This window comes from Falco rusticolus, chromosome 12 (genome assembly GCF_015220075.1).
Source record: "Falco rusticolus isolate bFalRus1 chromosome 12, bFalRus1.pri, whole genome shotgun sequence".
NCBI lineage: Eukaryota > Metazoa > Chordata > Aves > Falconiformes > Falconidae > Falco > Falco rusticolus.
In genome coordinates, this window is record NC_051198.1 from 28,963,565 (window position 1) to 29,530,827 (window position 567,263).

The 567,263-nt window shown below is 43.3% G+C and overlaps 8 protein-coding genes and 3 long non-coding RNA genes across 22 annotated transcripts; 6 read left to right on the forward strand and 5 right to left on the reverse strand.

The window, feature by feature from the left end:
• Positions 1 to 12,206: 12,206 nt before the first annotated feature.
• On the reverse strand, positions 12,207 to 25,013 carry YPEL5 (yippee like 5). Its single transcript, XM_037405294.1, is given in 8 exon segments — positions 12,207 to 14,156; positions 14,158 to 14,364; positions 16,038 to 16,210; positions 19,484 to 19,575; positions 20,877 to 21,028; positions 21,206 to 21,265; positions 21,403 to 21,545; positions 24,936 to 25,013. Coding segments are annotated over 3 exon segments (366 nt in total). The 5' UTR covers positions 16,179 to 16,210; positions 19,484 to 19,575; positions 20,877 to 21,028; positions 21,206 to 21,265; positions 21,403 to 21,545; positions 24,936 to 25,013; the 3' UTR covers positions 12,207 to 14,138.
• Positions 25,014 to 25,093: 80 nt separating this feature from the next.
• Positions 25,094 to 41,253, forward strand: LOC119156028. Of its 2 annotated transcripts, XR_005106950.1 has the most exons (4): positions 25,094 to 25,600; positions 26,575 to 26,842; positions 29,457 to 33,161; positions 36,905 to 41,253. It is a non-coding gene; the product is annotated as an uncharacterized LOC119156028 (long non-coding RNA). The 2 variants fall into 2 exon arrangements; XR_005106949.1 differs by having other exon boundaries at positions 25,094 to 26,842.
• An 11,324-nt stretch (positions 41,254 to 52,577) lies between these two features.
• Positions 52,578 to 63,327, forward strand: LOC119156339 (ankyrin repeat domain-containing protein 9-like). Its single transcript, XM_037405974.1, has one exon. It carries the CDS (start codon positions 61,867 to 61,869, stop codon positions 62,755 to 62,757), a length of 891 nt encoding a protein of 296 aa, XP_037261871.1. The 5' UTR covers positions 52,578 to 61,866; the 3' UTR covers positions 62,758 to 63,327.
• A 10,268-nt stretch (positions 63,328 to 73,595) lies between these two features.
• Positions 73,596 to 113,961, forward strand: LOC119156382. Its single transcript, XR_005107106.1, has 3 exons — positions 73,596 to 73,686; positions 83,840 to 83,939; positions 113,774 to 113,961. It is a non-coding gene; the product is annotated as an uncharacterized LOC119156382 (long non-coding RNA).
• Positions 113,962 to 114,255: 294 nt separating this feature from the next.
• ALK (ALK receptor tyrosine kinase) lies at positions 114,256 to 436,941 on the forward strand. The gene is given in 31 exon segments (XM_037405275.1): positions 114,256 to 114,713; positions 114,716 to 115,003; positions 197,217 to 197,336; positions 208,594 to 208,758; positions 262,236 to 262,437; positions 325,893 to 326,020; positions 353,794 to 353,925; positions 361,803 to 361,934; positions 363,397 to 363,497; positions 374,088 to 374,257; positions 385,158 to 385,252; positions 386,717 to 386,860; positions 396,267 to 396,429; positions 400,858 to 401,008; positions 403,403 to 403,534; positions 404,512 to 404,656; positions 405,523 to 405,705; positions 407,201 to 407,299; positions 408,280 to 408,432; positions 409,650 to 409,748; positions 411,488 to 411,674; positions 413,932 to 414,022; positions 414,951 to 415,015; positions 415,955 to 416,084; positions 421,737 to 421,834; positions 422,894 to 422,986; positions 424,715 to 424,816; positions 426,027 to 426,161; positions 426,727 to 426,817; positions 428,127 to 430,204; positions 432,836 to 436,941. Coding segments are annotated over 30 exon segments (4,791 nt in total). The 5' UTR covers positions 114,256 to 114,421; the 3' UTR covers positions 428,832 to 430,204; positions 432,836 to 436,941.
• CLIP4 (CAP-Gly domain containing linker protein family member 4) lies at positions 436,184 to 468,939 on the reverse strand. Of its 11 annotated transcripts, none has more exons than XM_037405271.1 (19): positions 468,720 to 468,939; positions 467,023 to 467,057; positions 466,102 to 466,167; positions 464,693 to 464,754; positions 463,956 to 464,102; positions 461,075 to 461,214; positions 460,073 to 460,166; positions 459,163 to 459,324; positions 455,747 to 455,865; positions 453,594 to 453,830; positions 450,092 to 450,227; positions 449,225 to 449,365; positions 446,514 to 446,597; positions 443,196 to 443,336; positions 442,679 to 442,813; positions 440,344 to 440,467; positions 439,487 to 439,551; positions 438,777 to 438,849; positions 436,184 to 438,138 (listed from the first exon to the last, which is right to left on the reverse strand). In XM_037405271.1, exons 5-19 carry the CDS (start codon positions 464,086 to 464,088, stop codon positions 437,817 to 437,819), a joined length of 2,106 nt encoding a protein of 701 aa, XP_037261168.1. In that variant the 5' UTR covers positions 464,089 to 464,102; positions 464,693 to 464,754; positions 466,102 to 466,167; positions 467,023 to 467,057; positions 468,720 to 468,939; the 3' UTR covers positions 436,184 to 437,816. The 11 variants fall into 11 exon arrangements, with proteins under 11 accessions (XP_037261168.1, XP_037261165.1, XP_037261166.1 ...); XM_037405268.1 differs by having other exon boundaries at positions 466,102 to 466,187; XM_037405269.1 differs by lacking the exon at positions 466,102 to 466,167 and adding an exon at positions 466,547 to 466,674.
• Positions 449,434 to 467,153, forward strand: LOC119156017. The gene is made up of 3 exons (XR_005106947.1): positions 449,434 to 449,721; positions 465,689 to 465,693; positions 467,143 to 467,153. It is a non-coding gene; the product is annotated as an uncharacterized LOC119156017 (long non-coding RNA).
• Positions 468,940 to 476,197: 7,258 nt separating the features above from the next.
• PCARE (photoreceptor cilium actin regulator) lies at positions 476,198 to 486,968 on the forward strand. The gene is made up of 2 exons (XM_037406004.1): positions 476,198 to 480,245; positions 484,311 to 486,968. The coding sequence occupies exons 1-2, from the start codon at positions 476,473 to 476,475 to the stop codon at positions 484,441 to 484,443; spliced, it is 3,906 nt and encodes a 1,301-aa protein (XP_037261901.1). The 5' UTR covers positions 476,198 to 476,472; the 3' UTR covers positions 484,444 to 486,968.
• A 9,283-nt stretch (positions 486,969 to 496,251) lies between these two features.
• TOGARAM2 (TOG array regulator of axonemal microtubules 2) lies at positions 496,252 to 523,561 on the reverse strand. The gene is given in 17 exon segments (XM_037405869.1): positions 496,252 to 496,529; positions 498,771 to 498,857; positions 504,436 to 504,652; positions 505,847 to 506,045; positions 507,471 to 507,574; positions 508,314 to 508,431; positions 509,483 to 509,641; positions 510,856 to 510,934; positions 510,937 to 511,081; positions 512,847 to 512,952; positions 514,594 to 514,735; positions 516,782 to 516,975; positions 518,666 to 518,716; positions 519,951 to 520,149; positions 521,205 to 521,348; positions 522,514 to 522,648; positions 523,534 to 523,561. Coding segments are annotated over 17 exon segments (2,385 nt in total).
• Positions 523,562 to 552,048: 28,487 nt separating this feature from the next.
• Positions 552,049 to 560,048, reverse strand: LOC119156268 (ribosome-binding protein 1-like). Its single transcript, XM_037405870.1, has 8 exons — positions 559,415 to 560,048; positions 555,856 to 556,260; positions 555,159 to 555,355; positions 554,812 to 554,934; positions 554,476 to 554,628; positions 554,023 to 554,141; positions 553,150 to 553,303; positions 552,049 to 552,087 (listed from the first exon to the last, which is right to left on the reverse strand). The coding sequence occupies exons 2-8, from the start codon at positions 556,238 to 556,240 to the stop codon at positions 552,049 to 552,051; spliced, it is 1,170 nt and encodes a 389-aa protein (XP_037261767.1). The 5' UTR covers positions 556,241 to 556,260; positions 559,415 to 560,048.
• A 5,482-nt stretch (positions 560,049 to 565,530) lies between these two features.
• On the reverse strand, positions 565,531 to 566,448 carry LOC119156269 (ribosome-binding protein 1-like). The gene is made up of 2 exons (XM_037405871.1): positions 566,301 to 566,448; positions 565,531 to 565,638 (listed from the first exon to the last, which is right to left on the reverse strand). Exons 1-2 carry the CDS (start codon positions 566,439 to 566,441, stop codon positions 565,531 to 565,533), a joined length of 249 nt encoding a protein of 82 aa, XP_037261768.1. The 5' UTR covers positions 566,442 to 566,448.
• Positions 566,449 to 567,263: the final 815 nt, after the last annotated feature.

Here is a 567,263-nt window from a genome sequence, read left to right on the forward strand (position 1 = left end):
GCTTTAAACACCCCCACCCCCCCTTACTGCACACCCCTGCTGCAGCAGTCATCAATTTGTGTTGATACTTTCTCTTATCATCTAAATTCTTCTACTTGCTGGGCTGCCTTCCTGGCCTTGGGATTAGACTTTCTGGCATACCTTAAAAGCACCAAGTATATCACATACCCCGGCACACCCGACCCATAAAACATTAACACTCTTTCTTCTTGCTCATTACCTCAGACAGCCTCTGACTAAAAAATCCAGAGCTGTATTTTCCAAACTTTCAAATCCTGGCTGTAGCTCCGCGTAGTATCAGGGACAAACCATGAAACTGGCAATTATTTCCAAAATCTGCTGAAGTACGTGTGTGTTTGAAATAAAGGTTTTGATTCAAAGCTTTCAGGAGCCAACTATCTATTAAAAGAATGGTACAATTACAATATTGTCTGTCAGGTCTGACATGTAAACCATTTCGGTACTTTCTGCCTAATTACAGTGAACCAAAGATAAGCCTGTCTAGAAGTAGATGAGGGAAAAGAAAGATCATTTCCACACAATGATGTTTGTTTCCTTTCTTCTTTTCCTTGGCAAAAATGATACAGGAAAAACACTGGGTGAGAGCCTCAGCCTTTGTTTTTGTCTTGTTCTTTTCCTTTTAATGTCTGAATAAAAAGGGAGTAAGGAAAGATGACTTCCATAGAAATAAATGCTGCAAGATTTACGGCACAGCTTCTGTGTTGACTGTTCCCCAGCATCTTCTAAGCATGCTGAAGCTCTCTGAGATAATGAGTGAAAAGCGCTGCAGAAATATGCTTCTTTAATAAAAATCCTTTGCGCAGTTTACAGATCCAGGCAAGTGTGCTGTGCCCAAGGGCATGCTGCCTTCAGACAGGCCAGCCCCGAACTGGCCCGTCGGGCGAGTCAGATGGCAAAGTCACAGCCAAAAGGTCCCCCACCAACTCTCAGATGCCTGCAATCTCTCTCACAGGGAAGCAACTTTTTCCCCCCTCCAGGACATAGATTTGCATTTTTCCAGGGAAAATATCATCCGGTGAACTTATTCCCACGTTTTCAAGCTCTAGGTAGATGCATTCCTAGAACAGGGTGGAATGCAGGGAGATTAGAAGCTGGCATAACATGGGATGCAGGCAGAATAGGGACGGGTACACACCTGGACGAAGCCAGGTAAGGGTCCACAGCTGCTGCAGGCAGCACTATGAGCCCCCAGACGCTGGGCATGTTGTCCCAACATGTCCCAGCATCCTGCGGGAATGTTGTTAGTGTTAAGCATCTTAACGAAGGGAGTCCCAGCAGTGATTCTGTTCACTACATCACAATGCAACGAGTCCAGTAAACTCATCAGTCTGGCTGGGAAAAGAATAACAACAACAACAACAGCAGGGAAACTGTTGGGGCATTTCATAACTGTTGTCGCACCTTTTGTTCCCACCCCCTTATCTGATATTCCCTCTTTCCTCCCCCTCTTTTGGGATATTTTTTGTGACTTCTTCGATGTATTTCAATTCTAGTAGAAAAGTCTACTTTTAGCCCGCACCACAGATGTTTCAAAGGCAGTTAGTGACTCAAGTTAGTCTTGTGACAGAAACTGTGTTGCAGCTTTGTGTTGCCATGGCTGCTTTAGTTGGCAAAATAATACTTTTGACAGACAGCTTCTGGGTCTGTCTTTCTTTCCTAGCTCTCCATTTCACACAGGAGGCGGGTAACTGGAAGGGCAACAAGCAAAATGCCCTTGTAGGAGAAAGGGGCTGCAGAAGGCGGCTGGTGGCACAACTAGGCAGAGACCTGAGGTCTCTTCCAGGACCATACCAGCTGCCTCCTTCTGGCTCTGCTGGGTGCAAGGAGGATTTCCAACAATACAATTTAGCCCCGTGCTGGTAACCACCAATTCACTCAAACAGCCTGTGAGGACACGCTGGGCTCAATGCAGCTCGAATGAGATGTTTTCCTGTGGTCCTCAGCAGAATTTCTGGTTGGGGTCATCCTGATAGCATCTCCCCTTCCCCACAGTGCAAAGCTTATGGTCTGCAAAGATATCAGAACCTGTCCACACATTTTGGGGCGAGGACTTCAATTCAGTGTTTCTGAAACTCCAGTGAATGTATTGGCCACCAGCTAGTAACTTCTGCTCGTTTCTCCTCTCCTCCTCTGAGGGGGAAGGGGGCTCTAACCCAGCACCACTGTTTAACGCTGCAATGCAGCCCTCTGCAGAGAGGCAGAAAAATGTCTAAATCTGTTCTTGTCGGATGTAGGCGTTCAATCACGTTCACCTTCTGTGCAGGCTATACTTCCCAACTCCTCCAGCCAGAAACTGGCCTCTAATCTACCCCTATTCTCCCCCATAAAACATATTATTTAAAGAAAGAAAGAAAAAAAAAAAAGAAAAAAAAAGACATGAGGAAAAAAAGAATCGGTCAAAACATACCAGCTCCTGCTTCCCTCTGCATTTGCATCACAGCCTCATTATGTCACCTGAACAATAGGAATTCTCCCAGTCTATTTTAAGGTGGCAGCTGCCTTGGAAAGCTCCAAATCATACATCTCTGGGGAAATAAAGTTGCTTTAGGTTTCCTGTAAATACTTCCTCAACCAACATGAGACTAACAACATCAGCCCCAAAGCCTGATGTTGCAATACACAGGGCTGAAGCATAGCTTTGGGAAGAACCTGACCCGTTTTATTTCGGAAGAAAACAACTATGAACTTGGGATCTGGCCTGACAATTTGAAGTGAAACAGATTTATTTTACCCCAAAGCTTATAGTCAGGTATACTATATCCTTCGAGTCAGTCACAAACACCCACCCCCCTGCAATGCCATGGACCTCTGTCCAGCCAGGCCAGGGGGAGCTGGAATTCTCTAATAACAAATTACAACTGCAGCCTCCTTGGGAAGGTGGCCTGAAGTTATTCTGTGAGGACAAATAACTCATCTTCATTAGCAACTTTGACAACCAGGGAAGTGAAATGAGAATTTTCAGGGGAAAGCGTTTAAGGGCACGTGTTTGCCTTGAGGCCCCAGTACACTCACCAGGGAAAGATTCTCCCCCGTAAGGGCAGGGTGCCCACCCTCAGCTACAAGCTAGACAGAAGACATGGCAAAGGCTAAGAAAGCAGACAGGACCACATCTCTAGGCTGCAGTAATTCAGCGAAGGTCCAGGTAACAAATAATTTGCAAGCCACCAGATTTTGCTTCAGGCTTCACTCCCCAACATTTCTAGATCTTGAAATTTCCGCCGAGTCCCTTGTGCTATCAAGAAAGAACTCTTCATTAAAATACAGGGTTGATAATGTATGGCATGTGCTATTTATGTGTCATTAGTATTTTTCAAACACTAGCATTGATTATTGCAATGGGCACATCTCCCTGTAAAGCTAACGAAGGGGGAGTGAGATGCAGGTGCCCCAGGAGGGGAGCTGGCACTGAGCTGGGTACAGACCACCCCCTAAGGGTCAGCTCACGGGTGGTGTTGGAAAGGAGGGCAACGGCATTTTCCCAACAGGAATCTTTAAAATCGGGCTGATGTGCAGAACACTTTGCAGAGAAGCTGGATTTATCCCACATGGAATCGCAAACGAAGCAGCACACGTAGCAGACATCTGACTGGCAGCGTCTGGCATTCCTCTCTGGGATCTGGTCACATCAATTATCAGAGGAGCACAAAATACCCCTTTATAAAAAATAAAAGTATTAAAAGGAGTATGGAAGGGAATCCACCTTCTGTGGATACATACTGCAGCACCCAGTTGCAGCGTTCTCCTTTTCTAGTGTTCCTTAGGCTGAGGGAGGAAAATAACGGAAAAAACTGTGCAGGGGTCCTGTCACTGCTTGCTTGCCCTCCTGTAAATTAATTTTGTCACCTCTGTCGCACCCCACCAGCCGCAGCCAGGGCAGACTGGGATTTTATTAAAGGTGAGCTGGGGATGGTCATCAGACACACTCAAAGCACAGAGGCAGCAGCCTAGTCACCAGTACTGCGTTTGGTGAGGGAGCGGTGGAAGAGATTCTACATTAATCTGAAAGGCTTCCAGGATCAGTTTCCAAACAGAGGTGGAATGCCTGTTGAGGACCGTCTTGGGCATCTTTCACACCAGTCCTACCTGCAACCTAGGAAAAAAGGAGTCTGTTAGAGCTCTGAACACCACTCGATCTAGTAAGAAAAAAATATGGATTTGGTGAAATAGAAAGGGGATGCAGAGGGCAGCCAGGGCCAAGGAAAGGAAGTGTGTGATGGGACTGGATGGTGAAGGTCAGAGCAGGGGGGAAGAACAGCTAGGAAAAAGTCCTCAAGGAAGAGGATGGTGGTTTGGAAGGATGTCAGGATAAGTGTTCAGCTTGTGATGACAAAAGGCAGGAGGGAAGGCAGGGAGGACATGAAGATGGCAGATCACCAAATTTGTTTACCTAAAATGACTTAAAATGACACCATTCCATTGCTTGCTGTCATTGAATCCAGGACCAGTCTAAGCCTTGCCATAAGGCACAACTGAGTTAATATTTGGGATAATACAACCTTACCAACTGTTACCCTCCGGTTACACATCCCCAGCACACCTTCACCAAACAGCCCCCCCTGCCACCACAGGCCAGCAATCCAGATTCCAGGGATAAAGATTTTTACTCGGGGTCAATGCATTCCCAGAGTCAAAAGCTGTAAGACCTCAGAACTGTAGTGTAGACACCAGGTGCACCACCTGAAGCCCCTGAGCATCCATATGCAAAATAAGTAGTCATCCTCAGCGGTTTTTTTTTTTTTTTTGTAAAAGGCCTTGAAGTCGTGGGTTAAAACCTTATCTAAAAAGGTTGGATCATATTTTTTACTGCCTACAAAAAGAAAAATGAAAATAAATGGTTTAGCATTCTTCTAAGAAATATGTTGGTCTGGTCCTCTAACTCATACAGATAGGAAAATTTACAGCTAACAGCAAAGTCACACAGAACTCTGAACACTTGCAGAGATATTCTTTAGGGAAAAGGCACTTCCAAGCATGCTTCAGGGTACTGGCCACCTCAGCACGTGTGCACAGTGCTGAGTAAAACAGAAACCCACCAGTTACTATGATTGCATTTCTATTCTATATAATTCCTCTCTATATCTGTATACAAACTCTGCATATATACAGAAGTATATATACAAGGTAGGGTTTTTTTCTACTCAGACCAAGCCCACAGGGAATGAATAGCTCCAGTGAAGTCAGCTGATGACAAGAGAAAAAATAGCATGAAGGAGAGAAGAATCAGGTCCGGAGTCTTTCAAATGCTGATTATTTGGCAGCTAGTCAGCGCTGGGAAAGGTCACGGAACTAAGCCATTCCTAAGGCAATATTGTAAAACCTTAATTTTACAGTTTTAAAAGATGGACAAAACAATGTGTGTCTGCTAGATTTTATACAACTACCCATTTAAGACAAGAAAACCCAAATGTATCCTGAAAAGAGGTATCAAAGCACAATAAAAGGAAGGCAAAAATGTAGTTTTCCATTCCTCTGTCCAAACCAATGCACTTGTTGCCAGCTGAGCTCTCCTTTCTTTCATGGCAAACTGAAGTGCCTGTGCAAAAAATTACTCCCAAATTAAGGCTGCTTGGCACTTTCCAATACACAGCTCTTTTCAGCTGGTTATAATTTTACTTACCAAGCATTAAACAGTGGGGTTGAAATTTTCCATGCTGGAGGTCTGCTTCAGCATAGTTCTAAACCAGTTCATCTAGAAATGGTTAGGCATTTCAGAAAACAAGGCTCAGGGGGGATGTATAATTTTGCCTGTTTAAAACAAAGTGTCCATTTGTTAAAAAAGAATTTGTGACAATACATTCGAGCTGGGCCTTGAAATTTGGTAGGGTGGTCATATCCGTGCGTGCCTTTTGCCCGTTGCCTGCATGTCTGCCAGGGGATGTGTTAGTGTTCTGGCTCCATCCCTGCCCCATGCTGGGCGCCAGCCCCATGCAGAAGCAATGAGCGGAGCCTCCTCCATCCCTGTCTCTCCTGAGCATCTGTGCCACCAGAGCAGGACCTGAGAACAGCACCGTCACTTCACTTGTGGCTGTGTTCTCCTGCCTCCCTGGCAGCACCAAAGGGATGGGGATAAAATCCAGATTTCAGAGGTAGCGCCAGTGCAAGCAAGCCTGGGCTGCTGTCTGCATCACCCCCAGCAGCCTGCTAGTGAGGCTGCACATGCTGTTTGCCCGACAGCCCAGTGAATCAGCCCAGCCACAAACTTGCTGTGTCCCTGCACCAGTTCACCTTACGGCCACGCCACCAGCATCACTGTCGCAGCACAGAGGTGAGGAGCAGGCTGCAGTGAAGAGCTAAGCCCAGCACCAGAGAGCCACAGCCTCCGGTGCCATGCTGGGAGGAACAAGGTCACCCACAGAAAGCTCAGCAGGGTTGCAAGGAGCAGGGCAGGAAAAAGGAAAGGGAACGAATGGCAGTGTGGGGAGGTGACAAGAGGCAAAAGCACAGACTGCAGAAGGAGGAACAAAACACAACGGGGCTGCAGAGAACAGGGAGAGAAGGGGTAGAAAAGGAGGAGACAGATAAAGGAGCCAGTGATGAGAATCACCTTCCCCAAGGCACCTGGAGCTGATACCTAAGCATCAAAGCTGCCAGCAAGTAACAGCAAAACCGCTGGCAGAGCATCCTTCTCTGCCTTCGCCTTCCCCTCCCTGCCTGCGGCAGAATTCCACCAGCTGCTCCTTCAGCCTATTGACATAAAAATACCAACGCTGCTGAAGGGAGTTTTATGGGCAAAATAGCTTTAGTGTTTGTTTTTGGTTTCATACAAACACTGGCATTTTTTTGCCCTAAATCTGTACTGGACTGAGTGCTGAAGGCTGTTGTTTTTCTGTGCCTCAGGTTTGTTTTGACAGGCAGCCAATGTTCCCAGAAGCCCTGAGCTTACCTGCAGCTTGATGGAACAAATGAAGCAGGGTGAGATAGAGGGTAAGCTACTTCCAACTGCTCCTCCTTTTCCCAGAAATGTGGCACATGAATCATGGGGCATTTCTCTCCTTGACAGGGAACATGCATGGAGCAGGAACCTTCCCAACTCGGGAGGCAGGAAGCAAGAGAGTCAGTTATGCAGTCTGGGTAGGAAATACAGAGTAATTTTCATCTTCCCATCCCTTCTTCCAGAGTCTTATGTGGGGCAGGAAATTCACTGGCTCCAGGCATTAGGAGGAAAAAAAACAAAACCACCACACCAAAACCAAAAATCAACCAAAAAAACCAACAAACAAACCCAAAACACACACCCACCCAACCAGAACCAGCATACAAACTGAAAAAAAAAGTTCCCTATCCCATACTGAGACCTCATATCAAATGAAAACCTCTAAAGCCTAGGTGTGACATCCGCTCACCTTTCTTTGATGAATATGTTCCTCCAGCTGCTGGTTAAGTAGCAGCCAGCCCTGGAGCTTCAGTAGTGCCGATTACTCGACCAGATGGGGTTCCCAATTCAAATACCGGTCACGAAGAAGCCAGCAATTACAAATGCTTAACCCATGTTTCTTTTGCCACTTAAATGCACATTAGAAAGTTGACAACCAAATTAGCTTCAGAAACAAAATTATTAAAAAGTCAAACAGTTCAGAGTTAGAAATGGTGGGAGGGAAGTTGTAACTACAAGTTCCACGCATACCTTATAAAAGGGTAATGATGGTGCTGTCCTTGCTCTTGTGATCACATACCCCGGTCACCCCCAGGCTGCACGCACGCAAGGACAACATAACCACGTGCTCCCCAATCCATTGGAAATCTGGCATTTTTAAAGTGTTCTACTTTTGTGACCTAAATTCTCTCTCTCTAATGTACATTCAGGTACAATAAGAAATCACGCTGAGAAACTTCATCTCAAGAACCAAGGTTTATTAAGTACAACACTAAGCTAACCCCTCCTCAGCAGGGAGACATGGAATAGGCAATCCACGGATCCCTTCTGAGCTGCAATGACTGTTCCATCATGCTGGTATTGATGCTAGAAGTGACCCTCTAATATTGCCAAAAGCAGGCACTTCCCCAAATACTTAAATGGTGCTAATTCTGTAGGAAAAGTGCAGCAATTACGACAGATTCATGCACTTACGGCTTTTTTCACATCTGTTTCACCAGGTACATCTCTGGGTGCTGCCTGAGCTAAGGTAGGCTTTACTTTCCCCCTAAGCAGAAAGATTGCCCTAAGGAAACCTAAGCAACTTGCTGTAGTTGAGGGCATGGGCAGCTGCACCGTGTAGACTAAAGCAAAGCTGCACATGGATTTCCAGACCAGGCCAAACCTAATAAAAATAGGTAGGATGGGGAGAAAGGTCTGCTGGCCAAATACCAGCAGCAGTATAGCCACAGGCCGCTTCTGCCCCCTGCCCGTGGGATGCGCCTGAGCTCTCACCACCCCCCTCAGAGCATCCCACCTTCTCGACGGTGCACATGAGCAAAGATCTACCCCTGAGAAGTAACAAACATCCTCTTCTTCCTTCTCTACTTGCCATGGAGTTGTGCTTAGAATAATAGTCTTCAAACTCTTCTGAGGACAGGGGAGTGTCATATTCAGTCGGTCTATAAGGACAGAGGAAAGTCAGCGGGCAGTATTTTGGCTAAGCACCCCTGTATGAGCCAGCCATCCTGCTCTGTGTCCCCCTCGTAGCAAAGGGATCTCCCGATTTCACCAGCTGCATCTCTTGCAAGGTCTGCAAACAACTATGGCATGCAGTCTGTTGTAATTCGGTACACTTACTGTTTCAAACACCTGTAAATATTTACAACAGTCAAATAAAATGCTTCCAAAAGGACAAAGCAAAATGCCATATCTAAACATCCCTGAGTCCTAGAGGGAAACAGCACTGGATCCCGATATTAGGCAAGCACATGCCTCTCAACTTGAAATGTAAGGTCCAAACACCCTTCTCTCTCCCACCTACCCCTGTCAGACACCGAAGAAATGCAAAATAATGCCATAGCTTTTTGCTCCCATTTTTACTTCTTTAAGAAATGCAAGTTTCTGATAACGTTCAATGCTTCAGAGAATGAGAACAAAACCAGAGCCTACTTGGAAGGTCAAATGCCTTCCAGCTGCCTTCATCCTGAACACAAAGAGGCCAGAAACCAAGCTCTGGCTCTGCACTTCCCTTATCAGCATCCTACAGCAAGGACGTTCAGTGAGGCTTCTCAAAAGAAACAGAAGTGCTTACATTCAGGCTCCTCCCCCTTTTATCAGGGGACCTTAGATCCTCTGTGATGCCCAAGTGATTTCTACTTTCCCTGAACCCACACAAGTCAACCAGAAAAGGTACAAGCTTACTTCTAGAATTTCTCCCCCCTCTGCTGCCTCTGAGTGAATTTGCCAGGTTTAGTTAGGACTTGAATCCCACCCACCCCACCCGCCCCGCAAACACACATACACACACAAATGTTTTCTTTCCTCTTTTATCAGGGTTTCTCTCCCATAACCTGTCCCCCATTGCAGAGCGCTTCTGCCCATCTCTCAGCAGCTGCCAGGGTCTACCGCTGCAGGAACAAGCCAAACAGGCACACCGCTGCAGCAGCAGGCAGAGCAGCTCCTACAAAACTGTCGGTATTTCAGGTCTGCCAGGGAGGAATGCCCTGTTTCAGAGGCACAGGCTGCTGTCCCACAGCCACCTCCTTTTTAAAAGGAGCTGCCCTGCAAACTTAAGGAGATCACACCTACAAGGAGCATCACGTGGAAAGGGATGTTAGCAGAGCAATGGAATGGAAGCATCCTGTGAGCAGGGTGAATGAGGCTGCCTTCCACATCACCTCTACCCAGAGCAGGATGTTCAGTCAAGTATTGTTCCCAAACCACCTCTGTCTGGGCTTGATGGTGAGTGAGATGATAATGTCACGAGCACCCTGCCAGAAAGGCCCTCACCTTGTGAAAAGACAGCATTAGACTGCCAGCGGTTTTACCAGCATCACAGAAACCAATTCCAGTAAGAACAACCCTACCAGTAAACAAAGAAAAGGTTGGAAGGCAAACGTGAGGCTTCTCCCCTTTTAATCATCTACACGTACCAGAAATCCTTACACCAGACAGAGGTGGTGAGGGAAGTCACTATGCGATCAGGAACAGCTCCACGCTGTCAAAATTAGCGTCGTCAGAAGCTGCTCAATGTCTTCACCACATAATAGTTGATGAGAGACAGGACCTCATGTTCTTCAGCCGCATTTCAGATTTCCTGAAAGAAGAAAAAGGCTTGCACAGCCACACCATCCACCAGGTCACACCCTGCCCACCGCCCCAAGCAACCTTCTGAAGTTACTAGGCAATTTTAACTCCAGCTTATGAAGAGAGGGGCCTCAAAATTGCTTAGTGCTTCCAAGTCCTGCAAAAACAGGGCCCGGAATGGAAAGTGATCCTAATTAGCGCTCCAAGCAAACTAAAAAAAAGTCTGAAGCATTTCATCCCTCTGCGGACCATCAGAGAGTCCGCAGAGCCCTCAAGATCCACAGGAAACCAAGCTTCACTGGAATTTGTTAAGTTATTACTGTTTTGTTGAAGAAGTGAAGGCAGGCCCAGGAAGGAAACGCAACACGTTATTGCTGACTTTTGCAGAACAGTACTGCAACGCCGCAGCTGAGGTTTCTCTTCTCAGATAGGGCTGGTTAACCAGCTCGCCTGTCCCTGCGTCAGTGCCATAACCTTCCCAGTCATCTCTTCCTTATACCCGGTAACTGTGTCCTGAACCGCAGCTTCACCGGTTCCTTACCTGTTCTCCTGGCTTTATTTCTTACAGCCCTGGCAGAAACCCGCAGAGACAAGCTTGTCCTGTAAGAATAAGCCCAATGTCCCCTGACCACAGCCATTGCCAGAGCCCAGTGTAATGCTGCCTTTCCTAACAGAGCCATGAGGTATGCATGCCATGCCAAAAGTTCTTCTGAACATCCACAGAAAGCTTAACTAAAATGCTTTTTCAATCCACAAACACACCACATTCCGCTGAAATGGCAGCCGGCAGCTTTAATGCAGTTCTTCATTTTTGGGTACACTTGCGCTGCAGCTACAGGGCGAGATCACAGTGCAAGCTAACGAGCACCCTAACACAGCCCATGTCAGGCAAACAGCACAGCACCGCCGCTAGCCCAAGCTGCAGCTCAAAAGCACAAGTTCTGGGGTCTCCATAAGCACACAGCGCAGCCTGTCGTGCACTGTAATTTACTCGCTCCTTTGTTGCCCAAGACAACCTCAGGCACAACACCACACGCGTGGCACATCTGGCTGTGCCAGCTGTGCCTTGTTTGGGACCCCAAGGCTACCGTGCTACTACAAAATAACATTTAAGGCCAAACAGCGATGCATCCTCTGTTGCTAGCCCTACTGCAACCAAATGGCCTTGCTCCCGACAGATAAGTTATCTGTGTTAGCACACGAAGCCTCTGAAGGACGAGCAGTCAAATTTATGAGGCTAAACTCTCCTACAGAGCCATCAAGGCGATACAGAAGGGAACAGCATGTGGGCTGAAAGAGCAATCCAAACCCTACTGTTTTAAAGCTGCAGTGGACTTGCTGAAGTCTCAGAGGCTTTTAATGAATCCACCTCGACAGTGTTTTTCAAATCATAGACTTTGGGGAAAGTAATTTTTGACATCTCACAGTCTAACATTCCACCAAAATGAAGAGGTCTTATTATATAGATTAAGCCCCTCAGGCTCTATTACACATCAATATAATTATCCCTTCCCTTCACCTCAGTTCTTAACCTTACGAAGCTGACCAGCTGCTAGCTGAAGGCTTCTCCCCAACACTTGCATGCACAGAAAAAAGGTCACAGAATTCCAGATATACAAATTCCCAATTAATCAATTCCCAAGCCATTTCAGAAGCCAAACCTTCAGATTTCTTGCAGAAGCTGCAGTTTTGCTTAGCTTGCGGTCTTTTCAAAGACAGGGAAAGACCTTTGGCACCCTGAATGCCATTAAATGAGCAACGACCTGGTTAAATTTTCTCTTTAACAGCAGTAAATTGAAGGCTTTCAAGTATCCAAGTGGTATGCACAAAGATTTACCTAGCACCCTCCCAAATCAACAGTACACTCTTCTGCCATCTATTCAGAGAGAGATGCTCATCAATAACTTGTCACTTTGCTGTAGAAACACAATTATTTACTCAATGTAGGGAAGGCAAGGCAGCTTATGTCATCCAGTTGACAGACCGCAGGAAAGTTACTGAAAAAAACCCAGCAAGTAATCAATTCAGGACAAAACATACTTTATTGTACTGTAATGTCAGAAGTACAAGAAAACTACTGCAGAGAACCATGCTAACGGGGCTTTTAGGGTCTGTGAAGGACAGGAGTACAAGATAACGGGGTACTACTGTACTCAGTGCAAAAACTGATTCATTTGAGGCACAAGTACACTATTGTTTAAGCAGCTTGATTCAAGCACAGCTCTGGTATGTGATCTACTCTGTTTTCTTTCTATGTGACAATTCTATAATAAAGCTACTTTAACATGAAATAGGCAGTACATTGAAGTCAGGGGTTTCCAAATTGCCACTTGGCAACCAAACAAACTAAGAAAAATACTCTGCATAGCCACCCTCCACAGTTTAGTTTCAGATATGGAGCCATGGCTAGTGAAAAAGCTAATTCTGCAAGGTCAGTGCCCAGATTTGTTTGGTTGGGTGGGGTTTCTTCCCCTCTTCTATGTCTGTGGGTAACTTAATTCACCTTGGCCACAATTTATCCAATAAGAAAAAAAAAAATATATACCTGTATCTTTGATAAGGAATCATACATATCTAACATTCAAATAAATTTCAGCCCTTAACAGCTCAACTTATGGCTTAAGACACAATGAAAGTGTTTGGGCACCCTTGAGTTAAGTTAACGGTTAAGTTAACAAAGAGCATTCTTGCTAAAAAGGCAAGCAAGATCACTGTTTTAAACAGAGCTGACCTCTACAAGAAGAAAGCAGGAATCCAAGTTACTAGTTACTACTAGGCTGACATGTACTGCTGCCCAGAAAGATAAAAACATAACATCACAATGAAAAGGTTCAACAAAATTGAAAGATAAAGGTTTCAACACCAGAAGCAGCATTTGAAAACAAGCTGTTTAAGTTAAATCTTCGAGAGATGCAGATTGCATAACTCCAGGCATGAACAAACATGCTGGCAGTCTTCTTTTTACACAGCAGCTGTGTTTAACATAGGAAGTTCTGGGTTTAAAGAAAGCTACTTGAAGATTTAAGATTTGCAATTCCCTGTCTATTTAATAAGATTAGTAGAGAAATGAAAAAAATTACTACTGAAACAGTAGTTTCTCAGTGGATCCCTATCATTACAAACACAGCTTGATCTGTAAGCAACGCAAGACTAAACAGACAACTATTATTTTATATTATTACTATGCTTATAAGTTACATCAGTTAAAGTTAAAAAAAGCCAAGCAGTTTTGCCCTATTTCAAGAATAGTTTCCAATCAACACCAGTTTACATGGTGAATGGGACTTCACAAATAAACAAGGAATGGTGACATCTTTGGGTCAAGAATGACAAGAAATAATGAGCTCTGTGCTACCAATCAACCTCAACAAGAATATGGCACAAGGGCCAGCCCAAGCTGTACCAACACTGAACCTTTAGCACTCAGCACAAATTCGGATCTCTTTACTTTAGCTAGCAAATCAGGTGAAAAGACTGGGTAAAAAAAACAACAACCAAGAAACACCTAACTAAAAACTTAAGCCAAAAATTGGAATATACTTTTTAAAAAACATCTGTAGTTTTAAAATAACTTTATGACATCAGTTTGTGCAAACTAAAAAAAAAAACCTCATTGAATTTCTCTCTAACAAAAGACAAATCCCCCAAATATTTTCCTTTTAGCCCATTGTATCTGTAGATACAACCTCATACCTAACAGATGTAAATGCAAGAGAGAAAAAGTTACAGCATCTGCACAACATTCTACAAACAGCTGCTGGAGGGAAAGTAAAATATAAAAGGAATAAAGAAAGGCAGGTTCCATCTGAAATACTCTCACAATCTTTCCCACTCTGTAGTCCATAAATCCGACTCTGATGCTAAGGTGACAGTGTATGTAAGCAGATTTTTTTGTTGATTGTTATTATTTTGGAGTTTCAACTGGAGAAAACCTGAGAAGAGACCTCAAGTCTCTTCAGGAATTGTCGGAGGGAAACATGCTCCTCGAATCCTTCGCTCTCTCGGACCAACGCTCTTTCCAGGATAACACGGCCTTCCTTGTAGCGCTGGCTGTCTTCGGTGGCAAATTCATAGATCCAACCGAGTTTGCTGTTGCAGTTCTTGCAGCTCACGTCTCGCACCATGTGGCGGCCAGTGAGCATGACCCGATCCTGCACTTCGCTGTACTGCAGATTTACCACCTGATACAAATATACAGGGGACAGGGAAGAGAAAGGATTAGTCTGCCTAGAGCAAAACCCAGTAACAATGTGCACAACTATCAACATTTTCGAAGTAAGGAACCTGTGGCGCTGCAGGTGAACCAAAAACTGCAAGGTAGTAAGTCAATAGCCCTTGAAAATCTCCTGCTTTAGAAGGTAACATTTTAACTATATGCTTCACCGGGATGTATAACCCTCAGTGTTTAAGTGAATGACATGAAATGCTATCACAAGACATATGAGAGTGCAGAGTACTATGTTCAACCTGGGGTTAGAAGTTCCTGGTGAATAGCTTGTAAAGTAACCTACGTTAATCCACTTGTAATACATGTAACCCATTTCTAGCAACTGATGTGATCACTTGTTCCCAGAAATCAGAACCAAAACATTAAGAGGTATTTCTTAAAAAATCTTGAGGGGCTTTTGAAATAATCATCTAAGAGAAAACAAGGCTCAGTGGCTGAGAATGTAGGCATTAAACACGCACCCTTTTTTGTATGCTATCTTGGCAGTTTAGAATGTACTTTTAACTTGTTTAGGCAGCAACACCACAGAGCCAGGACGTATAATCTGTTGAAAAGTTGATGTCGGAACTATATCCAAACTGCTAATATGCAGTAGGATTCTAAAAGTTGGGACTGCACTGCTTCCTCAGCTTTCCACCTGACTGTGCTTGCTCTGCTTTAGATGCAAGGCTCCTGACTGCAGAAATGTAAAAAAATCAAACTTCCATGATTAAACCCCACTATTTAACACCAGAAAAATTTGAGCCCCAGGATCCAGCGCTTATTGGATGAGAAAGAAATCAGACACACAGCTCTTTTACAGCTATGCAATCTAACACTTACATATAAATACCAGTGCCAGGATTCAGCACACCAGAAATCCCAAGGCCAAGCATAGTTAAGTGAAGACTACTGATGCCTCTGTCAGCTCTGCCACTGGCCAAATGGCTTCCAAGAACAAACCCAAACCAACACACACCAATGATTACAGAACCAGGAACTTTGAAAAAAACCAGTGATTTTGCTTTGTTTTCTTACAATGAGTCTAACAGACAAGTCTATATGGAAGGGTTAATAAATAATGCTATAATTCACTCAGAGTTATGATTTCCACATTTCAGTCTGTTGAATTTGATCAATTAAAAAAAATATTAAGCTAAACCAAAGTATTATTGCCTGTAAAAGAGATTGTGGCCACCTAAGGCTGCCAAACTGTTACCTTAAATGCATTTTAGAAATTCAACAGAATACTATCCAGACTTCTTTTTTAACTGAGTAAAAATGCAAATGCCTTTGAAACTCTTTGACAGACAAAAGATAATCTCACAGTGAATTTGAGGCTTATATTACAGAAGTTGCCAAGGTTAAAACTTGATGCATTTTGGCATGACGCCTCTATATACACAATCCCCTATACAGTCTTCCAGTATCACAGATAAACTAATTTAGATGGCTTGCCATCAATAGCAAATGCCCAATTTGACTTCAAAGACTGCTGAACAGAATAAAATAAAAACTAAAAGAAGTTAGAATAGTGATCACACAACACTTCAGCCAAGAAGTTTTTTTAGTTTTGACAACAGATTCATAACCCACAAACTCCTTTTTCTAAAGCAAATAGTAGTTCCTCCTCAGCTTCATACCAACCTTGTTAAAAAGAAATGCTCTCCCTGTGGCCCCTGTAAAACGAGTGGAGATGAGCTCAGAGCGGTTGGTCAGAATGGTGTCGCAGTTTGCACAGGAAAACAGGCGAGTGCCACCAATATGATCCAGAAAAATTCTTCCCATTTTTAGAACTTCCTTAAGTTTATACTCAAGACCTGAAAGCAAAAAGAAAGGTCATGTGCGTGTCAAAAAACCACACCACTGCAGCCAAAAAAATAAAGCCCCAAACACCCCATATATATGGTAGAACATTCTTCAAACTGATTCAGCTAATGATTGCAGAGGTTCTTTCTTTCACAGATGAACTTAGACTGCATTCAGACTTTCTCATCAAGTTCTTTCCCAAAGTGACCATCTTACCAATAAGATGACACACATAGATACAAAGTAGTTATGTTAAATGAGCAGAACATGACCTGAAACCTTTAAAACACAGTTCATATACTTGCAGACCACTACTGGACCCTACAGTTCTTAAACTTAAAAGCTTCCACTTCCTTTCTATTTTCTCTTCCTCTTTAATACAATACTGAATCGCCATTCCCATTTGTTCCTGACTACTCACTCATCTCAGTCAGCACTGGGAAATGGGGCATGTTGAGTCACCAACACAATTATAGCTTAATATTCCCCAAGTCACCCCCCACCCACCCCTTTTTAAAAAAATACTATTTTGTCACTTCCTTGAAGCTTTGCACTGCACAATTTATGACATGCAACCACACACCACCACTGTCCAGGATGCCTTAGCCTTCTAGTACAGCAGATGGGGCTACTCGATTTGGCTTAACACTGGTTTCATACACGTAACAACATAGGAAATGTTTGGATGCTATTTCACACAATTAAAAAACCACCCATTCTTTACACCACATAGTTTTATATACAAACATTTAAAGCTGTCTAATCTAAATACAAAATGCTGTGTCATTTACCCAAGCTATTTCCAAAGCATCATCACTAAAATACCTGAGAAACTTCAATGAGCAGTACAATAGCTTAAAAAGTTTATAGCAGTAGATCTACATTACCTCATAAATAAAGCTCTTCACTGCTTGGAAAAACTAAAGTATCTCACCAACTTTATATCAACTAACATAAATTACTCAAAGTTAACTAGCGAGTAGGCACAGAACATATCAGAGAGCTGAAAACTTAAATCACGAAGGATGAGATAACATGACAAAGGAATTAAATGATTATGTTATTTCTATTTCAACTACAGAAGTTTTATGACTACACATCGATAGTCAAACAAGTTAAATATACCTCCATTTAGGCTTCAGATGTGGAATCAGAAAAGAGTTTTTGTGTTCTCTGCTTTTGTCATGCACAGCAAAGTAAATCAGACACATGCAATATTAAAGTTGTGTGGGTTTTAATTTTCAGAGCAGGAGACAGTGTGCTGTTCACAGAGAAATTAATCAAATTTTGCGCTCATCAAGTTGATTATTCTGCCAAATGCCTTTAAGAAGTGCAAATACCTAAATTAAACCCATTTCAAGTTTTAGGGGATCAGTTTCTTAAAGCTTACTCTGACATGCACAAAGCAAATGGACTAAAAACATGCACCTGCATACAAAAAATCTCAAATACCATTTTTAAGTGTAAAAATCGTAAGTCACTGACATTTTTTTAATTGCTTTATTTCACTACTTTATTTTCTTACAATGTGTGGCAATAAAAAGAGTTCCTCATATTGAACAGACTGATTTTAGCACAAGTTCCTTACATTCAGATTTTTCATATCACTGTAAGTCTTCTGTATCCCATCTGAAGGATACCTAAAAATTCAAAGCAATGGAATGACTCTTCCCTTTAAAGGTGATATAATACCCATCTCTCCTCTTGACAGGATAAATAAAGCAGGTCTTGAGTTTGACAAAAATATTTAAAAGATTTTGCTGAGTCTAGGGGTGTGACTCCACTCAAAATACAGGACCCCCTTCAATTCCTCTCAGCATTACACCTTTCTAATATGCCTTTATCTTTCCTAGTAAGCAAGGGCAAATGAAAAAAAAATAAAAATGTGCACAGTGGCAGCATGAAGGAAAATCAACAGACAATAACTGTCAATAAACAAGTATCAGTCAAAGTTTCCAACCAGAAGAAACCACAAATACAAGCAATAAAAGTAATTGTGAGAGATCAGCCCATAAGGCGCTTGGCCTAGCTCCATGTGCCATCCTTCCTAATTTTGGATGAAGTTATTTTTGTGTTGATTGTATTGTGGATTACGAACAATTAACCGATTATAAATTATTGTAGATGTGGATTGTAGATGTGGACTCAACATACAAAGAGATATTTCCTTCAGGGTAAACACAGTGCTCGCCCTGTCAGTATTTTTAGAAGCCAACATAAAACAAATCCAAAAACATCCCCCTCTCTCAACAAGAACAAGACAAACACTAAGCTGCACCCAGAAAAGCAGTGACCCAAAGTCACTAAATCCAAAATTTAACTACTTCAGAAGAGAGCGCCAGTGTAATTCTTACAAGCAACTTACAAGTCAAAGCAACATACAAACGTATTACTCCCAGATACAGCATTATGCATGGGCTGAAGCGTTGAGACCTGAAGACACTAGGCATTAAAATAAATGTATAAACAAATATGTTCAAAGACTTAAAGCTGAAAAACCCGCCTAGTAATAGGAGGCCTAAAATCTTCATTTGTATCACCCAAAAAAGCTGAAAGTAACCTCATCAAGTATCTAAATGAGAAAGAAGCTTCCAGTAAGACTTGGGTACCAACAGAAAGACAAAGTGGGATTCATGTGATGGTAGCACAAGGCTGTAAGAACTCAGCCTACAGTTACAGCAGAATCTAATAAACCAACCAGGACCAGAACAATTTTCTTCAGAAGACAGTACATAAGAAAACATGTATTCTTGAAATAAATAAATACACATTTAAAAATTTAGAAAATTAAATTCTGCAATCTGCATCGTAACAGAACAGTCTAGATTTTGAGTATTTTTTTAAAAAGAAACCGTTAAAATAATGTAATCCTACTAGAACGTCGAACATTTAAAATAACCTCTACACTTAATTACCCCCTGGTAAGAGTTCAGTCAAGCCAGCAGCCTACACCTACCATTAGCCCTCAGTTTTGACTGCTACGGGATTTCAATGGGTCTGTAAGGGTCCAGCTGAAGTGCTATAAAACTAGTCACCTTACATCGGTCTTTATATTACTGCTCACAACAGTAAAAAGTAGGAAAAAAGTTACAAAAAGCTGGTAAGGCAGCTTTCAAAGGCCACATTCAATCATGAACTTTCTAAATAAACTAACAAGGAACTTTCACTTTTTCACCCCTCATATAAGGTAGAGAAGTTAGTCTCAACTTGGAATCATTTCACACTCATCCCCTCCCTTTCCCACCCCCCCCACGCCCCCAACTAAAAACATAGTATTCACTTACAAGACCATTTCAGAAGGTACTGCTGTATGGATAAAGACTGTTTTTCTCCTTATGTAAGGATCCTGAATCCTGCAGGATATACTCCTTGTACACTGGAAAAAACAGAAGCACAACAGAACAAGGGAAAGCAATTTTCCATTGCTCTCAGGCTCACATCCCTTATGTACTAAAGTGGTGTATATATACAAGTCACCCAAGATAATGGTGTGTTTTTGTCCCCTGGAGTTTTCACCTCCCGTGTAAAAGGTGTGGGCATCTATGTTCACACATACTGAAAAGTTCGGAACAAAAGCCTCTTATAAGCAGCTTTTACAGGCAGTGGGAGAGTTCTCTTAAATTACAAGAGCCCAAAGAATTGTGAAACATTACAGCATTTCTAAAGCTTAAGATCCTCCAGTTATGGGGAGGAGAATGCACTTACCCATTCATCCACTCTCCACACCTAAAAACAGTGAAAGTAACTTCCACCAGTTCAGTGAGCCAGCCAAGCTCCCTACTGCGATTCAGAACCCGAGAAAGCGATGCTACTGTATCGCACCAACTCCATCACGCTACTAGCAGATTTCTCGGAAGGAGCAGACAAGGGGATCTTGGTTATTCAAAAAACCAAATGCTGAGGGAAGAACAGAGATTTTTTTTTTTTGGCCCATGACTTCATCTTTAAAGTCAGCTCAGCATACTTTGTTGGGTATGTGTCAGTGGTGAAGTCCTTGCACTCCTGCCCCCATGCAACTTAGCAAACACAAGTTGTAATGTTAAATTAATGTCTCCAATGTAAACAAAGGCAGACTTATTTGCTTTCACTAATGGGATATAAAGTACGTACCACTTGTCAAATCTACGCAGTTCAAAGAGACAGGTACCTTTTATGAACTGAGAGATGCTGCTACTGTGTCATTAGTCGGCACCCTGACCACCACCATCAGCCTGCATTCTTGAGAGGACCTTTACCAGAACAATCAACGACAGCTCATATTACCTAGCTAGTCAGGCTTCTGACAGTGCATTATTTTTACAGCACAAACCTCGATACAACCTCTTAGTCATACTGTGAAACATTTCCTGCCTGCCTGCATGCTCCTGCCAGCAAGTGCACAGACTGACAGGAAACACAAGCACTCTGGCTGTGTGCTACAAGGTGTATTCCTTGGGCTGTGCGCTCCCAAACTTCCACCTGTCTTTCAGTGCTGATCTTGGCAACACTGAGCAACAGCTGTCAAAGAGCTGACTGACATTCAACAGCTTAAATTTAACCACTGTCTGCACACAGAGCCGAAACCACCTGCATCACTACTTGGCTGCTATTTGTGCTACCTCATCTGCCTACCTTCACAAGCAATAAAGAACAAAAAAGTAACACAAAGAATTATTTATTAACATTTTTAAAACTAACAGTCAGTGTTTTCTTGTCCCAGAATGCATCTCTTGAAGACACAGGACCGTCAACATTTGGGAGAGCCAGCAGGCACTTTCTATATACACACTGGACTGTGGATATTTCAGGAGCCTCAGTGTTGCTTCAGCACCATCTACTGCATCTCAGATCTACAACAGAAAACAGCTGCTAGTTAAAGGATAAAAAACTATGACAGCCTCCCTTTTGCCATTTCACCAACTAAAACCATTTTTCTTTGTATGGTGAGCCAGCAAGCACTCTCTCCCCCTTGCAAAAGGGCTGTGCATTCCTTTAGGCACAGTAGAATATTCTCAAGATGTACTTACTCTGGAACCAGGCTTAAACTTCATTTTCACATTTCAGGAACCGGGCTTAAGCTTCCTCTTCTATTCTCAGAGATGGACAAAAGAGGAAAAAGAATGCTTAGCACAACTACACAAGACCACACATTAAAGAATCACAGGGTAAGGAAAAAAAAAACAAAAAACAAACAAAACACCCCAAACCAAAACTTGTGCCTTACCTTCCCAGGTTTCTGCTGCTCACAAGTAGGGGTGGATCTGAAAATACACATGCGGTCAGTCTCTTAGGAGGTCTGAGATTCAACCATCCGCCACTGACTTCTGCCACTGTTGAAGTAAGCAGGGCGCAGCCTCTGGCCTCTGCCTACGTGCAGAATGCGTTATCAGAAAGCACCACACGTAGCCAAATGGGAAGTAAGAAAATGAACTGGAACAGTATCCTATGCTCATTAGAACCATCCAGCTGCTGCAGCAAACTGTACAAGGAAGTTAATGCAATCAAATGACTGAAGAGGCTTTGGCAAAGTAATGACAGCCGTGCCCAGATGCAGTGCAAAGCACGAGCCTAGAACAGGCAGCGCCTCGCAGGATGAAACTACGTTTGTGCAAGTTACAGTAGTATAATTTTCTATTGTAAACTGGCTTTTTTCTCCAGGTAAGGCCAAAGTTTCACACTGGGATAGCGGTATTTAAATACATTAACATAACATTATACTGCTATGTGCAAAAACTAATACAAAGTAGTTTGTTTCAAGTTTCCAGAGAGCAGAGCCATACAGATGGGTGCTTGTTTCCAGTATAGCCCCCATATCTCAGCATCTCCCACACAGTAACTTACACCCTCACAATACTCTTGCTAGATAACGTATAAAAGTATTAGTTTACAAATGGTAACAGACTCAGATTGATTTTCTTTCCTGCTACTACACAAAGAGTTCGAAAGCAGCAGCTATTCCTGTCTCCCTGTTTTTCTCCCTTCCCTTCCTGTCTCCCCCTTTCTCTTCCCTAAGAGAATAAATTCCTTAATTCTTAATTCCTCAATTGTTTTTAAGAAAGCTGCATTTCCTGGTTTTGTAATAAATGTATTCTTACACTAATTAGGCAGCTAAGACAACTTTTGCCTTTTAATCCATTCTGCAACTTTCAGAAAGCTAAACTGATTCAGATTTTCTGTTTTCATTCATTTCAGTGCTGAAGTGATACAAATCTTTACCTGAAAACACTCCCGATTTCATGAGTCATTACAAAATCAAACAAAACCAAATAAACAAACTTTAAAGAAGTGGTGAAAAGTCAATGATCATCCAAACTTCCATACCAACTACATCCAACTGACAGAAAGGGTGCTAATATGCTTAGCGCATCTTGCCAAGAATTTTTTGTATTAACTAGGAAACTGAAATGTAGGTAATGGCTCCAAAATTAAAGGGCGCCTCGCTAGCAAACATCCACAGCGTACAGGCATTTCCTCTATACATTTAACAAGTTATTTTAAAGTTAAATCTTGCTTAAAGGTATTATGTATTTCAGCAAGAGCCAAGCAACTCAAGATTTCAACATAGGTCAAATGATAGTAAACAAACATGAACCAATGACCTAACTTGGCCAACACTACTTCAAGCTTGTCATGACTACCAGCAGAGGGAATGCTAAATATACATATATATACATACATATATATATGCACGTGTGTGCACAACTCTCAGTCTGTCAGATGACATGTATCAAATCTCATCTGTTCTTGTCATCTTCTCAACTGGGCTTTGAGGTGCTATTTCTTTGGTCCTCACACACTTGGCAGCCACAGCTGAAACCTTCTCATAATTGTTATGATAATCTATATATAAACAATTCTGTAAGTTAAGTACTTCCACAACTACGGAAGTGAAAGTAGCAGATGACAGAAGACTCCAAATAGTAATTCTGAAGACTAACATCAAAGAGTAGCACTTAAAAATGGACAGTTTTGTTTGTCACAAATGTTACTTGAATTGGGCAAGCTAGAATGAGCCTATACATAAGAAGATTATATATAGCTGTGACATATATATAGCGATATAGCTGAACCAGCGGCAGGAGGGAATCTTTACAACCGTGGTGCAAGTTACTTTCTTTCTGCCATCAGTCACAAACCCGAGTTACGCTAACGGTTAATCCATTGCTACTGGTTGTTGACATCCAGAGTTGCTCTGCAACACCTACCACTTTGCCAAGAGCCATGCCCTGGGCTCCGAGAGAGAGAGAGAGAGAGAGAGAGAGAGAGAGAGAGAGAGAGAGAGAGAGAGGACAGAGAGAGAGAGAGAGACAGAGAGAGAGAGAGAGAGAGAGATACTTGCTATGCACCTTGACAGTCCTTCAACCTAACCCTAACATCGCGTTTATTGTTGAAACAAAGGAAAATCATTTATTAAATTCTAGATGGGTCCAAGACACAGCCTGGATTAAATAAGCACGGTGGATTACTCTGCTCTGTGGCTGCTTGCACAGGAGGCCTGCACAGCAAGTAGCGAAGGGGCAGAGCAGGCAGAGGAGCCCTTGCGTGCCTTTTGCTCTGCCTAGAACCTCTTCCAGAGAAAAAAAAAAAAGCTCTGGCAACTATCCCGGTTCCCCGGGAATCCATCCATACGTTCACGGGCAAACCCCACGCGCAGCGGTGACAGGCAACGCTGGCTCATTGCTGAGGCAGCCCGAACACCCCATCCCCGACCGCCGGCGTCCCTGGAGCGGCACCGGGCGGGCCGGGACACCGGGTTTACTCGGGGCTGCTTCGGCGACGAGCAAGTCTGGCAGGAGTGGCGCGGCGGCCGAGGAGCACCTGGCTAACGGGGGGGGGGGGGGGGGGAGAGACGCGTCAAGCCGCGCCGCTGCCCCCCGTGCGGCACGCCGCTGTCCCGGGGCGGGCCGCCCCCCGCGTAACCCCCGGCCGGGGGCGCCGCGGACCCGGTGCTGCGGCAGGCGGGCGGGGGGGGCGGGCGGCGATCCCCGCACACAGCCCACGCGTGCGCTCTGCGCCCGCTGCCCCCGCCGCTCCACACAAAGCCGCGCGCGGGGGCGGGCCCAGCCGCGCGCCGTCACGGGGGCGCGCGCAGCCAACCGCCGCCGGCTCCGGCCCCCGGCGCCGCCGCCGGGCGCTGCCGGCACCGCAGGCAACTTGACAACAAACAGGAGGAAACAGCTGACGGGAGGCCCCGCCGCCGCCGCCGCCGTGAGGGCAGCCGGGCTGCCCACCGCCCCCGCCTGCCGCTGCCCACCCCCTTCCCAGGCTGCGCGGTGGCGGCGGACGGCGCTACCCACCCCCCACCCCCCGGGTACGGTTCGTCGTTCCTCCCACCCCCCACGCCCAGCAACCGGGCCGAAAAGTTGCCGCCGCCCCGGCCGGGAGGGGAGCCGGTGGTGCGGGGCCGCGGGAGGAAGTTGTGGCCGCGGAGGGGAGAGGGTGCGCTGGGTGCCGGCCCCGGGCGGAGGGCCGGGCAGGAAGGCTAGGCGGCGCTGGGAGACGCTGACGGAGGAAGGGGACGGGGTGGGGAAAGGCCGGTGCTTTTGTTGCGGCCCTGGGCCGCGGCGGGGCCGCCGCTGCCCCCCTCGGCGCTGCCGGGCTGGAGCGGCACGGCTCGCCCGAGGCCCCGCTGCGGCCCGAGAGACACCCTACCGCGGCCGCAGCGGCAGCCGCCACCTCCCTCCCCAGCCGCCGGCGAGCCCACCCCGGTCTCCCCTGGACAGCGCGGGGCGCGACGCGGCCCCCCCGCCCGGTTACCTGGCGCAGGGGAGCGGCGGCAGCTCCGTGCCCTGTGTCTTGCCCCCGCCCTCCACAGCCCCGACGCTCCGGCGCGGCTCCGCCCCCCAGGCCCCGCCCCGCCGCACGTCAATCAGCACCGCCGAGGCCCCGCCCCCACCGCCTCACGGCCCGCCCCAGCCCCGGTCACCTCAGGGCCGCGCCCGGCGGGACGGCGGCGGCTTGGCCTCGGCGCTGCGGCCCCGGGGAAGCGAGGCCGGGCCGCCTTCCCCCAGCAGCCCTGACAGCAGGCTCTGTCACTGGCGCACGCCTCTTGCTGCGGCAGCCGAACGCCGGAGCCCGGCCGGGTGTGCCGCGCCGACCGGGCCTCCCGCCTTCAAAGGGGAGGGAGTCGCGCCTGCAGGCCTGCCGTCCGCCCCAGGCCCCTGCTCGCTGGGCCCCCCCTCCGCCCCAGGCTTCTGCTCGCCTGCCTTCCGCCCCAGGCCCCTGCTCGCTGGGCCCACCCTCCGCCCCAGGCTCCTGCTTGCCTGCCCTCCGTCCCAGGCCCCAGGCCCCTGCTCGCCCAGAGAACTGGGCCTGCCCTCCGCCCCAGGCCCCTGCTCGCCCAGGGAACTGGGCCTGCCCTGGCAGCAGGCTTCACCATGCCACAAGCCCTGTCAGGGTTTGAGGTGAGGAAGGACACTGAGGTAGGTGGCCATCAGCCGCATCTCCACCTCAGTGAAGCTATGACTGATAGCACCTGCAGTGTGCCAGGCCGCTCGAGTTGAAATCTTTGTGTGACACGTTAAAATATTGCCCATGATGGAGATGAAAGATCAGGGAAGAAAAAGTGTTTGTAGCCCTTCTTGGCCATTGGTTATGTGTTACCAATTCCCTGCCAGTTTTAATGGTTCAGTGCTCGCACACAGATTGTATCCTTGGCAGATAAATAGTGGTCTTGGCCAATACAATGGAAAAAATACTTTTGAGCTGTTGGTATGAAAAAGACCTGAAAAGGGGTGGGTTTTTTCCTTCTGCAGGGCAAGCCATTGCCATTTTAAGGATTTCTGTTTAACAAGAGCACACCCATGGTAGAGAAAGTATATTTCTCATGTATGGAGATTCCTGGGTTTATCTGTGTAGTCTCACCAGAGGAGCTGCAGTAACTGAAGGAAGGAATGGCTCAGCAGGACTCTTCTGTCATTTTACTTCAAAAGGCAAAGGGACATCTCTGTGAATGCATGGCAGGCAGCACATACTTATATACCCAGCTGTTCTTCAGCTGCGTCTTGCAGGGATTCTGTCTTTTACAGTTAGAAATAGCTAGGCAGAGGGGTACACAACCGCCTGCATGAGGCTAGACAGTCAGCAACGGGTCAACATTGATATGTTGAAAACTGCTGTTTGCTTTGGGCAGACCTCCAAAAAATCAGATCTCTTCAGTATGGTCAGCTCTGGCCTGATCCTGAACCTGTCATCAACCTCTTTTTAGATCATGCAAAGGAAGCGAAAAGTGTCAGAGCAGTCTTGTCAAGACAGCAATCACCTCTCAGTTAATTGCATGGGGACAACAGAAGTGCTAAGAATATTGGAAGGCACGCATAAAGACTGCACCTAGGGCCCCATTTACCACCAGCAAATGGAGGACATAACTGGTCTAACATGCCCTGTTTGTTAACAGATTGACCTGATCTCCTGTTGTGCCTCCCTAAGTAACTGTGAGCTTTGGCCCCGATGGATCTGCTCAGTCTCGTCACAGGAGCTACATGAAGGTCCGCATCTTAATCATCGTTACAAAGCTGCCACAGAGATCACTGTAAAAAGGGCCAAAACAAGAGGAAAAAGAGGTGAAGCAATGGTGCTTTCGTTGATATCAGTGACTGGGTCTTATCCAGGGACCTGTGAGCTCTCTGCTTAGCTCTGCTGCTGAGGCATGCATACATCACTGGGTAAGTCTGTTCTTTCTGCCTCATTTTCCTTCTGTAAAATGGGTAGAGCAATGCTACCTGCCTTACAGTGTGGTTGTATGTTTGCTTAAGTGCTGTTCTCCAGTCTGGGCATATGAAGGGGACGTATGTCTGAACATTGCAATAGTCATAATAATTTTACCATGAAAATAAAGCAAAGCACAAACCTATGAATGCAATTTAATTCTGAGCAATAGGAAGGGTAGCTGTACCAATCAGAAAGAAACCAAATTGACCATGAGACAAGCAGAGAATGGATTAGCCTGTGCTGGACAGATGGTGCCAGGGACTGATGTTTTTATTTCCCTTGCAGAGGAGCTTAGAGGAAGGGGGACAGGGGAGGGTGAAGTAGGGCACGTTTATTAGAATGAAGGAGCAGGCTGCAGCAGCTCCGCTGAAAAACACCAAAAGCAATTTCCAATTAGTTTGTAAGGGACAATCTTCCTATCAGCTACAGGGTGAAAAACAGGAACAGCAATATCATACTGCATGGCATTCTTCATTTTCAAAGCAGCCTGAAAATGTTAATTAATCCTCCTCTGACACAGAGAAATGCAGTACAGTCAGCAGTCTGATCCTTTACTTCTTAAGTCAGTATTTGGGAAGACCCTGGGCCTTTTCCACAGCTGATTGATATCACGATAGCCCAAATGACTCTTGAAGAGCCAGTCCTCTGTGCAGCCCTACTGAGCAGAAAAGGCTGTGTTAGATCTGGAACTTAACAAACCAGAGAGAGGGAACATGCCTGCATCCAGCAGCCTTAGTGAGGCTCACCTTTAATATTTGTACTGTCTAAATCCATTTTCCAGCACTGTGAGCAACTATCGGAAGCGTTTCAGAGAAAATTAGGTGAGTGAGGAATTAATCACAATCTCAAAGAATTGTGCAATGAAACTCGGACACTAACATATTGATCTAATTAAAGCCTCTGACAAAACTTAAGTGGAATTCAGCAGGACCTGGGTACATCCCACTGAATTAGTGTCAGGGCTGGGGGGGATGCTTGTGCAGACCTTCTCTCTTTAAAGAGAAAATGTTACAGCTTAGTGGTTTTTCCTCCTACTTGGCCTCTGGAACCACTATTAATTTTCCAGTATGCTTTTGGATTCCTATGTGGCAAAGCTGAGCCTACCAAACCAGGCATGCCTGAGGTGGGACAACAATCTAGTGGCATTTTCCATTGCTGTTTCTCCCATGCCTGGGATTTCTGGCAGCAGAGAGGAGGCAGCTGAAATATAGGGCCAGACTTACAGTCTGTGATCTCTCTGAGAGGCAGCTTGACTCTTAGATACCCCCTCTATGCCTTCTCAGCTTTGCCTCACATCAAAGGCTGGGTTCATCCCTAGCTGCTTTTGTTATTTGACAGTGCAGTGGCTACTGATAAGCTTGTGTTTTTCCAGTGGAGATGGTACAGCCTGCAGCTTCATTCTCAAAAGTAAGCCTACTGACACACGAAAAAATTAATTACCTTTCATTTTCCCTCACAAGCTGACACCTACTGCTTTTGACTTACCTGAAAGCTGACATGGGCACAAACACCATTTACAGCCACCTTTTCAGATGGCTGTATTTTGCCAGGGAAAATTATTTATGCAGTTAATCTTGACATCGGAAGATGATGATCAGTGATGAGGAGGTCCCTCAATGCCCTCTCCGTAATGGCAGAGCTGGTCTCATTACCCTGTCACCATACCTAGTAGCTGTTAGCCAGATTTTAAAAGTTGTTTAAGTGTAAAACCCAAAGCACCCAGGAGCCATATCAAAGAAAGAACTTAGAGGGACTCAGAATTCACATGCCATTATTAAGATGTCAGGAACAGAGACAGTAGCAGGCCCAATGCCAGGGAACATGCAGCGCTCTCCTGCAGAAACGAAGAGTCATCGTTGTGAACAGCACAGTTCAGGGAGGCCTGCAGAGGGACACAAATCACCCTGAAGCCAATCAGTATTGCAGTGAGCAGGACTCACTGCTGTTCCCTAGCAAAGAAAGCAAGGTTGCTAAGTAGGATGGGTGGTGATACAAACATATCAAAGATGGGATGGTGATCTTGCAGGTTTTGTTGCATTGATAGGCCTTCTTTTTTCAGTTTTCCACAAGAGAGGACAATTACTGAAATGAGGAGAGATTTCAGGTTGTGGTCTCCTGTAAAGGGTCAGGCTGATTATTATTCTTTCTGTAAACAGGCTCCCATAACCCCCTTATCTTGCCAAGGGACAGGGTTACTCCATCCCTCCTTCCTGGAAAATGCTTAGAAACCTGGTCCTGCTCAGAAGGATCATCAGAGACTTGGAGGACAGGCTACCTGTATGACAGCTGCATGCTTCTGCTTTCCTTTGCTGCTGTCTCACAAATTGCTGTACAGTGGCAGTGCTCTGCAAGATCTTACAAGTTTTCAGATCTTTTATTTGGGGGAGATTTTATCCAGTGTCCAACACAGGGATAATAGCCATCTGATTATGCCACTTCCTCCAGGCAAAGTCTCCATCTGATGCACATGCATGTGAGTGGGGGGAAGATGCAATGGGGCAGTGCTGCACTGACCCAGCTGAACAGGGCCAGCAATGATCCAGCTGCCAACTCCCCTGTATTTTGCAGGAAGTGATTTCAAGTGAGCTTTCATCCTTAGCTGAGGAGGTGAAGCTGGAACCACTCCTTTGGCACAGAAAAACATCACAACAGCTGTCTGCCAGGAGACGAGATAAACATTCTGGGGGAGAGCAGCTACTCTGATGCACGTGGACTTCATCAAACAGTCTGGGCTGTCCCTATTGTTTGTGAGCACTGGATGAGAACAAAGACAGATTGGGCTAGAAAGGGCCCCACACAGAGATATTCAGAGCACATACAGAATAGGACACTAACGGCTACACTGGTTCACCATTTTTTGATATAATCAAAGGAGTCTACTAGCTTGGAAATATTACATATACACACCTGAGGCCCAAGGGAATTACTGTGACTGTTTCTTTTTGTGATTGCACTTACCAAGAGAGGGAACTGGGGATTACAATTGTCACTTCACAGACAGGAGTGCAAGGGGAAAAAAAAATAATCTTTGTAGCATTATCAGTCTTTTTCATTCGCTGTTCCTAGAGCTCTGGGTGGGGTTTCCCAGCTTGTTTCCTTGAAGGTTTTGGTGCTGATTCAATATTGCTATCAGTCTTTTAACTGTACCACCCCCTGCTCAGGAGGCAGGATTTTGTGTGCCAGAGGTAAGCCTATTTAAAGGGAAAGAGTCAGTCCCACTCTAGACTTACTACTCTCTTTTGTACATAGATACATACCCAAAGACATTTATCAAAGATGCTCAATTCAGAGGGAGCAGAGAGCAAAAGGCAAGCAAAGCCTGGGGGAAGAAACAAGTGGCACACATAAAAGGGAGAGACCAGACATGCAAGGGAACAGGGCGTGGAAGCCTACCCAAGAAATACCTTCATCCATACCACTGAAAAGGGGGGCAGCGGGGCAAGGCTTGTTTTGTGATCTTGACAACCTAATAATACTTGGTTGTAGTCAAAAACTCCTGTAAAGGCAAGGTGCATGTAAAACCAGGAGGAGAGCTCAGCAGGTGTGTGTCCATGTTTAAAACCAGTCATCAGGATAAAGAAGCCTTGAGAAGGCAGCCTTCAAACCCAGTTTTCTGTCCAGCAGCCTGGCACATGGGTGGCACCCCCTTCCTTAAGGCACAGTGTGTTTCAACAAGTGAAACTTGTGAGAGAAGCCCACATCTGATGAAACAGAAAATGCCAAGCACCCTTTCTGCAAACGCTTTAGAGGTCTGCGAGAAGGCTGTCAACTCTGAGATAAGCTGTACAGCTGAGTAAACAATTATGTATTTGCCTTGGGGACAAACTAGGAGAGATGATACATTGTTTATTCCAGGGCATTACTGACACCACCACAGATGTGAGAAAGCATTTCTTTCCTTCCTGGGTACAGCAGTAACAAAAAGCTGGATGCTATTTGCAGTTCTTACCTTGTAATGTGAAGTGATGAGACTGTACTTACACAGTATCATGCGCGTAAAGATTTTAAAGTACTTTGCTGAGCTAAGTAGTGCAATCCTTGCTGCATAGATACTAATTAGGAGTACAGGAGAGGCAAAACAAACTAGCTGGAGCACCTTGCCCTGTGCAAAGTCTTGAATTGTTGTGCTGTTCAGGCTCCAGTTTGACTGAGAGCCCAAGGGAGGGGTGCTTGAGGGCTTTCATGTGGTCACTTGCTGATCCGACAAATAATATAATTATTCAGCACATGTGATTGGCCTTACACAGGACAGGCTGCCAGTTAGGCTAGCAAGGAACTTGCTGATAAAGGTAGCCCGAGTCATTCATAAGCCAGTGAAATGGGTGGAAGCAAGAAGAGTAAGGAGCTACAGTGTTAAACTCAGGTGCGCCCACAAAACTGTAGAACAGCATGCATGTAAGCAACCCACAACATGCCTGATTCAGTTTTATTATTTCACTGGGACTACACATACAGATTGCTCACATTTGGCAGAGATGAGCAAGCTTTCTTCCTAGACTTGCAGGACATGATGCAAGGGGGAGTTGGCCTTCACAGATGATTATGCATCAACAAGCACATCACAGGCAGACAACAGGGCATCAACGGTACCTCAGCAGGGAGCTGAGCTACAGCAGTGGCAACTTGGTATGGGACCTGTACACCCTACAGAACGTGGGGCTGAAGGCACAGCAGGCTAGGTTCTGAAAGAGGAGGGCTTTAACGGAAGAGTTGGACACTCTTTCTGAGGGGGCACAAAGCAGGAACAAAGCAAACAAAACCCAGTAATTTGCCAATAAAGCATGGAAGAGTATTCCATCATTACTGCTGTTGCATCATTATTAGTCAAGCTTCTAGGCATCTGTTAATGTGACAGCTAATTATTATTATTATTACAGTGTTTAGACAGATTTTTAAAAGGCATCATGTAGGTGCCTCACTCCCATTCATTTCAGAGCAACTTAGGCAACAGGGACTTAGCTCATAGTCCAGCCTCAGCCTGGAATGTGGGAGGCTAGATGAAGCAATCATCCCTTCGTGAATATCTAACCAGCAAAAAGCAAACATACTTTTACAGGTGCCCTGTTAAAATCTAGACTGGTTTGAAAAGACTCATTAGACTGAACTAACCAATCAAATGCTATATCTTAGCCCTTGAAAACCACGCCGTGAAAACCAGTCTCAACCTTATGCTAAGCTGTGAACAGGAATGACCATAGTATACCTGAAAAGGTGTGTTGTGCTTCTTCCTGTTGTGTTCAGATACATTAATCATATAGTGACAAAGAGAAGGTAGCAGTAAGAAGAAGATACCAGCACGGCCAGATGAGGGTTAAATAGGCAACATTAATGAAGAAATACTGCTGTAAGGTCTGCAAACCTGGGAAAGCATCAGCAGGAGAGCTGTGTGTTGGGCTCTGTCAGATGTCACCTTTGCAGGCACAATGCTGTTGAAAAGCTGCTCTGTCACGGGCAGTATGGTCTTGGGTAGGCTATCAAGATAGCTTCTTTGTGGGCCAGTTAGTGAGGTTAATGTTGCAGGTCTGGAAGGAGGAGCACTGAGAACATGTGGTCACTGCACGTCCAAGCATACCCTGCTGTTTAGTAGAGCTTAGGACACCAACAGGCTCCAAATTCACCCTGTGCAGAGAGATGGCAGGAATGCCCAGCCCATGCTTACTTACACAAACCAGCCACCCCTGCATCCACTAACTCAACAGCATTCAAAAAGCAAACCCCAGAGAGATGAGTAGATAGATACGAAGAAACCTGTAGCAGACAACAGAAGGGATCCATATAAACCTGTTCCTAAAATAAAAAGGAGGAGCTGTAAGCTACAACTAGGTACATTCCTCATGGGACTCATTTTTTGCAAATATGCATAGACAGCTCTGCATGAGTGAAGATGGAATGCCACAGGTGGCTGGATATCTCAGCGAAGGGTGCCACATGGAACTGGCTTCTTTCAAAAACTTAAATAAGGGCAGGTTTAACTCCAGAATATTTGCCAGGGAACAGCAATGGCCTGCTGTTGCCAAATGGCGGGTAAGCCAGGAGCCAAAGGCAATCCCAACACAAGCACCGATGGAGCACAGTCCCACAAGACCTAAACGCAGCAAGCAGGGACAGACGCTGGTAGCAGGGTCCACCAACAGCCCCAGACACAGCATGTGACAAACCAGGTCCAGACTCCATGCAGGAGCAAGAAGACCAGAGACAAACTGTAACATGCACCTGAGAGACCCATCCAGGAAAAAAACTACATGCAGCAGAGGTCCACAGTCCATCCCAAAGGTAAGGCTGCAGCACAGCTCAGGCAGGATCCAAACAACTGCTCGGCCCAGAGGTTAAATGGAGCCCTGGAGCCTGTGGCAGGGACTGTGGGTGGAGGCCTCAGGTGAGGCTGGTCATGCAATTAATGCATTTTAGTGCCCTCGGGACCGTGACTGTATTTTAGAATTAAAATGACATCACTAACTGAGGAAGTGGATGATAAGAACAGGTTAATTTGAACTTCTCACAGTACAGCACTTCTGCTGGCATTTCCTAATTCTTGTTTTTTTAAAAATTCAGCTATTATAATTTAGTAGGACCTTTCTCCATGGAAACATACTGACCTCAGTCTGGTGGAATCTTGGGTTCAAATCTCATCAGTTAGCAAGAGAAACATGTCTGATCTCATTCCAATTCCTTGCAGATTTTTGCCTAAAAAATCATGCACATGCTTGGCAGTTTCTAATTCACTTTGGGGAGATCCAATGTTAGTTGAGAACAAACTAAATCAAGAACAAGCACATCACAAGGACTGGGATGCTTTTAAACTTGGTACTTGATTGACCTGTTCCTGACACCCCAGTACCAATTTGGCAGTAATCTCAGAGCCCTTCTGTACTTTTCCTCCCCTACCAGATAAAATCTGGTAGTCAAAACTGCTGGGATTTGGGGTTTGTCTGTTGTGCTTTTTTTTTCTTGCTACCTCAAGCTGAGAAGCAAACTCAGAACCTCACAGTGTGCAGACAGCATAACTGCTTGTGAGCAAAGGGAACTAGCTGGCTTCTCCCAAGTTGTGTAAGTCCTGAGCAAATGTTTGGAAGACTTCTTGTGGGCAGCTCCCAAAGGAACAGAACAGTGCAGTACTCCTTCCCCCAAAATAGCAAGCAAACAAGATAAATCCAGTGATGCTTGCACACAAAAGAATGGCAGCTGATGAAGCAAATGGAGCAGCTCAGAACTAGGGGCAGAAGAGCAAAATGACAGAGCCAAGAGATGGATTAAAAATAAATAGGTCAAAATCTGTCTGAAACACCAGGAAAAGCTTTCTCTGGCAAATTCACTTCAGCACCTGCTAAGTAACTGACAGCAGAGTTGAACCATTTGTCAGGCAGGTGAGTTTTCTGTGGTTGTTAATTACCCCCCGGGTTCTGAAGATAGCATATGAAGCATCACGTTCCTGCTTACATCCTGAACTTCTAGGACAGTGATGCATACATAAGCCATGGTAAATTGCCATACAGCAGTCCACGGGCAGCCCACATACTTGCATCTGTGCTCGCTCACAGTTACTAATAGTTGTCATTAGCTCCAGAAAAATGAACGTGGTGGAACTCGGACGGGGTGGGGGGTAGTGTGCCATGACTCACTGAGTACGCCTGTGAGCAAAACGTCAGCAGACACAATTGAGACCAACAAGAGATGGTTGCTAAATGATCATTTTAAGCTAATCAAGACTTCATTATTCCTGGGGTTTTATTCTGGGTAACCTGGGAGGGTTGTTTTGTTGTTTGGGGTTTTTTTGTGTGGCATAGCTCTGTCTACATTGACTCATCACACTTCAGGGCAAATGCTCCTTAGCCCTTGTTTTAGCTATTAAATTACTGCTACTGCAGCTTGTTTGTTTTATCTATTCCTCAGTTCTTTGCCCCACACCTGCAATCTGATCTTTCATTTGCGTGTAGGCAGTGGCAAGCTCCAGCTCTGAGTTGGCTGTTGAACACAGGAATCTAGGTAAAGCTGGGACGAGGCTTAGAAACGTAAATGAAATTGAAACCTAGAGAAATTTGTGTTGACACCGCTGCTTAAAGTAAACAAACTGAGCAAACAGTGAGCTGAAACAACTGTGTATATAAACCATTTCAAAATAGCCTGAGGCACTACATTAAGGCAGATGACCACCTTATGAAAGAGGCCTTTCATGCATATCTCACTGTAGTATCATAACACAATGATTTTCTTGCCTCAATCAAACTTTGAGAGTTTCTTACAGATTGTGCCTCCTCGCTGAGCATGGTGTGCTTGATTCCCTGCTGCTTTGCTTTTTGTGGAGTCATTTGAGCCTGAGCTAAGCTATGTGATCTCTCCTTTCTAAAAAAGCATTGTAGAATTATAAATATTCAACATGAGACAGTGTGGTTTAGAAATCAATTTTTGGCTCATGACAGCAGCTCTCAAACTGAGACCCACAGCACTGAGGAATTCTTTCCTACCAGCTGAGCAGGATTCAGCTTTCCAATGAACACTGGTCTTTTTCTTCATTTCTAGAAACCAGTATATGTCAAGTGGAAAGGGAAATAAATATAGGAAATAATTTTCTGATGTTACTCTCCTGTTAGTTTTACATATAACTGTTGGAGCTGTAGCAAGACTGAGCTCTGGCTGGGAGGGAAAAGGAGGCCACCTGTGCTCTGACGAACAGGGGAGGAGGTCTCCACAAGGCACTCGAATGAGTCTACAGCAAGAAAAAGGCTGGTAGAATTCGAAGGCTTTGCTGTTGGTCCTACAAGCAAATCACCCTTTGTGTTCTGTGTGATGGCACAAACCCATCTCAACTTTTTTTTTTTTTCTATACAAACTCATATATTGAAGCAGAAGGGAGGTAAAGGATTGGCTTACATCCAGGCAAATAAGTTGGGAATAAACATCCCTTCAAAGTACAGAAGAAGCATATGTGATAAGATGTGATGAGTAGGTGCAGTTTATTTCTCCTGTCTCCTGCACTTGCTGTGAATGCAGTCTTGGGACCTGCACTGCACACCACCTTGCACTTTGGCGGGCATAGAAGAAATCAATTCCCAGCTTCGTTCACAGGCATTTTCCACCTCTTTCCTGTTTTCAGCCTTGACCCTGCCCTCTGAGGCCCCCACTGGGACCTGGAAGCTGAAAGTGAAACGTTTCAGGTTGTGATTGTGAATATACTTGAATATAGCCTTCAAACCAGTTGAGATGCTAGTGAGAAAGGGGTTAATCCATTCCCAGGAGGGAGTAGTCTGCAGGCAGGGATTTGCAAGGCAGTGGGGGCCAGTGCCAGATGTGAGGGAACAGATTAACTCACCGCATGCCCGGTACCACAGAGGAGCTGTGCATAATTGATACCTTATTTTAGCAGGGAACAGTTTTTAGAATGGTGTCTATAATTAAGAGCTTAGATTAAATCCACCCTGATTTGGAAGAGAGAAGCAGAGAAAACAGCTGGGACTGTCTGGTACCATAGTGGTCTGGGCTTTATCCTTTCTTGAAGCTGAGGGAAGAAAGCCTTAAAGAAACCAAACATTTCTGTCACAGTTACCCTGATTTTGTTAGAGGCAAACAGAAGCTTTTCCTACCCCGAAACAGTGTGAATTCTGATAAGTGCTTATTTTTAAAATGTGTGATTCATAGATACTTATTTTTATTTAAAGATGAATTGTTTTCTGGGGGATTTAAATCTTCCTTGACAGTGTTTATAACTTGAAATGCCACAAAACAGGGCTGTCACATAGCAATTGGAGGATGATACTGACGAGAAGAGAGAAACTGGCTATACTCATTCCGATAGGAAGGAGCCGCAGACAGCGAGCAAACGCTGCTAGAAGCAACCTCGAGAGGTCACCTCTGTTGCTAGGCAGGATCCACTAACACAAGCAAGGAAAGGAAAATCAGCCTCGGAAGATAATTTCAGCTTTAATAATTCAGCCGGGTGCTGACACTGAGGCACAGATTTGGTCTTTAGATGCTGATTTTTATTGTAGTTGTAACCTTCCCCCGTTCCTTTTCTCTCCTAGCCTGAATCACTTTGAGCGGGGAATGATTCTCAGCCCAAGCTTGTGATTGACGTTGTCTGCAGTCAGCATCCATGCCGGTGGCCCCCATCATGATCCCAGAAGTGGAACTAAACCACCTGGAAAATTTGAGCCAAAAGGCCTTGTGTGGACAGCCCTCCAGGGAGACAGCACTTTTTAATTAACTGGCAGAAAATATCGGTAGGGAATGATTGCCAGTTCCATGTGAGGGGAGCAATCCCAGCTGCACGCTATAATTTCTGTTACCTGTACAGTGGAAAAATCTCACACTATTAGCCCCTTTTTTCCTCTCAGAGGAGCTAAAAATATGCTTTTTGAAAAACACAGGGTGATACTGGTTTGGAATGGGAAAGGGAAGAAGCAAAGAAATCTGGGACCTATATGGAGGGCACACTGACAAATTTGCAGTGTTTTCAGTGACAGCAGTTTGCAGGGAATATTAGGTTCTGAAAATCATCATCATCTGTCCCATAAGTAATTATTAGAATGGATTAGTCACTACTGGCTTTGGCTGGGCTTTTCATTTGATTTCCAATAAAAGGCTGCAATCTCCAGTCCTGTCAAACCTGCTTGTGGCACACTGGCCAAAAAAACCTCTGTGAGGACAACATGGTGCTTGTCTTCTAGGCAAGAGGGTAGTAGAATGCCAAGTGGCATTTTGGGGGTACAAAAAGAGAGCTGTCTGTTCTTGGACTGTTTGTTTTGTTTGGGTTTTCTGTGCAGTGAGAGGCTCCTGGGATCTGGATAAAATGTGAAAACGTGAGTTCTTAGAAAAATTCCTGAAACATATCCAGCTTGTTGGGTTACAGGATCCTGATACCAAACCCAGGTGGCTTGCATTGGGCCAGTGAGATGGATCCTACATGATCAGCCAGACCTTGCTGCTGTAGAGCAGGACTGGTGCTTGCCTGCCACAAAAACATGGGGCTGCCAGCTTGATCCAGTTCAAGAGCTACACCAAGGCCCTCTGAGCCATCTCGTCAGCTGGGCAGCCTAGGGAGCCGGGCTTAGTAACCTTGTCAGTTGTACTAATGGAAATCTTCCCAACTCAAGACTCACCCTCCAGAGAGAGAAAATAAATATTGGCTTGAAGAAACAGGGTCAGCAGCAATCTCAGACCTTGGAGTCTGAGAGTGATCATAAATCTTGGGAAACCCTGAAAGAAGTCTTGCACTCATGAATTTGGTGGCTCTCATTCACACTTTCAGCAGATGTTTATCCAAATGCTATCAACTGCTGGCTGCAAACGGATTAAAGAGTACAGGAGTCACTGAGGTATCTCTTACCTAGAGCTCGGTTTTAACCATTTCAAAGTGTAATTGCAGTTTGCACCGTGCAGTAAACTGCTCTTAGTTACTCAGTTACTTTTTCATGCTTCCACTTTTCTGAAGGATGATCTGCAGATCCTCCACATACAATGAAATATACTGGCACATTTAATCAGTGTGAATTGATTCCCTGAAGAATTGCTGGGAAACAGGATTTAGAAACAAGAGCTGAGCATGCTGCAGTTGCCGATCACATGCTGGGATATTTTCTTTCAGACTGGGCTCCAACAGTAGCTTGTATTTGCAGGCATGGAAATGAAAACAACACAGATTGGGAGTAAACAGCATTCAATAATCATACTGAGATCTAGGATCCTTTATTTCAGAGAGGGAAGCAAAAGGAATTAAAAAATAGGAGAATGAGATAAGGGCAGATCACATCAGAGGCTATGGGGTGAGCCACAGTTCTTGTTGGCATCCCAGCAAAGAGAAGTTTAAAGGCAGGATTTGAAGGAGGATAATTTGCAGATGTTTACAGGGAAGATGAAACGACGGTGGCTGTAAGAAGGCTGGTTGCCACATCCCACCATCAAGTGACTTATGATGAATAGCATAGTCCAGGGTTATGCCAGGGTTTGCATTGCTTCCACATGCACACAGAAGAGAAATAATGAACCAAGTTGCCTTATCCCTTCAGCTGGTCACAGGACTGCTCCTGTCTGTTCTGATGAGGATGAGCCATCACAGCTTCACACTGGTTCCTCTGCCTCCGCTCAGCCCACTGAAACTGGCTCTGCCCAAGACTGGAAGGCAGCTCTGCTGGGGACAGGGAGAACTGGGAGACCCCAGGCCAAGTGCATGTATTAGTTGCTGCAGGGACCTGGCAGCCAGAATACTGCTTCCAGGGAGCCAGGGAAGCACCTGTTTTGAAGGACCCTCTTAAAACCTGCATTCCTTGGTGTGGCACAAATTGTGCAGCAATCTGTAACTCTTAGGCCTGAGCCTAGTTTTTTTGAAAGGGAGGCCCATCAACCTGCTCCAAAATGTGCTCCCTGCCTAACTTGGCTGCCTCTCTCTTCCAGTGTCTGCCACCTACGGATAGACTCCTCTCCCTTTTCCTCTCTTACTGAATCCACTTCACCTTATAAGCTGCTGTGAACCTGGGACATTTCTCTACCTACACCCCTTGTCTTACTGACCAGCCTGCTGCTCTGCTCTAAAGGCCAGATGCTATTGGTGAATTTGCATGGTTTAGGGGCTGGTAGGAGCTAATGCCCATAGGGAAGCCCAGGCTACTTCAGGTCAATGAGATACTAGATTCCTCTCTTTATGACATTTTGTGGCTGATTTTGCTGGAGAAATTGTTGCAGGAATATATACAACCAGTTCTGCAGAGTCCTGCCACTATATTGCTCATGAAGCAAAACCAGTATCATGGTTGTGGAAAATCAGAAACAATTGGACAAGATAATGCAGGTGCAAGGTGGCTGACTGGTTACTTAAAAGCCATAATTTTCCATGTCTCGATGCTGTACTGGTCCCAGATACATTACTCACTATCTCTTTCATGAAACTGCTCATGGGAGTTGTTCTCATTCAGAAATCTGGTATCGTGTTTGAGCTCTTGGGCAGCTTGTAGCTCTGTTCTCTTGGTGCCTGTGGCTGGCATCTAAGCAGTTCCAGTTTTCTCCAGCAGAGAGGTCACTGGCTGGTTCACTGACACCTTTTACCTGGGAGAAACCTGCATTTTGATCCCATGTTTATAATGTCACCACGTGATTCTATTGGGAAAAGCACAGAGCACTTGAATGGAAGAGACTAGGATGATGCAAGTTTGTAAAGGCCTTCCATTTAAATATTAAAGATGTTAGTGTTCAGAGTTTCTTCTTTCTGAAAAATTGTATTTTCCTGCTTGTGATATTAACCATTAAGGCTGTTGAGTTTACTGCACTTTGATAGGTCCCATCCCAGTATGGACTAGGCCCTGTCCCAGTACAAACTGGATCTCCTCGGTCCTGTCCCAATACAAACTGGCAGCTGTAGCCCAAAGCCCCCAAGCCTGAGGATGGCAGGGAGTGTGCTAATCTTTGCTTTGGTGTTAGCCAGTCCTGCTAGGACTCTCCTCCGAGAAAGCTGGACTCGGTGATTCTTATGGGTCCCTTCCAACTCAAGATCTTCTGTGATTCTGTCATATTGTGATGAATTTTTATTGCATAATTAATTATTATATTACATACATTATCAATATTTATTATTGCAAAAAAACTGTGGTGCTTGTTACGTGTGTGCAGTGCTTGGCTACAACATAATGCACAGTTATATTCCAGCTATGACTGAGTTGCTTTATCTCAGAGGCGATCCCTCTCTGTGATGGAGAAGCAGAGTGGCTGCGATCTTCAGGGCTGGAGTCAGGTGAGGATGGTGGGGAAGGAGGAGAGGAGGAGGTCAACCACATGATAAGATATGCCCTGGAGCAGAGTTCTGGACAATGCAACCAGAATTTGTGGAGAAGAGCAGTTCAGTTGCCATAGCCAGGAGTGGCAGGTATGGCAATAATTCATAGGGCTTTCATGGTTTTGAAGCCAAAAGAGACCTGAGGCTGTAGCAAGCATGGCTGTCTGCATTTGCTATTCTGAACCAAGAAGGACAGTTTAGCCTGGTTTTCTAAGGAAACGAAGCTTATACTCTCATGCTGTTTGTCCATCTGTTTCCCCTTTGGTTGTTCCCCAGCAAATCTGGAACCCACTGGCCAAGGTCAGCCACATTTGATGCTGGGACAGATTGTGGGTACTTCCCTCCACAGAGAGCTGGGTGGCCTGATGCAGGGGAAGGCAGGGATCACCCAGCTCTTTAATTGAGAAAGGCAGCAGCTGACTGGACGTGAGCACCTGTCAGCCCACGCTTCGCTCTGGGTCCACCACAGCTTGTGCCCAGCCACGGAGGCTGGGTAAGACCTGGGCTACCAGCGGGTACTAACCGTGCCTGGTGGGGAGAGTTTCCTTCCTAACCATTGCACTAATCAACTTAACCCTGCAAGATGACATCTGATAAGCTTGAGCTCTCTAAGAAAATATCTTACAGCTATTTTGTGTTTGGGTGATTAAAAGCATCCTGATCAGAGATGATATATTATTAAAACCCTAATTTTCTCAAGGATCTGTATTTTGACTTGTCAGTATTTTGAAGAAACCCTTTGAGGGACGTCTATTTGCAAAGCAATTGCAATTGCTATCATAAACACATACCCCTATCAGTTTGTCTGACCTCACACCGTCAGATAAGCAGGCTTAGCCTTCAGATGTCTGGAGGGATTACTTTATATCTGTCTGTAGCAGTGACTGGGATAAAGCGATCTTTTCTGCAAATACAGTTTAGCCTTTAGGAAGTTACTGCTTACTCGTGCGTTAACCTCAGATAGGAGCAGGTGACCAAAGCTAGGCAGACTGCAGCTTGCCTGTGCTAGTGAGCTATAAATAAAGAGGAGCCTGCAGCTACGTTGCCTGTGCTGTGCTGCAGGTAAACATTTGTCCATCTAAGTTTAGTGAGGGCAGCGTGCACTCAAAACGGTTGACCATGAATCCCCACAGCAGAGTGCAATAAAAATGTTTTGGTGGCATCAGCTGCCACAGGGTATTAAGGACTCCAGGGGAAAAAAAAAAAATCAAGTTCATTTTCTCAATGACATCTGGTTGACACAAAAAATTAGTATTTGATACCAGAGACTCAGATAATGAAGGGTCAGAAGGCAGCTCAGGGCATCACCAACCTCCACTTCCTAGGCTGAGGCAGGAACAAGTACTTCAGATCATCCTAAACATATTTCAAATAACCTAAATGGAAAAGATTCTACAGTCTTCCTAGGCGAACCTAATATTTGTGATACATTTTCTTTTTAAGGAGTATTCCATTCTCACCCTCTGATTTGCAATTCTCCCTTAAGTGTGCCCAGCCTCTGACTTTGATTAAAACTGCCCAGGGTCTCAGGAGCTGCTCTCCTATTTCCAAGTGACTTTCCTAGGTTGTAAATCTGACAGCCTCAATGGTTTTGAATATCCCACTTCCCTTATACGTTCAGGATGGGGATCACTCCTGATTCCAGCTTTTCACAGACTTCTGACATGCTGATGAAAAGCTAAGGAGCAGAGAGGCTACAGTGTGGGACAGGTTGAGAGAAACCCGCTTGCAGGCTCCTTGCAACACCCCTGGGTTTTTGCATAGCCACAGCAGGGTGACTGATCTACCCTCTTCATCCCTGAGTGTCTTTGGTCCTTTCTGTTGCTGTAAGCAGTGATGGAAACAAGTTCAGAGAGGGTGTGCATACACCAGCTTATTCTTTTAAACCCTCCCCTGGCATCTGGGGGCTTTTTGGCACTGTTTGGGACAGGATAGTAGGCTGTATGGTTTGACACAGCAACAGCAATTCTTATGTCCGGTGAGTTTGTTTGATTTGGAATAAGGTAAAACCTTCATAGTTTGAGTGGGAACATCAGAACCCATCTAAGAGGCTACTCAAAAGAACAGCCTGCTGAGGCATATTTGACAGAGAGAGCGTGACTCAGTTGGGTAGGATGCAGAGCACTGAAGAGGACAAAAGGGGTGACCACATCACTCCGGCACCACCCCCACCCCCTGCCACTACTTTGCAAACTCCTCTGTCAGCAACACCAAACCCAAATTTTTTACTATTGCCTCTAAGGCCTTTTGTGGCCTCTTTTTATGCAGTCCAGATGTCTTCATTTCACGAAGGACAACAGTCACATTGACTAGATGTTCTTCATACTCTGTACCGTGCAGCAAAGGAGCCTCTCCATTTAAAACACCATGACATCACCTTCAAGGTCATCCTATAAATTCCTTCCTAAAATTCTTCTGTCATAAGTTCTGGGGAAAACTCTGTGAGCATTAGACCGATGTTGCGCGCTACACACGCTGCCAAGCATGTCACTCAGCTCTGACCCACTACTTCGAGCATGGCTGATCTGTGAGGTAGCACCTCTGTTGTCTTATCGGGCAGGGTTGCTGGCACACGGCCCACCTTTCTCTTCTATGTATGTACAGTGGTACCCAATACAAAACCGGGGCTCTGAGCAGAGATGCAGGTAAGAAGCAAGTTGGTTAGAGCAAAATGAAAAATGAGCATCGGTCCTTTTCATGTCAAAAAGCTCTTGAAGCTTTGTTAATACAATTTCAGTATTATTCTTTATGGAACAATCCTGCTTAACCAAGATGACCCACCAGACTTTTCCCATCTCTAATTTTAATGTGGCTTTATAAAATGGATACGTTTGGCATGTCATCTGGAAACATTAACCAGGGAGGTTAAAGGGGTGAGGCTCTTGGGTTTAAAGCATTCATTTAGTAGGTAGAGAAATGAATTGGCTAAGTGCTAGCACATTTGTCATAGGGCTATTATACCTGATTTTTTTCTGGGCTGGTTATAAGCTATTGGTTAATGGGGTGGAATTAGATTTGTACAGAACTCTGTGCAGATAATTTTCTTGGAAAACATTTTGAAGAGCCTGCCTGTCCAGAATATGAGCTGTGATGTTCCTCTGCTCTCTGATTGATTGCTCCTTAAACAGCAGGACTGTGGCTGCAAGTGGTAGCCTGTGGCTCCTCCATTAAAGTTTCTGCACTAGCACAAGAAAGCTGCAATAAAAAGGAATGACACATTAATGTAGAAGCAGGCTCAAAGCCCTCAGATCCTAGCATCACAGGACATTAAGGAAACCTAACATTTGATCTAGAGCAGGGCTGCTTGGCCAGAGGAACCTCAGGTCCAAAATCATCATATCTTCAAATTATGGGTGCAGGCTCTTTAACTTGAGCTCATCTGTCCTCCTGAGATGAATCCAAATAAAGCATAACACCCAGGAAACTCCCTTGCTACAGGATGTCAGAGAAATGTAGGGTAATCTCAAACAATACAAATACTAGGTAATATAAAACCTGGGTGGAGAAAAAACTTCCTATCAAATATGCCAAAAGCTGTTCTGCACCAGTCACAGCAGAAGAAGCAGGGAGATTCCCCATTTTCCCTATATTTTCCCATGAATATTTTCCTCTGAAAAGCTCCCTGCCTTGCCCATATTCTAACATCTCACTCAGTCAGGCTGAGGAAGGTACATAAGGAAAGGTCTGGGATGTTCCAGGGTTATGAAGCATTTAATCTCCAGGACACTGTTATCTGAAATTGGTTGAGACGCTTTGGACAGAAATAGGTCCCATCCTAACAGACAGTAAAGGGAACGTATGATATCTTCTTTTTTGCTGATGAGCAGGAGTCCACAAAATCATCACCAAGAAGTTACAGATGAGCTCTATTTAGTCCTATCAGTGAGTCTGAAGGATGGTTAAACCACAGAAATGTTCTACAAAATGTGAGGGGCAACTCCCTACAGGCTTGGGAGAAATTATTCACCCACAGCAAGGTCATGGGGAGGGTGGTGTTATTCCTTCTGTACATATCTCCTTTGCTGTTCCCTTTTTTATCAAACAAAAATGGCCTTCTCTTTCCACTGTATATCTTTGTCCTTACGTGCGTTCCTTACCAAACTCTTCATATCATGCTGTTTTGCCCTTTTTCCCTCACTTGTTATACTTCCCTCAGCAAACAGAGTCTCATGATGCGCCCTGTGGCTGGAAGGAGCTCCCCCAGCATAACCCTGGATCTCACTTGCTGTTCTATGTTGAAATACTTCTCAGGAAGCCCAAACGCTTAAAAAAAGTTGGCAGCCCGTAGGCTGACGTGCTGCTCTCATGTTCGCTTGTCTGGTAGCTTCTGCTTTTATCCCCCAGCCAGCCCGTGCTCATTTCTCCTGCCTTGGAGGCTTTGGGAACGTGTTGGCCATTTTGCTCTCTGTCTCAGCTAGCGTGAGAGTTAGGCACTCCGATTGGTACCCCTGTATTTTATGAACATAATGTTAATGCTGGGAATAGTGAGCTGCTTTAGGGCCGTGGCTTGACAAGTTCATTCATGCTGAACTGGAAGTGGACCAGGGCTCAAAATAGCCTGTGAATGCCTGGCCAGGGGAGGCTGAGACAACAGGCACCCGGCTTCCCAGCAGGTCCTCATCTATGTCGCACGCAGCTACTGTGGGAGGTCAGGGCCTATTTACTGGAACATGATGTGACTGCATCGCTTCTGTTAAAATACAAATAAAGAACAGTGTCATCCCAGTGACACTGAGAACGGTCCTTTTAATGAGGTGCATAAATAACAGACTGTCTCACTGAAAACCCGTAACGGTGTCAGTACAAAACAGGGGATAATAAGAAGGACATGCCCCCAGCTACCCTATTAGATATATTTGCTCTCTCTAGGTTTTGTCTCAAAGTCCCCACCACTTCCTGGGGGTCTGCAGAATGCAAGTATTCAGGTTTGAAACTGATACAGAATCATGGAAATGTTGGCTGGAAGTCCCCTCTGCAGGTCTCCTGGTGAAAAAAATTTTCCCTAAAGCCCAGCCTGGGCCCCCCAAACAGCGAACTGTCACCACCACCTATTGTATTGCCCGCTACGGCTGAGAACTTTTTGTCTCTGCCGCCTCTGTATCTCCCCAGTGGGGGTGGCAGGCCACGACTAGCCCACCTCGAGGCACCCCTCCCCGGCCTAAGCAAGCCCAGCTCCCTCCACCTCCCCGCAGGGGCATGTCCTGTGGGCCCCTGCACACACGAGCAGCCCCCACTGGGCCCGGCCAGTTTCCCCACATTCCCCTTGACCTGGGAAGGGGATCCAAGGCTGGACACAGCAGCCCAGGTGTGGCCTCACCACCACCAAGCGGTCCAGAATAAATAATGTCTCTCTGTGCTGCCTGCCTTCCTCCTACCCAGCAGCTTACAGGCTTTCTGAGTGAGGAGCTGCTGTCAAAAGCCCCTCATGGGTTCTTTCCCTCCATGAAGCTTTCCAGTACCTTTTTGTGCCTCTGTAAAGATTTGCATCTACAGTCTCCTCTGGCAAGGCATTTTACAGATTTCTTGCCATGTATGAAGAGCCACATCCTCCTGCTTGTGGAGAGGTTGCTAATTGCTAGTTTCATTTCTTGTTCTCCTACAAGAAAGTGCAATAAACGCTTGTATGGTATTTATCGTCACCCTGCTCTTCATGATTTTATGGTTCTTTATAGAAGTGATAACAAAAGAGAGGACAAGAATACGTTTCCCTGTGGTATGTGACTCCCCACACTTCATTTCAGTGTCAGCTTTAGGGACTCTTTCCCATCTTCCATTTTATTCTCCTTTGTCTTTATGGCACTCCACCAGTAAACAGCAACTAGGAGTAGCTGAGGCTATAAACAACCATTTCCCTGCTCATTTACCTGTGTTGTTCTGGCAGTTGCTTAACGGTAAACATATGATTCACTGACACATTTTAGATAGCAATGTTCACAAGTTTTAATTCCTTGCCTTTGGAAGACAGGCTAATACAATTTTCCTCTGCATTCCTCCAGGCCACAGAGCCAAGAACAGCCACAGGCAGAGGTGCTATCAAGACTCTCAGCTGGATTATCATCTGAATTTCATTAGAATTGTGACTAGTGCTGCGATGAGTTTGACTGGGGAAGAAAGCAACTTAAGCTATTAAAGAGCTGCAAAAAGAGATGTAATTCTTTGTGAAAGACTTCTTGCTCTGTTAATCTGGTGGTTGTGTTTATGCGGACAGTCAGTATGCATCCTCAGTTTTAATGTCTGGTCAACATACGTTGTTTACATGATTTAGAAGTTACCGGTCTTGCAGACAGTTTGACATTCAGCAAAGAATGGGGCCTGAAGGGGTGGAGATAACCTGCAGGTTAGGAACAACCAGCTGAACCCTACAAAAGCTCACCCTGATCTCAAGGGGATCTTTGCTAGAGCAAGGGATTCAGGCTGGGTCTGAGGGAGAGGTACACTTCTAAGCCACCTATCTGAAGCTGACACAGGCAGGAAGCTCCGGAGTCCTCAAAAATCTCCTGTTCACCCAAGACCTGCTAGAATTAAGCTGGTCATCTCCATGTGAGTGGGAAAACTGATGTGGTGTATAGCTGGCGATGTCCTGCTAATACTGAAATGAGGGGTTCCTACTCTTCACTCTGTTGACTCGGTTACCCTGAGTCTGTCACTAATGGAGGACAGTGTTTGTCCTGTGAGCAAGAGATGATGATGCAGAAAGGACAAGCAGCTGTATGGGAAGTGGAATTACCACAGGGCTGACAGTTACCCTTGCTAGGGACTTTTCCCGTGCCTATTAGCCTATCCAAAGCAAACTAAGCTGCATGTTTGGGGGCCACGAGGTTAAAGGTGATCTTTATTTAACGCAGAGGTGTGCTGATAGGGAAGCAGTCTTGATGTGAGATTTATTATGCTCCAGAGCCATCTCATGTGGAGGAAAGTCCCTAGGGCTGCTCACGGAGGTGGAACACAACCCTGCAACAGGGAAGAGGTTGGAGGGGACCCGAGGCAGCAGCCAGAAATCCTTGATACAATCCTTTGGACTGATTGACTGCAAGTTGTTGTTGGGGTGGTGTTTGGCTTGCGATTTAGAAAAACAAGTTGCTACTGCAATAGGTGGTAATTCGTAAGGGGAGCTGGATCTCGATCTCTAACACCTTGGTGGAGTGTTTCCTCTTAAAATTATTGCATGGCACCACCTTGTGGGTGCTTGAACGCGATGAGACTTTTCCCTCTTTTATCCATGTGTTGACTTTGCAGGGATACATTTGAATAGTGAGGCATGCAAAGGTTGATTCATCCTCACGCTGCTTGTCAAAGATTAGGCAGTCATCAAGAACTGGGTTTCTTGCTTCCTGCCAGCTGACAGAAACAGATTTTAGCGCTTAATGTTGATTTTCATAGCTTCACTGATTTTGCCTTTGCTAGTGGTCTTATTGGAAAACTGTAAACAGATTAAATAATTAAAACTTTTCCATTACACAGGAAATGCAGAGGAAAAACTCTGAAATATACATTAAAGGTCATCTGTCCTGTGTGCAGTATCTTCCCTCTTTCTCAGATGTGAAATTCATGTGTCAGCCAATCTGTGCATCACAAAATTCACTAAACTTATGAAAGTAAGGTGCAACAGGAGAATTTACCATATGGACTATTGTGTTTGCCTTTAGGGACTACCCTGGCAATGTCAGCACGTGTCCTTAACTGCAGTTTCTGGGAAGCATCAGACATACGTTCATGAATAGAACAACAGCCCATGTACAAGTCCAAGACTTTCCAGAAGGCATTGGCTGCCTGGTGTGCATTTTATACAGCAGTAGGGTGCATGTTATCATGGGGATGCAGGAACCGAGGATGCAAAATAGCCACCGATGAGAGAGTCAGTGTGACTGTATGTGACTGTACATGTATGGAGTATCCTTTTTGTTTGGTTAAGTGGGTTTATCACACATCTATAAATCCCAGACAACATAGCAGCTTCTTGAAATCTACCCAGATAAGATTTTGCAGAGGGAAAGAGATGATGTTCTGAAAAAAAGGACATACTGTAGCTTAGACTACATCAAGAAAATGGAACAGAATCTTAAGCAGAATATAGGCAGGTGAGCAGAAAAAATCATCCAGTTCTTCTGCCCATGGTGAGAAATGCAATAAAATCATAAATAAATACAAATGGTTAAACTGCCAATTTAATTTTTCAAGCCTGCTTCTCAAATTTGGTTTCAGGTCTCAGTTTTGGAAAGAGTGTTTTGCTTCTACAGTGTTGCCCATGCAGCTGTGTGCCCACCCAGGGCTTTTCTAGGTGCTTACAAGGGCAGGTTGTGCTGGGTGCAGAGTTGTGCCAGAGACGTGCTGAGAACCCGTGGGCAGAACAAAGTGGTCAAGGCCATGTGGTCCACAAAGTGAGGGGGGTGTCAGGAAAACGGACAAGGAAGGCTTGGCAGGAGATTAGAGAGGTTTCTGAGAGCAGGCAGCAGGATAGGGGTGAGGCACAGGGCCAGGGAGCCTCTGGGCTCTGGGCATCCTCCTGTCTCTCACTGTCTGCCTGCTGTCTGTGGGGTGGTTCTGCCCCTCAAGTCTGAGACCTGCAGGTGGGGAGCAGCCCACTGCAAGTTACCAACAACCTCAGTCACCCACCAGGATCAGAAGACCCCCAGAGAGCCTACAACATGACGCTAGACCAAGATGTACAGAGAGGAAAGCATGCCATGAAAACATTTGGGTGGTGTGAGGCAGTAATGTCAGCGCAGCAGCAGTCTAACCTCTGTTGAGTGCTTTTTCCAGCCATGACAGCAAAAGAGAGGTTAAAGCAGGGATCTGGGAGGGAAAAATGAGCCAGTCTTGAGACACTGATAGGGATTTACTCTTCACTGTCCCAGACGTGCCTATGTGGGAGAAAAGATGAAGACACTCACTTGGAAATTCATTAAACTGATGACAGCAGTGACCTCCCTGGATCAATCGGAGACGGATATCAATATCCATCTGTTGAATGGCAGTGGTGGGAAGGATGGGGATTTACAGGCTGAGGAGATGAGCAGTGAATGTTTGGAACCCCGATGAAAGGGAGTGAGGCAGCCCCTCTAGTGGGAGAATCCAAGAGAGGTAATCGCAGCCATCAGCTGGGAAAATGAGCCCTATGGCAGCATTCAGGATGGTCACAAACATGAATCAAGATTGTCTGAAGAAACAGACAGTGCAGCATCATTTCTATAATGTAAGGCAAAAAACAGAGAAAAAAAATCGAACAGTTTCTACCAAACTGATTGCAAGAAAAATCTTTCCTGACTTGATACCTGGCGGTGGAGTCAAGTCTGAGCATGTGAGCAGAACACACCGATCATGCATGCAAGAGACTTTAAAGCAGGTAGAAACAGCAGTGTATTTCACACTCTTTTAGCCCAGGCTCCAGAACTTGGTGTTCATTCACCAGGTGCTGGGGAAGGTCACCGAGACATTGATATGCTCATATTAAAATATTGGTCCCATCTCTTGTGTGAATTCAAAGTAGCTGGAAAGACTTGTAGCATGTTAAAAAAAATAATACCATAGAAAAGGAAGAAACATGCCTCTGTGATTTGGGGAAATCACTAACGCTGTGCCTAGCTCAGTTTCCAATTTGTAAAGCAAGGGGTGAATAGCAATTCTTCACTCTTAAAAAGAGTTACATGACAAAAATCATGAGGGCTCTGAAATGCCAACATACTTAAGACTGCGAACCAAATTAGTTTCGGGCCCTGATATATAGTTACACCAATTTTTTACAGTTTGCAGATTCTGTTTTAGCACCAAGCTGGCAAGTAGGAGAGTGGAGCAGCAGGGCCGTGTGGGGAGAGGACGGCTGCAGCTGCAGAGCAGGCTTGCGTCTGACAGTCCCTTTCTCCTGCAGGAGCTGTGGCTGTCGGGAGGACAATGCCTCTGCTTGATGAAGAGGAGGCCTCACTTTCACAAATGAGGAAGATAATGCATATTAGCCATCTGTAATAGTTTAACACTTTCAATTTTATGATGTGGCAGCACATTCAATATTTCCACCTATTTATGTAGTGGTTTTAGGGCTGTATTTGACAGGCTTTAACGTAAACATGGCATTGCTGGCACAGACAGCTTTTTTTTTTTTTTTTGCCATTGCTTTTACAGTGTCTTTACACAGAATGAGTCGATGTGTGACTCATGTAAATTCAGATTTTTTACTTCAAGCAGATGCGGCCCCTCAGTGTGAGCCTGAGAACAGTTGGGATGTTGCTGGGATTTTAGTTACAAACCTCCAAGCCAACAGTTTCAAATCTGGGTTGCAGTTAGGTGCCTGTCTCCATGATAGACGGCCTCATTTCGAGAAGGAGTGAGTCCTGACAACTGGAGCTGGCTGGGAGAATGAATTTCTGTTTCATAAAGATGAATCTATGTTCAGGATATTTTCAGGCCCCAGATCAAGATCTAAATCTCCAAATTCAAATATCATTTAGAGATGAACAATATTTCATCTTGCCAACATCAAGACTCTTGGAGATGCCTAGCTGCTGGTGGTGTCTATCCAGGCTGCTGGAAGAACAAGGAGTCCCAGCTCTGTTGTCACCTGCCTGACCGAGCTGTGGGGTGGCAGAGTGAAGGCTGGCTGGGAGCCTTACCCAAGGGGCTGCATGGTTCGCAAGCGTCCCGGTGCTCAGGGAAGAAGCCAGCCTGCAAACCCATGGACTGTCCTTGGGACTTGGCATGGCAGGGCTGTGCTAGGGGATCCCTGGGCTCCACAGCAGCCCTGAAGGTAAAAGGACCAGAGGGAGGCTCTAATAGAAACCCTGATGGTTCTTCACTCCTGCTAGGTAGGGTCAGACCTCACCAGAGGCTTTTCTGGAGCTCTTCAGTGGAGAATCATTTGCATCAAAATGTTCCAGTCTTCCCATTGAAGACTCCAGTATCCAGTCTTCAGTGTGCCCACAACGCAGTGCCACCCACCCACACCCACTGAAGCACCAGGCAGCAGTCACCAGTCATGGCCCACAGGGTGGCTGCTGAAGCATGGAAAGCCACACGAGATGTCTAACAGTGGTGCTAAGTCAGAAGCTCCAGGCTATTTTCCCTGACCTCCAGCTACTTTTGTGGAAAGACGATGAGCTTCAGCAAGCCCTTCTAGCATCTCTGTGTGGTTGTCTCAGATCCTTACCTGTCTCAAATGGCACCAGATGTTGCATTTAGGGATGGAAGCCCCCTGTGAACGATCTGTCCTGGTCAACATCACTGCCAGGCAAAGAAAAGGAAGGGCCACCTCAGGTATCCGCTGAGGGTTCACCACCATCCATGATGCCAGGGGGAGCAGCATCCCCCCAGCCTAACTCCTGGACCCTCAGAGCCTGGATTTTTAATTCACTGACAGCTTGGTGCAGAATTGCAAAGCCTGGGACAAGGAGGAAGTGTGCAACACACAAGTAAACTGCAGCATGTGCTGCTGAGCAAAGGGGAGCTTGCAGGCTCAGAACAGGAATATAGGCCATGGCCCTTCATTAGCCTGCATTAGTGTTAGGGTTGTACCCAGAGGAATTTGGCTGCCAGTGGTGTATCGCTACTTCCGCAAATTCTCTCAATTTGCGGGGGGGGGGGGGGGGGGGGGGGGGAGCAATGAGGGCCAAGCTGATGTTTTGGTTTAATTTCAGTACCTTGCTGTTGAGATCTTGAACAAGGGTTTGCAAAGGCAGTCTGGCACGAGTTGCGCAGAAAGGTGACTGTAAACAGGAGTTTGCGCAGACTGCATTTCGTCGAGAGAAAGAGCTTCTACTTCCTAGGTTTTCACCTGAAAACAACAAAAAAGAAAACAAAAGAAAACCGGCATCCAGCTGTCACATATATTGAAAATTTAAGCCATTCTTCTAAATTCTAGCAACAATCTGAAAGTAGAAGTCATTACTTTCTGCCTCTTACCTCAGTTACTTTGTAGTAAAAGTTCTTTCCTTATCACCAGTTATCAACTTTATTAAAAGGAGATGGTTTGCTCATGATGGGCAGAAGACTTCTAAAACAGAATATAGGAGTGGTTAACTTAAACACTGCAGTATGCTGAAGCAATTCAACATCCTTTGGGGCATTATTGATGGATATTTCAGTATGTTTAATGTGGCACAAACAGAATTTATTTTTCTGTCCTGAATCAACTAGATGTATGAGCCAGAGGCTTCAGTCAGTGAAAGGGTGGCTTTGTGAAGATCTTTAAATTCTCCTTTAGCATTCAACTCACCAGCTGTTAGCTGGGATCTCACTAAAGGCTGGTATGCACTAACAGCTGTTTCAGGCTTTCTGATATTTATAGTATTTCTATTGTCAGACAGCTCAGAGGTGTATAGGATGATATTTCCCTGGGTGCTGATGAATGAGCGCTGAGGCAGCCCTCCCACAGAAAGTTCACATCCAAGCAAGCACTGTACCTCGGCGGACCTAAGGGAAAACCACTGTGCCCACAGCATTTCTGAAGCTTTGGAATGCTTCTCCTTTGAGCAGCCTTATGGAATTTCCTGCTTTCATTTTGCTGGTAATCCATCTGCTGTTGAGCGAATTCTCACCGGCCAACTTCACATATACATTAAACCATAAAGAAGAAGGAAACAGATGAGCAGCTGCAGGTTAGCAGGCTCTGAACTCATTATACCTGGTAGTAGAAGCAATTTGTCACTGGCTGAGTCATCCCCTGTTCAGGGAATCCACTATTCTAGTACAATTCTTTGAACAAAGCGTTAGAGCTAATAAAGTCCACAAGAATCTTACTTAGACAAATACCATTTTCAGGTATTTCTGAAGTGCTTTTTTGTTGCTAGGACTGTGCACTCATCCCAGATTAAAAACCCATTGTAGAAAAACCCACTAGAAATTGCGAAGAAACATGGTGGTGAGTGGTTATCTTTGGCTCTGGATATTGTCTACGAGACAATGATAGGCAGGGCCTAGGAACTGGCACGCTTGATGACTGAATTAAATTTGAAGTCTCTCTCATCTCTGAGGCCTCAGAAGACACTGCAAAGACTTTCCTTACAAATAATTTTGTAATGATACTGAAGCTGAAGATTGTTTTCAGTAACCTCCAGCAGTTAATTATGGGATTATAACTTGGAGACTGGGGGGTTTAACAGAGCATCTCACAACCTGAATTTTTCTTTTGTAATGGGTTCAATCCAAATAATGTAAAAAATATGTTCATCCCTTTTTGGACCATGAATTTTGTCAAAAGATGCAATGAAACTGATGCATTCTGCAAAGCGACTCAGTCTCACAGCCCTGGCATTTTCCACACAAAAATGCACAGGTGTTAAGTTTCTGACAAACTCTTGTTCACAATACCAATACAGCACTAGAACTACTAAGAAGGTTCAGACAAATCTGTCATCATTGTGTTAGGAATGGCACAGCTGTAGGTTTTTATTTATTTGCCCACCTACACGGGGGTAGGACGTCAGAGTTACAGTTTTGGTGTAGTGTCAGCTGCTGCACACACACAGATCAAAGTCCTTAATAACTACAGAAAAAATAAAAACTTTCCCTGGAGATGGTAAAGCATTTAACCTTGTTGATACTGTGTAGCACTGAATTCCCCAGGTTAATTATGGGTTGTGTAAAAAAGTATTACTTTTCGTTAGTTTTGGAAACTAAATTTATTCATACCCTCCTGAATCCTTTCTCAGTCGTTGTCAGCCTTGACATTTACATAGAAGCATGGTAAAACAGGGCACCGAGACTCACAATCATCACGAGGAAGGAAAATGTCCAACAATATAAGGCTGTCTCAGCCATTCACTGGAAAACCAGCATCTGGTTCAATGTGTCTGCAGGCACAGACTGTAAGGGCTTTTTGTTCTTCAAACAGAGCTCAGCTGACAGGTTACTTTCTGGAAGAGGCATGGTAATCTGTCTATTTATGTACTGTCTTTGAGAGATGTAGTCTTAAATTAGGACAGGAGTTGGGAACTGAAACAAATGGGCTCACAGAAATGGGAGACACCAGGTTTTTTGGCATGCAGGCTCTGTGCAATCAGGTCTCAAAAGCATTTTTAAAAAAATGGAATAAAATGAGCCGTGTTGTTTTCATAGCTGATTAAACTGAGGTGACATCTCATCCTCCAGACATGAGCGTACTACTTGATCTAACCTATATTTGATGAGATGTATGACATTCAGAGAGAGTTAGAAACATTTTTATCCTTCCTTTGGAGTTATTCCAGTGTTTACCGAGTGCCTGCCTTTAGAAATGGGCAATCCCTCCCTGGGAGCTGACAGAGGAAAGGCGTTTGATTCATGGCAGTGGGGATTCTGCCCTGACCAGCCTCCAGGACCCGACAGTCCCCAGGCTCTGGCAATCCCACCAGCTGCTCACAAGCAGTTTCCCTGAAAACAGAGAGTTCACCAAGCCAAACAGCTTATTTGGGCCCTGGATCCCATATCCATGAGAGCCCCATTCCGAACACAGGCAGAAGGATGGTACTAGTTGTACCTTGTTGCTCTGTGTCTTTTCCAACACTCTGAGCAAGCTCAGCCTTCAATTCTGTCACCTCATTTGGGTCCTGCTCCTGACCCATCTCCTGGCCCAGCTCACTCCTTGTCCTAAGCCCAGTCCAACTTGAGCCCTCAGCACCTGTCCCCCTTGCTGAGGCTTGTTCAGACACCAACACCTGCCTCCTGCAGCATTCCTCGTGCTGAGACTTAGGAGGGAAACTGCTTTGGGAAAGACTCAATATTCCCACATTCCTCATTAGAAGGTAAGGGAGGTTGTACCTTGGGGGCCACAGCTAGTATTATGCTGTAGGTCTCTGCCACTCAGGTCACGTAGTGACAACCGGACAGCCTTCAGCATGCCTTTGCTGCTGGCCAGTGCCACACGGTCAGGCACACTGAGGTTGTGTATGCCCGAAGAGATGAGTGTGGCTCCAAAAAAAGGCATTCAGCTTTCACCTGGGGTAGAGATAGAGACCTGCCACATATTTTATAACTTCTGTTCCTTAAAGCAGCAAGATGGATTAAAGGAAAAAATATCCATCATAAATCAAGAAATGCTGTTAAATTTTCTGGTAATTGCTGTGAGGGGCCAGAGTTCAGAACTTCACTAATCTCATGACACTTCATGCTTTGCTGTCTGCATCTCTCTCGGCTACTTTTTCCTAGACATCGAGGATGTAACACAAAGTGTTGACACTTGGTGACCACAATGTACAATGCCAGGGATTTTGCTTAAGTATCCTGTAGGGGAACAGAAGAAAACTTTGCAGAACACTTTTCAGGAGACACAGAAGATTCTGTGTCAAGATCCATCTTCAGTCTTACACCTTCCTTCTTGCATCTTAGCAGAGATGCTGTCACATTTGCAGCAGGCTCCACTTCACTGTAAGCACATTGCAAGGAAGCTCATCATCTAGCGTTGTTCTGACGATCCTCATGTTGCATTGACCTGTGCTGTTGCTGGCCACCAGAGTGTTGTTGCTTCCAAAAGGCTTGCCCCCCTGTCAAGACCCATGTATGCTGGAAGCGTGTCCTACGTCAAGGCTTCTATCTGTACCCTGCGCTTAAAAGTGGACAAAGGAACAGGCGGAGGCACAATCAGCCCCTTTGGTACATGCATTTTCCGTGCATGCTGTTCATGGCTTGCTGCACTAAAGCTCAGACTCGTTGCACTTTGGAAGTGAAGCACTAGGTGAAACTCGAACACAACGGGTTAAGCCCTTTGCAGGCCGGAGAAGCAAGAACCTGCAGGAAAGCACCATGTTGCCCGGGCTCCCCTACCTCTTGTGAGTGCTCCAGGCCTTTGTACAATGTGCAGGTGAGCATCTGAATGTAACGGTATGAACAGGACATATGTCTGGGTTACAGCACTGCTTAACTGGCAGCACGGGCATAATGTGAACATCCTCCATTTCTCTCTAGATGACTCCCTTTTACATACATTGTATATGACTCTGGCATCTTAGGCAGTTATCTTTCACTTCCAAACTTCTGCAGGTAAATAACCATCTGGGGATTGATTTGTTCTGCATACAGCACATCAGCTGGTCCCATCACACGTAATTCAAATGCTTTCCAGACTGGTAAATCTCTGCTTATTTTCATTTCCAGCCTCTAGCCGTATAGTCAGAGATTGTTTCATTCGCTGTTTGAATCCAGTGAGCAGAAGTGAAATATTCTGCAATTCAGGACAGGTCAGACTGTAGATTTTTCCACCATCCCAAAGCCTTGTTTAGTCAGCTGGATGAATTAGAGGTGGTGAGCATGTAGCAGGGTATAAAAGAAACCAACCCTTCAGGCTCTGTAAAGCCAGCCTTGTGGTGCGGCAGGGCTCTGCACAAGGGTGCTAGCTCATCACGCAGCGTGTGTGCAAGCTGCGCTGCACGGTCTGGGCTGGACGTGGAGAGCAGGACACAGCAAGCATTGCTAGAGGCTCACAGTAGCAGAAGGTTTATCACCCATCACCTACAGATCAGTTTTTCTTTCCCAAGGAAAGGCTGAAGACCAACAGATGGGATGCTGAAAAGCAGCACGCCTCTGCATCAAGAGATCAGGTTTCTGTAACTCTCTTGCTTTGTGCTCAGGCACCCAGTACCTGGCAATTGGTTTACTTCTTTGTATGTCCTGGCTAAATCATCCTGTGCAAAGGGCATAGAGGAACTGGCATCAGTTGTGCCTGGAAAATCTGTTTTTCAGCCAGTAGAGATCACTGAAGAAAGGAAGAAAGGGAGCAAGATACATCTCACTGGAGTGTTTGACAGATATGGCAGGCTGGAGGAAGTCTGAATCTTCCCCAGAGCCTTTCCATCTTGTGTTTCCCAGGCATCTTCTTCCTTTAAGGTTTTCATGTGTGTGTCCAGGTGAAAACATGGTGAGAAGGAGCTGAGCTCAGCTTAGATTAGGCCCTACACTGCTGGGGCCGGTGGCATGCCTGCTCTTCCCTTAAAGTGGGGAAATGCATTGTTCTCACCAGCCATTGCAGCGACAAACACGACAGCCCCACTCCCAGCCAAACAAGACATCTATCCTCAGTCCCAGGGACCGAAATCTGCTGATGTTTTTGTTCATTTCCAGAGGGTATCTCCATCCTCTCTTGACTCCATGGTGCTCCTCATTGCTCCCTGTGTCTTTACACAGAATGGCAGCAGGAGGAAGTGACAGAGAAAGGATAAGTGTAAGCCACATTCTCAGCCACGTGCAGTACACAAAGCCTTTCTGCTCCGGTTTATTCCAGAAACAGGATCGATTGAAACCCTCTACCCCTGCAGTACAGTATGGCCATTGCTAGTAACAGGCCGCAGGTTTTGTACCGAGTGTGCAAAGGCTCAGGACCGAGGCTTGTCGGGCTTGCTTTGCCTGGACATTTGTTGACCTGCCGCCACTTTATTTAAACTCGATTTAGCTGTAGGAATATTATTTTCCTTCTGACCAGGTGGCTATGGCTGATTTGTTTTACTTTGATTAGCACTGTATGGTACAACCATCGTTTTATACAGATAGCAGTAGTAAGTAACTCTTCCATGCACCACGAGGTGTTCACGACTCCAAGTTAATAAGCTAGAGTTAATAGAGTTAATTATAGCCCTGGTACGACAGCAGAGGTCTTGAGAAGTGGAGGCACAGGGTGCGGTGCAGGGCAGTACAGGCATGGGATGGTAAGAGGTGGGGCACAGGCTTGGCCAGAGACGTCACAGCTACAAACGACTCACCGATGGTCAGTTAAAGAAACACAGATGTGGAGCTGGGCAAGAACAGTTTTAGAGGTAGCAAAGAGGACAAAGAAATTGTATCTTACATGTATATAATCAACACATACAGTAAATTTGGATAGAAAATGGAGTTTCAATCCAATGAAGAAAAAAACCCCCAGGTGTAAAAGCATGTTACTAATTATAAAACAGACCCCCAGAAGATTCTAGAATGACAAAGAGGAAACCATCCCTCCCACTGACATTCCTCCCACTGGAGGACTCCAGATGCTGATAACTCCCTCTAACACCACCACCAGAATGAAAGCACCAACCTTAGGACCCAGACGAGCAAGGGCAGGGGGAGCATAACACCAGGAACAGGGGTAGAAGTTAAGAAGTGTGTGCATAACAATTTTGATTTTTAAAGAATTATTATTATCATCATTATCATCATCTTCGTTATTCACATTGACATTTTTCTGCATAGGAGTATTATTTATTTTTCTGTAATAATTAGACCTGGATTAATAACAATTTTTTATTAGAGTGCTAAGGTTTCGGTTATACTAACAAAAATTTTTTGTCTCTCTATATAAGGTACATTTCCCTTTTGCCCAGAAACAATGTTTTGAGCATAACACTGTAAGAAGATTCCTGAATCACTCAGACAGAAACACACTGTATTTCTCACAGGCTCACAATAACCAAATCACTTTATGAGCTGAAATCCCCATCAAAATGTGAAAAATGCATCTGCCTGGGAGAGGTCTAAAGAGCCTCTTGGTCTCAGCTGAAATGGTAAATGGTGTTTTGGGTGAAATCAACTTTTGTTTTCAGTTTCACCCTTCAAAACTGTTCCTGCTCCCTTGGACACTCTATGAGTCAGAACAGACTCTGCTCACCTTCTAGACTGCACTTTGGCTAAAAGGGAAGCCACAAGAAATACATTGTCAGTTAGGATACATTATTTGTAGCCACAGATCAAAATTCAAAGACATAAACAGAAACTCCAGAACTCCTAATCTTCTTCCAGGTCCTCAGGAAAGCTTTCCGTGTTAATGTCTTCCATTTCTAATGGATCTGTAATGTTTTATAGATGGATTATGCTTGTAATGTAATTCAGAAGTGATGCATTGCCATCAAGCATGTGCCTTCAGCTCCGGCTTTTCTATCCTGGAAAAAACAAAACAGGCCAAGGAGAGGAGCCACCGTGGCGGGCAGACCTGTGCCATTGAACACCCGACAGAGGCAAGCAAACCACGGGAAGGACTCCCCTTGTTTTGTGCTGGGCTTCCTGGGCAGAATTACAGTGTAACCTGGAATTACAAGGTAACCTGTGATTACAAATGTTTTCACATCCTGGACATCCTGGACCTGTGGTGTAGAGGTGATTGCCATAAGACTGGTGGCCATTCCCAATTCTGGGATTTTGGCTTCCCTCTTCTGTAGAGATACTTGCAGAATGTTTTTCCACTTGACTTTCATGTGTCTCTGCAGCAGGTTCAACTCCCTGCTCCTCACAGGACTACTTAAAACCAAACTGTATGACTAAAAGCATTGTCCAGGTGCTCCTTGAACTGACAGGCTTGGTGCTGTGACCACTTCTCTGGGGACACCTATCTTAACACCAGTAGCAGGTGAGGGTTGCTTAATGGCTGTAACCCTGGGCAAAGACGCAGCAATCCCTGGTTCAGTTCCCAGCTCCCTCCATGAGCTGTTCTGTGAAACTGGGCTACGGAAAATGTGTGCGTGTTTTCCCATACCTGCAACATGGAAATAATGAAATTAATGTAATTCCTAGGGTATAGCAATGATTTACTAGTAGGGAAAGCCCTGTGAGAGCTTTAGTCAAAAGAGCCTAGCCACTTAAATACTAATTCACCTCTCTTCCAAGTACCTAAGTCTACGTTTCAGATGGGTTGTGTTAGTAATTGGAGAAACAAAATGTGTGTCTCCAAGTGCACGACTAATGCTGGATCCAGAGCGTGCAGGAGCCAGCGGAACCTCCCTGTGCCCTTTGGTAGGCTTTGGATCCGGCCCTGAGCATGCACATGGCTTATTATGACCATGGGTACAAGACCATGTGCAAATGACTATGCAGCAGCATTTTCATGCATAACCACAGTAACGGTGGGCAAAACCTGGACATACGCTTGTTTATTCCAACCATATGAAAATTGGTTCTAAAAGGGAATGTTTGGGCTATGGACTTGAATATCCAGAACTCTGGAAGATGTGTTAAGTCTAGGCCCAGTTTTGTGAGTGGCTTTGATTTTCTGTTTGGATGGCCCCAGACATCATTTGGAGATGTTCAGATTAGATGCTTGAACACTTTATAGTTTGAATATATGGAATATATGTTTGTCTCCTCACTAAATGAAAACAGAAATCTTGATTTTCTGTATTTTCCCTGTTTTCCTATCAAGTTGATGAGATACCACCTTCCTGCAATCTGTTAATTTATAAAATGCATGGAAGCCTCCTTCCTTACACACAAGTTGTCATAAAGGGCGCTTAGTTCATTTATTTTCTGTGAATTTAATTTTGTTTAGGTCCTTCTGCCTCATCCAACAGGCAGTGCCCCCTCAAGCCTGTCAGCCTTGGTCTTCTGTGTCTTACCAGGACACTGCACAAGTCTGATCGTTTAATCCCACTTCCCCCCATTGCAACTGGCTCTGACCCCAGTCCTGGAGCATGAGGGCTGAGAAATGCTTAGACCAAAGCTCTCCATCTGCCAGTGGGGTCTGGCCATTAACCTTTTGTTTATGTACTTGCCGTGCAATGGAGAGGCACTTCAGATATTTCCTTGCTAAACAAAGGCAGGCATTTAAACCGAGCAATATGCTTCAATACTGGGAATAGTTACTGCACATACCGTTCGACTCTTTTCTCTGCAGAGATTAATGCTGGAATCTTAAACATCACTAATGCCTTATAGACAATCCATTAACATCTGTGTCTCCTAAGTGGCCAGCCATACCATTATTTATAAAATAGGGATCCCTTCCTAATGCTAGGGCTACAGATCCCTTGATTTCCTGAGCATATAATCATGTGTATTATCAGCTGTGGAGCATTTTACACCGCTACGTATTTTTTACTATATAATGAGCTGCGTGTGTGTGAGTGACATACAAAAACCAGAGGAATATTGCTATTGCACTTACTGCAATGTATGAGCGGATCTAGTTAGACACGAAATGCAGACAGAAATCCGCCTCACCTCTCAAGCTAATTTTAGTCTCTCCCTCTCTTCTCTCTAGCTGTGTGTGTATAAAATCACTCACAGTCTGACAATGTTCCAGTAACCTGTACCACGCGCAGAGCGGGATGTACTTACTAACCATCTGCTTGCATGGCATGGGTTAACTGAGCCTGTGGGATTGTGCTTACCTAAACAAAACCACTGCAGTGAGGGGAAAAACAATGAATGGGTGGAGATGATCAGCCCAGGCATTCCAGCTAGTGCAGTCCAGGCAGCAATGACAGCCTGAAGGTTGCAGCAGCATCGGGATCTGCATTCCAAGTGCACAGATCTTACAGTCTGGAGTGATTTTACGTGGAGCTGCTCTTTATTTGCTGAGCCATGGCCAGCAACCAGGCCAGCCTGCAGGATGATCAGAGCAGGCACTGCAAGTTCCTATCCTATATGTTCTACCAGGCTGTGAGAGATCACAAGCCTGTGTGGATGCTGGAAGACATGAGAACTATGGAGTATTTTTACTGGGAGGAAAATGCCAGCCTAAGAACCTACTCACCTTCAGAAGCCCTTCTCTATGCAGTGGTGCATAACCACCTGCCTTATGCTCAGTATCTGCTGTCTCATTTTCCAGAGGAGGCTCTCAAGGTGCCTGGGGAACACTTCTGCTACTGCCCATCCTCTGCTCCTCACTTGGCCATGGCGGTCACATATGACAGGAGAGATATCTTGGCGCTGATCATCAAAATCGCACACAAGCTCCCCAGCTTGAACTCCTACATCAACAGGACTGGTTGCTTTCATCTGGAAGATGGGAAAACCCCTCTGCACCTTGCCTGTGAACTGTTGAGGTCAGAGACAGTCCTCATCCTCCTCGGGAATGGAGCTTCTCCCAGGATAGAGGACAGTAAAGGGCTTACCCCTCTGGACGTCATCCTGGAGCAGATGTGGGACTCCAAAGTCAATGTGGCATCAAAGAAGCTCTGCCTCGACTACCTCTTGCTCTTCATGCCCAACCCCCAGTTTAAGATGCGGAAAGTTCTGCAGGAGCATCCAGACCACTGGACAGCTTTGCTGGGGGAAGACAAATTCAACAGCCTGGTTGGGAACACACCTGCTTCTTTATATCTGCAAGCTATGCAAACTATTCTCCAGACTCTTCCCCCCTCCCACTTCCCTAAAAGCATCCAGGAACTACCTATACCTCAGGCACTAAAGCCCTTACCATCCTATGGCAAAAAGCTACCGACAAAAAATGTGGTAAATGTTTTTCCTTGACTTTATTTGCTGGGTTTGGATTTTCAAAGGCAACTTAGGGGAGCTGGTCATCCACCACCCTCTACATTTTAGTGTGATTTTAGTACTTTACCTATTAGGCTATGCTGGAAAATCCAATATTTTGTGACAAGATTTTAAATGTCTTTTCTAATTGATTGCAGGCACGGCACTTTTAAAGGCAAATGCCTTCCTTGTTTTCTGTTTCATTGTGCATGTGAAGGGTTAACTGTAGTCGAGACTGTGTTATGTTTGGTTTCTTAGCTGTCAGCTGGTATCAGTGTATCTGAATTCCCAATATGATAACTGTATCCTGTGTAACATACCTGGGTAAAAAGGAACTACATGCCCAGTGGGATTTTCAAACGGTGTAACTGTGGGACTCTGTTCTGCTAGAGCTGGGAGAAATACCACCCCACACCAACAGGGTTCAAACATCAGGGTTCCTTTCTAACAATGATCTAGCATCATTAGTAATAACCAAAAGGTCCATGGCTGATGCTGCAGGGTTGTAGAGGCAGTCTTGTAGGGTACCTGATTTTACTGGGTTACTTTACAGCAGGTCATAGTGTGAAGGGCATGGCTTCAGAGGGGGGCAGTGAATGTATATTGCTGGGGGGTGGGGGGTGGGGGGGTGGACCCCAGCAGAACAGCTAACTGAAAGCATCCTGTCTCACCTGGGAGTGAGGGGGTTAAAGGCAATCCTAGCCCGATGCCTCTACAGGCTTGTGCAGTGGGGAAGGAACCATTTTCCCATTTTCCCTGCTGTCCGGTAAACAGATGGAAATCAGAGCAGGGCCAGTGGAAGCCTTGTCCTTCCTAAGTGATGTTATTTCTCCTTGACTTGTGTTTTAGGGCTGAACATATCTCCACAAGGGAGGTAATTCACTAACTTGATTTCCCAGTGGGTCTCAGAGCCACCAGCATTTCTAGTTATCCTCAGCTGGGGTATAACGTTCTCCTGTTAAAAGTTGTCACTTGTCAATTAGAGCATTTCCGCCACCTGGGTCCAGAAAGAGGGCCTGATCCTGGAAAATACAAAAAGTTCCCGCTGGCTCCCCTCGGCATTGCAGGCCGCGTGTATTTGCAGAAAGCAGGGCTGGGGCTGCCCTGCTTTCTGGGGAGCTCTGTCTTGCTGCCCAGGAAAAGCCCTGTATGTTCAAGGCACTGGTACTGCTCTCCTGGCTGTGCTCAACACCATCAGAGCAGTGGCAGGATCCCAGCTCCCTTTGGAGGACATCCCTTATTTTGGACCCCCTCTTTCTTAGTGTTCTCCCCTCTTTCTTAGCGCAACCCGCTGCTCTGCTGAAGCAGTGTAACCCACTTCCCCGGATCCGTACGGAATAGCTGTGAAGGAGTTACTTGTCTCTTTAAACACATTTGGAGCCAAAGGCTGTGGGGCACAAACCCCTTCTAGCAGGGCTCTGGCTAAGGCAGGGTGTGTGGTCACATCTCAATTGCTCCGTGCAAAAATGGCTTGTAGCTTGTCTGGCTAATTCCCTGCCTGTGCCAAGGAGGCTATGCTGGAGCTGCACCCTTTTTTCCGTCAGCACAGGGAGCAATTCCGCTCATTTTCCCTGTGCACAGGTTACCTCTTGTGTGCCAGGATGCTGGTGATGCCAGCCACAGCCAGGCGGAGATTTCCTGCAGCGCTGTGCAACGTGCCGGGCACAGCCAACTGGAACATCCTTTCGGAGGCACTGGGATGCTCCTCCTGGACACCCCCTCCCACTGCCATGCCATGGAATCATGCCATGGAAGCACTTTGGTGCTGGTGCTGCCCGCACTGCACTAGCTGAAGATGCACGCTTGCTTGCAAGGTGGAGAAAATGTCAGCCCAGCCCTAAAAGTGGCAAGCAGGCCATGAAAGGGTTAACCCTTCTCCTGAAACCCTACAGCCCCGGTGCTGCAGCGTCCTTCCACCCCTGCCCCAGGGGACTTGCAAGTCTTTCTCCACCTGTGTCTGTTCCTCCTCCTGCGATAGGGGAGGCTGTGAATGGTGGCAGAGAAATTCAGGGCCAGTCTCAGGCAAGGGTTTTGCAGAGAGGCTGCTGGCTCGGCCGGCTCTGCGGCAGGCAGAGGCTGTCACAGCTTGGGAAGCAAAGCAGAGCCCAAGGCAGATTTGCATTATAAGCGGTGGCTGAGCTGCTTGTGCCTAGCCCTGCAGGCTCCCCGGCCCTGGCAGCCCCCAGAAACACGGAGCTGCAGGCAGAGGACAAAGCAGGGGCTGCCTGCCCAAGGCTGGTGAGAGCAACTGTGCACAGCACAGCCCAGGTGGCACCCCTGGAGTCTGGGGGAGCAGGACTGGGTTTGTCCCCAGCAGCAATGCGGTATCTCATCCGGATGTTGGTGGGCGAGAGGCGGAGGAGGCTGCTGATGGATATTATTAGAATAGCAATTAGGCCCTGGGAGCGGAGATTCCAGGGAAGGAGGGAAGGGAAATCATCAACTCTTACTGCACTGGCTCAAAACCGTAAGAGTTTTGGTGCTACAAAGATTTTTAGAAAAGACAGAAGGGAGGGGAAGGCTGTTTGACTTAAAAATCAAAGGAGGCAGGTAGGGATTCTTGGCATTAATGAGGTAGCACTTTCTAATACAGTAGGGGGATGCACCCAGAGAGCCAGAGCAACCCACTGGGAGCAAATGGGTCTAGAATGGTGCAGGGATCTCTGGTTGACTGTCATAGTTGCGGATTGTTGCAAAGTTCAGGCTTCAGGCACTTCAGGCTTAATGCGTGGATGTGTAGCAGGCAGCAGGATGCTTGTGTGCACACATTTGTCCATGTGGGAGGCTACCCTCAATCCATCAGCCCAGAGGATAAGAGATGGATTCTCAGCAACTGCTCGAGAAACTCAAATTCTGGGACAAATCTGCATCTGCAGCACAGTCTGGAAGAAAGCTGCTGGCCCACTGTTGGCCAACATGCAAAAACTGGTGTACTCAGCCCAGTGCCCAGCAGGCAGCTGCCCTCACTAGAAAGATCACTCCACAGCCCTCTCATTCCTCCTTTTCCTGAGCATTTTAACACGAGATCAAGCCCCAGCTGGCCCTCAGCTGCTAGGCTACCCTCGGACCTCCACGTGCCATCCCGCTGGGCCAGAGTTTAAGGCCATTAGCAATGTGGTGACAACTTTCCATCACCTGTAGCGATACGGGTGCAGGAGGGGGTGTCCTGCTGGAATGGAGGAATCTTCTCTCTAAACCTGGTTTGCTTGTCTTGTGGTGACTTGCCTGTTGGTTTGGGATCCCATTTGTCTTCCTGCTCAGTACAGTGACATTACACTGGATACGGTCAAATCTACCTCAGCCCTATTCGTGTTGATGTATTTTCTCTATTCTTTCCAAGCCAGGTCATTAGCAAAAGTAAACTCAAAATATTTTTCATGCTTTCTGCAACCTGACAGTCCATAGCCTTGAAAAATCCCTATGCTTGCATGACAAATATGTTAGTGACTTTGTTAATCAAAAAGGGTGCTAGGTGCTGTGTAGTGATGTTTACATTTTGCATATATACATACTAAGTGTAGCTAAGATCTGTATTTCTGAACTTGGGAAAAAGGAATGCAAGCAAGAGAGAAAAGGGAGAGGGTAAAGTCTTTGCTAATCTTTGGATTACAGGTTGGCTCTGCAGGTTACACTTTTAATTTCAATTTTGCAGAGTAGCATTGTAAGGATCTGAGGGGTGTGTGGACGAGTGGGTGCATGTGTGCACACGTGTGTCTGTGTCTCTGGCTGCCCTCTCCTGGTAAAACTCCTGACTGATTTACAGTACTTTACACATCAGTGATAATGCCTTAAGAAAGCAGTCTTTTCACAAGGTATGTGTGCGTCCCAAGCTCTGTGCTGCTAACAGGTAAGGACAGTTCTCCTGTAAAGAGGCAGCAGCTTTGCTCTTGAAATGAGTGTTTTACCCCTGAACAGCAAGCACAAAGGCTTCTACTTGCCAACAACTGCAATCATCCAGTGAAAGGTTCCCAATAGTGGCTGCATTTCATTCTCAAAGCCATTTTTATTTTTTTCAATAATATCTATTAAAGGTATTTGTCTTTCTTTTCTCTGGGCTGGCAGCAGAATTCAGCCACCTGTGACTTCCTAACCCTATGCTTCTGTCTATTTCTGCAGCACCATTAGCAGGAAGGACAGGCCAGATTCTGACCTCTGTTACACCTCTTTACATCTGAAGTAACGCTTTTTAAGTCAATTGCATCACTCCCGATGTTTGTTGGTCTAAAGGAAAACAGAAACTGTTTGTGCACTGATATTCTTCAAGGCTCCATAATTCTACTTCAGCATATAAATAAATGTGATGCTTAATCCCTGAAAACATTTTTTACATTTTTCGTACTTTGAATGTATATAGATATATATTTTCCATCTCTCTAACACTGATTGGCATTTCCCTCTTCCCAGTTCCCTTGGCTTTTTTGGAATCAGCATGGCAGCGACAGATGCTGTTGTTCACTGATTAAGACCGAATATTGCTATGCCCAAGTACAAATGAATGTTCATTGTATGATATGACTTTCTTACAAAGCCATACTTTTGTAATTTTTGTTTCTCTTTTTTAGGGAAAAAAAAATTCCATAAAATTGTGTTTGTACATTACTCGCTGCATGATTAAAAAGATTGTAACTTGCTGGGAATAAAATATATATACATACCCTGAGATAATTAGGTATATTAGCTGTGAAAATAATTTAATCTGATTGTATTACTATAATAAACTTGCAGTATAAACTTGATGTGTCTTTTATTAGCCAGTTGGTCAAAACCGCCCACCAGTATCTATTGCTTTTGCTTTGGCTCATCTTGGTGTTTGATGATTTCATTCTGACTGCCGAGCCATTACCTCCAAAAATGTGATCTGAGGAAGATAATATTTTCCTTTGCAGGCTTGCAATAGCTGGCTGCGTTGTCAGAGGATGACCCCAAATGATGACGTGAACCCACATTTCGCAGATCTGCTGAAAATTGACCATGAATCAGAAGAAGGGGCTCAAAGGGGGCAAATGGTAACTGCTTTTGGAGGATTTCATCTTTTAGGTTTGAGTTCAGCTCACAGCAGCTTATGACAAAGCTGTTTCCCGTGACTATAACAGTGCCGGCAGCCTTTCCTTGTCTGGTTTGTGCGCCATCAACGAGCTCGCTTCCTTCCTAAGGTTTTTCTCTGTATGGAAAGATGTCCCAGTAAGGCTTTCAGCATCAACCTCAACTTCTCCTCTAGGGTCAGCTGCTGCTGAAGGTCCTCAGGCAGACCACCTAGCTTCTCTGTCGCCCTGCCAAAGACAGCCACTCAAAGCATTTCAGGTGTTGGGTAGCTGGTTTTGATGATGGTGACTATCTCAGGGCTTGCACTCCGCTGCCAAGTCTATCCACAGGTCTCGGTACAAGCTAGTACATGCAAGCCATAACCAAAGGAGTTAGTACTTTAGCCTGTGCTTGTACAATAAGTTAATGGCTTCATGGAAGAATGCAGAGAGGTGAATTGTTTCACTGACCTCACTTAAAGAAAGCCAAGACTTACCTCCTTGCCTTCATACTGGGAGATTTAGCCCTGACTACTTCACCACAAAATGTGGTCCGCAAAGATTGAAGTTTTCTGGCTGATTTGCTTCCACCTTTCCTGTATTTGAGAATGAGAATCTGATTCAGCTTCTCTCATGCCCTGGCAGCTCTGCTGAGGCTGACCATCAGGGCACTACCAAACAGCTCCAGCAGCTGAGGGAGCCCTGGGCTGACACATCCCTCAGAGACAGTCTCATCTAGGTATCAGGTTTTTTACAACTGTACTTAGTTGTAGCCCACGCACCAGCAGGCAGCAAGACAAGTATTTAAAGAAAGAGAGAAATTTAAAGGGTATATTCCCTCGTGCGGGGGGAGGCACTGTCAGAAGCAGATGATGCATTGACCAAAATGCTGCCCACACCTCAGTTACTCGGGTGCACTGCCCTGAGTGAGTCACCCCAAATGCAGCTGATACATTGGCATGTCCCATACTAGCCCCTGCCTATCTGGCCAGCACAGCAGCAACACCTTCTGGGAGCATGCACTGCGTTCTGCTGCACCACCACACTCAGAAGATAATATGGATGACTGCACGCACCCATCGGGATCCAGCTCCCAGGACGCCCACAGTTTTCTCTAGCACTTCAGAATCCGCTCTGAAGCTAAGAAGCCAGGTTTCCCGGGGGGTGACTCCCGAAGACCGCTTGAATTGGAAAATCAATCATAATTTTCCAGACTGGGTTCCAGTTTCAGCTCTGCTAAAGCGTGTTCATATTTTCCTATGGATCTGTGAAGCAGAGGTTTATTGCTAGTGGGAAGGCTTTTGGGGAATTTAATGAGAGAATATAGCTGTGCTCTGTACACCAGCTATGGCCACCCACACCATCAGATGGGCAGATTCCTGTGCAGAGCTGTGAGGAGGAGGAATAATTATCACAGAGCTGTCAGACTCACAAAAAAAAAAACCAACCCAAAAACCCCACAACCAAAAAAATCCACAAAACACACACAAACACACACACACACAAACAACCAACAAACAAATCCTGGGAGAAAAGAAGGGAATAAAAGGGTCAGGAGAGACAGTATGGCAAGATCCCTTCTGGGAAGCAGATCTTGCCATTAAACAGAAATGGTCTGGAGAATCCCAAACCACGGTACGAACTACAGGAAGCGCAAGGGCACAGAAACCACCCCCTGCCACCTTGTCCTGGAGCTCAGCTTCATCAGGGTCACAGAGGACGTCAGGTACCAGTCTCAAAACTGAGGCAATATAATGCCCTCACTCTTTACGTTCCGGCTGACATCTAGATCAGATGGTCTTTGTCTCACATGAAGAGACATCGCTGTGAAACCTTCAAGCTGGCGTAAGCAGGTGCTGGCATAAGCAGATTAGAGACATGGGTCCACCCTGCTGCTGCCTACCTGCTCCCTACCTGCCCTCGACCAAGGAAGCCCCAGCAAAGCTGGGTCACAGTGCTGTCACACCAGTGCCAGTGCCACCCAAGGGGATGGGGGCTCTGGTAATGGGAATAAGCAACCAGGCAGGTGATACTACTCCTTTCTGAGGTTGCTTTTAACTTCAGCAGAAGATCTTGTTCTTTGATGCAAAATTAAACAGGAGAGATCTCTAGTAATGCTGAAGCAAGCCCCCCTCTATCATGCTGTACTTCACATGCACGTAAGAAATATCTTAACTGTCTCCTTAGACAGAGCAGATCTGGTACGCTTATCAGAGTGAAGGCTCTGAAATGGGAGAAGAGGCTGACAAGCATCAGGAAAGGAAATAATCACTAGAGCTTCCTGGAAATGAATGTTCCTATTCCACCAAAAATGACAATATTGCAAAACACCCTTCAATTTTGATTCAGAATGAAAAAACAAAATATCAAAATTGGTATGGACTTATTTTTACAAGGAAAAAAAAATCCAGATCTATCAAAATATTTCTCAAAGAGTAGCAAACTTTTTATAACATTGTAATAATTTGCTTTTTATTTTTAATATTTTATCATATATTGTAGTGTTAAAGCACTATAAAATAATGAAAATAGCATGCACTTAAATGCCTCAATAGTGGCAAAATTTTAAAAAAGAAAGTCAGAATTTCCTCTATCAAAGCGAACTATTCTGATAGTTGAAACTCTTTGTTCAGATTTTCTTCTACCAGAAATTTTGTCAAAATAGGAACATAAAACCCGCACTGCTGGGTCCACCAGGCACCATGCTGTGTCTCCAGCGCCAGCAATAGGAGAGCCAGGTAAGGAGAGCACCTTTGTCGGCCACTTTCCGCAGCGTGTTCCCTGCTTATTCCCTCAGTACCCACAGCTGTTGGACTGGGGATGTTAAAGGGTACACCCTTGCCTAGTCCTTTGGTCTTTTGACCTGGTGTCCCAAATTTGTCTAATCCTTTTTTGAGCCTGTTGATGGCAGCAGGTTACGTTTATCTGCTTTGAAGCTCATCATCTGCCACTTTTTTGCCCGCTGAGTTTAGTGAGGTCCCTCAGGTTGCTTTTGCTGCCTGCGTGGTGGCTGCATACTTGAAAAGGTCCAGTAACACTGCCAGCACAGAGATACCGCTGTTCACTTCCTTCTCCTGTTGTTGTTCATATATTAAACAAAACCAGTTCTAGCACTGATTCCTGGGGGACCCCATTGCTGGCTCTGCTCCGTGCTGACCACTAAATCCCACCCCTTGCCATGCTGTAACCAGCTTTCACTCCATGAAGTAATTCCTGCCATCACATGACAGCTTCATCTCGCTAATAACCTTTGGTGTGGAATGTTGCCAACAGCTTTTTGAGAATCCAAATGCATTATTCTCACTAGATGTCTCCTTTATCCTCTGTCCTTTTAAGTTAGAGAAGTCATTTATAAACAATTCAATTTTTATGAAAGTACATTTTCCAGTAAAACCTGTTCTGACAGGAGACATCAGAATTCAAAAGCATTGTCCATCAGAAGGACCTAAAGATTTTTAAAAATTGTGCAAACTCTGCATACAGAAGATTCTCCCCCAGCATGGAAGTGTTGCCCTGTGTGGGATGGAAGCCTGCAGAGCAGCTCAATACCTCACCATGGTACTTCTCCATCCAGTTGTCCTTTCCACTGAAGACTTGTAAAGCTAGATTTTAGGCTTGTAAAATACAGCAGTGCATATACAGACCTCAAATCCTTATTCTCTATATATCTATCTTTGGTACTGGGACAAATACAAGTGAGACTGCCTTTTCTACTTCTGTCTCTTTACTGACCTCATCCCAAAACTTTCTGAAGAACATGATTGTATTATGTATACATGATACCCAACGTAAATGGGCCCAGTTAATGAATGAAGTACTTATCAATACGGTAATGCATGTCCCTCGGAGCAACTGACACCACAGTGTAAAGCACATTACCTTGAGATTGCAGGGGAAATCTAGATGAGATTTTTAAAACGTCTCTTCTGATTTTAGGCTTTGACTGAAGCCAAAAATGAGCAACTACAGGACAAAAATCTCTGTTCTTCTGCCTGCAAGGTGTTAGGCAGTGACACTGTAAGCAGTCTTTTTTTCTGAGTTTACAGATCTTAGAGAGATGCTGTTTTCAGCTGCGATGCAGATATTTTCAGACACTAAACTTCTCACCGACTTAGTTGACTGCTTGATCAAATGGTTTTTATGGGACTCCTTCTGTGGGTAGAACTGAGCTTCAGTGATAGCTACAGGCTTTGGCTTACTTCTGTACCAGCTAGCAGAGCCCTGCGTGGTGACAGACAGAGATAAAATTACATTTCATGCATAATTTGGGATTTAATGAGGGAAAGCAGACATTATAGGAAGAAAGAGCTCTGCCTAAATTAAGTTTCTGCTTAAAGGTGTGTTTCCTAAGCGCTCAGAAATCTACATGCTTTCTTAGACCACCTCATTCAGATCTGGTGAGCTTCAGGAAGGGGCAGGGTATGGTAAGTAACCCAAATTTGGGATCAGGGAGGCTGAGGGTAGCTCTCCTTTTGCAGAATTAACAGATTCTGGAAGCAGATTGGCGCTTTGCGTTCTTTGGAAAACATGAACCAGGCCTCAAAAGGTCTCAGTTTTACCCCAACACACATCCAGGCCCATTCTTAGCCCCCTTTTGCTTTGGGGCAGCCCAGTGACGTGGGAAGCCTTTACCCCCACTGCCTCGGGGGGAATGAACACTCAAATTTAAAGCTCTAATAATTACCACACATGATACACAGCACACAGCATGAAAGCACCTGCAAGCATCATGGCTGATGTGAAAGAGGAGGACCTGCATGAATCTTAATTGTTTTTCTTACTCTTTCTTTGGCTCTCTGGGTAAAAAGACCCTGCCTTGGCCAGGCAGGACTCCAGGAGTGATGCTGGGGACAAACAACATCCCAGTTCGGTGCTGGTGCCAGCTTGTCAGGTTTTGGTGCAGCTGCCAAGCCTCCATGCTGGGTCTGTTGGTGCAACTGCTCTAAGAGTGATGAAGGCAACTCCTTGCCTTTAGGGAGACGAGGTCAGACCTTAAAAAGGCAAGTGCAGCTTTAGTTTGTAGTAGCTACTGCTTTATTCTGCATGCAGACCTTCATACCATCCTCAATAAAATCTAAAACCCATTGAATCTGGGAGAGCTGCAAATGAATGTGCTTTCCCCAGCTAAAAGCAAGGGGGGAAAAAAAGTGTATTTTAAAATATAAGCCCTGTGTTTAAGTTTTACATTTCAAATATTTAAGCGCTTTTTCTTCTTTCATTCCTGCAGCATCGCCTAAAAGGCCAGCTCTGCCCAGCTATTGTCTGATTCACCACATGGCTCCCTGAATTTTCCCTGTCAGTCCTCAAATCGCAGCAGCTTTGAAGCGGATCCATCCAGACATTTTCCTCCACCTCTCCTTATAGTCAGTACCGCAAGAGCCCTGTGGGGCTTTTGAACTCAGATGCCACCTTCTATTATAAGGGAAAATAAAGGCTGTAACTCATAAAGCAAAGGAAACTCAGCTGGGCAAGGCAGGAGAAAAATTAAAAGCGATTATGAGCAACCCTCCCTTCCTCCTTCAGTGTGTTGGCTGCCGCAGCTGCAGCACATGAGAAAGTAAAACCAACTTTTTACACCTGTGCAGCTGCTACCGGTGAGCATTTCCACACCCGGCAATCGGCTCTGTTTTGTTTTTGTTTGTTTTTGTTTGATTTTTTCCCTTAACGACTCTCAATACCCCCAGAGGAAGCCCGAGCGCCCCGGCGGGCCCCGGCGCTGCCCACCAGCCGCCTCAGCCGGGCGCGAGGCCGCTGCCGGCCGCAAGATGGCGCCGCGGCCCTTCCGGCGGGGCGGGCGCGGGGCGCCGGCAGGGAGCCGGGGCCCTGAGGAGACCCCGCCGCCGCCGCTCGCCCCCGGTTGAGGATGGCGGCACAGCTTGGGTGCAGCGCCCAAACTTAACTCCAAGTAAGCGAAACCAGTTACAGGAAGGTGGTGCTGGTGTCTTTACTGTCAGACGCTAAAGATTTGGTGTTTATTCCAGCAACAGAAGGGCCATAGGTACTAGAGAAGTTGACCCGGGGGCTGGGCTCTAAACAAAGAGCCACAAACAGCAGAAAATTATTTTCCACGGTCTTGGAGGGGCGGGTGGCAGGGCTGAGATGAGTTTCGGCCCTGAAGGGCCGCCAGCCGTTTCCTGTCCTCTCATCGCTGCTGTCTCCGAGGGCCAGAGGCAGCTGTGGTGGTCAAAGCTGGTGGTGGGCGGCTGAGGGGCTCCCTGGCTATTGGTAGCAAAGCGTGTAAAATGCAGGCATCTGAGGCAGCCCCGCTGGTGCATTACTCCTCCAAAAAGCTCATTAGAGAGGAGTCGGAGGTGGCGGAGCTGCAGCAGCCGCCATTTCCCCCTTTGTGCCAGGGAGGCCTGTGGCGTCGGGGCGCTGAGGCCTCCTCGGTGCAAGGAGCCTGCCCGTGAGCGCCGTCCTCTCCTGAGGAGATTGATACCTGTTGGGAGCAAGGAAAGGTACCGACAGAGGTGTCTTTAGCTGTATTTCTGGCACAAATAGATCCCTAGGCAGCGGTAGCAGGCCTGATAGCCTAAAGTCTCAGCTAACAAAAATCCTTATATCCTTCAGGAGCTATTGCCCTCTGATCTGGAGGTCTGTCCCTGTGTTTTAACTCCTTTCTGCCTCAAGGCTAATCAGCAGAGCTTGCAAACCAATAACAAATCGGTTAAAAATCAACTTTATATGCAAAGCTTAAAATAAAACATCTGTATATATCCCAGAAGCCTTCACAACCTCCTGTTTTATTAGTATCTCTAAAATAACTTTTCTTTCCTGACTCTAATTCCAGCCAGAAGCACTCAGATAATCCTCGTAGGACTGTTATGTGTATTTCCAATTAAGCAATTTATAAGCACTGGCTGCGAGGAGCTTTTTGTTCTTAAGGAAATTATTTCTTCATTAAGCATAAAACAAGTCTTTTTTTATCCCTGCTTTATCTGAAAGCCCTTGTGCCCCTGTCACATATGGTTTAAGTACTCAACTATGTGGAAGGAGATTAATCATCTTGTATCCCAACAAGCAGGAAAGACACGGCAGCTGGGTCAGCCACACAGGGAATAGACTTTTCAGTGTTTGTTTTCAGAAAGAAATAAAAGTCAGACAGACAGACACTTACTTTGAAGCTACTTGCCTTTGCCAGAGGCAACCTACACAATCGTAAGCCCTTCTGGAGTCTGAGTCATGAAGAACTGCTGCAGATAAAATGAAGACAGTCAAGAGGAAAAAAAAATCCCATTCATACCCAGCTAATGAGTAGAAGTTCCGAATTGCCTCTTGTTTTCCAGGCTGTATACCTTAATTAGATGAATCACAGAACACTGAGGGTGGAAAACACAGGCCAGAGAACTCATAAGAGTCCACTTCATTCTTTTACACTAGCAGTATTATCTACGTCCCCTCCAGGGAAGAATGTCCCTCCGTTTTTCTCGGACAACAAAGTCTCCTGGCATGAGGCATGGACTAGTATGGAAAATGAACAGCAGAAATGGTGTATGATTGACTTGAGCCAGTAGCATGAGTACGCTATTCCTATTCTTCTCCCCATATCCAACTATTCACACTTTCTGTAAGGGCACTAACTAGCCCACTTTCTGGTCAAGGTCAGACCCATGGAAAAATAGCATGAGTTGCAGTGAGCAGCAGCATGAGGGACCAATTTCAAAGTGATGGCCCACTTGCTAGTATTAGGAATTGAGTCATCAGAAAGCCTTCTGATGTGGTAACAGGAAGACATTATGAGCCTTGGGCATTCCTGGTATCCTGTTTTTGGCAGGGACAGAGTTAATTTTCTTCGTAGTAGCTGGTGAAGTGGTGTGGTTTTGAATTTAGCATGAGAATAATGTTGATAACACACTGATGTTTCAGTTGTTGCTAAATAGTGCTTACTCCAAGTTAAGGACTTTTCAGTTTCCCATGCTCTGCCAAGGAGGAGGTGCACAAGAAGCACGGAGGGAGCATAGCCAGGACAGCTGATCTGAACTGGCTAAAGGGATATTCCATACCATAGAGCATTGCGCATATAAACTGGGGGGAGTTGACTGGGTGCTGCCGATAGCTGCTCAGGGTCTGGCTGGGCATCGGTCAGTGAGTGGTGAGCAATTGTGTTGTGTATCACTTGTCTTTCTTGGGTTTTATTTCTCTCTTGTTTTTTTGTTGTCTCCCTTTTCCTTAAATTATGAATATTACTATTATATTTTATTTCAATTATTAAACTGTTCTTATCTCAACTCATGGGGTTTACCTTTTTTCTGATTTTCCTACCCATCCCACTGGGGAGGGGGAATGAGCAAGCAGCTGCATGGTACTTAGTTGCTGGCTGGGGTTAAACCACGATTCCTGGGACTCGGGGAAGAAGCCCCATGTTAGTGTAATAAGTAAAGTGCAGTCCCTTCATCTCTGTCTAAGCCAGGTGCGAAGGAGACAGCCTACCAAGGGGACAGTTCCTGAATGTCTGAGATTGATATTTGATATGTTTACAGTAACAAGTGTAGAGACATGGAAGAACTGATAACAGAAGATGTTAAGTAGTAGAGCTAGTAAACAGCTAACCTACAGAAATGGGTAAGAGACCAACACATCACATCATGTAAGCCTATGCCAATGCTTCGCTTGCACAGGGTCGGTGGAAAATGTCATGTATTGTGGTGGAACAGCAGCCCCACATGTTCCTCCCAGGAATGCTTGTATAAAATGGCTGATGGTAATGGAGCTAGTAGTGGTGTGTTCAACTGTTTAGTTCAAGGTGGACACCATATAGTTCAGCAAAGAGACAATGAGGTCAGAGTGAACTTAAAACCCTGAGGTTTCTTTCTTAGTCTCTGTATATCATACCATGCTCAGTAGCACCATTTATCATCTCCCTTTCTGTTACTAAGTGGATTTTATTTTTATCAGCACAAGGAAGAAACACATGACTCTAGTTCCCTCAGCAAGCCCAATGGCATTGTGTATTTTGGTTATTCTGGTTTTATGAAGTTTGTCGCTCTTAAAGGGGAATAGGTTTTGAGGAAAGATTTGATGGAAGATGGGATAGTATGTGTCATAGTGCACGGCTCCTGGGACAGAGACAGCTCTACTGGCAAATGGAGAGTCAGTGACCTGCCAGGTTGGGGGAAAAAAACCAAAACCAAAACCCCCAAGTAAGTCACTTATGTCATGGCAGCAGGAGAGAAAGGAAGAGGATAGAGTGACAAGTAATACTTGGTGCTTGGTCAGCACTGTTGTCAGAATAGTGAGAGAACAGCAAAGTAAATGTCAGAAACAGATAAGCAGGTTGATAAAGGCACCGTGGAAAGCAGAGATGTGTAGAAAATGGTGCTGTTAGTGGGAAATCAAGGATGAGAAGGGACAAAGTAAATGTTAATGACACTATCATTTTGTAGGGTACAAGGGTGATCTGGACACTGTGCTTTGGGTTGACTGCAGTTTCAGAGGTCAGAAAGGGAGGAGATAATGTCAGGCAGAAGATAACGTAAAAGTGGGCAAGAGCATGATCTGTCCTGAGTCTTAGAAACATGGCAGAAGAAGAAGAATCACTGGTATTTAGGTACAGCCTAATGTGTGAAAGAGTATAGAGAGCAACGGGAGCTGTCTGGCTACTGACCTGAAGGAAAAGGGACATGGCAGCATCTTAGTCATAAAAAATAAGGAGAACGGGAGGAGGCAGTCGAGAAAGATCAGGATTTAATTTACTTCATGTTCAGTCAGCAAGAGACGTGGAGGTGGCAATATTGCCAAAGCAAAGCTGAGTTGAGGGAAATAGATTAGCGGTGAGTCAGATGTGTGAGCTCACAGTTGCACAGCTGATATTTGAACCTGTAGGAAGAGCGAGGATCTTATGAAGCTCCAAGGGGGCATTTCTTCCTGGGTGTTACAGTTCAGATCCCATCAGAACACACACAGTTCAACAACCCTTAGTCATCACAAACCTGCAAGAGCACATCGGAGACAGAGAAGAGAAAGGGAGAGCAGTGGCCAGATATGCAGCTGCAGGAGTATTCCTTGGATAGAGGTAGGAATTTGAGAGAAAATCCCTCTCACATTTAGATCCTCGCTGAAGACCTCACCTCTCGGGGGACTCTTTTGTGAGTAAAGGTTTAGAACATGTGCGTCAAGTGCTGTAGAGTATCTTTTGTAGCCAATCCAGGCAGTACCTAACCAGATGATGCATAACAACATGTGGACCATAGAGGCACTAGTCATATTTCTGTCTATAATTGCACTCATTAAAATCATTTTGTTTAACCAGCTTATCTTTGTTGGCTTTCCAGCAATACCGCTGAAATCTCTTGTGGTATTCAAATGTGGTTTTCTCCCCTTACTCAAGCTTTTGTGAAAAGGGAACCACTTTGTGACATCTCCTTGATTTTTACATGCCTGCTTTAGTGACTGCGATAGCAACATGCTCCTCTATTGCTCTGGAAACTAGCTTTACATGCACTGTTTCATGTACTCCTTTAATTCTTCCACTGGGGCACTAAATCTGGACTAAGCTGAAATACTAGGACAATAATTCTTAATCCACTGTGGAACATTAACTGAGTGTTAAGACAGCGATTTGCTGTATATTATGAACGTGGCTCCATTTCGTTTCCTCTCTGGAGATGCTGATTCACTGATGGAGTGATGTTCTTCCAGGCAGGAAAAGATTAAATAGAGACAACAGACTCAGAAGTAATAAATAAGGCTGTAGAACAAAACTGCCTGATATTATATTATTTTAGAAGCCGTATATAATCATGTCATCAGAGATGTGTTGTGATGCATGCGCACAAGGGAGCAGAGTTAAGGTGGTGCCTCTAATCTTATATTGTGCTGGTTCGTGACGTTACAGAGTTTACAACTATTGTACGTCACATCAATCCAGCGCTGGGAAGGTTTGCATCTATTTAGCTACAGCAGAAGTGTTTCCTTTTGGTTCTCTCTTAACCCTGTCATGGTCAAAGTGTTCTTCAAAGGAACTTGCGTACTGTTTCGACTGCCTCCCAAATGCAAAACTCAGGTGCTGGGGAAGAGGCAGGTCCTTTACTCCCCGAGATCAACAGAACATGCAGTATAAAGCAACCCTGTTTCCTAGTCCCCGCTTCTGTATGCGGTATGTGGCCACTCTCTCCTTAGTAGTGCACTACTGCAGAGAGGCTGCATGGCTGAAGCTCTGAAGGCAAGTTTGGATAGTGCTTCTCTAGTTCACACAGAGCACAGGCTGGAATCACAGCCAGTCTGCTGGAGAATTGTCACATCACCTTGTCTTGAAGGGACCACCTTCAAAACCAGCAGCAATTAATGAAAGACAAGGCTGTTGCTTTTCTTTCTTGATTTTGTGGTTCTGCAGTCCAGACAGCAGCTGGGCTGATACTGTTGCCCTGGATGCTGTTCATACTGGTGCTGGGAGCTTACCAGACCACCCTTCCTTAAGCTTGGGACAGGCAGCACATAGGGAATATTGAGCATAGGCAGAAGGAAGGGGCTTGCTGGACTCTGTTTCTGTCTTTTCAGGGATAATGGCCAAATGGCATACGTGTCAGCAGCTTTTTGAGTGCACTAGTCTACTGCAGGGCCAAAAATTGGTCCCTGTAAATTGTGAAAATCAGGCAGTTGTAAAGGTTGTAATTCTCCTCCAAGTGGATCAAGGTGCAGAAAAGAACCTGAGGTTGCTTGTTCATTACAAGAAGCCACATTGCTGTAGGACCTAAAGGAAGCATGCTTCGTTTACCCTGAGCACACAAATGTCAGAAAGCTGATCAGTGACTGCTTGCAGGTTATCAGAGGGTTTGGGTCTCAGAGTTTTATGTGTGTGCAGAACTCCACAAAAGCCCTCCGTCTGTATCTGGGATTCCATTCCACTTAATCCAGACTTTCTTTAGAGAGGACTCGACCTCTATTCCTAAGCCAAATCAGGGATGCAGAATGCCCCATTTGTTTTTGATAGTATGTTGTGTAGCTGTGAGAGATCAAACTTCCCAGACATGCTCTGAAAGTGACCCTGCAGGTTAGGGTGTTGTCCCAGGCTTGGAGCATGTATCTCTAATGCCCAGCCCTTCTCTTTTGCTGTAGGGTGGGCTGGATGCATATGCTGGTGGGTTATAGTGCTAGCCGCTCTCAGTCCATGCTTTGGGGAACTTCAGCATTTCACAGCAGGGGCGTAGTTGACATTCTTAGCACATTCATTTCTTTCCCCTGGCATAGCAATTGATATTCCACATGGTGCTGCCTCATTTCTGGTCAGGCTGCTCTTTACAATTTATTTTTAAGGTTTCCCCCCAAAACTTGCCTAGTAAGAGCTTCTGTATAATTGCTCCTCAAGATTTGCATTGCAACACAGTATTAGTTCTTGGATCTGGCTGCAGGCTCCTATCACTTCCCCGCAAGGTTAATCCACACAGCTAACTTAATTGAATGATCTAAACATAGGAATATGCCTTTGCTTCTATTCTCAGAGCAGCATCTTTCTTTCTTGACCACTTTTAAAAATTATTTTTAATTTTACTAACCCTGTTGCTTCCACAATAGGCCTTAAAACTCCCCTAATTGAAGGGGGCTGTAGTGTCTGTCAGAAGAATTTTTTGGTGTATTTTTCTAAGTGCTTGTCAGATTCCCCGAGTTTTGCAGCCTTGAGTTAGGCCTGGCTGATTTGTGACTGATGGTGCCAGAGAGGTAGTTCTGGTTTTCCTTCCTCATTAGTCATTGCTTTAAATTATCATCAGCGATAGGTTTGTTTATCTTCCTCCTTACAGGTTTCGCAAGGCTTCAGCACCACCTATGTCACTGGATTCAAAGAGAAAGGATGACAGACTGAACTGTATTTGCTTTCCAAAATCTACCTTTAAAGTTTCCCTCTGGACTGGGACTCACAGATTTTAATTAAATTTATCCTCTCCCCAGATAAATGATCCTCTATTTATGAACATTCTGCCTACATTTTCCCTTTGCTTCGGATCATTTTAGAATTGTTTCTAATTGTTGCTCCCATTATGATGTTTAGACTCCTGCTTCACAATTTAAAAACATTGTCTGTCATCTTACCTATGCAATTATTACTTTGCCGTGTTCTTTTTGATCTTTCCATGCTAGCTCCAATAGCACTTTTTTTTTTTTTTTTTTTTTAATTTGGCAGGTAATGTTCCTTAGGTTCAGACTCTTGTGATCCTATCTGCTCCTATCTGCCAGCATCCGTAACCTTTTCCTTATAAATAGTTCTTAGCACTTTGCCAAGATGTCATAATAAGAACGAAGTAGGAAAAAGTACAGATGCTAATGACATTTACTGAATCCTCCAAGTAATGATCCTTGGCTTCATCTCCTGCCAAAATATGCTTGATATGCTATCTCTTTGGTCTCTTGTTATGGTTATAAAAATGACCTTCCTCTTTATTCTTTTGCTGTAATTTTAAAAACTCTTGTTCCAAATAGATTCCAACTGCTTTACCTGGCAAGTTTAACAACCTGAGTACCACTAGCCTATTTCTTTGATGATAAGTGGAAGGGGAAGTAAGTGGGGGGTAAGCTGCAGTCACACCATCTGCCTGGGTGATCACAGTCATTTTTTTGAGTTATGAGCCTGTTTGACACTCTTTCTGCTAGTAAACAAATTGTCAAGGCAGTAAACAAACTACTAGTAAATAAACAAGGTAGTAAACAAACTAGTAAACTCTTGACAAGACACAGCTAAACTCACACAGCCTCCAAAACAATGGGACTGCATCCAGACTGCCTGTCGGGAACGATCTGTAGCCTTCCCCAACTCCCAAACCACGTGCAGGCATTGTCTGGAAGAGCGTTACCTGACCCAGAGCAGCCCTGTGCTAGGGCTGTACTAGCGGTTTGACAGCGCAGAGACTCCCTGTTCCAAGCCTGTGTCCAGGCCTCGACTTTATGTCCTTTGGGTGAGGTGTATATTGTGCTTTGTTCCTTAATTTTTTCTGGTGTGACTGTTGAGAATGGAGAAAGAGGTTCAAGATGCCTCTCCTGTGCTTTGTGCTCTGGGACTGAGGGTAAGGGGAATGTTTCCATTACTGCAAGGAGGTGTGATTAGGCTCCATGTGTGATAGAAGGCAGATGTTGCAGAGGTATCTCAAATGTTTTATAATACTGTCTTCCCAGGCACCCTTTCTCCACAGCTCATGTCAACCAGAATTTGGAAAACTATCTAAAATTGTTCAACCACACATAAAAATGATAAATATGTTGACCTGGTTAAAAATCTTGCAGTATTTTGACTTGGAACTCTTATTTCTTCCAGGCTTTATAGAAAAAGGCTTTTTTGGTATCGAGTAAGCCCCTCTCACTCTCTCCAAGAGAACATGAATTGGTCAAATCATAAACTCTGACTAATTTTAATTTGGACACCCTCAGCAGAAGCTTGTTAGAATTTGGCAGCTAAATTCCTGGCTGGTGAAATCTGCGGTGAGCATCCTCCAGCCCTCCAGCTTCTCCCTGCCAGCTCATCTGCCTGTGTGCAGCTCCATATTGTAACCTATAGCTGGGAGCTTCTCCAGTGGAGGGCAGAGCACTGCAGGGTGAGGAGTGGGGAGCAGGGCCAGCAAGAAGGCAGAGCAGATAAAAAGAGCAGAAGTTGAAGACTGTGCTAGGGCTTGATAGGAAGGAAGGGGAGTAAGCAGGGACAAACCGGAACCAGCATTTATACAGCCCCACGTCTGTTCTTTCTCATCCAGCATTGAAATTATCCAAGGCTTTTTTGAGTCTGCATGTTTGTTTGTTGGCAAATATCTGAATGTTCTGGTGATGAAGCATGTATCCTACATCCCTCAAGTCTGTTGACTGAATTTCTCCCTCATGCAGCTGATCCCTATGTGGATGATAATGGATATCTACTGCTACCAGTCACTTATTACCACATGTGGTAGAGATGTGTACTGGGGACCTAAAAGGTTTCAGTTCCATTTGGAGATCAGTAGGATTTCATATAATATCAATTATTTTTGATTAACATGGGAAGTGACTTGATAATTCCAATAAATTACTAGATACTTAAAGTAAACCCACCTGGAAATAGAGATTTTATGCAGCTGAAAATTTTAACAATTGCCATTTCACTTGAGATAAAATAGAGAAAAAAATTACTGTATTTTTGTGGTAGAACATTAAAGCAAAATGCTTTCCTAATTTTTCTCTGAGAGCTGTGTCTTCAAAGGGTTAACAGACGAAGAAAATGAGGTGATCAAAGATTTTATGGAAGGATGACTTGGATCTCATAGATGGCAAAAGGCAGGGCTTAATCCAAAATTAACACACTATATGGGTTAATTAAAGGAAACAACTGTGAGAAAGCTAGTTCTACTCTTGAACAGCTCATTTAGTTTATCTTTAATGCAAATTGTCAGTGCAATTCCTGTAATGAAAATAAATCTCATTAAAAATACATCACTTCTCATATGTGAACCAAGGAAAGAATGTGCTCCTACCAGGTGAATTTGATGTTACTCAGCTGCAGAACAAAGGTAACGTGGAGTTCAAAATCCAGTCACTGTAGCTTTCATCTAGGTTTACATTTTCTGAAGAATCTTTCTAAAGGGTACTATCACTCAGTGGACTATCCCTTAATGAATGTGCAACAATGGGAGGCTGTAAACTGGTGACTAAAGAGCAGATTTGGAGCAACAAGAGCTTGAAACCCACATTCCCTCTTTACCTGTGGACTCATATTGCCGTAGGTTATACGTCTTTAGGTTTACAATCTTCTTGAGATTTTCTATGACTTCCTATTGAGTAGAAGTTCAGATAAAAGGAAACTGTGAAAGCAAATACTATTTGAAACTGTATAAAAATGTAAAAAACTATATTGTGCTTATAAATCATGACATCATATTATTATTATTCTCTTGGAGCAGTTTATGGAGCAGTAAAGCCAGAATTCTGTACAGAGATGAAAGTCAATATCTATCTCCATCCCTGCACCAACATTAGTAGGAAATATTGCTAGACATTGCAAGCTAGGAGGGAAAGAAGAAGAATATTAACTAGAGGTTTTTTTCCATATTATAGTCCCATGTTACAAAACAAACAAGTATATGTATGCTTACAGAACTTCTTTTCCACAGAGCAATAAAGAAGCAGATTCCTAAACATTTGGGAGGGCAAGGTCTGACAACTGCAACGTCGGGGAAACCTCTGGAAGCAGTGATCTCCCTCCCCTTTAAGGTGAGAAACTGTAATAAAACATTTGTATGGGAAACAGGCATAAAAAGAATTCTAATTATGTTTTCATTGTATTTTAAAATGTATGTGTAGGGTGCAGTATAAAATCGCAGCAAAGCTTTTCTCTCATATTTATGGTCCAGAAGGCATTATCTGTGCCTCTGGTCACTCTGCACGTACTGTCCAGGGCCGGGTTGAAGCTTCGGCATCTCAGTGAACCTTAAATCAGGCCTGTGACATGAGAGCGAGTTAAGAATCAAAGTAGTTGTTGAGCGTTTCGCTATATGTTCGGTATGTGGTACAGCCAGGAGGTGGCAGAGCAAGTCTAGTTTACCGCGTCTGAACCGCAGGCTCTAGGTATTTTCCAGTCTTGACGCTGTGGAAAGATGGTGAGTTGCTGCAGTTCTCCCATTTGCACCGTTTAGCGGTAACTGCCTGCACACGACTCACAACATTTGCAAGGCTATTAAGAGGGTCCCAGCAAACTTGCAGAGCTTTCTAGGAAATGCTGCCTGGTTATTTTTTTCTTTCTTTCTTTCTTTCTTTCTCTCTTTTTTGTTTTGTTTTGGGTTTTGTTTTTTTTTTTAATTATCATTTTGTACTGCTGACTCGACTCAACCCCTCCTTTCAGTGGCAAGCATGAGTCTTCTGTGTACGGATGTCCTTGCAAAAAATGACATTGGCTTTTGCCCACAACAGCAAGTGAATGAAAGCACATCACTAGAGCAATTGCTTGACAAGTAGTAGTATATAATTCTTCATAACTATTAATATATATGCCCTCTCCTTTTTACCCTTGGTTACTGCTTAGCGCAGTAGGTGACCCACATGAAAAGCAGAGAGAAACCATATGAGAGGGCAAAGCAGATGAGCAAACAGAAAGAAAAAACAAATAGAGAATGACAAGCTGGCCAATTATCAGCTGGGGTATCTCTTGTATCAGCTTGAGTTGCAATCCGTGGCTTTTAAACTGAACAGCTCTGGGCTGGGTCAGCCCATGATGGGGGGTTGCTTGGGGAAAAACAGATGTTGCACAGAAGTATTGCCAATAGTTTGGTAGTCTAAACTGTCTCTGCTTGTGAAATGACTCTCTTCAATAAGCAATACTCTTCAGCAGAATCTGTAATCTTCTTTTTCTTAAGAGCTACTGCTGCTGCTTAGTAACAAAAAAGCAAAGATTTTTAACAGAAAGAAGCCCCAAGATCTCTGTCTTCTAGGTTTAATGGGATGCAGCAACCCCAGGACAGATATTGCTGCCTCCACAAAAAAAGGCATTTACTGTCCTCTGCCTTAAGCAGAATTTTCTGTCCCTTTCCCTGAGGCAGGTGTAAAAGGGGAGGTAGAAGAGGGGCAAGAGAGGGTAGAAAGTATTGCCTTAGGGTTTGACCACCTTTAAGAAAAGGCAGGAACACTTTGGATCTTACTGTTTTAAAGGACTCAAAAAGCTGAGTAGATGACAATGGAAATAGAAGCTCATTCAGTTAAGACTGCAAGAAGAGCAGGTGATTGCAGAGGTTTTTGAACACAGGGTCAGATACAAAGGCAAGAGAACATGCATGAGGGAGACAGGCAGTGAGAAGAGGTGAACAGAGGATTCTTTGCAGTGAAAGTACCAAAGTTATATTATACTCTAAATTCTGCATTTATTGTCTGCCCAAATGTCTGCTGGTTTCCAAGCAGCAATGAGTGATAGAATCTGACCCTAAATGGATGTAGTTGTCAAAGTCAACAATAGGAAGCACAGACAGGAAGAGGTTTGAGATCTTCTCTGCAATGCTGCCTCTGGTGATAGTTATTGCTAGAACTAGTCAGAGGAAGGAGGGAGACTGTATTTCTTCCAATCCCTCTGCTAACAGTTCCATTGTTTTTTTAAATTCTAAGAGAGGACCAACTATTATAGCTGGGGAGAAATTGCAAAAAAATATCACTGATATTCTCCTGGGGTTTTCTCCAACCTTCTGAAGTTTTAGCCAACCACAGATAAGATTTATGCCCTCAGTGCTAATGCAGGCAGCACCCGCCAGGCAGATGGAGACTCAGCTCTTGACAGAACTGCTTGGGTGAGAGAAGAGGTCACCTGCTATGGCCTGTGTGGCCCCTGACTGCTCTGCTAATACCAGATGCAGAGATGGCATCTGGAAGACTAACTCATGCCCACAGGCAACTGAAATGAGAGCAATTAGCACAAGCCGCCAGACAGACTGCGGAGATCCTTGTAACTTCCAATTGCTCCTAGCCAGGCTGGAGTTAAACTGATGTCTGTGACTCAAAGGCTAGATATCTTGTGGTCCCTTCTCTGAGTTTTGCAAACAGTTCTGTGCAAGTCCTTTCACATCAAACCGAGGGCTGCAGCTGCCAGGAGGTCATGCATTGCTCTAAGCATCCAGGTCCAAATCTCTTATAAAACAATGGTGTTTGGATTGGAAATGCTATTTTGATTCTCCTCTTTTTTTAGTTGCCCCCGCCTTGAGGATGATGGCTTAGAATAGCTGGAATATTTAAAAACTCCGCCAAGCGCTGTGCTGACAAAACAGCAATTTGTATATGCTCAGTACTTCTGGCTCATCTCAGCATAGAGTTCACATGCTGAATGAATCTTTTTCTTTCATCATTAAATGTATTAACTCGAGGTCATGCTCCAGTGACACTTGCACACAGCACCCGTTTCTGTCAGTCACAGCCATGCACAGAAGGAGCTTGAAAGGAATTAGCTCTGTCTAATAGATATACCCAGCTTGTACACAGCCCTCAGGATGGGAGCGATAGCATTAGGGACTGATGTGAAACTGTGGGAGGAGGGAATAGGGGTTAGCCTGCAGAAATGGAAACGCTCATGTTCGAAATGGTATCACAAATATATAATGCAGAGATATTTCATTTATGGCTGGTTTTGAGAGATCTACAAAACCTAGTAGTTGTGGCAAAGCCAGCTCCTTTTGTTTTGTATAGTTACAGTTATTAAGGCCAAATGACACTTTGCAGTACTGTGAACCGAAGCACAGTGCTCTGTATCGCTTCATGAGAAAGAAATGGTGACTGCATTTAGTCCAAAGCTGTAAGAAAATGGAGAGAGCAGACCAATAATACCAGCAGTAACAGAGCTATATTTCTTAAATGAAAATTAATTCAGCAGCAATAAATAAAGGTGGCTATTCACAAGCAGCCACTCATATTGCCGATGTGCAATGTCACATAAAGTGAGGTTAGGAAATTTGGGAATTTAGGTCATTTGTGCAATTGATATCTGAGGGCAGATCCATCCTTTCTTCTCCTTTCCACTTTCACTCCACAAGCTTCAGGAGACTTCTTCCATTGGGGCAAGACTAATTATTTTGGGACTGAGGACAATTCCACACTTGATTAGCAGGAACATGTATAAATTAGCAGCATCTAATTCTGCATTTATATTCTCATCCCAGAATCACCAAGTACTTTACGTAAAGTTTGATAAGGCCTTACTGCATATGTGCTGTAGGGAAATGGTTGTTTGTATTTTGTGGTCCAACAAATTGAGGCTTGTGGGAGGAGCTACTGAAGACCACTATAGGCAATATTCTGACCTAGGATAGGAACTCAATACTTTCAGCTCTTGTATGCTACTCCCTGAGTAATGCTTTCTCTCACTAATGGGCAAATCTGTCCAGAAGAGGAAGGTTAGGAGTGTTCTATTCCAAAAAAGAAAACTTGGATGCTCTGACTCTTGTTTGGCCTCCCTTTATGTCCAGAATAGGTTTACTAAGCTGATTGAAAGGAACAGGCCAACTCTTCTGTGTTACTAACGTTACTTACTTGTCCATAGAATTATCAAGAACTGTCTCAGAAAAATATTAAAGCTGAGTCATATACGAATAAAAGAAAACAAATTCACTCTGGCAGCTGCGATAGTGAATTTAACTTACTCTTGCTGTGCCTAGGCAGAGTGTGGCATATGGTACTGTGGTGATTTCATTTCATTTCAGAGTTTCTTTTTGACATATTGTGAAGTCTAATCACGTTTCAAATGGAGTTACTGGAAAGGCAAAGGCAACTCTTTCAATAAACTATAAACAAGGGACTCTGTGTGTCTTACTGGCACATGTAAAGCCACCTATGAGTGTCCCTAGAGAAGTGAACAGGTGTTGTAAACGTCTACATTCAATCTGTGCAAGGACCTCTGTGTCTCTAATATGTATAGGCAAGCAAGCAGCGTTCTCCAGAGGTTGAAGCAGAGGTTGTGTGTGGATCTCCTCCTGACTATCTGTTTTGATAAAATCTTCAAAGTGTGAAAAGCACAGGTGCTGCCTCAATTTTCCTATACATTCAGCAAGATACAGCCTATTCATTGATGATGACTCTAAGATTTCAAAGTGAAAAGTGATGTGTTAAGCAGGAGATAGGATTGTTTTACTGATTGAAATCACAAGTGAAAATACTGTCTTTTGAGAAGTATGCCAATTTTTAAGGCTATTGACAACAAAAATAAAGATGATTTTTACAGGCCAGAATGCAAATTATTGAATGGCACAGTATTACTATGGATCTTGGAAAATGGAGGTGTTAGTAGAGCTCTCATATTAAAACAACTGAGTCGTTGAGCATCATTGAGTGGCTATTGCTCAGACTGTGTGTTGTTTACAGTAATCTGGGTCTTGCTCATGTCTGACTCACGTCTCCTGCATTCTCATCAGGGATCTGTATTTTTTGCCATTCTGGCCTCCAAGGTACTGAGCCTCCTGGATCGTGCCATGTGTGGGAGGCTGGGATCAAACATCAGGGAGCAGTACCAGTCACTGCTAGTTTCCTGACGTGAAGATGTCAGATAGTGCCCAGCTCTAGGGATCCAGCATGGATTTTTCCTCTTCTAGCAGTTAAAAGTGCACTTAAGGGGAGTGGGGGCTGAGAAGCCAGAATATGAGTCAGAAAGGTGCAAACTTGTAGTTACAGAAGAATGGGCTTTTCAGCTCATGTTCTTCTGCATAACAGCCCTATCATAGGGAAACTTCCAGACCTTGTGCATTAAGTATGACAGAAAGTGGATACCCATGGAAATGAACTGAGCAGGCTTTCACTAGACAATGTGCGTAGCTGAGATTCAGGGTGAAGAGTGGAATTGTTTTTATACTACAATTGCATGATAGTTCACGTATCTGTTTGGATAGATTTGGATAGGAATCCAGTCAGAATCCCCAAGGTCCCCAACAAAGGTGTCCTTCAAAGCAAGGAAGGTGTCATTCAAAGAGCCATGCTTCTCCACATAGGCAGAGACCATGTTAGAGAGTCAAGGCTGCCTTGTGGTGTCAGGCCAGAATCTCAGGAACCTGCTGCCATCAATGAGCAGATCCGCTTACTCACAGCTTTTGCTGGTATTAAGGGGAATCTTAACATTAAGATAATTCTGCTAACATTCCTGGACCCTTTTCTGGAGATGATATTGAAGTATGAGGAGTGGAGTCAGACAAAGAGAGGTCAGTTTTCAGGTGGTGAAAGAGAAAATGTGACAGCAGAGCACAGTAAATTAAGCAGGTTATTTAGTATGTAACAGTGACCACCATGCATGTGGTGATGGTTTTCTCCATGGCTCACAAGTCATTTAGTATGTAACAGTGACCACCATGCGTGTAGTGATGGTTTTCTCTACTGCTCTCTGCATGCCTCTTACTGCAACTGAACAAAACTGGCCCAGAGTTGCAAATTTTCATAGAATGTGTAAATTTTGAAACCTGAGTCCTCCGGAATCCTTATGGTCTTTGCTGTAAGGTGCCCATCTGCACCTCATCAAAGTTGTCATAAATTTCTGGATAGGTTTGGAATGGATGACTAGATTACTGCTCTCATTAATCCACATATACTTGTTCTTTTAATTAGGCTAAAATTTGCCAAAGCATATGAAAAATTGCTTATCCCACTGAAAACAGAATTATATGCTGGGAGCTCGCAGCCCATTCTTCAGCTTTTGCATATTTTTATTGTATGTTTTTATGTTCTGCATTAAATGTGCTTCCGTGGGAATGTGTGCTGGTTGTGGTCCCTGTACCTTCCACCAGCACCTGCTTCTTGAGCAGGCAAAATGTGGAAGCACATTCTAGTGGTTGAGCTATGCAAACGGTTTATTCTCTGTTCTGCAACAGCATGGGTGAAGTGGGAAAACCTGTAACTGATCTGAGTTGATCCACAGTGAAACCTGACTTAAGAGGCTTTAGTTTTGAGCTTCACTTGTGTGTTGCAGGGAGACTCATTTGTTGTAACTTTTGAAAAGTAAGTGTGACTGAATTTGGCCTTGAAAGATCCCGTTGGGATGAGAAATAAAAGGATTTATATTAGAAAGTGTCAAAATCAAAAGTATCAATTTTCCCTCGTTCTTTTTTCTTTTTTTGCCAGTCATCAATGATTGTCCAAAATGCGTTCAGACTTCACTAATAGCCTAGGTTATGTCATGACACTGCATTTTTCTGCAGATAAGCTCTTCACTCCACGTTTGTGGCTCACCTCTTTGTTGAGTTAAGGTTTGCTGTGAGGATGATGCTAGAGCAGTACACTGCAGACTGGAGGGAGGGGAGCTGCACCAGCAGCAGTGTCACCGCCTGTGTGGTGCTGCAACCCTGCAGGCAAAAGAAAAAGAAACGCCAAACCCTGGTAGCAGTGGGATAAAACTGCTTAGGAACCCTCAGCTATGGGTTGCCTTGTTGCCCAGCTTTTTGTAAAGCAAGCAGGTTTGTCTGATTAATTGGGAAAAAGTAGGTGAATTAATTGGACTTAAATCCTTGGATGATAAATATTGACCTAAGCTTCCAAATGTCTGTGCAACAGCTCTCCTTTGTTGTACATGATATACAAAGAAATGCCACATTCTCCCAGTTCCAAAAGCCTTGCAGAGTTTCAGGCGTGTTTCTCCTGACAGAGCTTATGCTGTGAGCATGCCTGCTTTTTGCTGTGGTTAATTCTTTCAAGTCCAGCAAAAGGGTATTGCATATTTGAATTTCCCTCTCCCTTGAAAACCTTGTTGTCAGACAGCGCTATCTCTGAGGAAGACCTTGGCTGGGAGGCTGGGAGGCTGCATGTGTTTGCCAGTGGGGCCATAGGCTGACTGAGGACCCACCAAGGCAGTCACTGATTGACCCAGCATCTCCTCTCCTCAGATCTCCACAAAGAAACTTCTTTGTGAGGGACAAGCCTTGCTGTAATGAGTGCAAAATGAGGCTAAATTCCCTTTTTGTTCCCTACACACTTACTTATTCGCTCACTTCCCTTTGGATTTTACTGAAGTCATTACATCAAACACTGGTATAACCTAGAATAGAAGCAGCTTCATCGGTAAAAAGTTGTTTTTCTTCTGGGATCTTTCAGAAGACCACTTTGCCTCTTTTCCTCACCTCTTTTGAACTGGTTAATTAAACAGACATACTGGACTGGCCACTTGTGCCACAGATTTTTACTACACTTACTGATTTTAGAAGGACTTTTTTGTGTGTGCACAAAGTAAAGCAAGACTTCTGTAAATTGGAGGAGGTCCCATTTGCAAAATCAATGTAGTGAAGAATATAAGTGCAGCAATATTGTATGCTTTTATTAAAAATAATATCCGATGGTTATTTCGGTGAATTGTGGAGACATGAGTCGATGTTGGAGCCTGTGGTGAATCTCTGCTCTAGGCCAAACATCACAGTTAGTATCACATGCCCAGTAGGACCCTTGAGAGACACCGTGGAGACTGATAACTTTCTACACAGAGATGATACAGGATAGCCTCACACTGTTCCTTTTCTCCAAGTCCCTTCTCTCAGAGCACAATTCCTCCTAGAAGGGAGAACAATATTTCATTCTCAGTGGTCTGGGGACTGCGAGCAAATTTTATTCATTGTGATCCAGACAAACAATACCTTGAACTGGTTGAAAGCCACCATTTCACATATTGCTCAATTTATCACGACTGTAAGACTATAAAGAAAACATTAGATCATGTCCCACATAGCTGTATGTTCATTACCCGCATAACCATGGGGCAAATACTTACGTATGTCAGATTTGACATCATTCATTTTCAGACTGTGCTTTTGTTGCGAGGGAGGCCAGAGTTGCTTCAGTTCTGATGTTGCTTGTTCACAGAAAAATGTATGTTGAATTCTGAAAGAAAAAATTAAAAAAAGAAAAAATCATACCCATAGGTACTTTAACGGCCATATCACACTCCCAGAGCAGCAACAGATATCACCAAACTGCAGCATATCAGGGTGGTTGTTCATGTCAAAGGCAATTTTGATCAAATACGTCACCAAGAACACTTCTTTTGGAAGTGCCATGTCCTTACACCAACCAAGAGCTACCCGTCTGAGCTCAATAGATGTGACACCCCCTCTGTGACATCTGGGGGCGGCTTTGGCTGGCAATAACCTCTAGAAAAAAATATAATGCATGGGCACTTCAGAGAACAGCACCATACAGAGGGCACTCTGGTGGAACAGAAACATTTGGAAAATGCTCCCATCACTACCCACAGTTTCAAGTCTCTGCAGAATCCTTCTTCTCTACTACGTGAGCTGAAAACATACTTCAAACATACATCAGCATCTTTCCATTCATTAAGGTATTTATGTAGAGGTAGGATCTGCACTTGAGTCTACCTTGAGGGTGTAATTGTGTGTTGCTAATGTAATGGCTAGAGCTGGTGATCCAAACGGCAGCATATGAAAGGTCAATATGCAGAATGCAAGGTTGTGCGGAGCAATTGGAGGAAAAATGGAGTCTGATTTAACAGAGTAAGAAGGAAGAGGGAGGGCAAGGGCAGCAAAGGAGAGAGTGACAAGATGACTTTTAAAAATGGACCCTGCAGAGGTGAAAACAAAAACCTTAACTCCATCAATTATATGCAATGATGGTCTTAGAAAGAAAGAAAAAGGAAGAAAGAAACAAAAACTAGAATCAGAGCCAAACATTTAACTGATGTAAGTGGGTGCAGATTTCAGAGGAGCTGTTTCCCTGTATATCAGCATGGAAATATGCATATAACCCCATCGGATGCCCTTAAAACATCATAGGTAATGGCATGCCTTAAAAGGCAAGTCACTGCATAAAATTCTGATCTCAACTACCCTAGTGAACATCCAAAAATGGTTGTTACCAAGAGTCTGCATGGTGCAGATGAAAGCAGGACTGAACTTGACTTCATGTCATGTTTGCCACCATACTGTGCATTTACATGCACATACATGTGCCATCTGATAAATCCATGTAACACTCAATTCTCCTGACAATCAGAAAATGTCAGAACCCAGTGCAGTGTTATTACAGATATTTATTTGATTTCCCACATAAATTTAAAGTAGTATCATATCTTAAAAAAAAAATAAATCAAGCTGATTTCCTTGCCTTGAAACTATCCAGTTGCCGCTTCTGTGCCTCTATCACTGCTTTGAGATGCTCTCTTTCACTGTAATGTAAAATGGCTTGGACACTTGTGTAAAGTTCATTTCAGTATCTGATTAAATATTTCAGTTCCTACATAGCTCTCATCCCTGTAATATTTGAATGAGTGCATCACTTGTCTAGGCCCAACTCCAGTGGAAGTAAGAATTTAAATCTTATTAAAATTATGCAACCAACCAAAAAAAATTGATCTTTTATTTTCTTTACTGGTTCTTCCCTTGCTTCTCTGCAGATACAAAATCTAAATGTGTCATTTTGGGAAAGAAAAACTCTATCCAACAATATTAACCTGATTACTTGTTATTGTGGACGGGACAGTTACAGGTGGTATCATAGACAGTCACAAGTCAATGTATCATGTACTATAAATTGATTTGAGTTTTTTTATCCTTTTAGTGAGACAGAAAGGAGTGCTATGGGTCTGTGACAGTGATAATAAAATAACAAAGGAAACAGGCAGGAAAAAGAGAACTAGAACTTTCTCCTTGTAAATGCTACTCCTGGTGTTGATTTTAAACTACAGATGGCTTGAAGACCATGGTACTGCACTGATTTATGTCACCTGAAGATCTGGTCTAGTGTATTACCACTCATTTCAATGTTGTCATACTCTGCTGAGGCCACAGAAGGGCCTGGCAGGAGATGCTTTTCATGTACGTGGAGTTTTGTGAAGTACTCTGGGTTTCTTCAGGTCACAATTTGAAGTACTGCTACATGAACCTATACCTCATGAGGGAGGCAATTAAAAGCAACTATATAAAAATGAAGATAGGAAGAGCAAGCTAATTTTTTGGCATGCCTGGGTTGCATGGAGGTGGTTCCCAGAAAGCCCTTATTCCCTGCACAGTTCCAGTCATGTGGTTGCCTATTAAGAAATTTGGTCTTTGAAGACACTGTTGCTACAGCGATTTCCAAAGGACATTCCAGGAAATATGGGCTGCAGGTGTGTTCAGAGGGATCCTGGGCCACCCTGGGGATCCATCATCCTGGAAGGATGGACCAGTCTATCCATTCAGAGTTAGAGACCTGACGCTCAGGACAGTGTTTGTTGTGTTTGCTGCATGTGCCTCATCTGACGGTAAACCTAACGAAGCCTCTGTTACTGGCCATTCCAAACACTCAGAAAAAGTGCAGATCTGTCATTTCTATTACAAAGTGACATTTTTACGTATAAGAAACCAAAAATGTTCTTTCTATAGTGTGTCTCAGATCCACTAAGAGCTGTTGTTCACCTTCCTCACTTTTAAATATCTGACAGGTGAAGCTACCAGAGCAGTGTGTTCAGCTGGGCCTTACAACTTCTCATTTTCTAGCGGGGTGTTTCTTGCATGCATTGAGATTGTCTTTATGGATCAGAGGAAGCATGAGAAGGATTTTTCAAAACAAACAAACTAAACAAAATCCAACTGGTCTCTTTATCCTTTAGCTGGAAGCCAGTTCTTCTAAAGGAATCTCATCCAACAAGAGAGCAATCATAGCTGTGGTGCTGAGAGCAAAACAACAAGCAATTTCCTGTACTTTTGTCTCTCCAATTTTCCACAAGTGCAAATAGCTTCAATTACTTCCTCAAAGTTTGATGAGTTCCACAGTGTGGCCACTGCTAACTACAAGGGAAATTTTTAGCTCCCTCCTTGACTCCTGCTTTTCGGTAACGATAAAGCCATGTCACAGAAGCATTGAACGTCAGTCCTACCTAATGACCTGCACAGAAACACAAGGGGAAAGGAAGAGGTGGTGGCAAGACCAGCCCAGCTGAAATGCTGCGGATGAAAGCAGTTCTGTGTGGCTGGCCTCCAAGTGCTGTGTGGTGTGAACGAGTTGAGTCATGCTCTGAACACCAGAGCATGAGTAAGAAAGCTCAGCCTCCTCTGAAGCTTGGTTTTATTGATGAGCTGACAACATCAGCTCCTGTTGCCAGCCTAGTTCCCCTGAGTCGCTCTCTGCGTGACTTGCTCTGCAGTAGTCCTCTCTGTCTAAATAGGTAGTCTCACCTGCCTGCAGCCAGGGCCAGCCGGAGCCACCTGCCATCGTGACTCAATGGCAACTGTAATGAATTTGGCATGACTAAGCATCATGGTAATAACACCAGAACACAGGGCAAGGGAAGAGGCATGCAGGAGTTCTGCCTCACCTTCTCGTACAGCATTGCCATAATACATGAATAAAGACTGACTTCAGGAGCAGTGGGGGAAGAGGCGGTAAGTCTTAATGTGTGCTGGCCCCAGTTTACGTGCTGAACTCCTGCTGCTGATTGAGCTTCTGTATTTGAGAGGCCCAGTGTTGACTGGGAAACAGTTCAGGTAACTTGGAAGTGACCATGATATAAAATATCTTTAGAGCTGGAGTTTCAAAAGAGGTAGGTTCCTGATGAAGTACCAAGGGAATTGGGCAGTGGGTGCCCTGACATTCATAGCAGGTTTCAGGTTGGCAGGAGGGAGGAGGCAGACCTTGGTCCCAAAGTGTGGGCTTCTGTACCAAGCCCTGGGTGATGCTGCTCTGAACCCAGTGGATCTGCCCTTCTGAAAAGCACTAAGAGCACTCTACTTATGGAAACCACATCTTCTAAGCACACTGGAGGAAGTAAGCTTTGGCTCACTTCCTAATGTTTCCATTAAGAAGGTGATTTTTTTCAGTCGGAGTTGGTATTTCTTCAGTCAGTGTAGGAGGAAGACCACCTGTCTAATTGTGCTGATACACACTGTGTTAGTACTCACCGTGACTTCTTTGTCAACAAACTCCGCTGGGGAAGAATAACAAATGGATTGTGTTCAGTGAGTAGTTTGGAATAACAGTGAGAAGACAGTACAAGATTCACAAATCAAAAGGAGGGCAGCATTTCTTGAGTAGCTTATTACTTGGTTTATTTGCTCTGTGAGCTGAGAGTGAATGTAGAGTCAGAGAAAGGTGCTGAGGCCAAATAGACAGTGTGCCAGGGAGGTGGCAACCGGGACTGCAGGCAGTCTTCCAGCTCGCTTGACAGCTCAGGGGCCTTAACAAGGGGACCCTGGAGTAAGAACAGCATCGCCTACAGACCATGAAAACCTCTCCACCCATACCACCAGCATATGGAAGAGTACTTCCTCGTTCTAGTGGTGAATTTCTCAGCAGCTCACCTAGCACTGGCCTTTTTGCCAGCATTGTTGGGCAGCAGTTGCTACACTAGATGATAGGCTTGTGAAACAGGAGTTTGGGGCAAGGCTCTCTTTGCCACTCTGTCTCCTTTTGCCAACCTCCTAGGTAAAAAGTCATCCTAAATGGGAAACTGAGAAGCACATAATGACAGTGCTACCTCTAAAACTCTCTATCCCATCTTCTGTATGTGCTTATTGGATGGGTGAGGATAATGATTTAGATGCACTGGTGATTTTCCTGACCTAATGACTCTCTAGGAACTGTTGCAAGCCTTCAAGCTTCCTTAAGCGTATGGAATATGAGGACAACAGAAAATGGTACATGATCTCACCTGCAGCTCTCCCTTCTCCGATGTTTTCATTGCTTCCTTGCAACTCCTATATGCCAAGACCTGGGCTAGGAGTTTACACAGAACATCCACCCTTTAGAAATGCATCAGCACACGATGCAGATTTCTTAAAAAGAGATTTTATTGCTCCACTATCAGTTGTCTGGCACAGAAAGAAAATTAGGTGAATATTCACCTACCCTGGAACATTGCTTATTTAAATGCAGTTTCAACTGAATACAAAGTTCTTTACTTCTTGGCCAGATTATTCTGCAGAGTCACTTGCTCTACAGCTGCTGCATCCTCCTGCTCCTACATGGCAGCATTTCAGCAGTATCTGGAGGGAAGCGTCTGCTGTCACAGCATTACACTGAGCTTTGGGATTCTCCCAAGTGGCAGTCATTATATCACTGTAGGTGATATTATAGTGTATTTTCATCCAGCAACAGTCAATGTCAGATTGTTTCACGATGTGTTCAACAGGCATCAACATTTCAAAAAACACCAGACAAATGTCTTTTTACCTGACCTCTTTAATGCAATGTCATAGATCATTTGTGTGTTTAACAGCTCTCAAAACATCGATGCGGGTGTGCTTACAAAATAGATATCTTCTCACTCCTTTTTTATCTCCTTCAAGTGCCATGAGAAATTATTAAGGAAGTTTTAATGAAATGCATCTGTCACTTATGAAGATAAATAGCCATAGTATGGCTTTCCATTAACTGGAAATGGCAGAATTAAATTAGAAAATTACAATCCTCAGCATCTTCCTTGACTTGTTTTTTGCATAATGTGTAGAAAATATGCCCACATAGGCGAGAATGCTGCAATACCAATGGAGCATGTCATAAAACAAGACCTCTTTTAATGGTTGTTTTGTTAGTTTGCATTGGGGAATTTTCTCCTGTGGATGATTTTTGGTCCTGTTTCTGGCAAGGATGCCCAATTAGTAAAGGAACCTAACTAGGAGTGGTAAATAGATAAAACCCTCCCTCTCTTCCAAAACCAAGTTCTGAACTTCAGTCTGTATTGTGTACAGCTCTCAAGCCAAATGGGAAGACATGGGAGAGCATATGATCCAGACTGTATAATTCCTCATATCCCGTCTAGAAGGCAGTGTTTACCTCCCAGTCCTTGGAGCCTAGCTTTGGACAATAGGAATAAATATTGCATTAATTTGCACTCTAATAGAGAAAAAGATGGCCATTAAAAGGATACATTTAAAGAAACCAGTGGGGTGGTGTAAATTGTCATTGTCAGATGGAATGGGCTCCTCTTAGTCTCTCATTGCAAGCTGGTCTTTTTGTCCTCAGAAGCAGATTTTGGTAATTGGTTTTGTCTTTTTAATTGAAGAGTTAGACTCCTTAGAGTCTGGCCCATTTAGAGTAAGCCAGAATATGATTTGCAGCCTTTAGCCCCTGCTACTTCTGGAAGCAAAGAAGTAGCACTTGAAATAAGCACACCAACTGGAAGTCCCTGTGTGTTTCTCACCTGCGCTTCCAGCTGGTAATGGAGGATTGCACGCAAAAATCCTTGTGTCCCTCAGCCCTCAACGCCCCTCCATACCAGCAGCATATGCGCTTACTCCCCTCTCCATTGACCTCCAACTCACCCAGGACTTTGCCACTCTTCGCCTTGTATTGTCTCTCTCTTTTCCTTTTTTATGCATTGTGAATTTTGCATTTTTGTTGCACAGGAGATGGCTTCAGCAGAGGACAGGAGTGTTTTATCTAGTGTCCTGCTACCCAAAACTCAAGTTTCTTTCTAGGCACATTCCTAATGAAGCATCATCCCTCAGTTCTTGAATAATGCCTTTAACTACTCTGCTTTTATTCAAAGCTGGTCACCAATGCTGTAAGTAGGCCCTGCACCAGCTGGCATGTAGCTGTTACGCTAAGTTCACGCTGAGCCCAGTGCTGTCTGGCATGTCAGTAGTGTTCAGCCAGGAGTCCTGCAGAATGAGGAGGACTGCCTTGCATCAGATGGCGTGGGTATCAAATGCAGATGCAAAGGTTGATGTGACAGAGAAAGTTTTTGCAACTAATGAATGTAGAAGGTTAAAAAGGGAGAGAAGGAATTTCCCTATCATCCCTTAAAAAAAATGTGCTTATTTTCCTTCCAGATGAAATGGATGTAATTTTGTTGTCATGTTCTTATTCCAACCTACTAATTCCTGAAACATCCCAAAGATCCTTCTGAGAAAGACAGGGGGTAGGGTGGGGGAGCAGTACTGAAGGTCTCAGTATATGAATACATCTTGGGGAATCCCAGCGCTCTCTGAGAACAGGAGGCAAGCAGATAAAATGTATGGGGCACGAAGATGGGCTTGTTGAGAGATGAGGGCTTTTAAAGCCCCAGCTGCTTTCCTTTCAGCCTCATCTTAATTGAACTGCTCAGATAACAGCAACCCTGCATGAAGTAAATGCTGGTTATCCTAGCTTTGACCTTCAGTAATCCTCCAGGACCGTGGATAGGGATGCACATTGCTTCACTTTTTCCCTGACTATACAAAGGAAGAAATACTTGGATTTGAATACCCAGATGAACAGGAACAGCATAATTGATGAGCACAAATAGCACCAAGGTCACAGGGAAAGAGCATAAGCAGTGGTCAGTGTGGCAAGTGCCTGGTCTCCAGCAGGGATCAGTATTTGGTTCTTGCAGATGGCAATGTGCCCCTGTAATGCTCCCAGTTAGCAGTGGGATTTTGTTTGAGCACTTACATCCCAAGGGTAGCATGTCTTGCTGACCCTGGTAGGGGATGCTTTATCCTAGGAAACTTTGAAATTTGATTACCTTTAAGCTACCTGGCACTGCTCTGCATGTTAATAATCACACAATGATTAAACTCTTATAAAAATCCAACCTCACTATTTAACTCTATGACTTCTCTGTAGCATATTCTACAGTTGACTGCATCCTGTGCAGAGAACCGTTTCCTTTTATTTTTTTTTTTCTACATGTAATGCCCTTTAATTTCATCAAGTTTTGCTTGTTCTTTGTTCCTCCATGCAGTCTTGGCCAGAGGTGGGATGAGAAATTCTCCTCAGTGCCTCCGCCATGTGGAACAGGCTTGTCTGTATTTCTTTGCTTCATTGGCTTCCATCTCATTTCAATCTCAGCTGAAAACTCCTCCCCCCCTTACTTCTTTCTGCTCTTATTTATCTCTGAAGCTACGTTACGGTTTCTGTAAAGAACTGGAGAGATGGAGTTTGCAGGACAGAAATACAAAGGCTTAATCCTTTAACCTTTACTTACTAAGACACATGGCTGTACTGGAGGCAAGGGCTAACTGGTGTTTAAGTAAAAACCTGCAGGACCCAAGTAGGTCGTAGACCAAGTGGACATTCTTCTGGGATACATAAGACTAAAGAATTTAGTTAGAGCATTCCTAAATGTAAATGCTAACATCAGCTCCAAAGCACATGGGCTACATGAGCAGTTGTAACAGAGTAGGCTGGCCCCAGTATGGACCAGCGCCGATGCCCTGTATAATTAGCCAGATCAAGAAGATAAATGACCAGGTAAGTGAGCTGTAGGAAGCCACAGACAGGTTTTGTAGGAAGGAAATGATCTTTCATGTCAAATCCTGACACAGGTCAGGTAAAAGGGAAGGAGAGGCTGGCAATAGTATCCAGAATGGACAGAAAGGCTAGGATTTTTTTCAGAGGGAAAGGCAGGACTGAGTTTTGCCTAATCTTTTTTTTAACGTTCTGCCTTGCAAGAAACTAAAGCATGATGGTACTGGGCTGGAGAATGAGTGCAGCTACCTTATTAAAACGCTGGCAAGTAAAGAAAGGAAAATGCTACAGGAGACTGACCTTAAGTTGTGGACATGGGCTTCCTTTGCACTGTGTGCTTAACAGCTGATCCTGGAGGGGAAATACACAGTTGTCTAGTGGTAATGCAGAATGATTACTGCCTTGACAAAATGCTGCCTCTTTCCATGTCTCTGTATACTGAAAACCCTGAGGATTTTCCTTCAGTTTTGAATGCAAGGAAAGGGAAACAGCACTGCACATCATGACACGTTGCTTTTTGGCCATAAGACAAAGAGGATACAATGAATGCTGGGTAGGAGGCATTCTTGTAGCAACAGCAACAACACGTTATTACGCTTTGTGTTTCAAAGTGTCCAGACTCACAGTTAATCCAAGCCTGGAAGGCCTGCATGCTGGTGTGTCATCCTGTGCACTGTGGAACAGCTGCTTGGCCTTACTCCACCAGCCCTTGCCCAATACAGAACACTTTTCGCACCCCATCATGAATTTCAGGCTGTCGTCAAAGCCTTTCAGCTGCAGCCATCATTTATGACAAAAAGGAAGCAAGATACTGACTTTGCCAATAGTATTTTGCACATAATACTACTTAGGATATGTTAGATTAAGTTCTCAGGTGATCTTAGGTGGTAGACAAGTATGCTCTTCACTAAAAAGCCAAACTAGAAGCACATTACCTACTGACATAAAATCTGGGTCATTGGAAAGCCAGGTATGCAGTAGTAACATCAAAGCCACTTGGAAGATTTTAATACTTTGAGGAATGCCTGTGCATCTCTCTCTCTACTTCCTTTTTGCCTCTGTGGCTATTCTCTGATGCTTCATAGCAAAGGGAAAAAGGGATAAAAGCCTAAGAAGCAAAACTATGTATGAAGTGGAAAAAGATTCTTCCTACCCCTGGCAGATAATCGGTAGAAGCTCCAGAGGATGGAGTAAATTTTATGAAAATATATAGTGTAAGCAACACCTTCAACAAATAGTTGATGAAGTTTTTTTTTTGCAAACCCACTTGGTTATGTAAGGACTCGTATCACAAGTTTAAATTGAAGTTCTTCACCCATCACTACTCTGTTTGAAAGGCTATTCCAGAGTGTCATTCTTCTGATGGTTGGAAACCTTCCCCAGTTTCCAGTCTAAATTTATTCGTGACCAATTTATATCTATTTGATCTTGTTTCAGCATTATCCTTTAGGTTAAATGATTCTTCTCTGACCCTGATACTTACTCCTAGATGTATCGATAAAGAGTCATTATCTCTCATCTGTAGCCTCATTTTGTTAGGCGAATAAGACAAGCTCTTCGTACGTCTTTCTGTAAGATAGATCTTCTGTTCCTGAACTCATTTTAGAAACTCTCCTCTGCACCCTTCTAATTCAGTTGTCTTTTTTGAACAGAGGTGACAGGAGCTGTAGTATCTCAATGAGGCCTTAACCAACACTGTATTATGGCATTTCCATGTCTCCACCAGCGAAGCCTGGCTGATGCACCTTAGAGTCGGACGAGCTTTTCACCACTGTATCACACTGACACCTCCTACTCACCTGGCACTGGGCTAGAAGCACAGGTTTTCATGGTGGCAGCATGTTAGTTCTGTGGATTTGCTTGGATGTCAAGATAGGTGTATTAGGAAGATTGGAAGTTGTACTTTCTTCTATGGCAGATTTGTTCTTTTATGCAGAGCAGTTCCCAACAGAAATATTCTAGGGAAAATTCAGAGTGGAAATTCCCTTCTCCCTCACATGAATACAACATGCTTTAAATTGGAGGCCTAACTCCTAAGAGGACCTAGTAAGCAAACACAAAGAGACAGGCTATTTTGGACCTTGCTTTGCCAAACTGTGGGATTTTCTGACTTGTTTTTGTTTTAATTAAAATAAACTTTAGAGGAAGATGAAAAACAAAGACTTGCAAGTCTGAGTCAATGGAAATAAAACAGTCTCAGAGTCCTAATCTCTAAGGGCCTTGTCTCGACTTTAGGAGGGCTGAGCTTGCTCTGCACCTCTCTGGATTAGGGCCTGAGGAAAGCAAACAATCTTTCCTGCCAAGGGCACTGTCTTTGTGGGCTTTTTTGTGCCAAGTGCGAATGCAACAAAAGCTTAAATTACTTTTAAACAAGCAAATATCTAAGAAAAATGTGTGATCATTTGTTGGGGATAGCAACAGAAATAATTATGTAGGATGCAGGTTTGTGTCTCGTTTTTTTGTTTGTTTGTTTGTTTTTAAAATTATAAAGCAATTCAGGAAAGGATATACTGCAATGGTGCAATTCAACACATGATTAAAATGTAGATATTTCTTGTTTCAATAGGATTTCTGGTTTTCCTTGCTTGGATGTTAGCCAAGCATTTAGTAGAGTCAATGTTGGTGGTTCAGAAATGTTCAAGAAGTTCCCAGCACCTCTAATAAACTGTGTGAGCAATTCTTGCATGGCAGAGTCTGCAGCTGACTTGTGAAAATAAGTCACAACTTCACACTGGTTGTACTGAAATTGATGCAGGTAATGGTGACATAGAATTGGATCCCTTCTTTAGGCTATAACATTGGAAAAGAGAGAACAGATCTCATACTTTTGAGGCTGTGCACACGAAATCAGCTGTTGTAACTGCTGTGCCAGTTCAGGGTTGGACACTTTTCTGTTTGAATATTGCACCTGTTGAAAAATGCAGATTTAGGTCAGTCAAAATCTGATGAAGTGATGTTGGTATTAAATTTGTTAGCAACAGACATTTCTGAGTGAAGGCTAAAATTGTTTGTTTGCTGTTTCCCAAAGGGGAATATTTCATTAAAACCATTTAACACTTAAGTTTTGAAATAGAAGGACAAGCAAAACAACCTAAAAAACAACCTGACATTTTATTTGATGGAAAATGATTGATGGGAGGAACCGGGAGGAGGGGAATAAGGCAGTATTTCGCTCTGGAAAACTATTCTTGTTTGCCTGTTTGTTTCAGGTCTGAACAAATCAAATCAGTTTTTGATGGTTTGGTTTGGCTAGTGCCCTTGGTCCTCAGGGGTGCTAATAAGACTGTGGAGACATGCAGATCAGTCTGCTGTGGTCATACTTACTTGTCCCCAAAGCTGATGTCTAAGGTTTTGGGGGAAGCCATGACTTTCTTTTTAATAGACCTTGATGCCATTTTTCTGACATGAATTTGTTTCATCGCCCTTTGAATCCAGTGAAGCCTTTGGTATACAGAAAGCAATCTGGACAGTGTTACCTGCATTCCAAAAGCCACTAGACAAATTCATGGAGGAAAAAAACATAGCTCCATCCTTCCCAATACCCTTTTCATGTTGCCTTGGTGGACCCAGTGTAACTGAGAAGCAGGTCCAGTGTCACTCCCGACGTTAGTCTGGCATGACCTCTCAGATCTTTGCAAAGCATGATACAAATTAGTACTTGCTGCAGTCTCTCAACTATATCCATGTATACAGAGTGAACTCAGCTCATTTTCAACACGGACAATTAAGATTCAGTAAGATTAAATGACTGACCTATTGTTACTTAACAAGTTCATTTGTGAAGTGTAAATGATTAATTGGAAGCTCTTGTCTTCCTTTCACCTGGCCAGAATGTTTTATCGAAATGTAGGGAATAGACCATCAACAAAACTCTCCATCAGAAATCTGTAATCCTTTGCTGACGGCTTGCTTGGCAGGCTTTATGGATACTCTGGGACATCGTCCAAGAAGGGTGCGAAGAAATTAATTGTCTCCTAGCCTGTTTTGAAATATAGGTCAGCTTTTCATGGCTGTGCTAAAGCAAAGACAACCTTAATCACCTAGGACAGCCAGTAAAACCTGGAAAAGATGGAGGTTTTCAGACTCTCCCATTGAGGATCTTTCAAGGGAAAATAACGTTCTGACTGCCCTGGAAGTAGCCTTAACCGGCGGGTGGGGGGGGGGGGGGGAAGACAAGCAAACAAGGAAGGCAATTATGCTAAGGTCCGGGACCTCTTGTTAGCTTCTCCTACTCTTTCAAACTCTTTCTTCCTAGCTGCCTTTCAGTTCCCAGAATATGAGGCCATTTTTTACAATTAGAAACTGAAGTAGAAGTGTTAAGTGACTCAGGCAGAGAAAATTTAACACAGCATTTAGAAACTCTGGACTCCTCCTCCAACATCTGAATCAGCAATGGAACCACTTCTGAAATGGTTAAATCATCATATGGGAATGATGCAAACAACTCCATTGGGCTGCTGTTGATGTGGTTCTGACAAAATTTTGCTCTTTAGCCCATTATGAGACTATCAATTCTTCTGGCCCCATCTGCAGCCTTTGCAGGGGAAGCAAAGTGACCCTGTCAGACACAGTATTCCTCTGCAAGGTTCTTACAGACCTGGTTGGCAGCAGCCCGGAGTATCTAGTAGTGGGTGTCTTTTCCACCTAGGCCAGTCACATCTGTGACACGAATGTACATCTGCTTGGCTTATTTGCAGAACATTTTGTGGTGAATTTGCTTCTTAGAACACATTCTTCATCACATTGGGGAAACAGCGAGTTAATTTTTACCTTCCCCCACTGAGAGATTTAGTAAGTCTTTATCTCCTTGATGCAAATTTGCAGTACCAGTGTCAGAAAAGATCATCAGCACTTATTTCCTGGATGACTTCAGAATTACCAAGACAAACTGCACTATTTAAGGGTACATTTCTCAATGCGCTCAGGCTTTCCTGCTGTCTTAACATCAGCAGCCATTTAACCACTCTATAAGCGTTCAGTATTTTCCTAACTTGGTGTAAGCAAATATTGATCGTGACTGAGATAGTAATTGAGTTCATTCATGATAATAGATGGTCCATTGGCTGCACCCATTAAAGCTTCTTTAAAAGCAAGAAACAACTTTAATTGCTTGGAGAGACACAGGGATATTACAGCAGATTGGAACCTATTAATAACAGTAAATTCAAGGTTTACCCTGGCTTGTTTGTGCTTGTTAGTATAAAGCTTCACATGGAATAGAAAGATGACTAAAAGGGTATTCCAGACAGAATACAGGCCTGATTATGCAGCTTTTTTATAAAACATCCTCTTTAATCACAATATCTTCATACACAGCTGCAGAACTTCTTGAAAGAGTCTGTCTCAATGAAGTGGTTTCTTTTCATTATCTGAAAGATCGGAATTTAGCATTTGCTTTATGCGCTATCATTTTGTTGCCATAGGAACAAAGGACCAGAAGGGATCACCAAATTCCTGTGAGTAGTGCAGAGGAAGGATGCACACAGTTTATAAACTTCTAGTGTCTGTCTCTACCTGAAAACCAGAAGCAATTTACAAATTTGTCTGCATGTCTCCATGAACAATTTGATGGGCTTTTGCAAGCCAAAACCTTTAAGATACTAACAAAAAGCTGCTTCAGGCTAATGATAGTGGCTGGCAGGTATATCTCAGTACCTCTCAAATTTCAGTAAACCTTGGTACACAAGCAATGAGTTTCATTTTTGTAAATATCCAAGCAGAAAAAACTTGCCAAGAAGAGAGGATCAGTAATCTAGGGGCGAGGGTAGGGTACCTTTCTCATATATTATTGCAGAACCGTATGGTCTTCCTTCAGTCCTCAGCATCACCAGTGCTTCAAGGAAGAGAGCTGCTGAGCTTCCTTAGCTTTGTCCTGGAGCTCTGTGACCCTGATAGCATGGCTCCTCCTTTATCTATCCCAAAGCACCTGTGAAACAATACCAGATTAGGATGGTGGGATTTCATAGCCGTGATGCACCAAAATAAACAGTGAAACAGATCTCTGATTTCTTCAGTCTATTATCTACAATGGGTATTATCTGAAACCAACTGCTTCATTAAAATTGGCAGGCATGTGAAAAGGACTCTTGAGGACAGTTTCCATTGCACTCTGCAATATACGCAACTTTGTTTTTTTTCTGGATTTACAATGAAATGAAATATTATATTTATTATAAGGTCATTCCATATTTTTTTTAATAAAAAAACCCTCCTGTGGTTGGCAGCGTCTCTGAAGCTGACATCAGCAACATCTGGGAGCACAGAGTAACACCTCACAGATGCTGAGCAGCAATCTCATTGAAGCTAATGGGAAAGGCGTTTGTTCATCGCATATGAAAATTAGGCCCCCAGCCAACATTTTCCCATTTGAAGTTAGGCGCTGCAATTGCTACTGAGTATCACAAACACATTGCCAATGTGCCAGCAACAGTATTAGATTTTTCAGGTATGAAAGAAGGTCTTCTGCAGTTAAGTATTACTATTCTTTTTATCCAACCTGAAAAGTTTAGAGCAAAGGCAAATGGATATTTGACAGTTCTGTCACACAGAAAGGCAGTATCCCCACAAATCTCTTCAGGAATTCCTGACACTACCCTCAACCCCGGCCCCCCAACACCTGAGGGAGGCCCTACGGCCATCAAGTCTGGGGCAGTCATTGAGTGTTGGGGGAGCATTACTTTAGGAAATTAATGAGGAAAAGCAACCCCTAAGTGCAGTGGGTTCATCTTCATTAAGCTGTTTGCTGACTCTGCTGTCAGTGGACTGAGAAGTCCACTCCCTAAAGTTTCTTGCATATGCACTTACTGATCATTATTTCTCTCGCAATGCTTGACTCAGCATTAAATTAGCTTCACAGACAGAAGGAGCATAGCTATGACTGGTTTTTGCTCTGAAATGGGAAAAATCATCCTTCTGTGATAGCGCAACAAATATTAAACAAAACGATCGGATGTATACAACTGCCTGAATTTAAGGTCACAGTACACCTCTGAAGAAAGGTCATTTTCACTCCATTTGCAGTAAGATACATGACCTATGATCCTAACATGATAATCCAAAGAGCCTCAGTGAACTTGTTCCATTTCCAGAGAATGAGATTTAAGAGTGTTACTACTTATAAGGAATTCAGAAATTGTTTTAAAAGCCACTGATGTGCCAAGCCACAAGCCTAGAAAGCAGACCTGCAATATTTTATTCACAGTAATTTTGGGGGGGGAGTATGTCTGTGTACTAAGGAGATAGTCTGGATGCTGCTCTGAAACAGCAAAAACACAAATGCTTGGGTTTATGTGAGATGCATTCCAGTGTAGCTTGGCTACGGAGTCTGATGTTCAGAGTAGAAAAGTCCAGACAGGTGATTCAAAAAGGCCAGCTGTCGTAGGAGCCTTGAAGACCATAGAGCATGATGACCTGGACAAAATTCAGAAGAATTACAGGCACGTGAAGTCTGGACAGGAAAGAGGAAGGCGGGGGGGGGGGGGGGGGGGGGGGGGGGGGGCTAGCTGAGGGAGAAGGGATGTAGCTACACAAGGAATACAGGTTCTGTGTTTCAGAGGAAAAGCCATGACCTCAAAAGGATTCCTGAGCACCTCAAAATATGAGAGCCTATGACAGCAGTAAGGGAATGGAGGCAGAGAAATGTACACAGTGTTTTATTATTTCCTTGCATACATCAGCAGGTAATGTAAAAAGTGGTTGTGCTTCTACATCTTTTCATGAGCATGTCTGTATGTTTTAGCCATATGTTTAATTAAAACCCTGAAGAAGTGTATTGTAAATCCAGAGCACCTACAGGGAAAATCCTTTAAGCTATAAAGTGATTAGCACTAGACCTGTGGACTCAGATAAACTGAGCTACAGGTAGCTCTTTGCCTGCAAGGTTCAGAGCCTGGGACCCTGTGTCCGACACTTCAATGGTTCCGCAGTCTGTTCAGAGAAATGTATTTGGGAGAAGGCAAGACCCAACTGGGGGCTGCCTAACGAGGACCTGGGCAGCAAGAGCTCTTGCCAGTGTTTCACAGTCCACACCAACAGCTTTTCAGTGAGGCCTTGTTTCTGGGAGCTGTGGTTTGTACCAGTCAGTATAGGACCAGGCTTCACACTGGGCACTTTATGCTGAAATATTTTTGATTTTCCAGTATAGCTCTTTTGAATTAATGTGGTCAACTGAGTCTTCTTGGAGAAACTGCTTCCCAGACAGAGAATTCCTCTGCAAGGTCCTTTGGTATCTGTGAGACAGGAATGTTGTAGCTAGCTTGACTGCTTTTGAAATTTCAACCATCACTTCAAATGCCATAAAATTGGCCTTTTCCCTCTTGTGAGCACAATTCACTTGAGGGCACTGAAGCAAGGCAAGTTCATATTTGTGCCTGTATATTGCTCGTTCAGGTGATCAGGGAAGAACTCACACTTCATTGGTGATGTGTTTGATCCTACATGGTACAAAAATCACAATGCGGACTGCACAAACAGGATGCTTACTAGCTTCCACCCTGCTCTGTTCTCACCCATATACTTTATAACCTCCCTTGTGCACACCAGCATCCACAGGGATGTAAACTCTGGGGCAGATTTAGAAGCAGACCCCTGCATTTATGCAAGGTGAAGCAAGCAGAACTGCAGGAAAGGTAATGCTGGCAAATGTCTCCATGCTATTTTTTATAGTGTTAAAAGTAAGGTGAGACCAGGAATCTTGGGGGTTTTTTGGCAATGAGAATGGTGTTTTCCCCTGTTATAAACACAGTAATTCATCTTACTCCATTTTTGTCCCAAAACCTGCTTTATAGGGCGGTTTTTCCCATTCTATAGCCTGACAGATTTTCAGCATTGATTTGTTTGTTTTTCTTAATGGGGAAAACTATTGTACTGATGCGCCCTGGTGCTGGGTGATATTAACAATCAGTGGTTCATGGCTGACACTCGAAAGTCTGGGCATTAAGTGATGGATTAAACTTGTCATTCAAAAGCTCCATCCTGCTTTTATCTGTGGCATGCTCTGTCCTTGATAAAGATCCTCACCAAATAAGAAAAAATGCTTGGAGTATTCAGTAAGAAAGTAGGAGAGATGAATCTCGTTGGAAGTGAGACAATATTTCATGGAAGTGATGACTCATCTGTTTTTATTTTCCATGTATAATTCCAGGAATGTGTAGAAAGCTGTGACTAGGGGATACCCAATGAAAAAGAAGCAGCTTGGCTGGAATTGAGCACCAAATTTGCAATCAAGCTCTTAATTAGAACACAAACACTGTCAAATAGTAACATTATCACCTATAATTGCTCCAACAGAAAGAAACACTAATTGTGACATTAGCAGCCAGAATGCTTTCAGGCAGGATCTCTGTTAAAATGCAAACACACTAATTGACATGATGAGGAAGATGAAAAAAGAAGGTAATAAAAGAGGCTATTATGCTTTATCTTGGCAAATGGAAGGCTACTTTAGAAACACTCAATAGCTAAAGAAAGGGCAGGTAGCTTAAGCAAAGCAGTAAATGAAATAATGAGCATTGTTGATTCACTGCTTTTGTTTCAGGGAGCCAGAGTGATTACAAAGTGATGAGCAAGAGCCAGAATCTACTTTCTGCCTCATTAGTGTAAATTCTAAGTAGCTTCATTGAAGTCAGTACAGTTGAGATTTACAGGCTTTCAGATCTGGCCCCTCAATTACAAGCTCTGGATCAAAGTCTTGCTCTTCCTAGGACTTAGAGCAGCAAGGCAGAGAGTAAGGACGTCAACACATGCCTTTCATAAATTGGATGCAAATTGATCAGCAGTTGTTCTGCCTAACCCTAGCCAGGGAAGATGTACAGGAGTAAAGGGTGGGCTGTCAGCTGGATCCCATTGGTCTAAGATGCCTGTCAGGCAGTTTAGCTCAGCAGACTTAAGAAGCAAGACTGCACTGAATGGAGGGGCTATGGCTGCTGCTTCATGAAGTCTGCTCTCTTCCTACGCGGTCCCAAATAAAACGTCCATCGCCAGTTCCCTCTGTATTCTTTCTGCCAAGCTGACGTGTCTAGGTACAGAAAGTTTTATCTGGGACTGGTCCCCATTCCTCAGCTCTCTTGTTGAAATATTTGTTGTGCGCAGAGGCCTTGCCACTGCACCTTGGGTCTAATGTATCCCCAGAGCACAGACAACCGATGACTTGTACTGGAAACTCACTGGGAGGGGGAAAACACAAATGGCATCTCCCTCTGTTCTGTACACCACCAGTGCTTATACACAGTAGTCGCTATTTCTTCCCAAAATGTAACTGAAAAACACCGTTCTTAAATACCATCTCCTTGTTGATAGCTTGGCTTAGTCCCTCAGCAATGTTTCTCTCCTTTTGCTTTGCTGACACTGACATGCCTGTCGAAATTACCATCTCCACGTTTGGCTGTGGTGAAGTCTTCCCAAGGCAGCGCTGCCTGAGGAGCTGATACTGTTTACATTCTCAGCTAAGTACCAGCAGAATTAAAACAAAGCAATTTCTGATGCTTGCTCAGTCTATTATATACCCATCTTCCACTCACAGTACTCCAGTTTCCAATAGTCTTCTGATTGATTTTGAGGCCGCACGATAATTGCTCTGCTCTATTACCCTAGTAATATTTCCCATGAAGTTCTGGCAAAGGTTTGCTAGAATGTGGATATGTGAAGTTTACTAGGTCTTTTCCGACATCTACAGTTACAATTACAGCCCCAATAGGTAATATAGTTTTCCTGGCACAAATTCTTTAATGTTTGAGGTTTGTGAGTCTTTTATTGGCAGAGTGTGCCTTCTGGGGGTGTCACAACCTCAGCTGGCACACTGTTACGCTTCCACTGAAGTTCCATGTCTGGCTTGTTCTCTTTCACTTTTCTGCTGGCACTGAAATGTAGACCTACCAATGTGACTTTTTTCCTCCATTGTAAAGGTTAGTACTATATTTAATTCCCTTCCCCCATCCTTTGAGACTTCCTTGGTGTTCCTCTGCTTTTCAAAATTAATTGCCAGTGACAGAGTCAATTCATTAGCTAAATTAAAAACCTTGGAAGCATATTGTCGAGATCTGCTGATCCCAACCTATCACAGAGTTGAACAAAGTATTTCCTTACCTGGCCTTTATTAGCAGCTGTATTGGCCAGGCTTCTATTCCTTCCCAAATGTCCATAACACTCTCCCTGTTAAAAACCAATTTAAAAAGGAGATAAAAAGGCAGGCCAGAAACTCAACCACTGGAGATCCCTTATTGATTTCTTTGCCTCTCTTCATTCACTAATGGGTCCATTTTCACTTTTACTCTTTCGATGTATGAACAGCTGTTCCTATTTCATTTAAAGCCTATTAATAAAGACACCTCTTAATTTCAGTTTTCAGCTCTAACCTTCTTGTGTTTTGTAGGAATGAAACAGGGCAATACAGTGGGAAGAGTACACATACCTAATTTCCTTGGGACTATTAAATAACAGACTGTTAGCTGCCATGAGTCTCAGCACCCTACTGTTTTTTTCCCCAAGCACATGCAGATTATTTCATTGAGTGCCCTGTGTGCTTTAGGAATGCAGGGCTACATCACCACCCAAATGCAGGCAAAGATCATCCTCCCTTTGTCTTCTCCCCAGGCATCTCAGGGCTTTTTCCATATTGTCCCCAAGGGAACATCCCCCAGAAAGGTCACCCACACCGATGACACTGACCAGAAACAAATTCCTTTACTCCTAGGTCAGGAATGTCACAAAACTTCCTCCTGCTCAACAGCTTTTTTTGGCAAATGTAGTAGAGAAGGCAGAGGCTGAAAAGATGGAGTGACTGATTCAACTTCAGGCAACAGCACCCACAAATATGAACAGGGAGTGCGGGAGAAGACTGCAGTGTGCCACCACGCATTTTTTATCTCATTCTAAGGGGAGATCAGAGAGGAAAGTTTTTAGTCATGCCAGCCTGACTTATCGTTGGCGCCAGCTTTGGTTTCCCAGCTAAGATGGTCAGTGAGATGCCTGTACAATTTCCAAAACAAAGAGTAAATTTGAAAAGACATGGTCTGTCTTAGCAAGACATTGAGCACAAAGGAATCAATTAAATTGTTCTGTTCCTAGCATGAGCTGAAAATCTGAACTGTGTCCTGGGTCTGCCCAGTTATAGTCAATGGGAGACTTACCAGTGACCGAAATGAGCCCAGTATTAGGCTCAAATCGATTGAATCCTGGAGGAAAATACTGAGAACTGAAAACCATAGAAGTCCCACAGCAGCGACTTCATGTGATGGCAATCTGATCTGCGCAAGCAGGAAAGCAGTCCACAATAAACTGTTCGTAGAGATTTTTAGAACATTTCCTGTGCCCAGCATACCATTTTCTGCAATAATTGGAATTCTTCTCACTAGCATGTGATACTCAGGCAGAGCAAGATGATAGTCCAAAATGATGTGGTGAAGAGGGCAGGTTTGAGGATGTAGTTCTCGATGCGTGATTGAGATAGTGTTTATGTGACTATCCGCTAAAGAGGAGGATGAATGAAAAGACCAGTGGCTCATGATTAATTCAGTCCATTTAACATTTTTTACCAGTAAGGAGTCTGAGCTCAAAGGAATAGAAGCATACAGATCAATTTGAAATACTTCTGTGTTGGATTTTATGTTACAGAACACTTATGTGTATTTCAGTAAGTTTCCAGTCGTCTTCCTCCTCTAACAAAAGGAAGACCGAGCCCCAGAGTATTTCTAGAACTCGGGAGTGAAGGGTTAGGGTACACACAGTGGGTAAGTGCATCTAACGGGCTGTGAAATAAGAAGAGCTGGGGGAAAACGCGGCTGTGTCTGCAGCCCGTTACCTCCAGTTGGGGAAACGGCACCATCTTGGACGGGTTGCAGATGAGCACATGTGTATGAGGCTGAATGCGGCACAAAAGGGGCTTTTTCTGGTTGAAGCGTGTTATCTAACTAAGCCTTCAGCGCTTGCCCTGAAGTTACTTCCTCAACTCTTCTGCACAGAAGAGAGCTTGGTTCCCTTTTCTAGCATCACGCCTGTAATTATGGTCTTCGGCACGACAATTATGGAGGCATTACACTGTGGTTCTGCCTCACAATATCTGTATATTAACATTAATTTGATATAAGCAGAAGAATAACTGCATGACAGAATAATTGCACTCTAATGATTATATAGTTAAAGTACCTGGATTATAAAAATATACATGCATTAAGTATCAAACTAAAGAGATAATAATAAGTCATTAATTCCTATAGGCAACTTCCAGAAATATGAATGAGTTATGATTAGCTATCCTAAGGCACTAATGTAATTACAGTAATTATATTGTATTTATTAAAGGTAAAAAAGGGGGAGAATTGCTGCATGAACCTTTCTTAAGGCTGTTGTTTTCATTCCGAAATGGAAGATTTTTGTTCGTTTTTTTAGAATCACTTATGCTCTAGGATTTCTCCCTCCCTCCTCACCTTTTTTTTTTTTTTTTTTTTTTTGACATCCAGGATTCTTTTGAGGACATCAGCCTTTAAGGAGGTAAGGAAGCAAGGGAAGGGAAGAAGGGAAGAAAAGGAAGGAAGGGGAGAGAGAGGGAAGGGAGAAAACCGAACAGCTCCGTCCATCACCTGCACAGAGGGACAGAGAAGAGAGAGCAGAAGCGAGGGACGGGACCTCAGACCCCCTCACCACCCGCGGGTGGCGGCAGGGCCATGTGGAGGTGCGGCTCCAGCCCTGCTCTTCCCAGAGCGCCGGCCTCCGGCTGCGGGCCGCTCCCCCAGCCCCGTGCCCGGGGGAGCGCCGGGGGCCGCTGGGCCATTTTTTTTCTCAATGAACGGCCCCCCCCGCCGCACGCCCGGTCTCCGCTCGCCCCGCCCCTGGACATTTGCATAATGACGGCTGCCGGGGCTGGCATTGGCTGCTGGCGGGCGGGCTCGGGCGTGATGTCAGCGCTCGCTGGGTAATGCCTGCGTTGTGGCGGGTAGTTGGAGCCGGCAAAGCCCGCGCAGCGGCGGCTCCGGGCGGAGCGGCCCGGCGGCGGCCCTGGGCTGCACCGGCCTCCGCAGCGGCTCCGCATCGCGCTCCCCGGCGCCGTCTCCGTGGCCGCCGGCCCCGCGGGCGCAGGACGGGGCGCTGCCGGCCGCCGCGGGCGGGTCATGGCGGGGGGCAGGCTCCCCGCCCGCTTCCTGGCCGCCGCCTGCCTCGCCCTCAGCTTGGCCCCGGGGGCGGCGGGGCCGAGGGAGACCCCCGGCCTGTCGCGGCTGCAGAGGAGGAGCCTGGCGGTGGACTTTGTCGTGCCCTCGCTGTTCCGCACCTACGTGCGGGAGCTCGTGCTGGGGCCGCCGGGGCGAGCCGCGGCGCGGTGCCGCCTGCGGCTGGACTGCGCGCCTCTGCTCCGCGCCGCCCGCGGGGGGCTGCCGCGGGCCCTGCCGCCCGCCCCCCCGGCGGGCCCTCGGCGGCCGGGCGGCGGCTGCGGCGCGCCAAGCAGCTGGTGCTGGAGGTGGGCGAGGGCAGCCTGCGGGACGGCTGCGCCGGCGAGCCGCCGCCGGGCTCCGCCGGGGCGCAGCTGGAGTTCAACCTCACCGAGCTCTTCGCCTGGTGGCTCCGCGCCGGCGACGGGCGGCTGCGGGTGCGGCTGATGCCCGAGCGCCGCGGCGCCCTCCCGGGCAGCGAGCGCGGGCTGTCGGCGGCCATCCGCGCCGCCCGCCCCCGCCTCCTCTTCCACGTCTCGGCGGCAGGTGAGCCGTGCGTTGCATGCCGCGCACCGCGCCCCTCGCCCGCTCCCGTCCTGCCCCCGCTGCGGCCGCCCCCGCGGAGCCCCCCGGCGGTGCGGCGCGACCCCCTGCCGGGACGTAGCTCCGCGCCGGAGCCCCACTCGCTGCCGGCCCGGCGACTGCGGGCAGCGCGGCTCCCCCGAGCAGTCGCGGCTTCCCTAGCGGCTTGTCTTGAAGGGCAGCGCTCTAGCGGCGTGAAATGTGTGGAGGAGCCTCTGTGGGGCCAGGAGGGTTATTCTGAAAGCGCTGAGGGATTTTTGCGAAATGCCAGGAGTTGGTTTGTCCCAGACAGCCGCAAGCCAGACTCGGAGGTTAAAGTGTCCTTAGTCTAAGGACAGCAAGATCGGGTTCTTTGAAACTTAAAAAATACCATCTTAAAAAGGGAAGCCTCCTCCAAGTGCTGCAAGTGATTGCAAGGTTACATGCAGGCAGACTTCAGGGAACAGCACAAAGCTTTCCATAGCTGAGGCTGACCGCTAAATTGGTACGTGGTATGGGCTATTGGTATCAATACTATTAACTCTTTACACATACGGGGTAATGGCTGACGGACAAACCTGCAAGAAGCAGGTTTTCCTCTGAGTTTCCTGTATCTGGAACAAAGTTAATTTCTGTCCCTTTTAAAAGCACAGAAGAGCCTTAGCAAACTGCACCGTTACCAGCTATAGTGAGACCAGTTGTACATCTGAGGAGGCTGATACATGTAGCCCTGGTACCTCTATGAAGAGAGGACCTGGCTTAAAATTTTGTTTCTGGGCAGTGGTGATTTGCAGTCAGAGGCAGCTCTGTTGCCTCACATGAAAGCTTTGCTTTGGGCCAGTGATTGAGGGAGATTTCCATTCTGTGTGTGCATTGTACTTTTAACACAAGCTCTGATTCGGGATCTCCCACTAAAAGAATATAATACCTAGAGGACTGAAGGGCCAAATAATTTGTCACAGTGAGTTAAGTTTGGTAGCTTTTATGAGGCTGTGTAGAAGTCAATGGTGTGTTCCCAAGTAGTCACATACTTAATGGACCACAGAATATACTTAACTAAACTCGCAAGATGTGACAGAAGCAAGTGTTGGGCTATGAATACAGAGTTGGAGCAACTGATTTTTGATGCTCATCTGAAAAGCTGGGCCAGTAATCTTAATAACTACAAACTGAACCCATATCATTCTTTGCTGCTTGAAACAAAAATCAAAGCAGACCATTGGAGGGGGCTGGGTGCAAGTCAGTCTTCGGCTTGTAGCTGAGGTGAGATACCTGGGCTAGCTCTTCGTGTGTCAGTTCTGGCAGGGATAACACAGAGGTACTGCCTGCCACAAGGTGGCTAGGTGAGGCCACCACACCCTACCTTCCAGCAGGTCTTGCCTTGCCATGTTGCAGTAAAAAAAGAACAATTAATAAAAATTAAAGACACCAAAACCTACCGTCTCTTTCTTTCTGTTTGGGGAATTTATTGTAAGTAGCAGTTGTTTTGCTTTATGGATCTCCCTCATTGGCAATGAAGATACGGCCTTAGCTTTTAATGCCATCTTGACTCCCGTGCTTATAGTAGCACGGGAGGTGGAGGGCGTGCATTTGTTGTCTTTGAGGAGGAAGGTGTGCTTAACCCGGGTGAAGGGTATACAGGTGGACTAACAGGTGCCCTGATCTTGTGGATACAATGCAGATGGAGCTTTAACCAAAGTTAGTAAAACCCACAGGCTCTGGATGTTGTCTGTTGTCTCACTGTTGAGAAAAAAATGCATGTTTTTCCAGATGGATTAGTGGTTAGCAATGCCCCTGAAAAATCGTGTTGGAGACAAGGCTCTGCTGTCCTTACTGCAACGCAGTAATACGAAGTCAATCATAGGGGGTGCAGAAGAAGGAGGAGCAGAGGGAAGGAGTATGGACCTCATTTACCTATTATCACAGTAATAACTTCTGCTAGCAGCTGTTCATAACATGTAAAAATCCTAGTCTCTTCTTGGATTCTCCACCAGGGTTGCTAACGTGCTGAAGTTGTGTCACTATAAAATTGCATCTCTGCTTTTTCTGCAATAGCGTCTTAGTGTTACATGGCTTGGCACTGGATTTCTAACGTGGATTTGTTTAAAAACATTAAACCCCCGTTCCTTCTGCTTTGCAAAGGTGTTGCCTATGTGAACACCATGTGTCACTGCCATGCTTAAATTTGTGCTGTGTAGCCCTGCCAACAGCAGGATGTGCTGACACAGTGATAACAGTATGCACAGCATCCACCAGCCCGTAAGTGTGCAGATCCCAGCAATTATTAACACCATTGCAGCTAATGTGTATGGGGCTTAACTAAAGCCCTTCCTAAGGCAACTGAGCCTTTCCGTCATTGGTTAAGCTAATTGGAAATGGATTTCAAACAACACAATCCTCCCATCAACAATGTAAAGCTGCTTCACTTGCGTTGACGCTTAGCTTTTTTTTTTTCTTTTTTTCTTTCTTTTTTTTTTTTTTTTTCTCCTCCCCCCTCTCCTCTGCTGGAGATGCCCAGGATTTCAGTACTTCCCAGGAAAAGATGTAATTACCTTGCTAAATTATTTTTGCCAAATTATCCTCTGTGTGAATGGAGAATGAATTATGTTTTAGGAAGAGAAAAAAATTGCAAGGGAATGAATTCCTATTGACTTTAAGGGTGACAACAGTCCTGTAAATAATGCTTTATTCTCTTTAACTGTTACACTCTCTGATATTGGCTCAAAGGTATTTAACTGGAGTGAACCTTTTTCCTTTTTAACAGCATGTTTGCACAAAGCGTAAAGCAATTTGTCTCAGTGTGTTACTGAACAATTAGTAAAGGATGTACTTACTGGACTGCTGTTTTTTAACTGACAAACCATAAAGTTCACAGGAATTTCTACAGGGCTTTCCTGCAAATACTGTCAATGCCAGATTTCTCTCACACTCATCCTCATGGGAGCAGAGCATCCTGCAAGAAAAAGCTTCCATTCAGAGAAGCTGTGGTCTTCAGCCCATCTACCATTTCTGGGTCAGCTTGGCATTTTCAAAATCGGGTAAGAGAGAGTTTTCCTCTCCTGGAAATGCTTTCAGAATTAGTATTGGCTTCTCTTTCCCCCAGTGCTTCTCTGGGACAAAAAAATCAAATTTATTTCAATAATTTCTGTGGAAGAAAACTACAAAAAATGCAGAGGAAGGGAGGGGCAAGCTCAGAGAGGATCACAGTGCTGCAGATCTCCCATATTTTAGGTGAACCTCACAACTACTAGGTTGCTGTTGGCTTTGCTCTCATCGCCTTTGGTGTTGACTGGAAATTCCACCCTAACTCCAAGGAAACCTTTTGCAAAATAGTTTAATCAAAACCAGTGCTTTGCCCTGGGAAACTGAACAGCTAGTGAACCTTTCTGTCAGCAGAGTCCTGGCCAGTTTTAGTTCTGGCCTTACAGGATTTGCTATATAGTGTTGAAACACAGTGGGTTTCTCTAGCAGTGTACCCTCTGGACAGGTTATTGAGCTTTCTTGGGAAAAAAATCCTCAATTCTCTCTACATAGAGACTGTCAGTTAAAGAGCTGTGAGCATCAGGACTGACTGTCCCTTCCCTCGCGTGACTGATCCTCTGCTGTTGGGCTTAGGATTTTGAGGGTCAGATAGGCTAGCATGTGTTGTGCAGAGGTCTTGGGAGGGCCACCTTGGCAAATCCATCCCACAAATAATAAAGTGTGGGTGGCCATGGGTTTGGGTTGGTCCAAGGTGAGTGCTCTACACTCGCACAGGCTCCATGGTGGTGCACAGCCCTTGCACCCTAACCCTGCATTGACGTTTGGATTTTTTTCATATTAACGTCACAGGTAACCAATCCACTCACTGTAGGGCACCTGAGCCACAAATGTTGCTAAATAGATTTCTTGAGAGTTTACCCAGGAAGTTTAATAAGCTGAAATGGCCATAAAATAACTTCCCATGAGAACTAATTGCTACTTACATATGCAAAGGTGGGAAGCATATGTTAAAAAGGGGCATACAGGGATGAAAATGAGTCATTCCTCCCTCTAAAGGTCAATGTACTTTCATTCATGGAATAGATTTAACATTCCAATTATATTTTTTAAATAGCAATGCATAACTTTTCATCCTCTGGCTAGGCAAAATATTACTCCTGCACTGTGGCCTTCATCTAAAATTTTATTAACTTGCCACATGTATTCTCCCTGAAACTGTCTGCATTCACTACATACCAGTGCTATTATAATGCTGAGGCAATTAGGCTTTACATCTTTAGGGTACTGCTACCGTGCACCTGAACTCATTTGCAGGAGGAACCCTTTGCCTAAAGATTAGAAGGCACTTCAGACTAGATGAAAATGTGGGCTTGAAAGTGGACATTTTGTAAATGAAAATCAGAGCTCCAAGCTGAAATCTGACTGTAGTAAAGCCTGCAGAATTCTTTCTGCATATTCTAGAGGTATCAGAGTTTAATCAAGGTCTCTTAGTTACGTTTTTCTTTTGTTATTTTTTAGTTTTGTTTTTCTGGTTTCAAAGAACACAATTTGGAGCTGTGCCGTACTGAGCAGAAAACTGGTAAGAGATGTCACTTTGCAGTTGCTCTCTTTTTCTCTCATCCTTGACTGTATGCAACATCTGAAATCTGACCTTCTGACAAATCAGTGGCAAAACTTGATAAATAAGACTGAAGCATTGCAGTAGGGCTTCTGAAAGGCTTTCATTGTAGTGCAAGTGGTTTTGCTCTTTTCTGTTGGGGTTTTGGGCTTTGCCTCAGCTATCAGGCCAGCTTTGCCAGTCCAAAGCTTAAGGATGGGCCTGAGTTGCACTTGGGTTTATTCTAGACATGAACTAGTGCAAAATGAAGTTTTTCTTTTCTGCCCTCAGGTTGTCGTGGGTGCCAGCATGCTGCATGCTGAGTACCAGTTGCTAAATCACAGTGAATTCTAAGTGTGCTTAGGAGCATCTTTCCCCATCCTTCCTGCCCTGAATATTAGGTGTGTAGCACCTCCCTCTAGGGCTCCAGTCACCGGTGCTCTCCAGGAACGTGAATTTAGTCAGTCCACAGTGCCTCTTCTTGAACTGTAAATACCTCTTGAAGAGGAATCCGGTTGCCTAGTGGTGGGTTTGCATGGCTTCATGGGCGGCATGATCCTTGGTCCTGCTGCTGTCCTGCCTGTGTCTGTCCAAGTCACTTTCCTCCTCTGTCAGCACCAAGAAAACTCATAGCATATGACTCTCTTGACTGATGGTGCCGTGTTCACTCTTTGCATGCTGACTGCAAAGATTTAGGGCTTTGCAGCTTTGTTGCCAATTATTTGGCAGATAGTGTTAGAAATAGTGCTCAGTCTTTGAGTGGTTCATGGAAAACATGCCGTGGTCACTATTCCACGTGGTTTTGCTTGGACCAGAGTTATGCAGTGTTGCTGACCTTTGATGGGAGTCTAGATAACGCTTAATGTGTTTATGACTTCCAGGTCTGTTTTCCACAAATTTTGCTTACTTTTAGGCTCATTGTTCTTATGATCGTTCTTATTCATAAGCCTGTTCAGTAAAATATCCATAAACAAACACCAGCAGAGGCACAAGTATCAGTTTATTGTGTTTATTTATTTTATTATTTTAATGGACATGTATGGCACATTTTTAAAAGATGTTTTGTCTAAACTTGCTGTGTTTTTATTTCCTCATCCTTAAAACCAGGGAATAAATACAGCAAAGAAGTGCACTGGGACACTTAAGTCATTAATTATACAAAAGTGGAGACATTTTTCAAGACGAAAGGTGGTTTTGCAGCATCTGATTGAATTGTATCCTGAAGTAATCTGGTCATTTGGTTCACTGCACATCTCACAGGAACATTACATGACAGGAAATAAAATCTGTGTTTGTGAATTAGCCAAAAAAAAGTAGAAAAAGTGAGGGGAGACTGGCAGTATTTAGCACTTACAAAATTCCCAAATAAACGAGCCTCATCATAGTAAAGACAGTATTACCTTTTCAGTATCAGTGCCAAATCGTTTGTGGTGGTGGTGTTTTGGGAGTCCCAAGTTACGGTTTTCCTCCCAACTGGCAGCAAATTCCACATGGTGCCTGGATATTTCCTGTCTTTAAATCTCATACCAAAGTATCCGCTTGAGTTGCCCAGAACTAGAGTACTGTGACCAGGAGATCTACTTTTTTGGCACAAGTCATTTACCTAGCAGCGAACAGCAATTCAGGTGGCCTGCTTCCCAAATTTCTTTCTATCCACTGCACCACAGCATCTGTTTCCTGAGAAGCCACTTCTGAGCTCAACGGGGCTGCTGAGACTGCAGTGCTGAGCTGAGAAAGGTCCTTTATGAAATGTGCCACATTTGTCTTGCTTCTCTAATTCAGAAAAATTTGGTTGGAGAAAAATGTCATGGAAGCATAAATGCAGATTTGATAAGTCTGACCTTTCTTTTCTTGCGAACAATAAATGTCAGAAAGCTTAAAATGACAAGCTGGAACGGCTGGAGGTTATTTATGTGTTTAAATATTTAGGCAAGAAACACATTTTGAGACTACAGTCTAATTTACATGAGTATTTTGATTTATGACTGAGGCAGCCGCGTAGCTTCATGGTTGTCACTATCCTCCTTAGCATGGCTACTCAGAAATCCCCTGTGACAGCATGGATAGGACTTGGGTATCGCTGCTTTCAGGAGCTGTAAACTATGACAGTTGTAGTGAAAGAGAATCATCTTCACTTGTTAGACGTGTAGGATCTGTGACATGTGGTTGAAGTGTTCTAGCTGTATCCAGTAGAAAGAGCTGGTGGCTGGCTGCAGGCAGACTTCAGGCAAGTTTCTAACAACAGGTGTTTGAAATGAAATGGTAAATTATTGTACAAAGACAGAATCGAGCATGGAAAAATTGGTACCGAATATCCAGCGATCCTTACAGTTTGAAAACAGCATTCAGTATTTTGCATTTATTTTTCCTTTTGCTGAAGAACTTCAGTAGGTAGCTGCCAAAGTAGCTGCAAGAATTAAGTTCTGCTTTGACTTTCAGCTTAATTATCTTGTGGTATTGGGTCTGTCGTCAGTGAGCGTGGCACAGAGCGAGGAGGAGAGACTCATGAGGAACCGGGCTCAGAGGAGGGGTGGTGTATACACAGCTCTGCCATTAACGTGTCATGTCACACAAAATACTTCCAGAAGCAAGAGTAGTTTTGACTGCTTATGAACTCTGTTGGTAGAAGGTGCTTTTTTTTGTGGATTACTGGTGCTTTTGCTTTCTAAGAACGTCAATAGAGACAATAAGGTGCAGCCTGAACTTTCAGATTTCTAAGGGAAAAGCTAAACCAGCCTACCATATTGATTTATTCCCATCTCTACAGCACTAACCATAGGACTGCTATTTCCCTTGCTTCATTGATAGCAAACTTCTGAAACTTAAAAGTGCCATTGGTTTTCTTTGATGCTAAAAGAGATTGAGTTTCTGGGTTTGTTTTTTGGAAAAATTACTAACCCTGCCTTTGACTAAAGTCAAATGGTCAAATTTAGATTTGCAATTTGAATACTTTGTGAGGGCTTGGTCAGGGTTACTTGTAGCCCCGCAAGAGGTGAGGGCGAGTAGGATAGGCTGTGATTAATTTGTCGGGGGGCAGCTGGGCAGAGTGCATTTAGGAGTTGCAGCTGGGCACCGTCTCATTTGCAGTGAGGAGCTGCAGGTGGTGGTTGCTGGTGGCTGCTGGGGAGAGCTGAGCAAGCTGAGGGAACTGAGTGCTGGCTGTTCCAGGAACAGAAAACATCATGGAGACATCGGGGAAAAAGGTTTGTCCTTTATGATTTCTTACTTAAGGTATCAGAAATTAACAGAATGTGGGGTTTGAGGTTGTGTAAAACTTCAGTGGCCTGCCTTTTTCCTCCTGGATTATTGCTGGTGGCAAAGTGGAGATACTAGATGAACCTTTCATCTAGATGGTTCTAGGAATGTGGTGCATCCCTTTATAGCTTGTCTCTAACAGCTCTCCAGTTCAGTTTGCAGCTCTCAAAAGTCTTTTAGTGGTAGTTGAATGTTTCTATCGAGGCAGCAGAACTACCTTTCCTGCCCAAACAAGGACCTATGCTGAATCTGTTTCAGACTGTAGCAGTGCAGTGTGAAGAGAGGTGCAGGCTTTTCCTGCAAGCTTCTCCCTGTTTTCTTATTGACAAGCAACTCACTCTGGTCTCATACCTTAAAAAACCTTGTCATGAAAGAAAACCATGACTCCAAGTTACAAGCTGGGTAAAGGGAGAGAAGGTGATTCTGTGCAAGGTGAAGAGCAGAGAACATGTGGTGGTGAGTGTAGGGGGAAAAAGCAGGGCTACTGCCGTGGTGGGAGCACGGTGCGATATGGCTGTGCGTGGATTTTTGTGCTTTGTATTTCTTGATGTCTGTTGGGAAGAGGTGATATTAGCCTAACTACGTACTGAATGATGTGCGTCCGTAGGCATATCAGAAGTGGTGTTTCTCTGTATGTCATACTCCTTTTCAGGACTTCTATGTTATTGTAGTTTTCTTTCCAACTCAGTTTTTAAAGCTTGCGTGGTTCTTCTGAATGCAGCCAGTGTAGTGCCTGTGACATACAACCAAATGAATATCTGTGACTTCACCTATCAGAAATCCATGGTGATCCTTCAGAGCTCTGCAAGTTGCAGCAGACCTCTAATTACAGCTTGTACATTGGCATTCGCCTGCTGTTTCTACTGGCCTGTTAAGTAACAGGCTATCTCAGATGCATCAGAATGTCTGGGCTTTTTATAGCCTCTTTCATGTTAGATCCTCAAAGTACTTTAAGTCTTATCACCCTGGTGACAATGCTAAGCACTATTATATCTTTTTTACAGAGAGATCATAGAAGCCAGGGATGGAAAAAGCATTATTTGATTATGTTAGACTGCAAGTGCTGAATACAATTTTCTCATATAGAATATAGTAAATTGCGATGTCTCTTTCTGCTTCAGCCAAAAGGCCAAGAAAGAACAAAAAATTAGAGTTGAGAGGCTTGGTAGCTCACTGGAAATACTGCAGCAGTTGTTGGCAAAACCACCTTCCAGTCTTCTGTGCTCCACCTTGTGTTTGCAATACTTGTCTTGCAAATAAATCTGGTTTTGTCATATTCCATGCTTTTTACAGTATTGTTTGCTTTTTGGTTTTGGGAGCATTTGTGATCTGCTGAGCCTCTCCCCTTTGGACATCGCCCTGTGGCCTTTCTGTTGGTAGGGCAGCGTATGTCAGCATTAGAGAGTATGATGCAATGGTTATTTCTGAGGGACATTTCATTATTGATGCTAATTAAACTTGAAACTAATGAGAAAGGATTACTTTTCAAGGCTGAAGAGGAGGCCAGAATAGTTATTATAGGTTAATTATTCTAAAAGACTCGGTTTAAGTAACGACTCATTTTGTCAACTTTTTTTCTTACGTTGTACAAGAACCTTGTTTGAAGAGGATTCGAAATATAATTGCTGCACTGACCTCATCTAGCTCTCAATCAGTAATCTCCTTCCATCAGCAAAAGGTTAATAAAATCTTTAAGGAAAGGAATTCTGTGCCTTATCTATGTGTAGACAATTCAGAATAGGTCTCCCTGCAAGTATTTCCTATTACCCTTCTGCATGATTTCCTTGGCATACTTTTTAGATTTCAAAAATGTCATATTCCATGAAGCTTCCAAAGTTAATGGTTGCTTTGCAAAACAGGTACATCACAGACGCAAAGAGTGAATCCAGTCAGGTCTGGCTAGAGAGTGTTGGCACATAAGTCATATAACCTTGCTTCCCTTTGTTTTTAAAGGACTCGAGCCTGTGATCAACCTTAAAAAAAAAATCCCTCCTCACTTTACAGGGCACCAAGGTGTCCATGTGATGATTCGTATTTCCTGAGTAACTAAGGAAAGGAAGAGACAAGGCTCATTTTACGCAGGAGCCAAGGTCCTTTTCTTGCTGGGAAGCGCTATGGCTTCACTCTCATGTTGTCGCTTTCTTCCTTTTGGCTCTTTGTAGAGATGAGTAATGGTTGCAGACTGTTGCAATACTGTACTACAGAGAGGGAAAGGGAGAGGTGGCTGAGTGATATTGTGAGTGCAGAAAGCGGATTGAAACGTTTGTGGACAGGGAGGGTATTAGCTGTAAATGCTAAGGCATCTTACGTGCTCCATTAAACAGTTGCCTGATGCCTTCTGTCTGGGCACCTGCTTTGCAGATGTGGAGCTCTTGTATTAGTGTGAGGGCTGGGAAGGCAAATACCTGTTTTTGAAGGGGATGCTGTGAGCAGCAAGGGCTCAAATGGGTGTGGGAGGTTGCTGCTTAGGAAAGCCCCTTGGTGGTGGGATGACGTACCTACTAAGTGCACGTTACAGTCTGAGGTGCGACACAGTGTCTTGAAAGGGCAGCATTCAACAGTCCTGAGTTCAGGAAAAGTTACATCCTCCATCTGGGCATTGATACCAAGTTAAAAGATAAATCCTCCTCTGAGCAATCGCTCTTGCCACAGGACTCTGCTTAGGCCAGCTCTTTGGATTTTGGATAATATTTGAAATGCCGAGTCCCTTTTGTGGTTAAAGTTTTAAATTGCACAAAGATTGATCAAAAGCCTAATGTTTCCTTCTCTGCCTTGCCAGCCTACTGTTCTTTATCTCCTGAAACAAAGCAGCATTAACTTTTAAGATCTGATTCAATAACATTTTATGGATAATAATTATGACTGATATTAAGCCTTCAGCAACCAGTCTGTATGGAGCCTTAATGTATTGAGGTTTATTACCAGCATAACCTACCTTTTTACATCAGTTGTAAAGCAGTATCAACGATACCGATAAGAGGAAAAAGAAATATCAATGAACTATTTGCTTCTGCTTCTCTGCAGGGTGTTCATATGCTTGCCACTTAATATTGCCAGCACGCTGGGAGTTTGCTGGTTGAGAGTTCTTGTTTACAGAGTCTGTTTGCGCAACTGCAGAGTTGTGATGAATGAATGAATGAATGAATGAGAGAATGAATGAGCTACAGCAGTCCTGTGCTGGGAAAAGGAATCCATTAGTGTACAGACCCTGGAGACCAATTGATCATCCTTTCCTTTCCAATATTAAGTGTGTGAATTCGAAGTTTTCAAGGATGCTGTTTAGAGACAAGCCTCGCAACTTCCTCTGAGGCTTATCCCAATAATGGAAGTTCTTGAATGTACGAAACTTCTTTAGACACCCTATATTTGTGATTCCCACCCTGTCCAAGTTTCCCAGTTTCCCTGATCTCATTGGGACATAGTTGTATGTACACGTGTCCTAACTGTATATGGAGATGGTCTCCAACCAAACTGAAGATCAGGTCGAGCAGAAGAAAGCTCTGGTAGTTTCTAAGTCCTGAAGTTCTGTGCCTACCGATCTAATATAAATTACAGTATGAGAAAGGAAACTCGTCTTAGTTTCCATATGGAGTTGTCACAGAAAGTTCTATTGTATTGGCACTGAAAAAGTCACCTGAAGGACCCAGGACCGGGTCCTTGCTCAGCTGAACCATGTGATGTTCATGCATCATTAACTGTAACTGTACTATATAGTTGCCTTTTTTGCTTTGCTCCTCCTCATAACTTTCTGCATAAGGAAATCTGCCTCCCTGGTAAGTTCATATGAGATGCTGTCTGCTTGTGTCCTTTTGCCTTTTTGATGGGAAAGCAGAAGGGAATTCTAAAGTGCTCTGGGAGCTACATGGAGGTCTTGCTTTGACATCTCTAAATATGTGAGTAATGGGGTGCTTAGAACTGATTTTACGTGTGATGGATGCTCAACAATAAGGAATCACAAATTGTGGGCAGCAGAGCTTGGAGAGGAGAGCTGCTCAACAAGATTAATGGGAAGGGAGACCTTTAGTGTAATGAAAGACACAGTTCAGGCTTGAAAACAGACAATGACACACTAGATGGAGTTTTGAGGAGTTGGACAATCAGGTTCCCTCTGCAGGCAGTAGTGCTGAGCACTTGTGGAGTCCCTTCCTAGGTGGGAAACACAGAACAGCTGTGAGACAGACACACTAACTCTCACTCTGTCCACCAGCGAGTATACTGGTACTCCAAGGGACCAGGTTGTCAAAGGGCTATCTGTCAAGCTGGTGTTAGGTGAAGGAAATGGGAATCTTGTTTTAAGAAGTGCAAGCCAATATGAAAACCAGGATGAGACTGTGGTAGAACATAGCTAGGTCTGAGCACCGTAGGGTTTATTTTGCAACCAAAACCCAGTACTTTTAAGTATCTCGCTGAGCACTTGGTGTAAGGTTGAGGCTGAAGTCAGCAAGATCGTCCTTGGATCTCATCTAGCCAGATTTTCCTGTGGAGATGAAAACTCAGGACCTTAGGCAAATCATGCAAGTGAAAGGTAATTAAAAAACCCAAAACCAACTAGGTCCTCTTTCAATCAGATATTTAGTAAGAGTTTAAAGGTGTATTTTATTACTAGTAGAAAGATCAAGTTTAAAAGACAACAAATATCTTGGTATTTTTATTGGGAATAATAAAATACCCAACAGGTGAAAGTGTGATTCATCTTTCCCTTCCACTGTAAGTTGTAAGCTGTTATTAATTCTGAATATCACGACTAAGGGGGTAGGAGCAGGGGGAAAAATTAGCAAAATGTTAGTGGAGCTGGCTACAGGATCATTGTTATGACTGCAACTGTTATTCTCTATCTCTGACAAGGATAATAGTGTGTGGAAATGAAGCCAGCAAACATGTAAAATACATCTAAATACAGAGGACAAACTAACAAATAATAACTGGACCAGTAATCAGATGCAGGAGGCCTTATCTGTAAGTACAGTGGCTTGAAAGATGGCAGTGCTGGTAGATAAACATTAAGAGGACTATGAAGCTGAGAATAAATAGAGCAATATCCTCTAAACAGTAAAGAGCTGGAGCATAAGACCCTGGAAAGACATTCAGGACTTATTGCTTGAGAAAGATCCCTAAAGCTGTCAAGCAGATGTGCAGCTGGTAAGTAGATGACTCGCTGGGACGTTGACTGAAATGGTAGAAGAAATAAATCAAAGGGGATTGCATTAGTGTAACTGAAGGCACTACATTACTTTGCTTTGAAGTATAGTGTCCTGTGGAGAAAGCAATGACTGTCATTGCATAAGAATGATCAATCTGAGTGGAGACAAGTCCCAGATTTAGGCTGTAGCATAGGGAGGGGTTTCTCTTCCATCCAGTCATAATTTCCAGGTTTTGTTGAAGGACTTGGACTGGTGTTTGATGGGAGGCATGAGGGGCTGATCCTAAGCCTACTGAAGCCAATGGCATCTTCCCATTGTACACCTGCTCCAGTCTCCTGCTCTCGGGTAAGGCCAGGTTGGGCAGGAACCACCTTTCCTGCTCTTTGCTATCAGGCTGTCTGCTGTGAGTGCCCGGGGAGACACAGCACATCTCGTTTTTTGTTTCAGAATTAAAAATAGATCTGGCATTTTATGTCAGCACTTAGTCTAGATGGTAAGCAAAAGATGATGTTGATGCTAAGTTTAGTGATCAAAACAGTATTGTCTGTGCTGTCCTTACACGGGCCAAATGATCGTTCGAGATGCTGAGAGCCCTTGTTCTTGAATTCTCACTATTTTGTGGAAGGGGCTTTTGGGCATAAACTGTTGCACTGTAGCATGGGTCTTAGCCATTAAACAGTGTTGCAGCACTCTCCAAACTATCAAGCTGCAACAAGGTCTTTTACCATCTCATACCAACATACTCTTTGTGCCAGTCCCTCTGCTGCTTTCTCCTAGTCTCTGCTCATCCCAGGTGTGCGTTCTCTCTCTTCTCTCTGTTTTTTCCTCCCCTCTCTTCCTTGGCTCTTAACCACTTCATTGGCTGCCCAACCCCTTAACATAACCAGCCACAGCTGCACCTTACCTACATCGGCCAACCCCCTGCCCCTGAAGCCAGCCCACAGCTGTATGTTATCTATATTAATTAACCCAGCTTCATTCCTCTACAAAACACCTCTTGCTGTAGCCAGCTCTTACACCTTTGGCATCTTACGTCTGGGATTTGAGTTGAATGAAAGCAAGGGAAGCATCAGCCCAATAAGGGTAAGGAAGGAGTAAGAACATCCTAGTGCAAGCGAAGGGAAAACCCATCAGCTCTCCAGAGTCCAGTGATGGGAGGAAAGCACTTGTCAGGCTTATCAGAAGAAACAGAAAATTCTGATAAGTTACCATTTAAAATTTTTATGCCTACTGTTTATTAAGCATTTCATTGGGTGGGGTACAGATTAAAATGCTCAAGGGCAGGGAGAATAATATGAAAGTCAGACTAGATTATATTAAAGCCCCATCAGGAGAATTCTCGGCAGGAAGAGCAGGCAAAGTACTTAAAGCATAACAAAAACTCTTACAACTAACATGGAAGTGCCTTTTAATCTTCTGTGTTACTTCAAGCTAGAATAATTCAGAAATATTTTTTCCTGGTCTCTAAACTGGTCCATCAATTGTTCCTTTGGGGCAACATCCTGGGAAACATCTGTTTTATTTATAGTTTTGATTTCATGGCAAGACCAAGAGTTCTCTCCTGGGTGCGCTGCAAGCCATCTTAGTATAAACTTGTATTCTAACTCAGGATTTTCATGCTGATGCTCTCGGAGGATAAGCTTTATAAGGTGATTTTTTTAGCTGCTCCAGGCACATCCCTATCCTAGCAATGAAAGCCTGGCTTTCAAGGTAGCTTTGAGAACACAGTTGTCTAGAGCCTTATCGCTGACCTCACCGCCCTGGTCGGTGCTTCCCTAAAGCCTGTCTCCAGATCCTCATGGATGCTTCCATTATCCTGGAACGATCACTGTGTCTCTTGAGAACAGAATCCTGCAAGGTCTGGAAGCAATTCAGTTTTCTCTGCATAAACTGCAGGTATTTCTTGCCTCTCTGTATCATCTGTTGTTTGGTGCAGGTTGCTGGGGTCGCACACAGGGGATTGTCAGTTGTTCCTTTCAGTGCGTGCCCAAGGACAGGGAGGATGTTTGCCTTCTGGAGCTAGTTTTTTTTGACGGCTCAGTTCTGAAAATCACCTCTGTAAAAAGTTGCAGGTAAAAGGCCTTCTGGATCAGAGCTGAAGCTGGAGCTGCAGAGGGACAAGTTCAGCTCTAGTGATCTGAATCTCACCTGCCTTAAATACAGAAACAAGTTTGGTTTTATTTCTTAGGCAAACCCATTTGTTCTTGAGAGATAAGGGCACTTTCAGTGTTTCACAATCAGCCACAATCATCCATAAAATGAAGAGTTACTTATTTTTTAGACTGATGCCTTGATAGTGAGGGACTCCATTTTTTACCAGTATTCATGCTTATTCCTGTGCTATTCAATAACAGAATATATTTACTAATATATTAAGCAACTAAGATTTCACCTGTTAACTGTTTTCCTTGAAATGCATTTTTAAAAGTGTTTATAAGTGGAGCTGTTGAGGAGGTCAAAATAAGTATGTGACACCCAAGAAAATGACAAATTGCTAGAGTTGAGCGTGGTGGAAAGTGAAGTTTTTCAGCAGTTCTATAGTTTTTCACGATCCTAATTTTTCAGTAAAATAATGGCATCAACAAACCTTGCAATGTTGCAGAAGCAGGAGGGAATAGAAGTGAATTTGGCTTTCTCCTAAGGCGTTACACTGAATAGGTTGTGCTGTGATCTGTGTCATTGGGGAACATCTGTGATACTGCAGGGAAGATAAGCTCTTGTCTCCTGTTTTCTTTATCTCTGAACACTTCACGTAGTTCACTCTATTCTTTTCCTCGCTCTTTTTGGGATCTGTTGTAATTTACCTGTTAGTTCTGATAAATGAATGTTACTACCCCAGTTAAAACCAGCAGTGAGTTGCAGCCTGGTGCACCTGCCAGGTCAGTGCTTGATTATGTGTGGTGATGGGTGGCATTGCCAGCAGTGCTGCCATAGGCCTGGGCTCTGGCAATGAGGTTCCCCAGGTCACTAAAGCTCTTGCCCCAGTTGGAACTGGGTATCTGTAATAAAACATCCGCTGAGTAGTACCCAAAGATCATCTTTTTCCTCTCTACCTGGATGAGATACGTGAAGTACAAAAATCTGTTGTTACAGTTTGTTCTAGGAGCCGCAGGTCAGTTTCTTGGCATGCCAAAAACTTTTAATGAGTTCTGTCTTTGCAATTCCTAAACAGGTCCAGAAGTCCCTTCCAACCTCAACCATTCTGTGATCTGTGACTACATGGTCAAACAGGATTTGGCCAGGCCATTTCAGGACAGTTTGAGTTGTGCTGTTACCCTGTGGTACTTGTTCCTAACTGTATGATTCTGTCTTCTTGTGAAGGCCAGCAATCTGAGCATCGCTGCTTGGAATATTGTGCTTGGATTTATGGTACTCGGCATAGGTGATTGCTTTCCACACACGTCAGCAGAATAAAGCGGTGTCTCTCATTGGGAAAGTGACAGATTTCTGATGAGAACATCGAATCCCAAGTCATGCGTGAGTTCTCTAACTGCTTTAGGGCACGGCTTGGGTATCTGGTGGTTACACAGGACTAGTATTTGGCTGACTGGCAGAGACAGCAGGTCAGCCCATTGACGCCTGCCCACTCTGTCAACAGACCAGTGAACCTGCTGCTGTTTAATATTTGTATGATAATACCACACAGTTGAGAATTGAGTTATAAAATGCAGGTCACTTGGTAGATGCAGCAGTCGGTGAGGGAGCACGAGGTGACAATGAATTCAGATTAGCAAGCAGGGGCATTGCAGCTGTTTGTGCTCTAATCGCATCTCTCCAGATGTTCCTGTGATGTGCAGTAGAAGCCAGGCAGCCTCTCAACATAACTGTATTTCAGTGTTCAGCTTTCCAAACACTCTTCTGTGGTCTGTAGAGAAGAGAGAATTTAAGGACCTAAGCCATTTCATCTTCTGTGCTGTCAAATAAACTCTGTCATTCTGAAGTAACATTTCCTCTGTGTGTGTGTGTATATATACATATATATATTTTTTTTTAGATTTCTTTTCACATTAAGATCAGCAAAAGCTCTTTCTGGGAAGCCTGATTAAAAATGCAGTTCCTCCCAGGAAAGAAAAGAAAATAACTTTTTCAGCATCAAAAGGCATCACAAAATTATCGTGAAAAAATGAAATTAGTTTTGAACATTATGCATTGCAGGAAAGTAGGTAAAAGTGACCTCAAGGCTTTCAGCTGTGGTTTGGTGTTTTTTGGGGCTTTTTTTGGTTTTTTTTTTTGAATAGACATCTGCTAAGAATATAGGTGACAAAGCCTCTTGGAGGCAAGATCTGTACTGTATTGGGATTAGCTTCAAGACATTGATGTAGATAGCTAATTTCTTTGTGATATTTATCCTTGTCTGTATATTTAAAGTAAAAAAAAAAAAACCAAACACCAAAAAACCCAGCAAAAGCCGTAAGAAACTGCCGTTTCTTTTCAGCTACATGCTGTTAGCGTTACTGGGAATGCCAACACAGATGGCTGCCAGCCCCGTTGCAGACCTTTGCCTCCTGGGATCGGGCTGGGGCATTGGCGAGTCAGGCGGTGGGAGGACAAACACTGCTTTCCTCATTTGCTCTTTGAGCTGGGTTGTGTTCTTCTGTGGCTGTATGACTAATCACGTAACTGCCTGCATTCTACTTGGGCCTTGACTCTATTAAGAAAGTAGACAAAATCTCAGGAAAAGGAGTAATTTCTTGGCTGGCCTTTTTGGCATTGTACAAAGGGTATAGAAGAGAGGATTCCAGGCGGCTTCAAATGTTACTTTCTATGTTGCATATGGCTCAAATCTCTTTAAACGGTGTCCTCCTTACATACATATGTTGCCACTCCACATCTTTAGAGAAAAATGAATTTGACAAGATATTCACCGTTTTGTTTTGCAAGGCCTTAGCATTGAATGCTTCTCCAGCTCTAGTCTAACCTTCATCTGTAACCCACCCCTCTTCTGGTTCATCCTCAGACATCCTTTCAGATACACATACATTTCACAGGATTAGAAAATGTTTATTGTTATTAGCAAAAAATAATGATGCTTCCCCAAGGCCCATGTTTTATCCATGACTTTTATAAAGTGTGTGTTGCATCCTGAGGTGTGTGTGTCTAGCATTTCAGCTTGGAGCAATGGATTGCATACCTGAAAGGCAATGGTGACTGTCTTTCCAGTGTCTTTCATCAATCATTTAAGATGAGTTGTGTAAAATCCAGCTGACCCTTCTATAATAACTAGGGGCAAATAGCTTTGAATTGTCATTTTGATAAATTCTGGAGTATTGGCAGTGTTATGGGCTAAGGAGCCAGGCATTCAAGCCTTTCATCTGTCAGTGTCATTATGAAATGCCTTAAAAGAACAGGGGGAATGTGTCCTAGCCATTCAATAAATCTTATTCCCATGAATGACTGGATTTTGTGTGGTTTCATAATCTACTGAACTCTAATAGCCTATATCCTTTGCTTCAAAAATAGCTGTTAGAACAAGGTGTTTGATGCATCTGTATATTGTTTTTCTGCAACCCTTTAGACTTTTTTATGTCAATGAATGACTTTCAGTGGTGAATGCCATAGCAGCTATTGACCTGTGTAGTACACACATGGTTTTAACGATTTATTGTGTGATCAAAGCTAATTTTTTACTGAATGGATGCATCATCAGTCTCTTCCCCATGTTTCTGTCTAGGATGTAATACCAAAGGCAGGCAGAACACTTTTCACAGCAGCATTGCAAAGAAAAGTTCAAAACTAGGTGAAATAATTTTTGTTACATGCATTACCAAATGAAATAACGGGTTTAGTGTCGTATATAATGCCTACCACATGGTTGGGGCCTATACTGATTATTTAATGCAATCTAAGGACCTATTACATTTGACTTGTAGTCAATGTTGAAAACTATAATTTTTAGCACAAATGAAAAGATAAGTTCATAGCTTTACACGCCATTGTTTAAATGGAACACAAATAACAATGATAATTAAAATTAAAATAAGCTTCAATGATAAGAAAGGATGGTTTGTGGAAGTCTAGTGGCCGCCTTCTACCCACTATAATGGGATGTCACAGTGCTTTGAGAACTAGTTCACCAAGTAAACGACTGATGATGGGGACCAGTTTCCAATCACTATAAGATAGATCCTTAGCTCTGGTGAGGTCTGACTTGTTTTGCCAGCTGTGTTACCATTTCTTTTGTTTTTTTGGGAGAAGGCAGGAGGGGAAGAGTGGAAAGAAGAGGAGAGAAGGTAGTGATGCTGGATACTGCCTTGCAGTTAACGTGTGTTAGACTCATGGAAGCTCATTTCCCAGACACAGGATATTTCTAGCAAAATGGGAATGGATAGTACTGCAAATGCCAAAAGACAAGTCCATACGTAGGAATCCTATGTCGAAAGACCCTTGCTTCTAGCTAAATGGTTTATAGGGTATCAGGTTAGGGAACAGCCCATTATTTGAATTATATTAGGTGTCTCTAACTCTTACTAGGCTATTAACCATTCTCTGCAGTTTCGTGTTGGGTCATAAGGTCCGCTCTTCAGCAGTGAGGCCAGGAGAGCAATGTTCTTAGGAGATACATTGTCCCAAAGAAGTTGCAGGCATTGGGCAGGGGGCAGTGAGCAATGCAGGCATCTGTGTGAAGAGATTTGTGAGCAGGTGTGATAGTGGAGGAGTGACCTGCTGGGATTCCAGGAAGGAATGAGACTTTCTGTCTCTGGGGGGATAGTAGAACCAGGGCTTACTGGTAAGCTTCAGGCTTACTGTGCTTGTATTTTATGGCTGTGGTACATGTCCCTGTGCTGTGGAGGGCAGAGGTTTCCAGGTGCTGCCTTTTGAGGAAAGAACCTGATTCTCCTGAGCATCTCCACATAGCACTAGTGTAACAGGATGAGTATCTTCTACCAAAGGTAAGGTTCCCTCATGCTCTGGAAGCCTGGTCAAATGTAGCACTTCCTCAGTATGTACCTGGACAAAACACCTGGGACAAAAACTAGAGCCTTTGCTGGGAAGTAAAAAAAAAAAAAAAACCAACAAAAAAAAATACAGCACTGTCATTTGAGAGGAGATTAAAGCTGTGTTTAACATAGCTTCTTAAGCAAGTGTTAATTAATATAAACACATATGTAAATTTTTTGCACTAATTCAACTTTTTAACTGTCAGATTTGTGTGAATCTGTGTTCAAAAACGAGGCTGCTTAAGTTTGATAACAAATGAGATGTTCATGAAGTAACTTAGTAGTAAAGAGCAAATTGATGTGTTATTTTGAATACAGTGCAAAAAAAGCTTGCCATGAGAGAAACAGGAAGAGGCACCAGCAGTATTCATGCAATGCTGATAAATGGCAGGTGGCCACAAGCCTAACTGCGTCTTTTTGGTTGCTGCTAGTGATTTGTAGGCAGGTGGGTGAGAATGTTTAAGGCCTGACACATGGAGCGACAGATACCCTTAGTGCTTGTGTGCGCAGTGCAATGGCATGTCTTAAAATAGAGCCAGCTGCATGCATAATTAAGGAGAAATAATTGCAATGCACTTATGTAAATTATCTTGTGCTCCAACCCCACCACCCGTTTCCGTCAGGAGGGTCTCCTAGTCAGAGATTCACCTGATCAATGAGAAAAACTAAAATACTATGTTTGGAGCAAGAAAAAAATAGTCATCTTTAAAAGAACAAGAACAACATAATATGAGAGATGTATGTGGGTCCAAAGTATATAGTCTCAACATTAGCAATCTGGCAGTTCGTTATATGAACAAAAAATAATTTTAGAAACCTGCATGTGAATTTAGTGGTTCTGTCATTCTCGCTGTCTTGTAACTCAGATAAATACCTCATATTTCTGCTCACTGAAATTCTGCCTACGTAAGCTTTTTTCATTCAGCCTGTTAGACTTGTTCTGGCAATATATGACTGTGAGTTTAACCTCGTTTCTCTTTGAGCTAATTACAAGTTATATTGTATTTTTAATTTCTTTGGGAGGAACACAAAAACTCTATTCTGCACGTCATGGTTTTACATGTCTCCTGGATGACTCTTCTGGATGCATCTGGAGTATTGTTTTCAATAAAATATTCTTTCACTCCTCTTTGCTCATATCCCTCTTTCTTTATCAATTGAATAAAACCTCTGTGTATAGCTCTAACAGATTACTGTATTTCCAGATCACTGGTGACTGCATGCATCGGGTCCAAAACCAGAAGCTGGTGGATGTATTTCACCACTTGGGATGTTTGTAAAATGTTTGCATTGGCTATTCACTCTTCTCTGTATATGATTGATCACATAGCACAGAATATAATTTTTAAAAGCTCTGATGCCCCTGAAGTTCCTAAATCCTGAACTCCTTTTGCGGAGCTGTAACACAGATGGTGGTATGACCAGCTCCCGTCTCCGAGACCTCATTCTTGCTTTTATAGGATTGTTCTTAGAAGCAACAAGGAATTGAATCCCACTTAGCTCACGGTCTTTGGACTTTGCTAAGACTGCTACAGGGAGTGCAGGCTGCAGTGGTGATGGTCTTAGGGAGTGAGCAATTGCCCATTACACTTTTCACTCAACCTGGTGTTAAATATTGAATATGCCAGTTGGCAACTATAAAAAGTTGATTGTTTGGAAGTATCCCTGATATAGTTTGGACTTAAGCTCATACTGTGCAGTTTGTTTCCCGTCTGTAAGGGCTTTTCTGCAACAGGAGAAGTGTGCACGTAGTGCTGCTGTCCAACTAGAGAAACACGGTGACTGTACCATCTCCCTGCAGAAATTCATCCACTTTCCCATAGGACGCAATGCAACAGGGCAAGGAACAGGGAAGGCAGCAAAGCAGAAAAAATATAGCATAAAGCAGGAGATGCACATCTGCTCATTCTGTGCTACGTTTTATAATCAAAGCCCTGGAAAAAGTAAAACATCAAGTAATATATGAAGCATGACCATTGATTTCTATTTAATAGTTTCTACCCTTTTCTCACTTAGGGAAGCTGAATTCAAAATATTTATGGTTGGCTGTACAGCAAATGCTGGAATAAGCCTTTCCTTGCTCTTTTTGTGTTGCAGTGTTCTAAAATGCAGAGCTTGTGAAACTTCAGAATTTATTTGAGAAAGATATAAGATGTGGTGCAATCATGTAAAACTCCAAGGTGGGAAGAGTTCCTCTCATGCAGCAATTATCAAGTAAATCTATTGAGTGGTTCATCGACCTGACTTTTAAGTTGATTATCTCTCCTTGGAGCCGTTATTGTTGGTCTGTACATGCAACTGTTTTTGAGTAGTGGGTCTAGGGAAGAACATTTTCCCTTGAAAGCTAGCAATATATTGAAATAATTGAGCCGCTGTATAAGTGCAGTATATTGTGGATATGGAGTAGTAACTCCTGAATGAGTACAGAGTATGGAACTGCTAATACCACATTTTAGTACATGCTACAGTGTAAAACATATCCTGTGCTAAAAGACATGGTGTAAAAGCTACTGAAAGGATTAATTTAAATGCAGTATTTTGAGGAGGCATCTTATAGCACTCTAATGTTACAGCAGCCCAGATCACGGTGCCTACAGAAAATGTTGCCCAAAACTTTCCACTTACAATGTTCTTTGCTTATAATTTTCAGCCTTTAAAGCTTAGAAAAGAGAATTCTCCATGCTGATCATCTGCCAAAGACTCTTTTCAAGTAATGTTTCAGCTAGAACATGTTATCCTCTCTCAAAAATAAGCATATTAAGGTATTTTATTATGGGAAAACTTGAATTCTAAAGAAATTGATAACTCCCTGCACTCTTTTGAGTTGAGGAAGATGGAGCTAGCACTGCAATGGAAGGACTGATGGCAGCATCAGCAATAGTGAAGTCCCACTACTTACAAGAGTATAAATAAAACAGTGGGAAAAGCTTTGCCAAGCCATCCTTCGGTCTTCCAAAAGGTTGGCAGCAATTTTAAGTCAATGTATTGATTAAAAGGAATTGCTTGTTCGGTAAGTAAAACCTGCAAAACACTTATAAACTATATCAATTTCCCCCTCACATGGTGACTGTTAAATCTTCAAATGTAGTTGATCTGTGTCTATTTTAGGAAAATATAATTGAGATGGAGCCCATGAAATCAACAGCATCAGTTTGATCGGTCCCTAACATTTGCTTGGTTTTGTGTGCATGTGTGGTTTTTAAGGTTGGAATGAAGTGAAAGTGCAAAAACATCTCTGTTAAGGGTATCTGCAGACACTAATGAGATTAAAATCAATCAAATGTACTTTTTAGAAAAAGAAGTCAGGCTTCCATCTGATACAATTTTTTGAAAAATGCAGCCTTGAACTGCAGGGACAGGAACGGTTTCTTCAGAGCGGAGGTGATTTTTGTGGTGTGCATGCCTACGTGTCAGTGTGTCCTGCATGTAGCTGTGACACAAACTGTTTTTATTTTTCCCCTCCATTTTTGGTGAGTTAGAGCTGACACTGCAATTGCCCCAGAGTACAAGAATATGGACAGCTGCTTCTGTGTCTGAGAGCAAAGATCTGAAAGGTCACTGCAGCCATGGACATCGCTTCTTCCTAGTTCAGATAATGGTGATCTATTTTGGGTATTCAACACTTCATGACATGCTTCTCAGGAGCTTTTAGTTTTCAGTACGTAGTTTACCGTTTTGAAGTATGACTTATACTGTAATCTCCATTTTATATAGATAATCTATTTAAACAGCTCTAATAACTGAAACATCTGAAAGTTTTATGTCTCACATGTCCAATTGCCAGTTCGTGTACTGAATTTGTCTTGAAGAAAATTGAAGCCCGAAGCTAGATACTAGTAAATTAACCCAGTTTCTAATCTTCCTACATGCTTTTAAATAAAATATTAGTCCAGGAATTATTTGGGCCTAAGTATTAGGCATTAATATATAAATTCAGTGTATAATTCATTAATCAGATGAATAATTTCTAAAGTATTAACAGAAGTAAAAAAGATCTTAAGGGACATGTGTTTATATGCATATGGACATTATAATGTATAAAATTATCATCCTAATATCCTATTGTGAGTTGTGTTTGATACAAATACTGCACAGAATGCAATGGAACATTTGTTCCTCTGCTCTCTGCTGCCTGCTTTTTTTTTTTTTTTTTTTTTTCCCCCTATTAGGTCTAAAATAGGTTGAAGTCTCTAGAGATTGTGATAATCAGTCGTGTAAGATAAACTTTTACAGAGCTTCTTGAAGTTAAGGCTAAGTCTGTCTCCCAGTAGGACACATTTCCTTTAGGGTGTTCTTGTTTTATTTTATTTATTTATTTAGCTTGGCTTGCATAACTGTGGCCACATTTGAATTTTTTTCTGAATTCTCTGAAATGTTCTTTATTCATGAACAAGTGATACATCTTTCTCATGTGATATATTTGGACACCTTGGAAGTTCTGTGACCTTCTATATGAAGATGGATCGTTCTGTATGATCTCTTTTTCTTTTTCTCCTTTGGTGAAGTAATCTCTCACAAATCCTACCTTTACCTCTTGAAAAAATTTAACGAGTGCAGCCCTTTGAATGTGTAGACCACCTTCTTTATTACTTAAACAGCTTCTGCAGAGGGACATCATTCTCTGTGTGAAAAACACCTAATCCTACTGGTGGATAGTTGCATTCTTGAGTGGTATACTGAGGTCTTACTGATCTTGTGGCAACCCAGTAATAATTTTTGAAGGTCAGTCTAAGAAACACGGGTCTTGTGTTACTGTCTTAAGGAGAGGCCTGTGAGCATGCATCTGCCCTGTGGCATGCTCTTAAGTAAACCATCAGAAGCCCCTGGGTCCTGTTGTCCCTGGTGGCTATAACATATTTTTTTTGGAGTGCTGTGAGATTTTTTGGTCAAGTTAAACAGAATTACTGAAAGATTTGACTCCATACAGTACACAAAGGTATTAAGGACTGTGTATGGCTAGCCTGAAGATGGCTGAGAAAATTCCCCCAGATGGGGTAAAAGTCCATAGAGATAGTCTATGTAACGTTTCAAGCCGAACAAAAAATTGGAACCACTGCTCTCCTCTACAGACCGTGTATCCTTCTACATAGTGTATGAAATGCAGTGATCACACTTCTGTGAAAGTCAAAACCCAGCAATGCCTTCCCGCTTCTGCATCTCCAGTGTGGTCTTAGTCTAAACTTGGGATTAAGGAGGCGTGAAGAACTTGGTTCTGTGTGGGTTTGTTAGAAAAATGGCAAATGAAATTGTGTCAACAAAAGATGCAAGTGCAGCCCGGGCTACCTGTGCATGCAAAGATAAGCAACGTATGCAGGTGCCTGAATGTGCGCTCTTGAGTGAGCATTTCGAGGCTCAGCTTTTATGAAAGCTACTCTGAATGTATTATTTCCTTCCAGCCTCCTGTTTTAGGAATCTTAACTGTCATGTGAGGAACTTCAGGTTTTTCTGAACAGCTAAGTTTCTTTTGATTTTCACTATTTGCATATGACTCAAAATTTAGATTAGGAGCTTACCAGAAAAAGGGATGTACTGAAGTTCTGTTTGATATATAGTGGGAATTGAACACATAATTTGCTTAAATGCTTTTACAATTTTAGATTAAAAGCTACTTCTGAAAAGCAATAGATAAAACCTGGGATTTGAGTAAGATGGAACCGAATGTACAGATGTTAGAGAGGTCATTTTCCGTGCCCAGAGTGACAAAGATTTTGGTAAAAGCAAATTGTTAGGGCTTCCAGAAACCATGAATGGAAAGAATTAAGTCAGGTCTGTGTCACAAAAACATACTGATTAGTAAACTGCAGTAGTAAACTGTCTTTAATCAATTTTTAGTTCAAACAGGCTCCCTGTTACCTGCTGAACTAATGTCAGGCCATGGATGACAAATGGGATTTGAATGTGCCATATCTGGTAGCCCAGTGACGTTACACATTTCAAATCAGCAGGAAGATCTTTGTCTTCATCCGCCTTCCCATTCTCAGCATGAAATAACCTTGTGAGGGGTGGTTCCTTTAAATACATCCAAGTGGTAACCCTTGAGAATGGTATGGTCTTGCAAAAAAAGTCTTAAATAGATTTTCCTAGTCTGAAGTATTTAACGTCAACAGATGTTATGAAATTTCCCTGGAAGTGGCCTAGAATGGGAATGGAACATGTCATTTTCCTCTCTTATTTCAGATGGTATAAAATATGGCTGACAGCCAGCAATTCCCCCAGGTTAGATTGATGCAATCTCCTTCTGAGACGGAAATACTTCCTGGGCTTTTTGTTTCGTTCATGTCCCGTTTCCTGAGAGGTAGTCTGGAATTAGCAGGGTTAAAGTACTGCAAGGAAAAAATCCTGCTTTCATTCAAGGATCTCAAAACACTTGAAAAATTAATGATTACTCATTACAGTTCTATTAGGTAGGCAGATGATATAAATGTGTAGACTACACCTAAGTGATTTACCTAGGATTACTGAGCGGGGCTTTGTAAAGCAGACTGTCCTGCTGGTACTCCTAACTGCACAGGCGTGTTGGCGTCTGATCTCGTGGGATCTCTGGTTGTGCCCCAGCGTGGGTGGGGGGGGGTTCACCAGTGAGGTCCTACTGCACCTTCTGCTGAGAGATGGCTCTGGGCAAGTCTGGATGAGACTCTTGGAGCTGGCCTGAACTGCCAAGCCTGCAGTTCAGGCAACAGTAGCACTTTGATTATTTAGCAAAAATTCAAAAGGCACGGAATCCTCTGGATGTTAAGGTGGTAATGTTGATGAAATTAGAACCAGTACTTTTACATCTGATTTTATTTTTCTTTTTATTAATGGAATAGGGGTTATATCTTGCTATCTCTTCAGAAAAATGTTTTCTCTCCCTTCGTGCACTCTTGTCTTGTCTGATTCTGAAATGCACTAACTAATGGCTTGGATCTCTTACGCTAATTCTCCTAAAAGTTCAAGGATGTTGTGCTTGGATGTCTGCTAATTAATTAAAGGTTATGAGTTGGCTCTTAATCAAGGATTTCTTCTGAAATCCAGAGTCCCAAATACTCCAAGTGTATAATGTTCATGGTTGAAATGGGTAGGTAATGAGACTATTAGCACATTAAAATGGATCTCCATCTGTGATGCAATAGATAAGTCTAATACAGCAGTGTACACAATTGCTTATCAGCGTGTAAATCAAAGCTCTGTGGCCCAAACCTGGATACCATAGTGCTTTGTGTGAGCATTCACACAGTCAAACCGTATGGCAACAGAACGCCAAAATAACTGGAGATTACTGGGGGTGACTCGGGACGTGGCTGCTCTGGCACATGGTTATGGCAACCCAGGCACTGGAGCAGGCAGTGCTCTGCACGCGTCAGATCCACAGTAGGTGATGTGGAGCTTGCTTTCTTTCCTGAGCTAAACTACCTTTATGTATGTTCATGCTAGCAAAATGACCAGTGCGGGAAGGTCTTGGTCCTCTGGTGATGCTATTTATAGAGAATAAAAAACTTTTCCCTGCAAATACTTTCTCTGACGTCACAAATTGGACCCCAGACCCATACGCTGAAGGCTATGGCAGGTCTCTGCACAGGCATCGTGAGGAGCAGGGCAGGCACCAAGTGAGGGACTTGTTCCAAGAACAGGGGGAGCACAGGGTTGTGAAACAAAGAGCATTTAGTCCTCTGAGAGATCAGGGCCTCTGGATTCATGCACACAAAGTGGTTCGGACATTAGACATGTATTTATTTTTATCATCTATATATTTTTCCCCCCATTATTTTAGGTGCAGAGTTTAAATCACACCTTAGCTGAATCTCATATTCCCTCAGTCCCAATTGTTTTTTTTATGAAAAGAAAAATATTTTCAGGTATTATTTATTGTTACCTCCTCCAGGACTGTATTTTCTCAGTAGTACTCACTTACTCACTGCCCTTCTCCCCCCTCCCCTTCTTTTGTCTGGTTGTCTTTTTAACATGGGAAATGCACGGGTAGGAATTTGCAGAGGAGCACAGAAGAAGAGTGAGGGGGCAGACTGTCCCCTCTTCTCTCCCATGAGCTGCCCCCTTACCTTGGACGTAAGGTATCCTTCAGCACTGTCTTCTCATTCCCCTGATCTCTTACTCCACAGTGTAACTGTACAGTTTGTTACTGAAGTCTGAGTGACTGGAAACTGGCTGAGAGGATGCTTTTCTATTTATGTGTCTGTTTTCCTCTAGGTGCAGGTTATTAATGGGCTTTTGTCAGCTATACTCACTAGCATGTAAATTAACTTTTTTTTTTTTTTTTTTAAAGTGGGAGAGGGGTCATCTAATATTATCCTTAAGCAGAAGTTCAGCCCTGAGGACTGCCACCATTAAACCAATCCCACTTTCTCCTGACCAGAAATGCCCAGCAGATAGAGGTTCAGAACATGAGGCATAGTTGCTACATTAATGTGGCAGGTTTCCTCCAGGGAATTAAAACCAATGTCAAGCTGCAGATCTGTTTCTACAGGCTATTTCAAAATGGTATTTCTAATCCAACAATAATTGGAGCCAGGCTATAGGAACTCTTCAGTGTATGGAAAGGCTTTATAGGAGTGGAGTAAGCATTTGTTTATACAGGTATCGGACAGCTACACAGATTTATTTGGCAATTAGAGATTAGTCAGTCATGATCACTATTTTCATCACCACTTCATTGTTCCTCAGAAACATGAAGTACTTATTCTTTCCTGCCTTGAATACAAAAAATGTTAGGCCAACCTTTAAAATTGCTTGGTCAGTGGTTCTCAATATCTCATATTTCATCCAGCCCCTGAGACTGTATAATTAGGATATTAAGACATGCTCTTGATTAGATAGATATATCTAATTGTAATTCAGATTCTGCTTCCTAGAAATCTGATTGTGCTCTAGTACCTGCTGCCCTTGTGTACTCAAAGAGAATCCAAGTTCTCCATAACTAAGCCAAAAAACCCCAGGTGTCAACCAACTACATGTCTAAATATACAGCTGAAATATGATACTTTCTCTTAATACTGGCTAAAGCTGATCTCAACATTGAACTGTAGCCATCTCACTTTTATCACATAGAAAAACAGTTTAATCATGGTTTTGCTGCCTTTCTTTCTAGAGAAACCATTGCACACTTGAAAATGTGGATGGATGGCATGCAAAAAGATAATTCCTAACAGTCTTAGTGTTAAATCACAAATACTGTTTCTGTGAAGACTAGATCTCTGCTTTTGTAATCCATACAGCTAAAACTTGTATTCTGGGCTGTTGCAGCACCAGCAATTGTGAGCAAAGCTATACTGATGCCATGGAGATGGTGCTGTAGATGGTGCCTTGGTATTGGGCACCCGAAATGGCAGGCACCGGTGCTGCCAGCAAGGCTGGTGTGCTGTCTGCTGCCTGGCACTGCTCCAGTGGCTGTCTGGGTGCTGGGGTGTCTGGTCTGTTGGCTTCTAGCTGATGGATGCCACCCGTACATAAATATTCTGCAACTTCATAGAGAATAATAACCCTTTATAATTACAGCTGCACTTTTGCCAACTCCTGCAATTTTACTGTGAGCCTTACAGTATTTGATGTTTCTTCTTAAAAAAAAATAAAAAATCCCAATGAACAAACCAACCCGCCACTCTTGGAATTGAAGGAACTGTTAAGTTTTTGTGAAGAGACAGCCTCTTCCTCATGTAGCAGAGAGGAGGAGAAGTAAAGTACACCCAGCCTCCAATATTTGGGTTTAAAATCATGAGCTTTCAAAAATATATTGACTTGGATGCTTGCCTGTGAGTATTTGGAGAAATGAGCCCCCCCGTGGGGTTGGCATCAACTCCGCTACACCCTCCGTGGTGCATGTGAGCCAGGGATATCAACAATAGCTGAGCCTGCCTGACCCGGGAGGTTCAGTGTGCTGCAGGGGCTGGACTGCAGCAGCGAGCAGCAGGTTGACTTGCTTCAGCTGTGGCGGCTGCGAGCCACTGTAGCAACGCTTCCAATTTGGAGTCATACCTGGCTGAGCCAGATCTTTCAAAAAGAATTTTCATTTCTGTTTTTATGTAGGGAGGAGAAAATTTCCCCCCTTTCTTTGCTCTTCTTACTTTTTTTTTCAGCCAGTTTCTGTCAAAGGGCAGGGGAAGAGTTGGCCACCACTCAGAAAATTTTCTTAAGCATTCGAGGAATTAAATACTATTTTGAAGAAGATGCTGCACTTGTGTACAAACAGGTATACTTTGGTCACATACTGCCTGAAAATATGGCAGTATATCCTCTGTAACTTGCTAATGTGTCATTAACAGGTTTCAGCATCTGCAATGAGCTGCGTGTAGTTTTATGTTGCAGTTGTTCTATTTTTGTGTCAGTTGTGCTAGCAGCTTAGAGCTTAGCTAATGTACCATTGACAAATCGCCCTCTTTGAAAGGAGGCTGTATATATTACATAAATTCATTTACATTGTATATATTCATTTAGAAATGAAACACAGAAGAGAGAAATCAGTGCTTTTCAAATCAAATACGACAAATTCACCAGCGGAAGATATTTGATTTTCTAGCTTTTAAAAAGCAGACAAGATATTTACCGTCCTGATGTATTTTGTTTTAAACTTAAAAAGACTAAAATATGTTCTAAAGCTGAGTTTTTTGTATTTGATTGGGAGAACTGTTCTTGTGGGCTTTTTTTTTTTTCTTTCTCTCTGGTTTTCAAGATGAATTTGAATTTACAAGGCTGTATTTTGAACACCTTGATTGAAATGCTGCAACTCCAATATCCTTTGGGCAGTTCTAATGAGACAAGAAGGAAGGAGGTAGCTGAATGGGCAATTACCTTCCACCCCAGAAACATTAACACTTTAATATATTGTTATTAATTTGTGTTGATACATTTTTAAAGTTTTCTGGGCTCAGATCCACAAAGGTTTCTGGGCGCCTACGTTCCACATAAATCCCACTGAGGCAATTCAGCTGAAGGCTGAGAACCCCAAACCTGCTGTCTGGTGCATTGGGGACTGTCCACGCATCACCATGCCACATCATCTTGAGCTATTTAAGGCAGCTCCAAGTGAGGTAGTTCAGCACAAGTGGGTGCAGTGCAGGAGAGGTGCTTGCAGAGAGCCCAGCCCCGGAGGAGCTGCATTCCACAAGGGCTGTGGGGAGCTGAGGGTGTCAGACTACCGGTCCCTGTTAACCAGACTTCCTAGTGCCTTTTGCATTGATTGGGAGTTTTATCTCATAGCACCCTAATTGTTTGAGTGTAAGTTAATAAAATAAATATTGTTAATTCTTTTCTTGAGGGTGTTGCCTGAGGACAATATCAGATCTTGATTCCACTGGTGTTTGGCGTTAGGTAAAGAGTATGGTTCATTCATCCTTGCTGTGGAGAAGTCACAGTCTAAATTACAGTTCACTGTTCTTTGGCTGTGCCTCTCCAGAATAATTTCTTTGATGAAGTAAGAAATCCATTCTTTCTGGGAACTATTTACAAATTCTGGACCTATTAAATGAATAGCTGCAGCTGGAAAAAAGTATCAGGAGTTAGATTTATTAAAAATGCCAGTGGTTTTGTTTTGTCTGTTTAACTAACTGGTTAGAGTGGTCACCCAGGCTGCAGAAATTCCAGGTTTAATTTCTTTCTGTGCCCAAAGGAGTTTGAACTTGCAGCTCCCACATTGCAGGAGAGCACCTAAGCCATCAAGCAGCGCTGGATTCAGTGGGGGAGGTGGGACTCTGCATCCTTGTCTGATGCTGCTCTGTTTTGTGCAGAGCTCTTGAATATTTGTTTCAGCAGTGTCCCGCCTGCCAGGTGAGACATGTCTCCAGAAGATCACTGTGTCGTCATCTTTCCATTGGACTGGCCACCAATATTCAAGCGTTTTGTAAAAAAAGGGACAACTCCAGCAGGAGAACTGAAGGTGACCTATCTCATAAGGCTTTGTAACTTACTGGTTAGGGCACTTTCCTGGGAAGCAGGTCTCAAGACCTGGATGAGAGCAAGGGATATTGGATGCAAAAAGATTGCACCCTCTTTCCCACGCTGACTTCCCCTCCCTGCCACACATATACTCTCCCAGTTCTGCAGCAGAACTGAGAATTCAATTACTCATGTAACATTAATCTGAACAGAGAAGAGCTGTGCAAGTTGGGACTTGGAGAAGCAGAAAAGAGCATGAGAAGGCAGCAAATCTTTCTGGAAGGAGCAGTTCAGGGTTTTGTGTTGCGGGTTTTTTTTTAAGAGCAAACAGCTGAGGCGATAATAGAACAAGTGTATTTAGACTGATTTTTAGCTGTCTGTGACATTAAATGAGGCAAAGCTATGCCTAGGAACAAAGTGGGAAACACTGCTGGATATTTACAGGTGTTGGTTTCCTACGGCTCTTTTGGTAGGCTGAGTGAATGCTACATGGAGTCTTGTCGAGCCTTTCATTCTTTTTCCCCTTTTGTGAAGCCTAGTGTCTTCAAACTCTTTCAGAAAAGAATCACTTTTAAGAAGCTCTGAAAGTAAACAAGTTTGAAAAAAATCAATAATCTTGGTTGGTTGATACATGGAATTCATCACTGGATGAAACAACCAGTGCTAATGCATGTTGGACTGTGCATTGCCAGGAAGTGTCTGGCTGGGTTAAAAAGAGCAACTAGAGGCTGTGCTTAACTGTGAAGTGTGAAAACCTCAGACTGTTGCTGATGTGATGGCCTGGCTCGGAGCAGGCAGCGGCAGTGTTGGCTGCAGGCGTGCTACCGGGTGGGCTTGGGAGACGGGGGCTTAATGCGTTCTTTGTAACAAGCACCGCCTCATTAGGAGGTCTGCAAACCCATGATTTCCAAACTGTTACTGAAGGATGCAAACCCTGATGTTCTAAAGAATCAAACTTTAAGGTTTTGGGTTTTTTGTTTTTTTAAAAAGTAATTGAACCCTTCTTGTGGTCATCTCAGAAGGCTGCAGTGTGGGATTAGAGAGTCTTCTTGGTGCCTTGCTGAAGTGCAGTTTTGAGCATTGCTGCTCAGCCCAGGGGTGCCTGCAGGGCATTTGCTAGTGCATGTGCAGCTCGTTGTGCTCAGCGGGGGGGCCCCCAGTCAAGCATATCAGCAGCTGGGTGAGGCATGGTCAAATCAAGTGCAGAGCATAAATTTTTCAACTTGGCTTTATCAGAGTTCTGAATCTTTAATGGACAAACACATAGTAAGATGTTTAACTTAACTGTTGATGAGGAAATGTCATAAAAAGAGCTGATGGAAATGAAGGTAAAGAATTTCTTGATTGTCATCTAGACTGGTATTAGTGTCTGGCTTCACCATATAGATAAAGCGTGCTGCTAAGCAGTAGGCAATGGTGAAAAGAGAGGATCGCACGGTCCCTTGTGTACGTAACCCCAACCTACGACTAAGCCTGGCTTCTTTGCTATGGTGAGACTGCAGCTAACCGTGAGAGCCAGACGTGAGCTGGGAACCGAGTCTTGAGCTTTGCATGCAATGTAAATGGAGCATCTCTTTAGTAGAGAGGACCAGAAAAGCAATATGCTGATGAAAACCTGCATGGTATGGAGGTCTGCTGCTTCCATCTGAATCGTGATCCAAGGCTTCAGGCAGGTATGTACGGGTACAGACACTGGCACAAAACTTCCAGAGGGTACAAGTGTACCACTTTCCTGTAGAGCTCTGTTTATCCCATATTCTCTTGTTTCAGCCCTCCCGGCATCTGAAACAGTCCCATTCCAGCTGTGTATTTGAGCAAACTGGTCCTCTTAGCACCAGTGTCCCTTCACAGTAAGCAGAATCCTATTCTGCCTCTTTTTTTCTCTCTCCACCCACCCACCCACACCTCATTATACTCTGTTCATGATAGTTTGCTGTGGAGCAATTCATGCTGCTAAGTCAAAGTCCACGTGGAGGTCTTCTCCAGATCACCCTCTGAAGCTTGCTGCCTATAACGCATCTCATTAAGCATCAAGTGGTTCTGTAAAACGCAGCTTAGGTCAAAGTGGCATGCTTTTTTACATATCTTAATCTTTGACTCGTCATATGTAGCTTGAATGCTTCACTTGCAGGGGCAGAATTATTTTGAAGAGACAATTTCTTGAAATAAAAGCATGTTCTTTAGCTTATTGATGCATCTGAGCCCAGAAGCAACTTCAAAACACATGCCAAGAGAGGTAGAGTGGTGGAATGCAAATGGTGCTAATTGAGCAGAAATTACTGCTCTGATTAATCGTAAGATGGCTCGGAGACCATTGTTTGACTGGAGTAGGGTTTTCTCCTGAGATGTGGAACCTATTTTTTTTTCTTGTTCTCTGCACACTCAGAACTTGTTGTTGCTGCTTAAAGCACAGAAAGGGGTTGCATAAACACTTTAATATTGCATGAGGCTTCTGTAAGCCTGAGTGATCTTATGAATGCTAAAACCATGACATACAAGCACAAATGAAAGCAAGCAGGAAAGATTGTGTAGTCTTATCATCTGGATGAACTGATAGATAAGCTAGCACACTTTGGTGGCTTGTCATGTTTTGTTTTCCACCCTGGGATAATTCAGCCACAAGCCTTAAAAATACTCTGCGTCCCATTATTATTATTTTCAGCATTGCCTCAATATTTAACCTCAACTAGAAGACCAGTTACACATCTCTAGATACAGCTAGGTACTGTGACTTAACAAAAATTAATCGTGTGTGAATGGAGTCTGTCATTTGGCTGAATCGCATTGCACTTTCTGATCTTATTAACTGTGCAAGTAACACTGAAGACTTTTTCAGTTGTTCTTGCTGAGACAAGGTACACGGCTGTAGTAAAATACCAGAATATCTGAGTAATACAAATACAGAAATGAGAAAAGGTAAAGACTTTGAATGGCAACCAGCTGGGACAACAATCTGTACTTGGTGACTCTTACCCTTTGCAGTCTTGTAATGACATCCTCTATGTAGTAGCTGTACCACAATTCTGAGACTGAGGCAGAAGTCTGATGGTACAGCTTTATAATATTGATTTTGTGCAATAAGTGGGCATAATCATCCTTGCTGGCTTCCACAAAAAGCTGACAAGATTCAAAGATTGAATGATTATAGTTGATCAGACCAGGAACCTATGATGTCTGCCTGTGGTCATACCTCTGTTTTTTTTTTTTTTTTTTTTAAAGTGTAAGAACAGAGCATGTATAAAATGTTGCATTCTTTGGTATTATTATAACCCAGTTTCCAGCAGTTTGTAGCAGAGGAACTTCCTTAGATGGAAGTTTCCATCAGCATCATCTTGTTTAATACTTTTTAATGGCCCTTTCTTCCAAGTATTTTTCTTATTGCTTTTGGAACCCTTTTACTTCCATGACATTTTGTGGACCTGAGTGTCAAATTTAATAACTGTATCATTTGAGAAACACTTGTGTTTTAAAAGTAGTCAGATGACTTTGCTCTGAATTCCTAGATTTTGACTTAAGAAAAATAATTACCATCTTTCCCCTGCCAGTCACTATTTCATATTTCCTTATTATAAAGCACTTCAGTCACCTTTTTTCCAGGCTGAAGAATTCTGCCTTATTTTAAGTTCTCCAGGTCTGCCATTTGGCTGATCATTTTTGTTGCCTTTTGTTGCCTGAAACTTTCTTAGCTCTTTCATGTCTGTTTTGAGAATGAGGGGAAGATGTAGGCATCTCAGAGGGGAAAATGGGACCAGAATTGTAATACAATGATGTTTCCTGGTTTTTCTTTATTTCTTTTTGCAAATTTTCTGAAGTTGACTTTTGACTCCTGTTGAGTGTTGTGATATTTTCAGGGAACTATGAACAGGAAGTCTAAGGCCTCTCAGAGCAGCACTGGGTAATTTACTCCTTGTTGGATAAATATACTAGGGCTGTTGATCACTATCTAATTAAATTTTGCAGCAAGGAGTGCTAACTATTAAGCTGTCCTGCTCTCCCTAATAAAACCTAGTGTTCGATGCTCTTTGTTGAAGAGGTTAATGGGTACCCTCTGCTTCTTTTTCTCCTCATTCGTCAGCCTGTTTTTCATTGCAGCTGTGATGGGGATACAGGCAGGGACGGTGTGGTTGAAATCTTGTTTATTTCCTGCAGTGATCACTGCCTGAGCAAGCAGGACTTGGTTGTGGGAGGATGGAAGGTACTGAAGAGAAATATGGATAATTAGGGAAGATTAGTGTGCTTCAATTATCTCAATTTACCTTTTTCATCTTGCTTTTTCAAGAGAAATGAAGTGGGCCTTGCGTAGATTCTTCAGTTATCTACTAATTATCAAGGCCATGTTAAAAAGGCTGACCAATTTCTGTCAGTCTTAAGTTATTAATATCGTAACATCTGGGTACTGCACAAACATGCAGTAACCGTGCAGGGGAGGTAGGGAACTAGCGGTTGGTATTCCCATCTTCAAAATCTTAAATAAGGTTTAGAAAACGTCAGCCCATACCATGTGGGTGCCTAGACTCGCAGAGTCCAGAGGCCCATCGGATCAGCAGGAGATTGATAACAAGTCCTGTGGCAGAGAATTGAACCTTCGTCCCCAAGGATAATAGTGTATCTCCCCAGTGAACAACACATGCTTTCTCTGGCCAAATTTGAAACCACAGCACAAAAAAATGTTTGTCTGGCACTCCAGGGCTCCTACTATCCACAGATCGATGCTTTGCCAGAGAGCCTCAGGTGGGCTTCTGGTGGCAGCAGGAACGTAAGCAGCCCTAGACCTCCCTGGATGCACTGTTGGTCCCTGCGCCACCCTGTCCGTTGGGCTGTGGCCCAGGTAGATGTGAGTATTTTCCCTTCCCACTGCTTGCTGTTTTCTAATACGTAACACTGAATTAGCCTCCTTGCAGCAACTTTTCTAGCACAATTCCTTCCTTCACTGGATCCCTGAACAGATCTTGGGTGACCACAGTTTTCGGCTGCTGCTGTGATTCTCACGCAGACAGGAGTTGCCGTTACGGCAGCAGGAGCACGCGCTTTGTGGTTTACGGTTCTCTTGCCAATGGACTACCGAGCTGCTGAGCATGGCTAAGAGCCATGGGCTGGCCGGCTGTGTGGGCAGTTCTCCGTAGCCTTTGCTTACTGTGGAGGTAGTCTCTGGGCCACCTTACAGTAGTCTTCCAATTTATGCCAGGGTAATAAAAAAAAAATATCTGATTGTTGATGTGTTATGATGATTTCAATACATGCCCAAGGTTAACCTCACATAATGATGAGAATAACATGTTTGACTGCATTTTCCCCAACTTTCCTCCTTGTTCACAATCTCGTAGAAAACTCAGAAGACACTGCCACCTTGTTCACACGATGCAGGAATGACAGCAATTGAACCGTAGTGTCTTCCTTTTGCTTGGTTTGCTGTTTGGTTGCTTGTGTGTGCTGTTCTGTTGGGTCCAAATACATTTACAGCGAAACTAGATGCTTTATAAAAGGCCAAAAATAAGGAAAAGTTGTGAAGTGACAGAGTGGCTGTTAAGAGCTGAATAGTTTTCAGGTGCTTGCTATGTACATGGGGTTTCTCTGGAAGATGTACTCGTGTTAAAGGACTTGGTAAAGTCCCTTACATCAATTACTCTAGCTGCTATTGATTTTCATGTGAATTGAAGGGCTTTAGAACCATCCAAGATCATGCCCGATGTGATGGTATTACAATTAACCATTGCAGTGGCCAAAGGTAGCATTGCTAACGCAGGACTCTTAACAGTCCTCTTGTCTCATGACAAAGAAGAGATGGTCTGCACAGAGAACAGGGAGGATTCATTAGTTCACAGAACTAAGACAAACCTAGCGTGGGAGCAATGGTGTACTGGGTCATCATGTTTGCTTCCCCACAGTCTCAGTTGTAATCCCATTTAAGATTTAAGTAACCCCTTAAAAGCAGCTGAGATTCTCTTCCTGCTTCCCATTACTGCTGCAAAAATGTTCTTGATGAACCTTATGCCTCTGCTGTTCAGAAGCTTTGTTTTCATTTCCAGGTGTACTTTCTTAACATCATTTTGTATTTGTTTGCTCACATGCTAATAATGCCGTTTGGCTTTGATGACTCTGTTTTCCCCTGCTCTTTACCTCCAGACATATTGAAGACAGCAGTCCTCTACTTCTTCACTCTGTATTCCTATCTGGTTTTTGGTCCCTTTGCTTTTTTCTCTTCACACTAAAAGCCATGCATGGGATTCAAGTCAAACTCATCCTGCTGGAATGCACCAGAGCAGATAAGTACCGACGGCTCAGATGTGTCTTAAGTCTCATTTTGGCTGATAATTACTGTTACTCACTAGATATATGACAGTACAGGCACTTTCTCCATAGTCTGGTACTTATATCCAGGCGTCCAAGTTTTCATTTAAGGCTTTATGTTCCTCCTCTTCCCAGAAGGATGAGCTACTGTCATTGTGAATAGCACTGAAATAGTCCCTGTTTCTGTGTGCAGGTAACTTCCTCAACACTCCTTACAGCTCTGTAATACATGGTTGGTTCAGTTCAGGCTGGAAATCAGCTACAGAATTCGTATCCAGCAGTTTTTGCAGGAATGGTGTGAAAATGTGTCATTGCGAGTTCCCCTAGCAGGACAACTGGTTATCGCTACTTTGCTTTTAGCTACTGCCTTGTTTCTCTCTTGGCTTCTCCACTAACTTTCAGCTTTCCCAGTCTCAGATTCCCTCCATGGCGCTGTCTCAAATATTTTGTCTTTGCAGGTGGAATCTAAGGCACTGCCCTTGTTTAGAAAATCAGTTACCTTAGCAAATATCTGTGTTAGATCCGTCAGCTTTTGCTAAACCTAAGACACCTTTCAACCCTTTTTCCATTCCCACCACAATCTCCTGTGCTTCAGAACCTGTTCAGCCTTGAATTCTGCCAGGGTCATGCTAACAGGTCTGTATATCTGGATCGCCCACCTTTCTACTAAATATAGATGCTGTATCTCTGGTCGTATGGTGCCACCACTACTTGATAGATATATTTAAAAAAATCTTTGCTGCTTACTTGCAATTACATGTGCCTTATGGCAGAGAACAAATAGGAACAGGCTGTAATGAATATATTAGGAGACTCTAAGCAGAGAGGTTGCTGGACAGAAACAAAATTCTGTGTTTCTTTTCCAGTCCAAGACTGAAACAGCCTCTATAGTATGTAATGGCATAATTCAGAGGTATCAGGAAATTCTTTTCTGTTTTTTTTATAGGAAATTTCAGTGAAGAAAAGCAATTCACTTTCATTAACAAAACAGTACTGAAAATTCTGACTCCATGAAAACCTTGCTTTTTCCGAGGAAAAAAACCAGAATGCTTTCATTTTTCTGTCCAGAAGCTTGCAAAAATGGTGTAGTCCTAGGAAGCGATGATGGAAAGACTGGGCCACAACCCTACACCTTGCCACTTCTGATTTTCGTTTTAAAAGCTTTGTGGCTTTTCTTTGTTCTACCGAATTTCTGCCGTATTCATGAAGCTGGCTGTAGCAGTAATCTTGGGTTTGAGGGCAGGTAGACCACACTAAAGAAAGAAGGCAAAGTAAGAGAGAACAATGTCATTCGCGATGGTCCTAGATGCTGTGAGGGCTCTTGTCACCAAGTCTGCAGGCTGGTATACATGGACCAATTTGCTTAACCCCTTTGCCTCCTTTGCCTGTAAACTGGGATTGCTGGTAAAACCTACCTTTTTAACTACAGTATGTTGAAATCCTTTAAAGATTATTTGGTGGTGTGTTGGTTTTTTTGTTGGTTTTTTTTGGTTTTTTTTTTTTTTTTTTTACTTTTTAAAGTGGTAAATACTAAATCTACGTAAGTCTTCAAGTTTGATGACTCTTCTCACTGTAGGGTATATGCATTTCCTCTGCCTGGCTCTTGAAGATGCAATGAGAAATGTGGAAAGACTCATGGGCTCAGGGCTGGATAGGGGTGGGAGAGAGTATCCCTGACTGTTTCTGAGCTATTTCTTATCTCGTTGTGGCCTTAATCCTGCAGCAGTGGTCTGCACTCCCGCATGTAATGTGTAACGTTGCCTTCAAATCCTGGATATGGAAGCTCTCAAACCTCAGAGGATGTGTAAAAATTAAGTTTTCAGCGTAGCATCCATGTGCTGCATATAATATGCTGTTTTGTATTATTGTTTGGTGTAAATTCAGTAAGTTTTCACTCTCTAAGAAGGAAATATTATTTTCTTCCTTTACGGCAGGAGTGAGGGAGATTAAGTATTTGGGCCACCAGCAACGATTCCGAGGTTGGAAGTGTTAGGAGGCATTTTGACCGTTTCCTAGGTATTGTGCTCCTGTTAGTGACTGTTTAGCTCACTCAGCACCCCAGTTTTGTCCCCTGTGGACAAGAGAGACAAAGAGTAAGGTGGCAAGTAGTTAATAATTTCTGTAACTCCTGGTTGAAGTGGATTATCGTTTGAGATAGCTTGACTGTTTAGGCAGTATTCCCTTATTAATGTCCAGCTGTCCATGGGTACAACTTCTCTGTCTAAAGACAAAAGACCTCTCTTCTGCCATTGCTTTCCAAATTCTACCTGAGGATTTTCTGCATTTTGAGCAGGTGGAGGATAACCACTAACGTGTTCTTTTGCTTTCATGAAGAGTACATGGTTTGCTAGGGCGACAGGATAAAGAAAATGTTTCAGATAAGACTCAGATGATGTTTTTGTTCACACGTGTGCATGTGCCTAAATACTGTGCAGCTGGGCACATAAGAGTCTTGTTTCTTTAAGACTGTTGCCAGAGAGCTACTTTCTAAATGATGACACTTATATATTTTAATATAATGTATTGTGTTCAGAGGAATGTCCAATACAGTAATTTGGTACTCTATATCAGTTCTCAGCGAGTGACTAATCCATCAATTTTGTTCAGCACTACAAGTCAGAACATGATTTTTTCTAACTGCCAATGTGGCTAGCTTATGCTGCTTTTAGAAAAATCAAGTTGTGGTTTTTTTCCATCCCATATATCATAATCTCTGCCCACAGTAAAGAGTTTAGAACCTGGGCTTGACTGACTGGCTATTTTTCTTAGAGTCACATGAGGCAAAGCAGCGCACAGCTTACTCGTACAAACCTATTCAGAGTTTGAAGGTACCCTGTCATACAAATTTACTGAGCAGATAAGAAAACTTGGAAGGCACAAATGGGGCAGATAAGGACGGCTGCAAAATCCCATGGATTCTTTCAGCATTGGTTTGAGAGTTTTTGGTATTTTGCTTTGTTGTCTTTTTCTGGCATTGGTGCAGTGCATTTTTGACAAGCCTCAGCAGTTTTAGAAAAGCATTCAGAAGTTTTTGATGCTCATCTGAACCAATTCCATCTAATCAGAACAAGAGCTGAATGTTACTATTCACAGGAAGCAATTGTATTCATAGAATTTAATCTTTTCTCGTGTCCTCAATTTGTCCTCTGACAGAAGCAACTTTTATTAATCTGTTCGTTCACTGTTATTGATTGACCATTTATTATGCCAATGCATCCAGCTTATGTTTACGCATAAGCTGTTCAGTGAACGTAGTTGACAGTCGTAATTTGAAACTCTCACAGATTGAATGAAAGCACTGTCATATCCCTGTCACTTGCTGTATTTCAGCTTTCAGGGGTGATGGTACAGACTTCCACTGCAAATGCTTGTGATTTCAAATCTTAAACTTCTTCCAGTTGTCAGAGTATTCGCCTCCCGTTGCTGCTTTGGGAAGTCCCCATATTAGTAGACCCAGCAGCATATTCACAAGAAGAGACCACAACAAGGATACGGATCTGCTGTCAAATTGAGCTGGTGTTAAGAGATCGTACTGTGGTACGCTTCAGGACTACAGAAGACAGCTTTCAGCTAGCTTACCCATGGCATCGTGGAGCTCAGAGCTGGGCTATGCGCCTTGCCCTTCAGGTGGGCTTTTTGCAGCCTGCGGTGGTTGGATATTAAGTGTTACTTTAAAGCCGGCGCAGTATATATCTGCATTAGCCTGCAGCTGTTGTGGTGACTGCGGACTCCACACATGGTGACTGGAAGTTGACTAATGAATGCTGGAGCGCTGAAATATTTACCCAAAGCTCATTAAGGTTGTTCGTTAATGCCAGGCTGGGATAAAATTGTGAAGTCGTTGGCTTCTTTCTTTATATGTGTAGCTGTGCCAGATGCGTAGGAACAGTCCTCGCAGAGTTGCTTGTACACCATGTGTATAAATGGCAAAAGGCAATGAATAACCAGACATTTCTTCAGCTCATTATTTTTGTTTTGCATCAGCAGCATGATGAAGCATGGAGTTCAGCAGCTCTTCACTCAGAACAGACACTGCATGTGACCTTTCCCCCAGGTCATCTCTTTTCTTTGTGAGAAACGTGATTGTGTGCTCCCAGCACAGTGGAATAACGACTGCGTAACTAATACCCACGGTAGCTGTCCCACCTTGAATCTCTGGGCTTTAAGTAAATACACGGCCAACATAATGGCTATTTACACAACTTAATGTGATTTATCAAAAGTCACCAAGAATGAAGCTCTGCTGGTAAATATTGCTGCAGTTTTCCCCGCACATCGCATCTCACTGATCTTTGTCGTAACTTCTTCCCTCTTTACTAATCTGTTGGCCAACTCTACGTTTGCTCAGGTTGGTCACGGTTGGTTTGCTTTCCTCTGCGTGGTTTGGTGCCAGGGCTGGAGGTGCCTGCCTGTCCCTCCAGAAGCTGGTTTATATCCATTTTCCCCGTATACCGTGTGAATGAGTACAGAGGGTAATACCAGGCACTTGCACATAGATGCCAGGCAAAAGTTGTAATTTGGAGGTGGTTGCCTTGGTTGTACTACCAGCGAGCTGTGGTTGTCACTTGGGGAGCGCTGTGATGACTCTTGATCGATGTTGCCCAAGGTACCAATTCCTCCTGTTACTGATGACCCATGATTGCAAAGTGCCCAGGGTTTGTCCGTGGGTTTGGGAGGAGGAAACAGCGGTATATCTGAGAATCAAACAGCTGTAGGTTTGAAATTTGTGAAGAAAAGTGTCTGGGGAAATGGTACCATCTCCACAAGCACAGTTTTGTTAGGTCAGAAATGCAATTTATGTGGCTTTAGCAGGTGCATCTGAAGTTAAAAAAGCCCCGAACACTATTCTCGAATGAACGTTTTCCTTCTGGTTGTATATTCACTGCACTTTTTCAGTGTGAAGGTAAAGCTGTTCGATTTCACAGTGAGGTTATCATTTTCCTGTTGAAACTCTGGTTTCTTGAGCATTGCATCTTAGTATCAAATCCCTCTTTGTCTCTGAATGGTTCCATAGCATTTCCTTTTAAATGATTTCTTAGCTGTTTTTGGGGTGAGCTGGCAGGAGGACACAGTGCTATGCAGATGATATGAGCCCTTCTGGCAAAACCTAGCAGCTGGAAGAAGGTAAAGGTAGGGCTCGTACCCTGACACATCACTGGTGTTTGGCCGACGGAGGGTTTCCTCTTGGGGAGTTTGTGCTTACAAGGTTGCTTGCTGAAAGGCTACCTGCAGGGCCTGATGGCAGCTCTTGTAAGGGTGATAAATTAATACATTGCACACTAATCTCAGTACAGCTACTCGCAAAGCAAAGCACTGATCAGCAAGGGAGAAGTTGGCTGCACTGTATTCCTTAGATGAGGAAGAAAATAAGACATGCGAGGTGTTCTCTCCTGTAGCCTCAGGGATAACTCTCCATGGTTTTGTGGACCAGCTTTATTAACTGGGGTTGGTCCTGCAAGAAAGTGCTAAATGAGTCCTGAAGGTGACTTGCTAATGCCACTCTGGGGAGACGGCGCGTTTGAGGGAGGCAGGGCGCAGTGCTCCGCTCGATAAAGTCCTGAGGGCAGGCAGGAGCTCCGGGAGAACCTGAAGCTGAGGAGACTGTTCAGGCCAAGCCTTGCTCTGTTCTCAATGTAGTTGATTGGTTTCCTTGTTTTAATAAAACCAGTTCTGAGGGAAGGTGAAGAGAGGGCAATGTGGAGGAAAGGAGACAGAGGAGGAAGCTAGAGTCGTTATATGGAACAGATCTGGAAAATTTGGAAAGCCACGAGACTGCGTCATATTTGGGCACTTCTAGGATGTGGCAGTGGTCGCAAATAGCCTTACTGTGGCATCATCTGTTAGGCTTTATTATCCTTGTTTGCTGATGACATTCCTGTTAGTCCTTGAAACATGCTGGGCATTTCTCCATTTCCTTCCTTTCGGTTATTTCCCCAGCATGCTTTGTCTACAGCCTCATGTTATAGCCAGAGCCAGGAGATATGCAGTTACTATTCTGCTTGAAAATACATTTTGAATAATGCTGCATATATTTCACAGATTTTATATCCATTCTGTAATATTCTAACTGCCGCCTTCACTGATGTACAGCCTCTAGATTTGGTCCTATAGTAATGGGAAAAAAATACTATATTACTTCCCGGCTCTTCTCTCCTCATTCTCCAATTCTCGCTTTCCTTGAAATATGATCTATTTTGTTCTTTCTATTTCTGTTCCAAACATATATTATGCATCCTGATCCCCATATACACTTGCTGTTACTGCTTACTACTTGGGATTATTTGACTTTACTGAAGCTAGCTAGCTGGCTTAGCCCTCTTTCTGTCCCCCTTCTTTCCTCTGCTTTCCCCTCTTCTTTCCCTTTCCCTCTCTGCCCTTCTCTCCACCCCCCCACCTCCTTTCTCGCCTGCTATTCATTTCTTTGCCTGCCTACTTTATTTGCATTGTTGATGAAATACTCTCAGGATAAAAATAATATATTTATGAAAAAAGCGGTCTTGCAGATTCACTAGAACAACATTGCAAATTACCAGTTGTACAAGTGTTTTGAAAATCTAGTTTCCGTTTTTCAGAGGGGAAAAAAAAGGTGCCTTAAAGCATTGTGCTATGTAAGTATAATTACTTTTAACCATCTATTTTGTTTATTACTTCATCATTTATTTCCCCAGTGAAATAAGACAAGTGAGTTTTGCTTTTTTGTTTTCCTTGTCAGTCCTGGTTTGTGCACTGGTGCCTTGGTTAGATGCTGAGTTTACAAGTACTGCAGAAAATACTTGATTGCTTTGTTCCTTTGCATTGGAAGGACTGATACATAAAATGCTAAAAAGGTGAAATTTCAATATCTTTTCTTCTGTGTGGCTCTTCCTGTGTCACTGGAGAAGAAGGAATTTATGTTTTTTTTTAAATATTTGATGGTTTATGTTCCATTTCAAAGCAAGATTTGGAAGGATCAATGCTAGAAACTGTTTTTGGAAAAAGAGAGATCTGTATTGTTCTTCTGCTCTGAAGATGGGAATAGGCAGGACATTTCCTACACTCTTTCTAAAATTTTTAGGAAGTGGGAGGCAGCAAAGACAGTGCTCAGCTCCTTTGCCTGGTAAGAAACAAGGGCTGGCCCTGTTAGCGTAGGGCTGATCACCTAAAAGGACCTCAGCTGGTCAGCTCGTGCCTGAAGGTTGGCCTTGAAGAGGGATCTACTCACTCATGCAAGTACCTCTCTCTTTTTTTTTTCTTTTTTGTGTCTGTATGTAAGCTACCCTTGGAGATTATACCCTTTAGATACTGGCTCTGCAGACACCAACTTTTTTTGTAGATGTAAGCGAATGCTTTCCAAAACAGCTTTTTTAAAACAGTGGGCATTTTGTAACATCCCACCAAGCTTTGTTTCTGACCACCCAGGAAATCAGCAGGGAGGCTCTGAGATTTGCTTCTCCTGCAACATCTCAGCCTACATCCCCCATGTCCCTTTTCCAGAAAGTCACTTCTGCCCTTCTTAAGCCTTGAATTATTCTCATCAGCGTGACTGCAGAATCTGCAAACATGTCTTGTAGGGGGATCTACATGCCTGCAGATAGACGTCTTGCATCTTGGACAAATGCTGCCTGCCTGCGAGAGGTCTTTGCTTTTTAAAAGCAATATCCATTTTCTTCAAAAAGGCTGATCTGTCCCATTTGTGATGTATTTTCACTTCCGTGAAACTTGCTGAAGCAATAATCAGCCTCTTTAAAATTCTAGTCTCTGCTCACTTCTAAACCACTTGAATATTTTCCTCTATCCAGGATCTGAGTAGCTCACTCCTGTGCTTGCTTTCATTTTTTAAAGTAACTGAGAGGTTTGCATGAACAATGAGCTCATGGAAATGATGAGCAAACAGAATTACTTGGCCAAAAATTCTATCTTTCTGTGAACTGACAATATTACAGATTATCTGCTGGGCTTTCTGACTGTAATTCAGAGAAATACATGACTTCTCTGGCTTTATTACTGCATCTTCTGCGGGTGAGCCAGTCCTACTCCCCTGCATTTTACAGGCGTTGCTGTTATCCTCGTGTCGACTGACATTTGGGTCTGCCGATACAGTGCTTTAGCTCCCTCCTTGAGTGTATTTGATGGCCTCACTGTCTTAAGTAGTGGCTGGAATAAGAATTACGACTTTCTGGTTCAGAACTTCTGGAATAACCCTGTCTGGACCATTTTGTTCCCATTTGAGAAGTACTCATATACATCTCTGACCTGCTGTTACAGATAAGAGGAGGATATAGGCCCGTTCTGGTGGTTGTTCTCTTAAGACATTTCCTTTAATAGCCAACCTGAGATGGCCAAGACTAAGTCATGCTGACAGGATGTCATCCCATGAATTCTAAGGAGAATGCGTTACTCTCACAAGAGTTTTCCATTTAGTCTCTTGCCTGCTACTGATCTGAGCCTTCTTACCAACTGGACCTCAGTTTTTCCTTCCACATGCAATGGCGACAATGACTTGCTGTTTATCTCATGCTGAGATTTACTAATTCATAGTACTGTGGGAGCTAAATAGGAGAATGGAGAGGATTTATGGAGGAGGAAAGGCTTGTAGTGCTATTTCTTGCATGTTTCCTTTACTTCCATTGATGTTTATTTCCAGAGAGATCAGTCTTGCTTAATTTCTGCTTTAGATTAATAAAGATGTAATTTGTCAAGAAAACTACATAAGACAAGTGAGGCGTTAGATTTACTCAGTGGCCTGCAGTGGGCCTGGTGCTGTGTTCTCAGTGTGCACCTGCACAGCACGAGCACGGTGCACACCTAAGCACGGCGCAAGGGTTGTTTTAACCGTGAGTAGTGGCTGCTGCAGCTGTTCTCTGGCTCTGGACGGCAGGCACAGCTGCTTAAAACAGTTGTGAGCAGCGTTGTGCGTTATATGCCTCCAAATCCAACTGGCTCCTCTAGGAAACGTTTTTATTAGTGTTCAGATTCTGCCTCATCTTCCGAGCAGGTCCTACAGAGCTTCCCCTCAATTGCAATGTCTGATGGATTATGAAGACTGTGATCCAATATCCTGACTTTATTTGCAGTTTGATGGGAGCATGATAACTTCCTCCAAGTAACTGCATAGGGAGGATGGAAGTAAAGCAATCCAAAACGCTGAATAAATATGAACGGTAGAATCCAAAATAGGAAAGCACACACAGGAAGGTCAAGGAAAATGGATGGCTCAAGATTTCACTCTTGAGTGGCAGCTGTGGCAGGATTCCACCGCAGCCCATTCATACATGGAGTCATCAGTAAGTTTGCAAACGACGTGAAGTTGCAGGGGAGTGTTGTTCTGCCGGAGGGCAGGAGGCTCTGCAGAGGGATCTGGACAGGCTGGACTGATAAGCTGAGGCCAACTGCATGAGGTTCAACAAGAAGTGCCAGGTCCTGCACTTGGGTCACAACAACCCCATGCAACGCTATGGGCTTGGGGAGGGCTGGTTGGAAAGCTGCCTGATGGAAAAGGACCTGGGGGGTGCTGGCTGATGCTGAACATGAGCCAGCAGTGTGCCCAGGTGGCCAAAAAGGCCAATAGCATCCTGGCTTGTATCCAAACAGTGTGGCCAGCAGGACGAGGAAGTGATTGATCTCCTTCTACTCAGCACTGGTGAGGTCGCACCTCGGACACTACGCTTAGTTTTGGGCCCCTCACTGCAAGAGGGATTCAGAGGTGCTGGAGCGTGTCCAGAGACGGGCAACGGAGCTGGTGAAGGGTCTAGAGAACAAGTCTGATGAGGAGCGGCTGAGGGAGCTGGGGTTATCAGGAGAAGAGGAGGCTCAGGGACTTACCGCTCTCTACAACTGCCTGACGGGGGCTATAGGCAGGGGAGGTTGGTCTCCTCTCCCAGATAACAAGCGATAGAACAAAAGGAAATGGCCTCAAGCTGTGCCAGGGGAGGTTTAGGTTGGATATTAGGTGGTGCTTAAGGACATGGTTTAGTGGTGGACTTGGCAGTCCTGGGTTAGTGGTTGGACTTGATGATCTCAAAGGTCTTTTCCAGCCTAAGCAATTCTATGATCACCACTGCTTTCAGCAGCCTGTGTGTAGCTACTCCTCCACAGGTGCCAGATACTGCCTTCTTGATTGTGATAGAAAAATCCTAATACAACTAAATTGCCCAGGACTGTGTGTCCTGTAAAATGTAATTCAATCAAGTAGTTCCATGGGCCTGAATACACCTACCAGGCAGGGTGGGGCTGTCATTTCATGAAAGTCACATCTCTGTAGGACCTCCGCCAATATCACAACCTGTGCCGCCTTTGACAGTAGGAGAATAATTTTTCCTTCTACAATGCTTTGTAATATTACTGTTAACAATAGATAGGATGTATCAAAAAAAAGGAGTAAGACTGACCAAACTGTTGAAAAACTGAACTTCACATGGCTACAGGGACAGAAAATAATGATTTATTACATAGTCCTTTACGTAGTGTTGTATCAATGCACAGGCAAAGTATAAGTCCTAATACTTCATTCTTACAGCAAAGAAAAAAGGACTCTGTATAGTTAAAATGAAAACAGCATTGAATTAACATGTTATTTTGTTGAAGGCCACTGTAAAATCCAGGGCTTGCAGAAGGGAGACAGAATCAATTCATCCTTATTATAATTGCAAGGCTATGATCTTGTTTGCTTAGATGCTATGGTGATAGACTCAAAATTGGCTCTTGGTAAATACAACATACTTTTTGCATAATATTGGTTTAGCTGTTCCAGGAATTTTTCATCTCCAGGTGAAATTGCCTGCTAAAGCAATGTTGAAATTGGCCTTGGTTGTGTGGCTTTTTTGAAGCTTTGCCTGATCATTTTGTAATAGATCATGGTAAATTTGTTTTGTGATCCTATTAAGAAAGAACTGAGGAGACTAAGCATTCATCATTATAAAAATTGCCAGTTTTTTCTGAAGGTTCATTCACAAGTGCAAATCTGCCTTGTCAATCTTCTTTTTTTTTTCTTTCTTCAATCTTTCTGTTTCCTTTACCCCTGCTGGTACCATTGCTCAAATTTTTGTGCAAAGTGCAGATATGCAATTTAGTGAGTGTAGAAAATGAAAGCCCTGAATCAGTCAGGTGTCATTAAAAAGCCCCTTCTTGTCTTCTGAAAACCCTACCAGGGGTAAAGGTTTGACTCTGTGGTGTCACCAGTGGCAAAGACAGTTTGACTTTTCACCATGTCCACTCATTCCAGCCTGTGTCCTTCTGGCCCTCCCCACAGCTGTACCAGCGTGCTTATTTGAGGGTCTTAACTGGAAGAAAAATCAATGAAGTGAGCAGGATTTAAAAAGAAATAATCCTTAAGCTACTTAACATAGTGTGCTGTTCTTTGGGTATGATCCAGTTCAGCTGCAGCCCTGCGCACATTTGCATCAGTACAAGGTGACGAAAGTGAACAAGGAAGATGGGGAAAAGAGAAGGGGAAGGAATGAGGTGTTCTTAAGGAAAAAAGGACAAAATTGTGGCTGGACCAAATGCAGCATGGCATTGCATGCTGGCTTGCTGCTGGGGAGACTAGATCCTGCGAAGAAATCAGGAATCTGGCCTGAGTTAGGCCACTGCTGCAGGAGCACATGTGCTCTGCTTCGTTTTGATTGAAGGTAATAGCTGCTGAGGCAAGAAACAGGATCTCAGCTACAAAAAGCGTTGGCACGATGGGGGTGTGGGTGTAATGTTAGTAAACAGTTTAATCAAAATGAAAAATGAAAGAGAAGTTAAAAATGATGACCCCTTGCATCTTGCTGTTTAGATGCACGAGATAGAGGAACCAAGGAGCCTTACTTCTCCCTGCTATCAGAGAGATTGATCTGTAGTAGACCTGTGTTCAGATCTTTGCTCAATTCAGGACAGCACTTTTGCCTCTGAGACTCCCTTCCTGCCAAGCTGCAGGGCACGTTTCAGCATTCTTTCCCTCCCTCCCTCCAAAAGCAGTTGAATTTAACCTAAAATAATTGTGTATTGATTGAGATGGAGAGCAAAAGTAAAGCTGCCCCAGCAGCTGCGTTGTGACATGCCCCTGAGCCTTCCCAGCCCCGCTGCGAGCCAGGTAGAGTGGGGGCTGCAGCCCGTCTTCACACCACGTCTGAGCCATCACCAGCAGGTGAGAAATTGCACGGAGAGATCATACTTACTGGGGCGCTCTTTTTCATGGTATACCCATTAGTTGACCCCAAATAGATTTGGTTTTTTCCCCTTTGCCCATCTATCCTTTTTTTATTTTTATTTCCTTGTCAAACTACAAAAATAAAGATTGAACAGATTCAAATAGCATTGCTCTTAAATTGACTCAGTATAAGCTTTAGTCATAGATTCTATAATGTCACGAAGTTACTGTATTGACCCAGCACGGCTTAAGATGGGTTTGAGGCATTTTACATTATCCAATATGACAGGTTTGATAAAGCACTACATAAAGCAATATAGTCCGTCTTAAGTAAATTAAGCACTTTGAGATAACAAGTTATTGTACAAAGGGAATGTTTCTACACAGGATTTCCCGGAAACTTCTTGTTACCTAACATTATTGTATCAGAAATCTGGAGAAATTGTAAAATAATTGCAAAATTTGCAATTGATTGAATAGATAACTGGACTTTTATATATGAAAATGAGGCAGATAGCAAGGTAAGGTAAACAGCAAGCTTAATGCTCTGGATGCATCAGCTAGACTCGAGCAGTAGCAAGGTGAGCTCTGTTAAGCAATGAGCATTGTAACGCAGCCAGACATAAGTTTGCTAAAGAAAAGGGGCCATGTCTCATGATCTCGTGTGGGATGAGGATGCAGTACTTTGCAAAGCTGTGACATTGAAAAGGAGATTTCACCTTCGGGGTCCTATTTTTTGGAGCGTTTCTGTGGTTTCCTATTGTTAGATGCTCGGCACAGCTAAGCCTCAGAGCATTTGTAAAGACTTCAGTGTGGATTGAGTTGTCTGACTTTCCAGTCCTTGACTTTGAACGCTGCATTTGACTTTTTACTCCAGCGAGGTCTCTGTGATGAGCCAAATGTGAGCAGGGCATATTGCTGACACTGCTTCTGGGAACAGTAGGAGCTGAGCAAAACACAACGTGCATATTTATTTTGCTCATTTAACATGCGACAAATAATTTAAATAAATTAAAATGCTAACACCTTAATGGTAAATCAATGAATCACGTAATGGCAATAGATTCTCCTGTACCTTTTGTGTCTGCATTAATGCTGCATTAGATCAAATTACTTTTATTATGATGGATATGAACTGAACTCATTTAGCAACAGGACAGCCAGCAATTTCTTACCATAAGTCTCAGTGTTTGTCGGGGACCTTAATTCAAGGAAACATGACAGTTCAAGGTAGCACTTGATTTTCTATACTTCAGGCTTCTGTGGAAATACCTTTTAGAAGGGCAGCTGAGGTTGGGTGTGCGTAGAGGGCTACACAAAACCAGTGAAATTGCTGAAATCCACATAAATTCTTGTTGTTTGGAGGATCTCTGCTATCTGGAGAAAAGGCATGGAAGAGTTTTGGGTTGGTCCTGTGTGTCGTCCCTGCCCCTTCCTCCCCCCCCTCCCCCCCCATCGTCCGTCTCCCCCAGTTATCTATTCAATAATTACAAAAATACCAACTTTGGAATTACAAAAATCTTGGACAGCTGATTTTGCTTGCAAATTGGTCCTCTTCACAGGAAAACTAAATGCTTTGTGTGGAAAAACTGGCCTGAACTTAGAGTTCTAATCCCTGTTTTAAGACTCGGTGTCAGCCGTATGGGACTGATACCCCACCCTAAGAAAACCAAGGCCCCCACAACTTTTGTTGTTAATTTGTTTTGTTAGTCCTGAACAAAATTCCCAGGAAATTTCCCCCATCAGAAAAGGCAGTTTAGCTTAGCTAAACATTTCCCAGCCTGTCTGTTTTTTTGGTTTTTTTTTTTTTTTTTTTCTGTTACAAAGATTATGCTATCACTGTACATTTTATTAGGAGTGATCTTTTGTTTATAATGTACCACGTTGGCATTTGTATGAGATAGTGTTCATCATCCAGGAGGCTTGAAGCAGGGACAACAGGACCGAAGAGCCAGGCCTTTATGTTAGCTGCGGGTCTCATACTGCCATGGAGAAGTAGCAGGTTCTTCACGTTCCTCTGACCATCTTTTAGAGAGGCATAATCATGTGCATTAAACCCTGCATCCTGCATCTGAAAGTGATGTTTAAGAGCATATCGGTGTGGATGGACTTGGACATCCTGGAGCTTGCTCTGCCTGTATTTGACATGGTCTTAATACAGCAATGTGACAAATCGTATGTGTCCTATGTACAGGGCATCCTCAGAATGAGTAGGCTATTTCCTCCTGTACTGCTGGGTAAGAGTGCAGACGTGCTCAGTTATGGAGTGGCTAATGCATTGTAAATCCATGTGCTAGTTTATCTTGCCGTAATACATCTGTCTAGCCAGACCCTTGAATTTGATTAAGTGAATTTTGGGTAAAAGCTATTGTAGTATGTGTAAGGACATTAGGCTTTGTTAAAAAAATCCTCCATGAAATTCAGAGCGTAGTACCTAACCTAAATTTACAGCAGTGGGACTTTGATGTGACTTTTTACTTGCATCTGAATCCTTACAGAGAGGTGAATTTCTGCGGTGAGATAGGCTGATATTTACTGAACTTGCTTTTCATTTGTTGCTGGCACATCACAAGCCATTTAAAAGACATCCTTTTTGCATTTCTGAACACAGTAGCGAGTACTGCAGCTTCATGCATTATTGAAGAGTGTGGCCTCAGCTCATACAATATAGTGGGGTTCCAAACGATTGACAGACACAAGCTTTTTATGCACACACAGGCGGGTCAAGAATGAAGTTCCAGAGAGGTAGAAGAGTGAAAGGACTGAAAGCAGATGCAGAACGTAAATAAAAGCTTGCGCTTATGCAAAAATGAACAAACCATTTTTACTGGGGAGGCAGCAGATGAAAATACTGGACTTTAGAAGTCCAGGTGACCTCTAAGCCCTTTTTTGTGATAATCTCAGCTGGCCAAGCACTCTTCCGCTCAATTTCTACTCCAGAAGCTATTTTGCTCGGTGTATAGCTATTGAATATTCTTTGAAGCAGAACCTCAGTAACCCATTTCCTGGTTGAATGCTCTCACCTGAAGGTCATATCTAGTCATCCATTCCCTTCACCTGCCCTGGACTGTAATGAAGAAAAGCCTGCATGTTGTTTAATAGCCAAAGGAAATGCTTTAGCATGAGGGAATTGAAGTGCGTGGTCCCTTGAGGTGATCAGGAAAAGATCAAGGGGTCACTTTGGGAGACTTCGTGTCCCGTTTTTCTCCTTCTGGCAATAGCTATGGATGTTAATCCAACAGAGCAGGGTAGGAAAAGGACCTGTGTGTGCAAAGTGACAGATCTCAACTTGGAGCACAGATTTCTATCAAGGGGAAAGGGGGCAGGGTAGTGTTGAAACAAAACGTAACAGCAGGTCCTTCCCCTGTCAACACCTTCAGGTCAAGTCTGGATGCCTTTTCTGGCAGATCTGTTCTAAACAGAAGGGATGATGCATAATAAAGGGGCAACAGGCTGAAACGTAAGGATGGTTGCTACACAGGAGCACAGATTAGATCTGAAGCTATGTCAATGAATTTATGACAAGGCTTGCTTCCAGGTGAGGGCAGGAGTTATTTCATGTCGGGCAGGTGTATGCATCTGAGATTTTGGAAGTCATCTGTTTTCCTGAGCAGCATAGCCTGAAGATTCTTTAATTTTTTTTTTTTCTCTTCCCATTGAAAACAAACAAACCAACCCACCCAGAACCAGGAGCTAACTCTGGTCTGCCTCAGCAGCTAAGCCAAGTTCTTTCCCTCTCGAAGATCCTCCAGATGCAAGTTCCCTCATGAGCTTCCCCCTTCCTGTGCATCAGCTTTAGCACCTGTACAGCCGCCTCCTTTACTGTCCACTCATTTGCTGGCCTGTCATGTTCCTGGGTTTGTGGCAACACATGGGTCATTGCAGATTCTCTTCGTATCTCTGTTTGTCTTTGCATGTGTTAATGCTAATTGGGCCTGGAAAAATACCATCTACATGCATGCTGGTGTATACCTATAAAATATTCATACTAACATTGGCAAGTCAGTGTAGCTGGGACCTAAGTTAAGCGAGTAATATAATTTTAAGACTCTGGTAAATATACCAGTGGCTTTTGTTATCTGCTTTGTTTTTGCAAGTGTTAGTTCTACATACATATGAGATGAGTAAGCCAGACTTTTTGTTTAAGAGATGCTAAATTATTTCCATAAATCTTATATTGTTGGCTGTTTAAATTATTATGAGCCAAGGTGCCTGGCACTAAAGGCTACACACTACAATGAAACGCGTTCATATTTTCTGTGTTTATGAATTTAAATTATGGCAGGGTACTTTCTTTCTCTTCTGTTTCACGCTTTTTTGCCTCAGAGCACTCCGCTGTGGATATTCACAGATGGGCTAATAATAATCGCAAGGGCTGCCTATTTGTCACCCTGTCATGGCTTGCCAGAGATTCTTTATTTGTGCTATTAAAAGCACACAAATAAAAACACCTTTTAGCTGTTCAGTGGTCCTGCTTGAAGGCCTATTTAGTTTCCAGAGAGGAATTTAAAAATCAAGTTTTTAAATCTCAAAAATAATAAAGAATGAGAAATAATCTTTCCTACTTAATTGTAACTCATCTAGGTCTGCTTTCTGCAGTCCTACCAACACATACCACTTACGCAGTGTGTTTCCTTTCTTTATCCGAAGGTCAGGTATGAGAGTTGAGATAATAACCAAGCAATGAAGAATGGGTAACACAACGCGCTACCGGTTTGACAGTATCTTTATCTATATCACTTATGTGTTAAAGAATCTTCACATGTTGAGCTTTTTTAAAGCAAAACTTTCTCTTACTTTTCTCAGCCAGGTGACTTTCCTTTTTTTCTCACACATTTTCCACCTTTCCCACTGAAACAACTGCTGGAGAGTCATAACATAGCAGCTATTTCCCGGTGTAAGGGAGCAGTGTACCCAGCCATTGCAAGACAAGGTGTAATGATGCATACGAAATCACAGGTAAAACTTGAGTGTGTAGCCCCAGGCAATTCTCCCAAGCAGGACTTAGCTGGCAGCCTGTGCTTCACATCCTCGTTTGTCAAAAATATCCTAAGAGTTTTTCACTGATTAGAAGTTATGAAAACTGTGCTCTCGTACCTTTGGTGCTGGTATGTGTAGCGCCACACTCATTCCTGTATGCTGAGCCAGGGGATTAGTTTTGCCAGTGTCTTCAAAAGTACCTGTGCAGCGGTACCCAGTTCTCTCCTGCCAACACACGTCGTCTGTGGCTTTGTTTGCAGGGGAAAGAAAGTTTTTGGGGTGGCAGGGAATGTATTTCTCACACAGAAAAACAGAGCTGATCTTGGCTGCAGATGATCGGTCAGGTCACAGCAGTCGGGAATGCTTGTAGTGCCAATCAATGGAATTCTCCTCCCCTGTGACTGGACTTTTTGTATGAAAGCTTCAAAGTTTTTTTCTGTGATGCTGTCTTCTAGGATCCTGATAAATTATGTACACTTGCTGGAGTTGGCTATCTGATACTCTCCCTTCTGGTGCTCTCTCTTGCAAAATTACTTCCTCTGGGAGCTTCTAGTAATGGGAAGAAATGGCCAAGATGAAGTGGGAGCTAGCTAATTGGTAGATGTAGGCTACCTAAGCATTAAGTCAAGTAATCCTACTTTATACTGGTTTTCTCAGACCTCATTTCTGTTATCTAAACTTGCTGCTATGTCTCCAGCTGGAAAACAGAGCTTAGCTTAATGAAGATGCACTTTCCCCACATTTTACAATTGATCCCTCATTATAATAAATATATACAGCACATTTTCAGAGTTCTACCCCTGTTACAATCTGCTGTTCGCACCCATGCTAATGTGGCCATTTCGCTTCGGGTTTTGCTGTGTGCAAGTGACAAAAGCCATTAGTATTTCCCTGGAGTAGCTGATGGCCTCTTTCGTAATTTGCATGTCCCTTATTGGCATTGGGTGACTTGAGGTCCAGGACAGGTGCTTCTTTCAGCCTTTGCAGGAACCATAATGTTGTTTACTCTGAACAGTAGAGAATTTTCCTAAATATAATGCCACCAAGGGGGCAGAGTTCCTTCGAGTTGAGAATCCACAGAATTATAAAATCTGATCACCAGTTAGGGATCCCAGTCCTGACAAGTAAAGGAAGTCAAAAGGCAGGTCAGCACCCTCCATCTTACATGTGAAAGAACAAGCAGGTAAATGTGGAGCACGGTCTTGTAGACTCAATCCTAAATTGTTTGATGCTGCTGAAAAGCACCGCAGCTAATGAGCAGCTGTACTGGGTCTGCAGAGTTCTGCCTCCATACCAGGGGACACCCAGGGAGGCTGTGGCTTGTTCTGAAATGTTAGACCCTAATGTAGACAAGTCAGACCTAAAAAATGAGGTGCCTGGTCCTTTGAGGATCAGAAATCTATGGAATCTTTTATAGTCATTAGTGTTCTATTGCACGTAGTTGTGTAAGTTCAGTAGTAACAGACAAATTGCTGATGAGTGCAGTGGTGGTTGTCCTTGATACGTATTTGCTTTTGACATTCAGGATAATCTTAAGCATGTTCGAAATGTCAGAAGAAGGAGGTACCATGAAACACCCAGACAATTCATCTCAAGCTTAACTGTTTTATTAATTTCAAATGCTTGCATCCTATTATAATAATCCTTTTCTCCACCTCATCCTGCTTTTCTGTCCATCACCACCTTTGCTTAGCAATGATTATTTTTATTTACTTGAAATTTCAGGTCTTGGCATCATTTGTGAGCTGCCCAGTGCGGGCACAGTACTGAGTGTGTGTGTGTGCACGTGTGAGTCGCTCTAGTCGTGAAGACACTCAAATGTAAATATCTCTTAAGTTCGTCTTTTAGCGAAGGTTGCAACAGTTTGTACTGGTTGATACAGGGCTACTTGTCAGATTTCCCTAAACCTCAGTTGGCCTAAGGAATGGCTTAAAGGTTACTATTCACAGTGTAGAATTTACTACCCAGATAAGTATCAGTGTAATGTACTTTGCTGCCTCTTGGCCTGCTGTGCTTCTCCAGCTTCCTTCTCCATGCTTTTTTTACTGTCTTTACAAGAAAACTGGGGGTTTATTCTTACTTGTTTCTTTCCAGCTCCCAAGATACTGTCTGTATTTTCCCCCACAAGAGGACTGGACAAAGGTTGCGATGGGTTTCATGTTTCTGTGGACCCTTGTTTATGAAAGCCCGTGCTGTGAAGATGCGCAGACTACTGAAGAAATGTGTGTACTAGGGCTGTGATTAATTTCTGTTGTGTGAGCAAGGTTGGGCACAGCTGAGGTTTACTTTATTAGCAATAAACCAGTATTTCTATAGTTTTAATATTGTATAGTTTGTGATGTTAGAAGTTATATCACCCTTTAAGTCTTAAGTTCAAAGGTCCCAGTGCTGGAGATTTTTTTTTTTGTTGGCTGAAAAGAAACTCCTCACTGTTCTAGATTTAATGGCAATAGCACTTTTAGCTTTGAGTCGGCACTGGGGAAGGGTGATGTATTAAGGCCATCGCAGTGTTGTAGTTGTAAATGACCAGGGCAGTAAACAATGTGAGAAGCTCGGGCACCGGCAATATTCCAGTATCCACACTATTCATCCAGCCGTGCCTGTGTCTCCCCAGGGTTAAAGTGGTGGTGCTGTGCTGGGGGCTCTTCTTGCTTGCCCAGGCAGAGTGATGGAAGAGAGCTGCTGTCCTTGGGGGCTGAACAGGGAATGTGGGCATCACAGTGGTGGGCAGGGGAGTGGGGATTGTGCTTTCGAAGCCAGAGAGAGGGAAGAAGCCAGAAAGAGGGAAGGGTGCTCTCAAGCGTCTTGTGGGCCTTACTGGCAGCCGGTCCCAGACCCCCAGCGGGGTCAGATTGACTGGAAGCAAAAGAGTGAGAGAGAAAGAATTGCATCTTCCTACAGCACTCCCAAATCCATGTCCTATGGACTTAATGGAGTTGTGATAATTGGCAGAGGTACAGTCCTGTACCGTGTGTGAGTCTGATAGCATCACCAAGGAGTAGATGATGTCGTGTTCAAGCCATTTGGTATTTTTCATTGTGGTTCTCATTGTGTGTTTGGAGATATTTGCAGGGGAGAATAGCTTCTTGGTGTATTGTTGCTTTTTAGGTATGCTTCAGTGGGATTGAGACAGAATATCTTGACTTATTCTACAGCAGTGTGTTTATGGCATAAGTAGTGAGGAGATGCCCATGAGACACTATTATACTTCCCTTCCAGATGATGGATTGGTTATTCCAGCCACAAGGCCCATTGAAGGGAGATCAGAAGATAATTGACTGTCAAGCTTTTGAGCAATGTTAAGGTCAATTGCTGCAGAGGTCAGTTTATTTGAACAATGGGCCCGTTTACAAAGGGTTACAAAATGCTAATAATAATTTTTGCTTTAATGGAAGTCCTCAGCATTGTCAAGGGAGAATTAACTTTTAAGTGTTAAGCTTAAGTATCTTTTTGAAATCTGAAGGCTCTTGGACAAAGGACCCAGCATCATTATTTTTTTTATTGCAATGAATGTGAAGGTTTTGAAAAAAATATTTGCTTGAAGTGCCAAAAGTAAATGCTTTGATTGCATGCCAAAAATAATTGAATTTTACCTCCAGTCACTCAGCTGACTTGCTCGTATGTGCATGTATACCATATGCATATAGGTATGTTTATGGTTTTTTAAAATTTCACAAGGCTGGGGAAAATAACTTGGTAGGAATACACAGCAACATGACTGAGGGAGGCAGTATGACTGCGTTAGTACTGTGAGGGAAAAAATATATCTTACATTGGTAGTAAGCAGAAGAGAAGTTGAACTACTCAAACTGCTGAGGCTTCTGCCCTGAATAACCATGGAGTCCGAGGCTCAGGAAGCTGCTGGTCAGGCCCTGGAACAGACTGGAATGGCAGACTCAGAATAAAACCTCATTTTTGTTTTTTTTTATGGGGCTCACTATAGCTTTAAAAAAACCCACCAAACACCACCACCACCACCCCCTCAAAAGAAAAAAAAAAAAAGAGGAGAGAATTCTTTAATTGATCTGTGCCCGCTTCACGTATGTCTAATTAATGGGAAAGCTGTAAGACCACGGAGAACCAAACTGTTGACTATTGCATACCTTTCTGTTTTCAAATCAAGCTTAGTATCAATGAGGTTTCTGGTAAAAATCAGCAAGATTTCTAGGTTGATCCATTTGTTGTGTTCACAGAGTCACCACTTGAAGTCACCAGAGGAAGCTTGCAGTCCTGCTTCTATCAAAACGTTGGAAAGCACAGATTTTGACATCTCTGCTTGCTTGAGCCTCTCTGCTTCTCTTGCAAGTGGGAGCCTTTGAAGGGGGAAGGAAATCACTGTCATACACACGCATGGAGATTAGTCTTTGTTTTAAATATCTCTTTATTTTTGTGTGTATGTAGAACGCCACAGTGAAGCAACATTAGTGGGAGTTCCCACGTCTCTCAGCCCTCCTGTTCTGCAAGAACTCTTTCTTCTTCATCAGTTATTAGTGTGTTTTGTCAGAAGGCTCAGGTGACCTAACACGGTTTTCAGGGAGAGCTGCTGCCAGGATGTTCCTTGGCTGTGTGCAAGGACCATTAGCTCAGTTCCAAGGATGCCAGTTTCTTTTTGTTACTGTGACAATAGTTTTGAGTTGTCTTTTGGGGCATTGGGGAGTATTGAGCCTGTGGGCTACCATGTCTGCTGTAGCCAGAACTGCACCTGTATGAAAGGTATGATAGATGCTGAAGGAGTCTGAGGAAAATCAGCAGGCTTTTTAGAAAAAAAACCAACAAACCAGGTCTTGTTCCTATGGTGGGCAGGGTTGGAAGCCCAACAGAGGTTTGAACAGCTTTCAGAGGAGTGGCTGTGGGACTGTGTCTAGTGTTAGGAAGTACAAGGTTCCTTCAGGCAGGTCTGCGTGATGTTAGGCAGGCAGATGGGAGGGCGTGTGCTGGTGCTCTTAACCTGCTGGTGGATACACGACCGCAGGAAAGCTACACGTGTGTGGAGGCGGTGTGCCCTGCTGAAAGGGGGAACGTACGCGCCTGGTTTGGCACCGGTAGTGAAGTCTCTGTGTTGTTACTTTCTCCACCTGACTTAGGCAAGGTGGGCTTGCAGAGCCAGGTTCACACCTGCCTGCACAACACCAGAAGACCAGATCCTTGAATGGATCTTGCCACTTTGAGGGATATGAAGACCTCCCAGGTTCCTAGCCTTTTTCCACTGCCTGAGTGGTTTGAAGAGGTGGTAAAACAGGAAAATACCTTTCTCCTAATTAATTGCTACACGGTGGGGAACTCGGAGACCGAATTATTTCTGTAATGCCCCTAGGCAAAGGAAACAATCCGCATACCTTTGATTTTTACATTAGTTGTCATTTTCTCCCTGTCCTATGTGCTTCAGGTGGGCCATCCTGGATCAGCGTGTCACTTCTATTTCTTTTCATTCTTTATAATACTCGTGCAAGCTAAACCAAGTTTAGGAAGGTGAACAGTGCCTCTATGTAATTGTCTTGCTTTGTGGTTTTCATGTGCTGACGTACCCCTGAAATGTTTGTGTTGTATGTTGCTTAAAGGAGAGCTTACTGCTTGGCTCCCAGTCCAAACAAGTGAGATCCTAAGAAACCTGGAGATGTCCAGAAAGCTTAGCTGCGTAAATGCAATTGCAAGACTGGAGCAAACATTCAAGTGCCACCCTTATGTCACCTGTGTATGAAGAATCCTGTATAACTGGTTGTGGGAATCTGGAGCTAGCTGTGACCCTTCTTATACGACTGCAACCTGAATAATGGCAATGAGGAGGGGAAAGTGCTGATGGATGTAAAGCACATGAGGACTAACTCCATGTTAGTCACGTGCTGGAACACAAATACTGTGCTATGCAACCTACCGGGCTGCTCCAAGTGGATCTCTGTGGGTTATACAAAGCTAACTCTGTTTAGAATCCTCTGAAAATCCAAACCTCACCTGAAGAAAAAGCAGGGCTCACGTATGAGTTCATATCTGTGCAAGATTCCTGGCTAACCTGGAGCCAGGGCGCACTGGAGTCCCTGCAGTGTCTGTGTTTTCATGTGCAATGAGAGGTGGTCTCTGTAGAAGGGGGAGGAAAAAACAGCAAGAAAGTGCTGCAATGCAAGTAACGCTGTGAGTTTAGATAGAAGCAATATCAGCAACCTGTATATTGCTATATCTGCTCCAGTTCATTCATCTGTACTTAATAGACTTCTGGCTTGTGACTGTTAATAGAGTTATAAAATACCACTTATCTGATTATAGTAAATAACTGATTGTTCTCTGTATGGTCAGATGTTTTCAAATTTTTAGCTATATTCTGCGTTTCTAAAATAAGATGTTTTGTACAGAAAAATGTAAAGTTTTAACATATCCTCTTCAGTTTTTGCAAGCTTAAATGATGGCACAAAATACCTGCCAAAAAAGAAGCAAGGCTTAAATGGTTACATGATCTGTTGAAGGTCACCACGGGCAGAAACAGAACTGAAAGAATTTGGAAAATGATATTGTCTAGGAAGGAGTGAGTTGATCTTGCCTGTTTCTAGGTACATATTGGAAGATACAATAAGTTTCTCTCACATTTTTTGTGTGGTGGTTTTTTTTTTTTTCCCCTAATGTGGTTGTTATCAGTTGTTTTACGTAGGTATCTCAGTTTGGTGAACTTTTTTATTTACATACTTGGGAGTAATGGATTTCTTGCATACAGAGATGAGCAAAAATGATTGTAGCCGTGGCTTCTTAGTTGCAAGGCAGTAAAACAGTATGATGCTTATTTGCAGTGTTATACAAATGTATAAGTCTGTTCATCACGTTGCCTGGCACTAATGCATTTATATGACTACAAATTCCATTACTTGATGCAACTGAAAGGACAGAGGACTTTGCCAGATAAGGGAGAAATCCCAGAGCACTCTTATTAAGAACCTGATGTCAGTCCAGAAAGGGATGGTATATCTTATTTTAAACACTCAACAAACTAAAGCTGAACAAAAGGGAAAAATAACAAACTCAAGATGGTTTAAGTTCTGCTTCAGGGCATAGGCAGATTGCCATAGAAAGGTAGAGGAATAATTGCCTGGTAAGCAGGCTTCATCTCTGAAACAGGCATAGCTTCGAAAAATAACGACACAAACCTCACTCTTCTTCTTATTCTTCAGTGAGTAGAAGTCTTATATGCTGCATGAGGTTGTTCTAGAGAGAGTTTTATTGAAGATTAGCTTTCAAAATACTGACATAAATTATTTTCTAAGACGGTCAAATGGGGCCTAGAAGTTTCTATGGTAGTATTCATGTTAAAATATTGCTAAAATCAGAGGGAATAGATTTGCCAGTCTTATGGTGTTCTAGTGCCAGATACCAGTATTTAGAGAAAGGCCTTTCCTAAAAGACTTCTGCTTCAGAGGTTGGTTGGATCCTGGCCACGACTGAGGGTGGCTCCTACTGACGGTGGATGTGCAGGAGGCAGCTCTTTTGCCTGCCTGGAAGGTCTCAGGTGGAGTAATGCTGAGTCTACAGGCAGCAGGATCTGAGCAGGTGGGTGAGTGACGTGGAGTCAGGAGAGCTGGAGCAGAGGTAAGGAGCTCTGGGAAGGCAGACTGAGGGATCTTTCAGCAGACAGTTTGCTGTCGGCAAAAGCTGACACCTCCTGACATGGTTGCCAGTGTACAGCTCTCACTATGCCAGCTAACGGTCCGTGTTCCCCAGCTTGACCCTTTCCAAGCTCTGCTGGGCACAAGGTGGGACAGGAGGATATGCATGCAGGTATAATATTTTGCAGGTCCTCCACATGACTCATGAGCATGGAGGGAAAAGGAGAAAGGGAAACAAGTTGTAAGGGTAGTTTAGAATTGAGAGGGATTCATATAAGCAAAAATAGGAATCATAAACTTTTTTTCCCCTATTTCTCAACTAGAACACAGCCACAACCTGGGGAGTCAAAGTTGTCAAAACCCCTCTGAAAACGCTGCTGGGTGCCCCTGCATCACTAGGTAGTTAGTGACACCCAGTGACACTTTGGCACCTCTGCCTTGCTGCAGGTAACACACAGTCCCTTTGAAAAATCCTTTCTTTGTGAATGAAGATAAAGACTGGGAGAGTGTTTTAAATTTGTAAATTTATTTTCCTGGTTGGTAAAGAGAAGCCTTGAAAGAGACTTGAGAGTGAAGTAGAATAATCAAGCAAGTCATTGATCTAAAGTTAATCTGCCGCAACTGCCTCAGCAAGTGCTAAAAATGGTCTCCTTTCCTCCTTTCCATAACTGAGGAAACGGCTTCTGCCAATATCCCTCCAACACCAGCAGCCCTTGGCGCTTTTGTCAAACACACTATGTGTTTGAACAGATCAAACAAAACTCATTTGTTGTTATTGTTTAAGATTAAGCTGTACTTACAGAATTACTGTGGCATTATTAGGCCAGTTTCCTAGAACACAAATAGAATGAAAAAAAAAAAAAAATAAAAAGGAGGAAATTCTGTTTGGTTTTTGTTTTAAAACTCGATGCTGAGGTTTGAGTATCTGCTATTCTCAGCAGTGAATTATACAGTATTGTATTCTGCAAAGAAGCACCAAGAAGCTGTCTTAAAAACATTCTAATTGTTACACAAAGGTTCTATGTAGTATATGAAGCATTCAAAATGTTCCCCAAATGCTTGGAAGGTGTGTTTCTGGTGCAGAATAAGAGCAAATCATGCCTTTTAGCTTTGGACTCTGGTATGGTATTTGTACAAACATGGGCAGGTCTGACTATAAAACTGAGTGTCTGCTGCTCCATCTGCAAAATGAAGCTACTGAGTGCCTCAAACTAACCAGGGAAGCCAGAAAAGGTATCTCTAGGCAAAATATTTTGGTGCTGACCTGCTGGGATTCTTGCAAGCAGAGTTTTGCTTTTGTGCTTTCACTGACGGAAAGCATTCAAAATAGGTTTTCTACCAAGCTATCAGAATCATAATTTTCTTAAATGAAAATTCATCAGTCCTCTAAGTACTCTTGAAAATGCACTATGGCTCGCAACAATTATTTTCATAAGATCTTAGAGCAATTCATGTTGGAAGGGAGCATGGGAGGTCTCTGTTCCAGCCTCCCGCTCAAAGCAGCGCCAGCAATGAATTCAGACCAGGTTGCTCAGGGCTTTATCCACTCAGGGTTTGAAAACCTGCACGTCTTCTCTGGGCCCCTGTCCTGCTGCTGTATCATTCTTCCAGGGAGGTATTTTCCCCTCCCCCCTTATGTCCAGCCAGAATTGTGCCAGCTCCAATTTATGCCCATGTCTACTGTTTTCCCACGACACATCTCCACAGCAAGGTCCCCCCACGTCTGTCACTTTTCCCTGGGCACCGAGGGCTGCTGCCAGCCCCACACAAGCCCTCCCTTCCCTGGGCTGGAGGAGCCCCAGCATCACAGCCTCTCCTTACAGGGCAAGTGCTCCTTCCCTGAACTGCCTCCAGTTAACTGATGTTCTTGTACTGGGTGTCCCAAACTGGATCCAGAGGTCTAACAATTGTGAAGTAAAAGGGACTAATCACTTCCCTCAATCTACTGCCTATGATCATCTTGATACAGCCCAGGGTGCTGTTGGCCATCTCTGTGTGCCCAGCCTGCACGGCTGCAGGGGGTTCCTCCTCCCCGGACAAGGAGCTTTGCATTTGTCCCTGTTGGATTTCACAAGGTTCCTGCTGGCCAGTTTCCCTGGCGTGTCCTTGTCCCTCTGGATGGCAGCCCTGCCCTCTGGCATACCAGCTGTACCTCTTCCTTAGTTGTAATCCACATACTTTATTTTCAAACAATACTGAATTTAAATTGAAAAAAATACCTAAGCACTGGTGGCCTCTACTCATCTTCCATGTAATTCCACTGATTTTACTAAATTTAGCAAGAAGAAAGAAGATTCTTTAGAAATGTTTTACAAGGAATTTTTCTTGTTTAAGGAAATTCACTGGTCTGCAAACCTTTCCTGTCTTTGTTTTCACCAGTGAGTAAATTTACCCCTCTAGCTCCTTCAGAGCATGGATGCCTGCCAGATCACAACTTTCTTCAGTTAAAAACAGAAAAGCAAATAAATATTCTATTCCTCCCTACATACCACCATTTCAGGATGAAGTTTAGTTCCAAAGAATATTTGTTCTACAAAAAAAAAAAAAAAAGAGCCAAGCCTGGAAAAATCAATACATTGACAGAGAAAACTTTGTTTCTCTGGATCTGCCAGAGGATGCAGGCATTAGGTTGTATCCCACTTGGTTTTAGTTTTTTTTACTAGTTCTGCATTGCCTGGAGTTCAGCCATTGCTAAACTACTGGTAGAGATAATGCTTAAACCACACAGGGATTTTTTTTTTTTTTTTCCCCAGTTCTTCAGTAAAGTATATTGCTGATGTTTAGCCAGCACATGGAGTCTTTATATATGTTAGCAGTATCTTTGGCTTTTGACCCCGCAGTAGCTATGGATTGTGCTGAATTTTTGCTTCCACTTCAAGCCAGCCTTGCAGGTAGGTGTTGTAGGATGTTTTGCTCTTACTGCAAGACTGGAGCATGCTGAAATCGTGGATGCCACAGCATCCTGATGAGCTCCCCAAACGAATGTAATTCACTACCAACCTTAAAATGCTATTCTACTCTAGAGAATGACTATTCAAAAAAGGTCCTTATTTAATCAATAAAGTAACTCCCCATGTACATTCAGACACATATAAAATTTGTTAGTGACAACATGATGGCTTTTACTGCTTTTTACTTCTATTAGCACTGCAGAACCAATTCAGCTTTGAGCAAGCTGGAATCTCCACCTTCCTGTATTGTATACACCAAGAATAACAGCGGGCACAGCACGGAGGCTCTCAGGCACCTGAGCACTAGCAATAATGGTGCTGTTAACCCAGGTTCTGGTGAGTAACCTACCCTGACCACTGAAAGCACTGGGACTGCGCAGGTTTTACTGACATCATTATTTCAGTTTACAGGGTTTTTGCTACTATCTGCTCTGTACAAGGACAGAAGCAGCCCAGCTTAACTCTGACCCTAGGTTGTGTTTGCAGGTTAGGAAATTATTGCATTTTTCACTGTCCAGCTACGTGCTGCTGCTGCATTACTATAAAGTCCTATTATAGTATTTTTACATAGCTGACTTCTGTGCGGTAGATTTATATTGAAAATTGGGAGCTGTCATTCAGTTTGGTTAAGGAAGTGATCATTTGGATACTGACCTCCAACACCTGCAAAACTAGATGGAAGAAGAGAAGAGAGTCTGTGTACCTGCAGCATTCTGATCTGTATCTGTGGCTGGTAAAGATACAGTTGGAATCTATATTACGGGAAAAGCAGCATTACTTAAAAGAGAGAAGAACTCAATTAAGGAAAAGAAAAAGGAAGAAAAGCCGAACAGGTTATCTTAAAAAGCTCAGATGAAATTCCAAGTAATCTTGCTTATTTCATCCGTATCAATTCTGATTGTCCGGTGTCAAGGTTTCACAAAAATTTTCTTGTACTTAAAAGTAGCAGTTTGGATTTTGATTACAGCACTGTGATGGACCTGTCAATCGTGACAGGTCTGTGATAAATCCTTTTTAGGCTATAATAGAAGTGGCATCATATTGTGCAGTTACTGGATGTGAGATGATACAGACCCCTCCAAGCCAGGGTTCCAGTCTGGATTTTGGTTTTGCACATCTCAAAATTCAGGAGAGTTTGACTGAAGGGATTTGACTTAGTTTCACTTTTAGCGGATGCAGTGTAGAAACCTTCCAGCTCTAGCTGGCCATCATGGAACTGGCAGGTTAGATGCTGCTGGAGACACGGAGGGCAGTGACCTGAGATGCAGGACAGACTGCATTTCAGAATAGGAAATGGAGAGGAAGGAGGGAAAGTTCTTGACTGCTCCCACATGCGGCCCAGGATGCAATGGTCAGAAAGCAGAGGAACTACTGGCAGATTAAAACTTAGAGCTGGGAAAGTGAATTTGCAGCTCAGGCAGTCTGTACGAGGAGATAATGGTGTTAATTCCTGGGAGTAGTGAGCTGGGTTCTGATCAGCCTTGTGTAAGCAGGTGTACTCCAGAGATAGCGAGGAGCAGAGAAACAGGTTAATGACTATTTTTAGCAATGCAGTAAGGGCAGACTGGACAAGCTGGCATTATTTCCCTGATAAATCGTAGATTGTAGATGCTCAGGGAGCACAAGCATCTGAGATGGCAACTACTAATTGAAAGCTGCACGAGCTGGACGGAGGCAGGTGTCATCCACAGAAGAAGATACTCAGTTCCTCATTGTGAGAATCGGTCTGCTTCCATACTCTGTCATCCCTTCAGCGTCCAGGTGCTCTGGACCAAGCATTGCCCTTGTGAGAGGCGCCTGGCTGCTAAATGCCTGGCTAGACCTCCCCTCAAAGGCAGTACTGCCTCTGGTCCCAGCTCCCAGAGCCAGGAAGCAGTTCCCTCCTGATGGCATGAGAGATCCTAGGCTTCCCACGCGCGATCACTGGGCAGGAGCAGGGATATAAAAAAAGAGGGCAGGGAGAGAGCCTGTCCCTAGTACTCCTCTTGAGCAGAGGAGGGGAGGGGAAGAAAAAATGCAAAACTGAAGCAGATACAGCCAGTTCCTGAAGACTGCTGTTAGCAGCCCAGAAGAGTGACTGTAGGACATCCTTGAGCAGGAAGGCATAATGGCTTAGGGATGCCTGAGGTGGAGGCAGATAAGCACTGAGGAGAACCAGGGGGGGGAAAGAAAAGATGCTTTCGGTATTAAAATACCTTACTGGGGCCCTTATTATCATCAAGATGTGGGAGAAGTGTCCTAGAGCAAACAGGTTCCTGACGACCAAACTGTATTATTAGAGTTGTCTTGATGACCAAGTGGAAAAGTTAAGTGATCTGGTGGTAAAAAGCCTCTTACCATGCTTGGTTCTTTTGAGTCATCTGGTCACCTCTGTATAATTCAGGAACTTTATAAAATTATTCATACCCTCTCTTTGCAAGTTGCAACGCGTCTGTAGGATGGTGGTCTCTTTCTGTATTACCTGCTCCAGTTGTCTTTACGGACTTAAGATACCCCTTGCTGAGCCAGAGTCTCTCCTGAGATAAGGTTATCATGGCAGAAAAGCATGTTCCTGTTTTACTTCTTGCCTGAATTTCTTTTAGTAAATGGGGTGGAAAGAAGGCTGCTTACGTTCACAGAGTACTTACTTTCTTAGGAGTACAGACTTGGGATTCTAAGATCTATGACACATCCTCGGAGTGGGTTGAATCTGGGGTGACTTTTGCCATGTGCGAAGTGGGACAGTTTCAGTTTGTGCCTACAGCCCGCATGGTCATCTCTATGGCAGGTGGATTAAAGGTGGGGGAGATGCTCTCAGACAGCATTGTGGCATGCAACAACTATTTTAAAGCATGATAATTCTCTACAACAGTTTTGAATAACAAGTTACTACTTCTTTGTGTAATTTTATAGTTTCCCAGAATGTCTCAGGCTGTAGTTCCGGATAATGCATAGTCAGTTCATTAACTAATTGTGGAGGGCTGACTGTGATACTGGCTGCTGTTTATCTCTACTTGTTAAGCCGTATGGAAAGAGCCTTCAAAATACCCCAAATCCTGATAGTTTTTGTGATTGCTAATACTGTCATTGACAGAAGGATATTTGGCAGGCCTTGCAGCAAGTTTGTAAAACTGAATGTTTCAAAAGACTTCTCTCAGTTCAAACCCAGCAATTATGAAAAGGCTGAGTGCTCTTGCCTCCCTGGTGGGACGCAAACGTGCCGAGTGTCTCTCTGCGGCTCACTGAATTCAGTGATGGATCAGCTGCTTGCACGGTAAGATGGTTAAAGGTACAGCTAGGACTACAGGTGTGGGCAGCTTGTAAACAGAAAGGCCGATTTTTTTTTTTTTTTTGGCAGAGGAAAGAAAAATGGGTGTTTTTCATTCTGAAACTGCCTGCCGGTATCGAGGAAGGGTATGGATGTAAGAATCAGTGGCATCATTCTGGTGGGGATTCAGTCTGTTGTAATTCCTACAATGTTTGTTGTGCCATCTCTGACATGCAGCTCCCTTTCTGTCAATAGAAATAAATATCCATCTGAAGTTTGTAGCTAATAGGGAATTTATTTCATTTGAATTTTTTTCATGAGTTTACCATAGCTGTGCTCATTCTGGTTTGCTCTTTACTAAATTTTTTAAGAGACCTTGTTGACTCTTCACAAGTTTTTTTCAGACTGGCCAAGCTGAGTGGCTTCTCCAGTTCACGGTCCGTGTCAGGGGATTTTCGGAGAGATGCTCTGACAGCTGCATAGCAAAGTCATATCTTGTCAGATGCAGAGGAACTAGAATGACTTCAGTCGTTTTCTAATGGCAGATTTTCCATCATTTTGAAAACTAGACTTCCTATGGGAATATTTCAATTTACACGAAATGCTGAGGTCTTTTCAGTCTGGGAGAAAATAAAAATTAAATGCTTTGACCTTACCACAATGAAACATTTAGATCATTTACTTAATTTGGAATTATACTACAGTATACTTTACTGTAAAATTGACATGAAACACATTTTGATTCCTTTACACAAAAGCATTTGCTCCTAAGCTATTTTCCTATATAAGGTTTTATTTCCAGGAAACTTTGGATTTATTCTTGTTCCTTCCAACATGTGGAATGGAAAGAAAGAGAAATCATGGAGTTTCCTGCAAAGCAGAAATTCAGACTGCTGCTCGGATCCAGCACCTATTCAATACCACAGGCATTTGAAAGACCAACTGGTGCATAGCTGGAGTACCACACAAAGCAAACAAACAAAAAAACCCCAAGGGCTGAAATCTGTTGCCAGTAAATATTTGAGTAATTTCAAAGTATTCATCAACTGCGATCTGTCCATGAACAATTTGCAAACAGCCAACGAGTGCCAAATTTCACAAACAAACTGTTCATTGCAAATAGTTTGCCTCTTTGTGACTGAGAGGTATGTTATTAAGAAGCCAACTGTTCTTAAACAAGCTTTTTACCCTCTCCACAGTAAAAACTATGTGTGAGGAGCAGGACAAAAAAGTTTAATGGAAATGATATTTTGAAAATCTTGCTTAGACATTTCTTCATAAAAATATTTACTCTTTTTTTCTTCAAGGATTCCCAAGCCCATTGAGCTTCATTACTTCTGTGTTAGTAGTAGAAAAAAGAAGGCAAAAGGAGAAACTACGCAATTTATCTGAGATCTCATTGCAGATAAGAAGAACTGGAAATGGAACTGGCTCTCTTGAGTTCCAGTTCCCCAAACAGTATCTATGGAATGATAAGTAGGCTTTTATTTATGGCGGGTATTAGTGTGGTGCGCATCACAGAAGGTGCTGTATAACTCTCTCTCTCTCTCTATATATATATCTATAAAAATATCAACTTACCGATTTCTGTAGCAGATTTACAATAGAGGTCTGTATACTCTTCTAGATGCCAAAAATGAGGCATAGGTTTGTTTTACATCATTTGGGGCTGGCAGTGGAAAAGCAGCATAAGGCTAGCAGTGCTGCCTCGGCCTTTTCTGGCCTCCTCTCTCTTCATTTGTCGCCTTATCATCATCTCTAAGTTCACCTTTAGAGCAACTGATGAAAGTACTTTGATTTCAAGATGTGCACACAAATAAAACATTCCACACTTGGCGACTAAAGGTAAAACTTAAAAAAAAGAAGCCCCAGCACCAAAGCTGCTCACTGAAGGCAGCTGGTGATGCTTCCTCCTTGATTATTGCTTAAGGACCGCTATTTGCAAGCACCTTATCCCAGGAGGATTTTCTTGGGGAAAAGCCGTGGGAGGAAGGCTTCTTGAAGAGGTGTCATCTGTCATGACAAGTTGCCTGTCCTGATGAGTCTGGTGCTGAGACCACATTATGATGACTGATGAGGCCATCCAGAGCAGTTAACTCAGCCATTTGTAATCATTTCTCTTATGGGCCTTTCAGTAATCACTTTGGAGAATTCTTTTTGAGCAGCACAGGTTCTGGGGGGAAAAGAAACAAAGTTGTTTCTCTTTTGTAGAAAAGGATTTAAGTAGACAGAAACTTGAGGAAAACTAAACCCCAAAAAATCGGTATAGAGTATCTTCCTGTTCCCCTAGATATTCCTTCAAGGCTCCTCTGGTTTTATTTTCCTGTAGATGAAAGCCCCATCCACACACTGGTGCTGTTCCAGATGCACAGAATTTCACTTTCACAAGAGTGAAGTCATTTGCCAAGTGACTGGGGCTGGATTACCAGAAGTGGGGACCGCTGGGGAGAAGGAAATAGTAAGGATTGTCGTCTTTTCTAAACTTTGCTAACTTTGAGTGATGTAAATTTGAGCAGGTCATTTAATCCCATGGTTTCTTAGTACCCTCGCATATAAGAGGTACATAACTCTACCATATAGCCGTCATGTCCAGTTTTCCCCATGTGGTTCATATCTTCTGCTAGTTGTTTCACAGCTCCTTATGTTTCCATAAAGGCTAGCTTTTGGGACCAGCCCTTCTCGTGCGGTTTGCCACTTCTGAGGAAGGCTGTGTCGGTATGTGGGCACGCATAGCAGAGAGAACAGAGCGCTCCTCTCTTCTGCGATAGGCAGATGATGGTAACCTGCCTCTTCCTACATGTGTGGGTCTGGCTGAGCCCTACAGCAGCCCTGACGGTGCTGTGCTTGTGGGTAGCTACACAGGTGGTGATAACACACCAGTGTTCTGGCTACTGCTGAGCAGTGCTCCTCAGCATCCAGGCTGTCCCTCCAGCCTCCCCCAGGCACCAGCAGGCTGGGGGTGGGCAAGATCTTGGGAGGGGACATAGCCAGGACAGCTGACCCAGAGTGACCAACTGGATATTCCATACCATATGATGTCTGCTCAGATAGAAAAGCTAAGAGAAAGGAGGAGGAAGGGGAAACATTCGTTATTTACGACATTTGTCTTCTGGAGCAACTGTTATGTGTACTGAAACTCTGCTTCCTGGGAAGTGGCCAAACATCACCTGCTGATGGGAAGTAGAGAACATCTTTTGTTTTCTTTTGCTTCTATGCACGTGACTTTTGCTATTGCTTCATTAAACCGCCTTTATCTTGACCCACAAGGGTTTTTTCAATCATATTTTCTCCCCTCCATTCTGCTGAGGAGGGGAGTGACAGGGCGGTTTGGTGAGCACCTGGTGTCCAGCCAAGGTCAACCCACCACGCTACTCATCTTAGACTGTATGTCATTGATATTTGGACGGTGGTCTTTATACTAGCAGCCAAATAGAAGGCTGAGTAGGACTTCACAGCAGCATGGTTTGTATCAGCAGAGGTAACCTGGGCCATCCTGCCCCACAGAGAAGGCCCTGCCTGGAGCTGAGCACTGTCTTCTGTATCTCATAACTGAGCTGCTCTTGTGCCATCCAGCAGAGGATGGTGGCTGGTGGTATCAGCTGCTTCACAACATCACTCACCTCTCTTATGCGAATGTTGAAGATTAGTTAATACTTAAGATCTTTGGAAAGCAGCTATACAGAGAAAAATTGTGCCACAATGGTAAAAAAAAACACCAAACCACTTTAAAAAATCAGAGTATCTCCAGAGATACCGCTGCTCATTTTTCTTTTGTACCTGAAAGACAGAATGATGAGCAATCTCCCTTTTACAATTTTTACTCATAGTCAACTTGGAGGTGTCTATCTGGGTGAAGACAGCAGTTTCTCATGCCTCACTCAGGTGCTTCATGGACTTCATTTTGGCAGCACTTGCAGAACTTCCTTGAGAAGTACTTTCACATCTAAATACACCCCGGTTGTAGTCAGAGATGCTGTCCTTTACCTTAAGCAAAATTAAATGTTGCAGTGAAAATAGACAATCTAAGCGCATTGGCATCTTTCCCAGTAAAGGGAATATGAAGTAGTTTTTATTGTTACTGCCAAGACAGCTGTGTTTTAGATTGAAATAGTCATCGAACCCTTTTGCTATTTCTAGAAATAATGCAGCTTGCCTACCAATAACAAATGTCTAGTATTTTCTCTGGTACCAAAACACCCTGCACATTTGTTGCTATTCTGCAGCACTATATCTTAACAGAAGTGCCTAATGCAGCAAATAAATGGTTTTAACCATACAAATGGCAGGAAATTTATAACTGTCACTGCTTCACAGTTTGTGTCTGTTGTACATATGTAGGGCTTCATATAATTCCTTGGAGTGTTCACTTTATGTTTTGATACGACAGGCATATTTTAAAAGTTTCTTTTTCTAAAATACCATTTTTGGATTGCAAGGTTTCAGAATTATTCCACGTATTAAAGCTGGACAAAGCCTCTGGAGCTGCAGTGACCTTTCTAAAGGTGTTGCTTCTGTCTACGTGGTACAGTCAAGGCACAGTTTCTATAGGAGACATCACTTCAGGATTTCTGTGTCTTTTGTGTGGGAAATCGCCAGTTTTTACCTGAAGTTCCTGTATTTTATTTTCTTTGTTTGTGATCTATTGTAATTGTGAAGGGGTGGGGACATTTGATTTAAAAAAAAATCCCTGGATTTGTATTTCTATATGTGGGACCATTATTAAGCCTTCTGCAAACACTCTCTTTCACATGCGCTTGTGCAATAAACATAGAATTTCCCTCCTTTCACAGAAGCAATAATGGTAATAATGATAGTAATGAGGAAAAACAAGGCTGACTTATGCCACTGCTGTTCTTTCTTCCAAATAACTAGTATTTAGTGACCACCATTTGCAGCTGGCACTGTTGAATGGTTCCAGGCAGCAAAACAAGACTTACGTTTGTGCCTGAGGTAGGTTTATGCCAGGTGGTGGATGAGTGACTGTTCTGGATGTTACCCCATGCTCTTTGAGGAAGAAGGATTGTGCACATGTCCAAAAAACTCTTTTCACGAAGAAAGGGACATATGTAGTAGTATGGGATATGGGGAATGTGGGTTCCTGGGGAAAGATGGATAAATCAGCTGGAGTTAAGTAAAGACACTTCCCAAATTAACTTGGTCTAAACTGGGACCTTTGAATTGTCTCTTGTGTCTGTGTTGGGAATGATAGGAAAAAAGTTTGTCCTTCCTTCTGAGATGCAGTAAGTGTGTGGAAATGAACTTTGTTTCCTCTCCATCCCCCATCCAAGCTCAATGCTGCAGTGCGGTGGAAGAGGTGGGTTTAAATGGTGAGGTCCTGTGTGACTGTAGTTGGATTTGGGATTGAAGGAGGGCATTTAGTGGCTATATATGGAAGCAAAAAACGTTCCCTAAACTTGGTTACAAATGTCTCTAGAGTTAGAGGTACCGACCTGACATGAAAGCGTGGGAAGGTGGAGTTACCACCATTTTCATCCTGATCAAAGAAGTCTTTACAAGGTAATGCAGGCTGCCGGCTCTGAGGGTGAAAAGCCTCGTGCAGACCACAAAAAATTTGGTGCAGATCTGCACCAAAACCTTCAAATACTAATTCCCCCAGAATTTAAATATTCAAGAAATTTTTAAATGGGTCCATTGACACTTAAGAAACATGGAGGCAAAAATAAGTGAGCATCAGATCGCCACGCCTTGAAAATAAGAGAGACAGATCAAAAGGTAGCCGTTGAGAAAAATATGAGCTTGTATTAAAATTTGTAGGGACTGTGGGCCACTGAGTATCTAAAATCTGTAGCTGTGTTAGTGATAACTGCTTAGTGGTGTAAGTTTGTGCATGTGTTCCAGGTTAGTACGCAGTCAGTGTAGTACAATGTAGTAGATGGTTTTAAGTGTACAAAGAGCAGGAGGTTGTTTCTAGGTTTGCTTCTTTCTTTTTCCTTAATCTCACTACCTAGAATGATTAGGAAGCGTGCAAATCTGTATGTGCAGCTGGATGTATGTTTTAAATATGGAAGCAGCTATGCAGAAATCCAAGGTAAAGGCACTAAACGGTTTGAAGTCAGTATGTGTAATGAATTATTAAAATGCTGTCAAAACAATTTTTTTTCTTTTTTTTTTTTTTTTTTTTTTCCTTGAGCCTGGCCACTACGCTTCTAGAGGTTATGTTAACTGGGTACAGGCTAAGGGAAAGTTCCATACAGAGGACTGATCTGAGATGTGCAAATATATGGACGCTGAGAACGTGTGGGATCAGGACCCCAGCTGTGACCGATGAGAATCATACTGATATAGCATATATACTGGTATAGGAATCATACTGGTAAGCAACTGCTCTGAAGTCCTTCGGATGAGGAACGCTGTAACGGAGAGTCCTTCTAGGCGCTGGCCCAGCAGGCACTGGAAGGGCTTCCAACAACTGCACATGGAGGAACTTCTAATGTTGACACACGTGTCCTCTCAGTGGGTTTGCTGGAGGTTTTTCTAAACTACAGTAGACAAATACCTCAGACAACCTCTCCAGAGTGGAAGGGCTCGCTTTATTTTTACACATAGAGAAAAAATTCAGAACATCTGCAACCAGAAGTACTTTAGTGAGCCTTAGTAGGAAGGTTACCAATTCCACAGGCTTTTATCTTGTGTTTTCCTGCTGTCTGCAGTGTCTGGAGGTCTGTCCGTGCTGCAGGGAGAGTTGGACATAATGGCTTGTGCTTTTCACTGCGTAGCTGGTTGGTAATTCAGATCCATTGGTTATCAGTCCAAACGCGAGGACGTGTATTGCCCTGTGTTGAACAGAGCAGCGCCACAGTCACCCCCCAACACTCCTTTTCTAGTTGTGATCCTAAAATATCTAAAAGCTGATACAATGCGCAAGCATCCAAAATTCAAAAGGTACATTTATACACGGAGCTTTGCTGCCAAAGGGCTTTTTGCCTTTGTTTAGCAGAGCTGCAGGCTAGACAAGCAGGAGAAGCACATCCCTTGGCGTGGTCCTGCCAGCGGCCTCAGCTTTTGAGGGACAAACCAGAACTGAGAGCAGTTCAATTACTAACACTCAGTCCTTTGTTTTCTCTGTGTTGCCCGCAGAGATGCTTAATTGTGCTGTAGAAGATTATTACAGCAAAGATCAGATCACTGTTGGATTTTTTTAAAGGTTTCTTGTTCGCACACAGATGAATAACAACTTTAAGCCATTCATAGTCTGGTCTCTAATTGAGACCCTGAGCTCTTTATCAGTGATTCATTGCCGTTTTCTGGTGTCTTACTGGGCAGGCCTTCAGCAGCTGCAGAGCAGCTGAGGTGCAGCAGGATGCTCTAGATGGCAGTAGATTTTTAAACTATGGTAGTTGAACTGGGTAGAATATAAGCTTGGTCATTTTTATTTATTTATTTTTAAATACTCTTTGGATGCCACTTGCTTTCAAAGTAGAAATTATAAATTTATTGTATTTTACAATAGATATGCAAATGCTAAGAATTCACAGAAAGCAGCAAAGAAAACAAAATTGTTTTCCCCTTCGTTTTAACAGGAAAATGTAGGAGTTTAAATTCCACCACCACCACCCCCCCCCCCAGTAATGAGGTACAACACACCAGTACTTGGTTAGTATTTTGCTGTTGTAATGCCTTGGCGGAATTGTGATTTGGGTGTTTCATGCTCCTCTTCCAAAGCCAAGGTCTGCTGAACAGACCGCATCTCCGAAGACTTAGCACTGACTCTCCTTGCATCAGTAAATGTCCACAGAGCGTGGTAGGTAGGGACTGCCCAGCTGGTAAAGAATGGAGCTGGGACTACCTGTCTGCTGATGGAATAGTCAGGTTTGAGGCATTTGGGGTTTTTTCAATCAAAAGTTAAAATTCTCTGTGAAAAGGAGATGGAGAAAAAATACATTGCTAACAGAAAGGGGTTAAAAGAAAATTTTAAATAAGCCTTACAAAGACAAAAACAAACAAACAAAAGTAGTCAGGGCCAGAAGGATAACACAGTTGTTGAGATAAATACAGTTTTATCAGTGACACATGCTTCATGTACAAGAACTATATGCTATTCCCAAATTTACTCATCAAGTATCTGCCAGTAAGCGTTTTTGATCGCTTCTATGCCTCGTGCACCACGTCTGACTGAATCCACTATCCACAGGTCTGCTACAGCCCACTAAATGCAAATTTCTTCTCTGCAGCAATCCAGCACGGGTTCGGTGACACACACATACTATCGTTTATTTGCACTCATCAGGCTTTCAGTATGACATAAAATCATTGTAACATAATGCATTATTAAATATATTTTCCAACTGAAAAAGATAAACTTGACAGACTGTCAGTGAACATTTTCATACTTTAGAAAAGGGTTGTAAAAAGAAACCTGGGAGTACATCCACCCATTAACGTAACTAAAGCTTACCAACTATTGAGAGCAAGAAACTGTGGAATGAGCTTGCCCTTTGCCTCATTCTCTGGCTTGACTGCAAACAGAATTTGAATTTTGCTTCTGAATCTCATTTAGACAATTATTTGTATGAGCATAGTTGAGTCTCTGGATTATTCACCAGTTTACTTGGGCTGTTTGGTGGTTCTGGTGCTGCTTGGTCACCTCAATATAATGTGGGTTTTGCGCTTTCATGGACGACTGGGTATGTTTGTAGGTGGGAAGAGGAGAAAAATGAAAATTTCTAAGAGGCTGTATGAGTACTGATCGTGAGGATCAGCTGTGAATTTGAGAGCTTACAGGGAATCCTCAGAGGATCTTTTCCCCCTGATTGCATCCCCTTACCCCCTAAAACTGAAACCAAGAACTTTAGTGGAGCCAGAAGCTCAGGAATCCTTTATCAAAAACCTCTGGGGTGTACACTCTCAGCTAGACTGAGGTAAGCCCAGACATCTTGCTGATCATAGCCAGCGAGGGCTTCAGAAAAGCCAGGGTCCTGAGAGCGCTTCTGCAGGGTGGAGAAGGGTTCAGGGCCTCACGGTGCTGGATCTGCCCTTCCCAGGAGGTCCTGGGCCTGCCTCTGGATCTTAGGAGATGTCTGCAGAGTTTTCCATACCTAGGGCAGTCAGCTGCCTGTAAAGGTTTTTTTGTTTGTTGAAATGAAATGGAGTCGCCTTGGTCCCAAGTAATTTGGCTTGGGTTTTTTTTTTTGTTTTGGGTTTTGGTTTTTTTTTTTTTTTTTATAATAGGGGAGAAAATAACTTCTGTAATATTCTTTCTGTGGAAAATTGGTACCTTTTACTTAGAATTGGAATAACCTTTTCTGAAATGTCAGGCTTTCCCAGAGACTGGAAAAATCCACATCTTAATGGAGGCTGTTTCTAAACATATCATTGTAATATTTGCTAACAACTACTCTGTTGGTTGCTGTTATCAATCAGAACCACAAATACTACTAATGTTAGTTTCTGATTTCCATGCAAGCATGAATGATTTTGAGATGTGGATCCCAGTTACTAATTTACACATCTGTTGCAACTCTGAAATCTAGAGGACAGGTATATGCAGGTTTGTCACCTCACATTTACCACTGAGAAACTGGCAGTAATACAGCTGAGCAAAGGGAGAAAGCTTATCCTCTGAGTAATGAAGCAATATCCAAAGGTAGTAATAAGCAGTATTCGGTTACATGTAGGTGCAGGTTTTGGTTTAAAAAGGCATGGGTGTTTTCATAAAAGTTCAATTACATTTCTGCACTGCACGGAACTTTAGAAAAGTACATATGTTAATTGCTGGGGATATACTTGCTTTTTCTAGAAAGGGCAAAAAAGGGAGGAAATCCTGTTTGTTTAAAAATGACCCAAATAGAAAGCTTTTCCTGTTTTCCATTTTTATGTGAACATGCCAGGTTGTTCTATTAAAGAGATATTTTTCATTAAAATGATACGTAAATATTTTATTTAATGAATTTGTGGCCTTGAGGCTTGACTGCAGTACACGAGCCATTTTCTATGTTTTTACCAAAACTTGGTGAGCTGAACGAATTTCACATCCCCTAAGGAGATTCCTTTGCGCAAGTTTAAAAACAGAAATGTCAAATGTTCTCTTCAGGTGCATGTTTCTTGCTGTGATGGAGTACTTGGGTCAGGATTTGGCCCTGGATATTCCTTTAGGCAGAAATATCAAAGAAACATCTGTTGTACCTTGCCATACTTTTGGCTACTAAAAATGGAGCTGTCAGCTTCCAGTGGCTAATCCATTAATTTTTTTTAAAGGTTAGGGTTACTGTTGACAAGTGACAGAGCACCCTGGTACAAACAACCAGAATGGGAGGATAGCATATTTAAAAAGGAGGAGGCAGAATTTTCTTAGTGCTATTTGGCTTCAATAGGAATAGTTTTGGAGAGGGGGAAAAGCCTTTGTTTTGTAAAAAGGCTGCAGCGTGATCTACGTTTGCATTGCCCTTGCTGCACAAGATGCGTTTGTTTAGCTGATAGTCTACTGTTATTGCCTTTCTGGACGTAAAATGCCCTGGAGGCGGGAGAGGAAAGGTCTCTCCTTTTCTTAACCTATAGCTCACTTCAAAATCAAATCATTCCTCACCGTGAAGAGTAGCCTCTTGGCTATACAAAAACGTTTTACCTAGCGTCTTCCTCGGGAGATAACTTAATTGGGAAAGATTCATAACTTCTGATACAATCTTCTTGTCTTCAAGTTCAGACCAATAGCCCAAGCGGATCATTTGAGATGAAGTTCCAAAATTAATCCTAAAGGATATGAGAAAAAGGAGTTCTTAGGTTAAAATGGACTGAACTGAATACATTGCAATCCTTAAAAATAGAGAAAAACTTCCAATTTTTCATGTTATCTCTTATGTGCCTTTTGCTGCTAATAGAGGGGAGGTTCAGGTGCCTGGACTGCCCTGTCTTCTCTGCCCAGATGTTCAACTTTATTTTTTATCATGATTCACTGCATATCTTGGTGACAGAGCGAACATTTCCACTTAGCTGAGGCTGAAGGTAGGCATGATTTCTGAAGAACACAACGTGCAGAGGCATTTTTCTGAATGTGAGGAGTGCCGGGGAATTTGGGGTACTGCAGCTGATCGTTGTTTCACTGGTTCCCAGGTGAGGCTGGCCAGGGTAGCAGCAGTGATTTAATGTTGAGTTCTGTGGCTGCAGTGTTAGGGAGGGAAATGCACCTCAGTGACTTTCAGGTTATTTTGCCATGGGAACAGAGATGGGGAGCAGTTCAGTTTTTCAGGTTGGTGTGAAATTTTCACAGGATTGCAAACCCACAGCTTGGCTCTCTATCAGTAGTAAATGGACAACGTCTGCATTCATTTGGGTCCGTTAGGGGTAAAGAGGCCCCAGAGTCCTTGTCTGTGGGAGACCTGTGATCAGGGCATTAAATCATTACCCATTTTGGAGAATCCCTGGGTACAGGTGTTGTATAACATGGATATCCATACTGGGCAGGCATCCCACATGTGGCAAAACATACATTGCTTTTAACGCTAGCTTATTTCAGGAGCTCATTTTTTATCAATATGCTTCTTATTATTATTATTTTATGTTAGCATGAAAGTGAAGCACATTTGTAGTAAAAAAATCTTCTTCTAGCAACTATTATAACTACTGTAATGAAACCTGACGTTACTTGCCACAACCAGCTGTCCCAGGGGCTACTGAATGACACGTCATCTATGTCTTGATGTTAGGAAGGAAAAGCCAATATAAAGATTATTCCATAGTTACCTATCACTTCATCGTTCACAGCTGAAGGCAGGACACTAGGTGTGATACCTACCCTCATAAATCACTGGCCTGATCTTCTGTGTTGCTGTGTTCCAGGCAACAATAGGGGATATTTAGTTATTGTACCATAACTTAGCATAGAGACCAGGTTTACTTGAGCCATTTAGGCACATTAAGTTTTTTCCACTCAAGATTTGCTTAAAATACTGCCTGAGGCCCATTCTTGTCTTGAAGATTATTGCTCTAAGCAATGCGCAAGAGTTACAGCTCTTACATAAGAATGGTCATTTTTCCCTTGGTTTTGCTAGCATTACTCAGTTACAGGAGTGTGCTAAAAATGAGCTTGCACTGAGAATGAGATGGGGCACAACTAACACTTGGTATTTAAGCTTCTGACAAGTCCACCTGAAATTTCCAAGTTTTTCTTCAGTGGAAGTGGGAAGCAGAGCTTTAACAGAATCAAAGCAGTGTTTTCCCCAAGGCTTCAGCCATTTACCTTGTTTACTATTAGCCCCTTAAATGTATCTTTTATTATCTGTCACTATTTATCCGTTCAATAGGACAGTTCTTCAGCACTCTGAATTAATTACTACCCTAAGTTAGTTAATGCCTATTGTTACAGAAAGTTTTACCAAACTTTTTATTGAGGTAGTACCAAATTGTTTTACTGTTTTTACAGGAAAGCTTAGCATTGCATCTAAACTAGAAGGATTCAAGCAAGCAACTGCAGTATTTCTTACTTGAAAAAAAAATTACTGAATAGATCAAAAATGTACTTTTTGTATTCCTTCTGAAAAACAAATTCTTTATGGCTTCTGTGAAAAATCAGAACATATCAGCGATTCAGAGGTTTATTTTGTTCCATCAAACAAACCTCCCAAATGCAAGTTTTGCCTGTCTGTATTTCTACAAAGTTAAATCCTACCTTTCCCCTGAGGACCTCAAAAAATGAGATGAGAATACTCAAGATCCTGTTGTCTTGAGAAAATCCAACTTAAACGTTCACAGGGAAAATCTGTGCTTTCTGAGCTTATAGAATTCTGCTTTGCTCATTGACCTTGTGTGCTATTTCACATACTGTTTCTCTTTGCCCCTCTAATATCATCATGGTCTTGCAGAGTCAGTGCAGGTTTGTACAGCTTCTTGCCTATTGTGGGTCACTGTCGTATTCTAATTCCCCAAAGCATCTTTGAGATGGATTGGGCTGTTGAACAGAAGCTGGGTACATTTGCTTGTCATGCGTACAGGATCTCCTCATGCTAACAAAATTTTAAAAACCTCAAAGAACAACAAATTGAGGGACTGAAAGGTGAAAAAGAACTTGGAATCAGTGTGGGATTAAACTTGACAGTTCTTCTAGGTGATAGTAATTTTGTGATGTAAAGCAATTAATCTCCTGTCTCTCTGTGAGTGCACGTATCAGGAAGGAAGAACTGACCAAGAAGTAGTTGAATATAAAGGCTTATTGCGTGCGTCTATAAAGCTGTTTAAGATCTTTGCATTTGATGTGTACCATGCAAACAGCTGTGTCATACATAATGTTTGTATTTTTTTTTTTTAAATGAAAGGTCTGAGCAGTTTGGATCTCCCAGCAAACAGCCCTCCTCTTCCTCCTGGTTACTCTGCTTGGAACTTGACTTGGGTCATGAGAGATACATCCCCTTTCTACTCCCATAGAGGACGACACAGTAAGTAGCATTTATATGTTATCCTAAAGAGGCTGTAACTAATTGCCCAAGGATATTGGTACAATACTAGAGCGAAACAGCACAAGTCAAATGATTCTTGATAAAATAGGGCACTAATAAGCCTTAATGCCCCTTACCAGCCACCACATGGGCCTTTCCCCGCCCTGCCCGTGGGCCCAGGAGTCCCATTTCAGCCCAGCCCAGTCCGATGTGGCCTTGGCCGTGCCATCTCTACAGAGGTACCTGATGGCCTGGGCTGCCGCAGCCTGCCCTGTTCCCCCAAAAGCAAGGGGCTGTAGACTGTATTGCTAGACTGTGATATTTGAGTGGTATGTTGGAATCCAGCAATATTATAAAGAGATGAGCTGTGTACCAAACTTATTTTTTCCTGCCATCTCCTTTTGTAATTCTCATCCCTTCCAAAATCTGGGAATGTGTTTTCATCTGTTCTCTGGTATGACCTACTTACTGACTATCCATAGCCATTCCACTGTGAAATACAATGGTTGTGGTTAGGACTGGACTGCATAAGGCTGTATCTAACACGCAATCCAGAAAGTGACTGAAGTAGAATATATTTACTATATATCTACTACCACTCTCTATGAGGGGAGATAAGGTGCTGAGAGGCTAATAAGATTTACTCACCCCAAGCCTGTAATTATCTGCTTGAGGGAAAAGTTTGACCTACCTATATGAAGGAGTCCCATATTTCTTCAAATTTATGTTGCAGCCTTTTATGTGTGCAATATATATTCTTTCCACTGGCATACAATATCTGCTCCTAGCTGTTGTATCTGCTTGAATGATGAGGACACACCAATTTCCTTTTGGAAGGGACAGTAGTACAATCTTTTTCCCCTCACTTGGTTTTCTCAGAAGTTGCAAGAATGGTTTTTAATTTATCCTTTATTACTTCTTCCTAAACTCTTTCAGTTTCTCAGTAATACTATTCTAAGGGAAGGCTTTGTTCTTAAAACCTAAAAGCATTCATTCTATCTGACAACATCACATGGAGATAAATGTAACTGCATCTAAGCAGAAATGATTTATTATGATTTTAGCTGGTTGCACAAGACCAAATTCTACCATATTCCAACCATCTGTTTTGCAAGGAAAGGCAGGAATTTCATGAGGTGTTTCACAAAATACAATCTTCACTCAGGGCAAGTCTGAACTGCTTTCTCCCTCAGTAGGTGTAATTCAGGACAAATACCTTGAAACTACTGGAGAATTTTGAAGAGGGGCAGGATTAATTTTTCTAGCTTTACACTTTAACATTTCTAAAAGTTGTCAGAACCTCCTTTAAATTAAAGGGGAAGCAGTAGCCCTCAAAGTTAGGCATTTCTGACTGGAACACCCCATAGCCATCACTATGCTGACCACTTCAGGTGCGGGGGACTAGTGTGGGTACATGGAGTAGAGCATGTAAGCACAGTCCAAGCCTAAGAGGGCAATTCTTAACTCTCTATTCCTCTGCAAACCTGCTGCTTATATCCATCTGAATGTTCATTAGTAAACTTCCCAGGGATCTAGATTTCTGTCCAGAACTGCTGTGAGCATGACAGGGATGGACAGTGCCTTTCAGCAGCTGATTATTGGCTCTGGGTCTAAGGAGCTCCTTGAAGGTCACACAGGGACTCGGCAGAGCGAGGCAGAAGATAAAGCTAGGCTGCCCAAGCTCTAGGCAAGTAACCTTGTCCCAGGACACACCCCTGCCTTCTGATTAAGTGGTTAATCCAAAATCACACAACAAATCATTAGCAGAAATAAAACCCAGCAGTCCTTTACTACTAGAGTGTTTTCCTCTTCTGTCAGAAGCTTTCCTTGCTGCTCCCAGTGTGACGGTGATTACAGTGTGCTCAATAAAACTTCTGTCAAAACTTTGTTTGCCTAATCATCTGATGGGACCTGTCTAATATAACTGGCTGACATTGCTAGAGTGGGGCAATATTAGTTGTCTTAATTACTTTTCCCACTGTTCTGCTATTGGAGAAATCTCTTTGATTGAAAGGCTGAGTAAATTGACGTGTAGGGTCCCTCTCCCTCTGCCCAACGAAGTTCTCTGCTCCTTCTCTCAGAATTAAACATTCTGACAGACTGCATCTAGTAGTTCTGGCAGGAACCATGCTTGATGATATCTTTGAAAGTATATGCAGCAATCCTTAAAGATAATCATTGGCACAACAGGATACTTTAGTGTGATGCATTCACAAGACCTTTTTTTTTTTCTATTTTGTCTAGAGGTTTCTAGATTTGTCTCTATCCAAGCATTGATTAATTATCTACCATCTCAGAGATGCAAAATCCACCTGCCTTTCAGAAAACAAAGACTTAAGACAAACCACATGAAGTCAAAATTATCTGGGAATTCAGCCTGCAGGGAAGGAGTCTTTAAATCTCCATATTTTTGTGTTGTCTTTTGTTCTCTTTGAGGTACACTCAGACTATTTCCTGTGGCTAGAACAAACTTCTAATGCATTCTGCATATGTGAACTTACGGTAGCATATTAATCTCCCGTTTGCGGCACTGATGGAACTCTGTCCTGAGGCTTACATGATTAACTGCACCCAGCCACATATTTCATTTCTTGTCCTGGTTGGTTGAATATTAATTTTCCTTTCTGTATAGATAGGTATTGTATAAGGAATCAGTTGTCCACTGCATAAAATCCATTAAGCTTCTGTAACAGGGGTTCCAGATGATGGGTGCCCCTTAAGGCCTGGAAGCCTTCGTGCAGTTAATACACCCGTCTGTGCTCCACCCTTCAAATCCCCCCGGCCAGCCAACGGCACTGGACCTGGAGCGTGATCCTGGCAGGGTACACTGGCAACTGTGGAAAGTGCTACTGATTGGAAAAAAAAAATAAAATGCACTTCAGCCCATCTAAATTCTCTTCTGAAAGAAAAACGTTTCATGAAAGTAACAGGCATAAGTGTTGCCATGTTGGACTGTTTGGGAAACAGCAGATGGGTTTTGCTTTTTAACTATTCTTATGCCACCGTGCTGATTGTGCATCTCTTTGCCAGATCCCCCAGTAGCAGCTGAACTCCTTGGCTGTTCTGAACCAGCTTTGTGCAAAATACAGAAGTACCTCTTTCAGGCTGTGTCAGACTTCTGCAGTATAATTTAAAGATTTTTTTCTTTTCTTTCTTTCTTTCTTTCTTTCTTTTCCCTCTGAAGTTTACAAAATAGTGATGGTTTGGATTCCAAAGTTAGCTGGGACTAAAACTCAGTAGGGAAATAGCAGATTTGGCTACTAAACGACTAGTGTGCTTAAAAATGTCTACAAAAGGTGAGTTCAGAGAGGAGGAGCACATACCTTCAAGGGTCCATAATTATTCACAGTTTTGATTTTGTAGGTACTGAAAGCATAATCCAAGGGATGGCCTCTATTAACAATTTATTAATAATTTCACTCAGCCCTGTGTCTTCAGAAAACTAATTTGACAGGGTGGTTGGTTTTGTTTTTTTTGTTTTTTTACACTTTCTAATGGAATGTCATCTGTGATGAGTTCATGATTTCCTGAATTGGGTTTTCTAAAAGGAAAAAAAAAAAAAAGTGTTGGACTAATTTTAGTGTGGAATAATTTGGGGTCATTCTCACTGCGTATTTGATGCTTAGTGGCACAGCAGTTGCTCAGCGAGGTGTCAGATTATTAATTTTTTTTTCCTGGTAGATTGTGTGCAACTTGCTGAATTCAAATACTCATGTGCATCCATTCAAAATACCATTTCATTCATGTGAGTTGGATATCAGATAGATACTGCTGACACGAAACTCAGTGAGTCTGAATGCCAAAGCAAAGATGGAGAGAAAGAGGGCACCAGCCAGATGAATTTGTGTTATGGTTAGGTTCTCATGACTACTCGTTTTATAAAGCTACCACAAATCAGACTAATACTGACAACTTCAGAATGATAAAGCTATCATGATACTTGGCTCAGCATGGCACAGTGAGATGCATGGATATGAACTAATTGTTACAACAAATTCCTGTTTGGAGGGTGAGAGAGAGTCAGGAGAGGAATGAGAGTAACACTTTGTCCCAGAGGAAAAATGAATCAGTGCTTTCTCAGAAAAGAGAGATTGCAAGAGTGATATGCTACCTTAATTCAAACACATCCTTTTTACAATCTTAGAAGTACTTTGACATAGTTTTGGAAATAGTGTTATGAATATATTAGGGCAAGACTTCAATTAAAAGCAGTTATTCACACCAGATTAATAGAATTGCTCCATATAAAATAGTGGATGCTGTGACCCCATATACATATGCAAGAATTCTTGTTTAACAATTAGATGGTATTTTTGCCATGTGCAATCATGCTGAAATCCCGGGGGAGGAAAATTACAGGAAAACCTAGCTAAACTGAAGGCTGTGCTAAGCTAGAAAGAAAAAATCTTATTAGGGACAGATTTTTACTTTCTTTCAAATTATTCTTATAGACTCTTTCATCTGCAGATAATACACCAGTGACAGCTCAAAATTTTTTCAGTAATAAAATAGCATACAGAAAGACAACAAATGGTTTTTCTCCCTGTCTCTCAAGTATTCATTTTCTCTAGAGATCTTTCAGTCTTAATGCAAGAGGTCCCTTGTATGAATTGTCAAAATATGACAGTTAATCTAACCACTGTTTTGTGCCAGCTGGAGCATATTTTCTAACAATCGCTGTTAGTTGGTACTTCAGTCCTTTGGCCCGCCCTGGCATTAGGAATGCGTTTTAATTTATTGTTTTTGCTGCATGCATGGGAGACTTGGTGGACAAATGTTTCTTGTGTGGAAGATGAGCTCTGTCATTTCTTGGAGCAGGAGGAATGAAAATAAGAGCTATTGCTGCTTGTTCTCCCAACACCCCCTCATCGCACCTCTCTATCTAGCTGTCTTGAAAGACTGTGCTTATAATTGATTGATAAAGGAGTCCTGGCCCTCTTCTTTGTAGCTTGATTTCCACTGAACAAAGCAGCTGTCAGAGATTTTGGTGATTCAGTCCCTGGTGCACACTGAGGAGCTGGGTGGATAGAAAGTACATGCTGTCATTTTAAAGAGTCTCTTAACAAATAAATGAATGATTGCATTATTGCTGTTTTCGCTAAGCAGTGGCCCGTCCAGCTGTGGCTCGCTCCCCAGAGGATTAATTGAAACGCTTGTGGCATGAGGGGAGGCAGGCAGCTCGCCCTGCGCCGGGCACCCAGGCCCCAGCGCTCTTCCTGGGGGCGATTCCCTCTTCTACAGAACTGGTGGAATTATGCCGCCTCTAAAACATTTTTCCTTCAGGATGCAATCTAACTTTGATAGCCCCTCCTGAGGAAAAGCTGAGCATTTCTCCTTCAAGGTGAGCGTTGAAGGGATGAGCAGTGCTGGCGCAGCCAGCTCTGACCCTGCCTGGCAGGGAGCATGCCCCTGTGACACCCCCATGACACCCCCAGGATGGCGGGGACAATCTGGCCACGTTGAAATTCTCCTCGCACACAGCAAGCTGTGACGAGCCCTCAGAGGTGCGCACACACAAGGGCCAGCCTGCCGCCCGCCGGTCCCCTCATGGGTAAGAGCCCAGCCCCCTAGGTGTGCCCTCACTGAGCCCCACCGGGACACCCCCTGTCCCCCTCCGTACCCCTGCGGGCTGAAAGGACCCGTCCCCGTCACCCAGGTGAGGCGAGGTGAGGCTGCCTCACCCTGCTCTGGGGTTTGGCTGGGGGCCTGCGCCTGGCCCGCTCCACAAGGCCACAAAATGGCGGCTGCGGTGGCGTGTGGCTGAGGCGAGCTGTGTGTCACGCCGAGGAGAGGCTTGTCATGAGGGAATGGCGACGTTCCTGTCAGTAAACTTAAGGTCAGGGCAGCGTACATAAAGCCCTGCTGGTGCAGGGGGATGCTGGAGCGGCAGCCCAAAGACCCGGCAGTTCTGTTGGCACAGGCAGTTGCTAGGGGTAGTAAGGCCTGGGGTGCCCAGCAGGCATATACGTGTCATACTATCCCTTAAAACGTGCCAGTTTGCCCTTCCTCAGTGCTGCGCAATGGAAGAAGGTGAACATGGCTCTTTAGGCTTGCTTTCTCGGCAGGAAAAAGGCGGTTAAACCCTGCCATTGTTTTTCCTCTTTAATTTGCATGGCCACTGACATCTTCTCCCTTTCCCCTCATGTGGGTTTTTTTTTTTTTTTTCTGTGCTCTTCCAGCTTGTGGGGTGGCTTTGCTCATGTTAAATTGCTGCTGTATCTCCAGTTGCACGGTGGAAAGTGTCACTAGAGACCCACTGGCAAAGGGTTTCACCCCATCTTCGTGCCAGGGGGGCGATGCTCGCTTCCAAGGCCCTGGCCTCCATGTGCTGTCTCCTTGGGCATTCACCCGGCCGGTGAGCTGACAGCCAGAGACCACAGTCTCCTATTTATGCTCCATTTTGGGGGAGAAGTGCTTACTGCTGCAGGCTTCCTTGTGTCACCCGACATGTGTACCCCTGTATTGGCGGATAGGAATTCACAAGGACCTGATGAGGCAATCAAAACCCTTAAATTGAATGCCCTGTGCCCTTTTCTATCCAGAGGGAATGGGGAAGGTTTTAGGAACTGGTTCTGTCCGTAGGATTAATAACTGGGAAATCAATTTGTCGTTTCCCTGTCATAAATTAAAAGCTTATAGGCCTTATAACATGAGTATAATAGAGGTTAGTGGGTATTGATGGAGGTCTCAAAGCTCACTCAGCAGAGCACATCTCTACTATACAATTTAAATTATGTCTCTTCCACAAGGAATATCTGTCAATATTTGTATAAAACGAGACATCCTGCACAAGAATATTTTATCTGTTTCTACACTGTTGCTGCGATTGCTGCTGCTGGAGGAGGTGTGTTCATGAGGAAGGTTGTGATCCTGTTTTGATCAGCCAGTGTAAGTGACCTCTACATCGTGTGCTTGTGCTGTAGGTGTAGTACAGATTAGCGTGTTTAAGATGATGAGATGCTTGTTAGGATGTACATCTCCAGGCTGGTCCTTCTGAGAACAGAAAACCTTTTACCTGCTCTCTTGTCTATTATAGTGAGGTAAGAAAGCAACCACACCTTTTCAAAGAGTTGACCAGCTGAGAGTAATGGAGGAGGAGTGATTTGTAAGAGTCAGCAGACCAGGAGTGAATTAGGACCCTTTTAAGTCAGACACATGTAGAACTAGAAAGGAGCAGGCTAAGTGGAAATTACTTGCTGGTAAATTTTTTGTGCTTCAGAGGACTTGTGGTTTAAAACAAATAAACCTAGCCTGTTGTTGGGCAGCTGAAGAAAAGATAATCAGAATAGCTTCTTAACAAGAACTGGCTTTTTTTACCTCTCTTTAAATTAGATTATTTTTGTTCTAGGTAAGGCATGTTTCTGTGACCTGTGGTTACACAAATGATCTAAGATGATCCAAAGACCGAATGATCCATAATCTGACCTGCAGCAATGTAAAGGGATATTTCCTGCAGATTATTGTGTTTTGGGGTATTATTTATACTACTATTTTAAGTCATTTGTTTATTAGAAAACAGTAGTCTGTTTAACTGAAACAGAAGTAGTTGCTGCTCATAGGACTGACATCATCAGGCACACACACACAGATACCACTGTCTTTTCAGTTCGATAGTACTTAGTTTACTTTTCAGTCTATCATTGGTATCCTGTATCTTCTCACATACTAGAAACTGAAATGATTGATACCTTCAGCTTTTCTTAAACAGATGTTTATCTTGGTTTGATTATAAGCATCACTTTTGTTTCCTCTGTAAAGGTGTAATGATGATGAAATAGACTTCTAGTAAGTGAGCTGTTCTGTCTCTCTGGTGTCCAGTGGTTGCCAGTGCAAAAAAATGTTGGACAAGGGTTTGAGGTTTTTGCAATATATTTAAAAAGATACTTTGCAATTTTCTGGAATTTAAATTCCTATACAGCATTTAGGATCTATAATGCCAATATAGCTGTGGCATAAATACATATACCAGATATAAATCTCTGTGACATCTCTTTAAAAAAACACACCAAAAATCACAGAAAAAAACACTTTACTGACCAAGCACACTATTCAAGGTCTAAAGCTCTGTATCTAGTCAATGTATATTGGTAGTAGGTGTAAAAAATAATCACTAAAAGTTGTGTTGGATTTAATTACCTTTCCTGAAGTGACTGTTGTTTCTCAGAATAGAGCAGAATAGCTTTATTCAGCTTCCGAAGGCACATGGTTACTTCTTTATACGCTTAGCTGGGCAACAAAAAAGTAAACTTGGTGTCACATTTAAACATTTAAGACAAAAGTAAAAAAGGAAAGAGAAAGACCTTTTTTATGCATAAGCATAAAAAATGGCAGATGACTTGTGGCAGCAATTCAAATTTTGTAAAAGTTCTGTATTTTCAGATTTGGTTTATATGGTCTTATAGCAGCTGCCACACCAAGAGCAGCTTATCAGTGAAAAAAATGTATGTATTTTATATAATGTTTTTTTTAATAAAGTATATTACATTGTCAGTAGTGAAAGACATTGTGAAAGAAGGAAAGCCTGAGGGTAGGAAGCTAACGTTAGGCTTGGAAGACTGGATGCTGCTTGCATAGACTTTGCTGTGTTGCATCAGATAGCATGTCTTTGTCATCATTTCTTTGTACTGAATAGGATAATAGCACTGAAATTTGTGTCTGATACGACACTAATTTAAATAAGAGCCTATGAAGAGTGCAGATATTCTGGTGACGTGGGGCGACTATCAAGTTCTGTAAAAGATGCAAGTATGTTTTCATTAAATAGCAGACACTCTCAGATGTATGAGCCAAAGGCGCTGCTTCTTTCAAGGAATAACCTGTTATAAAGGCCATTCAGCTTGACCATAACAGGCATGTTAGATCATGTCCACTTCTCTGTAGGCTATTCATTGCAAGGGAAGGAAATGGCATTGCTACTTGCCTTTTTTCCTTTACTTTTCCCCCTTCAGGCAGAGACTTTAGTTGTCTGCAGGGGTCATAACGCTAAATGTGACGACTGTTATTTAATCACATACCGCAATTAAGTTGTCCCAGTTGTAGGTCAGAGGCCTGCTGCGTTAAAGGCTCCACAACTGATTGATAGCTCTCTTTTGAGGAGGAGGTTCTGGGAAGACTGAATGGGGGAGCCGAGCTGGCTATCGAGTACGTGTAGACACCATAATCAAACTGTCAGGGGGAGAGGGCCGGAGGAGGAAAACGAAAGTGCCTGTGGATGTCCATGAAGGGCTTCTCTGCCTGGGGGTAAGAGAGCACAAAGGCTTCTGTTCCCAGGAGCTGCACAGAAGAGGAGTGGAAGCAAGAAGTGACTGCTGGAAAAGTTCACGAAAATAAGAGAGACTGACCGGAGAGAGAAGCCCACAAAGAATGGAATAGTTGATTTGAAACGATTGCTCTTGCCACGTGTTGTCCTTGGCCTGGACTTTGCTTTATGTCATCCTGTGGGTTCTGTCCTTGCATGAGCTGTGTTTCTCCCCCTGCTGGTTTTTTTGACAGTGCCTTAAAGCTCGTGCTACTGAAGGTAACAAAACTACACAGTAACGATGATCTGTCTTCTGTAACATGTAGTTGGGAGTTTGGTTCCTCTTTTGCCTATTTGGGCTTTGAGACAAAGTTTAATAGACTCTAAACACTTTATAGGGTTAAAAAAAATGTTGGGTTTTCCTTTATTTTAAAGAACATCTAAGGGACCAGAAATAAGTGGTCTGAGGTTTGGGTATGATATTGCAGTAGTAAGCTGTATAGCATGAATATACCCACTGTTCCCTGTGGCCTAAATTGAGGTGTGCTTCATGTATCATGAAATTTATATTGATACTATAGAGGCCTGAAGAGTTAGAGACTTGTGCATTCAAATTTAAGAAAATCTGTATAATCCTTGTTATTGCTGCTTGTGACATATATGGATTCCTTACATTATATGGTTTCCATGGTGTTGTGAGGCATTCAAAAAGCTGAGTGAATGATAAAGCACCTTATTAAGAAAATCAAATATAAACTGGAAAAATAGACTCTGCTCCTCTAGCTTGCTGTTAAAAAGGCAAATTAGCTGGGAAGAGTATAGTGAGAGGGCAATGGTATTAACCTTCAGATTAGAAAATATTATATCACCAGGAGGATAGGCTGAACTACATAAATCTGTGCACACTAAGAAGAAATTAGATGTTTAATAGAGAATGTAATTGAAATTTTTTAAAAAAATAGTTAATTTTACTAATGTAAATTCAGATATTTTTTTTTCCACGTGCATGGCTATGGCAGAACAGGAGACAGTGTAGAAAACTCCAAAGACCTGGATTTTTTTTTGTTGGGCTTTTTCAAATGGATCTAGATTTTTCAGAAATAGTGAGTTAGTTTAGAAACAGTTTCTTTCCATTACTTTCCAGAATATCATGTTGAGTGCTGACTGTGATGACAAAAGTAAATATATACAGGGCATTCCAGAAAATTTAGTAATCTTGATGATTAAAAGTAAAATCTGTGCAGGTTATCGCTGCGTGTTGTGTTAAGCAACATGAATTACGGTGTGATAGTAAATTGGACACTGGGAAGTGAATCACCGTTGCACTGGCAAGGTAATTGGTTTCTCAAAAAGAAACATCTCGGAAAGAAATGTCGGTGTTGGAGGCAGATGTTGGTTGTGCTGCCTGGAGGCTACAGTTTGCAACACCAGATCAGGCTTCTGCTGCCTCAGTAAAGCGTTTCAAACCCAGGGGGTCAGAAGGTTGTTCTGAGGGTCCAGTCGCTATGGCTACCAGCATGTCCCATGTGCCCAGGATGTATGACTTGCTTTGCAGAGTGTCATGCGCACTGATATGGAACATGACTATGAAGCATGTTAACAGTCTGTACGATAATGGTCCTGGTTGAATTTGAACCAGCATCCCAGAAGAGGCTGGTTTTCTGTCTGATTTTATCAATTGACTAAGCTATTTCCTTTTCAGTCTAGATGATACCTTTCCCTGCTTTAGCCTATGATGCCCTTTTATCTGAAGGGAAATTACTGGCTCTTGGGCATTCCTCTTGATTTGTTGCTACCTCCACAATGAACCTCTCTGTGCAGTCCATTTCAGACACATTTTTGCCTGTCTGTTTGTGGACTTCCTCCATTTCTTTCTACCTTGTTATGGAAAGAAGCAAGCCCTAACTTAATAAAGTGTAAAATGAATGTGTATACACATGTGTGTATACACACCTTCCAGCACAGAGGAAGCTGGATTTAATTAACCTGGTATGTTCTATGTCTGTTTTCTTTTTCCAGTATTTGACTGCAATTTTGAATCTCCTTGTGAGCTGGAATATTCCCTTACCTCAAAAGATCAGGAAACCCCCAACAGCACCTGGCTCAGAGTGAGTGCAGAGGAGATCTCACAGCTAAACATCCCAGATGGGCCAGAGAGAGATCACTCTGAGAATACACCTAAAGGTAAGATGAGTACAACTATGTGATGCCTTCAGTGTAGTGTTCAGTTTAAAAAACAAAACACCCTTACTCCCACCCCCAAACAAATCCCTAACAAAAAAATCCAAAACCCCACCCAAACAAACATGTCCTCCTAAAATAATAACACAGCTATAATCCTTTTACTGCAGCAAACAATGAATGCAAACAGTGTGGCAAACAAAGGAAGTAATTCTGCATATGAAAGATCTGGTTTTGTCTAAAGGCAATCTGCATCATATATATGGGAAGCAAATTATCAAATATAGTATTGTGTAAAATCTGATTCAGGCTGACCCATGCCCTGGATGGTATTTGGATGAGAACAGTACTACGGTGCCTATGTTTGAGTTCATTCAGTGTTTGGGAGAGATGAATAAAATAGTGTGATTTCAACTCTGCTCTAGGTCCTGTTTACTGCTTGCTTATTTGCAGACCATTTTAGGCAATATCCTTGTGTCCAGGGCTTAGGTTTTCTGTTTGGTAAGAAAACAAAAGAGGAGTTTTGCCCTTAATATAAGAAAAAAGTTCCTGTCTCCTAAAGAGAGCTGGGAAGCCTGAAAAGAGGGGAGTGCAACAGATTTTTCTCCTTTCTTGGAAGAAAATTTGGTTTGTTGGAATTATTCTTTCTGCTCATCATCATGTCTGAACAGCAACGTATTTCATTAAGATTATAAGTTCCAAAGAGATTTTTAGATGTATTTGTGCTCTTTTAATCCTGCTGGGAACACAGATAAATTCTTAATGTCCTTCCTGCTGTTAGCAATACCTGTTTGAAACCTCTTCCTGTGAGGGTCAGGTGGTGTTGATGAGAATGAAGCTACAAAATGGAAACGAGGGAGTTGGGACTACAAGCTTTATCCAGTTTTGTATCATCCACGAATTTGCTGTGGGTATACTTGGTCCCTTCATCCAGGTCATTCTAAGTTGAACAGAACTGGACCCAGTCAGAGATGGCATTTGACTTTGACAGCTTGCAGTCTGACTACTTGTAACAGTTCTTATGTTCAGGCAAATACTCAGGAAAAGTTTCAATGCCACTTTCGTGCATGTTCTTTAATTCTGTTTTCTCATCCATATCAATAGTACAGTAATTTTCTCTAGATAGCCATTATAAATTAACTTCTAAGGCCCATTGCTTGAGTACTGATTGATCAGCAAACAGTCATTTTGGTGAGATCTGTGTAGTGTGTAAAGCAGATGGACCACATTTGTGATGCATGCGAGTATCTTCTAATTTTCACATCAAAGAACATACATGCGCATACCAAATTTCTTGCTACAACGATACAGTCAAGCAAAAGTTTGAGGTAAATCAGAATGTTTGCTGCTGTTCTCCTTTTTCTTAAATTCTAGTGTAAGGTAGCTGCTGCTGAAGTTTAGGAATTAAAATGTGCTTGCTTTGAATAGGGAAGAGTAGCTATCACTTTCCTGGAATAGGGGTAAAAATGGGGAAAACCCATGAAGAAATAAAATACTGTGCCAGGTGAAGAGCAGTGCTGCGTGTTATCAATGTATGTTTTGGATTCTTTTTGGCAAAGCTGTACCTTTTTCTGTATTCAGCTTTATATGTCTGTCAAAGCAGAAGAAGGGGAGACTGTTGGCTGATGCTTAGCCCAAAACTCAGTGTAGTATCAGTTGATGATTTCCAATTGCCTATTGGGATAAAATTCCATTTCTAAGACCAAAATTTTAGGGTTTTTTTCTTCATCTGGAATATAGGCAATTTAGGTTGAATCTTGTATTCTGTTTTCACCTGTTCTGAGGGGCAGGTACCCAGTGTCACATTGATTGAGTGGATTTAGATTTGTGGGGTACCAGGGTAGGTTGTTTGGGGTGGTTTATTTTTTTCTTGTTTGCTTGGGGGTTTTTTTGTTTGTTTTTTTTTTTTTTTAAATGATCAGGCATGTTGGACTTAGCAGTAATTTTCTCTTAAGCCCCCCAATAGGCCTGTAGGTCTGCAACTCATAGATGACTGTAACTCCTGTGTATATAAAGACTCATTTGAAAATCAACACTTGGAGCTAGCATCTCTCTATTTTAAATCACTTTAATTACAGCTGCTTGGCACAGATAGTTGTGTGGTCTGTTTCAATCTGAAATAATTAAGCCCAGTAATTCCAACCCCCACTGTTTCCTGCAAATTGTACTTCCAATTATCTCAATCTCATTTCATCTCCTTTGCAGACAGTAATGCACAGAGATAAACAGATAGCATAACTAGATTTTGGGATGGTTTAGCTCATCCTTGTCACTTGGCTATCAAGTCATGTCAAGACATTGATAGAAACAAATGCCTTGGGAATGATTCATTGTGCTTCGTATAAGTTTCTGTAAAAGGTTCAGTAGGAAATCATTGGTACATCTCCCAGAGAGAGACACTGGAAGAACTGTATTTTTGCCCCTGTCTCCACAGCATGATACAGCTCAGTCTCAAGGAATCGGAACACATCAGCATGGATCAAGCTACCTAAAGGTAGAACTAGTTTCAGATGTCTCAACATCTGGTTAGTTACATCAGAGTGCTCCGCTCACTTGGCATGCTCAGCATCTTGTGTCACAAAAATCATTGGCCTTGTGAATAGGGATAGACGGTGAGGTGGCGGTGTTTGATACTGAGTTATTCAGGGTAAAAGATTGGAGGTCTGGTTTGCAAGGAATTGAAAAAGGATGCTTAACTGGATAATAGTGGCAGGTGAAATTTAGCGTGGACTGTTTGAAATGAGGTGGTGGGAGTAACAGAGTTGGCATATATAAGGACAGATTCTGAGCTGGCTGTAATCACCTAAGCTGATTATGGGGTAAGAATAGAGCTGGGAAAACATCAGCTCAGTAGCAGTCGCAAAGTAAATGCAATGTTGGGACTTACTGGGAAGAGAACAGAAAATAAGAACAATATGCTGTGGTATAAATGTGTGGGGCAGCTGTATCTAGAATACAGCATTCTGTTCTGGTTCCCATGCATCAAAAAATTATTTAGTACAGCTGGGAAAGTTATTAAAAGAATGGAAACATGGATGATCTAAAGTATGTAGTGGCTGTCTTTTAGGAACACTTAAATTAACTAGGGCTGCCCTGCCCTGCAAGAGACATCTGAAAGAATACAAGGCAGAGTTTTGTAAAAATCACAGAATTTTATAAAATATGTGTAAAGGTTTATAAACTCCCAAGTCTCTCTAAAACACCAAACGGATGAGTACAGAAAGAATATTCATTATTTCTTCTAATGCAGAATTGACTAGTATCAGATTAAATTAGTAGATGTCAGGTTCAAAACAAAAGGAGATCCTTCAGTATATAACAGTAAAACTGTGGAACTTTTCTCCACAGGGTATTTTTGGTGCTAAAACCTTCTGTGGGTATGCAAATTGACAAGATATGTGCGTGGAAGAAGAACAGTTACAGCTATTAGATTCTCAAGTATACTTTTTCTGGCTCAGAGTCCTGAAGGCCAGGGGTGGGGAAGTACAACATTTTGCTCGCTCTATGTCCATGTTTCTTTCCTATATATCTACACCTGTCCGTTTTCAGAGCCAGATGTCTGAAGTTAATGGATCTTTGGTCTGTGCTGGTAGAATTGGTGTGGTGGTGTGAGTCCCCCTCACCTCCCAGCCCAGTTGTTTCTTCCCTTTGAAAAAGTAGAGAAATGCACTGAGGGTTGCAGGCCAATTTGGAGAGGCAGAGAAAAGGTGCTATTTAAACATGTAATATTATTTGCTATTCTGTTAAAGCTTTGTAAATAGTATGAAATCATGCAAAAATATTGGGTATTTGGTATGAAGAACTGCAGGACTGTCTGTTTTTAGAAGGCTGTGGAAGGAAGGCTATCGAGGTACTTTGCGGGGAGGGGGTGGGGAGTGGGTTGAAAATTTTGTGCTAAAATGTTTCGCTCTCCTCCATTCCCCGCCATCTTATAAGTGGACCAGTGGGTGATGGAACCACTACTGTATCTGCCAGCTGGGCCTTGCACGCTACGTGAAGATCTGCTGGACCTACTAATATTTCCAAGTCAAACTTATGTAACTTTCTGCAGAATCAGAGATTTAAGGTTAAAACTCCACTGATGTGCAAAGATTGATAGGAAAACCTCCAGCGCTGGGATCTGAATCAAGCCTGTATGAACTGTAATGAGTAGGCAATCCATTGTGAATTACTAGACTTCTTTTCTTTTAATTCATGAATAAGCAAAAAGATGCTATGAAAAATTCAAGCATTCTGCAACACTGACTGCATTTATTTATTTTGACAAGTGTGATTAATTCTTAATTATTTATGATCCTTCATAATAGATTATACCAGCAAATGTACTGCAGTCTATTGTAATGAAATCCAAGGAACTGGAGATCTTGCAACTGGGCATTATTTCCTAAGGAGGCAGGTTAGACAACCCATTTTGTGGTTAGGATGGCAGAGTCTGTAGACCAAGGAAGTTACACTTTGCAGCTGTGTGGATGTATGGATTTTGTCATGCTCAAGTCAGAGTGTCATTTGCCTTTGATAAACCTGAGATGGGTCAAATGAGTTATAAATTCTGTGCTTCTCAACTCTTTGGTTCAAACCCAGGGTTTTCTGTGCTATGGGGGCCTCTAGGATACAGCTCTGAGTATCCTAATGTGGTTTAACATCCATCAGAAAGTGTGCCTTGACAGAATTCATCTCTCCTGCTACCTCGTTGCAGTGCTTGTATCTTCCTTCTGGCTTTCCTTCCTTCTTTCCTGCTTTCCTTCCTTCTCCACTGGTTCAGCTTCCTGTCAGCAACATTGCATTGCTGTGTTGCCGGTGGACGTGTGGAGGGCAGTAATTGTGGTCTGTCACCTGGGAGCACAGTTGTGCTTTCCTTCAGACTCAAATTTTACAAGGAAGAGGAAGAGAGAAACCACTAGTAGAAACTTAATCTTGTGTATTTAAGAAGGAGGGACCAGCCGCAGCTGGACCCAAAAGAAGTACACACAAACTGGATCCACATCTGTGCTTGATCAAGTGTCAGTGTGATCTGTTTCCAACCGTAAATACAGATTTAAACTTAAGAAGGATTAGAGGCTTGACCACTCCTGACTATGGTGATGCAAGCAGGTTGCGTGCCTCTCTTTTAAATCTTGTGATTCTAGATAAAGTGAGTGAATTTCTGCTTCTGTTATCTGAAGATTTCAGGACCATGAAAATATGCAGCTACCTGATAAAAATTTCAGAGATAAGTTGGGGCAGTATGACCACCATTTCAAACAAGAGTCAAGTAATAAGCCACCCTGCCAATGTGAACACCAATTGAGACAACTCCTTAATGGAAAATGTAGATTAAACTTTAATGAGGGATGGCAGGGAAAGTGGGAGATGAATGAGGACAGTGTCCTAACGAGCCACTGATTAGTTGAAAAGCTTTTACATAAGTTCTAAAATAAGAAGTATCTGCACATTGCATTAATGTGGTTTTTATTTTTGTAATTATTACTAAAGAAACGGAGCAAGGCTAAGGTACCGAGCATATTAGCAAATGGGAGATAATGAACTGAAGATTATAACATGGCTGTTGACTTTAATTTATGATTCCTCAGACAAAGAAGAATGAGGCAGATAATAAATACTGTTTTGTTTCAGATTATCACTTTATTAACAAAACAGTAGAGTATAAATCAATGCGGGTTTGCAAGAAGTAAGTAGTTGAGAAGTTATTTTTCATGTAGAACTATTAAGAAGAAAAACACTTGTAACACAATTCCACTAAAAATTGGGGAGAAAAACTTATTTCTGAAAAGATAGCTATTTACCTGGGGAAAGAATAAAGGGTAAAGAGTGTAGCTGGGCTTATGCTGGACAGACAAAAATCTTCCCTCTACATTAATCCTTAAGACTGGTTTGAGGATACACCTTGATCTCATAGAATTGATCTATCTTATGTGTCTTTTAAACAAGAAGTCAGGCTATTTCTTCTTTTCTTTAGTAAATCATTACATGGAGTTTGAGGTTTTGACAGAATGGGTCTGAAAAAAGCCCAGAATTGTATTCTCAGGAGAATTTCTGTTTTTGAAGAAAAGTGGTTTTGAACCTATCACAAATTTTAACAAAAAACTTTATTTTTGTTGTTTATTGCCCCCCTCTTTTTAATGCTGGAGAACAATCTGGAATGTCCTAGTCTGCAAAGATTCAGTCCAGATGGTTGAATAGTCCTTAAAAAGATACTGCTATGGTATGATGCCACCTTAGTGTTATTAAGTATTATTTATTCAGATAAGCTATAGGTATTCCATGAAGATTTGTAAACTTCACGCTTTTATTTAGCCAAAGCGGGATTCGGTTTTCTGGTAGTTATTTTCCTCTTTAAGATTTAGCCATTGAGTCTGTGGAAAAAACTCAGTTGAAGGATCAGCTACTTACCACAAGTAGAATAGTAGAAGAATTAAGTGAGATCTGGAAGCAACACATGGACTGAAAATTTTTTATGGATCTTATTGTGAACGAGAGATTTATGGATTTGTAGGGAAGACTATCAAGTTCTTTGTAAATAGAGAGGTTTTAAAAATAAAATATATTATTTACAGTGAATAGTTCTGTCTGTTCTAGTTCATTTAAATTTTGATACTTGGCAACATGTACATATCAAGTGTTACAACACAGTCCCATAGGAATTTATACAACATTAATACACTAAACGCAAACCAAACTTTCTTCCAGAGTCTATTGGGCTGTGAAGAAATAATAATAATAAAAAACCAGACTTTTTATAATGGTCAGATTCCAGCTTATACTCTGACAGTACAAGAAATGGACCAGGTGTTCTCAGCGTTTTGCAGCTTGCTCTTCTCATTAGTACTACACTTGTGCTTTGTTATTGCAAAATTATTTCCCTTTAATGAGCCTGCTATAAAGAGGCAAATTATTGTCTCACTGTAGGACAGTGTTTGTTTATAGATTAGGTATGTATTTATATGGACTGTGGATAAGCACATGGGTTTGTTGATTTTAGAAATCTTATTTGTTCATTCCTTAATTCAGTGAAGACTTGCATGCAAACTCAACATGAGGCATTCTGTTCCCCAAGCTGAAAAAGAAAAATTAATTTCAGTGTGCATCAGATGTTAGTATGGTCTAATGGCTTGCTGCATGCCTGTGACTAATGTACTTCAACAAGTATATCAGAAAAGGCATAGACAATGAAGAATAAATGGGTTGTAAAATGGTCTCTTTCTCACTCCTAGAGACGCTTTCTCCTTGGTGAGATGAGAGGCATATTAAAAGGACAGCTGGAGGGAAGCATAACCTGCTTTTGCCTGTGTTTGACCTTTTTATAGGAAAAGACTACTGGATTAACACACGTTTATTATTTTTTTCCTCTGTGATGTAGGGGCAGTGTTATTTATCCCCAAATGCTTGTGTACATCCATGCATATGTTGTGTTTGGGAGTTTTTAATTGAACTTTTCAAATATAGAAAACTCATATTTATGCAAAGAATAGTCAATTAACTAAAAAATTGTTATTTGATAGTTTTATTTTTTTTCACTTGCCTGCTACCTCTATTTTCTGTGTATTTTGTTACCGTGCCAGTGACAGCTCATGCATATGGCTCTGTATGTAAAAATACAATGTATGATAAAGGAGTATGAGCAAGCCACTTGGCCGCATATTTCCACTCCTTACCAACCATAACCTAATTAAATCTGTTGCCAATTACTACAATAACCTGTGCTTCTTTAGCAATTTACCTATAAGGCTCTGAGAATGCCTTACTGAATAAGGCACTTCGTATGGTTTTAAAGAGTTGGGAGAAGTGTTCTCCATGTCATCAAAGAGAAACTAAAGCACAGTGTGGTTAAATCAATAGCCCAAGGTGGGTTGTGCTCCTAGCTATGCCAAAATTCTGGTACCTTAACCTGTACTAACTGCTAGGTGCCTGTTGCTCTACAGTATTTTTGTCATGAAGTTGGCTCAGCCCACTTATAATAAAAAGACATCATCATATGGGATTTTCTACAGAACTGTTCTGTGAGGTTATGTTCAAAGCATCAGTAAATTGACGAGAACTGGAATATTTTTGCTATTGTTCTTCGCATCAGTGGTAATGTGTCTGTTGTGTTGCAGTAGCTATCTTACACACCTATGCTTGACTGAATTAAGAGTCACAGAACTCTGAAAGCTGAGAGGTTTTACTGCTGTGACTCTTGCCAAGAGCAAAGCACAACTAATTAAACAGCTTTGGAACTGGGATAGAGAAAATATCATGATTCAGTCAGGATCTTAGGGCAGGCTAAGCTAAACCCAAGTACAGTTTGACCACTTTGCGTAATCTAGAGAAGTAAATTTGGGTAAGGAAAGATAAAATAGATTTTTGTTACTTCTGTCCTTGGTTTTCTGGTTAAATTTGTGTTGTTTTGGATGGATATGTTGGTACTAATGGTTGCATGGTATCTCATCTTTGGGAAGACACAATTACATGTACTACTTCAGAGGTGTTGCAAGTATTCCCCAGACACGCCTTCAGAGGTTAAATCTTACTCTCAGGAATTGTTAATGTTGGAGCTGACCAAAGTAGTTTCATTTACCTTTACCTTGAAGGGGAAGAGGACCTGTGAGTTTAGCTGTATAATCCTCAACTTTTCTCTTATAGCAGCTTGAACTGGGCATGCTTAATTTATCCTATTCAAAGTAACCGAAGAATGTTGCAGTGTTAAAGATACTGAATGAGAATGGGTTTGTATCTTTAAAAAAATATTTTTCTTAATACCATGCGATGCCTGTTTAGGTAGCCCCAAGCAACTTGCCTAGATTCTAATGAATAATCATCCATTCAATTATGAGTTAGAAGCTATCCCTGAAGTTTCATCAGTTTTCTTTGTTTGCTTTTTTTGAGAGCACAGTGATTAAACAGATGGTATAATGTATGAACATGAGAATGGCCATCCTGGGAGAGCAGGAAAGGGAAGTAAATTTATGGCCAGATTTGCCAGAATGTTCTCTCGCTCTCCAGACCTGCGTGTATCAGAGATTGTGCACTGAGGGGAGCAATAGAGTATAGCCCTCCATATAGACCCCATTCCTATGTTGAGCAACACTGCCTTTCCATGCAGTGAATGACACTGTGCATCCCTCTCCTTGTAAAGAAATCACTTTCTCTAAGGCCTGGTAAGTCCCTTTAGTCTCAGTGGCAGTCTTTCTTGTCTATCAAATGCAAGCAATCTAGAAATGCTTGACCTTTGTCTTTCACCTTCCCTAAATAAACAGAATGTAAAAAAGATAAATACAAGTGATTCTCTTTTTTTAAAATGAAAAAAGACTATTAAAAAAAATAATAATTCATTTTGGCTCAATATGAATGGCTCGTATCACTTGCAAACCCAGATGGAAGTCAGCTTTGTTAGCTGAATGCTCCAGTGTCAAGAGATGAGAGAAGCAAGCACCACCTAATTGTAAATGGCATTTCCTTAAGAATTCAAGAAGTGTGATAGTGGGCTTTTAGCCATTGTTCTACGTTTTTACTTCTTCCTATTCTGTGGCTGTGAGCAGATCTTCCCACTCTTCTCACACAGTGAGAGGCTGTCTTTCTAAATTATCTGCTGTAAACACAAGTAAACAAGACGATGAGTAGACTTCTCCAGATTTGAAGAGGTGTGCAAACAGCAGAACCAGAAGGCTTGTTGCTTGCCATTGCCTGTGTTAAAAATAATAAACTTGATGCAGGAGAGAACTACAGTAACTCTGTATGTTGCTTTTAGTGTGGGTCATCTTGATGCTTTTGTGTGCTTCCAGTGGGAAAGTGGAAAGGTCAGGCAATGAAGGGAAGCATTTTGCTGCGTACCACAGCTAGTCATCTCTGGCAGTCATTTGGAACCTTGCAAGGCACATAAACAGGATAATAAAGGTTAGATCAGAACTCCTTTTCACCTGTCACAGTAATTTTGTTTATCAGAGAAAAGCCTAAGCTGCAGAACTCCACTATTGATTTTAAGCAGCTGAAGGTTCAAGGATGTTCTTGTTTCAAGGTGTTTTTTCAGAGCACTGAAGGAGATAAAAAGGCCATGTTAAAACAACATTATGATGCAGGTTTAATTCCACTCAGTCTTTTTCCTGAAGGTGTGAAAGTGTTTGGGGAGGAGGCAGAGGATGGTTTATATTTGACTGCCCTAGAAAATTACAGCTTTTCAGGCTGCCAACTGTGGATGGGGCAGGCTCTGCCTGCCTGAGTTGATCCTGCATGTCAGCAAGGTCACTTCTTCACAGGTGAAAGTTTACAGAGCTTGGAATTTTATGTACTGAACTCTCTTAGATTGGGGGAAAAGGAAAAGTTATTCTGTTAGCCACACTGCCTAATTACACACTAGTGCAAAACCATTTAAATTCTGTACTTGTTGGTTTATCTATCCAGCTGGCTAAGGGCAATATATTTAGTCTTGTCATGTAATGTTCAAATCAAGATTCCTGAAGAATTAACAGTTTAAACAATTTAATTAATCTTTGTTTTATCATCAATTAAGGGTTAAAAAAAAGAGTCCTAGAATAAGATACTGTAAACTATGATGGCTTCCACCTAAACTAATGACCTTTCCAAAGACTAACCAAGCCAAAGCAGTATCTGTTAAGCAAGAGCAGATTGTAAAAACAACTACTTAGTAAAGATGACAAACTATTTGCAATTAATGGCAACAGCTGAGTGAACAGAAACAATTAACATTTTTAATAGCAATTTTCTTTAGAGACATTTATTTAAGTATGAATACTCGTGTAGTGTAGGTAGCTGGCTGTTTCATCCATCCCTGGAGAAAAGTGAATAGAGGTGTAGAAGGAGTTTTAGCTTTGCTGAAGGAATTGATCACCTGTTTAGAGAAAAGAAAATCTGGATCACAGTTACCTGTAAACATCATGAAGAAGTAGTAGTGATCAGAATGGCTTTGAGGCGAAGGATGACTAAAATGTCCTCCAAGACTTTTCAAGGTTGCTGTTTGACCTGCTGCAGGCGGTTCTGTCTGTAGGCAGCATGCAGAATGAATGGTTAACAGTAGGTGTTTGCTGGCCAAGGGGCTCAAGTGATTTTTGTCGTGAATTGAATATGGACTTCTGGAATATTTGTGGTGCTTGGATTCAGAGTGTTATTCTTGATTGCCTTAAAAATCAAGGAAAACTCAAGAACTAAAAGTTAAAAAGTTGGCTGTATAGAAATTGAATTTGGGCTTCTATTAACACTAAACCTCCTGTTCCATTGTACAGCAGGCATTTGCCAGGATGCGGTGACAGGACTAAAGGGTATTTCACTGCAGATGAAACTTTGGGGATCAGCATTCAGGTTTTCCTTGTAGTGATGAGAAATCCAATTGCAAAGTCATATTTAATCTATGGAATTAAATCTATGGAAAAGACTCACATTACAGACAACAGTTTTAACTGCTCTCTACTATGTGTTTGGTTTTTTTAAAATCTGAATGTTTAAATGATACATTTCAGAGTACTTTGTGGGTGGGCAGGTGAATGTATTGCATTAGAGGTATGAATTGATTGCATTCAATGTTACAGCCGGTAACTCTTGGGGAGGGTGGGGCATCAAAGAATTACCCTGAGTGTGAAGCTGTTAATGGGCGTTGCAGCAGGAATGATCTAAATTACTTGCAAAAATTAACTTGTTGATTGCTTGGTACACTACTTTTATCAGCAAGCCAAACTTTTTTTTTTTAAAATGAAACTGAGTTACTGAATCATTTCTTGTTGCTAAAACAACTATTCATAATACTGACTGCAGAAACTTTAGTGAACTACAGATTACCCTTTCACTCTTGTAGTGTAATCAAAGCCTTGTTCTGTTTTTGGTTGCATTTTCTGAAAAGCATCATCCGATTCCCTCCTCTGATCTTTAACAGGTATTGTCCTCTTTTTCTCCTTTGAAAGCATCTTGGGTTTGCTGGATGAAGGGATACAAACCGCAGGAAGTGGCATTTTGCTAGCCCAGGTGTATTTGGAATGGGCCTGTTTGAGAAATTGCTGAAGTAGCTCCCAGTTTCTCATCATTTGGCTAAAAGATCATGTTAAGCTGAAGTCTGGGATGTTCCTTGGCACCTGACACTGTCATGAGGCCATACAGATGTGTATGGTGTCGCTGGCAGCCTTGCTGCAGGTGAGAGCAAGCATAGTGACAGCTTTTTCTTCTTTTTTTCTTTTTTTTTTTTAACATGGGTGCAATGCCTTTCTTAACTTAGAGATGCCAGCTGGGGTGGTAGCATAAGGAAGCAATGTTGCACCACTTTCTCCCATCTCTGTATACTTGAGGAAAATGAGTGCTTGTTATGTGCGTGGATGTTCCACACTTCCTGCGTGGGATCAGGGACAGAAGAAAGGCTGGAGTGAGGTTTGTTTCTGCACAGGGTGTTTCTGAGTGTGATCTCCAGCTAATCATCACTGATCCCTTACAGAGCTAGTGATAGACCAGCAACTTAGCCCAACGGCAGCTTGACAGCCTGTACTGCCAGCTTGTGAAACAGGTTCAGGAGGGAAGTAACATATTTTGCAAACTCTTTTGCAGTTTGGAAAATGAATGAAAGGATTGGTGGGACTCACCATTTTTATATTTTTTTTTCTGGAATTTAAACCTAAGCCAATGGCATATAGCTCAGGGAGGGGAAGACTAGGAGAGTAGCAAAGGGGGTGCGTCATGTAGAAACATAGCATATCTGGTTACTGGAAAAACTCTGCTGTAGGGCTCAGTCCTGCTGAGGGCCAGTATCTGCTGTGTGACAATAAAATACACAAAGAACTTCTCTGTATTTCTTAGGACTACTCAAATACTTAGAGCATGTGCTTAAGGGGTTTGTTAGGTTGAAATACATGGCTTGCTTCTTTGCAATGTGGTGTTCACAGAACGTGTTGTCTGTTTGATACCGTATCATCTCTGCTACGGAGACCTGTGCTTTGGTCACCACAGAACATATTGATAGAAGGAGAATGACTTGTCACTGGCCCCAACACGATGGTGTTCCTACTCCTTTTCGGGTGGAGATAAGGATTTCTCCCCTGCACCACCTTTGGTCTACAAAGTACTAGCAGTGAGACGAGGAGATAATTGATCACCTTTTCCATATTACCAGATGGCTCTTTAATTGATGAGAACCTTTTTACAATCACTTTTTTAAAAAGAAAAAATATTGCTTTAGAGGAATTTTCCCTTAATTGACAGCAACTTAATGAGGGGTTGTGACTTTGTAATCGATTTTCATTATTGTGTAGTTAATAGTGCTAAAAATAACAACTTCAACTTTGATATTGGATGATTGATTTGTGAAGCCACTTGTAAATAATTGATCTTTTATTCCCTAATGGTTTTTCTGTTAATGCTTTTTAAAATAAAGAGAAAAAAATTCAGGGAAACATACCAGTAGCTAAGGCAGATAATATAATGTGTCATAGGAACCACTGCTGCCATAGCTGGGTTTCTATAAGCTAAGAGCTCTATGTTTTAATAATTAAACCACGAAATTGGAAGTCAGGATTTCTAGGTGTTTTTCCCATTCTATCACTGACTCAGTAGGACTATGATCACATACTGCAGCCATTTTGTCCCTCAGTTTGCCAATAAGCAAGACTTTAAAATAGTCAGCAGACTGTCAAAATGTTGAAATGCTAATAAGGATCAGTTCTGGTAAGACTATTTTACAAAGACAGAGTAGAAAACTGCATCATCCTGTTATTTTAAGAATACATGTGCTCAGTTTACAGATGACAAGATCACTTTTTTCCTGTGCTGGTGACTGTCAATCCAAAAGACCATTTTCTTCTGGATTTTTTTCCCTGTTGTCAATAACACTAGAGGGTCTCTGACTAAGACCTTTGTGTAGCCTGCACTTCTGTTGAATCCTAACTGAGAGTTTTAATATTTGAAGTGGAGGAGCACCCTTCTTCATTCCCAGAAGCTGTCAGCCTTGTGGCATCGGAGATTTAAATTACATGTTAGAACAAGCCTGTTTGCTTGCATGTATATTAAATGAGGTGAGAAAGAACAAACCTTTTCAGATCGTTGTTTAGAGTAGGGCCACATCCTGTATCTCTGCTAAGTACTTTGAGTTCCTTCAGAGGGAAGGTGCTATAAGTTAACATTACTGCTCTGTGTGTAAGTGATAGTGGGTCGATGACAGTAATGGGACGGTGAAAATGGATTATCATTAATGTCAGCAAATACAGTTTTAACAATGTTAAACCCATATCTTTGTGAAACTAAATGAGATTTCTCCTAACACAGCTACTTATTTGTATTCACTATGCATTGCACAGAGTACCTCACTATTCTTAAAGCAACTACCAATCACCACGAGGAGTCAAGCAGACGCTGCATTCTCCATAATTACAAGCAATTTTCCAATTGAATTATCCCATGATTTAATTCCTTAGCTTGCATCTGGAGAGCATCAGCAATGTGCAGCTGTTTTGGCTTTGAGAATTAATTGTTGCTAAATGCATTAAGAATGGTCTTGCTGTAATGATCTCAGAAAAGAGTTAAATCCCAGTTCACTTCTGGATTAAACTTTTACTTATTTCGGGTTCTTCTGACTCAACATCATGATACGGGCGATGGGTTTAGTAGCATTTGTCTTGGGTAGTTGTGAATCTTAATTCAAAGTAAACATGTTGAGTCACTGAATTGAAATCATATTACAATGAAACACGAAGTTTAATAGAACCATGCTGTAGTCAGTAAAGGCTGGAGGGCTGGAGATTAATAATAAATTATGTTAGTTGATACTGCTGGTATGACTGCATAGCTATGGTTTGCAAATGAAAAAGATGGTAACTTTGTAAAGTACCCAGTGAAATAAGTATAACTTTTCACATCACAGGGTTCTCTAGGCAGGCCAGGTACTTCAAATATATAAAGAGCGTCTTAGTCATTTGTCCTCGAGGGGACATGCAGACTGTATGTAGACTGGGAGTAGCATGTGGGTTTTTTCTGAAACTAGAAAAAGAAATAGTAGGAATATTGAGAGCTTTGTGAGGCTGAGATTATCATCAGGGCTTTCCATAGTCTGTTAGATTCCAGTGAGAACAGATTTTTTTTTTTTTTATCGAAAGTCTCAAATTCTCTTTTTATTCTTTTTTTCATTAAGTATGAAGACTGTAGCCAGGGGATTTAAGAATCCTAAAATACAGTCGTGTATTTGCATAACTCCTGTAGGTTAATGAGAACATTCTTGAACTGTACTTAGTTAAACAATGATATGAAGATGTGGAACTTGTAAAGCATGCATTAAGTTTCTAGCTTTGACTTGTGTGACCTTTAGATTAGTTATATAACATCTAGGCCACTGTTGTAAACAAATACGTTTTGTGAATTGTTGTTATAAGGTAAGGTTGATATACTCAGTTGAACTGGTTTTGCTGTGTTAATTCAGGTAGCAAAAAAAGTCTAGGTTTTTAGCAAGAAAATGTTACTGTTAAATGAATATGGTTTAAAAGATATCCATCCTCAGATAGTTATTTATCCAAAGCTCTGGAACATAATTATGTGGCTAAATATATATATAAAAAAAAATCTGCTGGTTTAAGAGTTTTGAGATCCTGCAAGTCCTGTTCATGTGAAATGTGCAATGTGTATGATTAACTCCTCTGAAAGCTTGGCTGTTTTCATCCTGGTATTTGGAGAAGTTTGGGCCATGGTTTATACTAAGTCAAATTAGCTTCTGAGTAACATCCTAAACTACCTTAAGGTAAGGTAGCATATCCCTATTGAAATTCAGTGTTTTTTCTATTTAGCATGAGACAGATCTGCATTAGTATAGCTGCTTATAAAGAAAATTAATTTAAGGAAATAATTTACTTAATACCTGCAGGATATTTGATCTTACTCTGTGGTATAGAGCTTCTAATTATATTAATAATGGTGAATTTATATGAACCTAGAATAGAAAATAAGTTCTGTTTATGTATTGGTTATATTTCCACTAAATTTTTAAGACACTGGTAGAAAGTGTTACTGTTGCAGAGCGTATACACAGTTTATCACAGGTTCAGATCAGACTTCCTTTCTCAAAGGCAAGTTGTCTTTGCTCAATGACAAATATTGTATACAATTACTTCAGGGTTGTTTTTTTAGACTGTATCAAAGTGTGTTATGCTGAATCGCATCTACAAAGGAATTGAGAATCCAGTATTTGATCTTTTGCAACCTTACAATAGAAGAAAGGGGGTCTCAAGCCCCCTGTTATAAACACTATGCTTATCAAACATATTACAATGATAAGGAAAAGTAGGTTCTTATTTATTGGAATAATATAAACAGGATTGAGTTTGCCTAATGGTATGTCTGGCTCGTGATTTCTCCTTCCAGTGGAGAATTGTGTTGTGCAGGTTTAACGTAACCAGGATGCTAAGGCAACAGGCAATTGAATTACCTGCTTCTTGCAAAAGTTTCTTTTGTTCTTATCCAGAAAGCAGCTTTCTGTAGAGCTTGTCTGTTAAAGAATTTCACGCTGTTATTTTGGTTCCTTGAAGGAAGGCTTAATTTGAGAACATTGACAAGTAGCAAATGCCCTGAATTAACAACTTTCTTCTCTTAAAAACTAAACAAATTTTATCAGTTCTGTTCTGTGGCTGGAGATGTCTTACCCCATTCCCATACAAACGAAGCATTGTAGTTGCGTTTAGAAAGCCTGTGTGGGCAACTGCGGCTTCTTCACAAGCTGAAGAGAGAAACTCCTGGAGGAGGAGCAGTGAGAAAAGTGTAGGATTGTTGGACCAACTGATACAATAATTGGTGAGTTATTGCCTCTAGACAGTGTAGAGAACACAGAAGCAGTGGGATAAACGTGGCCACATAAGATTGAGAGGCGTTGCTAATGTAATAGTGGATAAATTAAGGAAGAATGTGATGCCTTTAGGATTGGAGTCCTGGAGGCAAAAACTGTAGCAGAAAATGAAAACTCTGGTACATGGAGCATAGTAAGAATTTCTGTTCCAGGCAGGGGTTTTATTGGCTAAAAGTCAAAGTAGTAAGAAGGACTTGAGAGTTTCTGTTCATTGCCGCAGCAGTCAGCTGCGAGGCTGGCGAAGATTTTCTGCAGGAGAGCAGAATATGCTGTTGTCAGTGCATAAAACAGTGACAGCGCCTAATGCAGAGTACGGCGTACCAGCCTGGCCAGCTGTGTTTGAGAAATAAAATCTAAGCCAGGAAAAGATATAGAAAAGGGCTCCTAAAATGGTGCTTAGGGAGCAGGGTTCTTGCCACACCAGGTGAGATTACAAAATGGCCCTTATTGGTCTGCTGAGGGGAGGAGTAGATACTGATGTTTATAAATGTATTTGAAGAAAGAAAGGTAAGTGTTGAATTACAGAAGAGAGCTAGCTGAAGGAGGGCAAGTGTTGACCAAGGAACATGTGAGCAAATACAGGCCACAAATTGATTTAGCATGGAAATGTGACCAAGATTACCAAGTATCAGAGCTGTGCATCAGCCTTGCAATGAAGCGAGCTGTAATCTAGCTAGTTTTAACATAACGCTTCGTGTTGTCCATCAACAGTTGAAAGTACTGCCTTTCCTGGTATTACTGTTATGTGTACTTCTTGCTCGAAAGTTTCTACTGTTCTAACTTCTGAATTGGTGGTAAGGCAGTTATTAGAGCAGGGTTTAACTGCTCGGCTGTTTACTGCACCTGTCCGTTCATACAGAACTGAAAACACCTGTAGCTCAGGCCATGCAGAACCTGTACAAAGTGCTGCACCATGTGCCACACGGTAGCGCTGTCAATTCTGGCACTGATACTGTTTCATGCAAGTATATCGGCTCTGACTTGCCATTGTCCAGTAGCTGGGGTTTCTCTGCTTTTCAGAAATCCTGGTTTTATGGTTTTATTTTCATGTGGATTTAGATGTCCTGATATAATGCAATTTCTTTTTACACCACAGAATGAAAGAGCTTCCACCACCACACAAGAGAACAGGGTGGCAGTAAGCCACTGGTGCTGTTTGCTTAGCTGTGCCATGAAGAAGTAAAAGTGGGCACATGGCATGTGCATTAGTCCCCCCAAGTCCTCTACCAGTCAAATACTGTCTGGTGCACCATTTACAGTTGGTAACTGAGCAGTTAAGGATCTTGTATTCTAATTACCTGGCCAATTATGTGCTGTGCAAGATTCCCTGCTAGTACTGCTGTGATAGCCTGAATTGCAGACAGTCTGGTGATTACACTGTCCCTCGATGATGAAGTCGATAATTAACAAGAAGGCATTTTGCTGAGTAGTGAACAAAGTCAAAGAAAGAACAGAATTAAGTTTTGAGTGCTGTAATATAGTTTTTATAGTGCTCTTCTCAGGGACAAGAATTGTCTTTGACCTCCCCTGAAATTAAAAATGCATACAAATGTGCAAAAATGTGGACCTGATTTCTTTACACAGAACATAATTTTGATGATCAAAGGGCTGGAGAACCTGACTTATGAGGAGAGACTGAAGGAGTTAGGTCTTTTCTCCCTGGAGAAGAGAAGGCTCCGGGGGACCACAGCGCAGTACTCCAGTACTCAAAGGGCAGCTACAGGAGACAAAGTCTCTCTCTCTTTATGCAAGGAGCCACATGCAGAAGACAAGGGCCGACAGATACAAGTTGCACTGGGAGGTGTTTCATCTTGACATAAGAAAAATATTTTTTTTACAGTAAGAACCATCATTCACTGGAAGAACTTCCCTGTCGCTGGAGGTTTTCAAGATGCGATTGGACGGGGTGCTGGATAATCTTATCTAGGCTCCCTTTCCCATAAAAGGTTGGACCAGATGATCTTTTGAGGGTCCTTCCAATGCAGGCTGTCTATGATTTTAATTTTAACTGTGTAAAGCACCTCAGCAACGTGTTTTTACTGTAGTAGCTTTATCCCAATAAAACCCAAGGCAGCCCATGCTAGGCCTCTTGACGAGCATTCATAGCTGAGTGTCTTTGTCATTTGTGCTACTATGTGGAATTCTGTGCTTCCAGCCCTGAAAATTTGAGTGTTGCTGTCCAGTGATGACTAAAGATGAAATTTTAATTGTTTATTTGTCCTACAGTCTCAAAGTAGGCATTAGACGTTACTCCTCACAGTATCAGGTGTTGTGTGAACACGCAGTAAACTGAACAGAAAGCCGCACAACTTATCCATGTCAGCCTGGCATGAGCTAGGAGTCAGGCAGACAGGGAAAAATTATGCTACATTACAGCATTTTACCTGAACTGATTTTTCTGAACGTCTGCTTGAGCTATCCTCTTTGGAATTTATTAGTTTTTATTGAGGGCTATCCACCTAGAAAATTTAATCCTTATGAAGGAGTTAGCTGAGAAAAATTAAAATAAAGAGTGTACTTTTCTGCCTTAGAAATTTCAAAATATTAACAGAAGTGTAATTATCCTGAATGAACAAATGTTACAATTACAAGTTATCCTCAACATTGTGAACATAATTAAATTATGGTAACTGGTTTAAATGAACTAAACCTGGATTTTTTTATTCTTGCTAAAAGTTAGAGCAAGACAACTTAAAAATATGCATGAACTTGTATAAACATCCTTTGGTCTGCTAAAAATCAGTTTTGTAGACAGAACAAGCCATTTTCCTTAAAAGAAAAAAATTAAGGAAAACATTAATTTCAGTCCAAAAACTAAACTTCTGGCAAAGATCTTTCAAAGACAACAAGTTAATTCAAGGGCTCTATGTTGCAGCTAATGTAGTTCATAAAAACAGCAATCATCATTTGGTAAATTAGTGCCTGAAAATGGGTTGACAAACATAGAAAGTATAATGCAGTAATTGCATGAGGTCTGTGGGTACCAGGTTATTATGGCATTGAAATTATCAGCTAAATTAAATCTGATTAGTTTTATATGTGTGTTAAACTTTGTGCTTAGATTCTGAAAATGCTTCTTGTGGTTGAACATGGTACCATCTTTTGTAAAAGTGTGGGTTTTGAGTCATGTTTGTCCTTTGAACAAGTACTTTATGAGTTCCCACGTGCAGCAGCTTCTTCCTTGATGTTTTTTAATGGCCTTAAAGGCAGAGAAATTTGCATCTGATCTTTCTAAGGGAAGTCTTACTGTTCATCGCCTTAATAAAATTGGTAGAAATAAATTGAAGGTATACAGAACTTCAACTGTTAGGGCAGACATACTGGCAGGCTCAACTTTCCTTTAACCAAAAGCAAACTGAAGTAACTTCCCTTAATATCTTTGACATTTGTGCATGTCAACCATCCATACCATTGACGTCAGACTAGGCTGGACTTTTAGAAGGAGGAATACTTATGCAATGTCTAACATCAAATCTGGCTGAAAGTCCTGCAGTGTGATAATATGTTATTGTTCAATTTTATTTTCTTTCCCTACCTGTAACTTGGGACAGAAACATGAGAATATGAAGTATATTAGATCAATTCATTAAGAATTCAGGCTTTTCCTTAGAGGTGTATGACAGTGTGGGAGAGAAATTAGCATTTCCTAAGTTGTAGGAAATTTCTCTCGTTATTCTACAGATTTTTATCAAAGCACAAAAAATCTGTATGGCCATAAACTTGTTTTTTTGTTTTGATTGTTGTAAGCATATATGTTTAGGTATCTGTGGGTTGTACTGTTAGAGAAGCCTTCATAACATGACTTGTCTGCCTCTGTAAACTCTTAGGAATGAAACCAGAATCTCCTGCTAGTTTTGAAGAGGCTGAGAGTAAATGGTGATGTCTGGTGAAGTAACCTGTGGGGAGGCCCTAATTTGGGAACGACAATGGTAATATCTCTAATTTTGTTTGAGACTGAAGGTGAGAGCTCTCATGCCACAGACCTAGTATCTCCCCACACCTAAGATACTGTTGCAGCACTGGTACTGTATCTGCTATATCATACTCTTTGCGGGGCTGGTGGAGAAGCTGTCATGTTGTGTAGGTATGGAATAAGCACCTAAAACCAACTTCCAGCCATGTCCAGCAGGGATGGCTTACGTTGTCATAACCAAGCGTTCATATCTCCCTACAGCTGTGGATATTTTTATCTCTGAATTTTTTTTTTAAATGCTTTTGGCTTCAATGCCTTATTGCAGTGAGTACCAAAAGCTAATAGTGTGTTCTATGTAAGTTTTTTCTTTTATCAGTTTTCAAACTGATAGATTTCAATGGCTAGACTTTTCTTCATCCTATGTTAGCAGAGACCTATTTAACATACAGGAAATTATGTTCTCCTTGATTTAAAAATAAAGAATAAAAAGAGAAAAAGCAGACTAAGTTTATTGAATTATTTAAAAAAAAAAATTTCAGAACCTGACTCTGCTTTATCTCCATGGGATTGAGATACCTGAGCAGTGTTAGGTACTTAACAGCCTGTAAAAAAATCTGTCTATAGCAGATGTGTGCTATTTATTTGCCTTTTTTCTTTAAGTCTTGCCAGACTTTAATTACAATGTTTTATACAAATGGGTTTTTATCTGGACAAAGCTTTTCACTGATTTTGTGGACTTCTTCCATAGTTTGCAAGGTGATTTGTGCTTCCCTTTTCAGTGAGGTTTAGCAAATCTGCTAAAAAGCATTATTGTAATAGTTTGAGTGCAAGTACATCAGGTCTGTGGTACTTCAGAAGCTTGCTATTGAACTACTGTGGCTTAATTAATTTCTCAGATAAAATAACATTACTCTTAGATCACTCAGCTTTCAAAGAGCGCAGATACAGATCATTGCTTTTTCTCAACAATGTGACTTTAGCTGGTCATACTCTACTGATTGTGTAACTTGTACATATTTTTATAATTCTTACTACAAAAAACTCAGTTATAAATGGTAAAAATCAGAGGCAAATGTAAGGAGTTTTCAAGTTACAAAACTCCCTCAGAGAGCTGGAGTGCCTAGAAAGTTAAATAATGAGTGTCCTCCCATTATTCTAAATAAAATGCACTTGGAAAACATCGATGAGAGGGACAAGGAAATATATTACAAGGGCCGCTGCTCAAAAGCTGTAGGTAGACTCCCACTTGTGCAGTAATTCTGGCTTCACAGCTTAAGGGTGTCTCTGTGGTTTTACAAAATGGGGAGATGGGAGGAGGACTAAGAAGGTGAATACTGATTTTGGTCTGCATATCCTTTTTTTGAGCTTAATGATTGAAAGGACGTGTAAAAATGTTGAGGGAGGGATGCTCCTATAGCAGAAAGGTAGGGCAGTGGTGTGGGATCAAGGTACAACCAAGTCCTGTGCCCAGCACTTGGGTATACTCTAACTTTCCAGAATATCAGAACTTGCAAAACTTGGCATTCAGTTGCTATAATTTTATCTGGTGATTAGAAGTAGACTCATTACACTGGGACCACAGAGACGAATGAATCAACATATGAGCCTTGTAAGAGACAAGTAACTAAGTTGCTGGGGAAACTGGGAATTGTTCCTAGTAATCTTGTTTACTAGTAAATGCTGTAGTCTGTAAAAGCAGAAACATTTTCCTCTGCTAATACAAATTCATTAGTTTGCAATTTACAGTGTAAGTTGATATAAAGCCAGATTCTACAAGAGCAAAGTTTATTTGTAAAGAGATTGTGCCATCAATATGGTAGCTAACTGACTGGAAGGTGTATTCTTTCTTTTCTCAAAATTCTATTTAAAAACCTAAATAAATGCATGTGGAATTGTACCTAAGTTTCATTAATGGTACAAAGCAGAGAAGGTGGCAACAGATTTCTGCAAGCTAACGTGAGACCAAACTATTTTCAAGAGCTGTTCAAGGGAAGGAGGAAGCCTGGAGAGGCAGAGGAGAGGGGGGTCGGTTAGAATCGCAGACTCTGGACTGTCCTATCTGCTGCCAGTGTGGAGCAACACTGTCAGGGGGCTGAGCAGATGTTGTGATGGTGAAATTTATTGCAGAGGAAACAGACTTTAGCATGAGAGCTGTGGATCTGCAAAGGTTAGGGCATAGCAAGAAAAGGGGGCAAGTCCTCTCCCATCAGTGGCATAAAATGGGGTTAGTGACTGCAAATGAACAATTATAACAACTCCTTCCTGGGAACCTTCGCTGGCATGCTTTAGGACATATACAAAAGTGCACGCGTTTTAGGCACACAACTTTGGACAAAAGTCCTTTATGTAACTAAAATGTCTTGGGAAATGAGCGGTTTTTTTAATTGAAACAACAAACCGAAGTTTGGAGTTAGGGTGAAGAGACGAGGGAAACCTTACACCCTCAAATCTGAAGTAAAACTGGCTTTTCTGGAAGCACTGTCTTTACAGGGAATCAATGTAAGAAAACAATTGGCGTGAATGATTGAAAGTGCTTAGAGTCTATACTTAAAACAGAAAGGTTCAAAATTTCTCCCTCTAACTAGTCATAGCTTTCATGTCCTTGGTATCTCTTTAAAACAAAAAGCCTGCATAAGGTCTGTGTATGATCTTATATGCTACAGAAAGAAAAGGTTTCTAAATTACTATATATGAAATCAATATAAAATGGTAGAAATTCAGATTCTTTGTTGAAGATGCAAGAAGAGCAGTCAGCCACACTGATTTATTTTTTGATGGTGGCAAAACATGTTTAAGTAGCACAGTCTAGATCTTGCAGACTGTATTTTTTTTTATTTATTATTCCACAAAATTTCTTGTATTTTCCTTGCAGAACTACCCCTTAGGGTTTCACAGAAAGAAACCCTTTCCACTGCATCTGGTTGCATACAAGAAGACTTGTAATCTTTGACTAAAGAGATGTCTGTGATTAAACTATCCCAAAAGCAAAGGGGAAAAAATACCGTTTTTCCTGTTCAGTTTTTGACTAGCGACCCCCTCCCTGATAGAGATGCCTTCTCAGTGAAACATTTGTCAAATAAGCTTAGGAAGCATCCTGGTTTCATAAAGATTGCACATTTCAGTTGGCTTAAATTGTTTCATTGGAGTTGGGTGGATCAGTCCTGCTTTGGACTGCCCTGGGGCATCCTGGGCACTCAGAGAGCCTCCTGCTCTGCCTCTGCAGCCAGTTCTCTTCTGTCTGTAATACATTCATCATCGTTGGGGTTTTATGCTTATAATGGCAATTACCTGTTCTTGAGTTGAACTGTATTTGCAGCTTAATAAAAATTTATAATGGTCTTTGGTAGTTTAGATAGCTTGATAGTTTTATGAGAGAAAGGACATTAAAATACTTAAAAATTGTATCCATTTTACAAAAGACAAGTGGTCTTTCCTTAAAGGATTCTGTATACATTACTGTACAGAGTAACTGCTGTTAAAGGGAATGATCAGACATGTTTTTATTAATAATTCAGGGTACAATCACACTCCTAATCATAGTCCTGCCTAGCAAATCACAGTGTCAGCATTGGCAATTCCATATTTCAGCTCAGTGGCCTCAAAATAAGAATTGAAGTATGGCATGATCATGATATTACAGGACTAAACTTGGAAAAACTGCAAAAATATTTTCATGGACGTTGCTTTAAGTAGCAATCTCATATAGTTTGGTGCCCCCCCCCCCCCCCCCCCCCCCAAATACAATTGTTTTGTTCCTTAATTTTCTCCATCTTTTCTAATGATTTCTTGTCAACCTGGCAGTGGCACACCTGCACTGTCTTTGCATTCTTATAAATCTGGGCAGTCCTGCTTCAAAATGTTCTTGTCCTGAAGATGGGGATTTACTCCCAAGCTGCTGCCGGTCGGTGTTCAGGCACACTTCACAGGATTGCTGGTGCTGCATAGCATTTCAAATAAGATTGGGTATTGATTGAGATCCTGGAGTTCCCCCCCCCCCCGCCATGCTGCTGCAGATGTGATCATATAAAGAAATCAAGCCAACCCTGCAATTTAAAGGTTTTGGGATTATTGTGAGGGTTTTTCTTAATGAGTAGGTCATTCTTCAAAGTTCCTTTTGGGGGGAGATTGCTTTTTGTGGGAGTTTTTTAGGTTTGTTTTTGGGGGTTTTCTTCTTCCCCAGAATGTAGGTTTAGCAGTCATTTGCCTTTGTAGTCTACCAGTTTCCTATCTTCGTACGCTTGGAGGTTCATATGGCCTGGGAGCTGTAGTAGGAGCCGTACTCGTTGTTAGGAAGAGTACTTGCAGTATGTTCAAGTCAGCCTCCAGAGAGATTGCGTTTGCAGGCTGTTGTTTTAAGCTTGGGAAAAGCTTTTCAGTGACATGATTGTCTTGACATTTGATTTAATGTCTGAGGTTTTTTTTAAATTGGTGAAAGTAGTTAAAGATGATAGGATAAAACTAAATGAATACCATCTTACACAGCAGCAGCAGGGTACTTTATATAGCAACAAAGCATTAAAATGGGTGAATAATTTCAGATGAAAGGATAGACCTTGCATATTGTAATTGAAGTTCACATTCACTTCTCTAAACCTTTTGCTGAATAAAGTTACTGTTAGTAATAGTATAATACAGCAGCCTTCAGCCTTCTGAGAAAAGCTGGTGAGTCATGTTGCTAAGAAATTATTTCTCATGGTCAGTATGCTGCTGTTGAATTGCATGCATGCATTGCATGTTGAATTGCTTTTTTTCTTATTTATTCTATTTGCCACTGTTACTCCAAGGGAGCTACACCAGTGATCATATTATGCATTGTAAACTGTAGTTCCTATATTAATCACTTCTACTTTGGACTTCACCGTTTTTTAGTATATCTTTAATCTTTTTTCTTTTGGACAGCTTCTGCTATGGATTTCTAATCAGTTTTGCCATAACTTTTCATGTTGGAAAAGACAAAACACTTAATCTAAATATCACTACTGATAGTATGCTTGTCTGGGAGTTCCTCGCAGACATCTAGAACATCATTCATCGTCTCGGGTCAGTGCTGTCAGATTCCACATTTATATCCCAATTTATACCGAAACTGAATGGTATCAGTTGTAAATTAATATATTCTAGTAACAAGCATTTCCCCACCAAGGTAGCTTCCCTGTGCTCTTTCCTTGGCTAGGGTAGTAGACTGTGAAGACTGTTCTTGGAGTCATGTTTGGTCATCTGTGGAAAACAAATTAGTTAATAGATTTTAAGGCCAAAGGGGAACTTTAGATCATCTGACCTCCTGTGTACATGGTGTATAGAAATTGACCTAGTAATCTCTGTATTGATTCCAATAAGTTATTTATTAAAAATACACCTTGGTGAGAGATGGCTAGTGTTTGCTTTGCTGTGTTCAGTGGCAGTGTGCAAAGTACAGTAAACATTGTCAAAGTCTTGCATTGTTTCAGTTTTTGAAGAGGGAAATTGCCAGGTTTCTGATAATGTGGTACATTGCATTTATAATTTATGTGGGGATCTCAACAGACTCAAAAGATATTAAAAGGGTTTTGGGGGGTGGAAGGGACATTGGGATTATCCTTTATACAGCAGTTATTCTGAAAAGTAATTCATTACTTGGCTAAAAGTGTGTATTTTTGCCTTATAAAAAGAACAGTTTTGAAAGATGTCAAGTTCGGGACCTCTGTGTAAAAGAGTTTAGCTGGCTATAGTACGACTTCTTCCAATCTCTGCTTTGTCTCACTGCCTCACCGAAAACCATGTTGCTGATACTGAGAGCTGGGTACGAGCCCCCAAAAACTTCTGCATGACCGTGCTTGAAGTCCAGTCATCATGTCAGAACAACACAGGTTGAGCCTCTCACACAGCTGGTGGCACTGCGTGACTGCAGCCGCAAGTTCAATTGACCATCTGATGTTATGACTGTATTCTTTTCAGTGTCACTGCCAGAACAAGTATTTTCATATAGTCACTACTGCCGTGTTTTTCTTCCTGCGTGTCATTTGGTGCTGAACAGTATTAAAGTATAGGTTGCTTGCACTGGCTTTCTTTTTAATCAGTGATTTGACCTTTTATTTATGATTATCCTACCTTTGTGCTAATTGCAGGCTTTATTGCCGATTGTATTCTTCTTGATGTATATTACATAGCAGGACCTGTTCCCCTCTCCATTGTGAAAATATGTTTACTTAGTAGCTGTCTCCTGCCTATCATGTTGTAAGACTCATCAGTCAGTTCTGAATCCATTTAACCTGTCCCATGTTGATTCTCAGGATCACCTCTTCAAACCTTTTAAAAATACTGGTGTAACGTTGCATTTCACTTGGAAATTTCCTGTTATTCTAGGAGTTATAAACCCTAAGATTTTAGAGAACACCTTTAGCCATGACTTTCACAATATGCCAGTGTTATCCCTGAGTAGACTGACCGTGTTAAAAAACCAAAAGCAAAACAAAATAAAGGGGGGGGGGTGTTGCAAAAAAAAAAAAAAAAAAAGCACAAGTTCAATGTACAGTGATTTGCTCAAAACTGTAACAAAGTCACTGTTGTCTGAATTTATTAATAGAATACCTGTAAATAAGATGGGGTTGCTGCTGAAAAGTTAAGAGTTAAACAATCAGCAAGCAGTCTTTTTGTATACTTCATACCTACTTTGGTACCTTAAAAAAAATAAGCTTTAATTGCTGTTGCTAAAGACTGCTTCTGAATCGGTAGTTGAGTATGTTGGTTTAATGGTAGGAAAGTGCTCAGAAGGCTGGACTGTGTCTGAAAAAACCTTTTGCTCGCCACCATTTGAGTCTGTCAGCAGAGCCCTGCCTTGGCAAGAGGCTTCCATTTTGGATGTGTTCAAGATGATGTTCAAGGAGTCCAGCTGCCTTAAAGTGATATGAAATCTGGATCCCTGGCCATTGTTTTGAACCAGAAATAGCTTAACTGCTTGTTTGAATTTGTTTTAATAACGTGTTCTGCTGCTTTTAAAATGCATTATGGCATTTGGTCAGGCTGAACAGGAAAGATATTTATACAGCGCCCAGCAGAACTTCAGTTGCCCACACGCTGATGCATCTTTTCTGATAGCAGAAACTCAATTTTAAGTGATTGCATAGTGCTTGGATAGACACCAAGGGGGTGAGTCTTCTTTTTAATTTCAGTTTGAGGGCATTAGAGGTTTATATACAATTGTAGAGTAAATGGTGAATGTCGAGTTTGTTGGTTTTGTTCTTAATTACTGTGATTATGTTCACCTGAAGGTCATGTATGTCCCTAAAAGTAAATTATGTTCATTTATATGGTGCTTAGGGGTTTCACATACTGTACCTAACAGGTACATCGCTAAGCCAGTGGGTGTTCGTGTGTTTAATATGATACAGTTCTTCCTTTTTTTTCTTTCCTTCTCACTTTCTCCTGCTGCTTCCAGATCCATGGTGAAGGGTTGGATATTTCACTATTTCATCTGATGGAGTGAAATGAACACTTTCTGGAAGCTTTCAGCTTTTTAATTAAACATGCAGATAGCCGAGAAGCAGTATATATTAAATCTTTTATTAAAAACATGGGTAAGGTACAACGTTAATCAGTGGAGAAGATCTTGCCCTTGCTTTTCTTAATGGATTATATTAGTCATTAGATCATTAGAATGAGTTCAAAGCACTCCCTCTTCGTCTCATACTGTCACTTTGTTAATACCACTCTCTTATGAGTCACCTTCCCTTTTAGGCAGTAATAAATTTTACCTCTCCTCTCTTCTTTTTTTCCCAGCACCCACTTATTTGATTTGTTGTGTAACTTTCAAGGAAAGGCCATGTTACCTGGCTGAGGAGATGGAGAAAGATGCAACTGAAATGAAACATCTAGGCAGTGAATTAGCTTTGCCAGTTCATATTCTGCTTTGATTTATATTCTTTCAAATGCTTTTGAAGCACAAATATGTGCCGGTCTCTGGAAATGAACACTTAATCTCCTTCCCCACTTCCCCCCAAGGTTCACATTACCTACTTACGTTAAATCTGATTTATGCAATTGGCCAAGGCTTTATTCAACACCTCTATCACTTCCAAGTGGGGAGCTCAAAACAAAACAAAGTGCTTGGAGAAGTGCTCTTTGCTTCCTTACCGGTACAGGTGTGTGCTTGGGTGCAGCATGGCAAACCGGTAGGACTAGCTTTCTGCTTTCACAGCAAAAAAAATATTGGTAAGACAGGAGTCTGGCAGTGGGTTTTGAGACCTTTTCAGACCTGAGTCATCAGTTCAGATTCAGCCAGTCACCAGGTTCTGGAAGTCATTGCTGTCTGCAGGGCATTTGGTAGTCACCGGAAAATGTGTTGAAGGACTGTCTTTTCCATCAAAGAACTGTCCGCAGGAGCTGGCACTAATTGGCCACCCCTGTTGATAGCTTCAGTAGTGAAGCCAAAGATTCTGAGCTACCCTGTCAGTCAGTCCTGAGTGGACTCATATCATGGTAGCAAGGTAGCATGTGGGGACGTTTTCTTAAGTTTTTGCCTATATGCTTGTTCTAAGAAAAGCAATGATTTTCATACTTTGAGCTGGGAGATTGGCTGTGAATGCTGCATTTATTTGAATCTCTTTCCAAAAAAATACAGGACAGCAGTTTTTGAAAACCGTATTTTCCTTTGATGTAACTGAAAGATGCACACCCCCCATGCCCGAGCAACTGTGTGAGTAAGAAAAACTGGTAGCTGCATAGCTGGCTAGTGGGACTAAATCAGTAGTAGGTCACGGAGTGTCTTGCAGGATAGGATTCTGGTAAGGAGGATTTTTAAGGAAAGCCTGCTGTCCACGTTCAAACGAATATTCTGCACCCTGGTTCTAGTAAAGAAGAGGTCTCCAGTAACAAGAATGTAGTGAGCAATTTCTTACCTGGAGAATGCAGAATGGCATGTTTTTACAAAAACTGTCTTAAGCCAGCTGCTTACTCATCTAAAGATTTCTGTTTGAAATAGCTTATTTGTATTGTGGCTTAATCTCTTCCTCCTGTCTGACTCTTCTTAGGTGGGAACTACATCTTTTATCTTCTGTTGTTTTGCATAGAAGTGTTGCATTCAGTCAGTCCATCTTAAAAAGGAGCATTGCCTCCTAAGAGTTAATGCTCATCCAGTCAGAGGGTGTGTTTGCATTACAGTGCAAACATAAAAGTTCAAACAGAGAATTAAGAATATTGAATTCTCTAAGACGCATACTTACTAAGCAGTTGAGCAATCTATATTGCACACAAAACACTCATCAGATAATTTCCAGTACAGAACATGTTTGCAAAAACTTCCCATCTGTTTGCAGATAATTCATGGCTAAATTAATAGCATATTCCTACGTTACTCTCTTATGGCAGTGTGCACCTTAGAAATGCCTGGTAAGAGGTGCAGCGAAGACCAGCTGTATTTAGAACAAAACAAGACACACCAGTTCCAGTGGTACATCGAAGGTACACTTACTTCATGATTCGTATTATTTGTAGTACAGTGGTTTCCAGGATCTATATCCCTGGGGAAGGGAATTACTAAATTCATTTAAGAAACGCTCCTGTTGTAGAAGATTACATGAAAAAGGTTATTCAAAGCTCCCTGAAACTGATGAGAAGATTACAAAACCCAGGCCTTTCAATGGAAACTTTTCCAGTAATTTCAGTGCTCTTTGGATGAGGCCCAGTATTTATTTTCTTATTATAGGATTGCATTTATTTATAAGGAAATATTTCTGATTGCCTGCCGGTGTTTTCTTGTGATTTAAAGTTCTTAAAAGAAAGTCTAGTTCTGAATTTACAGATCAAGTATAGGGGGAAAAACATATTTTCTTGAACACTCATGATTTTGCAATTGTTGCTGTGATACCACCACCTTCCTGAGCAGATTCTGTAGTAGAGACCTGCTTGTTTCGGCATGCCATTAGATTTGCACGTGATGATTATCTGTCCACCGAGTTTCAAGGATCAAATGTAGCTGGGCATAAGTGCCCCTTTCTGCTGGGGGAAGAAGGAAAACTGAGGCAATATTGTGGGATCCAAAGTCTATAGATAAAAACTTGTAAAACAAACTGCTTTTCTGGAGGGCTTGGGGCATGTAAGTGGTCAGCTGGCGTTAGTAGCTTGGTGAAGTGTCACACAGACCCATTGTGTTTGCTTGCTCACTCTATTACTGTCAAGTTTCTCATCACCTGCTTTAGGACTCCTGCCTCAGTTGCCTTTAAAAACAAGCACACAAGAAAGTCTCACCAAAGACCACAGTCTGCTTCAGAACTGAGACTTGGTCTGCATGGCAGTTGTACTTCCTCAAAGGCAGTCTTTGCTGCTGGGTCTGCTGTGCTGGAAGCCAGATCACGTTTGAGTTACGGCCTTGGCTTCTACACACTTTATTATGCGTTTATTAGGCTGTGTATGCCTTCTAGCATAGCTTGGTTACAGAGATAAATTTGGTGGTTATCAGATGTTTCATAGTATTTTCTCTTTTTTTCCTTCAGTTTCACTCATTACAGCAATGGAACATGTAGCTGTGATAAATTCAATCTGATGCTAATGTGTATGTCTGGTATCTGATTCATCTTTGATTTCATGGCTGAATCCCAAAGAAGGGAGAGAGAAGGAAATTAGTAGAGGATCATGGTGGCAAGCAGGATTTAGAAGCTGGTAGAGATGATGAAGTATCAGGAAGACTACTTGCAACAGAGAAGGTAATAGCTAAAGAGAAACCAGCATGCACAGGATGGGAACATACCAAAACCAGAGATAAGAAAAATGCAAAATTAATGTCAGTGATTTAAGACTGAGAGTGTGAGACCAGAAAGAAGGCTGCTGTGTGCAAGCAGCTAGAGCAGAGAGAGGAATTTGCACTGCGCAACTGATCCAGTTGCGTCAACAAAGTTCATTCAGACACCCCCTTCACCTCTCCTAGACCACTTCACAGACTACAAATACCTTTGCTGTTGCCATTGCTGAATGCTAAATAGATAAGTTGATCCTCTAATAAAATTTAGACATGAAATAAATAGGTCAATCCATTTATTCTCTAACTAGAGTTCAGAAGAATAATGAGGTTTGGCTGGAGGCAGCATGGTGCCCTGGAAGCATATTGCTGTTTAGCCTGTTAATGGTCACAGTATGCTTAATGCTAATTCATTTAAAGCCATTCTTTTGTTTAGGCTAAAAAATAATAACTTTGAGCGACAAGCCCACCAACAGACAAACAAACCTTCAGTGTCCTGTCCTTCTGCTGAGAATAAATCTAAGTTTCTCTGATCCTGGTTCTGTCTTGTTCCGTAGGTACTCACCTTGCATCCTCTTGCCACTCTTTGCTACTTTTGTAATTTAGCTGTGGCAAGTCCTCATGTGCATGTCTGTGTGCCATGACATTTACGTGTCTGTTTAGCCCCTCCATTAATCTTGTAGGTGTGCACATTTCTGAAGAACATCTCTGTGAGGTGCGTTGGCAGTTAAGAGTAATGCTCTCCGAATGACCAATGATAGTAACATCAGTAACATTTCATTTTGTTTCCATCTTTCTCCCCAGGGCAAAATGTGTCAGTTTGTATTATATAGTGCATATGTGATTGCCATAGTGAGGACATGAGTGATGGAGGTGGATTGCCTTCAGCAGCAAAATGGCAAAGTCAAAAGGTATTCCTCCTTTTTGAGGATTTGTAATCTAACAGAATCACAGAATGGTCATGGTTGGAAGTGATCTCTGGTGATCGTCTAGTCCAACCCTCTGCTAAAGCAGGTTCCCCTTGAGCAGGCTGCAAAGAATCGCATCCGCGTGGGTTTTTACTATCTCCAGAGCAGGAGACTCCACAGCCTCTCTGGGCAGCCTGTCCCAGTGCTCTGCCACCCTCAAAGTAAAGAATTTTTCCCTTATATTCAGATGGAACTTTCTGTGTTGCAGTTTGTGCTGGTTGCCCCTTGTCCTGTCGCTGGGCACCACTGAACAGAGCCTGGCCCCGTCCCCTTGACACTCGCCCTGAAGACATTTGTATGCAGTGATAAGATCCCCCTCAGCCTTCTCCAGGCTGAACAGCCCCAGCGCTCTCAGCCTTTCCTCAGCAGGGAGATGCTCCAGCCCCCTCATCATCTTCACAGCCCCCCGCTGGACCCTCTCCAGTAGCTCCCCGTCTCCCTTGACCTGGGCAGCCCAGCACTGGGCACAGCACTGCAGGTGTGGCCTCGCCAGGCAGAGTAGAGGGGGAGGGTCACCCCCCTCGCCCTGCTGGCCACGCTGCTCCCAATGCACCCCAGGATCCCACCGGCCTTCTTGGCCACCAGGGCACGCTGCTGGCTCATGGGCAACCTGCTGCCCACCAGACTCCCAGGTCCTTCTGTGTAGAGCTGCCCCCCAGCAGGTCAGCCCCATCCTGTACTGGTGCCTGTGGTTGTTCCTCCCCAGGGGCAGGACCCTGCACTTGCCTTTGTTGAACTTCATTACAGCCCTCTCCACCAGACTCCCCAGCCTGTCCAGGTCTCGATGCATGGCAGCGCAGCCCGCTGGTGTGTCAGCCACTCCTCCCAGGTTCGTATCATCAGCAAACTTGCTGATGTGTGTGCTCAGTCTCCTCATCCAGGTCACTGATGAATAAGTTGAACAAGACTGGCCAGTACTGACCCCTGGGGAACACCACTAGCTACAGGCCTCCAAGGAGACTCTGCTGAGCTCGGCCATTCAACCAGTTCTCAGTCCACCTCACTGTCTACTTATCTAACCCACCCTTCCTGGGCTTACTTGTGAGGATGTTACGGGAAACACTGTCAAAACCCTTGCTGAGGTCAAGGTAGACAGCATCCACCACTCTCCCCTCATCTACCCAGTCAGTCGTTCCATCGTAGAAGGCTGTCAGGTTGGTCAGGCGTGATTCCCCCCTGGTGAATCCATGCTGACTACTCCTGATAACCTTCTTTTCCTCCACATGGTTAGAGATGACCTTCAGGATGAGCTGTTCCATCACCTTTCCAGGGATGGAGGTGAGGCTGACTGGCCTGTAGTTTCCTAGGTCTTCCTTTCTGAAGACTGAAGTGCCATTGACTTTCCTCCAGTCCTTGGGCACCTCTCCTGTCCTCCATGACCCTTCAAAGATGATGGAGAGTGGCTTAGCGATAACATATGCCAGCTCCCTCAGCACTTGGGGTGCATCCCATTGGGGCCCGTGGATTTGTGGGTGTCAGGTTTGCTTAAATGGTCTCTGATGTGATCCTTCTCTACCAGGGGAAAGCCTTCCTTTCTCCACACTTCCTATCTTGTCGCCAGAGTCTGGGAAACCTGATGGCCAGCCTTGGCAGTAAAGACTGAAGCAAAGAGGGCATTCAGTAACTCCGCCTCTTCTGCATCCTTCGTCACCAGGGCACTCACCTTTTTCAGCAGCGGGCCCACAGCTTCCCTAGTCATCCATTTGCTACTGATGTACTTGAAGAAGCCCTTCATGTTGTCCTTGATATCCCTCACCAGATTTAATTTTAAACGGACCTGAGCCTAACATTTATGAGATTGCAAGGAAGTCTTACTTCTTTCGCCTGAGCAGCAGACAGCTGTGTTTTGGGAAAAGACAGTTGCAAATAATAGCTGAGGTCTTGACGTGTGGTACATTCCTCTCTCTAGATCTTACTTGGCTGGATAAGAACTTTTTCATTTCTTACCCTGTTTCCTGGTGTTACTTAACACCATTACAGGCTTGCTGGCCTTTCCTTAAAATGTGATGCTTTTCTGAGCGAGGAAATTAAATTCCTATATGACATTTGCTTACATGAGGTAGGTACTGAGAATTAATATATTATGAATCATGTTTTAAGACTCCGATGAAAAGTGCTACAGAAATGCAAAATATTACTGTTTTTATGTACAATTCTCTTGTAATGTATGCGTATTTGCTACAAATTCATATTGACATTTATTATCTAAAAATTTTCAGGCTTTTGCTGTTAGTGTTGCAGGATTGATTTCAGTACAGTCTAGGTTTTGAAAGGCTTTCTTTTTTGAACTGCACTATGCAAATCACAGCAGTAGCAGTATCTCCAATTTCTTTTTCCTTTAATTGAATTTAGCAATTACAAAGCCGTGGCACCTATGTGAACTACCATATGTTATTCATCTTTCTTATTGTTCTCAATTAGGGTGTTGTCTGGTATGGGGTTCTTTGTCTGCTGCTTCTGCAGTGATTAATATAATAGAGTTATAATCTCACTTATAATCAAACTTTCAGGAAAGCTTATTGGATTTCAGGTGACTTGTATGCAAGCAATTTCCCGACAGCCAAACTGGATGCTTGCAATTTATGGGATGTCAAACCTTTATGTTTCTTGGTCAGATTACTAGTATATGTAATAGTCAGGTTTCTGGGTTGTTGGGTCTTGGGTTTTGGTTTTCTTTTCCATTTTAGGGGCAGTATCTGTGCTTGATTAACTACAGGGTAATTTTATAGGAGGCCACTTTTTTCAGATACTTTGTAATTGGCTGGTTATCAAGGTAGCACAAAGCAATCACCTGTCAACATGAGTGTTCCAGGCATGGTGAGGTAAGGAAAGCTGACTGGAGAAAAAGCTTTGCTTGAATGAAAAAACACAAATAGGTTTCTTATGTAAACTATATATCCTGTCCATGTAGTAGGAACATTGTACTTATACATATATATATATATATATATATTCAGTAGCTACCTTTACATGAAACAGGAAAAGTAGTACTAAATTATAGGTTGACACAGTACACAAGTGTGTGTATTTCAACCTTTTAAACAAATCCAGGACATGGATTAAAATATCCCCAAATTGTGGGATGTCAGAATTCTGTCTTGTAAGTATTTTTACCCCATCAACAAGTAGCAGCCCGGTGCTGGAAATAATTCCTTTTGTCCAGTTACACACTGTTGTGGTTTAGATCTGGTGGGCAGCTAAGCCTCACACAGCCACACACTCGCTTCTCCCCGGTGGGGTGGGGGAGAGGATCAGACAGGTAAAAGTGGGAAAAGTCATGGGTTGAGATAAAGACAGTTTAATAGGTAAAGCAAAAGCCCCGCACGCAAGCAAAGCAAAACAAGGACTGCATTCACCACTCCCCGTGGGCAGGCAGGCGCTCAGCCATCCCCAGGGGAGGGGGGCTCCAGCACACGTTAATGGCTACTTGGGAAGGCAAACGCCATCACTCTGAACATCCCCCCTTCCTTCTTCTTCCCCCAGCTTTGTATGCTGGGCATGATGCCATATGCTGTGGGACATCCCTTTGGTCAGTGGGGGTCAGCTGTCCCGGCTGTGTCCCCTCCCAACATCTTGTGCCCCCCCAGGTGACTCGCTGGTGGGGTGGTGTGTGGAGCAGAAAAGGCCTTGGCACTGTGCAAGCACTGCTCACCCATAACTAAACCACCCCTGAATTATCGACACAATTTTCCTCAAATCCAAAATGTAGCTCATACAAGGTACGGTGAAGAGTCAACTCTATCCCAGCCAAAACCACTGCACGCACATTCTCTGTATGTGATCATCTTGTTCTCTCCTTGCAGCAAGTGCTATGTGCATTTGAAGAGTGGTGTAGTTGGTAGCCTTGGCACTTTGTGTATGAAAATACACATTTAAAGAGGGAGAGGGAAAATGTGGAAAAGTTCCTTTCTTATAGAAGACAAAGATTGATTTTATTCAAGACAGAAGTAGGGTACGTTGCTAGTTGTAGAAGAATAAAGGTTGACCTAAATGTGTCTTGGTTTTCTCACTATATAAAGTTTTTAGTTTCAAGTGGTCCCTGATAGTAAGGAACTATGATATGACATAATTCTTTCTCCCCTAAAACTAACAATTCTCTTATAATTGAGATCCTCTTAAGTCTCCCTGATACACTAAGTGCTAAGGTGGTGGTGGTGGTAATCTTCCTAATCAATCTGAAATAGTAGCTGCAAAGTTGAAGAGAGTGTCACAGCCTGTGAGAGGATGCATCATTGACAAAACAGAAAGGCAGATATGATTTGATTTTTTTGAAGCTGCTGGCTTGGGGAGAAAAGGTACTATATTAGAAGTATCTGAATTAAAAAGGCCAAAATTTACCAGCTGTGAAGGCTTTAGGATGATCTACATGAAATAAATAGCAGCTGCAACTTGGTTCTGACTGGGCAAGTATCCACATGACAGAAGACCTCTGTCATGAATTGATAGCCCTGCTGGAAGTCTAGAGGCCAAGGAACAAATTGTCACTGTTATTTCTATAAAGACGAGATTATTCTGTATGCTGTAGTGTAGGTGGTGCTAGCTTTACGCAGTACTTTAGCTCCCTAGAAAATATGAAATATTTTGATTCTTTTGAGTGCTGTTATATTTCAATATGGTTTATGTTCCAAGTGTTTATGAACCATGATCTTTGATCAGCCTTCATCTCTCCCCTGCACAAGGTATTACAACCTGCAAATAGCAGGCTGATGTCAATCCCTTGAACACCCTTTATATTTCCAGCAATAGCATCAAATTGAATTTGCTGTATATTGCTCTCTTAATTTGAGGACTGCAGACTGAACTGTATAGGACCATGAAGGTTGTCTTTTATGGCTTTGTATATTGTTCTTCACCACCCTATTTGTGTGGTTTGGGTCTTGTGTGCTTCATTTACTATAGAGATGATGCTTTTATTATAATACAAGGTGTCATCTGATTTCCATCTAGCTCTACCAGGTTGTATTTTCTCAAGGGAGTGTTTCTTGGTTTTGTGGACTGTGTAATGATGTAAAATGGCTATCAAGTTCTACTTTTCTTCTTGTTCCAAATAAAGGAAGACATTGCTCCAGTTAAAGACATTCTGCAGTTTGTAATTGAAACCTTCAAAAGTGCTAAAGCTTATACAGTATTTTAAAGAAGAAGAGAATATATGCGATGTAATTCATAATTTTGAGATTTTGTAGTAGCCTTCCAGTACTTAAAGGGGGCGTACAGGAAAGATGGGGAGAAGGGACTCTTTATCAGGGAGGGTAGTGATAGGATGGGGGGTAATGGTTTTAACTGAAAGAGGGTAGATTTAGATGAGATATTAGGAAGAAATTCTTTACTTTGAGGGTGGTAAGGCACTGGCACAGGTGGCCCAGAGACATGGATGCCCCATCCCTGGCAGTGCTCAAGGCCAGGCTGGATGGGGCTTTGAGCAGCCTGGTCTAGTGGAAGGTGTCCCTGCCCATGGCAGGGGCATTGGAACTAGATGATAGCTAAGGTCCCTTCCAACCTCATAGGATGGTTTGCATCCTATAATAATTTATTTTAGGGTCACCCTGAAAATGTTTGTGGATTTTCATTAATTTCTTTGCAAAATTAGTCAAATGTGCTATGTTGATATTTTTGCAAATAATGCCACTCGTATTCACTAGACGAGTGTAGTACATGAAGCAGCAGTGAAAACTTAATTTACCGTTGTGCTTCAAACTTGGTTTCAGAAACTGTCCTTAGAGTATCTACAGTGTGTGAAAGCCTTTATCCTTGAAAGAGAGTGCTAGAAAGGGATCCCAGGTAAGGGCCACTTCAAAAAAACCTTGTTGGAATTGGCTCATTTTATTTAAACTTTCTAAGTATGAGGTCCAGTGCTCATCCTGGCCTTAATACTATACTCTGTGCAAACTTTAAAAATGGATGAAGACTCACTGGCACATTTATACATGTTCAGTTTGGTTGCGATCTGGAACATGCCAGTGTCTGTAGGACAGCAAGAGATGCTCCCTGTGAGCCAAGCTTGCCATGTTTGGCTATCATGTAGGGGTGCTTACCTTCTGTCAGAGGCTTTGAATAGCAAGTATCTCAAACCACAGTGGTCCTAAGATTCCCCATCTCATCTGTCTGTGCTTGAATGCTGAATTATAGCCCTGAAAGGAAGATGCTGGTGTCATGCATCTCGCCAGCATTCTTGTCTCCATCTCTCTGCATTCAGAGCTGCCATTCAGTTGGTTTTCCTACTAGAATGCCAAGAGCTGAAAATGACTACTGTACCTTTTCTCTTGATGCAGGAGTCACGTTGGGTGGTAGTTGTTCAGCCACCAAAGGGTGGCAGCTTTTTTTCTGTTTCAGCAGTTCTATTTGTTTCCTTTCACACATTTGTCCTAAAGGAAAAAACCTGTCAACTGTATCTAGCACAAGGGCTACAACCATACTGAGACTTAAATAAATTAAGTACCTTGATAGCTCATCTTCAAAGATGGAAATGGTTTGAAAGCCGCCTCAGCCTGAAAGTCTCTGCAAGGTTCCCTTCAGGATCAGTTCTACATTTGTAATGAACAGAATAACAATGTTATTCCCTTTTTCAAAAAAAAACCCCAGTTTAATAAAAAGCATTAAAACCTTGCCAGTTAATATGAAAAATACTGCCTGCAGGAACTGTAAAAGTGCATGCTGTCAAATATGACATATATGCACAAATACCTATGGGCTTATTAGTGCCTCCGTGTAGCGATGTGCTGTCAGCATTGTATTTCTACTGTATATGACCTTGCGCTATTTACTTTTACCTAAAAGGAAAAGAGAGAAGGAGGAAGAGTTATTCAGTGAAGCTTGGGTATCTCCTGTAACCTTTATGGAGTCTCTGCCAACCACTTCGTAACAGCCCGTAGCACATTTGCTCTGTGTAGGACTCGGGTTATTGAAAAGCCATAGCGGTAAATCCTATGTGGCTGGATGTCACAAGAAATAGCAGAACTCTCTGTTTGCTCTTCATTGCTGTATTACAGCTTACGTGACTGCTGCCTCCGCTAGCTTATTCCTAGGGGAGTTTATTTTCCATCCTTAAAAGAAGTCTTCCAGCCTGATTTAAGGCCAAAAATAATGCTTTCAAAAAAACCCATGGGTTTATTGAACCTTGGATCATTTGACAGGTGGCCATAAGGTTTTATTTGAAGTCAAAGAAGGCAGAATCTTGTCTGAGTTTAAATAACTTATCCCTTGCCACAAGTTTTGGCAGCCTTGTGCTAATGCCTCCAATTAGGAAAGGAAGGCAGCATGGTCAGGCAAAGAAAACTGACCTGCCTGTGAAATGCCAAATGTAGGCAAATTATGTGAATGGTGTAAAAGTGGAGTAACAGGTAAGATTCCTCTCTTAGTAATACGGTAATGTACAGTACAGGCTTTTAGAAGCAGCCTTATTAAAACTAAGTCTTCAGCATCTTTCCATATCGCTCTGTAGAACACCAGTGACCTTTGTGATTTTAAAGATAACATGGGTGGTTTCCCAGAGGTACCTTAAATTCATTCTGCTTACTTTTGACTGTCATCTATGCTGTATTGCATAAACCACTGCACCAGTTTGCCATACTGCATCAGTTTGTGAAATGAGGTGTTTCTACTAGTGCTTCACTAGCAGATAAGTCGTCTATCACCAGAGTGAAAAGCTGAGGGCAAGGATAGTTGAGTTAAGGTAAGCTGTCCCCACTAATGGGCCAGATCTCTTTGAACTCCTACATCACTTCTGTACCTCTTGCACATACTATCTTATGTACCTGTTCATTTCAAAAGTAACATTTGCTGTGTTTTTGCTCTATAGGGATAAGCAGTGGGAGGCATTTAGGGCTTAATGCAGGTAGAATGAGACAGCACTGAGATCAAAATCCACTATGTATCTGCAGTATGGAACTACGCAAGTTTCATTTACACCACCTCACCAAAATGTCGCTTCAGTACTGATAATGGTAATGGCTTTGCGATGAGGACTCACTGAAACCATCAGCTGGAATCACTCTGTCAGGCAGAGCCAGCTTCTAAACTCTGCAGTGCCATCCTGGGCTGTGTAAAATCCACGTTATGAGTCACAATCCATTTCCAGTTCACCCTGCCATCCAGTCCTTGTTCTCTTATCTCCAGCCTAAAACTGGAGTAGGGAGATAGTCTTTTAATAAGACAGTAGTTCTCAGTCTGCAGCCAACAGAAAACAAAGAGAATGGAATTTCTCATTTATGCTATATCTTAGGGAAGTGAAAAGAGGATGGAATAATTGTAACCAAGATAGATACACAAGTCATAACCTTCTTAGCATAACTGTGCCTGTTTCTAGAAAATTAGAATGTCAGTGAGCTAAAGGTAATTTGTTCAGGATGCCAACAGAATGATAAGTCTATTTGATTTTTTTTCTCTCTCATTAGGTAGTTTCAGTAAGACTGAAAAGTGAATGTAGGTGGTCAGAAGAGCCTTGTGCCACTCTGCAGGTACACCTCCACCCATCTCTTCCCCAGCAATAATTCAATCTTCAATTCGATTTTGAGGCAGAGATGCTTGGTAGGGCTGTGATGACATTTCAGAGATTTTAAAGCGTTCTTTTCTGATTGTTCACGAAGAAGAAAATGTGTATGATGTGTAATGGTTAGTGCTGTTTAATTGATTTTCATGTAAAATTCCTCCATTATAGATAGGCTTTGTGCTGTCCAAATTTGTTGGGTATTTTTAAGATAAACATTTATCTTTTGAGAAGTAGAATTGATTTAGAAGTCATAAGGTAGGATTACAACATGTGAGATGATTGACATGCCCTGTTCAGTGGGCAGATCCCCTGTGGCTGTGTTTTTGTTTTCAGAGCAAAAATGCTGTACAGTCTTTCATCCATAATGTTCATCGAGAGCTTGAACTTCTACCATTTGTACTCATGTGAAACCCACATTGAAGCCCCATGGGTATTTGCCTGCAAGAAGAGTGGAGGGCTTGGTTGTCTGCACTGGAAAAAGCAGTGTCTTTATTATTTCAGTCAGTTCATTGTATTCCGAGCCCAAAAGTGTGATAGGCAGTTTGCAGAATAAGTAAAGAAGAAATGGCTCTTCCTCAGCAGAAATGTAATTTCTAAGTGAAACACAGTGCAATCACAGTAAGAATAGCAAACTGAAGAGAAGAGACAAGGCATGGTAATTGCAGTTTGGTATTATAGTAAAAATATTTTGAGATACATGTGTTTTAATGGTCACTGTTGACATGACTGAAGCTCCTCTTTGTTTCCTTGTGTGCTGTTGTCACTGTCTGTCCATTCGTAGCTGTCAGCTGTCTTTTCCCTCATCCTCTTGGACTCTTTGGTGCAGCGACTTTATAAGGTATTCTCTGCAAAGAGGTCTGGCCTTCGGTAAGACCCTTAGGCCCTGTAAAAAAAAAAAAAGGTATTAAAAATGATCCATTGGTCTTCCTTGGTACACCTTAAAGCATTTTTAGGAGGAGATGACAGCACGACCTAGTGACAGATGATACTGATAAGGTGAAACTAGTCAGTGATTTTCTTTTGCATTTACAAGCCAAGACAGCCCCCAGACCTTGGCATGTAACCACACAGTTTCAAGAGAGGGGCAGCCAGGACTGGGAGAACACAAATTTAGGGACTACTTAAAGAAGTGGCATGCATTCAGATCCCTGGGACTAAGTACACCCAAAGGTGCTGTATCTAAAATCTGTGAGAAATTATTGCAATTGAAGGAGGACCTTGACAACTGGAAAAGACTAGTAGTGCGTTCGTTTCTAAGAAGGGCAAGATGGAGGACTTGGAGAACTATAGGCTCGTCTGCCTCATATCAGGCCTTAGAAAGAACATGGAGCATGTCCTCGTGGACTCCATTCCCAAACAGGCAGAGGACAAGAAAGTAATTTGGAACACTTAGCATGGATTTACCAAGGGCAAACCATAGTTCACCAGCCTGATGTCCTTCTGTGTCAACTGACTGGCTATATGAGGAAAGGAGAAACCATGGCTGTACTTCACCTTGAGTTTAGTAAAGCTTTAGGCACCATCAGCCCTAGCATTCTCATGTGGGAGCTGAGGAGGTCTGGGTGGCTGAGCAGCCCTATTGGGCAGGCTGAAAACTGGCCATACTTTTGGGCTCAGGGCCTAATAATACTTGGTGGCTTCATGCCCAGCAGCAGCCGGCACTGAGCAGACCTGAGCCAAGGAGTCAGTATTGGGGCTGGTAGTGCTCAGTATCTTCATCCATGACCCAGATGATAAGGCACTGCTCAAATTTGTAGATGATCCTCAGCTGAGAGGAGAGGGGGCTTGGCTGATGCAGTGAACAGCAGAGCTTTGCTCCAGGGACCTTGATGAACCTGAGGACTGAGGTAACAGGAGCCCTGTGGAGTCACCAGAAGTGAGAAATTCTGTCCTTGGATTAGGACCTGCTGGTGCAGCATCCCACCAGGCTGGCGAGCAGTGGCCTGAGTAGTCCAGCTGAAAAGGACCTGTAGGTTACAGAGGACCCAACCCATCATGAATAGGGTAGGCAGCTGTCTAACCTAAGTGAGGTAGGAGGAAGGCAGGCAGCACAGAGAGACATTATTTATTCTGGACCGCTTGGTGGTGGTGAGGCCACACCTGGGCTGCTGTGTCCAGCCTTGGATCCCCTTCCCAGGTCAAGGGGGATGTGGGGAAACCGGCCGGGCCCAGTGGGGGCTGCCCGTGTGTGCAGGGGCCCACAGGACATGCCCCTGCGGGGAGGTGGAGGGAGCTGGGCTTGCTTAGGCCGGGGAGGGGTGCCTGGGAGGTGGGCTAGTCGTGGCCTGCCACCCCCACTGGGGAGATACAGAGGCGGCAGAGACAAAAAGTTCTCAGCCGTAGCGGGCAATACAATAGGTGGTGGTGACAGTTCGCTGTTTGGGGGGCCCAGGCTGGGCTTTAGTGAAGACTTTCACCAGGATGGGGGTGCAGCACTGGAACAGGTTATCCAGAGAGGCTGTCAAATCTCCATGCCTGGAGGCTTTGGAGACTTGGCTGGACAAAGCTGCAGCTGCCCTCATCTAAGTGTTGGTGACAGTGCTGCTTGGAGCAGGATGTTAGATGGAGACCAGTGGAGGGGCCTTCCAGTTCATGTGGTTCAGTGATTCCATTTTAAAAGCGACAGCAGTGGGCAGGCCATTTCCTTCCTTGGGCTGGAAGAGCTTCTCGAGGGCCAGAACCGAGACCAGATAGCTGGAGTCCAGTCTATTGAGATCTGATCTCAACAGGACATGTACCTTCATCTCAGCCTTCCTCTTTCCTTCACCTGTGCCAATATCTCTAGAACAGAAAGGAGAATCTGCAGGATTTTTTTCACAAACAAGACAGATTTAGGGGGTAGAGTTCTAATTAAAGAGCTAACTGCAAGAAGCAGATGAAACCAGCTTTTTCAAATGAATGTTGCCATCGTAAATAATGCTGTTGGCACTTGAGCAGTTCAAACTGCTAATTCTGTGTGATGCCTGATTTTACTGTATTAAGGTAGCAAGCCCCTCACTTTTGTGCTATCTTTTCCAATTTGAAAAATGAATTTTCAGATTCCTAAGGCTTAATCAGTTAATGTTTGTGCAATGTTTTGAATTTATAAAATGCTATCTAAATGTGAAGTTTAACTGTTGTTGGGGAACATTTTTTGTAAGTGATCTGGAATGGCCAGGGAGAAGTCGTTATGTGTAAGCTCCTGGACTCCTGTTCTCTTTTATTGATTGGCATGTCATTTTTCAGAATGTCTGTCAACGCTCAGAGAAGCTTTAACCCGTTGTCAGACCTGGGGGAAGGGGTGGTTGTCCCCTCACTTGTCTGCTTCTTGACAAGTGGTGTGTGGGCGAAACTTGCTTTTTTCCTATACCTGAAGGTCAAGTGGGTTTTTTGAATCAGCAGAAGGAAAACCATCAGCCAGCGCAGTTTTCACAGGAGAGAAGAGTGGTCCTCAAAAGGTTTCTTTCATCTGCATTTTTTTCCATCTTATAACTGGTATGCCAAGGCATTCTTCTCCCTTTTCATCCCTGCAACGATGACTTAGGAAAGCACAGAAAATATAAGGAAGCTCTGGAGCAAAAAGATGAGTGGAAAAGGGTCTGCCAGACAAAACTGGTATGCAGAATTGATAGTGCAGAGCTGGTCACTGAGTCACTGAAAGGCAGATTTGGGATGGAAGCAGCATGGAGACTAGAGGTGGAAGAAGGATGTGCAGGGATATGGCTACAGTTGCTTTATGCTATCAGACATTCAACAGGCCCTGGCTAGGATCATCACCTTTTCCAATACTTTTGGGGGAGAGTTGGCCAACTAATTCTCTCCTGGTATTGTGTGCATGGATGTACATGTATGTATGTAGCCGAGAGGCTGACAAGGACAGATTAAAATGTGTAAGACATTAAAATACACCATCTCCTCAAGATTTATCTTATTTATGTTATCTGTGGACCAATTTCACGATTCTCTGATGGCCTGAGTTATGATTCTTGTGCACTTAGAGGCTGTCATGTCAGCTTTATGTGATGAGTTTAATCCTGGCACAGATTGAAAAAGGAGGACGACTACACCAAATAGATTTAATTATGTGCCTTCTCTTGTGTCTTTTCTAATTCTTCAGGGGAATAATTCATAGTGCTTGCTACTTGTCTCATGTGGTCTCTGACATTACTGAACTGTGAGTTGTTGCAATACCCATTCTGTTGCAGGCTTGTTTCTATTCAGGTAGTTGTGCATCAGCTTATTGTCAAACTTCTTAATTTTTAAGCTTCTAGCCTCTTGAGTGTAGTCAAATAAGCACACTCCAGAGCGAAGTGGCAGCTAGAGGCACAGCATAAGGCTTCCTTTCACACCTTCCCCTTAACTACTGTGCACACTGTGAAGCACTGAACATGCCTTCTGCCTCTCTGTTTTTAATGACAGAACCAGCTTCCTCTTATCTTTCCCTTTAGGTCTGTCTTGCTCATGATGACAGAAAATTCTCCCATCTTTTAGCCTCAGAACAGAGATCTCAAAAGTAACTTGCCATTTCCCTCTGTCAGCAGCGAAAGAGAAGATGCGTATTAGTTAATCAGCTGTCCGAGGGTGAATTACTTAAACACTCTTCTGTTGTTCTCCAGGAAAGATTTTAATTTCAACATTGAAATTTAAGTTTTTAATTAACTAACTACTTTTTTTCAGTTTGGTGCTTTTCAGCTGGAAGCAAACACTGCTGAGATATTTAGGAACTGGGCTGTAACAGCATCTGGCTTTAGTTCCCACTACTGAAGGCAATACCTGGAGCTTTTGATTGTTTGGTTTTCTTTTTCTTCTTACTTGTGACTTTTCCCTTTTGAAAAACCGGATGTAAAATGCGTGTGAGAAAAACATCTTTTATTGTTGTCAATCTAAAGTAAGTAGTGTGACGGGATTTAGCTTTCCATATGGATATGCTAGGGATTATTGAAATTTAAACTAACAAATAGTAATAAATAGTATTCCTTTGGACTTCAGCGCACGCACTGTGCCTCAGTTTAGGGAAGCAACAGGGGAAACCTGTAAAAGAGCTGTGTGAAGGTCACTGCCAGGAGGCTGCTCCCTCTGCGTAAAGCTTCAGGGTTGCCTCTAATGGAGTAGGTAAATTAATAAGGAAAATTTCCGGGACTGGAGTGTGAGAAAAGGGAGGACTCCTGTCTTTCCTAACTTGGAGTTATGTTTCTGTAGCACTGCTGCAGTTCCCAAGGATCACAGTGAATATTGGTTGTTTGAGAGAGGTTTTGTATGAGTGAAGTCTTTGAATTTAAGAGAAATCATTTGGAGCAAATCAAATTTGCCTGTTGACTTTATTTTGCTTTGATGGAATATTTGTCTTCACTTTATATTCAGGAAATGAAAAATACTTGAATAGGAGGCAATTTTAAAGACCTTTGGCTTGGAGATCTCTGCTCTGATACCGATCTTGGCCACATGCTGTTTGCAGTTGTTTAATGACTGCCTTAACTTGTCCATTTGTGAAATGTATTACATGCCTACAAGAGTTAGTATGAATTCATTAGCGTTTCTGAATTGCTCTTGCATCATCTAAAGAAACGTGCTCACATACCTGCTAGGTATTAGAAGTGAAATCCTGGTTCTATTTAAGCTAATAGCAAGAACTCTGATCGACTTCAAAAGAGGTAAGATATCATCCAATTACCATAATTAGATTGTTAAGAATTTTCCAGCTCCAAATTTTGTAATAATTCAAAGGCCGTTACCTTCATGAATTTTAAGTCAGATGCAGTATAGCATGTTGCAAATCTTCTGGTGCTTATGCAGTCACATTGCACTCAGCACTGGAGACTATTCACATTCTTAGTGTTCAGCACATTTCAGAGCCTTGATGAGGCAATTAGAAAATCCGTATAAATAAGCCTAGAAAAAGTATAACAGTATTTTTTCTTAATGTTGTCACTCAGCTAGTGCCCAGTTCATCCATGACTTTTATCAACTGCTGAGCTCCTGCTATGAGAGTTTTCCTTAAATAGTTAATTTGGAAATTAAGTGTAAATTGACGAATCCAAAGACCAGCTCTGTGGGATGTTTTGTGAGACTAGTGGAAACGTTCTCTCCAGTCAGCATCTCCAAAGACCATAAAACTTGATTTAAGTTTTTTTTTTCTACTGTACAGTCCCCATCAGACATTGACTGTTAATAGTTTTTACAGCTCTAATTTAATCTGCTAGAGTATTGAACTTGTATGTGAAAGGTAATAAAATCCTTTTAGTGGGAAGATGGAGTTTATGTTCAGAACAACAATCTATCAGTTTTGCAAAGGATTGCTAAATTACTGCTTTATAACTGTGATCAGATTAAGTCAGCCTAGATGTGTTTTGAGACTTACTTTTCAAGGAAGTCAAAATAACAAAAATATGGTCTTTAGCTATTAGGGAAGAAATCTGCTTGAATTGGCATGGGGACACTTTAATTTGTATCAGGTATATGGATGTCTGTGTGTATTATTGGCTTGGGTGTGATGCTAAATACTTTCAAATAATGTGAACTTACCTAGTCATGAAATCTAATGCATGCCTCTTCTGTAACTGATTTTTATGTCCCATTTCCCTCTTTGATGTTATGCCTTTAGGATTAATTTGACTGTGTGATATCAATAACATCTCATGCTGAAAATCCTAGACCTCAGGTGCAAGTTGAGGAGTTGCCTCCATGTGTTTGTCTCAGAAGAGCTGGTTGCTGCTTTCTGCAGTGAACATGTTCCTGGAGAACCTTAATTTCCGTTGTAAATTCTCAGGCTGACATCTTTTTGGGCTGCAGCTATCTTTCCTAGACCACTGCCTCAGAAAGGTCAGAGGTTGCAATAGGGTGCACTGACCTTGCTGAGCATCATGGGGTTGTTTAGCAGAAGAACCTGACCTGACTCTGTACTGCATTTACCCTGAGACTGAGTAGGAAGGATTTGGGGTGTAAGCTGTTGGCAGGGTGCAGTCAGATCTGTTGGGTAGCTATCAGATGACTGGCTTTTAAAGGAGCTAGCAATAGGATACTAAGTCTGCCCAGTTCCTAGGGCCAAGTGATGGCTCTGTCTTTTGAACATCTCAGGGTTGCCTCAGCATTCGTTGGCACAAATTTCAGATTTTTGTGTGTCTGTATCAGGCAAGAATATTGGGCCAGGAATGGGCTTCATTGCTAGTGTGGTTTAGAGTTGAAGCCTTACCAGTCCGTATCCCTTCATTTGCAAACGTTTTTGGACAGGTGCTTTGTTCATAACGTATCTGTACATGCACAGTACATTAGCATTGGTTTTCTTGTTTACAAATATCTCTGTTACCCCATTAGTCCTGAACGGTGCAACTCAAAGCTGTCTTCATCATCTCAAAAACATCTTGCTGCTAAGATGATAAGCCACCCTTCCCTTTTTGTGACATGAATGTAAAAATGTTGTAAACAAGCTTCTAAAGGATCAACAGCAATGTTTAATGCAGGATATATTAATTTGTCTTGTAATATTCCTTTTATGTCAACTGCAGCAATTCCCTGTGCTTAAGCATAAATATCTTTTCATGTATGTTTGTCTGGTGACAGCAAGTTGCCAGAGATGTTATCAGACACAATGCAGGAAGATGAGTAAAACTGTTGCATTATGACTGCAGGTATTAAAAAGTAGGGAAAAATATGATTAAAAGCTGAGCATTATTGGTAGGTTTCTCTCACGGTGTTTAGAGGGGATGTGGAAAATAAAGTATTTGCATTTAGAGCAGCTTCTGAAGCACCCCAGAGCAGTATTAGCTAGTAGGGTTTCTGTCGCATAGCATGAACACAGGTGTATTTGGTGGAAAATGCTGAATGATGTTCCCTCTGCAGCCACGCGGCTCTGCGTGATGATGATAAATGAGCTCAGGACCCAGGAAGTGCTAAGTGTCTGGATCTGTGGCTGTATATCTAGTTACAACATGATTATTTTAACTGCATCTCTTTAATATCAGCATTGCGCTGTGCAGCCAAAGTCCAATTTAAAACCTGTAGTGGAAGCCTCCTGAAATGACTGATTGGTGAGCATCTTTCTGAAAAGTGAATAGACCTTTCAGACTCCTGAACATGATGCTAGCAGCATGTACTGTGAAGGGGCCTTTTATCTCTGCTTATATCCCTTGATACCTAAATAGCAGCAGAAGTTTGTTTGAAGCTAGAGTGCTTTTTCTAGCTATTCACCCAGGAAGATCCCAAGAGCCCTATTAGAGCTGCCAGCTAATAGGAGAAAATAAGTGCGAGGAAATTATAGCTGAAACCTTAGTCTTACAGGTCCACACAATGATCTTGGTTAGAGCATGCCACATGGATTCCCTCCCACCAGAGGGAAATACAAGTGAGCACGTAGCTTCTAATTTTGCCCAGAAAGTCCATTGGTGTGAAACAGAATATTCTTTCCCTTGGTGTGGATGGGGAATTGATCTTCATGTGATCTTTTAACTTTAAGTAGTGATCTCTAATCTGATCCTGGACATTGTGGTCATAGTGATCCCGTGGGAGGTCATGAAACAGTGACAAGCAGTGACTGAGAGATTGTGCCTTAGAGGGAAGGGAGAAATATAAGGATTTGTATTTGAAGTGTATAATTTCTCACTTCAGACATGTTAAGTACTTCTTTGTGGGTGTTGTAGGTGTTGTGGTTTAACCCCAGTTGGCAACCAAGCCCCACACAGCCACTCGCTCACTCTCCCCCAGTGGGGTGGGGGAGAGGGTCAGAAGGGAAAAAGTGGGAAGAAAAGTCATGGGTTGAGATAAAGACAGTTTAATAGGTAAAGCAAAAGCCCCGCACGCAAGCAAAGCAAAGCAAAGCAAGGACTGCGTTCACCACTCCCCGTGGGCAGGCAGGCGCTCAGCCATCCCCAGGGGAGGGGGGCTCCAGCACACGTTAATGGCTACTTGGGAAGGCAAACGCCATCACTCTGAACATCCCCCCTTCCTTCTTCTTCCCCCAGCTTTGTATGCTGAGCATGATGCCATATGCTGTGGGACATCCCTTTGGTCAGTGGGGGTCAGCTGTCCCGGCTGTGTCCCCTCCCAACATCTTGTGCCCCCCAGGTGACTCGCTGCTGGGGTGGTGTGTGGAGCAGAAAAGGCCTTGGCACTGTGCAAGCACTGCTCACCCATAACTAAAACATCCCTGAATTACCAACACCGTTTTCCTCACAAATCCAAAACGTAGCCCCATACCAGGTAATGTGAAGAAACTTAACTCTGTCCCAGCCAAAACCAACACGGTGGAGTTTGACACCATTGATTTAAGTAGCGTAAGTCCAGTCAGCTTTAATGAAAGAGGATTTGGGCCTTTGATAATGGGTTGTTGTCTTTGTGTATTTGTGAATATGTATGCAGCTGACTGACAGATGTGTCATGTATGCTCTGGAGACAGCAAATTCATGAAATTGGGTTTGTTTGAATTGGTGTTTTGAGTCTATTGCTTATGTGGAAGAGAGTATGTGTGACGTTAATGTGCACTATATGTGTCAGGCCCGGTTACTATAGGAACTCATCTGTCTGCTCTGGAATAAGCAGATCTAACTTGTAGTGCGTGAACAAGAATCTTCAAATTCTGCTGTCTAACAAAGCCTCTTCACGTTCTGTGTGGTTTCATAGCAAGTACTCCTCATTTCAATTTTGGAAACCATTCCAATAATGCTGGAGCCAAATGTGGCTCTGAGAGTTCTTTCCTTAGCGCTTATGGACTAGACAATAAAAAACTTAGTGCTTATGGACTGACAGTAAAAGCAAAACCAAAACACCGCAGCAGGCAGGGAAGTCACCCACAAGATGGTTGAGCTTTCAAAAGTAAGAATAAATAAAGTTACATTTATTCTCTCCTTTTTTAAAATAAAATTTTTAAAAATATTTTTTTTAAAAAATAAAATAAGGTAATGTGTCATAGCTCTAGCATCAGCCCAGGTAGGCGATCTCGCCACAAGTATGCACTAGGAGGGATTTTCTGACAAGACTGTGTACGGGTGGTGAGGCCAGCACTGTGTGACAGCCGTGTCCTTCAGTGATGTTCTAGGTACCGCTCCACAGCAGCACAGCGTGGGGCTGTTCCCCCTAGCATCCTGGGAGAGCTGGCAGGGTAGCCCTCACTATGGCAAAACTGTATTCCTTTTAGCACTGTAATTTGGTAGGTGGAACTGGCCTTATGATGAGTAATAAGCCACAATTGCAAAATGTGAGCCCTGTAAATAGAAAAAAAAATATATATAAATAGAAAAGCCAAAACAAAGGAGGTTAAGTGACTCTCACAAATTGGCTGTGGCAGCTAGCCTTGTCTCCTACTAAACAGCACCAATGTTTCAAGCCTGGCCCCCAGTCAGGGCATAAGAGGGACTATTCTTGGAAGCTCTTTTTATTTAGAACCATTGCAAGAAAAGAAGGAATGAGAACTGCCTTTGCTTTGTTTGTTATTTGTAAAATCTGACTCCCTGTTGCATGGCAGTAAGATGAGCAAACGGCTCTTGCACCTGGCAAGTTACCATCAGCTATTATTGCAATGCTTAGTGTCTTTCTGCCACCAGCAGAAGTCTCGTTGCTCCCTTTCATGTCACAGATTTCAGTGTTCTTATGGGGATGGTACAATTAAAGCCACAAGATTTAGTGCTCTAATTCTCTTTTGTTTGCAACAAAAGGGAGAGACAGAGAAAGATGATACATGTGGCTGGGGTTTTGTTTTTATTTTGCTGACCAGCAAAAGTACTGTGTATATATAACTGTGACAATAACAGAGTTTGTTTAAACTCATCAAACCATTCCATTAGTAACCGGATTAAAGGCCATTATTTCACATAAAGGAATCTTGTTATTAAAAAAAAAATATGCTGCAACTGCATTTTACTTCTCTCAGTTTACAAACCTTGACATCTGAGCAGGCTGTACCTTATGTATTTCTGCATGTTTCTTTCAGTACAAATGTTTTCTAGCTTTAGATGTCGTTAATGTGACACCTGTGTCAAGAACGCTGCTTTTGACAAACATGGCAAAAATGCTGTTTATGATAAATGTGTGTATGGGAGGGGAAACGTGGTGGTTGGCAGGAATCCAGGTTTCATTTTTAGCCCTCCCGTTATTAACCTGTGTGTGACCTGAGATAAATTGCCAGATCAGACTTTTTCAAAGTGAACATCTGTGAGCACGAGTGCAATTCCCTTCTTTGAAACTGCCACCTGACAGTGCTCTTGACCCACGGTTCAGTGGAGAGAAATGGGAACAACCAAAGGACAATTCACCAGATCCATTTTAGGATGAGCTTAGAGTGGCCAGTTTGCATCTTGTGGTCCATAGCTTAGATACCGAGGTGAAGGTGAGCAGGATTCAGTTTCTGGCCCCTCTACAGGATTTCTTAGACACCCTGGATCTCAGCTGAGCCATCTCAGTGATGTAGATCATTCTTCTGATGGTTCAACCTTGGTATTTTCAAAGCTGAAGCTGCTGCTTCTGCTAAAATTCATATACACTTAGGAAGAGGTTTAAATTACAGCCCTGTTGAGCCTTAGTTTCTCACCCTGTGAAATTAAACTGTTAATCAGAACTGCATGTTTTAATAGATGGGCTTTATTAATGGGTGCTTCAGGAAATGAAATCTTGTTGTCTTGATTATCTGACCAGTCTTGCTAGAATCTGTGGAATGTCACAATTCTTTTGCTTCAAGGGTTGGTCCCTTTCATTTACCTAACTGCACCTTTCATTTACCAGCTACACACCCCAGTGTGCTTGCACTGTGGGCAAATTGGTAAATTAGTCAGCTGCCGAAAGGGAGTAATTTAACTTGTCTGAAATGAGCAACAGTGTGATGAAAATACATTACCTCTGTCCCACTGGATAAGCCTCAGATTGTATTGAAATAGAATTAGGCCAAGGGAGTCAATGTATTGGATAATGATGAAATGTTTAATGTGGATTAGCTGCATATAAAATTAATACATTAGAATGAAATACTAAAGAAATAAAATTGTCAGGCCTTTATCCTGCTCTAATGACTTAAAAATGCTGCACTCTTCTGTTTATAGAAGAGCAAAAGTAAAGCTATTGAATTTTTGTTCTTTATTTGGATGAGAGAAATAGATACAAAATATTATTAAAAAAGAAATAGTGTGTGTATATATATCATCAGAGCTGTCAAATCAGGATCCCACTGAACCAAGGCCATAATGTTGGAGTCTGAACCATACTTGAGAGGTTACAGAGATGGGAATGAAGTCCAGGAAGACTAGGTACATGAAAGCAAAATTCTAAACCTAAAACTTCTTAATCACCTGCCTGGACTTAAATTTCAAATGGTTGATTGAGTTTTATTGTTACTGTTTGTTATTTTTCCCTGCCCTTAATGTTTGTGGCTTTTTTTTGTTTTATGCCTTTTCTTCTGGGAGTTAAATCTAAATGTAGTCTTTGTTTTGGACCTGCCCAAGGTGAGTTGAAATATTGCCTGCCTGGGAAGACCTTAATGGGTTTAATACAAAATGGGCAAACTTTCCAAACTAGTTGGTAAAGATGATCTTTGACGACTGGGAGTTATGGAAGGGCTGCAGCATAAAAATTGTGAGTGTTCATCAGCACTCGGTGAGGCCTTTTGGTTTGTTTGGTTTTGGGTTCTTTTTGTTCCTAAAGCTTTCTTGTTGTCTCTGTTCTAGGTTCATTTCTGTTTCTCAATGCATCAGAGAGACCAAGCCCCATCATCCTGAGCCCTTGGCTGAGAAGCAGCAGTGACCAATGCGTAGTTCAAGTGGCTGTTTATAAATTTTACCAGCAGAGCGGAGAATATATTGCTCGTGTCCTTCCCATTGACGAAAGCAGCAGTGAAATCTTAGCAGCAGAGAGTCCAGGGAAACATGGGTAAGTCTCATCCCCTCATTTGACTCACAGCTTGGGTTGAGAAGAATCAAAACAGTGTGTAGCAATACAGCCACAACATGCATGCTGCACATCGGACAACACACCGAGTAGATGTGTGTCTTGCATGGGTCTAAATTATTGTAGAAACTGGAGATAGGTGGTTATTATACAAAACATCAGCAAACTACTAGATCCGTGTAACAGTGAGTCTCTAAGTCAACATCATCTTTACTCTCAGCGCTTGCAAGAACAGACATAATGTGGATACTCATCCAAAGTTTAAAGCTTTTCTGTCTAATTTGCTCTGTCTGGTTTCTTTTTACTGCTTCTTTACCCAAGTATACTATTGGGCTTAGAATATCTACTGACTCTTTGCAGTTTCATGTGTCTGCAACATTTTAAGTTTTGTCTTGGATTTGTGTTTTGTTTTTTTTTTTAAATGCTGTCTCTTGCCAATAAAGCAGTTCAGAGCTACTGCCAGAGGAGGAAAGCTTTTGATCTTTCAAGGGTGCAACTGTTTGAAATGTTTTATCCTCTTTGTGCAATTAGTCTTAATTGTTGATGATGTCTTAATTTGTCAGACTTCCTGTGCATTCTTGTAAATTTTGGTTAGCAGCAAAACAGCAGGAGCTGAATGCAGTAAATATCTCTAAATGCTATAGTAGTGGAGTAACTTAGAACTGAATTTGGATGTATGTGAAGCTAATGTTCTGCTTGTTAAGTATACTGATTTTTTTTATTCTTACTTTTTACTTCTGCTGTGAAATGTGTGTTAAGAAGCATAATTTTTACTAAGCATCTCAAATGTTCTTTGTTTTGATGTGATAGATTAGAGAGTTTCTAATAGCAAGTCCTGCTGGCTTGTGCTTGTAACAAGATGCGATTATCTGATTACTGTCTACAGCAAATTCAGTATTTTCCAGTAGCAAAAGGAGAATGTGCAATAAAAAACCTTACAGGAGATAACCTAACTCATAGAAACAGTTTGAATAGTTGTAATTCTCGTATAACACATGGCCTATAAAAGTGAGGAGGAGAGCTTGTGTGCAGATCTAGATCATACTTAGTTCCAGCAACATCATCCAAATTGTAAATTACTGTTGATGTCTGGGGAAAGGTAATTAGGGGAGCTGCAGCAGCTGTCTTCTTCCTTAGGTCTTTGCAAATGCTGTGCTCTATGTCACAGCTAATAAACATGCTTTGTGCGAAGTGCCTTCTGCATTGGCAATGTCAGCGTTCCTTGGCACTTGCAGAGAACACTGCTGTGTGCAAAATGCTTTGCTGTGCGGCATGGAGGAACTCAAGCTTGGATTTCTGGGCAGGCAGAACTCACCAGGAGCACAGGGCAAGTGCCAAATGTAAGGAGCCTTGAAGGGAAGGGAAAGATCACTTTAACTACCATAACAAATGAGTACCTTTGCCATCTGCTGGAGGTAATATGGACTACTCAGCTGTGCATTGCAGATGGAGATTGTCACCACAGTAAAGGGGGTCTGTGCTTTTGAAGAGGATGGTTTTGCTTATAGCTTGCCTGTCCCATACGCTGGCAGGAAGTGTAGCTTGCTCCCCAACAACATTTCTGTGGCACGTAGGGCAGTAAGGATGTGCCTGTGGCTTTCATGGTTTGGTATGGCTGACTCCTTGGTACCCTGTGTGCTATACAGCTTCACAGTTAGAGTAACTGGCTGGCTCATTTTCCCCCCTCTGGTCTTGTCTCTTCACTGTAAGAGGCAGTAGCTCTTCCCCCAGCTCAGCAATGCAGAAAGGCTCTGATATTGTGCCCACATAAATGTCACACAGGGATAGTTCAGTGTCTACCCACAGACTGCAGCCGCAGATGATAGGGTAGCGGTTTCTTATAATTGGCCCTGAACCTTCATTCCAGAATTTGAGTGTTCCTGTGCCCTGTTGGGAGTGATAATATTTGACTATCCCAGCTCTGATAACAAAACATGCAAATCTCACTTTTGTAAAATTTTTTTTTCTTTAGATAGGAATCAAGAGTAGCTGATCGGAAGTCAAGAATAATTCAATAAAGCTCTTAAATGAACTGGCAACCCTGCAGTGGAAATCTTTTCTGTTTAATATTTTATTTTCTCTTGGAAATTACAAAGAATTGTACTGTTTTGGAACAAATTCTTTGATCATGCTATAACCAAATTATTTCTAAAATGTTATATGGGTTTTAGCTCTGGGTGCATGGTAATGAATTCCTCAGTGATGAGCATGTGCTAGAAATAAAAACACTTTAAAGTTTCACAGGTGACACTTTGACTCTATGCACTTTACATACTGCAAACAAGAGGTGTAAAGTGTGCATAGTTGTATGTGCAGTAGTGAGTCCATGCCATTGCTTAAAATCAAACTCATAGGAGGAAATGTTTTATTGAAACAAATGCACCTGAAGTGTGGTAAAGCAATGAATTAATTTCAGGGTGGATTTTCTCATATCTTGGACAATGCACAGTGTCACTATCTTTTTACCCTTCTTTTTTTTTTTTTTTTCTTTTTGTCTTTTTAAAGTGCGTAACACATATATTAATATCTTACAAGGTCTTCACAGTTCACCTACGTTTACAAGGGAAAAAAGTAGATGCTGTCAGGTATTGCTATTTCATCCAGGGTGAAACCAGGCAAGCAAAGATTTCAGTTGACAGCACTTGGAGCTGATTTTAAGTTGAATATATGTAAAGCTATGACATTTTATTAGGTAGAAGCAGCATGGCACCAAATATTTGTTTGTTACCAGGGTTCAACTGTGTTGTCTTTGTGTGCAAAATACCAGGCGTAATTTTGATGGATACTCGACATGCATAAAGACTCAAAGGCAGAACTAGTGATGTTCTGTTTGCTCCTCTGGTCTCATTTGCCCTAGAAAAAAGTACCCCAAGCCTGTGGAGTAGAGTTGTACCAATTTCATAGTGATGCATAGTCATTACAGAAATTGTTGTGTGGAAGACACACATTTGTTTTATTTCCTTACTTGACATATTTTACTGCAGCGGATCTATTGCACATAGGAAAGCTAGCTAATGTAAGATGCATTAAATAGCAGTAGGATAGGGCAGATGGAGCAGATACCAGGAAGAATATGCCAGAAGTGATAGCTGTGAATGGTTCCTGAGTGATGAAACACTGGAGGCTGGCAAAGGGATGCTTGTTTTTTATTATACAGAAACTTTGCCAAATGCAGTAATAACTTTTCTACATACTATTTGCAACAATGCTTACCGTTCAGAAGATAATTATGTCCTTGTTTATCAGTTCAACAGAATTGTATGCTTTTTTTTTTAAGAGCAGAAGGATCTTGCTCTGTGTTTAATCTATGGCCTTTGGAACACCTTTGGTTAGACCTTCTCTAAGCAATCAATAAGACTCCTCTAGAGAGACAACCCATTACTGTATTCTGTTAGATTTGTTGCATGATAGAATTTCTAGATGATCTGACTTTGTGGATGTGTTATTGGCATGGTTAATCTCTTCTGGCATCTCTTGCAATTCTGTTGTGTTATACAAGCACCTGCAAATGATACAGAGAGAGCATCAGTGCAATGCTATTGATCCTTTGTAATGGCAGAAGAGTTGTTATAATTCCTGCCATGGAGCACAGCACTTTCTGATTTATCCCGAATGCCCCTAGATGTGGGTACTGTCTCTCGCAGTTTTTCTGCTCCTGTGGTGCTCTGTACAATCCTTTCTTGTTGCTATTTAATCAACTTCCTTTTTTCTGTTACTGGAGGTGAGGAGACAGCAAGTACATTTAGGGAGCATATTGGTTATTTAGCAAAGCAGAGTTATTGCCGCAATTTGAATGTTGACTTCTGGGTGTTTTCAGACTGTCACTGTGGCCACTGATTTCATTTCACCTCTTATTTGTTTTGCCATCTGTTAAATTTATAATGATAAAGCTCATAAGAGTCTAAATCTGCTTAGTAACGTGGGGAAAACAAAACGAAACTTGTCAACAAGGTCTGAGTTTGTAATAGAGGATTGACTTTTGTTTCTTTTGAGCTGTGTATTTCAGAGAAGTTAGAGTTGGGAAAGGACAAAAATAGCAGTGTTCATTTTAATTACCATTATCGTTTTACATCTCTACCTGCACTATTAATGGTAAATTGCAGTATTATATGCTTTATATCAAACCAAACTTTTTTATAAACCCATAGCAAATGACAACATAACTTCAGTTTGGTCTTTCATTGTAGACCTTCCTCATCACTAATTCCACTAGCATCTTCTTGCCCCCCAAAATAATGTAGCAAGTGGATCTTAATAGTGTTCACATGACTGAAGGTAATTGAGGCCTCCCTGAAGATATGAGGCAGGAAAGATCCTCAGATCAGCTACTTCAGCAGGAATACCAGGATGCCAGCCTTGTTCAGGTGTGGATTCAAAAGATAAGACTAGAACTACTGGACTGAGTTCACTTCTGACACCTATCCCACGTTTCCTGCATGAGCTGGGCACACTGCCTCTTTGTCATGTTGCTGCTTTTTCTCTATAGAAAAGGGCAGGGTGGTTTTGCTGAGATATTTTTGTGTGTCTTTCTAGATTGTAACTGCTTTATGTTAGCGGCACTCTGTCTCTTTCTGCAAATCCTCATGGTGCTTTAGAGGCAAAGGGAGGTTGAGGCTGTTGCACTGACAGATCAACATGATCTGTTCTGTCACCCCACGCTTAGGTGGTGTGGGCAGTAGAATCCCTGAAAAGAGTTGTTGGAACTGAACTAATACATCTTTTGACTTATGCATACCTATACAAACCACGCAAAATTACTTGGCAGGGCATATGTGATTTTTGAGCTGTTGAGTAGGACCTCTATAGACTATTCTAGAGCCTTAACCAAACTTGAGATTCACCTGAAGACTTTTGTGTAAATATGTGAAGTAAAAGGTGTCTCTTAAATAAAACCTGAGATCTGAACATGCATGCATGAGCAAGGAAGCCATAAAACACTGCTAGTCCATAGAGCCGGTACTTTAGTAGGTACGTGTATATTTCTGCACAGAGCATTTCCAACAGAGACAAAGCACCTGTTTTTGAAGGTTACTACAAATCATGATAGGCTATTCCCTTTCTGGCATCTACAACTTTACTTGAGATTGATTGCATTGATAGATGTCAAGAAAAATATATGAAGAAATCACTAGCATCTGTCACATTTGACCTTGGGTCTTGAAGTCTGAAGGTTTCTTCTTGTACTAGTGTTGTTCCTGTTCTTTTTTTTTTTTTTTTTTTTTTTTTCTTTTTTGTCTTCTTTCCAATAGCTTCACTAGTCTGTCTCACAGACCATGGGCTTAGTAGAAGGAATTTACTTTCCTGGAACCTTTTAACCTTTAAAGTACCTTTCTCAACTTAGTAGTAATATGAATTTTCTTGGCTTTTTTTGTGGATGAGGTTTTTTTCCTCCTCTTCCTTGAAAAAACACTTTACTAAGTTCAAGCCTTTGTTTTGTAAATGCCTGGACTACAATATAAGGAGAACAAAGACTAAAGTGTGTGTATTTGGGGTACTTCATATGGGCATTTGAACTCATTTTTATGCATCAAAATATGTCTCAAAAATTTATAGCACTTTTTACTCTCTGAGAATTCTAAACCAGGAGTTTAAGTCATTTAGTCTAAATTATATATTTGAGAAGTTCAGGTAATCCAGGAAAATAATCTGGATTTAGAGATTCATTACAAACTAAACTCTCCTGCCTTAGTGACGAGGCACTGCTAATCAGAGAGGAAACCAATTTTCTAGACAGAAAATTAGCACTTAAACTTCTCCCGTGCTGTTATCTACTAGACAACTTTTAGTCTCTTTCAGTCTGCCAAGTTAAATGCAAAGGAAGAAGAAGAGAGAGAGGAAAAAAAGGTATATTGGTGTCCCTTTTCCCATTCCCTTTTCAAAAGATACTGTCCTTGATACCTGTGAGGAGTTGGAGTCAGTCCTTTTCATAGCAGTTGTTGTACTTGGAAAAAAATTTTTCATCTCCACCTAACAAAACCTTGGTTCTTTTAGTATCTCAAGCCTGGATCTGAAGAAAGTTTTAACTCTGTTGGTGTTGGCACCTTGAGGAGTTCATTGCTAATTTGTTTTCAGTGGATGAGGAGGTTTAACTCAAACCCCCTCAGAACGCATCAGGTGAAATGGGGCCCGTCAAAGCTTTATGAAACAGTATGAACCTGATATACAAAAGTCTGCAGATGCGGAAAGGTTGTTTTCCCATTCCACCTGAGCACTAGATTATGTAGATTAAGTTGTCACTTTAGCACTAGAGGTAGGTACATGTCTGTATGCTCCTGCTTTAAACTTCTTAGTGTTTTTGCTGCTGATGAAGTGCTATATTATTTCTGGAGATAAACTTCGATCCTTTTTGTTGATTTTCTGCAGCATTAGTTTGCTTTAGAGCGTGCCTTATTTTTGCATGTCACCTCATGTACAACAAAGCAGTAGCTTCAAACTGCTCCAGAAGGATCTACTGTATTGTCAATTGCGATTGGGCTGTAGCAGTTTATTTCCTCTTACAGATGTGTATATGGAAGCGAACTGTTTATTACGAAGAATGATATATTAATATTACCAGAAACTGAATTTTGAGTGCCGTTCACTGTTGTGGTATATCATATTGTGAAGCAACAGTATTGTGTGACCTCTTGAACCAACCAAAGCCAATCAACATAAATTCAATAATGAATAAGTGCAATTACTTTTTTTTTTTTTTTTTTAGCAGTTGATTACAGTCCCAATCGAACTGATTGGAAATCAGTTTGGGGCAGTAGCGGAGGGGAGTACTCTTTCTCATCTTCTAACATGTATTATCAGACAGTTATTAGGTGGCAGTGCTACCTTTTATTGATGTTTGCCAGGTTCAAACGCAAACGGGAAGGTCAGAGTTGTGCAGTCTACTTCCAGTTACAATTATAAAAAAGGACAAGGAAAAAAGCCATTTTAAAGTTGAAATAACAGTAGCAAATGAGGAAAATCTCTGTCAAACATATCACAATTTGGCTTACTACAGAAGCAAATTACTTATTGTGTAGAGAATGGAGCAGTAGAATCAAAATAAACTTATTTTTCAGGGTAAGATTTCAAGTTTATGGATACCTAGTGGAGTAGCCTTTTCTCCTGCTTTTAGTGAAGTGCTGAACACACTGTAGCCGAGGAGGGCTAAGATGGTGAGCTGGATGCCCAGTGTGTGCTGGCACAAGGGTCCTTGTAGCTTCTGAAATAATCACAGCACCTGTTGGTGACCTCCTTGAGCTCTGGAAGCTGCTTCTGTGCATGAAACACCAGAGGCTGGCACATCTGACCCTGTAGGAATGATGCAAAACTGACCATAGTAACAGTTGGGGCATCCTTAAAAGTGGCTGGTTTGTGTATTTGTTCTTTTGAAACTAAAAGATTTCTTAATATAAACTACTTCTTACGTGGCTGAAACAGTTTCTTCAGACCAGTTGAGCAACATAATCCCACTTTTATACTGGGCAAAAGAATCTTGTAATCTTAAATTTTTATACATTGTATCCTTCAGAATTATTTGCAGGCTCTTCTTTTCAGTTGTTATGTCGTTCTCACTTTCCAAAGTCTGGGTTTGGGTTTTTTCTCCCATTCTCTCATTCCTTCTCCTTGTTTCCCTTGTTTGATAGATACCTTATTTTCTTCTCTACCTGAGCCTTCTACTTCAATTTTTAAAAATCATCCCAAACTAATCTTTACAGCCCCATGTTGACGGTAGCCCATGTTGCACTTACAATCAGTGTAGACGTGCCAGGATGAATTTCAGTTTCCTAATACCTAAACAAGCAAACAGCCCACCACTCTTTCTCATCTTCTAATACATATTATCAGACAGTTATTAGGTGGCACGCACTACACACACTACCCAGCCTCTGCTCCCGAGCACGCACACACACTTCATTTTATCATCTTTCTTTTCTTTTCTTTTCTTCGTTTAGTGTCCCTTCTGCTATGTAGAATTGCAAGCAGTCTCTTTAGGATCCTTTGCTACATAGTGTATGCTTGTAGTATGCTTTCCCGCAGCCAAAATGCTTCCAACGTTTGTTTCCAGACACTAGGCAATGCACCTCATTCATATTGCCAGCCTTGTTTCTGGTTATTTTTCTGCTCCCCTCAAGCTAAGCTCTCTGACATTCTGCTGTTGCAAAGTTTTATAACTACTTGTGGTATAATTCCTTTGTGTCTCCTACTTATTTTTGACCTTAAAAACCTTCTGAGTTCTGTGCAACCTCCTCTGCGGCTGTCCCACCTTGGAGTGTGGTTTTGTCATTGCGCACAATTCCCTTGGGGCTTCCCTTGCTAATGCTTTAGAGTCTCCTTCTCATCCAAGGCAAATCTACCCTGCCGTAGTAAGTACTATAGAAGATTTACAAGGTAGCATGCCTTCCTTCAAATTCAGAGAGAAATTATTAACTAAGTGCTGATAACCTTGCAAGACTTAACACTGTCCATACTGCTGCCTCACCAAAAATGGTGCCTGTTATTCTCAAGTGCTTGTAAATCATATATTTGCCACTCAAGAAAGAAGAAAGAACTCTGATAAACCTGACCACTAGCTTACAATTTACTTCTGCATATTAAAAAAAAAAAAATCAAAGATTTATTCAGCAGGAATTTCAAGTTAATTCTCAAAAATGTCCTAAGTAGAAAATTTAAGGAAATTAAGGCTAAGAAACTGATTAGATTCTGGTGCTTGCTGTAGTGGTAGAGGAGGCTTGGGGTTCTTCTCAGTGATCAAGGAAAATACTGAAGAGACTTTTTTCTTGCAGGAATACAGTGAGGACTGCAGTGTTTGACATCAGCGTGAAGCACTTTGCAGAGCTTCAGAAGAATTTAGAACTCATGTACCATATTTGTTAAATAGTATTGCTAATGCCTGAAAGCATTTTTCTGTCAAACAGCTACCTTTATTTGCTTTGCAATTTTATTGTTTTCTATGGCACACATCTGGTACAGTAGAAACTATATCCTTGTAACAAACAATAATTTTTGTACTGACAGTGGCAAACGGTTAATGTCAGCGGCTAGTCTGGCAAAAACATGGGTTTGGGTTGACACCAACACCAAAGGCACAGGTTTCAGAAAGGGTTGTCAGATCCGCTTCATACTGCTTATTTCTCGACTTGTCCGCTGTGGCAGGAGGGTTTTCCCCACACTGCTGAGTAATGCTTGTTCTTAAAATGAATCAATATAGCAAAGCCAGAAACATTCATGGCTTGCACAGCAGCATTTTGGTATCTTGTACACAGAAATGAACAGTCCTCCTCATCACATTTAAAAGTACTTGCCTTTTCCCTACCTTTTTTGCAAGGGTTGTGTTCATCTGTGTTTCTTTATGGACATTAAATTCTCTGAGTCACCGAGTACAGTTGCCAGCTCTTTATAAACATCAGTCCATAACCTTATATTTTTTGCCTCTTAAATCAGGCTGACTAAATATGATTTTCTATTGGAAATAGCAGCAGTGAAGTTTGTTTAGTGAATGTAATTGGAGCTTTTCCTGATCATCCCTGGCTTGGCATGCCATTCATGCTGATGGATTGAGGCCACAAAGATGCATAATAAGGTTTCTTTTGATTAGGCAAAGCATTCTAAACTGGGACTTTGAACCAGCAGCACTGTCTGCCATCCTTGATGAACTTCACATGAGGATAAGACTGCAGAAGATCGGTGCAAGTCTAAATCTTTCATGAGGCAATGAAGTTTTTATAACTATGCTTCATCTAGCAAGGAATACAAGCAGTAAAGTAAATGCTGTCTCTCGTGTTCAGATCAGTGGCCAGTTATTATGATGCCTTTATAATAGAACAAAATTACACTAAGGGGAAGTTTTTATCAAAATATTTACATTGAAATACTTTTTAATAAAGAAGCCAAATAATCTGATTTTCTTCAGCAGAAGAAAAATAAAAAGTGTAGAAAAACTCCCTGTGCAGTGTGCTTGCTCAGAGATGTTCAGATAACTTTAGCTAGAAGATTGCTATCAGTACATTAAGAGCAATGGATGACGTGATTATTTTCAGGATGTTAAACAACCTAAGAGTGTCTAGCTAAATGTGCTAACACACCAGAAAACAAAAATGCAAGATGATCCATCTGGATATTGTCTTAGTTTGAATGGAGACAGTGTTCTCAAATCTAGCAACTGTTTTTTGCATCTTTGCTCCTTTCCTTTGTAAATGCCTGTCTTTCAGGAGGCAGTGGTGTGGGAACTGTGGGCTAATGCTTTTGACAATTCAGATCCATATCAAAACCTTGATGATTGCAATTTGTTATTATTTCATGCCAGATGAGCTATTCAGAGGCTCATTTCTATAGAGGTCTCTCGATAACATATGACACAAGTTGATTTCCTTTTTTTTAAAGCCAGTTGTCTGGGAACTTGGGCTCCTTTCATTCCTTTAGGCAATTTCTCCAGGTCAAGGCTGGGGCATGTATCTGAACTGTTTGAAAGGGAATTGACTTTGCTCTTAACTATTCCTGGTTTAGATAGGGGATTTTGATTGCCAGTATCAAGGCAGTTGCAGTTGACAATGACTGGTAAAACAGCCCTGTTCAAACAATGAGAGATACCATCAACTTCAGTGTTTATCAACAATCAGACCGCTATCAATTTTTAAATGTTTTTTTTTCTTGAGAACATCTTGCTTTCTTTTCACTTACAGCATGCTTGCTGTCAGTATTCTATTATGAAAGGAAGAAAAAAATATCCTATGTAATTTTGCTGAGTTCTTTCCTTAATTTGAAAATGGGGAGAGTGGTGTTGTCTTGGGCAACAGAATTTCTGTCTTTCCATCAGCTCTTTTATCTCTTATCACCTATTCCCAGGGCTTATTCATTCCCTGCTGTCTCTGTCTCAACATACTCTTCCCTTCTAGTTTTGTCTTCTAGGCTTTTCTTCTAAGCAAGCCTTCCAGCTCCTCAACAAGTCTCATTCTCTCTCTCCCTTCATCTTTACACCCTGTTTCTTGCTCCTGTCCTGCTTGCCCTTGACTCGGGTATGTATATTTATTCTTCACATGTTCTGGGCCTAGAGGCTGGGGAAGGCCCAGAGTGGCTTATTTGGCGTGCCCACAGCTGGTAGTAGTAGTGCCTGCTCGTAGCTGGATCTCGGGATCGAGCGGAGGTCCACTGTGAGGCAGGCCGCTGCCTGTCCCAGCCCCTGCCTTTCGGCTCCCCCTCGGTGCTCTTTGCTGAGTGCTCCGTGCGGCCTGAAGCATTTACTGTGAGAAAATTAGTGTCCAAGGCAGGCCAGCCACTGCCATAGTGCAGCTGGGAATAATGGGAGGGGGCCCCACTCCTGTTTTGTTGGGTTTTGGAAACTGAGCCATGATTATGGGGACCAACCCGTGTCGGTATCTGTTGCCCCTATACTCAAGAATAAAGGGGCACGAAACCCAGCTTGTTTAGTAAAGGAGGACAAAGCAGGGCCACCACAAGAACAGGAGGAAGCAGAATAAGAGGTAACCGCTCAACCCCTATCCCTGTATGACCACCCCCACCCCGGGGGAGCGCTGGACACCTTACCTCGTGCAATTCATCTGCTGCTTCTGGAGGAAGATCTCTGCCGAGAGTACACAAACATCATCTGGGTAGAGGCTTGCAAACCAGCCTCACTGAGGTGAATTTTCACAGAACGGGCCCCACAAATGAAGCAAGTCATGCTGTAGCGCTTCAGCAGCGCTTGCATCAAGTGATCTGAAGGACTCTTAAAAACATTAAGACCCCGCTGAAGTAGGTGGTACTGTACAGGTGGACACACTCAAGCATTAAAGGGATAATCTGGCAACTCATTAGTGAGGTTGGTGTTCAACAGAAGTGTGGCTGAGTGGCACTGTATTTATGGAATTATTTTTACTAGAGTGCAGGTTTTAATGGGGACAAATAACGATGTCTGGATTTTCAGAGTCAAAGGAATTGTTTCCAGCAGAGATGTTAATGTGTATCTCCATCACCTCAGGTAAGTGGCCTAGCAATGTTTGAGGAGCAGGCATTAATCCGCTGAATTTCAGCATACGCAAAAAATCTAGATTCTGCATTTATTTGTAGGGGCAAAGTTAAGAGAAAAAAAAAAATTGTTCATAGGCTAGAAAAGTTCTAGCTGTGCATCTGCTCCTGCCCTCATCATGAGCAGCGCATGGCAGATACATTTCTACCCTGCAGGGGACAGGCATTGCACATACTCTTTCCATGTTCTTTTCCCGATGCCACTCCCGGCTCACCTTATTGCATTAATACTCCCCATGCCTAAGACACAGATGTCTGAATTGTGTCTAACTGAATTGTGAACATTTCTTTCCCAAATTAATCACTATCCAATCCTGATTTCATGTGCCTTTGATGCCTAGCTTTAATTGCCTTAAAGTAGAAAGCTTCAATGAACAGAGAAATTAAAATTGCAAAATCTTGATGGCTTTTTTTCAGTTGAGTTATCAGCCTCCACAGTCAACTTAAATGGTATGATTTTTAGTTGGTTCTTTCCTTTTTTTTTTTTTTTGTGGTGACTGTCATATTAGTTTTCCTTTTCTGACAGAGCTGCAGGCTTAACTGCAATGGGTATGCCACGTTTTAGCTCCAGAATACAGAACATGTTGTGCATTGCTTACGTTCTGGGAGAGATGTTGCAAGTCGGTGAAATGAGTTCTCCCTTTCTTTTGAAGCTGGACTTAGGAAGGAAATAGCCATTTGGAAAAACTGAAACCCCTGGTATATAACGGAGTCTCAGGGATGTCATGGAAGGGGCAAAAGCAGGAATGAAGCATGTTGTATCCAACTGAAAAGCTGGAAGTAATTTACGACAATCACATGATTTCTTTTATCCAGAAACTGTACCTTCCATGAAATCAGAACTTTTCATAGGAGAAGTTCAATTTTGATGAAGTGTTTTCCTTTAGGGCAAGCTAGGTGAAATACTGGTTTATTGGGCTGACCCCCAATACCTGGTCAGGATTACAGTGGGTGTTGTTTTGCTGCCTTAGTTCATGTATACCAAAGTTTGTATGTCCTTTCCCAGAAGGATTGTTCTTCATCCCTCTGATGAGACAGCATGTCTTCCTCAGCCACGGTGTGGTGTGCCATGGAAGTGGCATGACTTGAGGAGCATCGTCATGAGTGCTGGTGGGAAAACTTTGTACCAGGAATAACAGCACCATTTGAGTGCCTCTGTAGGACTGTGCCATACAGCAGTATGGTATCATAAGGGAGTGCAACTGAATGATGAACTGACTCTGAGAGAAATACTACAGGTCAGCTATATAAAGCAAAGTAAAACGTGCTGATAAATGATTACCTGTATTTTGCTTTAAAATTGCAACTGTGATGCTACTTTACAAATTCTTTGTGTTTCTTGAAGTTAATGAAGAGTAATAGCAAAGCCAAAAGGTCCCATGTTTTCTCAGACTGAAGAGTAAAGTTACTTTGTGGAGAAAAATCACCCTAGTTTAAGACAAGTTTATTAATTATTGAGTGAAAAATAAGTTGTCTGTCAAATTGCTAGATTTCAAAGTGACTTGTTTTGTTTCTAGGACTAATGTGACTGCATTTTCCCAGTATTGACTTTTTCTTAATGACTTCTGCTTGTAGACTTCTGTAATAATTTATGCCATGATTGTGCTCAGTTATTATCTACTGACTGATAATAGAGTTTGTTTTACAAACAACATTCATTGTAATGTAACTGTTCAGTATTGGCACAGCAAGCCATGGTAATAACTTTTGCAGGTTAATAACTAATAACTTCTTTACTCAGCTGTTGCTCAATTATCCATCAGAAAGTATTTTGTTTGCTGTTCCTTGTCTGTGACAGCCCTAGTGAGAGTGCTTTGGGTTTGTGGGGTTTTTCACTGTTTAGATGTAAAATGGCTTTTTATGCCTTTTTACCTTAGAAAGGTAATTTAAACATCCTCTTGGAAAGTCCAGGCTGTTCTTTAGGGGCAAAGACATAGCCTAGCCTTAATTGACTTCTTTTTATACAGTTACCCTTTTTGACCAGAATAGTTATTCAGAGTTGAAGGATCCACAGGTTGTCTTTGTAAGGAAGAAAAGTTGGCAACGAGACCGATGGTTTTGGTCATCCTGTTGATTTGAAAGCCTTGTGTTCCTGAAAACTGGAGACGTCAAACACCATAAAAATTTGCTGTTCACAGCTCATCTAGCCCAGAAGCTTCTCTAGTCTTGTTTCTGGGCCACTCACAGTACTTACTGAGCTATGGTGGATGTTTGCTCTTTTCTGTATATGATATTCCTGGTTTTGTTCCTCATTGTGCCTTCCTCACATGTGTATTATACTATATACAGGAACTGGCCTTTTCTGTCCCATTTCCTAAAAGTTACTGTTTTCTCTCTTTCTCTTTCTGCTTGACTTTATGTAGTGTGAGGGATTTTTTGTTTATGGGCTTGTGCACGTGATTTGTATGTGTGTGAGAGGCACACACACAGACATACACATACATACATACATACTACAAAAATACATACTTTTTGCTTTCTGACTTTGTTTCAACAGTCTGGTACTGTATCTTCTTACATCCTTCATCCTGGAATGATTGCTGAAGGGTGGCTTTGCTGATCCTTATTCCCTTTTGGAAAAGCCATCAGTGTTATTATGCAAGTCCCATCCATCTGCTAGGGAATGCAATTCTAAAATTATTTTTTAATGGTGTAGAAGAGGCATAAGCCCAATATGTTTTCAGCCACAGAAGGAGAAGGAAGGGAGGGAGTGTTCCTCTTCTCATTAATCAGAATGAGAATGCGAAATGGAAACAGCTTCCTAGTCATTTACTATTTGCTCCAAAGTAAATCTATCTAAATATTGGTGTGCTGATGATAGTAAAAATACGAGGGTAGCAGAGGAGGCAGGAAAAAAAGCCTTGTCATTAGCTTGTCATGCTCTGTAGCAAGGTACATGTGGGACCAAAGATATATGTACTATGGCATTTCTGTAATGAAAACTTGAGCAATAAAAGTGGTTTCTACTATGTTCTGGAAAAGGAACTCTCAGAGGCAACACATTAACAGTATTTCACATTACAAATTATTATTGCGAATTCAGCTATTATTTCAAATGAGAATTGTGTGTATTACAGAGCGAGGGAAGAAAGACAGCAGTTACTATTTCTTCTGTAAGCAGAATTAAGAACTTATTTATCTGGTTATATCAGTTATACCTTATAAATTTAAGATAATGCTTTCACAGAATGATGGGTCAGTTGACCCTAGGCTACTTGATGGACTTACACATGTAGTTTGGGTTACACTAATAGTAGTCAAATATGTGAATCTCTTCACTTTCATTGTGCTTAAACGAAAAAAAGGTATTCCAGAGTGAAAATGAGACTTGCTGGATATACCTAGTAAAGGGTGGTTTCCCATGCTGAACTTGCAGACCTCATGTTGTAGAAGTTGGATATTACCACATAACAGTATTTGTGCTCTAAGTGCAAATTATGTTATTCCTACCATGCCTAAAAATTTTGAGTTGTTTCATCCACTCCCCTCTGTCTACCCAGGAAGTGTCTGTGTTTGGAAAGCTGCTTATTTTCATTACCTTCTTACACTGTAATTAATTTTATGACCTTGCACAGGAGGTCACAGTTGTCTTCACAACAATTTGGAAGAAGGTTTACAATATCATTGAGAATTTCTGTATTAACATGTTGCTAGCAAAAAGCTGTTTCTATGTTGTTAGAATGATGAGTTTTCTCCTTCCTCCACTAACTTCCTTCCTAGAGGAAGAAGTGTCCCTTCTTCATCTTCATCTACCCTCCTCCTTTGAGTGGAGAGACAAGTGGTCTACCACTTGGCACCTTTTATGCTCTCAAGAAGCAGCCTCCAGCTCTTATCCCTGAGCTGTTTAGTTGGCTCTGACTGCACACCTCAGTTTCCATTTTCTGATTTCTGAATGAAATCATTGATATGTACTTGCACTTTGGAATTTGTCTTCAAATACATGTGAAAGTGAGAAAGGGATAATTTTTTTTTCTTAGTGTGTTAGTTGCTAGGTGTATAAATTGAAAAGTCTTAGTTAGAGACAACAGTAGTTCCAAAAGTGGTATGTCAGTGAAGTTTCTAGTTCTTTCTTTGCCCTGTTAAGCTGCAGAAAACTGAGTCTATGGGGAACAGGGTCCTATTTCCAATTTCTGCAAGAGCTTATATAAAAGGCAGGAGGAAGAGATGGTGGTTTGTTTGAAGGTTCTTCAGTTTAGCAGACAGGCTGGCTAAGATTAGATGGGGTGAAAGTATCATCTTAACACTTTGACTAACTGATCACTCTGAACTTACAGAAGGCCCAGGCTGATGTTAGAAGTCAAGAGATGCAGTTAACATTGGTTTCATTCCACTCTTCTAATTACTGCTTTCTGGAAACATTCCATTGTCTTACCTGTGCAGCTCTGTTGTGGCCTGGCAGAATGGGATGCTGGATGTAGTTGCCTTGGCGAAGACTCCAAAGAAGCATCGCGTAAAGTTTGCCCCTCAAATCTTATGTACTGCTCGCATTTGTGCCTTAGTGATGTAGCATCGAGATGGCAGGATATCTAATCCATATCAGCAACACCATTCCTTCATTTATATTTACATTAAACTTACGTTAACAGTATCATTAACATCTTAGTAATGTTACAGCATAGCCTTATCAGTGTATTTTCAAAATACTTCTTGTTGAAAGAGATTTGCAAAGTATTTTATTGCTAGCCAGAAATGGTTCTTACAAACCGGTGAAACACTCTCTAATTAAATGAAAGTAGTTAATTTTCCTTTTTCTTCTACTGAGATTGCAAGCCACAGTGGCACACCAAGATACCCTGTCTCTGTATTCAAAAGGAAAGTGAATTTTTTTCCTCTTTGCTATCACTTGGCAGAGGATCTGAGCCACTCAATTTACTTGCAGTCCCACATGTTGTCAAGATACAAGCCCCCAAAATTCTGGAGAAACGAGGGTGAGAGTGAAGCACTGTTGCAGAATGAGTTAATTTGCTATGAGGTTGCCTGGCTGAAACAGGTTAATCTCGGAGCTCAGGTGTGAATGAGGACATCTCAATTAGCAGTGTACTGAAGACATACTGTGATGAAAATACGGAATTTAATTTTGTAGAGGAAATGTGGCTGCCCAATCTGTGATGCAAGTACAGTGTATTACCCAGGTGCTTATCAGTGTCCAGCTCACTAGAAGTAAAGCAGCTTGACTCAGGAAATAATCTAAGAAAGGTTTTTGTATTTCCCTCTGTATTTCCTTGAATATTTCAAATGTTTTGAAATTAGGTTTTTCCTGTGGTATTCATCATTCCCCAAAAACAGAGACACCGAAGAGGCATTGTTATGAATACTCTGATGTTTCTTCTAAAATTGCTCTTCCGTGACTATTTGTAGTAGTAAATGTATTTATAATTATACTTGCAGGAAACATACATGGAGCAGGTACAATGTGAGTCAAAACAGATTTTAAAAGATCAGATAGCTGCTGAAAACATACTTGCTGCTTTCTTCTGTAGACTATAACCTGTCAAGTATAGGTGCTGTAAGGCTGAGTTCAGCAATGTCTGTAAAACACTTAAAGAGGCTGGTAACTGGAAGAATATATTCAGCTGTGCGTAGCATCAGTTACGTGGGGCAGGAGGTTTTTAATGTTTAGAAAAATTAGTATCTTATGGTGTATGTCTTCAACAGGGTAGCATCAGGTCTTTTCGGTGGCTGTTTCAAGGCCTCTTGATTATGAATCTGTCCATAGAGCTTAGTAGCCTTTCAGTCAAGTCTTAGTCATCAGCCAGGAGTGCAGCCCTGTTTTAGATGTATTTCACTTTTCTAACATCCTTTGAAATATGTAAAACCAGAGGCTGTGTCTATGTAGTATTTTTACATCTTTCAGTTTTAATGTGTGCAACATGTGGCAGATAAGTTTGATGAAAGAAATATGTGGAAATCTCTCAATTTCCTCATCTCTCAAATCTCAAAAAAAACCCCAAAACAACAAACCAAAAACCAGAAAACCCCTAAAAGTCTCACACACACACACACGTACACACTTTTTTTTCTTCCTTTTTAATTATTTTTTTAGCAGAATGGGAAATTGGCCTGTATTTCCCTTGCAATTTACAGAAAGTAAATTTCCATGCATCAGTTTCAAGCGGTAACAGTCAGACAAGTAAATTGTGGATATAGATGTTGATTTTAGGTACTCTGAATGCTGGCTGCTGGTAAACCTTATCCTGGGGGTGGGGGTAGGTAGTGTGAGAGGTTCACCAAGGCAGAAAGACAAGCTACTAGAGAACAAAGTTATGCTAATGGTTTACCCATATATAATTTAATGCTTTGCACTTCAGCAACACCTTTCAGGTAAAAATCTTCAGGCCTCCATCAAATAATGAGATTTTTTTGTGACAGCTTTTCTGCTGTCTTACAGATAGCTGATCAGAAGACTGGCAATGTTAAGGGACTGCTCACAGCTCTGTATTCGGAACCCAGCAGTCCTGTGTCACAGTTATGTGTGGTGGTGTAGCCGTTGTCCTACTGAATCTTTGCTCTGAACCTTGAATTTTTGTCATCACATTGTTTATATTGCCTTTTTTTTTTCCTCTGTGAGTGCTGTTTCTTCATCAAATCACCATAATTGGGATCCCAACCTTCAGCTCTCCAAGTGCTAAAAGCGAATTTTGTAATGAGAGGGTTTATGGCTTTAGTCTGATAAAACAGAGCAACAGATGGAATCACTTCGCTGTTCAGGATAAACTGTTGCTCAGAGCAGGTATGACATCTTAAAATATCTTCCAGAGTTCATTGGGAAACAGTAGCAGATATTTGTCTGCATGAAGCAAAACCGGCCCTGAATCTGAATATTGGGCAAAGCATGACAATTAGAGAGATTCCAAAATGCTTGATTCCTAGGGAAAAAGTATAGTGCTCTGTACCACCGCCACCACGGAGCCTGGAGGTGTTTTGTGCCTGTAGACAGACTAGAAGAGGCTGAAAGAAACACATGTGACAATTTCCTATTTCATTATTATTATCCATCTGTCTTGCTATAGCGAGTGTAATCCCTTCAAAAAGCGATCAGTGGTGGCAGTGGACTCTTACCAAGTCTGAATACAGGTTGCCAGCACTAGTCAGTATGGTGACATAGAATATATTCCATTAGGTGAAAAGGCTCACTAGACCTGCCAGAACGTGCTCTTCCTAGCATTGCTCATAACCTTTGCTGTTGCCTTGCATGAAAAGGTGGTGGTCATCAGATGTAAGTACCTGATAGTTTTACAGCATAAAGGGGGTTAGGTCAGGCTTGGGACCGCTGGCTAGCCCAGTGTCCCTGTTGTTCCCTTTTGTACTCCTAGCAAACAGAATCTTTTTTTCCCTTGTCAGACTAACAAATAAAATTCAGTAGTTAAAATTAAGAGACCAATCCTAAACGTTCGGTGCGTAGTCTCTGCTGCTATAAAGACTGTAAGATTAACCCAGATCTCTACTCATTATAATTAGCCATTGACGTTCATCTCTCTCAGAAGTTGCTGATAGAAGTGTCAGATCAATCCAGGTTTCCTTGAGTAGGATGAGTGGCAGGAAAGCTGTGTTCTGGAAAGATAGGCAGTACCAGTGGTGCAGAGGTACAGTTGTAAAGAATGAAATTTTGAAGTCTGCTGAGCTCTCTTTTTATCCTTTAGCTCTTTTTCAGTCACTATTTTCAGCTTTCTAGTTTAGTATGATACTTAAGCATAAGTTGAATCTTCACAGCACAGAGTGCTGCTGTTGAAAACTTTTATGTCCTTAAGTTACATACAGTTTCTTCAAATCTCACATGGTCTTTGGAAATTCATTCATTCATTGCTCCTGACTGAATCAGTAGAGATGTGTCCACTTGTAATCTGCTAAATTAAATACTCTTCCTTTCTATCATTTCCTTTCTTGTTTCTAGTGTATAGTGTGCAGATCTGCCACATGGCATTCCATTAGAGATGCATACAGCGATTTTGGAGGGCATTTAGCCTTCTGTATTACATTCTGCAGGCTGCCAACATCTTGTGACAGATCCAAGCACACAGGTGGTAAGATTGTGTCGATGTGCGGCATGGCTTGCCCTGTTTTCCCGTGTAGGCTTGAAGAGTTGGCCAAACATTGGAATTGCCCAAATGTGAAAGCTGAGATTTGGCTTTGAGAGTTATAGGGAACACAGGCTGGATCAGATCTTTCTAGGTCTAATACTGTGTTTCCAGGAGTGGAATAGTCTTTTCAAAAAACTGTGCATTAAGTAGATGCTGGATTATCTGCTTTTCTACATCTTAGATTTTAACCTATGTTTTTACCCTAGTATTTTCTACAGCTAGAAATTGCTTTAGGCTTTGAAAGAATTAGGTTAATAAAAGAACATCTTAGGAGAGTTTTTGTTTGTCATTAATTCATTTTTTGACTTTAACTGTTTTACGTTGAGACAAAGCCAACACCTTTTCAAGTGTTGGATGTGTTTCCTTGTGAGGCCCTTCCCTTTGGACCTGCAGAACAGCCTGGGGTATATCCTGATGCCCACAGCCTAGACTACTCCCTGCCCATGAGTATCAGCCTTGAAATACTGGTCTGTCTGACTCATAGCTGGGATTTGTCTATTCTAGTGCTGTTTTGGGTGAGGTGAGTGTTGATCCCTCTTTTTGCTAACAGAAGTTCCACCATGAAATGAAAAATTTTTTTGAGAAGGCAGCATAACTGAGATAGGTATGTTTCTATCAAAAATTTGTTCTATTATATTTTCATTTTCAGATAAAAGTGTCTTTAGCTAGAAAATTCCTGACAGTGTCTTCTTAACAAATTATTTCTAATGATTTTAACATTCCATGCTATTAGAAAGATCTAGTCCCTTTCTGACCAGGGGGTTTTAATGCCATGTATTACAACTGACAGCTTGTTTGTTAGCATTACTTGTCTCCCAGCTTGTAACATTTGGAAGCATTGAGTAATCACTGTTACTGTGGAAGGAGGCTTTGAGTTGTGACAACTATTATAGCTGTGTATTGGTTTTAGGAGGAGTAAGTAAATGTGTGTGCAAGTGAGTTAACAGCTTAATCTGCTCTGTTTCTCCCAACATGACTCACTAGAGCGTTTCCGTATGCACTGCTGCCACTTCTGTCCCCAGTTGCTGCTTGACTGACGTTAGCCTGTTTGAGATCTCCATGCATGCGTTACTCACTCTGCAACATACAACATTTCTCATGCTGCTGCTGCTACTGCCTTTCAGATTCTCATTGTGAGATTCCCCTGCAAGAGGATCTGACTCACAGACCCCTCCTGAGATCCAGTTAACACACTGAATTAAATTCAAGTAGTTCTTGATGCTTGTTAGTATCTGCTGTCTGACTGACTGGGATCTTGTTTCTTAGTCTTGAGATTGTTTGTAATATTAGATGTGTATGTGGTGTATCACAGATTTATGCCACTCCAGGGTTTATTTTGGTTTATTGTTTTGGGTTTGGTTTTTACGCTGACTGTGTATCCATGAAGAGCTACAGAATGTGGTCTTACTGTGCAGTGTGTCCTTAGTCTGCAAATGTTTCTCCACTTGCTTTGTTAGCAATTCATACTTTTGTAATATTATATTGTGCTCTCAGTTTTGTATACAAGCAATGCACTCCAGTGCCATTGAAGGAGCTGGGAAGAGAGCAAAGGTCTGCATCCAGTCCAGCTGTTGACCTGGTGGATCATCCTGAGCAAGGCTTTTTGTTTTGATTTCCTCAGCCTTGAGGAATGTTAGGACCTTGTTAAAGAATATGTGATCTTGGACCACCCAAAGTATAAACATTTGGCTGCAGTGTCTATTGGAAATGTTCAAGTGCTCACATGCAGTTTTGAAATGAGGCCCTAGTTAGAAGTTACTTTAATTGTTTCACAGAAATCATTGTCATGAGGCACTGTAAATCACAACTTTGTATCTGCTAAGTCTAAATCACACCTTTGTACCTGCTAAGTCTGCCTGAATTTTTGGTCAACTAGGTGCCAGTGCCACTGGGGATTTTCACACCACTTCTGCAAGCTCCAACTGCACTGTCTGTTGTTTGTTTCAAGGGATTAGGTTCCTCACATAGAACCCCCAAGTTAAGTTATATCGTAAGCTTGTGTCAGTTCTTGCCTTCAAGTCAAATTATTAACCCAAAGCAGTAGGCACCTGTGAAAACATTGACTTAAGTAATTAATCCAAAATCATATCAAAGTCCAGCTGGAGACAAATGAGTAACAAACATGTAAGCTAACAAGAAGGTACTGTAGTAGTATAAGGAAATGCAGCAAAAATGTTTGTCCATTGGTAAAAGGAAAAGGCAAAAGTAATGGATATTTTTTTAACTTGAGTCTTCACAAGCAAAGCCTGATCTGAGGTCTGTGTGCATATTGGCATGGTTTGGGAAGAAGTGCAGACAGCATCAGAGGAGCAGTAAGTCAGGGACTGATTACAGAAGGTGGTTGTATTCAAATCCATGGAGCTGGCTATTCCCAAGGGTCCTGAAAAAGCAGGCTGACGTGTTGGTGGGGTTGGTGTATAATGTCTGACAAATTATGGTAATTGGGAAGGAGGCCAGCAAATTCCTGATGACTAACAAGTGTTATACCAGTTTTTTAGAAAGGGAAGAAGGTGGAGAACCTGGGGAACTCATCAACCCCCATTCCCGTCCCTGGAAAGGGCATGGTGCACATCATCTTAGAGTCTATCGGACTAGATCCAATCAACTTTTTTATGATTTTGTTGTCTGAAAATGAAACCCTGATCTCTGATGTTCATCTCTTCGTTTCAGCTAAAGCTCTGTTTTGTATCCCCAGATGTGTTTTCCTGGATGTTGTATACTCATGGTGGGCTCGATGTTGTTCAGTCAAAATTCCTGTGAACTTTCAAAAAAGTTAGGTCCAGTCTGAAGCTACACATTGCAGCTTAGGTAGTTTCTGTTTGGTGTTTATTATCCTTAACAAATCAATTTTCAAAAGTGAATTTCTTTTTTTCTGTGAGGTCATTGAGTTTGGGTTCATTCAGTACCTGGGAAGAGAATAAATGCAGGGTATTTAATACCTTTCAGAGGTCAGAAAAAAATGATCTCTTTTTCAGTTTATTATGCTGTAACAATTATTTAATGTGTTACAGCACTGCTGTTCCTTATCTCTTTCCAAGTATTGTGTAGTGGCTGGATGCTAGAGGTGGACTGCAGAACTAGTGAGATCAATAGTCTGGCATGTCTAATGTTCAAGCGATATGCAAGTAGGAAAAAAAACCACTGCCCTTCCAGAGCACAACGTAAGCTTATTTATTACTTCTTTAGCTATAAAAATATAGTTTAATTTTTCCAATTATATGTTACAGTTTCATATTGTTAAATGTTTCAATGTATACCGAAATGCTAGCAGCTCTGAAATGAGGAGAGGCTTTTCAGTTTAATGCGAAGGACATTTTTGTTGCTGTTTGTACACTTCGATTAAATAGAAGATACAGCAATTTGTCTGATGGTTATATTTTCAGGATAACATAATTAACAATAATTTGCTCTTTTCCTAATCCAGTGCATATATTTGAGAGATAATATTTATGAAATGCCAATGCTCTCCATGAAACGAAGACAGTGTAATCACACCAAAAAGTGAATTTCACATTCCAGGACTGTTTCCATTAACGCTAAACTACTGCCCCAGCAACCTCACTCTGTTGGTCCAGAGCTGCTGTCTCTTACATGCACCTTTTCCTGCCGTGTGGAATGCCAGGGGACACAGCAAGGTTGGAGCTCCTGTCACCTATGTCAGAGCTGCCAGCCTGGGATAAATCAGCCTGCACATGAAATTAAATTAATTAGTGCTGTAATGTAGAGATTTACAGGAAAAGCTGGTGGCAAGGCTGATTTTCATTCTCACACTTCACTGCTCCTGTGCCCTTTCGGGCGCCTTCCTGGTCTGCTCTGACACCGAGCTGGGTATGGGCTCAGCACAGAGGCAGCCCAGGCTCCCACGCTGGTGCTGGCTGCTGCTGCGTGCCAAGGCTGAATGCCATGTCGCGCTGTGGCACGGGACCGAGTCCCGCTAGCCAGCCCAACTGAGGGGACAGGACTTTACAGCAAGGGCCTGCGAAGGTGTACAGATGGCACTGAGTAGCAGTTCGCACGTGCTGTGGCTGCAGCCCCTCAGTGGGTGAAGCTGTTGTGCTACTGTCCACATCTGCGTGTGTAGTTGTGCTTGTTCTCTGAGAGTGCAACTCGGGACTCTCAAAGGAGTTACTGTACTAGATATGTCCCACCTCTTGGCTGGGAATCACCCAAACCATCTGATTCCAGAAACAAATCTGCTGCAGGAAAGGAAAGGAACTGTTTCCCTGCCTCCTGTGCAACTTGAGCAAGAGAGTAGCTTTATTTCTTGAAATTCAAAAAAAACCTGAACAAAACAACCCCCCCCCAAGTTCTGTGCTGGTATTGATCAGCTTCAGTGTGATACCACTGCTGCTGGCTCTGTGTTTATGTTCCCTCCTACTACATATATTGCAATTCTATCAATAAGAGTGATATGGGAGGAAATAACCATAGGGTCAGCATGTCATTATGGAGGAGAAGGAATCATTGTGTTTTATCCAAACCTCAACAGCTTGGTCTGCTGGGGATAAATGCTTTCCCTTACTGCTCTCTGGAATCCTGGTATTCTTCATCCAGTACGATCCCATGGTGTGCAATTGAATTGAGATTCATACGGTGTGGATTGCCGTCACAAAAGCATATTTGAGGAGAATTGCCTGGAAAACTTTGCATCTGAGGGGGGGCGTTTACAGGATAAATGCCTTCTCCAGCTTTAGGTACCTTCAAAACTAAGTCAAAGGTTGCCATATCCAATATACCAAACTCTGGTGGGTAACTGCCAGCACACCAGTGATCCTGTAATCCCACAGGCAGGACTCTGCCTCGCCAGCCGTGACTCGGGGAGGGTCTGGCTTGATTTAGTCGTGCATTTCCTAACAAGCCTTGGGGAAATGCGTAAAGTTACCAGTGCTCTAGGGCTGTAAATCAGTGTTCTCGGCACCGAGTTCTGCCAAAGAGATCTGTTCAGGGATGGTGGCAGGATTTTGGTGTTCTTTCTTGCATCGTTATGGAAGTGATCAGAATTGTGATGTTAAATGAAAGCAAAGTTAATTGTCACAGTGGGGATTTCATAGTAGTACATTTTTTTTCACTTGCTTCACTAACACGTTTCAATTTGCAGCTCTTGGAAGAAGGAGGGGCAGGAGCTACCCAAGCATCTGTAGCTAATGCCTGCTTGTGTTGGAGTTTGTCAGATTGCCTTAAAATACCTGTAATTTATAATGATTATGAATGGAGAGTAGGGCTGTGGTTTTGGTTCTTATACATGATTATCTGCTCAAATTCTTTATTTTGTATACTTAGTACTGTTAATTAGACCATAAGCTTTATAAAGCATACACGTTGGTACTAAATTTCTCTCTTGTTTCTTTTTATTAGCCATATTTCCACTCCCTAGTATTAATAAATCATGCGTCTGGCTTGAAAATAATAATGTTGGCAAGTTCTGTTAATTTGCCTGAAGCTTTTAAAACCTTTACCTCACAGTTTTAAACCTTTTTTCCCCAAAGCAATGATGACTAGAAACTTCTAGAGAGAGTTATTTGACATTGAGAAAGACATCAAATATCACAAGACTTGTAATGAATTCACAAGAGATGGCAAAGTAGAGCATTTTGAAGACATAGATGACTATGTACCTATTACATCCACTTTTCTAAATTATTAGTAAGTAGCTGTGTACAGAAAGTGTCACTCAGTAGTTGCTCATTTTCACATTCAAGCATCTGTCTTGCTTATAGACCAAGGGGTCTGTTTTGGGTACAAATGAGGCTTCCACTTTTGAAAGCCTGGCTGAAATCTATCATGATCAAGAGCAGTATTTTCTCCTTATCATAACAGAAACCATTTGTACTTAGTGCCAAACACTGTTGCTTGTACTTTTCTGATGGAAGAAGACCAAACACATTAAATGATCAGCAAAACAACGTTCTTATCCTTTAGCTGCCAAGTTGACTGGTCCTTGTGGACTGGAGCCCACCATGGTGTTCAAGCATTGTGTCAGATGTCATTGCCACAGAGCAGCCTAGCATTTCGTCCCTGCTCCTATTGACATGTGACTGCATCTGGCAAGACCTAAAAAAAGGTGTGCTTCGTTTCTGTGTTAGCACACAAATGGCAGTATGTGCATATGAACTTAATGAAAGTGTTGAACCTTCTGGATCTCAGTCCCAGAGGTCTGGGATAAGGTGGGAGGAGGAGGAGTGCTTTAATTCAGTGCTATGGCTGGTAGGTCCTATGGCAATACAAATGCTAATGATTAAGTAATAGTTTAAATGTTTCGGGGATTAGACTGAAGTTTACAGTGGTTCATGTGTGGTGTAAAATGAATTTAAGGACAACTTGCATTTCATTTTCCAGCTGACTGTCCATTTACGTGGTTAAAAGTTCAAGGAAAAGTTGGAAAGCAATTAGCCTCTAACGATGAGATGCAGCCATTTGCAATGCTATACTTTTTGGTTTTTTTTTACAAAGACATACATGCCGTTATTCTTTGATCAAACCAGTTAAACTTGCTTTCTCTTAACAGTATAGGAAAGAAAGTTCAGCTCATCTCATCTCTTATTCTTCACACTTTGCAGCACTTAGAGTGTTTATAGTTTCCAACTGTACAGCATTTTACACTTCCTACATTTAATTTTCCCTTTACACACCCCCCCCCCCCCCCCCCCCCCCCAGGGAAAATAAAATTCAGTGTAAATATCTGTAGTCAGGGAAATGTGGTATTAAATGTGATACATGAAATAGATCATTCTGATATACTTTTAAGTGTTTGCTTGCTGGTTTTAATATGGTGTTAGGCTACACTGTCAGCAAAATGTTTGCTTTTTCATTCTGTGCAGTATCTCCTGTCTCACAGTGCAGTCTGGTTCAAGCTGTAATGACTTAGCATGCTACCTTAAAATGTGCTGACTCTGGTTATAAACACAAAAGGCGTATGATTTAAAACTGCCGGTAACTGACTCCCTGTCCCTCTGAATAACCATTGAAATGGTAAGCTTTTTGCCTAGATACCAAAACGGTAGAAAGTCTGTAAGCAATTTAGCCACCTTCTGCAGATACCAGAAACCAAGGCATGAAGAGTAGAGGGAATTTCCTAAGGCCCCACGTGCTTGAATGACACTACCAGAATTTACAGTATTATTTTTTTTTAGCTGGTTCTCCTTTTGTAGGTCCCTGCTTATCTTTATCTTTGCTTTACTTAGTTTTCTCTTCAATAACAATTTTTTTTTCTCCTTCAAAAATTTCTGAAGGTAGCAATAGGGTCTCAACATCTTGGATCCAACCACTTGAACACATCAGCATCAGAATATCGAACCTCTCTGAATTCCCCTTTAATGGGCCAAATCTGCACATTCAATGTGAACATCTCAAACTCTTTGATTGTGTTTCAATTTGCATTCAGATCAGATTGCTGGCCATTTAAATCTGTCTACAGTTAAAGCTGATTTGAAAGAAACATCAAGTACACATGTTCAATTAAGCTGAAGGTATTGTGCAGCATATAAATTGCAATCCATCATTCTTCTCAGCCTTCCTAAAATTAACTGACTGTATTTAATTCAAAGCAGCTATCTTTGTGGTTTAGGAATATACCGCAGTAGCACAGGGGAGAAATGAGCACAGCTCTCTGTGATGCTTAGCTTTGGTGGTCTCAAAATAATGGATCTGAACATATCTGTGGTCAACTTAACAGTAGAATAGGCAGCATATCATTTCTTTCCCCTGCTTTCCTGCTGTAACCATGTCCCATCAGCCTGGGACTGATGCACAGGTCTGTCCCGCCTGCATTATGTTCTGCTACCTTTTAGATTGTATATGTCCCAGGAACTAAAGTGAAATTTCATTTTCATTAATTTCATTTATTTCAACAGCTTCTTTGCGCTGCTTGCTTATTGTCATGTGTCGTGTCTTCTTAGATAAGCATTCCAAAAATGGACTTTCATCCTTGTTTTTTATGAATGTTTTGTATGAAAAGAGAACGAAGAGGAGATCATGTGAATCAAGTCATGCTACTGTGAGCAAAGTAGCTCCCCTGGAGGGGAGAGCTGCTATGACCCATGCTCACCTGCAAGGAGAAAACTAATTCCACCACACTTTCATATTACTTGTTTGTATGCATATCCCAGATGATTTTACCTTCCCGTTTCATTTAATGTAACTGTATCCTATTAAGAATGCAAAAACATACAGATTTCAGAAAAGATCCATCTAATCCAAATTGTTGGAGTCAGAGGTTGAGCTGTGTAGTCACATTAGAGTTCTCTCTGTCACCTGTTAAGAGAGGAAGCTTAATGGTAGCAAAAAGCTAGAAAATTTTCTCCCGGTGTGTTGCTAGCATTTCCCTGGCATGCAGTTGACTGAGTATTTAGCATGTAGCAAACTTCTTAGAAACACAAGGTTTATAGGGGCTTGCTTTCAAGAGAACTGTAAGTAGAAACAACTCCCCAGTCTGTAAGTGAAAGCTTCTGGGTCTAGTGGCCTGATTCATTGTAATATTTATAAACAGTAATTTAAGGAAAGTAAAAAATGGAAGGAGGAATTTTGGCCATCCTTAAATTTTCACCAGCACGTTTAAGACACCAGACTGGGGCTGAGAAATATGTAAACTGCCTTCTAATTAAAGTAGTTCAATATACAAAGGCTTCCTGGTGCTGTAATTCTAAGGTACAATATACATTTAATTATCCCCAAGGCAAAAATGACTTTCGGAGTGGTGTAATTCTCCCCATACACAGAATAATATGGTTTACTGAACTGGACACAAGCCCTGCAAGAGCAGTCGTTTTAGTGGTTCCTTGGAGATTACAGAGTAAACATTTTAAAATCTCATTTATAGTAAATGCAGTATTATTTTGGTCAAGCCTAATTTATTGTTAACAAGATTATTAAAGTGATATAAACTGAGGTTTGTTCCTGCTGGGTATTATGCACCCTCTGCTCCCAGCAAGGTTGACCAAAATTCAGCATCATCATTTCACCACCTTATACAGGTGTATAATACTTTCACGACAGTAACACTTAAAAGACTCTTTAAGTCCATGGAAGAGTAACACTCTTCCATAAATAAAATACTTTATCCCAAAGTAGCCATCTCTCCTTTTTTATAATTTCTTTTGCCTTGAAATTAGAACTAAACAAGGTGGGGAATGTGTAAAACTGTCTAATAGCAGTCACTATTTGATTTACTGTTACGACTGCCCTTTTAAAATCAATTGGATTTTTTTCTGTATTTAGCATTTGATAATCAGACACCTGAAGATTTTTCAGGAACATAGTCTAAGTTGCTTCAGAAACTTCAGAGCAGACTTTAGGTTTATTTTTTTTCATTTAGCTGTCAAAATCGAGGCGTAATACTTGTTCTTTCAAATTCTTTTCGTATTGTTGAAGCGTGTCTTTTTTCAGGCAAAGAATCTGAACCTGGTTAAAAGTTGTGCTCCTGCTGTATATTTCTGGGGTTTGTCCTTCTGTAAAATGACCTGCGAAGCTGGATTGACTGAAGATGTGCACAGCTGGGAGCAAATACCTTATTTTAAAGTATCTTAGTACTGTTTTAAAATGACCAGTAGGTTTATTGAGGGACATCAAAATGTACCATGTGCTGTATTTCTTATTTACTCTTTTCAATTTAATTAAGGAAGGGGGAAGAAGCAGAGGGAGAGATTTCTGAAGCTATGATTCCTTTGGGAAGCAGGGATGTGTAACAGCTACTGAAGTCACTAGCCCGTTGAAGTGTTTGAATCTTCTCTTCACAGGTCCTTTATGCCTGGTTGTTCCTGAACTCTCTTAGTATTGTATTGGGTTTGTGTGGCAAGGTTTTGGTAGCGGGGGGGGTGCAGGGGTGGCTTCTGTGAGAAGCTGCCAGAAGCTTCCCTGATGCCCGATGGAGCCAATGCCAGCGGGCTCCAAGATGGACCCGCCGCTGGCCAAGGTCGAGCCCATCGGTGATGGTGGCAGCACCTCTGGGATAACGTATTTCAGAAGCGGGGGGGCAGGGAACACTGTGTGACAGTTTGCAGTGGAAGAGAGGAGTGAGACTGTGAGAGCAGCAGCCCTGCAGCCCCCCAGCTGGGGCAGGAGGAGGCTGGGGGGCTCCAGGCACCGGAGCAGAGTCCCCGGCAGCCTGTGGGGAGCCCCCGGCGGGGCAGGCTGTGCCCCCAGCCCACGGGAGAGCAGACCCCCACCTGCAGCCCATGGGGGACCCCACGGCCCAGGGCAGGGGGATGCCCGCAGGGGGCTGTGACCTGTGGGGACCCCACACTGGGGCAGGGGGGTGCCCGCAGGGGGCTGTGACCCATGGACAGCCCTCGCTGGAGCAGGGGCAGAGTGTGAGGAGCCCTGTCCCTGCGGAGGAAGGAGCAGAGACACGTGATGACCTGACTGCAGCCCCCATTCCCTGTCCCCCTGTGCCGCTGGAGGGGAGGAGGGCGAGAAATCGGGAGTGAAGTTCAGCCCGGGAGGAAGGGAGGGTTGGGGGGAAGGTGTTTTTAAGTTTTGGGTTTATTTCTCATTATTCTACTCCGAATGGTAATAAATTAAACTCATTTCCCCAAGTCTAGTCTGTTTTGCCTGTGGTGGCACTGGCCGAGTGATCTCTCCCTGTCCTTGTCTCAACCCATGAGCTTTCTCTTGTATTTTCTCTCCCCTGTCCATTTGAGGAGGGGAGTGACACAGCAGCTTTGGTGGGCACCTGGCATCCAGCCAGGGTCAGACCACCACAATCTGTTCTTGCTAGTTGATCGTGGGAGAAGTAACTTACTAGTTACTAGTAAGGTACCGGTTACATCTAGTAACATACCTTGTTGTACACTAATAGTAACTGACCTGTCACAGCTGAAGAGGGCCAGACAGGGTCAGGTCAAATGTGACTAAGTAAGAAACCTGAGTGCAAACTCACCCCTATATTTTGCAGAAGTTCAGGAATTGCAACTGATCTTTTTAAAGAGAAAGTGAAGTTTCATTTTGGTGTTTCTGGCTCCTTCTGCGACCAGGAACTGAAGAACTCTGAGCTAGGATTTGGAACAGCTTCTCAAGAAATTTCCATCTCTATTTTACAAACAGGACTACTTGGAAAGGTTTACACCCTTCTCAGAAGTCTTTGTTTTAAATCTGAAGCTGTGATGTATTTTGAGCTACTGATGTTGTGGTAAATGTTTTAGAGGTCAAGCCTATCTGCAGGAAGTTCTCAGTGGTGTGAAAACTGTTTTCAAAGGTGCTTTCTTTCTCAAAATGTTGCACAGTTTGACCACAAGTTCATCTCTGACCATCCTTTGGAAATTATTATTAAAGGACAGGTTACACTGGGTAGTGGTGGCTTCTTTTTTGTCTTGGCTTCCTTCTGAAAGCTTGTGTAGCTGTTAGGGCGCTATCTGTGGCTTGAAAGGAAAAATAATAGGAATGGAGGTTAATCAAGCTTTTTGCTACTTCTGTTTTGATTTGCGTGAGTTATTATTTTATTACTTTTCCAAGGCAATACAGTTATCTCAGTTGAAGGAATTTGAGGTCCTAGGTGTGAAAACTTATTGTTTGTGGTGTGTTGGGGGTGCTTTGGAATAGATGGCTTCAGTGCTTAGGAATGAAAATTTCTTCAGGATTTGTCATTTGAATTTGTTTCAGTTATTCAAATAAACAAACCCCAGAGCTCACACCTGAGAGCTAGGCCCTGCTTCGGTTTCTTCACTCTAACGAGGAACATGCTCAGAAGTTAAACCTCTATGTCTTGAATTCTGGTCAACTATAATATGTACAAAGCCATCTTTTTTCCCTGGCAGAAGGGAAGGAAAACAGCAACAAAACCCACTTGTGCTCATCCTGGCATTAAATAGGTGATAAAATCCCGATACCAAACTCATGATTATTTGCAATCTGTAGGACAGCTTAGTAAAGTACTTGCCCATGTTTATATTCATATTTTACATTTGAAAAGGACTGATTTTCCAGCACACTGTCTCTTAAAATCAGCTAATCATCAACAATGGAGAGCTGTTCGTAGCTCTTGGACTGTGCCATTGATGTTGGGTTTATGTTCTGACTGGGAAGTTCGTCACCCTTCTTGCATCGGGAGGAAGGCCTGTGCACACAAATACATACAAGCAAAAGTAAAAAGTGGTTGTGATTTTTTTTTGTTTCTGTGGAATGTTCAGAATTATGTGGAATGTGAATATATCAAGGGAGAAAAAAAAAAACGTATTACATCTTTTGTTCCCAAGTACTCTGGATACAAGTATATAAATAACATATGCAATTAACTGAAGCCTCACTGGGTTTGCATTGATGTACCAGAGTTCTGCATGTCACGGTGTATTCTGAGATTAATTCCCTTGTTTTATGCAACAGTTATTAGAACATCAGTGCAGTTGGTAATGTTACTGGTCTAATGAAAACAGATAAATGTTAACCCTGAGAATGCAGCAAATGAACTGGTCAGGCAAAACCCAAATCTCCAGTTACTCATTTCGCTTCTGCAGTGACATTTAATTTGAAGCGTGTTGTGCACATTTCATTCTCTGATTCTCTGTACCGGGTGTTTATCCCTCTCTGAATTTGCCTCTTCTTTAATTAACTGCAGATATATCTGAAGTTCTCTCTTTTGAATGCTCCTTAGCCTGTTTTGAAGGAATGCAAAAGCACCTAGTATGCTGATTTTGGTCTGTTGCTGCCAGCGGGCCTTGAGGTACAATCTGTGTGCAGGTCATTATGTCTGATGCTCTCCTGAATCGAGAGGATTCTGTAGCCACATGCCCAGCCCTTGGACGAAGTGCTGTCCCTTCAAACCTCTCAAAGGTGGTGTGCAATCTGCAGCATACCACCAATGGTTTGGGCACTTCTGGTTCAACCACTTCTTCAAAAGAAAGCAATAGGGACATGTGCACACAGAAATAGCCTGTGAGAAGGGTTTCTACACGTGGCTGTCCTTGAAGAAGTAAAGCAGGGCTGTGCTAGGGAATGAAATGAGACTGTGAACATGACAGCCCTTTGTCCAGTGCCTGGGAATCAGTGCATCACTCAGCTCTGCTGCCTCCTCTGCCAGGCAGGGTCCTGCCCTTACCTCAGTAAGCTTTGGCAGGGTTTCCCACGGCTGTAGCTCATGAAAATGAGAGCAGATATATGACTGCTTTGCCTTCTAATGACTTCCAGTCCTCCTTATCTGAGACTGGCCTGCCTTTGTGAGTTACGTCATGGTCAAGCCATATCCTACTGATGGGTCAGTTCTGTTTGGCAGGAGCCAGACTTTGGTTCAGCAGATCTGAAGGCAACCCCTGCTTCATACCAATAAATACCTTAATGAACAGAAGAACATAAAATCCTCTTAAACTTTGTCTGCTGAAAGAAAGAGGTCACTGTGAAGGTTTCATCTTAGTGCATGTTTTTTTTTTTTGAGGGAGACACAAACATACTCTACAGAGCTGAAAGTTCTGGTTTTTATTAGAACTGCTCAGAAACATTTGTACTCCAAGTTGCTGTGAAGTACTGGATTTTAACAGAAAAAGAAAAGTTTGTGAAACCTTTAAAAAAATCTGTTTACTATACTTTGACTAGCTGTATTTAGACTAATACAGTGCATCTTTATCAACTTCTGGGCCTCTTTTTGTGGCCCAAAGTGTTTGGGAACATTAAGTGATAAAAGTTTGAAAAGCATACCTAGCAGAGAAGGGACTGCATTTCAAGTCTTGTTTGAGCAGATGTGGGAAAGTAATGAAGTGTGGTTGTGTGAGATCTGTTCCAAGTGGCAAGGTCTGCAGTACAGGGTGGCTTTTGGTACCAGCAGTGATGGAGACAGCAGACATGGTGCATAAATATTTTGTTTGAGTAGAGCAAAAGGTGTAAGATACAGAACTCAAAAGAAACAAGTCTGACAAGGTAGGCTGGGAGCATACAAATACAGGTTTTTAAAGTTTGAGGGGAAACGGCATCATTCTCAAGGTTGGATGTGCTCCCTGCCCTTCTCCCCAATCTGTAGCAGTGTGATTAAGCTCCAGGCTCCAGAATTACTTTCTGATTAATAAAATTTCCCTCGGTGATTTCAGTTCAATGGGTACACTGACTCAGCCCCCTTACCCAAGAGCAAGTGAAGTGATCTATGTGCAGTTGGTTCTTAAGGGATTTCTTGGGAGAAATGCGCAATACAAATTCTCAACCACCTTCTTTATCCCTGTGGTTTAGTGCCCCACTTAGAACAGAATGGACCTTCTGGAGTGAGTTCTGGTTGGTTTGCTTTCAGGAGGAGGGAACCATAGTTATATCTTACTTGTTTTATGTGGCCATGTGCAAGACAGGAAATTTTAGTTATTTCAGTAGCATCTTCCTATAAATTTATCCCATCCATGGTGTTCTATAGTCAAGGAACAGAATTGGTTTTGGGGTTTTTTTTTTTTGCAAATGTTCATCTTTAAATGGGACTGATATTTTAAATTGAGTATGGTGATCCTCTGATAACACAAAGTGGGTTTTGCTGGTGGGAGACTTGCTTCGCTGCGATGATCTTAGCCTGGGCAGCCTGGCACAACATGCAGACAGCAGCCTTGCAAATCGGGAAGTTCTGTGTCTTTAAAAGTGAAGGAAAGTCTATTTTCAGAGGTTTGGTGTAGAAGAGATCTTTTTCCTCCTATATATTGTCTGGTTGCAGACTTTTTAAGCTCTCAAGAGGTAAGTTTAAAACTTAAACTGGAAAACACGAGTGTTTTTTTGCCTGACTCTCAAAAAATATTTCCAAAACAGATGACAAGTTTCATGTATTGATTCCATCCTTTGCCTTTGTACTGCTTTTTTGCTTGTGCCATCTGAAAAAGTGTTTTTCATGGGATGGTTATTTTGGTTTGCTTTTGCATGTGTTTTATGAGACAGTAACACTAGATCCCCTAATCTTAGCCTATTAAGAGGTATTCAGGCCTTTCTGTATTCGAATCCTTAAAACCAAGTCAGCTTTTTACTTCTGGCTGTTTTTCTGGTTTTCAGGCATCCAAAAGGTAAAAACTGCTTTAATTCCATTTTAGTCTCAGATGGCAACATGCATGAGGCATCCTGTGTTTTGACCAACACCACTGTGAGATCTCACAGCTTCTTCCCCCCCTTCAGTGTAGACTTACTCTCCAAACCTTGCAATTAAAAATGAGATTAAATTCTGCATTTTCCTCTGAATGTTAGTCTCAGACTTTATTGTTTATATTCTTTCCTGTTTATCATACTCTTACATATATACGCACATTCAAATAATACTACTGAAGGATAAAATCAAGCATTAAAAATTTATGAAATGCCAGAATGTTTTCCTGTCCAATCTTAATTCTACCTCTTGTAATTATATTCATTATGGTACAGTCTTTAATTATGTGAATCATAGTATTTTTAGTACAAGACACATACTTGATTCAGCACAGAGGGTAGATGATGCTCACATAATGAGTAGCTATGCAATATTTTTTGCTCTCATTGTTCAGTTAATGCCTCTGTGGTTTATTTACTGAAATGATTCAAGCCTTGCTTAGAAGAAGTAGTTGTTCATTTCCTTAGGGGTTCTATTCTTATCACACTCACGACTAGAATTTTGAATACTTCAGATACTGATTTGTTTCTACCCCAGCTCAGTCAGGTGAGGAGATTATTTTTATTATGGAGTCATAAATCTGGTCATAAAACCTGTGCATGTTGTCATTTTCCTTTGGGAAACTGAGAAAGAGGGGGCTTCAAAAGTATTCATTGATTTTTAAGTGCCCAATCTAAGATGTGTATGAGCAGATTTTTATTATGTGACAACTATTCAAAAAGCATCTCCCATGTATTTCACTAGGACAGTGAAAAACTGGCAGAAGGGCAATCTTTCCTCACAGCTGCAAGATTACCACATTTCCCGTAAACCCATCTCAAAAAACCCCCAACCAACCAGAGAAAATAATTAACCCAGGAATGGTTTAATTTTTTTCTGTGCTTTGCTTGAGGCAACTACTCATCATGGAACAACTCTGAATGGGCATCTACCACAAGATTCCCCAAAATGGAAATTCACATTTATGAGAGATGTTGGAAACTACTAATAAGTCATTACGATATCTCTATTTACGGTTATTGTAAACTTTTTTATTAATAGTTTCTGGTGAATACAAGCATTACAAAAGTGCAGTGTATCATTCTTTTCCTCAGCTCTTAGTCAATGGTTTTGTCATTGCACAGTTTCATTTTATGGTGTCTTTTTTGTGTAGAGAGGAGGGGGATTTCTCCTTCTAAAAAGATTCTGCTGCAGTCTAAAATTCCCAGCTAAACATTACGCTCATAGGAGAAGTTCTTGCTTAAACAGAACACCATTTCTTGAAAAGAAATTAATTCCTAAAAAGATCTTGGCTGGCTGTATTTAGAGTTCATTTGAAGAACGGCTCAGTAGATGGGGCTTGAGGAAGCTACCAGTGACACTTCTTATGCCTCTGTCTTTTTCCTTTTATTTTTCAATCGACTGGGATTGCATCCATGAGCTGTTCCACCGTCATTTTGGCATTGTAACTCATGTTTTGATTTCTTGAAAATGGTGACTTACCTTTTCCTTCACATAAAATTTATTGTTGGCATAGTGAGTAGTTAATTCTTTGTCCTTATCAGCATGAAAAATGCAATGTCCTGATTGTGATCATTCTGCTTTGAACAAAAGTATGAAAGTCATTAAAGATCCTGAAAGAAATGATATTCAGAACTGCATGAGATTTTGTTCTGAGGTGATAGTGGTTTTCCCTAGGGCTGTGTCGAAAGAGTTTCTGTTTCTGGTACAGGCTAAATGCTATGGTGTCTGCATAGGCGAAACACCCACCTAAACTGCTTGGAATCCCTCCTGGCACAAAACAGAGTTTTGATTGAAAAAACAGAACGAGGTTTGTCTTGTATGATCTTATCCTAGCTTTCTCACTTAAATGAGAAAAAAACCTCCAAACAACTCTCTTTAAATGACAGGGAGAGCAAATTATGTTAATCATTTTAATTCTGTTTACATAGTGTGATTTTTTTTTCAGCGTAGGCAAGCAACATTTTTAAGTACAGCCTTTCTGTCACAGCTCTGTATGCTGTGAAACAGGCCTGAACCCAGACTGACCCAGGTAAGGTCATTGGGCCTGGAAAGCCAAATCTGCCGTGTTTAATGCACGGTAAGGCCACGCTAGAAGCCTTATTTCAATGTCTAAGATTTCAACAAAAGAAACAGAAGACATGTTAAACTTCAGTTTCGATTTAGATTAGATTAAATCTCTCCCTATACATTTAGGACCACAAAACTTCGTCGTTTTGGACGTGTCTGTAATTATTCTCCAGTCAGGATGCTTTTTTTCATTCTATGCTGCTACCATCCATGTGTGCCCTTCCAAAACAGGACTTGGCAAAGGTTTAGTGCTGAAATCCCAAGCCACGGTTTGTCTAATGACTGCCAGTGAAATTTGCACATCCTTTTTACCCCGGTTGCATACTTGCTGACCCTATATTACTAAGAGCTAATTTGTACCGTTGTGAGTTCTGCCTTACCCACATTGCCTCATCTAGAATTTTTCTGGACTAACAAAGAAACGAAGTTTTAAAAAGTTTGAAGCAGATCTGCATTAACAAATCCTGCCTCAGTTTTCAAAAATGGGTGATAATTCTGACCACCCAAATCTTGCTCTAAGTGTTATCCTGTGGCCTGTAAGTCCTGATCTTTTCAGAACTCTGGGTGGGGGTGCACAGCTCTCAGTGGCTTTCCCGAATTTTGACTCTCTCTGCAAGATCAAATGGTTTCTATCAGTAGGAAAAGGCCAGTATCAGAGACAGTGCAGTCCACCTCAGTGGGGTCCCACAACATGTATAACTGGGTATAAATTTGCCATGTATGTGCAAAAAAGCAGAGATTTATGAAGGTGTAACACGTGGCAGAGGACAGGCTATCCTGACGCATAACTGTAGCAATCCCCTGCCTATATTCCTTGCTGTATTCTTCTGCTTTTTGTTATACTTCTATTACCAGTTGGCAATGTTTGCTTAGTTGGCAACTTAATGATGATGCCTAAGAATCCCAGGATGTGACGGTAGAACACTGCACACTGGAGAATCTACCAATTTAGATTTTGCTAATATGTTCAAGGAGAAGGTCAAGTGGTGGTATATAACACACTGGTTTTGACACCCTCTGGACTGATCTAAAGATCAGTGTCTGAATTTCCCTGTGCTGCCTGTGGAGACTATTCTTCCCTAGTACTCAAGTTAGTCATGTAAAAGGAGTTTGACTTTAATGGTATCCTAAGAGGGACCCATCTATACCTTCTCTCAGCCAGTGTCTCATAGACAACGTGGCACTGTGGTCAAAGCAGCTGAGACCCTTCACTTCTGTTTAGGCTAGATGCAGAATCATTTTCTCAGGTGTTGAAAAGTTCAGAAGGAGAATGAAATAAGATCGTTTGCAAAATCCTACAAAGTAGGATAGGCCTTTTTGCTCTAGCATCATTATGTACAGATAAAGGTTAGGCTTTCATTGCAGACTTGCACAAGGCACATTGTGTGAACTCGAGAAGAAAGTATGCTTGAAATTGTCCAGCACAATTTTCAGGAGAGAACAGCAAGAGCAACAAGAAAGTAATATAGGCTTGAGCAAACGCTGAAATAATGAGTGTCAATCTGTGTTTAAAAACCCTGAAGCAGATTGAAGTCATCAGTCTGCTTCGCAGCCCCCATCCATATTCTCTCCTCATTTCATCTGCATCTGCAAAGCGATTTGTGGTGCTCGAGGAAAGCACATTAGAAGAGAACGGAGAACCCTGACAAAACCTGTCGGGTGTGCTCTTGGGCTGATCTTCTTCGGAGCTAGAGAACTGTAACTGGATCCAAAAAGCGTGGATGGTGAGCATTTGATATTTACCACAGAAATTTGGAGATGCTTACAGGGACAAGCAGCGTGAAGACAAGCTGAGGCTCTCCTGCGAGCTGCTCTTCCTTGCCTGGGCCTCCCTGTGCTTGCTTATGGCTTGTGCTGCTGACGGAGCCTCCCCTCCACCGCCCGGTTTGGTAGCAGGCCTTCTTGTACCTGCTGTCCTCCCAGCAGCTCCCTCTGGGTCTCTTCAGCCTCCTCGGCCTTCATTACATGTCACCTCAGCAGCACCCAGGGATCGTGGTGAGCATTGAATTAGCTCAGTGTTATAAAGGTGCAGAAAATGTTGCTTATGTTCACTGCTGTTAAAGAGAATTCCAGTTTCCCACCCTTCCCTCCTGACACTTTCTAAAGGGAGAGATGGGATTGTATTTCTGAGGCAAGAGAAAAGGAAAATCCAGTCTTTGTGTCTTTATAGTCTGGTCTGGAGGAACCTCCTTAAGACAGTTGCCACAGTTGCAGCTTCTTCAGCCTTCAGATGAATAGCAAGACAGCTTTTGCGAAGTGTTTTTTTCTAAACCTTGTTTCTCAGGAGTTGAAAATAAACCTTATGTCTTCCTGACTTAATATTCCCTCGGGGCTGTTTGTACAGCAAGGTTATACCTTTTGTGGAGTCATAACCTACCACCTAATGAGCCTTCCAGCGCGAGGGAAGACCTGATCTTCTTGTAATGAAAGGCAGGCAGGAGAGAAGAAAGAAACAAAACAAAACCCCTAAATAAAAACCTTCTGTAGGTTCTCTGTGCCTCACAGAGAGATGAGTCAGTGACCAAACTTTTTGGCTGTTGTAAAAAGAGCATGACAAAGGCAATGATGTCATAATCATCTTTTAATAAAAAATAAAAAGTTGAAAGACAATTTTATTGTCTGATCCTGCTGAAGTGCTGATCCACTTATCTTCTTCCTTACACCATCAACACTGGGGAAAGGAAAGAGGAGGATGAGAAGGCAAATGCTGAAGCGGAGAAAGACAGAAATAAAAGAACTGCTTCTGACAACCAGTAGCATTTTTGTAAGTTAAACTCTTTGCAGTTTGACAGAGCAAAACTTAAACTTGTATTTTAGAGGAAGTCTCACAGCAAATGCCATGTGTGTTGGAACTACAGCTCTGATTTCTCCTGGCAGTGATATCAGTCTGAATAACCAATGCTGAATGCTTGCTGAACCAGGGATTGGTGACTTCCAGGTGACCATCCCAGTCAGGAGAGCCACTCTCACCCTCTTGCTTGCTTTCTCCCTGCACCTATTTAGTATATTATATAAAATGAAGCAGGTACCACAGAGGGGTGCACTTTGGAATGCCCCACCAATGATGGTTGAGGTGGGATTTTGATTTGACCTTCTAAACTGATAAAGGGCTTTTCAGTTAAAGCCCTTTCTTTTTTAGCCAGACTGTCCTTGGCATTAGTTAGCGGTATTTTCAGAGTTCTGGGCAAGAAAAGTTGTGAGAAAACTTACTGTTAGCACCTTTGGGACCTCAAGCGGCCTCAGTGTAGTTGCAGGGAACAGACTCATTGCGGACCACAAATTAGAGTAGCTTAATTCTATGTCTGTGTGAAAGGGACATGGACAAAATATTTCCCACCTTTCCCTGCCTCAGTAAGAGCACTGATTCACATTCGAAGTCACTCAAATGAATGATGAATTACAGCTATCTGTAACTATTGTTAATTTTGCTTTTCTTCTTACTTCCTGTTTTCCCTAAGACCGAGCTATTAAATTCCCAAACAGTAAGTAGAAATATATCTGTTAACATTACTAATCTAAGGATTTACTTGCAAACTAATGTCTTTTCTTCTAGGGTAACTACCCTGAAGTATTTAATTTGTACATTACATTTTTTCCACCCTTTCCTTGGTAGACCATAAAATACTAGTTGAGCATTTGGCTTTATGGCTTCTGGCAGAGTTGGGAAAAGATGGTAAACATTCAGTTCCGTCCTCTTTCTCCCCAAATCTAAAAATCCAGTCACAACCATTTTATTTTGCTGTGCTGTGTTCTTGCTGTACTGTGAAAAATTTTGACATTAAAACCACAGCACACCTTCTAAATTGAAATTCTCAGTATTTTTTTTTTCCTGTTTTAAAATGAAACTAAAGGTAACAGTACAGGTTTACCAGAGGGAGAACTTCCCCTAGAAGGAAAAATGATTTTTTTTTATGAATTCTTCAACATGTGCCATTTATTCTGAGGGTAGAAGAGCTGTAAAAATTTCATGAAGTAATCAAAACTTGAGAAGAGCAGGGAAGCATTGTCCGATCGATGGCTTCGAGAGCTGTGTTTCCCAGCACATTCACTCCCTAAATTTGACACTGAGAGCATGAAATTTCTGGTTTTAGGACACTGCCCTGAAGATTTAAGCAAGGCGTTTTACAGAAAGACATGTTCTAATGCTTTATAAAGTGACAAAATTTGCTTTCATTCTGTCAAATTGTAGTACTGTGAGCATTAATTAACTGTTGTGGTGCTGGAGTGGAGCCACGTGGATTAGATACCGGGATTATGGTCGTGCCCTTTACTGAAACTTTGTATGTCTCCCAGAGCTGTGGTTTGCAGCATGATACGCCAATTACCACCAAAGAGATTGGTAATCAGTGCTGATTAACAACAGAAGGCTTTTTGAACACAGAATTGTACACAGGGAAACATGCCCAGCAGGTGCCCTCTCTGATATTTAATTATAAGAGAATCTGATGGAGAGATGTGTTTACAGGACCAGCTCTGAATTACCTATGAGGGGGTTTCTCACAGACAAGGTTTAAAAGAAAGCACACACTAGTATCAGACGAAGGTTAGGACACCAGCTCAGTTAGAGCTAATTAACATCCTGTGAGTGCTTTGCTTTTTCAGCTATGCTGCCTAGCATCAGGTGTGGTACTTCACTGCACAAGAACTTTTTGTTGTGGACTGGAAGAGTCTGATTCCGAAGCACCTTAAATCAAAGATCTCCAAGATACTGCTACTGTAAGCCAAGGTTTGCAAATGATGTTTGAGGGATTTAGAAGGTGTCAAGGCTATGACTAATGCTGGTTTTCTGACGTGTGGGTGGATGCTTCAGAACCACATAGAGGTACGAGATACTACAATTAATGGATTGATTTGGTTGATCATGGGTGTTTTAGTGAAGTTCCAGATCAGGTGGTGTACTGTTCTGTGATGAACTAGGTTAGAGGAACTGGAAGTTAAATAGAAAATTGAAATATGATATTCTTTATGTACAGAAAATGGAAAGATTTTGAACACTTGATAATTTGTGACACAGATAGAAAATTAATTTTGTCCAAAGGCTCTTAGATTTGTTTTGAAATGAGTCAGTGAACTTGGCATAAATCTTAATGAAGCCAAGTGGGATTTTTGAAAGATGAACATTTGTCTGACTCTTGTCCCGGTGAAGCAGGCAGATGTGTTCATCCCTGACTTCATCTGGGGTAAAGGTCAACCACATCTCCACACCTGTTTTGGAGAAGCCTGTACTTAGTGCCCAGATCACAGTGACCTCCCTGACACCTGACATTACTTGGCACTCTTGTTTGCAGTGCGAGTGGATGGGTCAAGGACTAGAGATGCTGGATACCAACCTTGCTTTCTGCTTCTTAATGAAAAGCTGCTGTTAAGGTCATACTGGGTTGGGCTGGTGGGCAATGAGCACATACTTGCAGCGCTGCCTCTAATCCATAACTGCTCTGAAAACAGCAAGGCGTGTCAGTCCAACACAACCAAGATGAAAATGATAGAGGTAGGATGAGAATACTGTACTAGAGCTTACACGTAAAGCTTTCTTGAAGTGAAACTTCGCAAATCATTTTCTTTTTTCATATAAAAACTGGGGAAATAGGAGCATCAGTTTGAATAGATTCTCAAATTGGAACGGGATGGCTGCTGGAAATGTGAGAAGTAGCAATGCCAATACATGCTTTCTGACAGCGCTGGTTTGTGAGAGCGGAGACCTGTAGCCTTTTCCCAGCTCCTCCAAATAGTTCAAGTACTTTGGGGCAGGTGTATTCTCACAGTGTCTCTGCCCTGTTTTCCGCACAGAGGTGCCTTGGACTTGGTTAGAGCATCAAGGATTTACAAAGGACTTAATGGAAATGCATTCTTCCCACCCTCCTTTTCTGTATCCTTATTTTGAAGACTATTTAAGATGTCTTTTGAGATAGTTGTAAAATCAGTATCTTTTGCTTGTTGCATGTGTTTGACTGCAGCCAGAGCATGCACTTTCTTCATTTTTCAAATTATATTTTGATAAATACATGTTCAATATTTTTCAGTTTTTTGCAAGCTTTAACAATCTAAACCTCATTGCTATTATTCCACGAGTTAGTCACCCAGAAGGATAGAACACAAACGCTCAAACTTGGATTACTGAAATATTTGTGTGTCTATGCAGTGGTCTCAAATCTTGCCCATTTTTATGTACAAGTCAAAAAATAAAGCACCTTAAAGTTTGTTATAAGCATTTCAAGATTTTGGTCAATTAAATGATCACCTAAACATGTAATGAGTATTTAATTTTCACAAGAGAAGTGTAAGAGGATGTGTTGTTGACAGAGCTTGGAACAGGCTGCCCAGAGAGGTTGTAGGGTCTGGAGATGTTCAAAACCTGCCTGGACAGGACTCTGCAACCTGTTCTAGGTGAACCTGCTAAATTTAGCAGGGGGTTGGACTAGAAAATTTCTAGAGGTCCCTTCCAACCCTGACCATTCTGGGATTCTGTGATCCAAAGGTAATTGCTTTGAACTTAAACTGCAATTTGCAGTTTGTTTCACTTGTCACCAGATTGGCTTGTTTACTGACTACCTTCACAGAACCTGTTCTCTTAAAGGTAGGAGTGCTTTTGTTTTGAGGTAGTTACAATATTATTTTTTTTCCCCTAATACTCTTCTAAGCAAAGAGAATGAGAGTAACCACTGAGAAATCTGAATAACAATAGGGAAACTCTGAAGCACCTTGGAGCAGTCTTCTTATTATTTAGTATGCGTCTTGCCTGAGAGACAGGGTGGACCAGGACAACCTAGAGAGTGATGCTTTTAACAGCTGTGCCTCCCTCAGAGCTGTTTGAGTAGCTTGTGGTGCCAGTTGCCAGCAGGCTAATACCTCCTGCTGAGCCTGTGCCGAGCTCCGGGCAGTCCGCCCCTCCAGATGCCTGCTCATGTACGAGGTCCAACAACCTGCTGTTTTGACAGCATGCCGTCAGGTACGCGAAGGTGAGAGGTTACTCACTGGAGAGTGTAAAGGTGGAACTTTTTCCTAACCCAGCAGTACACTTGTACCCGGCGCCCATTTGGGGTGAGCCTTTGTAAATCTGGATGAAAAGTACCAAACAACTGTTGTAAATGGGTGTCTTGGCAAGCTAGCAAATGGTACTGAAGCTTTCCACATTAGTTTTTTGTTAAAGGAGAAGTCAGTGATGTGAAGCCTGAATTTATGCTCAGGAAATTGCTTTTCATCCTACAGCATGGCTTCTTGAGCAGAGGCGGGCTCAAACAATATGTCGAAAATTATCTTTTCACAGAATTTTGATCAAAGTACGAATGTCCTTGCCTCAGGAAGCAGTTTGTTTTTCCCCTGAGAAGTGATGCTGGAAAAATCAAAAAGAGCAAAGTCTGCTTTTGTTGGTCAAAATTCACCTATGAATAAATTGCATCACAGAGCTACTAACAACATTTTCAAAGACCATATCATGCTGTTGCTATAAGAAAAACTATTTGCAAAACTCAGCATTGCATGGGGACTCTTGCCATAACAATATTATTAGAAACTATTATTGTTTATAATGCAATAGAGTGTAGACATCTAATAATATTTGTTCTGATTTAGTGGAATCCAGACCTGAACCAAGTTATGCTGTTTTGCGGTTTGCCTGTTTTGGAAGTTTCATGTAAATTTTTTACTGTGAAATTATGTTAAGGCCTTTTGTAGGAACATATATATATATTTGGTCATCTCTTATTTTGAATAGAAAAAAAAAATATTACTAGTATACATTTGAATCCTGAAGAATCCAAAGGAACTATCCAAATAATTCTAAATGCCCACTGATGTATGAATTTACTTATTTTAATTTTGCTTGTTTGTCACAAAGCTGAGATTCAAGGCTTCTTTTTTGCTCTTTAGTACAAATTTTTAGAACCTAGTAGTCCTCATGTGTCAGGAGCTTTTGAATAGGCATAAATAATTGTTTGTGACATGTAATTTTTCTTTTCTCTTAAAATTTCCCTTTTACTGAAAATACCTGGTTCTCATTCTGGCATGGAGTGACACAGTTCTAAATAGAGAAGCTCAGGTGAAAAATGATTCTGTTTACTAGTTCTTTTTTGTATCCCAGCATTATTTTTGTGTGTTTTCATAAGCTTTGGAAGATAAGAATTCTTCCTCCCATCCAGACTCTCTCTGTAAATGGGCATCTGCACTGCCGGAAGACTTTCAGCTCAACTTTCCTTTGTCACACCCTGAAAAGAAGGGTGCATCCACAGCTGCGACCTGTGATGGGGTTGGTTGAAAGACTAAGCTCTCTTGGCAGTGGTTCCTTCATCTCTAATTCCATACCACACTGTAAGATTGAGTAATACTGTTTAAGTCCTTTCCCCAGTAATTGGCCAGTGGAACCCCTAGCGAGTTACTGGTGGGCTTCTAAAAGGAAAACTTTTCAAATGCATGTTCCGTTCGGCTGCTGGCAGTTTTTGCTGAATGTTTCAAGTTGTTGTGTGTAGCACAGGCTGGCTGCCACTGCTGTACATTGTCAACTTAGTAGGCTTAGCTGAAAGAACATCTGAAAGTGCTGTTCTGGCCACCTGTTGCTTTCATACATTATTCCACAGAAACCTACCTCTGCGGAATAGAAATTATTCAGCTCTAGTTCTCTGCTGTGTGCAAGTGAAGAGAGATGAAGAAAATATGCATAAGAAAAACAACTTAGGGGAAAACTCTGTTACAGCACTCCAAAGGCCCTGTCAAGGAACGTTCTTTGGATCAGGGTTAAGTGTAGGTAAATCTGTTCAGATAAGAAAGAAGAATTTAGATAGGAATCTGAACCTTTATGGGAAACTTGTACAAATACGTGCCCAGTTTGTCATTCCCTCATTTGTGGTGGTTGGTGCAGTACAGCATAGCTGGTGGTAATCCCAGATCTGGTCAGAAGGCAGAGTCATGCCCATTTTCATTGTTCTTCAGGCACAACCCTAAAGACTGCAGACATTTAGCATGCTTCAGGCATTTTTTAGCTGTTTTTAATGCATTAAGTGGAACTAGCCTCTTTGGAGACTTAAGTGTTCCATTTGTTCAGAGATGTCTTCCTGCAATGCCAGTATGTTTCAATCATAAACTATAGGAATAATTGTTAGTGACAAGAAGAGGATTTAACCTTCACAGTCTGAATGCTGCCAGCACAATTTTCAAGAGAACCTGATCCTGAAATGGGGAAGGAATAGGTAGGCTGAGAATGTGAATCTTCATCTTTTGTGCTTCATCAGACATCACATAATACGAATACAGCATCCTTGTCTATTGTGATTAGGTCTGTGTGTGTCACTTGTTCCTATCTCTAGAAATTTTCCTTCTCTGTGTGCCTCACCTGACGTCTTTTGACTGTCACCTGAGCTGCCCTGGGCCCGTATGTACCTTTCTGTTGACACCTTGACTTTGTTGCTGATGCATAACCCACATATTCTCATTACCTTTTCTTCAGGATAAGTTTAGAAATGAGGGATTACTGAACTCAACTGAGTTTTGTAGTTCTTTTGCATAAAAATATTGGCTTTTTCTCACATTTAACATATGTTTTCCAGCAGAATTTGGAGATAGCTGAAATGGTAGTCCAACATGCAAGTCCAATTTGTCCTCAGAGGGTGAAAAGCTGTATCAGGGTTAGTAATCTAGAGACTTGACAGTTTAAATAAAGAAAAAGAAAAAAGAAAAAGAAATAAAAAAGGAGGGGGGGGGAAGGCTTTGACCCTTCTGAACTCTTTGAATCTAAAAAGCTATTAGAAGCAAACAGCTTTTGATCACCATCAGCTTATGGCTGAGTTAAAACATATGACTTAAAGTTAGGAACATAAGACTGGGAACAATCACTAGGATTGCAAGAACTGGGACATTAGTTAATCTGTGCCTTTCTGGTCTCTCCACTGTAATGGAATTTTTTTTTTCCTTTCTTCAAATGAACTGAAGTTCACGAGTCTCACACATTTCTACACAGATTGCCTATTTCAGGAGGCGATGTCCTCTCTTTAATTTGCTGTCTTCACCTTGTCCCCATTCTTTTTTCTTTTCCTTTCTCATGGGTCCCTGCCTCCATCCCCCCATTTCCCAGAAAATGATGATGTTGAAATTCACTATTAAAACTCTTTTTGGTGTAGTATTTTTTCCCTCAGGCAATTTTAGATGGGATTTCTGATTCACACCTTTAAGTTTCAGCTATATGCTCTTTCTGATATTAACAAGGTATTTCTGTGAAGGTTGTAAATACAGGATTATTCATAAAGATTATCTGAGAAAAAGAACAACAGCTGAGGTCTCTTCTGGACTGCAATTTCTGCAGCTCGGTTCCCCCTCCCCCTAGCAAGATCACTCTACTTTTTTTCAGTGGCTTTCTTCCTGAAATGTTTCACAGGTTGCCTGGTGCCCTTTCAAGAATGCTGGGTAGTGCACAGCATGTGTCTTTGCTCTTGATTCCTGACTGTATGAGTCATACTGACATCCCAAGGGCTGAAGGAAAACAATACAAGGCTGAGGCAGAAGTTTACATAGAGAAAGAGTCAGTCTGCGCTGGCCTTCCAGTATTTAAATACACTATTTTGTTTGTCTTGCACTAGGCGATTGTTTTCATCTGGCTGTTCAAAGAGCACCTGTTTTTCCCATCTCCTGTGAACCACAAACTACAACCAAGTGAGAATGTGGTCACAGGCTTGGCTGCCTCTGGGGCATCACGTCTGAGGCAGCTAGTGCTGTCGCATGTACTTTGGCCAGCTTGCTCTTAGCCATGTGCTTGTCTGTACTCTGCCTGATTCAATGCTTGCCGGTGCGATGGTTCTCCAACTCCCTCTCTGTCCTTCTCCCTGGCCCCTAGTCCTGACTCCCTTGCCAACAGGGTGAACTGTCTGGCCTGGATATGATCTGCCCATGCTCTCCAGTGCGGTGTTTACAAACATGTGTGGAGATTTTTGAGTTTTGAATGTTGCCCTTTGCTAACACAAAGTAACAAGAAGAAATAACCTTTTCTCCTTCCTTCCTTCTCCTCTGTTCATAGAGAATAGGGAGTGGAAAAACAGCCCAGGGTAAACCAAGCACAGAACAGAATGTCTAATAGGGTCTGAAGGGTTTCCCTCCAGGGAGCAGCTGCTGGAGACTTTACTAACTTTTGCACATTTAACAAGAAAATGGTTCTTTCACTCTGAAATTAATTTCAGAGGGGAGCAAAGTTTGAAACATTTGATAGAAGCTTCATTAATAACTCTTGATGCTCTTATAGCTCTTTGCGTTTTCAAGGCCTACATCAACAGGAACAAAGCAGAAATTACTTTAATTAGCTGGTAATAATATGTGTTTTCTTATTCATGTATCCTGTTCAGGGCAAGTCAGGTTCATTCAACCGAAGCTCTGAGTCTATAGCTGAAAAAGAGAAATTGGAGCTGTGGCTACTGTTGAGCCTCCCGTACCATTGATTTGGGAGCACCAGTAATTCAGCATGCTTTGTTAAAGAGAACACCAGTGAAGACAGAGATCTTTAGCCAGTGGAGCATCTTCTACCTGTGCAGGACCACAGGATGTTTAAGGCTGAAGGACCCCTGGAATTCTAGTCCAGCCTGCCTGCTCAAAGCAGAGCTGAGGCAGGGTATTTGTACATATTGATAAGATGCTGTCTGAGCCTTCTCCAGGCTATGCAATGCCAACTCTCTCAGCCTCTCTGTGCATGTCAGATGCTCCAGTCCATACTGTCATTATCTAAAGTATTCATCTACCACCTGCTTATCAAAGTCTCTGGAAGCTATTCCTCCTTATGTGGCTCTAGGGTTGAGAAGTATTTCTTCTACTGGCAGGATTAATGTCTGAGTTAACTGAGATTGGATGTTTATGGAGAAAGAGTTCAGGGCTTCTAGCAGAAGAGGGCCTGCCCCACCTATCCGTCCTAGAAGGAGTGTGGCTACTCGGACAGGTTGCTACATTCACTGCTTTGACCTCAGGCTGCAATTTCTGTGAGCCTTTAGCAGAGTCTTGTGGTGGTCTCCTGTGTGTTGCATCTCTGCTTCCCCACTTTCATAGTAAGTGGACATCATGAAGATTTATTTAGTGGTATATTGAGCACTTCAGAGTGCCTTTTCCTGGCACCTCATGTTCAAGCTCAGGGGATTACATTATGTGCTCTGTTAAAATGCTGACAGTGTATGGTCAGAGGAATAAAACTGACTTTTTGTTTAGTAAAATTGAATTTGGTTTGTTTGTCCACTTGGTTGTGTGTGGTAGAACAGAAATTCCCTCAAGGGAGGAATATCTGTGTGGGTTTTTGAGCCAATTCCATTATTTCCTGTATAATCATTGCTGTCTGAGAACTTAGATGTCTGAGTAACAAAAGTTATAAGGCAAGTTCTTGAATTTACATGGTTCGGATCAGTAGGCATGAAATGTAATACATAGATTCACCATTTCTCTTGTTGCAATGGAGTGATGATTTACATGGGACATTACCTGCTCAGAAATGAAGTTTTTGCATCCACTGAGCGCCCCAGGATATAAATTTGTCCCTGTGAAAGTAGAAGAGGTGAGGAGAAGATGCCTAAATCTTTTTTTTTATTATTATTATTTTTTTCATGAAGTAGAAATTGAAAACGTATAAACAGCAAGATGGGAATGCTGGAGTTGCTTGTACTTGGCATACTGTGAAAGGGGTTAGTTCACATATGCAAAGCAGAAGCAAAAATCTGGAAGGCTGAAACAGAAAATGACACAACTGCAACCAAAGCATTTGCTGCCTGTTTGCTCTGAATGTGCAGTTGGCCTTGGTCTTTTAATTATAATCCATAGGATGGCTCTGTTCCCTACTCACCCTTGGGTTTCCAGGAGCACGGAGTGCTTAAGGCGTGGGCTGCTAATACTATAATTGAAACAGCTGCTCTGCTCTGTAAGTACTTTATTCATTCACCTTTGAAAGTGTTGATGGATCTGTGGCGTGTTGTGGGCCTTTTCCATAGATGTGACTCTCCAACACAGCTACTTGCTGGATAGAACTAATGAAGAGAATTTGCTGTGGCTTTTAGTGTGTTGTCTCTGTTTTTGAAAGGAATAGAAAAAGGAAGGGAGTGAGGGGAAGGCTGCTTTTAGGCCATGATGCTCTGTGGACTAAATTCACTTTACGTACAAGACTAGATATCCTAATTCTCTATTATTCTCAATGACTTAAACTGCAAGTGGATGTAGAATATTACTAGGCCACAAGGTCATTATTTTTATATTCTGCACTGATTTTTGCATTAGCATATACAGCGAAGAACCTCTTGGAATTGTACTGCAAATGAGCAGAGCATTGGGAGAGGTCCGCACTAATTCAGGAAGGCCCCAGGCCAGCGGTGGTTCTGCAGCCCTGCATTTCTCTCTTGCTTTGGGACTGCAGTGGAAGGGCTAAATTAAATTGCTGTTGCAGTCCTGTAAAAGCCTGAAAACCTCAGGCAGTCAACAGAAGTTCAAGTATATCCATAGCCTTTCTCGATATACCTTCCTTTACCTGTTGTTTTTCCTTATCCTTGTATTCAGCTCATTTCTGAGTTACTGTCCAGAAAATAAAGAGTTTGTCACCTTGTCAGTTGAACGCATTTAATCAAAAGAAAGTCATCCTAGTGTGGGCTAATGGCAAAGCCGTGGTGCGGCTGGCAGTGGCTAACATGGATGTATTCAGTAGGGCTGTGGCGGAGATGGAGTTACTGACTAAAACGCTATCACTTGACTGCTCTGATGGAGCTTCAGCATAATGGCATCTTCCTTCCACTCGCTCCGTTGCTCAGTTCAGCATATCCTACAGACTCAGGCAGCTTTAACCCTCCCTGTGACTAGAGTTCAGTATACCCTAAGGCAGTTTAACCATGCAAAAAGCGTTGTGCGGGAGTATCTGAACTCTTAATTACCCAGGAGCTGGTTCACCCAAGAGCAAGCTGGAACTGCATAAAACCTTTGAGCCAGGCAGTGGCAAGGGCTGCTGTGGTCCATAGGCTGCTTTTTATTCAACAGTATTGATTGTTCTTGGCAGATATGGAGCCTGAGAGCTTTGTGGTTTTGTTTGTTAGGGAAAATTAGAGGTCATTGTGAGACTTTGAGAGTCAATAAATCTAAATTTTGATGAAAAAGGCAAAATCCTACTCTGAAGTAGTGGCATGTGGCAGAGCAGTGAGGGAAGAAAGAAAGGGCTGGAAATCTTACTGCATCTTTCCCATCAGCCTGCAGAACAGAGAACAGAGTTGTGTTCTGTTCAGGACAGGACGAACAGCAAGGAAACGGTCCTTGAAAATAGTATACTGAAAAATCCCTTTGATGTGACACAAACCAGATGATTAATGTCAGGAAATGCCATCTTGGTGTTGCTACCCAGTTTATGATACTTGTAGGTGAGCTGACAATATGTACCCCTGCACGGAAACAAACTTGCAGCTTTTGCTGTCTGAAGTGATCAAAGGTTGTAGGTTCATATAGCAAAACTTGTCCTTGGTCAGAGTTTTATTTATATATTTACAATAGGGTGGTGCCTGGATTAATTCAGCCTTTTTCTCTGAGCTGGGTATTGGTAACTTAATCAAGCCTTACAGTATGCTCAAGGCACTAAGCATACCTTTCTAAACCTAAGTTCACAGAAATGTTTCTAAAGTCACACTGTAATATAGGAGAGGCCTTTTGCCTCATTTCTGCCTTGTGAGGGAATCATGGAATGGTTTTCTTTCCAGTCTTTCCCCCAACAGGGGTGAGCTTGCAAGCAAGACTTGCTTTTGAGGCTGAGCTCGTGTTTCTGAGCTTTCCAGGATGCTGCCATACCTGGTCTCCTTCCCAGAATGGTGTCTAAGGGTAAAAGCTATCCCAGCCAATGTTATTGAATTGCAGTTACTGATGTTTTGGGTCTGTTTGTGGGGTTTTTTAAATAAAAAGGCTACTTTTGAAAACAATTTAATGTGATACTGAGATGAACAGCATTGGCAAGACTGCTGTGTTTTGGGAATGCATGTAAAGGCCTAGGTATTTTCTTTATCAGTATACACTAAAGGCAGTCGTCATGTTTTGATGCAGTTTTAAAATCACTATTCGAAACCACCTTCAATTTCATTGGCAATATTAGCCCAAAGAAATTAGCTTCTTGGCTTAGGCACCTTTTTATTTGACTGTGAGGAGCCAGGAAATTATACTAGAACATCTTGTGGAGGCTCTTTTCTATGCACGCCCCTTGTCGAGGCTTTTCTTATTTATGCTCAAAGGATGCGTGTATGCCAAATGTTGAGACTAACAGGGAAATGTGTGCTGAACTAAATAAAACTTCTCTGTGCTCCAAGTTCTGGGGAGCTGAGGTCCCAGACAGTGGCTTAAACTTGTTTTTCCAGGCAGTGGCAGATGTGGTTGGCTACTCTTGGCTTCCCTTCTGGGTGTTCAGCATGGCCTGCTACAATTCTCTGTCTCAGAAATATTCAGTACTAAATGAGGGAGATTAGATCAGTGGGACAGAAACAGTGCCACACACTCAACATGTGTGGCAAAAGTTAGGCTTTACTGTAGGCAGCATTTCTTGGATTTGGACCTACACAGCAGATGCTGTTCTCATATATATTCCAAGTGTGGTAAGATAGCGAGGACATTGTTATCGACTACGATAGCGTTGCTGGGACTGCTACTATGTTGAAAGCCGTGCAAGCCTCACTTTCACGGCGTTTCTCTCTCTTTAAAGTTGACATTTCAGTTGTTAAGTAGTACGGTCTGTCTGACTTCTGATGTGCTGTTTGCTCTGACGAGTAGCTGCTGGCCTTCCAAGTTCCATTTCTTTGAGTACACTGACCAGGTGATTGTCTTAGTCACTCTCATTTTTTAAAAAAACATCTTTCTCAATACAAAGTTGAGCCCTCAGCAGGATAACTCTTATAATACACACTACATAAGCATTAATGGACACAAACTTTCTGCATTCCAAGCCTCATCTTTCCTCTTCAGTCCCTCCTAATGAGCTGTTTCTTTCAAAAGCCTGTTTAAAGGAAGCGAATTAAATTGGAAGAGGAAGTTGTTTATCAGGAAATACATCTTTCAGCTTCACCCCTGCAACTTCATTTCGTGTTACCCCTCACGTTGCTTATGTATCGCACAATTTTATGGGAGACATTTCACTTCTATGTATTTTGCACCATGTTTTATTTTTATTTACTTACCTGCTTTGCACTGCATATGGCACACCCGATGCAATCATATGCCTACCTCTGTTGCAGCCAAACGCTGTGAATAGCTGAAGTTATGGGAAAAGTGGCATTTGCTGAGGATTATCTGCCAGCCTTTTTGGTTTCTGGGAATCTCTGAAATCCAGCCAGGCTATTTTTTTTTTCTAATCAGACAGCTTCTTACGGGGTTTGACCTGATGAATGGGTTTTAGGAGCCTCTTACAGGAGGTTAGGGACTGTCTTGTAGTGGGCGGGGATGCCTGGAGTAGATGTTCTGTAAATCCTTCTGAACCTTATGATCCAAACGGTCCTTCATCTATTCCTTAATCTTTCTTTGGATATATTGATACCTTATTTTGAAGTCTAGGTTATTAAAGCTGCTAGATAATTGCGACATATCCCTGAAGGATACAGAGTTAAGCACAGGCTGTTCTCTTCAGTAAAACCTTCCCTCTCATCCACTCTTTCAGCTGTTGAACCTAAAATCTTTCATGGCTTTTATTCCCGCATATAGATGGTAAGCAGACACAATATTCGTACTTCCCTTGAGCTGTGTTGTGAAAAGCCATTGCTGAGTGCTAAGGTGAAAATCCTGGTTTAATTTGTCTCCCAGACATGGCTATTGAGAACTCAGTTATTTCAGAATATGTTGCCACTGCTTTTCCCTTTGAAAAGACATCCTTTCTTTCTGAAGCCTTGACTGTAATTAAGATTAGTTATTTTTCACTTTCAATATTTAAATAAAAAATGAAAACTACTCTTTGGCACACCTAAGCCGTACTGTACATTGGACTGAAAGGATGGAATTTCTGTCTGATCCTCAAAGACAATTAAGTTACTCCCTGAAGCATGAAATTTAATTACCCTCATCAGAAGCAGCATGATGCAGTGGATTAGGACATGGGAATAAGAATCAGGAAATTTTCTCTCTGATCCTAGTTCTGCTATCTAGTTATTGACTAAATGAGTCACGTAACATTCCTGTACCTCCTTTTCACCCACCTGAAAAATGAGGTGTTTGATTTCTTTGCTAAGGGGCTGTGAGGTCTGTGTAAGCATGTAAAAGTATAATGGTTTGTATGAATGCTAAATGTTCCTGGGATTGCTTTCGTTTACATGCTGCCAGCAGTTACTGTGATTTGTTTTCATACAGTGAAATCCGACTTTTTGGCAGTGTTAGTTTCATTAAACGAAGTGTAATCAAACTCATATGCAAATAGGGCGAGGACTACGAGAGGAGGTGACACTAAAGAGCCATTGTGCATCAAAAAAGTATGCTGAGCTGTTCTTTTCACATCAGTTTTGATGCTACACCTTGGATATGATTACTAATCGTAGCATCCCAGGGGTGCCTCCAACTGTGTACTTCTCAAGAGTTGGAAGAAAGTTCCACCTTGCATGGCTTAACTGGGGAGCAGAAAGGAAAGTTCAGTGACAGATGAACAAACTCCTCTGGGTAAGTTTAGCTCTATTATATTTGCAAGTGCAGCAAATCTCTTACTGGAGCGATTAGTCATGTCATGTCTGTGGGGAGCTCCCATGAAAAACTCAGAACTGTTCACTGGAAGTCATGGAATACCTAATTAAAAGAATTTCTTCTGTCACTCAAAAACCCAGCACTTCCTTGTGTCTCAGCCCCACTTGGCCAACAGAGCTTTTGAGTAGAGGAGTTTCTTAGCATGCCCGTAGCATTAAGTTTACATTTCAGAATGGTCAGTAACAAAAATTATCCTCTTAAATATCTAGGTTACTCTTTCCACATATATTTTAGAAAGGAAAACTGAATTAATAATAACCCTGCCTTTTAATGGGTTATGTTCCAGTGCAAAGGTGACAGGTTACTCAGTTGAAAAGGTGTTTGCCCTCCACCATGCAATGTAATTTCATTGTCTGTCTTTGAATACCCCTTTCTTCCAGGGCCTCTGCCTGTATTAAGTTCCATGAAAAGAGTCTCATTTGTAATCACAAGAATTAGATTTAATTGTGAGGCTGCAGCTCTTCAGTTAATTACCCGATTCAATTCTTTACAGCGCTCAAATGTAAGTCTTCACATTTTCAGAGCAAGGAATTTACTTTAAGCAGGTTAGTAAAGAAATTTTTTTGTAACAGTGATTTTTCTAAGATGCACTCAGGAAAGAAATAAAAAAAATAATATTTTTAACTAAGGAAGTTGACAAGAAAATATATTTTTCTGTCATTTTTTTTCTTCTGCCATTTTAATAAATTTTCCCATGTAGAGTAGTTGTGTTGTGGCCTTGCAGCATGCCCCAAATATAGGAGGAGCTTCTATTACCAATGAAACCCTAGTGGCTTAATTGCAGACTGTCATTGTTAACCAAGAATAAGTATAATATAATAATATCCCTTGTGGGCAACTTGTGTCTCACTGAAACCTAAAGCAATTTCTGCCATATTGCGGTATCGCCTCAGTTCTACCATTCTCAGTAGAGTAGCTGTACAAAAGAGCCCAGGATTGCGGTCCTAAAAGGATGGGAGAGTTGGCTTCCTTCCCAGCACGAGGGGATATCACCGCAGTCTGGAGCCAAAATCTTGTTGGTCACCTGTCCTAGGCAAGCTAATCGCACACTGTGCCTGACTCATCGGTCAGGCCTAGCAGAATCAGAGAGCGTTTTCGTGGGGGTGTTATTAGCTTTATCTTAAAAGCGTAAAAGGCAAGAAAATCATTACAATTATTTAGTCTTTTTTTATGGTAAAACTTTCGTGAAGCCATCGTATAAAGGCATTTTGAGGGAAGGGCAGGGAAGCGTTCTTGAAGCCAGTCACAGGAATGTTAAAGATCTGATCCAATGACACCAATAAAGGTCTTAAGTGTATTTAACCTATAGCTGACAGTTACGTCTTGCTTATGCAAAAGGCCATAGGAAAGGGTAGGAAGACAGCTGGCATTAAATCAATAGAGGAAAATGTATACCTTTTTTCTTTCTCTTATTAAGTAGAATGATCTGTGAGCAGAAGGGGTTGCGTTGCAAACTTTCTGCAATGCACATCAAGAATTTTCTCGTTTAATGCTAAATAATCTCTTGCATTAATATTCAGTAACTTTATTTGTTGCCATTTTAGAAAGTAGATCCTTTCCAGGACTGTATCATCATGCATCAAATTCAGGCCCTGCTGTCTTTTAAGTAATTTTAAGATCAGTAAACTGAAATTAATTTAAACTTGATAATCAAAAGTAATTACAAGACAGTGTATTGTATTGTTTGAACTAATGAGAAAAAAGTTTGCATAGCCTCTGGGTCATTTTATTTTCTTTTCCTTCTGTCTCTTAGAATTGTATTGGCATCTTCTTTAAAGCATTTTTCAATTTTCTGTTTGCCGCAGCCTGAAAAGGTCTGATCTGGTTCTTCCTTTGTGCAGTGCCCATTAATTGCTGAAGCAAAAGAAAATCTGGAGCAGTATGGTGGCAAGATTAAAACCTGTTATAAACTCTTGTATAATTATGCAATGGCATGCAGGATGGAAGAAGTTATGTTCTTTCACCAATTCATCTAGTAAAGGGAAAAAGTTCTCTTTTGGACTCCTACTGATAATTTTTAATTCTGCCCTTAACAAGGTTTCATTCTCAAATATCAGCTTCTAATTTTTTCACTACCTTTATCATGCCGCAGGTGGATTTTGATGTGAAATACTCTGATGCGGTTGCTGCTATTGCTATTTAATTTTGTAATTCCCAAAAGTTCACTGAACCTTTTACCAAAGAGATAAAACTAAGTCCTTGCCGAGATACATTGCGTTTTCCTCCCAGACATACCATGATAAGTGTTGGTAACAATAGGAGTATTTTAGATGAGAGAGAGCCTGGACCTGGAGAAATAAAATCACTCTGTAACTCAGCTTAGGTATGAGGAGTCTGTTAAATTCCACAATTTTTTTCTGTAGCAAGTGGAAATGAGAGAGCAATGCGCAGCTTGAATTCAGAGAGCTTTTTTCTGTAGGAGAGGGGACAGTTCGAAGTTCTCATCTTCCCTCAACTCCCTATTAACAGCTCTTGGGAGCACATGAGCTGAATCGTGACCCAGGAGGGACCACGCAGCAATCATTTCCCACACCACAGTTCAAGCACATTTAGCCCTCATTTACTATATATAAGGCAATAGGATTTAAGGGTCAGTTCTTTGATTTTTGCTAATTGTTTCCGTAGTCTCCTCATATATTGAAGACTCTTGCTTTCAAATTGGCCTCTAAATGCGAGAAAGCAGTGGCTTTATCAGAGCCAGTGGGATAGTGTTCTGGGTGAAACTTAACTTGTGCCTAGGGGCTGGTGCGATCCAGCCGTGCGCTGTAACTGAAGACATAGGTGGCAACATGGGCGTCAGGCTGGCTGATGGCATGGAAATTAATTCTGCCTTCCAGATGTAGATGGATACCTGGGGAATGGCCACAAAGATGGTTGCTGTACATGGGATGTCAAGACTGAAGTCCCAAAACTTGTTGGAATCAAGCATTTTGAAATCCCTCTTTAGCAGGATGAAAGAGCACCCAGTGAGTATGTGTGTGTGTTAATTGGATTGCAAATCATTTATCCATGAAGACAGACAAACACAGGATGCAAGTGTACTGGCTTGAGATTTTACTTGAGAGTTCTAGCACTTCTTTGTTTTGTTTTGTTTGTTTTAATTCACTGCCTCCAAGAGAGCATCCTGAGTTGTACTTGCAGTTAATCAGTGTTGGCATTACCCAGAGGAGCATGCAAAGTGGCATCTGAAGCATTAGTGTATTGATTAGAATTAATCAGGAATGTGTTCCTCCTGAAGCTACACGCTGTATGAACAACTGAAGAGTGTCAAAACTATAAATATCTCTCAGAAATTGAGTTTCCATGAAAACTGGATTATGGCTTCTGAAACTGGGTAACTACATGTGAAATAGAGGCAGGGGAGCAAAATCTCATACCTGGCAAACTTGAGACATGCATGGGAGGCTTAAGAAAGGTGAGGTTACAGAGAAGTACTGCGGCTTGCTGAGGATCGAACACCTGACCCTTGCAGAGCTGTGCAAGGCCCAAAGTGGTTTCTAGCACACCTTCATGTTAAGCAGCGTGAATGAGTATGTAGAAGGTCATGTGAAAATTCAGCCCTTGTACTGTGTTCAGGTTCTGTCAGCAACATTTTCTGTTTCAGGGAAGAGTGATACAGCCTTGCAAGAGAAACTCTGGGTGTTGCCCAGGCTTTCTTAAAGCAACAAATTATCTTCAGATAATATATCCAGGTCTGAACTTGTCTAAACTCTGAAAATATTTGGATCTAGGATTTTGAGCTACTCTGTTACTGAAGACCGTGGTGTTACTAATTTCTGTCTCAATCTACGTATATCGCAGATTCTAGATACCTGAGCATACTTCTTTCTTATTGCAACTTCAATGAAGGTCCTGTTGGGTGGATCTGGTGGCTTGCTGTATCAAAACACTGAGCAGTGCCTAAACTACAATATAATGTGCTGGTTCACAGCATAAAGGATTAGATTAAGGTGTTAAACTGTGGTCTTTTTTTATTGCTTGAGACGGTATCTAGAGAGATCATCTTGGTTATTATGGCAAATGTTGTGGTAAAAATAGGTTTTGATGTTAGAAGCCTGTGCGGAGGTGATAGCTATGTGCACAGAAACCGATGCCTTTGTCCTTGCAGTCATCAGTTTACCGGTCTGATTCATCACTCTACAGAGTGCTTGGAGGTAACAAGAGCAATCTGTTATCTGCTGTAGTTTGCTTTTGGGACCTGTTTCATGGAATTGCGGAATGGTTGAAGTTGGAAGGAACCTCTGAGATTGACTAGTCCAACTTCCCTGCTTGATGCAGGGTGAACTACAGCAGGTTGCTCAGAGCCCTGTCCAGTCAGGTTTTTAAGATCTCCAGGGATGGAGACTCCGTAAGATTTCTGGGCAACTTGTTCCATGTTCAGTCACCCTTAGAATAAGTATGTTTTCTCCTGTGTTGAAATGGAATTTTTTTGCCTTTCAATCCAAGCAAATTTGCCTTGTGCTTGCATGTTGACCTTTTGTTGGATACCATGATCTCATTCTGTCTTCCTTCCATCCTCCCATAGCATATAAACGTTGATAAGATCCTTCCTGAGCCTACTCTTCTCCAGTCCCAATTTTCTCAGCCTCTACCTGTGTGTTGGATGCTGTAGTACCTTAATCATCTCTGTGGCTGTTTGCTGGACTCACTTCATAAGTCCATGCCTGTCTTGCGATGGAGAGTCCAGCACTGGACCCAGTGCTCCAGATGTGTCTCCCCAGCGCTGAAGAAAGGAAAGAACCACCCCTTTGATCTGCTCTTCCCAGTGCAGCCCGGGAAGCTATTGGCCTTCCTTGTCATTATTGCTAGCTTATGTTCAGTGTTTTGTCCACCAGGACCCACAAGTTGTCTTTTGCAAAGCCGTTTTTCGGCCTGTGCTGGTGTATGCTTTGTTCCTCCCCGGAGGCAGTGCTTTGCGTTTTACTTTGTTGAACTTCATGAGGTTCCTGCTGGCCCAAATTTCCAGCCTGTCAAGGCCCATCTCAGTGGCAGCCCAACCGTCCTGTGTATCAACCACTTCTCCTGATTTGCCTGGACACTTGCTGATGGTGCGGCCTGTTCCACTATCTAGGTCATTAATGAAGATAGAAAACATTATTGGCCCCACTGCTGGCCCAGAGGTATACCACCAGCAGCTGGCTTTGTACCAGAGCTGGGCTTTGTACCACGGATGACAACCCTCTAAGCCTGGCAGTTCAGCCAGTTTTCAGTCCACCTCCCTGTCCACTTACACAGTCTGTACTTCGATCCGTTTGTCAGTGAGGATGGAATGGGAGATGCCATTCAAAACCTTAGTAAAGTCAAGGTAAGGAACAGCCACGGCTGCCCTCATCTGCCAAGCTGATCAGCAGCACAGAAAGCTATCGCGCCGGTTAGCATGATTTCAGCATCAAGAGATTCCACTTCTGGTATTTCCCCATCTATCACAAAGATGACTGAAGTTGCTTTTCCGGTCTTTCTAAAATTACATTTGTAACATATAGGCCACCAATAGAAATTTAATAAAGCTCTACTAATTAACATCTAATGCATATCACTTATGCTGAAGTAGATCTTGCTGCTGCCAGGCAGTCTGTAGCACAGGATCTGTAAATGAGTCTGGGTCTGATAAATACATGTGTTGTACAGAAAAGCCTAGAGACCGGAGTCCCTGTTCTGCCACGAAATGACAGCAGAATCGACTCCCATCCAGATTTGCCCGTTGGGTCTCTCTACAGACCCAGCAGCTATTTTTAGTGCCCCTGATAAATCCACCAGTTAGTGTCATCTTTAGCTCATTTATTTTCATGTCTCTGAAGAAAGAGGCTGATACTTGGGATTTCTTTTCACATGAATCTTTGAATCTCAGACAACCTATTGTAGGAATTTGTACTGCAAAATATGAATATATTTTGTAACGAATCTGGACTTGAGTGAGTCTGCCTTTTCCAGTCTCGCATTGTGGTGGTATAAAATACCTGCTTGGCAACAGCTCTGGGAGTTAATAAAGTTTCTGTGGTAAACTGTGAGAGGCCTGAGAATTTCAAACTAAAGTTATTGCACCAGTAACTCAGAAAAGCAATTCCTAAAACTCCTGGCACATTTATCCAGAGGGTTAGCAGTAGCACAAAAATGGAAATCATTGTCGAGAGCCACTGCGTACTTGGAATTAAAATCCATCAGTCTTCTGAAGCTGAGGAGAACGATTTTCATGACATACAGATGCTTCTGTATTTCATAACCAAAATTAAATCTAGGTGGTTTTTTACTCTATTTGTAGGGAAATTCATATCCTCTAATCTCTATGATGTAGCTAATTTGAGATGACATTAAAAGAAATAATGCACACAGAAGCTAAGCATTTACAATACTCTCAATGCTTTATTTTATTTAATTTCAGTAAAAGCATATTTATCTGTTTGGGGGACAGGGACAGAAAAGGTGCAAGGTTGCCAAAATCCCCTTCTCAAGCAGGAACCTTGAGCACAGAAGTTAGAAAGATGAGATGTGGAAATGAAAATAACTGTAAAATAATGAAACATAGCAGCATAGTTTCACTCTTCTTCCTGGAAAAGAAGCGAGGAAGAAATTTGGTAAATCATTAAAAAGCAGCATTTACTTTTCAGGGTTGCAAGTTGAACTGTTAGCTGTTGGCAAGGTCTTTATGCAGCTCCCTTGCCTGCTGGGAATTTTGTCCAGTTCAGCAGAGTGTAATGACACCTTTGTGTCCCTGGTGAGATAAACAGTGTGTCTGCTCTGGAGAAAAAAAAGTCTTCTAGCTGGTAGCAGTACAGGGTCTGTGATTTGGGATTGATCCATGCTTGTAGCAAGCACAAGTGATGGTTAGTTGGTGCAAAAATGATTTTGGTGTACTTTTGGAGAAAAAAAGCATTTGGTGTACTTCTGCAGAAAAAGGCTCTTGTTATGGATGCCAGATAAACTGTCTAGTTTCTTTTGGTCAGAACATCCATTCCAGTGGGTTCCCTTCCACAAGGAAAATATGTTCTGTGCATGATCCATGTACAAGCACAAACCCATACACCAGGTGGTGATGAGGGTGCTTGGTGAGAAAACATTTTTGTAAGAGCAGTGAAAAACATGTTGCCCCTGACCCAATTTGTCAACTAGAAATAGTTACAGTCTTCCTCAAAAATGCTTAATATTGGTGTTTGAAAGCAGCTTAAGGAACCAGAATAAGTTTTTGTTCTCATCTTTTAAAAAGTGGAGCTGGAACTGTAAAGAGCATTTCCTAATAAGGCTTTTAGACCCCTGTTGTCTAGTTTGGCCCCAGCTGACCAGTTGCAGTACACTACAAAGAGGTCTTTTTCCTAGGTGCTGTGTTTTTTCCTGTAACAAAAGAGAAATGTGAAGAAGTGGATTAGTAGTGACGAGTGGCTTTGCAGAATCTCTCGTCTCTGATCATGTTTATGGTTAGTGAGTAGGCACTGAATAAACTGGGGTGAAATGGGCAACGGGCTCTGTATCACTGCTGAGGTACTACACACCTCCTGGGAAGCAGCCCTTCACGAATGGTGTCAACAACTGGTTTTACTGGCAGCCTGTGCCCAAGAATGAAAGGTGAAACGGGCCAGAGCCTGATACTGTACAAGTATTTTATTCCTGAAAGTTTTCCTTGCAGATCGTATTTCCAGTATATTGAGGAAAAGACAGATACTTACATTTATACTGTCTAGTATAGATGTCTTTAGACGCGTCTTGCTGGACACAGAACATTTGAAATGTAAATCAGAGGGTGACGTGTAAGAGCTGAGGGTGTAGGAGTAGTTCCTGCGCTGCCTGGCAAGGTGTTTCAGGTGGAGCAGCAGACGCAGCTGATCAGAGGGGAGAAGGTGGTTCTTAAAGACAGCCAGGCCTTGATGTCTCCTAGCATCTCAGAGAGGCTTTTTGTTCTTATTTACTTGTGGCAACAAGCAGACTAAATTGAAACACTATTGTTAGCCTCCAGGGCCGCTAATCCAGTTCCTTAGTTCCACTAATTACTTGGTGGGGCTGTTTGTCTGGGAGGCGATGGGGGGAAGGAAGTGCAAGGAGAAATGGCATGTGATAGTTGCAGTGCTTCACGCACGTGTAGATGTTCCAGCCAGCTGTACAGCTATATTAGAAGCAAAGCACAGTACCTCAACCAGCGACACAGCGCTGGGAATTACAGGTATTGCGCAAGCCCTGGAGACTGGCTTATTGCCTGAGTGACTAAGAGACTGCGCCGGTAAGAAGCAGGAGGAGGGATATTTAGAGGAGGGGTGTGTGCAATACAGATTTCACAGCTTGCTTTGCAAAGAAAGTTCTTTTAGACAGCAGGCAGACAATCTGGGAGCACAGAACTGACAGTAGAGTGCAATAAGCTGCTATTTAGCTGAGTTTTCAACATCTTAGCTGGGTGGAAACCTTGCTCCTTAGAAGCTTGTGTTGGCAAAATCCATAGGAGGGAAAGGCCTTGACCACAGGGCACTGTGAGGGGAGTGAGGGCTGGCATAGGAGGCACAGTACGATTAGCCATATGTGGAACTGCTCCTCTGGGGGATTTGGTCCTTGTCAAGTAAAGAAACCTTTCTCACCACTCTTCTCCTTTGTTCTTTCCTCTTGCTGTATGATGCGACCAGATGGGTGTTGCTTCAAAGGAGAGTTGGACACCTGGAGAAACCATTCCGGGTCTCACTGGAGTATGTTGCTAGTGGGAACAGGAGTATAGCCGCTGTGGATTCCTTTGCCATGAAGAACTGCAGCACAGGTAATGTCGAGTATTTTATTGCTTCTAACTCATAGTCTTTTAATGCCTTTTTGGAGAGGAGCACAAATTCTGGCTGCTACAGAACCTTCACAGAATGAAAGGTTCTCACCAAATCAATCATTTAAATAAAAAAAATAGGGTGCTTTCCAGGAAAGACTACTTTTAATGTTGCCCTACAAGTTTTTAATGTTTTAAAGGAAACAAGTTGTTGGGATTTTTTTTTCTCTTTGGAAAAAATTTCTAAGAAAATTTCACTTTGGGAGAGCCAAAGTAGTACTCATCTTGACTTGCCAGATGCCTGTCCTGACAATTTTCTGCAGTAGAAAGTAGAACAGATGAGTGGTTCCTAGACAGGCAGCTTACAAGCCATCTTTTTGATGTTCCTGGTAACAAATTTCAGGGTTGTTTTTTAAACAACTGTGGAAAATTTGATTCTAATAAAGTATGCCTTTCTTTGGCGATGTTCCAAAGCAGTTATGGCCGAGGAACCCCTAACAGCTCAGTGTAGTGCATGGAATTTTAATAATGGGCAACGTTAATGCAGGTTACTTTTTTAAATACAAGCTCTGTTATCAAGTATGTAAATTTAGTGCTTCATGCCACAGACAGCTGCATTTTAGTTCTGCCAGCTTTATGGAGCTTGTGAATCATACTGAAATCTTTAGGTGTTATGTCAGTGAAGAGTATTATTACTTAGAGCACTTAACACATTACCTTTTGTCCATTTTATTTATTTGGAGTACTGCTGTGTTGAGCTGCATGTCCTTCTTTTCAAGCTGTCTAGGACAGGTAAATCTGCTGGAGAATAGATGTTATTTTGGTTATTTACGTTGCTCTCCACAAAGGCCAGTTGTATTAGGGGGTTTATTGTACTGTCTATACATAAAGGCGATCTCTAAGCTGCAACAGGGAACAGCCTGACACTGCTCAAAGTGTGAGGCATGCTCAAACAGAATGCGCCTGTTCTGCTGATGATGTGCGGAATGCGTCTTGGTGTCTAACGGAGGCTGAAAATAAAGTATTTCAACTCCCCAAAACAAAAAAGTGAACGAGACAGAAGTCATTCAAATCCACAGTGCTTTGAGAATTCATTGCCACAGATTTCACAACAGGCTACAGGAGATATTCAGCTCCCATGAAGGTGTATGAATTATTCTCTTGGGAGTGCTTGAAGGAGAGCCATAGTGAGGGACAGTCAGTGGAGTGAAGGCATGATGTTGGCTGAGTGAGCTTATACCAGTTCTGGGCACCGTTCTACAGATGACAGATGTCAGTTGCTGAGGCTATTTAGATATATTGTGAGCAAAAGGAGGAACAAATCTCCCATTTTGTCTACAGATTTGTAGCCATTGGCTACTCCCCTGCTCCGCTTACAGGACACGGTGTATGAACAATACCACCAAGGAATAAAGCCACTTGTACTTTTTTGGCTTGGTTGAAACCACTAAGCCTTTTGCACACAGCTGAAGAGGTGGTACTGTGTCCTTTTACAAGAAAGATGGTGGTGGTGAACAGCCGAGGGTGGTATACCAGGTCTGGACGAAATGGGAAAAGCAATAAGAAAAGATTAATCTAAATCTAATTTTTCTGCAGCTGTTAGAAGCCTTTAGGCAGCCTAGCTACTTGGATGCCTTGTCACTGAAGCACCTAAAACACAGGTGAATTTGGGAAAGAAACATCTGAGAAAGAGTCGTAAGCCTGCAGCCTATTTTTTCTAACCTTTTTTGAAGACTATGTAAACAACTTAAAAAGAAATTAAGGTCCATAGGCAATCTTAGGAAATCAGGCTACTATTTCCATAAGTGGATACAGGCTTTGGATCTGAATTAGATGACAACAGGGGCTTGAAGAAGGTAGGAGTTTGAGGCTGGTACTTGCTTCTGAGCATTAGCAATTCCATTTTTTGAGTTTTTTAATCATGGAAAAGATGGGATTTTTATTGCATTTGAACTGAAAAAAATAACAGCTTATTTGATACTGAATGGGGAATTAAAACTTAAAAAACTATTCAGATGCTGCTAAAATTGTGGGTTTGGGGTTTTTTTTTAAATTCTAAATTTAAAAATTGTAGATTCATATCCCATCTAACTACTAATTGTTGGGTGGAAACATAACTCTAATCATTGCAATGTCTTAGTTATGCTCCACATTTCCCTTTCTTCATTCAACAGTGCGGCGGATTAGAAAATCAAAGTGATTTTTCACTTGAGTATCTTCACATTTCCCAGTTCCCATCATATAATGACTCTTGATTGGGTCAGTTTGCTAGAAAAAAGGAAAGCCCTTACAGACTGTGGGGTTTCATTTGGTTTTGGTGGTGGCTTTTTTGGGGGCGAGGTGGTGGTGGTGGTGGATTGTTGGGTTTTTTGTTTTTGTTTAGTTTTAAATGCTCGGGATTGGCCAAACTGCATTTGGTGCATCTTTTACCAACTGCTTGCTGTAGTTCACCACCACTGTTCTTCTGATGCCCTCCATCCTCTGGCTTTAATTCTTTAGGGGCTTCTTAGCACTTGACATGTGCTAAGTGCTTTTTGCTTTTTACAGTAAGTTTTCCTGAACCATAGGATTAGGTTTTGATCAGAAAGCCCCTGCAGTCAACAGAAAGCTGCTTGGACTTCTGTAGGTTTTGGATCAGGACAGTTAGCAGGTAGCATTGCCCATCATCCTACAGCTAATTGACTTTCAATTACTGTCTGAAATGTGAAGCAGAATGTATTTGTCAGCATGTAAAACCTAAACTATTGATTGTCTAATTTGTTTTATTACAACTTACTATTTAAATACGTGCAGTATCCAAAGGGGGAAAAATATTACAAATTGCAGGGAAGTAATATATTAATTTAATAGTGTCAGTTAAAAATTTGTTCCTTCTACGAGTAAAGTAATTGGTACAGTGGCATTTTACAGTTGATGGTAATTTCTAGTAATAAAAATAGAGTTCATTTCCTAAGTAATGTATTGACTTATTAATGATATTTAATGGTTTTCTTACTGATTTTCTTATTGCAGTTGTAAATTAATTAATTTGCTAACTTATTTCCAAAAGTCTTAATTAAAGTATTTAATAGTAAGCACAAGTAAATGGCAAGACACTGTTTTACTTAGCAATGTTCGATTTGCCAGTTCTAAGTAACTTTTTAAGTAAGGGGTGTGGAGATCAAATGCTTCTAAAACGTGTTAAAGGTTTAATGATGCTCTGAGGCTGTTAAAAGCAGTTATTTCAGACACTCAGCCTGTCCAAGAGGAAGCACTTAGCTTTCAAGTTTTCAAGCTCAGTAAGCAACATAAAAAACATACTTATTTTGGAGAGGGGAGAGACTGTGTGTCGTTGATTAGGTGAATGCTTCTGTCCAACTCAGCAACAGCTTCTTTTCAGTAGGTACTGAAAGTACATAGAAATATACTCATTGCCTTCAGAGCTGGTAAGCAGTTAGGTCTGTAATGATCTCATGGTTGTAATCCATATGCATATTTCTGAAATGAGGTTAATGTTTTACTAAAAGCCAAATCATTGATCCAAAGCAGAGGACCTCTCAAGAAAGGAGAAATTCTGAAGACCTGAAGGTGATTTTACTGGAAGAAGAGAGTGTGAGGGAAGAGTAAAAATGTGGACTTGCAGCATGTATGAAGAAATATGAGCAACTGCCAGACAGAATTTTTCGTGATTCTGTTTAATAAATAGATCTATGAATCAACTGCAAGAAATCAATAAGGGCTCTCTCCAAACAGGATTACTTATGTTATCTGAATCATTACTGAAATGCCGGTTTTGTGTATTCAGACAAAACCTGAATATGTATCATTTCAGTTTTCCCACGTATGCTCACTTTCTGCAGTTTGTCTTATAAATTAATTTACTGAGAGGATTTTGTGGTTAACTGAACTTAATGAAATACCAGTGAGCCCCTTTTCAAAATGAGTTCTTGATGCTTCCTACTGGAAAATTGCCTAGAAAAGTTAACCTCTTCCAAACTGAGAACTGAAATAATTTCGGTGTATCCAATAGAATCGTAGAACAGCCCAAGTTGGAAGGAACCTCAAAGATCATCTGGTTCAACCTCTCATGGGAAAGGGAGCCTAGGTGAGATCATCTGGCACCCTGATCAGCTGCATCCTGAAAACCTCCACTGAGGGGGACTCCACCACATCCCTGGGGAGGTTGTTCCAGTGATTGCTTGTCCTCACGGTAAAAAATTTGAACAGAGGTTTCTAAGTGAAGTCCCACATAACACAGGGCTAATTTAGTTGTTAAGAATTAATTGATAAAAATTTCGTATAACTTTTAAGTTGTTTCACTTGAGTAAAATTGCAAGGTGTTTACAGAAGATTTACTTAACTGTGTCAATATATTTTTTATTAATTATTTGCTTAGTTGTAATTATGGGACAGTGGAGAGAAGATGTGTCCCTTTAGTGGAACCAACCATGTCTTCTTATATGGTCTGGAGACCCACCACTGGCCAGAAATTCAGAGAAACAGGCGAACAGAACAATGAGCATATTTGGTGTTGTGCCATTGTTATAAAACTGAAAAACAGACATTAAAAAAATTAGTAGTTTTACATTTCAGAAGTAGTTGTCTTTATTTAAGGTTTAGGACCACCACTTACCATAAGACAGGCTTGGCCTGTCGGGTCATTTTTGTGTAAAGGAAACTGGAGAATTTCCTTTGGCACTAACACCATGCTTAAGTAGCTTACCAAGCCAGAGAATAGATCCAGAGTTAATTGAAGTCAATGGAACTATTCAGTATGTTTGGATTAAGTTCTGAGTACCCTTCATTAAAAAAAAATAAAGAATAGGCAGATTGGCTGCATTTTCCTTGGAGTGGCCTATGCTATTTATACAGTTCCACTGAGCTGGTTTTCCTGTGGATCTAATTTCACTAAGTAGGCATTTGGAAAAGCCTTACTATTTTAAGAATATTTGCCTCCAAATGCTTTGGCGACTACCTTCCTCCCCATTCACCTCTGCTCCCCCCATGAGGTAGGACCGATTATTCTGACTTCAGGTTGTGTGCCAAAAACCATCTCTAACTTGCTAGTGTTTTAATCCTGTAGGGATCTTGTGTTGGATTAAAAACTACTTTACAGATGAATGTGGTGGCTGTAGTGAAGTTAAATCATTTTAAGGTAATTCCAAAGTGAAAATTATTTCGCTTGTGGTTTGAGCCCATTTGAGTAAAATAAATTTAATGCACTTGTTATGGGGCTTATCTTTGTTTTCATTTTTCATTTTCATCTTTTTAAAATTAAGTTATATTAATGCTAGGAATAAAAAAAATTAAACAAATTTAGTCTTAATATTGTTTCTAGAAAAGGCAGAGTAACTCAATTAGAGGTAGAGGAGCTTCTTACAGTAGTGAATTAGTGATTATGCATTTCTGTTGCTGACTGAACACCAGCTTCTTGCGGAGCCAAATTTAAACAATGATGGTTATGTTAAATAATTTAATCTATTTAGAACAGTAGTTGTACTCACCAAGGGGTGGATGAACCTGAATATTTAGAGCATTTGGTTTTCATAGGTCTGTCCTGCTAGTATGTTGGTGAATGGGACCTTGTGTCCTGTGGTTTTATTTAGTAATCAACTGATCATATATTTGGTTTTTTAAGGTATGAGGAGGGAGGTAAAAAAAACATTTGAGATGGTGTAATAATGCTCATAAAGCTGGTCTTTAAAATCGATGCGTTCATACAGGTGGCAGAAGGGCTGGAATCTACCACAGCAGGATCAAACATGCGTGTTTCCTAGACAAAGTTACTCTCTTAGCAGAGTGGGCAGGTTCATCTACTCTAATTCAAAAAAGGTAGGTGATTTGGGTTAAGAAACAGAATTGAGCAATCTCAGGCCTTAAAATTCAAAACTTTAGTAATCAAAAGAGATGGGCTTGCTCATACGAGGTACTGGAAACTGTTTGAAAGACACTGCAGATTCCTCAGTTCCCCTGCAAATGCTGGCAGTTGTGGTCTTAAGTACTTTTTAACGCTTTGAAGAATTGGCCAATACATTATCTTTTTAATGCTGTATATGATTTTTATCCTGACCTTCTCCCTTAATTAAGGCTTATTTCAACATGGGAGCCATTGATTCAGTGGAAGAAAATGAACTCTGTAATCTGCTTTCCCCAAATTGAACTTATTTTTATTACTATTAATTGCTGCCACTTAGTTCTTGTGATGTTTTAACTGCTTGGATTTATTGAAACAATCATAGGATTCACTATTAGTACTTGAGAAATGGGGAGGACAATGATGATTTATGGATGACCCAGTGATTTTAAACTAGTATTACCCCAGATTCAAAGATTTATGCAAGCTGATCCCATTGTGTAAGTAGGATGATAATCTGTCTTTCCATTTTGCTCCCCATAATAAACCCCTACATTTTCAAAAGACTGCTAGCCTGTAACAGACGGCACGCCAAACCTTGAATTTGCTAGAACAAAGTCAGGGGTAGTTGTGCTCTGAGTTTTGTTTTGTATAGATCCATGAAGTTCCCTCTTAGATGTAAGAAGGGGTTTTGATTTGAACAGGACTGATGTTGGAAGATGTTAAGACCTGGCTATGCAACTTGATTCATGTTTGTGAAGAATTGCAGTGGTCTGTGAGAAGAGGTGAGAGACAGCGGGGAAGCTTAGAAAGAGAACAGAGGAGGCAGATGATCAAGCATAAAGGATAAGAGTCAGGCTGTGTGAGAAAAAGAATAAATGAGAGAGGGAGAGATGAGGAAAGGAGAGATGGTGATAAACCGGTAACACTGAAAACAAATGACAGAATATTGGGCAGGAATAATTGGTCTAGATAGTGGAAATGATTAAAGAGTTTGACCAGTTAGAAAGTGATTGGAGTAAACATTTACAATCCAATTAATTAACTAGAGCAATCAAACTTAATCAGATAGCCACTCAATCAACCAGACTGAACTAACTTAATGGATAATCTGTTGAACAGGCAAAGAAATCAAGTGAGACTGGGAGAAATTCAGTGAATTGTGCAAATTGGATGAAATGCACAAGGATTAATCAACTAACATATAAAATTATCAAATGCAAAGATAAATACGTGGGATATTCAGGTGGAAGCTAGTCCCTTTTCTGGCGTGACTCACCAGAGCCCAAGGGACATTGATGAGCAAAATAACTTTTGGAAGATGAAAAACAAGAATGAGGAGAAGATGGGACAAGAAGGAAAGAAGATTTTCTGTGTGTGCTTCCAGGTTGTAGAAGATGAAATAATGCCAGCAGCAAGGACATTTTTTTAAAAGCCTGCATAAGTGTCATACATACCGATGCTGGATTCTGAGGTACCACTGCTCTGTAGTGGCGCAATGCATGCAAGAATGAGAAGAGGTATAATTCCTCCTCTTTCTTTGCCATGGCGAAAAGTTCTTTCGGTTTAGGCTCAGGGCACCTCTGTACCTCAGGGCTTCTCTTTTGAAATATTCAGGTTCAGCTTGTTTTCTGTGTCTGAGAGGTCTCATTGCAAATCTGCCCCAGACTTCATATAAGACCCTGTTCAGCTCTTCCCTTTTCTTGTCCAAAACCTTCCCCTTTCCGCTTGCTTTGTCCCGCTGTTCTGTTTTTGAATGATCTGCTGCAGTTAGCTTTCTTACCAAATCCATTGCTGCACCAAACCCCAGACATTGTTCAGTAATTCTGCGCGGTATCTAGTATGGGAGAGGTGTGACACATCGGTGCCAGCAGTGATGGATATGGTGAAGTAGATGCTCTGCAATGGAACAACTGAAACCAAAAAGCCTCGACCTTGTAATTCCAAATCAAACCCATAATACATAAATAGACATGCCAGCCAACTGAGCCCGGTGCATCGATTTATCTCTGAAAATTTTAAGAATCTGTAATGAGGGACCGGAGTTTTCTGAAAAGGAGCACGTGCTCTTTCAACAAATGAGACTTCTTTATGCTATATTGGGAAACTCACACCCGGTGACTACACATCAGAATCTTGGTCAGAATCATTAAACCTGTACGTTGCGATTCTTTTACTTTGAAATCATGAAAAACATGGGTGAAAAGAGGAACTTTCAAAAGCTGTCAAGTGACTTAGGAGTGCAAATTAATGGGAACCATGCTCCTTAGTCTGCCAGGAGTTCTCAAAAATGCCATCATTACTGAACTGCGCTGAGGCATGCCTTCCGCCTGTGAATATGAGAAAGGACAGGCTGTGCACAGTGCTTCCATGGAGGCAGTTTTACGGAGTACCTCCATAAATGAGGCATACAGGGCTTTTATGAATTGAGCCTTTGAAAGCCCTGCTAGTAAGGCATATTGATCTGGAAGTCACACACAGATGATAAGATCTTAAGTTACAGTCAGGTTTTATGACGTGAAAGAATTTTAAAAATACTTTTGTCACCCCTTCCTTAAATGATTGCCGGCTGAAATGCTGAAGTTCTGTACAACTGGGAGGTTGCAAACACTTAAATGAGTCAGCTGGATTCTAGGTGCAATTCCATCCTGTAGTGTTTTGGGGCATGTTTGGTGGAGTAAACCTGTAAGCAAAATAATAAGTTTAGAAATGTTTTTCAGATCTACAAGGAAATATAATTTAATCAACTCTCACAGACAGATTTTATCATGTTCCAAAAATAGCATCAATGATGGATTTTTCATTTGATGTGAATAGAGGTGAACAAAGCAAGTATTTTAATACCTAATTGAGGGTTGGGAGCCAATCTGTCTGGTTCGGTGAGATGGTGTGTTGTGGCATACCGGGATCTAAACTGTTTTGGTTGATTTGTGTGAGCCACAACCTAGAGTAAATGATTTTGCAGAGACTACAGTCGTTAAAGTTCCATGCACTTAAGCCTAAATTATGTACTGGATTTTCAAAATGTCATTTAGAGCTGTAAGCAACAACTGCATAAATCCAGCACCATATTATACAGTACAAAAAAAAGATTAGTATGTGAAGAGTGAGATTTCGATATTTCCGTAATATTATCAGTGTTGCTATTGATTTATAGAAAGTCACTGTTGATTCCTTAAGCACCTCGTGGAATAGCAGTGTATGTACCTGTGTTTATGAACATGTGCTAATGAAACCATAAGAAAAAGAAAGCAATCACTGCAAGATCTGAAACACTAAGTGTAAAGTTTTGGCAACAGTATTAACTCATCAGGGATTTTTATTGTACACATCAGTAACGAAACAGTAGTAAAGTGACTCACCTGTCTAAAAAAATTCCCAAGACAGCAAAGAATGGAAGTATTTAATGTATGTGAGCTATTTCCCAAAGTAAAGGAAGTGAGTAACTATGAAGTAATTTGGATGGGCCTTCAGCTAGTCAAAGTTGTAAAGCATATTGCACATCATCACATTAATTGTTGGAGCTTATATGTTTATCAGAGCTTTTGAAAAAGAAGGAGCCTGAGAAGAGGTTTGATAGGAACATCGCTGATTTGGATTTCAGGTTCTTTGTGATTGCTGGGCTCTTCACAGCCAACGGAAGAGTTTGGTTTGGAAAGGTTTAAGTTGTAGCTGGTTTTTTTATTGTTGGTAAAGGAGGCTGGAGCCAATGCTTAGTGTTTGCAATGATACATATTACTATAAAGTTACTATAAAGTTGTTTTTTTAAATATTGTCTTGCAAAATACATTTTATACAAACTATATTTTCTAAAATATAACTTGCAGCTGGTCAAGACCAATGAGAAATGCAAAATAACATTTTCTATTGTATGTTGGGGAAAAAAGTTCTACTCCAAGAGATGTTTGACCTGCTTGTCTTTGCAGAGAGTCCTTTGCAGTGGTCTTCCATGCTTAGGGTGTTTGTCTTCTGTTTTCTTCTGATTTCATCTTTAGACACCTCCAACTTCCTCTGTTCCCAAGTGAAGTTGGGCAGTTTCTCTCTTGTCGGCAAACCTATTCCTCCTCTTTCCCTTTAGTCATAAAACAGTCCTGCCTACCTAATCTCATCACGAAACCTTTATGGCAATTATTACTCCTTTTATAAGTTTATATTCTAGCAAGTAGTCTTCATCTTAATTGTTGATTTGTAGAATATGGGCTAATTTGTGACTTTGTGTGGTTCGCCTTAAATTATAATAAATGTGCTTCTACTTGCTTCTTCTGTTACCAGCAGTACCAGACACCAGCAGTGTCCGTAGTGCGTTACAGTTATCTTTCTCAAGTATAATAGGAGTCAGAAGTCAGAGCATTCTCTGGTTCATATTATTTTTTGACTTTTCAACTAAACAGTGCATTCCTTTCCTGGATGGTAAAGGTAACTGCCAAAAGGAAACGTTATGACTGGGTGTCACCAGGATGGCAGGATGCCACGGAATGGAAGTCAGTTGTGCAAAATCACTCTTCCTACACTGCAAGCCCACACTGGTGGTGTTCTGTAAATACTACAGAGGAGTTGTTTGCTGTCTTCTTTTATTCATTTTGCTATAACATCTCAGAGCAGTACTCATCTATATGTCTGGTCTGTGTGCACTGAATACAAGCAAAGGACAAAGAAATTAGGTTGCAAATTCCTTAGCACAAATACAAAGGCAAGCAGCAACAGGTTAATAAAGACCAAAGCCTTTGGCCTGGCCACAGTGAGTGAACATTAGATTAGCTGACATCTGGGATGTAATTAGTTGGGATGAAATGGAAAATATTTTAAATAGCCCTTTCATCAATCTTAGAAATGAGAAAGAAGTAGTGAGCAAACAGAATCAGGCCATTTGTGGAGGCAACAATAACCAGCAGTTTACTGGTGCATTCTAACAAGGTTTAAGTCAGGGCACTTGACTGATGAAACAGGAAAGAGTGGAGCTCACAGAATCCCAGAATGCTTGGGGTTGGAAGGGACCTCTAGAGATCATCTAGTCCAACCCTCTGCTGAAGCAGGGTCTCCTTGAGCAGGCTGCACGGAGTCCCATCCGAGTGGGTTTTGATTGTCTCCAGAGAAGGAGGCCCCACAAGCTCTCTGGGCAGCCTGTCCCAGGGCTCTGTCATCCTCACAGTAAAGAAGTTCTTTCTCCCATTCAGGTGGAACCGCCTATGTTGCAGCTTGTGCCCGTTTGCCCCTTGTCCTGTTGCTTGCACCACTGAACAGAGCCTGGCCCCATCCTCTTGACACCCACCCTCAGGATATTTGTTTGCATTGGTAAGATCCCTTCTCAGCCTTCTCTTCTCCAGACTAAACAGGCCTAGGTCTCTCAGCCTTTCCTCATCAGGGCGATGCTCCAGTCCCCTCACCATCTTTGTCATCTTGCTATCAGCTTTGAGCTTTTAGTTAGTGCTAGGCACTGCCTAGGCCTGCGACCGTGTTGGTATAATTGAGCGCTGTCTCTGGGGTCTTCTCTTCAGAAAATAGCGCTCATTCCAAAAGTTACTCGGGCAGACAGCTTGGTCATGGCAGAGCTTCACTGCTTGCCTAAGGAATCTTGCTGTACTTGTGTGGGTTTTACTAAGTGCCAAGTTGTTTGTAAAGGGTGTGTAGGAAAGGCATTGGGTGAAATGAAGACAGTTTCTTTCCCAGTTTACAAAGCCAAACAAAGGACTTGTCCCTTTCTCCTTATTTCTTTCTCTTAATAGTGTATAGGAGACCTCTTTTTTAACACATCTGCATTCTGCTGATGCTGGCTGCTTTTTTTTAGCATTAGAACAAAGGCCAGAATATATTTTCATCAGATAGGAGACAAAAAAAAAATCTTCTTCTAAACTCCAACTTGCAAAGCTAATCCACAAGCAGTTCAGCACAATTCTCAATCTAGACCTCAACTGAACTGTCAGGGAATGAAATCTGTATAATAAACCAGTCATCTAATTCACGATATCACAAGATTCAATCTCCTTAGGCAAGATTTAGTTCAGACGTTCTGATGCTTTGTTGTATGAAGTTAGACAAGGTGGTATTCATCTTTTGTGACTTCAGCTATCTGAAAGTTAGGCATCATGTCAAAGCTAGTTGCTAGGGTCCCTCTGTAGTCAACAGAGAGAAAAAGAGGCACTTCAGAGAGCAATTCATTCCACCTTTAACATCATAGCATCATCAGAGTGTCAGAAAGGGGACAATGCTTTGCTTGAAGAATTGTAGCCTGGAATTTCTAACAGAACTATCCTTTTAAAGCCAGCGGGTGCTTTAATATCTGTAATCTATAAAGTCAGCCCACCAATTCCTCACTTTCAAATGAATAGTGCCAGGCAAGGAATCTTTAACCAATGGATTGTCTATTGAGCGTCCTCGACACTCACTGGTTAGCATGCTAGATAAATCATTTTATAGTAATAATTTTGCAGAAGTTTATTCAGAGTCTCTTAGAATAAAACCTGAAAACAAAATTAAACGGCTGTTGAGTGCAAGATTAATAGTGCTATTCAGGGACCCTTTACAATACCAGCATTACCAAAACAAGCTGCGTTCGTGCAGCTCTGACAGGATGCTTGCAGCCAGACCTGGAATCCTCTCTGCACTAAAACTAAAGCCACCAGCTGTTCTGGGAAACCTGTATAAGTTAAAACCCAGAAATCAGCCCTGAGATTTACCCTCTGTAGATGTTTTATAAATAGGTCTAGAAAAGAATATATCTTTAAAAAAAAAAAAACAAACAAAAAACCACTCCAAACCAACAGCTCTTTCACACAGAAGAACATTCAGATATAGAAGTGGTTTGTCAAAAGTAAAGTGGTTATTGGTAGAAGCAGAGCTACAGCCAAGAGCCTTCTAATGGAGCCCTGTAGATTATATTGCTTCTCTGCATCCTTGCAAAATCACTTATATGTAAAAGCTTTGATTTTTTTTTTTTTTTTTTTTTTTTTGACCACACTACTTTATGGGAGACCTTAATGAAGGCTTGTTGAAAAATCTACTGAAATTGAGTTCCAATTTGACGTTGGATCCCATGCTGCTTTCCAAAGAGTGGTAATAGAGGATCCACATTCCTTACCAGTAGGTACAATTCCCTCTCTTGCATTATCTTTTTAATTTTTATTACCCTTGTGAACGACTGTCACTTCTGTTTAAGCAGAAGCAGTAACTAAATCCTTTAATAAAGCCTTAAACAGCAGTGCTTCTAAATGAGGTTAAGATCTATATTACATGCAACATTTGCCTTGAACCTTAATTCGTCCTGCATCTTCAAGGATATCTGGTTACCTTCAGGAGTTAGTAATTTCAGTTCCAGTTCCTGGATATCATTGAATTCTAGCCTAAATTTCAACTGACAGGACTTAGTTGGTATGATATAATGTTGAGTCAAATGCGGAAATTTCTACTCCATTGTGGTAGTATAATCAATGTTTCTTCTTTATCAGGAAAAATTAACCCAAAATGTTTTTATTTTCTGAACAGAAAATTACACTAATGTTGGGTGGGGGTTTTTTTGTTATATGTGCATTGTGTTTTAATAATTTTAAATACTCTTCTGCAAAAAAAATCTGTTACTATCTCCTATACATAAACACACCCTTTTATCTCCATCTTTGATTTAAAGAAAGGTCCTTCTTGTGCAGCTCTAAATTGAGACAGAATTTCCTCTGAACTTGAACATATTTCCCGTTGCTTTTTTCCATTCTCCTTGGTTTAGAAGCAAACTTGAGCTGAATATCTCAGATAAAGATCAAGCTGTGTTTACGAGCTTTCCCCAAGGTGCACAGGTAATAGGAGTTTGCAGTCTGATGTTCCACAGTATGCCCTCTTTAAAAAAGGGAAAGAGAAGTACTCCCTCTTCCATAAATTGCTTTGCATGGAATAGTAAGAATATTATCATGTATCAGAATTATCTCGTGTATTAGAATGATGTTTTTTAAATGTGACTAGAGCACAGTCACTGAGTTGCGCCTCTACCTTGCAGCACAACTGTATTGTGACTTTGCTCCTCTAGTCTTTAAGCAGGTCACAAGAGTCTGTAAGATGTTTTAATGCAACCCAGAGAGCAGCTGCCATTTCAAAATGTGAGAGGTTAACATAAAATCTTTGAGTAGGTAAGAACTGTTGTTCTGGTCTCACCTGTCTGACTTTGAAATAAATTAGGGAGTACTTGCACATGCTGCTTCATCAGAGGATCAGGAGGGAAAGCGGTCTGAACAGATGGAGGCAATAACCTCTCCTGCCAGTGCAGCAGGGGGAGGATGTCTACCTGCAACCAAAGGGGCTTACCTGTACCACACCTACAAATAACTCTGGGATCTCGTTACAGTCCGGTTTAATTCATTGATGTTGACAACCGTGAGCTTGAAGTGCTGTTGCTATCACTAGAGACTTGCACTGCCTGGGATTTGTGGAGGAAAATACCTTCATCTTGTGAATTTGTGACTGTACAGTTGAAAATACTTGGGGTCTGTTGACTCATGGAGAGTAACATCTGTAGAAAAATGTGAGAGAGGGACTTTGCCATGTTTGCAGTAGCTGGGCTAAATACTTATAACAGATCTCAGGGCCCTTCTGTGGCGTTTTTTGCTGCAGTTTCTTCAAGCAGCAGATCTGTATTGTATCGAGTATGAATATCAGCAGAACTCAGAGATGGGCATGTCCTGAAAGCACCTTTTTGGAGAAATAAATCACATTTCTAAAGCATCTCTCCACCTTCAAATGCATGTCCGCTAAAAAGAAGCTTTGGCCCAGACTTGGTGCTGGTAGGTTTCTATTACTATTTTCCACTACAATGAAAAGCAATTTCCACTTGAATTTTGGAAATCTGAGCAGTTATAATAGTATCAAGTACTCCAGTGACAAAGTCTGGAAGTAATTTTGGTCAGAAATTGAAAGTCTCTGTTCATAATCTCATCCTAAAACTGTATTAGATACTCAGTGCTTCACCTATGGAAAATTTAATAACTCACACAGCATCAAAAATTGTTTGACACCACTTGTACATTGCTGAGTGAAGTTAGTGATTTATAACATTGCATGTGAGATGTTAGTATCTAATTTACTGCATTAATCAGCGAATGCCAAATCTGTTTGCAGATTGCATGTGGATCAGTTTAATCTGTCACCCTAATTGTCAGTGAAATTTTTAACTTTGAGTATATGTTAACTGTTTTCCACCTGTTTCTCAGTGAGAAAGCAAGAGCAGCGTGATACCTCCATAGTGCTCATGTGAAACTCTTCAGGCTCCACGGCTGTTTTTCACTACTTTCCAAATCTGAGATTCCCTCAGTTAAATCTGTGTTTTGCTAATGTTTGCACATTTTAATGCATGCCAAACTGAGAGAATGCTGTCAGTCCTGTCAGTGCTAACATGGTAGTAAGTTGTCGCTTTGGTGCACTGGCTGAGTGAGTAGATTTCAGGGGACAGGACCAAGCTGAAATGACCCAGGGCTTCCTCAGACAGATGCTGTGCTCGCATGTGGTAATGACTCAAGTGATTCTGTCATCCTCTGTGCTTCTGATTAGCATTTAGTGATACACTCGGTATAGCCTTTCACTTGAGAGCCTCCATGTGTTACACAAGGGTAAGCAACATCTCCATTTTTATTCTAAGATTGTTAAAAATGCAACTTAGTGGGACAAAGCTATTCAAAATTCTGGTCAAACTTAGTGTTTTCACAAAAAAAAAAAAAAAAAAAAAAGCAAGAAACTAAATTTTAACGCCTTTTCCCTGGACTTTAGGGTGGGATATTTTTTTTTTTTTTGAAACTGTGTTAAAAGCCGTGAAGAAAAGATGAAATATCTGAAATGAAAGACATTTTGAACAATAGCAAGTTACCTGGAGCTAACCAGTATTTTATTTCAGGTCAAATAAAATCTTTTGGAGTAATGCTGAGCAAACATTTTTCTTCTGCAGGGGACATTTTCATTTTAGATAGCTCTTAAAAATGAGATTATTTTTTTTCCTGTGCTAACAAAACTATGCTATTCGCATAGTGCTAGTTCTAAACAATCGTGAGGCCACATATCCCCCACAAAGTGCTCTTTCTTTATGTCATGGGCAGTGAGATGGTAGCTTGAAGAAGTAAAGAGACTCATCCAAGGTCACAGAATAAGAGCCAATTTGGAAATCCTGACCATCAGATTCCGTATTTGATAGGCAGCATTTCTGAAGGTGATTTGCCAGCAGTTCAAGGCCGTTGCACATGCAGATGGAGCGGAGTAGCTCAAATGATTTGAGGTACCTCAAAAAATGATGCTGGGCTGCTGTGTTTTGCCTGTTTTGTGCTTGGTCCCTAGATATTTAATTCTTTCTTCATTTTGTTACATATTGGGTAAAGGATGCCAGGTTTTTTATTTCTGCGAATACACTGGTTGAGCTGGTACGTCATGGTCTACCTGGAAGAGACCTAATGACTGCTGTGAGATACTTTCACTTCTACTTTTTGCTAGCAGAGACGAACAAAATTGTCCAGAGACCTTCCCAGCAGGATTGTCATTGGACTGAACGGGAGAGGGAGGTAAACCAGACGTAGGATGGATAAGTTCTTGCAGCATGGAGAAAATTTTAACTGCTACCGACTGTGCTGAAACTGCTTCATGCGCAGGGGGGCAATAACTTGGATTTCCTGCCCTGTCTTTGCCAGGCCTTGTTTTGCTTAACTCTCCTACTGTTCTGTTGAAAACTTTTCAGAAAATGCAGTGGCTGTTGCCCATGAAGACACGGACACAAAGACCGCTAAGCTTTCTGCTGTGTAACCACCTGTGGGACAGTGGGTCATTGATTTTATCTGTAGGAGATGCTAGGGCAAGGCGCTTTTATCGTCTTTGTGATACCTCATTGACAGATTGTTTAAAATTGTATTGCTTCCTTAAAAGCAGTGGTAATTACCTGTGGGATGGGAAGGAAGGGTATGGTCAAAGCGGAGCTGAAAGCCTTTACTATAACTGCTGCCGCATTAGAGGCCTACTGCTGTTTGTCAAGAAATCCTGAAAAAGGAGGCAAGGCATTTTCCTGGTTTAAGTACAAATTCCAGGGCAGTTGGTTTTGCTGATAGTATTTCACTAAACTTTCTGAATATAGATTCCCTGTGCACTACAGGTTACGTTCCAGGCCTTGAGGTACTGCAGTGATGCGAGTAGCTGGCCAGTGACATCCATTATAGCTGGTGAGCTGCGTCCACATCCCATTAAGTTAAAGCCCCAGGAGGGCTGGAAGGCAGGAATTGTAACTGTTCTCTTTGTAAAAAAATACATAGTGGGTATCTAACACCTTTGCACTTGGTATAAGTTAACTATACCACGGAGAGGAATACGGAGCGGCCAGTGGATCACAGCAAAAACTAGAAAGAGTTTGTGTTCCCTAAGATGGCTGACCTCCCTAAGATGGCTGCCGCTCAGAGACAAGACTTGACGAAATGCATGCAAAAATTAAAGTTAATTTAATTTTTTAGATTTAGGTCTTTTAGATTGATGCTTCAGGATCAAGTGTAGACACATGTAAATGTAAAGTGCCTTTTAGGTCTCTCCTAGTCCATTTTATGTCCAAAAGAAAATTCTGTTGTTTCTTTTTTATTATTCTCTGTGTTCGTGCTGTTGGGCAAGTCCTGTGCAGTACAGCTTGTTAACTGTAACCCTCTCCTAAGCTGACGGGTTTTTTTCCACCATCTCCTTTGAAATTTCACCACAATCCAGTGGATCTTTGGTGGAGGGTATACAGAATTTCATTATTTCCTTAAACTGGTTTATATTTCTCTTTTCTTAGTTCCTTACATGCCTAATTATTTTTTGATTCCAAATAAGTCAGAATACTATCCGTGTATGTCAGGGTATGGTTCTGTATGTCGTTTCCATGTGCTCTGTACCTCCTTCTGGACCTTTCCGTAATTATTCATGGTAGCGTACTACCCCTGTTTGCTACAAAACCAGACTAGCCCCATTTACTTTGCAGTGGGACTAGCAACCCCTGTTTCATAGTCTCTTTTTATTACTTGTTTTGTACCCAAATGTTTGGTTGCTAGGTCTTGATGAAGAATGAGCCGTAAGCAGTGTGTCCTCCTACTTCTCTATTTTGTATAATAATTGTTTGACAGTTATAAGGGATTTAGTTATAAAGGATTTGTCTGCCAGGAAGAGATGCATTTGCACTGTATGAATAGATTTATCTAAAGTCAACAAGGTGTTGCACTTTACTGAAACCTTCCCATTTGGGAGAAGCATTTTACCTAAAAGTAGCAGTAGCAAATTTGTGAGAACTTAATAATATTGCTGACAATAGTTAAGAGATTAATTAATGGCCGTCTGAATCAGCAAAATGAGGGGAAGGGGGGTTGGAAGAACCTCAAAGGGGAGCTTGCACTCAACAAAAAGCCTGTCGAAAAAGTGGATATGTAGGGATATTTTAGGTTGGCATAGATTTCATGGTGCCAAATTTGAAGATGAGAACTGTAAAAGAAATTACTGTTAGTTCTGACTAGTTCTGTAAAATCTTCCGAGAGTTTGATTGCACAGTCTGCTCAGGGAAGAGTAAAGAACTTTAAAAAAATCCTAGAGTCATAGAGAGAAACGTGTCATAATATCATATAAATATCAATAAAAACATATAGCAACTGTTTTATTAAGATTCCTATGACAGTATTAAAAATAATTTAAAAGCTATTTTAATATTATTTAACATTTGCCTAGCTATTCTACTGTGGCTAGCAACCCACAGGCATCTCATCCTGAGGGCATGCTAGCTCTGAGTAATGATACTGGTCAACCCTTACAGTTCTCTCTGCACCTTAGCATATTTATATATATTTCTCAGTTTGGGAAAGAGATCTTGCATGGAAATCATTGACCAAAGTTTCTTTTAGCGTGCCACAAGACAGTAGAGAGACTGCCTGAAACCTGGGTGATTGCCTTGGAATTGTAATGTCACCCCTTCTTGTGTTTTTTTCCCTAATATCTTCAGTACGTACCTTGGCTTACACAGAGATAATCACTGTGTTCTTCGCTGACATTGCATGTTTTTTTTCTGTAAGCATTCCCAATTCATAAGTCTTCCATACGTTCAAGGGTTAGCAGAGATCCTCCAGCAGAGACACGGACCCCAGCAAGTAGTCCTTCTCAAGGCTTTTTTTTTTGATGTTGAGGGCCACTGACCTTCAGCGGCTTTGCTCCTGGGATAATTTCATTCAAGTGTAGCAAGTCCTTGAAGCACAGCCTGATACACCAGAGCAAGAACTGCTACTTCTCCATCCCTTTGGGCTGGCTTCAGAGCACCGAGATGTAGGCAGTTTTCAGTGCATTCAGCTGGAAGAGTCACCAGTGAGTCACCGCATCCACCAACATACTGATACTGAGGGATGTGGGGAGGCAGGGTAACGCGGCAGTGTACCCTTCTGCTTCCCTAGAACTGGAAGCTGGATAGCCTTCGTCTGCATTAACTCCCTTCCAGTGGCAAACCCGTTATGTGTCAACAATACTATTGCTTTCCCTCGCAGCAAGCACTTGCGTGCAATTTCATTTTGCTTATGCTTTGAGTTTTTGAGGTATTGTTGCTCAGGTTTTGAACGAAGTGAAAATCAGCTTGGCAGCAATTTGTTGCACTTGCAGAAGCACGGTTTCGCAGAGGATGGCACAGTGGGGAGTGGCACAACATGAACCTGTCCTCTCCAGCAAGCTTCTGCTTCTACCTGGAACAACTATTGCTCTTCTACTGTGGGGCCACTGCTTTGCGCAGTAAAGCATTTGGCTGGGCTGTGAGGATGCATCACTGCACCCTGCTGAAAGGGACAATATGCATGCTTGTGATTGTGCTGATTTGTGATATTCCACCCATTTCCCCCAGCAACTGATCTGCAGTAAGGCCATAAACCTTAATTTAATACTGCTGACAGCGAAAGGAGAGATACTGCTTTAAACAGTTATAGAAGCAGAATTGCATTTTAGAAACGAAAAGTGTGATTCCTATCTAAAATGATGTTTGAATACAATTAGGTGTCATACCTCTATTTGTGTTTTTCGTGGCTAGGCATACAAATATACCTCTGTTGACTGTTTTGGCAGTGCTAAAAGTGCATGACTGAGAGATTACTGAGTTACTGCTATTGCAGGGTTCAGAGAGAGGTTATAGCTGACCTGCATGGAATCAGCTCTTGAGCCAAGCAATCTTCTCCAGGCTCTCCTTTTTGTGGCTTTTTTCTTGCATCTGGGCAATTTCAGTCCAACTGGTAGAGGTTGCAACAGCAGCCAGAGAGTTAGTCTGGTTTGGGGATTTTACAGTCTCATTTAAGTAAATGAAATTGTTTGATATGTACCTCAGTTTCCTCATTTTTGATGGTATTGATGTTTGGCTGTTTTTTTGGTGTTTTGTTGTGGTGGTGGTGGTGTTTTTAAGAATGGAGAATTGAAAAAAATCCACTGTGCATAGTGGCAGTGTTGGTTGGACTTGGAACTGCGGTACTTGAACAGGTGAATATAAAACTTACTTTAATAATTGAAAGTGGATTTGAACCAAGCCTTCTAAGAAGCAAAATATAGAAAATTTCACGTATTTCCTGTCTTATCAGCTCTTATAGTTTACCCAAGAGACATGCTTGAATTTTGGAAGCACTATTTTTATGTCCTTTCTCCAGTAGCGTTTTATTTCATATGCAGTTCTATGTCTGATGTTGAGTGGACCCATGTTAAATCTGCTCCTTTGTCTATAAATAAGTTTAGAGATCTTACCCAGCTGATGATTTTGTCAGCGTCTGCCACATGTGGCAAGCAGCATTCATCTTCCAGTGAGCTAGCAATCAGTCTGGCCAGTGTTTCCCGTGGGTGAGGTTGCTAGCTGATAAGGGCTGGTGTGCGAGCCTGTTCAGACCCAGGGAGGTCTGATGGGAATGGCAGAACTAATAATAGAGGCTGGAGCTTTTTATTTTCCCTCTCCAAGGTTTGTATTTTGAAAAATTCACAGGAAACCAGAGAAAATAATTTTGGTCTTTTTTCAACCAGTTGCTTTGTCTTACAAATATAGTAATCACTGCTTTTAGGAGAGGTGTGAAAGCTGAACAGGGAGTTGTTTAGTTTTGTTGTTGGTTCTTTTTTAATCTTACAAAGATGCAATGGTATCTGTGAGAAAAAGGAATCAAATAGCAAATGCAATCTGATATTGAAACAAGGGCAACAAAAAGCAGCCAAAAGAAATGAGATTTGGGATTTTAATAAAATTACTCTATCCCATTGTATTGTTCTAAGTCAAGATGTTCATATTTAGGAAGGAAAACCTTAAAAATCTGCTGTGTGAGATGAAATTTAAAAAGAAGTCCTATGTCTGTGAATAGGTGTTTGGGAATAAGTGTTTTCCGTGTCTTTTGGCCCTTTTCAATTTTTGCAGATACTGCAGAATATGTAGGTATTGCACGCCTGGAAAATCACACTTCCTTTGTAAAATTCACTGCTGCTGTTTACTTGCTTACTGTTAATATTTGGATGTGCTGTTGGAGCTGCTTATTTATTGGTAAGCAAATCACAGAAAAAAAATACATATGTTACCATGAGCCCTAACAAAAACAAAAAAGCAAGTAGAGTTTGTGCAAGATGAATAGGAGAAAACATCATGTTATTTATTGCACTCAGCAATTATTTGCTGTCTCAGGAGCTATGAAGTTAAATATTAGATCCTCAGTCAACTTTCCTAATTGAAAAATGAGAAAGTATGAAACATAGCTAACTTTCTTATTCCACATTCTTATTTCATTATAGGTTTAAGGAAGCTAGTTGTTGCTCTAAATTCAGGAAAGCTACATGGCACCAACATTAATGTTGGAAAGTCATTCAATCAAAAAGTAGAAAAAGTAACTAGACCTGGTCAAAAGCCTTTCCCAGAGAACTCAGGGGGCCTGGCTGGTCTGAATGCTGTACAGCTCCATAGAAAGTTCATGTGACTGAAACGTGGCAGTGAACAAGTGCCGGCTTCTCGGGTGTGCAATGAAGCTTTCTTTGGTGTAAGCAATCGTACTGGCATTAGGCAAGGCTGAAGGAGCAGATGTTTTAAAATTTGTATGCTAAGCATAACATCCCTACTTTGAAACAGCAGCAGCAGAGAGGGGCAGCACATTAGAACTGAGCTGGCTGAATTACTGGGCGTGAGTGAATTCCAAACCAGCAAGTTTCCACTTGTGTTTCCTGCCCAACATTTTATCTTCATCTGAATTGATGTTTTCAGATTTCTTGGGTTTATGATAATATTGAGTTATGTCTAGAAACCTCCTAAGTCAGTACTTTCAATCCAGAATTGTTTTGAAACTTCTGTGAGAAATGGGGATTTCTTTTATTTTATGGTTAGATACATTTTGAAATGTTGACATTTTCTGTGAAATGAAAATTCTGTTTCCATGTGGTCTAATGAGCAAGATTTCTTGCCTTAGGAGTAGCTCACTATGGGAATGCCTCGCCCTTAGCATGCAGGGCAGGGTGTGCTCCCTCAATGGGAAGTTACTATCCTCTGTCCTGCCATCATCAAATATATGGCCCTGTTCATTTTATAGTGTAAATTATTCAAACTGCACTGAGAAGACAGAGTAAATAATTTCCTTACAGTTTTTCTCATGGCTCTTTTACTGTAATATCTTAGTTATCATCTTAGTTCCTTACAAATGTTAATGAAATGAACATCACAGAGCTCTGTGTGATGAGCTTATTCCCATTTTGTGTATAGACAGTGAAATAAGAAGATTAAAACCAATTTATGTAACTTGGAAAATGGGCAAGCTTTCAGGCATATGCAAACATGGGCTGCTTTTTCTGCCTGTATCAGGCAGTCTAATAAAAAGAGATCACCTCCTCCTACAAATGTGGCTTCGCTTGCATCCTTAGGCAATGACAGTAACAGTAACAATGCTGTTACAAAGATTAAAGTCAGAAATTATGGAGTGTTGACTAATTTTGACTGCTGGCATGAGAAACCTGGAGTCCAATCTTTTCCCAAGTGTTTATTGAGGGCATTGTGTTTTCCAGGTATCTCTCTCACTGGTCTCATTTGCAGCTGCGACCACTTGACTTCTCCGCAGATCTGAATACAGGTGTCCTGGGGTGGGTGCCTGGAAATTGAGGGCAGTGTAGCTTGCTGTGAAAGTTTTAATTTCTGTGATCTGCCCTATATCATGTTGGGAGTTTAATGGCCGTTAGCCAAGGATGGCTTCAATTCTCTTAAACATGAACTCATTTTTCTCTTCTTTCACTTTCCTAACTTCTTTATTTCATACTTTCCAGCTTCTGTAATGGTGAAAGCAGGGGTATTAATGACTCATATCAGTAGAAAATTCACTTTGTCCTGGAATATGGCTATCCTTAGCACCAAGTGAACCAAGCAGCTTTCAACTGCCTGCACTGCTAAAAGGCTGGAGGGCTGGAGATGAAGACTGAGGAAATGATGTGCCCATCAGAAATGGCAAGGCATAGAAAAATCAGTAATCACAGACTCCCCAGAATTCTTACTATCCTTTTATAGCTAGGCAGCAACTTTTCTTTTTCATGCAACCTTTAAATCTCCCATGTACTGTCTTTTTAAATATGTCTGAGTCAAAACCTTGAACTCAAACTAAAGGAGGAGCAGATAAAATTGAGAAGTTAATGAGAAACACTTCTGACAGATAGGCATTGTCAGTGAGGTTGCATAATCCCTGATTTTTAGTGGCATTTAGTGGCGTAACATTGGACTGCAGCACTAGCCAGTTAGAAGAATTTTTTAAGAAGTGTAATTAAATAGTAGGAAAGTGGGGTTTTTTTTGAGAGGTAGCACATACAGTGAGGTAAGCATGGTGGATTTCCATGGATAGGTATTTCTTACTACGTACAAGCAATTAAAAAAGCAAGTTTTTCACCTTGTGTATATACAGGGTCTTGCCTTGAGATCCACTGGAGTCAATTGAGTTGTGCCCAGCCAGGTTCCTCAGGGATAGCTCAGAGAGCAGCTGCTTGTTGGTAGAATGTACACAAGGGTGCATGTTCATCTCGGGTCTTTGTAATTTGTGTTTACCTTTTTGTGTAGAGTACAAATGACAGAGTTTTTGAACAACCACCAAGTAGTCTGCTGTTAAGCTCTTGTTTTAATATGTGCTGAATGGGAGGGCTTAACCTGACTGTATTGGTCCCAAAAGCTTTTGGTAGCATTAAAAATTATGGCCCAAGAAGCTGAATGTAACATGTCGAGGTATAATTATGTTCAGCTTGATTAATCCTGCATGATAATTAGCAGCGTAGCAAGTTTGCAAGATAAGGGATATCTTTGTGCATGCCTGGAAGAGTTTCAGTCTTCTGTCCCACCTGGCCAAGTGTGGTGGCAGTTGAAGGTTCCCATTGTGCAGTGTCTAAACATCACAGTCTCTCTGGCCACATTCCTCCGAGACAGATTCCCCAAAGCCTGCCGGCACACTTCGATTTCTCTGCTGGTCGAGGCAGGGGGTCAGAGAGAAGAGGCAACTGAAGTTGGAGAAAATCTGCTGAAAAGTGAAATGCATCCCCTTTGGCCCCACGGTCTGAGCAGCAAGCTGCTTGTCCTGCATTAGGCCAAGGCACATGATCTTCCCTTTTCCATCCTGCTCTGTGGAAACCAAGGCCGAAAGCGTGGGCAGTCCGGAGTCCGGGCTGTCATTTGTGGCCAGGGTCTGGTACTGGATTTGACCGCTGCCAAGGCTGAGCTGTGTTCAGAAGCAGGACCTATGAGGTACAAACTCAGCACTTGTTCCCCAAGGAGTTGTTTGTTTCTCCTTTCAATTTAGAGCCTGAAATGCCATTTGTTTAATGTTGCTGTTTAAATAATGATTTATAAGGCTGCAAGCCAGCCGTGGTACAGCTTAATGACTGCTATAATTTATGGATGCCACTGGCTACATAAACACTGCTGTAAATATAAAGGATGTCTCCCACAAATTTTACTTTGATACTTATTTGATACTATTCATTTTCCTTGCCTTACACATCTTCCCTGTGTGAGTTTAGGCCACTTCGCTCAGTGATCCAGGGCATTCTGGCTCACCTTGCCAGGAGTCATTAGGGCTGGGAAATGAAAAGATCAAATGTCTATTTTTGTTACAAAGTATTTTAATTAAAAATTAAGTTTCCTTGAGCTTGGATGCAAACATCTGCATCAAGTGGCCCATTAAAAGGGTCATTTGTATTTGGGCTTTTTTGGTTATCTGTTTGTTTTACTGGTTAATCATCTCCTTTATCCAATTTGTTTTGCCTTTGTGCACACAGTAAGCAAGCAAACAGGAGACAGGAATAAAGCATGCATTGTCACAGAGCCCAGCCATTCCCCAGGCTGCAGCTTTGCTATTTGTGTTCTCTAACCTATACCAGGAGCATGTATATACACGTCTAATGCAAATCTGAGCTAATTCAAGCCCCGTCTCCACAGAGATGAATGAGCATGCAAATCTGCTGCTTTGTTTCGGAGGAAAAGCTCCCGGAATTGCTTGATGTCTAGTTGCAAATGACTACTTTATATACTACAGCCAGTTGACTTCAGGAGATTTGTGTTCCTGGGCTGCAGCAGTAACACCTGGGAAGACAGTAGGTGCTCTTGAATGCCTTGGTTCCATTATAATTAGTGTTAATTCAGTCATGTGCTTGGAAAACTGAGTGCCGTTATGAAGTTATAATGAACTGAGTAAACACAACAACTCCATTGCCTACAATAACCCATCCTCTGAATCTCTGCCTATGGTATCCCAGCAGCTGCTAGGATAAAACATGGACATTGCTGAAAAGATTGTGGATAAAAGTGTGGGGGGGGGGCATGACTAATAAACGTGGGGTTCAAAACCATCTGTGAGGAAATTAAGAGAGACAAAAGTAATTCTGAATCTGAGTAGGACTTAAAAGATATTTAAGTGTCATGATGTTACTGACCTGATGGAAGCGCTCTAGGACATGTCTCAACTTTTCTTTAGGTTGTACTTCCAGCAACATGGTGCCATACAGGTTCCCTCCTAAGAGAAGGGATCACCTACTGAGTTACCAGGGTCCTCCTTACAGCTTTCTAGCGTCCATTTGCACAGACCTGAGCCCGCTGTGTCTGGCTTGTGGCACATGCAGAGCTTTGCATCGAACATAGGGAAAGCTCTCAGCAGTGTCCCTGGGAGTGCGTTTTTGCAAGGAGCACGACAAAGCCACGGAAGATACCTCCTCGTTGCCTTGAACCCCTACCAAGGGGCCCACAGAAATTGTCAGTAACTGGCTCTGAGTTACTTGATATATTTTTTCTGCAAAGCTCTCCTCTGCAGTCATGCCTTGACCCTGACTGAAATGCAAGGGCACTGTGCAGTCTGTATGCAGCAAGCCAGAATTGCTCTAAGGCAGTCAAAAAAATCAAGCTGACAACAACACAGGAGCACCCTTTTCAGGAGCTGGGGTCCTTTATTAAAAAGGTTTGGCATGTATTCCCCCCACTCCTGAATTGATTTGCGCCATAAAATAAGCTTGAAGAGAAATAGTGGTTGTTTTCCTACATGCTTCATTAATTTTTAGTTTTGGCAGGCAATATAAATAAAAGTATCAAGTGCACATCTAATTGAATCACCAGTGATTCCCAACTCCCTGTAGTACCAGAGAACATGATGTAGCTGTGCTGTTTAGCAAGCACGGATGAGTTAGGCAAACAATGGCTCAGTCTGCCCAGAGGCTTTGGTTTAATCTTGAGCATTTACCCATTCAATATGAGACAGGGTTGTTGCAGTGGGGAATTCACAGCACCGATCTCTTCATACTTCTAGGCTTTCCTTCTAGGAGTAGTGGCTGAAAGCAACATCTCTGCAGAGTCAGGATGGTTTTGGTGAATTGCACCTACACCCAGATTTTTGTGGAAGGAACTCTGGCACGTCCCAGACTTAGCCTTCTCCATACATACTGACTGTAGGGTGTTGCTGAACTAATTCCTGCCTCCTCCTTCAGGTGGCTGACCTAGAGCACGTGTTTCTTAAAAAAAACAAAAACAACAAAACAACCCCACCCCACCCACCCCCCAAAAAAAAACAACCCCAAAAAACCAAAAATCACCCTTGTCCTAAGTATCTCACTTGGCCACAATCACAGGGCTCGGGATGAGACAATTCCTGCAGTAAGGAAAATGATACCCGTCAGTCTGGATGATCTCTGACTTCTCAGCTGTCAGGGGAATTAAGTGCCTCCAGAAAAGGACAATGCTAAGGGACAAGTACTCTGGATCATTTCTGAATGGATGATACTGGGCTCTAATTGTAATGTTCAGCAACCTCATTTCATAAGAGTTGGCTCCTTTCCACATTGCTAGCTGCCTTTTGCTGCCTAATTTAGGTAAAATGAATTAGTGATTCTTGTATCTTGGTAGATATAGCCTGCTGTAGGCTCCCTGACTCAAGGGGAGGGGAGTGGGTATAGAAGAGAAAGAAAAGTAGAAGCCAAGAGCAGACTGTTAGCTGTCTTGCAGAGAGCATATGACTATGTGGTACACCCAAGTCATAGGTAATACATAGGTAATTGACAGGAAGGCACGATGAAAGCTTGCGTTCCTTCCAGACCCTGTAGCCATGTTATTCCTGGGCTGGACAAAGAGGATATCAGTCTTCAGGACTGTCAGTCTAGCAGTAAATTTACACACAATTAAAAATCTATCATGTGTATTGTGGTTTTTTTGAGAAGTACCACAGAGCAGGCTGCAGGATTTCAACCCTCTTTTTGAGGGTCAGAGATGCCTTCCAAGTTACTAGAAATGCCTGGGGAAATGAAATTCTCTGTCAGGTGGACCATTAGGTAGTTGAGAAGATTGAACAGGTCAAAGAAAATAAAATAATGACTTTATCAAGTAATTATTGGATTGAGGGGATTTCACAAGATGTTCTCACCTTCAGTGTTATCCAGGATCCCATGACCTGTTGGTTGAGAGGATGGCAATTCAGTAATCTGAAGTGGGTTTTGTTTTCTTTTTCTCTAGGATCTGCTTCTGGCTCAAAAATGGCTCTGGAGGGTTCCTTCAGCTGCTGGAATGGGACGGCCATCGGGCTGGGGCAGGCATGTGACTTCATCAGGGACTGCGCCGAGGGAGAAGATGAGGGAGATATGTGCAGTGAGTAATCCAAAGCCCTAGGCTGCATCTTCCTTTTCCAAAAATATTGGTTGTTTTGAATTTTAATGCCTAAGACTTTAGCTCTAATAGACTAATTTGATACTATCAAAAGACCAGTATCCTCCATAACACATGCAGTTTCTCTGGATGTCTGCCTAGAGCAGACCATTTGATATGTTCCTGTACTCATCTGCATTAGTTCTGCAGCAGATTCTTAAGATGCTCTTAGCGCTTTATCTCTTCCAAACTCCTGATCAAAAAACCAAAGGAAGTACAGCCTGAATAGCTAGGTGCCTTACAGAATTACAAAATGTGTGGTTTGTTAAGAGGCTTTAATCAAAATGTAGCATAGCATGTGGCAGAAGGGAGAGGAAGGAGAAAACTTCTAAGATGAAAAATGAGAAGAGCCAGTAGCTTGCCTTTGACCAGCTCCTGTGTCTTGTACTCCCTCTGGTTTTCTATCCTCTCTTCAGCAGTCAGTAGTCTAATAACATACAGCAGAAGACAGATAGCAGCCTGAGTTTTCTGAAAACTTCCTGTGCCTGAATACTTTGTAATTGTGCTGTGTAACCTAGATACTTTAGGAACTTCCTTTAACCGTCTTGAAGATGCCTTACCTCTCTTCCTGTACCTCTGCATGTTCTACCTCCAGCATCTTCCCCTTTGCCAGTCTACAGACAGAAGTCAGTCGTATGGTTATCTGCATGGCAAATATATCAAGCAAAATAATCATCGAGAGTTCGTTTACTAGTTTAAAGTGTATGTGTCACAGCTGATCTAGCCAGTGGACTTTTGTTGACAGAGCTGTATTGATTTGGTATGCAAAAAACGTGTTCCCTGTCCAAAATACCAGTACCAGCAAAAGCCTTTGGAATAGAAAAGGCAATTATTCTCAGTTTAGTTTTCACATGTTGCAGCTAGAGCAGGGGAGAATCTGGGTAAGGCAATTCAAATAAGCTGTGTTGACAGAGGTAATGTGCACACTAACAGACTTTTGCTGTTTCTATCATAAACTTAAGAGTGACACACGTCATCTAGCAAATTCCAGTTCTTTGCTGCCAATAAAGAAATAAAGTACCAGATTTTACTGGTGTGGAGAACAGTGGTTTTACCTGAGATCATCCAGTAAGCTAGTTAAAAGCTTGAAATGATACACTTCTCCATCACATTAGACATTGTTACATATATATTTGAAATTATATCCATTAACAACACAGTGAATATTAAATTCACTTTCATAGGAACAGTGTCATCACTGCAGCCTTGCAGCTCCTTAGAACCAGTAATGTTCCATATTAGAAGTACTGGAACCTTTTTGCCTAAGAGCTTTAAAACAGCTCTAAAACCTCATGATGCTATTTCTGTTGTGTTCTACACTTTAATTAAAGAAAACTAGTAAATTATGATAATGAGTAGGTTGAATGCATTTTCATTTCATTGGAAGCAGAGAAGCATATTATTTACCATTAACTATATGTCCTGTTGTATCTGTCTACTATAAATGGCTCTGCCTTGTGAGGGTAATCCTGTCTATACCAGCGGGAGCAGCAGAGCTGTTCATGGATGCAGACTGAGTACCACCAGAGGGTGGGGTAGGTCCAGAGAAAGATGCTTACCTGTTATTTTCAAACATTGGGTGCACCTGTGGCTGGTGTCAGTCCATACTCGCATATCAGGAAGCTGGCTCTGCTTCTGCCCCTAGCTGCCACCCCGTATCCCATGGTGAGCCGGCTGATAAAGTGACCAGTCCCCCTCTCACATACATCATCCGCAGAGGCTGGGTTGGTAGCCTTTTCTCCCTCCATGCAGCATTCATCCGTAGCTACTTGCGCAAAGCAGTATAGCTCTTACCGTTGTGTCAGCAAAGAATCTGCTGAGAATGTAAATGAGAAAATGCAAAAAGCAGAAGACATTTAACTGCCTGTTTAGCAGTGTCACTCCCTGGCTTCAGGAGAAGACCACATGGCTTGCATTCGACCACAGGTACCAGGAATGAGTGTTTTTACTCCCAGCCAAAAGCCCCAAAAAACACCATCTTCCACCCAAGCAACAAAAAAGGCTGGCTTGCCTTAGCAAGGGCTGAGCTTGTGGGTATGTCTGCTTAGCCACTTACAAGCCTGCTCAGTTCTATGGCTGATTTCTCTGCTTTTGCCTCTTTACTGTGTTGACTATTTTTGGCATAAGACTTCTTACACAAAACAGAGAAATGATCTAATGTTTTGGATGTCAGTTACTACATCTGCATGGCAGCCTAACACAAAACATATGTCATCTTTCAGCATTTGAGTTGTCATTTTACTCCTGAGCAACACGGATGTTTTCATCAGTTTTTTGCAAGTGTGGCAAAAAGTGATTCAAATAGATAAAGCAGAGAAAGGGGGTTCCCAAATGCTTCTGCTTATATAAAAGAGCTGTCAGAAAAAGATGTAGCTGTGCGCAAAATTGAGGGGAGAGCTTTTAAAATTACCATTAACCAAAGTCTTCTATCTTTGAGCTTCAAGGAAGTATTGGGTTGTGGGGTTTTTTCCTTTCACAGTCTTTTAGCTGTGCAGTTACCAATTCTTTTTTTTTTTTTCCTTTTTCTTACTATTCATTTGATTTTTGTTCCTTTCTTAGCTCAAAACAAAATCTCCCTAATGCCTGCTGTTTGTTAACATCTCTTTACTTATTAATGGCCAATGAAATGTCACGGTGCTTGTTCTGCATGCAATCAATTAGTCTGTGTAGAGTGTAAAATCAGAGAGGGATGACCCCTAGAGAAAAGCATGTTGCTGTTTGAGTCATAATCAAATATTCTTGCAGGAGCGAAAGACAGCTTCAAAGAGGCAGATGCGGAATTAGATGCCGAACTGTGTTGATTTGGGATCAGACGTACAGATTTAACAGGCTGATGGAAGTGCCACACTGCAAGATACTTTGCAGAAGCACACTTTGCAGACACCTGTTAAGTCTTCAGATGGTTGCAGTCTTTTGTCTCTGTTAGTGAATTCAAGCTTTTATGGATTATAACTTATTGCAAAAGAATAACATTTTTCGTCTTATTGTAGTAGTCACATATGTGATATCCCTGGTATGGTATAAGACAGAGATGAAAACTCAAATCATTTATTAATACAGATTGGCAGAGCTGTGGTTTACAAAAAGGGAGGATTTGTTTCAGTAGTTTTCTACTTCTCTTTTTAGTTAATGATAGCTTGGATTTTGGTTCAGTAATCTTATGTTGCAGGGCAGCAAGTCTGGGCAAAAAATAAAAATTTTACTTAAAAGAAAAAGGTGCATATACTTTTGGCTAGTCCAAAATTATTTTACTTTCTTTCTCAAATTCACACACAAAAAAAAAATCAGCCTGGGAAAATACTGGTTAATCAGTCAAAGTGTGTTAAGAAAGTAATGGCTATATGAAAAAAAAAAAAAACAACCAATATAAAAAATTAAAAAGAATGGAGGTCCTGATAGTATATTTATTATCTAGAGACCAAGAACTTAGAGGATTCACCCAGGACTGATTCTTTCTTCTGCCTAAGCGAATTTGAACCCATATTTCCTATTTCCATGCAGAATTTCTAAGGTTGTGGTCTGGAGTTCTGGTCTAATTCAGAAGAAAATGATCACTCAAGTCTTTCCAGGGGTGCTCTTCCACATTTTATAAATTTTACCTGGAATGGGGATTGAAAGTAATGTCCTCCATCTTTCAAATCAATCTCATAACGACTGGGTTGTAAGGGTAATTTTCACTCTTTGCCTCATTGGATATTTAAGGATGTTGAACACATTACCAGTTGAGATAAGGAGGCCTAGTCTCTGGTTCATGAAAGGAGAGACTCAGGCTGTCCTGTGTGGTTGGGGGAGCACGCATCTGTCAAAATACCAGATGGCAGCTAGGGTAGGAACCTATAAAACTTGAATTTGTAATAACATGAGCAAGTGACCAAAAAAGCATAGATAATTAATTCTGCAGGGGCCAGTTTACTTTCCAGGCAAAAATGCATGAAGAAACCACTGGATTAATTTATATCCTAGTGATAGATAGAGCCCAGCAGTTTCCCTGCAAGCAAAATGGTGAAATAGCAACCTGTTGCCATGCTGGGCTCTCTTAAGGTTCCTGTCTTGCATACACTAATCCTTTTGCCCCTTTCTTGATCAAAAGCTGTACTTACAGCAACAAATTGTAACCCCTGGCAGTTCTGAGTTCAGCAAAGCCTTCTGGCTTTAAAGGGTAACTCTTTGTCAACTTTTGAAAAGTATTTTCCCTTTTTATGCTTCATTTTTGGTAGGATTTGGCTGACCACTTTGCTAGCGTAGAGGCAGCCCTTGAAAAAAGCTCATGTTTAAGATTTATGTGCTTCTTTAAATTGTTTGAATAGCTGATCCATTTGGCTTCTGAGATTTCCTCCTAAATTTGATAAAGGTTCACACATACCAGAGTAGTCTTTTATGTTATGTTTGTCTCCTTTATAATACCAGTCTGAAATTTCATCCAAAATTTTAAACTGTAGTATCTGGTTGATTTAAACCTAGTGTTGAATCAAGAGCCTGCTCCATCTGCTTCATATATCATTCCAGTTGCTAATTTTTTCTTGCTATTAAAGGATGAAAAATCTGAGTTAACAAAAAAAAATAATATTTGAACCTATGTAGAATTTGCTTGAATGGTAATTCATTCTGAAGACTTGAAAATAATTTGCTTAGAAACAAGTTTAACATCCTACAGCTTTTCTCTACCTTGTCGCTCAAAGAGTGTCTTACATTCTTACAGTGCTCCAGTCTCACTGGATTACTCTATTCTCCATACCATTTCTACAGGCTGCCTCTTAATCTTAGTAAGGTCTAAATCTTTTGATATTTTTGTCACTAATGATAATATTCAACATGGCAGGTTCCAATAGGCGTAACTCCTGCCTCCTCATTTACTTGATTTTCCAATGAAGTCAGATTAGTTTTCCCTCATCAGCGCAGTGTCTGCACTAAGTGAGTTTGAATTACAAACATTCAGAAAATCGAGAAGTACACATCGAAGGGAAGCGCTAGCCAAAGAGGTCTTTGTGGAATAGCAATACTTGGAATCGTAGGTGCTGTATGTATCCAAAGTAAGAAAGAGTAGCAGAGAAAATGTATCCAAAGTGCATGGGACATCTGAAAATTCATAAAAAATTAATTTGTGGAGGAGGAATGAAATTTTCTGGGAAAGTAATAGCTTCTTATTGATGCCCTTCTTCATCAGCAGTGAGCTTTTTCTGGCCTCCAGGCAGGGATTGCTGCTTAGATGACTCCTCCTGCCGCTCTGACTTGTTTACATCATCCTAGATAGCGTATGGCCGTGAAATGAATTCAGTTGGACACCGAGCCAAGCTGTTTCAGTAGGAATTCAGGACACATTATAATTTGTCATTTTCTTTGGATCCCAGCCTCAGTCTGCACAATGAAATATAATCAAGTTCTGTAGAGGAGTAAAACACAAGGAAGCAACTCTCTGCTTAACGGCTTCATATTTAAAGACCAGGCTGAATGAATTTGGAGATTTTTAAAAGGAAAAACTTGGAAAAGCCTTAACTCCAGTACAAGTTTTGATCTTTTCATAACAGATTTGGGTGCTTGAAGAAAATAGCAGTAAAACATGGCTCTCACCTCCATGTCAGGTTCCAAGTGCAAATTTGGCCCTACTAAAAAGCCAGAGATGTAAGATTTGTTTCAGTTTCCTCTATGAAGTGAGTTATGATTCAAGCTTCTAGAAAACCAAGTATTTCTGGTCTAGGTGCTGCAGTTGCGGTGTTCCCCAGCTGTTTTCTCAGGGTAAACCAAGGAGCAGGTGCATCTGCCACTGACAGTGACTTGCCTTTTGAGGTGTGCAAGTCAGAGCTGAGGCCCTGTGAGCAGGTATTTGGTTGACCTGCAATCTCAGCCAGGAGCTCTACCGATATTTAGATATTTTGAGTGATCTCCAGTTTGAGTACTGGAGCCTCAGTGTCTGACAGAAATTTTATAGCTAGAAAATTTCAGAGGGAAAAATTTTTGATAGTTACAACAAAATCTGAATTTAGGAGCCTCCTTTTCTCACTAGAGAAGCTAATGAAATTGCCAGTGTCACCCAACCAGCAGGTTCTCTTGCTTTGCGAGTTTGTAGTCTGTCCTACATTTTGTAAGTGAAGAAATTTTTACTCTGATTTTAATAAGCAGTTGAAATGGAAAACTGATATCCTGGATATGGAAGTTTATGATATTTTTACCTTGTACTTTTAAACAGTTTTCTTGTATAATTTTCCTTTCTTTCAAAAAAAAGAAGGAAAAAACCCGAACAACCCACAACAAAACCCCCCAAAATTGATTTAAGGCAAGTTTAGGGGAACAGAGAAGGAGAAAACAAAGATGGGCTAAACTGTTTTTTAGTACAGATTTGAGTACGCAGTCCTGTAAAACTGTGAGAAGTCAAGAATATCACCATCCCTTTTACAGCTACATCTGTTTGTTACAGCAGTTTTTCCAGTTTATTGGAAGAAGGACCACCCCCACTGAGCAAGCGTGTTCAGGGGCTTTGCACTGCCAACCCCAAGGACTGTTTAGTCTGTATAGCAGGGTAAAATGACTGGTTGCTCTTCTTTAATACCTAATGTAACTCTGTAATAAAAGGGCCCCTTTTCCACTCAGCCTAGCTCTGTGCTCTACCCTTTTCCCCATAAGACCCAGTTTGTGCCCTTTGATTACCAGGAAGCCTTCTGGTACCTGGCAGGGCTGTCAGCTGCACCCTGGGCACAGAGTCTGTATTAAGGATCAGGGGTGATTCACTGAAAGTGAAAATCATGCTGTAGTTGTAGTGATTTTGGGTGGCATTTTACAAGGTCCCTTTTCTGCCAATATTACTTAGTAAGTTCAGAATCTGTCCACATGCTGGAGAAGTGCAAAGGTAGAACTAGAGAGCAGTAGAAACTAGGGAGGAGAGAGGGAGGCTTTATTGAGGCTGGTGGGGAAAAATATTTCATGAGTTTTGAAATAAATGAGTGATTCATGGCCAAGTAGATGTTGTTTATGTATGGCAATATAAGTATATGGATCAGGGCAAAAGGAGTAGTACTTTGCACCCTTTGTAAGAACTTGCAATGTAGGTAGGAGAAGGAGATGGAAGGTAAGAGTTACCTTCTGCTTTGAATGAGATGACTATTACTTTAAAACTAGTTAATTTAAAGGCAAAAAGCTAGTGTATCTTTATTGTTCGCAGCTGGAAACTTGCCCGAAATCCTAAGCCAGTGACAGAATGAGTGGGCTTCAAAACCTGGAAGTATGGCTTAAAATAAACTATCCTCTTTTTGTCCATTCATCTCGCCAAACAGATTCACAGGTGCAAAAACTGTGCAAAAAGAGGCACAAAAGGATTCAGTGCTGTACCTGAGACTGCATCAGCGCTCACAGAGAGGAGGTCATGTTGCTGAGCTGGGCTCACTAGAGACCCTAGACTGTGAGGGAGAGGAATCATGTTAGGAACTTACCCCTCTCCAACATTTTGTTCTGTGGGGCTGCGGAACAGTGTTTAGGAAAGCCATCTCCAAGATGCAAATTTGAGTGGGTTTATACCCGTGGAGCTGTAGAGACCAAGTATTTAGGAGACCCCCTTAGTGTATACAGAGATGTGTCCTTTCACTGGGGTTTGTCAAAGCATGGGGGATTCACTTAGTCGCAGCCTGGGGGGGTTGTTTCCCTTGCCACCACCTTCCCCGTGGTCAGGCACACACATGACTCCACACAAGGACAGAGTAGCTTTGGGGGTGCCTGCATGCCCTGGGTAAACTGGGTCAGAATAATCAATGCAGCTCCTCTGTGTGCCCAGGAGGCTCCTGCTCAGCTCACCTGGGTTCTTCTGTGTGTATGTGTGTCTTTCCCTCTTGCAGAAAAGCTTCCCTCTGGCTTTTACTGTTCATTTGAAGAAGAGGACTGTGGCTGGAGGCAGGGCTCCTCTGCATCCCATCCTTCTCCATGGCAAATTGGAAGCCCGGAGCACAACCGTTTTCCTTCAATAGAAGGTGTGTGACAGTAAATAGTAAGTGCATAGAATGAACAGCAGAGTGCAAAAAAGATACAAGATACACAAACAGTGGGGAGAGGGAATAAAACACAAGGCATGTTTTCCAGTGTACTTACATGCTCAGCCTCCAGTGGAGCAAAAGGCATCTCTCTACTGTAACTGCTTTGAGCAGAAGTCTGTCCTGCTCACTTCCTGTCTTGAGGGTGCAGAGCGGTACCCCAGGTCTCCAAGATTGACCAGATACAGAACTTGACCCTTTCTAAACAACTTCACACCAAGTGTTCATCTGCATGACCCTCCTCCATACTGAGCTGGTTTTTTCTTTGTTTTTCCTATTTACTTCCTCTGCTTCTCAGTACTCCTTTTTCCCCTGCTCACGTCCTTGTTTTCCTTCTCTTTGCTCCATTATCCCCCGAGATATCCACTTCTATGTATAATTGCTGTGTACTTTGTTCCCCTACCCAAATCCCAGTTGTTCGTTTCTAATCCTTCTCATACAAACCAGTGAAGGTTTATACTTTGGGCACTGAACTACTGCTGGTTAAGTTTTGGCAAACAGGCTACCTGCCAGGATAAGCTTTTTCCTAGCGCAGTAATGTGAATCGTTGGAGGCTTTTGTTGCTGAGACACAGGGCATCTAAAGTGATACAGTAATAACAGCAGAGTTAATCGTGTATAATCTCAATATTGCTTTAGATCCAGAGTTAAACATGAAGAGTGAGATTCTCTACTTTGGCATGAACTGGTGTAGGCTACAGTGCAGCTATTCTGGTTTATGTCATCTGATGGCTTAGCCCACAGTGTCACAGACCACAAACTGATGAAGGCATAGGCAGCACAGCAAAGAGCCAGAAAGAGAGGGTACTGTGGGGAGCTGGCAAGTGCTGCCGATTCACTATTTGTCTTATGCTGCAGAGGCAATTTCAGTGAAAGCCCAAATAACTGGGCTCTAAGCAGCAGTATTCTCCTGAGCTGGAGGGCAGAGCTGAAATAGTGCAAATACACACCTTTTCATGCAGAGCTGCCAAGGAAAAACCCTAGTGTTATTACTGCCTGTGTTCCTCCTGTTACAACAACTAAAGGAGCAAAGAGGCCTCCAGCTGCGTTACTCTGGTGGTGTTTTGCCATAGCTGTATTTTGGTTTGGTTTTGACCGAGATAAATATTCTCTTCCAAGTTACTTTTAATTCATAAAAGATAAATTTTTGCTGTTCAGCCTTGCAATGAGGATAAATTTGACGTCATGGTGCAACAGAAGATAGGTGTAGGGGGAAGGCAGACAGACTCCTTCCATGTGTTTCCCAAATATGTTTGTTGGGTAGGTGAAGCTGCATCCCTAATAAATTGAAAAAGCATTCTGCTGTAATAGGAGCCAGGTGACATAGGTTCGGGGAGGTTTCACAAACCCTGAAACCAGAAGGGGAGTGCTGCAGTTTGACCTTCTTCCTCTCTTTTATCCAGGTTCTGTGCTCCTCCTTAACACCAGCAAAGCACCAGCAGTAACAAACACTGTCATGACCAGCACTGCATTTCCAGCTCCTTTGAGGAACTCCCCCTGCGAGGCAAGTCATGTTTTCTTTCCTTCTGCGATTTACAGAGCTTTTTTGTGTGTCTCACTCTGGTTTTCAAATATAGGCACTAGGTCAATAGCACAGCAACCGCTTTCTCTGATGGCTTATCTATAAAATATAATTATTTAATGCCCCTGTGTGCAGGGGAAAGATATGCTTATCTGCTTGAAATGCCACCAAATGTGCTCTGAAAAGCTTGGTGTATCCTGTCCTCATTCTATGGCCTTACATGATATATTACAATCTTCATAATTAGGTGTATGTGCTCTAGGGGTAGGGCAGCCAGCATTACATACACACAAAGAGGAAGAAGCTTACTGCATGAACCAACATTGTGTTTGCAAGATCCAAGAAAGAATAGGCTTCGGGACTGTTCCCAAGCTGCTCAGTAAATATGGTGCATGCTTTCCTCGTATAGCTGGGATCCGAGCTAGCAGGTCTTCATCACGCTGCACATCAAACCTACCAAGCCTCATGCAGGCCTTGTTCATAGGAGCACTGAAGTAAGCAGCAGCAGAGATAAAGTCGTGTAAGAATGGAACCAGCTTCACAGGTTTGTATTCAAGCAGAAAAGCTATTGACAGTCGTAAGACATCAACTTAAGCAAGGATATCAAGGCTTGCCAGGCAACCTTGCACGTGGTTGTCATTTCTGAGTCAGTTGTACGTAACCCTAAAACTGCACCTTACAGAAAGATGACCTGCCTGCATCTTTTTACTTTAGTCTGTAGCTTCACAGATTATCTTATCACTGATAGGATTTATTTGTGACTTACGACTTTGAACCGTGGCTAGTGACTTAGAGCGTTTCACATCTTGAATGGTCACCCTGAAATGTCATGTCAGTGCCCGGATCTTGGAGCGGAGGGATTTGAGAAAATTGATCCCAGCAAAGCACAGTTTGTTGTTTGCTGGTTGAGCACTGAACAGACAAAAGAATCAGATTCTCCCTGTTCCAGTGATCTTAAAATGCAGAAAGGCCAAGAAGGGATGCATTAGAAAGTCCTCTGGAATGAAAGTACATAGAAGATGGAGTTTCTTTGGCTTACAGTTTGGTTTGGTTCACTTCTGTTGGATATCTCAGTTCATACAGCAAAGTATATCTGGTTTTGCTTGCTTGATATATTCATGTCGTCTTCCTTTAGGAAATACATTCCACCTTGTTTTCCCTCCCTTCTGTGACAAAGGCATATGCAGGTTCTGAATATTTTAAGACCTTGTTCTGCTGTGGACCAGCAAGAGCGAGTGTTTTTCATAATCCACCTGACACAGGAATCAGAGTGAATGATTTCCCAATATGTGTATATTTTTTTTTCTTGTGTATACAACAGTGCAAATAATTAAACTTGCCATCGGGGGAGAAGCTGCCATGTATTTCATCTGCTCACATGCCATCCCACCTCCGTCACTCCCCTTGGCACTTAAAAGGCATCCGGACGCATCCAGCATTGCAGCTGTCGGTAATAAAGAGTGAAGGAGTTTGGCAAGGGTTTTGTCTCTTGCCTTTTCATATAGTGTCAAAGCTTCTCTTCTCAATGAGCCCCTGGTGGCTTCAAATTCTATTTTACTGGAACAGTCTGTCTGTGAGCAGAATAATTTAATTCTACTTTTCAGCGCAACACAAGAGGAGAAAGGAGATAGTCCCCCCTATGCACTTACTCCTCCAATAGTTGCCAACAAACTTCCTTATAGTGGAATTACAGTCAGAAAAGAGGTTGTGAAAATACCGTAATGCTGTCCTGTATTTATTCACCCTCAATCACTTCCCAGTTGAACTGGCTCAGGTTCAGGCATTAAAAGATGAGTTTTCTTCTACCTGTCGCTGCTGACAGCTTCACCTGGCATGTCACAACCAGGACAGATTCTCTGGCAACTGAAATCCCACTGACAAAATTCACTCATGATTCATGTGACAAAGAGATCTCAGCAAGTGCGTGCAAATTAGACTCATTTATTCTTCCACAGTCAGAGCAAGCCATAAACCTGCCCTCCCTCTTGTATTTGATCCAGCTCACATAATCCTTTAGATATCTGCTTGCTCTCCTTGCATGTTCGCTTACCTAGTGGGTTGTTGTGACAGCTGGTTCCAGTACCCCAGAGAGATTCAGCTCAGATTCACATCCTGCACTAATATATATTAATGATGGAGGCCGTCTTTAAGCCTGTCATTTAACATCCTTCCTCCTCCTTTTTATGCTATGTCTACCCCAATATCAATGTGCCCAGCTCAGCTGAACTCCTGGGGGTGAGGCTGAGTGTTCTGCCCCACCTACCCAGCTCGCTCACCTCTCTTGGGTGGATGAGGTTACCCCTGCTCTGTGCAAGGGACCATATGCTGCAAGCCCTGAGAGCAACCAGGAAGCAACAACCATCCCCAGATTGCTGATCTTGACTCCTCGCTCTTCTCTCCCTGCTACGTGGAAGCTCTGGGGCACTACTAGACCCACTGTTTCACTGAAGCTACTATTTTTTCCCCTTATCTCTTAATTTGTTTTTATTTTATCCGGTGATATTAGACAATATCACCAACCATAGCAAATGCTGACACCCTGCTTTTTAGCTTTAGGTGTTCATAGCAATTAATTACTTCAACCTCAGCATAAGGAGCATTACCTGCTGCAGTGCTGTTTACCAGGCTGGAGGTTTTGGCCAGAATGTCCGTGGAACCAGGACTCAGTGTTGGTGAGGAAACAGTCAAGCAGTCCACAGTGAGTGCCAGCCACAAAGAGTTTGCTAATGCTTCAAGCTTGTTTTTTCTCCCTCAGCCTGTCTGCTTAATCTTCCACTGTGATGGACTGGTAATGAAGATGACTGAACAGTCTGAGAAAATAACTAACAGCCTGGAGATTTGCAGGGTGGCCTGGTCCAAACACCTTGCCTGCTGAAGTTCTGGGCAGCTGTTTGCAGCAGTGCTGATGCTAGCACTCGGAAACCCCAGAGCCTGGACGATCTTTGGCATATGTATTACCGCCGAGTGCAGAATAAGTGCAGCCCTCCATCTTTGTGCTCGCTCCAGCCTGAGGTCGGTCATCAGGAGCATGCTGGGCTACTTACAGGCTGTGCTCCCCTATCATTTCCCACGCCCTGTGGGAGGCTTCTCATTAAATCAGAAAGGGAAAAACCAGCCTGACCTACTGTGTGCTGCCCCACATGCATCAAAAGATGAGGAGAGGGAAAAAAATGCATGCAGGAGATACTGAGCCTGTACTTTCCCACACATGTTTGGGATTGGCCCTAATGTGCCTTACACTTTGTGTATAGCTTTGTATTGTACTTTGCTCCTGTTTGTTTTGGGCAGCTTTATATTTTAATTTTCTTTGTTCTTCAGTGCTTTTGGCAGGTCAGCGTGTTAGTCAGTGATGCTGCCCTTTGTTCTTGGTTCAGTTAGTTTTTCTCTTTCTTTTTGTTGTTTTATTAAATCTTGGCTAGGGTATCCTGGCTTCAAAGAATCTCTCTTGTTTGCAGTCCAGGCAGTCTTTGTTATCTTTTTGCACATTTGGTAGAGTCCTTTCCCTATTGACCCCATTAACTGTGTGTTTAAAACCCAACTTATATGGAAGAGGGAAGCTGTGGGACTTTTGTGAAATCTTGGGGGAACGCAGGAAGTGGTACGCATTGTCCATGAAGAAATGCTCCATTACCCTGACACAGCCAGAAAGGGGAGATGCAACAAAAAGCTCGGGTAATGCTTCAGGAACCAAACTGAGTCACAGTAATCAAGAGTGAAATTCTTTTAACCCACATGTAAAAGTTCATTGGAAACAAAGCACGTGTAATTGAGCGTAGGAATGCATGTAAAGTGTGAAGAATTAGTCCAAACAGTGGCCTGATTTAAAGATAGAATTCACAGAGCTTGAGCAATAAAGCACAGCATTATTCACCCCTTCTCTTCACACTGTGATTCCCTTCCTCTGAGCAGGAATCAGTTGGCCTGCCCAAGGCCAAGAGAGCAAGCAGGATCATGGGGTGGTTCGACATTTTATCATTTTGAAGAAGAAATCCATATGCATGTCATTAGTAGCTCTACTGCTGCCTGGGAATCTGGGAAACCACATAGCAATTAAAGTCCAAGGGAAGTGCTGTCATCTCAGACATCAATCAAGGCAAAACTAAATTGCTTTGCCCCAGTTGATAGCCCCTAGGTGTGTACAGTTTCCAGACTATAATGGCCACCTACTTCTCGGTACTTTGCAAAGATGTCAGAGAGCTGATACAAGAGGGTAGCAGATAACCAGGGAGCACTCGCCTTACTGTGGAAGCTGGAGACTACATTCTGGCCCCCCATGTCTGGACAACAAGGCAGTCCCATCACCCTCAGTCCCAGCGTTGTTCCTGTACAAGTGCAGAGGCACGTACGTTGACTTGCTTTTCATTCCATTTATCAGTGATGCTCCCTGCTGTCTGCATCCTCAGGCTTTGAAGGATACTGTGGTGCCTGTACATCATGAGTCATACCTGTGTCTTTCCAAAACGTTTGGGCTTCTGTCATAAAAAGATGTAAGACCAGGTCCAGGACTGCTGCTTTCCGTGAGGGCTTGGCACAGTGTGCACCTGCCTGGGCAGCAGCGGTTGTATGTACCCTGCAAGGTTTTGCCTTGTGGCGGATTATGACCGTTACTTCTGTTTGGAAGTCACTGCAGAAACATGAACGGTCTGGACACTGATTTTTTAGAAAGGCTGAGCTTAGCTCAGCACAAGGGAATCTGTGATAGGCCTTATCGCTGTATCTGAGAAGTAAAAGCCACGCAAGCAGTTTTGGTGTCTGCTATAACAGAGAAAGAGAATAACAACAGAGGTGGTGGTGTCCAGGTGGTGATGAACTTGAAATCAGCCTTTACATATATCTTCACAAAAGAAGATGACTCTTTGCAAGAGGGACTGCCTTTTGATTGGGAACCAGATTATTTCATTTGTCTGTTAGAGCCTGGGTCAAACCCTTTAAAAGGGTATGGTTGTGGCTGAAAAACGATGAAAACAGATTCCAGTGGTAGTAAAAGAGCTTTGTGCTTTTGGCCATGTTTACAATAATGAAAATCTTTTTCTGATGCTATTTTGACATTTCAACTCGCTATTTCGTGAAAGCCAGCATCATGTTATGTAAGTACATACTAAACTGAGCTGGACTTCTTTTAAGCTTGAAATTACTTTTTGAACGTGAACATACTCTCTCTAGAAAATAAATATAATACGTTGATGTAAAACAGTATAGTTGAAGTTTACCCTCTCATTCTGGTTTATTGATAAAAAGATGTTTTCATCCTCTGTGGTTATTAATTCAGTTCCCTTTTCTATGCAAAGGTGTTGTGTTTTTTTAAAGCATGCAAATCAATAATATAAATCATTCCTTGAGCGCATTCTGAGCCCCATGCTGACACCTGCAGAGTGTGTCTTTTTTTCTCCTCTATTCCTTGAGCTTTAAATAACTTAGAAGGGTACATGGTAATAACATTGACTCAGAACATTTATGAGCATGAAAAATATATGCCTCTAGCACAGCGTTTCATGTGCTTTATTTTGCAGAATGTTGTTAGCATCCTTTTTTATTATTTTAAAGTGTTGTTTTTAAAATCTGTACAGTTTATTCACTGTTACCTGTCTTTATCTTATCTTGCTTCCTTTGCCACCTGGCTTCTGTGTCATTGTACTGGAGGATTTATGATATCTGAACTTTCTTGAAGGCCTGGTCACCCCATAGTGCTCTGGTAGCAAAATTATGAACTCTTTCTTTTTTGCTGTCATCTTTATTTTGTTTGTTTGTTTGTTTCCTGAAATGAAGGTGCTTTCATTAAGGTTTTGATTTTATGCAAATAGACTTAATCAAGAAATAACGTGAGAATAAATAGCATGAGAATCTCTTCATATAAAATGCAAGCTTCTCTTGCCTGCCTAGGTATTTTAAAGCTATATGATCAGGTTGGTTGATTATAATTTTATCAGTTACATAAGGTTTTTGCTTACACATCCGAGTCCTAAGCAAAAGCAGAGGTGTCAGCAGACTACAAGGGAGACTGACCACACACCGTTGTTGATCTGGCTAAAAAACACAAGCAAGACCTTTTGGTCATCTTTCTTATTCATAGGAGTCCAAGTCTAAATTGCTGAGCAGTCCTAATAGATGTCTTCACTTGTACTGTTGTGTGCAACTATTTCTCATTTCTAGTTAAGAAAAATAGTATTGCCAATGTGATGAAATTCATGCCTCAAACATAGTTCATATTCATATACAAAACTTGCTGACACTTGGCAAAGGTATCCACAGCTATTGTCTAATTCTGTGTAAACTGTATTCCAACTTGCAGCTCCAGTTTCTCTTCAACGTTGAAGTGTTTTCCAGGCTTCTTTAATGCCTGACGCACATTTACTGGGTCAGTACATTCACATCTGGAAACAAATTCTACAGTTTTCTGTCCAGAGAAGACGACCTAAGACAAGAGTTATGTTTTTCAGAAAAATAATATTTTTTTAAATTTTTCTGTATTTCAAGAATCTGCACTTCCTGGTCAGGAAAATTTGGAGGAATTCCTTAGAGCAAGTGTTACAGGAGGAGGGCAACAGCTGGGGGCATGAGAACTAAGTAACGTGCTGTCTCACAAGATACAAGCCTGCGGTGCAGAGCTGGTGTGTGGGTAGTAAGATAGCCACCAGCGGGATCCCACTCCTGCAGTTCCTTGGCAGCAGGATGCCTGTAGGCTCTTCTCCATCTTTTTTAAAATACTGTACTCCAAGCCCTGTCTGAACTATGTTCATCTTTCCCCTTTTCTTTCGTTACTTGTGCTAAAGATGGACAACTAGCCTTTTCCTGCCAAGTAGGACTGCAATGCTAATGGTCAGAGACATTGCCACTCAGAAAGGGAGGAAAAAGAAACAGCAACTCTCCTGACTGCCACTGAGGAATGTTTTATTTTTGCTGCTGTGAGTGTGTGCCATTGGTACTCAGTCAGACCTTTGAGTATTAGTTCATACCGGAATGTTTCTAGCCATTAAAGGAGACTCAGAGGTGTAAGCAGGCCTAAACTTCACCCAGAAGGTTCTCGGTATTTTGTTTCTTTTGTGCTTAAGGAAGTAAAATGCAAGTCTCCATTCTCAGGTGGTCTTGAAATTATACAGCTTGTGGTAGCAAATCTACCCTCCTTGGGTTTTTTTACCTCTCTGCTGAACCTGCCAAGCCATGCTGATACTGATAAGGATTAGTTTTTTGTTCTTTCTTGGATGAATTGAGTCTCCTGTTTGTCAGTTCAGAAATTCTACAAACTCAGAGGCTAAGGGGATTGTCAGAAGGCATCTTTCCAGATGTTTGCAGCACAATGCATATGGCTATCTGACCCAAGTTCTGCCTCAATATGCTGCGTGTTTACCATGGGCGCTCTCTCTCTCTCTTTAATTTTCCCCAAATCAATTTAGAGCATTTCATTTACTGAGTCAGCGGGTTTGCATATGAACAGCTAATCACCACCTATGGTGGGTTCTAAAGCTGGAAAGCAATGTGCTGTTGAGCCAGTGTCTACCTGCAATGCTTAATTAATTTCTCAGTGATGTTTCTAGCTTCTGAATATTTTGCTGCTGGTTTAACACAGAGGGGAATGTTTAATACATAATGTTAGGGGTATGCCACCAACAGCCCAGATTCTGATTTTTCCAAATGTGCCACTGCACTACTTCCAGGATGCTTCGTGTGTGTAGTACCAGCTGCCATCATTGATGCCATATTCTGTAGAACGAATGCCAGCCCCATTTGGGGGGTCTTTGCTATGGTATCCAGCTCATCATCTGCTCTGGTTCACTTCAGCAGGTGTGAAAAGACCTGGACTGCCCTGCTGTGAAGCCTAGAAACCAGGGAAATCACAGCCAAAAATGCCCATTTGGACACGGTGCCAGTCGATTCACTCGGAGCCAGTTCATTAGAGTCTGCGTATTGCACTTTGCCAGCGAGCAGATCTCCCACATCTAATGCCAACTACTTCTTTCCTTCAAACAGCTGATGTGTGCAAAGGCATCCATCCCAATTCATCAATTGCTTCAGCTTTTGCTCTAGTGTTATATTAATAGCTATCAAAGGCTCGCTCTTTTCTTACTCCTGACCGTGTAGATGTTGCCTCTTACTGCCTGGCAGGTCTCCAGAAGAGACAGAGGTCTGTAAGCTCCTGCATAGTAGGAGCTTCGGGGCTTTACCTCTCCCATTTTGAACTGTCAAAATGGCACGATGAACTTGCTTCAACTTACCTGTATTAGAAGTTTCACATGGTGCATTACAGTAGAGTTGACGTTAGGGTCTTAAAAGTGCTTCACATGTGGACTGCCAGTAAGAGGAGTTCTTTCCCTGCTATAGGTTGAGTGCTTTAAACATCCACTGGCATTGCAAGGTCATTAAAAAAAAAAAAAAAAAAAAAAAAAAGTTTAGTCCTGATCCATTTTCTCAAGGGAAATTACTTAGGTGGATCTGAAAGTTATTCCAATGTTATTTAAGAGAGAGCGCTTTTCACTGTAATTTCTTTCAATAGCCTGACTTAGTAGACACTTGAAAATATAAAATGCCCAAGTTCTTTCATCTCGATTGTCACCTGACATTAAGACCATGTATGCACTAAGAGTTAGGAGTAGCCATGCAGGTATCAAGTTTAAAGGCATCATCCTCCTACACCATAAACATTTGCCAGCCTGCCTCTTCTACCCGTGTTGGTTCTGGTGAACTTGTCGTATGAACTGGGCCCTCCTCTGCTGCCTCCCTGGCCATCACTTTGTGTGGTATCTGAAGCGGTTCCTGGCAGTCCTGCTCAGCTCTGCTTTTTCTCTCTGATGTCTGCAAGGTGAAAGTCCTCATGATTCATCCTGTGGTTTCCACTGTCTGACATTATGGAACTGGACGTGAGACGCCACAAGTCCCTTCCCAAACTTGAGGTGAAGGTGAGCTGGTAGTCAGACTTAAGCAGCAGCTCGTCCCCAGAAGTTCTGTGGTCTGGAAGGCCCCTGTGGTGGTTTGCTTGAACCACTCAAAACCTCACACATCAGTCTTGAATGTCTGGTCACAATAATGTAACCAAATGGATTCACAAACCCATACTTGCATATCGATTTGTACCTCTTACCGATGCTTGTGTCATATACACTAGCAGTACAACAGACCCAGGAGCAATTCCAGGCAAGCGCAGTGATTTTTGGACAGAGAGAGAGAAGAACCACATCTAGTTTTCTCAGCCTCTGTCATAGTTTTGCAGTGTAGTCAAAGTCACTGATTTCTTTGTAGCTTTGGAGACAGGCAGGTGAACTGCACTGTTTACCTAAATTCAGTACTGGTAATTAATATAAAGCTCATCTACAATTTTGTTTCACCCACTACAAAATTGTGAACAATATAAGCTAGGAATAATAGAAACATTTCTGTCCTTTCAACCCCTAAATCTGACTTCGCTGCCATGACAGACTTACACCATGAGATAGGTGTATCTCTACAATCTTGCAGTTGTGTTTTAGGCTGAGAAATGGATATGAATATTCTGTGCTATCAAAGCAAGAAAGTAAGTAATGTTATCAGGTGTTCCTGTGTAAAATATAAATTTAATTCCTAGCCTCCTAATTTAGTTGTTGGCTTTGAAATGTTAAAAAACAGAGGGCTTTTTTTTAACATGCATGGATGCTAGATACTGTGCTGAACACTTTCTTGTGTCCAAAACATCCATCATTAATGCGGCTTTAATAAACCCATTGCTTCAGCATTCTCACCTCTACTGGTTATTGATGTGAGACTCAGCTCCTGCATGTGATAATGTCTATTTTACTTATGCTCTTTATCAACAAAGAGCTAGCTCTTCTTCTTCTTCCCAAGAAAATTAGAAGACTGTATTCATATAATAGAGATTCTGACACTAGCTTGATGTGGAAGGATTTGTTTTTATTTTCATATGACCAGGGAGAGAAAGTCATAAAATGAGAAAACTACATGAAATAAATTTACATATGGGAATAAATACATGGAAATGGACGCAATTACATTAAATGTGACAAAAATGTTAGAAACCCGGTTCTCTAAGGTATTTTAATTAATAAAAAACCTAATTATTGCTGAACTTTAATTGGAGTCTATAGAAACTTGGAAAGAGCTAAGGAAAACTGATTTTTTAAAAGAGTGTCTGGGGAATGAGGTTATGATTACTAGTGATGCCTGCTTATTGCAGCTATTCTCCTTGTGGTTTTGCTGCTGCTGGAATATAAAAAGTAAAAAAGTTGTTAGTCTTAACTTGAATCTCTTAGGTGGCTTCTGAGGGGAGTGTTATCTTTGTACTGCAGATAGTAGAGATATTAGCTTATCCCTTTTAAATTACAGGCACATATGTGAAAGCCAAAACAGATGTTTTGGACTCAACTTTACCAAAAAGAAAGGCCAGTAGTTCCACGATTAAATAGCATATACTAATTATTGCAGACTTCCATATCTGTGGAGTTTTCTGAAGGGATTATATGAGCATAAAAGAGGGAGAATCACCTTTTTGGTGATTAGAAAACAAAGAAATGAAAGAAGAGTTGGGAATGTTGTTAACTTTTGGATAATGTTTGTGATGTTTAATCTCATATGTTCTCTTTCTTCTAGCTACGAATGTCATGGCTCATCCATGGTGTCTTGCTGGGAAATATATCCCTGGTGCTGGTTGAGAACAAGACGGGAAAGGAGCAGACCCGGATGTTCTGGCATACAGATAGCAACAAAGGTTTGGGAATATGGCAGTGGATGATCTTACCTCTCCCAGATATACTGGATAGGTATGAGTCTCCTCGTCATTCTTCTTTATGGTGATCAGTCATTTCATCACTAGCTACCTAACAATGAAGATGGCCAGCATCGCTGCTGGAAGTTGTTCCCTCAGGGAGAGGAAATGCTTGGTCCCCGGGAGATATCTTCTGTTAGAGGCGGGGAATGAGAATAACTGAATAGTTAGAGCAAAGCACACAGGTTTGGAACTCCTGAGTGGTGGTCTTGGTTCACAGGCTGGGTCAATGGGTAGTCTACAGCAAGGTGCTTAAATTTCTGTCTCTATTTTCTTGACTGGAAATAATCATTCTCCTCACATACTATTTTATGTAGCATATTTGATCCTCTTATGTGGTTTGCTAAAATTGGATGTGAGCTTCATAGCTGATTTTTTTTTTCTGGGTATCAGATTCCCCGGAGTTCAATGTGTCTAGATCTGAGGATGAAAAAGATGGGAGAAGAACGTGCTGCAAAATCAGACAAGGATGCGTCTGAACACCTTTGTGTTAGCTGTAGCAGGAGGCTCAGCTTAATAAGGGGCTGTCTCAGTTATAACTATTCTGGCTTTAGGCATGAAAGGTTTATCTGGTAGCATATGCTTAATCTGGTACCATATGCTTATTTAGAGTGTTGTTTTAGCTGTTTCTTACAAGTTAGCTTTAAGGGAATGCTCTTGTTCATTGTTTACTTTTTGTGTGCGCGCTGGTTTATGCTGTCTGCAGAGAAGACACAGGCGTACTTCACCTCCTGCTGCCCTGGCCCTCAGGGTGTAAGATGCAGCTACGATCTGTGCCATGAGTACTGGTGCCCTTTGTCTTTTTGGAAATCTGTGCCCTACAAAAAATGGATTTCATTAAGGGATAGTTTGCCTCATAAGAAATTTGAACAAACATTATATGAATATGTCTTTTATCTTGCTGGCTCTTGGGGATGCACGTAGGCTGAAATACAACAAGGACACTGCCAACGCTTTGGTCCTGAATGTATAATTAATACGTGTGCATCAAAGATGTAAAAAATATCAGCATTAAGCTTATTGTGCAGTTGCTGCTGAAGCACCATTTGTAAAAATACCTGGTTGCTTCATTCCCTTCAGCTCTGTTTCCTTTGAAGAATGGTATATTTTGCCATTATTATTTGTGTGATTTATTTTTTTACATTGCCAGGGGAATGTTTTGTACCTGAATTATTCTGTATTCTTATACTACTGCTTTCCTTCAAATTGTCTCTGGTTGTGCAGTCGGGCAGAGAATACTTTGATCTTAGGAGCCAGGCTAGCGGTGGTTCATGTGGAATCACAGATTCAACTGGTAGTACGGTGCTGCCTATTCTGTGTAAGGTGCTGACACCCTTACTTCCCCATTACTTGCAGAGAAAGGCAACAGGCTTCACTGAGGGAAGGGACTTTGTTGGAGGTTAAGACATGAGCAAGGAAAGCTTGGAAGTTTTAGTGTCTCTTGAAAAGTTTTTGTCATTTATTTACAGAAAGTGCGCTATTTTAATGATTTTTTAATTTTTTTTCCTAAGATTGATTTAGTTGAAATCAATCCTTCCTGGGAAGGAAGAAGTCTCCTATGAGACTTGGAAATGCTTCAGGCATCTTTCTCACCATCTCAAAACCTATATATACAAATTGGGAAGGAGTTCTATAGAAGTGTACATGGAAATGGTACTGGGGAGACTGCAGTATCTATACTTTGGAGATGATAAATGACGCTTTTATTGAAGTGTAAGAAGTATTTAATTGACGTGAACGCAGTGCTGGTGCTGCTGAAAGCTTGCTGTGCCTGTCTTTTTCTAATTGGTTCCTGTGTCAGTAGCTGTGAGGGTCTGTGATAGAAGCATGATACTGCAGATATTCCTACAGGAGGAGCTGAAACTTCAAATCACCTCCGAGAAGTAAAGCTCTTGAATAAAGCACACCAGTGTACCAGTTCCACACAGAATTAGAGCACATGCCATTGTGATTGGGAAGCTGAATGGAAAGCATTATTAATAATCAGATAATATGCTCTAAAACTGCTCAAAAGCATGCTTGTTCAAAAGCTGCTTAGGCATAATTTCCATGTTTGGCTTATAGCACTTCAAAGAATCATTAGGAAGACTTCCAAGAAATTAGATCAGCTCTATCTTTAGAAACAGGCATTTCTTAAATGTTTGATATCCCTCAAGCTGTTGGGAGAAATTATATTTGGGCAGAAAATCACAGCTAGAACATTTCAGGTGAATTGGCAGGAACAGAAAGTAGGGAGGAGTATGACAAAGAAAGTAAATTGGACTGAGGGACGTTAGATCTCTAGCACTGCGTTAGCCTGGGCAGCCCTGGACACATGCTAAATTTCCTAGAGTACGATGAGGAGAGGATCGTCTTCTTTCCTTCCATTTGATCCTTAGGAAAGCATCCAGTTGCAATTTCACCCTGTGTGAGGTCTTACCTTTTCTGTGTGAACTTAGAGGATGAAGCCCTGGCTTTTACATCCTCCCAAAGTTAGCCATCCTTCCTTGTTCTGGAAAGTGTTGGCCAAACAGTCTGGAGAGTCAGCTCCTAAGGTATGTGGGTTAACAGAGCTGTAACCCAATTCCAAATGCTCACTATCTTCCGTGTGTGGAGGAGGAAGGGCAGAGAGCCCGCTGAAGGGTACGCCATCAAAGCAGCTACAATTAAAGGAGCCGATTGTAGGCCAGAGCTTCTTGAACTGTTGGAAGAACAGATTGCCTATCAGAGGCAAAAGACAAAGTCTCCGGATCCGGAGGTGCTGTGTTTTAACTTGCCACTTAAATACACTCCCTATGAACTAACAATCCTTGCGGTGCTTCGTTTGGCCCCCATGGAGCCACCTGCCCCTCCCTGAAGGACGTGTTACCTGCAAATCTGACAATTTGCACAGATTAGCGAAACCTAGAGAATCGGTCATTTTTACTTATCGGAATTTACTCATGAATGCAGTGCTAAAATAATTGGTTTGAGAGTAGTGTAGCAAACCACGTTATTGTAAAATTGTTATATTTGATGGAAAATTACTATTTGTGTTCCAATGATAAGTGATAAGCCTGTTGAGGATTGTTCTTTTTGAACTTCACGGAAATGCACATAGGAAACAGCCTTAAAAGCTCTGTTGTAGTTGGTAGCTTGGCCTCGCTTATTTTATGCATTGGTTTTTAGTTAGTAAGTAAATGTGAGTTTAAATTTATTAATGATCTAGTCATGGGAATGTGACAGCAAGAGCAAATAAAAGCCTGATGTAATTGGAGATGAGTGATTTGTGTAGCTAATAATTAGATCTTCTGTTAGTTTAACAGTATGGTTAAGGTATATCACATGGATAAAATACAAGCACATGTAACAAAGTGATTCTCTGGAGCTTGCTGTAGGCTGACGCTTATTATCACCAACCCACCTTTTTTGCTATGCAGTGGAAAAGGTGGAAAAGGATTAACTCTAATAGGTTGAAGCCTGGCTGAAAAAAATAATGCTTTAAGAAACAAACTTGAATTCTCTTGATTTCTGCTCCCTTGGTGAAGTTGAGGCCAGCCGTGTGGAACGGCTAAATGTTCTGTGGGTCCCTCTACCAGCTGGCTGGAGTTCCTGAAGTGGGCTCCACGTGAGCCAGCCCAGCCCAGCCGTGGTCTTTTAAGGCCTGTATTCTTTACTAAACCTGTCCTTTTCTTTAAAGATTTCACTGTAACTTCTGTAAGGGGAAGGTGGTAAAAATGGCAAGTGTTAATAGCAACCTGTCTAACCTCAGTACAATCTTCTGACAGAAGAATGTTGCATAGAAATAGAAAAGGAATTAAATGTATCTACTGGTTAGAAAGGTTTCCTTGGCTTCCTATCTTCTTAAGTTAAGTTTTTTAGCATTACAAAGTCTAAATTTGTAGCCAGTCTTAAGTAATACTGGCCGGATGGGGGAAGGAGGAGCGAAAGGAGAAGTTTGCTTGAGGTCTCTAAAAACTACATTTTCGGTCCTAAGTAGGGGCACTGCCTTGTCACTGACAGCAAGACAAGGCCCTGTGTCCTTTTAGCAGTGCAGCACATTCATAAAATAAAAACCAATTTTCACCCAGTTGTGCTCAGAGAGCTTCAAAATAGTTTTCTTGCTGATCACCATCTCCTGAACACAGAATGAGGGATTTTGTTATGTTGGAAGAGAAAAATGTGACTTGCCTGGAAGCCTAGGTATGGATGTCACCTTCCTGAGGAAGAAAGCAAAAAAGTCTACAGATCTAAGTTACCTCAGATGATATTCTGTTGCAACAAGTCAACGTTCACGTCCAGATGACTGTAATTTCTTTCTTTAAACTGGCTTCTTTACCTATGCCAGTCTTGCTGGCTTGCTAGATTTTTATGAACTACACTGGTGCTCATCAGTTTTTCGTCTACATATCAAAGTGGGATTCCCTTTGAGTCCTCGGGAGTGAGATCCTTTGGTCTGTCTGGCTCCTTCAGCAGCTCTGATCTCAGTGGCAGCCAGAGCAGCTGGGGACCCTCTCACTCATGGCTGCAGAAAAGAGAGTAGTAAAAAGAAGTTGTCTCATACGACTCTGCCGTACCACTGTGGCTAAACACTCTTCCTGTCTAATAATTTCTTCTTGCATTGCTCTGTCTCTCCCTCATACCTCTTGCAGGTTTTCTTTCTAATAAGTTTCTGGGCATTAGGTTTCCCATCAAGGAAGAAAAAGAAAAGAAAAGTTCTCAGCAACATTTTATACCCAGAGGCCTGTTTTTCTCCTGTTATTCCTGACCTTTCTTCCCATTCTGCTGTGAAGAAACAGGGACTCTCCATACAAGCTAGACATATGTCTCCCTACACATTACCACATATATATTAATTGGTCAAATCTACGCTCAGATCTCTTTATTCTTTCTTCTTATATCCGTCCAACAAGCCTAGCCTGTGTTGCTCTGATGTGGTCCCACATTACTTTGATAAGAACAGAGTGAGACTTTAATGCCCATATCGCTGCTTTTCTGCAAAGTAGCATTAACTTTGTCTGCTGCTGTCCTCCTTCTGAAATAGTTATTCTGCTGGTGGCTGTTCTGTGCATCTGAAAAAGGGGGTTTTGGTGACTGTGTGTACAGAGTACCTGTGGCAGATTCTGTACGTGTATATATTCTGCATGGTTGCCTTTAATAACACCATTGAATCTCAGCCTTTATTACTAGCTATTAAGTAACTTCCTGCACGGCAATTCTGTCACTGTAACTGAGTTTGGTTAACATGCTTATATTTCTCTAAATAATCTCATTCCACCTAAGTATGTCTTTTATCCCAAATAGTAAGTATTCCTTTGTGAAGTGAGCTAACAATGCATCATTTGTAACAGAGACATTAATGGGAGCCTGAATGTAATAAGGGTTAGTGACCTGAAACTTCACTGTTCCGTAAGTGCCTCGGTCTCAAGCAGGTTCAGCCGTAATTATTTTAGCTAGGTAGAGAGAGAAATCAGTTTCATCAGAGGCAAAACATTACAAGTTATGAAATGGGATCTGTACGTACAGGCATGCTGTGATCGTGTCACTGCATGGGGGTTTGAGTACAGAGGAGATTAACGTTCAATCTTGGTTAATAATCCCTATCTTTATGATAAAAAGAAAAAAAAAATGATTATGAGCCTTTCTAAAATAATGGCATGTAGACAGCTGCCTAAGTCTGGCTAATGGAAACCTGAAGTATCCGTATAAGCCAGAGACAATATTTAGGTGGCATTCAGAATTGTTACTGAAGGGAGGGAGCTGCAGAATTTGCCCAGAATCAACTTTCTGAGGTCTTCAGTTCAAGGAGAATGGGTTTTATTTCCCTCTGAACAGAAGAGGATATAAGATATCCAAAAGCTAACACTTCTGTGCAATGAAGACTTAAGATGTAAGCACAATAGTTTGTCCTCGTGGAGGCAATACTAACATAACTATAGATGTATTTTTCATATTTGTAGCTAAGTATTTCCCTCTGTAAATAAACCCAGATATTTTTTTGGGGGGGAACCAGTCTTCTGTTAGGATCAAGAAAATGGTAAGTAACCAAAAAAACCCAACTGAACAGAAAAGCCAGGGTGATGTGATGAAGCTCAAATGCTGACCACACTGAAATAAACCCAAAGATCCTGAGGAATGGGGAAGATTGCAGCCCAGAGGTTTTGCCCTGTTTCTGTCAGATTTAACCGAGTTGAAATGTGCTTGGTCCTACCTTTCAAGGAACTGTTCCTCTGGATTCAGGTTTCACAGGTTTGGCCAAAGAAACAAACCAAAAGAAGCTTGTTTGTTATGTCTTTGGTGCCATTTCTTATCTGCCACTCTGAAATATTTGATCAGTAGTCACCCTTGAGTGGTTTTTGAATTTATGTAAAACTTATATCTTTCAGACAGCCCAGCTGATATTCCCCAACGGGGAGATTTGAATTAGGTTTTTTGGTTTTTGTCCACCTGGTACAGCATTTCCCATCTGCCTCAAACAGGGTTGTGTTTTGTTTGTTTGTTTGTTTTAAACAAAAAGCCTTTGTATGAGTTGCATTTACAGCTCAGCTGACACTCAACTCTGCAGGATGTTACTTGTGCTTCCCAATTGTCACACATCTAAGGAACTTTTTCTAGCTGTGCTCCTGGGGCCAAGTAGGGCAAAGCAGTCAAGTAGGACAGATAAGTAATTTCCGCCAGTTCTCAAGTAATGATTTTTCTAATATCCAAGCCGTTAAAGACTTCTGTAGCAGCCGTATTTTCATTTCTTTGAAGAAGCGTAGCTTACACACACAGACTTATCTGATGAGGATTTGGATTCCATGTGGGGAAGTTGCTGGGAGATTTTAAGCAACAAAGTCATGACAAACAAGCTTGCCAGCACTGATCTTCCTGCTCCTGTATAATTGCCTTCAGGAATACTCTTTCATGGCTATGTCTGTGTTTGCAGCGAATTTATCTACACGCTGCTGTGGACCAGTATCTGTGCTGGGTAGGTGCCAGTTGAAGTACTGTGTGCGCAGTCAGTATACCCCTCTTTGATCTGTGCAAAAATATCCATGACACGTTGTCACCTCCAGCATTACACTGAGTCACTGCAATAACAGACGCTTCTGGTGTTTCAGTATCAGCTTCCACCAAAGTCAAAGGAAGTTGTTTCATTGATTTCAGGGATCAAACAGAAAGAAATAAAAGGAGGGGGCAAGGGAACAAGATTGTCTGTGGGGGTTTTTTCGTTTCACTGATGTGTGACATTTCCATCTTCAGTTTTGATTAAATTTCCCTTAATTAGCCCGTTAAGCTAAACCCACCAAAGCTAATGATTGAAATGTTGGTTAACTGATGATCTTGTTTCATTGGAATTTGAAAGACATCACATTTCTAAATTAATAGTGGCATTAAACTGGAAAAGAGAAAAAGATGAACTATTTGTTGCAGAAATGCTGGTCTCAAGAGAAGGCTTGTACTGAAACTGCATTCATGTTAGAAAAAAAAAATTAGATTGATAGGCAACCAGAGCAGCACTGATGGTCCTAACAGTGTTTAACATTCACATGATTTTTGTATTTTGGAGCCATTTCTGTCATTTTTTTCATCCCTACTGAAGTTCAGGAAACTTCTCAAGTCTTCAGGTCCCAGTGCTCCTGCAGGTGAAATCAGCGAGGCTGTCTCTTGGCTGGAACGAACTGTAATAAAAGCAAAACCCAACCTATTGCATTCTTATATTGGCATGTTAGACGGCACTCCCTTCAGTGATGGAAATAGTGGTTTGCATCATGCCTTCCTGTTCTTAGGGGCTGAACATTTGGTAATTATCATAACAACCCTTTATTGTCTGAAGAGGCATGACATGAACGGCGCACCAAGGGATAACACCTTGGGCCCTGAAGCCTAGGTTCTGCCAAGGAAAATTACCTGAACCTATATTCAGAAGTATTTAGTTGCCTGCAGGCATAAAGAAGGTACATAGTAGTCTTTGCAGAAGTGTCTGTCTCTTCTGTTATGCAAAAAAGAAGAGACAGATAGCTGAGCTAAAGTCTGCAGAAATAGAGGGGAAAGCTGATGTGGAAATACTGCTTATTGTCTTTGTAATTCATTAGCATCACACAAACATACACATCAAAATGTCCACATGTCTAAGCGGCATTTAGTGCACACCCCCAGGAAACAGGCCAAAGATCAAATGCATCAGAGACCCCGTTCCAGTGGTCCCTTCAATGCAGCACCAAGGCTCACTCTGTGCAGGCCATTGATTTTCAGACACAGCCAACTGAAAGATGTGGAGCTGAATCTGGTTCCACTTGACCTCTTCCTGGAGGTTGCAGCAGTGCACAACAAGGAGGGAGAAGCTGCTGCTGAGCTGCAGCCTGTAGTTTTCAGCCCAAGGTAGGTGCTGGTGCTCCGTAATGTACCAGACTATGACCTGCAGTGGTTCAGGACCTGTTTCACATACAGGTCGGTCATCTCTGCTGCTGGCACAGTAACTTGCAGGAAAAAGTAGATCAGAACTGACTTTGTCCAACAGCTTTTGTTTAAAACTCACATGGCATGCCTGAAATTGAACAGCTTATGTTTATGCTAGAGCTTGTAATTTCATTTGAAGTGTTGTGGGATGTCAGCTGTGGAGCAAAGAGGGGGAGGAGGCAGGGGGAGGACAGCTGATGTTGTTGCAAGCCAGTTTAATATCCAAGGATTTTCTGTTCCTTCCAGTTCTCCTCTTCGACATTCCCACAGTGGGTTTCAGGTATACCAGCTAAGAACCGTGAGGCTTCTGGCAATGCCAGGCTGCAGTTGCGCTTTGCAGGGATTGCGAAGGCAAAAAATACACTTTGTGTGACACATATTCGGTGACCTTCAGATTTGTTTGGATGGAGCTGCCACATTTTGAGCTGATAAAGACGGATCATTTAGCAAGAAAAATCATGTTTTGCTCTTTGGAGTTTCCTTTGATGCTAGGGATACTCTTCCCTCACCATATCCACTGTTCTTTGTGTCAATCACTTGCTTTTTCATAGCAGCTGCTCATTTCTTTAGAACATAAAAAGTCCATTTTAGAAAAGTCTCTCCATATGTCCAGTGCATGTCTCCAAAGGGTGAGACATTTCAGTATTGAAGCATCACTGCTTTGCTTTACCAGAAATAAAGGAGGAACGCAGTAGCTACATCAGCTCTTTTGTGTTGTGAACAGACTGTGTTCTGTTCTAAACCCTTTGCGCCTTTCAGGGGTTTCCAGGAGGTTTTTCCTGTTTGAAGTTTTTCTTTTGGTTGGGTCAGCTTTCCTGACTGCGTCCCCCTCTGTAGCTTAGCAAGAACACCAGTTGCTTCAGACGCTTCAATCCAGATATCCTCAAAAGGCACGTTTATCCCTGGGATCTGTTTTAGCTTATGCCAAGCCTCACTGTCATCTCTGGTGGTGAAAGCTGCACTGTGTTTGAGAACAACATGGAAGCTGGTTACATGTGTTGACAGAGGCAGGAGGCTCAGACAAAACCCTCACTCAAAGCACAGGAACATGCTATCCCAAGTAGATACACATACGAGCAGAGAAGCTTCACTTGAATTTTGTTTTGTGATGGTTTGCTAAGGAGAGGTGGATTTTAAAAACTGTAGGAGGCAACAAGACTAATGTAAGAGTACTGGTAGCAGACAAAAAAGCTGAGACCCAGTACTAAAGGTAAAGAACTAGAGTCTGTGGGAATAAAAATATTCTGCTGGTGTTTAGATTCTTGCTGCAGTAAAAGGACAGAATTTCTACAGCCTTTCAAAATAAATAGGGCTGCTCCTCAATAATACTTTGTTTTGTTATCAGTTTCTCATCTAAACTGGAACACCTGCAAGAATCCACATTCTGGCTAAACAGATCTAAAAGACAGAGCAGGAACCATCAGCAATAGATCTCCATGAAAGAGACCCATGAATGGCTTAACTTCTGCTGGTGTAAAACATCAAGATGCAAGAGAATGAGGTTTAAATAATATTACATATTCTCTTGCAGCTTGTTCTTACAGCATATAATAGTTTCATGTTTTTATAGTCTTGATGCAACCTCTCAGCATTGTATCTGACTTCTGGGCCATGCTCGGCTGCTTTTAGAAATTGTCCTCCTCCCTAAGCAGAGTATTACGACATTACGTGGCAGATATGCACTGGGAGAACGTGAACTTGCTAAGCTAAGAGAAAATCTAAGTCCGTGAGCGCCCTAAATGAATGCGCAGTCAATATACTATCAGATTTGAAGTATTTGGTTATGGGTTATTTCTGCTCTTCCTGTTAACTGGTAATATCACTGAGGGTGAATTTACAGGGATCTTTTTTCTGGTAATGTAGGAGTAGCAGAACTTCCTGGCAAAAGCCAGCTGAGAGTGTGGCAGTGATTTAAGGCAAACCTGCTCAGCTTCCACAAGGAGATAATGAGTTCTGCTCTTCCTATGGACTACCCCGTGTCATTTCCTCTCTTTTGTGACTGCCAGGTCTGTTAGATACCCTTTGCTTCCTAGGGAGTGGATCAGCACCAAGTACTTTCTAAATTAGTTTCAGCCTTTGATTGCCAGCTCCTTTTAGAAACTCCAGGTGACTTTGGGAGCCCCAGCCTACTTATTTTTCTTAACACTTTAGGGTGTAAATCACTTGTGAGAATAAAATTGTTTAGGTGTCTGATTTTTTGTGTGCCAGAAGCCAGGGGACTTTATTTTCTGTCCTGATACACCACACACACCTCCACATGCAGATTTGCACATATGCCTCTGGAAGCACCAGAGGCTGCGTTGCTTTTTCTGTCTACCCATATTCGTGTACAACTTCCCTCTTAGGATCACTCTGTCAATTTAACATTTTTTTATAGGGGGTGGGTGGGGGGGGGGGGAAGCTTCCTCCCGCATTCTAAAACTGCTTTAATTGCAAGGAGCTCCGAGTTTCATCCCTTTAACGGAATTTTATCCCTATTCTTCCCATCTGTGCAGGTTTTGGTTTCAGATCGTCGCTTCATGGGAAGAAGGATCTGATGCCATTATTGCTTTTGACAATGTCTCTCTTAGTCTGGACTGTTATTTAACAAGTAAGTTTTCCTTCTGTCTGCAAGTGACTTGTCTTTTATTTGCCACGTAATTGAAATTTGGAAAGGGGTTGAAACTGTGGGGAAGGGATTCAGGGTTGTTATCTTCAAAAGACTTTTGAAATTTAAAGGTGTGTTTCAGAAATAACTGTGCTTCGATGGAGGAGGCCTTTCAGATGCACACCTTATTAGTGGAGCTGACCAGTGAATGGGTCCCGAATTTGGCAGTAAATGGGTTGTGAGACATATGGTGTGGGAGAATCGGCTTCCAGCTGAGGCAGAAGCATCACCTATCCACCCAGGCAGATGCAGAAGCCAGTCTGTGATTATAGAGTTCCACATGACCTGGTGGGCTGTGTGACAGTTATCAAAATGAATGACAGTGGGACTCTGGCTAGGAAAAGACAGGCATCCTGTGACTGACACTAACTTTGCCATAACATTGGGCACATCACTCCAGAAAATTAGGACAAGATTATGTTATTTGGACTGACATGCATTTAAGTCTGAATCAGAAACTAGGATCTTCACTCTCTTCTACTCCTGGGAAAAATTTGAATTCTGATCCAGACTTTGTGATTGACTGGCCTCTAGAATATGCCCAGTCTATACCTCTGCTGCCAGATTCCACCGCAGTTAGATTGTTATTGAACATTTGTGTCTGGCTCATCCTTCATAATCTCATGCATAGTGAGTTGCTTAATTTGTAAATGTGTTCGATGATCTATCTCACTCTATACCTCAGACCAGCAACTTGCATGAGGACTAGAGGATTGCTGCTCTGAACATGCGGAACTTCTACCTTGTGTTAGCAGTAGAACTTCAGTGTATTCTTTCATCTCTTAAGCTTGAAGCTACAACCTCTGTCGCTTGGTTCAGACTGAAAATCTCTAAGCCACTTCCTCATCCGACAGCAGTCGGAATGTTTCATCTGCTTTGTGTTATGTTTATTTGCATTGGCTGGGGTATGAAGCTTTTCGTTTACGCAGTAATACCCCTTGTGTAGTTATGCACCCCTTTCTGTGCATAACTTCAATGTACCTCAGGTTCCAATATTCTAAAGAGATCTTAAAATTAGGCTGTAATTAAAAAAGATTGCACATACTTTTACTGGCTAAAAGATAAACTTCCAAACAGTTGCTAAATTATTATTTAATTTAATAAAATATTTTTAATTTATTTATTATATATAATAAAAAAATAATAAAATATTTCTGCTTTGTGCCTTCATTCACTTGCTGTTTTGTTCCACCACTCATTCCTGCTTATTTTCCTTTTGTCACTGCTCCCTTAACAGCAATGGAAAGTCAATCTGCCCTTTCTTTTGAATAGTGTTATATCCTGTGGCTGCAGGCTCTTATTCTCAGCAGAGAAGTGTGCAGCCCTTAATTTTAGCTTCAGTTTTGGATTACATACTGACTCAGCCACCCTCAGTGATAAACCTGTCTCTGACTTCTTGTTTTCTAGTCAGTGGAGAGAAGACACCTCGAGGTACCACTCCAGACTCAAGCAATTTGCTCACCAGTAGAGGTGTCCAGAAGAAGTTTGGATGGGAACAAAAGCTTCTGGGAAATCTCCAGCTCAACACTGCCCCCATTTCTGGTCCAGCAGGTAATTATCTGGTCTGAGAAGCATTTTCAGACAGCAGAGATTTCCAGCTAGTACAGATTTCAGTGAGATGAGGCTAAATGCAGTATGATTCCTTTATTATTATTTTTTTTACCAAAGCCTTTGTTCAGAGCTTTTGCCAAGTCCCTTACAAACAAAACAAGCTCTAGAAAGGAATTACCTTTAGCTGTTAACAGTAACTGGGATTTTGATTGCAAGCTGGTGAAAGAAAGAACCAGAGGGAGCCTCTTCTTGAAGTAAAAAGTGATTTTAAACTGTAAGATGGGATGGTTTGGTGTCACGGTCATATAGAAATAGGCAGGAGTCAAAGCAAAATGTCCTAAATGACTGAGTCCAGCATGTGGTAACCTGAACACCCATCTCTGGTTAATATAAGCTCACTTTGAAATAGCATAGCTTTGCTTTTTCAGTAATATTTTTATTGCCCATTTTGAAAGAGTACAGCATTCATCTTTGTTTTAAAAACATGATTTTTAGTTAGAGATTTCAGTCTTGCGATGAAAATTCAAGGCAATTCCTGTGGTATCTAAGCCAGCTTGCCTAATTTCTGGGCTTGATCTTCTGTTCTGTTCATGGTCTGTCTAAAATTGTCTCTAGCTCTTGAGGTTTGAAATCACTCCTAAAGCAATTTTCTCCCCTTTGTGCCCTTGGTTTACACAGGGCATAAATCAGAGAAGCTAAGCAGCGGCTTCTTGCAGTGGGAAGTCATTGCATTTCTGAGGGTCTCCACAGCACCAAATCACCTTTTTCTTTTGTGTTGCCGAGTCTCTGCTCTCAGTAAACACTGCAGATGTTTGTTCCCTGGGCTGTGCATTTTACCCAGCTTTAATCTTGTTTCTTTCTGCATTCTGTAATGCATTTAAGAAACCTCAGGCTGAGTCTGTCAAGGTCTTTACTTTGATGGCCATGTATTTACTGTTGTGCGAGTGAACCAGCAGCATCAGCACCACCATCAAGTCCCAAAGACTGCATTGACCAATATGAGCTCAGCCAAAAGTAATTACAGCTAATGTGATCTTTGGCTCCTGTGATGGATCACACGCTATAATATTTCCTTCTTAAGAAATCATATTAAAACAAAAAAACTATGTTCCTGTAGCTGAGGAAACAACAGGATAATAAAATGCCCTCCCCAGGTCCCCAAGCCAGCTTAGCCTACGCAGCAGGAAGCACAGTTTGGAAGCCAGGTACCACTTTGTTTAGATGACAGAAAATCCAAAGAAGCTCCATTGCTTTCCAGGGTATGGGCCTCAATTTGCTACTCTGTAATTGAAAACAACCTCTTACATGCACCTGCTGCTTTTACCTGTGCTTGGAAATCCATTGTCAGCAGAAGCAATAGTCATCTCTAGCAACCTCCCCACCCTCTCTGTTCTTAGGCCCTGCGCCCAGCTTTGTCATTGCTTATCATGCTTGGCATGCCTCCAGGGTGTGTACACTGAAGGTTCAAAACATGTAATGCAGCCACTCTAAGAAAGATCCTAAAGCTTCCAGAAATCTGTTAACTGCTGTCATGTGTCACACATGGGACAATGAACGCGCTGTGTAGAATTAAGACCCCGAACTGCTACAAGTATGGTGGTGGTGCTCTCTCAGGTTTCTTGATGATAACCAGGACCAGCACAGAAAAATTCCTGTAGGTTTCAAGTCACACAGTTACGTGCAGTGCAAGGTGGCCATTAAATAGGTGATCACAGAGCAATGCAAATGCTTTCCTTTTTTCATTAATTGATTACATGTTACTTGCTGAAATGCCAGCTTTTTGCTGAAAGGTTGCAGGTGAAACTTGATTCTAGAAGAAGCCTGTAAAAAAGTTGTAAGAAAGCTTGTGTACACCAGAAGATCAAAGCATCTTTAGCAGAACTGGGAGTTTTGATTGAAATGTTGAAATCCATACAAAAGGCTGTGTGGTGTTTATTTTGATGTAAACCAAGCTTACTTCAGGTTGGTTTTTAAATTGATTAGGTATTAGTTTAAGTAAAACTGAAAGCCACTCAAGCCATAGCATCTCCCTGCAGGGAGTTTAACTTCCAAGTAAAAAGCCAATTTATATCAAACCAATGCAATTTTCTTTTATAGACCAAGGCTAGAATATGGGAAATTCAGGCATATAAAGATACAGTGAGCAATAATGAGGAACTCTAGGTAAACAAATTACTATCATGGAAACTGGAGGAGACAAAATAGGATTCTCAGTAGGCAAAAGGAGATAACAAGACACAGAGCAATCAAGCTTTAATTAAAGATTTCTTGTGCTTCTGAATAGGCTGTAAATGCCATGGGGATAGCCTTTCTTTTGATGTTTCAGCTTCTTGTCTGTCCTGACAACTTACACGTGTCAGGGCACAAGGTGCAATAATGATATGTTGTGAAATGTACAAAAACATTAACCTTTTTTCCCCTTCAATCTTGCATTGCTTGGTCCCATCTGATCTGCATATCCACCAGCCATTGTGCAGCCATGATTTCTTGCATGGAAACTCTCATCAAATCATTTTCTCATCCAGACTGGATTACTGTTTTCCTTCAGCTCCGGTCTCTTCCCCGCAACACTTAGTGGTTGCACAGATTTTGTCTTTTGCATCAGGGCGAGTTCTCTTATGAGTACTTTCATGGCTGTTTCTCGGAAGAACTCTGAGTCACATTAGTTAATCAGATGAAGGAGCTGAAAGGAACAGCAGAGCGAGTACTAAGTAAAAGAAAATTACATTTGGTTGCTCTTTGTGTGCAATTATACTAACTGAACTGTTGGCATAATGCAATAAAGGTATTTGCAGAATTGTATTTTTATATTAACCATCAATTAACACAGCGAATAACAGCTCAGTGCCCTCCCCCCAACAAAAGTAGCATCGTGAACAGTGATAGAAAATGTTCAGAGACAGATGGTGGGATCTCAGGTTATACAGGCATTAATTTCTTTATTGCAGTGTTTACACTTGCTATCTCTGTAGGATTGAAGATAGTAAAGGTGCAGTACTCAAAATCAACATACAACTAGATCCCAACATAGCAATGTTGAATGGGCATAACTGTTCTCCAGAGTTCATTATACAATTGAAATAAACAGGGTGATTCACACATTTTAGACCAACATTTTAAAGCTGCCCACTCTTAAGAATGGCAATTTAAATTATGCAGAAACTCCTATAAATCTCAGGAAAGGTTTTGAAATAATTTTGCCACCTCTACCCATCTTGGTCTTTGTTATCTTACATGCTACTATCCTTTGTAATTGTAAACAAATAAATTCCAAAAAGTTAGTAGCATGTCTCACTTAACGCCCTTTATGGAAGACTCCTGCTATCTCTTTAAGTGAAATGTAAAAGAGAAAATAAATTTGTTTTCTTCGTGCTGCTTTGTGAGTTTCTGGTTCCAGAAGGTAGCAAGAAACAAGCCATTCTCATTGCTGTTCAAAGTCAGCAACGCCCTTGCCCTGTTGTGCTGACCACAGATAATTTCCCACAAGGATAGCCCATAGTATTCCCTTTACATGGACGCTTCAGAAAAATCTAAAGCTTTGAGTATTTCTTTGAAATGATACTCAGGATCGATCTGGCATACGTTTGTCATCACTGCAGGTGCCTCTCTCGTTGAATTGAGAAACATGGCCGAGTCTTCCATTGCCACCCTCGTTTAGAAAATAGAAAGAGGTAGAAACAGCAACTCCATAAACAGCTGAAAAGCTGGCCTCGTCTTAGGCTACCCATACCTGAGTAACTGCTGCTGGTCTTGCTGGCAAGACTCACTGATTTCTGTCATCGTTTTATATCCCATTAATACCATTGTGTAGACACATTTAACAGTTCGGGGGCTGCGATTGTGAGCACAACCTAGTTCTGCCATTTACCACCATCTTTCAAACCCCCTCCCCGCCCCATTAATCTCTGGCAAACTTAATCCCGGAAAAGCTAATAAACTCAAATTACTGCTCACAGGACACAAACAACAGAACCCAAAGCAAAACTGAAAGGTTTTCCCTGCCTTACATCACTGAACATTTTTCTTCTATGTGCTTGTAGTACATGTTGCCTACAGACTTTCAGCACAGACCAACCCTGGAGTTACTGTAATGTGTAACTGAGATTGCTCATCCACCGAGTAAAGGGTATATCCCGGCACACAACCGGGGCGCCAGGGGCAGCCAAATGTCCATGAAGATTAAGATGGGCAGTTTCCTGTAAGCCTCGGATTTCCCATATTGGCCAAATATCGTAAGGGAGTTTGTGAATGTTTTTGCAAATAAATGAAGCAAGTTTTCTGCTTGTTCATGGCATCAAGTTTGATGACATCTGCCTTAGAGGAAGAAGTAAAATGAACTTCCCTGAGGGACAACCAACAGAATTAATTGCTTTCAAAAATTTAGCTTCTGGGGTTCTTATGACCCTGAAGCATGAGACCTTGTAGCTCACGTTAATGGTATTTTTACTCTGTTTGAAGTAGGAGTAACCTCTTAGTCTGAATAGAGGTTGTGGCAGCGAGTTCCAAGAGCTGCCTACACATTGTTTTAAAGCACTGATGCATTTCTTTACTGCATTACTTACTCTAGGTTCCAAAATAAGCCAAGTACCATGGTGCTTGGTTGGTAATTTTCTCAAATCACAGTGAAGTTTTGGTTTGGAATGAGTTGAACCTTGGTTTGAACCAGCTTAGTTTAGCAAATGCCAGTTAATACATTTAAGCCCGTGAGGTATAGCTGAAATGCCTATGTCTGTTTTGTAGTACGGAGTTTATGTGCTGTGTGTGCCAGTGAAATTGCTTTCTACATTAGAAGAACAAATGTGCTTTAGGCTTTGCTGCACTGTTTTCTCTTCGTTGCTGCTGCCCATTATTTGCAGCAGTGCCTGCAGCAGTGCCTCCTTGGGCTGCAAGTAGTAGCAGAGCTTCAAATGAATTAGTCATTTTAAGTCTTGTGGGGTTTTGGTTTTTTTGTTTTCCAAGAGCAGGACATCACTCCCCTCTGCTGTGGCTGAAATCCAGTGCCTTGGTTGCTGTGCATTTTATGTACCTAGGCAAGCTGTGTGAAAACTAGAATTTTTGCTGTGCAAAAAGTTGAATTTCTGCTGTGCAAAAGAAAATGAGCACAAGTGATTGAGTGTGTAAATATATCAGAAAATGTAATTCAGAAAGGAAAGTTTGGAAGAACGAATTTTTTTAAATCCATTTTAATAGAGTCAAAATGGCTTTTCTTGCAAAATGTTGTTGCTGGGACCTTAGCAATGTGCCGGAGAGATTGCCAGGGAGCTTGAGGAGGGCAGGTGTGTGGGTGAACAGGCAGAACAGCAAATGTTTCCTCTGCCGTGTTTCTTGTGAAAGGGGATTCTGTCAAATGGACTGATGTATAAATTAGTCACTGAAATGAAGTACCCCAATTCTGAATCTATGTGTAATCTTCACTTCTTTTCTTTCGTCCCCACCTTAAACAGGAATTTCCAGTTTTTAAACCCAGTTAGCATCTTGCCACTGCCAATGACAGGATATATAGGGACTCTACATTTAACTACCTGTTTGTTTTCACCATGGGAATGCTCAGCTGCTCCTGGAAAGTGGGCATCTGTAACTAGTGTGAAGTTGGGCACATTTCCGAAATCTGCTGGTTATTTGGGAAGACTCAGGCTGCAGAGTCCTACTTTTTTCCCGTCATGTGAGTGTGAGGTGCTGGCAGCGTTAGCCTGTCGCACACTGCAGCAGGAAGGAGAGGTGTCCCATGCAGTATGCGACAGACCACCGTTGGCACCAATGGAAAAACCCTATGCTTCTGACCTAGCTGCTTAAGGATTTTCGATTCAGTGCTACTGCTTTAATCTTTGGAGATCAAAATAATGCTTCAAATTGAATTAAACTGCTGTGGCATGCAGCAACCTGCAGCAGTGCTCTCTCTGAGCTTATGAGACATGCCGCAGTCATTTCTAGAATCAGGAGAAAATAAATATTTTAGAGGGAGTGAATGGTTATTCTTACTTTAAAAAAAAAGAAATGGTGGGTTATCTAAGATGGACAGTACTCTGTTTTGTTACTGGGTTAGTCATTCAAGATTTTGGGCTGCTGTTACATCTGTAGATCGAGGATTGGCTTTGTGAAATGTTTAAGAGAGAAGAGAGAGGGAAGTGTGAGGGTTTTAGCATGTATCTAGAATTGTAACTAAGACCCATCTGTCCTAATTACGCTGAAATGAGGGGCGACTTCTTCCCATGCCATATTCTGTCCCATTTAATTCAGCGACAAAGCTGTTGCATGTTGGACTGGCTTTCAGTATCACATATGAAAGTGCACATAAACAGGAGGAGGGCTTGTGCCAGTCAATGCAGCAGTGACAAATGAGGAGCTCGCACAACACCTGGCTGTAGGTTTTACTTCAGTCCTTGCTGGTTCAAATCAGTTGCAGTCTCCCCATGGACTTCGCTTGGGCCAGGCATCCTCCTGCAATGTGTTGGGCAAAGGCCACCAGCCAGTTCTGCCACTTGTGAAACACATTTTCTTCCATTCCTGTCTACCATCTACCTGCATAGAGCAAGTAATCACGTCTGCCGGCACTGACTGCAGAACCTGGGAGGCTTTACCTGCAATCTTGTGTATGCCACTTATCGATTACAGCGGGGCTGCTTTTGGAATGTAAGATAGTACCTTCTGTGCTCTGTCATCTCCAGGTTCCTTATGTCACACTCCCTGGTGTAACCTAGCTGTGGTTTTTCATTCCCTGTACTCTCACACTTTTAAAAGCCAGATTCTAAGAGTTTAGATGCACATCTACTAACCTTAAATTGCCAGCACTCTTTGCTCTTACCCTGATACTGCCCTTGCACTGGGACTGAGCCCCCCTCTAGCCTGTCCAAGAGGCAGAACATACAGAAGTTGTCCTGGTTGCTTCAGTTCGAAGTCTGAAAGCATGATGTTTGCAGCAGGAGGACATTTTGTCTTCTATTCCACCAGGGCATTGGGTTTTTAAGGAGACAGAGGGCTATTTAAAAGTATTTTTAAATAAGATATAGTTCATTGATCGCCTGTCCCTGGAACCCAGTGGGAGTCAAGAGCAGCCCGTTTCACATCCAGCAGTGCTGCGTTACATGTGTCATCGTCTAGAGACACTTTCGCCAAGGCCAGGTAAGCAGATACCTGAGGGCAAGATTTATTTAAAGGGAGTAAATTAGAAATTTAAAGCTTAATCATAGCAGCAGTATGCACAGGCTATGGTCTCTCCTAGGTTTTATCACTTCCAGTTTTCCATTTTGATTCTCTCACGTTTTGGGCTTATTGTCCCCGTGAAGGTCACCTGCTTCTACCTTTGGGAATGTTTGATGTTTCGCCAGAGACATCCAAATGGCTTCTTATTGTTCCAAACGAAGACACTTACCTGCCTGCTTTATAAAACATATGTTACAGTGCAGGTGGCTTAGCCCACTGGGATATTACAATGTTAAATCACTGTGATAGCTGACAGAATGAATCTCTCCTCTTCCATTTTGTGTGAGATTTTGCTTTGGTTTGGGGTGGGTTTTTTTGCAAGACTAAACATAAGTAACTTCTGGTGCAAGATTGTTGATATTGGAGCTGCTGAACCAATTTGATTTCGGAGCATTTAGACCTTGCTTTCGTAGGTGCTTTTCTCCTCTTACCTGTTGCTCTTGGGTTTTTGGGGATACATCAGAGGCAGAGAGAGGAGAATTCTTCCATTTGCTATCTACTAATTTTAAGACTTTATACTGCCACCCATTGCAGAAGGACAGGAGGAATAAGTAAAAATATATATATATAAGTATCTATATAAAATAAGTAACGGTAGCAAAATCTCTAGAGGACCCTTGCAGGGGAGCTTTGAGGAGGGGTGGCATAGATTTTGCAGTAAGAAGGAAGAGACTATTCTCTCAGCAGTACTTAGATTGGGAAGCTTTCCTAAAGTAGTAGTTTTGCATTGCTGCTTGGAACAGCCAAGACTGTATTAAAAAGTATTTTCAGAAATACCAGCCACTTTATTCCTTAAAGTCCTGCCAAATTTTTTGATCAATTTCAAGCATTGAATGTTTTTTATAAAAACGAAATGAGTTCAGCTTCAGGATTAGTTTGTGAAAAAGTAGTTCAGACCTTGTGCCCAGCTAAACTAATGTGTTTCCTTGGATTTCTGGTGTTTGAACCCCTCCAGTAACAGCAATGGTAGAACTGCTAGCCTCTCTCATCCAGACACATGAAGAACATCATTTCTAGACCATATAGCCCTGAATTCCAAGAAGCAGATCAAGTTAATGCTGCATCTGAGCTAATTAGTATCATCGCTGAAAGAGTGCATGTATTGCGTTAGTGGAAGCTGCGGGCAAAAATGGTGTCCTTTGAGAAAGCCATAAGGAGGGCTGGCTGGCCCAACATCAGTTGTAGAAATAATGTTTTTAGATGTATTTCAAATCTTTTGTCTTTAATGTCAGTAGGATTAAGTAACAGAGTTTATTATATTGTATAGATTAGCTTGTTAATAAGTATGAATGATAAATCATGTAATGTGCACCCAAAATGCTTTGTCCATCTGGGTCTTAGTTTTGATTACACATGAAGTATTTCCTGATATACGAGCAAATATGTTAGGGTGGGTTTTACAACAGCATTGTGGTCTTGCAGCTGCGCTGGCCTTGATAGCGGATTCTTAAGGGAAAAGGTGGCATTTTCAGCATCATGTATTCAAATTTAAAAATTAGATTTTTGAGGCACAAATTAGCAATGCCTTGTTCTAAAAATCTGTACAGGGCTATTACTTTCACTTGATGAGTATGGCTGTAATAGGGATGCATTGATTTACAGCCGCAGCTCTGGCCTCGAACATGCAGTGCTGAATTTTACAGGCCTCAGATAAGGTGTTTTGCCTGCTGAAGCTTAACTTGAACCTCTTGTAAGCAAATAATTATTCAAGATACAATTAGTTTATTTTAATGCTTTAATCACTGAGATGATGTTGCATTTACAGGGTTTTATCTAATTAACAGATACTTTCCAATATAAAATAAATTCAATAATCAAATGTCTGTAGAAACTGAAAGGGCTAAAATGTACCAGCCTTGAGGTTATGAGTGTGCACTGTAACAGCCCGGAGAGCAGAGCCCAAAACTAGGTGATCTGTGGTGCATTTTACTCTACTCTGTCATCTTTGCTTTTTTGAGCCTTAGAAAAAGTAAAGCTATGTTCACAGTTGTGATAGCTTTCAGGAGATGTAGGTGAAAAGCTGTCAAATGCTGAGATACACAGCACTATGAGTCTTTTTTAAAAGACTGCTGTGAGTATTCCTTCTCGCTAAAACCTCAAGGGCCAGGTTCTTCTCTTGGTCCAATGAGAGAGAGTGAATGAACGGCAGGATAGCTACTTGATCTTTGGACATTTGGATCATGCTTTGTATATGTCCTCATTTCAGAGCACTGGTTATTCACAACATGTGGTGCCAGTGGACCCTACGGCCCCACACAGAGCCAATGCAACGATGCCTACAGGAACTCCAACCTCAGCGTGATTGTAGGAGCTGAAGGGATTCTCCAAGGCATTCAGATCTGGAGAGTACCAGCAACCAACACATACAGGTATGGGAACCGTCTCTGATTGTCATGATGTATCGTTGCATTTGAAACTTATCCAAGCTGCAGACACATGCTAGGTGTATTCAGAGTTTGGCTGATATCTACTTGGGTTTTACTTCTCCTTGATCCTGTGGTTTCCAAACTTTCCAGTCTCAGATTTGTTGTCTGGAAGATGCGACTTTTTGGTGAAAGTGAAAAGAAAGAGAAGCAGCCATCTGAGGCAGACCAGTCTTCAGCCTAAATGGTTACAAGTTGGGAGAGCTCTATAAGTAGCTGAAAATCAAGTGTTTTGACCTCCCTAGGCCAAGGGGCGTACATATCCCATATGCCATCCACTGAATTCTGGCATCAGAATGAGTTTCTCTCACTCTTCACCTGGTATAGGAGGCACAATCATACGTCCGCATTTCTTATTGGACAGCCTGCATCAAGCTGTGCTCTGCATCCTGATGTTTTTGAATCTAGGCATGGTAAGTTGTGCCTGTAAGCCTGGCTCACCACTGTAGAATTGATTTTGGCAGCCAGCCACCTAAATGTTAGGCTCTGTGATACTGAGGGTTCTAATGCCTGTATCCCTCTGTGGAGTTATTTTCAAAGGGAGATGATCAGGTACGGTTCAATGCTACTTAATCAGACTTTTACCGATCGCTTTTTCTTTTTGCTCTTGCTGGGCAAAGAAGTACAGTCAAAGTTTAGGTCAGTGTATCCGAGTGGTAACATAAAGCTATTACATGCATCAGTCTGTAAGCAGAACTGTCTGTTTGAATCAATGACTGTCTCTAGTGGTTGTTTTTTATGCAATATTCCCTATTGAAACCAATGATGATATAATGAATTTCAAAGCAGAACATTCCACTGAAGGCTTCGAACAAATTTCAGTTAAAACTTACTAGCACCTTCTTTTTTTTCTTTTTATCAAAAAAGAATATTAATATTGAGGATAGATGTCAGTCTCTAGCAGAAGTCTACTGCAAAGAAGTTTTGAGAAACTAGCTAAGCTAGACTAGGCGCAAGTTCTGCCCGAGTGCCTATTACCACAAGGATTGATGGTAATGAAAAAAGCATTAATGATGTTTTACTCAGCTATCAAAAATGAGTTGCCTGAGGTGAACAGAATTTTTCAGCACTGGCATTCAGTAAATACAGTTATAAAGTATAGCCCAAAAGAGAAGAGGCAATAAAGCTACAGCATTGTCATTTCTTTAATATCACAGCCCAAGAAGAGCCAGAATTCCAGTGCAACTGTAGGCTGATTTTTGCTACATGATACAAAACACAGGTCCTGCAGGGAGGAGCTGTCTATTTAAGTCCTGTAAATGACCTAACAGGCTTTTAGGTTCTGTATAGATAATAGATGGCTAATGTCATTGGTAACCTATATATAAATGGATGACATTCTCTTCTGCACCTCTTAAGGCAATAGTAGAGAATTCACAGCCTGGGGAAAGGAGGAGGCAATTGTGGGCTTAAATTAACTTGACATCTTCCTGATTCTGGCTGCTGAAGGGGCAGCAGAGTCCCCCTGTATAGCCTAGCCTTAGGAAAATGTCAAGTAGCGATGTAGCAATATCAATTCTAGGCTTCCCGGAGTCTGGACCCACTGCCTGTATTTAGCTCTTCCCCGCAGGCCTGCTGCACTGTGGGTCCTGTAAGTCAGCCTGATAGCCATCTCCAGTATGCCTGACCCAGAGATAAAACCTCCAGCTGGCTCTTCGGCTCTTAAGCTGTTGTTATGCCCTATCAGTGCACTTTGTGTAATGTAGAGCAGTGAGTTACATTCCTGGTAGTTGAATAGGGATATAGATAGTGTGAGCATGAGGCAGAATATGCATTATTAAAATGCAAAGACAGAAAGCTCAACTTTGCACAAAACTCTACGAGCACAAGCATACCACACCAACCCGTCTATGAAAGTCTGGGCAGGCTGCCACAGACTGTAGGCAACTTCATTTGAAGACTGGAGTCCTACATGCTCCAGTGTTGATATGAACAAAATCATCTGGTTTTCTCCCACAGGACTGCACATTGTATAACAATAAAGTTAGGCAATATAAAAGAATATTTTTCTTTTCAGATTTCTTTATAAGCATTCAGAAGGTCTTGTCATCCTATATCTAGGCCTGTGATCATGTATGAGAGAAGTGAACTGTAATAAATTATGTGTTACCATCCATTATTTGAATTCTTCCATTTTCAGAGCAAGAATTGTTGGTCCGTTTTGCTGAGTGCCCCATTTGTTGTCACTTCCACTGTCCTCTCTTTTCTCTGGTCCCTTCTTGTAAGGTAGCACAGGAACACAACACAGTGGAATGCAAGAAGGTGTCCTAAGTTGGCCAGCCTAGGCACGGTATTTTCTTCTCAAAACTAGCTCCAGTATTTCCCATGACCTGTCTACCTAGAGGTGAATTTTTGCTCTCAGCCCCAGTTTGCCGATGCACTCTGCTCATCCTCATCCTTCCTGAAGACGCAGCTTTCTTTTTCAGTTCCTACAGGTATCATAGTAAAAGAAAAAGAGGAAGGCAGTCGAAGATATTCTGCATTCTGGTTGTATCTACTCAGAGTGGTCTGGATCTTTCTTGAGGGCAAATATGGTTAAATGGATTCCTTCTGTAAAAGAAACTTGTGCCCAAGGAGAGGGATATTGCCAACGCTTGACAAGATAACCCACCTGTCTAAACAGTGACACCCATTTTGAATAGAGAACGACTGTCACCTGAATCTACTGGGTTTTCTTTGTCTGCAGCCTTTGAATGAGGCCAAAATGATTTCTCCTGACTTCCTGACATCATTGCTTGTATGCAAAATCTGTTCATACACAGAAAAATATGGCCCCTAATTGCAGCCAATTAGCCCTGCCAGCTCGCTGTGCCTGATAGCGCACCTCATTAGCCATAACAAAATTGTACAGCAAATCAACTCGGTCTTCAGATTCACGCAGCATCTGTTCAGGGTAACCCAGTGCTGTGTCCACCTCTTTTTCTGCTGGCTCCAGTGCAGCCTTACTGAGGAGTGATCGCTTTGGTTATCAGCAGTGGCGTGAACATAACCGTGTCACGTTGTGAGGATCTAATGTGCTTTATGAGGCGCTCGATGCCCCATAGTTGCTTCGGCATCAGAACTGCTCCATGCTGGCTGCCTCAGCGCAGCGTTGCAAGGTGAGTTCCTCTTGCTGATCATGAAGGCAGGTTGCTGGCTGGAGGTGAGCTGGCTACCCAGCCTGTTCAGGGTGCTGACGCACAGTGGGCACTGCTGGTTTGTTCTGCTCATAGCCTGCTTGCAGGCAGGGCTCTGCTGGGTAAAGATCAGCCAGGTGCTAGAGGAAAGCAGGAGTTAACACAGAGCACCTCTACTCTTAACTGCTAGGAAGTGGGGAGGAAGTGTGTTCTCAGCGCCGCAGTCACTGTTTACATGCTCCAGGTTGAATTTTGCTCTCATTGAAATAGCTGCAAAACTGCTAACGTCAGTGGAGAATCATCTGCTTATTTCAGACACAAATGGAGCTAGCTGTACCATCACTCACTTGCTCAGAAAGTTGAGTAACTCTGTCCTTTGTTGCAGCAGGGATGTGTGTTTTATCATGACTTTTATAAAGTATTTTGAATCCTTTGATAAAAGCTGCTTCAAGTATGTAAATTGTTCGCGTACTTGGGAAGGGAGAGTGAGGAGCTGAGCAATACAGTGGTACAGCCATCTTTGGGTACGTAACAACAGTAAGGACCTCTGAATCTTGATGGCTTGAAATAAGAGTCCCAGAGCCTTAACTGAGACCACAGCAGCCTGTGTATGCAACCTAGCCACCCCTGGTTGGAGACAGCAAGGTGTTCGTGGTGACTGTGAGTTTAACCAGAGGGCTTTTGCCTTCCCTTGTTTACTGCAGGTAGTATCATGTCCATCTATTCTTCTATATTCTGCTGGTCCTGGGAATAGGAGAGCTGTTTCCCATCTGGTCCGTGCTACCAGGACCAGTTATGCTGTCTGCTTTCTCAAATGTCCCCCTGTCAATCTCATGCTTAATGTTCTCTTTTACCATATGTGCTGTACTTACCGGTTCTTCTGCTTCCGTTCTTTCTCTCCCTTGCTGCAAACCTCTCAGGGGTATGCCTTCTGGGAAACAAGATGTGTTTCATATAGTAAAGTTTGAAACTACAGGGACTTGCTTACTCTGTCCTCAGTGAGTGTTTGCCCAAGAATCAACATGAAGGAAGCTGTTTTGTAGCTACCCAAGTTGACAGGTCCATGTAGAGCAGAGAACCTCAGTCTTCAAGCTTTGGGTTTGAATTTATTTAGTGTGTCAGGTCTTCAGGCCACGGCCCTGTGACACTGTGTACAGTTGAGGTGTGCAAAACACTCAGTGCCCAGAAGTGGTTTGTGCTGCCTTCCTCCTGTCTGGGACAACTCAGGTGCCAGGATGTCGTGTTCTTTTTCCTGCAGCATCTCAGGCTATGGAGCTGCTGGTGGGAAAGGAGGGAAGAACACCATGGTGCGGTCCCATGGCGTGTCTGTGCTGGGAATCTTTGACCTCCAGAAGGGCGATACGTTGTATATCTTGGTGGGACAGCAAGGAGAAGACGCTTGTCCTAGTGTAAGTGATTGGCCTTTCTGTCTTGCCTTAATCCCTTCTACAATCCATGGAGTTTGTCTGTTTACGGAGGGGGTTGGGGTTTGTGGTTTGTGGTTCAAGGTATAGGTACAGTTTTACTGGGAGGGCATGGGCGTGGGAAGGTGAAGTACCATGCTACTGTGCTCATCTCCTCTTCAATATTCAGGCCCCACTGATAACACACTGCAGGTTCCTGACTGAGCTGCATGTCTCGGAGCATCTGTGTGGGTTTTCAGGGAGGAAAGACAGCCTGCCTCCCTTTCCTCTGGAGATCGGTTTTCAAGGTTGACTGCACAAGGCTTTGCCTCTGCTCCACTGTGGAGCCCAGCCCTGCCATCACGCAGCACCCTGCAGCAATGCAGGCACTCACCTCACAGGGCCAGCTTGGTTATGCTCCGTAGGGGAAGGGGAGACACTGCTGCCTCAGTCCTGATTTTTGTGTCACTAACCAATTGTTGCTGCAAATGCCTTGACAGAAAGGTGCAAGCATTATCTGATGAAATTTCACCTGCGGGTTTGTGCTGGACATTTAAATGCTGGGCATTTCTCAGCTGTTAACAGCTGGCACCCCAGAGATGAGAGCTTGGCAGTCTGCTACGGCAGAGAAAGGTTGAAGGATATAGACAATAGAGAGGGGTTCTCAAGGATGGGTGCTGAAGTAAATAATGCTAAAACTGGAATTATACTTATCTACAAACAAACCATTAATATGAAGCCTCTTTGAAATGAGAAATGCCCTAACTCAAACTTCCATCTAACGCCTATAACTAGGACATTCCAGCTGAGTGTAATATATGGACTCATTAAATTGCAGGCCACTGTAATCTTAGTGAGAATTTATTGAGTGCTAATGTAATTCTTTCATTGAGGCAAAGAGATTGCATTGACTTGTAGAAGGGACTTTTACTAGATTGGATTGTAATCAGTTATGTCTTTGCCATGAAGGATTTTTTTTTTTTTTAATTCAATTGTAATCTAGTGCTTCCTTTGGGTCATTGACTTTGTCATTTTATTAATCATCCCCACCCAAATCCAAATCAATTAAGGAGAGGGAAAACGAGGGACAGAATTGTCTGGTTCCATAGGCAGGTGTGCACACACCAAATGGATGCCATTCATTCTGTGGTGCAACCTAAACACATTTTGTGGTCGACAGAATAATTTGTAATTTGAAGATGCTTTTATCAGGTTCCTCTTCCAAAATAAAACACATACATGAAAGCAGAAGAAAGTAGAAAGTCAGTCCTACTGTAATAACTGTTTGTGCATTTTTCCCTTAAGGTGTTGTTGACTTAGTGAGTTTGGCGTGCATAATAAGAGAGTGTTACTGAGATGAAATGTATAAAGCAAAATAAACCGGAAGCAGCACTTGCAGCTTACAGATACTCACAGCAGAGTCCTGCCTGTCATGCGCTTTAGTGCTCCAGTTTAAAATCAAAGCAAGTTACCTCTTTTAGGTCATAGTTCAGAAGTACTTATAAATGGTGGTTTAATGCTGTGTTTGAAATCAGTTAGTGAATTCAGTGATTTGCCTAATACATTACATTTGCCTAATTCATTACATTTGGTGCTAGTTGGTAGAGGGGATAAAAATGCTAATTAGGAAATATGGAGCCTTTTTTGTGAGGTATTTTCTATAACATCAGGTAAACCTTGCAGTCAAAGGTGGGATTGCAGCTGGTTTGGTAGGCTTTGAACTAGCTAGCACTGGTAATTACAGTAAAATTGCTCCTACAGCGTAAGCATCAGATCAATGTCAAAACCTGCTTGGAAGTCTAGATAAATATTAGGTGGCTAGTCTACACCGAGTTCATTGCTGCTGTCTGTGCTGTGACTGCGTAGGTTAAAAGTAGCTCTGATACATCTACGTGAGCCGCAAATAACACCTTAGTTCAGGACAGATGCACATTAGCTGCTTGGCCCCAGCCCGTGGGGCACTGGAAGAGGAGTACAGAAACCTGGGTTCTCTCTGTGTCTCTGCCATTTGGCTGTTGCATGACACGGGGCAAGTGACATCATGGCTGAGTTATTCCCTTCCTCCACTTGTGAAATACAGGTAGTTAATGCTGGGAAGTATTTGCAGTAAATCCTGCTACATCTTGTGTGTTAAAAGTTTATGGAGCTGTTTTACGTGGTAATAGGTATCAGCACTGAGCTTGCTTCAAAATAATTCTGTTAGATTGGCAGCAAATTCTTCTGATGATGTTTGAAGCACAAAGCAAGAAAGCATTCCCTTGCTTCTGCTTACGTGGTTTCACTGGAGGACAGTTTACGGGGGTGTGCACGTGTGTGTGTGTGAAGGGTCCAGGAGGCCTGTGTGAGTACAGGGATGTGGAGATTTCTCACCAGATTTCAAACCTGGTCTTCTTTTTGCAGACTAATGATGTTATACAGAAAGTCTGCATTGGAGAGAACAATGTGATTGAAGAAGAGATACGTGTGAACAGAAGCGTCAATGAATGGGCAGGAGGAGGTGGAGGCGGGGGAGGTGCAACTTACATATTTAAGGTATGGAAACATAGTCCCTGTGCACCTTCAGTGTGAACACATCCTGCCTCTAGTATGGCAGCCTGAAATACCTGAGAACCCTTTATACACCTCTCGGGAAGGGTCCATAAAGCGAGCTCCGGGTATCCTTCATTACCAGCTGGTAGCTGCAGTGGGCTGACTTGGCCCTTCACATTTCTTAGGACTGCTACGTGGTATGGCCACACTTGCTTCAGTGGCTTAGAGTTTCCTTTGCAAACATAATAGTTTGAATTGGATTTTGCAGTTTGAAGCATAATTTGAATGCAGATGTAACAGTTTGAACTGAGTTTTGCAGTTTGAAGCGTAATTCTACAGCAAAGGGTAAATTCCACAGGACTTTATTCCAATCTATCATTGCAGAACATTAGACTTCAGCTACACATTTGGCCTGTGTGGTGCAATGACAAGAGGAGTCGAGGACAGCCTGTATGTTTTCTGTTGGCAACTCTGTAGCTAGGGCCTACTGATCTTTTCTGTCATGTTCTACCTGAGACAGTACTCATTCCGAGCACCGGTTTCAGATGTTAACAATATGTTTAGATCACCCAGCTTCTACATAATTATACATAACTCTACATGCTCAGACAGTTTCCAGTGTAGCAGTCCTTTCCCAGTGGAGGCACAATACTGCACTATACAGAGCAGTGCTCCTTAACTGTTTGATTTGGTGAAAGTCATCACACGGTAACAGTACGAGGTTTCTAAGATCCATCAGCACCGTAGGTACAATTCATAGAGCTGCTGATGCCACTGTTCTCCATTGCATAACTTGGTAGGACTTGTGCTATTCATTAATCTTTTGGATGTGGGTGCATAAATAATGCAGTTGTAATTTGTAGTGCTCAGCAGTCCTAGATGCCTGCTTAGGGCAACATTCAGCAGCTAGCATGTGGTTGAACTTCCACTCGCATGTCTGACTCAGTTTGAACACCACCTTTGTTTCTGAATTTGTTAAGATGGAGAATGGAGAACCAGTCCCCTTGATAATTGCAGCAGGTGGTGGTGGCAGGGCCTACAGGGCCAAAACAGACACATTCCATCCAGAAAGACTGGAGAATGATTCCTCTATTCCAGGGTTGAATGGCAATTCAGGAGCTGCAGGTAAGGAAAGTTTATTCTTTTTAAGAAAACCTTTGTGAATATGTGGTACTACCAGATCCCTCCTCACAAGGGAGTGAGGTGAAACTCATGAAAACACAGTTCAGGGAGAACATGGAAGTATAACAGATGCATAGAGGATGTACCCACAGCGCAGGATACTTGGCCTAAATAAGGGTATCAGAGATGGTATAGCCAAAGCAATAGCAACATTCTCCCAAAATAATGTAGTACCTCTCATAAGCAAGTTGTTTGATTTTTGATGTGGGGATTTGCAGTGCCAATGTGGCCATCCTGCTCCCTGCACTGTTTTGTGGTGTGTAGACATACTCACAGTTTCCCTGGCTTATGCAGAAAGAGCATAATTGCACCCTGGCTAGAAGTCTCTGTGAAGAGACCTTGGACTGAGCAACCAGCAGAGCTGAAAGTGAGTCACTGGTGAGTATGTTGCATTTAGAGTGGGGCTGGGACATGTGTTCACACCCCTTTCACTAAATCCCTTTTGTTCCAGTTCAGAACCAACACAGGGTTTTTTCAAAAGTATTTTTTGCCAAGAGAAGGGGAAGGCTCTGTAAGCCAGAAACAAAGCGGCTGGGGAGTAGGCAGGGATATCTTTTTACATTTTCCATAGAAAATACTTCTCTTTGTATGGTAGGTGAAAAGGGGTGCAGGTGATTAACTTGGTCAGAAGCCCTACAGAAAGGTCACTAGCACTGTGTAGCAAGCACATCCCCTCTTCTAACTAAGGCATGAGATTCTTACTTTCAGCTGAGGTGCTTTGGAGGAGTGCTTGTCCAGCAGTTCCCTGCAGTGTTTTTTTTACACAAAAATAACCCCTACCTGTGCCTTTTCTCTTCTCTTAACTGCAGGTGGTGGAGGTGGCTGGAATGATAACACTTCCTTCCTGTGGTCAGGAAAATCCTTGCTGGAAGGTGCTACTGGAGGAAGATCCTGCCCCCAGGCCATGAAGAAGTGGGGGTGGGAGACAAGAGGGGGTTTCGGAGGGGGTGGAGGGGGGTGCTCCTCAGGTGGAGGAGGCGGAGGATATATAGGTAAAGTGGCTTCGTGTTCAAGGTGTCCCTTCCCCTCCTTTAGTGCTAATGATCAGCAAAATGCTGATAGTTCATTCTCCTGTAGCTAGCATATTTGACTGTTATGTACTAGTATGTTTGTGTGTTGCCTTTTTAGCACTAGATGAATGTATGGCATTTAGGCTTTGAGCAAATAGCCAGATGTCAGTCCTTCATCTGTAATCCTGGCTTTGCACTCTGCAAAATGTGCCATCAAGATCCTGCTGTGATTCTTGAGCCTTTCATTTCGGGGTTATAGTGCTGCAGAAGGAGGAGCCACAGGCTATGTGCTCCCGTTGCCAGCACCTGTGTTTTGAGGACTTTGGTCCTGGAGGCTGGCAGCCAGGCTTTATGCCAGGGGAAAGACGCAGCTTCTTCTACCCTGCCCTGCCTTGGTCCTGTGCAGGTGGTCTCTGGGGGCAGAGGCTCAGGCTGCCAGCCAGGACCCCTCTTAATAACAATGGTGGTGTTGACTTCAGTCAACAAGGAGCTAATTTCATGTGCTGTGGGTCTCAGGACAGCTGTCAGATGGCATTATGTTGATTATAACTGGTGTGGGCCAGATTCAAGATCTCTACTAACCCATAATCTCCTGGGCCACATAGATTCTTCAGCCATCTGCACTGTGGTGGACATTTTAACTCCTGGTTCTCCACAGCTTAAATCAAGTGTATGATAGACTATAAAACCTGAGATGGAAGTAATGAGTTTAAATGATTAAGTGCATGTTTTATACCAATGTTACTGTGTAATGCTTCTTTTTCCAACAGAATGCCTCACGTGACATAATTTTAATTTCACTGAAGATGGTTAAAGAGGAAAAGCCATTTTTGGGTGGGGTGGGGGAATCTTTGCATGCTTGTAGTACAAAACATATGGCCCGTACTGTGCTTCTGATATGTACTATGTATTGCCCATACTTTGCTCCTGATATGTTCTGTGTGCCCAAGCACAAATAAGCAACTCGTAAATCCCTTCAATCCCTGCTCCTGGTGGACCACCCTGCTTTCAGGGTGCAAGGGAGAGGAAGAATATCAGATTATTTACTCCCTCTGCTGACACAGTACATACCTTGATCACCAAGGGTACTGAAGTTAGCCCTTGAGTACTGGTGTTTTCCAGTCTCTCGGCTACATTAATTTTAAGAAGGGCTTATCTGTTTCACAGCATCCAAATGGTTAAAGATGAAGTTTGTGCCTTAGTTTGCAAGTCTGCCTAAAACAGAGCTAAGAAATTGATTATCACAAGCTGCTGCTATTAAATTGAGCCGCTATTATGTCAGGCTCTAGAGATGAAAGACCGGTGGTTTGCGTTACAATGCGCGAAATGTTCCCTATATGTTAAATACTTGGATTTACTCTCTTTCCTCATTTGGATGCCTCCCTAAATATGCTGAAGTCATGCATGTTGCAGTGCTTATTTGTATTTTAGTGCCAATGAGCCTCAGTCTGTTAAGGTAACTTCTGGTTTGACATAGGTGGCAATGCTGCAGTGGACAATGACCCAGAGATGGATGGGGAGGATGGTGTGTCCTTTATTAATCCAATTGGTACTTTATACACTCCAGCACTTAAAGGTATTCATATTGGTCAGAATTCTTTTAGTGGATTTATTTCATGTTAAGAATAGTTTGCCTCTGTAGGACGCTTTACAACCTTTTGGGTATAGTTTAGTGTCATCATGAACTTGAGGAGGCAGCCATACAGCATAACAAAGTCCAGTGGAGAATAAACAGAAGTAGCAGGAAGAAGGCAGGTGGAGAGGACATCAAGGCTTTTAGAGATCACTTTCCAACAATATAGTCCACCAGCCTATAAAATAATTTTGGCCAAGGAAAGTGGTAACATAACCTCATAGTTCAGAAAAGTTAGGAAAGAAACAGATAAAGCACCTGACTGTTCACTAGCAAACGTGTTCCTTAGAACATCCCTCAGCAAAGTATCCAGGTCAGACCAGGATGCTTCTAGAGAAAACAGCCCAGTGCTCCTCGGTGTGTATGGGAGTGATAGATACTGCCACTCCAGCCTGTGTTTGCCCAGAAGTCAATGTCTTGAATACGTTTGTGATGTGTTCAGAAAATACAAAAATACCTGTTTGCTCAAAGAAAATGTTTGCTTTACAACAGCCAGAAGTATTTTCAAATACAGATGCACTCTGGCCTGATAAATTCAGCCAGAAATTTTTCAAAACATGGCCGCGTTTGGTCTCGGAGGGAATAAAGGCCAGGAAAGAAATGGGTGAGCCCCAGGGACTGCTCAAAGGGCAGCTTTCCCTTAGCCTTGGCAGCAGCCTCCTTGCCAGCCTGGTAGGACAGTCTGCTCAAAAAGAGCCCGTGCATCTCAACAGCAGTGGGGCTAATTTAGCTGGATATGATTTTCTGCATGAGAAAAGGACAGTAGCTATGGAAGGTGGGGAGAAATTGGTTTCTTAGATGGGGTCCACCCTGCCACATCTGGCAACTGTGACCACCATGTCCCCTGTTTCTGTCAGTGCCCAAAGGAATGATACGAATGATCTTTACAGTAATTAATTCTGCTTCTTTCATCTACTCCCTAGTGACAGAGGGCCACGGAGAGGTGGAAATTAGGCTGCATCTTAACTGCAGTCACTGTGAGATGGACGAGTGCCGTGTTGATCTTGAGACTCAAAAAGTCATTTGCTTTTGTGAGCCAGGCACAGAGCTGGCTGAGGACGGTGTGTCTTGCATAGGTAAGTAGGTGTATGGGATACGCTGCTAGTGTGTGGAACAGAAAATGTGTGGCAAAAATCTAGTTTGGACTGTTAAGACATCCTGAAAGTGTTATCTCTGCTTTCTTAGGACTGGCTTCTGTTGAATGTTACCTTCTTTCCTGCTGGTATATACTGCAGAGTTATTTTCTTAGGATATAGACACATCGGTGCTGAGGAATGGTGCACAGAGCAGCATTGCTGGTTTGCTTTATGGTATATGTTTGGCATACTGGGCAGCACTGAGGAGGGTCAAAGTTTGTGCCTGGTTGTGCTGATGCTCACATTCTGCTCTGAAGTCATGGAATTTTGCGCACTGAAGGAATTTTCCAGCTAAATTTAAATTCCAGGTCAGTCCTCTTAAGAACCAAAAAAATGTACAAGATGAAGGAAAATATAATTCCTGTGGATTTGAACATACAAGGTTCAGGTGCAAAATCTATAAGAAATTCTGCAGGAGAGACCTCTGAGAAAAACTAAAGACAGTGCCTGTACTTGTCTTACTTGAAAAACCAGGTGCTCAGAGCTCCATTACCAGTTTTCCTTCATATTCTTGCCCAGCAATTAGAGCAAGTGACTCCAGGATTTCAGGGTCCCGCTCTCAGCTTTCTCACTGGCGTGGGAAAATTATTGTCTTTTTACTATTCCCATCTGTAAAATGGGTAAAAAGCACAGTCATTTTGCTAGGGTGAAGTAAACCTTAATAGATGATCACTGAATGCCTCGTGGTCCCAAGTGAGGATGCAGCTATGGAATACTTTGTACTACACTTACTGTTATCAGGTTTTTCTCCCTGAATTAGATGCATTTAGAAGATGACATATTGCAGTCCGCCTTCTGCTTTTGCTGTGATTTGGCATTGATAGCAGCACTTTAACCCTGGCAATGTAATGTTCTTTCCACCTCCCCAACCTCCTGCCCCTGTTTTTTATGGTCTTGTTTTCATACCCAGGGAGTGCACGCGGTAATTCATTGATAGCAAACCATCTGTTATAATGGCTTGATATTAACTGAGGGAAGTGAAACAATGAGGTATTAAAGGTCATAGATCCTGAGAACTGATCATGCCAGAGGTTGCTTCTGCACTATAGGAGCAGCTGATGAGTAAATGGAAGAGCAGAAAAATCTGTCTGCAAGGAAGTGGCTGCTTGAAGATAATTTCCAACATGTAATTCCTTCTTCTCCTGTCTCTGTTACAGCTGAGCCGGTGGTTCATCTCCCTCTCTCCTTGGTCTTGTCTGTAGTGACTTCAGCATTGGTGGCTGCTTTAATTTTGGCTTTTTCAGGAATCATGATAGGTGAGTGTTTCTGTGCAAAAGCTATTTTCATATGAGGGCTGGATCTGAGCCGGGGATAACTGGGCCCTGGGAGGCAAAACGATTCAGGTTTTTAGCTACTGCTGTATTTAATAACACCTTCCCACACACAGGCCTTAACTTCAGATTTCAGCCGTCGTTTCTACCACAGTGACCAATGTGAGGAGGTTTCAGTTACTGACTGCATCTTGAAAGAGACAGTATTGCTTGTGTTGTAGTGTACAGCTGCCACTGGTTTTGTCAGAGCTGTTGGTGCTTAATGCCTAAAAGCAGGCTTCCTTATTTCTGTGCCTGTGTACACATTTTGCCTCTTAATGTATGTCATTTAAGCTTGAAATTCTCACACAGGTTCTCCTTTTACAAACTGCTACTTTAGTAGATGTGGGCATTCTTAACATCTTTACATGAAATTCTGAAAGGTGTTTTTCACCCTTTCATTTTCTTATTTTAAACAGTAGCTCACCTGCATTCGTTTGCAAGCAGAATAGATTGGAGTCAAGGAAAAGCAGCCAGGGATTCAAACCACAGCTCAGCCACCTTTCTTTGTCCATGCCGTATATAGTCTGGGGGAGGGGAGGGCTGCCCCCAGAGCAGCAAATGGCAACTAGTAAATTAGGTTTGCACAGCTGTTTCAGTTTTAAGAATTTTGGGAGTTATCAGTTGCACACACATGGTCCTACATGTGTGATTTCTGGCCTGACAGTACTCCTTTAAAATTACTAATTACTTCTCAGGGAGCGGAAGAGTAATCCTCTTTCCATCCAACTAGCCTATCATTGCTATCTCAGGAAGGAGCAGCGATTTAAAGAATCAAAGCAAAAGCAATGAGGAGGAAAATGGAGGACAGGAAGGGTTTGTGGATAGGTCATTGCATCTGTCTGCCTTTGCAAGCGCATGTTTACCCCTTAAATTCTTCCCCTGAGCAACATCTGCTGGAGAAGATGCAATAGCTGTTACCGTCACAGTCTTTGGGCTCAATCCAGCTCCCACAGAAATCAATAGTAAGGGTAATAGTGATTTAACCTCCTCACGATTGGCATCTTGCTTTGAAAAAAATACTGCAATATCAATTACTATTTCAAGGAATATCCACAGGCTGTCTTCTTTCAAGGTGTGATTTCTAATGATGTTTCAGAAGTATCAGTGAAGTGATTCAAGGAATATAACACTACCATAATCTGATTTCAAATGTAGTCCAACTGTTGTTTAGGAACAGAGGAAGTTTTGCAAAATAAGCTGTTTTTATCTACAGTGTCTTATTCTGAGGTAGCAGTTTAGTCCATCCATTTTGAACAATATGATGCTATAATTCATTCCAGGTTTTAGTCACTTCTGCGTGATTTAGAAAAGTTGGTTATACCCCAACTTCCTCAAGTCTGGAACTGGACTCATACTTGGAAGATCCAGTTAAAGTAAACAGAACAAAACAAAAACCTCAGAAATCAGAGATCTCTGCAAGTGAAATCCATTTTACTTCTTCCAAACAGTTTATGAGCAAGCCTGTTTCTTCCTAGGACGTGTAAATCAAAGCTTCCTGAATAACTTCAGTTTCCATTTTCTATCTGTAATTATTTGATGTACAGAAATATGATGGTGTCACTGTCTGGTTTGATTCACTGTAATCTGGCCACACAGTGAATTCCAGTGAGACGTGCTGTATGGCTGCTGTCCTGTTCCAAAGTCAATCTGTGTCTCCGGTTTACTGTGTTCTCCATATTTAGTATATCGTCGGAAGCACCAGGAGCTACAAGCCATGCAGATGGAGTTACAGAGCCCAGAATATAAGCTGAGCAAGCTGCGTACCTCCACTATTATGACAGACTACAATCCCAACTACTGCTTTGCAGGAAAGACCACATCCATTAGTGACCTCAAAGAGGTGCCTCGAAAAAACATCTCCCTCATCCGGTAAATTCATCTTTGCCTTGCCCATGGCTCACACTGCACGCTCACGTGTGCTGGCTGTTTTACACAGATGCAAACTCATGTCTCTGTGCAGGCACGCACAAATTCTCGTGCACTTTTTAGACTCATGCCCCTTTTCATAAGAAAGATGTAAAGCTGCAGGAGTTAGGCTTGTGTGGAGGGGACTAGACTTTGGCAATCTCCTTGACCTTTTTACAGGTGCAGTGTTAGTCTTCAGGGATTATGAGAGGAACTGAAGAGTCATCACCAGTCATTCAGACACATCTTTTGCAGACTGTGTGATTAACAGCCCGTTTCTAGAATTAACTGATTAAATGCTGGGAAGGCTAAGGCTTGTAGGAGGCTCTTTTAAAGTATTTGATGGGATCTTTGGTAAAGACAATGACAACCTCAAGTACCAGAGCAGGAAAAGCAATGGCCTTGAGACTGCCAGACAGTATTAAAAAGACAGGAATATAGAGCCAGCAGAATAATTATGTCTAGATCAGAACTTCTGGAAAGTTCGAGATAGTATTTTAAGAAAAACTTGGAAATTCAGAGTTCTTTCCCACATTGCTCTGCTGCAGGGTACAGTGCATGCCACTTGTGAATGTGACATTACCCTGTTACCACGCAGTTTTACACAAAAAGCCAAGAAGTGGAAGCAGGAGAGCATGGAGGACTAGGGAGCTAATGGCTGGTGCTAAAAAAGATGATGCTCAGAGCAGTCTATGCAGTCTGCAATGTTTTGCTGTCTCTTATCTTATTCCCCCTTACCTGCACATCTTGCTGTACTGCATCTGGAAGTTTCCAGTGTACCCTCTGTTGCTGCTACCTTTGTCACTTGGGCTCTGAAAGGAATTTTGAAGTGTGGCAAGCTGCAGGGAGCAGAGGATACAGCTGGGAATTAATAAAGGCAGGGAGGCTGAACTTTTTGGGAAGAGGGTGAGTTATGAGCTGTAGAGATCTGTTTTATGCCCTCAGCTTGTAATAAGTTGGTCAGGCATAGCCAAGAATAGCGTCTCAAGCTGATACCTGCAAAATGTTATTAAAAGAAGTGGTTGAGTCACAGGCAACGCAAGTCCTCGCTGTGATTTCACTGCCTGGACTGGTCTTTATCCTGGCAAAACTATAGACAGAGCTTATGCAACAATAGAGCAGATTGCCCTTAGCAGCACCTGTTTGAACAGACAGGAGGCCACAGCCCATGCAAAAGCAATCCGCCAATAGGCCAGAGAACAGAATCAGCATGGCTTTCAGGCCAAGCCTGGCTCTGCCAGCAAAGTGCATATTGTAGAAGTGAGCCTTATTAAGAACCTTTTACCCAGGCCAAGATGCAGGAATTTCTCTTAAAAGAGGCTCACACTACCTATTGCCCAGTGTGCATCCCATGCAGGTTTAAGAGGGACTCAAGATCTGGGATGCAGCCTCGGTCTCTGCCAGAGTTCGCTGTCGTTATGACATGCCACGTTTGTGGTGTAGTGGTTGTTGTACCATTTAACTTAACGTTAAGCAAGTGAAAGCTGAATAGACGGGTATGCAAAATCTGTATCATAAGGACATAGGACAGGATCTGTTGTGTGATTACTTTAATTCCTTTCTCTTTTTTTTCTTGTACCCTTATTCAAAATAAAACTGTAATTTTCATAATATGATCAGTGCCAGAAACGATTCTCAGCATGAATTCCTAGAGCTGAGTGCTTTACAAAGCACTGTCATCACCATTTACTAGCTAAGGTACTTACCCAGAATCAAAAAATAAATCAGGAAAAGATACTTGGTTTAGAATTCAGGTCCTTTGAGAACCATTGTGCTTCCTAGTTTCTTGTTCAATGTTTTCTTTAATGGTGATGCATAAACATCATGGGAACTGTTAATGTGTTCAGGGTGTGGGAACACCAAGACTTAAGACCTATCTTTATTGACCTGTTTTGGAGCGCCTACCTCTAGAGCACTGATGCCAAAGCTGTAGAAGAGAGCTATCTGTTACGCGCTGCAGTGCCGGCAGCTTGATGTCACTGGGGACCGTTCACTTTTGGGGATTGCTTTCCCTACCAATGAAATACGTTGTCAGTCCAGGAAAGATCACATCAAGGGTCTGGTCCCCTGTATAGCGTGAGGAGTGGTATCGTCAGTGTCTATATCCAGTTCTCCCTGATTCACTACCATGAAAATTGTGAGCCCGTTCTGTGAGCTGTGACCACAGTGTTATAATGTGTTCTCTGTAGTAAAACCTTCTTGTCTTCTCTGGTCTGTCCAGGGGTTTGGGCCACGGAGCCTTTGGTGAGGTATATGAAGGTCAGGTGGCAGGGATCCCCAGCGACCCCACTCCCTTGCAGGTGGCTGTGAAAGTAAGTGACAGTGTATGAGTTATCATGATGGTTTCATGCACTTTTCACCCAGGAGTCCCAATGCATTATAAAAATGAAGATGAATTATGCGTTACTGTAGTACTGAAGGATGCGGCTAGAAAGGTTGCTGCTCTGTTGCAGCACTTTAATCCATCATAGCGATGATACAGCTTGTAGCAAATGGGCTTCTGCGACTATTAAAAGGGTCTGCAAGTAGTAAATGGGCAAAGATTCCCATGCAGCTGCAGTAGACTGCAAGTATGAGAAATAAATCCATCCTCTGTCCGTCCTCCATATGCTGCGCCTGGTGTGGTAATCTGTCCAAAGCCTTTGAGTCAGAGGCCAAAAGTCTTCACAGGGCCACGAGCAGCTGGCACATATGTCAAGGAGCCTGCAGGCAGGAGGTGGCTGGTTTTCCAGGGATCTCACCACTCCATTACAGGGTGGGTACATACTGGATGTGAAGCTAAATCCTAAGAGACCCTGGTAGGGTTCTCCAGGCCTTCAGCAGCCTAGCTAGCTTGCTTTCTCCTAGAGGTTACGTAGCAGCACAGTCCTACGGCTGGTGATAGTTCACAGTCTTGCTGGGAGGTAGGAGTATTGAACTGTCAGAGAGCTCAGGGACTGTGGTCTCGTTCCTCGTCCTCTATACGGCAGAGTCCCGTAGGTTGAGCGCTGTTCCCTATGCACTCCGGGCTATTTCCTTTGCTGGGAGGAGGAGCACAGTGGCACTGATGGGCCGTGTGTTCTGATATTGACCTTTCAACAGGCTTCCCAATCTAGTTTAATAATGGACTAGCTATTATCTTAGAGTGAGGTCTCTTTAGAGAAACAAGGATTGCTGCAGACAATGTTAGTGCTTTTGTGCCAGGTGTTCTACCGCTGTAAGTTTAAACATCTCCTTGTCAACCTGTTCTTTCTTTTTCAGACATTGCCAGAAGTGTGTTCAGAGCAAGACGAGCTGGACTTCCTCATGGAAGCTCTTATTATTAGGTGTGTATGAGTAAGATGAACAGCGCTTGTGTAGGCTAGAAAAGCCCAGCACTGTAAAGAAGGTGCTTTGAGAGGCAATGTCCACGCAATGCATCTATACAGTAGTTTCAGCATACGGCTGTCAGTATTTTACAGAAGACAGGCATTGCCATCCTCTTCTGTTCTTACAGATGAAGAGGCACCAGATGATCAAGGGCTAAATTTTCAAGAGAGTCCACACCGGTTTTTGTTATCCAAAGGGAAAATCTTTAGGCCCAGCTTTCAGAATTGATTATAGGATCCTTTGATTTCTCTTAGAAATCAGAACATGTGGTAAAAACAAACCTTAGCAGTTTGGGTTTGACTAGTCAAAGCTAACAGATTGCATTGATTTAATGCTGCTGTCACGTCACATTTCAGTGGCGTCCTAGAATCCTAGAAATAGTGGCGTCTAGAGTCCTAGAATCCGTGGAAATAGTTTCCCATCACATTGAAGTGTGGAAAAATAGGGAAGTAGTAGAGACTAGACCTTGAGGAATATCCCCTACATAAGCAGGTCCCTGTGTCAGTGTACTCTGCCCTAGCCCAGATTCTGCCCCTTGGATAGGGAACTTAGGAGCAGAATTTTCTCTGTTTATTAGACATTCTTTGCTTCCAATGGCCCACGAGTCTTGCTGTAGCCCAAAAAGGATACAGAATATAGGAAGAGGAAAAGCAGGCAAAAGCCACTCCTTCCCCACCTCTGTTTCTGCACTTATGCAGACAGCCACAGAGTGCAGGGCTAGCGCTTTAGCTTTATCCAGTTACCCTACCTTTGAGATTTGTTGCTTTCTGAAAAAAAAAATAAAACCCAGACCAAAACCGACAAACATACCCCACAGCAAAACATTTTGATTCTTTTCTGCAATTCTGCTTTTTGGATCAAAGTTCCTTCGTAACTGAGTCTCCCTGTCTCCACAGCAAGTTCAACCACCAGAATATCGTGCGTTGTATTGGGGTGAGCTTGCAGGCACTGCCGCGTTTCATCCTGCTGGAGCTCATGGCTGGAGGTGACCTGAAATCATTCCTGAGAGAGACACGGCCTAGACCGGTAAGAAAAGAGAAAATTGAATTTTATTCAGTAAGCTACTGCCACAAGGTAAATACATAACTATAAAAGAGCTGATCCATGCAGCTACTGTTTCCTGGCATTTTAGAGGGTCTGAAAATTTCTGTTGCTAGACCACCACTATGGGGACAGCACACGGATGTATAGGGGACAGCTGCTGCTGGGGTTATGCAGAGGTTCCTCATCCCTGGGCTTCGCTAGATAGCATTGCAGATATTATCTAAAGAAGGAACGAAATCAAAGTTTAAGAAAAAAGAAGTTAAACTTTACTCCTCCACTCCTCACACCATCTGGGGGCAGGTTGGGTGGAAGTGTTGAGCTAGTAATGATAAATCCATTATTTAAACTGCTGATCAGGTGCATTTCCGTGGATAACTGTTTGACTTAGGCAAGGAGAGAATCCAGGCTGGAGCTGTTGACTTAACAGCAAATATCTTTAGTCCAGAGTTTTAAAGATTTTCCCACTGAAATCAGCATCAATAGCAAATGACATTCAGTTGGAAATGTGTGAGAAATACATTATGACTTTGAGAGAGAAATCGGTATTTCAGAAGAATAGTTTGCTCGGAGTCCCTGGAACAGAAAGGCACCCAGATGTTGTTGAAGTTTAGCACCAGGACCCAGCTTCATGCTTTGTCTCTATGTTTCTTTGACACAGGGCAAAATGCTGGATTTTATCAGTACAGGAGAGACACAAATTGGCTGTAACAGAAAGAAATAAGATACTTCCTCGAGGCATCTGGAAACAGATCAGTTTTGTATTTTTTCCTTGCAGTCTGGTTTTCAGACATCTAAAATGGTCTGTGTTGCTCAGGAGCACCAGTCTTGGATAAGTTGCAGTGAAGTGGCTCCTGCCTGACTAAGAAGGCTAAACACCCAGAAAGTCAAGATGTTTGAAATCTGAGCAAGCAGCTTTTATAAATTGAGGTTGGTTTTCTGTAGCACCTGGAGATGCTCTTGTCAGTTTGTACAAATGGACTGAACTTGGTGGTAGGTGAATGAGGAAATTCATGTTCAGCGTGGGCTCTGCTGTCACCCAGTACCCAGCAAAATGGCAGGGGCAGGGGGTGCTGTCTGGTAGGTGCTTTGCTCAGAACTGCCAGGATAGGCTGTGCTAGGTGTGAAGTGCCAGGTGAAACAGGATGGTGTAGGGCAAGGGTATCCATCACTTTGCAATGGAAACATCTTTTGGGCTCATTAAGTTAAGAGAAGCCAGCTCAGTAATGATCAGGGTCTTGTGAGGAAGCACAGAATACATTAGTCCTGAACAGCAGGACTTCAGTACCTACTTGCAGTAAAATGAACCAGTTGCTTTTCTACTTAATATTTGTAAGATGTCTTGCCTGCCCCCCCCCCCCCCCCCCTTAATCTTTATAGGATGCAGTCATGGGAGCCTTCTGATCCGAATTGTTCCTTTCTGTTTGCCCCTACCCCAGTCATGAGTTCTTCCTTGCGTGCCAGGGTTTCCATTGCTGTTAGCGGTAGCTCTGTGCAACCCCAGTGACAGCTACGTCAGAAGAGGTGGATGGTTCACTCCAGGCACCGCATACATTATTTTTCCTAGGTATTTCTCTTTCTCCCTTCACAGTCTCTCCTTCCTTTCCTCTTCTTTCCTTGTCTTTCCTGAGCTGTTTGAGTTTACCTGAGACTGACCATAACTACTACTACACAGAGGGCTGTTCCCAGCACCTTGAAGATCCTCCCCTATTCCTGTGTTTTTAACTTGCTCCCAGGACTGAAGCAGACCTAGGACTGCTGCTGCTGCTGTTTCCTGCTCTGTCCCTGTCACACTTTGGGAAAGCAGATGGCTTCAGTGCGGACGGGCAGTTGCAAGCTGGAGCTGATTCAGATAAACAGCTTCCAGCCCCTCTTTAACAGCTGGGTGAATGTGGACAGCCTGACTGTGTGCAGACACAGATCTACACGTTTCTGCTCCACTTCTGACTCCTCCCTTCCCCTTGCCTTGCCCTGCTTCTGCTACTATCCCATGTGGCAGCTACTTTGCAAGAATGACAGGGTAATTCATTGCCTGGCTGCCAGGGCAGCTTATGAGGGGCTAATGGCACCTGTGAGCGCTGAGAAATCAGCCTCTGGTGCAGGTGTTTGAGTGCTGGCTCTGAGACTGATTGATGAGAGACGTGTGCGGGGCGTTGTGCTCTGTGAGGTCTGGGATCCAGCTGTGGAAATGGATTTACCCTCTGTGTACAGTTGAGGTGTGACAAAGTCTCTCAACATAAAGCCCACGGCTCAGCACTGCTGGACGTACCTTTGCACTGCTCTTAATGAACCCTGAGCTGCTTTGTCCCTCCTATTGCCCGTTCGAGGAAGACAGGCAGAAGGAAGGCATAGCGGACTGGACCTCTAGTTTTGCAGGCCCATTAAAGGGAAGGAAAGACAAGGGACAGTGCAGGGAAACAGGCTTTGATGAGCTTTGCTTCCAACAGGAATTAGTAGAACACACAAGACCTTGCTGACTGACTCAGTAACAGAGGTGCACTGCTTACGGTGCAGTATGCGCAGTATAAATTACTGTTATCATTTCCCCTTGGGTTTTTTCCATTTTTGTATTTTTCAGCTGATTTCCTTACTACCTTGTCTTTCCCACCTACTTCTGCTTTCAACCTGATTGCAAGAGAGAGATTTAAGTGTTCATTCTGTACCTTCTTTCCCCCATTGCTCTCCCTACTTCCCTGCCAGTAACTTCCAATTCATTTGCCAGTTTCAGTCAAATTTAACAGAGGTGCAAAAGGCATTAACTTGGCATTAATTCTAAGGCCTCAGGAAAAAGAAAGCACCACGCTAGAGTAACCACCAAGCAAAACAGTTGCCTTGTTTGGCTTGCCACTGTCCAGCAAGAACATGTGTGACTTGGAGCAAGACACACACAGCATGCTGCCACACGCCCAGCCACTGAAAAGCGTGGAAGGGAGCAGCGGGAATGGTGGAGAAGGTGAGGCAAGGGAAGAGGGAACTTAAGACATGGCAAGGGATGTGAAATGGGAAGTTAGAGCTACTGCAGGAGGTATCAGGACATGGGATCCAACTTAATGGGAGATCAAGATGCTGCCAGCCCAGGTTATTGTATGTTACTCACCTGTGTTCTTCATGTAAATAATGAAAGCAATGGTTAGCCAGCATGTAATGATTTTTCTGGACTCTAAGCAAGAATGATCGTATGTGTAAGCCAAATGTTCATCCAGCATCACTGATACAATGCCAATAACTCTTGTGGAATAGTCTCAGTTTATGCCAGCCAGGTCTACTCCATAAGCTTCAGATTCATACTTCTCCATGGGTCCAGGGTTTACAACCCTGAAGGGTTTCTGTGTTCCAGTTCTAATAAAATTCCACATCTATTACCCCTTCCCCCTCATCTGGAGAGAGGCAGTCTGGTAGATTCAGAGGCGCCTGGAATTGGAGCCTTTGCTCATTACGGGCATTGCAGAGTTGTCCGTTCTGGGAAGTTCCGTGCTGGTCTTTCTCACACATAGCACAGCAATCAAAGAACAGCTCTGGAAGATAAATTGTATGTGGATAAATGATTCCCCTGCTTTGTGCTTTGCAGCCTGTTGCACAGAGCAGTGATTACACTGAACAATACACAGAATTTCATTCACCTTTAGCAAGATTCAGCCTTGTACAGGGAGTTGTGACAGTGGTGCTTCCAGCGTGCCCGCTGCTCTGAGAGGCGGTGCACTGCAGCTGGCATTGTCCATTCATCTGGGCAGCAAAAGCCATAAAGTGAATCCTTGGGTGTCTCAAGGCTGCTCCCCTTGCAAAATGAATCCCAAACCTCCATTTCTCAAACAAATTACTTGGCTAAATTGCCCTTGGCTGGGCAGTCACATCTGTTTTAAGACTATGGAAGGTAGAAGGAATTCATCCAAGGAGGGGGTAGGAAGGGAAAAAAGGAAAAAAGAGAAAAAAGCTACAGTGTTCAGATCAGCTTGTAGCTTCAGCTGACTGCCTTGCAGTACAGCTCAGGTCTGGCATCGATTGCACAGTAAAGAATTGGGCTTTTTACTGGATTTTCACTTCAGGTTTCTGACCTTTGCTCAGAAGAGGAGAAAATGGGTAGACTGAGATATTAATTTCCCTTTGGTTATGCCCTGGAAGGGAGAAAGAAAGCATCTGCATCCTTTCTTACTGTAGCCGTCTTGTGTAGCTGGTGAGTCACTGTAACTCATAGAAGTAAAAAAGATTAGTCCCCTTCCCCACAAAAGGGGCAAGGGTGGAGAGGCTTTACGTTTCCAGGAAATGGTTACTCTACAAAAAGAAAGGCTTAGGGGAAGATGCAGTCCAGTGTTTTAAAGGATCAGTTAAGTATATATATGCAATGCATGATATTGCATAAATAATAAAATACAGGCAGGTGGTACATAGTCACAAACGATTTTGTTTTATGGCACTGCACTGAAAAAAACCCAGGCTTTCTTCACACGGAGATGCAGCATTTTTCAATTATTTCATTAGTCAAATACTGAGGCCAGGTTTTCCCTAATCTCTTCAGAAGACATTAAGACTTTTTAGGTTTTACCAGCCGACGCTCACTGATTAACTACTGGCTGCTACCTGCTGCAGAGCCTGGACTTATTTCCAGTCCCAGGTAGCAGTGGTTTAGGTCAGGTGGCATGGCCAGCACAGCATCGCTTCAGTCCGGAGGTCTGTTCCATCCCAACAGACGGGCTGGCAGAGCCAGCAGTCCCTGTCACTGGAGAGCCTGTGCTGGGTTGTGCACTGCTGGGGAGGCCCACGGGCAGGCGTGCCTTTTGGGCACAGTGGTAGGAGTCATATGAGAGAGCTGGAGGGTGGGATAGGCTTGTTTGGTCCAGTAACTAAGGCTCATAAACACTTTGCTAGCAAATGGCTGCTGTGGAATAAAGCAGTCGCTGCCACCCAGTTGTTCGTCTTCACCCCACGAGCAGCAGCGATTTCCTCCTCCCCCAGGGGACTGGCCGCAGGGCTCACTGATTCACACCTCAGTGCACAAGCTGATGGTTTGGCTTCAGAGGCTGGCAAACACGAGCCAGTGCTAAGCCTGCCCTTTTCACTAAAGCATCTGGCTCCTTCTGGCAAGGGCTGTAGACTTCATCAGAGGGGCAGGAACAAGAAGTTGGCAGCCCGAGTCTTCCATAGCCGTTGGCTACACAAACCTGTGTCAGCGCTCTGAGGGGCAAGATAAAACCTACACAGATGTGGAGGAGGGAAAAAGCAAATGTGACTCATGCCGTTACACAAAATGTCATTCTCATTGTTTAAGGTGACTCTAGAGAGGAGCTAGCAATAATACAGAGAAACGGAGTGAGGACCAGTTCAGGTTACAGATCTCCTTAAAAATCATGCAGAAAATTGAGTATCATCTCCCATGAGAACCGGGGGAAATTCCTACAGGGGCATCCCAATGGAGTTGGAAAGTCAGATCCAGCTGTTCTGATTCTGTCCCTGGGATTTGGGTGACATGGTGCTTGCACGTCCTTTGTATAGTTCATGGATATGAACTCTCTCTTGTGCATTTTTGTAATCCCTTTGTATAATCTGAGCTGTCACTTGTTGGAGAGTTCCCAGTGCTGTATTGGTGATGAATCATGCCATGTCCTTGTTTTTAACCCACTTCTGTCCCTTGTCTTTTGGTAGAATCAGCCCTCCTCCCTTTCCATGCTGGACTTGCTCCACGTGGCTCGTGACATTGCTTGTGGGTGTCAGTACCTGGAGGAGAACCACTTCATTCACAGGTAGGTGACCACGTCTGTGTCAGCACGGGCATGACTTGCATCCAGGCCAACACCAACGCGTAATGCCCTGCTTAGTATGTTTATGTCCTGCTGCACTCTAGTGGCTGGATACCTCTAAACAAGGTAGCTAAAATCCGAATAATAGAAGTAATTAACAGAAAATCTCCTCTATATCAGGTTGCAGAGGTCCATAGCTTTACCAAAGATCCTGAGCTCTGTCTCGGTGCCTGCCGTGTGCAGCCTGTTTGGCTACTCTGCGAACAGAAGCACAGTCTCGTGACAGAAGTCCTCAAAGCTCTCCCCATCACGCATTCTGCTTAGTGCCCTTCTGCTCATTCTGAAACCCTTTCCTTCTCCCTCTTGAAGAGCAGCTGTACAAGTACAGAAGTGCAACACCCCGTCACTGTTGTTACCTGCTCCTGCGGAACGGAGTGTTTGGCAAGTGACTAAAATTCTGCCCATTGAGCAGAGATGAGGAGAGAGGGACTGTAGTTCACTCTTCTAGAAGAGTTACCCACCGGGTCTGCTGCCGTGGTGGTCAGACCTCAGGGCTCATTTCAGCACAGCAGAGGTGGAGCTGGAGCTTCAGCTGCGTACACAGATTCAGGCCTATACCTTTAGTCTTCCTGACTCTGACCGTACGACAGCTGTTTGGCAGGATTTGAACAAGCACACTAGGAACAGGTCAGGGGATCATCTCCCACGCAGCTTGATACTGGGACCATCACTGAAATCAGTCCCATCGCGTGCGACTCCTCAGAGACTTAAAAATACCTCCTGGGGTGAAGGGAGGCTCACGGGAGACCCAGCCTTTCACTGGCAGATGCGATGTGAAGTTGAAAGAGGAAATGTTAAGGAGCAGAACTGCTCCTGCTCTTGGGGTAGACTGGAATTTGGGACATCACTAGTTATCCATAAACACTGACTTTTCTGGCTGCTGTGGGCTCTCTGCAGCTCAGGAATGTAGATACTATTCTTTGTTTTCTCTTTGGCTTGTGGAATTGTCGAATGATTAAGTGGTTCTTCTCTTTCTGTTGCTTTTCTTCCTATTCCTTGTAGGGATATTGCTGCCAGGAACTGCCTCCTTACCTGTCGAGGGCCTGGGAGAGTGGCTAAAATTGGAGACTTTGGAATGGCCCGGGATATATACAGGTAGCAGAGCTAAGCCCGGGGTCTCCACAGGTGGAAGCTCACTAAAGTAAGCAGTGTTTGTGCAGGAGAGCAGGCTGGCGTGCTGCTTGCCTAACCCTAGCAAGGCGAGTGTGGAGAGATCCCACCCTGATGGATCCCAGCTCGTGCTTTTTTTGGTGTTTGCCATCACCTATAATCAACCGGTGCTCTGGAGACTTTTCCCACTCCTGAGGGCTTTCTTCTGGGTAATGAAGTCTGATGGTCATAGAAGGTGTTTTCCCTCCCTCTTACACTCTGTCCTCAGTTTCTTGTCTTTACTTTCTGCAACTGAATGGCCCTTTTGTTGACGTGCCCTTTTGTTTTGTCGTCCCAAATCATTCTGAGTTTAATCTCTCTTCTTGATACCACCCCTGCCCCTTTGGTTTGGATTCATCGGTAAATCTCCTTGATTTACTGCAGATAAAGGAGGAAGGTGCAGAGGAAGGTCAGGAAAATGTAATCACCAAACTGGAATTCAGCCAGGACGCAGGGTTAACTACTCTGCTCTTGCAAGAAGTGCCAGAAAGTCTTTAATGACCACAAGTAGTCAGGGCTGCAGTTTGATACCTTATATTCCAGATAGCGCCTCCAGAAGCGCAGCGCTGTGTCCTGCTGTGCTGAGGAATTGATCTGCCTCTGACTCGAGAAAGGAATGCCTTGTACTCGGTCACCTGCGCTGTTTATTCCAGTGCATTGCCTTCTATTTTTCCTGCCTGGAGATTCTCCTGTGCAATTAGTAAGCCAGGCCCGGCTCTGCTTAGCTTGAGATCTTGACAGTTTTGCAGCCTGGGGTGATGCAAGCAGAGTTCTACCTTCAAAAACCCAAGTGTATCATTAGAGCTTCTTCCCCCGCCACCCCCCCACCCCACCCCCGCCTCCCTTGGCAAAGCGCTCCCACTCTGCCCCGCTGTCAGATGGACTCTGCTGGGACAAAGTAGCATCTGTCACAGTCACACAACGAGCAGAACCGACTGCCAAGATGAATGCTTTGGTGCTAAGTTTTCAAAGGTGCCTTTGAAGTTTGCACATGTTTCTGTGTCCAGGAAAATCCTTTGGATGCTCAGGCTGTGGAGTTACGAACAGTGATACCAGCTTGCGTGAGCAGCCTCCTGCAGCTGCCCGCACAGGATTTGGGGCTTGCGGGTTTGATTTTAAATGACGACACTAAAGACTAATTCCTGTCTCAGGAGCACGGGAGGTGGGTTTTGTACCACTGCCCCAGCTCTAACAGCCAAGCATCCTCTCCACCGAGCTCCTCATTCTTACAGAGGGGTTGGGATTTCACTCTCAGTGCTTTAGACTGGGTACCTGTGGGACAGGCTTTGTTTATTTTTGGTGGGGAAGCTCAAGGTGACCACTTGTGAGGTGAGGTGGAGATCCTGCTGTGGCTGGGAAGAGCAGCAGGACAGCGCTGCCAGAGGCAGTTCACCATGTGAGTAATTCACTAGGGTGTGCACACAGCTAAGGGTGACTTGGGCTCACCAGCTCAGGCCTCAGGTGAGGTGGATCAGGGCAGTCCTTCCACAGCCTGCCCATTTCCACCGGGTTTGGGAGAAGGAACAGGTCTCCAGCATTTTCTCTGCCATGCTGTTTAGCCTAAATTAGTCTCTCCTCTGGCTCATGGTTTTAATATTTGTAATTTTAAAAATCCCCAGTTAATGGCATTTTCTGAATTCTTGGCTGACTTTCTGTTTTGTTTGTTCTTTGCAGAGCCAGTTACTATCGGAAGGGTGGGTGTGCAATGTTGCCTGTCAAATGGATGCCTCCTGAGGCTTTCATGGAAGGGATATTTACATCAAAAACAGACACATGGTGCGCTTCCTTTCCTCCTCTGTCCGGTCTGTCTTGTAACCCCTTTTTAGAGTGTGAATATTTTGTAAGAAATGCGTGTTCTTGTTCATTTCTCCTTTACTAAAAAGACAAGCTGGGTCTTCCAGAGCCAGTGATCTCAGAGGAGATAAGGGAACAGAAAGGTCAGACCTGTGCAAAGGTGGGTGCTGCTGGGGCGGTAAGCAGGCAGGGAAGGGAGGTTGAGGCAGATGCAGGTGCTACTTTGCTGCTACAGGGAGGAAAGTGTTAGTTCCATGCTGAGGAAAGCAGCACGGGAGACTGCAGGCAGGATCCGTCCTGCCAGTGAGGGAGAAGTGTGTCATGTATTGTGGCTGTCACCTTTCTGTTGGCCTGCAGCACCACTGTAAGCTCTGGAGTTGCTGGTGGCTGGAGGGGAAGGGAAATTGGGTGGGCAGGAGGCAAGAGCTGGGGATGTGTGTGGAGGGGACGAGGCTGGTGGTCAGGACGCAGGTCCTGAGAGAGCCGCAGCAGAGGGTCAGAGGTGCACCCCCGTACAGCCGAGCTGTCTCGGCACCAAGCCGAAGCCTTTCGCATTGTTGTTCTTTGCAATTTTCATCGAGACCGTGACTTGCAAGCAGCTGGCCAGATTAATGCTTTGGAGGGGGTCCCGTCCCAGCCATGGTCCCCAGGGCTCTGCAGGCCACACCACCCAGCCCCAGGGCTGTGGTGTTAGCTTCAGAACGTCCTTACTGTGCTCTGAGCTACAGGCGGGGGCTATGGGGCTCAGGGCATCCGTGGGGATTCACTGGCATGTTATTTCAGGCAGGGTAGTTTATTCAAGAGAAAAAGTTTGTCATAAGTGATCAGGCCACTGCTCCATCCAGTCCTGCCTCCAGCAGTGGCTGGGGTCTCAGAAAAGCATAACCTGACTTTCACATTTGTTACACCCAGGGGAACAGTGCAAGTACAAGGGCAAAGCAACCATATTTATCTGCCTGTGTTGTAGACTTCACTCACTTAACAGTCAACTACTAGTCATTAAATGATTCAAAGGCCACCATTACAAGTGTGCAGGTTTTTGATGTCTGAATCCCGCAGCGGTGATTTCCACAAGCTGCCTGAGCACAGGCTGCAAAAAGCAACGGTGACAGCACTGCACCTGAGGGCACTGCCCCTCGGCGATGGTCATTCCCGTCTCCTTCACTTTGTTTTTCTTCACTTCTGTATTCAGGTCCTTTGGCGTATTGCTGTGGGAGATATTCTCGTTGGGATACATGCCCTACCCTAGCAAAAGTAACCAGGAGGTTCTGGAGTTTGTCACCAATGGAGGAAGGATGGATCCACCTAAAAACTGCCCTGGCCCTGTGTATGAGACACTAACTGATATATTCATGCAAATAAGTTTCTGTTTCAAATGCTGTTCTCTACTCAAAGGTTATTGACTTCTAAGATTACTCTTATCATGGCTAGATCGGACTGCCGGTGACTTCTCTGCTCTTTAATTTTTCTGTCTGTTTTGGAGAATAACGTGGGGCCCCTTCGAGAAGTACTGGCCACTGCTTGTTCGGTCAAAGACGCTGCAGTATTTCTGTCTCTTGGGTTAGCTGGGAAACTGCAAGTGCTTAAGACTGTTCACAGGCAGGGAAAACTGGGTTCCATTATCTGTAGTCCTGCCTACCTTTAGTGAACCGCCCATGGGATTTTGGGTGGGTGAGTTATTTCTCTGATGTGCTGTGGATTTCACCCCTCTGGTGGCCGTGTTTCGGTGGTTACCAGTACATCAGTTGTCCAGCTCCGGGGAATGCAGAGCACTCTTAAATATTAGAAGTCAGAGCGGTGATGCGCGCTCGTGGTTTCTGAGCTGCAGTGACCAGCTGGTATGTACCCACAGGATCTGCCATTTATAAGCATCTCCCATTCTGCTCTTCCAGTTACCGCATTATGACCCAGTGTTGGCAGCACCAGCCTGAAGACCGGCCAAATTTTGCCATAATCCTGGAGAGGATAGAGTACTGCACTCAGGTATCGGTGTGCATGCATCTCAGATGAGATGGGTGGAGAGGGTTCTTCTTGAGGAGTGCTCTAGGGCACGAGATGAGAAGGCAGCACCACATCCCTGCAGTCAGCCGTCCAGGGAGGCTGAGCTCAGCCCGGGCGGGTGGCTGGGATGTTTGCCTCATCAGGTGGCCGATCCTTCCTGTCTTTCACTGCTGAAAGGCACAGGCTCACACGGCTTTACCAACAGCAGATCTGTAGCTCTGCCTGTTTATACAGGCAAGATTCCAACAAGCAAAAGAGCTAAAACAGGTCAGTGCCTGTGTGCGCTTCACACGCTCCATGTCAGCCACGCCATCGCAGCGTTTACCCTTCAGACAGGGTCAGCGTGGCGCAGCAATGCTCCTGGCTCAGAGCACCCTTTGCAGGTGGCTTCTGCAGCTGTCAGCAAGTTTTGGAATCTGGCTGCGCTGGAGAAGGCAGGTGGAGACAGCCATGCTGAAGCAGTGGGCTTCTAAGGCTAGCCGAGGGGGCAAGGATGTGGCTGGCTTTCCAGGCTGAAATCCGATTATTATTTTTTTTACCATGATTTTTAGCTTATGAGGAGTGGCTTGGAAAGCAGTTTGCTGCCTGCATCGGTGCAGGCTTCTTGTGTGGCCTCTCACAGTTACTTGCCTCAGTCAGTTTGCTTTCCCTCGCTGTTTGGGAGGCTCGGTCTGTTTTTCATGTGTGTTTGGATCGTGGGGTTGGGAGGCATTGTTTCCTGCTATCTATAGCTTGCCATGGCATCTAGCAGTACTTAAAGCTTGCCCAGATCACCACATTTTTCTCTCAGTTTAATTTTTGAAACTGCTTAAATAGCTCAGAACTGCAGTCCCTATGGATTCGGGCTTCAAGGGGTCTGCCAGCATTGCCTTCTCTCTGCATTCCCATTCCTCCCTCATTGTATGGAGGCAATACTTCGTGGCTGAAACTTTCTCAGTATTATCTGAGAACGTTATGAACTTTGAGATCATATAGATTTCAAAACAACATTCCCACAGGAGATTTGGCTGGACATAAAAATGTTTTTCATTGGTTTTGTGCCTCTGCTGTTCTGTGGTGAGTTTTAGGGTTGCTTTCTTTTTAGAGTTTTATTTTAAGGGTATCCCATTGCATCTCACAGCTAATTGCATTTTCTCAGCAACCTCTACAGAGGGAATGGGGACTCCAGGTAGTGGGAGCAATGCTCTGTGGCCATGGCATGACAACTGTCAGGTGTGTTGGGCTTTCAAGCAAGCCCGAGTGTGCATGATGGTAGCAGACTTTGAGGAATTCTCGTTGTTCTCTCTGGCAGGATCCAGATGTCATCAACACCGCTTTGCCAGTAGAATATGGCCCGTCAGCTGAGGAGGAGGAGAAGGTAGCAATGCGCCCCAATGACCCCGAAGGAATTCCTCCTCTCTTGGTCTCCACACACCAGGACAGAAAGGATGACAAGCAAACTCTCCCATCTCCACCACCCCTGCCGTCAGCCATCGCTGCTGGAAAAGCTCTAGGGAAAGTGGGAGCCCTGGAACCGCCGGCACTGGGGAAGGTGCAGTCAGCCTCAGCGGGGGGACACATCAACATGGCCTATGCCCAGTCCAATCCCCCTTCTGAGCTGCACAAAAGCCGGGGCTCCAGAAACAAGCCCACCAACCTCTGGAATCCGACCTACGGTTCCTGGTTTGCAGAGAAGCAGGCCAGCAAAAACAGTTCTCTGCTGGAGAAGGAGATGCCCGAGAGGGAGAGTTTGGGACAGGAAGGAAACTGTACTGTGGGGCCCACCATTGTGACTGGCAGGCTGCCCGGCTCCTCCCTGCTATTAGAGCCATCTTCCCTAACAGCAAGTGTCAAAGAAGTGCCTCTCTTTAGGCTCCGCCACTTCCCCTGTGGGAATGTCAACTACGGATACCAACAGCAGGGCTTACCCTTGGAAGCCTCCACACCACCTTGTGCTAGCAGTTACGAGGACCCTGTCCTTAGAAACAAGAGCCACATAACCCAGCAGGGGCCGTGAGGGCCCTCGACCCTCTTGACTTTCCCCCCCGTGGCCCCTGAGCCTTGAAGAGATGTCCTGTTACCCGCCACACCACGAGCAAGGGATCCAACAGCATTACCTTCCGTTTTGTGCCAAACTTGCTCCAAAAGTGCCACCCTCGAAGCTGTCATTTCAACTAACCCGAGAGGCTTCAACTCACCAGAGCCCCAACAGAGTAAAAGAAACGAGCGGGAGGGAGGATACAGGGAACAGATGTGAACTGCAAGGCCCAGCTGCTGTTGCATCAACTCATACGCATGGTTGTTGTCATGCCCTTCCTGTGAGCTTTTCTCAGTTGTGCGTTCTCTGCTTGTGTGTAAAGCCGCAGCTTGCTGCCTCGAGTGTTTCATGTCTGGGGTTTTTCCGTGCCAAACTTGTGGTTGCTGTGGAACACCTGGAGATCTCCTGCAGCTGGCAGAGGTTGTAGTGGGTCTGGGGAGAGCAGCCTCTATCCAAACTGAAGGATAGGACAGCGCCGAATGGTGAGGCGGTGGCACGTTCCCGAGTTGTGTTCCAGCTACAGCCCGGTCTTCGAAAGTCCTTGAATGCACAGCACTTACGGGGGTGTTGGCAGGGCAATGGGAAGCCACGGGTCATACTGAAGGAGAGAGAGGAAGCGTGGAGGGTGGCTGTAGATGCTATGAGGCATTCTGCAGGGGGGGGGGGGGTTGTTTGGCTGGGGGTTTTGTTTTCTCCCCCCCCCCCCCCCCCGCTGTGTTTAAGCACTAAAACTGAGTAAAGCCCTTTAAAATTCCTTCTGTCCTACAAAAGTAGGAATGTCCTTCATCAGGAACTTGTGCATGTCAAGTGGAACCAAGGTGAAGTTTTAAAGGACCGTGGTCGTGAGAGAGACTTCCACCATGCCCTGAAAATGGACAGCCACCTGCATACCTCCGAGGTTTACGATAGCCTTTGACATACCCTGTACAAACAACGTAAAGGCAGAAGACTACGTCGTGCCACAATCCGGATGCCAGATAGATACTCTCTGTATTATTTGAAGGGTGCAGAGCCCTTGTTTCTTTTAACAAAATACGTGTATGATAGTGGTTTAAAGACAAACACTTCATTGACTCATTTTGTACACCTTGTGCATGAAAAATACTCCAGTTAAGTGTGTTGTCAAAACATAGATGTAGGAAATAATTCATGTGTAAAGATGTGCGTTAGTAACTTCAACTTAGGGTTGCAAGGAGCTGTTTTAGTATGAACGCTATCCAGAAAGGGGTGCCTGTTTCCATAGAAACGGGGGTAGTGGAGCATCAGCAAAGGAACGTGAAGGTGTTCTTCAGTCCGAGACTCTTCATTTCAGTGAAGTGACTCTGAATCTGGCCCTGGATCCAAACGTTGAGGTAAGCTTCCTGTATTCATAAGGGAACAAACCAGAATCCGCATAACATACTCCTGACCTTTGAGATGTGCAGATTGCGACTGGAGGGCTTGGTTTGGGCCACTACCCCTGTAGAAAGAACAGGAGGAGGGAGGCGGCGTGCTCTCAGCCTGCCTTTCTGACATCTCTGGTACCCAGGACTAAAACCTGGTTTTAGACAAATGCCAAAATTGCGTGTGGTGCTTGGTTCGAGGGGCTGTGCTCTGCTGTTAGGAACCTGGGTCAGGGGCTGCTCCGAATTTCACGTTCATCTGCGAGGGATGCACCGCAGCGCTGCTGCGTGGGGGTAACGAGGGTTGTGCTTCGGGTGCTGTGCTGCGTCCCGTAGGTTTCTTTAGCTTGAATTAAGAGAATATTTGTCATCTCCGAGGTTTTTAGGCTCACAGCTCTTGTCATGAAATAGCCACCAGAGAAGGATTTGGTCTAGCTTAGGACTGCGTTAGTGTCATGCTGGTCCCTCTCGCTGGGTAAACTCAGTGGGGAAGTTTTCTAGAGTCTCAGGAAAGCAGATTCATTCAGGAGGTAAGCACTACAGAACAATTTCTTACGCTAGTATATTACTCACATGTAATAGCAATTTTCATTTAAATATTCTAGGTTTCTCATTTTCAGAAGGGCTGAAGCTCCTCATTGTTTTCTTTAGCTCTTTGCATAGGAGCACGCTGGGTTTTTACTGCCCTGCCTCTTACGTGTTGCTGAGGTCAGGATCTGACCCGTATACTGATGAGTGTTCTCAAAGAATACACATGAACAAAAAGTTGCAAAGTTAATGATCTTTGACTAGCTGAAATTATTAATTCTTGGCTCTGGGGCAGCAGCTCTGATGCTGCACAAATGCAGATAAGCTGCCAGGTTATGATGTTACAGGTAGCATTTCTAAAGAAGCTTTAAAAGCACAAGCAGCAAGAGATGATTATAAGTTTGTGGGGGTGAAGGTGCTAAAGGCAGGCTCTCCCCAGCCACGGTGATAGCGTGATTACTGCTCTGCAGCCTGTGCTCTGCAGTTATTTTATCATAGAATTTCAACTGAAACACTCTTACAGAACGAGTTGTAACAAACGAAGGAGCTAAACACATTACTGCCTTCTTACCTACACAATACGTGAGGAGATAATTCTGGTCAGGGGAAATGGTGAATTACTACTGAAATTCTCTAGCCTGCTGGGTACGGTGCATTGTGATAAATGCTGTTCAGCTGGTTTCCAATAAGCTTCCTTCCAGTGTCTCCAGTGTAAAATGTTTTGTTGTGGGTTTTTTGGTGTTGGGTTTTGTGTTTTGTGGTTTGGAATTTAACTCTTGGAATTCAGAAATCTAGTTTGGGCTTGTTTTTAATGTAAAAAAATAACATCTCTGAGCTCTTCCATAGCAACCATTTAGTTTGGTACCCCTGTGTGCTGTCCAAGCACAGCACCCCAGTTTGCAAAAATTGTTTTGTAAATACTGATGCTAGTCAAATCTTACCACTCGAAAGAAGGGTTGGAGCGTTTGCCTGTCTCTTAAACCACAAATAATGCCATCAAGGACAAATTATTTCCATGAATTAATGGCCTGGACCAAAGGGTGCTCTGCTACTAGTGTGCAGGCTGCAGTGAAGACAGTTCCCTGGTCATTTCGCCGCTGCGTTAAGTTTTAAGTGTGTGTCCTGTTGCCACAGCTTTGCCAGGGTTTCTGTGCCAATGCGAGATTTGATTTGTATCACTGGGATGGTATGAAAAAAGCTTTCTGTAATGATACCAGTTGCCTCTGTCATCAAATTAACGATTCACACTTCAGCACAATCAGTGACTGTGCCATCTCCAGGGAGCTGAAGGGCTGACAGAAACGATGCAGCGTTTAACTGTGTGAGCGCTGCAGCTGCCCTGCAGGTTAGCCCTGGGCGGAAGCATTACTAGCAGCAGTTTGGTGAGGTAGGAAAGAAGCTTCTGAAAGGCTTTGCCAGGGATGCTCCAAGGAGAGCAGGGGGAAACAAGAAAAAGGTCGGGTGCTGGGGTAAAGCTAACAGCGTGTTCAGTTACAGCCTCTGTGTGAGTGTGTAAGAAGCAGAGTAATTCATGCAACATAGTTGTAAGGAAACCGTGGCTTAAATTCTGTACAAGGTTCTTCATAGAATTTGTTTTAGCATTTCTCTTACAACATCTGGAAGTGTTCAGAGTTCACATTTCTTCTGTTCCAGTTTCTACCAGTTTCATTCTAGCACAGCTCCTATAGCTGTACGTCATTGGCAAGAGTATTTTGTCTAGTCGTGAACTAGGAATTTTTAATTTCTCTGTCTGGAAAGAGTCAACTGTTCAGTTCTCAGAACTGCAGGGAACAGGAGGGGCACAAGTCACCATGACCTCATCGGACAAAAGCACCCCAGCATGTGTAAATCCCAAATTCCCTTATTAAAACTTCTGCACGCTAGGCTTACAGTGGTGTAGGAGAAAAAAAGCTATTTTAACCCTATTACCCATTTTTGTCTATGACTTATATATTGTCTCAGCAAACTGTATTTAAAAAAAGTATTTTTTTAAGGAATTTGTTTTTAAGACAGTTAGTCTTTTTCATTGGCAATATTTACATTCTGGTCTTACGTGTCTTCCTCACTCTACAGCGGAAAAGTGGGAAGCAGTATGATCTACAGGATGTAAAGCACGACTGGGAAAATCCTGTGCTACCACACTCATAATGTGAAAGTGGCTTATTTCCACGTGGATGCTACCTGTTTCTATAGATGTTAGGTAGGTTTCTGCACCTGAAGGTAAATTAGGTTGGGATGCCTGTTTATCTACCTTTCCTGTTGTCCCTTCATCTTCCTTTTCGCTACTGAACCTTGTTTCTCCATCGCATGCCTGGAAATGAAGCGAAGCAAGAAGTTTGGGTGGTCCCTGCTTCCTCCAGGAGCAGTGGGAGGAGGGGCAGCAGGAGAGGGGCTTTGCTGTAGCGAGGGGCAGTACGGGTGCCACAGGCTGCACACACGAGGGCTGCGTGAAGGTGCTGAGTCAGCCTTTCACGGTGGTGCTGTAGGCTCAGCGCGAGAGCAGCTGCAGCACCGCTGGGCGCAGCCGTTTATACGCCGTGTGATGCCGGAGGTCTGAAACCGGCTCCGCAGGATTGAACGTTGCCAGTCTGCTCCCGTTACTGAGCCTGCCTGCTGGGTGACAAGACCTGTGATGTAGGAATAGCATAAAACAGCCTTCCACAGCAGCAAAGGCATCCCGGTTTGTCTGTCCCAAAGCTAAACCCATCGCAGGAAAATGTCTGAATTGTCTGCATCTGGCTTCTTTTAGTAACAAGCTTCATTAGAGGAGTGTCTGTCTCATGTACAGCAGTTTATGCAACATTGTTTGTAAAGGAAGGGCCTGTGCACTTCAGGGATACAATGAAGAAAAATACTAATATATGGTCATTGAGTATTTTGTATTGAATAGTGTATTTGTATTGTAAACAAGTGTAGTGAACCACAAGGCATGAAGACAAATAAAGTGACTGTAGCCGGCTTCCTGTGTTGGGCTGTCTAATCACCGGATCGGCATCACAGTCGGGCTCTGGCCATCCATTTTTACGTGGTAACATTACAGAAGTATCGAGATACACCGACCCCCAAAGGCACTGCTAACCGCAGCCAGCCCCCCTTCTGGCTCGCAGCAGCGGGGTAAAGGCTCGTTTGCATTGCAGATGTCACACCTCCACTTTCTTACAGAGAAAGGTGCCGTTCCGGCTACTACACACCAGCAAAGTTGGGGTTTTCCAGGAAACAGGCTAGTATAAAAGAGAACAGAGCAGACAGCTGAGAAGAGCATTTCAGTGTTTTCATTCCTAAATGTTTCTATCCTAATGACTCTGGGTGTGGGCTTTGAGTAGCTCTAATTATAAGCTGCGTTTCAATACAGTGGAGCGCCAGCACCAAGTCCTGCGACCAACGCAGGAAGAGGTGGGTCCTGCCCCAAAATGCTCACTTTCTGCCCCTCCCCGTACCACTCCTGTGCCGTAGGTAGCTGCTTTCTCAAGAAACTGTCGTTGAAATTAGAACTGACTTACCTATAAACGTTATTCTCCTTCACTTGCTTATCCACATTCCCCGCAGGATAGTGCTGTGGTTCAGTTAACAAGACTTTTTTTCCCCTGAGCAGGCAGCTGGCAGGCACCTCTCCACTTCCCCCACACTTTGGTTCTTTCCTGTCTTAACTGACCAGTGAGCTCCCCTGTGCTCTTCTAGGAGTGGAGCTAGTTCCCCCACCAGACAGCCGCCACGCACTGGTTTTGATCTGGCAGGGGCTGGCCGCCTTTGGAACAAATGGAAATTGCAGCAGAGTTGTCTGTCTGCAGCGAGGCAGGAAAGAGGATGCAGGTGGGATGCAGGTGGGTACGCTGCTGCGTGGCTTCATGGACACTGTTTCAGGTTCCACCTGGTGTTTGACGAGGCTTCTGCAAAATCTGAACTCTGTAAATGCCGGACTTGCCACCTCTGTAACACTCTCACGGGTAACAGAGCTACCTCGCCAGAGAAACTAGGTTATGCTTTGCAAATGTGCAGTGCCGGTTTTGGATCCTTATGCCTCAGATCCTGCTGGATAGCAACACTTTTTAAAAGCACAGGCTCCCTGCCCAGAAAACCATTACTGTCAACATCTGCAAAACAGTCACTGAATCCTGCTGGGACACATCAAGAAAATCTTCCCCTTCCTGTCACACCTATGACCTCTCCTTTCCAGCCAGTGTCCAACAAAGCTCAAAGGATCTCATGGCTGAGAGCACTGAAGAACAACATTTCCTAAAACTGGACCCCAGAGACATGTTGTGGAACGAGGACAAGCCTCCACGTCTGCACAGGCTGCACAGAATTGCTGGGGACCACCTGTGTATTTATAAAACAGGTAATATTTTATTTATATGGTTTATAGGGACTCTGAGGCTCATTTGCCTTTTTTTCTAACCAGTTGGGGCTGCGATCATACAGACCTCAGCACAGCGCTTAATTTCAAACTTCACTGCCAGTTCTTTTCAGAATTACTTTTATGACAGAGTGTTCTCCAGCAAGAGGTGGAGAAAAGGATTACAGCAACTTACCTTGGATTTAGGGAAGCACAAATCCCTTCACATCACCAACCTGAAGACGGCTATCAGTAATCCTTTCTGGAATGGAGGGACTGATTTATTTCTGGTTCAAGCCACATAAATTTACAGTGCTTCTTGCTTCCTCGCAGAAGAGTCTCAGTGCTACCAGAGGAGCTCCACCGCGCTAGCAGACCTGATCTGCTCCTCTAACCTGCACTGCTCTAGCTGCTTACAGCCAGAGCTTTCAGGAGAAACGTGCCGCTAGCTGACGCTGACACTGAAGGGGAAGCAGACTACACGGATGCTCAGACAGTACCTATGCCCTCTGCTCTACGCATCAGACAGACGCCGGTGAAGTCCTGCAGTCTTCGCTAGCCCAGAGTGGGCTGCAGTGGGTGTAGCTACAGACCTGTGGAAGGTACAGCCTGACCCCTTGGAGAAAAAAAAGTTACCAGTGAATCAGAAAACTCTTGGGAAGAGGTTATTGCTCTGTATTCCTTCATCTGTGCAAGACAGGCCACACAGAAATGGTGTGACTATAACAAACTGCCTGACCCACACACTTACTCCCCTGCGCATCTCTGGAAGAACTCCAGCTACCCGTCAGATAAAGCCCTTATCTCCATTCCATCTTGTCAGGCAGGAGAAACAGCGTTTCCCATAATGAGTGTTTCCTCACAGAAACTGAACTGCCCACCCAGGAGCACAAAGCTGGGACAAACTGGCAAAACCTGCTGTGCTGTACAAACGCTCTGTTTGAGAGCTGACAGTACGGTACCACGTAGCTAGAAGATGTAAAAACTTCTGGGTTCTATTGTGCAGTTGCTGGGGCCCGTTTGCCTAATTTGTACACAAGAACAGAAGCAAGCAGACTGTGACAACCTCATGAAAAGTCTTTTCCCCATACCATTCACCAGCGTTTCATTTTACTAACACCAGCGAGAAACAGATACTGGACAAAGTAAAGTTCAGTACATCACTGAATATCTGCATCTTCAAATATAAAGCATTAATTTCTTTACATTCAAAATTTACAGCTTTTATATTCAATTAAAAATTCCTGCAAGTTAGATTACAATATGCATTATTTTAAATACAGCTCAAGAAAAACAGCTACGGCAATATTTAGAAGAAGTCAGCAGCAGAATTCTGTCTAAAAATAGGACATTATGATGTTATTTAAAGTGTCACTTCTTCAAGTAGGTCAAAGCAAGCAGATCATTTAAGAATAAAATGACTCTCCTGGCACACAAAACCATCCTGATAAAGTAACATTTACATACACTGAGCAATTAAAATAAATACACGTTTAACACACAGACAAAATATTAGCTGTGTCAAAAGGCTGATAGGCAAATAATGTCACATCAAGGTGTGTTACAAAGCTGTACCTAAAACGAGCCTTAATTTATCATAAGGCTCTTAGGAGAAATTTACACTTGAAACTGTTCTGAAGGAAACAGAAAGAAACGTGTATCCACAAACAAATCAAATAATGTTAACAGCTTGCTTGAAAACCCTGCATATAATCCATACCACTGGCAGGAATTACCGTGCTCTATTTATACAGACTTAATATTTATGATGAGGCTATTACGTATAGTTCCAATCTGGGTTTATTTGCATTTAAAAACTGATACTCGTAGCCTGTAGCACACCAAACAAAAAAAGGCTTTAAAAATGAGGGAAAGCTCTCCAGGAGAGTGCAAAGTGCATTATTTTAAAGAGTGCTTCTGACACATAACTCCTACAAACGCATACAACAAAAAGTGCTTTTTACTATAGACTGACATTCAGCGTATTTGTGCTTTTTAAAGGCTTTTTATTTAATTGCTGCTGTTCACTAGGGTAACTGCAAATCCTTGTGTTTGTCAGCCCTTTTGCGTTCTGGAGGGGAGAGGAGGAGGGGGAAAAGAAGAGGAGGGATCTGAATGATAAAATATAAAAATACTTCCACCAGTGCTTGAAAAAGGGATCTTTTTATTTTTTTTTTTTTTTTGCTTGCTTATTGCTAGCAGCTGGTATTGGAATTGATAAAGTGCCTGGTAACTAGACTAATGTCACTCATTAACCACCTCCTCTGTCAAAAGCAGCAGTGCGCAAAGCATTATCAGTTTGTTACTACATGGAGTAAAATCGTTTAAATACTGCATGAATCACAAAGCAACTTTAGAGAACATTGGAAAATATACTCGCATTCTCGAACTGGGACATTATTCAAATAATACAGCAGCCCAAACCCAAGATGTTTTTGCAATAACCTTCCCAGACGAGGGCTGTTTCAGTAACAGAAACATAATAGTGGCTTACTTCTTAATGTGACTGAACTTGTATCATATCTCTCTATTTTTTTTAATATATATATTAAAATATATATTATCTATAAACATACATATATATATACTTATATATCTCTCTCTCTCTCTCTACGTAAAATGCAAATGCAGGTTTAATAATTAAAAAATAAGTTTGCCTTCCAGCTGGGGTGCTTGTGTGCTTTACAATACTTACTTCCTATTGTATGAGCACATTTTGGCTCAGCAAATATCATCTACAAGTTTTGCCCCATTAATCCCACGGTAGGTTACCCTGCTAGGTCGAACTAAGACCCCGTGGTTCAGCTTACAGGTGAAATAGCGCTTTTCCCCCACGGAGCCGTCATTCTTTCCCTTGGCACTTCTGAGCTCAAGTCCGAGCCATATCCCCGGTGCAAAGTCTGTAGGACCAATGTACCTGATTGTCCCCATTTCATTGGAGCTGGTCAGCAGAACCTGAGAGCCTTCATGCAGCTTCACCGGTCCCTCGGTGCTAGCTGCACTGGTGCTACTCCAGCTGCGCCGTAACACAGAGCTCTTAGATCTAGTTAGAACAAACAAACAAAAAATAAAAATGAAAAAGGTGGTTTTTTCTATAAACCATCCAGGGCAAATCTGTAGTTCAGTGAAATGCATGGGGAAAAAACCTCAAATTCCTTTTTTAAAAAAGTGTGTTTGATCACATGTCACTAGCAAAACATGTAATAACATTAGCAGGCTAGTACACATGGCAAGTCTGAAATACTTGGAAAATCAGTGTCCTTTCACCTGATGCTAGGATCCACAATATTTACCGTAGGTGAGGGTACTGGTAAATCAAGCAGTACCAGACATTCTACTTGGGGCTTGAAAGAGTTTTGCCAAAACAACTTTTAACATGCACGTGTCAGCCAGGATCACCAGGACAAAGTGAAGTCCTTTACCCAGCTGTGTGAAAATACAAGAATTTGGAGAACATGCAGTGATGAACGATTGGAAAACAATTTTAAGGCCAACCTGCATTCAAGGACTGTACTCCTGGATGCTCACGCAAAAAGAGTCTACTACTGGTCCATTTTGGAAGGGAAAAAAATGAGCACGTAAAGGTCTAGATATCGTACATGCATGAAGATTTTCTTTTGCACAAGAAACAGTAATGCTAACAGCCAGCTCACCTGAACATTTCAAACGCAAACCACTCACCTAACAAAGGAGTTTCTTCTGTTTATCTCCTTTTGTGAAGATGCAGAAGTGGTGCTTAGACTGCGTCTAAAACCTAAGTGGAAAGGTTAATAAGCTGTGTAGGACTTCTTAAACACCCTTTACGAACTCATATGCTTTGTGTTTGCTTTCATACTGCTTCCACTACATTTGCTACAGTCTCCCCTCCAATTTGGAAATTAAGCAATGAAACGTCTCATGAAAGCATCCATAAGACGTTCAGATTTTCAGAGAGGACAGAAATTAAAGTAGACAAACTGAACAAGGGTAATTTGAAGCAGCCTTTTCACAAAAAGCTTAGGGAAGGAAAAAGAAAAATAACCACTTCAAGTATCTCACAAAAGCTTTAGTAATTTAGTCATTCCCTACACTGATCCCTGCATCAATCTCTTTTATATCGAGGAGCAGGTTCAATTTATGGTTAACTCTGATTAGAATGCAATACAGTGATAAGGGGAGAGTGTCAACAATCTTAACTCTGACATAATTATTTCTGCTAGTCCAGCGTTCATGACCACACAGTACTCCACATCCCTTCTGCAGGCTCCGCGTTAGGAAGGGACCACCAGACTGCTGGCTGGCATTTGGGTACCTCGAGAATCTACTGTGCTTTTGGAGAAGCTGGCTTTGTGCAGGAGGTTCTGCTTGCAGAACAGCTGCCTAAGCCAAATGACAGTGTCTTACACTCCTACCTGGAAAAGCGTGACTTATTCTACCCGACGAAGTCTCTGTGAGAGAATCCAGAGAACCCGTTAATCTGAAAAGCAGTAACACAACAAAGTCATTTCAACTCAACTCTGAACAAACCTGCTGCTGGAGGCCTTCTTGCCACATGTTGTTGAAGTTCCGATTCTTTCTTTCCTCCACCCACCCCCAAGGGACACCAACGTTCCAGCTGTAATCAGGCTGGTACGTAAGAGGTGCCCAGGGCAACCCAGTTTATTCGAGTTAGCTGCCTTTTACTCAGCAAGAGAGCACGTATGATTTTGAGGCAAGCTCTTTAACAGCTTGCCTGAGCTAGACGATTCAGGGAAAGAAAAGCAAGAACATGTATTTGCACCTAGTTACTCTGCCAGACAGGAGGCAAGAGCACAGTACTCCTCGGATGTTCCTCCTGAGACCTGGCAAAGAGACTACAAAGTGGTGGACGTTTTGGGCCCCCGTGCAGTTAGCTGGAATGGGAACAGTATTTCCAGTCATGTCCAAAGGCAACTCCCTTTTATAACCAAACGCAGCTCAGCGCATCAGGATTGGGTCGTGAGAGTCAGGTTTAATGAACACAGACTGCACCAGAAATGGGAGGCCCCGGAATGAACATACCTGAAGCGGCTACAAGAGAAACAGGGGGAGCTGCATTCCCAATTTATACTCTACTTTCAAAAAGCTCATCTAAAACCCACCAGGTATTTAATGTAGGGTATAACATTCCGTTAGCAGAAGAAAACATTTATTATTTCTTCCCTATCTGCTGTGAAACTTTGTTTCCCACTGGAAAACGTATTAAGAAAGTGTTCAGCAACACACACGTTAAAACAGCTTCAGCGCTTACCTCTGTACACGAGATGGTGGTGCAAATATACCGTATCTGGGAAGACAGCTGAAGTACTGAACGCCTCCCACAGAACCATCATTCTTCCCGTGAGGCTTGTCCAATTCAATTCCACACCAGAATCCTACATTTCAAAACAATAAAATCACGGTATTTTGAACAGAACACCACAGGCTTTTCTCCATCTAGACAGTTGGTGCAGCTGGCATTCACCCACATCAAGGAAAACAGTTGCTAGTTAGAAACCGTCTAGATAATAATAGTAAATATATATATATATAACAAAATAACTCTCTATGTAACTATGCAAAAATTGGTATCAGAATAAATCTAAAGATAATTATCTCAGCCTTTTTATATGCTTTCAAGGAAATAATTGACATTTGAATTGATACAGAAAACATAAAACCTTTGATCTATACACTGAAGCCAAACAGAACGTTACTGAATCAAACAGTGGCTATTGGAAAAAAAAAGGAGACAGGGAAGAGCAGCAGTGGTGGTTCAAGTTTCCCTCTTTAGTCCTCTGACCACACGGGTTATGCCTCATCTGAGATCATCAACAGTAGAATTAAAAGTTTTGATATTAATTCATTCCTTCTCTCCATCTAGCAAGTTACAATTAATACAAATTGCAAGGCTGCCTGTATGATAGTGAGAGAGGGGTGTAAGAATCAGAAGTGGCCAGCAAGTCATCTCGTACAGAACACTGAATAGGCACCAAGATGTTAATAAGCTTGATCATTCATAACCCGTGATAAATGGGAGCTAATTATGTAAAGGTGCTAAATTTCATCCTCCATTAGTAGTCCTTATGCTATCCATCCCCAAAAGATTCAAAATTTAATTCAAGTCACTTGGTACTAAGGCACTGGATAAAATGGTAATTCTAATTATCAGCTCAAGAAACTCAGGAATGACAGCTCATGAATTAGAAGGGCTCGGTACACAGCAAGTTCTCCCCTTCCTGTATTTAGAATTAAATAAAGATCTACACTGCAGCAAAAGAAATAAAGTCTGGGTAACTTCCAGAGCTTTGATACATATTAAAGTTGAAATACTTAAAACTGCATCTGTCACATTTTCTATAAATTACTGGTTTTGCAAATGGTGAAGATTTGCATTGAGATTCTGTCCTCACTTCTTACAATGCAACGTTCTTCTCCAAAAAATTCTGTGCCCTGATTTGGAGCAGGAAGGAAGGCAGGGAGCCTTACGCTGTTGAACAGCTTTCTGGTTTTACACTTGTTACAGTGTGTTTGGAAAACCAGTCTTTTTCTCAACGTTTACTCTGTAAGCAACAACATGAAGGTACGAGCGATCACATTGAAGTGCAGAATCAGTTCATCACAGCATCTCAAGCAAGGACTGCCCACAATAGAACTGGGGAAAGGACTACAAATGGAAAAAGCCTGTACCACAGTCTCACAGTCTGCCATTCTAACATTTTCGGTTTAGTTTTGATGCCACCAAGTGTCAAGACAAGAGCATTGCCGCTTACGTGTCAACCAGATGGACCTCATTTAAACTAGGCACTTACACCAACACTTAACAGCTGGTTTTGCATTACTCTTGCAATCAGAAGATTATAGACAGGTAAGAACATAAAGAACATACTACTTGGTTACAAAAACAGTAGTATTCAGAATGTAGTTTCCCGAATTTAAAACAACTCACTTCCATTTGAGAACACCTGGCTTCGCTGCAATCTGTTTTTTAGCAAGGGGAAGGCAGGGAGGAGCTGAAAGGGAGAAGGATGAGAAAACGGTGGTAGCGTTTGGGGCTTTTTGAGACACTTGCAACCTTTCATCTGCACTGTGACCTAGGTTTTTTTTAAAGGTTTGTTAGTTAAGATTTAAATGTTCACCGTTACCCTCTTAAAGATGCCAAGAAGATAAGAATGAGACAGCTATATGGCATGATAACAGTCCCAGTATTGCAACAGACGAGCTGTGTCAAAAAGGCTTACTACAAAAGAGTAGGGAGTAAAGGCGTGTGATCTCAATAAACTATATACTAATTCAGAGACTAAACTGAAGGTTTTCAGAAAGCTTTGTAACACCACCTACAATTTCAACATCAAAATATTTCTCCTAATGAAGCCGTGTTAGTGGACAAGTAAAAGTCACGTTTTAAACCCTTGTTTCTTCCCAGCAGTTGCATTAGAGTAAAAACCAGCCAGTGAAACACAGGAGAGAGACCTAACAAACCAGTACATCTACAATTTTTTTTGCAGGGAGCGAGGAAAAGGATGTAGTGCTCTTAACATTCGTGTGCTCACACGTAAGCAATTCCATATTAATTCTACAACATACACAAAGAGTATTGCAAGTACCTGGTGCAAATTTTGTCATCCCGCAAAATCTAACAGTGCCTGTTCTCTGTCCTACCACCAGTACTCTGTCTCCAACCTGAATTTCTCCTTCAACAAAAGGACTTTTCCTCGTAGCCGGAGAAGAGCTATACAACCCTGGTCAACAGAAGAACAACATCTGAAATTAGTGACTTTGTACTTCAAAACTGAAGTCTTCAATATGTACCTTTAACACATGGCGACACACCACAAAGTTTGCTTAAAGAATTGCTTTGCTCTAGCAGGAAAGCTACGGACTACAGCCTTTTTTCTGCTGTTGAAAGGCACAGCGACCAACTAGAAGAACACTTCTCCTCTTGAAGATGTTCTAAAAAACTTTTTAAACGTTGCCAAACTTAAGTTTACGGTTAAAAGACTTCCCAAGCATCTTTCCTGAACCATCTCAGACTCTGAAACAGCACAAGCGGTTCTACTTAAGTACTCGGTACAGCAGCGAACTCCCACCTGTGAAGATACACCTCAATGAAACACACCATACCAGCACGACCTTTAGATGAGGCAGAAGACCCACCAGTCACTGCCTTTTTATTGCTGCTAGCCGAGTTCCGCTTCTTGGAGGAACTCTGTTTGCCTTCCAAGGAGGTAGTAGAAGAGGAAGAGCTGCTGTACCCCGGAAAACCTAAAAGACACAAAAGGAAACAGCCCTTCAGAGCTCAGATTCAGAAAAGGACCAATTAAGCAGAAGGGAAAGCTTCTGTTAGGAAGGAAGTTGTCCGTTCTCCGTAGCGGGCAGAATTCAAAGTGAATAGCCAAAACAAGCTGTTGTTAAGCAACATCTGCACACACACCTGTCGGGAATGACATCGGTGCATCATCTAACCCTGCCTTGGAAATAAGGTGATGAGTGCTGGGACAGGTCCCCAAAAGCCCCTTCTCTCTCACTCTCTGAAGTTCTTCTAAACCGTCCCAAGCATATTCATTAAGATATGGGAGCCTTATTACTAAGGGAACATACCGCCACACTTTCAGCACCCAGCCTATTACAGATTTGATGAGAAGTAGAAGGAAGGTGATACGATGCGAGTGAATTATTGTCTGGATTAGAGCCTACTATATTCCATTACATACTGTATTAATATTAAAATCTTTACTATAAAATAAGAATGGGAAATAAATCACTTTTATCTCCATTTGCAAACCCTGATGTCTAAACTGTCCGCCAAGACTTATGTTCAGCTTCCCTCCTTCCTTTTCAAGGCTCTCCCAGTTCTCCCCTCTCCTACTCCCTTCTGCCCAAAATGACACAGGGTACAGCAAGACACGTCTATGCCTCAGTTTCTCAATGTGAAAAATTAAGAGAATATTGCTTATTGAACTTTTCACAATTCTGAGAGGCTTAATTCATTACTTTTCTCAAAGCACTTTAATAGCAAACACAGGGTTAGCATGTTCAACAGAATTTAATCCCCCAGTCTGGCAAAACAGTAAAGAGCTGCAGAAAGGTCAAAGCAAAAGCTTAGGTATCTGGGGACAGAAATCTAAAGACTCCAAGATGCTGGCTGCAGCTACGCTACAAGGAAGAAAATGCAAATTACTACTAAATAAGCGGTGACTAAACAGGCAGACTCCGAGTCCAAGGTATATACATCCACACGCAATGGCGAACACATACTACAAGCCCCTATTCAGAAGTCAGTCCAGCGACAGATTCACCGCACGTCAGAGCACCTACCTCTTCTACAGGAACACTACAAAAACTGCTGAAACCAAAGTGGTCATTGAGATGCTTCACTTTGTGGGAACTCACGGGGCGGGAGAAGAAAGAGCAGAAGCTCCTATCATCCATTCCTCCTCCATCAGGCAAAACAACTCTTTGTTGTATCACTCCTGACAGCGGAGTGTGTGACCTGGGCTACAAACCCACACAGCAGGGAGGTCTCGGGACTTCCTCAGCAATGTACTTCACCACATTATTTCTGTACCATTATAGGGGAGGGTCCCCTAATATAAAACCTAAATTACCACCGTTTTAACTCAAGATTTCTTACTTTCATTACACATGCAGCATGGGTTATACTCTTCCTTGTATTTGAAAGCTTCCTGTTCTAGCCCTTTAATCTTCTGTCTTTTTAATCACACAATCACAAATTCCAGCAGTCTCTTCTCTTTGCTCAAGTTTTATACCTCTAGTTATTGTGGTGTCTTCTCTGAATTCTCTCCAGTTGATTCTCGTCTTTTTGAGATGCAGCGTCTAGAGCCAGGTGCAGTGTTTTAGCAGAGCCCTCGCCTGTGCCAAGCAAAGCACCCAGGTCACTTTGGGTACCTCACAGCTGACGCTGCTTTTTATACATTCCAGTACGAGCCCCCCTTTTGCAACAGCACGACACAGTGACTGTCCTTTACCTTGTAATACTCAATATCCCTGCGCCGTTCTCTACAAACCATTAGAGGACGTATCGTTCCCAGGGGATATTTGTACAGTTGACCGTTTCATCCTTGCCACAGAACTCTATAGCTGTCCTTACTCCTCTCCATCCTCCCCCTCCCTCAAGACCTTTTTTCCAATTCGTCAAGGGTTTGGGGGGCCGGTGGGTGTTAAAAAACACAAAACAAAACCCAACAGACTCTGTACAAACTCCAAAAAACCCCAAGCTGAAATAGCCACCTTATTTGACAAAGAACCACTGACAGCTACTTTTTCAGTTGGATGCTGGATTTTCCTAATGGTTCAGCATCTGCTTTATGACAATATCATCTAAACCACTAAATCCTGAAATGAGGCTTCACTGCACATCACTGACATCCCGCAATGCCTTTTGAGTCCCAGTAATTGCAGATATCATACTGTATCCATCAAACCGAGACCCTGTACTGCCAATTCACTTCGTTGTGTGACCAGAACCTGAAGACCAAGCCATTAAGCGCCCTCCACGAATCAAATGTTGGAAATCTCCACCTACACAAGTTTTTTTAGCTCGCTTATGAAAAAGTATCATCTAAGACAGGGCTTAAATTTTTCACACTAGCCTCTTCACCAAGTCTCCTCCTCACAGCTATTCACTGATGGAGGATATAAAAAGATGCTTTTCTTCAAAGGCGGCATATTCAAATTCACACTTCAAATTATTGCAAAGACATACTGCTTTTACCAACACTTAAGAGTATGATTTTATAGACCAAACCTCAAAGACCACCTGATTTTTACAGTTTAAGACACCCCTGAAAGTCAGGTCCCTTTATGTTTAAACTTTCAGCAAACAAATTACTGATGCAGTAGAAGGCACTATCCAATTCTGAAACTAGGTAATTGCAAAGAATGATTCATATGTAAAAGGAACTTTTTAAAAAGCTTGAGTTTCAGTTTTCATATTTGTAGCATGTTATTGTGAGTCTTCTGTGATACAATGCCAAGTGCTGTTAGATGGGAACACTTTATTATACAGATACAGGAGTGAATAAAAATCCCAACAGAATACGTGCACAGTTCTTCATTAAAATCTAAGCAGTAACGATACAGGGCAAAAGGTCTCCCTCAGAAACCTAAGAAGGTAATTCTGCAGGTCCTCTGTAAGATTATTTACTGACACAGCTGCCAGCGTTAAGGGCTTGTCTATATTTTCTTGTCCATGTATTTGGAGAGAAGCTGTTCCCAGACCAACACAGAGCGCCAGCACAACATCCACACCAAATTTCTGCTCCTAGTAAACAGCCTGCTTGGGACTTGGGTACAGACAGGCAAGACAACTTTTGTGTGTAGTGCAGACACAGGACTTCTACAAAGGTAAGACAGTAATGATACTTCCTCTGCCCTGCCCAACGTGTTTCTCAACGTATTAAAAAATAAAAATTTAGTTACCGTCTTTCGCAGGTGCATTTTTGCCCCTGTTAGCAGTCATAAAGCTGGTTTCAGAAGCACTGTCTTTTTTTGCCACATTTAAGCCTATTAAAAAATACATACAGTTAGATGCATACATCCTAACAATGAACAACAATTTTACAGGAAAGTCTGGCACAAAACCAATTTGACAGATTTGCAGATTAGTGGATGCACAGATAAAATAGATAAAACCGTACAATTCCTTAGACTCCTGATCAATGGGTAAAACAAGACTGCAGAATTGTTTTGATGGATAAGCACAGATGTTAAACCCCTTAAAACAGCCCAAACTATCTTGCCAAACAATAAACAAGTTGCCTGCAAAATATTAACGTTTATATTGAAGGAGTTTTACTCAAATCCTTCAAACATCTACGTCTATCATATACACAACACTCACTTTTATAGTACTTAAGGTCAACTACTCACTAATAATAATTTCACAATTTCTTCACTAAAGATTACACGTAACAAGTTTTGAGATGTGAGACCAAACCTTCAATCAGTCTGCAAATAACCAAGTAGGCCAACACGATTTTTAAGATTCTAACTCTTAGAGCAACAATGTCGTGATATGCATATGAACCAGTACTGCCGCATAAGTGATAATTTGTGAACAGTCATCTTGCATTTCTGAGTTTCCTACCCTAACTCAATGAAGAACAAGCTTATTTATCTATGATTTATCCCCTCCTTGTCATGAAAGAAAAATCACATCTTTTTTATTTAACTACGTCTGTCGATTTAATTCGGCTACAGGGACTGAACTAGTTTGCAAATATACTGTATTTTCCCAAATTTTATCGTTCAGCCATTAAGGCACCAGATCAAAAAACTAGTGTTTGTAACTGGAAACACATGTCTCAATCTGATCCCAGTAATCCTTTTCCTAAAAATGTGAAAAAGAACTATTATCATCAATCTGATGGATTATTCAAATCCACAAGAAACACATAATCTCTACAGTATTATATTTCACTTTGCAGCTTATAACCATATCTACAAAAAGCACGTTAATTTTCCTTGCATCCTTACAGACCAGCGTAGTGCAGGGACGAAGTTTAAAGGAAAGAAACGTAATCTGGTGATGTGCGTGAACACTGCAAAACAAAGCCCTGCCTCTGCAGCTTTATCTTCTCACTCCAGCCAGAGAATCAGCCAGGCAAATTAATTCTAACGGAGCTTTTGACACAAGGAAATGGCACCTTCCAGATTACTGTTAGCGGATGTAAACTCTGCTGGGCGGATGATGCCTAACTCACTCTGACTTTCACCGAAATCAAAGTATCTAACGTTTAAAATTTCCAAAGACACAAATGCACCCTTGTGGCAGAAAAGGTGGTCTATGACTGCCTACTACGTCTGGAACACACCGCCTGCGACCAAGGGAACAGCCCTTTCCATTATAGTTTAATGAGTTACAAACAGTTCACCACAAACGGAATCAAACATTGAAAAATATTTAACAGAAAAAGTCAGCTTGCATCTGCTCCTCAGCAAGACTCCTAACAAACCAATTACTGTGAGCAGCTTTTTATGCAAGATGTCCATTCACAAACAGCTTAATTTAATGCGTTAACGCATAAATGTGCTAATTGTATAAACACATAATTAAAGCAGACTTCCCCCTCGGTCTACATAGAGAAGAGTTACACAAGTCATCCCAAATACACCTCATCCGCCAGCCTGGCACATTGTTTCCATACCCTGCTTATTACTGGTAAAGTGTGTAGTGGTTTAGGGTGCTTGAAGAAATTTGAGGAGAATGTATGCATCTCTTCTACCCCTTAGAGCTGCGCTGCCTTACTATGAGTCACCTAAAAAGGGTTCAAAAGGCAAAAGAAATGCGCATGTAATGTATTTAATGACATCAAAACGTTGCTGGCCAGACACGGGACCAGATGACGCAGGGTGGGCACTGTAGAAGAGTCATGGTTCCAATGTGTTTGGAGTACAGACAGACAGAAAAGATGCATCGCGCTCACTACACAGGAGGGAACTTAACACAGAAGGATTAAGAAATATGAGTAAATTACTAAGAAACTAAAACAGAGCCAGCGACTGAGCCTCTAACTCCAATCACTAGACTGAGGCCTTATTGCAAGGACATCCTTTCTCTTCTAATTTGCCTCTGGTTTTACTCAGATAACTTAATTAGCAGATAATATAAAAATCAGTTAAATAGTTCCTTGATAATTTTGCCAGAAAATAAATTAAATTTCTTCAGCTTCTATACATAAAAGTGTATATAGATTAGTTTCTACATTTTCATTGATCTCAGTGAGATGTTTCAAGTTATCCAGGAAGATCTTCGTAAATTGAATCACAACAAGTTTAGGCATTTAATTGATATCACAGTCAATCAGAAATTACTTTAATGACCGAAGAATAAATGTTGTGGTGAACTTTTTTATTTTTATAGACTATGTAAAGACTATAACCTGTCTTATAGTACCTCAGATCACTATAATCACTGAACAGCTACACAAAACATACTTCCAGTACCAGTTTACAGCCTAGTGAACTTCTAATCATGCGAATACATTGTTAATAAATTTCCTATCATCTTCTCATCCCAAGTGATGAACTAATTCCAAGCAAATATTTTAATACCAAATTTACAGGATTAGCACTAATTCTTGAAGACTAGTATCTCTCTATCCTGTCTCAACATACAAGAAAATACTCACCAGAATTCACTTTGGAAGTTACGTGTGTCACATCAATTTTCTTGGATTTGACCAAAGGTGAAGACCGCAAGGAAGAACTTCGTACAAAGCTTTTTCTGTGATCAGAAGCCTTGCTTATTTTAGAAAGCGGAGCAAAGATACCTGGAGAGAAAATTGTACATGCCAAAACAGAACCAGGGGTAATATTAATGTAACCAAACTTTCTGCCTACCATCTCTTACATCAATTTAGGGTTGGTTTTTTTCAGCCACGATCACAGCTTGCCGTGCTGTCAAAGAATTTGTAAGGTAGGAAGAACCAGCTCAAATGAACAGTGAAAGCAAAAGGCTTGTCAAGCAATTTGAACAGAGTAATTCAGGAAGTCACTAAAATCCATTGGTTACAATCTCCTTTTTGTTCTAACGGTAACAATCAGTCTCCACTCTTACAGAACACAAGACTTTGTGTATCATGAGTGTCCATGAAATATCGATTAAAATACCTCAAGCTGAAAGTTAGTCACACTTGTAGTTGTTTTCTATCTTAAAAAATTAAGACAAAGCAGATAAAGAAACAAGGCCATTATTGTTACAACACAAAACAGATAGTTTCAACAATATAGACAGAAAAACAGGGAAGACTGCCTCACAGTTTCAAGGAAATAAACTGAAATTGTGACTGGTTGGTTGTTTCAGTGGTTTTGCAAATAGTTGTAGTTAAAATACTAGGAACAGTTAAAAGAATAAAACAAACAAACAAAGCACTATGAAGAAAAGCAACAGAATTTTTCATATGTTATCCCAAAAGGTTTGTATCTTCCAAGACCTTTCTTAAAATTCTCATTTTTTTTAAAAAAAAAAAATCTAAGAAAAAAATTTAAGGTTATACCGCGTTTTGGTGCGCACTTGAAGTACTGGACTCTTCCGACACTTCCATTGTTCTTTCCTTCAGGTTCATCCAGTTCTATGCCAGCCCACTGGCCACTGGCAAATTCCGTTGTGCCACAAAATCTTAATGTACCAACCTGACGCAAAAAGCATCAACACAGAATGACTTTGTTAAGCAAGTACTGTTCATGAGAACGTAGCATCATTTATGGAGACAGCAAGTCATCTACAAGCTTCTGATCAGAACAAAGAAATACAAACGCAACCACCTCCCTCGACTACTGACGTTCCTACCTTTCAATGCCAGCAAATGCATTTTCCAAAGCATTTTCACCCTCGTGTGTCTATTTTGTATTAACCAAACGCAGTGGTTATTGACAGATCTCATAACAGACAAGAATTAGACGTTAAGCACCACTGCACAATACAGCTCCAAGTCAGCAAGGTACAGGAGTATACATGGCTAACAAGAAGCTTTACTTCCAGTGTTTTCCACAACTGTACTTTCAGAATCATGGCTAGATATATTGCTGAACTGGAGATTCCATGGAAATACCAGATTAAAAAAAATAATAATCTATAAATATATCTCTGTGTGTATAAATTTATATATAATTATATATATATAATTATATGTATAATTTATATATATATATATATATATATATAATCTCAGAGGTTCAAGGGTAAACCTCAGAGCCTACTTGATTTTTTCTTTGGAAAAGACTTCTAAGTCTTTTATTCCCTCCTTCTGATTAAACAAAACTTTAAAAGCCAGAAAATGTTTTAAACAGTTTGTGTTGTTTCAAAATATACTATACTATATACTCTGAACAGGTAAGTATATCAAGACTATCAAGACAGACCAGTCTGGCCGGTGGACCTCAGCCTCCACAAACATACTTTGTAAGCCCACACACGTCAACCAAAAGAGGGGAGGAACCACTAACAGAGATGCATTTAACATGGATTTAAATTCATTTTAATATTTGATTTTTAAATTAGTTTTAGTAGAAAAAACACTTTGATCTTCCAGTTGCTCAGTTTTCATTATCTCATGTGACCTTCATACTATTAGTTCATTTTTTGCTGTGACTTCACTGTCTAATCCAGCCCTCAGAGAGTACACAGAACGAAACCATTTTTTTCTTTATGATAAAACCTTCCAGCTACTCTTTCTTAAGAAGAAATAAACGTGACCCAGAGCCTGTTCTGCTTTTACTCTGAAGATCTCCTTTAAACTTGATTGTTATAAGCAGGTACATCACACTAACCTAGACGCAGACTTTTTAGCCACCAAGCCAGAGATCAAATTCAGCCAGAGAAAGCTTAGCCAAGCAGCCCAACAGATTCCTCTGCTCTCCAGGCACCAGCTGGAGGGCACTGGCTGAGCAGAGAGACCAGCAGGCATCTTAAACTGGAGGTGGAGATGGCAAAATTGAGGCTCCAGTTTCACACAAGCAAGGAGCAGAGGACACCTGACACATGAGAAACAGGGCAGGGACAGGAGAAAAGAGGTTTCTCCCAGCTACTACTTTCGCTGTGCTCCCATTTCGCTGAGCAGCCGTTCAGATAACCTGCATCTATCACCAGGAGCCGACGAAGCCAGCCGACCCCAGATCACGTACACACAAACACCTGCTCACACCGCTTCCTACCCCGTGAGGCAGCTAGAATGATAGGTGCAGGAGGAATCGAGAGAGGAATCCATTTTCCCTCTGGCATCTACTGTGTTTGGCTTTCAGGCTTCATTAAAGCTGATCTATTAGGAGACTGCAGATGCAGGAAAGAGAACAGGAATCCATAAACATTGCTCATAAAAATGCTGCTGTTTCAGTGCCCTTGTCCCAGCTTCCACGTTCCCGAAAGGAGAACTGATCCAAAAGAAGGTGAAGAACTGGGCACCATTTTCACCATCCTGTTCTCACTTTTGCACCACCCTGCACACATTTATGAGTAGCACAGGGGAGGGGAAGGCAGGGCTGAGATCAGCTTCTCCAGTCACAAGAATGGAGAACGTGGTAGGAAGCCATGTGGGAGTAATGCAGAGCAGCTCCTTGCACACAAAGAAAGGAAGGGAGGAAAGCAAATGTGGAAAAGGAAGACCAAAAACCACAATCACATTCCTCCTTCCCACCTGCCGTATGATGGCTTTGGCTTCCTAAAAAAAAAAAAAAAAAAAAAAAAAAAAAAAAAGACAGCTGGAAAGCCCTGCTAGCCTTTGGCAGCAGAAAACTAGCTTCCAACAACTTCTTAAAAAACACTGTAACCGCATACTCAATTTAAAAAAAAAAAAAAAAAAAAAAAAGTCAAACTCGGGAAGCTTTATCCATATGCAGTAAGCACATTACAGTACAAACAGGTCTGTGGGCCTTACTTGAGGGAAAGAGGACTAATTTCTTCCCTGTCTTGCTAGAAAGCCCCCACTAACCTGCAGTTACATCATCTCCCCATGCTCTCACTGTGCAATGCCTTTCTGTAAAAGAAACTGCCATGAACTGCTTATTGTCTCTAAAGAATAAGCCGATTCCTGTATGTACTTCAGTTAAAATGCCTCCTGCGTAGCTAGCGATTCCCTTGCCTTTCCTGACCCAATTTCAAGAATACAAACAAAAATACAGCATGGAAGCTGCTTTGCACTTGTGGTGGGGTTCCCTTTAGAACTCTTCAGTTGTGACAATTACAAATCAGAAGTTATACTATAAAAACTATCAAGGTAAAGCTACTCAAACATAAAATTTTGCTCACAAATACCTTCAATATTTACCAGAAAAATATTTTAATCTTTAGAAGAGTTTTAGCACTCTTAAACTGTTCCAGAGCTCTTCCTATCAGAGCAAACAAAAGGTATGAATACTAACTGCAATATCAATGGTACATTTTTTAAATAACATTTTTAAAAACCTGTCTAGCAAGGTACCTTTTTAAAAGCTGGCCCAGTATTGGCTACATTCTTATACTTCCACAGAACCACGTAACGACCCCATCAGCACAGCATTTCTTCAAAGATTTTAGCTGCATTGCACCAGTGAAATTGGGTTCCTACAGGCTAAGCAGAATTAAAGTTTGCTTTTACTGCCTTCGGGAGACTATCAGGGGTAATTCACAAACGCCTGCTCATAACTGGAAGCTGGGCAATTCATGAAGTAATCTGTAAGTTTTACCATCATTTTGATGTGACGCCAAAACTGTTAATAAAAGCTCAGCCATGCTGATCACAGAATCATAGAACCACTTAGGTTGGAAGTACTATAGGAGCCTTAAAAAATTGTTTACAGATACAAAACGCAGACCATGCCTGTCTAAGCAGCCTTCCACACACAGCAGTGACCTCCTTTAACACGTAACTGTTCAGCTTACTACTTTCTGTAAGCAGATCCTCACTCCCATCCTGAGCTCACACCTTCCAGTTTCAGGCCCTCAAACTTGAGGTATGTCTCCAAAGGGGTAAACTAATCAACTGTCCAGAAATTAAGAGGGCAGTATCGAGTTGCTCATCGTACCTTCTGTCCTGCAATAACAACACGATCTCCCAGCTTCAAGCCAAGCGATAAAAGCATGGCCTTGCCTGTGACATGATCACAGTTTGGAATCGTGGCTTTTGAGATGTCACACGAGAGAGGCACTGCATCCAGCAGTATCTGCTTGATTTCTTTTGCACTGGCTGCTGCATCTGCCATTTCCAGTGGCATATCTACTGGATCAGGAACCACATCTGCTGGGATCTGCCCTTTGTCATTCTGTAGAAACGTAACATAGCACAGGATTTAATGTTGTGACAAGATAAAACTGGTCAGACAAAACCATAGAAGTTTATGATGCTTTTAATCCTCTTCATTAGATATTCTTCCTAGCATATGAACAACTATAAAAAACATCCACATTTTCAAATCAGGGTGCCAAAACATCCTTGAATCTATAAACTCGTATTTACAGCCTCTTATTTTCAGAAGTGCCAAGTTACCAACATTTTTCATCTTAAAAACATTCTTGGTACTCAGAACACATGAAGAAAGCCACCGGTGTGTATATATCTGTGTGCCTGAACACAGATTTAGGAAAATAAGCAAGAATCACGGTCTGTAACGCCAATACTCTAAAGCTAACACCTCCCAAAGAATTTATCTTTACCCACTGTATAGTTTACTCCTTGGTGAGACTTATTCCAAATGTAAGACAGAATTCAACAAATATACGTTGCGTGTACAGAATACACAAAGCTGATGTCTCACATAAATATTTGAATAAATCTGCTCAGGTTTGTTTAGGTACAGGCTATTCCATGAGAGATGACCTAAGGACAGAGTCCTTTCCAAACACCTCCCATTCCCAGAGCAGTGACTGTCACTGCCTGCATGTCCCATGTGACACCCACCTTAGGCCAGAGCTGTCCCAGTACCAGCTCACCTGGAGGTAAACCCTAACTCCAGCCCAGCTGGCCAGACAGCGAGGACAGCCCTGGCCTCTCAGGCTGCTACAATGGCAAGTTCTACCTACGCTTCCTTCAGCAAAGCCATCAGCATGGATCTTCGCCTACCTGCCCGTTTTCACACGGCCTGTGGAAACAATTATCTCAGCCTTCCAAAGCGGCCTCAGCTGAGCCCCCGAACTCAGAAATTACCAGAAGCTCCAAGAGGGAATGACACAAAGCAAGACTAGATTTGCTTTATTTCCTTAAAAAACAGAATAAAAGCTCAGCCTTCCCTCAGGCCCCTATAAATCTCCCTGCTCAACCCTGGAAAACTATAATCCTCACTACTCAGCATTTACACTCTGCTGCCCTCATATAAGCGAACTCTACATACTGTCTCTGGGCAGAACTTTATTGTGGGATTGAAGAATTAAACACCTACCATTCCTTAAAAATCTACAGACCAAGAAGGAGACCAAGAAGAAATACAGCATTTTTAAAGAGATCTAGCTGAAATATCGTGAAGAACCGTATGAACAATGACGTTCCAGAAGACTTTACACCCTAAGTGATACACAAAATAATGACTTCTGAGTACCCTTAAAACAATTATAAATTCTGATTTTAAAAAAACACCTGAATTTGAAAATGGAGAATTGAGATACTGCCTATGCTAAAAAAAAAAAAGAAAAAAAACCAAAGGCACAAACACAACAACAACAGCCGCCCACAAAAACCAACAAGAGCCAATCAAAACCCAAGGTTTGTGGCTAGGCACATAGAGCGGCACCTCACACTGTAACTCAGGCCTATTTATTTGGTTAGTAAGCACAGCAGTTAATGCTTCTTCGTTACCGGTTACTTATGTTAAGACTAAGTTTACTGCTAAGCAATGCACTGCATTTCTGGAGGGCACAGATTGCACTCCTGTATTTCTGAAAAGATCCACCACCGCCAGAACAACTGTTGCAAGACACAAAGGAGTATTAACCAGTGGAAGTTCAAGCAACAAACAGAACATCATCTTGAAAGCTATCTGAACTAACGAGCTAGGCTGTGACGCAAAAATACAAACTGAAACACACAACTATGACAAAGCATACAGAATCGTCCACTAGGAGTTGCAATTTAACTGAGCCACTATCACTCCAGGTAACACATTTTCAGCCAAAATCTTGGACAGACTGTTCAGTTTTTCCAGGTACTTTTTTCACTTGTTGGTGATTCTACAGCCTAACACCTTACCCTAAAGGCAGGATTCGCTCCATGTTCCAGTAAACACTTGACAGCTCCTGTACACAGGTTAAATGCAGCAATGTGCAAAGCTGTTCCAAAATCAAAATCACTACAGGTGGCATCCACATCTGCAATTAAATATCACATGTGAGGTATGCAAGTCTGTTATGTAAACAATTCACCCTACAGGTTCCTTGAGAGAACTTTCAATTCTACGGGTTTTGTTAACATTTATATAAAGACACCATTATTTATGTACTAAATGCATATGAGAAGTAATTCTACATAGAATATCAACCTTTTCTGCATCTGTTTATTCATACCACGAACAGACCTGGAAGATGAGCATTTACTTTCATTCCTTTTATAATACCGATGACTTCACTGCAAAATTCTTGCTATTGAGGATGCCAAATCTGCTGTGCTAAGATTAACAAGCTAGTAACTTTAGGTTTGCATGTAAATTGATGTTTCTGAAACATTTCTATTTTATTGCTTCTAGGTGTCAAATGTTGAAATGAGATGCGTCTGCAACCAGTTATTTTCCTTTGTGACCAGGCAGTGGGGCAAGGGAGAACTGATTATACCTCTACTTTACATCAATTTAATTACGAATAGCCAAGCACAAACTAAGAGCTAGTGATTTTTATCATTTTTTAGTTTTCAAAGAATTGCACTCTGAAGGCTCTTGCACTGATACTTTGGAAAATGGAGCACTGCATTTGACCAGAAGAGATTTAGCATAATATGTATTTCCATCAGTTGTTCCAAATATATCTTTCAATCTGCTATGAAGTTATCACTGCTCTAGAACACTGGAGTTTTAATGTCTGTTTAGTCTTTGGCTCCTCTCCTAAATATGCAAAAGAGATGTTAGTTTGATTCAATTATGTGTATGACTGTTAATTAAAAGTACCAGCTGATTTAAGACACAAACCAAAAGCCAACAAAGTACTACCAATAATGTTGCAATTTGAAATACTGGGAAGGAACATAAAACTTCCCACCTCAGAGCTGTACAGCCTCCTAGTATTCTGCAGTATCAGCTTCCGTCCCAAAATCCACTAGCCCTTCTCACAATGTGATAAACTATGTAAGGGTGTCGATACAGTTGGGATGTACTTTGTTATACTAAATATTTTAGGGGCAAATACAACATCAACATATATAGAAGATATATAAATATATCTGTCTGTAGAGATATTTCAACTTTATAGAGACAACAAATTTGGGATCAAATTTAACAGGTTTACAATTGCATTAATATGAATACAAACTTAGCTATTTTAAATTCCATTGGCACACACATGTAAGACATGATGAAATCATAACAACAGCTACGCATACAGATGTACCTTTCATATACCAAATGTCAAAGGACCGTTACCAGTTTAAAAGTGAGTAGAAGCTGTGTAGTTGTACACAGCCCTTGAAACTTCCATGTCCAATACGGTAACAAGGCTATCAAGTATTTTTCTGCAAATTGGTTCTCCTGTGTGTGCAGAATACTGATCAGTAACGTCAGCTACTCAGTCAGCAACAGGTGCACCTATTACTATTTTAAAAAGTAAATGACACATACTTTTTAATATTTTTTTTTTCATTAGACTAGTGTGACTTCCTCAGGCTTGCAAGCTTCATGCTTGGAGTTTTTAAACACTTTTTTTAAAACACTTTTCTTACATTTTTGCTCTAAAGTTGGCATAGTAAGGGTGACAAAAAGGAACACATACTTCACACACCTAGTCACCCAGCAACTACCCCCAAACTATCCAGGGGAAATAAATATGCAGCAATGGTCTGTCATTAGCAATCTATGTGGGTTACAGTCATTGTCTAATGGCACCACACAACATTGCTAACTCTTGAGCCTTTAACAACTTTTATATTTAAAACCTCTAAAAGTCCAAGATCAAACTAGCTCTCTGTTGTAACAATTGATGAGCAAACCTGTACAAAGAATTTAACTGCAGAGCATTGTAAAGGAAATAGTTCCGCAGCAGATCAGAAGGAAACATCTGCGGTACTAGCTGTTTCACAGTGGGTGTCTCAGACTCAGTATACCATGGTCTTGAAATTTTTTTCTCCAGTTCAGTATGGAACCCTCCAAAGCACAGTTGTCTCCTACGCACATCCTCCCTTCTCTGCAAACTGCCTGATGAAGTATGGCACTAAGATCATTCTTGATATTTATCTAGACCATCCGTTGCTTTCAAGTCACAGGGCAGATCATTTTATACATTTTCTGAGATTAAAAAAAAAACTCATCTGCTTATCCAAGAGTTGCCAACTGCCAAGGCATTTAACCAGTGGTTTTCTCGGAAACCTGAGCAAATTCCTACCCCTTCTGTAGGCATTGCACAGAAGATGAGAGCACCAAACACAAACGAGGTCTGAGAGCAGACCTATCTGCTGATGCGAATTATGGAGACCAGACTACTGAAATGTGGCACAGACTTAACTGCTGTGCAGTCTTATTTTGTCTTTTGTTACTAGTCTACACTTGTTACCTCTTCAGCATGTCATACCAGTAACAGCGCTGCTTAACAATTACTTCCGTGATGATTCAGGATGTGGTAAGCAAGCCTTGAGTACTCCAAAAACCTATCAGCTTCTCAAAATTTTAAGACAGAGTCTTTAGCTACAACTAGCTAAAAAAGGACATTAATCATTTTAGAAAATGGCATAATCAGAAGGATATTCAGTAGAGCAAATTAACATTTGTACAATTTTAGTATTAAAATTGCTTACTGGTTTTGATATCCTGACCAAATTAGGAACAAATGATTCTGGTTCAGAACCATTTCTGTATTTCATTTGCATTAGTATAAATAGGGCTCAAATTATCAGTCCTTCACATGATCATTCCGAAGGGTATTATCTATCTATGCTAAACACTACAGTCAAACTCCTCCTCACACATAACCTTCTAGATAGCCAAGAAGTGGGAAAAATGAGTGTGTCAAAGTTGCTTCAGTCACTATTTTGCCACAGGCTGTTGCCAAATCCCCACTTCTCCTTTATCCTTCTCCCAGCATTTCAAACATACTTCTCAATGTTTAAGGAATCTTAAAAAACCTAAGAATTTACCAGAACAGTTACATCGTTGGCTTTCTACACACATTCTCTTAGTCCTTAACAAGTTAGAATTAACCTGTTTACTTTCCATTCTATTAGACACTTCACCACCCTATACAAAGCTCAAGTTCAAAAACCAGCAGTGGACTCACTGCAGTAAACGAAAAAAATTAGGTTAAGAGAAAACTGAACCAATGAGGCTGGCTAAAAAAAAAATAATAAGAAATTAGAAATTACTTATTTATGACAGATGAACAAAGCCCACACTTGAAGACAACTACACACCAGCTTAGGGTCAACAGTAACAAAACGCGGACAACTACATGAAACAAAAGTAAGATGCCTACCTTTTGGCTTTGCATTCTTCAAAATAACACTAATAAGTTCTGGAACATCAAAGTAGGCAGCATAATGCAAGGCATTCATATTTGTCCAGCGGCTGCGTAAACTGCTATCAGCACCCAAATCAATCAGCTGCGTCGCAAATTTTACAGCTGTTTCAACATCACCTGCAAGGGAAATTGTGTGAAGTATGCATTGGAGGTATATTTGACCTCTAAAGACATGCACATGCTTATGCGTAACAACACATAATGTACGTTAAACCCCTAAAGCTTACAGCAGAACAGTTACTATGCCTTTTTTTTTTTTTACAATTAGGATGCAGAAATCTTTGCCTTTTATTATAAAGGGCTGACATCTCTAATATTTAAAAACACTACCTGTTTATTTCTAATGTAAATAACATGCACCCATCAAACCCAGGGATTTTTAGTATCTGATAGAAGAAAAAAATACGGCTGTTAAAACCAGAGTTAAATATACTCTTACTGCCAGTACTTACAATCGTAACAATGCAAACAAAGATTATTGTTTTCTTCTGACAAAATTAGGGTGAAAGAAAAGGCAAATACCAGCCAGTCACCTAAACATTCTGGTTTCACTGATAGAAGAAAACTGTCGATAGCTTACAGTTCCTACCTCAGTCCAAAACTACCTTTGCTAATTTAAACATATGTTTAAGCTGGTATTACTGTTTGCAGTTACCTATACCACTAACTCAACTTACTCCCAACTGCCACAGCCATAACACTGCACTACAGCACTCTATCTTCCTTTCTGATGGTTACTGGAAGAGCCAAAAAATAAAAAAAAATTTAAAATATGTACTGCAAGGAAAAATTCTGTAATAGTCAGTGGGATTAGCCTTTGTGAATTAATTGGGGTTTACATCTATAACGGCGTTTCTTTACTCACCAATACCATGAGCCCCTGATTTGCAAGTGTAATGCAAGAGAGTCATATCAGTCAGTCCATCTCTGTCATTCACATTGCAGCCCCTTTTAATGATCTGACAGATAAGTGGAAAACAAGCACATTTTAGCTTTGGCATACCTCTGACATCTGTATTATTTAGTAAGTTATTTCAGATATATTGATTCCTGAATTCATTTCAAGGGCTAATAAAAAAGAAACCTGTCAGAACAGACTGTAACTGCAGAACTGAGCAACATGCATAAATGTAATAAACAGTGTTACATTAGTATCACTAACCTTCATTGTTTACAGAATTTAAAGCTTTTTTATATTATTCTTCTGAGATACATTTCACATGCTGGGAAGTTAACTGCTTAACTGAACAATAGGCAAATGACATGCTCTATGAAGTCTCTCTCCTTGTTCTCCGATCTCTCAGCCATTTCTCCCTCCCAGAAAAAAAAGCCCCCAGTTACATTACGGTAGGAAGAATCTTTGCTATACTTCCCTACCTGTCTAGAAAAGCCTGTAATCAAGAAAAATAAGCAAGTAGGATGGAATTACTAGAAACAAGGTGTCTTCTGAATGCAGCCTATTGCAGGCTGCAAAGACATTTCAGTTCCTCACTTATTTTGTGCCTTGGAAACATTGCCCTTGAGGTCAGGCTTCACCCAAACTTCGTATTATTGGAGTTTATGATTACTGCTAAGCAGGAAACAGAAACACCAAGGTCAGGGGTCTCCCAACAACTGCTTTCAGAGGAAACCTTCTTTCTACCATCTATCCAAATAGACTGAATTTTTATCTGTTATCTTTCTCTTTCCAAATGAGAGCAGACAACATGTGGAATACAAGGCACTGATCAGTAACTACTTGTTAAAAGGCAGAACCTGTATCTGCAGGCTTGATTTGTTCTGCTTCTGAATGAACAATTTTTATTCGTTGTCAGCATCGTATTTCTTTAACACTGAAAGCATTCAAGGACCTTCATTTACGCCTCACCTCATTCCCAATAACATCAATATTCTGCTGCACCTGTGGAACCCACTGCCTTAAGATAGCAAACAATTCAGAAACTGACGTTTTAGGGTTGAAAAGTATTTCTTGGCATGCTGCATCATTGGGATCAAAGAAGGAAAACTCTGTAAAAAAAAAAGCAATCATTAGGTAAACTGTGAGTTTTAACACGCATCCAGTTGTTCAAAGTGAGAGGCAAAGAACAGCAGAGCGAGTCACTTCACAGCTAATCACACTGGAAAATCAGAATGTTGAACTAATTTAGAAAATTTTCTTTAATACCTGTTCTGTTTTTCCTTTAATACTAAGGTCTTGCTTATACTTTTGAGCAAGCTGTGAAGCAGCAACCAATACAAGTACTGCAAGACTGATTTTAAGTTTAGGCAAGGACTAGCAGAGATGTGCAGTGATTATGCCAATAAGGGTTTAACTCTTGCTTCAAGCTAACCGAAGACTGCTGATTCTAAGCTGTTTCCAAGCACCGACAAGCCTCTCAAGCTCTGCGATTAAATGCATACACGATTTCTCCATATGCTACAAAACATGTCTCTTCCTCCTTCTTCCATCAGAATTTACAGAAAATATACCAAAATACAAACACAGTCACAAACCTGGCAGGCATTCCATGTCCTCCATTATTTTCAGATATTTCATGAATGTATAAACCCAGCTGGTGGCAGCTGCAGGTAACAAACATCTTTAAAATTAAGCCACCACACCAAGATCAGGAAAAAGAAGAAAGGAAGGAAAAAAAAAAACCCAAACCCAAAAAACTCCATAGTTTTAAGATTTTAAGCCTCATGTTGCTTCAAGCAACCCAAAGTAGAGGTGGAAAAACCACCTTATTATTAAAGCATGATACTTCATCTTACTTACAGGTATATGTGTGTGCATGTATATACACATACTGTATTTTACATTTGAGGAATTTCTTCCAACTCTAGAAAATTACATGAAAGAATCCAGATAGCAATGGCTAATAGCAGAGGGAATGGAAGCAGAACCTACTGCCATCAGCAAATGACTGAACCATGGAAAACACTGAACTTTTACCCTCAGTGCAGCTATTGGGGAATTGCCTTTTTAAAAGTTCTCAAATAAATGTACAATGTCAGCTTGCATCAATCACAGATACAAAGCTCTCAGAACAGACATACAGGTTAAGCAAAATAGAGCATCAGCCATCTGGGCGTATGACATGGTATAAACTACCATCACCTTTCCTCAAAAACAGCAGACCGCTTAACAGACAAAAGCCCACATGGAGCTCGCTTCCCGGCTACCTCCATTGCCTTGATTCAACAAGAACAGAGAGGAGAACAACTGCGCTGATACTTGACATGAATTTTTATTTGCACCTAGTATATCAAAAAAAGCAAACCCAAAAAAAACAAAGCGTGCGTCTCATCTAGGCCCATGCAGCGACACAAATCTCCCGATTTATCTACTAGCAGTTAACTTCTGCATAAAGCAGCTGATCTATTGCTGAAAGCTATCAAGGAAACAGACGACTAGCTAACAAGATTAATGGTCTGGTGCAACACGCATGATTCTTACTCTAGCGGGAAGATTCCTAGCTATGAACCTGAACCAAATGATAGATCAGAAATCAACTCCAAGAGCTGATCAGCACGCTAGCGTAAAACCCCAAGAATATATGAAGTACTAATAACAACCACCGTAAGTGCTTAACAGGGGATCACAGTACTTGCACACCAATAAAATGTGACAGAAAAATTGTTGAAACAAAAAGTTCCTGGAAGGGATGACAATGGCATCTAGATACCTCAAAACATTACTTTCTCCACCTCTGTCTTTCCCATGCACCGATTACGGTGCTCGGCTCTGTTAAGGAAAAATAAATGCACTTTATGTAACGACCCAGAATCTTTGTTGGGGCTTAACCTTCTTTACTCAGATTCAGTAATATTACCATTACACAGGTGACAGCAACCCATAACATGATTTTTTTTTATTCAATGAGTAGGCACAGACCAAGTAGGACAGACAGGAGTGATATCACAGTGTTATTAGAAGAGATCAGGACCCAACCATGTTTGAAGAAGGACAAATGCAAGGCAGAATGGAATAAATTATGGCAGCACTTTAGAGTGGAATAGGATGGACAAGTATTGAGAACAGGACTAAAGGATGTAAAGACACATGTTCATGTGGAACTCGTAAATTTCCAGCTGTGCTAACTCATCAAATGGGTCTCAAGACTGCCGAGCCTCTCAAAGACAGGACATGTACCGTAATCAACTGTATTCAGGAAAAATATATGTAATCAGTGCATGGGAGAAACAGAGGGCAAGGCAGTAATTTTTAAGAGATATAGATGCTATTAACGTGTTCTGCAATATTCAAAGGCATTATAATTGTACCTATCTATGAAGATACTTACCTACAGTGACAGTTTAAAATATTACATACCCTGTTTAAAATATTGCTATAATTTGTACACGTGAAGACAATTCAACATGATTTCAAAAGCTGATCACCGACACTTGCTATAATTTTCTAACACTCGTTTGACAGTCCTTACTACAACAAACATCCACACTTCCAACTGGAATATCCCCCTATAGTCTATTTCGTACATACTGAAAGCATGAGAAAAAGCCTAACTCTACTGGTTTTAAATGTGATGTAGATGCTTAACTACATTCCAATACTGCAATTTTACATCTTAACACAAAACCCTGTTCTACATTGAGATGTAAAAATCCTAAAGACACCTGATCACACACACAGAGAAGAAACAAGAAGGAAAAAAAAATCATAGCTGTTGATAGCTTTTCTTAAAATTTATTACTCAAATTTATTCTCTGCTGATCACAAATTCATTTCTGTTAAAAGTACATACCACAGTCTGAAGGCATTGGTGCTGCAGCAACAGAAAAAGTAACAGATGTTTCAGAGTTTGGGAGCAAGAACCGTTCCCTTTCAATGAGGGACTCTCCTCCTAAGGAAGATTCTGGGAGATCCTCTATGGTCATCTTCTAGAAAGCCACTTTAGGAAGGAAAAAAAAAAAACAAAAACAAAACCTTCAGTAGAAATACTCGGCGTTAATTCTATCGTAGTAAGGTGCAATGAGACTAAAAACTTCCCTTTTTGCAAACCTAAACTATTACTACCACCATCACATTATTACAAACTAATAAAGTTAATTAGTAAAAGCTAGTAGGGTATGGCATCAAGGACAGCCAACTTCTAGTTTTGACTTTGGCACTGAACTTACACGTTGTTAATGAGAACCACAGTAATTCTCCCCAGTTTTCCACTTGAGTAGTAACGAAAATAATGCTAAAATTACCAACTACACAGTGGTGATGAATGGATTAGTGTGTTTTACAGCTTTATGAAAATGCAAAGCACCAAGTACCTGCCCTCACACTCTGCATGCATACTCCTTTCCTTCATCACAAGCAAGAACGTGCTACCAGCTGGCGCCTTCTCCTCTTTTAAAATTCCCAGCACTTTAATCCTCCCACACAAAGCTGCAGCCAACTCATTACCGAGTGATTCACTCCTGGACTCATGATTCCGGATCAGCTCCTTTCCCAGCTTCCCCCCTCTATGTTTTAAAATAGCATACGTACCACAGTGTTGTCACCTCCACCCTGGTGTTGTTTCCAGTCAACTTTTCAGGCCTTAGAGCAACCTAGGAGAGAGAAGAAAGACTAAATGGCTGTACAGAGTTAAGGCGACACTTTCAAACAACCAGGCCAAGCTACCTTCTAGCTACAGTTCACATGCTAAGATCAATGGAGAACTGGCTGCCACTTGTAAAGACATCTACTGGGGTAAACTCAGTAACAAAATAATGAAAATCATTACTCTTAATTGAAACTGGCATTATTGCACTGTTGGAGACTACATCTCACAGCTGAACAAATGCAATTCTGCATCTTGAATTTGCATAGCTAAATAGTCGGGACAAAAGCACTGCTTCTAGTAATCAACCTAAACCTTTATTCTGGGGATTGCTATACAGTGGTTTTTACTCTGGAATTTTTTTAGCCAGTTTGCTTGACAGAAAGAATTCATGGAGCTTCAGGGCACGTTTTGGTTTTATTACATTTAATCTATACACGAGTAAACAGGAAAAATAAAAAAGCAGTCAGTTCTTGAGACTTCGATTTTTTTTCATGTATCTTACATACAACAAAGCTACGTGAATAGATTTATTCTAGTATTTCTCCAAATAAATTCATCACACTATTTAGGAACATCACATAATCTACATTCTAATATAAAAGGCATTTTAGCAGTGGATTACAGATGCTAATAATGAAGGATATTGAATAAACTAAAACCTCCTCTTCTTGAACACCACACACAGCTCATCCTGTCCTCAATTTGGAAAAGAGATCCACACAAAACATGCTGCTGCTTCTCCAAGTATTTTATTTCTGCAGTCTTACAAAGTTATACAAATGCATGTGCTGGCACAAAGGGAAGATCAGGGAGGCTACTGGGAAGGGCAGGACTATTTCTTCCCACAGCATTACCAAACTGCGTTGGCTTAAGCGTTCTAGATTCAACAAGGACAAAAATATCACTAATTATTTCAATTATTATTTTCATCCAGTAAGGAAAAGTTAAGAGTTTACATTTTGAATGGCTTTAAGATCATCAGAAACATCATGTACAAGACAGTAATGACTTTCTTGCGCGAGGGACTAGAAGGTTTCTTAAGCTGCAAGTCACTAATTAAGTCTCCTTAGTAGGGCAACAGTGATACAAATTTGCTACCATTTGATATTTGTTCAGAGGCTATGTCTAAACAAAACAAAACAAAGCTTTGTAAAACACATAAATCCAAAACCATTTTTCACAAGTCGCACATCAGACACTCTCACAAAGGAACAAGTAATATGTGTGACTATAGAAGAGATTATAGTTGAACCTGTTCATTTAGGACAGGAAAAGAATTAAAAGCTTTTAGCACAGTACTGCCACTACCACACTGAGGAAACAAAACACACACAATGAAAAGTGGCCAGACCTGACGGAGCAGATGTTAATAGGAAGAGGTGAGATTTGTAAAGCATGATGACAGAAGTTGCTGGAACTAGACATCAACATAGAAATCTGAAAATTAATACAAAAAAAGGACTGTTTATTGCACACAGACAAGCAGACCCAACAGAACAGAACCTGTGTGTTCACAGGTATCCAGAGCACCTTTTACTCCGAGGGGCCAGAGGAGAGAATACAATCCGTCACGTGACTGGGAAGAATTCAGCACACAAATTACCAAAGCAAAGCAGGCAGGGAAATAACCCATGCTGTCGGGCAGGTGACGTGAAGACCCGAGTGCTATAATACACGTGCCGACCCAACTGCGTAAAGAATGGCTTCACGTGTTCACACGAGTGCCAGCACCCCCTGACCTAAGCATGCACACCCATACACCGTGGGATTTTAAACTGGATCTAGAAATATATTACCATGTCATGACACAGGACTGAACCATGCAATGTCAAGGCAACAACATGTTCTGCACCCATGACTACCTCCAGAGACTGCTAGCTCAGGTGTAAGAACATCACAGCCACTTAACATCACACACACATACCTGGAAAGGCAAAAGGAGAGCAGAAGGTTGAAAACTATTTCAAAGAAAGGGAGAAAACAAACAGACATTGTCCTCATAATGACTCCTGTTATGAGCAAAAACACAACTGCCTGAGGTACTCATCATATCCAAGACATACAGACTGAGGTGAGAAGACCTGGGGACATGGAATGGAAAATCTTCCAGAAGAGCAATGATTTCCTTACATGAAAAAGTAAGTAAGTTCAGACCGATGGAAAGAAACGGTTAGGAGAAATTCGATGAAACAAAGGACAGAATTCTCCTGTTCGCAGCATTGCCAAACTACCATTCAGCACAGTTTAGCACAGCAGAGAGTATCATACTTACTATTTGCCAGCCATATTTGCTCTTCTAAACTGAATCTGAAAAAAAAATAGAAATATCATTGGAAAAAAAATACAAAAACTTACAGGAGTCATCAGGTGCACATGCTGACAAATGGACGAGCAACTACAGGTTTCCTGATAGCCACACGCTACAGAGAAACGTAGGCTACCTCTGCGTTGAAAAAAAAAAAAAAATTGTATAATACAGGATCCAACTTTATCACGTACTCCAGAGTTTGTAAGCTTCTATTTGTGTTCAAGCACAAAGTTTTCCTGCAAATGCTATAGAAAACTTGCAAATTGCGGAAGCGTTTCGAGTGGTGAGACACGGTGCTAGGGCTCTGACAGCAGAACTTGTGTTGTGAAATTCCCTGTCACCAGCGCGGTGCTGTCGCTGCCAACACCCCCGCGTAAGGCACTCCCTACCGCGCACCGACATGCGCTCAGGAAGGGAAAGTCGCCGCCGGGGAGCGAGCCCCGGGCAGCGCGTCCCTGCTGCCCCGCGGCAGCCCCGCTCCCCGCACACCGGGGCGCCCCAGACCGCTTTCCCCAGCGGCGTGCGGGGCCCTCTGGCAACAGGGCACCCCGGGTTGAGAAGCTGTAAGTCTGAGGCGAGCTCAGCCCGCAGAGCCGCCCGGGTGGGCTCCGGCCGCGGGCTCACGGCCCCCCGCCGTACCCCACCCCCACCCCTCACCTCACGGAAAGCGCCGGCTACCGGCGGGGCTCCCAGCCGCCGCCTCAGCGCGCCGGGGCGGCCGGTACCGCACCCCCGCCCCGCCGTTCCCCACAGGGGCCTCCCGCCCTGCGCCGCCCAGGGGCCCCCCTCAGGTACGCGTGCGCCCGCAGCCGCCGCGGCGGCGGGGGATCGGGGCCAGGGCCGGTCGCGGCCCGCCCGCTGCGGCGGCTCCCACGCCGCCACTCCGCACGCAGAGAGAGCGCGGGGAGGCCGGCGGCCCGCGGCCCTGCGGGCGGTACGGGGCCGCAGCTCCCCCCACCCGCTTCCCTCCGCCCTACCTGCTCCCCGCGCCGAGGGGCGCTCCGGGGCCTCCCGCGCCCGCCCGCACTGACGGAGCCGAGCCAGGCCGAGGCCGACGCCCCGCCCCCGCCCCCGCCCCGCCCCCGCCCCCGCCCCGCCCCCCGCCCCCGCCCCCGCCCCCCCCCCCCCCGCTCCGCCCCTCCCCGCCCCCGCTCCGCCCCTCCCCGCCCACCGGCCTATCGGCGGACAGCGCCCCCCGGCCCGCCCCGCCCCTCTCGCCCGGCGGCGCCCCCCTCCGGTGATGGCGGCGCTGTTACGGCAGCGCCGAGGCGAGGGCAGCAGCGAGGCGGGCAGCGCGGCCTGCGGAGCTCCCCGCGCCTCCCCTAAGCGGAGATGAGCCGGTAGCTCGCCCCAGCGCCCTGCAGGAGGCGTTTCCGAGCGCACCCCCGTCAAACACAGCCTGGAGAGGCTGTTGGGCCCGCGGGGGCTGCAGCCCACCGCCCCCCGGCGGGACAGTCCCCGGCCGCGGGCCCGGGGACCGGCAGGGACGCGGCGCGGCCGGCGGGGGAAGGTGCGGGGCACGGCCCCGAGCGCAGGGGCTGGGGGGCGGCGCTGCCTGCAGCACCGAGCCGTAACGTGCTTGTGCACCCACGGCCGCGTCAAGGGGGCTTGCTTCAGGGCACGCGTGGGCACCCCCGGCTCGGAGCCCGGGACTCGGGTACCTGGCTTCCCCGCTATCCCAGTGACCGACCGGAGGAACCAAAGTAGCAGCTCCCAGGGTGACCTTTCGGCCGGGCAGAGGCTGCTTATCCAGCGCCGCACAGCTGACGGACAGCTCCCGCCCAGGAGTGATGATGGACAGCCACAGCCAAGGAGTGATTTCTATAAACCCATGCCGTGCCAAACCCGTCCTCCTACAGGTCGAGCCCAGGCTGCTCGAAGGGAATCTGGCCTGGATAAAGTCTCCGACAAGCCGTGCTGAATTTTGATGCTCAGTCACTATTAAGGAAATAGAACTGACGTTTATAGTCAGGTAGTTATTGTTTTCCCAGTGATGATACCAGTTGGAGGGGGAAGGCAGGACAAATAAGGGGGCTGGCAAGTGGAAATTACCTCAGGGGAAGTACTGGGAAAGTCCAGAGCTGCAAGTGCTCTCCGACCCCAAAGATCTGAAAACTGAAAGAAGGGGAACATGGACTTGCAGTTGTAACAGTAAACACGATACCCACTAGCTCGAGAGAAGCTATGATAATTCATCTATTTGTTAGAAATCTGCTGTCCTTTGTAAAAGCAAAGAAAAATTTTAACCTGCTGCCTGCTCTTTTTACCTCACAGGTACTTTAGAAGAAGGGGTTGAAGTGTAACCAAAGACATGGATGTAAGCCAGATTCAACGTCAGCTTAGCAGTGGCAGTTGATGTCTGCCTTTTTTGAGATGCTTGAGATTCTGGGCACAGGAAATATTTTATGGCTGATACTGATTAATGGATTTTAGTGAAGTGCCTGAAATGGAAATTATTACCAATTCTGGAGAAGACTAGAATTTAGGAGAACTTCAATGGAGCTCAAGTGCAAGCACAGGGAGAAATGGTGTCAAGTAGAGTTGAATGGAAAGTACTAGACTGAGGGAGGTTACTGATGACATCCTGGAGTATTATTCTTGGAATTAATCTTTGTTTCATATTTCCCTTTAGTTATTTTGGCAGGAAAACCAGAAAATTGATGAGATGGGGAAAAAAATGAACTGCGGTTAAAAAGGAATTAACTAATATGATTGATGTATGGGATCATCATATGGAAGTCACTGCAGAAGAGAAAGATGTGATTGTAGCCGACAGCTATGCAATGAGCATAATTGCCAACATAATGCAATGGCATAAAAAGCAAACGCTTATCTTATGACGTGTAACTGGAGAGCGGTGGCAGGGAAGTGTTCATGCCAGCAGGTTCTGCCATCTCCTTGGGAAACTGCACATGGTGGTGACTACCCTTCCTCAGTGTAGCATGTCCAGGGATGATCTGCTAGCACGGTCGAGGAAAAGAACAGTATTTTAGGAGGTTACCAGAGCACGGATTGTCTAATGCAGCAGAATGAAAGCTGAGACAGAGGGTATGGTTGCCATCTGCCATAAACCATGGAAAATGGTGTGTGAATTCAAAGGTAATGTTGAATATAAAAATAAAACTGTGTGAATAATTTTATGCTAGAAAGGTAAAGCAAGCACCTAACAAAGCATCTCAGGTTCTAGAACCTCCTGGTTGGAGCAATAAAGGCAAAAACCCTAACATTTTAGCTCTGAGTGAATCCTGTGGCTTAGTGCTGCAGCCACAAAGGAGGCTGGCCACCATTGCCTGACAAAACCCCTGCCTGTCCTGGCTTCCACTCCTGGGCTTTGCAATGCAGTTCTTAAAAATAATAAAAAAAAAAAAATGTTGAAACCTCATGCTGTACCTTTTTTCACAGTATCTTTTCCAGACATTCCTACGTGCCAGGGTGTTAGTCTAAATAAAAGTCTGTTCAGCCTATGCTGTGTGACTCATTTGGCACTGCCATGGGTAGCAAAGGGGCTGAGCACCTGCAGAACTCAAAACAATGGGCTGCAGCAGCTCTGACCACCTCAGGAGGAAAATGGGGAAACAATGCTTGTGAGCAACAAGCCTGTTCTAACGAAAATATTATTTCCCTGCTTGCTTCTCCTTTGGGCAGAAATAGGGCATGACTAGCCAGTCCCTTCACAAATCTATATGTCAGAGGAAAGGAATTATTTCAATGGCTAATGGTGCAGCTTCAAGTAGAGCCACTCTAGAGCAAGGATTAGGGTAGCAGAGAGGTTCTGAAAGTTTCAGTGATACTTACATATGACTTCCCGTGCGCTGCTGGACAGCAAGCACATTCAAAAGATGGTGGATACTCCAGGGGCACTCCTCAGAGCTGGGTGTGAAACAAGGAAGCTGTGTATCCACCTGCAGTCAGGACATTTCCCTCGTACAAAAAAGGCAGCCAGTCACTGTCAGTCTTTCCAGCCCTGCCCATTATTTCCAAAGGGACATGCCACCCTTCCTCCCTCCAAGCATCCACCAGTGCCCCGCTGTGCAAATTGCCTTTTCCAGTTCCTGCTGGGCACTCCAGCTCCCAGTTCCTCAGATCACATCCACCACTTCTGCACCCACAGCCTCGAGCCTAGCACTTCACCAAAAGCCACTCGGCTCTTCTCTCAGCAGTGCCCAGGCAGTGGAAGGAGATCATCTTCTCTCCAGAGCAAACGCCTGTTCCACACACACATGCGCCAGGACAGCTGCGCCAGCAAACCTCGCTGCTGAGCAGCAGCTGCCACACTCCAGGCTGCCTGCACGTGTGATGGGGTTTCACGCAGCTACCAGGGCACACGCTGTGGTTTGAGGCACGGTTTGAGGAAGCCAGGAGGAATGCCATCTTTATCTCAATTATCAGGGAAAACCTGAGGTTCTTCAGGGGAGGGAAGCCACGGGGAACTGGAAGAGGCATGAGGCTAAATAGCTGCACTCTTTTCTATAGCGTCTTGGGGTATTTTTCAGAAGCACAAATCACCTGGAGCTCACTTCTCGATCCCAAATGAACACTGTCACCTTCCACTAGAAGTGCGAGAAGCCACTGCCTGCCTGCCTGTTACATTGCCAGTCCCTGACCTGTCAGGAACTTGCTTTCCTTGAAATTGCTCCACGACCGCAAACCTGCTTCCACTTGTGAGAACTGATGTAACTACTGCCTAGGGTAATGGGACTGTCCCCTTTCAATTTTCTAGATTTGCCTAACTCTGGAAAGCTATACTGCTTTATGCTTATGTAACAGCTTTATGCTGTTTCACACAATTCTTAGTCCTAACTCTTAACCTTTTGGCAGTCACTGTCTTGGCCATTGATTCCCATGGTGGATGTATTAGTTACAACAGACAGCAAGCTTTTACACACCCGTGGATTTCTTAGCAAAGAGAAACTATGACTAAGTGACCAGAATACACACGTGAAAAAGAATAGTCAAAACGGAAATTCACAAAATTACTGCTGACCTCAAGTGGTCATACAAGTTTTTTCAACTCCTTTGGATCATAGGAGTGTACCAACAGCTGTGTGCAGGCAAATCCCCCCAAAACTACTCTCTTTAATTTTCTACTTACATTTCTTCCTCTGTTAATTCATTTTAAAAGTATTTCTTGCTGGAGAAGGAAATGGGTTTCCTACCTGTCTGCAAAAACTGTTTTTTCTTGTCCTGTTGCTGATTAAAACAAAAGGCTTTGGTTTTGCAAAACAGGTTGTTGGAAACATTGAGATCTTATTTATTGTCTCATGCAATCAATCTGAAGCAATTTACTTAGAGATCAGAAAAAGAGAAGGCACAAGCTGAGCTTCAGACAGCCAGTTCTGAAAAGTTCAGCCTTGACCCAGAATCAAAATGAATTTTGTCTTTCACTTGCACCATCATCACCAACAAAGGCTCCATATAGACTCACTGGTTTCATTTCATGCTTTGCAAATAGATTTGCTTCAAACCATGATATTCCTATTCCTTACTATTGTTAACAGGTTTCCACAGGGGAAACAGGGTGAAGTTTTGTAAGTATTTCTGTTAGTGATTGCAGAAAGGAGAGAATCTAGTCCATCTCCCAAAACAGCGTCAGCTCTGCAGGAGAAGCTGAAATAAAAAGCAGTGATTTCTTATTTATTTACTGATATCTAGGACAGCAGCATGAACAGCTCCCTGGTTGTATTCAACTTGCTGATACAAAAGAAGAAAAAGCAGGTTTCTTTCAGAGTAAAATAGATCTGTAAAGTTGTTGTTATCACTTAAGCTCTCCATAATTCCTCAGTGAGCAGAAATTCAGTTTCCCCAGAAGTCATCCACAAATACAAACCTTAAATTTTTAAGGTATGAGCATTTATGCACATTCCCCTTTTAAAATCCACAACCTCTCAAAAGTAATCCCTCATCGTCATTTTTCCTTGTTTCCATAACTTTTAAGCTTATATTACTAGCTTAAAAACTGTATGAAATTTCGGTGTGAAACAAGTGACTCTTCCTTCGTAAGACCCTAAAATCCATCCCATGGTTACGGCATCGGTAACACCTTTGGGCTCTGAGGACCACACATCTCCGTCCAGGTGCAGGCCTTACTCTCGCCTTTTCTAGGGCACTTAACAGTGCCGCTTTTGGACTAGTCTTTGATTTTCATCATCTATTGCACCACATCTGACAGGGTTTGAACATTTAAATTCTTCCCTAGAGGAATACGACGTGACCAGGCAGCTCCCTCAAAATGGGAATACTGCCAATTTGAACAGTAGGAAGAAAGTACATGAACGGAAGAGCAAAGGAGATTTACACAGAATCCACATGCAAGGGGAAGCCTCCTTTAATCCTTAAGTATTTGATTTTTTGTCCTTTCCTAAGGTCTGTTCCTCCAACACAGCTCTGTGTTCATCTGGGGTACTTGTAAAATCGCTCAAGTCAGAATGTACACGTGGAACAACACTTGAGCATCTACTTTGACACGGCCAACTGCTTCCTTTTCAACTTGTGTTCTGCAAACAGTACCATCGTAAACCAAAACACATTACTATAGTAACTGTACTAGGAGCAATATCAACATCTAGCAATCATAAGTTACAGATTACAAATTCATCTAATCCCCTTACACTCAAAAATAATTCCTTGTCATTCTCCTCATTGACATTCTCTTCTACCTAACTTATCCATTTTATCTTCTCTTTTGTTGCACAACCACGAGACAAAGCATTTCCCTTAGCATTTTCCATAAGGTAAAGCATTTGTTTTTTTCTGAAGTGCCTCAGACATGCAAAGCAATATATCAGCTACTTAGTAACAAGAATATTGATGAGAAAAATGAAGTTTCATAAGAGGTTCAAAACAGGCTCATGAAAGTTCCTGCTCTCACACAAAAGCTAAAAAATTTGACACAACATTAAATAGTCATATTGCATGTGCATGCAAACTGCAATTAAAGTTCAGATAAAATAGATACCACGTTAAAATGCATTTTCTATGACCCCAGATCTCTATTTAATAATAAATAAATTGAATATTGGATTATTATTAATATTTAAAATAATAAATGACTACACAATAAATAATCATAAACCACGATTTAGCATTTTTTAAACTACGCATGTATTTCCTGTAAGATGTTAATGCATGGTGAGAAAAACAATTAGACAAAAAAAAAGTGACATGACTATAAAATCAAAGGAAAAAGTGAAGAAAACTTCCCAAATACAATGATCAACTCACATAGAGCTGATTGTCAAAATTCCCAGTGCAAACAACGGAACTGTTGGAGCTGCTTTTTGAACCAAAGTCACAAGAGACTTTATAGCACAAATATTAGGTGACGACAAAAAGGTGTCTCTCAACTCCCACTGCAAACAGAGGAAGGGCACTAAGGCTGGCTTCTGTGTGTTTTCCTTGATTTATTGTGGAGGGCTGCATCTTGACCATTAGGATCACTAGGATGAAGCAGCTGCCCAAATCTGCTCCATTTCTCCACTTCAAACACATAAGATACATGCCTAAAAGGGAATGCACACCGTGGTGAGACACAGGAGCAGCTACAGCGTGAGCTACATGACTTGCAAGAAGCAGAGCCAAGGAGTAATTACCTGATGCTTTCCAGAAAAGCACTGAGGAAAATGACTATGCCATCATGTATATTAGGTACAATTAATGTGTTCCAAAAGAATTACTTTAGAGAAAGCACAGTGAGTTTTAAAAATTTTCCTGACAATCACTGTCATGCCTTGTCCCATGCAAAGCAAGGCCATCTTACTCCCCCTGTGGAACAGAAAAAGAGATTTGAACAAAAAGGCTACAGAGAATTAACAACTTCCCATGCAAAGATATTCAGCTATTGCAGTCCAGCACCAAGGAACGAATCATGTAAGCAGTTCTTTAAACTCTGAGAATGTTTTATAGGCTTGGAAGCATGCAAAGATTTTGGGGAATCAGAGGAAATACCCATGACGATGCAGTTTGAAATCACATTGCTAGAAAGAAGCAGTAGGCTTCCAGCCAGTGGTGGAGTTGGCCACTGTTATCGGCAGCCTTTGCGACACTGAGAAGCGGCCACCTTCACTAGAAAAGCTGCATCTGGAAATTAAAAGATTAATCTATTTAGGCCAGTCTGAGTAATGAAGAGGGAAATCATGGTTGATTGCTATTATCACCCTCACCCACATACTGCCCTTTATAAACAAATACTTGGAAAAGATAAATATCTTCTGCTTCATTCAACTCCTACTTCAGCTTCTGCAATTTCTCTTTCAGAGTGTATTATTCTGTTCCGACTTCAGAAGTTATCCAATGAACAGTTTGGGTATTTTTAAAAAAAATTTCTCTATATATTTTTGATTTGTTACCTTTTTTCTTAAGAGTTTTAACCCATAAAGTCTCGCAGTTAAGAGAACTAAGCCCTGGCCAATGTAAAAGAAATAAAGGTAAGCAAGTCACTTTCGTGACTTCAAACTTCATCCCAAGACACTCAGAGGAAGGAAAAAATGAGTTTTCATTTAATTTGGTTTTAATCTGAAATTTTACAGTTTAGATCCACTAGATGCAGACACCATCTTAACAACATACACAAAACTTATTCTACAAATATTGTTATTGTGCAGTTTGGACGTTCAGGTTGGGAAGCTACCTAGAAGAGAAAAAAATAGTTTCAAAATCTTTTTTGGAAGTCTGAGAAGAAAAAAGTAAATGGATTGTGATGGGCAAGTAGGGGAAAATTTTGAAGATCCTCAAGGCAGAAGCCTAACAGACATCTCTAACCCATTTTATTTTGTGTCTTGTACTCTTCAGTGGGTATGTACTTGGTCAAGGTCACATTTCTCTTGGTTAAGGAGAATCTAATGGAATTTATGCACCTGTTCAAACAGTTTCATCTTCCAAATGCAGTCTCCCCCTTTCAATCTCTGAGTTCAACTGTATGCTATTTTTTTGCAACAAGGGAAAAAAGGAGGGACAGGTACCAAGTTCTTTTGCTTCCCAATATAGTGCAGAAAAAAATCTGCCTTTATAAATACAACACGGGTGCTGACTGGCTGGTGCCTGCTTACCCTAATGAGCTTAAAATCTTATTTGTAGTGGACATCTGTCAAGACAGAAGTGAGGCACATAAGTCCTTAATCCATTAGCTCTAAACCCAGCAGAGCGTTCACACTCCCTTTTTTGAATCAAAGACAAAAAACCCGAGTTGGAATGTACAGTGGAACAGTGCACAACTTCAAGAGCAGCTCCTAGGCAGTAAGCACGTGAGATTTCAAGGCAAACAACAATGAAAACTGATGACAAAACTGGAATCATGATGGAAAACTTATGAGAAACAGGCCGGTCTGCAGTTCGGGATGAAACAGTGAGTTTGATTCTTTGCTGTGTTTTCCCTAGTTCATCTGGATTTTTAATAAAAAATAAAGCCAAAGAGAAAGGATGGGCTGCACACCTTCTCACAGTGAGATTGCTAATACTATTGCAAGAAGTGGTCTTAAGGCTTTGAATAAACCCAGAAGTATTTTGCGTATTGATCCAGGAGATAAAGGAATTCCTCTGCTAGTTAAAGGTTCATCTTGCTACAATACTGATGAATTCCACCAATATGGGATCCAGGGGAATGACTATCTGCGAGAAAAGGAGGACAAACTATCAGAACAGGACAAGAGTGATAATTTTCAGTTATCTTCCCAGGCTCATTCAGATCCCCAGATTTCCAGGGAAGACAAGAGAATTGAGAGGACAGCCACAGATGCTGAAATTGTTATGTCTGAACTGATTGAGTCTCAAAAACACATCACTGAGGCCATACAGATCAGAAAGCAAAGCTCTTGTGAATCAGAAGCGTCCGCTTTCATTTGGGATGACAAGAATGAAAGCAATGCAAAGCAAATCCCAAAGAAAGGAAAGAAGCAAAAACCCCATAAGCTGGCAAAGCAACATCGACCTAGCAAAATTAAAGAAAAGTCCATTTTGGCCCTGTGCGAGACAGAGAAAAAAGTAGATTTCCCAGAACTGCTGGTTAAGGCTCATCAGAGTGCATATGCCTACTTAAATCCCAACCTCTCCAAGTATGAAACTATAATCCACATGGCCACCGAGGCTACCCAAACTCAGCTCTTCCTACAGCAGATGGTAAGCTTTCTCGTGCTTCGCTTCGATGAAATCAACCAGCTCTTGGAAGAAATTGCTAATGATGGGGAAAATCTTCTCAAAGATGTAGGTGGGAATCTGGCATGGCCAGCAGAAAAAGGTGATTTGAAGGAGCACCCTGATCTTCTGCAACAACTACTGCAGTACACGGTCAATAAAATGCAGTTGCTGAGCGGGACTCTGGCCTCCCTCACCTCAGATGCCCTGCAGGAGACATGCAGCTACCTGCGGTCTGCTGCAAGTAACTTGGAAGGAAAACTGAAAGCAAAGCAGTGCTTCGATGAGCACCTGCTACGGACAGTAAGGCTGCTCGAAGCCTCAACAGTGGGATCCTCTCAGTCCCATGGTGATGACAGGACTCTGTATTCTGAGGACAGTGGCATTGGCGTGGACAATGAGTCCCTCAAAGAGTTCAGTGCTCTCAGCCAGCACGGAGGACAAGCAAGCTGCGATTCCTGTGGGCATGGACATCTGTCCCAGGAGCACACCAGAAAAGCGGAGCACATGCGTGATGGGAAAGTGTCACCAGGCACAGCTGCATCCCATGACTGTGCACTTGAAAGACATTTTAAAGATATATTTTATTCACCTGTGCGGAGTAGGGAAGGGACTTCTGGTCAGGGTGGAGTACCAGAAGGCATTTCTACCATACACCAATATGCAAGCTTGAGCAAAAGTCATTTCCATAACTCCTTCCACTCTGACTCTACTCAGAAAGGTGAACATTTCAAAATCTGTGAATCAACAGATTTTCCTTCTGATGATGACGTTGACGACGATGAAGAGAGCACCCTGGAGGAAGATGACGACAATACAAGTTTGTCAGAAATGGGGAAGGATGCTCTGCCAAGGAGGTCCCTGTCTTTGCCTACAGTCACTGATAACACACAGAGGCAGTCCATCAAGAGGACGGAGAACACAGAGACAGAGGAAATTATTATGAAGATGAAAGATGCCATCAGTGAAAAAATCAAGTTCGTCCCAGCTAAATCCAGGCGTAAAGAATGGATAGAGGATGAGAGCGGAAAAGAGGTCCTGGCAACAAGGCCCAGTACGGCAACGGGCAGCCAGAAAACCTTCAGGAAACAACAACGGTCCAGGTCAGAGGAGTCTCTCAGAAGCCAGGCAGAGGACCCGACCCTCCTAGAGCTTCAGAGAACTCAAAAAGAGCTCAGCAAGAGGCTGGAAATGTTTTATGGAAAGGATACAGATAACAATGTGGAACCTTGGAAATCAAGAACAGCACCTTATTTGCAGGATGAGCAATTTACATCTAGGTCCTCTAGCAAACTGAAGGCGTGCCTCTCAAAAAATTTCAGCATCCTGCCTAACCAGGATAAAGTCCCTTCGTTCATGGTTGATCAAAACCCTGCCCATCAACTGGATGAAAAAAAGGGCAGGAAACCTTTAAGAGCTACTAAGCCCACCCAGGAGACATCAGGAGGAAAAGAAAAGGAGCCTCCTGGAGCACAAATGCTCAATGGCAGCAGCTGTGTCTCCCGACAGTCTGTCAAAAAGCTTATTGAAACATTCAGTCCTGCTGATGGTCTTGTAAAAGCCTCACCTTCAGGATCTTTAGGACCAATAAAGTGCATCAGAAAAATTGGGCTTCCAGTCATCCCACCCACCATTCCCTTTCAGGGAGGCCTGGCACCTTTAAATCTTAAGCATCGTATTTCACCAGTAGAAGACACAAACCCTTCAAACACCAGTGGAGTTTCTTCTAGCTTTCCACATGCCTTTCCTCCTGCACCAGCTGCAGAATTAAGCAAGAAAGACACAAAAGAAGAGACTGATGAAGACATTGAGAACCTGCCACCACCACCACCTGAAATGTTAACGGACACTTCTTTAGACTTTTCTGAGTGTGAAGAAACTGCAAGAATAGAGGGAAACTCTTCAGAAGATGCCAAAAAGCCTCCCAAAACAGAATTTCGTGCTACTAAGAGATCACAAGTTTCCCCAAAAATGAAAGCCTCCCTTCAGTCCATTGACTTGTTGCCAAGTAAAAATATCAGCGGCCCCAGTGTCATTTCTAATAAAGGTGTAAGAAATACTGGAGCAGGGGATGAGAAACTGCAGAGGTACCCTCGGGAGCTGAACCCTACCAACGTGCATGTCCCTAGCCCGGAGGAGATACTGGCAACCCAGAGAAAAGAGGCTGAGGATTTGTACAAGCAAACCCATAAAATTATTCCTCTTCAAAATCCCAGTGGGGTTTCAATCCCACACAGCAACAGCTCAGAGAGCAAAGAGCCCAATTCACCTCCAACTTCAGTGCAATACCAGAAGCACGGTTCTGCCGATTCGCTCAGGAGAAACAAAAAAGGCTCAGTGTTTGCCAGGAGGGTCTCCCCAACAAGAACTCCTCCTTCCTCTCCACTAACTGAGAAGCGGCCTTTCAACCCCCCAACACACAACAGACACTCTCTGCAGGCTTTTAGCAGCCCACAAACGAGCTCACCCACCATGCAGAGGAAACCCAGTCCCCCGTCTAGCCCCAGGGTGCCCAGCCCACCCTCACAGAAGAAGCTGCCCTCTCCACCACCTCAGCGAAATCCACTCAGCCCTCCCATGGGGCACAAGCAAAGCTCGCCAACACCACGCCGGTTGCTGGGCTCCCCAGCCTACCATCAAGATGCCAGCCCCCCTCCATTCCCCACTGCCCCCTCCCCACCAGCCTCCCCATCCTGCTCCTACAAGGGGCTGAGAGCTGGGCTGGAGGCTGGGGACGAGCACCAGCTCTCCTCCTCCAAGAGGACCAGCAATGTCCGTTCAATATTCTGCCCAGCCACCTCTTCCTTATTTGAAGCCAGACCTCCAGCGGTACCCACCAAACCCACTGCAGAGGTGGCCAGCCAGCCTGAAGCTTCACCACTTTCCCAAAAGAGCAGTCTGTTTTTCCAGCAACCTCAAGACCGGACCAGAAAGCTCTCCCTGAGTGCTGCCAATCCTCAGCCATTCGTGAGGAGAAGTTTCTCTGACCGACGACCAGGGGTCCAGTTTCGTCTCCCAGCTCCCGTAATGACTGGCAGCGAACCCGCGCTTCACCAAGCAAGGTAAGAATCTTTCCACTTCAGACCAAGAAAGCAGAAGTAAAGCACTGCGTTGGCTTTCTAAACTCCTGGTGGGAATTTAATGTCGTTAAGAGATTTCCCTGAAAGGTGCCCTGTTCTTGTGCAGAACAGATGGCTGGGCAAAGATAACATGATACTTGGACTAGATCGGTGTAGGTCCCTTCCAACTGAAATATTCTATTGTCCTGCCCCAAACTTCAGTGGACTACTAGTCTGAATAAAGGGAAGAGTTAACTTTCCATGGCTTGCTCAAGCCTTACACTTACACATCCGCTGTGACAGGCACCCCAGGGAAAATTCAGTGTTGGTTTCATGGCACAGAACTCTATTTGTGTGGGGGCTAAGGCCATCCATGTTCAGTTCTTAACAGCTCTGAAGTAACCCTCAAGTTATAAATATCTTTAAACAACCATGAGAAGGTAGGCTTGGACCAAGAGGAAGGGTATCGTTCCTAACATCAGCCTCTAAGCCAGTAAACTGTTCAGCTGAAATCGGTATTATAATGTTTCAAATCATCTGACAAGAATGATGGACAGATAATGTGTAGGCAAGGTTCTGTATGGATGTAATTATAGCTCAAAATGTTGAGCTTCTTGTGTAGGCTTTCAGATCTAGGTGCTGATTTCAAGTCTGATGAGTCCACAGCCCAAGCCCCATTTTGAAAGCGGAAAAAACTCCCACGGCAGTGCAGATTCTTGCTCTGAAAAAATCATTTTAAAGAAATTGAAGCATCAACACATGGCAATGTTTGCAACCACTGGTGGCCATTTTTAAAAAATCTGGGCTTAGCTTTACATTTTCTCTACCATTTAGAAACAATAAAGCGCAAAACCAGCCAGGAAACAGAAATGAGTATTTGGGAATGCTCAAAGATCAGTGTAACAGCCTGGGAGTACCACGTGTTGTTATTCTAGTTTCTTAGCATCTTAGGATGTTTAAGTCCATTAAACTCTAAGCTACGCAAGAGGATTAAAGCCCTCGTCAGGTAACCTTTCCTCACGTGAGGAGTGTTTGTGCTCTTGCTGCAGAACAGCTACAGAAATCACAAGAATCATACCCATGAGTAGGGGTTGCAAGACCAACCCTAACAGGACATAAAATTGCCCTTGTAAGTGCACCAGCACTCAGTGTGCTGGAGTACAGGGATGGACGTGCTTGTCCAGGCATTCCCCCACCAAGGACAGAATAAGGACCAAGTTTTCCACACTGGCAGTAGAGGAACGTGCTGAACAAAACATGCAGAAAACACTGGGAAGTACAAACAGTTTTGCATTTCCTAAAGGTCCTGTACATTGTTGCTGGGTTTTCTGTTACGTACTGTGCAAAGTCAGCTTTGTCTACCCCAGTGCCTGCTAGCAAAACTAAATGTTTTCAAAATAAGCTTTATGTCAAACCTTGCAAGACAAAATCCCTGGCAGTTTTATGGATCAATTTTAACAACAGTCTATTATAAATTGTTAATTAATTTATGCTTCAATGGGGTGTATTATCTTTCTGTTGTAGTCTGTCAGAGCATAGTGAGTAATATAAAAAACCCACTGTAAATAAAATCATCCCTTTCATGAAAAAAATTATATATCTCACTGTTATGATATACAGTATTTTGGAAAGACAAAATATATCCTGAGCCAAATTCAGCTTACCATTTATACCAACGGACATCAAAAGTAGTCCTACTGAGTTAGCCCAAATTTATATCAATGTAAGCAAAAGAGAAACGTAGCCCATTAGTTACTGCATGCACCGATTTAAGATGCGGTACGCTACTGTGTGTTTTCTTACACTTAACATAAGCTGCCTGCAGTAAACTTTTACAGACCTTGCACTGAATACAAATACCACAGCAAATGTGTCAGTGGGCAGGGAAGGACCATTTTAGGAATCAGCATGTGCCAAAATCTCTGAGAGCCCCTCGCATCACTGCTGGTCATCTCCTCCCACTGAGAACCAGAGTGGTTGCCACAGCTGTGAGCACCACATCCCTGTGCACAGATGCTGACCCCTGCTTTTATAACAGATGTCATAACAGATAAACCACCATGTTCTGATCCATCTTTGTCCTTCAAGTTCACGAAGCAGCTTTGCAATTCATTCAGCTGACAGAACAAAATTTCAAATGTCTCCATAAACCAGATGTTGTATTACCTAAATCTCCTTGTTCTGGCCATGTTTGCATCTGGTCTCAATTCAAAAGCTATTCCACCCAGCTGTCAGTCTCCTTTCCTTCATTCCTTCCCTCACTCTACTTCTGCTCTCCAAATGTAACAATGCCTTTGTTTTGGTCCGGGGGGAGGGGCCTTGTGTGTTATTAGCAGCTTCAAGCACTAATCACAGGAGGAAGGGGGAAGAGTCAAACTTGCAATAGCATCACTCTTTCATAGGTAAAACATGTTGAAAATCAGTGAGTTAAGCCAGTTTCTTTCACGCTCCCAAACTCTGGGATATATCCCCCTACTTTTTCCATGCCCAATTAAAACATCCATTTGCTGAGAAGCAGATTGCTAAAGATAATACAGCAGGAGCTTATACAAGCAGCATGTTCCTCATCAGGCAGCTGAGTTCCCTCTCCCACCCACCCCATTTTAGCAGAAGCAAAAAAAAAAAAAAAAAAAAAAAAAAAGGCAGACTCATTTTGCTAGCTAGCACTGCCGGGCATTAAATGTCAGTGCTGTGCGCAGATCTGCGTGTCTCCTGCACACTCACTGCTCCCCTAGAAAGCGAAAGGCATTTGTTTCCCAAGCATGCCTCTCCTGCCCATCCCATGCTGTAAGGAGTATCAGGACTCAAAACATCATTAGCCCTAACTGGAGCTAAAGCTTTTGCATTTAGGCTTAGGGTACCTGGACAAGAGCCTCCGTTTCAGGTTTCAGTGCTCAAGTCAGTACAACTGGTTCTCACTTGGACAGCCTGTGGATCAACAGACTGAGCTAACTTTGCTGGTTTCTAGGTTTGGTCATTTGATAGCAATCAGCAGTTATTGACATCTTATCAGACCTAACGTGTATAATTGCTCTGCTCATAGAAATCCTGTTAATCTGTAATAGGATTTCTGTGCATGCAGTTAAACAAAATAATATTTCATTGCGACTGCTAATCTCCCAAGGTAGAGCAGAGAGAGAAGATTAAACACTATTGCCTGTTCAAGGAGGGCTTGAGAATAGATTAGGTTGACTGAATCACGCCCAAAGCAAGTTGCCCAAGTGAGACCTCCTGCAACTAAGGGATATTTGTATCTGGATTAGTTTCATGACTGGTCATGCATCATGAACCTCTTCATTCAGCAGTTCAAATCATTGAAGTCCTAGCAGTCAGAATAGGAGCATAACAGCTTGCCTGTAGTCGAAAGCTAATTCAGTTTAGCAGTTTATGTCCTTTAAAATACAGTAATAATTGCCAGATAACTCTGGGATATTTCCCCATGTCGAGCTTAAACCACTTGAATTAGTTACAGCAACACAGGGCAGATTTCAGCACAAAAGCTCATGGCGTGAGATATTCCTGACTAGTTCCTCTGCTATAATCAGTCTTGAATCATAAAGTCCCTGTGACCCTGGAGACTGCCAGCGTGACCTCAGGAACATCATTTACACATTCTGTGTCACAGTCCTCCTGTATGGCAGACTGATCCCACCAGAATACCCCCCCCCCACCATCATGCTGGCATACCGAGACACCACTGTAACCACCTTAAGCAGAGGCCTAACGGAGGTAAGGCCTTTCCTCCAGCGGAGTCTGGAACGAGACTTTTCACTTGCAGATAGGAACAGATCTGAGTGAACCCAGATTCACACTGATCCCCTGTTAAATATACAAAATGTTTCCTTGCTTCCCAGGAGAGTTTTGGGAGGGACAGTACAGTGCATTTGCATCACAAGAATAAAATCTGGATGGCGCATATAAAGAGCATGTAGAGAGGAGGAGACAGGGAATGACAATAGTATCGTGCAGCATGGGTTCGAGCTTCATGGGTTAATGTGGTCTAATCAGTGCTGGTTTAAAAAGTCATGATTCATTAGCCCTTTGACTTAAGCATCTTTACTTCTGCAGCTGGGAGGAGAGCCCTAGAAAAGCAAGCGACACTTGGAACAACAGCCCTTGTGTTCCTGAAATCAAGGAGTCCAACAGATCCGCTTCCCACCCCGAACTCTACGTCGTGGGCCAGGGGCTGCAGAGGGAGTAACAGCAGAAGCACCCACGAAGGCAGAGGCATGAGCAAGGCCAGAGGCCCTGGAGGGAGGAAGCACCTTTCCCAGGCCTCCAAAAGGTGGCTTTGTGTTTTTCTCGCAAGGAAACAACACAACAGGATTGCATCTGAAAACACAGACTGGCCCCAAAAAGCTAACAAAATATCAGCAGAGCGGTACCCAGCTGTTTCTCCTTCGGACTGCATTTCATGGTTTAACTCAAAGATCTACACTGAGCAAAAGAAATGCTTTGGAACTGGGCATGTCCGAGGCAAATTGGTTTGAAAAGACAGGACCTGTATCCAAGTCCTTTGTTTCCCTGTTTAGATAGAGGAGTTCAAAAACTATCAGAAATTATCACTATTTGACATGTTATTCATTCAGGAGGCATCACAGTTTCAGTTATGTAAAAAGTGGCTGCTGTGACATTTCCAGGGGGGGAGGTAAAATCCTGAATTAATTGAGTTTTATTGGAAAAACATCAATGGCTTCAGCAAAGCCACATCTTTACACTAGGTATTTATCAATAAATTCCCTCTCAATCAGAGAGGGAATAAGGTCAAACACAAATTAAAACAAAATAACCCCTTTTAAAGGAATAAAATTAGGGATCTTACTCCCTCAGAAAGGCTTTGATCTTCTAAATCACCTTTGATTATCACATAATCTCATCACCTCTAGCTTCCAGGGTACAAGGCTTAATCCTGATTAGAGTAGTTTTGTAATAGCCCAATCAAACAACATTGTAAATCCTGAAGCACCTAAGGACATGTATTTTTTTTTTTTTAAAAGAAGAGAATGTTACCATAGAGAATCCTGTTTATATTTTTTCTGATATATGCAGTTTGAGGGGATTTATTGTAATTTCACTGAAAAGTCTAGACAGATTCTTGTAACAAAAACATGAGTTATTTACAGTCAATTAATCCTAGGCTTTTACAGCACCCACTGGAATACAGCTTGAGAATTTACTGGATCTTGCTCATCTAACTAATTTATCATCACAATTGAGATGCAACTTCTAATTAATGCAATTTTAATTAATTTGATTTTATGTGTTTTCACATACAACTTCAGCACAGAACAAGATCCAGGAAAAAAACAAGCAAACTATTTGTAGTCCTATTTTGATAGGAACAGTTTTAATTTTTCCTACAGTTTTCACAGTGGTGGTATCTGGGCACTTCACCTTCACACAGAGTTTTTGACCCTTCCTCCCCACCTTCATGACATGGGAACTAAGGCTCATTTTATGCTGTACAAGGGACGCCTTTGGATACTGAACTCCTGAGATTTAGCCTAGTGCCTTAATCACAACCATCCTTCAATAAATTCTGTGCCATTTTACACCACAGACACAAGGAAACCTTAATTGTTAAGTTTAAGGTGGGTTTGAATATAAAGAATATATAAAGAAACTCAGTGAATAGATGCTGTGGACTGTCAGGGGTTCGTGAGCTTGAGGTGGCAAAGCAGCCATAGCCACAGTGAGCAGCCAGGAGATGTCAACAGAGCCACCTTGTAACCACACAGGCAGATGCACCGTCCCCTATCAAGTTGGAAAATCACCAGGGAGATACTGCAAAGATCATCAGCAGGGCAAACTCTGCAGGCCATCTTCCCCCTCATCAGAAGTGTAGTTCTCTCCCTACTGCATAAAAATACAAATACATTTCTGCATGTGTTTGGGGTTTGTCTGTTCTGCTGGCAGTAACCACCCAGAACGGAAACAAACCAGAAATCTGGCAGCAGAAAACCTGCACTTTGTGTGCCTTAATGTAGCTTTGAAGATGAAAACGTAAGAGTGGGAGGACAGCTTCTGCTCAGCTACTACAATCCTTTTATCTCTTTATGGTTTCATGCTGAAATTCCCAGCACCCATGATGAGTGATAAGAGAAAGCATTTATTTATATCCCCCAAGCACCAAACTCTGTGGTGCAAGAGCTACAGTAGCACGTGGAACAACACTCAGCAATCAAGATGGAAGCCTACTCACATGTGTGTTAGCTGGACATGGAGTCAGCCAAAGCATCTTTCCTCAAAAACCAGACTCCCCTGAAGATGTGGAACACGAGCTGGCACCCTGCCACAGCATCTCTCCCTGCTTTGACTAAGGCCCTGGTCATCAGGAACCTCATTGCAAACACAACCCCACCTGCAGCTGCTGAAGGACTCTGATGCTGCAGCAAACTGAGCCTTGTATTCAAGAAACAGAGCGTCTCCAGGAGTGACTACAAGTTTGTAATGTGGACTCATGACTACATATAGCTAACATTCTCTTTGGTACAGTTAATGTACAGGACTCTTGCAAATAAGGTGTCTACCTTCAATTTGTATTGCAAGCATGAGATTAACTATAGTATGCGGGAAATTATAGTTTGGCTCACCACTTTTTTTTTTAACAAGTTTTTTGGATAAAACTTCCATTTTCATTAATACAACTGTTTTATAAGACTGTACTCAACTTTAAGATTTATTTTTTATTCATGTAAATAAATCACAGGTTTTATATGCAGAGTATGAATTTGATCCCTCTTGCATTCTGTATACAACCAGCTTAAACCTCAGCCCAATGTTACGCTATTGATTCCTTCTTGGTGCACTAACTAGTGCCCTGTGCTATAAAAAGTCCGTTTGCTTCATTCTTCCCCACCCCAGCACAAGCTTGTCTTGTGTTTTACTGGTAAATCAATTAACTGAGGTTGCATTTCCATTAAGCAAGTACACCTTTTTTTTTTAGGCTACAAGATGCAGCCTGGGCACTGACAGAGCAGAGCACAGGGCAGCTGTGCTCCCCCCCCTCCCAGCCCTGCTCTAAGCTTCAGTGACCTGGCAGTTTGGTACTCAGTTCAGTAGAGGTTCCCAGTACAACCACAGCTAACTTGAGCATGGGGCAGGGGGTTTGTCCCAAGAGTTAGTATCACAGTGCACCCGCTGCAGTGGAGTCTCATGGCAGAGGGGCCGAGGACAGAGCGAAGCAGTATCAGTTTTCAAGCCAGAGCTCCATAGCAGCAAAAGCAGCAGCTAACAGCTCCATGCTGCACCTTACCTGCAGACCTTTAACAAACTGGCAGCTGCCCCTTGCTTCCAGTGACACTGCTCAAACCTCAGACCTTTCAGGGACTTGTCATTTCATACCCTCAGCATCTGAAGACAACTAGAACATCAAAGGACTGCATACACTCCAGTTGCTTAATTTGACTCCAAGAACCAGCTCAGAAATTAGCAGTATGGTTGAGAAGGCTGTGTAAGTTCTCAATAAAACCAGCTTATTACAGGGTTTGCACTGCCACACCTCTTAACATCCAAGGCATTTCATAATCATTGGTAATTATAAGCATTTCAGAATCAACGTCTCCTGAACAGATATCCTGCTAGATTAGCAAATCATTAATCCTTCCACATCAGAAATACTCAGTTCCATTGTCATTACAGCACGTAGAGATGCATGTTGCAGGTATGAACCTCAAGCTGAGATTTTGATCTTCCTGGGCAAGACCCTGATGGTTTCATAACACTTGCAGCATGGATTAGGAGCTCATTTCCATGTTGTCCTGAGGTAAAGGTAAATGTTCATGCATTTTGGATCATGTATGTTGGATCATCTGAAAACTGGGGGCAAAGATCCCAAGTCTGCATTTCTTGCCCACTGCCCGACTGCCCTTTTTGGAAAAATAATGAAAATATTAACGTTGAAAAAAGATGTGCAGATACAGATAGTAAATACTCAGCAGGACAAGGTGATCAAGACCCAGGACCATGTTATCCCTCTGATCCCATTTCCATTCATCTCACATATGCCTGCCCTGCATTTGTCCTGTTCCACCACTGCTAGCGTGAAATTATCTACAGCCCTCACTGCCCCTAGTTGCTCTCCACTTTACTGACATTCTGAACTTCAAAATCTGGCCTCTTACCTCTCATCATCATTATTTTCTCTTTCTTTACTAATATACAACTCCGTGATCACATTAAGTAACCCCATGAGGATTTCTGAAGTTAGATATATAGAGTACACCCTTTATCAAGGTTATTCTGAAGGAGAAAGGGGTGATAAGCCTATCTTACTCCATATGAATCCCTCCTGCTTTAATAAAGTTTTCCTTGAGGCATAGATGACTCGTATAGCAATTAAACAAAAAGCTTTCGATGTTATAGGCTGCCCTTCATTTATTATTACTACTACTGAACCACTGGGTCTTCAGTATATGAACGAGCCAAAGCTGAAGCCCAAGGAAGCTAACAAAGAGCTGTCCCTCCCCACAGCAGTAACTGTAAAGCTCTGAACAAACCTTCCAGCATTCCAGGAGACACACAGAGATATGTAGCAAGGCTGAGATGACTCAACAGGTAAAACCTAAACCAACAAATTCAGTAGCTGCTTGGCTTTTAAATGTGACTCTAAGAAGTCAACCTAATGGGGCAATTTCAGTCTTGCAGCCTTATCCTCTCTTATAACTAATATTCGTTTAATATGTCTTGCATCCAAACTGAAAATTAAACCTGTCGTACAATACAATGGCTTTAATTTGTTATTTCTTAAATGTTTTCCTCCACTTTGAAGCTTTGTGCCTCTTTGCTTGTCAATACAGTTATCGTGGACAATCAGGGCACAAGTCAACACATCTTTCTGGACTTTTTTGAATATTGAGGGTTTTATCAATAACCTGATATCCATGAATATCCTTTGATCTTTGTATTTCAGAGAAACACATGCATATACATACATGCATTAATTATCATGAGACCTGGCATACAAGTAGGTTTCCACAGCACAGTGTTTCACGTGAATAAGCCAGGGAACAGGGAGCATCAGGGATGCCCTTGTGTCACACAGTGGTCTGCAGTTGAGCAGCTACTAAGACACGGGACTCCTGGGAAGCAGTTCCATAATTCTGAGTCTTAGACAAATTTCGTATCAGTCCACATAGCATGTTAAACAACAGCTGGTAACAGGGTATCTCTAAGGTGCAAGATAAAGAAAAAAAATCTAGAAACCACCGTGGACAATTAGAACAAAATACAATCCTACATTCTTCTATGTTGGAAAACTCAGTGTATCAGAACTATTTATCCTACCAATAACCAAGAGAGGGAGAAAGCACGTACATCTCTGGGCTCTGCTAGCCCAAGCAAGTCAACAATTTCCCATTCCCAGCCAAATAGCTAGATGAAGCTTTTCCACAGAAATAAAGCCACTGGAAACACCACAGCAGTAGAAGCACAGCAGGTATTTGGATGCTCGGTGTGTTCCCAGTTCCCTTGGCTGCCCAATGGCTCTGCAGCCTGTCTACTCCCGACACATGACAAAACTTGTAGCTCTTCAGAGGTTGTTTACAAACCAGCAAAAATAGAAAGGCATTTCTTTTAAATAAACAGTGTGGCAATAACTTTAAGAGATTTAATATAGACTCCTTGCAGCCAAAAGGAGACTGGGGCTCGTGTGAGCTTCTCCTTTCGGATTATGCTTCCCAGGAGACTGATGTGCTCCAGAAGTACAAAGCAACAGCGCTGGGGCTGACCACCTCCTACCCACCCCTTTGCCAATGACAAGCCAGTCCTGCTGGAAGGTAAACAGAAAGCTAGCCCAGGGCCCAGTGGATCCAATTATCTCAAGTTTTCCATCTCAAATTTTCTTTTCCTCCTAAATTTGCATAAAACTGAGCCAGGACCCAAGCTATATCTAAATTTAGTTTTGTAAGCCAAGCACTCCCCAGTACTCCGAAGCATTGTCAGGAGGACCATGCATCATCCATGTTTGTTTATTAACATAGTAATAGTTTGTTTATTAACATAGTTTATTAACATAGTAAGTTTGAAGACTAAAAAATGTTTCTGGTATGAAAGAGCAATTGCTTTAAGGAGAGAAAAAAATGCCATCCTTTAAACACTGGGTGTGCAGGTAGATGTAAAGTTTCACTGCCTTTTAAGATGGTGCATTAAAAAGACCTGAGATAATATTGGGGCAGGGAGGGTGGTAAACAGGCAGTTTATCTCCCTAATTTTGTCTCCAAGGAAAACCCAGGAGGAGACATTCACTGTGCTGGTAACTGCAACGCTGTAAGCTCAGGGACCGTTCTTCCCTTGAACGTACTACCCTGCCTGGACTTCACTAAGCCAGCATTAGATCCATAGCTAAGAAAATACACGCAGCCACATAATATAGATATTTTCCTTCAGAAAGCCTAATTAACACATCAGACATGCATTTTTTCTGTACCATCGGAAACTGGCAACCGTGCAGACATTGCTGTCAAAATGTTACAGTTTGCACTGGGCTGTGAAGTGCTTTTCCCTAAGGCAGAGGAATAATGGCAGCTACAAATTAAAATGTAAGTTTAAAAAGATTTAAATGATTACAAAATGAAACTTTTAAATAATTTCTTAGAAGGCAGCATTGTCAATGATTATACAGTCCACCAAGAGTCGGAGCCAAACCCAGAAGCGCTTGTTCCAGCTACGCAGGAATTCATTATGCTGGCAAGCGCTGGCCCACAGCAGTAAATTCTCACACAGCTCTGGGCTGAATGGCACCCAGGCTGGGGTATAAATAGATCTGAGCAACCTTCCTCACCTGTTATTGGCCTCACAGTCAACTCAGCGTTCTGCAAACAAGTTACAAACAACACTACTTGACTGCTGTCCTGGGTAAATGTACATATATATGCCTTTTGAAAAGCAGTGCAACTTTTCCCAGTGAAATAAGTTTCCTCTTCTTACATATACAATTGTCATTGAAGACAGCTATGAGCCAGAAAGGGCTCAGATTGCACATGTGCAAAGCTTTGGGATTTGGGCCAACTTTTCTTTGTTCAGGTCTATTACTAGTACAGAATACATCTAGTTAGAAAACCTTATTCTATACAGAACCTTTTGGGCACATTGTCCCCCAAACACGTAAATAAATTCGTAATGCCAAATAGCAGCAGCAGATGACACAAAGCAGCTGTGGCCAAAGAGGAAGAGGAAGAGAGGGCCAGTGAGGAAAGCATACGGCAGAACAGATTTATTCCTTATTAGAACTGCACTGAGGAAGATTTTAGGCCAAGACTGACTTGGACAAGAGCAATCTATAAGTCTGTGAAAAAAAACCCAGAAAAAATAAAAGGCTCCCTACAGGTGTGAAATGTGAATTGCTCTCAGCCCTGTGCAGGACCAGAAGAGGAGCACACTGTTACCGTTACCTTCAAATGGAGTGTTCCTTGTAGGATCACTGGGGAATGAAAAGCAGAACCTGCCAGTAGCTGCCAGACTGTGCGGTGAGGTGCCACCGCTGCAGGAGTCTGGCCTGCAAGGGCACCTACTAGACCCATCAGGCTGGTTTAGCTGGGGGGCGGCTGTTCCCTGGGCAAACAGGAGCATGTTTTGTTTGCACTGGATGATACTGAAAATAAAAATCTGCCAGAATAATAGAGCAGTCAAAGGACTAGAGATCCTAGTACTGGCACAATTATATTCATCTGAAAGTCATCTTATTAGTATCGCCAATTTCCCTTCTTGACATAATATGTACTACTGTTCGAATATTTGCACTGACAGAAATGTGCCAACCCTGAGCAGTTTTACAGCCCAATTTATTATATACAGTGACAGTATACACAGAGGAGGACTACTGTGTAGAAGTGTTTCCATGCACAGACAGGCAATTTTGTGTATAGATGTCCATACATCAGTAGAGGAAGCAGAAATGGCAACAGTTAAATCACAAGTGATAAGCCTGAGAGCCCGGGCTTAACTGCAGTGCTGGCCACCAGGCACGTGTGCCCTTCCCAGGACCCAGCGGCGGGTACGGACAGACCTGAGCATCCTGCAGCCTTCACCACAGTCTCCAAGGGGGACAGAGCTTTTGCATTCTGCTCTCAAACACAGCAGAAGTGAAACATGCTCAATGACTGTGAAAGCAGCACAGCCTTCATTACCCAGGGCGCAGCTATTAGCATGGAGAGAAGCTCTACAAGCTCTTCTACCACAACTGATTCCATTCAAAAACTACTGGAGGTGCTTTGAAGGATACACAGGGCCACTCTGTTGGCCAAAGATACTGGTTTTTTCAGCTAAAGATACCAGAGCAGAGTGTAGGCTTAAAGGTTCAGGTCAACTCTAATTTTAACTAGAGTGGTTTTCTCACCTCTGCCTGTATCAAAGGCAGTATCAGAGTATCGGGATTCAGTGTCAGCTGTCAGAGATTTGGTAGCAATGCAACCCTTTCATTCCCATCATCACTATTTAACAAGGATGAAAATAGCCACCCCAGTACAGCCCACCTCCCTCAGCCTGAGAGACTCCAGCAGCTGGTTCCCAAGCCCACCTTTCAACTTGGCAAGGGCAAATTCTACCAAAATCGCCTTATTACAGTCCATGACCCAGCTGCCTGTCTGCAAAAGCAGCTCCCTCCAGGTGCATTCTTTAATTCTCTGCTCCACCTCTCACAGCAGCACCACCAGGCAGCGCTGACATCATTTACAACAGGAGCCTTCAGCCTCCACGCCACACTTGGGGCCTGTCCTTCCTTCCTTGTCCTCCCTCCCTATTAGCCATTCATTTTTCCATACCGTCCCCATCCCCAAAGTCTTGGCACTGCCAAGCTCATGCATTTATGTTCCTGCAGGGGTTTCTGGTTGCATTTCCACAGGGAGATTCAGGGTCCAGCTATTGCATTTGCACAGCACAAGGGCTGTGAAAAGCAGACAAGCCATGCCAACAGGCATGGGCTTTGATTCTTGGTGAGAAAAAAACGCCCGTTTCAGGAAATGATCGATTTTGCAACTAGATTCAGAGTACATGGCACCGGTGTCTCTGCTCATGCAGCTTCAGAGCTCTAACGCCCCATTGCACAGGGAGGTGACACAAAACCACTCCCTTCCTACCCTGTAGAGGAACATAAGCTTTCTTCCCTCCTTTATGGCAAAAGCCATGTTACCTTTTGCCCCCCACCTTCCCTTGAGAACAACAACTCTTACCTTCAGCAAGCAGGAGGAACCATCTGTGTCAGCCAGGGTCTGTCCTGGGGCTCTGGCAGGACGCAGGGTAAGCGTAAGCCCACATACAAGATCGCCATCCATTTCTTCTGCTATACCAACGTCTGTGGGTTAGCAGCTGCACCGCACATTACACGCAACAATGAAATGATTTAAACTGGCCCTGCCAAGTAGAGCTTGCAGTCTCCTCTGGTGGGACTTCTGTAACAAAATTCAGAAAAATTAAATATCTAAATTCTTACCGGTGTCGGAAGGAGGCCCAACACTGCTCTGCCTTTTGTTTGTATCAGCCAAAAACCTCAGCAGTTTGTTAATAAATTCTGAGAGGTGGACCTGTGCAAATGGGAGGCAAGAGAGCTCACCTAAGCTGAATTAACCCCTCTGCAGACCATCACATGGTCAGCTGGATTTGATCTTACTGAGTAGGCGTGCCCCTTTCATGGGGAAACTGTCAGCTGGAGAGTTAAAAAAATTAAACACCTGGACAGAAAATGGGCCAGCAGGCAATGTTTTACTCTGGTGGACTGTGGGGACCAGTATGCACGAAAGCACCACTTGAGGCCAAAAAAGAGTTAAGAAAGCAGTTCCACTGGTTATTTTTCAAACCCACTTTGCGAGTGCTACAACTAAACATGTAAAACCAGACTCTGGGCAGCCACATATGAAGTGCACAAAAGCTTTTTTTCCTCCCAAATGCAGAAACGTCCCTCCACGTTCCCAAGGGCCCAAGCACAGCCAAAGAGAAAGTAAAACCAAAGAGCTTTTTATTCAGCCCAGCAAAAGCAGCCTGTACAGAGCAGCACTTCCTGGGCTCCAGAGGGAGAGATCTGCAGAGGAGGGAAAAGGAAAGAGCAACTTTGGAGGTCGTGGAAGCAAAATCAAGAGGCTCACTGGAGATGCCAACTGCTTAAAAAGAAATCAAAATTGCATGTTAAAATGGATCTGAGGCAGCAGCAAACTGCAAGTGCTTAATAAAGTGACAGCGTTCAAGATCTGCTATTTACAGTCAGCCACCCTCTAACATCCTCCAGTGTTTCACCCTTAGCGCTGGGGTGCACACAAATATTTTGTGGAGCCCTAGCATGCCTGCAAAACAACTACCAGGCTGCGCCTGTTTCTGGTAAGCTCTTAGAAAAAATTCTCAAGAGGATAAGCTCCACAACGCTCTAGCAGATTTGCAAGGGCTGTGGCTTCCACCAGGCTCTGCAGGATCCCCACAGACACTGGTGTTTCACACCAGCCCCTGGTCCCTGGCCTAACCATGTTCCAGGACTTCACAGAGATGAGTTCCTGAGTGCTCCCTGCTACCAAAAGTCAGGAGTTACAACAGAAAACAAGAGAGAAAAAAAAAAATTAGAAGACTCTGCTAAATAATTTCACCACTTGAGTACTGTACTAAAAAGAAAATGGGACTCCTTAAGGGGTGACCCAATGAAACAATAGTATCTGGCAAGTTGAAGCCCTGCATAGATTTAGCTGTACCAAACAATGCAGCAAATAAATATAAGACCCCAAGAGCCCTAGGATGGGCACATCTCCCCAGAGTATTCTTTGGCCTCCCAGCTTCATGCAAGACCCTTGGACCTGCCAAGAACCTGTCAAGGCTCTTTTAATCTTCCATGGTCCCAGGGTGTTTCATGCCATTATTTTCCCATTTTTCCCTCTCCCCAAAACTTCCATTTTTCTTTCTTTCAAAAAACTGCCACTGTATTGAGGATTATATGAACATAGATCAGGCCGCTTTGTTTACGTGTCTGACTATACAGATGCACCAACATCTGCTGCTTTCAGCCCTTCCTCTCTTTTTCATCCTTTCTCCCCTTGTGCTTTCAAACCTTTGTATGGTGAAGGACTGGCACATCCCTTCCTCACTCTGTTTCCTGAATCTCAGGTTCAGAAGTGTTTTACTGGTTCATATAAGGCAAAGCCTTCACTTCTCAAAAGACAGAATAAAAGACATTTAGAAAATGTATTTTTAAAAACTATACTTTGTCCCACGATGCCTGCCTGCAGTTCCCCTCTCCCCAGTTTCTGTAGGGCACACTCAGCCCACTCACTGCCTGTGTGTCACCCAGCACCCCCTGCAAGGTGGCACAGCCCCCTGCCTCGAGCCCCTCTCCTACACCTCCTCAGGGGTGCCCCAAGGTGCTGGGAGGCAGTCAGATGACACCCGTCACCTCCACACATCAGTCCATTGCACAGGGGAGCACAGGGGACTACAGACAAGATGCATCCCCTGAAATGGGAAGAAAATTTCAGTGCAGCTGGGGAGATTTCTACTGTCATGGGACTAGGGGTCTGAGGATGACCTGGACATCTCAGGTATCTGCCGTTGCACCAGGAGCTATCAGAGACTTGTAAAGGGGCCCCCTTGCAGCTTGGCACCTATAATGTATACTGGCACGTACAGGGAGTTGCACATCCTCTGATAACCCCACTGCATAGCCTCTTGCCTAGGAGGTCCCAGTCACCCCTTGTCTGCTCCCCGAGTCGAGCCATGTAATCTTGTAGCCCCAGTGCTTCCAAACTGCATCTCTTACTTTGTAAGTAAATATATATATGCGCACATCTCTTACTTCTAAGTATGTACAGAAATATATTCTTTTCCTTTTTACAGTTACAAATTACATTTACACACAGGTTTTTATCTTTTTGGTATCTGCAAGCTTCTTAGGGAACATGAGCTTAAGACAGAAAACCTCTGAAAAAGACTTCCTTTTATTTTTTTATTATTTTTTAAAACACTATCTAAAGAAACACTGAATAACTACCTTCCATCCTACTCTTCAAACCAATGGCACTGCCATATCCACCTTTGCCACCCGTCACCTCTCCATCTGCTTCCTGGAGCACACCAAGCCTTCATCTGTCAGGTCCAAAATGCTCCAGAGATTCTGTGCCACGTGCTGAGTCTGGCTTTTGGCAAGCTCCTTCAGCTTGGAGCCCATCACTTTGTAAAGGGTCTTTGCAAGCCTGATGACCGCAGTCCCAATATTGCCGCCTCTGAGAGGCAGGGTCCTGTTTCCCAGGAAGAACCAGAGTGTGGGCAGGGCACAGCGATGGATGGCTTGGGGTTTCCAAGGATAAACAGATGACACAAGCACTGTTGGGCGAGAGACACAAGCTGTTTAACAACCTTAATGCAAACAAGTACCTTTACTTTTTGTTCCTAGAAGTCTTTTCTGGCTAGTATCAGCAAGCACAAAGAGCCCAATAACCCAGAAACAGGCAACGGTTGCTGGTCATCCCCTGAACAGAACAACCAACCTCTGAGGGCCTTAATTTCTCCAAATCAGAGGCTTTGTATCCATGATAGATTTAGCAAAGTGAATCATACCCATTTTGTAAATCATTTCACTATCTGCTTCTGCACTACAAGTGGCAAAAATGTCAAATGGCTGTTTATTTCCATTAAAAAGTTGTCTAAACCAGCTGCTGAAGAATTTGAAATGCAGCTTAGAGAGGTAATTGACAGATTTCTAATAAAAAGGACGATTGCTGTTTTGTGACCTTTGAAGAAAAATGCCAAAAGTCTAATGTGGCTGTTCCCTTTGTCCAGTGGCACACAGCAAATGGCAGTACTATACCACACTTCAAAACTCCAGCCCACAAAAGATGTGTGCTGCTTGACAGTTTTATTAGAAAGATCAGTGACTAACTGATGTCTTTGGCACAACGGTCTAATTTGAGCTGTATTCCCCTCATACTTGGTGGCTTCTAATGAACAGCTGTTTCAACCTTTAGGATGTCTTCCTAGGTAATTACCCAGACCCCATTGCCATGGCATTTGAGCATCTCACAATTTTAATGGCATTTACTCTCACAATGTTCCCTGAAATAGGGGAACAGAGAGAGAGAAAACCTTACATGGGGGGTGAAATTTAACCAAAACACACACATTCCCTCTCATTCCCTCTGAAGTCTGCTTTTAGCTCATTTTCTGAACTACACTAAATACAAACAAAAAATTACTACCCACGTGCTCCTTGCACGGCAGATTTTGCTGAGAGATCAAAATCTGAAATGCTCTGGAGACAGAGTTCTTATTTTCTGTTCAGTGGAAACATTATGCCGTAACCACTTACTATTCTGTAGTGGAAGGACCTTCATTTTCTCTACACTGTTAATCTAGCATCAGGCATCAACATTTAAACAGCTCCTGGAAGTACCTCACAACAATTCTGGTAAGCACAAGAAGGGTTATGGTACCTATTTTAAAATGAGAGTTAATTTGAGTTTAAATGCTATTAAATACAGTGGTCACTATGGAGCTTCAGAAGAGAAAGAGCTGTCTGTTCCCACTAAACCCCAGAGAGAACACCTGCTCTCTCTGAAGGAGTCCCAATTTACGTTCAAATGCTTTCTTTGAAAAAGAGATTAAAATGACTATAAAACTAAATTCTATGTTTATGGAGATTTACTTTATTCAGGTTATCTTTAAAGGCCCTTTTACGTTCACTATGGCTAAACATGCCCTTTTGAGATTCATAATGAAGAAGCCAAGGGTATTAAACCTTGGAATAAAAGATGCTGGTATAATCAGCAGTGGATTTAGCCCTAACTAAAGCAAGGCTATAAATAGTCTTCTCTACTATATATTGAGATTATAATTTTTTTCCATTCCTTAGCTACTGCTGACATAGCAAGCTACTATTCTAAATCAATTATCAGCTGCATTTGCAGCGTGTCGGACACCACGGATCTAGAAATAGACTGTTTGCACACCCTGAAATGCCCCGAGTCCCATGGCATCTCTGCAATACAGGCAGGGAGCCTCAGTGGGCTGGGCTGAACTGCAGTCCTGCCTTGCACAGAGTCCTTGCCTGTAATATGTGTGTTGAGTTTCCCCGTACACTGTGAGCCCCAGGCTCCGCAGGATTCAGCCTCAAGTTTCTAACAGGAAAACAAGAATCCCGTGATGGCAAAACAAGTGATCCTCAGAAATAGCACTTGCCACAATTCTTCGTGAAGGATGGTCGTTCACTTTAGAAAAGGGACTTTCAAGAGACCTCCATGACCTTTACTGGACTGTCCTTCAAAGAGAGGAGCCAGCCAGGGTATTTTTAGCCCCTGTCTTTCCTAAAGGCGGGTCCTGAGATGCCCCAGTGAGAGCTCAGTGCTGGAGCCTGAGCACCATCCTCATCTCACGTGCTGCACACCTCTGCAGCAGCCAGGCAAACCCCTGCCAAATACGTCTGTTGTGTGTATTTTGCAGGAGAGACAAGCTCAGGACCTTCTGATGCTTGATGAGCTACTGCACTGCCTATTCCGAGGCATTCCCTCTAAACATTCCCTCTGAAGACTTCTTGACTTAGAAGTGGAGATTAGCCGAAGGAGGCAATACCTGAGAGAGATTCTGTGATGATCTGCAGAGCTTGGCCTCTGAGGAAACGCACTCGGCTGGCAAGTTCTTGCAGCAGCAATGAATTATCTGAAAGAGAAACATGTATTTCTGCTTACTCTTCTGAGGGTACAAGGAAAAAAAAATAGCAGGAGGGCAGAAGTAACTGCATTTTTAAAAATAAAAGTACATTTCTGCCAGTTTCTGAGTCCTTGTCTTCTTTTTCCTTCAGGCTTACTTGGAAGGATTCTAAATTCAGAAAAGAAAAGCTCTCATTTCACATTTGTAAATCCAAAGCTGACTGCTGTACAAGGAGCTGTGTTAAACATTTCACATCGGGGCCCTCAACATTTAAATTATGTGTAAGCAGGGAAAAGATTTTCTGTCTGGAGCTTCACAGAAGTGAGCTCCTCCCTCCGCTGAGGAAAAGGGTGAGAAGGCTCAAAAGTTCACACATCCATTCACACTTCAAGGATAAGCTGGTGTTAAGTCTTTAAGTTACCTGTTGGGATCTACGGACAAGACTCCAAGTTAATCTCACAAGAGAGAACTGCTGCTCATTTCTCAAAGTTACTCACTCTTGGGGGCTCTTGTAACATCTCTGAAATCAGATCTTGTCAGAGAGACTGGAAAACAAACTGATTTCCTAATACTTGACTGTCATACGTATTTCAGTTTTTCCTGTGCTGCCTGCTGTTGACTGGAGGTCTGGTTTTAATTTGTAAACTGTTGCCTGGATTGGTCTGCAAGCCTCCAGTCTTACAGCTTTGACAAGCCAAGCCAAGCTCTTCTTGGAGGCAGAATGCGCAGGGGATGCACTGTGATACCTCACAGTGTCACCAGAAGTGGCACCAATAAAGCAGGCAACCTACTTCTCTATGAAACACTACAGAGCCAAATCCCAAAGTGGTTTTAAGTAGCACTGTGCTGTTAAGTGCTCCTTTTTGCATGAGATATAAAAAGGAAGTCCCTAGTGACCTTCTTGCAAGCATGCAGTAAAGAACCGATCCTGCTATCCTAATTAAGCTGCTGCTTTGGTAATTACACTCTTCTCGTTCACCTTTTTAAACAGACACCTATTGCCTCACACTCCTGCAGCATTGGCAGACGCTGCTTCACACTTGCTGTTCCTCCCTAGGGAGTAACTTTACAGCTGATGCTTTGGAAAAAACACGGGAAAAAAAACCCAACTTCAAGATCTGGAGATCTTGAAGGAGTACAAAATGTTAGTTCATCATTAGTATCTACACAGATTTTCAGGGGAAGACTTGGGTTTTGCTTGGTTGAGGGGGAACTGTTAGCTTGCTTGGGTTTTAGGAAACTGAGTCTATAGGCACCATTCATCCTTCAATTTAAGGGTTTCAAATGCCCTGTGCATTTTGAAACAGCAAAGCTCAAGTCAGTAACAGATTTATGCAACAATTACTTTAGCAGCCTTGAGAGACCTAAAGACAGAGGAGCTTTTAATGGCTGTTAGAGAAAACAAGGCAGCAGGCTGTTCAATACTTATTAACTTAGCTTTCATTCTCTGTACTACAAATTGGCTAAACCTGTTGGCCACAGGACTGACAGCCCAGCACCTGCAATATGAGCAAAAGAAGCATCTGCTTCTCCATGCTTTCATTTTCACTGTGGTCCCCTCTTTGCCACCTTAACACCTACAGGGGAAATTCCTCTTCCCTTCTTGCAGGGGGCTGGTTCCTCTGGGAGTTACTTGGGCTACTGGCCGGACTCCATGCCCTGGCATCAGGCAGTGGCCATCTGAAGGGCATTTCTTTCATGACAGAGGACAGGGTAGGACAGGTGTCAGGGGAGAGCAAGATGTATGTCTTGGTCTCATTGCAGTTGGGCTTGACTTGATGATTCGTCCCCATCTACAAGGTGGTTCCCTTGAGTAAGGTTAGGGTCACTGGTCACAGCTAATGAATGTGTGTGGCCTCCAGCTGGGGATGTCCAAGCCAATGTCAGGGTTAAGCTAAATAAATTATTCAGGCATTATTGGAAGCAAATTGTTGGTAGGTAAAATTCTGGTCTCTGGGATGGGAGCTTTTTTGTTTTGCTTTGTTTTTACACCAAGTGATCAAGCAATTTTCTAACCAGCTTGCATTCCTGCATAGATCGTTAAAGGTGACAAAGGAGGAAGTCTCACCTAAAATTCAAAAGATGAGGCACGTCAACAAAGAGTCTCGGAGCAATAGCTGGGCTCTTAGCCATGAAACTCGGTGGAGCAATGGGGCAAGATACTGCACTCCCTTACTCTAAGCTAGGAGCAAAGCACAATCCTTTAGAGTTCTGGGGGGCGGGGGTGTGTTTGTCATTTGCCACCTGATTTTAAATTGTAAAGGCAGACAATTTTAAAGCACATGGGAAGGTTTCACTCATGCATTTTTCCAGCAGAGCCTTCCTTCCCCCACTAAAGCCCCAGGTGTTGAATTCTGAAATATTTGTGATTCAGTTGCCTGTTTGAATTCTTACTAATGTCCATAAAAATGAGCAGAACCAAAAATATATATTCCACCTTGTTTGCTTGAACTGTCTTTGGGGTAAAGTCAGTGTGATGAGAGACAAATGTGCCTTGCTCTTGTTCAGACTTCTGCCAGCCTGGAAAATTTAGAGTGATGCCTCAGAACTAGTGAGAGGGAAATGACAGAAAGCTCCATACAAATCCTGAAGGGATCTGTCTGCCGCATCCTCTGTTAGCAGGATTCTGCAAGTTTTCCCAACCTTCTCCCAGGCACCACAAAAAATGGGTAAGAGCCAAGAGCAGCACAGGTCTCACACCCTTCCCTGCAGTTCATGATCTGGAAGAACCCTATACTTGGGACACAGAAAGGCAGCAGGTCAGCAAATCCACTGAGTTTGCAAAGCAGCTGATATGGAGAAAGTTGCTAATTCCCCTTTAAGACCTGCCTTTTCAACACTAAAGTTTTCAGGCATATTCACCCAGTGCTGCATTTTCACAGCTGACAATAAATCTGTGTGGCAAGGGAATTTACAGCAGACCTTGGCTGTGTAGTTATGGGCTATAGCAATCTTGCCCCATGCAGAACAACATCTGGGGCAAGACATCATTTCCAGCTGGATTTATACCTGTTTGCTCTAAAGAAATGAACTTGGCAAATCACAAATTCCCTTTTAAAAAAAGAAGACCCAGATGAAAGGTGGAAAACAGACAGGATCGGCTAATGCCTGTAATGTAGAGCCTTCTAGGAAGCTGCTCTGCAGAAGCTCCGATGGGGCAGTGTCCCTTTGTGCCAACAGCAAAGCAATTCATTTGGGAACTCAAATTCAGCCCAAACAACCTCCAAAAATTCCTTTGTCCCTGAACTGGAGCAAAGGTGTCCTCCAGGATTTCTTGTGCAGCTCCTTCTGTACCAAAGTAGACAAGAGCCAGCGGCTCCTGGCACTTTGCAGAAATGCTGGTACCCATTCAAGCCTGTCTGGGAGCTGGTGCATAAGGACTGCACCACCACAGCTTCTGGTTACCCAGCTCAGCAGTTAGAGTCAGCAGGAATTCAGGTCCTTTTGATATATAGCACAAATGACACAAGTGATCTGCAAACCTGTCATCAACCATAGAACCCAAACACCTTTACGTGGGACCTGCTTTCCCAACGTAGACAGAAATCAGTGTAAAAAAACTCCTGGTGAACACTTTTACTGATGGCATTCATCTTTCCAAAACCAAACTCCTTGCATGCATAAATATGCACACACCAGCCCTCATCTCACATTTCAACACAAGTCAGAGTTGGAGTGAACAGCAGGTGGAGAGCCTGAGGGACCAGAAACTTCTGGTCACAGCTGCACCAGTGACAGTGGTAACACAAGTATTGCCAGTGTGCTGCTGAATCTACACCAGAAGAATAAGAGGGAAATTCAGGCCTGGATTCATTTGACCAAACTTTAAACACTTCACTGAGGTTTCAGTGGGCAGATGCAAACACCTGCAACAAGCTACCCAGAGCAGCCTGAGCCTCCCTCCCTTACGCAAAATTGTGCAAAAAGAAAACCAGGCAATAGCAACATGTCTCCACTATATCCTTGCAGGTGGATCCTCCAGGGGATCCAGCTGCCTAAAATAAAGTGCACAAGAATAACCCAAGAGTCACAGAGAACAACACTTGCTACAGACTTGGGTCTGGTTGTCAACTGTGGCCCCTGGCTGCTACCAACCCTACCAGCCCCTTCTTCGCTTAGAGCGCCACACAGTCCAGTGGCCTGTGCTTGTACTCATTGTCGTGAATCATTACCATCAACCATAAAACTGAGGTGAGAGAAAAAACATCTCTGCGTAATCCCACTCTGCTTTACTCCCATCCTTTTATTGCTGCTTTTCTGACTGCCCTATTTTTGGTTACTGCCTCCAAATTAAGAGAGATTGAAACCTGTGGCAGGTGAGGGGAAGCAGGGAGCTAACTTCAGGAGAGTATCTCCATATGCTTTTAAGAAACACATGCTACCCACATGCATACAATCAGTTTCTAGAGCAGATCACAAGGGAATAATTCCAAATACACTAACCAAAAAGTAGCTGTTAAAAGCTGGTTTGATGAACTGTAAAGGCACCAGCATTGACTTCTGTACTATTACCCATGAAGGAACATGCTACTGTATTTGCCAGTCCAAACACATTTTGGGCAGCGATAACAGATGGGCTGGGCGTGCACTCTGCAGGGCAGGTGCTCCCAACCAAAACGAGCCTGAGGATCCCTGAGAGGTGGAGCATGACCCTGGTAGGCAGCAGAAGACATGCTGCACAACCTGCAGTGGGCCATATGGTCCAGGACACAGGGCAGACTGGGACCTCACCCTCTTCCTACTGCAGATACACATTTAACATCAATAGACATACCTGCAGCCCCATGCTCGAGCAGCCAGAAAAGAGGACGGTAAGAGGATCCTTACCCTTCTGGAAGAAGGGAGCTGAGGCATTTCGAGCCCCACACACACGGAGCCTCCCAGCCTGACTATGGAACAAGCATTTCATCCTTCATCTGCTCTCCACTATAATCTTTCATAACACAGCATCTTATTAAATACAAGATCACAATCTTTGCATTCAAAAGGACATCTTCATTTCAGCTTTACATGGATAAACTACTACACAAAACTGCAAAATGAGTAACTGAGCTCAAAGCTTCTCATATTGGGGTCAGAGAGGGCCAGGCACGCCTGTCAGGAGAGCTGCCACTGCCAGAACGTGGAAAAAAGGCCAGCGAGAACAAAGACCCTCCACCACTCTTCCCACCGTGTGTTTCACCATTTGCCTTAGTGGCTGAAAACTGAATGCACATTTTAGAAATCCAATTCAATAAAAACAAAACGCATGCAGTTTCCTAGAAGGAAGGAGGAAAATCAGCCATAATAGATGCTAGTCACTTCCCTCATGCTCTTCCGGCAGGAATTTCAAATAATGCCTATTATGTCATCTCTATGGAATTAAAAAACACGTGAACCAAGTGATAAACAGCATCCATTTGGCTGCACGTCACAACACGATACAACAGAACGGGATAGGAAGAATGCAGACAGGACTTCATAAACCTCTTGCAGCAGCCAGATATTTCTACAGACAACCACAGGTATCAACAGACTCAGTGTCCACTTGACTCCCAAGACGGAGAAGTTGCAGTTGAGGATAGTCAATGTCAGAAGTCAGCCTTACCCAGGTAAGCAATGGATGCTTCCAGAGCTTTCACAGCCGCAGAATAAATCCCCATGTGCTTTGAGTTCAGGTTGTCGGTGACTGCTGCTACCAGAGCGACCAGCACTGCATGTAAGGCACCTTTGAGCACGGGTGTCATCAAAGCCAGTGCCTCCAGCGCCCGCTGGCTTACTTTCTTGTTGCAATCCTGAAGTCTCAGGACAAAAACATCAAATATCTGTTCAGAAAACAAACAACACAAAAGCTGGATTAAAATGTCCTTGTTTCAAGAAGGGATGTAGAACGTAACAAATTAATGTAATCCTTTCTGTCAGGTCAGCACTTGCTAGCACAACTTCACTGTTTTCCTGTGGACTGCTCGCTGTAGTGGTTGCACAACCTCATGCTGGGTGAAAAGTTTTTCATATTTTCTTAAGCAGTTTGGATGGGGACAGGATAGTTCATATGGTGTTTCTGTTTACCTATAAATCATTACATTAATCCTATTTTAATAACACCAAATAGTATCTTTGGTATAGAGGTATGAAAACAGGTATTTACGATGCTCATTCTTCCATAAAGTTGTCTCAGGTACCGAGGGTAGTTTTGATTTTGCCAAAACAGTGGCTGGATGAGATCCAAGTTTTGTTTTATCTGTCTCAGAACCTGCATCTGAAGAAGTGCAGGGCTCTGATGAACTCGTCAGTATCCAGAGCATTTGTCTAGCAAACAGGTAGACTTCTGAAGTTTACTGTGCTGTGCAGTTCTCATTAGAGCAGGTTCAGTCCCTTGACAGCCACATTATCAGGCACTGTTTTCTGGAAAAGGGGAAAAAAAGCAGTTGCTTGGAGGAGAAAGAACAGAAGATCTATCTTTAGTCATTTTCCTCCTCTTTCCAAAGAGAAAAAGGGACTCCCAGGAAGGATGAGAGAAGTCTTTCCCAATCAGGAAAGGGATGAGGATGGAAGTGAACAAGCAGAGCTGTAACTGCGCAAGACAAGATAAAGTTTACAGAGGGATCTTAAAAAAGAAAAAAAAAAATATTTTTTTAAATCAACTCAGCTTGATACTTCTCTCCCCCATCCCAACCCATTTTTTTTCTAGAGAACAATTGCCAAGCTTTCAGTGCCTGGGTTTCCTTTATTTCAACCTAACCGGTAGTAGGAGACAGCAGAAGCTACAGGAACATTCTGTCATCATCTCGTGAACAGGACTAAGAGGCACCTGCCAGAGAAATACATCTGGACTGAAATCACTTGTCCTGAAGCCTGGAGCTGAATTACATTATTCTGGGTAAGAAGGGACCAGCCTGTTCCAAACAACCAGTATGTAGCTAGTTGATAGTGTAGCCAAGACACACTAGGTTAACTTTACTGCTACAGGCTTGGGAAGGGAGCTAAGAGGAAAAGAGCAATAGAGATGCCCTACATACTTGGACAATGTTAGTGGAGATGAGCCGGGGGCTGCTTCTGCAGTGATCCAGGAGGAGCTCCACTCCCTCCATTCGTCTCTGAAACTCGTTGGCTGTCAGGAGCTTGTAAAGCTCACTAAGCTGTTCAACTTCTTCCACAGTCCGAAGTGGCCGGCAGTGTTCTGTCCGACGGGGTAACATGCGTCCATCAGAGCCAGATCTCAAATGGGAAAATAAAAAGAAGGTTAGACCTTTTGGTGATAATATCTTCAGTTAATTGTGAGGAAAACATCCCAAAGATATTTCCTTATTATGTGATACTTCAGCTAGATCCTGATCTGAAAAGCAACTTGGATCTCATGACAATCCTTGTAAGAGACAATCTGCAAGTAATGTTATCACTAGGACTTATTCAGGAAAACCAAGGCAATGAGGATAGGATTCATCTCATTTGTCTTCAGATGTCTTCCCAGGTACCCATCCAGCATCCCTTCCTGGGGAAAAATAGGCACTACTTCCAAGTTGAATTGTCTCATCTTACGGGAGGTGTCTGTATTATAAGGAAATCAATTACTCTGGGGAAGTGTCTCTACAACAGGTATGGGAATCTGGATAAATAGCATAGATGCATCTGAACAGATGAATCCGACCCAGAGAGATTAAGGGGCATATCTGAAAGGATCCAGAGGATCAGTAATGTTGGGAATGGAGACAGTGGGTTGTTTTATTATAAAACTATTCCCTACACAGTAACAGAGGCAAAACCAGAAGCCAGATACCCCACCACTACACTCCCATTATTGCTTCCCTGGGGACTGGATCCACAGTTTAACACACCCAACAGGAACAATTCACTTGGATCAACTCTCTCTGCTATGAGCATGGGAAGAGCCTACCCATGCTAATGAGGTGTGTGGTCACCCGCCACCACTGAGCACAACAGAGCTAAAGAAATCCACTTTGTTATCAGAGGAGGACAAGTACAAGTAGCTCTTCTGCTGGCAGGGGGAGACAGCAAGGACCAAATTCCTCTCTTGAATGCTGATTGCAGCAGAAGTGAAAAAACCATGCTGCCCGTCAGCCAACCATTAATGGCTCTGAATGACATGAATAGCTACAGAAAAAGTCCACAGTGAGACATCTGTTGACGAGAACTGCTCAGGAACTATCTTCCTGGTACTCTCTGAGGGTCAGAAAGCCATGATTCAGCCAGGCCAAACTACTTGCATGGAAAGTATTATTTTGGGGAATGGCATCTTGGTCCTAGACTGGGACTTCTTGTCAAACCACCCATCTAAAAAAGACTCCACTCAGTAAGAATACTGTGATTGAAACTACTTGGCCCAACCGAAACAGCAGAGACATGACCCTCTCACCACCTCTGCAACACTGTCCTCACCGCTGCACAGGATTTTGTGAGCTGCAGCTGGTGGGTGTCTCTTCCTCTCTCTCTGTTTTTGTGGAAAACCCTCCAGAGAAGTTGTGTTCAGCCTAATGCAGAAGTAGACATTTTTTGTCAGTGAAGATCTGTGGGGTAAGGCAACAATCTCTGGCACAGCCCGTCTCCATCAGGAAGATTTTACTGTGGAAGAGACATGTAAAGCTTGTCATGTGCTCTGTCAGATATAACAGAAGTGCTCACTACCTTCCATCAGAATGTAGCTCGTCCTGGGGCAACATCAAGCCACTGTTCCTAGCCTTCCCGGAGCTCTTGACAGATAGAGGTTCACATTTATGGTCTTCAATACCCTATGTATATATATTAAAAAAAATAATGAATCTATCGAAGATAAAATGGGAAATTACTTTCCAAATATCCTCTCCATCCCTCTGGGGCTGGGGGGGGGGGGGGGGGGGGGGGGGGGTGCGGTGCGGGGAGTGAGCAGGTGGCTACATGGTGCTTGGTTGCCAGCCGGGGTTAAACCACACACACTCACTCTCCCTATTCCTGCACAAAGGCACATTTCTTTCTAGAAAGTAAACGTTGAGGATTGAAAAAACAACAAAGGGATGATTTTCCACTGGATGCTGAATTCACAAAGCTGCTTCCAGCTCCACAGTGCATGACAGCAGGGCAGTACTCCCAGAATACAGACAATATTTGTACCAATTATGATTGTGTTGTGCATCTTTTGTATATTTGGAAATTTTCTTGGCACTACAACTTCTTTCTCCTATTGCAAAGACTATTATCTTCAGTATAATCTTCAGAAGCACTATTCTCACTTCCTTGCTTTATTGGGGGCAGGGGCGGGGGGCAGGTAGTGGGGTTTTCTATACCTTGAAGGTAAAAACATTTTCTCCCATTTCCCTATCCTGTTTGTGGCTGACATTCAAAATACACCCACTTTATTTCTAACAATACTAATTCTTTCACTGCACTTAAACAGGCTGAGGATCAACAGTTCATTCCCAGGAGCCTGATTAATCTCATCTTAGCAACCTCAGTAGTTACATAAATGAGACATTCCTCCTAGCAAGCACTTACTTTCTGCTTAATTTTCGCCATAATATCTGCCAAGCCATTTGAGGGGACAGACTGTTTCAGATACTTATCAAACTTGCGATGACTACTCAATATACTCAGCATCTTCAGTGCATAACATCTAACAGAGGAAAGAGAGAAATGAATACAGCTGATTACTCTTTTCTCCCTTGTGATTAAGCAAAGGAAAAGCGTTAAGAGAATAAGCTGATATGTTAAACTCTTCATGTGCAATACCTTCATGAGAAGTTACTACCTATTCAGCACGGAGAGCTGTTTACCTCCACTTGTCATCACTGCACAATGCTGCCAGCTGAACACAAGAGGCAAGAGGAAAACACAGGGCAACAGGAAAATACAATTTCACTCTACAGTTGTGAGTATGTTTCTGTGGGATCAAAGGATCCTGTGGGACGAGCGAAGCACATCTGCTTTGCTGTCGAGGCTCATTTGCAGTGTCTTGCTGCCATTGCACAGTTTGCCTTTCTTTACCTGGCAAAGAAGCTAGGACAAATCATCCCATGCTTACTCTTTATTATTCTATACTACATGTATGCACACAGGCAGCTCATGTGTTCTTGGCATCTATTAATGGGAATCTAAAGGAATAATCAAAGTAAGGGGGTTTGGTTTGGTTTTGCTACTATGAAACCACAGCTATCTTCAAGAGGAAATCTGGAGGTCATTCAGCCACAGACAACATTATACAACTCCAATTACACAATGGGAAGAAAAAATTTTGACTATTGTAGGCAACTAAATCTGCAGAAGAGGTTTAGAAAGACTGAATGCATTGGTTAAAGACAGCTGGATTTTTTCTAGGACAGTATTAACCTTATCAGAAATAAATGCTTGGGATCCTTCAGTGATGAACAGTGGCCAACTCTTTGCCAATGCATTGCACACATAAGACGAAACAAAACTGTTGGACTGACTAATCTGAGCTCAGTTGATCTCAATAAAGACTCATTCAAGTCACAGGAATTTGGCAATGATTATTGTTGCTGGATAACCTCATGTTACCCAGAACAGTCATTTTCCCAGACATTACCCACACTGTGAAGTCACTTTCTTAAATATTTACTTTATCTTCCACTCTTTTGTGCTTTTATTATTTACATTCAAACATCAAACAGTTTTCATATTTTAGGAAGTAAAATGAAGACCATCACCTTGTGTCCTGATGACAGTCCTGAGCAAGCTGCACCAGCACGCTCACCAGCAGGCTGGCATTGACACGTGTGCTTTTCATGACCTTCTTGGCTCTGAGTTGCTCCACCACAGTCAGTAGGTGTTTGGTTGCACACTTCCGCACCAGGACGTTGTGGTGCCTGGAAACAAGAGAACAAACACTGGGGCAGAGGGAAAAGGAGGGCCAGAAGCGCAGGCCTTGGTCATGGCATGCTCCCTGTCATTGCCGGGGGAAGGAGGCCGGTGTTCTCACTGCAATTTTAGCCACCTGTAGAAGATTCTGTCCTCAGATAAAAACAAATTTCACATTGTACAGAGAGACTGCCTGCAAGGAAGAGGGTAAAATTCAGTCTCCCTGGACTATCAGATGCACAATTCCCTTCCCTACTCTGATGGAAGACAAATCATGCTGACTTGTCAGAGGATTCCCACTACACAGACACGGCTGCAGCAGGATTGAGCTTTATTCTACCCATTTATCTCCAAGTCTGCAGACCTAGAAAAAAAAATGGGGGGAAAAACCCTGTGGGCCATGCAGCTGCAGAAAATCTAGTAATGCAGCAAACTTGTTCTTTGAGCCTTGACAAGAGCTATGTTTGAATGATTTACCCTTTTCAAAAGCTGAGGAAAAGACAGCAGTTGTTCTAGCTAGATTTCTAGAAAGTGCCTGTTTGAAACTATCAGGCACAGCACAGATGTTTGAAGGCAGCGTTTGCTTCAGCTGTCCCGTGGGAGTCAGCCTGTGCAAGTGCCTGTAAAGTGACTCAGCATCTCAAGGCTAACATGCAGCGCCAAACTGGAGTAGAAAGTGGAGCTCTAAGGACATGACAGACACGACAGGCCCCTCTTGGCTGGAGCTGCACCTGCTGTGCAGGCTGTGCCACAGCCAGCAGCTTCTCCCCCATGTGCTCCCTGCCCCAGCAATTAGCCTCCTTATTTCTCAAGTGAATGGCATTATGATGATGCATGTTTTTTCCCAGCGCCTCTGTGGTCAGCGTGGTGAAATATCAAAGGGCACTCACTGCTGGAATTGCCATTGTCCCTCTTCCCACAAAGCCACAAGGCTATATCACCACCCTGTGCAGGGACTTTCACTTCCCCATCATTCACCATGCCTAGACAGTGTTGACAGACTGTGAGAACAAATGCGCTGGAGTCGGGCAGAAGTAGATGGTAAGACGAAGGCAGCGAGGGTCCTTGTTTCGAATCTAAACCCAAATACCTAGTCACAGAGTACACAGAAGATGCAGGAGAAAGGACCTTCCCCTCCCATCATTCCCCTTCTGCCACCCCTTCCTTCCTCCTGCCCACACAATTTAAGGTGAAAGATACCACCAAGAGAAGAACAACGTACTGGATTCCACTAGCCATGAGAGCAGTCATTGCTCGTGGAGGAGTCACGCTCCCCACCATGATCTCCAGGGATGTGTCTGAATGAATTCGTTGGAGTGCCCCATCCTCTGGAGCAAGACCTGAGCAACCCCATCCACCTCGTGGTCCATGCACTCTTTCATGGTTCTGAAGAGCTCTCCAAGCGTCCTGATTGCCGAGCCAGACACCTTCGAGCGGGGGTTGTTCACCTGGAGAAGTCATGAGGGGAAATGTAAGAATCACCTTGTAAAGAAAATCAGTTCCCCTAGACAAATGTCCCAGGAAACAGCAAGATGGAACACAAGAGCAGAAGACCACAAGCAGAGAAACACACTTACTCTGATACCAACTTCTTTGGCCTCAGGCCTGCTTATGCAATACAATTTTAATGAGACTGCAGGCCTAAAACATATTGGTTCACCTAGAATAAAATGTGCTGCTTAGCCCATAATGTACACTGCGTTGATTTTAGGCCCTTTCACTGAAAAAAAAAAAAATTAAATCTGGGGCTGTTTTTAAAGTATAAAGGCACAATTCATAAAGACAAGATAGAGGAAAAATAATACCTTCCTCCTGTCCAAAAGTGCAGCACTGGCAGTTTGAGGACTCAACCAGGAAACAAAAGATATGGGCTCAAGCCTACAGACTAATTCGCAGCAGGGACTTGAGTCCATCTGCAGCTCTGTCTACTCAGGAGAACCCTAGCTGTTGAGCTCAAGGCACTCAAGCAGCCTGGAAATCACGTGCAGTTACAGCTGCAATCAGTGGGGTTTTACAGCATTCAGTGCTGCTCTGGAGTGATCCCTGCTTCCAAAAGGCTCTCCCACAATGGTAAGGAAGAAGCACCTCAGAGTCCTGCACTTCATTTGGAAGACACTTTGAAGGACAGACCAGTGGTTCTTTCTGCCAGATTTAGTTGTGCCTGTTCATAAAAATTCATGGCGTAAATGCTAGAAGTGCTTGTGAAAGCGAAATCTGGGACTAGAGTGAAACGAAAAATGAAAGCTGTCTCTGCACAAGTGTGTACAACAGAGAGGAGGAAATCTCCTCAGAAATATGAAAGTGATATAAAAACTAGATGAGCTAAGCTGAAAGGGCTTCTTCACCTAACCCCAATCTCAGAGGGGGAGAATCTGAGCATATCTAAACAGAAAGGTTGGAAGAGTCCAACAACACAAGGGGCATTCAGGCCTCCAATGTCATGAAGTGTTGGCGAGGAGGACTGACCTTCATGGAAACGAGCTAACTTGTACTGTCATCTGCAAGCAAAGGAAAATGAAATCTGTTTGGCAATTGTGTACAAGGCAGCTGGTTCAGGCCATAGGCAAATGCCAATTTGGAAATATAGCCACAGATACTATTAAGGAGCTTAGGTTGAGACCTCTCTGCTAACTGAGAGATGAAATAGTGGAGATGTGCACGACTGCCCTGCAAACTCTATGGCACGGCCGCTCCAAGCACCCAGTGGCTGCAGTGCAAAATTCCACCATGCATGGAGGCAACAAATCAATGGAAAGGGCAAATTGCCAAAAAGCGCACAGAAATGAAGACGACAACATCATCGGAAAATGCTAGAAAATAAATTCCTGCAGTCAATCCTCCAGGATGCTGAGGAGGAAGAGAAAGTGGAAGGAAACTGGGAGGCAAAAGCTGCAGTGTTTAATTACAGCTTGGCAGAGATTTGGGCTGTGGCAAATCACCTGATTAGTGTCTGTTTCTGCATGTGTATATTGCACTGTAATGACACCTAGGCTCAAAGAGGAGAGAGGCCGATGCCCTACATACCAGTAAATGTAACTATAGGTACAGACCAATCATATAGATAGGTGACACAGCTATTAGAAAGATGAGGTCTAAAAACAGTAATGAAGGCAGACGCTGAGCACACCTGTAGATGAACAAGCACATATCTACTCTACACCCTATGTAGTAGCAGCGAGGTAGGTGGGACACAATTAAACATGGTGTTCTTACTTCTTTGGTAACTGCCAAGGAAACATCATGAAGTCTACAAAGAAGGACTTCCGAGTGGTAGGCAGCCAGGCATCTGACATTGAAGAGTCCCTTTGTCTTCTGCTCCCTGAAAGGCAATTACCAAAAAGATTGATTTTTCTCACCACCCAAGAACTAGGCAGCAACCTCTGAAGTTACCAGGGTCTCAGCTCAAACAAACAAAGGGAGGTGCTTCTCATACAACATTTAATTAAATCATGGAACTCGTTGCCAGGCGGTTAAAAGCATACAGAAATCCAAAAGGCAAATAGGTAGTTTCAGAGTGGATGGGTTAATTTTCAGCCATTAAAGAAAACAGCCTTTCTGAAATCCCTGGCACACGAAGTCCCTATGTCACTACTCCTCGAAGCTGGGAGACTGTCCCATGTTTCTGTTTGTTGCACCCTCCCTGTAACCAGTCCCTGAGATAAGAGTCCCAGCTGGTTGTTACTGGTGCATTTTCTCTCTTTGCTCTCCCCAGAGGGCAGTTCAGGAGTGAAAGTCTGCACTGTCACTCGATAGCTGAGTTTGCACTCTGCAATCCAGTTGTGCCGCCCACCCCCCCCAAAAAAGCAGCGTGTCCTAAAAGGTTCTACACCTAGGCAAGAACAGCTAAACCACGAGATTTTCCAGAGAATCACTACTTAAAAATAACACCCACAACATCAACGTGTTATTGAAAGTAGTAAACCTCCACCTCTTCCAGCACTTTCTTTATGAAAGACCTGAGCTACACGAAGGCACAGGATGCAGTCACTGGTTCACCAGGGCTGCAGGGCAGGACTAGGAGCCCATCCCCTCTTGGGGTTCCCGACCATCACCCAGACCCCCCACACCTGCAGAAGCTCTCTGCATCTCAGAGAGCACCAAACAGGAACGGGGAAGAGAAAGAGGAGAGGGGCAAAACAACATGATCACACAAGGAGATGCATCATGGAAGAATTTTCATGGTTGCCCCTGTGTGAATGGAGCCCTAGTGAGTGTATGCTGGTCCTGAAATCAAAAAGACAACCAATATCACCTGAAATTTGTAAAGTCTCCTCCTGCCTGTGTCTAATTTCAGGACACACTGTGATTATCAACAAAGTACCTCAGGCCCATATTCAGCAGTGAGAAGGAAAAAGGTGAATTCTTAAAATGCAACATTCCTAAAGGATTTTTTTTCTTTTTCCTTGTCTTCTGCCATGAGCCCTTCAGGAGAAATGACAGGCTGAGCCATTCTGCACCATGTCTCAGTCCATTTCTCAGAAACAGGAACTCCCCGAAGGCATTCCTGGGACTCTCATGCGGGAGGTCACACAGAGACCCTGTGGCCTGCTGCTGCTGCCAGAAGTGGGACCAGAGACAAATCCTTAGACAGTCCCACCTGGGCCAGTGACCCAAGGCCACCCAGTCTCTGAACTCAAGACCACTGTTGTCCTGCTTCTGGCTACAGCCAGCACATCATCTTGTTCCACAACCTTCTCTCTTCCCTGAAGATTTTGTTTGCAGCTACATGGAGCAGAAGGCAAATCTAGGGAACAGCACGGATCTGCTGTGGCTGTAGCACTGTTATGGACCAAGGCAAATAGAAGGCTGCTCTCATCTTTATGCTGTGATTGCTTTGGAGTGGTTTCACTAGTTCCCTTCAGACATCTGGGCTGTCTGGGCTCAGAGGCACTAGAAAAGAAATGTTTCTAGCCTACCTTTACACTGAGAGGAAGAAAGAGTGAACAGAGGGCTTTCTTACCAGTCATTGCTGCCGAGCCATGTGAGCGCGTTGAGCAGCTCCTGCTGTGGGTGAGGGAAGGCTCTGGCCTCCTGGGTGTCCTCCCACTCTGGCTCCTCTCCCCTCTCTGGGATGCCTGCAGCAATGACCAGCAGTGAGTTTGCTGTAAGGAGAGGGTCAGGCACCAGCATTGCATACCCGCGGGCAAGGCACCCCACCACCGAGCAGAGTGCAACCCAATCTCCCAGTCAAAACTACCTAGGGGTGCAAAGTGGCATTGGTTCAGAGACTCCCCTGCTCTCTGGCGCACTGCTTTCCCCAGCACCCAGCCATCTCCCAGTCACCCCTAGCTGGGCACCAGCTCTTTGTGTAAATCTGAAATTTGCGCACACAGAGCCAGCTCCCAGGTCCATGTAGGTACCACAGCCAGCTTGCAGATTCATAGTGCTGCAGAGCTCACACTCACTGGGAGCCAGTGCCACCCAGCAGAACTTGCTACTCCAGGAGTAAGCTCCTGAGATGTGCACATACCTCCCTGTATCACCTCCCTGTTACCTGCAGCACTGGGGGCAGTGGCACCCCGTAACTTTCGAGGAAAGATCTCCAGTTGTCCCACAGTGGGCACCAAGCCTGAACAACCACGTCCTGCTGGGCTGGGGCAAATCCCCAAGGACCAACCACCAGGGAACAGCGATACCTGGCCCTCTACATCTGACAGTGCCTCTGGTTACATTTACTTCAAATATTCTAGACAGAAGGCAGCTGAGTGCCCATATATTTTAGCATACTATTGGGAAAGTAGTAGTCTGTTGGGGTTTTGCCATTTTCCAAGTGTTATGAATATTTACCATTTCAGAGGTACCGTACCACTGGCTGTATTTTGAAGATGCTGAGGTGAAATTGGTTTGTCATCAAATGTGCTTGTTTGCAAACCATGCAATGCCTAAGCTTTATCTTGTGGAAAAATGCAATTTCTAGTCTAGAGAAGAGTGACAAACAAGCCTTCCAAATGTGAACTGAGAATAAAAATATGTAAATACAGATGCAAACTGCTGGCAAACACACTCTCTTGATGATAAACACACAAGGTACAAGAAAATTCAGATGATAAATGCATTTGTTATGAAACCTATTTGTCATCAAAAGCACCGTAGGTCAAAAATGTCATGTCTTGCACGCAAAAGCTCATTCTCTAAAGCGTTAATGAAAACACCTGATCTGTCTAAAAGTGCTGAGTACACTTCACAGATACTGCACAGAATCTAGACAAACTGCTATGGTCTCTGTAGGGTTTGTATGCTATCTTGCATGTTCTACAAAGTATGGAGGATGGAGGAACTGTAGAATCAAAAATCAGATGGGGACTAATTGGGATGTCACTGATGTCACTGTCACTGCACAAGTATGTAGATATACACATCTCTATTGAATATGAATGGAGAGCCATATCAGGCTAGTTCTGGTCAGTTTTGGAAATTGGAGTAGCATCACTAGAAAAGAGCATTCAAAGTATCATTCCTAGCCCACTTTTCCTTAACTCACGCTATTCAGGATTGTAAACCAAGGTAGGCTGCCAACAAAGGAGAGACGAGAATCACTATGGAGTCACTACCTGCTGTGTATTTACTGCAGGTAGCAAGCAGCCTGGGAGTACCAGGCAGCGTCTCCTGTATGCTATGCAGAGCCACTGTATTTGGGTGGATAAGAACTTGCAGGTGCGACAGCACGGTTGTACCAAGTCACTAATTTCCATGCAGAGACAACCCTTGCTGCAATAATAGAAACGCTGTCTGCCGAGGTGGAGAGCCGCACAGGCAAAGGGCCAGGATGGTGAGTTGGCTAATTGATCATTGTGGGACACATACGTGCACGGTGAGCACACCCTGCCAGACTGCACCAGAGCTCAGCCCTGCAGTTACAGCTGCCTCCTTGCACCAGTGTTGTATTTTGGACTGTCAGTCTGGACAAGAGCTAGAGCTTAAGGCTTTACCACTAAAGGTAGTGGTAAAGCTCAGCTCAGCTTTCCTGTGGAGCTGTAAGCACCACCTGGTCCAGTACCACTAAGCTGGAATGGATCCAAAGCAGGCTTGCTCTCAATCCTCAGGACAGTCTTTGAACCCAACATCTTACCTGGGTTGAGCAATGAGGTGGTTTGTGCTCCTTGTGCAAGGAAAGAGCTGGTGTGGGAGCTGCAGCAGAGCAGACTCACCTGAGGATTTGCGCGGAAGCCTGCCGTTCTGACCGATGACGGGGATGCTGGGCAATGACAGCCTCTCAACACGCTGCCTCAAGGCAGTACCAGCGCGCTCTCTGCCTGCTTGGCTTATGCTGGGGAAAATGGTATCTGTCCCAATGTCAGGCAGTGGGTCAAAGCCTGCAGAGACTGAAAACAGATGAGCAGATCTGTTTGACAAAGAAGAGCTGAGACATGGAGATTGCCCTTGCCAAAAAGATTCTTGTCTGTTCCTATCCATTCTGCTTTTAGTCAACATCTTCTCTTTCCCAGTTACGGAAAGAACTCCTGTTTTTTCATACCTATGTGCCTTTGTAAATGTAAGAATCAACATTTCCTCCTCTGCATTGGAATATTTTAGAGGGCATTTAAAGAAAAGCTTAGGATTGCTAAAAAGTTCTAAAAACCGGAATTGTGTTCTTGAAGCTAGAGAATTCATTTTCCCCAAGACGTTTCATTCTATCTAAATTGTAGGAGATCAGGCCATTTTTGTGGCAGCCTGACTAAAGGCTGATTTTCGTAATGGGAATAGCACAGCGCAGCTCACTCTGAAATACTCTCCAACAGATCTGGTAAAACTCGGAGAACTAATCGTTCCTTACATGGCTTCACAGATGATAAAATCATGTGATAGCCAAGCAGTAAAAAAGGAATAAATTTTTTAAATCAGGGTTTTTTCCCTGTGGAATGGTCAGGTCAGTAGTAAAAGAGAGAGGTGGTTTAACAATACACCTCGTTTCTAGCTTAGAATGGATTCAGCAATAGTGTCACCTTACTTACTCAGCAATACTTCTCCCTAGTTGCGTTCAGCATCCTAGCTGCGTATCAGCAATAAAAGAATCATTCCTATGGGGCATGCCCATTATTTGGCAGAACAAACACTGTGCTGAGGGCTCAGTGGATCTTATGCCTATTTCTGCATCAGCAAAATTATTTGTTAAATTCTCATGTCTCCTATCGCTACAAACCCACAGATGGCAAAGGGACAACAATGGTGTCATTGAGGTTTTCCAGTTAAAAGTACTGGCTGACACGGACACTGCATTTTGTCCTGTGCAACTCAGTGATAATGCAAGGCAAGGAGGGGGAAGAAGCCAGTAGGCATTTCCTATCCCAAGCTCAGTTTGCAATACTGACACATATGCAAATAGAGCAGGGGAAGAAACCTGTAATCATAAACCTAGCATATGTGGTTTGAAGTAAATGAGTTGCGCAAATGAAACCTCAGTTCATTACTCGACATTTAATTTCAGCTTGTGCTCTAAAAGGACAAAAAGCTCTGATCCTGCATAGGCTGGATACTTTTTAAAGTCTCTTTCTCTGTAAATGGAGAATTCACAAGGACTTACTATCACATAAGGTTTCACTATTTCTCACAGTGCAAAAACAGGCAGTGTTGATGAATCTACCTCAGACCTCAAAGGATTTAGTTCAGAAACTGCTCCAAGGGAAGGTTTTTTTCCTTAAAGCGTAGGAGGAAGGAGTAGCAACATTTCTCATGTCATGTGAAATACCTGATTTTTCTCTAATCTTCATGACGTGAGAGAGCATGCAGGGAGACAAAAGGTATGAGCATGATGTAGAGGAATCTTTTCTTTTCCTGCTTTGCATTTCCAGGGCCCTAAGGTACCCCTCCAGCTCTTGCCATTCATAACTCCATGCTGCCATTCATAACTCCATGCTGGAGTCACTTTCACTGAATCACCGGAGCACATGTCCCAGTGACTGGGCTCTGGGGCAGCCCTCCGAGCACATCAAGGAACTGAAAAAATGTTACAGGATGGTTTTTAACCACACTTTCACAATGCCACCCATGGATCAGGATTCCTCTGGTCATTTTAGGACAGCCATACCCTATACCTGCCTGCAGATGTATGGGTCTTCTCTTCACTTCTTCTGCCTGATCTTGCCCTTAATTAAGAAAATGGAGGAGAAAAGAATATATGAGAAGACAGAAGGAGAAGTAGGGGGTAGCATTAAAGGAGGCAAACTTTCTTAGTATGGTCTTTCTGATGAAGGAGGAAATGCAATCCATAAACACGATAATATGCAAAGCTGATTAATTGCCATTAAACTTTCAGTTGCTGAGTCACATAGAGCTCATCAAGCTCCAGCTAAAATGCAGGAGTTAGCCTTCAATTTGGGCCTCGACTATCCAGTTCTGCTGTCTTTCATTTTGGAGCTAAGTGGCTCTCGCCGTTACATACATCCTTTCTGAATCAGCAAGAGATGTCAAGTCTGTACTGAGGGCAGCCAACTTTATGCTGCTTCAGAAGTCTAACTTTGCCTGGCCATGCCTAAAACTGATGACAGGATCTTGTTGCACATGGTAATACCACTGCTGTCTCCTGAAAACACTGTTACACCTCCCTGCTCTTTCCAGAAGAAAAAATGTTTGTCCAACTCAACTGGTAGGTAAGTATATTCAGTATGCACTTTAAAAGCCATGCTGAAGCTTTTAAATTGGAAGTATATTTCTATGACTCCTTATTTATTGTTCTAACTAGGATCAGGTTGACAGCTAGATTTCCCCATGCATATCCAAGCCAATATCTATCAGTTACAGCTCTGTAACTGTCCTCTAGCACCTTGCCCCCTTTGATCTTAAAACCATAGGTAAATATTAAACATCTATAGGACTTTACATCTATAAACTGAGATTTGCCTGGGCTCTCTTTTCACAGTGAAGGCCCAGACACAGAGAAGTTACAACTGACAGTTACAGAAGTGGCACCTGAATTTGCAGATAGCTATACGATAGCCAATGTTTGCCCTAACATACTCTTGCAGGTACAAAAATTGGCAGTCAAACATCACACACAAAGCCAGATGCTGTATTCCAATCCATGCAATACAGCTCCCACATGGCCCCACAAAGATTACAGAACAAATCAGTATCAGAGTCCAACAGAAGACCCGCTTTTAAGGTCCTCTTAAGTCCTACCTCCTCCTCCCCGCTGCCAGCCCTGCTCTTAGCGTGTATGAAGCTGGTTTTGACACTGTGCTGGATCATCATAGATACACAAAATGCTGAATGCACACAAATTTTCACAAATATATTGGAGAGCTGACTGTGGAAAATAACCTTCCAAGGCAGGAAGCACAAGGTGAATGGCATGCTGGAGAACCAGACACCTTGGCTTACCTCATCTCCCAGGCCTCTTGGAAATCCAGGTGCTGAGAGCTTGGGAGACACAATGCAGTGCTGTCAGGAGCCCCATCAGATGGTCTCACAGACTTGGGGATAGGAGGAAACAAAGCCATTCCCAGTGACTTCTTCCCGTTCCCACCACTGCAATGCAAAGGCAGCAGCAAAGCCTGGAAATAGTAGAACGCAGTGCTCACTAGAACTCAGTAGAAGAATTCAGCAGAAGTGCTCAGAAATAGTAAAATGCTTGAGCATCCAACCTACCACCTTTGATGCCCCAGGAAGTTTAGCCATGCTCTTAGCTAGGGCTTGCCAGGAAAAGTCAAACTGGTGGAGCAGCTTAGCCTATGAGGGGCAATCAAAAGGGAAGCGGTGAGGGAAAGACCATGTCCCATGCTGTTGCCAGCTCTCTCCCTCGCTCACCTCTCTGGCAGCAGCTGCATTCCCACCTGGCATCTGCCTGCTTGGCAGAAGGACATTCTGGGATGCCGCTGCCCTCAGCCTTTTGGAATGGGTTTAGATCACTATCCTCTCACTACCCCTACCAGCCAGTACTGAACTTCAGCCAAGTCCCCACAGAGTCATTTTGCATGCTCCCAAAACCTACTTTTCTCAAGTCCATGATTTTTTTCTGCCTTTGCCCTTCCTACAGTCCCCCCATCAGCCTTTCAGCCCGGATCCTACCATGGTCTCTGGATGCTCGGTGCTCTCCAGCTCCCACACAATTCATCATCTCAGGCCTACTGTCATTTATCAAGTTCAGCAGAGCTCCCTACCCTGCTGCTCTGTGTAAGGTCTCTCTGCCTGCTGAAACTACTTCAGGCTCCTCGTGCCATGGCTAGGAAGGAGGATAGAGAGCCTGGGGGTAGATGTACAGCCTTCCTTAGTATCCCATCATTCTTGTCACAGCTGAAGAGCCAAATCAGGACCTGTTCAAACTCCAGGGAAACCAATAGAGTTAATGTCAAGGATACATTTGGTCTGGGATCTGCAAGACTGAAGTCAAGTATACTAGCCCTTTCTTTATCCTGTTTACAAAACTTAGTCATCTGCCTTCTCCTGCCCACCACAGCAAAATCAAAACAACTGCAGCTTCTGTCCCTCCTGCAAAGGCAACCAAGCGGATGGGCTCTGGACTTCATGCCCCACAGCCAGAATTGCCAGTTCCTGTCACTTACCCCTGGGCAGACCCATGGGAGAAGACGAAGCTGCACAAAAGCTGCTGAACTCTAGAAATGTTATTAGAGTTACCTGTGCGGAAGAACATGGCTGTAGAACTCAAAAGCTGAGACAACCCAGATATGAGTTTGCAAGACTGCCTTTTTCCATCTAAAAATCCACCTTTTCCATCTAAACCAGAGCCGATATAAAAAGCCATCAAGATACCAGTATTTGCTGTCAGCAACAGTAACCACAATGTACAGATGGTTCACAGATACATCTATTTTACTAACTGTAGAAGGATATGCTTGACCAGATTAGGCACATTCTGTTGCTCTGACCGGTTGCTGCTGTTTTCTCAATCATAAAACACAGCAGGAGCCACTGGAGAGCAAACCATTTAAAGACCTCTTTTCCTATTGATATATGCTGAGGACATGAAGTCTGCCATACACGCGTTGCAGACAGCCTGAAGTGCAACACTGTTCACATCCCTCTTTCTGGGACCCTGGGTTAAGACTTGGTGAGAAACATGGCAGAAACCACTTCTGTCCTCAGTGCTGGTGTCATGCTCACTAGCCTGGTTGACCCAGACATCCAGGGGAGAGATGGCCCTTGAGGATGGAGGTTCCTCATCTCATTTAGAGAACCTCCCGTTCTCTAAACTCATCTGCTGCTTCTTCTGGGCTGTCAATATGGACTGAAAAAATGGATAACCCATTTGAATGAGGCATTCAAGGGTTTTTTAATCATTCAGAAGATCAGTTTGTTTTTATTTTTCGTAAAACTAGCACCAGTTTAATTCTGATCAGCATTAAGCTAGCAAGCCAGGAGAGAGAGACTGAAGACCACACTAGTAAGAGGGGAAAAAAAGATTCCCACTTCTGGACCTGGCTTCTGTGAAGACTACCAGTAATGACCAACATGGTGCCGGTATTTCTGGAAAGCAGAAAGACATCTCAGCAAGCAGCAGACCTTGCCAGTGTTTCTACAGCACTACCCCATCCTCAAGGCCAGATCTTATGGGCAAGCAGAGGAAGAACTGGGAATTTACCAACAGCGAGACCACACATTGAGAGCAAGGATAGAAACAGGACTTGCACCTCATTACCATGTCCAATTTATGGCCAGTTGGGCCACAGTCCCTGTTCTGGCTGTCAGTAATAGTGATTTGGCTACTGTTGATAACAGAAAAAGCATAATAAATTAATGATAGAAAAATGTGATGCCATGCACACCACTGGAGGAGGGCAGCATCATCTGCAGCTCTCCACCAGCCACCTATTCTGACACAGAGCCAGGGCTGACCTCCAAGAACCATGTATCCCTGAAATTGGTTTTGGGTTTTTTTCATTTGGCTGAGGCCACCATCGCATATTGAACCCCTTTCTGTGCTCACCTTCTTCTTCAGTGCTCCAGCTGCTGCCATAAAACTGCAAGTTCGAATTAGTGCTTCCGCCTCGCAGAACTGTGTATCTGGGTTTGAATCTGGGAACACTCCCACAGTAGACAGCAAATGGAGGGTGGTACTTCACTTTAAAATAAAGGCAGTATAAATGACTCAAATTCACAGCACTTGATACGAAGAAACAGACATCTCTTCTCCACAGAAGACTAACACATCAGTAGTGCACGCCAGTCTGCAACAGCCTGACTGACACGGTGTTGTGCCTGCTGAAGTGCTTCCATTCCAGCACTGTGACAGCGGAACATTCTACCAATCAGCATGTTGTTTTCTAATTGCCTGACCATGACTACAAGCTAGGCAACCCACAATGGTCTCTACAATTTGGTAAGGTGTAGTCAGTAGATGCTTTCCAAAGGTAGTTTTAAAGTTCTTTGTTTCCGTAAATCCCACTCAGTTCTGGGTTGGGTTTTGCTGGGTTTTTTTTAATTTCTCTTCATGACAAAGGAAGTACTAAGACACAAACAATTAATCACCAGGTGTCATAACTAAAAGAAGGTTCACACTCTGCATTAGATGTTCCACATATTCAGTGCTTCATTCTGCTTCACTGTTAAAGGGGTTTCTTCTCTGCTTTCTTTACTGCAGAGACACCCAACACCAACATAGACATGGCCAGCCTCGAAAAAATTGTGATCTTGGCTGTTCCTGAAAATTCAAAATGATATACAGTGTGTTTCCCTGCCCCTTATCCCAGCCAAGATCTTCCCCATTACCCAGCCTCTAAGGCTGGGCTCTCTCTTGTACAGCATTAAGAACAGTTGCTGCACTTGTCAGCATCTCCAGGGTCTCGTGACCAGTGCTTTGAATGCAGCTTTTGTACACGCTCTGCCTCCCTGAGCCGAACAGCAATCCTGGGTACCAGCATTGCTGCTGCAGGCGAACATGCTGCAGGAACAGGATTGTAACAAGCCCTGGCTGAAGAAGTCCCCAGCCTGCTGCAGCCCCCTTTACCTGCTGCAAAGTCATCTTGCATTGCCATGGCGCGGGGCACGGAGCGTCAATGGCTTCTTTGAAGATGAAAATCTACTCGACATGCTGGTGGTCGCTGGACCTGACACAGCTGCTTTGTGGGTTCCTCAGCAGCATCAGGAACCTACATGGAAAAATAACACTGCTAGTGCAAGTGACAGCCACCGATCCCTGGCATTGCCCTGCCTACCGGGGCTCCTATGTACAAAACTGCTCAAGGCAGGGGGTGTCAGAACAACATAAAAATATATTCGAGCTATGCATTTTCCACATTCTGTCAAAATCATGGCCATAACATCCAAGTGTTGGAGGAAGACTGCTGTCAGCATAAGGGGGGAAACTTAACTCCACCCCAGCAGCTGCTCTCCCCATGGCTGTACAGGCACGGCAGCAGAGGCAAGTCTTTCACCATGCCCACTGTTGGTGGACCCAGGGCAGCATGTTGGAGTCGCTCCCACTGAACTCAGCACTGCTGCTGCAGCAGGAGCATTGTTTCACACATTTGATAAAAAAAGAACTAGAATGTCACACCGCACTTGCCCCAAGAACAACTGAAAAACTAGGGGGTAGAATGGTTTGCTCCTTTGTAAGACAAACACACCCAGATTTAAGGGGCACTGGGCTAACAATACAGCAGATCCATGTGTAACCCCTATCCCTAGCATTTCCCACCAGTCTGCAAGATTTTTCCGTAGAAAGGGGAAGATAACATTTTGCAACACATCCATGAGTAATTCTGAGCCACAACTCAAACCACAAGCTAAATACTTCCAAATAGGGCACCCGTTAGGAAAGGAAGGAGAAAGCAGTTGAAACAACTGCCGTTGTAGCTAAATTGCCTGCATTTATAGTGTTGCTGAGGAATCTACAGCACTTGCAGCACTTCAGAAAGCCTGAGGCTACAGCCCAATCCATATTTAGGGATGCCAGCTATTCAGAAACTATCTGCCACGCTCACAGCAGCAAATACATATCCCATGGGACCAGTGGAGTTGTAGACAGTGTTATAGTGTACAAGGTATATGAGGGTAAAGGAAGTTTATGCTTAGCCCTTCAGGTTAGTGCTGTAGTAAAACATGACACTTTTCAGCTTCAGTATCTGCAGTCCATTTCCTTACTGGTTTGGTTGCTTTCCCTTCAAAACTCTGTCAAGGTTGCTTTCCACCTTCTGACAGAGACTCCAGTCACCATACAGGGTTTAGGCTTCCTTAAATGTATTAACCCATTTCTTACAGCCTAAGTGGGAGGTAAGAGGGGATTTTGCAGAGCATACCTTAGGATAAGAGGTCAGGATGTTAAGCCAGTAGTAGAATTCATATAAACAGTTATACAGCGAGTACAGATGGATGTCAGTGTGAACCGCTTTGGAAAAGGCACTTACAGGTGCCTCTACAGCTCTGCAAACAGAGTGACTATCACATGGTAGCTAAGAGCAGCCAGAAGGATCAATCACTAACACAGTTCAGTTAAATCATTACAGAAAGAAAAATGCCTCTGCACTTGATGGAAGAAGGAAAGGCAAGTCCCTATTAATGTGTTCTGTAAGCTGGAAACAAATAATAAAGAACACCTGTACAAGGACTCTAGGTACCCTACTATCAATCAAACTTACAATCAGATAAAACAGTATCCTCGTGCAAATTTCAATAGAAATTGTTCATATTGCAGCAAGGCCCTGTACTGCTCCAGCTCCTGCCCAAGAGGGTTAACTCCACTCAAAAGCTGTCAAAGCATAAGGAGTAAAGCAAGCGATTTCAAAAAGGTTGAAGTTAGCTCAGAGAGTTAACTCACTTCTGGCTTTCACCCTTTTTTGTTAGTTTAGATAAATTCAGAGCCACAGCTTAAGGTCAAGGAATGAAGGTGCTTAGAGGGTTTTTAGAGCCTAATTCCCATTACTTGCAATGAAAGGCAGGCACTAAATACCCTTACAAATATGGGGGCACCATAGAATCTTAAGATCATTGAGTCCAACCCTTAACCTAGCACTGCCAAGTCCACCACTGAACCATGTCCCTAAGTGCCAAATCTACACATCTTTTAAATTCCTCCAGGGACGATGACTCAACTACTTCCCTGGGCAGCCTGTTCCAATGCTTCACCACACTTTTGGCATAGAATTTTTCCTAATATCCGATCTAAACCTTTTCTGGTGCAACTTGAGGCCATTTCCTCTTGTGCTATCACTTTTTATCTGGGAGAAAAGACCAACACCCCCTCGCCTACAGCCTCCTGTCAGATAGTTGTAGGGAGCGATAAGGTCTCCCCTCAACCTCCTTTTCTCCAGGCTGAACCCCCCCAGTTCCCCCCGCCACCCCCCACCAGCCTGGTGCCCCGTCCCCAGCCCCCGCCCAGCTCTGGACACGTTCCAGCCCCTCCGTGTCCCTCTGGCCGTGAGGGGCCCAGAACTGAACCCAGGATCCGAGGTGCAGCATCACCGGTGCCCAGCGCAGGGGGACGGTCACTGCCCCGGCCCTGCTGGCCACACTGTTTCTGACACAAGCCAGGGTGCTGCTGGCCCCCTCGGCCACCCGGGCACACGGGGGGCTCATGCCCAGCCGGCCCAGCCAGCCCCCCCAGCCCCTTCCCCCGGGCAGCTCCCCAGCCCCCTGCCCCCCGCCCGCAGCTCCTGGGGCTGGTGTGACCCACGGGCAGGGCCTGGCTCTGAGCTGGGGCTACCCTCACACCAGTGGCCTCGGCCCCTGGGCCCAGCCCCCCCTGCAGAGCCCCCTGCCCCCCGGCAGGGCAGCACTGTCCCCAGCCTGGTGCCACCTGCCACTGACTGAGGGAGCGCTCCATCCCCTTGCCCCGAGCATCGACACCGACATTAACCAGGGCTGGCCCCAGCACGGAGCCCGGGGGACACCCCGTGTGCCCGGTGCCAGCGGGATGGGACTCCATCCACCACCACTCTGGGCTCGGCCACCCAGCACAGAGTACACCCATCCCAGCCATGAGCAACCAGTTTCTCCAGGAGAATACTGTGGGAAACGGTGTCAAAAGCTTTCCTAAAGCTTGCCTAGGCAGACAACATCCACAGCTTTCCCTCATCCACTGGGCAGGTCACTTTGTCGCAGAAGGAGATCAGGTTAGTGAGGCAGGACCTGCCTTTCACAAACCCATGCTGGCTGGGCCTGATCCCCAGCCGTCCCACATGTGCCACATGATGGCACTCAAGACGATCTGCTCCATAACCTTCCCTGGCACCAAGGACAGGCTGACAGGCCTGAGTTCCCCGAAACCCTCCTTCCAGCCCTTCTTGTAGATGGGTGTCACCTTTGCTGACCTCCAGTCAGCTGGGACCTCCCTGGATAGCCAGGGCTGCTGACAAACGATGGAGAGTGGTTCGGTGAGCTCCTCTGCCAGCTCCATCAGCACCCTCAGGTGGATCCCATCCAGCCCCACTGACCTGTGTGTGTCTCAGTGGTGTAGCAGGTTGCTAACTGTCTCCCCTTGGATTATGGGGGCTGCATTCTGCTCCCCACCCCTGGCTTCCAGCTCAGGGAGCTGGGTACACAGAGAACAACTGGTCTCACTATTAAAGACTGAGGTAAAGGCAGTATTGAGCACCTCAGCCTTCAAACTGTGTTTCCCCCACATGCAATAAAGGATGGAGATTGTCCTTAGCCCTCCTATTGCTGCTAATGTATTTATAGAAGCACTTTCTATTGTCTTGTATGGCAGTAGCTAGATTAAGTTCTAACTGGGCTTTGGCCCTTCCACAAATTTCCCTGCACTAACTTCACAACATCCTTGTAGTCTTCCCGAGTTGCCTGCCCCTTCTTCCAAAGGTCATAAGCTCTCCTTTCTTTCCTGAGTACCAGCCAAAGCTCTCTGTGGGACTCACTCCGAGTGGGACTAGGGCATAAAGCAGATCGGATTAAGGTATATTTTCTTTGATCTCATTGCATAGGATGAAAATTTAAGAAATACATCAGTGGCAACTTTGGCTGGTTAAGATCACCCCCTAAATGAAGCTCAGCATGCCCCATTGCTTAAGGTATGAAAAATGCCCAAGAGAAAGCAGGAAATACCAGAAATAAGTGTATCCTGTAGCTAGGATAGAAAGCTGCTGACTTACCCTGTAACACAAAGACAGGCTCTCCATGCCTCAGTATGGTTTCTCTGCCAGGTTGCCCTACCTAAATGCTAGCATGCTAGCAAGTGTAATTAGGAAGGGCATCACACCTCCATGGCCCCCAGAGGCTTAATTGCCTGAATTCAGGGCATAGTTCCTAATTCAGGCCAGCTACATGACATAGAAACCCCCAAAGTACAGCTATGTAGGGCCACCCCTTTCTCCCTTGCACCAAAATCACTGTAACCAGAACAATCATGGCAGAGCAATTTGCCAGCAGCCTGGGAGAAGCACTAGCTGTGCAGGATTCATCTTCTGGCACTGCCGATACGAGTATGGAAAACAAGCTGGTGCCATTCTCTGTACAGAGAACAGTGGCAATGGTTCACTGCTGAGTGGAAAAAAAAAGTTAGACAACTGCTTTCTGAAGAGGAAAAAGGTGGAATAAAGCTGCATTTGAAGAGCTCAGGCCCTGGTGATCCTTCAGTAGACAGTAACTGTACTGTACTCTGGTCATCCTTCTGCTGGGTTAATCAAGAGGAAATGCAGCCTCTGGAATTTTCAGCTTCTTGGGATCATTAGCACCCAGTAAATTAACACAGAGATTATTTAATGCTATCATTACCTTTTTTCCCAGCTAGCAAGCTGTCTCTCTGGTGCCTTCCCAGTGCAACAAACATACAGCATCGTTATGCGAAACATGCCAATGCCAACAACCCTACAGAGCCCACCAGGACTGGAGCCACTGTGGAGGTTGAACCCAGTATCTCACTAGCCAGAGGCTTGTTGTGAAGACAAAATAAAACTGGAGTGATGACAGTGGTTTGGGGGGGGGGGGTTGGCCAGTGGATTTCAGCTGACAGGGTCATAATGCAACTATAGGATGAAGTTTTGACGTAGAGTAAAAAGCCATCGCCCAGTGGAACTGGCCAGTTTCCCCAAGCCTATGGGAGAATCACAAGGCCAATCCCTGTGCCATGAATTGCATCTCTCCCTACTTTTCTAAGTCTTTGGTGTCAAAGCTGTTTAGGTTGGACACACAGCTCACAGGAATCATTCCTGTGTCTGTCTGCACAATGATCCAAGTGAGATTACACATCCAAACCCTGTTTTCTCTTACCATTGAACTTCATTGTTTTGAGGAACTTCTGAACCAGCAGATGTGCTTCCTCAAATATTTAGTGTGCATGGCAAGAAGCACAGACAAACGATATAATGTTAAAAGCATCACTCACATGATGCTCTTTTTACAAATTCTGCCTTCAGCTTTTATTGGAAGATCTTAAAAGTTCAGTGCCCCTGTCAAATGCTCCTGCAATGGCTGCTTCTCAGCAGAGCAGGACTGCTCAACCATAAAACAAGAGTTACCCCAAGCACCAGTTCACCCAGGGCAGCAAAACAAGAGTCAGGAACAAGCTGATGTGAATGCCAAACCTCATTAGCTCGTTCAGAAAGCACTAGAACAATCCCTCATTCCAGCTCTAATGAGGTCTTGTGCTGGACATCACGGTTATTTGAGTACTGTATGCAAGCTTGCTCTCACTGCACACTGCGATGCTTCATTGGAGCTGTGGCCAAGGGCGGTCATTCCTCAAAGGTGGGTGATCAGTTGCTCTGTGGGCTCCTTTGACTGACAGCCACAATGAGACAAGAAGGAGCCAAGTACACTGGCACACCTTTGCCTACCCAAAGTGCAGCTCAGCCTCTACCAAAAGCATTGAAAAGTTCCCTGTCCTTACCAAAGCACTCTGAAGAAGACTCTGAAACTGTGAGAGCCTGAGCCCATGCAGGGGTTTGGAGAGCACCTCATGCACAGACGGCCTCACCCCAAGGGGCCTCCAGGTGCTAATGCTGTATGGACACAAATGAGCTGACGGCAGTAATGCTGCAGGGGCTAGTGCTAGAAAAAAGCATGCAACAACCAGCTGCTGCTTCTCTTCTGAGAGCAGGTCTTCATAGCACGTTAGATTTCTGCCATGAAGGACTCCAGGAGAGGCTCTAGATGCCCTACACTCAAGACTCGGCTACAGAAGCAGTCGTCAGCACCTTGAAGTAGATGTCTCCTCAAATTAAGTCCAAACAGTGGCCCGTGTCTTGAAATGTTAGGCCAGTTGTTTGTCTGCTCACATTTGTTTCTTTTAAAAGAATTTTTCTTAGAAGTATCAGACTCATCTTCCTCTGTGCCTTTCTCTCAGCAGCCTCAGAAACAGGGGTCTCCTACCCCTTACTCCTGTGTGAAGCCATTCCAGAGACCTAATAAAATAGTTCCCTGGCCAGTAGTTTTCCCCTGGTAGGGCCCTGCATGCTGTTCCATATGTCTTTCATAAAGGCACAAACCAACCCCAAGCACTCTGACTACAGCAGGTTTTCACAAACAGCTGCATAAATCCAAGATAACTTCAAGTAAGCATCCTAAGGGCTCTGTCCTGTTCCCGTATAACCATCAGGCAGGGAAATTCTCAAGGAGCAGAAGCAATTTTGTTCAGATGCCACATGGGATCCAAGTTTTGTACTGAAGTTTTTCATAATGAGTAACAAGCACTGGGAGCATGAGGTACAGGGCTGACATGAAAGCAGGAGCATATCCTCTAATGAGACCAGTTTAATTGTCCATTTTATTACTCTTATATCTATTCCACTAAAGTCCCAGTACTGTTCTTAGTGCTGTATGAACCCTGAAATACAACAGTTCCCACTGCTCACAATTTATTCCCTAGTCTTTGCAGTATTCAAGCACCTCTCTCTTGTTCTGGGCCTAAGTCCACTATTCAAGCACCGTTTAAATATTTAAAGCCTCTATTCACCTAACCTACAAGGTATCACTTAACTCCACAGGCACTGAAATCCCTGGAGTGCCCACGAGTCCACAGGCTGACGCCCACGGAACACAGGGGATGTCTGGCATCTGACCTGCCGCTTGGAGCCCCACAATGCAGTGCCCAGAGGACCCAATGTAGGCCTTTCAGTCAGAGTGGACAAACGCCTATTTTCCAACACCTGACAACTGGCATCACCTACCCGGGGTGAGCTGGAGGCCACCAAGAGGTAAAGGAGTAATAGGCTGTCTCTGCAACAAATCACAATGCTGAAGAGATGGGGACAAAAAAGAGCTGTCAGATATGAACGTGCAGCACGGTAGAGCTGGCTGATGAAACCCTGCAATGGTTTGGCTCACTGACCTGACCAAAAACACCTCATTTCCCAACTGCCATCACTTCCAACATCCAAAAGTGAATAAAGAAGAACAACATGAAGAGTGGATGTCTGCAGAAGCAGGGCTAGGTCTGCTGCCAATTCCTTGACTGGTTTGCAGAGAAATATAAATGTTTAGGAGCCTGTAAACGTGACCTCTGCAGGCCACAGATTTTGAATAAGTGAACTTTAGTTTCTTACAGGTCAATATCTCCAGCTGGAAAATGCAAATGACGCTTGAAAGCTTTGCAAAGCTCTCAAAGGCCCTGGGGTGGTGGATATTATGCAAATACAAGTGGTTAGTGTTGTCATTACAGCAGCAGTCTCTGCAGCAGAGCCTCAACTTGCTAAATTGTAAGGGGTGAGGGAGCATGGATATTACCAGGAGGAAAGGGAATGGAAAAGTGAAGCAAGGGCATTCTTTCCAGAGAGAGAGAGAGAGAGAGAGAGAGAGAAACAGAAGGAGAAAGTAACCAGCAAATACCTCTGATAATGAGAAGAGTCCCTGTATCTCAATCCTTCAGAGAGTTTGGTTTGTCCTCCCTCTGCTGCTGTGGCAGGCCAGCATCTCCACAGCCCAAAAGAAATTCAAGATGCATTAGACTGCGGATCTTCCCTCCTCACCCCCTACACCTTTCCCAGATCAAATTTTCAGGGATTCATACTTTTAGTAATATACTCCTTTGAAAACAGAGGCTAACCTGGAGGCAAGTTTGTTTGTCAGGGTGATACTGCTTTGGGATTAGGCATTTACCTATCAGAGAGCCTGCAAGCTCAACGAAGTTCACTTCTCCTCTCTTTGCTTGGAGTAAAATGATTCCACTTGTCCCCCACATCCTTTGGTGCCAATGTTAAACTTAGCGAAACAGCAGTTTAAACCACTGGCAAGAGCCAATTTGATTATCATCCTGGAGGGATGAAGTGTCACCCCCCCTGCAGCCACATAACACTGAGCTAAACCTCAGCAGAAGCCGATTCAGAAAACTGATTTGAGTTTGACTTCCCTTGATTCGACTTGGGAAATTACACTATGAGCCGAGGAAGGACCAACGGTGTATTTTTCGCTTTTTGGCCCCAGTCAGAGCAAGGGCAGTTTGAGCAGGAGCTGAGCAGGGACTTGCCTGTTTGCCCACACACAGCAGCCAAGGGAGCCCTGGCAGCACCTGAGCCGAAGTGGGAGCTCTCACCCTGCCTCTTGGGGCCTGGACGGGGTCAGGCTGTTGCTCTTACGAAGAAGAGGAGCTTCCCTGTCAACAAACCACTGCCACCTGCTCTCCAGCTCCGGCCTGTCCTCCCCCCTCCTTCCAACCTGCCACCCCAAGCATTGCTCTGCTTCCACACCTCCCAGTACTGTGTTTCTTTTAAACGACACCCAAACTCTCCAACACACAGCTGGAAATCACCCAGCAGAAGCTTCTCTCATGTGGCTTTCAAGACTTTTCAAAGGAACTTGAAAAGAGAAAGTTACAAGGAAAAATCATCAAATATTTCCCCCAGATTTGATTGCCTTCTGGGAGAGACACTTGCACCAAGCAACCTCCACCAGAGCACACTAAAAGCAAGCCCTCTGCCTGGCTCCTACCGGAGCACCACCTTGCTGAGAAGGCAACAGTGCACAAGACAGAGCAATCCACCAACCTCCTTCACAAACACGCGTATCCTTCGCTTTGGAAATCTAGCTCCACGTTGTTAAGCTTGTAATCACCCCAGAAGCTGTCAAGCCCCGCTGCAGGTTGCCTCCCACAAGGGAACAAGAATTTCTTCTGCTCCAGACCCTGTGTTTCCAAAACTGGAAGCAGGGACAGCCATTTCTCAAGCTGGGCCCCTTCTCCAGGAGGACAGCAGGCTCCCCCTTCCAGGTGTATGAGCCCAGCAGGCAAACAGTGTCACATACCAGGAATAAACAAGGCTGCATAGCAACCACTTCTCCGAAGAAATCTGGAGCATGAGATGCAAGGAATATCTTTTGTTGCCAGGGCTCGCAGGCAGCTTGCTGGGTGCTACAGCCACAAGCACCCAAGGGACCTCAGCAGCACCCACACCTGCCTGCCTGCAACAGCTGCATGAGAATCAGCCCTAAAGCTTTGCACAACACTCAAGCAAACACTAGAGTATGCGTGCTGGAAACTGATAAAAGGGAGGGGGAAGTGTCCTCCCCCCTTCGCTGCAGGATTTGATGACATCTCGGTATGTTAAATTGCTTAGGTAGGCAGTGTGAGCTTGGAGCCCGTCTTGCTTACATACCAGCCCTAAGCACTGTGTTCACACAAGATCAGAAAACGAGGAGAACTAATTCCTTCAGCCTGGCCATCTCCAATGTGGCACAACCACAGTAACTGCAATCTCCACTAAATGCTGCCAAACTGGAATACACACACCCATTACAAATAATTTATACCTTTTCCCCTGTGCTGTGGATAATTGTGCAATATGCAACACAGAACGGAAATTTAGCTTTGCTACTGCAAGTGTTTTGTTGTTGTTACGTTCACTCAAAAGCTACTTTCAAATGTAAAAACAATAATATTTTCATCATTTCCATGTCTAGTTTAGAAATCTTCCATAACAAGGTCACAGCTGGCTGTTTTTATAAACACCCATGTACACAAAAAGAGAAGTTTTGTACAGAGGTGCAAGGGCTCACATGAGGTTCTCTGTTAACCATGAGGAACCGGAGTTCAACCAATCTTTACAATGATTTGGATGGAGAGTGTCCACGTGAGTACTATAAGAAAAGGAATTCAGACACTAAGCAGCGAGTCCTGGGCAATTGTATCCAACCTACAAGCAAACAGGTAAGTGGGAAGGGGCTCTTTAGTTGTAAAAAAGTGCAATAATTCAGCTCCTACAGGTGGGAAAAAACCACAGAAAACCATCTGTAGGAGTTAGCAAGCCTCCTCCAACTAGCAAAGGCAGAACACGCACCATGTTGTGATTTGGGGAGGTGACCGTCACTTCACTTGGTAAAAGCAGCAGCAAAGCCAAAGGGAAGCATCTTCCTGTCACTGCCGAGCCACCGCCTTGGTGCTGGTGCTGTAGGAGTAAAGGATTAAACCAAGCAATTCTCTCAGCTTCTCCAAGGCTGAGGAATCAGCTATGTGAGAAAATAACAACCCTATATATCGCCAAACAGCAGAACAGTAGCTGATTGCAGCAAACGGGTCTCCAAATGTGACATCTCCTGCATGAAACAGAAGAATTCTTCTGAAAGGCTTCTCTCTTTTGCTATAAACAAGAGGCAGAGGGCTGCCCTCACAATCCAGCACTACTTTAGACCTTAGGAGACACAGGGAAAATTCTGCCTCAGCCCTGTTGCACGCTTCAAGCAAGACTTAACTTGCTCCAGTTCCTGCCTGCAAAGCAAGCATAGCAGAAATGCTGCTTGTTCACCTTTCTTCGTATGTTCTTTTAAGGCAATAAATCCTTGAAGGTAGGGAATTGTCTCTTCCAACACGTGTGCATCATCTAACAGCGCTGGCACAGCCATCAACTAGGGACTTTACTACAAAATAGTGGTGGCAGGAGATCTTCCAAAGGACTTTCCTCAGTACAGTGTTTGGTCGTTCCCTTTAAGGGCCCAGCAGTGAGCTACCAGCTCAGCTCTAGTGAAAAAGTTAAACTCCTGGGTGTCTCAAAGTGAGCACTTCCACTGGGAAACAGCATCACCAGCACTGAAAAGTGTGACCCTTGTTAAATCACCAAAAGTGACAATAGCAGAGCAAAGATGGTCAGCTGGTCAGACTAAGACCATCCAGGAGCATCTAATGTCCAAACTCCCGCCCTAAGCACCTGCTTACACTCTCTTCTCTTTTGGCTCAGTACTGCTGAAGCTGATGGGACAAATTCAACCAAAAAGAAACTGGAGAGCCTACACGCTTAGCCTTAGGAAGAGTAAGCCAAAGTTTTCTTTCATACTTTCTAAAAGGAAGAAAAAAAATGCAGCCATGATCGGGGAACAGAGTACCTTCCCTCCTGAGCCTAACTTGTGTCAGAACCACTTCACCTCCCACAGCGTCACCCAAGGGCCATGCTCTTCTGTCACCTGCACACTCTGTAATGATGCAGTACGTTACATGGGGGAGGGCCAATTTCCACGTGCTCACATGCATCCTGGAAATGAAGCTGGTGATGGCTATCACTGTTCCTTTAGACAGCCATGGAATAAGCCTTGTTACGAAGTCAAACACTCCCTCTCATCCACCTATAGCACCCCAAGCCCAAGCACCTTTGCCAGTCGTGTGTCCGTCGTCCCCCCTCCCCCGCATCAAAGAATAGTCCAATCATGCCTCACAAGTTAACATAACAAATTGCCTTGAAAAGCCCTTTCTCTAGACACGAAGCATGGCCTCTCTGTTTCAACAAACATCTTTGCTAAACCTCCACATTCTGCTTTGAAGCCTCAGTGCACCACAGGTGGGAACACAGGGCTGAGCAGGGCTTTCCCACCATCTGCAGCAGCAATGGAACTCATACCACCTTACACACTTGTCTAGAGAAAGCTGCTCAGCTATTCATCTCAGCAGGTTTTCTTTCACATGGCTTGCTTGCTGAGGGGCACGGTTCGTGGCAGCCTCCTGGTGCACAGACAGCTTCTTTTTTGTTCATGGGAACCTCTGCCAGTTCAGGAGCCCTTGGGCTTTCCCCATGGCAACTTCATTTGTGTATTGGGCGAGGGAGATCGATACTGCCTGGCATACAAGCCCCAGGGAGAAACAGCCCAAGCACACAGAGTAAATGTTAATTAGAGCCCAGCAGACAGGTTTGTAGTAGGGAGCTTATACAGACCTTCTGCTTACATGACCTACAGCAGCAGAAGCCCTTTCTTAATTTACTACTGGAGACACCAATGAAGCTTTGCAGACTGGTAGGGAAGAGCTGAGTTTCAGTAACAAGTACAAGCTGTGCTCCAAAGCTTCCTCCACTGATAAAAATTAATGTCAGCTGAAATACCAACATAGAGAAAAGGTGGGTATGAAGGCCTTTTATTTTTAACATGTTGATTTTTATCAATCCTGAATTCACAGTGATCAGAAAAGAGAGGAAAGAGCTGGACAGAAAATGGGAAGGATACAGACACTGCTGTACCTTCCTTCCTTCATCTGCTGTTTTACCCACTCCTGGGGAGTATCAAGACTTCCCTGGCTTTCCCTTATTCATTAGACACTGTCTCCTAACCAGCAGGGTCCCAAGAGCTTTGAGAGACAGACCACCTTCTACAACCCTTCCTCCACCAAGTGCTGGGATGAAGAATCAAATTATTCAAACAGTGACAAGAGAGGTGTGCAGGGCATGCAGCTCAGTGCCAAGAAAGGCAAGCAGAGGGGAGCTGTTAGGATACAAAAGCATGCAAGGTAGAAAAACCTGCAGCTTTGGCATCTACATTTTCAGAAATCCCCCTTGCAGTGGAAGACTTGCGCACCACTGCGCACCGAGGCCAATGCTTGAAACAAAAATCTCAGAAAACCAGTACTTTGGTTTCCTTAAAGATGTGTTTTGTGAACAAAGCTCATGAAAGAAAATGGGAAATGAAATGACAACTTTCCACTTTAAAAGCATAAACACACATACTCAGAAACACTAAGGTCAGAGAAACTTATGACAGTAGTACTTTGGATTCATAATTACGTTGCAACTTCCCTCTGCATTGCCACAAGTGGCACTTAACAGCTCTTCATGACATCACTCAAGAAGTGTAAAAATACACTGGGAAACTGAGGCAGACAAAAGCGCTCCAGCCTCACTAAGGACATCAGAGTAAAAAAAAACTGCAGGGAGAGCAGCAAAGCACAGCTTCTCTTGATCTAGCAACGACTGTCTGTGGCTGGGTAACAACTGGGAATGGGTCAGCTGGAGAAGAAAACGCTGAGGCATTTCAAAAAGAAATCTAAAACAACATAGGGTTTAAGGGTACTATTTTCCTTTACAGAGATACTTTATTAAGAGCTGCCAGATCAGCAGTATCAGAGCTTTATATGTGCGGATCAGGAGCTTTCAGGCTGATGGATAGAGTATCTTGACTACAGCTTGCCAAATTTTTCCAGTGGAGAAACACAGTGATTCCACCAAATTGATGTGATCTATGGAAACATGTTTATGTTTCACAGCAATAGCTGTGAAAGGGGTTTAGAATTAAACATTTGATATTTTTTCTTCAACACCTTCCATGAAATTATAAAATGATCTCCATTCTGAGTAACCTTAATTGAGCACAGTGAAACCCTACCTACCACCTGCCTCAGACACATTTCCAGATCAGACCTTGTTGAGACAAAAGCCTATTCCCCATGCTCCTTCAATACAGTGGAGCAGAAATTGCTGTATGCCTGGGAAGTCATAGAGAATATTTTAACATCTACAAGGGTTGAAAAACAGGACTTCAGGAGGCTTCTTGGACAGTCACAATACAAAGGGATGCAGGCCAGAAAGTTCCGAGCTGCAAGTGTGTACTTGAGGACAAGGATGAGGTGTCCCAGACACTCAAGCACATCACAGCACCAGTCCCCAAAGAGGACCCACAAACTGGAACAGAGACCACCGTGAGGTAGCAGAAAGACAGCCCAGTTTAGGATTGCCCAGAGCCCATCTAACACCCTCTGGTGACCCAGGGCACTGTACAGACACACACTGTGCCTTGCCACCTAATGCGTTCAGGATCATGTGGTCCTAAACTAAGGCCACTTGCTTCCTCATGTGGCCAATCTAGTTAACTGTATACTGGCTAATTGCAGGCTTTAACACTCTACCAAGTGCAGCATCTCACCACCTGTTTGCTCTGGCATCCTGAAGAGTCAGCAGCCACACAAAGCTGCACCTCATCTGAGGGTGCAGAGAAACCAACTGCTAGCGCCTGCTGTCTAGTACAAGCCTGCGTTTCATTTGCTTTACCATAATAGAACTGTTATTATAGAAGGGGAGGGGGGGGCGGGGGCAAAACCAAACCCAAAACCAATCATCATCTGAGGAAACCCTTCACAAAGTCTGGGGGCACATGGGCACAGGGGAAAAAAAAAGAAAAATACCTTGGTTCATGTCAAAAGCAGGGCCAGCGAGCCAGTGTGCTAACACAGTATATGCAAATACACCTCTCATATTCCTGAGGGTTAGATACGACTCAAAAGGCCAAAGCCTTCTCTCCAAGTTTACCTGAAATCAGCCCAAATAACTTTGCAAACTGAACCCAGCTGCTATGTTTTTTACTGAATGCCCAGTTCCCTGAAGATCAGCATGGGTACCTGTCTGGTGCAGCCAGACCTGGGCTGGTGCACCTTTAAGGGGGTGGGCAAAGTCCATCAGCTCCCCCAGTGCTGCCCCATGGACCACTACTACAGAGCAACACACGGTGCTAACTGCAGCCCTACTATACTGGCTCTGCTGCCTTGAAGCGCCATTGCAAGGGTTACAGGCCCTGATGACTTGCTTTGAAGTGCTTTGGTGAGCTACTGTGGACAGTGAGGCAGCTGCCCAACATCAAAGCTGCACAAAAGAGAAAACACCTCCGAACACCGCCACATTGAAGCCAAGGCAAGAACCATGAATGGAGCCCCAGCGATGCAGAGTTCAGTCCTCAGACTTTAAAATCCCTCTGCTCCTACAGAAAGATTAGTTGCACTTGTCCCAGGAGCCCCATTTTCCCCCTCAACGCTACTCATCTGCTGAGCAGAAAATTTGTCAAGCACGGTTTGGGGTGTGGGGCTGAGGCTTCATTCAGGACTGCATTTCTGATTTGAAGGACTCATGAAGATTAAAAGCAGAGAACACACAACCTCAAAACCTGTAAACCAACAGGTACATTCATGGTAACAGAGACAGGCCACCATGGAGATGAAGGATAAAACGTGCATGTTTAGAAGCCCACGTTTTACCAGGTGGCAGCCACCAAACCACGTTTGGGATGCTGGACCTGCTAAGCCCTCTCTGTACCCCCATAGCACAGCATGGGTCAGGCAGCGGCTGGCCCTGAATGCGCTGGGGGAAAAGTGACACAGAGGAGCAGAGCTGTTTCTTTATATCAAGTCTTACAAACAGCTGGAAAAGATCTCATTTCATTCATTTCTGAAAGAGAAAAAAAATGGGATCGTTTGGATGGAAAAGTAAAAGTGCTAGCAGATGAAAAGATTTGTTCAGGCTATTGAACATGCCATTTATGTAATGAAGGTGAAGGAGACTTGAACTGGGAACAGAGACAAGAGAAATTAGGCCTGCAACCCCTTTCACCTGCCATCAACTTTGAAGAGGTCTTGAAAAACACTTTCAGCTTTCAGCAATCCCTAATAAGAGCTTGCCAAAGCACATACCACGAGCTGGAGGATACGCAGACTGAGGCAGGTAACAGCCTGTCTCAGACAGCAACAAAACAGCTTCTTCCTCACTTTCCTGAGCTGGAGGACATAATGACAAACACGGAGACAAGACACAATGAGGAAGGACCCCATTTCCTTGTTAATGGCTTTCCATTCAGATTCTCTATGGATCCAGAAATTAACTGCCTGAACATGACAGAAAGGAAAACCAGGCATAGGCTGGTGGACTTTCCTTTAAAAAAATAAAAATCCAAGTACTCACAGACCACAATAAATTAATGGACAATACTGCAGCGGTAGATGGATATATTCCTCCTTTCACCTTCGCTATTTCAAACAAAACTGGTTTTTTCCTCCTACAGTGGAGGAAAAGTTTTGTATGGCTACCTTGAACTGCATGTAAGGGGTGGGGTGGGATTTTTGGTTTGGTTTGTTTAAATAGCTGCTCTTAAAATAAAATTGTATAGGATGCAATTCTGCCTCCTTTTCCCTTCACTGAACCTGCTGAGGGGGTGGGGGAAATAGTAGGAATCAGAGGACTGAGTCTGACTGCACTGAAATCAAACAGCCACCATGGCCAACCTGTGGATGTTTTCAGAAAGAGCTCCTCTTCTGAATCACATTATCCATGTCAATCTTGGGGAGAAAATAATTTCCAGTCACTAGCCCACAGCAGAAAACAGTAACAAATGAAAAACAGTCAAGCTATCGTTTACACTAGATGCCAGAAATGAAGTATGGGGGGATTCTGCTGGCACAGTGCATCGGTGGGAGAAGTGAGGAGGAACAGCTTTGCCCCTGCCCACTCCAAGGCAGTGGCAGCACAGTGGGAACAGCTCTTTTAGCAGACAGCTCCTTTTCATCAAGCTGGTAGCTGTGTGCTGAGCCTTTTGTATGAAGTTTTGTCACGAAAAGAGGCAAACAACGAGTGTATTGAAATCCCATAATCCCATGCTGGCAAAGCTCGAAGCAATTTGAGCCTCCAGGCCAAATTAGACCTCATGACTGCACCTGGAGGCAGGCAGGTAACTGAAACATCAATACATCTAGAAGAGACCATGTGAGTGCCATAAAGAGGAGAATCTGGGGGTAGGGAGAAAAACTTCATGGGGAACACTAGTAGAGGTAACTGCTAACGAGTTTGTGGATCCTGAGCCAGCCACTCCTCAAGGCCTGCAAAGTAGATCCCACACAGCCTCACCAAGAACAAGGGTCAGCAGCTCAATGGGGTGCTGCATTTTGAAGTGCCTGTATACCTTCTCGTATCCTCTCTGGACTCCAGCTGCAATAGCATGTTCTTCCCCACATCTTGTTCATGGTCTTGTCCAACTGCACTGCAAGCTTGCCCAGGCTGGGGATGCTTTCTGCAGTGTTTTCCTCAGGGATATGGTAAGTACAGCAGTGTGCACTTTGCCCTCCAGCACACATTTTTCTGCAAGAAACTCTAGATGTTCAGCTACAGACAAGAAAGTATTTTGGTAAACTAGCCAAGGATGGTTAAGCTTTCTTTGCAGATGGGGAAACTGAGGCACGGAACTTGGAAACACAACTTTTCAGCCTTGTCAGTGGTTTCCCAATCGCTCGGTCCCGAGGTACTTTGGATACCACTATGATGGATTCAGCTGCTAAGGAAACAAATCTCTTTCCATACACCCTACTCACACTGTGTCATTCAGTTCCTCATCTGAGTAAGAGCAATTATGTCAGTGGTTTCACCATTATCTTAAAGCAAAGCCAGGACTTCACCATCTTTCTTGAACATAAAACTCCATCATCTAGTTAACAACATTTTCTGAGACTTTAGCACGGCTTTTTATAAGACATGCTGCCTCTCAAGGAATGAGAGGATTAAAAGGTGAGCTTCCTGCAGGGAAGAGCTTTATGCTCTGCTATGGGGCATCAAGTGCTGCTTTGTATCAACATGGGCATTTCTTAATGCCGAGTTTGATGATTTTTAAGCAGTTACTGAAAGACAGTGGAGGTTTGCATTTCTTGTACCGAGGAGTAGTAATGTCAGCATCCAAACAAAGAAGTGTCCTTGAAATGTGGCTGTAACGGCAAGCTTAATGCTGTGACAGGCTCTGCTGGAGGCTCAGGCAGGGTCACTTTCCTTTCTACAGCTGCCAAAGAGCTCTGAGTCAGTGAGGCAAACACTGACCATGAAAATACAATAAACAGATCAATTCTGGCTGCTCAAGCTTTTTGGTTTAGGTTGAGGTTTTGGTTTTGGGGTGTTTTTTTTTAACCACGGGATCCACAGGAAGCCATGACAAGAGGCGACAGCATACGTCTTACCTCATTCCCATCAGCGCTAATAGCAAACTTGTAATTGATTTTAAATGTCAGGGAAAAAACTTCAACACACGGACTAAAAGATGAAATAAAGCTTCTTTATGTAGCCTGTTGTCTGTGCTTTTTTTTAAAAGATGCAACAAAAACCTTCGCTGGAAATAAAAATACAAATTTTCGCCAAACACATAGTTTTATTGTGGTCTTTAATTTTGCACAAAACGGGTAAATAAAGATTTTTTTTCTTGATTGAAAACGATTTTCAGTTAAACAGTAGTTGAGATGTTCAGAAACATTTGAGAAAACCATGCAAACATCTGGGGGAAAAAAGCTCTTATTTTTATGTCAAATGCTTGCCTTGTAAGCTTCTACTAAAAAAAATAATTTTTATATATATACATATATATGTACCTATTGCTTTTGTAGGAAGTCTAAAGGTTTAGGAATTTCCCAGAGAAGCTACAGCTTCCGAGAGGAAGTTCTCAGCCAATGTTTTTCCTGAAGCAAAGAAATGACCCACTGGCATCTCAGGGGTCCCCAAAGAAGCTCTAAGGAGAGCCGCAGAGGAGCTGTGGAAGGGACACGGCGCACACAAGCCTTGCCCATGCTCCTGCAATCCGGAGTGGCACAGCGTTCAGTGACAGAGCCTTGCCTGGCATAGACTGAAATGTGCCGCTGGTTCAACCAGCAAAGGAACGAACACAGAGGCTGGCTGCAGACCCCTGAAGCCTGTTACACTGGGTATTTAAGGTAAGCCTGTGTGTGATGAAGGAAAAACACAGACCTGTTCCTCTGAGCGCTAATGTGGTCTGTTTGGACCAACCGTCTGCTAAGGCTCACCCCAAAAGCTCTGGTGGACACCTGCAGGGGTGGATCCAGGCCCCCTCCTCATGCTGGCCAGAAAGCTAACCACTGCCATTTCAGCATCCGAGTGGCCTTCCTGGTGTGAAGAAACATGCAGTGCGCTGTTTCTTTGAGGATCAGTGCCACTGGCTACAGGCTGCTTTTTCAGAAGTGTCAGAATTTTGTGTATCAGCCCTTAGATGTAAGATATATCTGCTACAGAGCCACCAGTGCATCACCGCAGGAGACAGGGAAGGAGCTAGCATCGACTGAGTCTGGTTTTCACATGCATTTTGCTAGGAATAACAAAGGCTATTACAATCATGCATTCCCAAATGATCCTTTAAAACTTTTTTTTTTTTTTAAATACAACTCAAACACTAGGAAGTAAAATCTGCTCCCGTGCAGCTTGTCAAGGAGTTCAAGTTCCTTTGGGAAAGGGCATTAACCACGCAGCAAACAGCATGTTTGCTGCAAGGAAGACAAGGGAGACCTACCTTTGTAGGTCTTTGTTTTTTGTTTACATGCTTCCATTAGTACCAAGGAAAGTTTAACTCTGGGCTGGGGGACATGGCATGCTCAAGTCCTCAGGTTTCAGCAGTCAGGACACCCATCACCCTGCAACTTCTCCTCAGCAATTCAGTCCCAAGGCATTAAGCTGTCACAGCTCACTGCAAAATTGGACTTGATGACACCTAAGCAGATTCATTAATGCATTAAGCAAATGCTATCTGATTGGTTCTTTTTTTTTAGGCGTTTGGCAAGCAGTGTGCAAACAAACCTGAAGGATGAGGCTCTTGGGGGAGGGCAGGCAGCTCGCCAGTGTTCTTGCTTGAATAGAGGGAAAGAGAGTGCCAGCTCCACAAAGCTGCACTAGAAGAATTTACAACCTACTGCTTGCTTCGAGACAGCAAAAGACAGAAGGTGGCATCAGTTGCTTCTGTCTTCTGGAGACATGATGCCGTTTCCATACATGTCATAGCACACAAAGCATTTCAACTGTAAAGGCAATATGGCACTAGTCAAGACCAAAACAAATCCCAAAGGACTAAATGCCCCGCCCCCCCCCCCCCCCCCCCCCCCCCCGCATGTGGGCTGAATGACACAAACCATCTCTGCGTTCATCTTCAGGACTGTCCAGGGGATATTCTCATCATCCATAACCACATGGCTGCCAGCTATGGAGCTGCATTGATTTACAGCCTTTACTGCTCATTCCTCTTCCATCCTAACAATACAGCCTAACCAAAGAAGCCACCAAACCAAACCAGTGTGAAGGGAGGCAGTGCCTGGTGTCAGGCACATATCTTCGGTGTCAATTCTGTCACATCCCACAACACGCACCAGCTGTCACAGGTGGTGAGACTCAAACATCTGTCCTTCCCCGACTCACATTTCATTACTGATAAACACAACTATTAGCCCTGTTATTTGGTAGAGTTACAGTTTTGCAGGACACTTGAATCCATTACGACTGGAGTGTGTTTGCCTTGTGGAGGCAACTTGCCTGTAGTACCTTCACCCTGAGCTATGATCTCATTAGAGCTCACAAATTAAGCAAAACCAGGCTGGAAAGACACTTGGAGGAGAATTCTTAAGTGTGACAGGACCTGCAATTCCATAAGAAACAAACTTCTAGGAGATACTACAACGTAAACAGTTTGGTAAGACATTTTGTGCTTGACTGCAAAATGTGCCTTCTTTGCAGGGGGATAAATCAGTAAAATCCACACCAGTATGGTCTGTATATTAAGTATACCTATATGAAGTATAGAAATACTATCTGTGGGATCTGATCAAATAGAATGTAGCTCTTTGTGGTTTTTTCAGCTGAATTTCCCTTGAGGCACCCACTACTTGCATTGCTATTCTTCACTCAAGGTGACTGTAAAGCACCTATATGGCAGGGGATAACGCAGCCATTCCCTGCGTGGTGCAAGAGTGGCCGTACCCTGCGTCAGACCAAAGGTCTGCCTGGCCCACAGCCATCCTCTGCAGTGGGCTACAGCAGATGCTTTATGAAAAGTAAGAACAGACAGGCACATAGCAGTAATTAACCTCCTCTCCAAGTTACTTTAATTTACCAGAACTAACGCACTTGATTTTTTTTTTTTTCTATAAGAAACACAAATGCCAGCCTTGGGGTTCTGGAGAACCTAGCAGAACAAAATAACACACAAGCAGCACAGTGCTTACTCCTTCCTCCCATATCTAAAGAGTCTGCACAGCCTGACACTGCAACTGTCTCACTGTTACAGAATAATTCCCATTTCTCATCTAGGCTTTGCACTTGCCAGTGGAAAGTCCTCATGTGCCACTTCACCACAAAAAGGCTACCTAGAGTGCCACCAAAGGAAGTGAGGCAGCCGTACTTCAGAACCCCTACTGATAATTTCCTCATTTTGGTTTAAAAATCTTTTGTTTCTCTCAACACCTATTTAATTCTACTGCTGAATATTTAAAGAGGTAAGATGCTCTGCCAAAGGTTTAACTGAACTGCTGGTTCAGGTAATGGCTGATAAACCTCTCAAGTTTTAAGCAAAATACTATCTATTGACACAGGTAATTTTCTTTGTGTAGAAAAACAAGCTTTGATTGAAAAGTTTGTGAATAAATTAGTTGACAAATATAGCTCATTTTGCTATCTACAAACCAATACTGACTTTTATGCAGAAACTGATTATTAGCAAATATTTTCCAAATAGCTCGCAGAAGCAACATTCAGCTGAGTAATTATTCTTGGAACAATTCACCACACTGCTGCCTCTGCGCTCATAGCACATGCGCACGTGGGTGCCCAAGCCATATGGCATTGTTCCTGCTTCCTAAGTAATTGAAGCGGGCAAAAAACAGAAACAAAATGAACCCCAAATTACAGCTACTCTTCAGTTTTAATTTTGAGCAAGCGATTACACGTGCTAAAATTCTTGAATATTTGTGAATTCCGAGTTATTTCACTGAGCAAACCAGTAGCAAGGCAAAAAACCTCCTGCAATGGCAACCACAATACAACTTCTCCCAGAAGGTATCACAACACGATCACGCGTTTCATTCACAGAAACATAAACCAGCCTTTCTTCAACTCATTCAGCCTGCTCTGTTAGTTTTTCATCATAGGACTCAGTGAGTCTGAAGTTCTGCTCAAAGCAGTCATTTGCTGCAGAAGAAGGTACAGCTGCATCCAAGTTAAGTTTTTCTGAGTGTGTCCTACTGGACAGAGACCAAGGGGCTCTGCAACTGCTTGGATAACACTGGAGAAGGCATTTCTGTTTCCCGTGCCCTCGGTGTTGAGAAGGACGTGAGACCACACAGTTCCACAGCCCCAAACCCCTGCGAGCTTACCCTGTCACCCAGCCCACCCGCTGCTGCCCCACAGGGAAACTCTTCTGCACACAGCCAGGTCAGGGCACACAAGCCCCAAAGAGCTGTGCATCTCAGTGGTAGAGCTGAAGGAGTAAAAGAGCCCTGAGAGGTCAGGATTGGGTCCATTTGCTTTTTTCCCCTCAAACACCCAAAGTTTCAAGGAGGTGTCCCAGGAATCTGAACAGAGGTGCGGCTGGAATCTCTTGGGGTTCTTCAGCTCTTGTCTAATTCATAAATTTCCCAACAGCTCACATCAGGCACTCTGAAGCAGAGCCCAGGTTTATGGCCTCCCTTAGGCTGACATATTCTTATCTGCCCACAGAACCATGGGGCTCTGGTGCCTTGCTCTAGAACAGGGAGCCCAGGACTGCCACAGCCAGGCTCTGGTGGGCAGGGGAGGTGACCCAAGCCCCATCCCACCTGCCAGCTCACACATTCCTGGTTAAGCACAGCTCGTCCCTCCCCTTTGAGGGCCCGTTCAGTTAGCTGCGGCTTTATTCCTCTTACAAACCTCTGCAGCTAACTGGCAGCTAGCTGATTTCATGCCCTTCGCATCCACTAAATACAACGGCTCATTTATAAATACCTTTTCAAGCTTCCCAGGCAGTGCCGGGATGCTGGCCAGCACAGCTCCAAAGCCAGGTGCGCAGACCAAAGGCAGAGCAGGGGGCTCGGGGCGCTCTGGCAGGGGATCCTGTGAGGTGTCCCCGTGAGGCACGGCCCGCCCAGCAGCGGCCCGCCACAGGGCCCGGCCCAGCCCCTCGGCCGCGGCTGCCTGAGGAAAACCTGCTTCAGGCCGGGTGAAACAGCGCGGAGACAAGGAGCTGTGAGGGAAAGAAATGCGAGGAGGGGCCCTGCGAGCACGGAGGGCAGGGAAGGAGGGAGCTGCAGGCGGGGGATTGCCCTGCAGCCCCCGGAAACGAGGCCTGTTCCCCCTGTGGGGCCGCAGCCCGCGGCGGGCGCTGGCGCCGGGGCCGGGGAGAAGCTCGGGCGGGAAGGAGCGGCAGCGAGGAGCCGCCGTGAGCTGAGCTGAGCCCCCGGCCCCGGCGCCACTCAGAGGGGGCAGAGGAGGCGGCTCATGCGAGAAACGCAGTGAAGCACCTAAAAGCCGACAGGCAGCAGTTGCACAGCTGACAGGAACCACCGAGAGGCAGGCAGGAGCCTCAGTGGCTGCGAGAGAAGGCCTGGGGCTCGGCCCGCTCAGCTCTTCAGAAGGGACAGTCAGTACTGGTGCAGAGGAGCTAGCTCCACAAGAAGGGCAATCGGTAGCCTTCTGACAGGGTTGTGCTAATTGCTGAAAGGAAAACTACTCATGTGATAAGAGTCAAGGACAACACTAGGATAAAATAATTGTGGCAGTGGGAGATCACGACCTCCTACTCAGATGGCCCCCCTGAAGACAGTGAATCCCCCGCTCGGGGAGCATGCTCAGTAAATTTAAAATGAACTGTACCTTTGAATTGAAGTGAGAAAGCAGCTGACCAATACTTAGTAGGTGTAGACTTTGGGCAGAACTAAACAACTTCACTGTATAAATACGTATTGTGAGTACAAGTAGGTGTGCAAGTTAGGAGGAGCAATCCCCTTTGCACCCGGCACTGCAATAAACATACCTGCGTTGTAACTTACCCAGAATTACAGAGTTTAATTCCGCACGACACCTGTTTGAAACTATCAGGCACAGCACGGATGTTTGAAGGCAGCGTTTGCTTCAGCTGTCCCGTGGGAGTCAGCCTGTGCAAGTGCCTGTAAAGTGACTCAGCATCTCAAGGCTAACATGCAGCGCCAAACTGGAGTAGAAAGTGGAGCTCTAAGGACATGACAGACACGACAGGCCCCTCTTGGCTGGAGCTGCACCTGCTGTGCAGGCTGTGCCACAGCCAGCAGCTTCTCCCCCATGTGCTCCCTGCCCCAGCAATTAGCCTCCTTATTTCTCAAGTGAATGGCATAATGATGATGTTTTTTCCCAGCGCCTCTGTGGTCAGCGTGGTGAAATATCAAAGGGCACTCACTGCTGGAATTGCCATTGTCCCTCTTCTTTGCAGAGACTGAAAACAGATGAGCAGATCTGTTTGACAAAGAAGAGCTGAGACATGGAGATTGCCCTTGCCAAAAAGATTCTTGTCTGTTCCTATCCATTCTGCTTTTAGTCAACATCTTCTCTTTCCCAGTTACGGAAAGAACTCCTGTTTTTTCATACCTATGTGCCTTTGTAAATGTAAGAATCAACATTTCCTCCTCTGCATTGGAATATTTTAGAGGGCATTTAAAGAAAAGCTTAGGATTGCTAAAAAGTTCTAAAAACCGGAATTGTGTTCTTGAAGCTAGAGAATTCATTTTCCCCAAGACGTTTCATTCTATCTAAATTGTAGGAGATCAGGCCATTTTTGTGGCAGCCTGACTAAAGGCTGATTTTCGTAATGGGAATAGCACAGCGCAGCTCACTCTGAAATACTCTCCAACAGATCTGGTAAAACTCGGAGAACTAATCGTTCCTTACATGGCTTCACAGATGATAAAATCATGTGATAGCCAAGCAGTAAAAAAGGAATAAATTTTTTAAATCAGGGTTTTTTCCCTGTGGAATGGTCAGGTCAGTAGTAAAAGAGAGAGGTGGTTTAACAATACACCTCGTTTCTAGTTCAGATTTCTAGTTCATCTCTGGATGTTGAAGCAGAAAAAGGAAAAGGGCAGTTGGCTACTCTGTTTTTTGGGTAAGCATCAAATGGTATTAGGTGGAAACTACAAAAACTCCAAGGAATAGAGGCGAGGGATATTAGAAAAATGTTAGATGTTGCATAGATGGTATGTCGAAACAGGGATCAACAAAGGAAACCACTAATACTAAGTTGACAGCAGCCTTCAAGAGCACTCAGAAGGAACGAGGAAATGATGCTTTCAGAGGAAACCTGCAAAGTAGAATGGGGGCTAGAGGATGAGGAAATGGAGTGTTTGATTGATACTGGAGCTACATATTTGGTTTTGAATACAAACAGGCATGAATTGAGATGTAATATGATAAAAGTTATTGGTGCCACGGGGGAAGTGAAACGACGGCCTTTCTTTCAGCCACTGAAACTTAAAATTGGAAAACAATGGATAACTCATGAATTTCTTTACTTACTGGGAGCTCCAAAGCCCCTAATAGGCCAGGACTTATTGGAAAATCTAGAAGCTCAAATAATGTTTAAGAATTGGAGTGGAACATGTTATGTGGGTTATATACGCCCCTTCTATTTCCTACTACCAGGGGAGAACAGAGATAGTTTAGGAGTTAGGACATATGATGACCTTAATCGATATCAGCGGTCCATTGGCACTTCTGTAACAGGCGGTAGTGATCAGACTTGGGGCCCAGGGAAGTGGACCCCTCAACATAACCTACAACATTATGGACCTGCTACCTGGAACCCCAGTGTGTGGCTTAATGGTGCTCGAGAACCTATCTGTAATCTAAATCACATTATTCGATTGCAGACTGTCCTAGAGATCACTACTGACGAGACAGCGCATGCCCTTGACCTATTGGCAGATCAGGCTACGCAAATGCAAACAGTAATATTGCAACATCGCATGGTTCTCGATTACCTGCTAACCGAAAAAGGAGGTGTTTGTGGTAAGCTAAATTATTCTAATTGCTGCTTAAAATTGACGATAGCGACAAAATTGTTCAACAGATTACTACAGGAATCCGAAAGCTGGCCCATGTCCCAGTCCAAACCTGGAAGAGCCCAGGTTTAGATCTATTTTCATGGCTTCATGTAGCCCAAATATTAAGCGTATCCTCTTTTTTGTCTTACGTGGTTTAGCCACATTTTTGGGTTTGCCATCTATTATTTCTTGTTCTATCCGACTTATTCAACATGTGGTAACTCAAATGCAATCTGCAACAATGGCAAATGCAAAACGTTATAAAAACTTCGCATAATCTATACACCACCTAATCGGCCAACAGTTATAGACATTATCTAGGATGCTTTCATTTTTATCTTAACTTTTCATATATCAATATAAGGTTTTAAGACTATAGATAATTTTAGGTATTTGAGGTTGTTGTTTGTAAGTATCAACAACGCGTGAGATAAGCCATAAGGTGGGAAGGAAGAAAAGAAAGATTTGCACAAGAGCTCACAATCAAGGGAATCGCTGCTGCAAAAGCAAAAAAGAAAAAGCTGAAAAGCGGAAAAAGATCGCATCACTTTGCTGCACCTGCTGCTGGGGGGCTCTCGCTACCGGGGGCTCTCCGAGGGTGATGGCCACCCTGCTACGCTCAACAGCTTGCTCCAGCCCAGTTTGCAATGCTGGTAAAATCCAGGCGTTCCCTGACTTTTTGAGGATCTCAAAGGCAAAAGGTATCAGGCCAGGCATGCTGCAGACATGACAGTGCTGTCACTGGCCGTCCTTGGTTCATGAGGTCCTTCCCATGCGCCGCAAAGCCCAGGTAGAGAAACTGAAGGCTAATGGTGGCTGCGGGGAAAAGCTCTGCTCACCGGGTTTGTCCCTCCGGTGCAGGGAGATGGACCTGCCAGAGCCCGGGGTACTTGTCGGGTATGCAGCCTATGCACGTACAACAGGGCTGGGGGTTGCAGCGGCAGCAGGGCTTGTAGTGAGTGCGTGGGGTCTCAGCTGCCGCGCAAGGGGCTGGGGCCACCACCTCCCGGGGACACAAAGCCCTCTGGCCAGGTGCGGCGCTCCATCACCTCCCATCCTGAGAGGCACTGCAGGCAGTGATGGAGGGGTGTCACCGAGCCACCCACCGGATCTGGGGAGGCGGGGGTGGTCCTTCTCGCGGCTCAGCGTGACCCCCCAAAGGTGCTCAGCCCATTTCTGCAATGAGCATTGACGAGCTCAGCACTGATGGGTGCCCCGGCTTCTGGGGGCGGCAGCCCTTGCTCAGTCAGCGAAGCCCCAGCTAGCTCGGTGCCTCTGGACAAGGGTGGGAGGCAGGTCTGGGGGGCAGTGGGGGGCTGCGTGGGGGCTCTCAGCTTGCCATTCCCTCAGCCTGAATTCAGCAGGACCCCATCTTCTTGCCTGATCAAAGACCCCACAGCCCAAGTGTGACTTGCACATCCCTTCTCCATCATGACCCAGAAAGCTGCAGTGCTGGGGGGACAGGACACGTGTCTACCCAGTCCTGCCTGCGTGGAGTCTCTGCTGTGTCTGATATAGAGGCTGAGCACATGCTGACTTCTCTGGGAGCAAAACGGAGGCGCGTCTGGCCTTCATCCCCGTCCTGGCCTTGGTTCTTCACACACCCAGCAGGTACCAAGTACTTTGGGGGCCTTTTCCCCCCACCAGCTCCTCAAATGCCGCTGATGTCAGCGCTGCGCTCAGCAGCTTTATTGTGAGGAGACAGGCACCGAGCTGTGACATGGTCTCTGCCATTCCCTAAGAAACCAACTTGAAATAAAACAAAAAGGAAAAATTAAAAAAAAAATAAAAGCCACAAGAAGGGGAGAGAGAAGGCTGGAGAGCCCGGCAGTGCCCAAGGACCACCACCACGCAGCACCCGCAGGGTCAGAATTACAGGGGTGCGCTGAGGCTTAAGCGAGCAGGAGCAGCCTGCGCCGGGCTGGCGTGGCTGTGCTGCTGTGCCCTGTCCCCACGCTCACGCTGCTCTGCCCTGTCCCCACGCTCAGCCTGACCCCATGGCAGGGGACCTCGGGGTGCACCGCCAGCGTGAAAACACACGTGGCTGGAAGGGAAGGGTTCTCTCCTTTGCGTGTCTTGGAGGAAAAACAGAAGGTATGGCTGTTTGCAGTACAGCGAGCAAGGCGGGGAATAAAGGATCTGCTCCCGGCCACAGCTGGGTCCTTCTTCAGTGACCCCAAACACCTGGCTGGCTTGCAAACTTAATAAAAATTAACAAACAATAACCGGGAAAATGAAGCAAGGATAAGCTCTTTTCACTACGTCATTATAATTGCACCGACACCCAGAAGTACACAAAAGGATACGTGCCAAGAGCCACCCATCAAAGAGAGGCTTCCTTCCGTGGTGGCTCTCACTTTCACACTTCTTTCACTCCAACCAACAAAAAAAAAGGAAAATAAAAAGAAAAAAATAGAAACAATAGAAAGGGAAAAAATAATTGCAGCAGTTGATGTACAAGCACAGTCTTCCCTTTTCACACATGCGTGGGTTCTGCCTGCCCCGACGTGGCCGGAGCGTCTCCCTGGGGAACAAACTGTTGGTTGTACAAAACACTATGAAGATTTTCTTACAAACACATGCCTGCAGTGTTTACTGGTTGGGGTTTTCTGCAATTTTATTTTCCAATAATAAATATATTATATAATATGTAATAATAAAAATGTTACTAAACCTAGTTTCAAACCTAGGGTTTAGGTCCCTACTGGCTTGTAACTTTTATCTACAGTAAAGTCAGTATATGTTTTTATTTTTAGGAGCGGTAAGGTCTAGCTCATAGACTGGTCAGGCTGAAGTCCCTTTCTTCAAACCTTCCTCTTCCCCCTGGAGAAGGAAAACAGAGGTGGGTTACTCAGCTGGGTCTCAACCTTATCCTCGTGGCAGCTCAAGCATCAAAGCATTTCACAGGTGGGCCAGGTCCTGCCTTTTGAGCAGGGAGAACCATGACCACCATCTCCTATGCTCCCCGAGCTTCCCCAAAGCCACCCAGATGGCTTCTGGCAGCAAGTGCCACCTTGTCTCTGGTTTTCAACCACTGCCTGACACGCGCTTCCCCCTGCCCTCCGCCAGCACCAAGGGGAGGGATGGTTGTGGCCACCACAGGGACCATTTCCTGAAGCTGTTCATTCACTTCTTTATGGTTTCTGCCCCTCTGGCCAGTTGGTCCTGGTAACCTTCAGTAGCTCCTGGAGTTTGGTTGTTTCCTGGTCCAGGTCCCTTGTTATATTTTTTACCAGTTTTTCCTACATAGGAGTCAAAAGAAGGCATCTGCCTGAGCCTCCCTTGGCCCTCTGGTGACCTTCCCCCCTCCAGAACATCTCGGGTCACCTCAGGTCTGCACTGAGCCGCCGCGGTGGCCACAAGCCAGCGACGCGCCACTGCTCCAGCGGCGTGCTCAGAGGCCCTACCTGGGAGGTGTCCTTTAAACACCCCTAAACCCCCAAATCCAGGCACCCCCCGGTGACAACAAACAAGCCACAAGCTCTACCTCGTGCACCAAGGGCTTCAGAGTCGAGAGGGAGCACCCACGTCCTCGTGAGCACCCGCTGGCAGGGGCCACTGGGTTTCCTCTCTCACCTGAGGCTACCACTCATCAGGGTGCAGCATCTAGGCTTCCCCCCACCCTCACAGCCGGCTGGTGAGCTTCACAGGTGAGCGAGAACGGCTCCCACCAGGGCAGCGTGCCCCCTGGGCTTTGCCGGCGATGCGCAATAGAGCTCCTGGCATGTGACAAACTGACAGGGGGTCCGCCAGGCAGCTCCCTTTCCAAATGCGGACGCTCATCTCCCCCCGAGCTCTCCCCATGGCCAGCCCCATGGATCCCACACAATTCAGCCACGCGCCCCGTCTCTCTGAGGGGAGCAGGTTTGCAGGCGCTTGCCTGACCTGCAGCTGCTCCATCTGCATCTGCAAGGCTGACGCTTTGAGCTCCAGGCTCTTCCTCTGCTGCTCCTTTCGCTGCAGCACCTTTGACTTCTCAGACAGCTCGTTCTTCAGCTTGGCGTACTCCTTCCGCAACCTGGCCAGCTCAGGGTTGTGCCTGCACCAAGAGAAGCAGCGTTATTCCAGCCCGCAGGCCAGTCAAGCATCCCTGGCGTTACCCAGGGGGAACACATCCCCCTGTGGGCCTGGTAACAGGGCTTGAAACATCTCAGCGGTGGCGTTCGCCTGTTTCTGGGACACGCCTGGTCCTTCAGGGACGGGGTGCAGAGAGCTGACACATCACTTTTCAAAAGCTGCGTTTCCATCACAGGAGGCATTCCTTTCTCATGAAGGAGAAGTCGCAAGGATCTGTGTTCCCAGACACAGCAGAAAGCACTCTAGGCAGCTGGAGTCTGCTCTGTAATTAGCTGGGCGCTGTTAATCACCAGCCATTTCAGACCTTCTATAGAAAGGAGCGTGACATTCTTCTCCCTAGCTCCTGTTTGTTCTGTATGCACCAGGCAGGTCCCCGAAGTGGGGAGCAATGCTGCAGCGCCTTCTGGTCCCCTCTGCCCCCCTCCGCTGGCATCAGCACAGGTGACCCCAAAGCAGAGAGGGTTTCCCCTGCCCTTCCACTTGGGAAAAACATCCTTGTTTCCCCTGCCAGGCCCCCAAAAGCCATTTGGCAATCTCTTCCTCACTCCCTCCTCTACCTCCAGCTAGCTGGGGTGCCTGTAGAAGCACCCTCCAGAAAGCGGGTGGCCAAGCCTGATGGACAGCCACCCCCAGGGCTTGCCAGAGGGCGGCCCCAGGCTCTGCCCCCCGCCCCAGTCTTACTTGCTCTCCATCCAGCTGCTGGTCTGGTAGAGGGCATCCCTCAGCATGGAGTTCTCCTGCTGCAGGCGAGCCAGCTGCGTGTTGGGTCTGTTCTCCAGCTGCTCCTGCAGGGTCCGGATCTAGGGAGAGCCCAACAGGGGTTAATGCCGCCACCGCCGGTCCCTCTGCTCCCTCCTGAGAAGCCCACCCCATGAGCAAGAGGGACTGGCAAGGAAGCCACAGCGAGGTGTCTGCTGATGCTGAGAGCCCCGGGGCTGCCGCATCCCATGAGGATGCTCCCACCTCCCTCTTCTAGCTTGAGCACCACGGGGCAGGAGCACTGCGGGGCACTCGCCCCTCCCTGAGGCTCTGGTCCCGTCGTCCACCTCGGTCTTCTCCAAAAGACCAGCACCTGCCACCGAAGGCCAGCCGGCAGCCAGCAGAGGAAGCTGCAGAGCACCGCGTGGGGCTCACCTTGTCCTGGAGCTGCTGCGTTTTCTGGGCATGGTCCTGGTTGATGGCCTGCGTGCGTGCCTGCACCGCTGCCATCTCCTGCTCGCGGGCCAGCAGCTGCTCCTTCAGCTTGCCCTCCAGAGCCGTCACCTTAGCCCGCTCGGCCACCAGCTCCTTCGAGGAGAGAAGCCACCCGGTCAGTCCTGAGCGTAGGAATTTCCCTGCTCTAAGGGGACTTGAAACAAGTGGCCTCCGAGCTCAGAAGGCTTTAAAAAGTGTAACCCTTTCGGAGGTGCCCCCATGCCGTGAGGGGCAGGGCCCGTGCCAGGGGTGCCGGGAGGGCTGCGCGGCACTTACCTTGCTCAGCTCCCGCCTCTTGTTTCTGGCAGCGGCTGCAGCCTCCTGCTCAGTGGCGAGCTGCTTCTCCTTCTCCTCCAGCCGGCGTTTCAGGACAGCGACCGGGCCACCCTTCTGCTTGGCCTGCCGGCACAGGGTGGCACATCAGCGGGGACCGCCACCGACCGATCCAACCCCTCCCCCCCACACGCACAGGATCATGCCCTCTGCCCCAGGGAAAATTCAGCTCCCGTCTCTAAGGCTGACCCTCGGGGGACAGCCTGCCCGAAAACGGGCTGCCTTCACCCCTCCGCACCCCCCGAGGCTCGGCCCGGCCCTGGCGGCCACGGCGGTGCTGGCAGCCCTACCGTGTGCCAGGTGTCCTGGACGATGCCCGCTTTCTCCCTCAGGATCTCGATGAGCCGCTGGGCCTCCCCCTCGCTGAACGCCGTGCTGCTGACCGTGGACACAAGCGTCTTGTAGGGCAGGTAGAGGGGCCCATCCGAGTCCGCAGGTGCTGGGGAGGAGAGAGGAGGGGTTGGGAGCGCTCGAGCCAACGGCAGGGCTGAGTAGCATCACCTCAGTTGACTTCAACCCCGTAAGTGCCATTTCACGCCAGCAACCGCCCAGATGTCCACAGCCAAGTTTGATACCTCTCTAACCGAAAGCAATGTGACGAGCGCTGGGGACGGCGCTCACCACAGACAAGCGTTCCCTGAGCCAGCTGCCACCTCTGCCTGGCTCTGCTCCTGCTCCTGCCGCCCTGCCACCGCCCTCCATCACACTGAGCGTTTCCAGCCAGAGCTGGGCACGCTTTGCTAATGCCAGGGAGCAGAGACATGGTGGGCATCAGAAGCTGGACTCCATCGTGACACAGCCTCCCTAGGGGACATCGCTCCACGCAGCGGTGCCGGTGGCGCAGAGCAGCAAGGTCGTCTCCTGCCTTTCACTAGGCAGGTTCGTTCCAGCTCTTTCTTTGCTAAGGGAACGAGATGACTCCAGCCCTTCTCCTATCCCTCTGCTGGCTTACTCAATGGGGATATACGCAGAGGAACTTGGCCTTACCTGGCTCGCGTTTCTTCTCGGATGCACCTGCCTTCTTGACAGGTCCATTAGGCTTCTGCTCCTCATGGGTTGGAAGAACATTTGGTTTCTTGATAGTGACGGAGCTGACAGCTGGAGCACTTTGGTGCTGCTCTGCGATCTTTCCGTTTCGTTTCTCTTCCTTTTCCTTTCCTTTTGCTTTTTTCTCTACAGCTTCCTCTTTCTGCTTTTTCTCTTTTTTCTTCAGCTGGGCGGTTTCATTGTATTTGCCTTGCTTGGCCAAGGCTTCCTCAGAAGGAAGGAGGACCTTCTCCAGGAAGGAGAACAGGAAGATCCCAATGGCCAATACCACCGTCAAACCTCCAAAGACTACAACATCCTGTGTTGGAGGTTCATAGACATCCATCGTGCCTTATTCTTCTGTGCCTGCAAGACACCAGAACAACAGTTAGTGGGGACAACAAGGAGGTGCAACGGCCTCTCTGGGAGCAGGGAGTGTCCTATGTCCATCTGTGTTTTCAAATGGCACCACGCTCCAAAAAGTGCTCAGGATTCACACACCTCTAATGAGGGCAACCTGACGACACCCCATCCCCCCACCCCAGGTTTGTGCTCCTGCGCAGCACAGCCAGCGCACAGTGCTCCATCCGCACCGCAGGGACCGCCTGTGCTGGCTGCAGCAATCTCCAGAAGAACCAAAGAGGGGGAAGAAAAAAGCAGGGGTGCAACCAGAGAGAGCCATGAGCACAGTGCCCATGACATGTCCAATGGGACGCTTTTGCACGACCCTGGGCGATACCTGCAGCCCTGCGGCAGTAAGAGAGCCCGTTTTCAGACTGCCTGGTGCAGTCTGGCCAAGACCTGGGCTCTCCCTGGGGCACCTGGCCTTTTCTCTGCACCCAGGCGCAGGTGGAAGTGCATCCAGGGTCTCAGCTTTGGAATAAAACACCCCCCTGGCAGGGGAAAGCATGCACGGGAGAGCTTTCCCCAGCTTTGCAACAGCCCTGGCCGCCTCCCTTTGCCACCCGCGCCCTGCGGCACTGCTGGCCTCTGCCCAGCCTGGCAGGGAGGATGCGCGGTGACCGCATCCCACTGGGTAGCGGCTCCCAGCGGCCAGTGATGAGAACCAGCCCAGCAATGATACTACAGACAGCACACAGAGAACCAAGATGCTACCACCTCCTTGAGATGCAAACACCAAGAAAAGGCCTAAGTTCAAGCCAAAGAAAAGCAGAGCATGGCCATTAACCGTCTCATCTCCCCGGCAGATGCCCGCAGGAAGAAACGAGACTTGCAAAGGGAGTGCTGGATGTGGCACTTCTCTTTCCACCTCTGCCATTAACTGGCGGGCAAACCGGGCACAGGGTCCTTTCCCACCCTCCTCTCCACGCTCAGGTTCTCCACCCATGACACACAGAGCAGCAACGGAGACCGTACTGCCTGGTCTGAGACCTGGCAGGCGGGGTGCAGCCCCACGCGGAGGAAGATGCTGCTGCCTCCACTCTTCTTAACCGCTAACCGAAGCCCGTCCCGAGTCTGGAAGCCAGTCTCTTCCGCGCTGTCCCACTCGCGCGTTTCCCCCGTGGGGGCATCACCTCCACGTGGCTCACAACCCCCCAGATGCTGCAGTCAGGCAGTTCATCTGCGCAGGGGCACTTCCCAGGAGGTGCCCGGCTGCGCTTTCTCGTGATCAACGCATCAAGCCCTCGGCTATCAGAAGTTCCCACCCCGCACCTAACTGAAAACATTTTCAAATTTCCTCTTGAAGAGACTGCAGGTTGAGGAGGGAGGGAGGGGCTGCAAAGGGAGGAGGCAAAATTAAGGCTATAACTAAGGAGATCAGCACCTTTTCAAAACCTCGGTGCTCGCAGGGAGAGACCTCAGAGCCTTTCCCTTTCTAACAGCCGACAGCGGCAAACTCACTCCCAGCCGAATCCGCACCGGTGCAGCCAGGGGGACACAGTGCAAGGAAAGTGTCACCTGCAGCCCCCAGGGGGGTTGTTGAGGGATGTTTCAACCAGCAGCCCAGCTCTCCCTGCCCGCCTCTCCAAGCACCCCAGCCGAAGCAGCAGAGAGCTGGCAGGCGGGCACGCTGCCAACACCAGCTGGAACCAGCCTCCCCCGGCAGGGCCACCTTCCTACCCCAGGGCACCGCTCGAGATCCCAGCTGATACTACAGGCATCGCTACCCCAGGTCCGCCCAGGCCGTTTCGATTTCAACGGCCTCAGCCGGCTCCATCCCAGCACAGCTGGTGCCAGCTCCCTCCCTCCTGACAACGCAGCATCACTTTGGGATGGTCCCCATCGGGCAGAGGGATTATTCCTAACCTGCAGGGTGAAAAGGGCTGCGTTTCCTCTTCCTGGCAGGAAATAGAAGCGAGGGTCCAGAGAACATGTACCCACGTCCTTCTGCTGGCTTTAGGGCCAGACCAATGCTCCCCGGAGCTGTTCCGGGGCGGAACTGAGCGCCCTGCATTCCTCACCTGGCAACCCCAATGTGCCGGTACCAACAGAGCTGCTGACCTCACAATGCCATCGCCAACAGAGCTGCTGACCTGCTGCTGCCACCGCCAACAGAGCTGCTGACCTCACACTGCCACCACCAGTAGAACTCCTGACCTCCCAATGCCACCGTGGCAGACTTAGGCCAAAATTTGCAGCTCCAGCTTAGGGCAAGGGCATCGCTGACTGATGGCAAACGCCCTCCAACCCCACCAGCTGCTCCCGCCACCTCCCAAAGCAGCTGGATGCTGGTTTGGGCTTTGGGTTTTGGTTGGGGTTTCTTTTGGGATACTAGTGAGAGATGAGAACTTCGCAAGTGAAATGCCCTGTGACGGAGCTCAGATGAGCTCTGGCTAAAACTTACAAGGTGTGACTGAATTTTGGAGGCAGTAGAACTGTGCTCAGGACAAGAGCAGGTTTTGCAATGTCTGTGACACCATAGCTGTGCCATGCAGAGCAGCACATCTGCACCACACAGGCTGGAAACCGTTAGATTCCTTCCAGAGCTGCTGCTGTGGCAGAGGACGTTCAGCCCCGTGTCTGTTGAAAGACACGATCTCAAACATACTGTGCAATGGTAGTAATTAGCAATGCGCTTGATTTAGAGGTGTGGTTGTGATTTCTCATTTGAAAAGGCACTGCGTCTCCACGTGGAGAAGCAAAGTTCTAGTCAGCCTGTCAGACACCGCTAACCAAGGAGTCAACACCTTGCTGCAGCATTCAGAAATGTCACGCTAAGCCGGCCTGGCTTGTAGCCAGAGAGCGCTGCCCCCCCCTCGCTTCCTCCTGCTGCACTGGGCCACAATCTTGCAGCCTGCAAGACAGACAGCATCGTTGTGCAGCAGTGCCAGCCTTCACAGGACAGCTGGCCAGTGGACTGGAACTACCCAGGGAGGCTGTGCTGCACATGCGGAAGTTAAAGAAAGAACTCCTGACAAAATGCAGCTTCTCTCCGCATCAGACAGGCTTGGGTTGGGCTCCCCGCCCTCCAAGAAAAGAATCCATTGTTGGTGCCTTGGAGCAGCAAAGCCTTTCTGGTCTCTACAGCCCAGATTCTCACTCTGATTCTTTCACCCACCTCTCCAGAGCCAGCGGGAGCAGAGTCAGCCATTGGAGCCTGCTTGCGTGTAGCCTCCTCACCCGCCGTATCCAGGGTAGCCCTAGAAAGGAGAGATCCGCTCCTGAGAGAGCCTGCGGTGACAAGGGGACGGTCTGAGCACGCATGTAGTGAAAACGTTCTCCCTGGTGTTTCTACATTGCTACTTGGCGTGTAGCCAGATGTCTCCTCTGACACCCGTCGGGGAAAACCATCCAAATGCCTAAGCTAAGGCAGGACTTACCTGCTTGGGTGACCCGATTGCCTCTTCTAATGTTACTACCAAGTGTGTTTGATTGATTACTAGCATGTTGGAATGCCGCATTATTGTGCGTTTTGCCTCTTTTTTTAGGCAGAAAGCATGAATGCCAAGCAAACGGGCCAGAGGACCTGACCGAGCTTGCATGGCTGAGAAGCCAGGAGGCTCCCTGGTCGTAGCTCTTGAAGCAAGTCCCGTGTAGATGTCATGGAGTGCCACAACTCTACAGGCATTCCATGTTTCAATAGATCAGTCATGTAAAGCAACCATTCTAGGCAAGGGTTTCCCTAACTGTAGGGAAGCTGTCTGGTAGAGTAGGTTTTGGAGATGTAGCTCGTATGTACAAATGACCCTCAATAAATCCCATCTAAGGATTTCTCTTGGTGTATTAATATTTGCATGGGTTGCCCGGCAGCCCAACACTGTCCCCGATGGATTAACACTAAAGGTCTCCCAAAATTGTTGGTCCAGTGCTGCAACGTGTCAGTGTATCACGGGATGAAAGGGCGGTGGGTGGGTGGGTGGGTGGGTGGGGTGAGAACAATCTGGTTCCTGCTCTTAATTTTCTAAACTGTAAAAAGCAAAATTCAGTCAGTCTTTTGGAGGCTACTGGTCAAATTGCCAAGCTCAGAACCCGTTTCCCCTGTAACCATTAAATACAAAAGTGAAAACCTCTAGTGAAAGTTAGGCTAAAACGACCTGTTTTAGGCACAAAAACTGGGTTAAATTCTTCGTGCTTGCAGTTGCAGAGCAGTACTTATAAAGGCTAATTCTGAAGCGAAATAGCGATAAAAGAGACACACTTTTCTGGAGAAATCGTCCTAATCCACTCTTGTAAACTCGCGGTGCAGGAAACAAGAGTTAAAGGTTCACTCGTTCTAGAGGGTCAGTGTTCTTGTTGTGAAGTGCCTTGAGTTCCCTTTCAGCCTGAGGGATTCTATAAAAACGGCTTTTTGTTGGCATAGTTGAATTTAGAACTACCTTCGTTTCTCTCATACGCACTTACTAGCGGGTCAGATGCTTCTGCGAGACAGAAGCGGCACTGTCCCCGCCGCTCCCGGCACAGCAGCAGGCTGCGCTGGCTCAGCCGCAGGGCCAGGGAAATGGTGGTCCATGACCTCACGCAGCATGTGCCCTCTCTGGCCACGCTGCGCGGTTCAAACCTTGAATTCAAAGGCAGGCGGTGACGGACTGCTCTGACCTGGCGCCCGTGCGGGTCACCGCGCTGGGAGCACAAGGGTTTCCGATGCAAAGAGATCCACCGGAGCGAAGCTTTGTGACTTTTGAGAAAAGCAAAGCGGCCTGGTTTGTGCTGGGGCTTTTCGCCTGTGTTTCAGTCAGCTCTGAGCTCACCCAAAAGCGGCTCGTTGTCGTCCTCATCAAGGGCTCGTCCTTGCCGAGGTGTCTGCAGGACTGGTCTCTGTCCAAAGTGCAGGTTGAGAAGGAAATGTGGTGACACAGTGGGACTGGTGCTGCCTGACAAACCACGGGAACTCCCAGCCCCAGATCCACCTGATGACGTGCCTCCAGACTGCAGGCATCTTCCAAGAGACAGCCAGCCCAGGTGACGCCGTGGGGGACTTCTGCCTGGGATTTCCTCCCTCGGTTAGGAAAGGGAGCAGGAGAAACCCTGCAAAGGGGGAAGGATGTCAGACCTGGCAGGCAGGAGTGCAGTCTGCACAACGGGAAAGCCCTCGCTCGCATCAGGGACTCGCCTCCAAAGTGCCTTAGTCCCAGGGATCTTTTGAGGGATGAGAAGCCTGAGGTGGCACTTCAGGCCTTGGCTAGGTGCGCTCCCGCAGCTTAGTCTGAGCTAAGGGGCTTTGGGGCGCTCGCAGGAAGTGCCCAGGTGTCGTACTGGCCTCTGGAATACTCCTGCGTGCCACGGCTGGCAGTAGCTGGCAACCTTCAGAGCTATAATGCTTCAGGCTCGTCCCCGCCATGGAGTCAGTGGGCCCAATTTTATTATCTCCCAAGGCTGTTTATCCTGCTGCCGCTGGAGACTCTGTGGCAAGCAAAATGTTTCTTCCTGTGGCTGTTGAAATCCTTTCCGTTACGGTTTCTCCCAGGTCACCCAGACCTTTTGAAAAGGCAAGGCGAGCAGGGAGAGAGAACATGAGGAACGCTTGCTGTAGCCTGGCCACTTGCTGAGGAGGAAACGGCTTCCCGGCAGGACTACACGAAGAAGAAAAAGGCGAAGGGGTTCAGGTGACGGACCCAGCTCAGAGCCACGCCAGCTCAGCAGGACTGCAGCCCAGGTAGGGCAGCTTGGCTGCAGCAAGAGCACAGCGGGTAGAAACCCTTTCAAGTCCACGTGCGGGCAAGGGTTTCCCAACAGCCATTTTTGTCCATGACCCTGGGGACAGGATTGGGATGGGAGATGGAGACTGGTAATTGAGGCCTGAGCGTGAGCAGCAGGTGCTGCAAACACAATTTAGCGGCTCCAGCAAAGGTGACCTTGGGTGTCTAAGCTGTGGCTTGATAAGCCCGTCACATAGCCAGGCTGAAAGGTAACTCCCGCCGTGGCCGGAATCGGGCAGAAGGATCCAGCATTCCCATCCAAAATCCCCCCGGCTGGGCAGTTGCTTCATCTTTACCAATTAGGTGCCTGCCTGCGGATCCCAGCAGCCCATCTACCTGCGGATCCCAGCAGCCGATCGGCCTGCCCTGAGTCACAGGCTGACAGGTGCCCAGCCGACAGCGCGAGTGCCCCCAGCAAAGCAGGCATGTTGCAAAACGCCACGGGCTCCCAGGAGAGCAGGGGCTGGCCAGTGCTCAGCCCTGTGCTGGTGGGCAAGGCTTGGCTTTCCCTACCCCCTCAGCGTGGACTTCCCCTTCCACCAAGGTGCCACGGGAAGAAAAAAATCCCAGCAGTACCACTTCAGGTGTGGAAAATTAAGCTGAACCTCTTTCCCCAAAGAGATGGGAGGTTTTTCAGCTTTGCTTAGCAAGAATCTGCCCATCTTTCCTCCTAAAAGAGCCAGCTCGGCGACGTGTCCTGGAAGGGCATCAATGTCCCCCCATGCTGGGGACACCAAATCTGCTCTCACACAGTTTCTGGAGCATCATCAGAGCCCTTAGTGTACTTGGGACACCGGCTGCCCTCCTTGTATTGGCTGGTTTGGGGGCTTTGTTGCTGCTTCTGTGTTAACGCCTGGGTACCATCTGCCCTGTTTTGCACAAGAGCTCACAATCAAGGGAATCGCTGCTGCAAAAGCAAAAAAGAAAAAGCTGAAAAGCGGAAAGATCGCATCACTTTGCTGCACCTGCTGCTGGGGGGCTCTCGCTACTGGGGGCTCTCCGAGGGTGATGGCCACCCCGCTACGCTCAACAGCTTGCTCCAGCCCAGTTTGCAATGCTGGTAAAATCCAGGCGTTCCCTGACTTTTTGAGGATCTCAAAGGCAAAAGGTATCAGGCCAGGCATGCTGCAGACATGACAGTGCTGTCACTGGCCGTCCTTGGTTCATGAGGTCCTTCCCATGCGCCGCAAAGCCCAGGTAGAGAAACTGAAGGCTAATGGTGGCTGCGGGGAAAAGCTCTGCTCACCGGGTTTGTCCCTCCGGTGCGGGGAGATGGACCTGCCAGAGCCCGGGGTACTTGTCGGGTATGCAGCCTATGCACGTACAACAGGGCTGGGGGTTGCAGCGGCAGCAGGGCTTGTAGTGAGTGTGTGGGGTCTCAGCTGCCGCGCAAGGGGCTGGGGCCACCACCTCCCCGGGACACAAAGCCCTCTGGCCAGGTGCGGCGCTCCATCACCTCCCATCCTGAGAGGCACTGCAGGCAGTGATGGAGGGGTGTCACCGAGCCACCCACCGGATCTGGGGAGGCGGGGGTGGTCCTTCTCGCGGCTCAGCGTGACCCCCCAAAGGTGCTCAGCCCATTTCTGCAATGAGCATTGACGAGCTCAGCACTGATGGGTGCCCCGGCTTCTGGGGGCGGCAGCCCTTGCTCAGTCAGCGAAGCCCCAGCTAGCTCGGTGCCTCTGGACAAGGGTGGGAGGCAGGTCTGGGGGGCAGTGGGGGGCTGCGTGGGGGCTCTCAGCTTGCCATTCCCTCAGCCTGAATTCAGCAGGACCCCATCTTCTTGCCTGATCAAAGACCCCACAGCCCAAGTGTGACTTGCACATCCCTTCTCCATCATGACCCAGAAAGCTGCAGTGCTGGGGGGGACAGGACACGTGTCTACCCAGTCCTGCCTGCGTGGAGTCTCTGCTGTGTCTGATATAGAGGCTGAGCACATGCTGACTTCTCTGGGAGCAAAACGGAGGCGCGTCTGGCTTTCATCCCCGTCCTGGCCTTGGTTCTTCACACACCCAGCAGGTACCAAGTACTTTGGGGGCCTTTTCCCCCCACCAGCTCCTCAAATGCCGCTGATGTCAGCGCTGCGCTCAGCAGCTTTATTGTGAGGAGACAGGCACCGAGCTGTGACATGGTCTCTGCCATTCCCTAAGAAACCAACTTGAAATAAAACAAAAAGGAAAAATTAAAAAAAAAAAAAAGCCACAAGAAGGGGAGAGAGAAGGCTGGAGAGCCCGGCAGTGCCCAAGGACCACCACCACGCAGCACCCGCAGGGTCAGAATTACAGGGGTGCGCTGAGGCTTAAGCGAGCAGGAGCAGCCTGCGCCGGGCTGGCGTGGCTGTGCTGCTGTGCCCTGTCCCCACGCTCACGCTGCTCTGCCCTGTCCCCACGCTCAGCCTGACCCCATGGCAGGGGACCTCGGGGTGCACCGCCAGCGTGAAAACACACGTGGCTGGAAGGGAAGGGTTCTCTCCTTTGCGTGTCTTGGAGGAAAAACAGAAGGTATGGCTGTTTGCAGCACAGCGAGCAAGGCGGGGAATAAAGGATCTGCTCCCGGCCACAGCAGGGTCCTTCTTCAGTGACCCCAAACACCTGGCTGGCTTGCAAACTTAATAAAAATTGACAAACAATAACCGGGAAAATGAAGCAAGGATAAGCTCTTTTCACTACGTCATTATAATTGCACCGACACCCAGAAGTACACAAAAGGATACGTGCCAAGAGCCACCCATCAAAGAGAGGCTTCCTTCCGTGGTGGCTCTCACTTTCACACTTCTTTCACTCCAACCAACAAAAAAAAGGAAAATAAAAAGAAAAAATAGAAACAATAGAAAGGGAAAAAATAATTGCAGCAGTTGATGTACAAGCACAGTCTTCCCTTTCACACATGCGTGGGTTCTGCCTGCCCCGACGTGGCCGGAGCGTCTCCCTGGGGAACAAACTGTTGGTTGTACAAAACACTATGAAGATTTTCTTACAAACACATGCCTGCAGTGTTTACTGGTTGGGGTTTTCTGCAATTTTATTTTCCAATAATAAATATATTATATAATATGTAATAATAAAAATGTTACTAAACCTAGTTTCAAACCTAGGGTTTAGGTCCCTACTGGCTTGTAACTTTTATCTACAGTAAAGTCAGTATATGTTTTTATTTTTAGGAGCGGTAAGGTCTAGCTCATAGACTGGTCAGGCTGAAGTCCCTTTCTTCAAACCTTCCTCTTCCCCCTGGAGAAGGAAAACAGAGGTGGGTTACTCAGCTGGGGCTCAACCTTATCCTCGTGGCAGCTCAAGCATCAAAGCATTTCACAGGTGGGCCAGGTCCTGCCTTTTGAGCAGGGAGAACCATGACCACCATCTCCTATGCTCCCCGAGCTTCCCAAAAGCCACCCAGATGGCTTCTGGCAGCAAGTGCCACCTTGTCTCTGGTTTTCAACCACTGCCTGACACGCGCTTCCCCCTGCCCTCCGCCAGCACCAAGGGGAGGGATGGTTGTGGCCACCACAGGGACCATTTCCTGAAGCTGTTCATTCACTTCTTTATTGTTTCTGCCCCTCTGGCCAGTTGGTCCTGGTAACCTTCAGTAGCTCCTGGAGTTTGGTTGCTGTCTGGATCCGGATATGGCTTAATTTTTGTTCAAGTTCTTCCTGCACAGGAGTCAAAAGAAGGCATCTGCCTGAGCCTCCCTTGGCCCTCTGGTGACCTTCCCCCCTCCAGAACATCTCGGGTCACCTCAGGTCTGCACTGAGCCGCCGCGGTGGCCACAAGCCAGCGATGCGCCACTGCTCCAGCGGCGTGCTCAGAGGCCCTACCTGGGAGGTGTCCTTTAAACACCCCTAAACCCCCAAATCCAGGCACCCCCCGGTGACAACAAACAAGCCACAAGCTCTACCTCGTGCACCAAGGGCTTCAGAGTCGAGAGGGAGCACCCACGTCCTCGTGAGCACCCGCTGGCAGGGGCCACTGGGTTTCCTCTCTCACCTGAGGCTACCACTCATCAGGGTGCAGCATCTAGGCTTCCCCCCACCCTCACAGCCGGCTGGTGAGCTTCACAGGTGAGCGAGAACGGCTCCCACCAGGGCAGCGTGCCCCCTGGGCTTTGCCGGGGATGTGCAAGAAGAGTTCATTGCATGTGACAAACTGACAGGGGGCAGGAGGCAATGAAGAGGTCCGCCAGGCAGCTCGCTTTCCAAATGCGGACGCTCATCTCCCCCCGAGCTCTCCCCATGGCCAACCCCACGGATCCCACACAATTCAGCCACGCGCCCCATCTCTCTGAGGGGAGCAGGTTTGCAGGCGCTTGCCTGACCTGCAGCTGCTCCATCTGCATCTGCAAGGCTGCTGCTTTGAGCTCCAGGCTCTTCCTCTGCTGCTCCTCTTGCTGCAGCACCTTTGACTTCTCAGACAGCACGTTCAACAGCTTGCCACAGCTCTCCTGTAACCTGGCCATCTTATCGTTTTGCCTGCACCAAGAGAAGCAGCGTTATTCCAGCCCGCAGGCCAGTCAAGCATCCCTGGCGTTACCCAGGGGGAACACATCCCCCTGTGGGCCTGGTAACAGGGCTTGAAACATCTCAGCGGTGGCGTTCGCCTGTTTCTGGGACACGCCTGGTCCTTCAGGGACGGGGTGCAGAGAGCTGACACATCACTTTTCAAAAGCTGCGTTTCCATCACAGGAGGCATTCCTTTCTCATGAAGGAGAAGTCGCAAGGATCTGTGTTCCCAGACACAGCAGAAAGCACTCTAGGCAGCTGGAGTCTGCTCTGTAATTAGCTGGGCGCTGTTAATCACCAGCCATTTCAGACCTTCTATAGAAAGGAGCGTGACATTCTTCTCCCTAGCTCCTGTTTGTTCTGTATGCACCAGGCAGGTCCGAAGTGGGGAGCAATGCTGCAGCGCCTTCTGGTCCCCTCTGCCCCCCTCCGCTGGCATCAGCACAGGTGACCCCAAAGCAGAGAGGGTTTCCCCTGCCCTTCCACTTGGGAAAAACATCCTTGTTTCCCCTGCCAGGCCCCCAAAAGCCATTTGGCAATCTCTTCCTCACTCCCTCCTCTACCTCCAGCTAGCTGGGGTGCCTGTAGAAGCACCCTCCAGAAAGCGGGTGGCCAAGCCTGATGGACAGCCACCCCAGGGCTTGCCAGAGGGCGGCCCCAGGCTCTGCCCCCCGCCCCAGTCTTACTTGCTCTCCATCCAGGCTGTCTGGTAGAGGGCATCCCTCAGCATGGAGTTTCCTGCTGCAGGCGAGACAGCTGCGTGTTGGGTCGTTCTCCAG

What these genes read in the sequence shown, in the direction of transcription:
- CLIP4 (XM_037405267.1), bottom strand. Translation starts at nt 464,088, where the DNA reads ATGACCATAGAGGATCTCCCAGAATCTTCCTTAGGAGGAGAGTCCCTC. An exon ending in GATGACAAAATTTGCACCAG is followed by an intron (nt 440,468 to 442,678) that starts GTACTTGCAATA and finishes TTTGAAATGTAG; the next exon opens with GATTCTGGTGTGGAATTGAA. An exon ending in AGAAGAAACTCCTTTGTTAG is followed by an intron (nt 438,139 to 438,776) that starts GTGAGTGGTTTG and finishes TGTTCTAACTAG; the next exon opens with ATCTAAGAGCTCTGTGTTAC.
- LOC119156339 (XM_037405974.1), top strand. Translation starts at nt 61,867, where the DNA reads ATGGCCAGCAACCAGGCCAGCCTGCAGGATGATCAGAGCAGGCACTGC.
- LOC119156269 (XM_037405871.1), bottom strand. Translation starts at nt 566,441, where the DNA reads ATGGCCAGGTTACAGGAGAGCTGTGGCAAGCTGTTGAACGTGCTGTCT. An exon ending in TGCAGATGGAGCAGCTGCAG is followed by an intron (nt 565,639 to 566,300) that starts GTCAGGCAAGCG and finishes ACTCCTGTGCAG; the next exon opens with GAAGAACTTGAACAAAAATT.
- LOC119156268 (XM_037405870.1), bottom strand. Translation starts at nt 556,240, where the DNA reads ATGGATGTCTATGAACCTCCAACACAGGATGTTGTAGTCTTTGGAGGT. An exon ending in AGAGGCGGGAGCTGAGCAAG is followed by an intron (nt 554,629 to 554,811) that starts GTAAGTGCCGCG and finishes CTCTCCTCGAAG; the next exon opens with GAGCTGGTGGCCGAGCGGGC. An exon ending in AGCAGCTGGATGGAGAGCAA is followed by an intron (nt 553,304 to 554,022) that starts GTAAGACTGGGG and finishes CTCTTGGTGCAG; the next exon opens with GCACAACCCTGAGCTGGCCA.
- PCARE (XM_037406004.1), top strand. Translation starts at nt 476,473, where the DNA reads ATGGGCTGCACACCTTCTCACAGTGAGATTGCTAATACTATTGCAAGA. An exon ending in CCCGCGCTTCACCAAGCAAG is followed by an intron (nt 480,246 to 484,310) that starts GTAAGAATCTTT and finishes TTACTTCTGCAG; the next exon opens with CTGGGAGGAGAGCCCTAGAA.